General features: G+C 44.1%; 15 protein-coding genes and 1 pseudogene across 45 annotated transcripts in view; 7 read left to right on the top strand and 9 right to left on the bottom strand.

Annotated features, from left to right (window-relative positions):
- LMLN (leishmanolysin like peptidase) overlaps positions 1-5,352 on the bottom strand; it is a 16,961-nt gene extending 11,609 nt beyond the window's left edge. Inside the window, exons 1-3 of one of the 3 annotated variants that reach the window (XM_035129622.3) lie at positions 5,080-5,352; positions 688-785; positions 268-298 (exon numbers count right to left, since the gene is read on the bottom strand). In XM_035129622.3, coding sequence (XP_034985513.1) covers positions 268-298; positions 688-785; positions 5,080-5,238 — 288 coding nt within the window. In that variant the 5' untranslated portion in view covers positions 5,239-5,352. The remainder of the gene's footprint in view (positions 1-267; positions 299-687; positions 786-5,079) is intronic. The other 2 variants (XM_088652223.1, XM_035129631.3) reach the window with 2 other exon arrangements.
- A 3,170-nt stretch (positions 5,353-8,522) lies between these two features.
- LOC118082881 (protein mono-ADP-ribosyltransferase PARP14) lies at positions 8,523-32,860 on the top strand. Its single transcript, XM_035110752.3, has 18 exons — positions 8,523-8,811; positions 10,704-10,843; positions 11,892-11,925; positions 12,120-12,317; positions 13,493-13,762; positions 14,821-15,057; positions 16,491-18,757; positions 19,388-19,618; positions 20,202-20,423; positions 22,241-22,322; positions 24,121-24,270; positions 25,072-25,134; positions 26,242-26,409; positions 27,569-27,790; positions 27,889-28,464; positions 30,346-30,491; positions 30,830-31,004; positions 32,458-32,860. The coding sequence occupies exons 1-18, from the start codon at positions 8,616-8,618 to the stop codon at positions 32,745-32,747; spliced, it is 5,667 nt and encodes a 1,888-aa protein (XP_034966643.2). The 5' UTR covers positions 8,523-8,615; the 3' UTR covers positions 32,748-32,860.
- Positions 32,861-36,387: 3,527 nt separating this feature from the next.
- On the top strand, positions 36,388-61,788 carry PARP14 (poly(ADP-ribose) polymerase family member 14). The gene is made up of 17 exons (XM_060279040.2): positions 36,388-36,641; positions 38,234-38,367; positions 38,463-38,496; positions 39,630-39,890; positions 41,568-41,804; positions 42,655-44,918; positions 45,717-45,953; positions 46,820-47,041; positions 47,208-47,280; positions 50,764-50,913; positions 51,288-51,350; positions 53,590-53,757; positions 55,024-55,230; positions 55,323-55,928; positions 57,192-57,334; positions 58,104-58,278; positions 59,406-61,788. The coding sequence occupies exons 1-17, from the start codon at positions 36,449-36,451 to the stop codon at positions 59,690-59,692; spliced, it is 5,454 nt and encodes a 1,817-aa protein (XP_060135023.1). The 5' UTR covers positions 36,388-36,448; the 3' UTR covers positions 59,693-61,788.
- Positions 61,789-63,125: 1,337 nt separating this feature from the next.
- DTX3L (deltex E3 ubiquitin ligase 3L) lies at positions 63,126-71,489 on the bottom strand. Of its 2 annotated transcripts, XR_009558194.2 has the most exons (6): positions 70,879-71,489; positions 68,426-68,673; positions 66,653-68,017; positions 64,984-65,201; positions 64,008-64,267; positions 63,126-63,445 (listed from the first exon to the last, which is right to left on the bottom strand). XR_009558194.2 is itself a non-coding variant. In XM_060279049.2 (5 exons), exons 1-5 carry the CDS (start codon positions 71,066-71,068, stop codon positions 64,198-64,200), a joined length of 2,091 nt encoding a protein of 696 aa, XP_060135032.1. In that variant the 5' UTR covers positions 71,069-71,178; the 3' UTR covers positions 63,126-64,197. The 2 variants fall into 2 exon arrangements, 1 of the variants encoding a protein (XP_060135032.1); XM_060279049.2 differs by having other exon boundaries at positions 63,126-64,267; positions 70,879-71,178.
- On the top strand, positions 71,175-83,372 carry PARP9 (poly(ADP-ribose) polymerase family member 9). Of its 3 annotated transcripts, none has more exons than XM_035129657.3 (11): positions 71,175-71,560; positions 73,834-74,341; positions 75,565-75,601; positions 76,554-77,371; positions 77,806-78,036; positions 78,144-78,362; positions 78,878-78,953; positions 79,358-79,714; positions 80,574-80,719; positions 81,074-81,251; positions 82,207-83,372. In XM_035129657.3, exons 2-11 carry the CDS (start codon positions 74,318-74,320, stop codon positions 82,542-82,544), a joined length of 2,424 nt encoding a protein of 807 aa, XP_034985548.1. In that variant the 5' UTR covers positions 71,175-71,560; positions 73,834-74,317; the 3' UTR covers positions 82,545-83,372. The 3 variants fall into 3 exon arrangements, with proteins under 3 accessions (XP_034985548.1, XP_088518206.1, XP_088518209.1); XM_088662080.1 differs by having other exon boundaries at positions 71,230-71,414; XM_088662083.1 differs by lacking the exon at positions 73,834-74,341 and having other exon boundaries at positions 71,479-71,560.
- A 1,319-nt stretch (positions 83,373-84,691) lies between these two features.
- FAIM (Fas apoptotic inhibitory molecule) lies at positions 84,692-94,708 on the bottom strand. 9 transcript variants are annotated; one of them, XM_088662150.1, is made up of 7 exons: positions 93,984-94,196; positions 92,831-92,998; positions 91,514-91,659; positions 88,742-88,865; positions 87,743-87,971; positions 86,025-86,074; positions 84,692-85,136 (listed from the first exon to the last, which is right to left on the bottom strand). In XM_088662150.1, the coding sequence occupies exons 4-7, from the start codon at positions 88,850-88,852 to the stop codon at positions 84,990-84,992; spliced, it is 537 nt and encodes a 178-aa protein (XP_088518276.1). In that variant the 5' UTR covers positions 88,853-88,865; positions 91,514-91,659; positions 92,831-92,998; positions 93,984-94,196; the 3' UTR covers positions 84,692-84,989. The 9 variants fall into 9 exon arrangements, with proteins under 9 accessions (XP_088518276.1, XP_088518290.1, XP_060135043.1 ...); XM_088662164.1 differs by lacking the exons at positions 91,514-91,659; positions 92,831-92,998 and adding an exon at positions 93,371-93,485; XM_060279060.2 differs by lacking the exon at positions 91,514-91,659.
- A 640-nt stretch (positions 94,709-95,348) lies between these two features.
- On the top strand, positions 95,349-115,112 carry CEP70 (centrosomal protein 70). 9 transcript variants are annotated; one of them, XM_035129762.3, is made up of 18 exons: positions 95,349-95,713; positions 97,145-97,218; positions 97,988-98,089; positions 98,784-98,883; positions 99,718-99,841; positions 100,759-100,939; positions 102,115-102,284; positions 103,892-103,951; positions 104,185-104,287; positions 105,625-105,713; positions 106,228-106,299; positions 107,038-107,137; positions 107,553-107,726; positions 109,803-109,949; positions 110,504-110,672; positions 111,637-111,751; positions 113,626-113,705; positions 114,948-115,112. In XM_035129762.3, exons 2-18 carry the CDS (start codon positions 97,210-97,212, stop codon positions 115,004-115,006), a joined length of 1,854 nt encoding a protein of 617 aa, XP_034985653.2. In that variant the 5' UTR covers positions 95,349-95,713; positions 97,145-97,209; the 3' UTR covers positions 115,007-115,112. The 9 variants fall into 9 exon arrangements, with proteins under 9 accessions (XP_034985653.2, XP_034985660.2, XP_088518227.1 ...); XM_035129769.3 differs by having other exon boundaries at positions 95,585-95,713; positions 98,787-98,883; XM_088662101.1 differs by having other exon boundaries at positions 95,585-95,713; positions 98,787-98,883; positions 105,616-105,713.
- A 44-nt stretch (positions 115,113-115,156) lies between these two features.
- On the bottom strand, positions 115,157-160,100 carry ESYT3 (extended synaptotagmin 3). Its single transcript, XM_060279091.2, has 23 exons — positions 159,537-160,100; positions 148,627-148,668; positions 147,362-147,496; positions 146,643-146,719; positions 139,680-139,746; positions 139,500-139,589; positions 137,469-137,524; positions 136,454-136,574; positions 135,621-135,782; positions 134,719-134,801; positions 132,970-133,018; positions 132,061-132,150; positions 131,237-131,299; positions 128,259-128,327; positions 127,185-127,250; positions 124,980-125,066; positions 123,075-123,224; positions 120,398-120,870; positions 119,060-119,158; positions 118,389-118,520; positions 116,612-116,717; positions 116,186-116,235; positions 115,157-115,906 (listed from the first exon to the last, which is right to left on the bottom strand). The coding sequence occupies exons 1-23, from the start codon at positions 159,852-159,854 to the stop codon at positions 115,861-115,863; spliced, it is 2,631 nt and encodes an 876-aa protein (XP_060135074.1). The 5' UTR covers positions 159,855-160,100; the 3' UTR covers positions 115,157-115,860.
- A 9,112-nt stretch (positions 160,101-169,212) lies between these two features.
- CFAP221 (cilia and flagella associated protein 221) lies at positions 169,213-220,490 on the bottom strand. 4 transcript variants are annotated; one of them, XM_088662026.1, is made up of 26 exons: positions 199,806-199,996; positions 198,432-198,588; positions 194,131-194,315; positions 193,290-193,390; positions 191,977-192,063; positions 191,762-191,857; positions 189,774-189,874; positions 186,310-186,413; positions 185,342-185,501; positions 183,950-184,082; positions 183,743-183,854; positions 182,482-182,593; positions 180,728-180,815; positions 179,368-179,457; positions 178,057-178,152; positions 177,281-177,374; positions 176,642-176,772; positions 175,796-175,876; positions 175,368-175,475; positions 175,079-175,216; positions 174,766-174,924; positions 174,564-174,664; positions 173,504-173,596; positions 172,966-173,073; positions 171,130-171,192; positions 169,514-170,218 (listed from the first exon to the last, which is right to left on the bottom strand). In XM_088662026.1, the coding sequence occupies exons 3-26, from the start codon at positions 194,270-194,272 to the stop codon at positions 170,095-170,097; spliced, it is 2,622 nt and encodes an 873-aa protein (XP_088518152.1). In that variant the 5' UTR covers positions 194,273-194,315; positions 198,432-198,588; positions 199,806-199,996; the 3' UTR covers positions 169,514-170,094. The 4 variants fall into 4 exon arrangements, 3 of the variants coding, with proteins under 3 accessions (XP_088518152.1, XP_088518158.1, XP_034985694.3); XR_015948191.1 differs by lacking the exon at positions 174,564-174,664 and having other exon boundaries at positions 169,213-170,218; XM_088662032.1 differs by lacking the exons at positions 198,432-198,588; positions 199,806-199,996 and adding an exon at positions 220,347-220,490.
- SCTR (secretin receptor) lies at positions 204,845-230,887 on the top strand. 2 transcript variants are annotated; one of them, XM_035129825.3, is made up of 13 exons: positions 204,845-205,214; positions 210,719-210,845; positions 215,133-215,243; positions 218,792-218,910; positions 220,338-220,435; positions 221,672-221,807; positions 222,799-222,952; positions 224,695-224,755; positions 226,943-227,009; positions 227,209-227,300; positions 228,089-228,227; positions 230,245-230,286; positions 230,373-230,887. In XM_035129825.3, exons 1-13 carry the CDS (start codon positions 205,170-205,172, stop codon positions 230,553-230,555), a joined length of 1,374 nt encoding a protein of 457 aa, XP_034985716.2. In that variant the 5' UTR covers positions 204,845-205,169; the 3' UTR covers positions 230,556-230,887. The 2 variants fall into 2 exon arrangements, with proteins under 2 accessions (XP_034985716.2, XP_034985708.2); XM_035129817.3 differs by having other exon boundaries at positions 205,031-205,214; positions 210,716-210,845; positions 230,373-230,702.
- A 3,636-nt stretch (positions 230,888-234,523) lies between these two features.
- Positions 234,524-242,793, bottom strand: TMEM37 (transmembrane protein 37). Its single transcript, XM_035129835.3, has 2 exons — positions 242,181-242,793; positions 234,524-238,704 (listed from the first exon to the last, which is right to left on the bottom strand). The coding sequence occupies exons 1-2, from the start codon at positions 242,199-242,201 to the stop codon at positions 238,132-238,134; spliced, it is 594 nt and encodes a 197-aa protein (XP_034985726.2). The 5' UTR covers positions 242,202-242,793; the 3' UTR covers positions 234,524-238,131.
- A 7,000-nt stretch (positions 242,794-249,793) lies between these two features.
- DBI (diazepam binding inhibitor, acyl-CoA binding protein) lies at positions 249,794-256,530 on the bottom strand. The gene is made up of 4 exons (XM_035129845.3): positions 256,485-256,530; positions 254,874-254,991; positions 250,731-250,793; positions 249,794-250,030 (listed from the first exon to the last, which is right to left on the bottom strand). Exons 1-4 carry the CDS (start codon positions 256,491-256,493, stop codon positions 249,954-249,956), a joined length of 267 nt encoding a protein of 88 aa, XP_034985736.1. The 5' UTR covers positions 256,494-256,530; the 3' UTR covers positions 249,794-249,953.
- Positions 256,531-257,949: 1,419 nt separating this feature from the next.
- Positions 257,950-274,736, top strand: C1H2orf76 (chromosome 1 C2orf76 homolog). 5 transcript variants are annotated; one of them, XM_035129856.3, is made up of 6 exons: positions 257,950-258,101; positions 259,745-259,897; positions 261,919-261,969; positions 270,447-270,484; positions 270,620-270,701; positions 273,937-274,736. In XM_035129856.3, the coding sequence occupies exons 1-6, from the start codon at positions 258,053-258,055 to the stop codon at positions 274,011-274,013; spliced, it is 450 nt and encodes a 149-aa protein (XP_034985747.1). In that variant the 5' UTR covers positions 257,950-258,052; the 3' UTR covers positions 274,014-274,736. The 5 variants fall into 5 exon arrangements, with proteins under 5 accessions (XP_034985747.1, XP_088518174.1, XP_088518180.1 ...); XM_088662054.1 differs by having other exon boundaries at positions 257,957-258,145; XM_035129874.3 differs by having other exon boundaries at positions 257,999-258,153.
- A 9,467-nt stretch (positions 274,737-284,203) lies between these two features.
- On the bottom strand, positions 284,204-309,948 carry STEAP3 (STEAP3 metalloreductase). 2 transcript variants are annotated; one of them, XM_035129905.3, is made up of 5 exons: positions 309,850-309,948; positions 293,211-293,705; positions 292,038-292,565; positions 288,328-288,489; positions 284,204-285,652 (listed from the first exon to the last, which is right to left on the bottom strand). In XM_035129905.3, the coding sequence occupies exons 2-5, from the start codon at positions 293,694-293,696 to the stop codon at positions 285,362-285,364; spliced, it is 1,467 nt and encodes a 488-aa protein (XP_034985796.2). In that variant the 5' UTR covers positions 293,697-293,705; positions 309,850-309,948; the 3' UTR covers positions 284,204-285,361. The 2 variants fall into 2 exon arrangements, with proteins under 2 accessions (XP_034985796.2, XP_034985806.2); XM_035129915.3 differs by having other exon boundaries at positions 309,577-309,940.
- Positions 309,949-359,166: 49,218 nt separating this feature from the next.
- C1QL2 (complement C1q like 2) lies at positions 359,167-368,423 on the top strand. Its single transcript, XM_035129829.3, has 2 exons — positions 359,167-359,979; positions 367,060-368,423. The coding sequence occupies exons 1-2, from the start codon at positions 359,269-359,271 to the stop codon at positions 367,237-367,239; spliced, it is 891 nt and encodes a 296-aa protein (XP_034985720.2). The 5' UTR covers positions 359,167-359,268; the 3' UTR covers positions 367,240-368,423.
- A 39,413-nt stretch (positions 368,424-407,836) lies between these two features.
- On the bottom strand, positions 407,837-409,983 carry LOC148687529 (BLOC-1-related complex subunit 6-like; annotated as a pseudogene).
- Positions 409,984-455,861: the final 45,878 nt, after the last annotated feature.

The following is a 455,861-nucleotide window of genomic DNA, read 5'->3' as shown; positions in this document are numbered from 1 at the left end:
AAGTGGAAATTGCACCAGAGAGGAAGGAGGAGGGAGAAAAGTCAGTTTGCTCCTGATCACATAGCCACGGTTATGAGAACACACAATGTTAGGTCTGCGCAAATGTCAAAAGCAGTTTCAGATATGGAGCAGGAAAGCTGTTTAGAAAAGTTAGAATACCACTTACAAGCACGGATCATGCAGACCAGTGGATTGGCGCAATTAAACTAGAACTCCATTCAGCAATAGGTATGACTGACATACATACAAGAAGGAAGAGTCACATACCTTTATAAGGTGCTTTTTTCCAGGTGGCAATCTATGAAGAAAGAAAACAAGGGAAGGGAATTGTTTATTTTCTATTTGTATGAAATACTATCATCCACCAATCCCTTTCCACCTATAAAACCAGTTACACCAGACTCAGTCCTGCAACATAAATCTGTCCCCCTTAGCTATGTATTCCCTATTGCCTTGCCTACTTGTTTGGTGAGAAAAGTAGAAGGGGGACAGGTCTTCCTAGCTATCAGCTAATTCTCCAGTATAGGTAAGATGTCCTCAGGTTGGACATGAGCTCTTCCTAGTGTTTGAATGCAGGAACTAAAAACTGAAGACATCTCCACATGTGCGTAGAAATACTTCTCAGGCAGGACCAACAGCCCCTTCCCACTCAGAATAAGAATTTTAGAAGGCTGCCATTATACTTACTCCTCAATACTTTTGTCATATACTGTCTTAATTCTTAGTTGTTCATCCACATTTCTCTTTATAACACGATTTTCCTTAAGATAAACTTTATAGATAACCTAAATAAAGAATAAATAGATTTGACTCAACAAATAACATGTATACCCCCCCCAAAAAAAAATAAAGGAAGAAATGGATGCATCAATCAGATTTATTTACTAGTTTCCTTTGCACACACCCCTTTACTATAAAGTTCCAGGGTTATAACAATAAAAAACAGTAATAGAAATTACATGGCTGTAATTATTTTGCTTGATGCTGAGAAAGCATTTCACAAAATATATTGCTGGGTTCTTTTTGTTGCTTTGGAAAAGTATGGGTTCCCTCAAGAGCTTATGAAATAGATTATTTCATTTGATTAAGAGAGAGGAACAAGTCAAAGCTGCCCTCTTTTTTTAAAAAAAAAATTTAAAAATAATTTTATTTCTTCTTTTAAAAGATCATACAAATAATAACTCATAGAATAACAATAATTTACATATAATAATCAAAATTGAAAAGCAAAAAAGGTAAAATGATAACAGACAAATCATAAGCACAAGACATACAAAATACAAAATGCAAAAAGGAAAAACACAGGAAAGAAAAAAAATGAGAGAAAAAAAGAAAAAAAAAAGCGCAGAGAAAAAACAACAACAAGAAAATAAAGAGAAAATACAAATTCAAGGTACCATAAAAAGAAAAGCAATAAAAAGCAACTTCCAGATAATGAGATCGGTTTCCTTTCATCATTCCTATATCATTATGTTTCTTCCTCAATTGTATTTTTAATTTTATTCATTTCCATCTTCCCTGATTTAAATATTTATCTAAACAACTTGTTGATTCTATTCTAAGCATATCACCCACTTTGAGCTTAATCCCTCTTTGTGAAAATACTCTATTGCATAACTCCATTCCGTTTTTAATTTTTGTTTAGGAGTTTCCCTAATTATTGCTGTTATTCTGGCTAAATTCATGTATTCTACTAATTTTAAATGCCAATCTTCGAGTGATGGAACCTTATCTCCTTTCCAGTTTTTGGCTAGCACTATTCTTGCCGCTGCGCATGCGTATAGAAGGATACTTCTCCTATCTTTGGGGGTATTCTCAGGTAGAAGGCTTAGGAGGAAAATCTCGGGCTTTTTTTCGAATGTCCACTTCAGCATTTTTTTTAATTTCTCGTATATGTTGTTCCAAAATATTCTCACTTTGCTGCAATTCCACCAGCAGTGGAGATAGTCTCCTGCTTCTACTTTACACTTCCAACATCTATCACATTCCTTTTTGTATATCTTGGCTAATTTGGCCGGTGTCAAATGCCACCTAAATACCATCTTCCATATATTTTCTTTTATCCCCATACAAGCCGTGAAATTAATATCCTCCCCCCACAATTTGTCCCACTGAGAGCTATAAATTTACAAATATTTACTTGAATGGGACATGAAAGACGAGATGACTAAACACGTAATGATAAGATGGGCACAGGAAGCTGCCCTCTTTTTTTGATATTCAATTTGTGTCTAAAGGTAAAGTTAAAGGGACCCCTGAGCATTAGGTCCAGTCGCAGACAACTCTGGGGTTGCGGTGCTCATCTCGCTTTACTGGCCAAGGGAGCCAGCGTACAGCTTCTGGGTCATGTGGCCAGCATGACTATGCTGCTTCTGGTGAACCAGAGCAGTGCACAGAAACGCCGTTTACCTTCCCGCTGGAGCGGTACCTATTTACCGGTATCTACTTGCACTTTGACATGCTTTCGAACTGCTAGGTTGGCAGGAGCTGGGACTGAGCAACGGGAGCTCACCCCGTCGCGGGGATTCAAACCGCCAACCTTCTGATCGGCCCTAGGCTCTGTGGTTTAGACCACAGTGCCACCCACGTCCCTTAGTTTGTGTCTAGAACTGGTGATTTGTGCAATTAGGCAGAAAATACAAATTCATGGCTTTGTACATGGGCAAGTAGAATTTAAAAATGGCTACATATAGAGATAATTTTTATTATTAGGTCTGAATAATCTATATAATAATTAATAAAAATATTACGGTAATTTTGGTGTCATTTCTGGCTAGTTGTTAATCAGTCAAAATCCAAAATAATGCCAGTAGGCACTATAAATCTATGTACTGTAGTTTATGTGCTAATTAGCAATTTTGTTTGTGCCAAGGTTGTAACATATTAAAGCTCAACTCCTGAGGAGGAGGATGTGGCTTCCCCCTTCTCCACTTTGGGGTGTGTGTATGCGTCCTTGGGGCGGTGTGGTTAGGTTGCTTGTCACTGTTGCATATTGCTGTGCCCCTGTAGCCATTTTTCCTTGGCATATGTGGCTGCCAGCTGCAAGTGTGGGGTTGTAATCACTCTGTTTGGGAGTGCCAGTGTGTTTCTTTACAGTTTCATGCTGGGCCATGCTTTCAGTGCATATGTGTTGATGATTGGTCATGAACAAGTAGAGCAGGTTGTGTATGCCTGGTGGAAGCTGGCAGGCTTGGCTGGTGCCGGCAGGGTTATTATAGATGCCATGGGTGTCTGTGTCATCTGACATGTAGGCCACAGCCTCTCTGGTGGGGGGGGGCAGTTGGATGAAGAGGTTTTTTACACCAGTGTTTCTCAACCAGTGTGCCTCCAGATGTTTTGGAACTACAACTCCCATCATCCCTAGCTAGCAAGACCAGTGGTCAGGAATGATGGGACTTGTAGTCCCAAAACATCTGGAGGCACACTGGTTGAGAAATACTGTTTTACACCACCAACAGATCACTGGTGGGCGGCCACAAAACATGGCAGAGTCTTGAAGTTGTTCCAGTGTTTTTCCCCCCAAACTTTACTGAAAACTTTTAGAACTATTACCAAACAACCTGTTGTCTTCATGTCTGCATGTACAGATGTTAAAAGTCTTGTATGGAGCCATCTACATGGCATCAAAGCAGACATGAAAAATATTTTCCTTTACAGATTAAGCTCACATCCACAGGCTATACGTCTATCTAAAACAGAACTTTCCAAACTTTTCATGTTGGTGACACACTTTTCAGACATGCATCATTTCATGAAACAGTAATTCAGTTTTGCATCATTTCGCGAAACAGTAATACAGTTTTACTAGCGAACCAGAGGCCCCAGAGGCAGCCGACACACTAACGTGTGGTGACACAAAGGCTGCTGTGACTGAGACGGAAAAGAGATTCCTGTACAGTACCGTTAATAAACAATATAAATTCAGACCATATGTAGTCAAACCCATTTTTTTTTGTTATTCCTCTTATCACCCTCCAATGGTGAGCTGAGCATTACATAAGTGCTATATTCCACACACATTGGGTCCAATATTCTATGGTGGGAGGGAGTGTGCCCCCCCCCCAATTGGAAGCAACTATTTGTCTTGTTGCTAGGAGTCTTACAGCTTAAACTTCTCTGTTAGGCCATAATCCTATGCACCCTTAAGTAGGAGCCAAGTCCGATTGAATAAACTAAAATAAAATCACATAAACAGGACAAGATTTTCTATTAAATCCATTACCACTGAAAATATCAAGCATTTTTACAAACCAAATTTTCTGGTAGAGAAAAGTAATGACCATGGGATCTTAATGGGTGGGCAATAACAAAATAAATGATACGATTATTTCCATTTTTAACTTGTGCTATGGGGTGTATTTTATGGGTTTTTTAAGTGCATCATTATTTTAGCCGTCAAGAGAATCCTGTGTGCCATAAATGGTGGCAATTGTACTGAGAAGAATTAAAGAACAGAGCGTAGCCGCTTCCTGCATAAAGAAAACTAAGCCTAGCTTCTAATCTCAGCATTTTGTCACTCGGATCACCTTGGCTTTCTACAATAAAGCAGCAGAATAGGCCGAGTCACCCAAAACAACGGGAAAACGAAGTACCTACCACGCGAGGTAAATGCCAAAACTGTAGAGATATTTCCCTGCCTTTAGTCTAACATAATGACAAAAAATATCGCAGCGCCACAGATTAAAGCTACGGTATTTTCCAAAAGCGTTTCGCGATCCTCCCTAGAAAAAAATAAGTTGCTGGGATGCGCGGAAGAGACAACCGGCACCAACCAACAGGTTACTGCATCGGCATTCCCAAACGAAGGATCCCAAGGAAGTGGAGGAGCGGAGAGTTATAAATCAGATTTTATAAACCGGTCCCCACCATCCTCACTTGCATTCAAAGCAGGAACTTTTACGAGCACAAATGCGGAAAACAGGCAAAACAGGCGGCCAACAAAGCTGCAAACGCAGCAACCGGCGGAAAGATCCGCGGAAGCCGAAGGCGAGTCCTAACCATCACTGCAATCCGCAGGTCGAGGCGGAGATCCCGCGTCGCCCTCTTACCCCCCACCCCGCTTCCAAAGACCTGCCTCACCTCCCTGGCGCTGGGGATGCGGTGGTGACACACAGGAGCAGCAGCAGAAGAAGCTGGGCCGCAGCCAAGGAGAAGCAGCACCGCGAGGGCGGCGGGGAAAGCGGAGAGCGGCCGGGGAGAAGCTTGCAGAGCCCGCCGCCTCTTCCCTCCGGCTGCCATCTTGACAGCGGCCTTCGCTACCGCCGCCTCTCCACGGGCAAGGTCGGTTCCCCCTTCCCCACGAACCAGTAAGAGAGCGCGGGGCTGAGAGCAGCGCGGTCCTATTGGTCGCACCTCTTTACGGGGCGGGGCGACGGCCCCAAGAGATGAAAGGATGAAGGGCGGGGGGGAGTCCGTGACGTCACGCTCATTACTGCAACTCAGCCAATTAAGGAGGAGGAGGAGGGAAAAAACCCTGCCGCCGCAGCCTGATTGGATGTCACTCAAAAGGGTAGGACGTAAACTGGCTGGAAGGTTGAATGAGGTACAGTACTGTACTGTAGGGGTTTGGAGAAATTAGGTGAAAGCAGAGCTAGAGGTGTGAGGCGCGTCTGGTGCGCCTCGTGGTTTCTGGAACGGGGAGTTCGAATTTGACGAGGCTATAAAGTAGTTAGTGCCTTATCTCTCAAATTCGAGCTGAGGAAGGGAGGGGGAGAGTAAAACTCATTCGTCATCCTGAACGTCGATTACAGGATTGCTTTTATTTTTATTTTTTTAATTTCAAAGATAGGCTTATAAATGGATTTCCATGAGACAAGCATTTAATTATAACCAAGCACAATTAAAATAGGCAATAAAGCAACCCCATTGAGAAAATGCAGTAATTAAAGCAGGAGAATTGGATGCATACAAATAAAAAAAATTCCTTCAGTAGCACCTTAAAGACCAACTAAGTTTTTATTTTGGTATGAGCTTTCGTGTGCATGCACACTTCTTCAGATAAGTAAGTGTAAACAGGTGTACCTTCAAAACTCTTGTATTCTAGTTAGCAGTGCATCCCATAAAAGCGGAGTCATCAGGAATAAAGGGGGTGGAAGCTTGCTTGTGAATTTATTCTTCTGAGTCTGTAAAGTTTTAACGTCACAGATCAGAGATATATTTGGACCTCTAGGCAGGAGTTTTCATTCATCTTCTTTCTTTAGTTATGGTTCTACATTTTGAAGCTCAGTGGGAGTCCTCCTGGGCAGCAGCAGCAGAAGCAGGAGAGCTATTTGAGGCCTGTCAGGCCCCGCCCTAGGCCAGGTGGTGAGAGGCAGGGACAGGACCTGCAGGCACTCACGCAGGGGAGTCCTCCTGGGCAGCAGCAGCGGCGGAAGCAGCAGACCTATTTGAGGCTGCCAGGCCCCACCCTAGGCCAGATGGTAAGAGGCAGGGACAGGACCTGCAGGCACTCCAAAGAGAGGTGCCTCTTCACAGAGGCCTGGGAAGAGACAGGCCAAAGGTGAATGTGAGGCCAGCACCTTACCATGAGAGGCAGCAGTGGCCGCTACTGGGCAGGTATGGCAGAAAGGCTCCCCTTCAGCACCTGGCACTCAGCTCCCAGGCAGGCATTGCACACAGCAAGCACAAGAAAGACCAATGCAGCGGCTGCCTGCCTGCCCTCCCACTTGTCTGTCTATTCCCAATAGCAAGGGCAGGCAGACTAGCTGGCTTGCTTACTCTGAGGCTGCCTCAGCTCCTGGCAACCAGCACCTCCTGGCCAGCCCCTGAGCGCCTGGGCTTGTAGCCAGGGCTGCTGCAACAAACAGCCACACAAGCTTCTGAGAGGCAGAGATGTGATATGACATCAGAGGATGGAGGGAAGGAAAGAGAGACAGAGGCCAGTGTTGTCCATGGCACCCCTAACCATCATTCAAGGCACCCCAGGGTACCACAGCACCCTGGCTGAAAACCACTGTATTAAGCTGTTGAACCTCAGTAAACTGATGAACTTTACCGCCTGCGTGTGTGTTTAGTTGGACACACCGCTGGATTTTCTTTGCCTACTGCACATGTCTGGGTACTGTACTCTGCTGCTTGGTTTTCCGTTGCCATGCGCTGGAGGTGATTGGATTTTGCACCAGCCCTAACCCAAGGCACCTTTAAACCATGCTGGCCTGGATGGAGAGGATTAACAAATGGACTCCAGCCAAGAAGGATGGGGGAATCCCCTGAAGGCAGCTTATCCAATATCATCCCAGGACTTTCCTCTCAATTTGTCTAAACTGGAGTGTTGTTTGCTGCTAGAATGCCTGAAATTTTTTTTGCAAATCACCCACACCAACCCACACCCCTCTAATTTATGTTGGGGTTGTGAAGGATGGTGTTTATGACTGGGAACCCTTCTGCCATCACTATGTCTGGTGCCAGTTCTCATTGCTGGTTGGGATTGATGGGAGCTGGCTCCCAACAGGATGTGGAGGGGCACATATTCCTCATCCCTGTGTGTGTGTGTGGGGGGAGCATCCTCCTTTCTGCCTCCCACCTCCCAATTCTGAGGTCCAATGACAATTTTGATGCTTTGGGTTCAAAATTGAAAATTTGGCAAGATTATTGCACTCATGCATTGAACAACTAGAATAGATTATTTCACCTGACCTTTCAGGCTGGAATCCTGAAATACAGTATTCCCTTGACCTATTAATGACACAGCACAGTGTTTAGTAAAAATAAAAAAAATTGCTCTTAATAAAGTGTTTTTCTTTTTTTAAAAAAGGCATTACCACATGATAAATAAAAGGTCCATCAGATTAGCCAAGGAATAGCTTTGGATCTGCTTCTAATTTTCCTCTTTCTTCTTCAGAAGGGCTCACAACAAACAGTAGGCTACTCTGAAATCTCTGACCCCATCTGGGGCTTTCCAAACTGAATTATTTTCATTTCCTCATTAGGCCTCCCAGCGAGCTAATGCTCTGCAGAGATAAAACAGCAGATGCGCATCCACTGAACAGTTCAAGGGTGTCGATGAAGTTTGAATTGTCCCTGTATATTTTCCCAGATGAATAATCTGATCCTAGAGATACACACACACGGGAGCAAGTCCCATTGCCTTCCGTGGGACTTACTTCTAAGTAGACATGATTGGCAGATATCACTGAGCGTTTTTTAGAAATGGATGAGTCTCGGTTTCGCTCCGTCCCGTTGCCCCCCCCCGGTTATTCTGTTAATAAGGACTGGTCAGATAAAAAGAAAGGCTGTTCGAAAGTTTAGGTAAGGAAGATAAGACGGTAAAGTAGATTAAAATAATGCTTAATCTCCAAAATAAAAGGTGCCGAAGCTCTTCAAGACTACTAGAAAAAGGAGCGTCCCCCTTGTAGATCCTTTACGACGTTATTTAGTATGTGCGCTCTGCACACGTTCAGATGCCCCCTCTCCCTTAAGACTTTTCAGAAGTCAGCCGAGACAGGAGAAACAGCTTCTACTAAAGCTGAGCTGTCTCTGCTCAGAGCCAAATGGGAAGGCTTGAAACGGAAGGGAGGGGTTTTAGTGGGAAGGAAAATCGAAAGTAAAACGAGTCTGCTGTTCTCTCTTCTTGCATTTGAGCGAGAAACTATTTTTAAGCTCAGCCATTTCCCAAGATGGCTGAGCCGGAGGAGGTCTACGTTTTCCCGGTCTTGGTGGAAGCGAATTGGGGCTGCCAGGTTTCCAAAAGTCTGAAGAACAAGCTTTTGCTCTACTTCCAGAGTTCGAAGAGATCAGGAGGAGGAGAGTGCAAGATCCATGTGGAAGCCGGCAAGGAGGAGCGGGTAGTGGTGTATTTCGCAGAGGAAAAAGGTGTGTTGGGGGGAGCTTGTTTGGTTCCCGACTTGTTGACAATATAGGGGAGGAATTCAATATATTTATTGGGGGAAGGAAAGGAATCAATTCCCATGGTGGGACGGTACTTTGTGGGCGCTGTGTACTATGTGTCTACTCAGAAGTAAGCCTCAGTGGAAGGGTTTTGTGTAACAAATACAACATATGGCGTTCTGTTACTTGGACGCGTCCACTGCCTGCGCCCGCTGATTGAGGATGGTTCACCTTAAAAGGTGTTTTGACGACTGACTGCGAAAGATTAATATTCTTCGACTTTGTTTTAGTTAATACTGTATACAAGTCGCCGAGTTTTAGAAGAAACCCTTCCAGTTGCAGAAACGGTGGCCTTGCAGCGGGAACGGAGTGAATAGCAGCAACGCCAAGCACAGTTTTTTTAAAAAATAAAATAAAATAAAAATAAGTATGAGGAAGAAAAACCAGGAGGCAAACAGATACCAGTACATGGTAGAGTAAGCTTATACATGCTTACAGGGGAGCAATTTCCATTGTTCTTAATGGGCCTTCTGCGTAGACATCTATAGGTTTGCCTCGAAAGAGAAGATGAATTTTTTGTTTGCTTGCATATTCTATTTGTGATTGCTTCTCAGCTTTCTTTTCCAGAAATCCATAAATGTTCAGTTTCATTTCTGGTTTCTAAACTCGGGACCCTCTTACATGCTAGTTCTTTGCTTGTGGCTAGCAGTGTTCACTACTTAAACCTGAAATAAATGTAAAATGTAGTATTTCATAGTGAGGGGGTGCAGCCCCTCATTTTGCTAACAATATAAGGCTCTTTACAGCCTCCCATTTACTCTGCATCCTGAGGTTTCCCTCCACTAGTTTGGGAAGAGGTGCAGCCACTGTCCTGTTTCTTACGAAATGCTACATTTTATATTTATTTATTTATTTCATAACCTGTACACTGCTTGATTGTAAAAAAACACACACCTTCAAAGTGGTTTACAAAAGATAAAGCAGTAAAATCAGGAAAAAATTACAACTCTACTACAAAAGTTAAATTACCACAGTACAATTACCTCAACTGTTGATTTACCTCAGCATCATTTGGATGCATTTCTTCCCAAACCAGCTTCAATCTGAATTGAGAAAAAGAATAGCATAGCTGTAGCTATGTCTGGCGTGCTATGGTCCATGGGGTCACGAAGAGTCGGACACGACTAAACAACAAGAACAACAAAGCTGTGTCTACACAGCAGTGTAACTCGTCTTATTTATTTGAGTTGCATGGAGTTTGTGGCTTTGGGTTAAGGCAAGTAAATGCATCTAAACCTCCTTTCCCCAGTTTAAAATACTCAGATTTCCAAGATGTGCCATTGAACAGCATGTATCAGGATTATGTACCTCCCATTCCCCCTATATTACTTATTTCTGCTAATAGAGGTGTAGGACTGATAAAGATTCCCATCAGAAAGCCTCTACCAGTCAGAGGCGTGGTTCTCAGACAAGCTAAATCATGGTTAAGTGTGAACAAGTAAGAGTGTGGGTATTTTGGCTTAGCATTGTGTCTGAACCCAGACTCCTGTTGCCTCGCTCCAGGTAAATCATGAGCTGTAATCAATGCTTGTTCTGTGGCTTATGACTCATGGTTTGTCTGAAGGAGACCCATGAGCCTGGGTTTGGATGTAATCCTGATGCAATCCATGGCTTGCTGGATTGGGGAAGAAGCAAATCACCTGCCATTTTCCCTCTTGAATGCCCATGTAATTGCTTGCTCACAGTTTGACTTTGTTTTATGTGTGGATTAGGTGGACCATTGGTCTGATGGTACGAGGCAGGTTTGTGATGGTATCCTAAGGCTACAAGCTAAGGTTACTTTGATATAATGATGGCTTTCTTGTTTTTCGTTTTAGTGAGGCAAAGAGTCCTTAACATGAATAACCATGAACTTGCTGTGCCTGAAAAAAAGAAATTGAAGCTGACCGTCTCCTTGCCTCCAGAGGCAGCAGCAGCAGCTGACGATGAGCCTCGGAAAGAAGCAAATCCAAGTCAGGTAAATGTTACATGCAGTTTTACTCTGGAACTATTTGCATAGCCAAAAATCTATTTTGCCACTCTGCATTCTGGTCGCCTTAGGAGTGAATTTGCACTTGGGGAATACAGTGTACAGTGGTACCTCTACTTACGAATAACTCTACTTACGAATGTTTCTACTTACGAATGGAGCTCCGTCCGCCATCTTGGATGCGGTTTAGATAGGATTTTTTTTCTACTTACGAATTTTAGATAGGGTTGCTTCGACTTACGAATGCATTCCTATGGGATTCGACTTACAATTTTTTTCTACTTACAAATGTGCGTTTGGAACGCATTAAATTCGTAGGTAGAGGTACCACTGTATATTGCATCTTCCATGCAGAAGCAATTCCAGTAGCTACAGAGGCTGAAACGTGACACAGTGATGGAGACCATGACTAAGAAGGGGGATGCATTTGTTGAGGGTCCCCAAGTAATGTGATGTTCAAACTCTGTCCCTGAGAACTCCAGGATTCCCTGGAAGCTTATCAAGAGTTCCATGAATATCAGGAGTAGCAGAAAAGTTTCCTGAAAGGTAGCTTGTGTTCCCACTACTCTCCTCCTTTGGTTTTTAGGGATGCGTTGGGTGCATTATCGGTTGGTTGGGGTGATAGTGAGGCTCAGCAGGCCTTGCAAATGCCCTGTGTAAACTCTAGGCCCTAGAATGTGTCCCGAAATCCTTTTGCAGCAGCATTAAGGGATCTGTGGCTGGTAGTCTGGGATACCTCAACAGCAATTGGTATGGAAAGGGTCCCTTGAAGTGTGGGACATTAAAACAGCGGCTTTAAATCATATCCATACTTATTCAAAAGTAAACCCCACTATTCAGTGAGACATGTCCACAGGCAGGTGTGCAGAGCACATGACTAAGGCTGAAATTCTGTGTTTTCAACACACATGGGTTTCTTGGCTAGGTAAGTAGGACAGACCATATGGAGGAATATTTCATTGTGTGAACTCGTTTTTTTTAGTCTGTGCCTCTGGGCAGAGGGTCTGCTTTCTGATGCCTTTTGTCTTGCTTTCAGAAACCTGTTATAGCTGAAGAACCCAAAGATCTGGGTAAGTTACTTTAAAAAATATCCTGGGAAGCAACAATGAGATACTTTTTGCTTTTATACAAGCCTTGTAAGTATGCTTCTTTCTGCGAAAGAATATTCAAATTCTGCTATTTGGAGAATTATTTTTTATAAAAAAATTGGGATGGGTTTGGCTGGTTTGTAGTCAGTGTAGGAAATGTTGTCTTTCAATTCCAGAACTTCCAAAAGATGTGCCAGAAAAGTTGGTGACCCAGGAAGAATTCAATGAAGTGGTAGTGACGCCTGTGGGGAACGAAGTTGAGCTGGAGACTGTAGAGATGTACTTCGAAAGTAAGAAGCATTCTGGCGGGGGCCCCATTAAGTCCTGCATTAAAGATGGAGAACAATTCATCATCACCTTTGCAAACAAAGAAGGTATCTTTAGACAGGGCTTGTTACATATATTACAACGAGTGGGGAACCTCAGACCCATGAGCCAAACGTTGCCCTTGGGCTTGGACTTTTCCCAGATCACTTCCTTTCCCCAGGCCATTTTTCGTTGGCTGGAACGTAGCCTATGGAACAAAGGAATAAATTGCCTCTACTCCCCTGCTGGCTTTTGCCTCTGGTCCTGCTCGCCCCTGCAGTGTGCTTTATGTGGGGCTGTCCTTGAAGACTGCTTGGAAACTTCAATTGGTCCTGCATTGCTGGGACTAGATGACCCTCTGGATCCCGTCCAACTCTACAATTCTGTGAAAACACAGCAGCCACGTTACTGGCTGGAATTCCATTTAGATCTCATAACCCTTGTTTTAGAACAGCTACCCTGGTTGCCAGTTCATTTCTGGGTTCAATTCAAGGTGTTAGTGTTTAAAGCACTGAAAGACTTGGTCCTCAAATACCTGAAAGACTTCCTCCTTCCCTACAGATCCTATTGGGTGCTAAATTTGACAAAGGGAACCTTCCTGGTTGTTCTGCCACCCTCAGAATTTAACACCAGCAGTGGTGGCTTTGGAGAGGGCATTCTTGGTGGTGGCCCCTAAGTTGTTGAACTCCCCACAGAGGTGTATCTGGCACCACCATTCTGGCAAATACTGAATACTCACTTTTTTACCCTGGCCTTTTGACACTTGAGATGTATATTTGTAGGACTCACTTTATTTTAAGTTGTTTTTAATGTTGTGTTTCAGTTGTTGTGCCATGCCTTGAGACCTTAGATGGAAGGGCTGGTAATAAATTATAATAGTAATGAACAACAACATTAATATTTTATGTAACCTGTCCTGGGCTCAACAGGCTACTAGTATGAATAATGAATAAATTAAGCAAGTATTTATTCTCCATTTTAAACTATCCCCTACCATGAGCCTTGGTGATGAGAGGGTGTGAAAATACAATAACCACCTTAAACATTTTCTCCACATGCTGGGCCAGAAGCTTGAAATGGGATCTTGAGTTGAAGGAGCATGGTGTGAGGAGGCAGGGAATGTGTACACATGTAGAATACGCCAACACTGTCCAGAATAATAAGGTTTTTATTGTGGGTGATGTTATGTTCAGGTATCTGGATTATGAGATTGTTGTTATTCTTTGTGCTTCTTTCCAACTAGATGCTCAGGAAGTTTTGAAAAGAGAGAGCCATGTAGTAAATAAAACTGCACTTCAAGTCAGACAGCCCCAGCAGGAGGCTGCCCAAGCTGCGCCACAAATGTCGGCTTCTCTCGCTGTTGTTCAGAACGATTTGCAAGAGGCCGTAGACGAATGCATGCTAGTTCTGTTGGTAGAGAACACCAGTGGCTTATCAGAATCTGACAAGGATTTCACTGTGGAAATTTTGCCAGAGCTCAGTGCTGCTGTACTCAGTTTCATCAAGCCTATAGGTAAGAGAGAGAACGGATAAAACGTACTAAATAAGGTCTCCTCCTCGCCCCCCTTTTAAATGAGCCAGGCAAATGGAAAAGGAAAGGAAAATGGGTTTCTACTCAGTGTTGACCTTGTTGCAACTTGCCCCATAGTGTTTAACTTAGGAATAGGGCACAGGTGGACCTCTAGATGTAGCTGGTCTCTTTAAGTCCCTTCAGCCCCAGCCAGGGATGATGGGAGCTGCAGTCCAGTAATATCTGGAGGGCCACAGGTTCCCCATCCCTAGCTGAAGTGATGGTGCTTCTAAAACTGAGCAAATGTCTGAAACCTTTGTTTCGTTCCCTCCTGAGACAGTGCTTGCCACCTGCCATGTTCAGAAATGCCTGTATTAAAAATAATGTCCTAAAATTTATCTACCACCGCCTAATGCACCAGTGCACCTTTTTGTCTGTTTAAAATCTTTAAAATTTGTGTTTAGTCCAGGCCTGCCAAGCTTTTAGCCCTGCAGATGTTGCTGAACTACAATTCCCATCATCCCTGGCTGTTGTACATGCTTGCTGGGGCTGAGCAACATCTGAAGGGCCAAATGTTCCCCACCCTTGAACTCCCCAATGCATTGGTTGAACGTTGCAGCTCCTGGTGTGATACTTCTGAATGCATGTGTTTGCTTGGCAACTCTGGATTGTCCTGTCTGTTTGACAAGAGTTGTGCCATACTGGGTATAGCAAGAAGACACATGGTCTTTCTTTTGGATTGCATTAATTTTGCCATCACAAAGGCAGCAGAGGAGGGAAAGGTTCTATTGCTACAGTCATCCTGGTCGTATGAACAGAAGGGTAATTGAAGGAAGATATAATGAGTCTAATCAGAATGGTTCTTGGGGACGTGAATTTGGAACTGGAATGAGATACAAGAAGAGGAGATAGGGAAGACAAGGTGAAACCCTGTGCGGTGGAGAGAAATAATGGGAAAAGATAGAAGATGTGAGTGACTGCACCTTAGGGCAGCTTGGTGAATACTCAATACACATAGTTAATTGTGTTGCTTACTGCTATTTATTTAAATTCTCTTTTAGAAATAGACCAATTTATCAAAGACTTCAATCAGTACCATAGGGCTAAGCAAGTACACATTTCTGCACGTTCTCTGGAGGTGACGAAAAGCATTCTGGTAGAAGACATCCCTCCCGGCATCTCTAGGGACTTCATCAGTGTCTATTTTGAAAGCAAGAAGCATGGAGGTGGACTAGTGTCAGATGTCGCCTACCTTCAGGAAGAGAATTCAGCCGTGGTTACTTTTCAGGATAGCAAAGGTAATTTGTACTATTAGATAAGGTGGGCTCATAATCCTGGATTATTGCAAAAAGCAGGGTAATAATCATTATGATCAATGTATTTTGGTGGTAATCAGGTGGCTTGTAGGCAGAGAAGGTAGGAAGAACAAGAAAACATCAACTTGACTAGCATTCTGACTTTTGGGAGGAGAATGAAGTACAATATGCAGCAAGAGTCCCCAAGTACAGTACCAAAATACAAACATCAGAAAAAACCAACAAATATGAAAATATACTTGTAATGTATTTAAGAAGCTTATGAAAAAGTAAATAAACATTAATATAAATGGGACAATTAACAACACACCATGGAACAACTGGTTACGGATCTGTTTTCATGAATGTCATTTTCACATATGACCCAGTAATCTTAAAATCTTGGGAAGAGTATGTTCAACAAATTGCTCATGTTCATCAGTGGCAGAATTAGTCTCTTAACTGAGCAGCTGTCTTGTATATAACAGCCTATTAATAATGTCAATGAACAAATAAATACTTGAGTACATTGAAGGTACAGTATATTTTCATATTTGTGGGTCTTTCTGTTGTTTTTGTAATTCTTAGAAGAGAAAAGTTTGCAAAGCTAACATTGGCTGTGGTCATACATCTCACTAAGCCATGGTTTGTTTCATGAATTTTCTCTCATGAGCAAACAAGCCACGGTCTCATTTCTCCAACCTCTTTTGCAATGAGGTTTGAGAGGCTGCTCTAGGTCTCTGCTGAATATAATATAGGAAAACAGCCAGAGTTGCCAAGGTGGCCTGTCCATGTGAAAGCCACTAAGCCCTATTGAACACTTCTGAGTAAACATGCCTAGGTTTGCATTGTAATAATTTATCCTAGGCTATACTGTATTAGTTTGTGGAACTGATGTATTAGGAGAAACACAGCTCATCCCTTGAGTTTAGTCTTGAGTGTAGTCAGTTGTTTTGATTGCAAAGCGGGGGCACAAAACAAAATACAACCCTCTGCTTTGGAAACTGCACCAGTTTTAGTTTGAGAGAAGGTAGGAAATTTGAAAGCAATAGTGATGAGGGTGTTGGCAGGGCTGGTGAAGGAAAGCAGGCTGGAATGGTGTACTGACACAGCTAGGTGTGGCTGAAGGAACAAGCAGGTGGATATTTGACCCTTCTGACAGAAATCAGGAACTCTTCCAGATAGTGAAATGGCCACAAGGAAGGCAACTGGAAGTGATCCTGAGCAGTCTTGGCATCTGAAGGAGGGAAGAGAAACCCTCTGGCCATGTGGGGTGATGATTAGATTATAATAATGAACTGTATCCAAGTCTAATGTAGTGTGGAGGGGACTATGCAGTGCAGAGCAGTAAGTGTTGGGTTGCATAGAGGGAGTTGCACGCTAATCCGGACTTGACATTTATGGAAGTTTTGTCCCATCTTTCTCTTTTTTTAAAGATGTAACTACCATCTTGAAGCGGAAGCATTCTTTTAACAGCGTGCCAGTTCTTGTTCATCCATACTATGCCTCTTTGGGAGCAGCTCTCTACGGGAAAGAGAGACCACAAATTAGGATGCCGGACCCAATTGGACTGCCTATAGATCCCTACCACTGGCAGTTTTTACAGCAGAATCCACAGGGACTTCAGGAAATCAGCCATGCAATGGCAGGTTGCTATTGTGAGGTTGAGTGGCCTGCTAGGCGCTGTTCACACCCAGAAATTGCCCTGCGGCCTTCTCTTGCCTTATCTAAGCAGAAAAGCTTCCTGGTCAAGACCTGGCAAGAAAATGTTTCTACCCATTTGACACAGTTCCTGTCCAAGCAGAAGGTTGCCAAGTGTGTATTGAATGCTGAGGTCTGGGAAGCCATAAGAAACAACATAGTAAAAGATGACATTTGGATCTTGCCCGATATTGCAAAGGGGGTAGTTGTCTTGGTTGGGGCACCACAAGCTGTCAGGTGCTTGGAGGAAGAAATGCAGGTGCTCATTGAAAAAGCTGCTAAAAAGATTGAAAGAGAGAAGCAAACAATACAGGAAACTGTTCCTGTTGTTTCTGGAAAATACACTATTTTAAACAATGCTGGACTACATGATAGTATTCACATGGAGTACCCAGATCTAAAGATTGCATATGATGCTTCCAAAGGGCTTATAACTCTGCATGGTGTAGCTGCTGAAGTTTTTAAAATAAAAAGCGACATCTTCGAAAGGATATCCCGCATGGACCAACGATATGTTGATGTTCATCCTTACATTGTTCTTTTTATGCAGCATGTAGATAATGAACATCTATCGCAACTCTTATTTTGGTCCAAAAAGATCAATGCATTCTATGAGCTTGAGGGGGAGGCAGTTCTACTGATTGGGTCAGCTCGCCAGGACCTTCAAAGGGCTGAGGAAGAAATGAAGATGAAGTTGACCTGCAAATGTGTTGAACTGGAGGACAACTCGATTCTCGGAAAGAGAGAGTGGAAAGAACTGATCAACAGTTTGTGCAAGATTGTACAACTGAATAATTGTTCAAGTGAAACCATCAGAATTCAGGAGATGGAGGATCAAATAGTGATTGCAGGCTATTTCGAAGATGTAGGCAGTGCCTATCAGAAGATCTTTGATTTTGTCGACAGAAACACAAAAATACAAAAAACCATCAGGACTAAATCTACAGCAGTTACAATGTATGTGAAAGAGGAGAAGCGCAATAGTTGGCTTAACTTGGAGCGGCAAGGCATAACAATCCGTTTTGGCACGCAGGCAAATCGTAGGCTGATTTCCCTGGAAGGACCACGGGTAGAAGTCCTGAAGGGACTTGAGCTCTTGCAAAACACCCTGTCCTCTCTGTATTGTACTGAAATGGTAATAGATAAACCAGGAGCCAAAGAATTCTTCAAGGAACAAGAACATTTATATGTTAATGGTGCCAGACAACAATTTAACTGTTTGATCAGGATTCAGGAAAGCTCAGAAGAAAGTGAAGAGGAGGGCAGAGATGTGAATAGACCTGAAGAAAAGAGACTGCCAAGCTGTGAAGTTAAGCTAAAAGATGGCATCGTAGTAGCTGTTCATAAGGGTGACTTGACCCGTTACTCGGTTGACGTTGTGGTCAATGCATCCAATGAAGACCTGAAGCACATTGGTGGCCTTGCAGATGCGCTGTTAAAAGCGGCCGGCCCGCAACTGCAAAGTGAGTGTGATGACCTAGTCAGGAAGCATGGATGTTTGAAGCCTGGCCGTGCAGTTAGAACACGCGCTTGGAACCTGCCATGTAAAGAATTGATACATGCAGTTGGGCCGAGGTGGAACATTTCAGAAAAAGAGAAATGTACCCAGCAGTTAAAGGAAGCCGTGAAGCGAAGCTTAAACCTGGCAGAAACATATAACCATCGCTCCATAGCCATCCCTGCCATAAGCTCTGGGATTTTCGGATTCCCACTGAAAGATTGTGCCCATACCATTGTAACATCCATTAAGGAGCACTTGGAAGAATCCCGTGGGAGTGGCTGCCTAAAAGAGATACTCCTTGTGGACTTTAACGAGAATACTGTTCGGGCACTGTCAGAAGCCTTGAATGAAATATTCAAAGACAGATTGCTCCCATCTAAGCCTTCCTTAACCTCCCAAACTAACAGCCACACTACAAAGAGTAGGAGAGAACCTCAAGAAGTAACTACGGCTGAAGGTGTGAAAATAATACTACAGAAAAAGGGAATTGAAGACTCCACAGTAAGTTGCTGCAGTTTTTTCAAACTCCTTTTTTAAATAGTGTAGAGAGTGGACTAAATGGTCAATGCAATAAAAATAAAAACTGCTTCAGTGCAGTTAGTTAGAAAAGCACAAAGGTGAAAAAACAAAGGAGATTATAGAATCATAGAATCAAAGAATTGTGAAGCTGGAAAGTACTCTTCTGTTCTTGGGGACCTGCACAGTAGTATTGTGTCTGTGCTGCAATATGTACGAATTGAAGCTTTCTTACACCATTATTGGCCTAGGTGCCACAGAGTAAAATTACAGATGTCTTCTTTCCCACCCCCACAAATGTCTTCTTTCCCACCCCCTACAATAGTTAATGGCTTTTGCAACTTCTTGATTTTGAGTGTGTTAGTTCTTAATTATATTTAAAGTTGGTAGAACTCTTTTGCAGATTCTAACATTTCCCCTCTGTGTTGGAAGTCCAAGAACATCTGGAGGGTTGCAAGTTTTTCATCTGCACGGATGGGCAAGCAGATAAGCGGGACCCCACTTTACTGCGGTGGGGTCGCTGTGGTGGCATTGGCAACAAGGGCTGGGCTGGTGTCCCCTGCCATCATGTGCTATTCCTGGCTTGTCTTTCTCCCTTTTCTTTTTCTTTTTTAGGCGAATGTAATTGTCAACAGCGTTTCCAGAGACCTGCAGCTGGACAAAGGCCCACTTGCCAAGGCTCTGCTTGCCCGAGCAGGAGTGGAACTCCAGGAGCAATTAACCAAAGAAGGCCAAGGAAAGGACATCAAAGAGGGATGTGTGTTGAAAACAAATGGCTATGCTCTGGGTTGCTTACATGTGCTGCATGCCCATTTGCCTTCTTGGAATCAGGGTAAAAAATCTAAGGTATGGCTTTATACTAGCGTCCAATGCAGTGGTGGCTGGTTTCCATTGGGAATGCTGGGGCAGAATGTGGGCAAGCCAACAGAAAGTGGAGCTGGAGCCAATGGCAGGCTGAGCCCACCCTCCTCCCTGCTGGGTTCTACAAAGGCAGCACTAAGGCGGATGAGGGCTTGCTTGTGAGGGAGCAGGCAGGCAGGTGGGGAGCTGCCTGCAAGCAGACTGAGGTTGGAGGGCACTGCCCCCATTTCCCTCAATGGACCAGCTTCCACTAGTCAGGTGTTCAGAAAAACTGACCAGAGATGTGTTATGCTCCAATTTCAGTTGGGCCTTCAGCCAGCCCATCCAGATTTTAGATGTTTTTCATCTTGCTGGATTGGGGAAGTTCAGCATCGACCCATTCAACTCACACGCATTTCCTTTTATCTGGATTAATCCAGCTGTGCTGGCTGTCTTGGAAAGAGCTTGCATTTGTACAACTAATTTGATTTGTCTTGGGAACCATTTAATTGCAGATATCTAGAAGATGCCACCTATCAAGAAACGCTTAAACTGCAGGTTCTAAAATGTTTCCTTTTCTGGCCTCCAGATCCTGGGAGACATTGTTGAAGAATGTCTGGAAACCACTGAGCAGCTTGCTCTGAATTCCATCGCGATCCCAGCCATTGGGACGGGTAACTTACAATTTCCCAAGCAGTTTGTTGCTAAAGCAATGTTCGATGAGGTGTTCAAATTCAGCCAGAAAGTGAATCCCCGCTCTCTTAAAGAAGTTCATTTTGTTCTGCATCCGAGTGATACAGGTACCATCAAGGTAACTATCTCTTTTGCAGCATCCCTTTTGTTAAAGACAGCTATTCGGTATTAAAGATAGCTTTAGAAGATCCTAAGTGTTTCAAGAGCAGTCTCTCTCCCCCGCCCCCCAAAATCAGATCTAGCATGTCCCTCAAAATATAAAGTTTCTCCTTATTGTATGGTCAATGTGTTATCTTGCTCCCATATTGTACATTAGCACACGGACAGTGAGGCAGAAAAGCTGGCTGGGACAATCTGCATCAATGAAATTACTGCATCAGTGCAATAAAAAAATCCTCTTCCAGTTTGATAATATTCTCTAACATCATCCAACCTGTTCTACTTTTCTCAACTAGGTGATAAAAGCTAGATCACAAATACTCAAGTGCCACATAGAAATGTGACCCCCTGCCCACCAAATGTGTGTTTTGTGGCTTCTTCTCCTTAGACGGGGGTAACCAATGCAGTGTCCTCATGTTGTTGTTGGACTCCAACTGCCATCAGCCCCAGCCCTCATGACCAATGGTTAGGGATGATGAGAGTTGTAGTCCAATAACATCTGAAGAACAGCACATGAGCTACTCTTGTCCTAGGAAAATGGAGGGAAGGAGAATTTCACTCAAACTGCAGGATAGCCTTTGTCAACTGGTGCCCTTCAGATATTTTGGACCACAACTGATTGGAGCTTTAGTTCAGAACATCTAGACAACACCAGGTTGGCAGAGGCAGCTGTCAAATTTGATGTCAGTCAGTCATTTCTCAGTGCTGGATTGGTTGGGAAGTGAAACAAATGGGCACTGAAGCTATGCAACTTGATTATCTGGGCCATTTGATCCCCTCTGCTTAGTGTTAGATGCTACAAAAGAATGCAGCCCACGTCTTGTGTATTGTCAAAAATGGATCTTGCTTGAGTAGTATTTGCAAGCAGATTTTCTGCATTACAAAAGCTGGTTCTTTTGCGCCATAAATCACTGGAAAGGAACCTCTGGCTCACTGGTGCAAATTAATCCTAGCAGGTTTCCCAATTTTGGTTCTGCTAGTCATGCAGACAAGAATGCATTAAACACACACACCGAGTCCTACCCATCTTTATGAAAGAGACTTAAACTTTAGAGGCAGTGCCGATGCTCTTTCAAACCTCTCATCTAAACAGTTAAAATGTAAACATGGCTTCATAATTTCAACAGAATGACTGCAAAGGCAGTGATGTTCCAGAAGAAATAAAACATGGCATCCTTCTTGTCTCTTTTCCTGATAATGTGTTTATTATAACAAAACCCCAAAATAAAAAAATTCCTTCAGTAGCACCTTAAAGACCAACTAAGTTTTTATTTTGGTATGAGCTTTCGTGTGCATGCACACTTCTTCAGATACAGTGAAATAGAAGTCCCCAGGCACTTATGTAGAGAAGGGGTGGGGAGGGGTGGGGATGGGGAGGGGAGGGGGGATCACTCAGAAGGGTGGTGCCATCTCAACCCTTGCTTTTTCATGCAAAACCATTTGCAGTCGTTTTCGGTCATCAACAGCTATCAGTCAGTCAATCACCCACTTCCACCACCCTTCTGAGTGATCCCCCCTCCCCTCCCCATCCCCACCCCTCCCCACCCCTTCTCCACATAAGTGCCTGGGGACTTCTATTTCACTGTATCTGAAGAAGTGTGCATGCACATGAAAGCTCATACCAAAATAAAAACTTAGTTGGTCTTTAAGGTGCTACTGAAGGAATTTTTTTATTTTACTTCGACCCAGACCAACACGGCTACCTACCTGTAACCAAAACCCCAAAAGCCTGCCTGAAGTTTTAACCTGTTTTTATTGTGGATTTTTCCCCTCTAGGCATTTACAGATGAATTAAACAACAGGCTGAATCCCAGCCAAACAAATATAGTACCTGACAGCTCCCAACAGCTAGGTCAAGGTAAATCTTGTTTTCAGAAAATCCCACCAGGCCCTGCAAAAACAAAAAGCAAAACGTTTGGAGCTTGACCCAGAAATATTGGGAATTCTGGAATCTCCTAATGAGGAAGAAAAGCTGGAAGAACTGAGGAAAGCTGCAGAAAACATTTTGAAGATCAAGGTTTTCATGTAAAATAAGGGAGAAGATGAGCCAGTATATATTTAGTCTCTCTACATAGGCCAGTATCCAAATAGCAGCAGAGCTAGTTCTGTGACGCCAAATGTATGTGCATATTTTTCTTTAAACAAGAGTCCTGTGTGCCTTGTGACAAACTGCATTTTGAAATGGGACAATCAAAAAGTACTTTTGTGATATGTTGTGGGATAGCCCTTAGAACAGGAAAAGCTCACAGGTTCCACTGGGCTACTACAAGCATCTTGTCTGAACCTAAAGCAGCTCTTTGGAATCCTGGCCATGACTCTAGCAGTGAAGTTAGTCCCAATAAGCAGTGTGAAGGAAACTCAAGTAGCAGTGAGTCTAGATCTTGCTAGGTACCCACCCCTCCGCTTTTCTCTTCTATGGCATGACTTGTGAGAAGCCACCTTCTGTTTCAAACTAACAATTTTATGCCCGGGACTGGGAAAACTCCATCTTTTCCCCAGTGTGGATTCTAGCAAAGGGGGGGGGGGAGATTTTATTTAACTCAGGGACTGGATGCTTTCAACCTCCTCTTCCTTCACTGTTCAGTGGTACCTTGGTTCTCAAACTTAACCCGTTCCAGAAGTTCGTTCCAAAACCAAAGCATTCCAAAACCAAGGTGCGCTTTCCCATAGAAAGTAATGCAAAACAGATTAATCCGTTCCAGACTTTTAAAAACAATCCCCCAAACAGAAATTTAACATGAATTTTACTATCTAATGAGACCATTGATCCATAAAGTGAAAGCAATAACCAATGTACTGTGCTATAAAATAAATAATACAGTATTGTAAATGATAAAAATTTAAATGAATTTTTTTTCTTACCTGCACTGATGATAGTAATTGTTTGGATGGGGGGCTTTTATCTATTTCCACAGTCACACAATCAATCAGTAGCTGAACTGGGTTCTAGACAGTCACAAAAACAAATTAACTGAAAAAGCCTCAAAAACAAAAACGCAAAATAAATAGCAAAAACAGAAGCGCCAAACTTAATCCATTCCAGAAGTCTGTTTGACTTCCAAAATGTTTGAAAACCAAGGCGCAGCTTCTGATTGGTGCAGGTGCCCCGGAAACAATTGCTGACAACTGCATCGGACGTTTGGCTTCTGAAAAATGTTTGAAAGCCAGAACACTTACTTCTGGGTTTTCGGTGTTTGGGAGCCAAGGCGTTTGAGAACCAAGGCATTTGAGAACCAAGGTACCACTGTACTGGGGGCAGAGAAGGGAAAAATGGGCCTGCATGTGCCTGAGGCTTGATGTTGCTCATTCATGACCAGGGATGGCAATGTGGTGCCCTCCAGATGTTGTTGCAGCTCCAGCCAGCATGGGCATTGGGATGGTGGGTTTTGTAGTTCAACCACACTTGGAGGGCACTGCATTACCTACTTTTGAAAAGCTCCAGTCTCTAGCGGGGACCAAATTGGATTCAGCCTGTGCTGCTTTTATTCAATTCAACGTTCTGACTGGGGTGAAAGCTTTATTAAAACGATGAATTGAGGACAAAGAGTCATCTCCTGAAAAGCATTGGGTGGATAAGTAAATATCCTACAGCTAAATGCTTAGGAGAAGGGGAGCCAAATACATAGACACGTATCTCTCTCTTTCCCCCTTTACAGCTTCCTTTGGGAGTATTTCATCGCCGAAGTCTGAAGTTCATAAAATGCAGATTGGCTCAGTTATGTTGCAGGTGGAATGTGGAGATATCACCCAAGAAACCACAGATGCTATAGTGAACGTAACCAATACCACATTTAATCTTAAAGTTGGTATGTTACAAAACCTATGAGGTCATTCCCCGGAACCAGTCTGTCTGTAATTGGTATATATGCCTGAGTGTACGCCCTCCAACCTCACCATTCCAGTATTGATAAGCGAAGGTCTTGTTCGTAGCTATGTGTCAAATTCAGTTGAAAGGAATGATGTTTGTTCTAGTTGCGGAATAAAGTCCCATAGCTACCAGTAGCAGAGGCATGTGGTACACTTTCTACAGAACTATTAAATCATTGCTGCCTTCCACTGCAATATTGGAGGTCGGGGGGTTGTAATTAACATACCTGTGCTTGAGAAATCATATTCCACACACACCCCATGCTCCACACACAGCTGTGTGCTGTACACAAAAAGAAGCAACTGTGTGTATGCTTTGACATCAATAGAAAACCTCAGCCATTCTGTTCTCAGGGATCCTATAGAGGTGGAAAAATTGCCCTGGGATTTCCTGAGCTTTCCTACCCCATTATAGCTTGGTCTTCAGTATCATTCTGCCCAAGTGATAGGGATTTTACAAAGCATCAGATGCAGATGTGTAATAAAATGCTTGTCTCTATATGAGCAGTAGAGAGCTGGACAACAAAGCAGAGCCTTGACTTCGCTTCCAGTTCTTCACCAAGCACCTGATTGTTATCTATCATGGGAATGTTCCTTTTATACCGAATTCAGTTATGCAGGCATGCTACATTCATAGGAACTTAGTTAAGGCTATATGTGCATGTATCCTTTGCTGTATGTGGAATGATAATCTTTACTGGTAATCTTATTTTCTCAGAGAAATGTAATTTTTATTTAAGGTGTTTCCAAAGCAATTCTGGAAGGAGCTGGACCAGGGATGGAACAGGAGTGTGCTCAACTAGGTACAAATCTACTTTTTACATAAGCAGGGGTGGGTTTGGTTCCCCTCCCCACTGCTGCCCAACACTGGTGGTCCGTAGTGAATGCCAACAACTTTCTTGATCTTCAATGCATGAGTAGTTGCAGGCCAGTGAAACATGTTAAATGCTGTTTATGCCTGAAGATAACAGAGTGACTGTTGCTCATTTGCTACTTTGCACTTCCCTGCTCCTTAATTGATCCTTAACAAGTTATTGGATCTTAACTGTATACAGCCAGTACAGAAGTAGTGTCAGTGATTTGGCAGGAAATTGCATGTTGATCATCCACATGGTTATGAAGTGTCCCATGCCATTTAGCTGCAGAAGGTAAAGTAAAATGTTAGCCATCTGTATGTGGGAGCCTTGTCATCTTCCTTCTGAATGGGCTGTTGTTCAATGGTCCCATAAACTTTGGCTGGTCTTGGTAGCCAGTAATTTCTCCAAGTAGTCAGTGGGCTCTGCTTCCTGCTTCACACAGGCAAACTTAAGTGTGTGCTCCTTTTTGTCCCTAAGGGATTCTCAGTTGCGCAGGGAACTTTTGCATCTGTGGAGACTGCCTGCTGCAGAGATTCCTCCTCATTCTGTGAGGGACCAGGAGAATTGTCACGGTCTTGTGGGTGGGGCTAAATGTGCAGCCCTGCTATAGCCTCTTCGGTCCTCAGTGGGCTAAACAGCTTCACAGAATGGTTCTTGCATAGCTGGGGACATAAATGTCTCCCTCTTAAACAGAGCTGCATTGCTTGTCAGTTTATCAGTGGTATAAAGTGCAGGCAGTGAGGGGAGGCCCCACTTGCCTAGAGGGCATGGGAAGCAGCACAGAAAATTGGGTACTTGGGTTGTTTCTAACACCCTCCCTGGTGTGAATGTTGTTGAGGGCAAAACAGCATCTGTCCTAGAAATGAAATATTGCTACTTCAGGACTGGAAGAACAGGATGTCTCTGGAACAAAATTGTGGAAGGATATGGGAGCTCCGTGCATGCAACAATTGTATGCAAAGGCTTCTAAGGTGGAAGGCATATATTCCTCCTGAGCAGAGGCTGCCTTGTTTGTTCCACATATCACTCTCCCCCTCTCTTATTTCTTTTCAGCCACCCAGCCTCATAACAATCTCATATGCACGCAAGCAGGAAACCTGAGGTGTAAAAATGTAATCCACCTTGTGGCTCAAGAAGATACCAAGGCACAAGTCTCCAAAGCTCTCATGGAATGTGAACAAAGGCAATTTTCCTCTATTGCCTTTCCTGCAATTGGGACAGGTCCGTATTGCCTTGAGGGAAAACAATGGTGCAGCAGTAAGTGGGTGGCATAATTGAACTTCCAGTGGTGCTAATGGTGGTGGCTCAGGATTTTTATTCTTTATTCAGCAAAATGTAGACACCACTCAGTTGTAACAAAACTACTAAGTGGTTTACAAAATAGTCCTATATGGCACCACTGTACTAAATAAGAAACACGAGGAAGGTTAAGATCATTAACACTGCTTCTCCACTCCTCATCAGCCCTGCCCTACACCCTCCTTGAGTGTTTTTGGTTGGCTGGGATATTATTTTGAACTTGTGATAATGGTTCTTTCCTGCTGGGTTGAGAATAGAGGTGTGTGCATTATGTGTATGTGTGTTTGGGTAATACAGTATTGTACAAAGGCTTTTTCTGTGTCTAAAAATATAAGCGCTGCTTCTTTATCATTTCTTTTTTCTAAGAGTTTGATTATGTTTATAATGTTCCTTATATTATTCCTCATCTGTCTGTCCAGTAAGAAGCCTGTTTGGTCTTCATGTGTGTGTTTTCAGAGTTTCTTTCATTCTTATTGCCAAAATAGACGAAATAAGTTTATAATCATTGTTTAATAGTAAGATGGGCCTAAAGTTTTTGGGGTTCTGTATCACTTTCTCAGATTTGGAACTTAGTGTTAATGAATGCCTTCTTCCAAGTTATGAAGAAGTTCTGAAGTTCTGAAGAAGTTCTTGGAAGTTTCTTCCAAGTACTGAAGAAGTGTGCATGCACACGAAAGCTCATACCAATGACAGACTTGGTTGGTCTCTAAGGTGCTACTGGAAGGAATTTTTTTTATCCCTCTTTCTTTTTCTTTCCTTCTTTATTCCCTTCCTTCTTTCCTACTCTTCTTTCTCTCCCTTCTTTCCTTCCTCTCTCCCTCCTGCTCCCTCCTTCCCTCCCTCCCTCCCTCCCTCCCTCCCTCCTTCCTTCCTTCCTTAGCTCACTGTTCTAGCACCCGTTATTTTAACGGGCTTCAAGATACTAGTTTTTTTATAATAGGTAGATGTGAGTCTATCAGGTCCTGGCGATTCTCCTATTTTTGCTTGTTGTATGCCAATAGTTATCTCTTCCGTTGATATTGGTTCATTAGGATAGTTGATTTGTTCCGTTGTTAGTCCAGAATTTTTATTATTATTGCAGGTGAAGCAAAACGTGACCCAGCTGCAGTGGCCGATGATATGATAGATGCTATACTAGACTTCATAAGTCGAACACCTTCTCCACAGGTGAAGATTATTAAAATAATAATTTTCCAGCCACATCTTCTAATTCATTTTTGTGCAAGTATGCAAAGAAAAGAAGCTGCACCTAGCAAGCATGGTGACAAATCCTCATCAGACTCCATTTTGTCTAGAATAAGAGGTAAGCAAGACGGCTTCTATATGTGTAGAACTTCTTGACTGCAGATGCATTAAGTAGTTAAAAGAATAACCTGTCCCTGAATTGATGTTCTGTTGCAGATTTCTTGGGCATCGGAAAATCCACTGAGGGAGCTAAACCTACAACACTTTTGGAGAAAACAGTAGAGCCAACCATTTTTCAGATCTGTGGTGATAGCCGGAAGAATGTTGAAGAGGCAAAATCTTGGATTAAGGATCTGATTTTAAAGGGCCAGTATGAAACTGTTGTCTCAGATAAATGGCTCTCAGACTTTGGAGAAAGTGAATATGAAAAACTGAGAGCTCTTCAGCAGCAGCTGCATGTTGCTATTAGGGCAGAGTATAAAGATTCTTCTCCTTCCTTCCACATTGTTGGCATAACCAAAGATGTCTTGATGGCCAGCTCAACAATTAAAAGCATGGTCCAAAGTATGGAGGAGCAGTCAAAGGCAAATATTCTCAGCAACTTTGTAGAGTGGCAGTATGAAGACAATGGGAAATACAAAGCCTTTGATAGCCTGACAAATATGCACTTGGAATCTGCAGCACACCACGTTGAAATAACCATAAGGAACAAACGCTACAAAGTGGACCCAAGTAAACAGTGTGCAGTGGATAACCAGGGGAGAAGCATTTCCCTTCGCCGTGTATCAAAAGGTAAGCTTCTAAGGCATGAACAAATCGATCAGTTCTGTCCCTTGTATTCTCTGTCTCTCGCACACACACACACACACACACTTGTGCATATCCAACATTTCTGCCTCGTAAAGCTCTGAAGGTGATATGCCTTGAGTCCAGATCCAACCCCAACTTGCTTTCTGCCGGCAACCTTCCTGGACATTTGCTTATATTAAAAGTTGCCTGCTGTGTAACCGCATTGCAATTTATGAAGTACGGTTTCACAGATGGCATCAGGGTGGATTTGATTTAAATCAAACTGATTTAAATCACGATTTAAATCACTAGTCAGTAAGGCTTGATTTAAATCATAGTTTTCTACATAAAGACTAATTCTTGCTGGTATAACTTTAATATGCAGGTAGATGAAGATTTTTAGAATAACAACTTTTCATATTAGTTTTTTATCCCCAGTTTAATAGGTTAATCATTCATATTTGGACAACTTTACTGTTGTACTTAGGAAGGAGAAAAATAATCATTACCTTAATAACAATTTAAATAGATTTATTCAACTGAAACAATAACATTACAGCATATGTTATTTGCTTAAACAAACATCCATGTTTGTTAACTAATTTGGCTAAACAAAAACAAAATATATATATTTTAAGAAACTTAGACTGTCAGCCCAGCCTACACATGAAAAACTTAAATACTGTCCACTCCAAACAATCAGAAAAATATTGTTTCTATTCTATTCACTGAACTTCTTGAAACTTAGCACTGAAGGGGTTGTTTCTGTATTCATAGGTTTGTAGAACAATAGGATTAAGGTCTTTTTCTCAACTCTGTTCATGTTATAACATTTTTGCTGTGAAGAAGAGGCATGTGATCTCTGTTGAGTCAAATTCAGTTTTGAGAACTGCAAAAGTAAACCAAGCATCTGTGAGGCAGAGAAACCGCCCAATAATCTTACAAAAACCTCTGGAAGAGCATGACATTGTGAATGGATTAATGGAATTTATTTACCCCCAAAATTAAACATATACAACCTTATTCTACATAATTAAAAAACTAATCTTTATTTCATGATGGAACAACGTTTGGATGGTAGTATATTTTCCTCAAAAAGCATTTTATTTAAAAAAAATCCAATTTAAATCAAAAAAATCAGTTTAAATAAAAAAAATCCGATTTTTTTATTTTTTTAAAAAAAATCATTGATTTTTATCCACCCTGGTGCTGCGTGGGTCTTTTTCTCCTTCTTATTTAGAAACTGAGGTAATGGCTGAAAAATGTATTTTGGCTGAGGCCTGCATAGAGCAGATAGCTAACTTGTTCAGTCAGACCCCACTGCTCTTAAGTCAGCTGCCCAAGAGTTGGTCTTCTCCCATATCATTCATAGCCGTCTCTCCTAAAGGGGCCAGATGTGGGCTTTCAGGCCTGTCTGTCTTGCCCTTAGGAATCTACCTAGGCCAATCTCCTTCCCAACCCTGTTCTTGTGTTCTCCTCAAGTGATTTTGCCTAGCTGGAACAGGTGCACAAACCTTGATAATGACTCACCAATTGAAAATGACAACAGATGGCAATGCCACTCAAAATACTAGCTTGAAACCTCAAACTGAAAGTTCATACCGTAACTGAAAAGTGTCCTGAAATAGGCTTGTATGTCCTTAGTCATGGTACTACAGTGGTACCTTGGGTTACAGACACTTCAGGTTACAGACTCCGCTAACCCAGAAATAGTACCTCGGGTTAAGAACTTTGCTTCAGGATAAGAACAGAAATCATGTGGTGGCGGCAGTGGGAGGCCCCATTAGCTAAAGTGGTACCTCAGGTTAAGAACAGTTTCAGGTTAAGAACAGACCTCCAGTAAACCAGAGGTACCACTGTAACAGCACCATGTTAATTACACAGGTAATCTGGCAGTGGACCTTCCGGAACAGTGGGAAGACATGGGGCAAGTGCAACTCAAAATAGTGGAGCTAAAACCAGAAACTGAGGAATATCAAACTGTCAAGAAGATGTTTCTCCAGACTTGCAGCGTATTTACTATTGAAAAGGTAAAAACATTATTTCCAAAGTCTTGTTTGTTTTTTCTGTGGGGTCCCTCCTTCCATAGTGTACAGCTTATACCAAGGGCCCCTCTAGACATTTTAAAAAAACACACACACATTCATGATAGACCTAAACACAAGAGCATTCTCTCCTCTTGCGGTTTCTAGAAGCTGCTATTCAGAAGCATTCCTGCCTATGACCATTTAGCACTTATGCTACTGGAAAGCAGTAGCTAGTATTAGGTTGATTCACCCTAAGGGTCCAAATCTGTTCCTTTGTTCAAGTGATTTAAAAAAATTTATTCCCAGTGATGATACTGGTTGGTCTGTCTTTTTACTTGTAGATCGAGAGGATCCAAAATCCCTACAAGTGGCAGCAGTACCAAATAAAAAAGAAGGAGATAGATGACAAAAATGGCCATACAAATAATGAGAAGCTCCTTTTTCATGGAACAGCTTTTACATCAATAAAGCGCATAAATGATTCCGGTTTTAATCGAAGTTATGCAGGATTGCATGGTTAGTTGATTATCAAAGTGTGGCTTTTGTATGAATGGCTAGCGACTTTTCATGTGCCAAACACATTATTCTCTCATGTTTCTATGTATGGGGTTAAAAAGAGAGTTATTGTTGTGCATCAGTGTCTGCAGATTCATATACTGTCATTTCAGCATTTACAATACTCAATTTTTGTACCTTCCCCATCTGTGATTATTTTTATTTAATTTTATTATTCGTCATTTACTAAAAGTGCTTCAATGCAACTTACAATTGTAAAAATATATATGCAAACACTAAAGTATGGCATCAAAAGAATAAAATGACATTGACATTATAAAGTAAAAATGCTCATCTTGCAGTATTGTAAAAAGGACAAATTGTACCCCACCCCGCTGCAGTGTGTCTGATTGTGTCTCTATTATAAAATAGGAGAAAATGTAGAAGTATTCCCTTTCACTTGTTACAGTTTATGGCTGAAAAGAAAAACTGCAGCTGCTTGAAACTCTTTTTTGTATACAGTTCATTACAAATTTGGCTGCAAACTGGTTATTGCTATTCATTGATTAGGAAGGACTCTTCTCATTCTCAGAGGCTCAGAAATTTTGGCTGAGCCTTTATTGCCTGACAAGAGTAAGTGTAATAGTGTTCCCAAGGCAAGTGGAGGCTGCATTGGAAGTAGATTTACTCCTTTTTTACATTAGATTTTCTTTTCTAAGAATTCAGTCATCCCCAAATAGTGCAAGGGTAACTTTTGGGTAACTTTCTGCTTTTTAAGGATCTGAGCTGCTTGCTCCTTCTGCAAAAGCAAGGTAAAAAGCCTTTCCTTTTCAACAGAGCTCTATGCAGTACCAGGACAGCTTAGAAACAAGGAGGAGATGGTTCCTCTGCCTTCTTTCCGAGCCTCTGCAGAAATAGTGCCTTGCAGAAAGGCAGGAAAAAGCCGTCCCACCCTGCCCCACTTCCCTTAGATGGGTAAATATCAAGCACAATTGATGGCTTTGCTCCCAAGGTGCATGATCCGAACTCTGCTCACATGGCAGAGCTTAGTTTTGCAAGAGCATCTTGGGATCCAGGCGAGAAGCCACACTGGAGAGTTTTGTGTATCCCTTTCCTTTGCTCTGGTGAGAAGCAAGTTTTTTCTAATTGGTGTGGGGTGCGGGGAGGCAATGAAGGAAAGTTGTGTTGCTAGTGTAAACAGAAAGAAAGCACAGGAAATAGACAAGGTTGAACCTTGGAATGAGTAAAGCACACCCTTAGGCAGACCTGCCATCTAAAAAACCCCTCTTGTTAGCAGCATCACTGCAATGACTTCTTGTAGTCTGCTAATAGGAAAAGGAAACATCCCCAGATACTGTAAGTGTCTGTTAAACTGTTGTTACTGATGTGTGTGTTGCTGGGGCCTTTCAAGAGTGAAAGGATAATGGTACTTCACAATTACTGGCTGCTTTAAACTTTTCATTTATCTTTACAGCTGCAGCATATGGAAATGGAACCTATTTTGCTGTAAATGCCCAGTATTCTGCCTCTGATACTTACTCAAAACCAGAAGCTGATGGGAAAAAGTACATGTACCTTGCTCGAGTACTCACCGGAGAATATTGCCCTGGAGAGCAAAAAATAGTTGTCCCCAAACCCAAAAATGCGGCCGATCCCACTGTTCTCTTTGACAGTGTGACTGATAATGTTTCTAACCCTTCCTTGTTTGTCATTTTCAATGACATCCAGGCGTATCCAGAATATCTCATCACTTTTAAGAAGTAAACTATCCTCTATCTTGCACTTACCCGGATGAAAAGAAGTGCCTCTTGTTATGTAGTAGCATACTGATACTATATTTACCTGTACATCAATTACGAAATAAAATGTTGATTTTACTTGCCGAGTAAAAATTTTTTTTTAGTTTTAATTCTTGAAGTGGAAAGTTTGGAAGGGTCGAACCTTTTCAGGTTGCCCAGCGTGTTTGAAACTGGGATAAACAATGGACAATTGATTAGGAAAGGTATAAATAAGTTTAGGAGGAGAATAGCATGGCTAAGGAGCAGAGTCAAGGAAGGTAAGAGAGGCAAGAGAATTCCTTTAGTTTTTTTATTTTATTTTTAGTGACGCGACACTTAAAGCATCACTCTTTCAAATTAGAACCAGTGAAGGCCCTGTGTGAGTGTCTGGAGGTGGTTGGAGGATGGATGGCAGCTAACAGATTGAGGTTGAATCCTGACAAGACAGAAGTACTGTTTTTGGGGGGCAGGTGTGGGGGACTCCCTGGTCCTGAATGGGGTAATTGTGCCCCTGAAGGACCAGGTGTGCAGCAATTCTGCCCCTGAAGGACCAGGTGTGAGACCCTACCTGCCCGCGGACTGCCTTGCCAGAGTGGTGCATGCTCTAGTTATCTCTTGCTTGGACTACTGCAATGCACTCTATGTGGGGATATCTTTAAAGCTGACCTGGAAACTACAACTAATCCAGAATGCGGCAGCTAGACTGGTGACTGGGAGCGGCTGCCGAGACCGCATAACACCAGTCTTGAAAGACCTACATTGGCTCCCAGTATGTTTCCAGGCACAATTTAAAGTGTTGGTGCTGACCTTTAAAGCCCTAAACGGCCTCGGTCCAGTATACCTGAAGGAGTGTCTCCACCCTCATCATACTGCCCAGACACTGAGGTCTACCGGCCTGCAGAGGGCCTTCTGGCAGTTCCCTCACTGCGAAAAGCCAAGTTGCAGGGAACCAGGCAGAGGGCCTTGTCGGTAATGGCACCTGCCCTGTGGAACGCCCTCCCATCAGATGTCAAAGAGAAAAACAACTACCAGACTTAAAGAAGACATCTGAAGGCAGCCCTGTTTAGGGAAGCTTTTAATGTTTGACAGACTATTGTATTTTAATATTTTGTTGGAAGCCGCCCAGAGTGGCTGGGGAAACCCAGCCAGATGGGTAGGGTATAAATAATAAATTATTATTAATTAATTAATTATAATTCAGCCATACCTCGGTTTATGATTGCTGCGGTTTGCGATCAATCGGTTTCCGAACGCCGCGGACCTGGAAGTGCTTACATCCGGGTTCTGCGACGCGCAGGTGTGATCTGCGCAGCGCGCGCATGTGCAGAAGCGATTGAAGCATGCGCAGAAGTGCTCTATGGGTGCTTTGCGCTTCCGCTCCGTTTACGGACTGCTCGGGGAGTGACCGGCTCCCCGGAACCAATTGAGGTCGTAAATGGAGGTACCACTGTATGTAGTTTTCCTCCCCTCCAAAATCAATTCAACTTTTCATAATCTAAAACATTTTCCTCTCTAAATTAAAAGAACGAAGTATTCCAACTAAAAGACGAAAATGATTTGTTTCATTTGATCCAGGACACGTCACGGACCAGTCCTGAAAATGTGGAGTAACGAACTTTGTTCATGTGCAGAGTACATCAGAGTAACTGTAGTCAGCCTCTAATGTCTGAGATTAGGGAGAATAATTTCCAGGCAGTGTTAGAAACGGTCTTGGATATGAAAGGAGCCAAATGGCACCTTAAACTTAGGTTATGGGTGCAACAACGGAATGTCTACAAGAATACAAAGGTGAAAATGAACTGCAGCTAAAATGTTATATTCATTTTTTACATGGTCTAGTGACTCTAGTCCTTCCCCTGCCCACCCACCTAATATTCTTAAGAAGGTCTCTTCTCCAGTCTTTAGGGAGTAGCTGGAAGTGGGGAGGCAGAAAAAGGTCTTTTCCTTCCACTCTGCAGTTTTAATCGGATCTTAGGCGCAGTACTGCACCCAGAGCTCAGAAACTGCTCACGCTAATGAAATTCCCTGTCGCAAAATGCGCCCAGGACAATGGGAGTTTCAAACACTTGTTCCCAGGTTTGGGAGGATGTAGAATCACTGTGATATTTCGACAGGCATAGACCCCAAACTTCATTTTAGAAATTCACTGACCAGCTCACAAGCAAGCAAGAAATAATAGCGCCAGCATTTTCCTCCAATCAAGATAGTCTTAATTTAAGCTAAGGATAGATGTTGTTGGAAGCACATCCACATCCCTTTTTCCGGAAATGCTCTGGACTTGCACGTCGCTCAGATCAGGCTTCACTGGCCCACCCAGCAGCTCCTGCAGCTTTTAATGAGTGGATGCAGGGAAACATAGTAGTTAATGCAGACTTTGTTTAGTACAAGCTAGCCATCGTTTTAGGTTGGAATTAGCTGAGTGGTGTTGAGAGCTGATTGACAGAAATGCCTCCACACACCTGTAGGTTTATGGAAGTATAAAATGTGTGAAAGCTTTTTGTTGCAGGTGGGTTTTTATTTTATTTCATAAAATTGCTTGACATTCTCTTAGAGATGTGCCCCAGTTATCCTAGTGGAAGAACCTATACTGGTTACAATATCTTGACCGGAGACTGTTTTATGAAGACATGTTAGTTCTGTCTAATTAAATTAAGGCTCCAATAAACACCCCGATTTCACAAAAACACATTCATGTGATTCATTCATCAAAAGTAAACATGAGCTTAAAAATCATCACATTGTATTCAACACAGCACTACCCGTAGTTAAATGTTCCATCAGTGCAAGGATCTTTTTTTGTGTTCTCCCCCACCCTTCCCATTTGTTCTGGGGTATTCTCGACTATCCAGAGCAGATTTGGGGGCACTCAGCAGGAGGAAAGGGGAGAAGTGCCCTTGCCCTAGTGTACAAATTAATTTGAATGCAGCCCACAACTGAATAAATTGCACACACAATATGTTTATACTTCATATTTATACATATAAAATCACAGTTGCCCACATGGGATTAATAAAACTTGTTACTCAGTTTATAATTGTTTTTAAATTGCATGTGGGCATATTAATTTTTTTTAATAAATCATTTTGCGGGATTCCTGCTAGTGTTAATGAATTTAAACTACACTTCAGCAGCAGCAGCTGTCAATCTTGCTCTCCCCGCCCCACCACGAGGCTGCGCGCTCTTCCCTTGCCATTAACAGCAACTGGCACTCAAATAAATGCATGTTCTACCCGGAGGCAGAACACGAATTAAAATGATTTTTTTAAATACAAAAAAGGCGATGCGGGAAGAAGCGTCTGAAAGCTGTAACGATGAGGACGTCGAAAACTCTGCTCCAACGTAGTATGAATAACACCCATGATATGCAGCTCTTCAGTTACCGTTTTGTGGCACCAGTTTCTGCTTTGGTCGGCTGTTTTTTGCCTCTCTTTTTTTAACAGTAGACTATCTGATTCTACTTTACACTCCATCTGTCACGGGTCTGCTAGGGTTTCTTTCTTCCTGGAAAACACCGGGAGGGATGGCCAGGGACGGGTTGGAGGCGGCGGCGGCGGGAACCACCTCCCGGCCTTCCCTTTTCCCCAATATTGCGTCACAGCCAACAAAAAGCTCGGGAGCGGCGCCCATATATAGGAAAACGAAAATGAAAGTGGCAGCTCCTCGGCCACTTTCGCGACTTTCGGCAACATGGCGGAGGGGAGGAGGCCCTTGTCTCCGTTCGCCGTGCGGGTGCAGGCGGATTGGGGGACCCCAGAACCTTCCAAACAGCTGAGGAACAAACTTTTGGTCTACTTCCAGAGCCGGAAGAAGTCGGGAGGCGGAGAGTGTGAGATCCAGCGGCAATCCGGCCAGGTCTTGGTTTGCTTTGCTAAGGAAGAAGGTAAGAGAGAGAGAGAGAGAGAAAGAGAAATGGCCCTTCTTTTCCTGGGACTGGTGCTCCCCCTCGATGCATTTGTAGGACGCTTCCAGAAAGTAGCTTTGCAGCTTTCATGGGGGGCGAGTTGTTACGTGCCTTAAAAAAATATTAAAAAGAAGGGCGTTCCTGCATAGGAGACACCAAAAAGGGGCCTTCCGGTTTAGTCCCGCTAAACTGCTTTAACAGCGCCATCCTGTGTGCACGGAAGCCGCTCACTGTGTCCATCGGGTCTTATTCCTTGGGTTGCAATCTTAAACCTGCTCCCCAAGTCTGTAGCCAACCCTAATAACGTAAAAGTGAAACGCCTGGCAATCCTGATGTGAAAACGAGCCCCATTGAGCTTTGTAGGACTTACTTCTGAGTAGGCATGTTGTGCTGAGCATTGCATTGTTTCCCTCTTGATCCCTCCCTGTTATGTTGACCTTTTAAAGTGTATGCTCCTCAGCACACACCATGCACACTGGCAACCCCATATAAAGAATAGTAGTAGTAGTAGTTCAGCTGATCACATTTGTGTACTGGTGTTATGGACTGGTTGTATGCGGAGGGAGGACTGGTGGGAGGAACCAGCTGGAAAACCACCAAGGGAAGAAGGCTCAGAGTCCAGGGATTGGTTGTGGGACAACAATGAAAGGGAAGAGGGAGCGGATTGTCACTGGGAGGACGTCTGGGAAGCTGAAGAGGTAAGAAGGCTTAGTGAGCTGGGAGAGTCTGTGGCAGAGAGAAGTCCAGAATTGGAGGCAGAAGCTGAATCAGGAGGGTCAGAGGAGACAGGCCAAGGGAGAGAGAGAGAGATGAGTCAGACTGTCTCCCAGAACCAGAAGAGGCATGAAGCAGGAGGAGCAAAGACTAGCACGCAGGCTCAGTCTCAGATTGTTTGGGGAAATCCCTGGAGAGGAGGGGACTTAGGCAGCTGTGGGGCGGTGGGGACCTTCAGTCTCAGCAACTGCTTCATGAGGGCAAGAGATACCAGAGATGAGTTGCCGTTCTCATTAGGCCTGACACTCCTGTGAGGGATGAATTTTGCTAATAAAGAGTTGACTCCAACTTGCACTGTGTGGTTTACTGCTGGCTCGCTCCTGACAGAAGCTGCCTTGTGATTAACCAGGGGCAGGAATCCAGCAAGTGGCCTGTGAGAGAGAAACAGCTCTACTAGACAGGAGTAGCACAGCACAAGGGAAATATGGATCATGGGGGGGGGGGCAGCTGGTGTGAGGGGAGGGATATTACCCCCTGGGACATCCTCAGGCTCACTAAGGAACAAAGACTGAAAATGTGTCCCTTCTTTCGTCGTTATGTAGACATACATAAAACAGTTCTGTTAATTAAAATGAAAAACAAAACAAATGTACCAATAACCACCTTCACTCTCTGAATATCCCCTACTCAGCAAATTGAAGGAGGAGAAAGAGAGAAAGAAGAACCACAAAAGGAAGGAAACTGGGGTGTTAGCCACAAGATACATTGAGAAATAATCAAAACAAAATAATCAGAACTCAAAGAGGTTTTAGACCAAATATTATCATGAGGACAGTAATTTATTTATTTTGTTTCAGTGAGACAAAGGGTTCTTTCCAAAGAGACCCATGAACTTTACCTCGAGGGAAAAGGAGCATTGAAGCTGGTGGTCACACAGCATGAAAAAACTGCCGAAGAGAATGTGCCTGAGAAGGAAACTGCTCTTCATCAGGTATTAAGGCAATATTTGACCTGGTGGAATCTAGAGCTCTGAAGCCAATATATTCACCAAAGCAACAAATCAATATGCTGTTGTTTTGTTTTTAGGCTTCCAGGGAAGAAAACGTGGCAGAAGAAACTGGTATGGTGGCTCTCTTTCAGTATTGTTATCATGTTGGGAGCAGGGGGGGTGGGCTTTCCTATCCCTAGCCAAAGGTGGGGTGGGTATTTTTTGTTCTGTTTTTACAGAAATAAAGCCCAGACAAGGCATGAGCCCACCATTGAGGCCACCATTTTCTCCCCCTACTTCCAAGCCAATGAGTGTGTGTGTGTGTGTGTGTGTGTGTGTGTGTGTGTGTGTGTAAAATGATGATATTCACCCTGTCATCTGTGGCTCGGACCACATTCTCTGTGACACATGCTATTTCTCTGGTGATGGTTCTCAAAAATAAGGAAGCAAGATGCAAAAGCAGCTCCACAGACAGCTTGGATTGCAACAAAATGGGGGGGGGTGCCTTTCTTGTTCTGGGAACTTGCAGCCTGGAAAGAAACAATTGGAACATTCCCAGAGCAATAAAACAATGGTGGGTGGGTGGAGTGGGACCTCCCACTTTCAGAGCAAGGATAGTAAAATTTTGTGCTCCGCCAGTTTCTTCTGTGTAAAAAATAAAATAAAATCTGTAGCCCAGATGAATTATTATTATTCATTCATTCATTCATTTATACAGGGTAGTCTACTGTATAAAACCCACAAAATACCGGTACCTACAAATACATACAATCAGGGCTTTTTTCAGCTGGAACTCATTCCAGCATCTCTCAGCTGAGCGCCATTGCCATTCTAAGAGAACATGCTGAGTTCTGGCACCTCTTTTTCTAGAAAAATAGCACAGCATACCACAAACACATTAACTTTTTACTTAATTTCTGACTCTTCAATAGACATGCTTTTTTCAGGGTTTATTTACTAACAATCACATAATTCTGATCAATACAGTAAGTTTCTTTTTCTTCCTTTAGTTAGCTTCTGCCCAGGAATTTGGTGATTTATTCTGGTTTGCTGTGAGCATAGCTCCCTCAGTAAACATTATGGGCTTGGATGAAAGCATATTAATGGCTGCTGGAACAATATTTGTAGTGATACCACCTTACACAAAAAAGGGCGAGGATGTATATTAAGGTTAAATACCAGAAAAATAGTTGGCACACTGTTCTGTCTATGCTGACAAACACTGAGTAGCTGCATATTTTACTCATTTCCCCCCCTCAAATCAGATGTGCAGCGAGACTTGCAAAAAGGGGACATTGAAGCAAACCGATCAACTCATGAAACTCCCTGTCACAAGGAGGATATCCTCACTGAATCTCACACCTCTTCCAGTGTCATTCTGGAAAATGTTGAGGAATATTTCGACAAGCCTGATGTGCTAACTCTGCTGGTAGAGAATATCAGTGGACTCTCGGAAGGAAAAGATTTTGAGATCGAACTGATAAGTGAGAGAAATGCTGCAGTGATAACCTTTCAGCAAAGTATTGGTAAGAAATGGTAACTTGGTGTTGCTTGACAATTTCACATTGGGGGAATTGTTGGTGTTGATTCCCTTTAAGACAATTCCATTAAAATACCTGTGAAGTTCACATATACTCAACTTCTCAGGTTACTGGTCTGTTCTTTGGAGCATTCAAGAGAAGAGTTTGTGTAAATGGCCTTTCCCAACTTGGTGCCCTCCCCAAGCAATCTCAATCATACCTGGCCATTGGGCTACACAGGCTGGGGGTGATGGGAGTTGTAGTCGAAAACATCTGGATTACACCAGGTTGAGGAATGCTGGTGTAAACACACTTTGCTGCACAGTTGCTTTCCAGAAGCATTCCAAAATGCACACTTTTCCAATTCCATTCCTCTGAATTCTAAATTAATGGTTTGTCCACTCCTTTCCATTTCAGTGTAAAAGTCTTTGCTCAGTTCTCTCTCTCTTTCCTTTAAATACTTTGTTAATATGTCAAAGGTAATCAACAAAAAAATACAATATGTTTTACAGATACACAAAATTATGATACAACAACATCAGAAAAACACACACAAAAAGAAACAGCAAGATGATTTCCTGTAACATCAACTTATTTCTTTGATTCACAACCTTCTTTTGACTTCCAATCACCCCTTCATGATTCATAAAGTTCTTTTTTCAACTGTGCACTTTACCTTGTCTCATTTAAATGGTCTCCATTTGCTTAGTGTTCTAAATATTCCTACTGCCATGCATGATTCAGTCTAATCCTGCCAAAGAGTTTAGCTCCTTACAATACTGTTTGAAATATTCTTTAAGAACATATCTTTAAAGAATTTGTCAAAGAATATACACTGCTCAGTTCTCATACTTCCGTGGCTCTTCACTTTTGTTACAATCTTAACAGAGATCATTTGAATTCTCAGCACCGGCTGAAGAAAAGAGTGAAAGGCAAAACTTGGCCACTGAAGGAAATGACAACGTAGTTAGTTGGAGCGGTAATACTGGTATAAGAATTAACTCTTGGGGAAAGTACATCTAGTTCAGAATTCTTTTTCTGAGCAGGTGTATGCAGTACGCCCACAGTTGTTCATCCAGCCCCTTTTCCCTCCAACTTTTCAGTTTTAGATCACTCTGATCACGCTGTATCATGTATCTTGTCTTGGTCATGCCCGGGTTCCTGATTTCTTTGCTCTGTCTGCAGTTGCTCTTGAAAGAGGAACAAATGGTAACACTGAGGAATCTGAGCCTCACTGAGTAAGATTGTAAGGGTGCAGGGCCACCCAGGGACAGGCGAATTCAAAAAAATCTTTTGAGGAGGGATTGGCTTCCCTTTCTAAAGATGAGGTGGCTGAAGGTTTTTCCTTTTCTTTCAGAAAAAGAAGGCTTTGCTGCTGTTAGAGGCACCAGCTTGGTTGCCCTCAGCCCCTTTGTAATTCTGGATAGAATGGAAGCAGCGCTCTGCTATGATGTGCAGGGTCTTTTTGATGGTGGGGCATAATAATTGCTCCTGTTGGTGACCTCAGCTGTTTTTTCTTTAAAGCTAATCTCACCTGAAATTTCTTAATATTCCTACCCCCCCCCCCGTCCCATGCACCAAATTAATTTTGAACAATAATAACTGAATGACAATAACATCTGTGAATGATCACAGTAGTGCAAGAAATGAATGCCTGATAAGACATTTGCCTTTTCTTTTCAGATGCTGCAAATTTTGTTGCCCAGTGTCCCAGGAACTTGAGGTTTAAAGAATTCAAAATTACTGCCAAGCTTCTTGAATTAACACAGGCTATCAAAGTTGAAAATATCCCATCAGGAGTACCCAAACAATTTGTAATTCTCTATTTTGAAAGTTCAAAGCATGGAGGAGGACAAGTGTCTAGTATTCAAATGTTTCCTGAGGAGAATTCAGCCATCGTTACTTTTTGTGACCACCAAGGTAGTATATTCTGTTTTTGTAGGTGATTGAAAAAACATAAGAATTGGGATGGCTAGTGGGATGGCTCAAAAGCAGGAGCTCTGTTAATGGCTTCTTGGAGATTGAGGCAATGGTGGATTTTAAGGTCATAAAATAATCACAACTGCCATGTACAAGTCAAGGGAAGAAGTGTACTGAGTATTGGTAGTCCAAATGGCAGGATCAGCAGGGGAGGTAGCACTAGAATGGTGATGAACCATAGGCCTGCAAAGTTTTAACCTTCCAAGCCTTCCAGGGCACCTCCAAGCATGCATTATGGCAGGGATGGGGTACCTTTTTTGGTCAAGAGGGCCAGGTCCTTACTAGATCCTATCCTCATAGGCTAAAGTTGACAAGTGGGTGGGGCCGCTTGCGTGATGTCAGGTGATTGGGCCCTTGAAAGCACCATGCACAAAGCACTTTGTGTCTGGACTTCAAAGCATCACGCAGGGCTTGCAAAGAGCCCTGGAGCTTCTTTGAAGCACCTGAGACTTTCTTTTTACCTGTGGGTATCTTTCCTGTGGAGAACTCCACTGTGTGGCCCATCCAGCAGTCTTCAGCTCTATTGCACGTCAGCCTGCTCTCCTTTGTCTCTGCCCTGCTGGAAGCACACTTTAAGGGTGACAATTGTGCTTTGGAAGCTGCATCTCTATGCCCTTCCGTGCTTGCACTGTAAGGAAACAAACCATGAACTATTTCTGTAAGGATTACAAGCCATTGGGTGTAAAGTCATTTCTGAGGCAGCCATCTTTGAGTGGTCTATGCATTTGAGGGGTTTGGCATGGTAGAATATTAAGTCTGTTTTATTTTAATTTTTTCCCCTTTTTTCTAGCTGTGCAGGCAGCATTGGAAAAGCAGCATTTTTTTGACAATCAACCAGTTTCAGTTTATCCATACTACAGTTCTTTAGATATGGTTTTGTATGGAAAGGAGAGGGCTGAAATCAAGATGCCAGACCCCATCAGAGTCCCCTTAGATCCTTATATCTGGCAGTTTCTACAGGGGAAAGACGGCCTGGTCCAAGAAATAAATCAAGAAATGGCAAAGTGTCACAGTGAGCTAAAGTGGCCTCAGGCGACTGGCAAACAGCCAGAAGTTGTGATGCACCCTTCAACTGCCTTATCTAAACAAGGAAGGTCAATGAGGGAACTGATCAAGACTTGGAAAGATAACGTTTCAATGGAGTTTATACGCATCATGTCCAAGTTCAAGGCTGTTAAATGCAAAATCATCCCAGCAGCATGGCCTACCATAGAAAACAATTTGATAAAGGATGCTTTGGCAATTTGGGATGTTTCCAAAGAAACAGTTACCCTCGCTGGTTTTGTATTTACTGTGGATGGTGTGAAGAAATCGATAAATGAATACATGGAAAATTTGACCAAAGATGCAGAAAGAGCTAAGCAAACTATACGTGAAACTTTGGCAGTCACCCCGGGGAAGTATGCTGTTCTGCATCAGGTTTTGCTTGAAGAGAATGTCTATAAAGAGAACCCAGACCTAAAGTTCTCTTATGATACTTCAGCTGAGATGGTGCAGCTGAGTGGAATGGTTGCGGAAGTCTATAAGTTGAAATGTGCCCTACAGGAGAAGCTGTATAACATAAAGGAGAAAAAAGTCAACACCCCCCCTGCAATATTTCAATTCCTACAGCACGCAAATAGCAGAAAGGTAACAGTGGTCATATTTGGTGCAAATAAAATCAATGCCTCCTATGAACTTCAATATGATTCTGTAGCATTAGTAGGATATCTTGATGACAGTCTCTTGAAAGCAGAGGAGCAAATGAAGAAAGACCTAGCTCATAGATCTATTGTTTTGATGAACCGGGAACTCGTCAACAAAAGGGAATGGAAAGAACTCATTGAGCGATTGCATAAGAAGCACAATTCTGTTGAGGCAGCTTTCGTAATTGATGACTGCCTCACTTTGGAAGAAGAGGGCAAAGTAACCATTGCTGGTTATACAAAAGCTGTAGTAGATGTTCATCAGGTGCTTTCAGACTTTGTTGAAAAAAACACACAAATTCAAAAAGTAATCCCTGCCAAGGCTGTGGTCATTGTGCAGTTTATGGAGAAGGAAAAGGGCAAGGTTTGGCAGAACCTGAGGAAGAATGGTCTGAAAATCAGTTTTGGGCAGCAAGCTCAGGAGAAGAACATTATCCTGAGTGGGCCTAGAATAGATGTGATGAAAGCAGCTGCTGTGGTTGAACAAGAGCTGTCTTTACTGCATTTTGTTAGTGTGACGTTTGACAAACCGGGAGTGAAAAATTTCTTCAGAATCCGAGAACATTCCTACATTACTGAAGCAAAGCAATCCTTTCACTGTTTGATCAGGCTGCAGAAAGAAGGAGAAGATAAAGGAAACTTTGATGAAAAACTAGGGCACCCTCACGCTAAAATAATTTTAAAACATGGTGTTGTGGTAGAGGCTCATAAGGGTGACTTGACCCGTTACTCGGTTGATGTTGTGGTCAATGCATCCAATGAAGACCTGAAGCACATTGGTGGCCTTGCAGATGCGCTGTTAAAAGCGGCCGGCCCGCAGCTGCAAAGTGAGTGTGATGACCTAATCAGGAACCATGGACGTTTGAAGCCTGGCCGTGCAGTTAGAACACGCGCTTGGAACCTGCCATGTAAAGAAGTAATACATGCAGTCGGGCCGAGGTGGAACAGTTCAGAAAAAGAAAAATGTACACGACTGTTAAAGGAGGCCGTGAAGCGAAGCTTAAACCTGGCAGAAACATATAACCATCGCTCCATAGCCATCCCTGCCATAAGCTCTGGGATTTTTGGATTCCCACTGAAAGAGTGTGCCCGTACCATTGTAGAATCCATTAAGGAACACTTGGAAGAAAGCTCTGAGAATGGCTGCCTGAAACAGATCTGCCTTGTGGATGTGTCGGATAATACAGTCCAGGCTCTTGCTGATGCTTTGAATGAAATATTTAGAGAGGGGTCACCCAAACCCAAATTTCTGCCTAAATCCGAATTACCGCTGAATCAGCCCAAGGAAATGAGAGAGAACGTTCATGTGGTGACTTCTGCTGAAGGCGTGAAACTCATACTTGAGGAAAAGGGCATTGAAGATGCAACGGTAAGCATGTGAAATGACCCACAAAGCATTTTTCTAAATGCATGTTGAACTTCTCTTTTTATTTTTAAATAGACAATTACAAATTAATTTGAATTGTAAAGCTCTTGTGAAAACAGGCGTGGCCAGCAGAGTGCCCTCCATATACAAGTCCCTGCCGCTCTGATGAGTGGACATGTGCTTCTTGAGAGTTCAACAACATTTGAAGGGCACCATATTGGTTACCCCAGGAGATTTTTAAACTGGGTTGTCCAACATGGCTCCTGGAGGCACACATTCAGAGGCTTTCCATAGTACCCAGAGGATACCTCTATGTGCTGAAATTAGGCTTGAAAGAAGCATACTGTTTTATCATCCATCCATCCATTCATTGCATTTATATACTGCCTTTCTGCCAAGGCACACAGGTAAAAACAAAACTGTGCCGTGATAACTCCCTCAAACGAGATAAAGGTAAGGTGAAAAAAACTCAACTAATAATTCCTCAAAGACAAATAATAGATTTAAATATTCCAAAAGAAACTTCGTATAGAAAAGAAATAAATATCCCAAAATAACCTCTAAATGAAATAAAACTTGATGAGCTGCCGGCTAAGTTACTCGTTTCACTGGAAAATATCTGTTTCCTCAGAAGGAAAATGTTAATGTTAAAGTGTTGAGAAATATCATTGCTCTTTGAAAAGTTTAGATACAGGGCTGCAACAGCTCTCCTGGTTGTGATGGTATGTCTCCAGACTGCAGTCTGAATAATGGATATATGTAATCCCCTTGCAAGTATTTTTATGAGTGTTATTGTTACAGACCGACGTTGTCGTGAGCAGTATCGGAACTGATCTGAAGCTTGGTGTGGGTCCACTTTCCAAGGCTGTGCTGCAGAAGGCAGGACCAATGCTCCAAGCCGAGTTTGATCAAGCAATCCAAAGTCAAGGAGCTCAGGGCAGCTGTGTGATCCAAACAGGCGGACATAACCTGGCCTGTTCCATTGTGCTCCATGCCGTCATCCCCCAGTGGGATGCCGGAAAAGCACCTGCAATTCAGGTAATTGCTGCATACCCTTGACCACAATAATTGTAGTGGAATGTAAAATGCACAAGTTATATGTTCCCCCACCCCACCCTGAGGACTCCCAACAGCCCCAGCTAAGACACTCTCATAAGTAAACTGGTCCTGAGTTGTTTTGGGGATTTATATAAAGTCAAACCTTGGTTCCCGAATGGCTTAGTTGCCAAACAAATCGGCTCCCAAACGCTGCAAATCCGGAAGTAAGTGTTCCGGTTTGCAAACTTTTTTTGGAAGCCGAATGTCCGACGTGGCTTCTGCTTGAGGGCAGGAAGCTCCTGCAGCCATTGGAAGCTGCTCCTTGGTTTTCGAACGATTTTGGGAGTCGAACGGACTCCCGGAATGGATTAGGTTCTCGAACTTCCAGATGAATTGCAAGGGAAGCCCCAAATAGAGCACATTGCAGTAATCCAGCCTTGAAGCATCTGGTGCATAAACTACCATGGCCAAGCTGATATATTAATTGCAGCTGGTGAAAGGCACTTTTAGCCACAGAGGCTACCTGAGCCTTTGGTGACAGAGATGCATCCAGAAGCGCCCCAAAACTGCGAGCCTGGTAGTGTGGGCCATGCTGAGCTAGGTGGACCAGTGGTCTAAGTATATGACAGTTTCCCATGACCCTTTCCAGTGTTGCTTGAAGCACCTTTTCCACAGCCCACCTCTGGTTGCTAGAACTGAAGTGCTTGAAGCAATGGAGTATTATGAGTTAAGGTTGGGGTACCTAGCTTGGCACTGGGTTTGAACATGCCCTTAATGGTATATTGATATTGCACACGAGGAGGCAGATGTTCTGGCTTGAATGACTAAAAATCATATCTGAAGATACCTGGGTGTATATTTTACAGAAGCTTAAGGATATTGTGAGGGCATGCCTGAAGAACACTGAACAGCTGTCGTTGAGTTCTGTCTCTTTCCCAGCGCTTGGAACGGGAGGTTTTTCCTATCCAAAATCTGAAGTTGCTAAATTAATGTTTGAGGAGGTGCTTCGATTCAGTAGCAGGAAGCGTTTAAAGTCTCTTCAGGAAGTCCGTTTTCTCTTGCATCCAAATGATAAAGACAACAAACAGGTAATGTGATTACTTTCCTGCCTTAAATTGTTCCAAATGTTGGTTTGCAAATACTACACTTCATAATATTAACTCAATTTTTGTCTCCAGTTCTAGAACTACCGTATGTCTGTTCCTACATAGGGGTCTCAGAACCTTGTGGGTAATGCTTTGGTTTTCTTTCTAGGTCTTCTCACAAGTGTTCTCTCAGGCTGATGGAGTCCCCAGGGGTGTGCCCCCGAGTGATGGAGACAGTACAGGCAAGTTGACTTGTTCGGTTGCAGCCAAATTCTGATCTCTCTGGCCCTCTTTGATGATTAATAAACAGCTACATGTGAAAATGAATTTGGACTGTGGCTCTGGGGGAGGGATTTCAACCCTATTTCCCTTTCCCCTTTTGAAATTGCCTACCTCTTAGGGTGGAGAAGGAACTGGCAAGCCACTCCAGTAACCCTGCCAAGAAAACTCCATGGACAAAGACAACAGGCATATAAAAGTTATGACGCTGGAAGATGAGCCCCTCAGGTCGGAAGGCGTCCAACATGCTACTGAGGAAGAGCGGAGGACAAGTACAAGTAGATTCAGAGCTGATGAAGCGGCTGGGCCAAAGCCGAAAGGACGCTCAGTTGCGGATATGCCTGGAAGCGAAAGGAAAGTCCGATGCTGTAAAGAAAAATATTGCATAGGAACCTGGAATGTAAGAACCATGAATGGAGGTAAGCTGGATGTGGTCAAAAATGAGATGACAAGAATAAATATCGACATCCTGGGCATCAGTGAACTAAAATGGAAGGGAATGGGCGAATTCAGTTCGGATGACTATCATATCTACTACTGTGGGCAAGAATCCCGTAGTAGAAATGGAGTGGCCCTCATAGTCAACAAAAGAGTGGCAAAAGCTGTAATGGGATGCAATCTCAAAAATGACAGAATGATCTCGATACGAATCCAAGGCAGACCTTTTAACATCACAGTAATCCAAGTTTATGCACCAACTACCGGTGCTGAAGAAAGTGAAATTGACCAATTCTATGAAGACCTACAACACCTTCTAGAAATGACACCAAAGAAGGATGTTCTTCTCATTACAGGGGATTGGAATGCTAAAGTAGGGAATCAAGAGATAAAAGGAACAACTGGCAAGTTTGGCCTGGGAGTTCAAAATGAAGCAGGGCAAAGGCTAATAGAGTTCTGTCAAGAGAACAAGCTGGTCATCACAAACACTCTCTTCCAACAACACAAGAGACGACTCTACACATGGATATCACCAAATGGGCAGCATCGAAATCAGATTGATTATATTCTCTGCAGCCAAAGATGGAGAAGCTCTATACAGTCAGCAAAAACAAGACCTGGAGCTGACTGTAACTCAGATCATCAGCTTCTTATAGCAAAATTCCAGCTTAAACTGAAGAAAGTAGGAAAAACCACTGGGCCAGTAAGATACAATCTGAATCAAATCCCTTATGAATACACAGTGGAAGTGGGGAACAGGTTTAAGGATTTAGATTTGGTGGACAGAATGCCTGAAGAACTATGGATGGAGGCTCGTAACATTATACAGGAGGCAGCAACGAAAACCATCCCAAGGAAAAGGAAATGCAAGAAAGCAAAATGGCTGTCCAACGAGGCCTTACAAATAGCGGAGGAGAGGAGGCAAGCAAAATGCAAGGGAGATAGGGAAAGATACAGGAAACTGAATGCAGATTTCCAAAAAACAGCAAGGAGAGACAAGAGGGTCTTCTTAAATGAGCAATGCAAAGAAATAGAGGAAAACAATAGAATGGGGAAAACCAGAGATCTGTTCAAGAAAATTGGAGATATGAAAGGAACATTTCGTACAAAGATTACCATAATCAAGGACAAAAGTGGTAAGGACCTAACAGAAGCAGAAGACATCAAGAAGAGGTGGCAAGAATACACAGAGGAATTATACCAGAAAGATATGGAGGTCTCGTACACCCCAGGTAGTGTGGTTGCTGACCTTGAGCCAGACATCTTGGAGAGTGAAGTCAAATGGGCCTTAGAAAGCACTGCTAATAACAAGGCCAGTGGAAGTGATGATATTCCAGCTGAACTATTTAAAATTTTAAAAGATGATGCTGTTAAGGTGCTACACCCAATATGCCAGCAAGTTTGGAAAACTCAGCAATGGCCAGAGGATTGGAGAAGATCAGTCTACATCCCAATTCCAAAGAAGGGCAGTGCCAAAGAATGCTCCAACTACCGCACAATTGCGCTCATTTCACACGCTAGCAAGGTTATGCTTAAAATTCTACAAGGCAGGCTTAGGCAGTATGTGGACCGAGAACTCCCAGAAGTGCAAGCTGGATTTCGAAAGGGCAGAGGAACCAGAGACCAAATAGCAAACATGCGCTGGATTATGGAGAAAGCTAGAGAGTTCCAGAAAAACGTCTACTTCTGCTTCATTGACTATGCAAAAGCCTTTGACTGTGTCGACCACAGCAAACTATGGCAAGTTCTTAAAGAAATGGGAGTGCCTGATCACCTCATCTGTCTCCTGAGAAATCTCTATGTGGGACAAGAAGCTACAGTTAGAACTGGATATGGAACAACTGAGTGGTTCAAAATTGGGAAAGGAGTACGACAAGGTTGTATATTGTCTCCCTGCTTATTTAACTTATATGCAGAATTCATCATGCAAAAGGCTGGACTAGATGAATCCCAAGCCGGAATTAAGATTGCCGGAAGAAATATCAACAACCTCAGATATGCAGATGACACAACCTTGATGGCAGAAAGCGAGGAGGAATTAAAGAACCTTTTAATGAGGGTGAAAGAGGAGAGCGCAAAATATGGTCTGAAGCTCAACATCAAAAAAACCAAGATAATGGCCACTGGTCCCATCACCTCCTGGCAAATAGAAGGGGAAGAAATGGAGGCAGTGAGAGATTTTACTTTCTTGGGCTCCTTGATCACTGCAGATGGTGACAGCAGTCACGAAATTAAAAGACGCCTGCTTCTTGGGAGAAAAGCAATGACAAACCTAGACAGCATCTTAAAAAGCAGAGACATCACCTTGCCGACAAAGGTCCGTATAGTTAAAGCTATGGTTTTTCCAGTAGTGATGTATGGAAGTGAGAGCTGGACCATAAAGAAGGCTGATCGCCGAAGAATTGATGCTTTTGAATTATGGTGCTGGAGGAGACTCTTGAGAGTCCCATGGACTGCAAGAAGATCAAACCTATCCATTCTTAAGGAAATCAGCCCTGAGTGCTCCCTGGAAGGACAGATCGTGAAGCTCAGGCTCCAATACTTTGGCCACCTCATGAGAAGAGAAGAATCCTTGGAAAAGACCCTGATGTTGGGAAAGATTGAGGGCACTAGGAGAAGGGGACGACAGAGGACAAGATGGTTGGACAGTGTTCTCGAAGCTACGAACATGAGTTTGACCAAATTGCGGGAGGCAGTGCAAGACAGGAGTGCCTGGCGTGCTATGGTCCATGGGGTCACGAAGAGTCGGACACGACTAAACGACTAAACAACAACAACAACCTCTTAGGGAGCTAAGAGGAGCTTCTGTCAGGGAAATAGGAAAGAATTGTTGACTCCTGCTTCCCCAGTCCAAACTGCCTTTCATCAGAAGCTGCTATTAACATTTTTAAAAATGGTCTTAGTTCCTGATTACTGATCTTTGTGTTGCTTCAACCTTCATCTTTTTGTAGCAAAATCAGCAGTTTTCTGCATTGGTTAAATTCTCCTGTTTCTTTGTTCACTCTCAGGTTTCTTTGGGCCTGTTTCAACCCCTAGTTTGGGAATTCATGAAATGCAGATTGGACCAGTTCTATTTCAATTAGTAACAGGAGACATCACAAAGGAAAATACAGATGTAATTGTAAACTTAACAAATTCAACATTTGATTCCAAAACAGGTACTGAATTTCACTTAATTTATCTATTGTCTTGGATTTATGTTGATGATGATTTAACTGGGAAATAGGAAAAAGCATTTTAATATGCAAACATGTTGCTGGATATGTGTCTGTGTATGTTTGTGACATCCACTCAGATAGCTGTAAAATGGGATCAGAAGTTGGATTTTATCTAGCGTCACTATACTACACTGGTTCAAACTTTAGTATATCTATAATGCAATGTCTAATGTGATTTCTGTTTGACAAGGTAGACATGTAAGTTATAGATATGTAATTTTAAGCATTTGTTGGTAATACTTGCAAAAGTGATGTGAGTTTTGAATAGCTTTTATTACCTACAGTAATAAACTGTCTCCCTCTGATTTTTGAAGGTGTCTCCAAAGCAATTTTGGAAGGTGGTGGACCTCAAGTTGTAGCAGAGTGTGCGCTACATGGTATGACACAACAAACGGTCCGATTCAGTTAGATAATATTTCAAGTTCTTTCATAGAGAGGAACTGCTCATGACTCATTGTAGATCTGATTGTTTCCTAATCAGCTATTATAGGGATTGGAGTTATTGGGGCTAGATGAATCGTTATGCTGTATAATATGCAGTTGTAATGTGGAGTTTCTCAGTGATGGGAAGATTCTAGTTGTCACAAGATGTGCATCAGCACATTCCCAACTAGAAGGATGTTGCATGCTAGCATGAGAAGCCGAATACGGTTGCCTGCTGCATAATATTTAAGAAGAAGAAGAGTTTGGATTTGATATTCCGCTTTCTCACTACCCAAAGGAGTCTCAAAGCGGCTAACATTCTCCTTTCCCTTCCTCCCCCACAACAAACACTCTGTGAAGTGAGTGGGGCTGAGAGACTTCAAAGAAGTGTGACTAGCCCAAGGTCACCCAGCAGCTGCATGTGGAGGAGCGGAGACGCGAACCCGGTTCCCCAGATTACGAGTCTACCACTCTTAACCACTACACCACACTGGCTCTCGAGTATAAAGTATAATGGGGAGGGATGCAGTGTATATGGTTGTACCCACACTTGAGTTGGCCTGCCTTTTGGGGGGCATCTGTTGACAGAGGAGAAAGTGTACCTTATGCACCAGGGATAACCATTCTCAATTCCCTAAATATGGTTTGGATGGGGCATCCCATGTCCTTTATCTACAGAGCTCTGGATTTTATACACTTATTTCTCTTCTCTTCTCCTTCAAAAACATAAACCAGTGTGCAATAACATGCAGCTGGGGAAAAAAACCATCTAGGAGGGAAATAATCTTTGACACAAAATAGGCTGATGTTTTACCAAATCTTCGTGCTGTACGGGCTAGATTTTAATGAAAAGTAAGTTTTGTCTATGCATGCAATGCTCTTGGATCCCAGTTTTCTGCTATTTTGTGGCAGGCCATGGATGGCCATATTCAAAAGTCTGGTGTTGTAATATAAGTACTTAGGCAACTTTCAGCAGATTTTCAGCCAGGGATCTCTTGGCATACTCTTCTTTTGGCTAGAAAACCTGAAGTCAATCAAATGCTAAGAGATGTTGGTAATAACACAGGGCCCACCATACTGACAGGATGCGCCCCTGGGGGGTAAGATGGCAGACCCCCAGTGTCTCTGAGCATAGCCCTGTTGGCTCACCTCTGGCTGGCATTTCCCCTCAGTCCAGAGAGCTGGTAATAGGCGACCCTTCTCTCCTGAGAAGAGCACACTGGTCTTCTTGCATCCTCCGGCGAGAAGAAAGACTCGTGTGTAGTTCTAAAACTACTTTATTAGCAAACTATATACAGAGGCTTCATAATCACATCTGTCTCTCTGCTATCGTAGAACGGAAGCACACTGAACCGCTTCTCAGCAGAACAGAAACCGAATAGTACAATAACACTCTCACAGTAGGAAAACAGATAAGACATATTTCCGTTCCCACACTCTCTCAGACTCATGACTCCCATGTGATATAAACAAATCACACCAGTCCTTGCTGAAGCAGCACAGGACAGCAATAATCCTAACACATCCACTATACACCATACGTTTTGATGGACCTTGGTAGCCCATGTTATTTGTGGTCATTCTCTTTCCCTTCTGCAAGTTCTCTTAACATGCACAAAGGATTTGGCAGGGGGTGGGGGTGGGATGCAACCTCTCAGTTTCTGTGTGGCTTTAGAGACACTTAGAAGCAGCTTCTAAGTGACTCCCAAACAGACTTGGTGGCAGGTGGGTGGGGTGGCCAGGGTCGAGCTCACACTTTGTGCTTTGCTGTGGACTGCTTCTGATCCCTCCTTGTCAGCTTCTGACCTTTCCTAACACCAGGCACCAAATGTGAATGAGGCTGGTACAAAATGAAATGTATGTCCTCTGTGCACATAGCCAGAAAATGCACTGGAGATATCTGTTTCATCTACCCAGCATGCAACTGGACTCCCCCAAATGTGGGTAATGTACAGAGAAAACTCCCTTTGCATGAGACAATGAAGGGCAGACAGTTGCCAGAAAGAGATTCCTAGTTGCTGCTGGACACCTGCAGACCATCTCGTTCGACCTGCTAATATTTGTAATCCATGCCAAAGGCATTTCATTCTGCAATATGTCGTTCACTGACAATGAACAACTACTGGGAATTTAGACTTGTGTTGATTAAGGATGGATATACAGCTTGTCATCCTTTTTGTTTTGTTTTTTTAGGCTCACAGTCTCACAATGGATTTATAACCACGCAAGCTGGCAATCTGGTCTGTAAGAAAATAATCCACCTGGCGCCCAATTCTGATACCAAAGCTCAGATCTCCTTAGTGCTCCGTGAATGTGAAGCAAAGAAGTATACATCTGTTGCCTTCCCTGCAATTGGAACAGGTTTGCAAATAAGGTTTCATTTAAGGAGCAAAGGGCAGAGTTCTAGTGGAAAGTTTCGCCTATTAATAGGTCACTGTTGTTAGGGCATTTGAGTTCCTGGAATAGATTTCAAAGGCAGTGCTAGTGGAATGGCTGCCCATACACTGCCAGGCCAGTTTCAAGGTTCTTGCATTAATTTACAAAACGTTTACCAACTTGGGTGCAGGATACCTGAAGAATCACCTGCATAGTTCATATCCACCAAGAGCCGCATGTTCAATATTGCACGATCATGCAGGCAATGCTGGGATCTTGAAATATCAACGGAGCAGTTCAGAATATCAAAATGACAAAGAACTGATGACAACAAAGGTCCACATTTAAAGCAGCATAATTAATGGAAAAACACAGTGGTCTCTTAAACATAAAAGATTACAATTAAAAATAAAATACAACAAAACATTTAAATTAGGACTGCCAACTCCCCCCCCCCTTGTTCCTGTGCCCTCCAAGAACTGAACGATAGGCAGAACTTCAGCATCAAAACCTTTTCGTAGCATGGAAATGCACTGGTGGAAACAGCTTCACATTTTGAATTTCTGCCTCATATTGCTGCTGTCCAAGGCACAGGAGCCTTGTGTGGGGAGGACTAGGTGGCAACATCATTCCTTTTCCTTTCATTCTGTTTGGCACCATTGCTTTTCTGCTGTGCTTTCCCACCTCCTCATTCCAGAAATGGCAGAGCCGCACAGAGGGTTGCTGCAGCCATAAGGGCTTGCACACTTGCATTCTGGCTACCATACTTTTCCATGTATAAGATTAGGTTTATTTCCTTAAAAATCTTGGTAAAAAGTGGGGGTCACCTTATACCTTGGTAGTGCATAGGGTGGACGTTTGATTTGTTGCTGCCGCCAGCTGTCAACAGCTATTGTGTGTGTTACTGGTTGCTGCATTAATGGGTACAGTAATTCGGAAGAATGTTTTCTGTGGGGAGAACAGGGAGACAAGTGGTCTATCCTGTCCGCTGGCCATATGGAGCTTGCGATGGGCATTTGTTTCGCCTCATTAAGGTGCTCTTTTTTAACATCAGTTGCATGGGAAGGAAAGAGTGGGGTTCTTATAAATCAAGCTATGATTACTGCTTGTCAGCCATGTTGAACTGGTGGAAGGAAATGGACTCTTCTGTATTTTAAAATGAAACCTGTTTGTGTTTTCTTTTGTGAGATGAGCAGCTCCTCTCCATTTTGTGCGTAATGCATTTATTCTTCTCTGTTGTGTTGGATACAGGCCAGGCAGGGAAGAACCCAGCAGATGCTGCTGATGACATGATGGATGCAGTTGCTGACTGTGTGGGCAAAGTACCACTGCAGTATTTGCAAATGATCAAAATAGTTATTTTCCAGCCGCATATGCAAAATGCTTTTTATGCCTCTATGAAAACGAGAGAAGGTGATGCTTTACCCACCTCCAAACCTTGGTTTCCTAGATTTAAAGGTAAGTGCAGAGGGTTATATCCTTCATATTCCTGGCACAATGTCTTGCAATATTTGTTGGGCGTATTTAACAGAACGTCCCTTTCTTTGCAGAACTTATCTGGGGTAAAAAAACGCCCGCTGGAAAGAAACGTCAGTTGGTTGTGGAAATGAAGGTGGAGGTTGCAGTGTTTGAAGTCTGTGGTGAAAGCAAAGAAAATGTCCAGGCAGCTGAGTCCTGGTTAAAGAAAATGATTCTTCAGGAACAGACAGAAAAGCGTATCTCTGATGAATCAATAGATTTGTTTGGTGATGAAGAAATTAAGGAGCTGAACAACCTCCAGAAAAGACTGCATATTGCCATTCAGCTGGAAAAAGAGCCATCTCCTCCTTTCATTCTCATATCGGGCATTCCACGTGATGTCCTGGAAGCCTACTCACAAATTGATGACCTGGTCAAGAAAATTAAACGTGACCGGGAAGAGCAATCCAAGGCAGAGCTTGCACATAATTTGGTTGAGTGGCAATATTCCACAAAAGGGGATGATTTTGCACCTTTTGACAAGTTAAGCAATCTCCATTTGGAAGACGCTAGAATGAGTAAGAAAAGCATTAAAGTCCAAATTCTCGGAAAGAGCTACACAGCAGACATCAAAAATATGTGTGCTATGGATGGCCAAGGACAAACTGTAAACATTAAGCGCATTGTAAAGGAGGAAGGTAATGAGGGGCTTAACTAATCAAGGCCTAGGTTAGTGCCTGTATTCCTTTTGGATGTGTTGGATTCCCATTAGTGCAGGGATGGGGAACCTTTTCACCTCAAAGATTGTTTTCCCTTCTGGGGGCCACATGCTGGTTTGTCATCACCAAAAGCAAGAAGTGGGCAAAGCAACAAATGTATGTAACTTTTACCTCTGCCCAGTGGGCTAGTTTCTGCACTCACTCACCTATTCCTCCCTATCCTCCCTCCAGAGAATCGAGGTATTATCAGAGCTTAAGAACCACTTTCCATCCTAGCAAAAACATTTGGAATGGGAAGCAGGGTCAGTGAGGGGTACGGCCTGGAAGGAGAGGGTGTGGCCTGGGGAGAGTTTTGAGGGCATGGAGTGTGGCATTGGTCACTAGGCTTGAGGTTCCCTACTTCTCTGTTGGTGCATGTGATGTGGGATGCAAAGGGTTAAGTGCAGTCAAGTCACAACAATCCCTAGAGGGTCCACTTGGAGGACTGTGGAGGATCACATGACTAGCTTGGTTTCCTGTTCCTCCACATGCAAATGAGTTGGAGAAGCGGCAGATAAATTAACTAGCGAGAAGCCATTTCCTTCTCTTGGACCAGACCTCTTGGACTACACACATCTAGGGAGCAACATCTTAGTGAGTCTCCCTCTAGGCTTCCAGCCCAGAGAGAGATGAGATGGAGTCTCACTTCCTATAAGTGAACTTCACAATGTATATATTACTTTTTACCTAAGCAAGTCTACCTCTTGAGTGTGCTGTACCTCGAGATGCTTGTAAGTAAACATCTTTTATACTTTTAAAACCTCTATACTTACGCACATCTTTAATTTGTAATGTCAGTCTCAGGGGTCACCAGTGTATTGCAGCTGTACCCATAAAGTCTTCCCTCTGCACCTCCAAGGCCTCTAAGCCCTCATTCTCACTGTTCCCTTGGACATACAGTGGTGAGGGGATTTACTTTTTTTTCTCCTTAAAAAAGAACATAGAGCAGAAGGAGGAAGTTGGAAGAGTGCCACTCTTTTCTATTTCCTCTTTCAACTGTTTGTATTTTCTAAGCCTCAGATTAATTTTACCGGGTCCAACTTTTACTTAGATCACTTGGAAAAGTTGAAAAGTTTGTGGGTTCACTCTTTTTGCCTCTCAGGGTGGGGGTGAAGGGTGCTGACCCAAGGGAAGAGAAGAGGAGGGACCAGAGCGGGTGGCATCTTCAGCAAACAAAAATCCAAATGTGCTCACCCTTTGCAGGTGGACCGTCAGTACCTGTCCCTACACAGTGGGAAGATATGAAGGGACATCGTGTCAAGATGGTTTTGCTGCAGCCTGCAGCAGCAGAATACAAAGAAGTTGAAAAGAAATTCCGGAGTAGCTGCCCTTCAAAAATAGAAAAGGTGAAGTATGGTAGAGGCAACAAGCTTGGGGCGCATGTTCCCCTTACAAGCATGCATCATTGAGTTGTATCGAAATGCTGTACAACGTTGTCATGTTATATCCAGACACATAACATGCCCATGCAACTGAAGAGTGTGTATGCGTAAAAGCTGTGGTAGTTAGGGGTGGGGAGCGGGTGGCAGTGTGGTCTAAACCACCAAGCCTCTTGGACTTGCCGATCGGAAGGTTGGCGGTTCAAATCCTTGCAATGGGGTGAGCTCTTGTTGCTCTGTCCCAGCTCCTGCCAACCTAGCAGTTCAAAAGCACGCCAGTGCAAGTAGATAAATAGGTACTGCTGTGCCGGGAAGGTAAACGGTGTTTCCATGTGCTCTGGCTTTCGTCACGGTGTTCCATTGTGCCAGAAATGGTTTAGTCATGCTGGCCGCATGACCTGGAAAGCTGTCTGTGGACAAACGCCGGCTCCCTCGGCCTGAAAGCGAGATGAGCACCACACCCCATAGTCGCCGTTGACTGGACTTAACCGTCAGGGGATTCTTTACTTTTTCTTTTTTTAAATCTTCCTGCTCCCTTCTGTTGCTGTTCCCCTGTAAATGCCACCCCTTTATGTTAATCAAACATGGGGTTAGGAATATGTGCATGTAGACACAGTGTATAATTGTGCCCTTTTAATATTCCAAAGAGACCTATAATCTGTTTTTACAACCAGATACTGTCTTTTTCTTTTTCTTAATCTCTCTCAATGTTGTATTTTCTTTGCAACTTTTGTAGATTGAGAGGGTTCAGAATCCTTACCTTTGGAAATCCTACCAACTCAAAAAGCAGGATATGGATAAGAAGAACAGCCATAACAGAAATGAACAGATACTGTTCCATGGGACTCCTGCTTCCACCGTGACCCCCATTAACCACACTGGTTTTAATCGCAGTTATGCTGGAAAGAATGGTAAGTCAATCTGAAATCAGGTAACTTTATAAAGGAATGTGATAGTGAGTGTGATTTGCAAACTGCTCTAAAAAACAGATAAAGAAATACCTACTCTTCAGTAGTGAATGATCCTCTCTATATATCAGGGTGGGGAACCTGTGTGTTGCCTCCATCAAGCTGGACTTGCTTTCTTATGGCCAAATACTATTTAATGTCTTTTCAGAAATTAGTCTTGCTATTTCGAACAAGACTTTCATAACAATGTAAGTGCAAACAGGATACTTAGACTTTATACAAAATATTATTTCTGAGAGGCAATGGGGGAGGGGAGGAAATTCCCATGGGGGGGATTCCCATTGCTGCTACAGTGGTCCAGGGCCTGATTCTGGATCATTAGCTCAATAAGGATACAGGAAAGCAAAGGAGGTGGAGAGACTTCATGTGGAACACCCTTGAGAGATTCAGTGGAGAATTCTGCCTTAAAATAAAAATGAAAGGAGATGTTAGCTGAAGTATTGGAAATGAACACATTGTATAAAGAAACAAAACATGTGCCCATGTGGGAATGTGGGTAACATGTATGCCACCTTGGTTCCCAGATGGAGGAAAAGTGTGATATAAATGTAAGAAACTAAGTAAATGCCTCTTCCAATTGATGGTGTTTTTACACTAGACCTTTTTCCATTTAAGGAGAAAAATGGTTAATGTACCCAAAGTTTTGCCTTCAAAAGCAGGAACTTATAATAATAGTAAAATTATAATGTATCCATATTCCACCATTCTCCCAAGCTGTGATTCAAGGTGACTTAACAATATTTCAAAACATCATTATAAAAAAGAGTTAAACTAGTTAAAAAAAACCAATAGTGAAAATACACCGGAAAACATTTTAAACCAGAAATTAAAACACAGAATGCCCTGAGAACACAGACTAGTGATCAGCATCATCTGCATATTAGTTTTCAAAAGCCTGTCTGAATAGGAAGGTCTTAAGAGTGTATGTGTTTTCATTTATTTAATAGTTACCGGTAGCTGCTTGTCTAGTGTATCAAATAGCTTTGCAGGTTAAATATGGTAGTAATGCTTTGCATTAGTTTTCGGAGACGTTAATATTTTCTGAGACGTGTTTCTTTTTTTTGCTTCAGCCGCAGCAATTGGAAACGGGACCTATTTTGCTGTCCATGCAAGCTATTCTGCAAATGATGCATATTCTACACCAGACAGCAATGGTAGAAAATATATGTATCTTGCTCGGGTTCTTACTGGGGATTATTGTGCTGGAAGACATGGATTGATTACTCCACCACCAAAAAGCAATGGAGGCGTTGAAATTTACGACAGTGTGACTGATAACATGGCTAAACCATCAATGTTTGTCATATTTTATGATTCTCAGGCTTATCCAGAATATCTTATTACTTTCAGAAGATGAGTTGTTTTTGCAGCCAAAGACCCATTTTGCCGCCTCTCCCCTTGATAATCTGAAAATGCTTTTTAGAAATTAATAGTTTTTGAAATTTCCGACTAATTAGTTTAGCTGTACCTTCCAAAGACTCAAATCATTTTGACTGATATCTAGTAAAGCTTGTGACGTGCGTTTTGAAAGTGTGCTTGAAGTCAGGCTGGGTTTGCACAACTTGGTAACTTTAGTGTAGGTGGAACAGAAAATGCTGAAATTAAAATTGGGTGGGTAATATGCTAGAACCATGTGTGCTGCCATCTCATAAAGGCAATGGGTAAAATATAAGCAAGGGTGGTCTCTGATGTCTGCCTTTCCCTATAAATACATTCTTCAATGTTCTTCTCAGTTTGGGTGGAACTGCACATTACACATGGATACCTGTAGGAAAAAACCCTATTGACTACTGCTTCCAGGGACAACAGCTGCAGCAGGGCAGAGAACTACACCTTTGCTCTGTGCCCTTTATGATTGCATCTTCTGTCCAGTCTCTTTCCCTACTACTCTCTATAGGGTTAGGGTTGGAGATGTGTTTGCTCTAAAAGAACAATGGATGGGAAATAGCTTTCGTTAGTGGGCTGGTGCAATTGCCGCAGAAGTTACAAAGCAGCCAAGTGGAGCTTTGTAGTGTAGGTACACCCTTACTATCTTTGCTAGTTCTCAGGAAATTCTCCATGTCACCACTGTGCCTCCCATCCAGTTTTTCAAATTGTTGTGCCTATTTGCAGTGACTTGTCTCTGCTGTTCAGATCAGCAGCCTGCACTACCTATGCATAGTGGCAAATCATTTTTCTCAGGTACTTAACAGGCAAGAAGGTACCTATTTCTGGAGACATTTTTAGCAACGATCTTTTTCTTCAAACGAAAATGCCCGTATGTATTCACTGCAAGAGTTTCCTCTGAAAGCTCCTTATCCCCTCTCTTGCTGGTTTGCAAGGAATTAAATGAGAAAGAAAGGTCCTCTGATATATCAGGGGCAGACTGTTGAGTAATGTTACCAACTGACCAGAAAAAATACCCAGTCTGGGGTTACTTCTGTGTCTTTGGAAGGAATTTGACACTGAGAAATCAGCAGGTGATGTGCTTCACAGTATGAAAATTATCTGCACATCAAACAAAGGCCTAATCTTAGAGAATGGGACATTTTTAAAGGGCAATGGATTCTTCTTACATCTGAGGCCTTAGAAAACAGTTCAGGCTCCTGTGAGAAAGCATAAGAGTGCGAACAAGGAAGAGAGTACATTTCTAGTAATGTGGACGTCCAAGTGCCAATATACATATTATGCAGACTACATGAGAAGCAACAATCTATGCTTGTTGATACCTGAACTCATGTCAATAGGCAAATAAAGCTGAAGGGCATTGCTATCAAGGAAAGAAAACGCTTCTCAAGCTGTGGCTTTTTGGCAGCTTCCAGAGGTGGCTCTAAGAAGTTTGATTGTATCTGTTTGGGTACACATGGACTAGTATGGTGTCCTTTCACACTACAGGCGTGGCTTTTGTTCTTACCAATATTGTTTTATATGGTGTACGCATGAACTATGATGGAGTTGTCAGACTGAAAGTTAGCTTTCACTTCCAATTCACATCCGTTTACAGCTCTCTCTGCATCTATATGTGCATACATACTGCCACCTTAGTCAATGTTTCACACCTTTTGCCATAATAAATTTGCTGGACTTTATAAAGTATCACACAAACATTTGTTGCTTCTTCTTAGCAGCCAGTATCCCTTGCTATTGTTTCCAGCTGCTAGGACAAAATTAGTCAAGTGGTTAACTAACTCAAGGTAGATCATTGGGGGCAGACAGTACTAGGCCTATGAAGATGCTTTAAAGGTGTTCAGAGCGATCCTTAAATACATCTTGTTAAATTCAGCCCAATAGCTGCCACTCACAGCCCAATACCTGCCAGGTTATACCATTGTGTCATTAACAAATTCTGGTTTTGTCATTATTTCAAATGCCTGTATTATGTGATTTCTGCTACTGCGACTCTCCTTAAAATTAGTTATCTTGCCTCTCATGTGAATTTAATAAAGGTAATAAAAATGCTCAATTTGTCAAATATTTGAACTTGTCATAGGAATGTTGTTTGTTTCAATCACAAACCATTTCAGAGTTGGACGTTTGTCTTATTGCTGCTCCTCTTGGTAGCTGGAAACATCACAAACCACAACGGTGTGCATCATCACAGTGACCTAACACAGTATTTGCCTCCACACAGTCCGCTGCCAGTCATTGGCAAGGCTGCAGCACATCACTCATTTTTGTCCCAATTGCAAACCATATCAAGAGAAGTGGAGTTTATATGTATGTAAAGGTACTTTCTATGACCTACATCCACTCAGCTTGAAGTCCATAATCTTATTTAAAAATGCCGACATTTGCTCTTGTATTATTCACTGTTGTATATTTTCCCCATCACAAGAGCTTTTTTTTAAAAGTGAACTAGCACTCTTGGATTTGCCCTAAGCATCCTATTAAATGTTTTGGCCTCTTAACTTAAAGCGGCGGTTACTTCATGATCCGTGCTCCAAGCCTCCCCATTTATTGTAGACGTAAGGAAGTTCAGTATGGCTTTTAGAGGAAGAACAGCCTGAAAATGCACTACAATGCAGACCTAAAATGAAATGTTGCAGGCATGTGAAAGTCTGCATGCAGCCCCAGTTCAAAACAAAAACTTCCAAAATGGCATGAAATCTTACATTCCCATTTTTTAAAAATAAAAAAATTCATAAAACATTACACCATTCCCCTTAAGAATCAAGATTCACAACATAATCTATTTAATACACAAATTGTTGATTCAGATTCATATTTTCTATATTGACATTACTGTCGTGTGATTCTATTTTTCTGGTACCATATGTTAGATAAGGTATTTTTACTCCGCTAGTATTCCTTCCTCTTTTCTTGCTTAAGTTGTTCTTTAAATCACTACTGAAATATTTGAAGTTAATTTATATTTTTAGCATGTTTATTTACCTTGCAAATCTATGGCCCCTGGGAGAATATCACATGGGTAAGGGTTCCCCATTTGTGCCTACTGGCCTGCTGGCCCAAAGGTTGAATTTTGGGTGTACCAGGAGCCCAGTCACAAAATGGCTCCCTCCCATTGCAGGAGGGAAACCATCATCACCATATGATAAAAGACTGCAAAGTGCCACTTAGCCCTCCCTTTATGGTCTTGTTTGCAAATTAACATATTAAAATGCGGATTACCCATATAAATAAGAATTGTACGCGATTACTCCAGCATTTTCACTTCTAAAATTAGATACTCTACCCTGCTTAAAAAACAAGGCAAATCCCTGTTAGTAGGCAGGAAAATGTCACCTCCCCCCCCAAATGGTCAAGGAAAAGATCTTTAAAACAAATGAACAAGAAACACACCACAGACACTATTTAACTAGCATATAGAATTTTACTTCCTTTTAAGTCACATTTCACAATTTGCTGATGAATATACTTTAGCCTTGCCAGTTTAGTGGCAGCAGCAAGCTAACAGAATCTGTTGCCTCATGTGCAGAAAATACACATAAAATGTACCTCTATGGCTGCAGGGTGGTGTTAAATGGAAAGAAAGAAAAAATATTGCTTAGCCATTTGATTTTCAAGAGGGGGGAACCAATCAAGGACATAGTTTTAATAGCCACTTGGGTTCCAGATTTTGTTCTTTTCTTGTGGGATAACGATGCTCCAAAGATTCCAAATAGGACACAAACTGCAACCTTAAAAAAAAAGTAGTAAACTTAGATTGAACACTATACTTCAGTCTGCAGGTAGCATTTATCTAAGTTTTACTCTGAGTAGACTCACCGAAATCAGCTAACATAAACTAATTTAGGCCCATTAAGAAAATTTAGTTGAATACTACCATATAGCCCTGAACCCACAAAATGCTGAACCATTTTTATTGGTTTAAGAATCATCACAATGCAGAGAAAGAAGGCAAAACATAGCCTAGTTCTGCAAAGGTGAGAAAAACTAAAAACTTCATTCCACCCAGTTATGCTGCAAGTGGTAGCAGTAGGAGTAAGCACACAAGAGAGGAAAAAGTGTTAACGGCCTAATCGTGCACGCTTCTACTTAAAACCAAGACCAAGTGACTTCAGCAGAACTCTGAAAATCAGGGCCCGCTGCAATCAATGGGGCTGGGCTCCATGAAATGTGGTTCGGTCTACAGTAGCAGTGTGGAACTTGTAGCCCTTGAGATGTTGAACTCCAGCTCCCTCCAGCATGGCTAACCATCATGGTTGATGGAAGCTGTACATCTCGTGGGACACAGGTTCCCCATCCCTGGAATGATAGCTTTACTTAACAGCACTGCAACAGATTTTTAACATGTTATTCAACAAGTTCTGCAATTCAGATAAGCAGAAATTGTTTCGGGGGGGGGGGGAGCACCCATAAGCTAAATCCAATTGGCACATCTTTGGACTGGTACAGATTCTGGACCGTCGACTGAAAGAGCGCTCATTCAATTCCTTTCGCCTTCAGTTCTTCGCGAACACGTTTCAGGTAGTCTGGATCGGGGTAGCCAAAACTAGGAGAGAAAGAGTTTTGTTTGTAAACCAAGCAATTACCCAATGAAGAGAGGTGGTTGTCTAAATACCTCATATCTATCAAAATACCGTGTACTCAAATATTGGAGTGTTTGCTGACACCTCGGTGGCCCAAGAAAAAGAACTCTGCAAGAATCTGCAGTTATTTCAAGGTGAGGATTTGAATGTAACATTTGCGCCTTGGCTTTATGAATACTTAAAGAATATGTACACAACATGCGCCTCATAGGGGATGTGTTAAGCTGGGGGGGATGGCAGCTTGCTGCTGCAGCAGCTTCCCACTCTCTTGATGGCCTTGAGTGCAGGAGGCCTATAGGACGAGTCGACTCCTAGCCAAGCAGTAGGAAGTTGAAGTAGACTGGGCGCTGGGCTAGACACAGGACTAGCTTATTGCGATTAAAATACTCAAAAGAAGCGCTATGTACAATATATATACTATTACAGTTTGAGAACGTGGCATGCCTCCTGAGGATGCGTTTAACAGACAAAACCTGACTTTGCTGTTCGGATCATGGCAAAACGAATAGCTGCAGCTAAGACTGTGAAATGTGAAAAAAATGTCTGATCACTGTTCAAAACACTTCTTCCAAAATGGTTCCTATACTTGAGTGAATCTGCATCCAACAAAATCAAAGCTAGAACAAGATTACATTGAGAAATGCATTATTGACACTTAAAACAAACAAATACAACACACCTGCCTGCCTCTCCATACAAGCTAGTTTTGTGGTGAATATCATTCCAGGTAACAACATTCGTTGCACCGGTTGTACGCGACTGGCCAACTGTGAAAACCAACTTTTGAGCAAAGGCCTGTTGAAGCAGCTTCAAAATTTCTCTTCCTTCTGGATTATCAGGTAGATATGCTGTCCGACTTGTTCCGCTGAATGGTCTTCCTGGGTTTGGGTGGCTTTCCTGCAAAGCAAAGGTATTAAAATAGGTAAAGTGTTACACTTTACTTGCAATATACTCAGCAAATGGCAGGGTAAGCACTTCTGCTGGACACCGAGTGTTTATCTAACCCAGCATCTTGCTTCCAACAGTGGTTAGCCAAATGGTTCTGGCAAGGCTCCCAAGGATGGCATGAACAAACAGAAGGAGGCTATCTTCCAACTCCTGTGTTTCAGAGGAATCGTGAGAATACCATTTAGCGCCCATAGCTAACAGACTTCTTATCACACCTTGAGGTAGTGACTCTGAACATTTAATTGTGTTGGGCTAAAGAATTACTACAGTCATACCTCGGGTTGCGCATTTTCGGGTTATGGATGGGCCAAACTTGGAATTGCCGGAACAGGTTACTTCCCGGTTTTGGAGCTTGTGCATGCACAGAAATTCTAAATCTCACTTTGTGCATGCGCAGAAGCGCCAAATCGCGTCATGCGCGTGCGCAGATGCAGCGCTGTGGGTTGCGACCATGCCTCCCACACAGGTCACGTTCGCGACCTGAGGTTCCACTGTATATAAAAAGTTACAATAAATTTTCAATACATTTTCAATCAATATATCCACTCCACAGACACCTCTGTGATGATGGTGGCATTCAAATATCTAGTTCTTCTTCAATAAAAGAGAAAAAGGGAGACCAGATCGTGTCATATGTATCCTTTTTGGAGATGCCTTTGATCAGTCGCTGATGGTACATGCTCTATCAGAATGCCTCATATACCAAATAATTACTTTCTTGTGTCCCAAAATTGCTGCCACAATCAACGTCATTGGGCGTGACTTTCCCATGTTTGTGACAGAAAATCTGTTTACACCATTCATAATTCCATACACCTCTACCCCCAGGATGGGAAATCTGTGGCTATTGGCCTAATTTAATTTAAGTGGCAAAGATGGACAAATGGGAAATGGCAGGTGGTCCAGAAAGGAATGTGGCCCTTCAGCAGAAAAAGGTTCGCAACCCATACCATAGAAGACGATTTTTATTTCGCTCAGCCTTTACCAAGCTGGTAGCCTCCGACAGCATGGCAGGGCTGACTGGTTGGGAGTTGCAGTCCAAACCATTGGGAGGGCCGTAGACCGCCTAAGGCATAGCCCTATTGTTGAGTGAGACAAACTATTCAAGTTCTGTGGAACAAAAAATGTCCCTGAGGCAAGAAAGGATGTACGTGGAATAATGGCAGATTCTGTATTTGGGGTAATTTAAGCTCCATCCTGTTTATGGCTCTGCTGCTCTCGCTTCTGCAGCTCCCAACTCCATCCCAACAGTATGTCACTAGTACAAGCTTTGCCTGTGCATGCAGCAATATAAAGTCTTCTTAAAAGGGTATTATGAGCAAATATAAGGAGGGCCTGCTCCCACTCCCTCATGCCATTCCAATCCCTCTTCAGCCCCCAAAGTGTTCCCTGCGACTTACCGTTTGAATGCCACTAGGTATGTTATATGAAATTATGATGGTGCCATATCCTTCATAACCAGGAAGTGGTGCGCGATATTTCTGGATGTTCATTGTCCCTGGCGGTTGGTTTCCTTCCACCTTCCCATAGGCTGCATTACACACAGGGCAAACAGGCTTGTATTTCAAGGCCTGTTCAATGCACTCAGTACAAAACTCATGCTTGCATTTGGGCAGCACTTTCTTTTGGTGGACTGTGTCCATGCAAATGCTGCACATATCCTCTTGTTTGACTTCCATTTCCTTTGGCTCCTTTTGCTCCCTGGGAGGAGGGGAGTGCATTTTGGCAGCCCCGTTTTGCTCCAAATATGTACCTTTAGTTTCTCCAGAGCTGAAACTAGGACCTATACTTCCTACAGGTTTATCAACACGAGTTTCCAGAAACCTCATGATGTGCTTTTCAACAGAAAGCACATGCTCCGGAATACCACATAGAATTAAATTATTTTTCTTTGATATACGCATTGATACTCTGGGGTTTTCTTTTTCCAGTGCTGAAAAGAACTTGTCTAGTTTTCTTCTCTGGTCCTCAAGAAGATTCAAGGGGATGACTTTTTCTATGGGCTGGGCTGAAAATGTCTTAAGATCAGATCCGGGGTCAGTTTTCAAAGAGTAAGTGTCAGGTTTTTTAACCAACTCTCCTGCCTCTAATTCTCCTATTGCGCCTTTAGCAGCTGAAATCTCCTTTGCAGGGCCACGGAGAATCAATGTATTTCCCTCTGTTTTAGCAAGGACACTCTTGAAATGGAGGTTTAAAATCTGCTGTGCTTTAGCCATCTGGTGGCTGTCAGCAAAATACATTCTCTCCTGTTTCAGATCTGCGGTTACCTTCTGAAATGCCGTGACAAAATTATTCTGAGCTTTCTCTAGGAGGCTAGGGTCTCCAACAGAAGAGAAGCGTAGAGAAGCCAACCCATTTCCACATTCTTCACTAGTCAGCTTTACGCTGAACTTCTGCTCCAGTTCATCAACTTGTTCCTTGCAGGCTTGGCTGAAGTATTCAAAGATAGCTGAAGGAACCTTGATATCAGACACATCTACATCATTCTTCCTTCCTTCCTTCCAACCACCCATGGGCATCTCTCTCATAGTTTTTGGCCCTTTAGGGTGTGAAAATTCATTGCTGCGGTGGTGGAGGCCTCCAAGGAGCTTCTCAAAATGACGGTGTAACTTCTCAATGTCATCATAATTTCCTGATACCTTTTCTATGCCCGTCCACCCTGACTGCACATCTATTTTTAAGGTGGGGCAGACAGTTGTCACCTGACTTCTCTGCTCTTTTGTGAGCAATTCAGTATTCAAAGTGGCAGATACGCTAAGAAAGATCTGAAAGCAAGAAAAAAGAGAAAAATTCGGATTTATTAACACACATGCACACACGGCTTCCCCAGATGCCCTACGTATTGAATATCCATCCCAATTTGCTTGCACAAGACTTACATGGAAGTTAGATTGTTCAATAAAGACGAGACAAATTCATTCTGATTTGTTTGTGGGAAGGTTATACGACAATTAGCATTCATTCTAATTTGCTTGCGGGGTGTTTATACCTTTCCCAGTTTCTCCTTCTTTTATTCAATGTTCAACTGCCTGATATTAATGATTCAGTTATTATCAAATAAATGGGTAAAAATGGCCAATTAAAGAAAACAGTGGAGATGCAGTTAACCAGTATTGGAGGAAGAGGGGCTTAGCTTAGGTGTTCTAAAGTTCTAGGCCTTAGTGGATTCTTACCTTTCTGCTCATGTTTTCCAGATCACCTGCATATTTTTCAGTCAGCTTTTGATCTTCAAAATCATTTGGAAGTGGCAGAGTGCTTGAAGCAGAAAGCGAGCTGGATGCTGAGCTCTTCAAATAATTTGCAAGTGATGTTTCTGTCATATCCATCATTGACACCTCGGAATCTGGAAGGATATTTATCTTTACAGATCTTCCAGAAACTTCTATGAAATGAGGTCCATTTATCTTCACTTGTTTCTTCACTAAATTGATTCAAATAAGAAACATGTTATTGCTATTTCGCTTATAATGATACTATGTCACATTTTTGCACGAAGATATCTCAAAACGGCTTACACAATAAATGTAAAAGATATATACAATATATCTGTTTGGTGATATTCATATTGCAAGCCTAAGAAAATTTAATTCTGAAGCCACCAGGTGATATTTGATCCCACATAAGCCAGTGTAACTCAGTCAAAGCCAAACTCCCTCTTACTCTTCAGAATCTCCCATTTTCTGTCCTAAGACTTTCCAGGAAATAGACAAATCCCGACCTGGCTGACAGGATTTGCTGCGACTAGTCCCTTTTTGAACATTGCTATATAGAAGCGAGTGATGTTGCTGAATTCCCAAAACAAGAGAAGGCAGCTAGATTACAGCCTCCTATTTCAAAAACCTTCCTCACTCCCTTTTCCTAAGAGTTTGACAGCTAGTTGCAACAGTCCAGTGATGATAATAATAATATGATGATGATGATGATGATGATAATAATAATAATAATAATAATTTATTTATACCCCGCCCTCCCATCAGGACCGGGCTCAGGGCAGCTCACACCAATAAAATTACAATAAAACATAAAAAGCAATTAATTAAAATACAGATTAAAATACAATATTAAAATTTAAAATGCAGCCTCATTTTAAGTAGTCCATAAATCCAGCCATGAGGGAGGAAAACACAGGGGTCAGACTAAGTCCAGCCCAAAGGCCAGGCGGAACAGCTCTGTCTTGCAGGCCCTGCGGAAAGATGACAAATCCCGCAGGGCCCTGGTCTCCTGTGAAAGAGCGTTCCACCAAGTTGGGGCCAATACTGAATGAGGGGAAGGCACTCTGCATATGCTCAGAGTCCATTCTTTTAAAATGTTGGCTTCATTTTCTTTCACTTAAAGGTATTTCCATGAGATCCCAGGCCTAATCACTTCCATCATCATCATTATTATTATTATTATTATTATTATTATTATTATTATTATTTATACAGTACTTCTACATCTCACAACAAGCATTGAATAAAAAAACAATACAAAACAGGAAAAAATGCAAAAACAAGATTACAATGATGTAAACATAACATAATCTGCAATCAAAAATACAAAACATTATACAAAACAAAAAAGGAAAAAGAACGAAAAACAACACCAAAAAAGAAAAAGGAAACAAAAAAAGGAAAAGGAAAAAAGAAATTGAATTCCAACTAACTCCATGTGGATCTTTATTCCTCATATCATGAGTTGTCTGTAATGATTCAATTTTTGGAGAATTATTCTAATTACCTGTGAGATTTTTATTCTAAGCTAAGCCAAGTATGAATCTGGGAATCGGTTGTCTTCATATAATTCATAAAGACTTCCCACTCTCTCCTTATTTTCTCATTAGAATAATTTCTTATTAAACCTGTACCAGTACGTTTGGCCAATTCAAGATATTCTGAGAGTTTAAAAAACCCATTCTTCTTTTGTCGGTTACAGGTAGGTAGCCGTGTTGGTCTGGATCGAAGTAAAATAAAAAAAATTCCTTCAGTAGCACCTTAAAGACCAACTAAGTTTTTATTTTGGTATGAGCTTTCGTGTGCATGCACACTTCTTCAGATACCTTCAGATTCTTCAGGTATCTGAAGAAGTGTGCATGCACACGAAAGCTCATACCAAAATAAAAACTTAGTTGGTCTTTAAGGTGCTACTGAAGGAATTTTTTTTATTTTCTTTTGTCGGTGTTATGTTACTTTTCCAATGTTCCTAATCACTTCTCTAAATGTGCTTGCCAACTCCCCCCCCCCCAACTGCTTTTTGGCAGGGCTCCAGGGCCTTTAACAGTTAAGCCAGGGATCCAACTTCTTTCCCAGGGATCTAACAGGTGAAGCTTAACCCCAGTATAGAAACTCAAAGAGATAGGGAAAGCTTTATCCGCAAAATGTCTGCCTGTCGTGCAGCTGTTGCATGGATCAGGATGAATGGGGGGTGGGGTGGCGTGGAAGGAAACAACAGGCGAAGCTTGGCGAAAAGGGAAATTCATACTAGGGGCAAAAAGAGAAAGCTGGAAACTCAAGGGACCTAGGCGAAAGTGGAAACTCCTTCCCTCTAGAGATTTACCCCAACTTTTACTACAGGGAAAGGCATGCCCAACGGCTTGGAGCCAAGTACAGTATACCGCCCCGTCGGGGCCTCTTAAGCCCCCAGTTACCTTCCTCCGACAGGAACTGCACCGAATAGACGTCCCCTTCACGATCCAGAACTCGCACTTTGCATTCGCCGCCCCCGGAGCGTTTCCGGGATTGGAAGTAGATGTGCAGCTTGGATTCGAGCCTCTCCAAGCCCCTCTCTTCAGGAGGGAGAGAGAGCTGCACGAAGAGCGGAGCAGTATAGTCGGCCATGGCTGACCAAATCAGGGGAGGAGAGGCTCGGACTTTCACTTTCGGTTCTTCTCCAACTCCCTCGCAGGCGAGTCTGGCTCCTCCTCCTCCTCCTCGAGTGCGCGGCAGAATCCGGCGCTCGGCTCCAGGCTGTGTCCCCGCAGCGCCTCCTGCCTGGGAGCCCAGAAGCGCGGCGCTCTGACGCACCGGGTTACGGAGGAGGCAGGTTGGCTGCTTTTCCGGGAAGGCTTCCCCGCCGCTTGCCTAGCGAAGCCGAGCGATGGGCAGAAGCCCAACCGGTGAGGCAGGTCCGGCCCCGCACGCCCGGTTGCAGCTCAAAATGCTTGTACGAGAGCGGAGGAAATGGGTGAGATGAGATGCCCGACCTCAGGGCTCGTTCCCGTGGCGAGACGTTTCGTCCTTCGAAGAAGATCACGATCTTGTGACTTCGTTCATTGCATTACTTCTTAGTACCTCTGCTTTCTCGTCTAGGAATTGCTGGAGCGAATTAAGGTGCAATCCTATACTCACTGAACTCTGTGGGAATTTACAAGTAGATACGTATAGGCATGGCCGGATTTAGGTTTGATGAGGGCCTAAGCTACTGGAGGTAATGGGACCCTTTATATGTCCAGCTGTATAAAAAAATTCCTTCAGTAGCACCTTAAAGACCAACTAAGTTTTTATTTTGGTATGAGCTTTCGTGTGCATGCACACTTCTTCAGATACACTTGAAACAGAAGCAACCAGACCCTTATATATATTCAGAGGGTGGGGTGGGGGGTTGATGGGAATGGGTGATGGGCTGTAAGAGTGGTAAACCTGTTGATGGCTGTTAACGACTGCTGATTACTGCAATAGGTCCTAGTAATCAGTCTGGTTGCTTCTGTTTCAAGTGTATCTGAAGAAGTGTGCATGCACACGAAACTCATACCAAAATAAAAACTTAGTTGGTGCTACTGAAGGAATTTTTTTATTTTGCTTCGACTCAGACCAACACGGCTACCTACCTGTAACTATGTCCAGCTGTACTTTGTCAACAATAAATTGTCGCTGTGTTTTTTTTTGGTTGGATAATTCCATAATGATAATTTCACTATTTATACCCCCCACATCTGAGTGGGTTGCCCCAGTCACTCTGGACAGCTTCCAATTTATATAAAAACATAGTGAAACTTCTTAAAATAAACTTTCCTATGCAAGATTGCCTTCAGATGGCTCTTGGGTCGGATAACTGCATACCCTCCAACATTTCTCCAATGAAAATGGCATTCTAAGGAAAAGTGGGACATTCCAGGATCAAATCAGAAACCGGGATGGCTTCTCTAAATCAAGGACGTCCCTGGAAAATAGGGACACTTGGAGGGTGTGCACTATAACTCCCTCCACTTAAATCTAGAATCGTATATTGGTGGTAAAAAGGGGGTGGGTGGGAATGCAAAATAATAGAATCTCATAATTTTAGCGTTGGATGGGACTCCAGGGATCATCTAGTCCAGGGGTAGGCAACCTAAGGCCCGTGAGCCAGATGCGGCCCAATCACCTTCTCAATCCGGCCCGCATACAATCTGGGAATCAGCATGTTTTTACATGAGTAGAATGTGTGCTTTTATTTCAAATGCATCTATGGGTTATTTGTGGGGCAAAGGAATTTGTTCATTTCCCCCCTCAAAATATAGTCCAGCCCACCACATGGTCTGAGGGACGGTGAACCAGCCCACGGCTGAAAAAGGTTGCTGACCCCTGATCTAGTCCAATCCCCTTGCAATGTAGGAACATGCAGCTGCACATTCTATCTGGCAATCCATCCTTTTTGCATTCTAACTGGTGGCCATGAAGGGGTGTTAAAACGGTAAGGTATTTTTATTTGCCCTGATCCTTGCGGTTTGGGATAGGAATCTTAGGCCAACCATATTTCCGTAGTGGGGTGGTTCCCTTTTATTTCTATCCAACACCTTCCAAATTAATGTGGATTAAATTTTAGCCAGGCAGTCCAGTCCTAAACATGTTTAAAGGTAAAGGTAAAGGTACCCCTGACCGTTAGGTCCAGTCGCGGACAACTCTGGGGTTGTGGCGCTCATCTTGCTCTATAGGCCGAGGGAGCTGGCGTTTGTCCTCAGACAGCTTCCGGGTCATGTGGCCAGCATGGCAGAGCTGCTTCTGGCGAACCAGAGCAGCGCACGGAAACGGCGTTTACCTTCCCGCCGGAGTGGTACCTATTTATCTACTTGCACTTTGACATGCTTTTGAACTGCTAGGTGGGCAGGAGCAGGGACCGAACAATGGGAGCTCACTCTGTCACAGGGATTTGAACCACCAACCTTCTGACCGGCAAGCCCTAAGGTGTAAATCCCTTGTGACATTAAGTAACATACTGAGAGCTGGTTTCTTGGAGATGACAAATACGGTACGTATCACTTGGAGGCTTTGAGCAAGTTAGTTGGGAGTCCAGAGGACAGGACTATTGAAAACTGTTAAGAGTTTGGGGTAGGGGGAAGTAGGCTATGTGCGTAGACCAGGCATCCCCAAACTGCGACCCTCCAGATGTTTTGGCCTACAACTCCCAACCACAGGACCAGTGGTCGGGGAAGCTGGGAATTGTAGTCCAAAACATCTGGAGGGTTGAAGTTTGGGGATGCCTGGCATAGACCCTTTTAACCCCTGGATCCTTATATGTACAGTCAAACCTCGGTTCCCAAACGGCTCAATTTTGGAACGTTTCGGCTCCCGAATGCCAAAACCCTGGAAGTACTGGTAAATGCTCCGATTTTAAAAATGTTTTTCAGAAGCTGAATATCCAACACGACTTCTGCTTGAGTGCAGGAAGTTCTTGCAACTGATTGGAAGCTGCACCTTGGTTGTCAAATGTTTCAGAAGCCGAATGAGATTCTGGACCAGATTACGTTCGACAACCGAAATTTGACTAAGCATTTTATTAAAATCAGACTTGGGGAGCCTGTGGCCTTCTAGATGGTCTTAGGTTCCAGTTCCCATCAGCCCCAGCCAACATGGCGGATGGCTTGGAGTGAGGAGAGCTGTGGGCCGCAGGATCCCCACCCCTGCTTTAAAGGACAAGAAGATTGTGATCTGGGAAGCAACTTGACAATGGGGTTGAAGTTCCAGCAAGGGTCTCCATGGCAACCAGACCAGAGGATTCCAAGGCAGGCCAGTGTGGCAAAAGCAGCTCCTTGCTGCTTACCCTAGGCCAATGGAAAATGGAGGAGCAAAGCAGCAACATCTAAGAGGGGACAAAAAAAGAGGGAATTCAAGATGGGGAACATGATGAAATTGTTGGTAAGTCAACACAAAGGAAAAAAAAGACTGAAACAGAGGTTTTGAGTCGTTGAAGTGCGTTGAGTGGAAATGACCAGGCTGAGAGGAAGGAGAGCAAGACTTTTATTTATTTATTTATTGAACATGAAATAAACAAGTTGCTCTGAGGCCTACCTCAGGTTCGGAAGATAAACATGACATATGAACAAAACCCCAAATGTCCAGTGATCCCTTCAGCACGTAATTCCAATTTGGAATGAAATGAGAAGCTGGAGGATTGATCTTTATTGGCATATAGTGCATACAGTCACTGCAATCCCAATCTCACTTAACCTGGGAGTAAGACCTATTGAATACAATAGGATTTATTTCTGAGTAGACCGGGTTTGTCATCCAGCCAGCTGGAGTGACTAGTATGGTCCCTGGGGTATGGTCTGAAGGCATACCACATATGGACCCCATCAGTACAGTATTGGCTTTCTGCTGGCTCTTGAAGACAACACACCTGTTTAGCCAAGCATTCACCTGAATTTGAACTTATTCATATAGTTGTTTAAATTGCTCTTCTAATTGTTATACTGTTTAATGGGCTGCTTTCTTGTACATTTTAATTATGGATGCTTTTAATACAGTTTATTAAGTTATTGTATTGTGAATGTGAGCTGACAGCTTTGGTTTTTTTTTGTTTGTTTTTCCTTTTCTGTGCTTTCTCTTTAATAAATTTGGAACAATAATAGTTTAAAATGGATTCCTGTAATGCTTTAATGGAACTGATTTATAGTGTATTTTTTAATTGTGTATGGGTTTTATAATTGGTTTTATACTTGTAAACTGCTTAAGCCATTCTGGCATGTAAGCAGCATATTAAAAATAAATAAATGTTGAAGCCAAGCAGCTCTGGGTTTAGCATAGCTGCCAAGTTTTCCCTTTTCTCGCGAGGAAGCCTATTCAGCATAATGGAATTTCCCTTAAAAAAAGGGAAAACTTGGCAGCTATGGGGTTTAGTCAGTGCCTGGATGGGGTACCACACATGTATGCTGCCTTGGCTTCCATGATGAAAGAACAGCAGGATATAAATGTAAGAACATACAGTAATTAATAGCATTAGCAATATGTTTTTATTGAATTATTTTCACAGAGGGTGAAGTAAGGCTTTATGAGTAAGGATCACAGTCCACAAATATTAACTTCTGGGACATTTGCCGAAGTAATTTTGATTTCATTTTTTGTTTTTTTTTCTACAGACTTCCAGTTCTGAGACTCCACAAAATGACAATGCAGGTAGATAGTTCATTTGAAACCTTTTATTGCAGGTCAAGAATAGGGAGTGGGGAATCCTCCAGAGGTTGGGGGCTCCATGTTATAATATTATAAATAGGTTTCTGCTTTTCAGAAGTTGCAGAGGAAAGCCTATGGGAGACAGGGATTGAGTTTCTCTCCAGATTCCTGTACTGCAGGGATTCTTGTTCTTTTGATCCACCTTCTTCATCTGTCCTTCTATTTACGTGGAGCTGTGCATGCATATTCTGCATATTGGGCGAGGGTGTGTTTGTGTGGATTATAGCCAAGAGTCCCTTTCTCGGCAGCTTCCCTAATTACTGTAAAACCGGCATAGCAACAAATTCACATTTTGTGATGTGATGCTGGAAAATAATTGCTCTAGGCATTATACTCTCTCAGTAACTTTTCCATAGGGGCTGTTTGTTGTTTACTCATTTAGTCATGTCCAACTCTTCATGACCCCATGGACGAGAGCACGCCAGGCACTCCTGTCTTCCACTGCCTCCCGCAGTTTGCTCAAACTCATGTTCGTAGCTTCGAGAACACGGTCCAACCATCTCGTCCTCTCTCGTCCCCTTCTCCTAGTGCCCTCAATCTTTCCCAGCATCAGGGTCTTTTCCAGGGAGTCTTCTCTTATCATGAGGTGGCCAAAGTATTGGAGCCTCAGCTTCAGGATCTGTCATTCCAGTGAGCACTCAGGGCTGATTTCCTTCAGAATGGAAGGGGCTGTTAGATAGCATTATTTAAAGAGATCAACACTTCTGTTGGTCGGTGAGGTTGAGTGGTCATTTTGCAGTTATGATATATTGGCAAGTAATTTTATTTTCCTGAGCCATTCTGGTGTGGGGGTGAGCAGAGAAATCTAAAACATTTGCAGGTAGAGAGGTTTTTTGTAAACCCCCCACCACACCCATAAAACCACAAAATATGTACTTTCTTTTGTTCCCCCTAGAGATCAGAATGCCAATAGATGAGGAAATGTTATCAATTCCAATCAGTAACAATGTTTATGCAATTCTTAAGAGGAGAGAGAACTACCTATGTAGTCTGCTCGAAAAGAAGTTTGGCTGCATAACTGTCCTAAAGAGCATAAGGAATCCCACTGAAGTGTACAGGAAAAGCCTGAAGGAAGGAATTGAAGTTTCTGTCTGGGTAGATGATCTTACAAGACACGAGGCCGATGCTTTGGTGAATGCAGCCAACGAATACCTGCATCACTTTGGAGGCCTTGCATTTGCCCTCCTGAAAGCTGGAGGGCCAGAAATTGAAGAGCATTGCAAGCATTTCATTGAAAAGAACGGGCCGCTCAGCGCTGGCCAAATTGCAGTCACTAGTGGAGGAAGACTCCATTGTAAGCAAGTCATCCATGCAGTGGGCCCAAGATGGTCAGAGGAGCAGAGGGAGGAATGTTGCCTCAAGCTGGAAGCAGCCATCATCAATATTCTGAAATATGTCAATGCTCCAGAAAACAATATCAAGTCCGTGGCCATTCCTGCCCTGAGCTCTGGAATCTTCAACTTCCCGCAGGATTTATGTGCTCAAGTAATCGTACGGACTATAAAGAATTTTATTCAGTTAGCTCCATTATTTGGTTACTTGCAAGAAATCCACCTCGTGAACATTGATGAGACCACAGCTGAAGTCATGAAAAGGGCGTGTGAAGAGTTGCTAGGCACCAACGATGTCATGCCTCTGGCGGGAGCGGCAGACGCCATCACAGTCAATGATCTCTGTCTCCAGATAAAAAAAGGGAACATAGAAGCGCAGCAAGTAGGTTACCATGTTCTTACAGGTGATCTGGAGAGGGTGAATATTCATTACTTTCCCCATTAATTGGGTTTTTCAACGCTCACAAGTACCAGATGAGCAGTACTGTGTGAAAACACATTGCAAAACATCAATGATAAAAAACAGAATAAAAAACACACTGACAGACAGCCTAATAATAAAATAGTCATCATAATAACAGTTTCCTCCCCCACATTTTCACATGCCATAGATTACTTAATAGCCATAGGCCTGGGTAAAGAAGAATGTTTTTGCCTGGCACCTAAAAACATGTAATGATGGCACCAGGCGAGCCTCTCTGGGGAGAGCATTCCACATTCGGGGAGCTAACACATTCCCCAGAGAACCATGCATGTAGAAATCATGCATAGATTCAAAATGAAATCATTTCTGATTCTTATATCATTCTCTTCCAGGCTGCCATTATTATTAGCTCTGTGACTGTGCAAGATGATCTATCTCAAGGAACCATCTCAAGAGCAATCCTCGAAAAGGCAGGTCCAGCTATCCAGGAGCAATTTCTCTCTGAGTTACAGAGACATCCAGCAGATAACCTTAAACTCATAGTTACAAAAGGGTGCAATATTGACTGCGAGTTTGTGCTCCATGTAGTATGGCCATCTTACAGTGAATGCAACGCACAGGAGGTGATGACTTTTTATTCTATTAGCTTTCCATTTCACTGAATGTATGTGTGTGTGTGTGTGGGGGGGAAATCACCATTATAACTACCTGTACTTTCCTCCTCCAACAGGCACTAAAAGCTGCAGTTTCTAAAAGTCTTCTCAAGGCTCAAGAACAGCAGTCCTCATCAGTTTGTTTTCCTGTCCTTGGGATTGAAGATTTACACATGCCAAAGGATGAAGTGGTAGAGATTATGGTGGAGGAAATAATACACTTTGCGGAGGAATATCCTGGGAAGAAGCCAGATGTATTCATTGTGGTTCCTCCAGATGACAGTGATGTTTATGAGGTGAGGTTCTGAATGTTCATGGCAAGTAGCTAAAGATGGGTCATCAAATAAATGCATCTTTCTAAAACATTTTTCTGTAGTTTTATCACTGGTTTCCACATACTGGTGCCCTCCCAATATTTTGGAAAACAGCACAACTGTGGTCAGCTCCAGCCAGTATGGCAATGGTCAAAGTTGATGAGACCTATTGTCCAATGACATACAGATGGTGCTAGATTGGAGAAGCCTGGGTTATCACTTGAGATAGGCACAATGCTCAGTTTAATTTGGGAACTGTCACTACTGCCCATTACTGTATACTCATTGTGTGGGATTATACTGCCCCAGGTCTAATCTTGAATGTGGATATGAAGTAAATGGTGATGGCTTTAGCTTTCTGCAGTGGAAAATGACCATTGTTATTAGATGCTGAAGATTCATAGTGCTTTGTATACTCTGTCCTAATCTGCCACAATAATGCTTAGAACTGAGCCCAAGAAAAGCAGCAATCGTGTGTGTTTTCTCTCTTTTTAAAGGCTTTCTTCACCAAGCTTATGTCAGTCAAAAACAAACTGGAAGAAAAGATGGACTGCAGCAATATGGATAGCATGGGTAATAAATAAATGGGATGGTTAAAACTGGTTGAGATTCTCTGTATACAAAAAAAAATATTTTAATGTTTGACCACAAATAGAACGTCAGGAATATTAGAAAACTAAGTTTTTAATGAGGGACTTGAAAGATGAGTGGAGTTGAAGAAGAGGCAGGGAGAATTAGTAGAGTTGGTAAGAAATAATTCTAGCAGGGGTTCAATTTAGATTTTAGTAGTGAAACAGGGTTTCAAAGTTTTCTTGTAATTTCAACCAATTAGCCCTGCCAAGCAACAGAAAAATAAATCACCCCCCATCATCTATCTGTGTAAGCCCTTCAAATATTTGGCTATCATATCACCTCTTAATTGCCCCTTCATGAGTCATTCACTAACCATTGCAACACCTACCAATAATATTTTTCAGAGGTACAGACTGACATACAAGCCGATGGAGGTTGTGAAAAAAACGGACCATTTGTGGAACTTATTGGACGCAGCCAGGAAACGCTGGAGGAAGCAGGACTGTGGCTCCAAAACATCATACAAGTTGAGGAAACTCACCGGATCGTTATTCAAAATTATAACCTCCTCAACCTTGGCAGTGGTCAGCCAGTTGAGCTGTCTCATCTCCAGCAGCACTTTGGCATAACCATAGTGGAGAGTTTGACCGGGGAGGGTGCAGCCCTCGAGATTGAAGGTTCCCCCCGAGCCGTGATTGATGCAACATTTGCTATTGAATTCATGCTGCAGACTACAGCCAAGCAAGAAATGAAGACAGGCGGTACGTGGGGCTGTATGTACATAAGCACAATGCTGTTATGAAAAATATGTGAACTCCTGCTAAGAAAGAATTTGGTGAAGAATTTGGCTTATTGATATTCTTCACTTTATACTAAGGGCAGACTTCTAGCCTGTACAAAGAACAGTTTGAAATCATACAGGCAGCAGCCCTATTCAGTTCCTCTCCCCACCAGGCCATTTCCATCGTGCAGGTGGGTGCAAGGGTGGAAACCTTTAACCAAACCCTTCCTATACATCACTCTCACTATTCCTGTACCCACCTGGTCCATTGAAGGCTGAAAATTTTTATTTTTTATTATTTATTGAATTTGTATACTTTCCACAACACGTTTTGAAAGGGCATCGGATGTCAATCGGCCAAAGTATTTTTTTATTATTATTAAATTTGGTGAAGAATTTGGCTTTGCATTGGAAAGCCTTTTCGACTCAAGTAGGCTCCTGCGTGTGATTTAGAACCCTTAGAAATCACAGTAAGAGGTTATCCCCAAACTTCGGCCCTCCAGATGTTTTGGACTACAATTCCCATCATCCCTGACCACTGGTCCTGTTAGCTAGGGATCATGTGAGTTGTAGGCCAAAACATCTGGAGGGCCGCAGTTTGGGGATGCCTGGGTTATAGGATTGCATCCTCAAAGGATTTCAGTTGTAGCTGTCAAAGGAAATATTACCACTCTGTGAGGAAGGGGCCTTTATTAAACAAGCAACTCATTGCACTTCCTCTGTTTTTCCATTTTAATAAGCAAATAGAAGACCAGGCATTACCGTCTCCGGTAAGCTTACAGTTAATTTTCCAATCTGAAAGTTGCACTACTATTCAATATTTTATTACCTGCATCTAGGACCTTTGAGAAACTCTCCTCATCAAGAAGGCCACACAGAAATAGCGAGTAAATACTGTTACCAAGTCACTCCGATAGAGTCATATCTTCAAGAATTCAAGTACAAGGAGAAACAGCTTGAAAAAGCGGGCCTCCGGGTTCTGAAGGTAAAGAGATGACCAATGGCAAAGTAATTCTGAAAGAATATTGTGGTGTTTTACAAATATCCAAAACCAACAGGAATATAGGAGGGTAAAATCCAAGTCAAAATGATTATTAAAAACTGATAGGTTTTTACCAATATGTGGGTATACTCTTAAATCAAACTCAGACCACATTATTTCATGTACAGAATAAATTGGAACCGTTTGGTCTTTTTTCATCCTGGAATTTCTATTTTAAAAAAACAAACAAAAATGTACTAATCAAAATTTAAAAATGTACTTACCATTGGAACAGTATGTATTTTTTAGTGTTGCTGCTATTGAGCTGGGTACAACTTACTTTCATTTTCATTGCAGATAGAGAAAATATGCAATCCTCTCTTAGAATCTACCTTCCAAAGGATTAAAATAAAAATTGAAGGAAAAAATGCTGGGATGCCAGTATGCCATAGGCTATACCATCGTGTCCCAGCTCAGTACTGTAGTCTGGTGTGCAAAACGGGATTTCAGAAAACCTACCCCTCCTCCTTACAAGGTAAAGCATGCATATACCCATGAAAAGCAAAAAAAATGAAAATCAGTAGATTATCTTCCAACAATTTGACTGCCATGTTGATGCATTAATCACAGGGGTTCAAGTACATTAATTCAAAGCTTAAAAAGCTGTCTAAATACAATATAAAATCAAGTGGTACCTATCTGGTTCTTACAATTATCACTATTGTCCTCACAGTAAGATTTAGCTTTTCCTCTGTAAACCCTAAACTGATCTAGATTCTATAGAGCCCAATCACCTTCTAAAAGGAATCGGTGTTTTTACACGAGTAGAATGTGTCCTTTTATTTGAAATGCACCTCTGGGTTATTTGTGGGGCATAGGAATAGATTCACACACACCCCAAAAAATAGTCTGCCCCCCCAAGGTCTGAGGGACAGTGGACCGGCCCCTTGCTGAAAAAGTTTGCTGACTCCTGAACTAGAGAAAGAGTTAGACTACAGTGTCCATTGCTGCCACCAGTGCTGGCGTAGCTAGCTGGGCAGTGTGAATCTGCGGCCTCAGGCAGCAAAAGTCCCTGAGGTGGTGCCCAGGTGGGTGCTCCGCCTGCCCCACTGCCTCCACTGCTGGCATCAGTACAGATTTCACACAAGATCTTGTAGGGTGTGCAAAATCTCATCTGAAATCAGTGCCACTGCTCCACCAGTAGCGGTGGAGCAGCACTTCCCATCTTGTCTCAAGCAGCAAAATTGGATGTGCTGCTCCCGATTGCCACCATGATTGGAATGTTTGCAATTGTTAAAATAATTATAATACCAGCAGTTTCCCAGCATGTCCTTAAGGCTTGTTCAGTTATTACTTGGTCCTCTTATTTCCATTCAGGGCATGAGTGGAAGCAGACCAAGTCATATTCAGAAGCAATTAGTCTGGCATACTGCTACCATAATGAAAACATGTCTCTGTTTAAACAGTCTGTGTTTTGCATTGTTTTCCAGACCAGAAATACGGAGCTGGCATCTACTTTAACAAGAACCCCAGGAACCTTGTAACAGATACCAGGGAAAAATGTGAAATGGACCACTTGATCTGTGTGTTTGAGGCTGAAGTTGTAACAGGCTCGTATACAAGGGGCAATCAAAGCTATGTTGCACCACCATTAATTAGTGCAAGTAGTATGAAACTCTATGACAGTGTTGTTGATGATATTCACAACCCTGAAATCTTCGTCATTTTCAATAGGGAGCAAGCTCTCCCGCTATATTTGTTGACTTGTTCCCTGCTTTGGAATCCAGTGCAGAAGACCCAGTTGGAACCATCAGCTCAGAATCTATGAGGCCTTAAAAGTTCAACAAATGATAGGTACTAGGTTCTATGAGTTAGGCTTAAGTAATTTATGTATATGGCAGTTCTCCAATGCAGTGAAAAACCTTGCCTCGTTAACAATCTTGAAGTATCGTTATTGCTTAATAAGCAATCTCAGCATGGGAAGCTATAATTTGATTTAAAAGAGAACTGTGCATTCACAATACAAGTTCTTATATTAAAATGCCAACTTCAAACCATCTGCAAATATTTGGCTTTTTTCTGTACAAGAATATAATAGCAAGTGCTTCATGCAGTTCAGGATCAGCTTTTGTCTAAGTGCCAGAGATGCTGCTTTTATAAATTTAAAACTTCAGAAATTTCCAAGCAACTTTGTATTTCTAGAATGTCTTTGATGATTTATTGAATTAAGTGCTATTAAATCAGTTGGTTTAAAATCCACAATAGATACCATGTTTTTATCAGCTGTACCACTAATTGTCAATGTAACATTCAGATCCTTCTGTATGCCATTGCATACATGCTTTGGATATGGAGTGAATACTACCTGCAACTACATTGGAATATATGACCCAAATTCTTAGGATTAAAGGGGGGTAAATATTATGAATGACCTTTTAATAGGTTATGATCCTTAAACATTACTTTTGTTGCATTAGCTAAAGGAGGCAATAACTGGTGTGTGACATATTAAAAATAGTAGATTCATTTGAAATAATGCCATCTTTTGAGGTTTTCCAGTTTCCATCTTTTAGTAGATTCTTGAACAACTGGTCAATAGCATGTATCATATGGTCTCTTAACAGGCCACATTAAAGATATTACTGAGGTTTCAAAACTGGTGTGGATCACTGCATAGGATTGTTTGGAAGTTATCAGGAAATGACCTACACTTTTGTTTGGAGAGAGATGGTATTTAAAAAACATTCCCACAGAAAGCAGGCAAACAGTAGTTTCAAATAGTAGGAATCTTTATAAATGTGTCCCCCCCAAAAAAAATATGTTAAGGGTGAGTACCCCCAGAAAAAAACACTGCTGGTAGGTCTCTTGACTTATTTGACAGATTCAACAAAGTTTGTAATCCCAGTTAACAACCAATAAAAGGCTCCCCCCTTGGCAACAACTAAAAGTCTTTCCCCCAAAACAGGCTGCTGACAACAAAGAAAGCTTTAAAACAGGCCAGTTGTATGTGAGAGAGGATGTGTATGTGTATGCAAGCACTAGAAACAAATTCCCGAGCAAGCAAAAGCTGCAACTCACTCATTGGGTTGACTTCCAAATAAATATTCATAAGATTGTGCTACAAGTGTATGGTGTACCATGTCCAGCCACTATTTTGGATGTGGTAGACTTAAAGAGTGGAGCGCTAGTGAGATTTCGTTTTTCTCAAGCCTGAAGTTTGCTTGCCCACTTTTTAAGGATTTCAGTAGTTCAATACTATGTAATATGCACCGTCACCTGAAACCTGCAGTCTGCTACAGAAAATCCACAGCATATTTGTTCTTGCATCTATTTTTTAAAAAAATTCCTAAAGGCAACACTACGAACATGCGTCTGACCAAACTGCGGGAGGCAGTGGAAGACAGGAGTGCCTGACATGCTCTGGTCCATGGGTCCATGGGGTCACGAAGAGTCGGACACGACTAAACAACACAAAGGCAACACTGGATTTTGAAAATGCACAACATGACTCATCCTCCCTTGTGTATTTGCATGGGAGCAGATCACTTAGCTCAATGGACTACTTTTCCTTGCTGCAAGTGCCCCACTATGACCTGCTATATAGGAGTGGTGTTTGTGCCTCCCGTATGTAGATGCAGCCACATAACTCACCACTCACTAGGCCCATGTGCTCAGGCTACGTCTGATGGAAGTACATGGGGTACCAGTAAAGGGAAGGGCTGGCTGGATCTACACATGGGAGGGACACATGGGGCTCCCAGAGCAGGTCATAGCTGGGCACTTGTGCTCAGCAGAAAGCTGCAGGAAAAAGGCAACCCATGCAGACAGATGGCTCATGGTTCAAGTATTATTGATAAGCAAAGTTGTAAAAAGGCTTACTGAAAGAAAACACTTCAATAGTTATACATTCCAGTTTTCTAAGGACGCGACACACTTATTTTAAAGAGGATATAAAAAGAATAAGACATTCTAACATTTAAATGAACAAATTTCTGTTTTATTCTGCAGTTATTAAAATTTTCCATGTAAACAATTTCTACATTGGTCAAAGTTCCTCTTTAGTGTTCTAATATATAAATTCTTTTTACAAAGAAGACAACATATTCTCATCTGGTCCTTCAATAAATTTCATATACAGCAGCTAGAAAATAAGAACAGCACGAACTGTATACCATGAAGTATATATTAAAGTATATATTAAAGTAGTCAATTACCACAGCAATTGAAAATCCCTGATCTTTGTATCTGCAATAGTCAGAATAATGGAAAGCTATTACAAAGGTGCTGTGATTTCTTCATCATCTACAACAAGCATATGAAGAATTCCTTCTCTTCTTTTTCCACTGCTGACAGCTTTAATGCAACAGTTATGCTTTCCAATACTGAAATGTGTTTCTGTCCCATCATCTACAAATTCTCCCTGATACAAAAAAGGAAAAATAAATGTTGAACAGGCGATCAAATATATTCAAATACTCTAATTGTTCATTAACCACCAAAAGATTGTTCTAAAAGCAAGGGTGGCTAACCTGTAACCCTCCAGATGTTACTGAATTACAACTCCTATACAGCTCCCCGATCATTGCCCAGGGGGGCTGAGGTTGTTGGGAATTGTAGTTCGGCTCCATCAGGAGGGCCACAGGTTCTGATGCATAGGCAAACATCTTCAAAGTTGTCACAGCAACACTGAGCTTAGATTGTCATGAAATTGGTTAGATTTTAAAGGTTTCATTGCTGACCAGTGCTCTGTTCCCATGTTTTATAAATTCCAAAGTAAACGAACTGTTTAATTGGTCCATTTCCTATGGAGGAAATTTATCGCACACTGGTAGCCTGCTGATGTAGTCTATGTCACAAAGACAAGATAATAAAATTTTCCTATGTTTGAATAACACTTAAAAACCTGATCTGCATACCATTCTATGAGTGAGTAGCTATTAAAATCGTTCCCTCATTTAAAAGCCTTTCAGTCAACCCTGGAATGGACTCCCTGGGAAAGATGATGGACTATCCTTCCTTGGAGGTTTTTAAAGAGGCTGGATGGCCATTTGTTCTGGATGCTTTAGCTGAGATTTCTGCACAGGAGGGGGTTGGAGTAGCTGAGCCTGAGGTCCCTTCCAACTCTACAATTCTATGAAAGAAGGAATTGGTCAAGTGTACATTTCCTTGCTTTTAAGGGTATTTAAACCAAGTTCAGATTCTTCACTTAAGGAGGGGGTGGGGATAACATTGAATATGCATCCTTAATTGTAACTTTAGTCCATTTTAATTTAACAATTTTCATTTTGAAATATCTATGGTTACATACCGCCGTTTCCACTTTTTTACCATTGCACCAGACATCCATTGTGTCTTTTTCTGTTAAAAACAAAAAGACTGTCACTTAATTATAACATTTTATTATCTTAAAAACTATTTACTATAATGTATGCATGTCAGATATGTCCAGACCAAGGCTTCCCATTTTGTATCTTATCTTTAATTTTGATTTAGGGCTTGTCCACAATTTCAGCAATTATTTAGCTACGAATTCATTTCTTCTCCATTCAAATTAGACCACAGTAATCCACACCTGCATGTATTTGAATCTGTAAATGAGAAGCAACTTTGGTCTTTCCCTTTCATCCCAGTAGGCATTCTCTTTAGTGTTTTTTCCCAGCCTTCTAGCTTGTTGATTCTATTATGCTGCATACATCTTTTTTTAAAAAAAAATAATAATCACCACCCAGGAAGTGTCCAAAAACACAAAGACAGGCAATTTTAAATTCTCAACACACTCTTTCTTGCTGTTCCATGCCTGTGTCTTGTGAAAATCCAATCTTATCCACTGAACTGAACCACAGTTAAGCAAAATCTCTCTTCAGATTTTCTGTGCATATCCGATTTAATGGGTAACATCAGATTTTTGCAAGGCACAACCGTGAGACAATGACAAAAACTCTCAGTTGCAGGGGAACCAATTAGTACACAATGCGATCAAAATACAGGTAAAACAAAAGTGTGGATGAGCTCTATATCAAGTGTAGTTTTGCACCTTAGCTAGAGTGATATAGACAATGCTTTGTATTGTACAGCCACAGTCAAAGCCAATAAGATTATGATAACATGAGGTTTTTCTTCCTAATGGACATGTTGGAGCCTAACAAGGGGTGTGTTAATCTACCTATGGGGTTGCCACCGACTAATCTCACCTCAATGTGTTTTGTAAAGAGAAAATATGGGATGTAATGTTCAGTGTTCTCATCGTGCTTGTAGGGGGCAGGGAAATACAGATGTGTTGGTGTCAATTTTCTTCTTCTACCAGAGCATGGGTTAGTTGCATTCACAGATCTCTGTAAATGCTAGCTATGCCCTTGAAAAAGTTAGATGGTGCAGGGCATACTTTAAAGAGAGCTAATAATATTGAGACAAACATTGGGGCTTGTTTGCTCTCCCTTTCTTCTCCTGATGTTGCATGGCAGGGAGAATTATTATTTTTTAAATATATGTTTACTGGCTTTTGAGAAATAAAGCCGTAAAATGTCAATAAGATTTCCAAATCAATCAAAGGGGGGGGGAGGGGGAGAGTAACTGTAACCATAACTGTGATTGAGTGTTTATATAATCTTCAGTACGCATTAAGAAATAAATACGGAGCAATGGATCAGAGTTTAAATCAGTTGGTTGGGAAAGGAGAGTACTTTGAAAGTAATCCAGTTTAGTATTACATGCAAATGTCATCCAGTACCAGTAATAAACAAGCCAATGGTAAAATGATCACTAGCTCAGATTACTAAAACATACTGAAGTGTTCATATGTCCCCCCCCCCCCATTTCAAAAAGGCCCTTCACTAATTCCCAGGAGGTTCTAATAATACTCAGAGCTCTCCAGAACCAGGCTCCAATGAGAGATTTGTTTTATAGTTTGTTTCAAATAAAGGAGTCACAACAAACATCAGTGCTCTTGGAACGGCACCACAGCATGACTAAACAAAATATATGGGAACATACAAAAGGCAAACATGGAACTATGTAAGAATAACCTACCTAATACAACCCTGAAATCTGTACCATCCAAGTGTAACATCCAAGTACTTGTTGTTTTTGACCTGTTCTCCATGTATTTTGTGAGGCTCTTTCCATTAATTTCCAATGTATATTCATAAGCAAAGCCACTGACAGCATCAATGTTAATAGTAGCCTTTGTTTTAGATGTTCCAACAGTAAATGTCTCTTTTCCCACTAATTTGAACATCCATTCTTTTCTCATTATTTCCTGAAGAGAAAAAAAATAGCACTGATGTCAACATATATTTATGCTTCAGTGCTGAAAAAAGGAAACATCACATAGCTTTTTGTTTGTTTACATCATAAAAAGAAAGCTTGATCTCAAGTAAATGAAATGAAATTTATTACGGTCAGAGACCAGCTTGTGAAACACAAATGGAACTACAATCCCAAAAACAAAACAAACATTTAAAACAATGTACAACAATGGATTTTAAGTTTTAAAATGTGGCAGGCATATAAACACATAAAAGCTTTAAGACAGACTACCAAGGGGAAATGACCCAGTTGCCCGTGGATCTGAGTTTGGGAATTTTCTTAACTAGATTCAAACGGGGGATGGTCTGCACCTACAGATCTGTGTGCAGAATCTGGCGATCATCTGGGTCATCTTGTGATCTTTGCCTAACAGGAGAAGATCGAATTTTTGCTTTACTGGAGGTCAGCAAGCCTCACCAGCAGGGGTCAATGGTTTCTCTATGACGTGCCTCATCGTAAAAGGGACATCTAATAAAATATGTGTTCACGTCTTCCTATGCAGAAAAACCAAGTGTTTTTCCACTATATGTTTTAGATTTTAGACCAAGACTTTAAATCCCCATTACAGATCATTGACATAAATTTAATTTAACAACCATCACAGAAAATAACCTCTTAAGGACTATTGTTTGGTGAACCAGGTTAACTAGGTTTTACTGCTGTAAAAAAACCCTCAGTGTTTGTGTTTCAAACTGTGCGCTTTTCATGTAAGAATCCTACCTTTCCATCCACATACACAACACGTTTTCCTGAGGTGGTTCCATGTTCAAATTCAATTTTGTGGATGCCATCACTTAAACCTACTTCCCAGATAGCCACTAGGTCCGTCATTCTGTCCAGGTAGCTGCAGGAATATATGTTTAAATACAACTGATTAATAAGTAGTCCACAATTCAGAGACCCCCCTTTAGGGGGTCTGCACATGTATACTCCATACCACAAGCAGATCTTTATTCTGAAGTCTGCTTCTGAACAGCTTCCAAATATTGTCCTGAGGTTTTGTGAGAACTCTTTGGAAAGAGGGATATTAAAGGCTACATTCCACTTGCCCTTGAAAACCTATCAAATGGTGCCTTAATCCTGTAGTGTTTTTTTTAAGGTAGTCTTTACCTCCTCACCCAAATTCTAAGCTACAAGGAGCACAGCAATAATCAAATTATATTAGAAATGGAACAATACTCAGATCACATGACAGCCTGAAGTAGATTTGGGGGGGGGGCATTTACTTTGACAAATACAAATAGGATGGAATCTAATTTGGACCCTTGGACTCTAAGAAAGGCTTTTGATCTAACACAGACATACAATAATAGAGGACACAGGGAGGCAATTTTGTTGATCATCCTCCAGCCTCCTGAAAACCAGCTACTTGGAGCTGGATGACTCTCCAAAACAGTGTGCAAGGTGGCATGGTGGTTTGCGGAGGGAAATCAGCAAACATTGTCTCTCCTCTTCCGCTAGCAGACATCTCTACTGCATTAAAAGTCCAACTGTATTGCGCCCAAAACTATTTAAATAATGCTTTCCTTTATCAAATAGATCTCCTTAAATAAATCAACTTTTTGAACAGGCTCCAATTGTTATCTGTGTCACTGTGATCAAGTTTAGTAGTAAACCCAGAAATAGTGGTTTTTTGGTATTTTTAAAAATTATTTCATTTTATATGCATTATAAATGTAACAGACAAAAATTAAAAGATGAAAAACAAAACTATAAAATAGGCATGTAGAATGAGTAAGTTGCACATGAGTTAAAATAGATAAGTCCAAGTAAAGACTATCAACTTTATCAAATCATAAAGTATACTTCTAGATGAAATAGTGCTTTTTATAGTTTACTTGGCCAGTATTAATTTTGCATCCTAAAATATAAACAATGAAAACCTTTTTAAAGCTCAAGTTAAAATTCTGTTTGCATCTCAAATTAACTCATCTTATATGCATATTACAGTAAGCCTACTATTTAAACTATATTGATAGCACAAATCCCATCACTATTAACATCTGGGAAGGCTTTCCCAGATCTCTTACAGCACAGACTACTTTTTACCTTACATCATCTTCATAGTCAGTACTCTCATCACGGGATGCCATAGCAATCAAAACAGGCTTTAATCCATTTAGCAGCAAGAAAAGAAAAAGCAGAACACTAGCAGCAGCAAAGAGATGTTGAAAACTATAACTCCATGTTTATTAGGAGGAAATCCTTTCCCAGTTTTCATCTTGTTTAAACACTATGGTTAGGATTCTTATAGGATTAAACACTGTTAAATATAATGTAATAAATCTGTCCATTATGGCAGTGCACAAAGTAGTGGCAAATATAAATCACTTAGATCTACAGGCTTATAAAGTACAACTGTAGATTGTTTTACTAGGGCTGGGTATGCAACATTTCTTTCTAGAATAACTGAAGACTAAGTAATTGCTTTTTATATATAGTCCGCACACAATCTAAATCTATTGGATATATTTTTGCTCCTGAAAAGTGCTAATTGAGAAACAGAATTCATTGCAAAAACAATAAAAGATCATTGTAGATAGTTTCCGCATTATCCTGCAGTGTGCCCAATGAAAACATATGTACATGGTCCTGACAATGGGAGGTGTATCCACACATGCCCAATAATCTTGTGAACAGGTATATACAAATATCACTATCAACATTTCATTCATCATTCACCCAAGACTTGTTCAGGGAAGAAAAAGTGTGAATAATCTAATCAAGGGAAGAATCTTCTAACGTATAACAATAACCACACCCATTCTTGTGGATCACAGGATCTAGAATCAATCTATATTGAAAGCAACATTTTGAGGACCAGCATGAACGATTCAAGATTGAGAAAAGCCACATTTTTGTCCTGCAAATGGATTAGCGTGTACACAGCTCAAGTTTTTATTTGCGAGTTATTCATAATGTTTCAAGTTACATCAGGTTTGCAACTATGTTATTGGCCCTCAATGACTTTTACAAATACAGCTGGTCTAGACTCTAGACAGTTGTATTTTAATAATTTGAAGCAAAGAGATGGCCTAAAAGGAAAGCCCAACTCTCCCCCAATTTTCAAAAAATTCACTGCCAATTTTGCCAGAAGGTATTTACTCAACACAAACTACAAAGTGATGGCTATAAACAAGCCTGAGTTACATCATGGCTCTGGATTGGGTTGACAGCTCTCTCAAGTGTTGAACATGTGTGATAAGTGATGCTTTATATTGAGACTTATGCTGACCATAAATAACCCAGTATGGCCTATTGGACTGGCATCGGACTTCCTTAGCCCTGCTATCAAGAGATGCCAGGAACCGAACTGGGACTTTTTGCAAACCCACTTTAAATCATGGCTTGGGGGGGGGGCGGGGCTGTGGCAATCTCAATTAGCTTAAAGACAGGTTGCTTATTTGTAACATATATTATTTGAGAAGTCATCTATGCACACACACATATGGGATATCCACCTGCACAGAACAGCAATTAAGAAACTCTCACCTGGAGCCTGCCAGACAACAATGGAGACATCCATAAAGCTAGGCAGGCAAGCAAGTGAAAACCTAGCAGCTACAGACTGATAAGAGTGCTGGAGAAATAGACCAGTGATGTCATAATGTCACCTGGGTGTGACTAGACACTGAAATCTAAGAATTAAAGAGAAATTCCCATTAAGCAAACTTCCTGTCAATCAAAACTAGATACTGCTGCCTCATATTATTTTATCCTAACTGTGTTTCTCCATCTTTTGTTCCTAGAGGATAAAAAAGCAACTGGAGGATAAAAAAGCAACTATCCAGAATTGCAGTGTGAAATTAAGACTGAAGAGGAGGCCCTGAAGAAAATCAGAGATAAAATGCCTATATTTTTTAAAAGCAATAATAAAATAGGAATAGAAGGAGATAAGAGACAGAAGCAGTTATAGAAAAAAAGAGAATGTAAAAAGAGCAGGCAGGAGGAATGAAGGAAACTGAGGTTTGAGAAGAAAAGGGTACAAGTGAAGCATTGAAGGAGATGGGTACAAGAAACAACTGGAGATGAGGAAAATACTTTTGAGAAGCATGAGTGGGGGAAGAGGAAGGATAGATAGATATTCCTCTTCATAGCATTAGGATCAGCAAATTCTGCCTAAAACTTAGAGTCTGTGTCACAAAATCTCCAGGGTCAATGTGTCTACTTAGTGTGAGAAAAGCTGAACTATGAAACTCCCTGCTGCAATGATATTGATTAGACATCAATAAAAAATGTCAGTAATTGCCATCTGATTGTGCCAATCTCTATCTCCATCCACTACAATTTTATTTACTAGATCTATTCTACACCACCACTGTTTGACTGATGGACTTTAATATTTTCAGCCCTCTCAAGGAACCTCTAGATCAGGCATCCCCAAACTGCGGCCCTCCAGATGTTTTGGCCTACAACTCCCATGATCCCTAGCTAACAGGACCAGTGGTCTGGGATGATGGGAATTGTAGTCCAAAACATCTGGAGGGCCGAAGTTTGGGGATGCCTGCTCTAGATTATAAGAAGAGTGGGAGAGCTGCTCACCAAGGTATCACAGGCTTGAAGTGCTTTTAAAAAGAAAGCCACAGCCCCTTAAATTAGGCCTGGAAGCTCACAGGCAGCCTATGCGATTTGCACAGAACCAACTGGATGTGGTCCTACCTGCCAGCAATTCACTCTGAGACAGGTTGCAACAATCTGTGCTAGCTGCCATTTCTGAGCAGTCTTCAAGGAATGAGAGCACCAAGGAGAAGAATATGCCAAAGAGAGTTGAGGTGAGAACACACAGACCTGTTTTACACCATTACTTACATCTGAGGATCACTTGGAGGTGCACAGAGAGAAGAAATGCCATATAGTGCATCTGCCGCAGCATATCCAGACTCCATCTGCCCCAACTGCAGCAAAATATCGGTCTCTACAGCCACAGTAAGTCTCCAAGGGTTTGACTTCACCCCCAAAGGCGCATTCTTCCATTGTCTCCAGAGGCCAACAACAACATTCAAGGAATTAGAAGGTGGGAAACCTGTCCATGCCACAAATTCTAATACCGGAAGCATGTGGTGAATATGTCTCAATCTACATGTATAGCATTCTAGATTCTTCACTGGAAGGGTCACCAGAGGTATGACAGAAGCATCACTAGGCTTTCTCTATGTGCTGCATTTGGTGGCTAAGGCCAAGGTTGGCTGTATATCTAAATGTGCATTATCTTTGCAAGAGGATGCTTCTTTATTCCTGGATTAATCTGAAATAATAACTAGGTGAGGTGGGTTCACAATCATTCATCCTTTCACTCAGAGTAAAAGAAAAATACTGTAAGTTGTTCCTATTCTAGAGAAGGGTTGTTACCGTGGGTCAAGAGAGCCATGAATAGTGTTCGAGTCCTTGAACTCACTTTCTAAGGGCGATGCAGTTTGTCTCTAGGGCAGAAATGGTCAGGTAATCCGGATTAACTCCCTGGTGCCTTTTAAATCAGCAAATGGATGAATCACAGCCCCCTCCCCTCTTTATAGTCGAAGCGGCGGGAACTCCAGCCACAGGTAGTCGATGTGAGTAAGGGGTGGCGGCTGTTAATCCGGAGTAATAAAGGCAGAGCCAAACAAACGGTCTGCTGTTTTCAAGGATTTTGCAGTGATTTATCTAGGCCGGAGCAGTTGAAAGATACACACAGTAAAGGGGTGGAGGGGGTAGGTAGATAGGCTGGGATTGAGGGGGCGAGGAAGAGACGGGCCACCCGTCGTATCGGCTGGTGACAGGGCCTCCCCCTTCCTCCCACCCCACGGAGTCCTCCCGAGGCCTTTTTCCTGGGGACAGTGGCGAGGACCTGTATCTATGGGCGACGGGCCCATAGCGCTACAAACAACAACTCCTCCAACCCAGGCGAAGGAGGAGAAGGAGATAAAATGGCGGGGCGGGGCACGACGAGTTACAGCGACTTTGCCCTCCTCTCTCCCTCAGATACCTGCGCAGCTCTCCCAGACCGTTACTCCGCTCGCAACGGACTCTCCCTCCCAAAATGGCGGCCGAGCCTGGAGGAGGGAGAGAGGCCTCCCAGCGTCTCTTCCTTCCTCCACCCGGCAACTCACCTGGGCCGGCCTGCTTTTCTCCGTCCCGCCTGTCCGTCAGCGGGCTGCGGCTTTCATCTCACACACACTCTTCCCCGCCCTCCCTCCGTGGAGCAGCTTCCCTTCTCCCGAGGGAGGGCTCCCTCTTCAGCGCCACCTCTGGAGGCGCCTCGGCTGCTCGCTCCCCAGTTCGTCTTCTGAGATCTCCTCAGGCTCCCCAAACCACAACGCGGACTCTCTTCCCCGCCGCGCCACGCTTAAATTTCTTAAAGGATGCTGCTTCGTCGTTATTCCTTCAGCGCCCCCTCACCTTTTCTTCCATCATTACTTTTCCTTACTCTTTTCCCATGAAGCAGCTGCAAGGCGGATAGGGCTTGTTCCCAAGCCAGGATTTATAGTCCCTCTGAAGAAGGAAAAAACAATAACAACCCAGTTCGGATTTATTTCCGAAGAAACGGGCGTAGGCGGTTTTTCTTCCGAGCTGCCTGAGTTTTGCAGTACTTTTCTTTCTCTCGGATTGTTGGAAAGATATCGTGTCGAATAGTCTAGAAATGCAATGTAATTCTTTCTAGGGAAGCAAGAGTATGTTATCCTTATATGTTTGCTCATAGCGGCGGCTGCTATTGTATATTCTCATCTGGGAGAGTTTGCTACGCGCCCTAGCCATAGGTGTGGAAAATTCAAAAAGTATTGCCGGTAAAAACCCAATACTGTATACATTTTACTCAGAAGTAAATAAACCCCTCTGCTTCCATTGGGATTTAATTCCCTGATAAGTGTTCATAACGACTACAGTCTTATGGTTCAGATTAATGTGGGAGCGATTTGCCTTTAAGGAGCAGCAAAATCGAAACGATGCTGATCGGTGTCTTTTTCCCTTTTAATCACCGAGCGCGCCCATCGACGGAGCCCCAATAATGTTGGACGGGAACTAAATTCCCGGGGGCTCATGACAGAATTCCCCACACGTGCCCTTTTGTCCTCCACAATCTCCTTTGGTACTCGTATGAGAGGGGAAATGCAGCAGGTGCAGCTTTCACAGCATTGTGGAGTTGGAGGGAACATCGAATGGCCATCTACTGCAGCCCCTTGTCTGATCCAGTGAATCCAGAGCAAGAGCACCCACGACAGATGGCTGCCCTGAAGACATAGGATAGTTGAGGGAAAGCTTCACCTGTTGAATAAGATGCACGGGATGGGGCGTGGGTGGGGGCAACTGCTAAAGGCGCAGGACCGCCACCAGCAAAATGGACCATATTGCTGTGAGAGAGAGCCTAGAAAACGTGAGGGATTTGTCTCCAGCAACATCTTTTTCCTCCGGCCGCGAAGTAAAGAGGAGCGAGCGAGCCAAGATCAGAGAGTAAAACCTGCGTGGGATTGAGGAGTTCGATGACAGCTTCTCTTTAGAAATGGTTCCCGCCCAGTCCCTAGATGGAGCCGAAAGGCGCCCATACAGTACTTAGAAGGGGAGGAGACTGAAGCCCAACCCTGAGGGCGGCCTTGCTGCGAGGATTTCCTCCAACCCGCAGCTGAAGCTGCAAACTCCTCCTATAACGGTCAGGAGAGGCGCAGCCCCGGGGTGCTGCAGGAAAGAAGAGGCTGGAGCTTGTTAAATCGTCCGCGCCAGGTAATGGGCTTTTGAGTTCTCGATGTGAGCAAGTGAAAGTGAGGACACGTATCAAAGGAAGGCACAAGGGCCCTACGGAACGAAAGGTGTTGGTGGAGGGAGGAGGAGGCGGCGGCGGCGCCGGGTGGGGAGGCGAGGCTGTGGGGAGATGTTATTGCTTTTGCATGTGCTGGTGCTTTTCATATTTAGGCCTCTTTGCACAGACAGCGTTTACTAGAAGTATAGTTGTAAGGGCTTTAATTTATATTCTGGTTTGCCACATGATCTGCAACCTCAGAAGATAAAAACATAAACACGCCTCTGCAGCATAAACAAACTTGCTCATCGATTCTCAGCTTCTGCCCCAAGAATATTCAAACCCGCTTAAACTCTAGCCTGTACAGGTAAAAGGCAACACTTGGTTATCTGCAGCAGGTTTTTTTAGTAACTTGAAACCTTGCATGTGCTTTCACTAGCAGAAATGCCCTTCAGGCCAGGGAATACATATAACCATCAGCTCCTCGTAGTTGGCATAACTCTGTTACTCTATATAAATATTTGTTTTAGTGTTTTAAAATTGTAAACCACATTGGCTGAAAGATAGTATATAAAGCCATCCAATAAATCAAATAAGAAAAGCAGGCAAAACCCACCCACTCTACAAAGCCAACCTCCACAAAAAGGCAAAAAACAAAAAACCCCACAAACAAGTAAAAGCCACTTAACCATCCCCAGAAGCACTCTTCACAAACCCAGACAGGCAAAAGCAACTCATCTGTCACAAAAATCCACACACACAAAAGGCAAAGTTACCCCAAAACCCACAGATGACAAGCAAACCCACACATACACCCAAAACAGTAATACAGCCCCCCCCCCAAGAAACAGAAAAAGGCAAAAACCACATACCCCAAAACATGGGACATCCCCTATAATAGGCAAAGCACAAGCTAGCTTTTGCACAGCCTGTGCAGACATTCTCAGTCACACGCACACATATAAAGCAAGCAGGCACCAACCCAACTGGCAAAAAGATCACTTTCCCCTTTACTGAACAGCAGAATCGCCACTGTTTCTAATCGCCTGAAACTATTATGCTGCTATTCAGATGTGTAATGAGCCCTGGGACTCTCTGTTTTGCTCTTGCTTATGTTTTTTGAAGAGTGTGCAGGAGTCTTAAATTGGAAGGTGGGTGCTTTCAGGTTGTTTCTGTGTTGTACTTTGAATGCATCAGCAATAAGTTTGAACTAAAGGGGTTTTTATTAGGTGATAATGTGGACTTCTCTGTGAAGGACCTCTTTGCTAAAGGATAATCAACAATTCCTTCATCCATCTGAAATGGAAAACAGAAGGGGATATAAGAACTTATAATATTGTCACATGTCAAATTTGTTCATATCAAATTTTCCTCCTATGTGTTTCACCATATTTTTCTCCTAAATGTATTTTCAGATTACAGAAGAGATTGGAATATTGACCACTAATCAGCTGAAACCAAGACTCCAAAATAATTTACTATGGCAGAGGTATTTGAACTTTAGATAATTCATAACTGTATATTTTAAACATATGTAGAATTGGTAAGCAATAATAGTACAATAACCTTAAGTATATTATGCGTATAATGTATTCTTTAAAATGTTTGAAGTATTGAGGGAAGAAGCCATTTCTCCCCGCACATTATAATAGTGTATGACAAGATGTTATTTAGTCTACCGTCTGTACTCACTTTCTCAGGAGTAAGTCCCATTGAATTCAGTGGGGCTTTCTTCTGAGCAGACATGTTTGCACATTGTTCTGCTAGGCCATAGTTTAACCTTACATGAAGAAACTTAGGTTAATCATATTTGCAATTGCAATCCTACTCTCAGTAACTGGGGAGTAAGCCCTTTGAGTTCAACATGACAACCAAGTGATGTTCTGTATTGTTCTAAAACTGGATTCTATGTATGCAAATACTATCTGTTTATTAATCTGTGCCCAGTTTCAGTCTCCTTTTCTTTGTAAAGCAGAAAAATAACCAGATTAAAGCTGTACAAAAATATGTATTTCGCAGATGAAGTCTGCATATTTTTATAAAATGAAATGCTTGTAGGATAGCCTAAAGGAATCTTCAAAGATCAATTCCACATAAGACTTGGATCTCTTGTTCCTTCTTCGAAGCTTCTATACAGTAGTATGCATCCACAGCTGCAATCCTATATCCACTTTTGGGGGAGTAAGCACCACTAAATAAAGTAGATAGACATAGCATTTTGGTGTGTTTTTAACACATTCCTTTTGTTCGGTTTTCAGGGCTCTCAAAATTGTAGCTTGCCAACAGAGGCAGCATCAGGTTCTGTGATGATTAATTCCTGCCCAGAAAGAATATCCAATGATAGTCAGAGAATGGATGACGTAAGAAGTTAGAAAGTTATACTTTCTCAAAGTGTAGAACATTTTGCACTGAATTAACTGGGCTCTTGTAGAATGTCTTAAAATAGATTATGACTGTTGAACATGTGTGAAACAGGGAGCCACTTGAGGGGAATATTGAGGGTGTGTTTTCTCTGTCTCCCTTTCTCTGTCTTTTCAATGGCTTGATTTTTTTAAAAAATTGTGCACATGGAATTATTAATGGGCCAGAGTGGTTGAATATACAAAGAAGGCTCATAACAAGATCTGAAGCCTTTAATTGGCACGAACTTTTATGGAAGAGGGGAATCTGGGGAAATTAAGTGGGGATAAAAACACAATTAACATGAATGTATTGAAATTAACAAAATATAAGTTCTATACAGTTTACTTTTACCCCATTTTACAGTAAAGCAAGAAGTGTTTTTATGGTATTGCTCAGTGAAGGAATTTGTTATCACAAATTGAGGAGGTGCTCCCAGTTATGACCAAATTGGATGCAATTGAAACTCATAAAATGTTGTGATGTGGGGTTCATAGTATGCCATTGTGGCACATTTGCTGCCTTAGGTATTTTGACAGTGGTGCTTGGAAGTGGTGTTGAGTGAATAATTAGGAGAGAAGCAAATTAGAGAACAAAAATGTATACTCTAGCACTAAAAAACTTACAATATTTTCCATTTTGTCTGACTTTAAGCAGGAGCAAGAAGAATGGGAAAAATTAAACAAGTTATTAAGGCAACATGGCTTAAAACCTGTGTACCTTGATAAACCTGGAACTAGCAGAAACATAGCAGGTAAAACATCTGTTTGAGAAAAGAAACTGTAAATCGGCCTTCAGTTGAATTTTCCACTTTTCTAATTGCTTGAAGATGTGAATTTTCAAGTGTCCATAGTATCGTTCATATTATATGGCTGCAAGGGAAGTTTGTATGATCAGGTTACTACAGCTATGTTACTTTGTTTAATCTACATACAAAATATAGAAAATTGGTACGAAGAAGGCAAATGTTTGATGTCATGTATTATTATTATTATTTTTTAAAGGATGCCTCCACCTGGCTCAAGCAACTATGAAGTGCTTTCATAGTTTAAGCCATCTGGAGATGTTAACCTACACTTACTGTTTTCCTACAGGCACCTCTGCCACAATGTGCCTTCTTCATTCCAGTGGCCTGTTTTGAGACATTTGTTATAAAATCTGGTAGTTTTTAATGAGCTTCTCAAGGACTGCCTTCTTCCATATGAACCTACCCAGACCCTGAGATCATCTTTTGAGGTTGTTCTTCGTGCGCTTCCTCCACAAGACTTCTGGAGGTGGCAACACGAGAACGGGCCTTCTCTGCAGTGGCTCCTCATTTGTGGAACACTCTCCCCAAAGATGTTCACCTGGCAACTTCATGATACACTTTTAGGCACCAGACAAAAACATTCCTCTGTTGTGGGGGGGCTATTGGATCGTTCTTGTTTTTGTTTTTATTTTGATTATGTATTCTGTGTTTTTATATTGTGATTTTATCCTGTGAACTGTCCTGAGAACGGGTATAGGGCACTATACTAAATAAATAAATAAATAAATAAATAAATAAATAAATAAATAGTGACTTTTTGAAATAAAAAAACCTTTGCAGATAGGATTGTTATGGACAGACAGACTTCGCAAGCAATACGATATGCATTGAGATCATTAATGGAAGAAACAGAGCGTCAACGTAAAATAGTTCGTGGCTTGATAGAAGAAAATCGCCAAATTAGGTAATAATGTTTCTTAGAATTCTTCTGCAGCATCTAACAGGCTTGATGCAGAGAGTTCTGAACCAGCCTAGAGGCTGGAAGGGGGGGCATCTTCACCTCTGCTCTTTGCTAATCAGAGTTCTTTACTCTTGCCATTTTTTTTCTTTACAGTTGGTAGAATTGTTGCAGGGGAGACTGGCAGGCTGCTATTGAAAGCAGAATGTTGTACTAGAGCAGCCTTCCCCAACATGATGCCCTCCAGAGGCTGCTATACAACAACTCCCATCATCCCTTACCTTTTGGCTGTGCTGGCTGGTGCTCATGGGAGCTGTAATCTAAGAGATCTGGAGGGCACAAAGTTGGGGAAAACCTGGACTAGATGACCTGATCCACTATAGCAGTTTTTACTTACATCTGCTACATTGACTTGTCAATTTTTCTGCTTCCTGGCTTTCACAAAATCTTGCTCACAACTGCTCTATTTGACTTGTTTTGTGGCTTAAAAGTTCTGACCTGCCCGTTACGGCACTTTGGAAGCTGCTCCATGCATTCTTCTCATTCCTGCACAGGAATGCCAGGTATTGGGGGTTACATAATAGGTCATGATTTGTCCCTGTGTCCATTCTCCAATGTGAATAGGTATGCCTTGTTCTTCAAAGAGCAAGGAAAGAACATGTGGCTTGTTTTTAATTAAGTCCAGTCTCCCAAACGCATGCTTCACTTTGACTCATGTACTTACAGCATGTGAAAAGCAACAAGAAAACGGAAAATCCTTCAGGAGAACATGTTTATATTTTCTTTTAAATGCAGATTCTTTAATTCAGATTAAATACTTCAATCTGGAATACTTTAATTCAGATTAAATTCACTGTGGTTTAGTGACTTGTAGTTTTCACTGAAGGAATGTCTTTATTTTCTATTTTTAAAAATAATAATAGAGATGCACTACGTTTAGAACAAAATCGGGCTTCTCGGCAGGAACAACGGGCCAATGAGCTAGACATCATTGTGGAAAACGTCAAACAGAAAATCTGTCAGCTGGAAGATAAGTCTATAGCTCATGCTTGTGAGCAGCAGAACCAAGTCAAGGAGCTTCAGAAAGATCAGCAAGCTTCACAGGTACTTAATTAATAGAGATGCGGAATTCATAAGTTAATCATTTCAGGGGATTCCTGATCACAAAATCGATACCATTGTACAGTATGTCATGGCAGAATGTTTTGACCTTATTGGTGATGCACTTTTAAAATGTACTTGCAAGACTAAAATTCTTGATATTCAAACAATCTGTACCTTGCTTAGGGATTAGTGTTATATATGCCTCTTTCCATGTATTCAGAATTTTCCCTCCTTTTAGTATATTATTCATCACCTCACAGAGTACAGGTGTCAGTTGTTCACTAAGAGTCTGATAATACCTTTCTGTAAAGCCATCCGGTCCCGGAGCTTTCCCTTGTTTCATACGTTTTATTGCCATTTGTATCTTCTGTATTGTTATTGGTATATTTAATTGGTCCTTTTTTCCTGGTGGGATTTGTTTTATGTGTTTCCAAATAACTCTATTTTTCCTTTATCTTCTCTATCCTCCTTGTAAAGGTCTTTATAGAATTTTTGAAACTCCTTTCTTATTTCTTTTGGATCTTCTGTCATTTTTTCTCCTATTATAATTTTATTAATCGTATTTTGATTTTGACGTTTCTTTAGCTACCAAACTAATAGCTTCACTGTTTTGTTTGCAGATTCAAAATTCTTTTGTCTCATCAGTTTTATCTTCCATTCCACTTCCTGATTTACCAACATGGAGAACTGAGTTTGCAACATTTTAATATTTTGTTTTATCTGTTCATCTTTAGGTTTCAATGTTAGCTTTTTCTCGTTCTCCATGAGGCATGTCAGGATTTCTTCTCTCTCTCTCTCTCTCTCTCGCTTCTGGAAGCTATTTTTCTGTATCAAAAAGCCTCTCATTACCGCTTTGCTCGCATCCCACACCATGTCAAGTCCCGTTTCTTTATGTAAACTCCACTTGAAGTAGTCTATTAATACCTCTTTTGCCTTTTCCACTATTGCTTGGTCATTAAATAAAGAGTCATTCATCCTCCATCTGGAGGACTGTACTTTCCCTTTCAATTCCATAAATATTGAATTATGATAAATACTGGTACTAAAATGAGTTACCTCTTTTAAGAAAGTGGGAGGCTTCTTTTAGAATTCTGAATTCTGGCCTACCATTTACCATTTACTTCCCTTCTTAGGACCGTTCTGCCGTCTGTGATTTCCTTGTGTTCTGCTTGCAGGCAAAGTATCAGCAACAGATCGACAAGCTCCGAGAGCAAGAAGATACTATTGCCCGTTTGGAAGAAGAGCTTAAAAAGATGGACATGGAGGAGGAGGAGCGTTTGGCTACACAGAAAAAAATATTCCGGCAGTTCTGCAAACAAGCTCCAAGAACTCACTTGGATCAGCAGTAAGTAATTCTGGATAATTCGTGAGAGTTTTGTGCAAATCTTAACATTTGCAAGTTAAGTATTTCTCACTGTAATCTGAAGCATGAGCTTACTTGGGACTGTTGCATAGGATTTCTGGCCATTCTTGGTAAGTACTTGGGACCAAGTATTTTACCTGTACTTTACAGGTGGTGTTGTTGCTGCCACCTCTGTGGATGTTGTGTGGCCTTGGGGTGAATAAGGAGAGGCAGGACAATCCTGGTGATGCCATTTAAAATCTTGTGTATTTTTATAGTCTATGAGTAGTATTCAGCTAATTTTTACCTAGAGTAAACCCACTGAAATTAATAGACCTAGTTTAGTTACGTTCATTGCTTTACCCTGTCTACTCTGATTAAAAATTAGTTGACTACCACCCTATATATTTAATAATTATAATTATACCCCCAAATTTTAATATTCAGGCTGTACACGTACCATACTTTTAAAGAACATAACTTCTTCCAAATCACCGTGGGAGCTTTAGTTTATCTCCCACAGAGCTAAAATTCCCAGCACTCTTAACAGATTACAGTTCCCAGGATTCCTTGAGGGAAGGCATGTGTTTTAAATGTATGGTGTCTATGCAGCCTGTTACTCCAAAGAAGATCCATAGCAAAAAAATCAGAACTACCACAGGGTGGCAGCAAAAAGAAGAAAATGTCTAATAATCTTTAGCTTTATAACAAAGCTACTGGTAGTTCCAAGCAGCAATACATAGACTTGTTATGTACTGTTAGTCTGAATTTTTACAAAATTAGCTCACCTCGTAGATCATTGTATGACAAATACTGTAAAATCCTGAAGAGTACAAAGCATTCTGTAAAATCTACAGTGGTGATGCTTTTTTGAGGAAAAAAGCCCTCTACTACCCAAAATTGATGGAGATCTGAATTTGTGTGTTTCTTCCACTTATTTTTAGTAAACAGAAATAGTTAAAACTGAAATGTTTTTCTTGCTAGGGCAGGGGAATATTCAACAAAGATATCTTAGTTTGGTTTAAATGTTTATATTAAAATAGAATCACAAGTACACAGTGAAAAATTTCTGAGGAGAGTTGTTGGAAGAGATGGAAAGAGTCTGAGACATTACTATCACCTGTTTTTTCTGTTTTAAGTGTCTTCTTTTTTTTGCCTACATCTTTTCAGGAAGAGTGGGGGCTGGTGGCTTCCTTCAGGGTCTGGGCCTTCTCCCCCCGCATCCATCTTGCTACTGTTTTGAACTCAGGTCCCAGAGCTTCTGAAAAAGGATTGATTGCTAGGAGGGAAAATGAGGTTGCATATGCTTGCACTGCATAGGAATAGTTACTTGAAGACAAAAGTTAATTACAAGTTGATTTTAGATTTTCCCATATTTGATTCATTCCAGTTGCCCAATTGTATTCCTTACAATAGTAATTGCTTGTATGTATTTTATTTTTTAAAAAAGAATTGTTTTTCTGAAGAATACATAGTAGTGGAATATATTTTGGAACATTATGTATGATATAGCTACATTGTCATCATTATTGCTATAATAATATTATTTTGTTTATATACTAAAATTGGATTGCCACTCTTACTGTGTGTTTTCCCTTGCTTCTTTCTAGGATTTGTTCTTTAATTGACCATTATGAGTCTCAGATCAAGCAAGTGAGAAAAGAATTAAGGTAAGAAGAGAACTCATGTTAGGAGGAGTTTCATAATACGATAAAAAAAGATGACTAGGAAAAGTCATTGATACAAAATGAGTGATTTGGTGGTGATGTATTGATGCCTGAATAGATCAGATATTCAGGTTAGTGCTGCGGAATAGGTCTCACCAATCAAATGATTTCTAGTTTTGTAATTTTAGTATTTTTCACTGTAGTGGAACACATTTTAACTTGGATTTCCTTCATAGGAGATATAACAGAGAGCCTGATCATACACAAGGAGAAGGAAAAAATGAGGAAGAATTCTTGAAGGACATAGATGCCACTCCAAATTACAGAGCCCTACTCATGGTAAGGCACAAGCAGGTACCCATGGATGTAGAAACTGTCCAACCTCTAGGGAGAAAGTTCAAGGTACCCACTTCAGGTTTATGCTGAAGACAATATGCATGAGTGAAAGTCTTCCAATGACCTCCCCTCCCAGTAGCTGTTCCCAGGCTGTTTTATACCTTGGGACAAATATTTCTTGGAAGTCTGTCCCTCTCCCCCAGATGACTGCCAGATGGAGTGCTTCTGCAATGGGTGCAGCAGGGTTGCACTTGGTGGCTGCATCGTACCATATATAGCAGCCGATTGTTGGGGAATTTTGACAAAGGCACATAGAGTTCCTCTGTGCAAGGGACAATCCTGCCCCTGCCCCCGATGTGGAGGAGCTGTTGTGTGTATACCCCTTCTTGTGCTCACCAAACATGTGTTCAGCAAGGCCACCAGGTTTATTGGTGGGAGGGGAGATAGCCCATGCAGTCTTGTATAATGGTTCACATTGTTCTCTTCTAAATCTACCCCACCCTCCCCCAAAAAATGCCAAAGTTAATCCCTGGTTTGATTTAAAACAAAACTCAGCAGTTTGCACAGTCACTTCTGTTTGATTCTCAGCATATTGTGTGGAGATGGGCACCCTTCAGTCATGTGGTTACTGTTTGCACAGCATGGAACAGCCTCCAACCCAATGACTGACTGGCTATTTAATTTTAAATATCATATGTAATATTTGGCTTTTATCACCTGTGGCGCTGTGGATTAAACCACAGAGCCTAGGGCTTGCTAATCAGAAGGTTGGCGGTTCGAATCCCCGCGACAGGGTGAGCTCCTGTTGCTTGGTCCCAGCTCCTGCCAACCTAGCAGTTCGAAAGCACATCAAAGTGCAAGTAGATAAATAGATACTGCTCCGGCAGGAAGGTAAATGGCATTTCTGTGTGCTGCTCTGGTTTGCCAGAAGCGGCTTAGTCGTGCTGGCCACATGACCTGGAAAGCTGTACGCCGGCTCCTTCGGTCAATAAAGTGAGATGAGCTCCGCAACCCCCGAGTCGGTCACGACTGGACCTAATGGTCAGGGGTCCCTTTACCTTTATAACTTGAGATATTGTGAAAATGGTCATATACTTAAATTTGAATAGATGGAATTTTAAACTTAAGAGTTCCAGTTTACCCGTAGGCTCGCTGGGTGACTATTTGAGGAAGTCAGTATTTCTCAACATTTTGTTGGTAAAGCCCTTTAGAATACAGTATAGCAATAGTACAGTATACTAGTGCCTTATTTAGCCCACTTGTTGTGAAGACGATTGAGATAGCTTAGTGACATTATGAATGCTTATATGACAACATATTTATTATAAAAGTCTTTGAAGTCTTTCCAGACTCAGATAATCGAAACAAAAGCCAGAAATGAACAGCTGTTACGTGAAAATACAAATCTCAGGAAAGAGATGGAAATCAGGTAAATAGTGTGAATGTTTTATATAGGCTGTTAGGAAAGCATAGCTGCTTCACAATGTAATTATTTCTTTTAATAGTAAAAGTGATCTTTAGCCTTCCATTCAGATGAATATCTTTCTGATGCAGCTTCAAATTAACTAAAAACAAAAACAAAACCCAACAACATTGAAGCCACAATAACCACCATAGGAAAAGTAATTGGGATTCTTCCCATTTGCTGGTTGCTGGCATGTAGGAGGTGAGAGAAATCTAGCTAGTGCTGGCTTTGAAGTTGTCTTTACCTGCCTGCCTCTCTCTCCTGGATTCCTTCCCACTGGGCAGCTGTTGCCCTATGAGGGAGGTGAAAATCCATCTGAAGCAGCAAGCAATCTTCCACAAATCTGGAAAAATCCAAAATATGCAACTGTCTCCATAGATACTACTTTAGTGGTTGATGAGGGAGGGTTGCATACTCTTCTGCTCACTTTAAAAATTATGATTCTCTAGAAACGCACTGAATATTTTTTTCCTTTTAGACCAACTGTGCAAGAGTTAAAATTTTACAAACACCAAGTGAAGAAGCTGGAGAAAGCACTGAAGAATATCAAGTAACTAATTTCCATTAAGCATTAACAATAGACCTCTGTTTTGAAGATTGAGAAAGCAGGGGCCTTTTAGAAATAACCTTCTTCTGAAGGCAGACAGACCTAAAAGAAAGCCAAAGAACAGAGGCACACATGCTTTCACTGTAGTTTTAGAGATGGGCTGGTAAAGGCAAAAGCCCTGTTGTGAAGAATAGGAGCAAAAGCATGTCTCAGTACTATCCCTGGAGATTGTGGATGTGCTTGTAGACTCAATCACATGTGTGAAGTGATGGGAAAAGAATATGAAGTTGGTGAGAACTGCAGGTTTCCCCAACAACCACTTATGCCAGTCTTCTACAGTCAAACCTCAGCTCCCGGACGCCTCTGTTTTGGAACATTTCTGCTCCCAGACGCCAAAACCTGGAAGTAAATGCTCCAGTTTTCTAACGTTTTTCAGAAACCGAATATCCAACGCGGCTTCTGCTTGAGTGCAGGAGGCTCTTGCAGCCAATCAGAAGCCTCGCCTCAGTTGTCGAACATTTCAGAAGTGTTCTGCTGCTACACTTTTTGTGGTCGGGACAATAATTTGTAAGAAGCAATAAAACTGGGGTAAATTGTACATTTCAAACTACAGTAATTTAAATACATCTATTTCATTTTAAGTGTGCTGAATATATAAGCAAGAGAGGCTATAGAAGCATTTTTTTAAATATCCCCCCCTTCATGCTATAGTTCCTTTTTTCTTTTTTACCTGCAATATAGATCCCATGAGATTGATGAAGAAGAATGCATGAAAGAAAACAGAGAATGTAAAAGTACTACAGGAGGGCTACTGCAGGAAACCTGCAGGAAATACTTGCAGGTAGGTGGGCTGCCGTTGCAGGAGCTATTAAAAATGTACTCATTTTTCCACCCTTATTACATGAATGAGTTGTGGAGTGCCTCAAGCTCCCATTCATACCACCTCTCGCCTTTTGTGTCTCTGAGAAGATTTTAAGGTTTTGCTTCCAATTTTAAACTAGCTGCAGTTTTCCTTAACATTTGAACTTTGGAAACTTCAGTTTCATTTAACTGTAGCTAGAACAAACTAGGGTCAGACTTTGATTTCAGTTCTTGGTTTGTCTGCTCACTGGATATTTTAAAATACCCCCCCGTCTCCTGTGAAAGTCAAGTCTTCTATTTTATTTTTTAAATATTAGAGTGTGTATTTAGCACTGCAATAGTATCTGTCATAATTTCTGCTGTGTGGTTTTTCTGACAAATGTTTAACATTAAAGGTGTTGTCCAGCATTGACGCTATTATAAGAAGCCCAAGAAGAGCTCCGTTGGTAACGCATTTGCAGCGGAAAAGGTTGCCACAAAGCTGCCCTAAAGGGGATGAACAGGAATGTGGATTTGAGCACCTTCCTCTTACAATTGAGATGTGGGCTGACCAGCTAATGGCCCTAAAGGTACGGATGATCTTTGATTTCAATCTTTCTTTCTCCAGCTAAGCTAGTTCTTCAGATGTGTGCCTTGTGCGTTTTCCAGAGATAATGTTGTTGTTGTTGTTGTTGCTTAGTTGTTTAGTCGTGTCTGACTCTTCGTGACCCCATGGGCCAGAGCACGCCAGGCACTCCTGTCTTCCACTGTTTCCTGCAGTTTGGTCAAACTCATGTTGGTAGCTTCGAGAACACTGTCCAACCATCTCCTCCTCTGTTGTCCCCTTGTCCTTGTGCCCGCCATCTTTCCCAGCATCAGGGTCTTTTCCAGGGAGTCTTCTCTTCTCATGAGGTGGCCAAAGTATTGGAGCCTCAGCTTCAGGATCTGTCCTTCCAGTGAGCACTCAGGGCTGATTTCCTTAAGAATGGATAGCTTTGATCCAGAGATACCGTATTTTTCGCTCCATAGGACACACCTGACCATAGGACGCACCTAGTTTTTTAGAGGAGGAAAACAAGAAAATTTTTTTTGCTTTCTTGAATTGTCCTAGGCATAGCAGCCAACTCCTAGATGCCTAGGTGCTTTTGCCCCCCCCCCCCCAATTAAATATTTGAGGAAGCTTCTTTTTCAAAGGGCGAAAGCTCCATTTTTTTAGGATCAGCTCAAAGTTGTGCAGCTTTTTTTGCAAATGGGAAAAGCCCTGTTTTGGTGCCGGGGGGTGGGGTCAGCTCAGAGTTGTGCATCTTTTTTGCAAAGGGGAAATTTTTTTTTAGGATCAGCTCAAAGTTGCTGAGTTTCCTTGCAAAGGAAAAAAATCCTGTTTTATGGGGTTCAACTCACAGTTCTGCAGCTTCTCTAAGAAAGGAAAGGGACCCATTTCTACAGTTTCCAGACAGATAATCTAATCAGCCAGTCACATGTTTCCCTCTACAGATAACAATTGAGGCCTAGGCAAGGGGCCGGGAGGGGCCGGGAAGGGAGCTAGCTCCCTTATCTCCCTTCCCGATCTCTTGCAACCAGCTGCTGAGCGGGTTCCTTTCAAAGCTCTCTTTCCCTCTTGTTAGCCTTTAGCTCTTTCTTAAAAAATATATAGCACAACCTGCCTTTAGCCCCTGGGCAATTCGGCTCCAGGGACCACGCATTCGCTCCATAAGATGCACAGACATTTCCTCTTGCTTTTTAGGAGGAAAAAAGTGCGTCTTATGGAACGAAAAATACGGTAATAGTCTTCAACTTAATTTCAAACTAATTATCCTGATAAGCTGCCCCCTTCTTCTGAGAGGACCAGAAGAGAAGAATGTCCGGCTTTTCATTTTAAACAAAATGTCATTGAAGATTTGTGTGTTGTTTAATCATTATTTGCTCCATTTAAAATTCACAGTACAAACACAATGAGCTCTGACAATTAAATAGAAATTGCACGTGTTCATATTCTGGCCAGTTACTCCTGATAGATTTCCTGATAGTTAACATCCTTCTACCTGCCCTTTCTCCTTTGGGGAGAACATACTAAAAGCTCTCTGTTTTCAACTACAGGATAAATGGCTTTGGAGGAAAATTTAATTAGAAAAATGGTACTTTGGGGAGGTCAGATATCTCCCCATACTCCCCCAGCCCTGTGGTCCTAATCTGATCTCCATCTGCTCAAGCAGCTGCTTTTTTACTTTTAGAACAAAAAAAAATGTGATTCTGATTTGTACGTCTCACACAAAACACAAGGATTACTTTCAGACAGGCAGAGCAACCTGAACCTCCCTTATGCTGGACTGGGTGGGGACTGGATTAAGTAGAGGGGTTGCTCTACCCAGCTGCCCTGGCAAATATCTCCAGTGCTGACTTCCACTTGCTGGTGGGTTCCCTGCTGGCATGATCCAGCAAAAAGCCCCAAAACAAGGTGGGGCTAAGCCAGCCCTGAATCAAATGGATCCCATGCTGTTCACACAATGGCGTCGGGTCTGGTCATCTTGTCCCCCACCTTCTGAGCTGCAGGGCAGGGACTCTGCAAAGCCTCACAAGTGAGAGAGGGAGTGTGGATTGTGTACAAAATATGTTAAGTAAAGCAGGAACTGTGATGGCTTCTAATAATAATTTCTTGCTCTTTCAAGACTTTGCATAGGTCCCTGAAAAAAGTGTTTCTGCAACTAGTGCCTTGGTGTATGGTCACGGTGCAGGATAACAGTGAATATATTAGAGTTGAAGACCTTCAGCTCATGGTAGATGAAATCTCCGAAGAAGTAGTAAATAAAGAAAAGGTAATTTTGTTCCAGAGTTATGTCTTTTCAAAGTTCTAGTATGAAATTCATTTATTTGCATGTGCTAGTATCAAGCCCTGTATTTATTTTACAATTACAGTATTAATATGCTGCCTTTCGTTGTGAAAGATAGCAAGGCATTTTCAGAATAAAACCAAGAAAATATAAACCACAACATCCAGAGTTCAGGAAATATGGTACTATTATTTTTTTTAAAAAAATCTGGTACAAATATTCAGATAAGATATAGGACACACTTCCATTAATGCAGTAGAAAATTTGGGTCCTCATTGAATTTTGCTTCAAAGAATCAAGTTGGCTGTGTTAGGTTTTTTAATTACCTCAGTCCTGATTCTGCTTATACTTATAAAAACCAACCAACCAACCAACCTTTAATTCCTTTAAAGTCTTATAAAACTCCTTGCGCTAGTGTAACTGTGTAGATAAGGCTTCTATGTTTTGAGGAAGACATATTCAATGTTTCTGTATGCATCCTCAGCCAAGATTTAAAGCTACTTCATCCCCCACTCCCCTTTTTGTCTTGCATCCTACAGAGAAGTGGTGTGCCTTCACAAGAAGCTTTGTATGCAATGGTGTCTCACTTTCAAAAGCTATTTGATGTGAAATCTATTAATGGAATTTATCCTCGCATGAATGAAGTTTATACGAAACTTGGTGAAATGATCAATGCTATGAGAAACCTCTGTGATCTTTTAGAACTAGGTATGGTTAATCTTTCCCTACTAGGTATGGTTAATCTTTCCCTTCCTCCAGTGTGCATCCCTCAACTTGGGATGAAATAATAAATAATACATGCAGAGTCCCATAACAATTGCTAAAACATAATTTCAAATAAATACGATTTACAATCCCAGATTTTCTGGTTCTTGTTGTCTGGTTTTCCATGTCTAAAATACGGACTTTGAAAAAGACCATGGAAAGTCATCCTCATACTTATTAGACCTGCTTTAGATTGATTTTTTTTAAAAAAAACTCCCTAACTTAATATGTTTCTCATAATGTAGTCACTACCCTAATGATTATGTAAAAATGTTGCTTCCACCCTCCCAGTTACAAGGTATTCCATGCTGTTTTGCAAAGCAGAAGGACCGTAGCCTATACTTGATATGATGTTATCTTTTAATTTATTGTTTTCTCTTTTAAAAAAGTGAATTTGTGATTAGAACTGGTGCACTGCACTAGGTGCCTTGGTGATTGCCAAATAGAACACACTTAATTTTGCTTACTTAAAAAAACCCTTAAATACCACTATAATTATAACCAACTTTTTTGTTATGTATTGTCTCTTAATTTCACTGTGTGTCTAGCTCTTAATCAATGTGTCTTTTTTATCTTAAATACAATTTGCTCTTGTTTGCTTGGGACATCTACCTTGATACGTATCATTGATTGTCAGGATCAAGAAGAGTATTGTCTGGCTTCTGTGTGGGTGTCTGTTGTACTTTCCCAGATCTGCTCTTTGTGTTCAGTATCTCCCAAAGCTTGGTTCTCTCCCCCCATCCCCTGGTATCCTTATCGTAATTGCTTTTAAAAACAATCTGTATCAGGAATGGAACCTCAAGGGTCATTCCACATTTACTGTGGGTATTTGTGCTGGCAGTCACTTCCAGTGAGATTGCTCCTTGGTTTGTGTGTGATGCTCTTGAAATGGATGTTTTCTTCCCAGATACTTCTGCCCCACCCAGTGTCCTGGTCAACAAGGTTGGAAAGCTATGCAGTCTGCTTAATGAGAATGTGTCCCAGCAGGTAGAGCAGCTGCTGGGCACACCTGACATCCAAAGGTATGCAAGCCCTTGATAAATCATAGTAGTAACTCTTGAATGATGCATTTAGATCTATATTGCTGTAGTCAATCTCAGTACTTCATTCAATAGATCGGCCCTCAAAACCCGTAACTTCCTTTTGAATCCTCTGCAATAACCCCTCAGGCTTAGTGGTTTGGAAGACTAAGTGCATGTAACTAAAAGGACACTTCTTTATTCTGTTTGCTTCTTCTACCTCTGCTTCCCATGTGTCAGTTTCTAGATTGTGAGCCCAGCAGGGCACAAACCTTGTCCTGGTAAGGCACCATTTACCTGGATGGTGGTACCTAATAGTCTGCTATCCCAATAAAGTATTTTATTGGTCATCTCCATGCAGCTATGGTGCAACCCACTCTGGGTGGAATCAGGCTTTGGCAAGTCTTCCGCTGCTGTGTCAAATGACCTTTGTCAATCTGGTGCTCCATGTTGGCTGGGGCTGATGGGAGTTTTAGTCTAAAACTGTACCATGCTGGCAAAGGCTGCTGTAGAAGACCCTAACAGCCTTTTCACACAAGCCCTGCTTTTGCAGTTAAATAGCCGGTGGCAATTGAGGAAGTACATAGTGACATCATAGAAGTAGTTATAGAACATTCCAAAATGGGACCTCATTTAATCTAATCCTAGGACCAAGAATCATGTTTAGGGGTTTTCTTTTGTGTGTGTGTGTGGGGGGGGGGAAGCACTGTGACCCTCTCAATAGAATAGCTGCAATGATACATGATCTCAAGCTCCATTGATGAGTGCTATTATTTCTGTTGCCTTTTCATTTGTAATCTGAAGTTAATACTGCTTCCTCAGCCCATTGTGACTTGGCATGAGATCAGACTTAAGTTTTAATAAACCATGGACTGTTGGTCACTTGGAGTATACATGACACTTCTTTTGTGGAAATTCCTTAAACTATAGCCTTTCCCTGCTGTTGTGGCAAAGCAGGGGTGAGGAAACTTTTGGGGAGAAGCTGCATCATGCCAGTTGAAAGCTGTTGGAGTGTAGTACCATAGTTGGTGAGGCTAGACAGAGGGCCTCTGCCCCATGGAAACAGACATCCTATTATTGCTGACTACCCTATTTAAAAAGAAGACACTGCATCTTGGTTACATGAAAGAAGCAGTGCACAGCTTTGGTATTGTTTTCTTAGAGGCTAGATAAGTGTTCTCATGTTTCAGCAGTACTGCAAGGCAGCTGTTGAGCACCTATACTCCTAGCTGCTAAGCATGCAAATAGCATAGCTCTGCCAGTTTTCACTACAGTGGTACCTCAGTTTAAGTACACAATTGATTCCGGAAGTCTGTACTTAACCTGAAGCAAACTTTCCCATTGAAAGTAATGGAAAGTGGATTAATCCGTTCCATACGGGTCCGCAAGTATTTAAACTGAAACGTACTTAACCTGAAGTATGAGTGTAATTGGTTCTGGAAGTCTGTACTTAACCTGAAGCGAACTTTCCCATTGAAAGTAATGGAAAGTGGATTAATCCGTTCCAGACAGGTCCGCGGAGTACTTAAACTGAAAATACTCAAACTGAAGTGTACTTAAACTGAGGTATGACTGTATTTGAATTGCTGGCTACATGTAGCCATATACCCCATAGAGTAATTGCAAGGGAAGAGAATCATATTTGGCCCCAGTTTCAAGGTAAAACACATCCATGATGTAGCCTGAAGTAATAGTGTGTGCATTGTGTTAGAAACAGGTGACCCTAGATGTATCTTATTAAGGATAATTCTTACAAAGGAGAATTTTGAAACTTGGAATATGAAGATCTGGGAGGGAGGAAGCACAGTTCAATGGGTTAGTTATTGATATGAAAATGCAGGGAAATGAATGTGGCACAATTGATTTTTTCCCCCCAGCATTGTTGACGAGTTAAAAGAACATGATAACTTTTTCCAAGCATTTAAAGCTCTTATTGAAGACTTGCTTCATATTCTAGGTAAGTGATTTCTGCAACTTGAATCTTCTTGGTTCCTCAGAATCAGAACAGACCTTCTCTATACTAATAGGAAGTGCTTGATGGAATGTTTCTCTGCTGTGTTTTCTGGTTCCTCAATCGCTGCTGTCCTCTACCTTTTCTAGTTTTAGGCATGTGTACAGATATTACTATGGACCCAGGTGGCGCTGTGGGTTAAACCACAGAGCCTAGGGCTTGCTGATCAGACGGTCGGCAGTTCGAATCCCTGTGACGGGGTGAGTTCCCGTTGCTCGGTCCCAGCTCCTGCCAACCTAGCAGTTTGAAAGCACGTCAAAATGCAAGTAGATAAATAGGAACCGCTACAGCGGGAAGGTAAACGGCGTTTCCGTGTGCTGCTCTAGTTTCGCCAGAAGCGGCTTTGTCCTGCTGGCCACATGACCTGGAAGCTATACGCCGGCTCCCTCGGCCAATAATGTGAGATGAGCGCGCAACCCCAGAGTCGGTCACGACTGGACCTAATGGTCAGGGGTCCCTTTACCTTTACCTTTACAGATATTACTATGCCTGCAAATGTACATTTTACTCCCCTCCCCCAAAAGCGTACAAGAGCATGCTTACTAGCTCATTAGTTGTCATGTTTACCAGTATGCAAAATTTTGGACTTTGCCTTTTGAGAGGGAGTCAAAATCATTTCCCATTTGGGGTTTTCCATTTTTAATCCTAAAGTCTTACACAAGACCTCAGTACTTATTTTTTAAAAAACACCCAAGCCGCATTTATGTAGTGCTATTATAGTCTATTGTATCCCACCTCCCTTTTATTTTTACTAGAATGGAGATCTCCACATCCTCTCTTGAAATAGACAGGTGGATAACATTTGGGTTGCTGAAAACAAAATGGCTAGGTAGTACTTATTTGGCTGAGGTGCAAACAGAAGTAGGGGCAAGGCAATAGATCACTCACCAAAACACAAGTGACAAACCACCCACTGAAAAAATGTTGTAAGGGACACCCATGTCATCAGGAGCTGGATGTATACAACAATTTTATACTTAATATAAAACATAAATTTTATATTAAGGGGGCAGGGGAAGCAGGCTGCCCTTTTGACACCACAATAAACTCCTGTTGGGAAGTGCCTCTTGCCAGACATGTTGCTAGCTGAGAGACCTCAGCCTTATCCAGCTTGCCCTTTATTACTTTGCACAAAGTTATTCTCCTCCAGATTTGCACTGCATATAACGATCCCTTTTCTCATTTCAGAGGTCAGAAATCTGACAGATATAGTACCTGCTGTGCAGAAGCTGAAATGGAAAGCCTGATGATTATGTAAGCCATGTATCAACTTAATACTTATCTACCTCTCTCTGTGTATATAACTGTTGAATAAAAGGTTTTAACTATTGAAATTTTTATATTCACACATAATGGTCCAAGGGAATTTTTTCTCTCCAAAAAGTCACAATACCACAGTGTTTTAAGTTTCTTTATTAAAATCAGTTTTGTACTCAGTTTAATTTCAGAAAACACATGCATCTTTGGCATAATAAATATAATTTAAGATTGTAGGGGTTCAGAATGCACTTTGGCTGTGAACCAGAAGACTGTAGCTGCAAAACAGTTTTCTAGTCATCCTGCAATGGCTAAAAAAAAAGCTGGCACTGAAGTAACAGTCATAACACACATGCCCCCATATCAGGAAGGGGGGGCAGGGCAAATAGTGGCATATTCTTATAATCATATAATCAGTGTGAAAGTTTTATATAGCCCTCTTATTATGGAAGGTTTGTGTTTCTGCTTCTCAATCAAATATACTCAGAGGTGGTGGTCTTGAAGTACCACTTGTTTCATTCAGCAATCGCCCAAAAGGGGCTTTGCCTCTCTGCCAGAGCTCCAGGTTAGGTGTGCTAGCATTGTACTGCACTACAACCTGGAAGCATTTCCTAGACTGAAGACCCGATGCATGCCACAGGCGTGCATATATGAATGTTCATTTTAATTGTGTATTATTGCCAGCAGTACTGCCATCGCAAGTGACTACAGAACTATTGCTAAAACAGTGCATCTTGAATATTTTATAGAAGTGTATTAAACAAAGATAAATAAAAAATTACGAAACTATTTTGCAGCAGCCTTAAAAAGTTCAAAATATACATATGTACACTTGCTTCAGCTATCAACTTTGGGGCTGTCCAGGCTGTCCATTTCTTGTCAGCTGATACCTACAGAAGAACGAACAGAATTGCATTACAAAAGTTGCTGGACAGACACTCCCCCCCAAAAAAACCCCACCTTTTGAAGCCAATTTTTATAGCAAGGTTAGACTAGATGTGATCCCTTTTAGGAAAAAGTTTTGTTCTAAAAACAACAGCAATCCACAATTGTAGGAACTGTGCAGGCATTGAAACTACCACATATAGTACAGCATCAAAAGGTTACAACTAAAACCTATATAACTTTTTGGGGGGTTATGTTCTTATAACTTGTAAATGTAAACATACCATTGGGAGAAGCCCCTGACTAAGTCTTCCTTTGACAAGTCAATCAGCACCTTCAAAACAAACAAATTAAAAATTAAAAGATATTTCAAATAACTTGCTTGAATATTTTAATTTACTGTCTGAATTACAGATAAATGGTTCAAAAATAAGTAGAGATGATTAGCAGGCATAGAACCTGCAAGCAAGTTTTTATTGAGTTATAACCATCCTTGGAATGCAGGCGTACTCTTTAATGCAGAGAGGATGTTGTCACAGCACCAGAATTTTAAATATAGCAGCAAATGCTTGATTAGTTGGGTACAGGAGATTTCTCTCTTAAGAACGCAACAGAAGTTGTGAGAAAGGGGGTATCATGGCACAACTGGAAGTATATTTAATCTTTCTGCCATGCCCTCATGGTCTTAACTTTTGAAAGCATTGCCATACCTTTCCAAGCTCCTTCCTTTCATGTGAAATAAATGGCCGTCTGTTTTTCACTGCAATGTCTAAGGCTCGTTTCTTGACGTCTTCCAGAGTGTCAAAAAATTCAAACCTAGAAGTAGAGACAAGAAATGCGTGAATAGGCACGGAACACTACAAAGAGGTTAAAGCTTTGCAAATTAATTAAAAACATTGCTTCTGATAAGCAAGACATTCTTAGCCTCCAAATGTTTCCATCATTGAGATTAGATGAATGGATGAGACAGTTTGACCACAAAATCAAGTGGTATATAAATTTTACGAAAAACTAAACAACTATTTCCCTCACTGGTCTTTGCACAGTGGGAAGCTTGATTTTAAAAAAATAGATAACAATTTTAAAAGCATTATGTTTTCTGAAGCCTGGGTTGATCTGAAATCACCTTCATCCTCTATTCCAGAGACCATTAGGGGGTATGGCACTGGAATCTCAGATTTCCACTTTTTACCCACAAACTGAAACATTAAGGCATTTTGTGTGTGTGTGTGTGTGTGTGTGTGTGTGTGTACAAACACACTGCAGGCCAGTGCTACCTTTGACCTTTCTGGGCACTTCATGCAAAACAGAAAGATCACTCCATTTCAGAGGCACTCAGTGACCTCACTGAGGGAAGTGGACCATCTCCTTGTTACCTCTAAATCAGGTGTGCAGAACCTATGGCTTTTATCTTGATGGACTCCCAAGGCCCATTAGCCCCAGGCAGCATGGTTAGGGGTGATGGGAAATGTAGTTCAGCAACAGCTGGAAGGCTAAAGGTTCCCCATCCCTACTCTAGACAGGTGACCTTTTTCTTCTGAGTGCTGTAATCCATGTTCAGAGCTGAAGATACCCAGCTGCCCAGTGGCAGGCTTCTGACAAAAGCCTAAGGCAGATCAATTTATCCCTTGCTTTCAGCACACAGCTTGCCCATTAAGCATTCAGGATATTGAAAGTAACCCTTTCTCAGAAGAGGGAAGCTGATATACAGAGGAGGGTTCATATTTTCTCTGTTTGAGCTGAGCAGCCTTGCTTTAATATTAGATGATGGGTCATTTGGTTTGGATCCTAATGAGGTTTCCACTTGTAGGAATGCTTTTAAATGATAGTTTTAATTATGTGTGGGATAGAAATACATTTTTTCAGATTCTTCTTTGTGCCCCCTCCCAGATCTGCTCTGGAGGGTTAAAGGGGATCCCTCTAGAGCAGCAGGAGAGGGAGCTGGGAGAAATAAAATTTGCCTTATTCCTGAAATAATCCTCTGCTGAATCCCAGTCCTGCCCATGAACGAAAGTAGCCCTTCTGTTCACAGATGGCTAGCTGGGATCCAAGCCAGGGTCAGATTAATGTTCACTTAAAAATTGTAATGTGCAGGATTTTGGAGGCGTGCTACTCTTCGCACGTAAAGAAACAAAAAGGTGGAGTAAATTCTGGTTATTTCAGATACTGTATGTACAGGTTCTATATACATCAGAAGATCTACAAATCAGGCAAATTTTTTAAAGCACCTTCCTATAACAGATGTAACAAAAGATTTGAAAAAGTGAGCAAAACTGAAGAGGGAAAGAAGATATAAGAAACTGCTCTTCTCTTATAACATTTTCACCCAAACAATGACAGACTGCCACATCCAGTTCTCCCACTAAAGGCATAACTTTAGTAAACGACATATTTAAAGGCTTAGGTGTGACTGCACATTTCTGGCAAATGAATAGCAGGTGAAATACGTTGGGTCTGACAAGGAAAATCATTTCAGGTTTTACTTACTTTTCATCGTAGTGAGGATTCAGAGTTCTTTTCTTGACAGTAGTTCTTCTTCGCATTACCCATCTTTTGTCTGGGAGTAAGTAGATGCGGACATAGGGATGTGCCCCTTGCTGAGAGCAGGGTGTTAAATTCCTTTTGGGAAATGAGATACCATCCTTAGGATTAACAGGTGGAAAAAATGCTTAACTATAGTCTGTTAGGATTGTGCGTACGGGTGTGCCCACACTTGTTTTTCCTGCCTCTGAAGAAGTTGTGAGAAAAGCAGATTAAGAAGTAAGAGGGATCTTTGCGCCTCCCGAGCTTTTCTGTAGATAAGGCTGCTGCTAATACAGTGCTTGAAGCCAGGCAGTTATTGGGCACAGCCAGGCTTGTCATTTCAGTACAAAGCATGCAGTCTACAATAAAGACCCATTACCAAATGAAGTGGTTGGACCTGGGTGGGCAGGGGGTGGGTGTCAATGGGTGGCAGACTGGTAAGACAGCCAGCAAGACAATGTTCATAGCTGCATGTGATCCACTCCGTATTAGAAGGATGCAACGGGATGTTTGTAAATGTGAGCACACCATCCTGGTTGTGTCCACAGCAGAAAATTGTGCATACCAAAAATCAAGCCCTAAACAATGTCTATCAATCACAGAAGACAGAGAGAAACAGCTCTCTCAGGTGTTACCTGCATGCATTGACCAGCACGATAAGAGACTGCCGTAGGGATGCATAGCGCACAGTGAGGTGAATCTCTCCCAGGGGCATTCCATCATAAAGTGTCCCACTGCAAGATAATGAATTACATTTTTTAAAAAAATAACAAAATAACAAAACCTCATCCAGAAGCTGGACACATGCTGCATAACTAAGATCCCTACTAACTTACACTAGTATATCTCGTCCCCATAAGCTAAACCAACTATAAGCCATTCCCAAGAGAAGGAATTCTCTGTGCCAAGGAAGATGTATTTTATTCCAGCATCTCTTGGCCCTCTCGGGGGGTCTATCTCACCTTGAGGTGTCTTCTGAAAACTGTATTCAAATCAGAAAAAACTGTCACAGTAGCATAGATGCTAAACGTGAAGTACAAAGAGCCTTCCATCAAAGAGACCTGGAATCCCAGCAGAAAGTAGAAGGTTGATCAGCTGCCCAGGAGCAGCTACAGGCATCTAACCTGAGGGCTATGATTTACTTGATACGGGGTCTGTGTGCCAACTGCTAGCCTTTCCAAGCCCTTTTAAGCTTGCCCACACTTACGCTTGCCCTGTGCCTAGAAAGCATGGTCTGAGAGGTTTTCCATTTGTTTCTGGAAAACCCGCTCTTTACTGTGGAATCGGAGTAAATTTCGATCTGCAAAAAACCCAACTGATGTTTGCTCCAATTCCGCAGGAAAGAGTGGGTTTCTCCTAGGGAAAGTGGTGAGACAAGTGGAAGTGCAGCCCTTCCTTTCCTGCTGCACTTAAACATAAACTTCACTGAACTTATAACACATGTTGTGTTGCTCTGATCTAAATGCATATCTTGAGAAATAAATGCCTCCCACAGATTTTGGGCGATTCCAGAGGGCATTCTAATTAGGTCACTGAAGTATTTAAGATAGGTCATTGGTGACAAGTTTTGTGTTTGTTATTTCTTTAATTTCCTGGATTTTCCTGGGAATGGGCTGGCATTCCGACATTGTTGTGTGGGTGCTGCAAAAGTTTTGCATGAGGCACCCCGGTGTCACAAACACACCTTTGTCTTGGAACATGCTTAGAGAATCCCACACAGGAACACTTATGTACCTTGAAGGTAATGCAAGTCTCAAAACAAAGGATCACCACCCTCTAAAAACAAACTAACCTGCCTTAAGGAGTTCCTCTTACCCCTTTCTCAATACCATGAACAACAGGAAATAGCCACAGTAATGCTAGCTTAGAAGATTAGCATCTGCAAGCGGGTCTTTTATTTTCCAAATGTGTGCAGAAACAAGTGTACAGCTCATGCTCAGTTTAGGCAAAAATTCACACTGAGGCAGACTTACTTATTGAGATCCAGATTGCTGCAAGTTACATCAAAGTTTGAAGCGGATATTGAGCCCAGAGACGCAATGCTGGGGGCAACCTGGAGTCTCTGCAGGGCCGGCCGTGTAGGGCGTGCTGGGATGGTCTGCGGAGGTGTCAAGGATTTGGGGCGCAAGCCACCTGTGCCGGCTTGCTCATTAATTCCAGCCACTGCCTCTATCACAATGGGCCCTGCCAATTTCTCATTTACATTAAGGTTAGCATTGCTCTCGCGTCGGTCACCTTGGGGGTCAGGCAGGCCTAAGTCTTTGCTCCTCTCCTGGGGTGCTTTGGGAACTTCTACTTTTGGTGGAGGTGGTGGTGGAGGAGGAGGAGGCGGCAAATGTGTCTTGCCTTTGGGTTCGTCCTGCTCAGTGGCAGGGGTGGGAGCTTGCTTCGAGGCATTAACCCCAGTATAGGTACTTTCTGGATCATGCTGCTGTATGTCCAAAGCCTGAAAATAAAAAAGGGAGGGGGGAGAAAGAGTAAACAACATAGTCATAGTAAAGGGACCCCTGACCATATTAGGTCCAGTTGTGACCGACTCTGGGGTTGCACGCTCATCTCGCATTATTGGCCGAGGGAGCCGGCGTATAGCTTCCAAGTCATGTGGCCAGCATGACAAAGCCGCTTCTGGCAAACCAGAGCAGCACATGGAAACACCGTTTACCTTCCAGCTGTAGCGGTTCCTATTTACTTGCATTTTGACGTGCTTTCGAACTGCTAGGTTGGCAGGAGCTGGGACCGAGCAACAGGAGCTCACCCCGTCACGGGGATTCGAACCGCCGACCTTCTGATCAGCAAGCCCTAGGCTTAGTGGTTTAACCACAGCGCCACCTGGGTCGGATATGTGACTGTAATTTTTTAATCTGAATAACCAAATAAATTTAAAATTTAAAAAGGAAGTAGTTTTTGTTTGTCTATCACATGACAGTATATGTTTACTTTCCACAGAGTGGGAAGTGACGAAGACAGGATGTTTGTGATACTGTGTTCCGTAAAGTGGGAATATTGTCCTTTGTTATTTCTCTGCTGCCTGATGCTAGAGAGAGGGGGAGCCATGTTGCAGTGCTCCATGTGTGTTTATATGTAAATGAAATAGATTAGCCAAATGCTGAGTTGCTGAGGCCTGTTACGCAACTGCGCAAACTGCGGATCCGTAAGTGTGCTGATGTCAGTTGGCATCAGTCACTGTGATGTTTGGGCTGGGGAAAGCTTTTGAAGCTCCCGAACGATTGACCAGCAGGGAGAGAACATGCCAGTCGGGCATGTGTCTCTGCCAGGGTCCTGCTTGTGAGTAACAGATCCTAACAGTTTTGTCTTCCACTAACAAAGGATACTTCTAAAGTGCTCCAAATTCACAGTAGGAAAAGTTCGTTCTCTCTCATTCTCTCTCTCTCTCTCTCTCTCTCTCTCTCTCTCTCTCTCTCTCTCTCTTGCACACATATGCATTTTTCTCTCTCTATTAGTTGCATGAGACAAGAAGGAGGAACTTGCCCTCTGGAATGAGCCTAGAAATCAGGAAAACTAGGGTCATGACCCTAACCCAAAAGAAAAATACGTAGGAACAGCAAATATTCTCGTTAGGTACCAAGGAGAGAACATTTTAAACATTTCCTTAATGCCACTGTGTGCAGTTAAAACAGATACACAACTGGACCGCAGGTGTTTAAGTGCTGTTGGCTTTCAAGTCAATTCCCCAGTTGCTGATCTGTCTTGGGAAAGAATACAAAGCATCCATCTCATCAGAGCATGACACGTGCTTGAGATCATTATTTTGAAAATTGAAGAGAACTCTGCTCTAAACCACCTGGGTGCTTTTGGAAATCCTCGTATCCCATTTGTAGAACATGGAAAACAAAGTAGGTAAGTACTAACTGTGGTTGAATTCAAGGTAAGACATCATGCTTTTTACTGAAATGTTCCAGCCACTCCTAACCAAGCAGCTTTTTAGGCGTTTATTTTGCATTGGCCACAGTATTAATCCCCACCTCCTTTTATTATTTGGCCTTTGGAAATAATAAATTTAAGCCAGGCATGTGGTACCCATGAGACGCTTGACCTTGGCAGTGGTGGCTAGTGTCACTTGGGACTGGCAGGGCAGGGAGCCGAATAGTAGCCAGAGCCAATGGCAAGCAGAGACAACTAATTCTAGCTTTGCCCCCATCTTCTTCCTTGCTGAATTCTACAAGGGCAGCACTGAGACTAGTGAGGACTGGTCTGAGGCTGCGTACACACTATACCTTTAAAGAAAGTTCTTTCCCTCAAAGAATTCTGGGCACTGTAGTTTGTTAAGGGTGACTGGGAACTGTTAACTCTGTGAGGAGTAATTTAATAGATACACCCGGTGTAGAGATCAAGAGCTTGTTGTACACGCTTCTGATGGATTTGAATATATATCAACTTGGCACGGAGCACCAATCTATACATGAAGTATGGTTTCAGTAGAGTTCTACAAGACAGAACTCATTGTGCCCATGTCAATTAATCACCCGTTTATGAAGTCTGAAGCAATATATCTTAGGATGTAAACAGAGAGATTCCTGACAGCCACTGCAGAAGATTAATTAGTTTCAGGAAAGCACAACAAGTTCCTACAGGAAGAGATACAACAGAAAAGCAAGGAGGGGGAAGAAAGATGCAGAACCTTAAACTTACCCTCAACACAACTTTCAGCTTAATAGAGCTGTCCACACCAGAATGATCCAGTGGAAAGTTTTGTTCAAGTGTCATATCAGGATTTTTTAGTAAGTTGCCAAGAGATAACACAAAGGTCCCCAGGGCATTCTCCCGGTCCTTATCTTTTATCTATAGGGGGCGGAAGCAAAAAAGACAGTATGGTGAGTTATGATTGGTATGATGAGTTAATTCCAACAGTGTTTTACTCCTTTTACCAGTGGTTGAAAACTGCAGGAAGGGAGAGTGCTCTTGTGCTTGGGTCCTGCTTGCCGGTTTCCCACAAGCATCTGATTGGTCTGAGAGAACAGGAAGCTGGACTAGGTGGGCCACTAACCCGATTCAGTATTCTTGTGTTATTAAATCACTTGTAGTACCATTGCTGTGGCTCAGCAGTGATTACCCATTGAACAAGAAGGCATTTTTTTAAAAAAAAATCAAAAAATCACTAGATCAGTGTTTCCCAAACTTGGTCTCCAGCTGTTTTTGGACTAGAACTCCCACCATCACTAGCTAGCAGTCCCAGTGGTTGGGGATGGTGGGAGTTGTAGTCTAAAAACAGCTGGGGAGCCAAGGTTTGGGAAACGCTGATCTAGATTCATCACAAATGTTTTACTAAACCGGGCACCCCCAAACTGTGGCCCTCCAGATGTTTTGGCCTACAACTCCCATGATCCCTAGCTAACAGGACCAGTGGTCAGGGATGATGGGAATTGTAGTCCAAAGCATCTGGAGGGCTGAAGTTTGGGGATGCCTGGTTTAGGGTCTTTGTAGGAAGTGTTCACATTTTTCTCCTCTCCCCCCAGAAGTTTATTGGATGGGGGAGGGCGGCATCTTATACCAAAGAATAGGCTACATTGGGGGACGGGGGAAATGTGCCAATACTGAGGCAGCTGAAGAGTCAAAACTTATCCCAAAGGGCCAATTGAAGCCTCCTGTGGCTGTTTTGTGGGTAAGGGTTGTGTGCGTTTGTTGCATGTATGAACTGTAGGTGTTTGCATGAAATAAATAAATAAATAAATAAATAAATAAATAAATAATAATTTATTGTTTATACCCCGCCCATCTGGCTGGGTTTCCCCAGCCACTCTGGGCGGCTTCCAACAGAAGTATTAAAATACAATAATTTATGAAACATTAAAAGCTTCCCTAAACAGGGCTGCCTTCAGATGTCCTATAAAAGTCTGGTAGTTGTTTTTCTCTTTGACATCTGGTGGGAGGGCGTTCCACAGGGCGGATGCCACTACCGAGAAGGCCCTCTGCCTGGTTCCCTGTAACTTGGCTTCTTGCAGCGAGGGAACCGCCAGAAGGCCCTCGGCACTGGACCTCAGAATGATGGGGGTGGAGACTCTCCTTCAGGTATACTGGACCGAGGCCGTTTAGGGCTTTAAAGGTCAGCACCAACACTTTGAATTGTGCTCAGAAATGTACTTGGAGCCAATGTAGGTCTTTCAAGACCGGTGTTACGTTTTTACATGGTCTTTAATTGTAGAATGTATTTAGGTATACTGCACTGTATTTAGGTAACAAGCAACAAATAATAATAATAATAATAATAATAATAATAATAATAATAATAATAATACACAGGCATCATATCATTGAATCTGAAGTCCCCAAAGAAAGGCTAAATAATATCTCAGCTGCATCTATAGAAAACATAAATATGGTCCCTCTTTCCCACAAAGCCCAGTAGTCCCTTCCTCAGTAAATATAATGACCTACATTTTTGAAGTCCCTTTCCAAAGCAACAACAGCTTATATACACAATAGCACATGTGTACAGAGCAGAAACCCATGCCAATCATTTATTTTATTGTCACAGACCTATTAAGCATAAGCCCATGTTGTGTCACATGCTCACAAGGTGAGAGAGGGCCAACTGACCTCCAGATGAAGAGACTGCGATGGAGCGCTGTGGACGAAGAATGTGAAGGCCTGGCCCCACGCAGGATCCTTGGTGAAATTACAGGTCTGAAGGGTGAGAGAGAAATAATGACATCCACACATTAGCTACAGAACACTTGAGCAACAATTATTCCCAACCTATCTGGGAAAAGCCCCATTCAATGGGACATACAGTACTCCCAAGGAGCCGCATATATTTACAATGCTAGAAACTGAAGAGAAGCAGGTTTTACAGGACAGTATACCAATCCTGCTCCTACCAACCTAGCAGTTCGAAAGCATGTCAAAGTGCAAGTAGATAAATAGGTACCGCTACAGCGGGAAGGTAAACGGCGTTTCTGTGCACTGTTCTGGTTCACCAGAAGCAGCTTTGTCATGCTGGCCACATGACCTGGAAGCTGTACACTGGCTCCCTTGGCCAATAATGCGAGATGAGCGCCGCAACCCCAGAGTCGGTCACGACTGGACCTAATGGTCAAGGGTCCCTTTACCTTTTATACCAATTCAGAAGACAGTTCCGCTGACTTCAACGGAGCATGTTTTCAAGGATCTATAGGTTTCCCTGTCTTAAGCACTACCTTCTTACCCAAACGGGAAAAAACCCAACCCTTAAAAAGCCCCTTACCCAGTTTACTTTCTTTAAGTCAGAGAAATAAACACACAGAGCCAGTTAGGTGCCCAGTAGACACCCCCCCCCCCCCCCCGTGGCTCCCCACACGATCTGAAGAATATTAATGCTGAAATATGCCAGCTGAATTATAATTGATTGTAACCGAAACTCTATAGAAGTAGCCACAGTTTGCACCTGTATGGAAAGGGAGTTCTCTGCTGCTTGTTGGAGCACCATAAATAGGCTAGCAGCCGATCCAGTCGGCCTAGATCAATTAAGGCTGGAGCTCAATGTGGAACAACAGAAAGTATTCCCCTCCACCCCCTGCTTAGGGCGCAATAATTGACCATGGAAGAAGCAGCTATGAAGAAGAGCTCAAGGCTTGAAAGAACAGCCCAGACGCCTCCCTCTCCAACAGATTGATTGCCAGTGGCTTCAGCTAGCTGGTTGACGTGGCAAACCAAAGTACCTGTGTGCTAGCAGGCTTCCTCACGAGTAAAGAGGAAGATTGTTGCGGTCATGTCAAGCCGCAAGCTTACCGCAGGCAATTATTCTTAATGCAATGCCTGCGCTGACATAGCAGGAACACTGTGGGAAAACCAAGTGCCTCGCTAAGGATGTATTCATTAGCACTTGATTGCATCACTGACTCTTAGGACACAGCCCAAGAAAAACAGCTGGAGCAGACATACACTTAAGAAATGAATTTTTTGGAAGGGGTATAGCATCCATTTTGTAATCAGACTGCCCAACTATATCAATACGACACAATGCATTATATTCAAGACTTTCCCATACTATCAGTTTTTAATGCAACAAAAACAGACAAATTGCCCCTCATTTGTTGCCTTCACCCTACTCAAGGGGATCTCAAACCTTCCCCGGACTCTGTGTGCTCTATTTTGTTCCTGAGAAAGCAAAATCCTTCCCAAGGGTAGAAACTGAATGGCCACTGAAGTGGCTACGTAGAATGTAACTGCACAAACACCACAGGTTTGGCTATTTTGACCAACATTGTTATTGATCAAAATCTGCTATGGATTCTCAGAGCCACCTGGTTGGCCTTTTGGTCCAACCCAGAAGCTTCATCTAAAAAGATTCCCGTAAAAAGTTACTGGTGGATGCAAAAGTAGCCCAGTGTGCTAATTTTAGTTCCAAAATATGACTCTTGTCATTTCAAGAATCTAGGTTAATTATTTATTTTTTTAGTCAGAAGGTCTCTTTGTTAAACAAAAAAAACAAAAAACCTCCTTGTTGGCTGTACGCTCTTAAAGGAGGGCCTATCCAACCACATACAAAAGAAATATTTACAACACAGCTGTGTAACTATTCCCACCAGCCCAGGCAATACGGTCACTTCCACCCAATAAGTGGGGACAGGACATCACACCACAGATATTACATTGGGGCAGCACCTACATAACCCCAAGGTGTTGCTTTTTAATTATCCGAGAAGTACACATGTATCCAAGATGTGACATTGCTACAGGAAAACCACACATGCCCCATGAAGACAACTGTCCATTCAAGTTTTTTAAAAACAAACAACAGTAAATAATTCTTACACCCCTTACCTTGCTTCTATGAGTTTTGTTGCCCACTGTGAGTAGGACAAAGGAAGAAGGTTCGCGTTCCATCTTCTGTATTATTTAAATTTTTGAAAGAAAAGACAGAGTCAATAGCATCATGAATTCCAAAAGACAAAGGAGGTGGATTGAACAGGGAGGCTGATGTTAGCTATTGAACATTGGGAGTTCTGCAAGATCTGGGAAGGGACAGGAACCCTGTTCTGAGCAGAACTTTAATAATTAAAACAGTAATAATTAATAATAGTAATGATTTATTATTTATACCCCGCCCATCTGGCTGAGTTTCCCCAGTACTTTCTCCACAAAATGCAATGCAGTACACCCTGCATTCATTTCACTGAGTGGAGTTAAGCCATACATGTTTTGCACTAGAATTTGGGCATTATATGGTAAAGATAAGGGGGTCAGCAGCAATTGCTGCTGCTGCTCTTGCGTTACAAGACCGTTGAGTTCATCAATTATAGCTGAAGCACAAAACAGCCACACGGCAAGTATAAATCAGAAGGCTACAACCAAGCTGCCAAATATGTCAAACACAATTAAAGTTTGCATTACAATGACAGATGCAGCACCATTTATGACTAGACAAATATGGTCTTGCTAGAGGTGGTCCAGTAGCTGGGATAACTAATAATAGGAATAACCAATAACTATTGAATCAGGGCTGGTCCAAAAATAATAACGGCTCAGTTTTTGAAATAAAAACTTGCTTTTGTAGCACCACAAGGGCTAGAAACATGCTTTTGAACGCATGGAAGCAGAGACCACCCATGTTTTTACTGGGGTCCATTGATCATATGCTATGAATGTCTTGTGCATTGCCTAATCTTGACTTAAATATTCCTCCTACCTGCTGCTCACCAGTTTAGCCTCACCTGCACCATCAACTATAGTGTCTTTGTTCTTCCTTTTGGTATGGGACACTGACATACCACTGAGAAACAAACATTAACCCCCGTAGATGCAACATATTTTAGGGTTTTAGCCGTGGCATCCATTCAGTAGGCTGGTTCAGGGCGTGTGCCCCTTTTGAGACACAGGGGACTCTGAAGCATTTACCTTGAGGTATCTGTCTTTTCTATATTTCTTTGCTCCACAGTCACCATTGTAATATTCAAACTGATTTTTCTGTATTAGGGAAGATATTTAGGAAGGAATACAAAAACAAAAGTTAGGTGTCGTATAGCAGTAGTTGATCACTTGCCCCAGGTAAGCTCACCAATGAAATGATGTCATTTCAGCACCAATGATATTTGCCTTCTCAGGCCTTCCATCAAAGTTGGTCTATTTTTATCCTGGCTGTTAGGTTTTATGCTGCTTTTATTATTCTGCTGTGTTTTAAAGCATATACATGCTTGTTTTTATTACGGTATGTTTTCTGATTTTGGAAGACACCCTTGAAATCTGATTGATAGGCAGGGTATAGATCCCCATAACAAACAGAAGTAGTGTAGGATTAGATCTATGGACGCAAAAGAAGAAAAGAACAGGATATTGCTACCAGCAAAGTGAATCCCAGAAAATAGCAAATCACCTAGCAGGAAAAGAAGTCCTTGCTTCCTTCTCAAAAACAAAGGTTGTTTTTGCTTTGTTTTCAGTTCTAAGGCTAACATGGGCCAGAAGCTAATTTTACTGAAAGCAGATTAGCAGCATACATAATTGTGAACAAGGGCTGAATCTCAACTCTAGCAACAGACAATTCAATTCAGTTTGCATTTAAAGGTGAAACTTTCAGATTTGCATTTTCCAAACAACATGAGAACTGAAATGCAGCTAGCCTTTGAAAGCTGCACTTCTCTGATTTTTGAGGTGCAATTTTCCTACCAAAGAATGTTTGCCAACGTAACGCATCAGGTAAAATGGTGCATAAAATGAATATATTAGTGAAAATGCACAAGGCATATTACCGTGTTTCTCCCAAAATAAGACACGTCTTATATTTATTTTTTCTCTAAAAAAACACATTGCGGCTTATTTTCGGGGGATGTCTTAATTTTTTATTGAGCATGGTACGGGGCTTTCTTGCGCCACCCGCTGAGCCCGCTGCTGGGTCCCTGGGCTTCGTGCGGTGCGGCGCGTCGTGGCTGGGGCTCCTGCCGGCTACTGCCACTTCACGCGCCGCCCGCTGAGCCCACTGCCGGGTCCCTGGGCTTCGGGCGGCGCGCGCGTCGTGGCTGGGGCTGCTGCCGGCTCCTGCCGGCTCCTGCCACTTCGCGCGCTGCCCGCTGAGCCCGCTGCCGGGTCCCTGGGCTTCGGGCGGCGCGGCGCGTCGTGGCTGGGGCTGCTGCCGGCTCCTGCCGGCTACTGCCACTTCGCGCGCCGCCCGCTGAGCCCGCTGCCGGGTCCCTGGGCTTCGGGCGGCGCGGCGCGTCGTGGCTGGGGCTGCTGCCGGCTCCTGCCGGCTACTGCCACTTCGCGCGCCGCCCGCTGAGCCCGCTGCCGGGTCCCTGGGCTTCGGGCGGTGCGGCGCGTTGTGGCTGGGGCTGCTGCCGGCTCCTGCCGGCTACTGCCACTTCGCGCGCCGCCCGCTGAGCCCGCTGCCGGGTCCCTGGGCTTCGGGCGGTGCGGCGCGGCGCGTTGTGGCTGGGGCTGCTGCCGGCTCCTGCCGGCTACTGCCACTTCGCGCGCCGCCCGCTGAGCCCGCTGCCGGGTCCCTGGGCTTCGGGCGGTGCAGCGCGTTGTGGCTGGGGCTGCTGCCGGCTCCTGCCAGCTACTGCCACTTCGCGCGCCGCCCGCTGAGCCCGCTGCCGGGTCCCTGGGCTTCGGGCGGTGCAGCGCGTCGTGGCTGGGGCTGCTGCCGGCTCCTGCCGGCTACTACCACTTCGCGCGCCGCCCGCTGCCGGGTCCCTGGGCTTCGGGCGGTGCGGCGCGTCGTGGCTGGGGCTGCTGCCGACTCCTGCCGGCTACTGCCACTTTGCGCGCCGCCCGCTGAGCCCGCTGCCGGGTCCCTGGGCTTCGGGCGGTGCGGCGCGTCGTGGCTGGGGCTGCTGCCGGCTTCTGCCGGCTACTGCCACTTCGCGCGCCGCCCGCTGAGCCCGCTGCCGGGACCCTGGGCTTCGGGCGGCGCGGCGCGGCTGGGGCTGCTGCCGGCTCCTGCCGGGTCCTGCGGCTTCGTGCGCCGCCCGCTGCCGGGTCCTGGGGCCCGTTCAGTCGGAGCTCGGCGCGTCTCTGTGTTGGGGCTCCCGCTGGGCTGGGGCTTGGCGCGCGCTGCTGCGTTTGCCGGCTCCCGCTGGGTCGGGTAGGTACCGGTACCCCCAACATGTCTTATTTTGGGGGGATGTCTTATATATTTTTGCCTTTAACAGATTGTGCCATGGCTTATTTTAGAGGCACGTCTTATTTTAGGAAAAACACGGTATTAGGGGAAATTTGCATTGAAATGCTTATGAATTTTCATGATTTCTTTTGTAAATCACGAACTTCTGCAGAAGTGTGGAGAACTGAATTTAAGACTGTAAAAAGGTGAAACTGAGGCTGACAGATCGTTCCAATCTAGGGAGGGAAGACTTTTCAGCCAACTTTCTTTCCCTCACTCCATCCCATAAACAAGTTAACCTCTCCCTCATGGAGTCTTTGCAGAATGCTCCGTCTTATTCATTTTTATTGTTTTAAATCTAAACTTCCACATTTATTTTAAAAAAACCCATCTGTTCACTTTTAGAGGTCACAGATGTGTCTACTCGTCATTCACCTCCTTTCTGAAATAGAAGTTTTCAGAACCTGGAAGGCATAAATAAGCAAAGTTGTGGATACTAGTCTCCAGACAACAAAATTGTTCTCTCAGCCAAACTGGGATGCTTGGCAGCAAAGCAGCAGCTTTTGGGGAACCAGCACCAGAGATGGGGAACTGTGGCTGTCCAGATGTTGTTGAACGGCAGCTCCCACCATCCCTGGGCCAGATGACAATTGGCATCCAACCACATCTAGAGCCCCACAGATCCTCCATCTCTGCCCTCTCATCATGAGCATGCAGACACTAACAATTGGATTGTGTGCAGCTGGACAGTTTGAAAGTGTTGTTCCATCAGTTTACTCACAGGAAGATTGAAAGCCCTGTCCAAATACACAATGAGAATTGCTGTGGCAAAACCATTCTTGTCCTGTGGGAGGGAAATGAAATCCAAAATAAGACAAGAGCTTTTCTGACATCCTCATATACAAAGCTGGTGTTGCAAACAGAGTGGCCCGCTTGATAGGCCTGTTATTATTCATCTGCCATGTGGCTGGGCAGGGGAACGTGGCCTCGGTCCAGTATACCTAAAGGAGTGTCTCCACCCCCATCATTCAGCCCGGACACTGAGGTCCAGTACCAAAGGCCTTCTGGCAGTTCCCTCGTTGCGGGAAGCAAGTTGCAGGGAACCAGGCAGAGGGCCTTCTCGGTGGTGGCGCCCGCCCTGTGGAACGCCCTCCCATCAGATGTCAAAGAGAAAAACAGCTACCAGATTTTTAGAAGACATCTGAAGGCAGCCCTGTTTAGGGAGGCTTTTAATGTTTAATAGATTATTTTGTTTCATTTTTCTGTTGGAAGCCGCCCAGAGGGAAGCCCAGCCAGATGGGTGGGGTATAAATAATAATATTTTTTTTAAAAAAAATCTGGATGCAAATACCAACTTGAGTTGACCACAAGCTGCAGCCTTGCCCTAAACAGACACTGAGCCACTTCCAACATTTCCATGCCAGACTGCCCAATCAATGTACAGTTTTTAGCTAAGGAAGGGCTTTAAATGCAGCCACCACAAGAAATAGTTGAATTATGTAGCTGGCAAAGAACACACAGGCACAGAATGGAACTTGGATCCTTTCAATCATCTTGCAGCAAGTATCTCACTTCAGCTGACTTCGATCTCTCAGAAACACTCACCTCGCAAAGTTTCTCTTGATTGGTGACCAGAGAAAACCACTCAACCTTTAAATGCACATGTCCACTTGCAATCTTGCTTAAGGGGAACCACTTTGTAAAGAAAGAAAAAGCGCATCAGTGTCATAAATGCACATTAACCTGCAAGTGTGTCATGAATTGTGCACCAGGGGGAACTGAAGTGGCAGAACCAGCCATTTATCTTTAGTGCTTTATTGGGCTGAGTCTATCCGAGGGACACTTTAAAACCTTGATGTGCTTAAACTGCATTTTTATTGCTGGAATGGTGAGGTCCATAATAGACTCTGCTCCAATAAAGAAGCCCAGCTTGAAAATACACAGGGTACTTAATTATCCCGATTAATTGACAAGCACCTGCAGCTTTAACCTTTTCTGTCATGGTCCTTTGGTACTGCAGGACAACAACCCTTCTGCTCATGTGTTCCTTGCCTGTCTTTTACACATCAGGAAATTGCTCTTGGGTCAAAAGAGCCTCAAGATCATAAGTCTTCAAATGACTTGCGGTTCATCCTATTGGAGTGTATGGGCTATGATTTCAGTATTTTTACCCCAGTTTAAAGTTGTATTGCAAAGCAGTTTCTATCCCCAACTTGCATATGTGTGTGCATACACACAGAGAGAGAATTATAGGCATCTAATAAAATAGGCTCTTGCCCAAGAAAGTTTTTGCCAGAACCAATTTGTTGATCTACTCTTTGTAGCTTTTTGTAATCTTCCATCAGCTGTTTTGTTCAAACACTTAAGCTATTCGATTATAGTAGCGAGAACTCAAGTGATTTAACCGTCCCTATGGATCATTAAAATTTCGTAAAACTTCAAAGCCCATCGCAAAATCTGCACGCTTTCAAGAAACATTATAAAATGAAGAGTTAACATGAGAACACATTTTACCTCATCGACAACTCTGTCTTTCATCACATCTGCAAGGTTTATAAACAGGCTGTAAAAAGACAGGACAAGAATAAGCCGTTAAGGACTGTAGTATCTTTACTTGCTTCTATGAGTTATAAACAGAACATGTATTGATGTTTCTGGTGTTCACATCTTCTCACCCTGCATCAGTTATGAATGGGTTGGGCTTTTTGATCAACAGAATCCTCTGTTCTAAAGTAATACAGAACAGAGGTCCAGAAAAACAATCCCTTTAGCATCATGGAATATTTTGGTTCCTCCCCACCATCTCCAACTGTGTGGCTACATTTCCTTAAAAATGTCCAATGGCTCTTGCAGATTCTAATCATCTATTGTTCACCAGGAAGCTGTGCAGTCCTTAAGATGAACTCAGAAACAGCAAGGTTTGAGGGAGCTCCTTAAATCAAACAAGAACTGAGATAGTTGCTCCTTATATAACTTGGTAGGTCCTCCCCCCCCCCCATCCATAGGAATTAGAACTGGCTCAGACAATGAACAGTTCCTTGTCTCAGGTAGGGATAGAGGAGGAATTTGTTTGGACTGCTTTATGAAGCATCTTGACAGTCCTGATCTTGCTTGTGGATTCAAACACAGCACCTGATGAAATCATGTACTTCTCTGAATTTTGCAATGTAGTTTTGAGGTCCAAAAAGTACACACAAATGTACATATTTTATGGTTAAAATGCGTATTTACTGGGCATTGAAAAGTATGTATTTTGCAGATGCCAGGCTGCAGCATTCTACACAAGCAGCAATTTCTGAACCAACCTCAAGGGTAACCCCATGTAGAGGGCTTTGCAATTGTTCAGTGTAGTTTGCCAATGAAATGAATGGATGAAATATTACTTTTAAACTTACCATTGTGTTTAAAAATGAAAAGTTATAACTGTACTGAGACTATACCACTGCAGAATGCAGACAGAGCAAATGTATGTCAGAATGCTTTCCCTTGCACTTTTATTTACATATACTAGCTGGCCCGGCCACGTGTTGCTATGGCTCATCCCTGTGACTGCCCCCACCCTGTTCCGACCCATGACCTATTCTGCCCCCTTCTTCCCTCACCCCCGGGCTCATCCCTGTGATTGGCCCCACCCTGTCCCAACCCATGACCTATCCCGCCCCCTCGGCCCAGTCTGCAAAGCCAAGCCGAGATGCTGTGGAGAGGGAAGCTTTCCTAGCTGCAGTACCAGTGTAGCCATCGCTAGAGGGTGCTGTTTTGCAACCTCTCCTGTGCTCCCAGCATCCCCGGCTGCCTGAGTTTTGTGTTCGGGAACAGTGGGTTTTACCTGCTTTACCTGCCATAGGTGTGACATCTATCTACACAAACTGTATATGGTCACTTGCATATTTGCTTGGGACATTGTGTCCAAATTTGAATGCAAGCGGTCAAGCAGTTTCGGAGAAAAGTGGAGACGCACCCACATGGCCAGTTTACATTTATATATATATATATGTAGATAAAAAGAACAAACTAGCATGTCAGGGGGAGGAATTTAACTATTCTCTACCCTCTAGTTGTTGATGGCAGAATGCTTTTGAACCAGAAAAGTATTGCAATCTGCAGTTTCCCCACCTGAATTCAGAAATGGTATAGCCCATGGAGGGTTGTACCCTGGCACTTTTCTCTGAATACTAATCACACTGGCTCTTTTGCTGCAGAAGGGGCAGAATGAGATAAAGCAGAAGGTTGCACAGATGAAAGAGGAAAATTTATATCCATCACCTGCCCAGAAAGTCATCTTTATCGGGATCTTCATCATACAGGTCTACCTCTAGATCCTGACCAGGTATCTCATGAACAACAAACTGTAGGGGGGAGAGAGAGTGTGTGTTAAAGTAACAGAATATTGTACAGCTATTTTTCTCGAAATGCAGTTGCACAAATGCAAGCCTTCCTATTATTCTGAAGCTTGCGGAAAGTGAACTTTCCTGTTTGCCAAGCACAATCCTGCAGAAGTGGGGAAGATGCCAAAATGCCTGCTTGCCCTTTCATGATACTCAATTAAAATCAAAAAGGTACATGATTTCCCATCTTGTAACTCAGGAATGGGGAGCCATTTTTAGCCTGACGGTCGCCTTCTCTTTTCGACAATTTTGTACCATAGGCAAAAACGTTCAGAGTGATGAGTGTAACTTTGTAGGGTAGGCAAATTTCTGCACCCACTCACCCACCCACCCTTATAATCTCCATTCAGGCAAACATTAGGAGAGTTCACAGACCCATTCCAGCCAAGCACAAAGGTGAATGCAATTGGGGGGGGGGGCTAAGGGGCTGGGGCATGGCCTTTGGAGAGTCTCATGGGCCAGGTAGAGAGACTTGGAGGGCCACACCTGGTGCCTAGACCCCTGATGAAGCTTAATGAGGGCCTTGCTCATTAAAGCCTTGCTACACCGTTCAGGCAAACAAATGTTGGTTAAGGAGTCAGTAGTGAAATATTTCACAGGGAACTTTACCCATCTCCACCAGTTAAATTTTACTTACTCATATACGTAGTTTCCAAAGGAAAGGCTTTTTTATTTTATTTAACTTTATTTTATTTAACTTAGTTTTGTCTAGAATTCTGAACAAGGAGAGAGCACTACATTCCAGCTTATTGCTGGTAAGAGTTCAAGGAGAAACGTCACCTCAAACATTTCATTCCAGATGGGGTTCAGGTTCCTGTGCACTGTCTTGCTTCGGAATTGCACCTGACCAACCCTCAGAAGAGCGTAAGGGTCCGACTTCCCAAGGAAATTGTCCATTTGGACAAGGTTTTCAGCTTCTAGTAGGTATACTCTTATTACTCCCTTGGAGAGCAAAACCAAAACACAAAGAAACATTTTAAAAATATATACTTAGAATCCTCACTAGATGCCTACATTATAAAAAGCTACGATTAAGAAAACCCTATAAACACAGCAAGAAACATGCCTGCTGTCTATCACTACGGAAGCTGGTTAATGAAATTTGACGAGGGTTAGCTTTTTACTAAAATATTCCACCAGAGTATTCACTGCAGACTCATTCTCAGCCTGCCATGTTCTCTCTTTGTACCTCCCCATGAGGAAAGAATCAAGTGGTGGGTAAGAGCGAATGCAAACTAGGGGTGTAGAACAACTCTTTGGGGATGGGATTCCATCGCACACACCGGCAAATTCAGGCTGCACGATTTAAAGCCGATATGAAGTTCTTACGAAACATGCCCAACTTGCTCCCAGAATTGCAACTTGTGCGATAAGGGAAGAGAAAATACCACGGAAATTGCTGCAATATTGTGTTGGGAGTGAATGCTCATTAAATAGCCAATACCGTCTCATCTCCCTGCAAACAAAGCAGGACGAGCTGTCCCTAGACAGGTGCCTGAAGGAGCTAGAGGACAATGTAATGGGTAAAGGAGCTAAAGGACAATGCTTGTTTAGAGTGTGCTCTTATTGTCTGAGCCAAGACTTAAAGAACACCATTCTCAGATACGACTCACGCATGGAATAGGGAACTTCAAGCGAGAAATGTCAATGTTCTTTTTCAGTGGGATGGTGATTCTGTTTGGCAACACCAACCGGGCAGCAATGAGATCTTGAATCAAGGTATCTGAAAATGAACTGAAAGAGGAAAAAAACCACACTTTTTTTTAATGCTTTGTACAGCAGCTATGCTTAAGGCAGACCTATCAGGCTCAAAGCCACAGCTACAAAATTGACTGTCTTGCTACAAATAACCCAGAAGAGGAATGTGTGTATGTGTCCTGGTTAAATTTGACATGCTTGGGATTTTTTTTTTTTTTGCTTCAGCAGGAAAAAAAGAAAATCACATTGGCTCATGCTGGAGGAACTCTAGAGTAGCCTTTGCCAACCTAGTACCATGGACTTTGGGTTAGACTCAGCCTGACCCCTGTGTTTCCTCCCTCATGGCTTGGATTTATGGACTACTTGAAATGAGGCTGCACTTTAAATTTTAATACTGTATTTTAATCTGCATTTTAATTAATTGTTTTTATGTTTTATTGTAATTCTGTTGGTGTCAGCCGCCCTGAGCCCGGTTTTTGACTGGGGAGGGCGGGGTAGAAATAAAAAATTATTATTATTATTATTATTATTATTATTATTATTATTATTATTATTAAAAAATCTCATTACAAAGCCAAATATCTGAATGCCCACAATATTAAATCCAAGAAAAGTTGCAAAGCAAGCTAATAAATCCCACAAGTGCAACTGTGGCAAAATATGTTATTATCCTTCCCCACCATTTGAGAAGAGTTCATATATTTTCAAAAAGTAACAGAGGCATTCCATGTGATGGGCAGAGAGACACTCTGCATACCTACAGCCACTAGTATGGAACAGCTGCCATACAGAAGGGGGTGTTAGAAATGGCCTTCATTTTGGAGACTGTAATATGTGAATTGGTCCCAACACGACTCTGACACCTGGCACATCACCTTCCTTCAGAGACAAGCGTTTTCCTTAGGATGATGGAAACAAGTGAATATTTACCTAATGCCTGGAGCATCTAACAGGTTGGTCAGTCCTGCCCAACTGATTTCCAAATGCTATATTAGGAATTAAAGAGGGAGGGAGGGAGAGGGAAGGAGAAACCACGAGTTTAGCCACAGGAACAAACATGTATGTATTTACTTATAAACATACAAATCTGTATAATACAGAACTGGCAAACAGTAGGGACCAAATTAGGATCAAAGCTGCTTTTGGGCCTATTTAGCTAAATATTCTCTACACCAGGAAGAGGGAACTTGTGGTCCTCAAGATGTTGTTGCACTACAGTTCCCATCATCCCTGACCGTTGGCCATGCTGGCTGAGGCTGATGGGAGCTGAAGTCCAACATTCTCAAGGATCACAAATTCCCCACCCATGTTCTACAGAGATTGGCCTTTTCTCTCCAGGGTTTCAGGCAAGGGGTCTTCTCTAGTCCTATGTGGGGATGCCAAGGATTGAGCCTGGAACTTTTGCTTGGGAACCTTTGTGCTCTAAAATCCAGCAGTACAGAATACACCGAATGTCATTAGATCCCTCAAACACTTGAAATCTCCCAATAAACATGCCTGTCATAAAGCCTGCCGGTGAAGGGTGGGTAATTAATAGCAATAACAATAGTTATTTCCATTTGTCTCTGATGTGTGGGCATGTCAGTTTGGTATGAGAGCTGCGCCGTGTGGTAATTCCGACTGAGTTCAGATTACTCACAAACATTGAAGGCTTGGAGAGTCATGCCTATTATAAAGAAATTGCGGCTGCTACCACGAGTTCCACAAGCAAAGAATTAGCTCACACATTGTGGAAGCCTCAGGGCAACAATGTGCTTGAGAAGGAGATGAACTTGAGGCTTGCCATACTGTCTGGATCCTTCCCATATATTTGTTCAGTGTGCGCCAGCTTTCTCAACTCAATTAGGCATGCCTAAATCAGGGTGGTATTTTACAGCACAATAAATGGCAATGCCGTTTCCAAAGCCAGCAATGTGAGTTCTGGAACTGGTTAATTACTGGGGTCTCATCCGGACTTCCTTTTGTGCTGCATTTCTAGGCACAGATTCGAGCTTTAAAGCTCTGTGTCCGTGTTAAAGAGCAGGCTTTCTTGGAGAAAGCAGCAGTTCCCCCCCACCCTAAAAAAAAAAAAGCACTCAGACGCGGAGCTTCAAAGTGCAGACTTGGTCCCTCCAGATGCTGTCCAACCCTGGTCTAAGTAATTAACAAATTCCAGAACTTTTAAGAAATGGCATTATCATTCGAAACCTATGTACCATAAGGCATTTTGCTTTTCTTACCTAACAGAAAACACCACAGCCCTAAGAGAAGAATTTAAGCTTTCTTCCTAGAAGCAGCCCTACTATGCAGCCATAAGTATATAGTGGGGGAGCTACTGGGGCGATTGCCCTGGGTGCAATTGTTTTAGAGGCGGGCCCCAGCCCAAGAAGGCATGCACGCATGTCCTGCAACTGCTCCGCAACAGCAGCAGCACTGAATGGAAGCACTGGTCAGGGGGCGCAATATTTGTCTTAGGGGGCACAATACTTTCCTTGTGCCGGGTACTGGCAACCCATTGCTATGCCACTGCATGCAGCAGGGTGAAGTGACCACCCTGAGAGAGAGCCTCTTTCTGGAGAGAGGGGCACTACTGAACTTTATTTCAGGCAGCAAAATGTACTGAGCCAGAAATGATCTTTCTGAGACTAAGCAAATTGAGAAGAAGCCTCAATGATTTAATGACCCCTGTAGAAGGAGATCAAAGGCTGTCACCCTATTCTCACTTAGTACTAAGGGCAAGCCCCTTTCAACATAGTAGCATTTGCCTCTAAGGAATGTGTATGGGATTAGGCTGTACATTATGCCCTCCCCATCTTGAACCTCTGTTTTAATTGTCACCTTTTCCACAGTGCAGCATAAAGCTCATAAGCATTTGGAAAAGGTCTGCTGATTACATTTACTCTGTGCCTCCTTTAAGTGACACACTGACCAATATGTAAATTCAAAGCAGAAATAAACTCCAGACAAGAATTCATAACTTACAGGTTTCTGGATGAAAAACAAGGTTACAGCACCAATGAAAGGTGGATCTGTCAGCAGGGGCTCCAGTATCACTCGCAACGTCCCATACAACTACAAAAGGCAAGGGAACCGCATTTAGTGTAATGTATTCAGCCGCTCACACCATTTAGTAAACTTCAAGTAAAGTGCAGCTATACATACCTGTATTCCTTTCATTCCTACTTTGAACTTGGACAATTCCATGTGAATTTCACAGTCACCTATATAACTGAGAACAAATTAGCATGTCACTAATCTGCAAGGAAAAAAAGCCCTTGAGATACAGAATACCAAACACCCTTCTCATTGTCATAAGCGACTTACCTTAGCTGCAAGTCAGTTGATTACAAAATCAAGAAGGAAACCCAATTGCAAGCTCCCTGTAAACAAGGGGACAAGGGACCAGATTTTCCAAGCGGGGCTGGCCCACCTGCTTTGGGTGGCAGGATCAGCAGGGGCAGCAGATCCAACCTCCAAGGAATGCATCACTTTCCACTGTTACTATTAATGTTTGATTATTATTTTTATATGTGTTGGAAGCTGCCCAGAGTGGCTAGGGCAACCTTAGCCAGATGGGCGGAGTATAAATAACTAAAATATTATAATAATAATATTATTACTGCTGCTACCCTGGTGGCAGCAACAACTGTGGCATGCACTGGAGTGGCATCTAGGCAAATAGGAGGTGCTGCTGGTTTCCTCCCACCCTTGTCCCCACTGTAGATCTTTATCCCTGCCTTGTTCCAGATGTAGATTGTCACTCAATCCTCCTTGCCTGGGGAAACACCATACTGTGGTTCACCTCAAGTGCCAAAATGTCTTGGGCCAGCCATGTCCCCAAGCAAATACATTTTATAAGGTTTCTGAACAAATATGTTTTACAGTTTGCTCACCTGTCTTAGGCAGCTGGCAGCTGCTTAGAAAAGTCAATTTATCTCTCAGATCTTCTTACTATGCCTCTTAGAAAGCTTCCCCCACCCATTGTTTGGATTGTAAAAAAGCAAAAAAAAATCTAAATAAATGTAAGTCTCAAGATTAGCTTTATGCCACTGGTTAGGGGGCAACAAGCTAGTTGCATGCATCTTTTTCTCATCTTTAGAGACTGACCAAAGCACATATTTGTACCAGATTCGAATCTGCAAAGACATACACACAATAACCAGGCTGCAAAATTTCTTTTCATTTTCCAGTTATTTGCAGCTATACAAGTCTAGAACTGAGAGGAACCAGAATTGTTCGGATTTTATGTTCAGCACTGAAAGGAGGTTTAAAATTAAACACCTGCTTAGGGCTCCTTTCTCGTCGCTCTTCCCTCCCCTGCTGCCTCTGCCACTTGCAAGCTGCATTTCCCACCCTAGGCTTATACTCGAGTCAATAGGTTTCCCCAGTTATTTGTGGTAAAATTTGTCAGCTTATACTCGAGTATATATGGTAATTTTATGCATCCCTTCTGAATTAAAAAGCACACATTAAATACCCAGTGACTTCTATAGCAGCCAGTAAGGCATACCAAAGCAAACCTCAGTTTAGTCAAAACTCACATGTCACAGCATCTCCAGAGTCTTAATCTAAACTTGCACATCCTGTGTGAGCTGCATCCCTATGCATCTCTCCAAAGGTTTCAGCATGGATGTCACATCCTGCTCCATACCAAACTGGTTCTTTGAGTTGACATGATGATAACATGCTTATTCAGCTCTTGCAACTCTCACCCACAAATGTGGAGCCCTTCTCAAGCATGCAGTGTGATGCTGCGACAGCCAACAAGGGCTAAGAGCTACATTCCTCTCAACACACCCTGCCCAATTTGACAAATCCAGCGGGAGAACCTTTGCACAGCCAATCCACCCATCAGCCAAAGACTAGCTTCCTTGTGCTTTGAGATATTTTATGTTAGACCTTTTAAACAAAAACATTGTATACACAGCATTTTCAGGAGGAATGTATATATACAAAGCTCTATCACCAAAACCACAGAGAGGCAAATTTAGGCTGTGTACACATTACCATTGGCTCTGGCTCCATTCCATGAGATTAGACGCAATCCATATCTATCCTGATATTTTAGGGAAACTTCCATTCCCTTTTAAACATCTAACAGCTTGGTGTTAAAGCTGTGATGTGCCATTTCCAGCTCGACTTTTGAGGAAGCCATTTATATTTTGGGTCATCCTGCCTCACAAATCGGGCCCTTTTAAACTCCTTTAGCACAACGGATAGTTCAGTTGGTTAGAATGTGGTGCTGATGGCGTCATGGTTGCAGGTTCGATTCCCATATGGGACAGTTGTACATTCCTGCATTGCAGGGGGTTGGACTAGATGATCCCTCAGGATCCCTTCCAACTCTACAATTCTAAGAAGATCCCTTAGTGGAGGCAGCAGCAGCAGCAGCAGCAAAGGCTAGGCCAAAACAGAGCTGTGCAGCAGGATCAGAGGAGGAAAAGACTTGCACAACTTGCTTGTCACAGGGGTATGACAGTGAGCTGATTCACAGATTTAATTGGATACCCGTTTTTCAAACTACTTCCTATGTGACAGCACAAGACACATGCTATTAAATCCAAAATGGGTTGCTCATGCATTGTAGTCTATCAGTTAAATGGATGAGTCATTTCAGATGTGTTAACATTGCTTTGATGCCCAAGTGAACTACGCTCACAAGCTGTTTGGGGGAAGATTGCACAGCAAAGCCTTTAGGTGGGCAGGGCAGGGGGAGCAGAGAAGAAACAGGAGGCCAGATCAAGTAGCAGCCACTTCTCCATGAAGTGGAGCCAATCCCAGAGAAAGAAACAGCACTTGCCTTGGGTGCCAAATGTACCGTAAACAGCACCAAAAGCCACCATGGCTGCAAAGGGACATTCAGAAATGTACTCCAAATGTACTGCTCGGCGGTGAGCAACAGGTGAGTCTGCCCAGCACAAATCAGGCACACAGTTCATAGAAATTTGGCACCGAATGTAAACTGTGCTGCTTTTGGCAGGGATCAGGAGCTTCTGAGGGGCACCTATCCAGCCCAAAAGCCATGGGGCACCAAATCCAAATGGCATGTCAGATATAAGCCAAGGCTGCAAAGGGAGAAATCAGGAGTGCAGTCTCATGCTTGCAATTGTTCAACTGTGGCTTTACCCATCCCGTGCCTAACTTTGGGTCAGTTGCACTGCTGCTGCTTACTGGGAGGCTGGAGGTGGCAGTGAGATGGATCCAACACGGTGGTCCCCGCCAGTGCATTTGCACTGTGGCAACCTCCACCCCATCTCACTCCTCTATCACACACGAAGCAGCAGTGATATGATCAGCCAGAGGTCAGATGAGGAGCAATGCCTCATCACACTATTTACTACTGCTGACAAGTGGGTGTGGCCAGCCCAAAGCAGTCTGAAAGACAAGTATTTCCTTACACTATTACACATTATCACCACCAGCCCACAAAATGCTCGTGTTTTGCCAAAGGGGCGTGTGCGAAATATACTTTTGCGTTAATTGCTGCAACTATTACTCCCCCCCCGACTGCACTTATGCTCACAATCTGTGTGTTTCACATCCTCCAAAGCAGATTGCACTAATCAGGCAATTATACATTGCATGTTACTGGCTTTTCAGATTCCTCCGTTGTCTTTGAGCCACGATGATCAGATTGCATTGACAAGAGCCAAGAAATAAATTATGTCGTCATGTAATCACCATCATGCGGTCTTGTGTAACTCTCGAAGTACTGCCAATTAAGTTACTCAGCTTTGATCAATGTTGATTTCAACCGGTAACGTGCAGCAATGATGCACTTAAGTAAAAAGCAGTCACGGGCATCAACCAAGTCAGCCTTAAGTACCCCTTTAGGGCACCTGCTTGGCTACCATGAGCAGGGCAGTCTCGAGCAGGTCGGCCGCCCTGGCGCTGAGGGGTGGAGATCGCTCTGGCGCCCCCGCCGTCGCAGGGCGCAGCATGGTTTCCATGCGGCGCACCGCGCCACTGGGGGTCTACCTAGAGCCGGCCCTGACCATGAGAACATAATGCTGGAGCAGATGTGCCTTTGGCCCGATTCAGCAGGGCTAGAGATCTTATGTTCTTATGACTGTCAATTCCACACAATCAGCCTTGCTTTTCTAATCTAAACTACAGTGGTGCCTCGCTAGATGAATTTAATTCATCCCACGGGTCTTTTCTTATAATGAAAAATTTGTCCAGCGAATCCCATAGGAATGCATTGAATTTTTTTAAAAAAATTTTTTTGCCCATAGGAACGCATTAATTGAATTTCAATGCATTCCTATGGGAAACCGCGATTCGCTAGATGAATTTTTCATAAAACGAATTCATCCAGCGAGGCAACCTCCGCTATAAAAAACCTTTCGTTAAGTGGAAATTTCGTTAAGCAGGGTATGCGTTAAGCGAGGCACCACTGTATTTCTAAACCACATAGACAAGACTGCAGTAATGCCAACGTTTAACAAAAGCTAAATATAAAATATGGAAATAGGGTTAAGTCAAAACAGCAATGTTTTGTGAGCTGTCTCATACCTGCAAAACTCATATGTCATTTTTTAAACATTAAAAAATCTCCCAACCCCTTTGCAAAAGGTGTAAACTTGCGTGCATTGCCCAAGTCACCATGCCAAAGCGCTCTCTCTCTCTTTCTCTCTCTCTCCAACTCAGCTGCACAGAATGGACTAGCTGAGGCAGGGCACATGTCCACATTTTGTCGCAACTGGTTGTGTACAACTATGCACAGATAAAAGCTAGGCCAGGAAAGAAAAATGTATTGCCCTACAGCAGGGAATGGAATCATGAGTGCAGCATACCAGCATGCTCGGCAGGGGGTTGGACTGGATGGCCCTTGTGGTCTCTTCCAACTCTGCGATTCTATGATTCTATACCAAGAAAAGACAGTGCATTTCCCTGCTGACCTGGACAACTAGAGATCCTGTTCCTCTCTCCCTTCCTCATTCAGAGTCTTTGCTTGCCCTAAGTGATGTCATCACATAACCACACCTGATTACAGAGTCCTGTGTTATTTCCATATTCATCACGTGTTCCCTAATTGGTTGAGATCAGGCAGTGAAGAAGCCTTTCAAAGATAGGGGGGGGGGGAAATGGCACCAAAGCAGCAAGTTGCAGAAAGAACTGCTGTGGGGGAAAACATGGCAAAATATGATAGGTCCTCATTTCTCCTTAATCTTGACTATTCCCCCCCCCAAAAAAACCCAGCAATTTCACATTGAAAAGCAAACCTCACAAGACTTCAGCATAGAGCTAGAACCTCCCAACCACCAACACTTCGATAGGAAGGAATTCTTCTCCACGTTTAACCTGCTTAGCTTTATTGCAGGTCACATTTAAATTCACTGAAAGTAGTGGAGCATTTGCCACGTTACAGGTGCAAACAGAGAATTCCAGCTGCTCCCACTTTTTCTTTGAGCTGCAGAAAGGATTTGACAGCTGCTCCCAGTTCACAAGGCAAGGCAACATTCTCCAAGGTGCCCAACTGGATGAGCCAGTTTTTCTGTCCACTTGGATCCTCCCCTCTGCTGGGACTCTTCCTTAGGTGACCTCAACACAGCATCCTCTGCGAGTCATAAGGAGGACTGCGGATACCAGCCAAGCAAGACTGGCCTATTTGTAATGGAAAGCTACCTGCATGTCCAAGCCCTATCTGAGAGGACACCCACCAATCATTTTCACAATTATATGCCCTACCCCAGAGGGCACATATAGCTGTGTCCAAGACACTGTTCCATTTTTAAAAAATTAAAAAAAAAAACAAATGCATTCCCCACTAAAGCAACTCAACAACACGTCTTATAAAGAACTGGCTTGAACAAGCCAGCACCACACAATACTTTGCCCAAAGTAGCTTCTCTGGAATCTGCAGTTTTATGGGGTTTTGGAGACTACTGTAGGCTGGGATAGCTCAGTTGGTAGAGCAGGAGACTCTTAATCTCAGGGTTGTGAGTTTGAGTCCCAAAATATTCTTGCATTCCAAGGTGTTGGACTAGATGACACTTGTGGTTCCTTCCAACTCTACAATTCATGATAAATCATTTTACTTTGCCCTTGGAGAGCGAGGGGACACCCAAAGTAATATTGTTGCCACTCCTTTCAGCATACTCTTCCTATTTTATACCTATTTTTATAGCTATAAGGACTAGAAACTTCGAGAAAGTCAAGATGGCAGAAGGATTCAGCACCATAACAAATATAAAATCACATGTTTTGTAGAATATGTGTATCACTCTGCTGGTGAACTTTCACAGGCACCATCCTCATACCTTCAAGTATTTCTTGTTTCTCAAAACCACACCAGTTTTGAGGTTGCTGTTTTTAAAATCTGCCATGTTCTAAATCAGGCATCCCCAAACTTCGGCCCTCCAGATGTTTTGGACTACAATTCCCGCCATCCCTGACCACTGGTCCTGTTAGCTTGGGATCATGGGAGTTGTAGGCCAAAACATCTGGAGGGCCGCAGTTTGGAGATGCCTGTTCTAAATGCAGCCACATCAGAGAGACAGTAATTTGCAGCATCATGAATAAATACTGGCTACAGCTTTTGGTTAGTTAGGAGAGAGCTTAACCACAATCCTGGATTTGGAGGACAGGCTAAGCCAAACCTTTCCTTGCCATAGTATGGGAGCAAAAAATAATAATACTGGTGAGGAGCAAAGCAACTGCAAGTTCCTCTCTGGGAGCCTACACATTCCCATAGTCCTCCTGAGAAGCCATAGCTTGGTTTATCATGATCTGACATGTGAACCAGACTGCAGAGACCCCTTGTAGCTGCCCACTGCACTTTTTCTCTTTTAGCAAAGTAGGAACAGGACTGTATGCAAGCACAGAAATAGCAACAAACAGCACAGGCTCTGCATTAATTAAATAATAATAAATATACTTTCCTTAATGGGCTCAGCATTTTCCCCAAACTATTTTCAAACATCTCTCAGTATAGCAACATATGTCCTTCTATTTGAGGCTCCAGAGGAGGAGGATAAAAATATAATTGATATATAATTGATTCATGGAAAGCAATTCTATCAAGGTGCCCAAGTCAGCTCATTGACTTTCCTTGACCACTGCACTGTAAGATTGGAGAATTCTCAGTGACAAGCTATAGGGCGGGGAGCAATATTTCCCTACCATATTTGCAAGTCCAGGATCACTTGTCTTCTATCGACTTCTTTGGTATAGGCCTTTACTCCTTTGATTTTAGGGCACTGAAAGCAGAGAAGACCCACAGCAGTGTTATCAGCCACTGTGATGAGCAACATACTGAAAAAGGTCCAATTGCCTTGGAAAACAAGTACGAATGTTCAAATATCAGACTAGACCCATTTAAATCCCAGAGGAAACAGGAAACGGAACTTTGAACTTGGTTATAGCAGACAACTTGCCCTCTAAATCCTGTCCTGTTGACATGCTGACTTCTAAATCAGAATGGAACAAGGTTTCCCAAATGGAAGAGGAATTCTGGTATCTTACAATGCTGCTAAACAAAATTCAAGGCAGAGTCAAATATTTTGATTAGACTGTCACTAAGTTGTTACAGTCCTAACAAAGGCTGGCTATTTAGTACACTTCTTGATATATATATTTAAAGAGCTAAAGAGCAGAAACTAAGCAGTTCACACACAGTATAAATGGAGGAATGTCTTCGCAAATTTTGGCCCTTTCTGCTAACAGACTACTTGTCAGGAATAAAGGTATTTAGAATGAGGTGCAAGAAGAGGAGGAGGAAATCTCTCACAAATAGGTACATGGAAGTTACTTTGGTTTTAAGCACTATTCCTCCCCCAGCCCGAGCCACATATCCTAAAATCAATTAGCTTAGGTTTTCACAGCCAATGCCGTCACCTTACCTTGTCTCCAAACTGGATTTTAGTGAATGTACATGTTTTCAAGTGCACGTTCTTTGCTCTGATTTTTGGTTCAAGGACTTCCTTAAATGTTTTTTCCATGATGGTCCCAAAGTATGGCCAGGCCTGTTCAAGGACCTAAATACCGCACAAAGCAGAAAAAAAAAGGATAGAAGCTTTGCATCATACAATGGAGTCTGTACTGTGGTTCTGAGTATCTAAACATAGCAAGCGGGGGGGGGGGGGAGAGAGCACTTGCTAGTTTCCATATACAGTATATATTCTCTCTCTCTCTCTCTCTCTCTCTCTCTCTCTCTCTCTCTCTCTCTCTCTCTCTGTGTGTGTGTGTGTAGATCGTCTTCCAAAGCAACTACTCTATTCCGAACTTAAAAATGGAAAGTGTAAAGCTGGTGGTCAATAAAATAGGTTTAAAGACTGTCTCAAGGCAAATCTTAAAAAATGTAGTATAAACACTGACAACTGGGAAACAGTGGCCTGCGAGCACTCCAGTTGGAGAACAGCCTTTACCAAAGGTGTCATGGGCTTTGAAGAAACTCGATCTGAGGATGCAAGGGAGAAACATGCTAAGAGGAAGGCAGTCTTGGCAAATCCACACCGTGATCAACTCCCGCCTGGAAATCAATTTCCTCACTGCGGAAGGACGTGTGGATCCAGAATTGGCCTCCACAGTCACTTACAGACCCATAGTTAAAATCGTGTTTATGGAAGATAATTTTACTCGGCTACGAGTGATCGCCAAAGAAGAAGTGTGTGTGTGTGTGTGTGTGTGTGTGTGTGTGTGTGTGTGTGTATTCTAGCAGGAGCACTCAGTGAGGAGTGGAGTCTGCTGCCATTTACTGGGAAGGAGAGAGGGAATGACGAGGTGGTGAAGAGGCTAGCAGTGTGCAAACACATTAATCACACACACACACCCTTTTCACCAACCGTTCCTGGATTCTAGAACAGAAGCAGGAAACACGTTCAGCACCAAGGATTGCACTGAAAACACATGAGAAGGACAGAGGGTCTCAAGTACATGCAGTCCAAAACTAGAATGGCCCTGTGGCCAGTGATAATTCTTATGTAAACCTTATGTAAATTGCCTGAAAAGTGGTATGCCCAACACGAGCAGTTAACCCACCCACTCCACTGGAGCAAATATATTTATTCACTGGACATTTATGTGCTGTGTTTTAGATCTAGCTTTAAAGAGAGTATATAAAGTCTGTCCAGATCAAACTTGTCTTGATGCTGGTTCAGTGCCTCACCTTGTTCAGCCATTCCACCCGTTCAACATCAGGGAAGTGAACCTGGCAAGCAAGAATGAACAAAAAAGTGAGATGTGAGCTCATTTTTTGCAAAAAAGAATTATAGACAGGGTGTAAGTAAAGACAACGGGATTATGAAAGACACTGATGAGAAACTATGGTGCACAGAACAATTTGCGAGGTTCTTTTCAATGTGAGATAGTCTATTGATGTGGGTGCATTGGCAAAATTAGTAATGGGTTTCCAAGGAAGCTTGTGCAAATCTTATTGCTACACATTCCAGAGTACTGTTTTGGGCTCCCCTTTCCCAACAGGGAAATTCAAATTCATTGAATGGCCTTCAGAAGACAGAACAGTCAGGCATTCTTGACAATACAATAAAAAGAAGCAAGCACACAGGCAGGATCAAATTCTCAGTAACAGGAGGCCAGTCCTCCAAAGTCCAAATCCTAAACTTCTGCATTTTTCCTTGCCGTACATTTCAAGCACATCAATTTCCTGCAAACTGTAACTTACTCCTCAAAGAGCTACAATTTCCAGCTCCTTTAACAAACTACAGTTCCCATGATTCCTTGGGGTAAGCCATGTGCTTTAATTATATAGCATGGGTGTCTGTCTGTCTCACACCCATCCAGTTATGCTCTGCCTTGATAAACTAATTAGAGCTCCCTTAGGGAGGAAATCAGTGCTTATTTTAGCCGCTCGACAAGCCAATTATTCTCTATCATGACCAGGCCAGTTTTTCTATGCTGCGTTAACAGGATGCGGCTCAAAACAAGACCAATGAAAGGATGCCTACAAACTATGGAAAGTTAGAACATCTCTTAAACTGCACCCCCCTCCCCCAATACACCAGAAACACTTTTGCTTTGCAGTTTTCACAAGATTATTTCTTCAAAAAAAAAAAAACTCCAACCTATGTAGAATTTACATAGCTTTCCTGACTATGGTGCTTTAGGTTTTTGCTTCTGCACCATTCAGTTCATAGAGCTCAGCCAATTCAAACATGCATTATGTGCCTGTGGAATAGACAGGACCACTTCAGACTCAAGCTGGGACAACTGTGTTTTAAATACACCTCAGGGTAAAAAGATACCCTGATTGTGGAAGGCTAATATGTCAAGAACAAGAAGGGTTTAATCCTTCCATTATTATTGCTGTTTAAGCTGGCATAGCTGCCAAGTACCCCATTTCCCCCGGGAAACCCCCGTTTTTTCTTACCTATTCCCGGCGGTCCCCCCGTATCACGTCTCCCGTTATTCTCCCTTATATTCTCCTATCGGCGGCCTTTTTTTTTCTGATTTGCCCATCTATGGGCACCGAAAATGGCCGGCGCCGGCTTCGAAAGTTGCACTTACGCACTTCCGGACATGCGTAGACGCAACTTTCAAAGCTGGCGGTGGCCATTTTTGGTGCCCATAGATGGGCAAAGCGACACCAAAAGTTCCATCTACGCAACTTCCAGTGTCACGCGGCTGCCGGTCCCAGATTCTGCACTCCGGGACTTGGCAGGTATGAGCTGGTAGAGCATTCAAATACAATGGAACCTTGGTTCTTGAACGCCTTGGTACTCAAACATTTTGGCTCCCGGAAGTGTTCCGGTTTTTGAACGTTTTGAACGTTTTTCGGAAGCCGAATGTCCAATGCGGTTATCAGCTATTGTGTCTGAGGTGCCTGCGCCCATCGGAAGTCACGCCTTGGTTTTTGAATGTTTTGGAAGTTGAACGGACTTCCGGAAAGAATTATGTTCGAGAACCAAGGTACCACTGTACCTGAACCTTCAGTCTGACTATGCTATAGCCTGCTATTTATTAACATTTGAACTGGCTCCAAGAATGACAAATTCTCCATTTGAAGATCTTCTCATTCACAGAATCTCTTGACTCCAAGTTCCTCCCACTACTACGGTATAAATGTTGCTTCTGTAGCACTGTCTGAACGAGCGTTAGTGACATGTAAAATTTGATAGTATACACACTGTTCATGGCCCAGATAGATGTGAATCCAAGACGATTACTGCTGTCCCAAAATATTCACAGCAAAAACTTAACCCTGTCTACTGAGAGGTAAGACCTATTGATGTCAATGGGGCTTACTCCCTAGCAAATTGGATTGCAGCCTCAGCAATCTGCTTCCACAAGTGCACTTGGGGAAAGTCTCACCTTAATTCAAATACAGTTTTATTAGAAAGGTAGAGCACATGTCATGCATTCCAAAAGTCCAAAGTTCAAGCCCAGCATTTCTTTTTTAGTTGAATAGTTGAAATGATCACATCATGGCCATACCTCTAGCCAAGCCTAGGGAACACTGCTGTCTCTCAGAGTAGACAATGTTGAGATTGATAGACAGATCTGACATGATATAAAGGAGCTTCATTCTTATGAATTAATTTGCATCTTTTCTTTTAAGAGTGGAGGTTTCAAGCTAAGTCTAGTTCTTTCCATCTACAAATTAAAACATAAAAGCCCTCCAGCATGCTTTTCTACACATAAGCAGTTACTATGTTTTTTTCTAGAGGTCAACACACACAGGATTTTAAAATCACCTCATCTTCTACAGTAAATGGTAGTAACACATTGGTGCTACTCTTACATGATAAAATGTGCAAGTGCTAGAGATCAAACACTGCTGGCATTTATGGTAGTAATACAGTAAAGGAGACAAATACCACAGGGACCAAGTGGCATTGACCTCAACTGTGAAACCTTTCTGCACTACGAATTGTGATTTTCATACTAATCAAATCTCTCTATATGATACCAGTTATTACACCTTTAATGCACAAATGAGCTACATCTTACTTCAATGTTCTAAGAGAATAATGTCTACCTAGATTATTTGTGATAAAATGTAAATTTCTCTAAGGGAATAATGTTCTGAATGTAGATCCAAATTTATGATGTTTTAATTATTTGGTTGTATACTTCCATGGTGTTGTTTTTACAAAAATGAATTGGTGGTTTAAAAACACTCTTATAAAATAGTTTGCCAGTGTCAGTGGAAATGTTTTACGACAGCAAATAGTATGCCAACCTCCCCAGAAACTGGGGAGAGCTTTGATGGGTATCAGCAATCTGCAAAAATGAAGTCACCCCACCTTGTGCAAAGTCACCACTGAATAGAACCTAAAGTTCTTCCTTGCCTATGATAAGAATGTTATAGCTAACCTTCAGTTTTACAGGTGTAAATAGAAAGTGGAGCATTGCTGTCCAGTAAAAACAAAATGTTTTTCACCTTGACAGCTTCCTCTTTGTTACACAAGAGCAAATGCCACAACATGCAAATAACTGGGCTGGAACAATTGCAGGAAGCAAGATCTGAGAGAGAAAACATCTGTATCGTATGTTGTATTCAATGTTAATGCTTTATATTGGGTATACTGTGTATTTATGTATATGTGTTCCAAGTGTTTGGAGACCTTTTAACTTCAAGCAACTAATTACTCTAATATAATAATAATAGTAATAGTAATAATTTCTCCCTCTAAGATGTTGCCCTTCCCCCTCAAAGTGAGACACGTCTAATACTTACTTTGGAGTAAGTACCACTGAACACTTCAGGTCCTACTTCTGAGTAAACATGCAGAAGTTTGTATTAATGTATTAGGTAGGCTGTTGATACCTCCACAAGCAATATCTACTGGTGGATCTGAGTGAAACTTCCTGCAGAATCAGTACTGGGAATTATAAACCCAATGATTTAACAATAGAAAGTTATCAGGCAGAAATAAAAAAAAAACATGCAATGCCAATTATTTTACTCTCAGCCTTAGCGTTCATAACCTGCAAAACTGGTGCATTAGTTGCATGCCTTAGACCAGGTCTTTATTCAGCTCTGTTCGCCAGTTTGCAGTTAGGGTTTGTAAAACTTGAATATTTGATTTGCACTTGTACAGTGGTACCCCAGGTTAAGAACCTAATTCATTCTGGAGGTCCGTTCTTAACCTGAAACACCACTTTAGCCAATGGGGCCTCCCACTGCTGCCATGCGGCCGCGCCTGTTCTCATCCTGAAGCAAAGTTCTTAACCCGAGGTACTATTTCTGGGTTAGCGGAGTCTGTAACCTGAAGCGTCTGTAACCTGAGGTACCACTGTATATGCAGGTCATCCCAATGCATGGCTCATGGCAGAGCAAGTCAAAAATAGGGAGAAAAAAACCCCCAACACCAAATCCATGTACTGAAGCAAACCAGAAGTGGCAGCTGAATCCTGCTTTAACACTGGCAATCAGGCAATGTCACACTGCACCCGAGAGTAGGAAGCTAGCTTGAATGGTGTAGGATAGGTAACATGGCAGACACACAACTGTCCATTCCCTGCACCACAGCATCTGCTTCACTCTGCCTTGTGGCAGGGCTGACCCTGACTTGTGGGGCGCAGAAGATGGTCCACTTCTGAACTAGTTTGTTTCACCTATTGACTCATTTGCTAGAGCATCACCTAGGCATTCCATTCAGGTTGAGGATTTGACAGTATATTATATACAAAGTAATGGAAGCATCAAATAGAAGAGTGTTTCCTGACAATTCCATCCCAGTGACTGAAGCTAGCTAGACAACTGGCAGGTTCGAGTTTGATGTCAAGAATGAGGGCCCCTCCCACTGCAAGAAAGCAGTAAAAACTTAAAAGCATGCATAATAAAACCTTACACATGGGGAAAGCTCTAAACAGGCCCGACTGATGCAACCTTCTGCTGTTTACGCTACCCAGACCAACACTTTCATCACAGTTACCTTGTGGTGGTGAATGTATCCTATGGCACGCCAAGGGGAAATGATCACACAGAGGCATCTAGCTTTAAAGCACTTCCTTCTGAAAGTCTAATAATGTTCTCAGATATTTATAACTGCCAACACCTTTACTGCGAAAAATATTTTTTTCCAGTGAAGGAGGAAAAGCTGCTCTTGACCTTCTGCACATTATGTTGTACAGAAGTAAAAGAGAAAGCTATGAAGCAATAGAAACTTGACAAGCAACATTCAAGGATGGGAAAATATTTCAGATACTTTAGGCAACGTGATAATACACTGGAAATTCCAGAGTACAATACCAAGGCCTGCTTCTGCCGGGGAGGTGTGTGTGTGTGTGTGTGTGTGTGTGTGTGTGTGTGTGTAGATCCTTGTGGGGGAGTCAAGGATTAGTGATATTCCGGGGTGGGGTGGGGGGAGAGGCTGAAACACAGACAAAGACTAGGTTCACGTTCTCATTTACTGTGCACTCCCAGAGTCGCCAGTGCTGGGGTTTTCATCCATGTTTACTCTCCCAAATGCATATGTATCGTTTGTTATAAGATACATCAGTCATTCCTAATACATCTCTAGCCAAGGTGTGAACACCTTTGCATAGGGTAAAAACATCCCTGTTCATAAATGTGCTGGCCCCCCCAATATAAGAACATAAGAAGAGACTGCTGGATCAGGCCAATGTCTCTTCTAGTCCAACATCCTGTTTTCACAGTGGCCAACCAGGTGGCTGTGGGAAGACCATATGCAGGATCTGAGCACTTTCCCCTCCTGTGGATGCCAGCAACTCATATTCAGAATTATTGCTGCCTCCAACTGAAAGAGGCAGAGCAATAGCCATCTGTGTACACCAGAGGTGCACAACCTTCAGCCATCTAGAGGTTTCTGGACTACAACTCCCATCAGCCCCAGCCAGCATAGCCAGTGATGAGGGATGATGGGGGGTGTAGTTCAACAACATTTGGAAGCCTGCGGGTTGTGTACCCCTGGTGTACACAAACAGAAATTAATCAAAGCCATACTGATGTGAAGAGCTGGGAGGGGGAACAGCTGTGAAATGCAGGGGAGGGGGACAACTTCACTGCTCTCTCAGGTGGTAATGTGAACACATCTTAAACTGTTTGGAGAAAGGGCGGGATGCAAAAATGATGCAATGCATAAATAAATAAGCTGCTAGTGCTACAATACCACTCAAGGATTAAAGAAGGATACACTAATATAATATTTAGGAGTCACAAGGGTTCCCTGAAGAAAGATTTTCTTGTGATCCAAGGTTCTCCAAGAATGTGGCTCAAAACAAACAAACAAATGTGGATTCTGGTGGTTTCTGAGTGCCCTGAAGACAGTACTGAAAGGGATGTTTGGTGGAGAGAGGTGAACAATATCAAAGCTATGAGTGCAGATCTCCTTCATGGATCACTGCCTTGTCGTGGCGAAGGGGCTTGAATAACTCAGAGAAGCTATGAGCTATGCCATGCAGGGCCACCCAAGATGGACAGGTTATAGTGGAGAACTTTGACTAAACGTGATCCACCTGGAGCAGGAACTGGTAAGCCACTCCAGTATCCCTGCCAAGAAAACTCCATGGACAAAGACAACAGGCATATAAAAGTTATGACGCTGGAAGATGAGACGCTCAGGTCGGAAGGCATCCAACATGCTACTGAGGAAGAGCGGAGGACAAGTACAAGTAGATTCAGAGCTGATGAAGCGGCTGGGCCAAAGCCGAAATGTCACTCATGTTGCCGATATGCCTGGAAGCGAAAGGAAAGTCCAATATTGTAAAGAAAAATGTTGCATAGGACCTGGAATGTAAGAACCATGAACCTTGGTAAGCTGGATGTGGTCACAAATGAGATGGCAAGAATAAATATTGACATCCTGGCATCAGTGAACTAAAATGGATGGGAATAGGCAAATTCAGTTCAGATGACCATCATATCTACTACTGTGGGCAAGAATCCCATAAAAGAAATGGAGTGGCCCTCATAGTCAACAAAAGAGTGGTGAAAGCTGTACTGGGATGCAATCTCAAAAATGATAGAATGATCTCAATATGAATCCAAGGCAAAGCTTTCCAACAACACAAGAGACGACTCTACGCATGGACATCACTAAATGGGCGGCATCGAAATCAGATTGATTATATTCTCTGCAGCTAAAGATGGAGAAGCTTTATACAGTCAGCAAAAACAAGACCTGGAGCTGACTGTAACTCAGATCATCAGCTTCTTATAGCAAAATTCCAGCTTAAACTAAAGAAAGTAGGAAAAACCACTGGGCCAGTAAGACTCAATCTAAATCAAATCCCTTATGAATACACAGTGGAAGTGCGGAACAGGTTTAAGGATTTAGATTTGGTGGACAGAGTGCCTGAAGAACTACGGATGGAGGCTCGTAACATTATACAGGAGGCAGCAATGAAAACCATTCCAATGAAAAGGAAATGCAAGAAAGCAAAGTGACTATCCAATGAGGCCTTACAAATAGCGGGGGAGAGAAGGCAAGCTACAGTTAGAACTGGATATGGAATAACTGATTGGTTCAAAATTGGGAAAGGAGTACGACAAGGCTGTATATTGTCTCCCTGCTTATTTAACTTATATGCAGAATTCATCATGCGAAAGGCTGGACTGGATGAATCCCAAGCCAGAACTAAGATTGCCGGAAGAAATATCAACAACCTCAGATATGCTGATGACACAACCTTGATGGCAGAAAGTGAGGAGGAATTAAAGGACCTTTTAACGAGGGTGAAAGAGGAGAGCGCAAAATATGGTCTGAAGCTCAACATCAAAAAAACTAAGATCATGGCCACTGGTCCCATCACCTCCTGGAAAATAGAAGGGGAAGAAATGGAAGCCGTGAGAGATTTTACATTCTTGGGTTCCATGATCACTGCAGATGGTGACAGCAGTCACGAGATTAAAGGACGCCTGCTTCTTGGGAGAAAAGCAATGACAAACCTAGGCAGCATCTTAAAAAGCAGAGACGTCACCTTGCCGACAAAGGTCCGTATAATTAAAGCTATGGCTTCCCCAGTAGTGATGTATGGAAGTGAGAGCTGGACCATAAAGAAGGCTGATCGTCGAATAATTGATGCCGAATAATTGATGCTGGAGGAAACTCTTGAGAGTCCCATGGACTGCAAGAAGATCAAACCTATCCATTCTGAAGGAAATCAGCCCTGAGTGCTCACTGGAAGGACAGATCGTGAAGCTGAGGCTCCAATACATTGGCCACCTCATGAGAAGAGAAGACTCCCTGGAAAAGACCCTGATGTTGGGAAAGATTGAGGGCACAAGGAGAAGGGGACGACAGAATACGAGATGGTTGGACAGTGTTCTCAAAGCTACCAACATGACTCTGACCAAACTGCGGAAGGCGTGCTCTGGTCCATGGGGCATGAAGAGTCGGACACGACTAAATGACTAAACAACAACAACATGGGTGCAGATGGGACTTGAAGGAGGAGTAGCAATATCTACCTTCCCAGGTAAAAGATTGGGGGGAAATTGAGAGGAGACCCAGGGGTGAGAGCTGGGAGAGAAGCCTGCAACAAGGGAATGGTGTGGTTACATTTAATGCATGCAAGTTGAGCTTCTATAGAATAGTATTTGGAAATAGCCCACAACCCCTGTTTTGCATGCTGCCATTCTTTCTCTTGCTTAATTTTAAACTGTTGAATTAATTAAGTTAGCATATTTACACTGTTTTATACAATGCTCTTTGGGCTGATTTTTAAATATTTATTTGCTGAGATCATGTTGATTTCAAGTTGCTCCTCCTCCTCCTTTTTTTGGAATTGTTATACTTGCTCTTGTTCATCCTGTGAATCACCTTAGGCACAGTTTTGTGAGGAAGCAACACAGAAACAGATGATCAAAGCTTATGATCAAATTGCCTCAGGATCAAGTGTAGCAAATTGCACTTTTCCCTCTGCATGTAACTGCTCTTGTAGAGCCAATTGGATTTCAAGCAGAGAACACTACAGTGTATGAGTTTGACAGTGCAATCCTATTCCTCACAATGCAAACACTTGCTTCAGAGTAGGGTTTTCCCTCAGGACCTCAACAGGAGAAGAAAGGTTTAAGTTCCCTCTCTGATCTCCTTCATTATCAATCCCAGCTGATGCAACTCTACATTTAAAACAACAGCAGCAGCAGCAGCAGGTTAAGAAACAAAAAATGGCACCCAGTTAAGTTTTAACCAGAATAGGCCCACTGAAATTAACAGGCCCAACTTAATCATGTTCATCTGTTTCACTCAAGCTTTACTCTAGGTAAAGCTTAGCTGACTATCACACAAATACCCATTAACCACACATGTGGTTTGCCCAGGGCTACGTACAGAGAGCACAATAAATCTGAACTCCAAACCCTCCATCATCTCAGTTCACTGAACAGATGAACCACCACAGTTATTTTAGCCATCACTGTTACATCTAATTAATGTCAGTGGCCTCACAAGCACATACATTTCACGATACTGCCTGTTATCCAAGTGTTTGACTGGGACTATTCAGATGCTGTACAAAACCTTTACCTTAATATAAAAGTGGGGGGAGGCAGAGGTCAGGTGTGTCCCCTTGTCAAAAAACATTTCCCTCTCATTGTGGTGATAAACTAACACTGTCAACCTCTGAAGAAGTGTGCATGCACACGAAAGCTCATACCTATGACAAACTTAGTTGGTCTCTAAGGTGCTACTGGAAGGAATTTTTTTAATTTTTTGTTTCGACTAAGTCAGACCAACACGACTACCTACCGGTACCTGTAACAACTGTCAAGCTCAGTTACATCTTTAGAGAACCTCTAGAAATCATCAGAAGATGGGGAATCTGTACCTTTAAAATGCATTCCTGACCGCTGGTCATGCTGGCTGAGACAGATTTGAAATGGGAAACCAACAACATTTTACCTCTTCACTATCAGGACAGCCAATCAGAAGAAGAAACAAGTACAGGGGAAACAACTGCAAACAACTACAGGTGGAAGCCATAAGTTTTAAGTTTTCTTTCCTGATAACAGTTTTTGTTTTAACCGTTTCATAAGCTGCCTTGAGCCTGAAAAAGGCAGCACAGAAATGTATGAGGCTGCAATCCTATAAGCACTTAACCAGAAGTAAATCCCACTGAATTCAGTGGGGCATACTTCTCAGAAGAATTTTACAGGATTGTGTTGTAAGTGGCCTACAACATTTCAGAAGCATGCTTTTAAACATCAACCAGTTTGACCACAAAAGATTATAAAAAACCATTTAAAAACATTTAAAGGGTATTAACAGCAATTAAATATACATTACAAAACCAGATACTGAAAGCTAGACACCCATTTGACTTTCAAGGCCTCATGGGGAAAGAATCTGTAAAGTTATGATTCCAGTGACAAGAACACTCCACTCCAATCTTAGATTTCTATTGAGTATGGACCAGAGCAGAGGTCAGCAATCTTTTTCAGCACTTTTGGGGGAAATGAATGAATTCCTATGCCCCACAAATAACCCAGAGATGCATTTTAAATAAAAGGAAACATTCCTTTTACTTATGTAAAAACAAACTGATTCCTGGACCGTCGTGGGCTGGATTGAGAAGGCGATTGGGCGATCTGGCCTCAGGGCTTTAGGTTGCCTACCCCTGGACCAGAGGAGCACTTCAGTGCAGTAGCTTATTGATATTAAAAAGTCACAAGTATTAGCAGATAATTTTACTTATGTACTTACAATAAGCTGGGCTGGCATCTCTTGGCTTAGTTACCACTTACCTCCAAAGTTTCAAACCAATCTTTCAACATGATACCACCAGAATGGAGAATTACCATTCAGAAAAAGTGATAAATTACAAGGGTGATTACTGCTTTTCAGTTTCAAAAACAGACAACCTGAAAGGGAATCTGCTTTGGCCTAAAGATCGTTTCAGTTTCCCTCTGAAAACCTCACCTGTTTAGAAACTGAATATGTAGCAGTTTATTAATGCGTAAAGATAAACCTCAGCGCAAACAAATAAACCTCAGCGCTGATAAATAAGGAAACGAGCACCATTTTTCCAGATTGCCATACGGGATCCAAAGCGGCCCCCCACAAGCGCCCTTCAGAATAGCTACGCCAGCAGCAGCGCCAGCTCCCGGGTCCCACAGGGCTCTTCTTCACCCGCCCCCCCCCGCGCGCTTACCCAGGCCGGCAGCTGCTGCAAGGCGATGCCCTGGCTGATGGCTTGCTTCTCATCCTCGACGAGCCCGAAGGCTGCCAGCAGCCTGGAGCGCTTCTCGCGCCGGTTCCTCCGCCACCACATCCACAGCAGCAAGCCGATGAGCACCCAGCTCGAGCTGAGCCCCACGTAGCCGGCCAGGTACACCGGCGCGAGGCACAGCAGCGCGCGCGCCGCGAAGGAGCCCAGGTGCCGGAGGACCGGAGACACGGGCTTCGCCTCCCCCGACGACGCCGGCGCTCCTGCGCTCGGCTCAACGCCCGGTGGAGCCGTCGCCGGCATGGCAAGGAAGAGGAAGACGCAGCAGCAGCAGCAGCAGAAGAAGAAGCGGAACTGCTCCCAAGCGAAGGACCGGCGGCGGCGGCGGCGCTTTCCCCGACCGTCCAGCCAGGCGCTTCGACAGAGCGGGCGCTTCTCTAGCGCGCGGAGAGTTCCAAAGGAGCGACCATCGCGGACGCCACTCAGCGGCTCCAAGACTTCACACAGCCCGAGCCACTCAGGTGTTGTTGTTGTGGCGCTTGGCCCCGCCCACCTGGGCTTCTCCCAAGGGAGGGGATAGGTGGGAGAGACCATGGGCGGAAGAGGCACCCACTGCTCTCTGCTGCCCTCTAGAGTGCGTCTCGTTTCATGGCAGCTGAGGAAGCTACTATTGGTCCATCAAGCAAAGGGCCGTCTACACCAGGGGTTGTCAACCTGGTCCCTAGTGGGCGTTTCAGGATTCTAGGTGGGCAATAGGGAGTTCTACGGCACAAGTTGAATCCTCCTTTCATGGAGCACTGGTGGGCGGTGAGGAAATTTTACCATCAAGGAAGATGCATTATGCGCGGTAGGTATAAAAAGGTTGACTACCCCTGGTCTATGGGATGCAGGTGGATTAAACCAGTGTTTCTCACCCTTTTTTGGGCCACGGCACACTTGTTCCGTGAAAAAAATCACGAGGCACACCACCATTAAAAAAGTTAAAAAATTTAACTCTGTGCCGCCCTATATTATAATTATGACCGTAAGAAACACTTGCCAAATATTGCTTTCCGGCGGGTTAGTGTTGCGTATTGGCGGCCGCCAGGCTCGTTTGCACTGAGCTTTGGGAAAGAGGAGGAGAAATATTGCTTTCCGGCGGGTCAGTGTTGTTTATTGGTGGCCGCCAGGCACGTGACAATGCAAATCGCCCTTCCAGTCACCGCACGTTGCGGCACACCAGCTAGCGTCTCGCGGCACACTAGTGTGCCGCGGAACAGTGGTTGAGAAACGCTGGATTAAACCACAGAGCCTAGGGCTTGCCAATCAGAAGGTTGATGGTTTGAATCCCCCCCCCCCGATGGGGTGAGCTCCTGTTGTTCGGTCCCAGCTCCTGCCAACCTAGCAGTTCGAAAACATGTCAAAGTGCAAGTAGATAAATAGGTACAGCTCCGGCGGGAAGGTAAATGGCATTAGTCATTCTGGCCACATGACCCGGAAGCTGTATGCTGGCTCCCTTGGCTAGTTTTTTTTTTTTTTTGCCTTTGTTTCATTTTTTTTTTATTTGAAAACCTTTATTACTTGTTAAAAATTACACAATTCCAAAATTACAAAGAAAATGCGTATATAGAAAAGGAATACATATGATCCAATTACAAAACCAAAATATACATATAACCAATAAACAACCTTCTTCCAATCATAGCATTCTGAAATTGGCCATAAAATCCCACTAATCCAAGACTTGGTCTTTCCCGTCTCGGATCTGAGGGCCTAGGATATAGCAACCCAGGCAAGGCTGGCTCCCTTGGCTAGTAAAGCGAGATGAGCGCCGCAACCCCAGAGTCATCCACGACTGGACCTAATGGTCAGGGGCCCCTTTACCTTACCCCTGGTCTACACAGACTGGCAGCAGCTCTCCAGGAGTCTCTCTCAACCCAATCTGGGGATCGAGCCTGGGGTCTTCTGCTTGCAAGGCAGGTGCTCTACCACTGAGCCAAGGCCGTTCCCTAAATGAACTTCGTCGTGGATTAAGCTTTGATGTTTTTAAACTAAAGCCTGGTTCAGATTAGTGGTGTGTGTGTCCCTGCCCTGGGTATTCTGCGACATGTAGTTGACATAATAGTGCATTAATAGTGGATTTATGATGGACACACGGCTATCCTTTATTAGTTCTGTGATACCTACTATTGTGTACATTATTGCCATCCTGAGGGGCACTCCGGGACCATAGTGTTAACAAAAGTGTGTGTCTCTCTCTCTCACACACACAGTGGCACGCAGCACAGTGACTCTGCAGGTGAGGCAGGAGAGTAGGAGGGGCAATATGGGTGGAGATTGGCGCTGTGCAAACGCGCCACAGCACTCCTGTGATTGCATTTGCACAGTGCTGACCTCACCTATCCCTCCTTGGTCCTCCCAATCTCCCTGCTGATAAGCAACATTGACTCCACAGCTGAGAGGTGAGCTAAGTGCCACTGCCCCATCCCTTTGTCCACTACTTTATTTGTGGTATGGAAAGTTACAGAAGTTCAGCAGGAAGCTACAGGGCGTGTGCTGACTGGAAATGAAGCTGTATGTCCACCCTGGAACATGTGCACCAATACCAAAAAGAGCACAAATAAGCATGAATGCACAAAAAAACCACCTCACACACATGGGTGGGGGTGGAGTAATTTGTACTTCATGTACAGTATATAAAAAAAGGCACAAACCATTCCGTGAAAGGTGGGCTTCGGGTACGAATCATTCATAAGTAAATGCTTAATTTAAGCATCCAGAGGGGGAGGAACTGAGGAGGAAGATGTGGGAGGACTATAAGATTTTATGTTAACTGCTTTGAGATTCTAAGTCCCTGGGGTGGCGCAATGGGTCAGTGCACCTGTCTGTTAACCAGAAGGTTGATGGTTCAAACCCACCCAGGGACAACAGTGGACAGGATTCCTGCGTTGCAGGGGGTTGGACTAGATGACTCTTGGGGTCTCTTCCAATTCTACAATTCCATGCTTCTATGATTACTATTATTAAGTGGTTTATAAGGGAGGCTTTGGCAGGGTTTGTGTGTGTGAGAAGGCACTTTCCTGTTCTAGTAAAATGAAATGCACAACACCTGACAACACCTTACAACATTGGATACATTTTGGGTGTCGTCCCCCCCATTTGCTTTGCCCTTCATCTGTCAGGCTTTCCCTTTCTCTACGACTCTTCCCTTCTCCTCCCTGCACCCCCATCTTGAGCCTTCTCTCTTTTCTCATTATCTTTAATAAGAAGAATCACCAGCTTTTAAAAGAAAAAGAGGGGTGATGCAGCCTGGGAGGGTTGAGGTCACTATAGAATGGTAGACCAATTACTGGCCATTACTAAATTCCACAGGCAGTTACTGAATTAATTAGTAAGGCGCCACCAGCTGAAGCAACTGATGAAATGGCATCTAGGACATGAAAGATTGTGTCACAAATCTTTAGGTGCCAGGAGGTTCTTGGTCATGTATTTTACAGACTGGGTAACCTCTCTGGAATGTCAACACACAAATGGGTGCTTCCAAGCTGTCTTCAGGGGCAGCCCCACGTAAAGTGCATTGCAACAATCAATCTGAGAGATGATGAGAGTCGCGATGACTGTAGCCAGCTTCCTGCCCTGCTGGGAATGCAACAACTAGCTTGCTGAAGCACATGGGGTAGTCTTCAACTAAGTTTGTTATTATTTATGGTATGCATTTTTGTGTTTTTATATTGTAAACTACTTTGTGATCTTTAGATGAAGTGTGCCGATAGGCCGATAGCTATATAGATAATATTCTCTCACAAAGAAACTTGCCCAACTAGTTCAGCAATGGAATCCTCCATTAAAGTTTAACCCTTGCTTGAGCACAGTTCAAAGTGTTGGTGCTGACCTTTAAAGCCCTAAATGGCCTCGGTCCAGTATACCTGAAGGAGCGTCTCCACCCCCATCATTCTGCCCGGACACTGAGGTCCAGTACCGAGGGCCTTCTGGCGGTTCCCTCGTTGCAAGAAGCCAAGTTGCAGGGAACCAGGCAGAGAGCCTTCTCGGTGGTGGTGCCTGCCCTGTGGAACGCCCTCCCATCAGATGTCAAAGAGAAAAACAGCTACCAGATTTTTAGAAGACATCTGAAGGCATCCCTGTTTAGGGAGGCTTTTAATGTTTAATAGAGTATTTTATTTCATTTTTCTGTTGGAAGCCGCCCGGAGTGGCTGGGGAAACCCAACCAGATGGGCAGGGTATAAATAATAAATTATTATTATTATTGTTATTATTATTATTATCTAGGGCCCCAGGAATTAGAAGTGACTCAGGCACCACACAGATTGAACCCTCCAAACTCACAACATAAATAATCATAGCCTAGGATGGCGGGGCTCACAGCATGAACATTCCAGTATGTTTTGTCTCTTCTTTTTATTTTCTGGGCAACCCACAAGCCATAGCTCTGGGTCCAGTGCAGAACAAGACAAGCCTTGGTGTTCCCAGCTCCCAGAATCAGCCCAATACTCACACAATCCCACTTTTGCCTCTGTTTTATTTTACTTTTCTGCGTTTGATTAAATTGCTGTCGCTGCCATCTAGTGCATAAAACAAATATTGCAAGGGAAGCTGGGTGAGCAGGAAATTCTGAGCCAAATCACAATAGGAATGTAGTTACATACAGCCAACTCAGGGCAGATTAACTTGTATTCATGATTAAAATGTATTCACAGATTGAAATTGAGGGTGATGCATTTGTGCAGCAATCAAGTGTGCAGTGAACACACTTTTTAATGGAGTAGGTAAAAAGTTTCACTTATTTACATTTTGATCTGTAAACCCCTTTATTGGATTAAATCTATCATAGATAAAAACACAAAATCCAGACAAGCACTTGTCATTATTTCAGAGGAGCCTTGCTGGATCAGACCACACAGGTCGATCATGAAATCCAACATTCTAGTCATTTCTTGTGGGCAGGATTCAACTATAATCATTGTGCAGTAATTGTGCAAGCACCACAACCTCTGCTTTTGCAAGGGGGCATCCCCTACATGCGCCCTAGATCTGTTCTAGGGGTTAACCCAAACCTTTGGACCATGTTTGGGGGCAGCACACATGTGGGGGAGGAGAGGAGGAATGGCTTTTTGTGTATGTAGAAGTTGTTCCACTTACACAATATTTTAGTTGAGTGCTAGCCTTTAAATACAGCAGGAATGGCCAAACTTGGCCCTCCAGCTGTTTTGGGACTACAATTCCCATCATCCCTGACCACTGGTCCTGTTAGCTAGGGATGATGGGAGCTGTAGTCCCAAAACAGCTGGAGGGCCAAGTTTGCCCATGCCTGACTTACAGGCTGCCTTTCTGGACAAAGTCCTCTCAAGGTGCTGAACAGCAATATAAACATAATCTAATTACACTTCTGGAATTTGGGTTCAAGTGCATTACAATAATTATATAGTAAAAAACAACAACGTGCTGTAGGTGTTTTAACAGCAACCATCAATTAAAACTGTGTACGCAGTTTACTTACAGCAGGTGTGGCTGTTCTTCACTAATGTTCCCAGTCTAAATGGCAGCCAAAGGTCTTTTGTCTCCTTTGTTTTTTGATTAGCCTACATCAGGAGAACTTGTCTGGGCTGGAGCAGGGGCGTACCCAGGATCAAAATTAGGGGGGGCAAGGGGCGGGAGGGGAGGGGCCACAGTGGGAATGTGGGCGGGGCTACGTGGCCTGCGCCTCCCAGTTCTTCCGAGGAGGCGGCCCCAGGCTCCCGCTCCCGGCACGAAGCTCCAGAGGCGTGCGGGAAGCGCAAGCTTGTGGCTGCCTCCTCCGCGCCTCCAAGCTGTTTCAAGGAGGCGGCCCCAGGATCCCGCGCCCAGCACGAAGCTCCAGAGGCGCAGGGAGCGTGAGCTTGTGCCTGCCTCCTCTGCGCCTCCCAGCGCTTTCAAGGAGGCGGCCCCAGGCTCCCGCGCCCGGCACGAAGCTCCAGAGGCGCACGGGGAGCGCGAGCTTGTGCCTGCCTCCACGCCTCGCAGCTCTTTCAAGGAGGCGGCCCCAGGCTCCCGCGCCCGGCACGAAGCTCCAGAGGTGCACAGGGAACGCAAGCTTGTGCCTGCCTCCTCCGTGCCTCGCAGCTCTTTCAAGGAGGCGGCCCCAGGCTCCCCCGCCCAGCATGAAGCTCCAGAGGCGCGTGGGGAGCGCGAGCTTGTGGCTGCCTCCTCCGCGCCTCCGCCCCTCCCTAGAAGCAGGGCTGGTGGGCGGAGGCGGAGCCCAGCCCAGCGGAGCGCGAGTTCAGCGTTCCCGCCCGCCGCGCTCTCTGGTTCCCCGCCGCGCTTGGCCTTGCCAGAGGGCGCGCCGGGGAGCTGGAGGGAGGGTGCGGCGCGGCGCGGCGGGAATGGCGAACTCGCGCTACGCCGGGCTGTGCTCCGCCTCTGCCCACCAGCCCTGCTTCTAGAGTAGGGCAGCTGCCCTAACTTGCCCCGTGGTGGGTACGCCCTTGGGCTGGAGTTGCTAACATGTGGTTTGCAATTGCGTTGGAATGCTATTCCTAGCTCCTTGCAAGAATGAAAAGGAGAGAAGAGGTCCAGTGATCTTATGATGGCTTATAGTAATGATGCTGAAACACTTACTGCTCTGGTTCACCATATTAAATCCTCTAGCTCATAATGTGTAGCTGTTTTCTGAATCAAGTCAGTGCATAGATTATAGGAGAAAAGGAGGGAGAACCTTACTGAAATCCCCAAACCTGGCACCCCACCTGTGACCCCCCCCCCAATTTTAGCCATTCATGACCCTCACCATAGCTTTCTGAAAAAAGCTTTAGTGTGCCAGCATGTTTTCTGGAACTCGGCCTTTCATTGCATTGTTTTTCTGCATGCTAAAAACCATTTTGCTCGCACAAGCCTACCTAGACATGTGATTTTATTACATACATTTGCTTTTGAATCTGACCGCTAATCTCAATGGGTCTCAAAGACTGGGTGTACGAACAGCCCCTCTTTCTGCTCTTGGCTGTTCCAGGAGTTCCTGATAATTTTGAGGCTAAGAAAAGTCTACACAGGTGAATGGGGTGTTAGGGGAGGGGTAGTACCTCAGGTGGGGGACACGTCATGCACCTTCTGGGGTAGTTTGTCCACCTTTGGTCCCCCACCCAGCTCTCACCTGTGGCTTCTACAAGTTATCAGCATGCGACAGCGGCCACACTCCGGGAAATGGCTTTGACTAGCCAGCTAAACCAGGTGAGGGTAGCCAATGGATCTCAAACCCTCAGTGAGTTAGGGACTTCTCCTACATGTGAAGACAGGCTCCGGCAAATTGAGCGGACGAGGCCAATAGTGGGTCCAAAGATGATCTTCTTCTTCTTTGGCGATCACTCGTAGCCGAGTAAGACTGTCTTCCACAAACACGGTTTTAACAATGGGTCCGCAAGTGACTGTGGAGGCCAATTCTGGATCCACACGTCCTTCCACAGTGGGGACATTGGTTTCTAGGTGGGAAATAGATCTTTGGACCCCAAATAGTGGGTCCAAAGATCAAGGTGGCAGTTTCTGCACATGCTGTAGAGGGAAGTGAGGGGGCAAATGGGGGTCCTCAACCTAGGTAGCCACGTAGAAGGAAAACTCTGATCGTAAATCTCCACTGCCTTGCGGGATATCTTCAGGAGGAGAAAAGCCTAAGGAGTAATCCCTACCCTAATTCAGAGTGGAGTCTCTAAGATAGTTCTGGACACTCCTGCAGCCAAGCTGGTGCCAAATGTGTTGCTCTGCTTTCCTTTGGGCCACATCAGCAAGACCAAGAGAGGGGTCTTACCAGCTGGGCAGCCCAGGACCTCCATACACACTGCCCAGGCTTGCACCCCAGGGAGGTCACTTTGGGGCTTCTAAAACAATGGCTTGACTTTACCCCTGGAGGCACACTCCATTGTCTCTTGAGAAGGAAGGATGCCAACACACGTGAAGTTGAAAATATGCAACGATAATGACGGTTCTAAAATTGATGTACTTTTTAATATACTGGTATATATTTTTTAAAAACCCCTTGGTGTGTAATGTAGCAGTTTTCCTCAATTGTCGCCAGCTCTGAATATCCAGCTGCTTAGGGTCACCCTGGTGACTGTATCTGTGGACCCCCTGTTTCCATGGAAGACTGAGGTCATGTCCACATATTGCAACGAGGCAGCAGCCCACAGCATAAAACTGCAGGAAATTAAAAATGCAACTCCAGCATGAAATAATGGAAATTAAACCTTTGCACCCTCATTCAGCTGACTGGAAAATTTAATCAAGAGGCACATGTGGCCAATAATCAATAGCAAATATTATTATTTGTACAGCTACGTTAGGTGGGTTATCTAGCAAAACCTGATTGAATTTGTAGCACTGGCTTCAGAAACATACTTTAACAATGAATCACACTATATAAACAATAACACTTTCACAGCAGGGGGACACTGAATACCCTCTATCCACACAGGTAAACTGGGAAGATTGCCCAGCAGTGAAGAAAACAGAACAAGGTTATGGACTTATGTTCTAATACTTCAGCAGTGAAGAAAGCCTGAGGCTTTTTTTTTTTAAAAAAAAAGGGGGGGGAAGCTATTGCTTAAAAAGTGCTGGCAATGGCAATTTTGCATTAAAAGGTCCCAGTTTCAATCCTGTGTTTCCTAGTAGGGCTGGGAAAGACCTGTTTGAAATCCTGGAGAGCTAATTGTCAGTCAGTGTAAAACAACACTGAGCTACCGGGTAGATGGGTCAATAGTTTGACTTCATAAAAAGCAACAGGTCTGGAACCAACGGATGGCAGGCCTGGGCCCTGGCCAAGTACCCCAGGGGCTTGGAAAAGCCACTCTCCTGGGGCTCCAGATGCTTTTCAGAAGCAAGGCTGGGCTCTACCCTGGTTGGGGTGTGTGTGTGGAAAGCCCACTAACAGCACAGCCCTCCAAAGTCTGGTGGTGTTAGGCAACTTCCTTAAGTTCCATTGGTCCACCTATAATTCTCTGCCACTCTTGTCTAGTCTGCCTGGCAGCATCTCAAGAGCTGCTGGGGCTAAACCAGGAACATTTTCCAGCTTTAGTGGATGTACCCTGTACATTAACTTTTTTTGTTTTGTTATTATAAATGAATGTTGCTCTCTCTCAGATTTTAGATCTATTTTCAGAAGGCGCGTCAGTTACTCCCCACAATCTCATAAAGCCTAATTACAGCCATACCTCGGTTTAAGTACGCTTCGGTTTGAGTACTTTTAGTTTAAGTACTCCGCGGACCCGTCTGGAACGGATTAATCCACTTTCCATTACTTTCAATGGGAAAGTTCACTTCAGGTTAAGTACGCTTCAGGTTAAGAACAGACTTCCGGAACCAATTGTGTACTTAAACCGAGGTACCACTGTCATTTAAGAGGCTGGCAATATATATTGCACTAAACAAGGATACTGATGTTAAGCAACATGGCGTTTCCCCACAGACATCAGCTTATGAAAATCTTAAGCATTTTCCCAATTTCCCAATTAATAAAGCCCATAAATCACCACTTCTTATGTAACTGGGGGTGTCAGTGATAAAGGATAGCTTAGAATTTTATGTATTTTACACTAGGTGATAAAACGTCTACATGAAACCGGGCCGGACCAGAGAACAATGCAGAGAAAAACAACTGCTTGCCAAATTAATCCAATTAAAAACTAGGGGGAAATGAGGCAAATTTGTTTTGTTGTATTTAATACTAGAAAACTTATTTACAGACATTAGTTTACATGACATTTCCTCAGGCTAAGTTCTTGTTTCCAACCAAACTTTTTATTTAACGCTGTCTGTCACTGAGACAGCTCCTGAAATGCAACCAGACCGCTCCTTGATAGGCCCATGACAGGGCCGATGTGATAATTCGCTTTCAATCCCCTTCACTGTGCTGTCTCATTATGCCTAATCTACTTACCTGCAACATCCTGAGGGGAAACAGTGACCCTTTGAATCAAGAAAGTCAAATAGTCCAGGCTAGAGTCTGAGGTTCATAATTGTTGTAATTCCACAATTAAACAGAAGGCAATGAACTCAAATATAGAGCGTATCAGTTTTTTCTACCTTTTATCAGAAAGCAATTAATGCTGTCACACAAGATACACAACACTGTGCTCTTTCTCTCTGTGTATGCACAGGTGGCTAAGCTGTGGACCAAACATGTATATGGCAAAATATATATACATAGCAACATGGTTGTCAAAGAATCTAGACACAGGGTTTCTCAGAAACAGCACTGTCTAAAGATGGGAGGGCATCCCACCACTGATATTAACTGTTCACCTGGTGTTTCCCCCTCAACCTTTCTCTCTGTTAGTGTGTGAAGCTTCTCTTGCAAGCCAGCTGATACATAATACAGCCCATTTTCTGCAGCACCTGATGTATAGGTATGGAGGGGAAATGAAACATATTAGACTTCCAATTCATGTGGCATATAATTTGCAATGTTCAGGGTCCTCACGTGAAAATATAACAGTGTGTAGAGCTTTTATTTTCGCAAGAAGCTATGCTACATAAAAAAATGTAGAAAGTCTGGCTGATGCATGAAACTATTTCAGCCTAGTATTTAGTTGAGGCTTAGCTGCTTCTGAATGGCCTTGTCTCTCAGTTTCTCCATAGATTCACCTATCTTTTGTCCAAAAACGTTGTTCTGAGATTGAATATACCAGTCCACAATGTCTCTTATATCTCTGGAAAAAGGATAAGAGGAAAAAGTTCAGGACATGAAACAAAGAGAACTAGACTGTTCCTGGAGCAGCCAGAGCTAGCACTGACCAGAAGTAGCTAACATTTGGCAGAGCATATTCAAACGATTGGGAGGAGAGGAACCTGTTCGGAAGTTAAACGTCTGGACTACCATACTCAGAAGTCTATCATATATAATGGCCCATATTCTGAGTGTGTCCATCACACAAGCCAAACATATCCAAATTTTGGTATACATACAGAAAATCCAAGGGCTACTGAAACCGATGGAATATATTCTACCAACACCACTTCCTTTTCCATTTATTGAATTTATATACACCACCCTATACCCGGAGGTCTCAGGGCAGTTCAGACATTATATACTTGATTATATTGTTAGAAACTATGTATTGTATTTATAACTCCTCTCATAGATAATATATACATATCCAGTACATGTGGACATGTATACTGACTGTAATCTTATTTATAATTCATGAAATTGTAAATCCTGTTGTTTATTCTTATGATAATATTTCATATTGTGGCTTAAAAACCAAGAGCCAGATTGCACAAAACAAATACTGTGGACAAAATTATATTATACCAAGACTGCAAGAAGAGCTGTGTAATGTTATATACCCTTTCCTAATTTATTTCCCCCAATAAAGCATATATATATATATATATATATATATATATATATATATATATGAATTCCACCATGCCCCATCTTGCCCTCAAATCTTCCATCTAATCTCCTTTAAAGGAGCTTGGTTCCTATATGGAGCCCACAGAATAATGGCCATTTGGTAGCCTTTTTGTATCCATCAATAGGGAACCATTACAGTTTCTGCTTAACTATAACAGCAAAGCAATACAATGCCTATTCAAATTCACATTGTTCACTTACCTGGATACAGGTGCAGTAGTCACAGATGTGCAGGAGGCAGCTTTAAACTCTGTATTTATTTCACTAGAAAGAGAAAGTAGTTCTTAACTATTGCAAGGATCATATAAGCCTTCAGAAGTGAATCTCAGTTGCGTACAATAGGAGTAAGAGCAAATGGTATGTTTAATGCAGGAATGCATTTAGCATGCCTGTTTTTTCTTAGTAGCAGTTGTAAGGTAAAGGACCCCTGGATGGTTAAGTGCAGTCAAAGCTGACTATGGGGTGCGGCACTCATTTTGCTTTTCAGGCCAAGGGAGCCAGCATTTGACCACAGACAACTTTCCGAGTCATGTGGCCAGCATGACTATACCGCTTCTGGCACAATGAGATACCGTGACGAGTGCCTGAGTGCACGGAAACGCCGTTTAGTAGCAGTGGGGTGTGTGGGTGTGTGTCAGAGAGGACCATGGCATGCAAGGAGGGAAGGGTCCCCATCCTGTGTTCCCAGTGAAAATCCTCCTGCTTCGAAGCTGCCATTTCCCCTGGGAGGGAAAGTATTACTGCTACTGATGGCTATGATAACTTATTCCAGTATAAACAACAGCATAGGGTGGGATGATTTTAGGGTGGGTGAGCTCCTGTTGTTCGGTCCCAGCTCCTGCCCACCTAGCAGTTCGAAAGCACATCAAAGTGCAAGTAGATAAATAGGGACCGCTCCGGCGGGAAGGTAAACGGCGTTTCCGTGCGCTGCTCTGGTTTGCCAGAAGCAGCTTTGTCATGCTGGCCACATGACCCAGAAGCTTTCTGCGGACAAACACCGGCTCCCTCGGCCTATAGAGCGAGATGAGCGCCGCATCCCCAGAGTTGGACACGACTGGACCTGATGGTCAGGGGCCCCTTTAGTATGGCTCTGATCCCCCCCCAAAGCTGGTTTTATTTAAACATACAAGTTAAATGTATGGGCCCAATGCTGATCTTCCATGGTTTCTTTCTTTTTTTTAAAGGACATTAAATGATTTCATGCATTTAACACACTTTATCTCTACTCTAGCCCTTAAATAGGATTGCAGACTACATCTTCATACACTAACTCAGATTAATAAAGCTAATTAGATAGATACACACTCCAAGGGCCATTCTCACCATCATCTTTGCTTCTCTATATGCTTGGACTTAAGAACATATCAGCTTAATTAGGGGTTTATTGCTTCACTACAGAAATCCAAGCAAGCTTGAACTGAACTCAGGCGCAGTAACAGGCTTCCAAAGTACAAACGATTATTTTTTAAAGCAGAACAGTTCTGCACAACCTGAATGTTTGCCTTCCCCGCAAACTGTCAGTCCAATTAAATCTCAGTTTCGATCTCATCTGTTATTTCTTTACAAGGAACGGCAAAAGAAATAAACAAATCAAAATAATTGTGCATTAGGAACTGTGCTGTATTATTCAGGGGTGGCTAAAGATGACACCCCAATGATATTCATCTGCTTATAGAGGGGAACAACAGCCGGATTTCACTTAGATAGGGTTGCCATATTTCAAAAAATCCAGGCACAGGTTTTTTTTGGGGGGGGGCAAGTTGTTGGTTGTTGAACTTTTTTTTGCAAAATCTAAAAGAATAATGTGCCTTTTTGAACTATTTTTGATGAAATTCGCCAAAATCTACACTACCGACAAGGGCTGCCATACGTTCTTAACTGCTGTGTGACCTTTTGTTGTAGGGATGTGTGGGATTCCTAGTTCCCATCAGCCCCACCTAGTATGACCCATGGTCAGGAATAGTGGGAGAGTCATGGTCCAATATCATCTTAGGCCAGGTGGTTCCCTCCCCTTCCCTCTAATGGAAACAGGCTTACCTTCCATACTTTTGTGATCTGTTCTCATCAGATGAGAGCTCAGTCTGTGGAAATTCAGCTTTTACCATCTCTGGTATAAGCAACACTGGAGACTCCACGTCAGCCACCCTGAAGATGAAGTTGACAGCTATTTCATTGTTAAAGTTGTTTGAGGGTATGTCTACTCAAAAGCAGGTTCTATTTAATTCAGTGGGGCCGTGAAGGCAGGGTGGCGCTGCGACCTAGGCTTCCCAATGATGTCGCTTTTGCTTACTGAGAGGGGGAAGGGTGAGCCATGGGGAGCTGAGTGGGGTGTGTGGGCACAGCAGCATTGGATTGACTCTGCCGCCATCCGCAGAGATGATCACCCATCACCACTCCACTGATCTTGCTGCTCCCAGGTTTAAGTGGACTTAGGATTGTAGCTTAACTTGTCATTTTCAGCCTTTAGGAACAAAAGCATCACGCATACAAGAGCAATCTTACACGTTTGCGATCAAATCCCAGTGCTTGAAACACAGCAAAATTGTTTCAAAAGAACAGTGCAGAGGAAACTTACTCATCAATTACACTTTCCTTATCATGCTCCGGTAACTCATGCAGTATTGGAGGTACAGCTTTTGGAATCATGACTTCATTGTAGGGATCAATGCTGCAGAAGACAGAACCACAGCGATGCATGTAGGAGAGAATGGGAGAAACACAATCTACATCCTCTCCATAATGTTATCTTTTCATAGATAACGATATCAATTCCTTTCAAAGGAAAAATAAGTGTGTGTGTGTTGTCTACATTAACTGTTGGGTCTTTTAAGTTATTTTTATTAGTTATTCTTGAAAATGTTATAAAAGATACAAGAGCAAACACAATATCAAACCCATGCTATGACCCTCCCTATCTTCATCATAATCTTTAAACACATAAAACTGGGTCTGACCTTACGGGTCACAGAAAACTTTTGAGGGGATGGACAAAAACACTCTGCCAACGGTGTGGGTGGAAAGTGGTGGAACAGCAGTAATCCACTGAAAAAACCAGAAATGTGTGGAATGTGCACAGAAAAATCAGATCAAAATGAGCCATTTGCAATGTAAGAGTGTTGCTCAGAAAGAGATCCACCTAAGCAGGCGATAAAACAGCGGCTACAAACTGCTGAGGTAAGTTCTTCCTTTGAACAACTCTAGCAGCCAACTTCCCCTTCCCTCAACTCCTAACTGAGGAGTAATTTAGGCTTAGTCTGACCTCTACTGACCACATGCAATGCCATATGCGCAAATCAAGCATTTCACTTTGATATTAATAAGCCTAGGATAAATAAATAGCTAGCTAGCTGCCGGATGAGCACTCATCGTTGGCTCTTCTGATCTGACCAAAGTACAGAGCAATTGTCAGGGACCATCTGGCTGTTGTTCTTCGCACCGTTTTTCATCTGAAGAATGGGATACGAATGCTTTGAAATAAGTTAATAGTAAACTGTAAGTGAACTAGCCTATAAGTAGCCTGTCAGGAAGCCTATGCTTTCAGTCTTGTGACATTTCCTGGGTTGTTTTGGGTATACACAATTGAGGTGCAATTAACTTAATTAGGTGCTTCAATGAAAGCACTCATTCTTTCTTACCAGAATGGCATTGCTATGTTGTTCAAGACAGGTACATTAGTTAAAGTTGACTGGATAACTGATGGGAATTTTCTCCAGGTGGTTAGGCCGTAAATCACTTCCTGAAAAGACCACATGTCAGAAAATTCTGCTAGCAATCTTAGCCAGTAAAAGAAGACAAGATCCCATGTCTTGGATCCCCAGTGACTTCAACAGCCCTTACCCTGTGATGAAGGAACTTCTTCTGTGTCACCGGTATGCAGGATTTTGGTGGGAACTGCTTGGTAAGTTCATACTTCGGAACGGGGCAAATATGATATTCAATGCTGCTTTCTGCGTAGGGAAATGGCTGCTTGAACTCACACAGTCCTGGGCTAGGATTCTGAAAAGGAAACAAAGGGTGACACTGAAACAAGAGCCACAGACCACACCCCCAGTTCTTGCTTCCTTTGAAGACAGACAACCAATAAGGAGCCAGGAAACTGAATAGCCAAGCCATTCAGGATGTGGCCCTGAAGCCTGCCCTTTTTACTTACGAAAATTTGAAGTGGATGATCGGTTGGAGGATGAAGCAAAGTTTCGGGAGCTCTGAGGTTTAGCAGGGTGGTGTCTAGTTCATCTTCTTGTTCCTGGAGTTTTTCCTCTGAAGCCGGTATTACTGGGATCAACTCTTCCTGATAAAAAGGCAGAAAGTAAATGTTCTGAAAGGGTGTCTTTCTGTTAGTTAGGTTTTTTTTTTAAAAAAAAGTATTTATTAAACCACCAAATGCTAAGAATGACATGAGAAAAGGGGGGGGGGAAGCAACACTGGAGTGGTTTTGTTACCTCTGCACCGGTCCTCAGAATTTGGGAATATTTTGGAACTTTGTAACTGGTTGCCGCATGGTGCACACAGAATGGCTGATATGCCATGAGGGTGAAATGCTGAGGGACCTTTGGACAAAAGAAAAAGGAATTGAAATACAATAGAAAACCCTAATAATCCAATGAAAACTACCTAAAATGAATTAACAAGGGAATATCATATTCATCGTAATTCATGTGCCTTCCCATGACGCTGTGTAGAGGAAACACTTCACATGGCAGGCATTTCAGGATCAGGATCCCTCTCTATTGACCTAGTTCTTCAATTTTTAAAAATAATAATCGGAAAACTTAGAAATGAAACACTGCCACCTGTTCCCTCTTGATCATGCCTTGCCTAATATCTAGCATAAAGCAAAAAACAGTACATGACTTAGCAGCCACCTAACCTTTAGTTCATAGAAGTGGTGAAGTTGTTTAATCTTAACATTTGCAGACCTGAGAGGAACTAAACCGAGAGCTTCAGGTGCCTGGAGAAAAATATCAAAACAGTATGTAAGATGGTATCAAATTTCCAATAGGGCTATCTGCCATTTTTTATTATACTAGAAACCGAGAGTTCTTAAATTAATGTCTTCCAGCATTCCACCATGTGGCCTGAGCCACCACTAAGAAGTGAGCAACTCGTTCTTGATTCTTATTGTTGTGATCCTCAGCCAAGAGGAGAATTAATAATGCTAACTGTGGAAACAACGGGATTGCCTGAGCAGTTTAGGCAAAGTCCCATAACGTGAAATTATAAACCCCAGGCAGTCCCACTACACAGGTCAGTAGGTGCCTACAACTTGGCACCCCTTCCAACAACAGCAGAAATGGAACCTTAGACCAGTGCCTCCTCCAGATTTCTTCAATTGAAATTTCCAAATTCTGATTCCACCAGACCTTCTGAGGCAGATTATTGTGAAAAGTAACCTCAAGTACTGAATTGTACCTTCCACTATCAATCTTTCAAATGGGAAAATTTGTCTTTTCTTTTCTTTTTATTAAAAAACAACAACAAATAAATATTGTTATTAGTTTTCAATTTATGTAACAACAATATTTTCTAATGATTGGACTGGGGAGGAAATATTATAATTGGCATCCAGGTAACAACAGGATGCTTTTTAATTGGAATCGATAGGCTTGAGAACGCCAGTTTTGTAGCCACAGGAAGGGGCTGCCCAACCGAATGAAAGGAGCACTACACTCTCCTTTAATCCACCAGCCATTGCTAACGTCACAGAGGCACCTACCAGCTCATCAGCCCGAGATGAACTGTAAGTGGGGAATTCAGAAGGCAGCAGGCGATCTTCCGTGAGGACACAAGGCACTCTTCCATCATCACTGATTGCTAGTGTGCTGGTCGTTTCGGAACTGCTGCTTTCTGTTGAACCAGGACAGAAATGTACAAACGCTAAGGTTGAGTTAAGAGTGGGTGACAGATATGCCTTTTGATCAACAGAAACAGTGGGAAACATTTGTCCCTTCGCTGCTCATTTTGACCCTGGGACCTGGAAGATGATGGCAGAAGGTGTCCCCACTTCCCAAAGTATTCCACATGCTTTCTTCTGCCATTCTGCCTAAATGGTAGCCATTGTCTTTTATGGTACAAAGCAAATGGTATGACATTCCTGTTTCTTGTTTTTACAGTACTTGTGATGTGTGGTCCACTCACAGAGGACAAGAGAAAAAAGCATAGTGGAAGCGCAGGGCCGCACTACAAAACCCATCTTGGTACGGAGGAATTTTTCTAGCTGTTCCTTTATTCATTCATTTTTAGCACACGAGGCTGCGCATCACAGCAGTGTGTCATGGCATCCTCTCTAATCATTGTTCACAACGTGACATGAAAACAAATATTAAAAAACAGGTTTCTAAATCAGAGGGCTTACCTGGGAATGCTTCTTCCTCTAATTGGTTTCTAATATTTTTTAATACTCCACGCCACACACTTAGCACACGATTGAGCCGGCCATGAACCACGATCTAGGAGAATCATTTAGGATATTATTCAGTCCATTTTCTATGTGGCATGTGTCTTCCAAAACTTTTCTGGAATCTCTATGTACATAAGTCTGGAAACTGCCAAATTGTTTTGTTTTTAAGCCTCAGGGTTTTTTAAACCTTACAGCTGTGCAACAAACTTGGAAAATATATGCACAAGGAGTGCATGTGGCCCTTTAAAAACTAATTTGAATTCGTAAAAGAAGGCACAAAAAAATTATAAAGCCTTTAAAGCTGCATACAGCTAACTATTTGAGGCACCGATTAACATAGTTATGGAACCTTAAAAGTGTAGGAATGTTTGTTGTTGTTCTTGGGAAGCTGGAAGGTGAGGCATCCAATGGCCTGGTGTAATTGCTGCAGTGCATCTACCTGTGACTTCCACTTTTTCCTATCCATGCAGAATTAGGCTTGGCAGCTGTATGGAATTGGGTGATATCAAAGAGCTGGCATACTGTTTCCTTCTTTGAATGCAAACACTTTAGGCAGTGAAGCCATCATACCCGCAACATAGATTCAATCATAGTTTCACAACAAAGCTGTAACTTTTAAAAAAGAGTTTTAAAACACACTTGCAAATTCAGGAAGGATTTAGGAATGAGCAGCATTCTTGCAGCTGGCAGGTGGCACACCAGTATTTAACTGAGACAATTTGTTTCAGTACCTTTCGAGCAGCTTGTTGGAACCGCCGCAGATTCCAGTGCCTGTGACACCAAGGGTTGTTGAGCAGGAGATCAAAAGTGGGATAGAATTTCGGGGGCTGCAAGGCACACAAAAAGGGAAGAGTTTCAGTCTTAAAGGGTTACAGTTAGGAATAAACGCTTTCAAGCTCTTTATTTAACAGCAGCCTATTTATACTGGTGACAGTATCTGCAATTACACAGAAGTATGACACAGTGACTTCTGCAGAACTAAGGGCTCCTCCAGACCACCTGTTTCTTGAACATTCATCCCAATTTGCTTACATGGAGGTTAGACAGTGGCCGGTCTTTATGGAACATTTGTTCTGATGTTTGCAGGAAGGTTCTATATCTATGAACATTCATATTGATTCGCTTGTGCAGTGGTGATACTCGTTCCCGTTACAGCAGGTTCACAACTTGTGCACATTTAACTTGTGTGCAATCACAGCTTTATGTGCTTGGCGGCAGGCTAACTGGTATCGCACAAATTAAACACATGCAAGGCGGAGAGCTTAAAAGTACTTTCCAGGCTGAGTTTTCCAGGCACAGCAAGAGCTTTTAAGCTTTCAGACTTGCTTACCAGGCTTTGGGAAGGTTTTGCACAGGATCCAGAGGCCTTCACAAGTTCTTGGATGGCTCTGTAAGATCCTGCGCCAGCTCTGGCAGGTAAGATTCAACTATGCACGATTCTGGCTTTACACACCACGCCTCAGAATGTAACCCCTGTGCAGAACATGATCTTACTGTAATCAATTGTTCACGCTTTTCAATAAATTTTCCCATCACTTTCCTAACCACAAAGAGATTAATTTTAAAAGTGGATTTGTTACACCAGTGTTAATTCACTTTAACTGTGCAAACCTAAATTTCCAGCATGTGAGTGAATCCCTCCAGCAAAATACAAACAGCCTGGAGGCAAACTTATTTCCAAGAAGCGCAAGAAGATTACAATAATCAGAACTTCATAGTGACAACTTGTTTCATTTCTTCCTAAGTACATGCCAATCAACTCTGGGGTGCATCTGGCTGAGATTTCTTTTTTAAAATCAACAAATTTCAGGTGGCTATTACACCCCCACACTACTGCTGCAATCTTTGGCTACCCCCCCACAACTGTTCTCCCTACTAAATCTCCAAGTGCTCACCAGACTCTTTCCCCAGTTATTTCCTATTGTCCAGAGACACCAAAGAAAGGAAGTTTCCCAGTTATATTCACAAGGATTTCTTAATGCAAAGGCAAGCTTCCCTTCTGTCTTCTCATCCACCCATTTGACTCTGACACAAAGACATACCTCGCCAATGTCTCGGATGACACGTTTGACTGAGACTTGAACATGCTTCCTTTGAAACTCCTTCTCCTTAATAGGCTCTCCGCTTTTAATCTGCCTCAGCACCATAAACAAAGATATATAAATTACCCACATCAGTACATTGCTGGGATCCTTAATCAAAGTCTTGCATTTAGGGCTCCATAAAATTGTAGCCTTCCAAGGAACTTGCAAAATGTAAGCAGAACTCATTAGTAAGATGAGTTCTGGGTTTGATTCATAGGTTGCCACTGAAGGGGTGGGATGGGATTGTTCTCCAGCTGGGAAGAAGTTGTCTGGAACTCTAAGGGACAAGGTGTTACATTTCCGGATATTACGGACTGTGGTGCATTGCTTTTTGTCATACTTTGCTGTGAACTGTGAACCACTTTTGAGCATAACGTATACAGAAAAGGAGTTTACAAATAAAGTGGATTGTAGCTCAGTGGCAGATCATCTGCCTTGCATGCAGACATTCCCAGGTCCAGCCCTCAGCAGCTCCAGAGAGATCTCCTTAGGAAACCCTTGAGAGCAGCTGCCCTTTAGTGTGGACGATACTGAACTGGATGGACAATGGGTCTGACTCAGTACAAGGCAGATTCCTGTGTCCCTATGACTATTTGTCTACGTTGACTAGGCATGTAAGACTATGACATGCTCCATGACTGATGCCATGGGACCACTGCCCAACCAACAGGGTACATGAAGATATCCCCGAGGAGCTTGTATAGGAGGTGCCTCCCTTCTTCTTCTGTTTCTCCCCCTGCTGTACTTTTTCTTCCTGCTATGCATGGCATGTGAACTCTGAAGACAGGAAACGGGACTGCACAGATTATCAAAAAATAAATAAATTAATGGCAGCAAGGTGCATGCTTTCTCTCAAGTTAAGTCTTCATAAGCCACAATCCTGAACACACCTTGTATACTCTAACAAGATGGAACTATCTGCCTGGGTACATGCATCCCAGCTGTTGCCTCCAATGTACAAACCTGCACAGTTCTTTTATTTATTTATTTTTAATTGTTTTTATTAAGGGTTTTCTTGGTTTACAAAGATAAGAGCAATGTCTCTCTTAACATTTTTACAGCTCAGTTTCGTTTGTTGAGACATTGGTGAGGGGAGGGGAAGGGTAGTAGGTAGAGGGAGGGAAGGAGGGAGGGATGGGGTGGGCTTTTTCTTGTCAGCGATGCTTGCATAGGTTCTCTGTTGTTCGCCTGTTTTCCTTTGATGGTGAGAGATGCTGGGGTTGGCCTAGGATATGGTTGTTCCTTTGTGGTTAGCTGTGGTGGTCTTTGTTTTGTTTGTAAGCCTGCACAGTTCTTTTAAAACAAAAATATGCCCTACCTTGTACAGTTCCACTTCTCTCTGTCGGTCTTCAGAAAATTGCTTTTGAAAAGTTGGAGTAATTGGTTCTTTGCCTAAATGAACCTGCCTGCATTCAAATCAGAGGGGAGAGAACAGTTTTCACTTTAAAGTTCAGCTCAGACAACTATTTACAGTGGTACCTTTGTTTACGAACTTAATCTGTTCTGGAAGTCCGTTCTTAAACCGAAACCGTTCTTAAACCGAGGTGCACTTTCCCTAATGAGGCCTCCTGCCGCCGGTGCCCTTCCACCGTTCAGCTTCCGTTCTTAGATCGAGGTAAAATTCTCAAACCGAGACACTACTTCCAGTTTTGCAGAGTTCTTAAACCGAATAGTTTGTAAACAGGGCTGTTCTTAAACTGAGGTACCACTGTACTAACAAGGCTTTTGCAAGGAGGAAATCAATCCAATGCAAATATTGTGCAGATTTTGTAGATCGCCTGCCTATTGACTTGACATGGGCAAGACACAATTAAACTTGAGCACTTTTAAGACCCAGTAATTTCAATGGAATTTCTACTGTTGAAACCCAGCTAATTTCAAAATGCTTAATTTTGGCTGAATCACTCCCTTCTGTTTTTAAGTACTCTTCTGGTTTATAGCCCTGTGCTTCTTCTTTGTTTCAACCCAAAGACTGCATTTGTATTGGCACATGAATGATTTACAAACCAAGATTCAACAACGAGTTGTGTTGCAGAAAGTGATTCTGCTTATGCCCGACGCCTATCTTTTGCCAGTTCCTCAATAATAATAATAATAATAATAATAATAATAATAATGTCTCCCGTTTTTCGCGGGAAACCCCCAGATTTTAATCCATTTCCTGCTGGTCTCCCGAATTGAAAAAAAATCCTGGAAATCCCCCGTATTTCCTACCTGCACGGAAGGCTCCATTTTGGGTGCTGGCGCCGCCCGATTTCCGGTGCCCAGCCATGGGTAGCGTGGCACCGGAAGTCGCTTCTACGCATGTTACGCATGTCCGAAAATGCGTAGAAGCAGCTTCCAGTGCCACTCCGCCCATGCCTGGGCACCGAAAATCAGGTAGAGTGGCACCGGAGGTCGCTTCTATGCAACTTCCGGACATGCGTAGAAGCGACTTCCAGTGCCGCTCTGCCCGATTTTCGGTGCCCAGGCATGGGTGGAGCGGCACCGGAAGTAGCTTCTACGCATGTCCGGAAGTTGCATAGAAGCGACTTCCAGTGCCGCGCCGCTGCTGATCCCGCATTTTTCAGCAGGAGACTTGGCAGGTATGGTGCCACTACTGAGAAGGCCCTCTGCCTGGTTCCCTGTAACGTGGCTTCTTGCAGCGAGGGAACCGCCAGAAGGCCCTTGGCACTGGACCTCAGTGTCTGGGCAGAACGATGAGGGGTAGAGATGCTCCTTCAGGTATACTAGACTCTACCTATTGCAGCCCCCTGTGACATATCCCTTACTGTTCCAGAAGGTCTCCCAATATTTGGGGGGGGGGAGAGAGGACTGCACATTGCAAAAGGGGAATTGCTTTTCACTAGCGCAAAACCATCAGTGTCCCAGTAAGTGCTTTGTTCAGTTACTGACCAAGATAAATCACAATCATATAAATTTTCACCAGCTATAAAACTGGGAAGCAAAGGATAAAATTACTTTATCCACTTTTTGCAAAAGATATGTTAGGGGCATATTCAGTTAGTTCTAAATACAATGAGCCGTTATATTTGTTTATTTCTGCTTGCATAATGTGTGAGCGCCACTCACCATTTAAGTTGATTGGTTAGCTCTGCTTGTATGTCCTGCTTGACTTTCAATTCAAAAACAGCTTCTTTCACCTGCCTTGTTCTAGCTCCTCCATCACCTTGCCCTCCTAGGACTGTAGGGCACAATACAAACAGGATGCTCAGGAGACAGAGTAAAATAGCCCTTCCATTATCACCACTGGCTGCAGTTACAAATGGTGAATTATTCCATTTAGTATGGTGTTAAAGAGACTGCAGAATGCTGAAAATGTGTGGATTATATTGCTACCAAGATCTGTTTTACAGGAGGTAGTGTCCTGAGTTTATGATGAAACTTCAGGTGTTATGGGAATAAGACCTCGGCTCTATGAATATTTTTAAATGAGACGTTTCTTGTTTACGTTACATAATTCAAGATATACAACAAACCCTCTTCAAGTGGTACACATTTGAAGAAGTGATCATATGATGACCAGGGTGGCACAGTGGCAGGATCAGTACAGAGAGGGTCCCAGGCCAAAACCATGCAGGGAGGTTCATAAGCATGGTCCTCACAAGCACAAAGTTATACTGCGTCGAAGGGACCTTCAGGGTCTCTCATGCTGAGCAGTGCTCAGAATTGCAAGGCCAGGAGAGAGTTGTAAGTGGTTTATTTCAACAGGGGGAAGATCATTCAGATTCAGATGGAATGGTTCAGTTTGTTTGTTTATTGTCCAAAAATATTTATAACCACCTGTTCATCTACAGTATAGAGATACCGAGACAGTATCCATCCATCTATCTATGTACAATACATCATATAGACTAATCATACAATAAAATTATGAGATTATTCATACTATGCATATTATGTAAGAACTACAATGAGACATTATTAGTACCTGTACGTCACAGAATCAAATTAGTAAATGTACAGAGATGCCAAAATTAGTCAAACTAAGCTGTGTTTCATGGTGGGAACAAGTTCCTCCAACTTCAAACCACTTTCCTAGGGCTGACTAGCGAATCTGCCTGGGGTGGATTGGGGGAGAAGATGGAAAGTGATGAAATGAAAGCACAGGTCCCTACCACAAAGAGCATACAATCTAGAAAACATCACAAGAGACACAACAGAGGAAGAGGAGGGAATAGAATGCAAATGTAAATAGGCGAAATAGTTTGTGATCACTGCACTTACAGATCAAGTGTGTTTGCTGCCATTTCCATGTATTCTAGTCAGGACCAGAAATTCCAGCCCTGTAGTACCACACATTACACAAACACATAATATTCAAAGTTATTACCTTCTTTTAAGTATTTAATCTTTAATTTGCCTGGTTCCTGAACCAAAACAGTTGCCACGGCATAAGGATTTGACAAATCAGCTGGGAATCTCAAGTTTTTATACTCAATGGCCTACGAAATAAAATGTGACACATCAAAACAAACAATGGGCCCAATTTCTTTCTAACAATCTTTGCCGCCATTGTTATTTTCCTTAAATCCCCCACCTGTGGTTTTTGTAGGGGACTGCCCCGTTCTGGCTTTGGCAATGCTGTCTTCTGCAGTAGCCGTGCCACTGCTTTTTGTGGAGACTTTGGTATTCTCGCCAAAACTGCTTCTTGCTTCTCAAAGTCTGCTTTCCTAGATTTCAAAAGAGACACATAATTTTAATTGTGATAGATGGAAGTACAGCTACAGTTCTGCAAAGGACATCAACCCATTAGGATGCGGTTGAAAAAAACATTGGCTTTTAAGTGGGAGTCTAAAACTTGGGATATCTTGAGACTTGAATCACTGTGTATGCTTTAGCAATGGCAGAAGCCCTTGAGACAGCTATATCTTCCACCTGTGCCCAGAGCCCAGGCATCCTTTTATGTGAAAATGGAGAGGGTCTCCTTCCTTGCCTCTGCTGTTACGCTTGCCAACTGAGTTCCAAGGTGAGAAGGAGGAAAGAGTGAGAACAACTGGGGTGGTGATGGCTGAGAGGCAGATGATGGTGCTCTCAAGAATTGTTCTTTGCTTCAGATTTTAATCTGAGCCCGGTCAGAATTTGTAAGTTTATAAAGTTAGCCTCTTGAGACGTAGCCAAGAGACTATGGAAGCTGGCTACATTATTGTGAAAACACTTTAAATTCTATTTTTTTTCTAAGTTCTAAAAAATTATTTGGATGATGTACAGTCCCCATTTATATGACTCCAGTGAGGAAAATACTCATCTCTGCTAGGGTATCAAATTTCTGTGAATTCTGAAGTGCATTTTGTGATACAGTTCTCAACTCCATGTAGGTTACCAAAAATGCTTATTTTAGGATAAAATATGTTGAGAAATGCATACCCTGAGAAAAAAATGTCAACTCTTAAAAATACATATTTAACTATTTTTATTTACCGTAAAATGCACATTAATGCAGAAATGGGACAGAATAGAATTAGGAATGAGCACATGAAACTGACATGGCCTGGAAACTAAGACAGCTCTTTCCCTCCCTAATTATAAACATATGATGCTGAAACTCAGTCTGCTGTAAAAAAAAAAAAAGACATTACTATTCTCAAAGCATTCTTAAAGAGTATCTTTACTGCACCTTTTTCCAAACAAAATGATGGGCTGGATCCAGTTAGAGAAACTTATCTCCCACTTAAATTAACAGGACTTTGTAGCTAACCTTTTCCTCTGATTTCAACATTGCCTAAGCATCACATTTACTTACTCATTTACTCTGGATTCAGCCTGATGTATTTTTTTCATCTTGGCTCATTTGTTTCTAACACGCACCCACTATATGGTTGTTATGATAGGACACTCCTCCCCAGGAAATATTATTTTATAAAGGTTTCTCAGTGAAACACACAATGATTTAAAAAAAAAGATGTTCAAAGAAAGCACCGACTGCACATACGTTAATGTAGAGTGTGGCGATGATGTTCCTGTGAATGCACATACATAAGGTTTTGAGTTAAATTGTGAAATCCACAACTCCATTTTCATCTGGGCTGTTCCGTATTCAAATGGTGCAAATGTTACCATAATTTCTACTTTCCCATTGGCAGGAATTATTCCTGTAGTGAATGAACGAATTAAAACAAACAAACAAAAAATAGTTAGTGCATTCATCTTGAAATCACAGCACTTTTATGACCAAAAGAAATTGTACAGAACAATCAGGGATGTTGGGGAGCTTAGTTTGAGAGGCCTTAAAGGTGATGTGAATTTGGCAAGGTGATTGGAAAAGCAAATTACTAGTATAGTTCAGCAGCTGGTGGCACTTCTTGGTAAAAACAAACAAACATGATTACCCCTAAAGTTCAACCTTTTGGTGCAGATAAGCTATGGCATCAGCTCAAGGCAACATGGCCCAATATCCAGGGAGGATGGGCATTGTAGTCTAGCAGCATATCGATGCTCATAGGTTTCCATTTCTTCAACTGGGGAGGTTGTAGCAATTAAGATCTCTGTTCTTAATTTGTGGAGTAGGGGGCAATCCTAACATCCTCTCTACCACTGATGGGGTTTTATCTACAGCCCTGCCACGCATGGCAGCCACAGTGGGACTTTGGAGTGGGTGGACAGGACAGTGAGATTGGCTTGAGATCCAGAGAATTATGGGCCAGCTGGGACCGGCCCTTCCCAATGAACCCCACATTTTGCGGCTTTCCACTGTCTCCTGCCAAACCAAAAATTCAGCAGCTGGTGGAAAGTTGTCTTAGCTGGGTGAAGGGACACTTTTCCTCATTCCAACCACCCACCCATCTACCTACCCAGCCCAGCATGAGGGGTGGGTGGCAGATTGCACTATACAGTACATGCTATTTAAGATACCAGCATTCACACATTAATGAAGTAATGCTCCCCCTCCCAAGATTTTACCAGATGTTGGATGAACCGTAAAGGCTTTGTGAGGCTGAAGATATTCTATGTGGAACTCAAAATCTATGGGACAGCTGCACTCCAGGGGGATCATATATTCTTTACTGGAAAAGGTGATACAGGACAAAAGAATCAGAAATAATTACATTAATGTTCATTAGCACATCTTTCCACCCATGGGCAGCATGACAGATAGAAATGTACTGAGCAGGTAAGTACAAACCCTCCTTAGCCCTGGAAAGTGACCTTAATCCAACTGTTAAACGCAAAAATTTGGCTCTTTTCATGCTGGTAGCAGCTTTAGATGGCTATTGGTCAGCAATGGAAGTCTTCTATAGAGCTATCCAGAGAGACCTGGATCAGTAAGGTTTGGGATTGATCACTGGATCCCAAACATATTCAGTTGTATGTTGGGATGCCCTATCTTTTCTGAACTGGTTGCTGTTCTTTCTGCAATTATTTTTAGTCTGACTCTGTACTAAGTGATGTAGGGCCTTTATATATAACTGGATTTGATTTTGTGTAGTTATACAAGTTGTTCTTTCCTGATATATTGAAATAATAAAAAAATTGTGGGAAACGTAAGTACAAAGAGACACGAATATGAAACCCTTGTCAAATTAATGCAATATATGAACCAGAGACAGGTGACAATAAAGTAGTATTTTTATTAAAATGAGCAATTGCTGGAAGAGAAAAAAACACAATAATCTGTAAAACAATCATGTATTTAATTTGCTCTGGTGCTGTATTTTTTCACTACCGTATTATCTTGAAAGAAAATTTATATTATTTTATGAAAATAATAAGAAAAAAAGACAGCTGTAATGTTTTCATGAGTAAAAAGCAGTCATCACTACAGTGTTTTTAATTTATATGAGGCTTGGGCAGAAGGTAAATCTTTGTGTACTTTGCTCTAGATCAACAAGGATTTATGACACCAAATTGTTTAAGAACAGAAGAAACGGTATAGCCTGCCTAGCCCAGCAAATTCTACTGCTGAAATGACAGAAGTTTGAGATAACCAGCAGTGGGTCTTTGCATGGAAACACTGTGAGTTCCTGGGCTGTTAATTCTTTAATTCCAAGCATGTGTCTTTTGCACCAGGTTTTGCTCTGGGTGCAATCTCAGGGTTCTAGCAAAAAACAAGAGATCCTGCAAGCCTAGGGTCTCACTGGACTCAATGGGGCTTACTTCCGAGTAGATGTGTACAGAATTGCACTGCACATCCTGAATTAAAAATTGTGTGATCTCATAGATCAGGTATTTTAGAATTTAGTTTTCAGCAAACTCCTCTGACAGTCACTCAGGTTGTAGGTCACAGTTTTGAGTACTCCACCCCATAAAGAATCCCCACCCCACTTGCACATTGCATGTATAAATAGATCAACGGAGAGAAACTACATCCATTTGTCTAGACTGAGCAGCATTCATCATCATCATCATCATCATCATCATCATCATCATCATCATCATATTTTATTTCTACCCTGTCCATCTGGCTGGGTTTCCCCAGCCGCTCTGGGTGGCTTTCAACAGAACATTAAAAACAGAATAAAATTTCAGACATTAAGAACTTCCCTAAACAGGGCTGCCTTCAGAAACTTCTCCATCTGTAGTCATAAGAGGTAGCATCCAGGACGGATAACGTGATACTTTTGGAACTGTTATCCAGCTCTTGCTTAGTTACATCTATTGATATCAATAAGGCTTATTCACAGGTTATTGGAATTAGCCTCATCTTCTCAGCCAATGATTAGACCCGTATCCTAAGCTAAAAAAGCAGCTTCGGATTCCTAGCTGGCTGACACCCGCCTGTTGGATGCCCTATGTATTTTCCAAAAGCCTAGCCTATCTATAAGGATTTTTGCATGTCTGGTTTTAACTAGTCAAAACAAAATGACTTAGAAAAACACAACATATTCTTCACTTTATTATTTTTTACTCAAACTCCTCCAACATTCTATAAACTGTTGACTAAAATCCTGTCTAGCTGATTAAGAAGGAATGTAGTTTATATGTAGTATTGCCTTGAATTTTTTTTTAAAAGGCTGGATGAAGAAGAGATTCACTGCTTGATAGGTTTTTAACATTTCCAATTTGGGTAGCAATTGTGGCCTTCCTAAGAAGGAAGCCATGGGTGGACAGGGTGAGATGGGTATATGTGAAGAATGGAATTGATCATGGGACCCAGGAGAGATTTTTTTAAAATCATAAACTAACTTTCACTTAAAGAGTAGGATTTGTAGGAAAAAAATATACATAGTTAAAATCAAAGTGGCTCCAATGAGGATACTGCCTGTAAGTAGATGCTACACACACACACACACTATACCTTTAAAGCACATTCAAAGCGCTTCCTCTCCCTCACTTCAATGCATTCAGGAGAATGTTTCTGGGTCCACAACCAGGGACTTTCATGCATCAGGAAGTCATAGCTCAATGGTTTAACATCATAGAAACATAGAATTGCAGAGCTGGAAGGGACCCCAAGGGTCATCTAGTCCAAACCCCTGCAATGTAGGAATCTCAACTAAAACATCTATGACTGATGGCTGTCTTTCCTCTGCTTTAAAACCCACAATGAAGGAGAGTCCACCGCCTCCCAAGGGAGACCGTTCCAACTGTCCAACAGCTTTCACTGCCAGAAAGTTCTTCCTGACATTTAGTTGGAATCTCCTTTCTTGTAACTTGAAGCCATTGGTTTGAGTCCTACCCTCTGGAGCAGGAGAAAACAAGCTTGCTCCACCTTCCATGCGACAGCCCTCGAGATATTTGACAATGGCCATCATATCTCCTCTCAGTCTCCTCTTTTCCAGGCTAAACATCTTCAACTCCCTCAACTGCTCCTCATAAGACTTGGTTTCCAGACCCTTGATCATTTTGATCGCCCTTCTCTATACACGTTCCAGCTTGTTATTATAGAGCATCTGTTTTGCATACAGGAGATCCTATGTTAAATCTCTGGCATCTCCACGTATGGCTGGGAAAGACTCCCTTCTGGAACCCTGGAGATTCTCTGTTAATTTATGTAAATAATACTGAAACAGGTAGATCAATGGTCTGATTTGTTATGTCGGTTTCATTTGTTCCTATAATATACCATCTCTGTACTATAACTCTGTAAGTAAGAGCACAGTGCTAATGGAAAGCATTTATACAACTCAAGGCTACCATAGTGGAATATAAACACTGTCTCTCAGAAATCTCATCAGCCTTGGAGAAATACAGCATTACAGTTGCAGATAATCTTTCAGAATAATCAAATATATTTTACAATGCTTGCCCACTGACAGCACACTGCTATGGTAAAACCAGATGCAATTGTATTTCCTGATTGAGTTAATATTATATGAAAAGGTACTCTGTTTTGTTCTGCCCTCTCCCCAACCTGTCACATTAAGCTAATTATTTTAGCAACACATGAGAAACAGTTTAATTTTTAAAAAATCACAACAGCTTACCATTGTCCTAGAGAAACATCAGATAAAGTAATGAAGGATGGAAATTCTACAGTGTTCATCACAGGATAGGCATGTAGAGGAATCAGCAATGTGTCATCTCCCTGGAGGGAACACCAAGAAGGAAATTACATAGACTGTTACAAGAGATAAATATTAATTGACATGCACTGGGGTGGTTACTAACTGGCTCCTCTTGTACTACTGAGTTACAAGAACCAAGGTTATGTGGACCAAGGTTATATGGACTGTGAAAAATGACTGGCTTTCAATAGAGAATAATGGAGATAAGAACATACACAATGTAGGGGAAAGTTATTCAGTCTGATTTTATACATGTTTACCAAGTTGCAAGACTTACTTATAATCAGAACAATTGTTTATTATTTATAAAAAGAGCCAAATATATATTAGGCACTGTGCAGCAATAGACAAAAAAAGTCCCTGACTACAGGGTCACTTTTTGTTTGTTTGTGTGTGTGTGTGTGTGTGCGCACACACACACACACACACACACACACATGTGCAGGATTACGGCCTTATTCCATTTTCAAATATGAAAATATGGACACAGATTTAGACAGCCATATGGCCAAATCAGTGTGCTTTCAGCCTAAATCAGGGAACTTCAGCCCAAAAGACACAGCCATTGGTGAGTGGGGCCAGAAGAAAAGTTGGCACAGAAATGGATGTGGCTTTTAAATTTGTACAGTGGGCTACATTCCAGCCACACATGCCAGTGGTTTCTATACACAACCTTGCAGAAAGCATGCCAGTGCAAGTAGATAAATAGGTACCGCTGCAGCAGGAAGGTAAACGGCGTTTCTGTGTGTTCTGGCACTCGCCACGGTCCTCCAAGCGCTAGTAGCTGTTTATTCATGCTACCCACATGACCCAGAAAAGCTGTCTGTGGACAAACGCTGGCTCCCTCGGCCTGAAGCAAGATGAGCGCCCCACCCCAAAGTCGCCTTTGACTGGACTTAACCGTCCAGGGGTCCTTTACATTTACCTTTTTGCCTTATACAGAGACATATCTCTCCATCCAGGCAAGCAATAACATATTCCAGTCAGGTACAAGCATACAAAAGAGGTGGAGAGAAGATTACCCAGGGAGGGGTGGCGCTTGGGATGGGGGCTTGATATATAGACTTAGAAGGACACATTCAGCTCCTGGGTCTGAGTTTCCCCGTCCTTAGCTTACATTTTGGTGGCTTTGTCAGGAATGGTGATAAATGACCTTTTTTCGCCTTTAAAGGTATGTTTCTAGTCCTCTTGGGGATGAGGAAATATTGAAAAACATAGAAGCTTTCCTGAAAATGTTCAGCATTCTAAGAAGCTTCATTTTTATTTTTCTGCAGCACTGAGTTGCAAATTTCACAAGTGTATTTCCTATAAGGAGATTGCAGTAAGGATCGTGCCTAAAAATACTGTGTAGATAATCCACTCCAACAAAAATTTTCTGCATTCGAGTGAAAAAACTACGGTACCAGTTTCGAGCATTAAAAAAAACCTGGAACCATTCTTCTGAACACTTCTATTTTGAATTTCAAACCAAACCAGACAGTCTTAGTATTTCCCCATTAGGTTCACATTACAGTCATACCTCGGTTTGCGACCGCGGACCCGGAAGTGTTTACATCCGGGTTCCGCGGTGCGGGGATGCGCAGAAGAGCCGCTCTGTTTACGATGTACTCGGGGAGCGACCGGAACGAATTGCGGTTGTAAACCGAGGTATGACTGTAGACCTCTGTTTGCTCCCCCCTCCCCCCCCAATTCAGTGTGTTATCTCTTCATTGAGGGTAGAACAAAATAACACAAAGGAAAGAGATGAATAATACAGACTGACAATACAGTGACTAAAATTGAGTGATATTAATCTGTAAGATCAATCCATTATTTTTATGTATCATGGACTACAACAGCATATTTATTTCACTCATACAAAGTGAGGAGGAGGCTACATATACATTTCCCCCCTTGTGGTGTCTTACCTGAGAATGGATTCTAATGCAGTCATAATAATATCGCCATTCATCAGCACAGAAATCAACCGTAATTGGGAAGGACAAGCCAGGGACAAGCCGTTGCTGTAAAACAGAGAAGGGTAATTTCCCAAGAAGTGCCCAGCTGACATTTATATGGCAATGTGAAAATGGAAAGTGGAGAATTAAATGCAAATGATGAGAAGGTTACTACTGACACTTACTATTTTGCTGTATTTGATCTGAAAGTACTTTGTCTCCGGTGGAATAACATGGAAATTTATAACTTCGCTTGAAATATTGAGAAGTTTCTGTTGAACAAAATAAGCAGGGTTTTTTCTGCCTTTCATTTTAAGAACAAACATCTATGTTTTAAAATCTTAAGTGACAGTCTAACTGTAATGAATTCGAATTGCTATCTAGTGAACTTTGGAAAATAGGTCCTTGACCGATCATTTCCTTCAGTATTGTTCTTATGGGTCGCCCCCCCCCCCCCACTTTGTGTTTGCAAAAGATATAGAAAAGATATTCAGAAAGTGGTCAAAAGACAGTGGCCGCATTTCTATATTATGCCTACACTACAGTTTAGAGACACATTCATGAGCAAGAAGGAGCTACAGCAAGTTTTGAGCTGGCACACCGCTTGCTGCCCCATGGTCCAAGGAGAAGCTTGGGCAGCATTTTCACACATGTATCCTGAATCTTGGCTTGTTATGTCTAAGGATTTTTATAGATTTTCACGGTTCTGACCAATCGAGTTCGATTCCTCTTGCATCAAATGTTGGCTTATGTCGCAGCCACTTTTACACTATCATATTTTTTTTAGGTATACATGAAAAATACACATATTTATTCATTTAAAAGTGTCAAGCCCCATCCTGTACTATATTTCTGCTACATAATTCTACATGGACATTAATACGCATGTAGTTTACACAGTTAAAAACGCATTGTTATATGCATATGCTAGTTAATTTAGGAAACATGAGAGTGTATGCAGATAATATTACATGGATAATAATGTGTTTAATAATACATATAATATGCAAGAATTATTTGAAGTTTTAGAGGAACCAGGGTGGAGAATTCACTTCCTGCCAAAATTAAGGAGCAAGACGGGAATTAGAAAAAAATAAATCTGTGTGGATAGAGATTTTCCCCTAGCTGTGTTGTCTAACCCAAGGAATTGTAGTTTACAGCCAACTGCAACTAGTTTAAACAAGCCAGCTTCATAAACTATGGTTTTAAATCTGACAATGGCTTGCTCTAAACCATGGTCCCTATTCTGGATCTGGACAATTTGAGATCCAGTGAAACAAAAAGCAGATGTTACCAAAGTCCTTTTCCCAATTGTACAGGAGGGGGAGGGGGGAGGATAAGAGTGTCCAAGTCCAGGGTGCTCTGTGGCTCTGTCCTGCTTGTGCACATCTTAGACTAAACCATGGTTTAGCGTGATGTGCATAGGTGGCCAGTGGGCAATTTCAGGTGTAATTATTTCATTTCAGCCCGCTACCTAACAACACCATTATTAACTTACCAGTTCTTGTTGCTGATGTTGTTCCATTATATACCCTCCAAAGTGCATGATGGCAGGTTTAGCCTGTATGACATCATTTCTTACAAGCTTTCTAAAAATCTCTGAAAAGGAAAAAAAAGAATGAAGTAAATCAAAAGCAATAATTGGTATATTGAGTCAGATCAGCTGGATCAGAGCTCAATTAAAGTTAGTGGTGACTAACGTGTTCCATATATTTTAATAAGGCTTAGCTGTGATTAGCTTAGGCCACAGTCTAGTCAGCCTACCTTCTTTGTAGAAAAAGCTATCAGGGACCTGTTCCCAACCTGCTCATTGCTATCAGCCTCACCACACCAAGCCAGATGTTGTCTTTTTGTAAGTCTCCTCACTTCCCTGCCTTGGCCAAGTGCGCAAAGGATTTAGCAGCCATTCTGCCTGCATAGCAGCAGTGTATCTCTGGATTGCTTGGCCAACCAGTCAACTGGAGCAAGACTGGAGCAAGACTGAAGGTCTTTCAGATGACCTATTTGTTGAGCATTCAGGGAGATTAGATAACCTTGGTTTATTTAATAAGCGTTTGCTCTGATTAGTTTGCAGGAAGTGGCATTGTATCAAAGCAAGTATTAACCCCCCCCCCACTATCCAATGCAGTGCCCCATCTCTTAGCTTCTTCCAATAAGTCTAAACTTTAAGAGGAGTGTTTTTGTGTGCGAGACCTCCCAATCAACTATAACAGCACAACCTGAATTTCTTGGTAATGAACCTCGCACCCCACCGAAAACAGTTAACATTTGGAAGCACCCGAAGGCCTTAAAAAAAACCTATAAATCAACAAGTCCCGCCTGCATAAGAAATCACCTACTGGATTCCACAAGGCGATTGGGGACATCAGTTGCTTCCTTAGTAGCATCCACCAGGCTGTCCAAAAGAAGAGACTGCAGTTTCTCAGGGGGTTCTTTGGTGTTGCTGAAGTCTTCGGAATGGGCTGATTTCACCACTTCCATCTTCTTTTGGTTATTACAACTTCCCAGGCATCAAAATCATTCCCTGTAATCAAATGCAAAAATATAGAAGTACATGTTAAAATTCTACATGCACAAAGACACTTGTGCAAATTCCTAGTCGAAAGTTCAATTCCTGCTGTCGTGGATGACACTTGTACCCAGCTTGCTTAGCATTTCCAAGGAAATGCCCCCCTTAAAAACCAACAAATGCTTTATGAATAGGATATTAGCCTCATTCATAATGGCCATAACAACATGCAAACAACTCCACTAATTATACAAACCTACTTGCCCATGTATATCTATGTAATTATTTTATGGCGAGGAGAAAAACCAAACAACCATTTTTAATGACACTTCCTTGTTAAGTTGTCTGAAGGTGATTCTCACGTGGCATACACAACAAGCAGGGGGCTTTTTTACAAATCTGTTCTATAATCCTTCCTTCCCCAAACTCACTCATCTGGAAACAGGGTAGAAACTGAAGAATATGTCTAGGTTCCCTCAGCAACAGGTTTGTAGAACAAAGTTTAGTGGGGGGGGGGGGGCAGGGAAGGCTTAAACCTTAATAGGATGCTGAAAACTAGACCCAGTCAGATTACTACATCTCTGCTCAGAGATCTGCAATGGCTACTGGTTTGTTACCAGGCCAAATTCAAGATGTTGCTATTAGTATAAAAATCCCTTAACAACCTGGAGCCAGTTTACTTGGAGGACTGCCTCACCAGTGCTATTTTTCGAAAATGTGAGAGGGGTGGTGGTGCTGGAACTCACCATGAACACCTCATGCGTTTTCTCAGATTGACAATGGCATCCACCTGAGAAGTGCCGGAACTGAGTTCTGGCAAGTTTCGGCTGAAAAAAAGCCCTGGCCGTACCTGCCTGCTTCAATCTATGGAACTGGCATTTCTACAAGTGCCATATGACATGACAATAGGCACCTTTGCTGTTATTAATTCCTGCTAAATACATTTCTGTTTAGGGAAGCCTACCCAGAAATGTAAACTTGATGTTTATTTAAATATGTAATTATGGGATGAATTCAATGTAGCACTAACCAGACTGCTGTCAACGCAAGCATTTCTGCTTGCCTGATGGAACAAACGGCCCTCTCTTCCCCTGCTGTGCTGTTATTGGGGTTTTCCCAACCTCCCCCCCCCCGCCCCAGCCAACTTGGGGGAAGGCACAGGAGGAGGCAAGCAAGGAAAGCCCTAATGAGTCAACAAAGTCCTTGTGCAGGCTTCTGCTAGCCGGACTTGTTAGCTGAATCCAGCCCCTTGTTTTAGAATGCATTAAAAAACAAACTGATTTCATCCTATACATACATAATACATAAAATGTTGAGCTGCCATTGTGCAGCTCCCATCGGAGTACTGATAGCACCTCATCACAATCCTGGATTTGCATGAAGCCAGGAAAGGGGATGGGGGAAAATAGAAGGCAGTTTCCCAAATTAACAGACCTAATAAGAAATCACTCAAAAGAAAGATTAAGGAGAGAATGCAATGTCTTTATAAATTACATGGAGAAAGAAGGCTTCCAAAGCATCACTTGGCTTAGTGTAGACTAAATCCCACTGGCAATCAGAATGTCTCTCCAAGACTTACCAACTAAATACAGTTATCTATAAAAATAAATAAATTGATTTACTAAGTATGTTCATGGATAGTGGAAAGTCATGATTCGAATTAAGGAGTCAAGCCAAAGCTTTGTAAAGAAGGCTTGTACTCCCTATGTAGAATTTAATTTGAATTTTTTTTTTAAGTTACTGGTGGTTATCTATTTTTTGTTTTTATTCTTTTTCTGTTTGTGTTTCTTTTGTTTTTCTTTTCATTTAATTTATGTATGATGGATGTATCTATGAGTGTTTGCAATCAAGAAATGAGAGAGAGAAGGCAGTTTGCACCACAGCAGTGGCCCTAGGACAGGAGAAGGGAGGTAACACTGAGAGGGGTAAAGTGATGGTTTAAATTTGGCAGAAGTTTGAGTAAAGCAGGGATAGATGAAAATGGTGGTGTTAAACAACAACAGTTTTGAGTGAAATACTATGGAATATTTGAAGGGGTTGCAAAAGGAGGGAGCAAGAGGCATGGGAATGAGGTTGAAGATGAAAGCAGGGGCATGAAAGGGTCTGAAGAAGTGTGCATGCACACGAAAGCTCATACCTATGACAAACTTAGTAGGTCTCTAAGGTGCTGCTGGAAGGAATTTTTTTATTTTGTGAAGAATAGGAGACGGTGGTGGCTTCATAGGTGGGGAAAATGTAGAAAGGGTGCTTAGGAGTTGGGATGAGAGGGAGGAAGAAGATTCAGGAGGTTCTCGTGATGTAGGCATGAAAACAGGGGTGCAAAGCAGGGCTGCAGAACAGAAGGGAGAAGTGGCTTCAGAAATGGGTGAAAAGCAAGCTTAGTAGTTGCATGGGGAGGAAAGGGGAATCTCTGGTGGGTTAAACGTGGGGGACTGGCAAGGGGGTTGGCGAGCAGAGCACAGCCCCTAGTTATTTATATTTGTAAAAAATAATTAGGCCAATTTGTTTTTAATCTCTGACTTTATCAGGATTCTTAAATGTATGTTTGTTTGTTTTCATGGAAACAGCTTAGAGGTTTTGATGTTTAAGCAGTATATAAATCCGGTTAAAAAACAAAACAAAACAGTATCACAAGGGGGATACCAATATTCTCTCACTAATTGTTTCAGAGTAACTGCTGCTCACGACAATCTTCTCCATACTCAGTGATACCAAAGCAGACTGCCCTTGAACTCTCCTTTTAAGTAAGTACTGTAAGTGCTTAGCCCTTCCTATGGTTTAGGTTAAAATCCTTTTGACTGGATTTTGACAGGATGCAAGTCCCATTGATCAAAGTTGGACTTACTTCTGAGTAAACATAGTACTGTACTTAAAATCCCAAGGAAAACAAATGCCCTTTCTGACAAATTATTTATTTTGTTTTAATATTGAAAACAATATTATAGAGCAAAGGCCATTTTTCAGCAAACAATCTGACACATCACACACACAAATTAAGGCTTCATCACAGAAATCCAAACAGCAATGTTAATTATAATTGCCAATCTTCATTAACTTTAAGAACCTCATAATGGCTCAAATGCTTTCGAGTAAGTCAACAATCCATGATTCTGCCACATAAAAGGATCACAATTCAGATATACTGTTATGCTTAAGAAACAGGTCCTGACCAAACAAATGTAATGTAATGTACAGAAAGTTTTTTTTCATCCGTCTCAGAATGTTCCAGGAAAGGAACTTTTTTTTAAGTGTATGATAAATTAATCTCCTCTGGCAATCTTTTAAAAATATCTTAATTTTTCCAACTTCTTCTTCATTTGTTAGACATTAATATGTGGAGTTATAGTAACAGCATTTCAATTCCCTGCTTTAAATAACTTTAGAATGAGTTGTTTACTTAATGAAGACAATTATAAAAGGCAGCAGCAGCTAAGAGGAATTGCAGGTCCAGTTGAAGTAAGCAGAGTTATCTCAATGTAAATAGAGCCTTGGGCTTGCCACAGAAAATTAAGCAATAAACCGTCCATTGTGTGCACAAAGCTTCATCTGCTGGGCATCTGTCAAAGCCAACCCCTTCATGACACCGCAAAACCAGGTCAAGCCTTGGAACAGAAAGGGAGAGAAAAGGAGCAAATCTTTTGGGTGGAACTACATGTTATACTGAGGACTTTTTTTCCAACCAAAACTTGCCAGAATTCAGTTCCAGCACCTCTCAGGTGGGCACCATTGCCATTATAAGAGAACAAGGGAGGCATTCATGGTGAGTTCTGGCACTTCTTTTTCTAGAAAAATAGCACTGGTTATACTTGACATAAAGTGGACACTGAAACAGCATCCCACTTTCAAATTGGCGAGCCCCGCCCCACAATGCTTACCCAGTATCTTGATGACACTGTCACACATTTCCCGAGCCCAACTACATAAATGATGGCTGCAGCCAGAAGGGGAATGAGGCCAGCAATACTACTCAAATTGAGGGAGAGGGGAGATGAACTGCTGCTTTTGGCACCAACCCTGTGCTATGTGTTTCTCGCACAACACAGCTTCCTCACCTATCTATTCTTAAAAAAGTTGTATGTGCCATATTGGAACATAATGTTTACGGTGGGAAATAAATAGGGAACAATGTACCTTAAAAATACAATGTGTGAGAACTTGTGTCTGGGACTCGGAAGACCTGGGTTCAAATTCCCAACCAGCCATGAAGGTCTCCGGATGAGTTTGGGCCAGGCACTCCAGCTCAGCTCAACCTCCCTTTGTATCGTGGGATCTCAAGAGAACATGGATTCTTAAAAAAAGAAGAAGGGTGGGACAAACTTCCACAGGTATTTCTAGAAGAGTGATAGCCAATCATTTGGGCAAGCACACTAAGTTCGCACTATGCAGTACTGTATTACAACTCCAATCCACACTTGTTTAGTCGTTTAGTCGTGTCCGACTCTTCGTGACCCAATGGACCAGAGCACGCCAGGCAATCCTGTCTTTCACTGCCTCCCACAGTTTGGTCAGACTCATGTTCGTAGCTTCGAGAACATGATCCACACTACTAGAGTGCATATAAATTTCTCCTTGTATCCAGAGGCAGGTGTGTCTTTACCTAGTAGTAGGGCAGCACTGAAGAGAAAGGAACAATAGCAGCACCTCTTTCTCCTGCACCCTTGTTGAAGTGCACCCCTGCCCCTTATGGCACCCATGCCACAGGTTGGTCACCTGTACTCGACAATCTGCTGCCTGAAGCAGTAGACATATATGGCCCTCAAACTAACATCTGAGGACACATTGTGCCCAGGCGCCATGTTGGCAACCCCTGGGTGTTGTCTGCAGTTGCTCATGTTTCTACAAGCCGAGTTAGTGGTTAAGGAAGCCGATGAGGCCTTAGCCTGCATAGAGAAGCAACCCAATTCTCCAGGAGCTAGCTGCCTGGGTCATAGCTGTTTCTAAAAAGGAAAACATGCCAAATATTTAGTCTATAATGCAATGGGCAGTAGGATACCAAGGGTGGTAACAAGGGGGTGTCAGGGTGGCACTGGAGGCATAAATGACTATCAGGCTGTGGAGAACTGATGTCATCAGTGGATCAAATCCATCAGTTATGTTGAATTAAACTAAAAAGTTTTAATTGGATTCTGAAGAAACACACAATTAATTGTTCCTGTTCTAAATTTTATGATGTGGCTTATGCAAACCGTTATTTTGAATAATGCCTTTTAAAAGGACACTAGGAATGAGTTTGTGGAACTAAAGGGGGGTGGGGGGAAGTAGCCTGAAAAAAGTTTGGGAACCATTGCATTGCACCCTGGAATAGACAATACTGGAACAGATGGGGAAATAGTTGCAATGACAACAACAACAACAACCCACACCCTCGTCCGCTGCCTCACGCAGGGCAGTTTCTGCTCTGACAATGAATCCCCTGGCAAACGACAGCCTGCTGCGCTTGCAACCTGCCGGGCCCCCAGTGTAAACCTACCAGCCCTTCCCTTCAGGGTTCAAGGAGGGACCTACCGTGCGTGCGGGTCACTCCACGCAGCCCAGAGCCAGCCGGGGGAGCCGGGTGGGCAGTGGGGGGCTGAGCGGGGAAGGGGCATGGGGAGGGCGAGGGGAGCAAAAAGAAGGCGGCGTCACCCGCCTTTCCCCTCCGCACGGAGCTTCTCCCTCCGCCTCCGTTGCTAAGCCGGTCGCCAACTCGCCGTTCCGAGGCACAGAGCACGCTGCGGACCGTGCCATTCTCGGCCGGGGGGAGGGGGGGGAAGCGAGGAAGGGAAGCCCGCCAGGCAGCAGCAGGCTTTTCTATCTTCCCCACAGGTTTATGCTTCAAGTTGTGGCTTTAGGCTCCTTAAATAAAAAAGGGGAAAAATACGTGCTTGCTGCCTCGGAAAGGGTTTTCAAGACAGAGGGGGCTGTACCATTAGTTTGAGCAGGAGGTTAGTGAGGTGAGTTTGGGAGGGAGGATGAGAAAAACGTGGGTTTCTCCTCCTGCGCTTGTACTCTTGGAAGCTGCTTTTAATGAAAGGGCTGGTGTCGTGCGTTGTTTTCATTGTAATTATTGGGTATGGTTTCAATAGATTAATTCTTTCCATGGCTAATTGCTTTTAATGATTTTTTTTTTGGGGGGGGAGGTATGTTTTTTAGCAGTAGTACTTATTGTTATCTGTAAGTTGCCTTCCAGCATGTTAGTGGCTTTATTTACCGGGCTTAATTTGAATCAAGAGAGAGTTAGATTCTGGAATTGGTTTTGAATCGCAGAGCCAACCCTGAAATATAAGGAATGAATACTACTATTACACATACCGGTAACTGCTGCGGGTGAGCATGGACCTGGTCTGCCTTTCACTTCTGATGGAAGAAGGGCCACAGCCCAGTGGAACAGCATCTGCTTTCCACGCAGAAAAGACGCAAGTTCAATCCCCAGCACCTCCAGGTCGGACAGGGAAAAGACTTCTGCCCCAGAGAGCTGCTGCTAGTCAGTGTAGACAGTACTGAGCTAGATAGATCAATGCTCTGACTTGGCATATGGTAGCTTTTGATGCTTCCGTGCATATCAGCCGCCACTAGCATCTGCACACCTAGGATTAGAAGGCAAAACGGGTTTCCAGGGTTGGTCAGATTATATCCCCCCCAACCCCCCCTATTTTAGGTATTAATTATTGCAAGTATTGTAGCTCCAGGGGTCCTGGAAGCTTGTCAGAGCTTCTCTGGTGATCTGTAAGAATTGTAGGGAGTTTTCCATGCAATACAGCTTGCTCATCAATCCCAATTTCCCTCTGCAACCTTTCCCTGATATATAAGAGGTGGTTCAGTTGATGAAGGGAGGCGGAGAGGGTCCAGCTGCCCCCAGAATCCTTTGCAACATGCAGCAGATCCACAGGGTCTGTCAGATGTAAAAAGCATTCATTGAAGGCCTAAGGTTTGCAAAACCACTGCACTAGAACAAACCTGCACCTTTAAAAGTTATGTGCAACAGTCCCCCGCCTTGCTTCTACATGTAACTGTGATATGATAAGCAGTGCCTTAGCTGCATGTTATATCAGTGCCGGATTTATGTATAAGCTAAACAAGCTGTAGCTTAGGGCCCCACTCTCTTGGGGGCCCCCCAAAAAAACGGAATAGGAAAAAAACACCTGGATGTACATTTCCAAAATATAAGATTAAAAAAAATGAAACCTACATACAGCAACAGTGTTTTGTGTTGTGTAGGCTCCTATGATGTAAGTAATCAACACAAAAAACCAGTGACAATTTGTTGTTGGCAAAAGACAGCTGGACATATAAAGGGCTCCATTACCTTCAGTAGCTTAGGGCCTCATCAAACCTAAATCCGGCCCTGTGTTATATGCATGACCTGGCAAGCAAGCAAGAGGAAGGCGCCTTGCTCCCTGTAGTATCTGACGATGACCTTACAACCTGAAGGTGGAACTGCTGCCTCATATGCCACCTTATAACAGAAACACTTCTGACTATTATGATTCATCCTTGCCCTTTGCCAAGGGGATGTGGCTGGTGGTTAATAGCCAGCCATAGCAATCCCATGCAAACAAAAGTCTCATTATTTTGTTAGTAGACTACCTGTCTAACTCAAAAACGAAACACAAATGAGAAAGTTAAGAAAAGGGGCAATGAAAGGTAACAGGGAAGGAGGAACTGCGTTGCAGCAGGACATTGTAATGGTGAAGATACAAGCAGGCAAAGCAGGTTTAAATTCTGCCGATGGAGATGGAATCTGATGTCCTGTTCTTTCTCTCTGGATCTGGACCTGATCTCTGAAAATTTCCAAAGGGCTTCATGGCTAGGGGTCAGGAGGAGAGAATGGTCTTGTATTCAGGTCTGGCTAAGTGTGCTTCCTATTTAGGCATCTGGTTGGCCACTGTGAGAAGAGGATGCTGGACTAGATAGGCCATCGGCCCAGTCCAGGGGGCTCTTCTTTGATTCTTTTGTTAAATGCAGGGCAAACATTGCAGAAAGGTGAAGCGTCATCAACCACATCACCAGCTGTCTCATGAACCATTCCTCTGCACCAGATGGAGGAAAGGTACTTCGCCAATATGGATGTGAAACTTTGATGCACCAGTTGTGTTGTGCAAGGCAGAAGAATTGCCACAAACCAGGCCTTTAAAAAGTTGGGGGGGGACAACAGGGATTTTACAGGGCTAACTCTTCCATTGGGCAGAGTTGGGCAGTTAAGGCATGCAGAGTGGAGAGAGTATTGTGTGAGCCAGACAGCTTACCTTGTGCCTCCTAAGCTAGTCCGCTGCCCTGAGGTGCAGTAGAGAATGCTGTCCTGTTAAAAAGGTAAAGGTAAAGGGACCCCTGACCATTAGGTCCAGTCATGACTGACTCTGGGGTTGCAGCACTCATCTCGCTTTATTGGCCGAGGGAGCCGGTGTACAGGTTCCAGGTCATGTGGCCAGCATGACAAAGCCGCTTCTGGTGAACCAGAGCAGCACACGGAAACGCCATTTACCTTCCCACCGGAGCGGTACTTATTTATCTACTTGCACTTTGATGTGCTTTCGAACTGCTAGGTTGGCAGGAGCAGGGACCAAGTAACTCGAGCTCACCCCATCACGGGGATTCGAACCGCCGACCTTCTGGTAGGCAAGCCCTAGGCTCTGTGGTTTAATCCATGGCGCCACCCATGGCCCGTGTCCTGTTACCAGTGTTTAAATTAGTCCAACTGTCAAATTGGTTAGCTGTTCAATATGGAATCGGGGTGATGGAAATCACCATCTTGTCCTTTGCGTGACACATCAAAATGTTTTGGGTTGGCTAGACAGGGAAATTGCTGGACCACAGTAGTTCTGCGGTTTAGTAACTTCATTCTGGATTCTTCAGAATATCTGAGGGAGCAAATCATCTCAGTACCTACAGATGTTGATAATATTAGCCCAAAGTACCGGTATATTTAATATGGTCTTGTAGCATTATAAGAAAAAGAATGCTTCTAATTTAATTCTACATTAGCCTTTCCCTTTTTCCCCTTTACATTTGCTGTATTGCTGCACAGTGATTAACATTTTGTGGCAGATCAAATATCAGAAATGCAGGCAGGTAAAACGTTCTAGAGTGCAATATCCCCTTCCTGGACATTTGTTGTTGTTTAGTCATTTAGTCGTGTCCGACTCTTCGTGACCCCATGGACCAGAGCACGCCAGGCACTCCTGTCTTCCACTGCCTCCTGCAGTTTGGTCACACTCATGTTGGTGGCTTCGAGAACACTATCCAACCATCTTGTCCTCTGTCGTCCCCATCTCCTTGTGCCCTCAATCTTTCCCAACATCAGGGTCTTTTCCAGGGAGTCTTCTCTTCTCATGAGGTGGCCAAAGTATTGGAGCCTCAGCTTCATGATCTGTCCTTCCAGTGAGCACTTGGGGCTGATTTCCTTAAGAATGGGTAGGTTTGATCTTCTTGCAGTCCATGGGACTCTCAAGAGTCTCCTCCAGCACCATAATTCAAGAGCATCAATTCTTCGGCGATCAGCCTTCTTTATGGTCCAGCTCTCACTTCCATACATCACTACTGGGAAAACCATAGCTTTAACTATACGGACCTTTGTAGGCAAGGTGATGTCTCTGCTTTTTAAGATGCTGTCTAGGTTTGTCATTGCTTTTCTCCCAAGAAGCAGGCGTCTTTTAATTTCGTGACTGCTGTCACCATCTGCAGTGATCAAGGAGCCCAAGAAAGTAAAATCTCTCAATGCCTCCATTTCTTCCCCTTCTATTTGCCAGGAGGTGATGGGACCAGTGGCCATGATCTTAGTTCCTGGACATAGCTAGCCTTTTTTAAATGGGCTACTTGGGCAGCAATCCTGCCTCCAATTTTTTAAAAAAGGATTTGGCATATACCAAATATAATCAGTGCAAGCCAGCAGTAAGACACGACAAGGGCGGGGGCTCAGGTCTGTAGTCAGATTTCACATTTGATAATAAGCATGTATGTTCAAGGGGTGGAGGCATGAAATGCATAATCTGTATATGTTTGATTTTGGACAAGGGCTCTGAAATGAATTTACCAGGTTATAACTTCTGCCCTCCCCCCAAAAATCAGTAATACAAGGATGCAGTTTTGTGTACCATTACTTAGATGTATAAGTCTTGAATAAATGTGATTAGGCATGGGCTACACATGTAGCAGCTGTTGCCCTACTTTTTACACTAGATCAATATAGTTGTCACCATATGTAGCTTCCAGGGAGTACTTGCATCCCTACCCACGTGTGTGTGTGAACAATGAATCATATTCCATATACCCCACCCACTGAAGTTTGCTCCTACTAAAGCTCTGCAGGAGTGGAGCTTTCATTTCCATTGAAGTTAAGTCTCTCTCCATCAGTTTTCCCTAGTGCTCTCCGGTCATCATTCCAGGCAGGCATTAGCAGAGCCGTTTGGGTCAGCTTGAATCCCATTGTTCAAAGCTCTCTCCCCCCACCCCACCCCACTAGGATTTTTTCCTGTGTGCCCACCTGCCTCCTTCCAGTCTCCAGAACATTAAATTCTCCCCCCCCCCCATTGACATATTTCTCTTGGCTCCTGTGACATCTGTGCCAGAATTTTTCTTGCTGCCCTTACCGTGGGAACATAAAAGATTGACCTTTCCTCGCTCAAGTGCCGCGATAGCAATGAGTAATGAAAGGGGGCATGGATGACGAAGATATCTGGGGCATGGACTGCAGAGTTGCCTGCTGTGCAAGGTGTGTGTCAAGCACCCTGCTTCAAAGAGGCACCAAGAGCCCTCCTGGGACTCAGTAACAGAAGCAACAGCACTGGAGAAAGATGAGATGAGCTCAGACTGAGAGAACCTGCTGAGGATCGCCCATTGAAATGACTTCTGATCTTGCACCTGGGAGATGAAAGAGACAGACAACAGCTGAACATGTGGACCGTCGTAATAATAATCCTTTCCACTTCGACACTAACTGTAAGTAAACAAAGAGCCTTGTATTACTGTTTTGCTGCAAACACACACAAGAGTGCATCCACTGAAAAGGGGAAGGGGGGGAGATTTGTGAGAGCCTGGTTGATGCACTAAGGCTATGATCCTCTCTCTCTCTCTCTATATATATATATACACACACACATATAACATACAATTCTGTGGGAGTAAGCACTACTGAACACCAAGGAATTTTTCTTATTGAATAAACATAGCACTGTGGGATAAAGCTGGAAAAATTCTGGGTTTCACTCCTCAAGGAGAGGACATGAAACTCCTTAAAAACTTCGATTAATTTTATGTCTCATATTGTCAATGCTGAGACAAATGCTACAGAACATTTGCAAAGGGGTGAGAGGATAGGAAAAGTGTGCTTTAGAAGAGAGATTAGAGTTTAGTTCTTTTGGGGGAGCACATTCACACAGGCAGTTTCAATTTGGGAATGCGTGACATTTTCCTTGGGAAAAGTTTCTTTCCCTCAAGGTGTGCTCAGTGGAAAAGTAAACTTTTCAGACCATGTAGAAGCACAATCTTGTCCTCAAATAGTTTCTGTGTGCTATGAGGACTAGAATGCTTAAGTGCTGTGCATATGCAGAGGGGATTAGCTGAATGCATAGTCACCCGATTTCTTCAGTCTATAAACATAAGTTTTATGACAGCTGCTTTCTTTATCTTCATAAACCATATTGAGACAACTGCTGGTTAAAAGCATATTTGCTTATGTTTTATATAATCGTTATTGATTGTAACTGATACACTATATTATATGAGAAATAAATAGCTTTGTTGACATACACCTGTTCAAAATTTTATTTCTTACTTGCTTGTTTCCATAATGGAATGTTGCTCAGTTGGGGATAGAGGAAAAATGTCATGTGGAGATGAGCAAAACATATATATATTTAAAACAAAATTTAAAATATATAGAGTTTGTAATTAAACATTTTTTAAATCAATCAATTTCAAATATTTAAAAAATGAGGTATCCAATATTATTTAAGGGCTGGGTAAAATTATTGCTCAAAGTACAACAGTGTACCAGACTACAGTATTAGTTTGGAAACAAGGGTATTGTCTGACCTGTGTAACCAGATTTTCATATTCACACACAAATTTCCGCCAATTAAGTTGCTTAGCTTAAAACCACCTGTTGTCGCAATAGGAAGCAATGACTCCCACAGGTTGCCTTTGACTTTTGTGACTATAATGCCTTACATTTGTTTTAAATGTGCTGTAAAAAGAAGTAGCTACTTGGCACCGATTTCCTGAGATAAAAAACCACCTATGCAGAGCCTACGTTCCCCCCCCCTCCCCTCCAATCTGCAAGATTATGGGAAATTGGCGCATGACTGAGCATGGATTAGCCATTCTGCTTGGGATAATAGGTGCACTGAATGAGCGATTCCACTCAAATCTCTCTTGTGGTGTGCACACACCACGACCACATACATCCTAGAGGTCTAACAATACAGTGTTCAAAATGCTTCACATACATTACCTCAGCAATTTTTACGACTGCAGATACAGGCTGAGGTTAAGGATACATTTACCCTCCCATTTACAGTGCTCTCACTGCATTTCCAGCATTGGGTTTTTAATCTGTGTTCATAGAATGCTGTGCGAAATCCATCTCCATCTCCATCTCCTGTACTTTGTTATACAACTTTGATGTGCTGTTTCACATCACACAAGTAGCTGTGAACACATTTGCATGGCGTAAAGACATGAGAAAGCCCCCTGGTGTGTACAAAGACAGAAACGAATCTGACACAATTGAAGCCAAGCTGCTATGCACAGCTGGGCAGTACTGTAATGTGAACGCATCTTAAAAGACAGTGGCTTCCCTGAGGGAATTCATTGCTGAAACAAGATTTGAAGCAGGACTTCTTGGCATACGTCTTACAGGCTTATCCACTACAGAACATCAGCTATGCCTCACTTACTCTCTAACTTTTTTAAAAAAAATTTTTTATTTGTTTTAATGGAAAATACTTCAATGGACATGGGTGGCGCTGTGGGTTAAACCACAGAGCCTAGGGCTTGCCGATCAGAAGGTCAGCGGTTCGAATCCCCGCGACGGGGTGCGCTCCCGTTGCTCGGTCCCAACTCCTGCAAAAGTGCAAGTAGATAAATAGGTACCGCTCCAGCGGGAAGGTGAGCGACGTTTCTGTGCGCTGCTCTGGTTCGCCAGAAGCGGCTTAGTCATGCTGGCCACATGACCTGGAAGCTGTACGCCGGCTCCCTCGGCCAATAATGAGAGAGTCGGTCACGACTGGACCTAATGGTCAGGGGTCCCTTTACCTTTACCTTTACTTCAACAAAACATAAAGTGATACAGAAAAAAGGAAAAGGAAAAGTGAGGGGAGAAAAAGAACAACAAAAATATATCTAAAAGTGACACCCACCCACCCACACCCCGTCCATAGGCTGTGCATTATGTCATATCGCCAACCCATTGATTAAAGGGTATCGTATCTTTACTTTTCCAGTCAATCTGTTGGCCACCATTAGGGCACGCAGGATCCATAGGTAAATAGTTCAATAGAATATTCACCATTGAAAGATTTAACTTTTTCTGCACAGTCATAGCTACACAGTCCAGCACTTTCTCCCAAAACTTAGTAACTATAGACCACTGTATAAACATATGTTTCAGGAAAGCATTTTCCTTACCACATTTCCAACACTGAGCTATCTTAGCTAACCCTTTTTTATACAACCATAAAGGAGTCCTCCATAAAGAGCTGTGATCTTACCTTTTTCAGTCATGTTGCTTGAGCTACTTTTTAAAGCGCCCCCTTGTATTTAGAATGGCAGATTTAAGCTGAATAACATCTGAACCCATCACGCTTGAATAATAGAACTGTAGAGTTGGAAGGGACCATAAGGGACCCCTTGCAATGTAGGAATATTTTGCTCAACATGGGGCTCAAAGCCATGATCCTGAGATTAAGAATCTCATGCTCCACCGACTGAGCTATCCTAGCCGACCAAAATACTCATATGCTTACATTTTCTGACATGTTTATATCCAACAAGGCAAGGTAAAAATCCCCCTCTCTCATTGGAACTCATCTCATTTGGAAACAAAACAGAGCGATCAGACTACTTTAAGTCATGGCTTGGTGTGTGTGTGTGTGTGTGTGTGTGTGTGTGTGTGTGTGTGTGTGTATGTATATATGTATATATATATATATCTTTCTGGTTTATTTTCCATTTCAGAGCTTGGGCGCATAGTTCTCAAAACATGTAATGTGGCTTCCTAGCGACACACAGGTGGCTGCGAGGGAATTAACATGCTCTATCTACCCTGAGGAATTTTTCCACCAAAGATGGTTCCAAGCTCTGTTCTATGTCTGCAGACAGAAAGGAAGCCTTTTTCCGTACTTGCTGTCATCCAGGAAGCTCCCTCTTCTAAAATGCAAGGCTAGTTGTCAAGACTGTGGCTGTCAATTCAGTTTTCCTAGCCAAGAGTATTAATGGTTCACGATGAGTAATAGTTCATTGACGTAAGGCCCAATGTCATGAGCCATGGTTGTGGTTGAGCAGGCCAACCATCCCCAAGTTTTGCTTCCTTTACCTAGTGGGGACCCAAGAATACACCTTCCTTCTAGGTGTGATTGTGCAAAGTTTGAACCCCACCTGCCCTTTCCTAGTTTTAGGCAATTGCAAATTTGTGTGTTTTTAGATTAAACCCCTGCTCTTTGTCAGACTTCTCTGGAATCTGAAGCAAAGGGGCACCTTCCCTCCTGTGTTTCCATCTTCCCCTTGAGTCAAGTACTGTCACAAATAAGTTAGGATAAATATTATGCTTTCCATGCTGAGTGACTGACAGGTAAGAGAGGCTCTCCCCTCCTCCTGTCATTGCTCAAATGACCAGCCAAAGAAAAGAAAGAAGCCCTTAAAAATTCAAGAAAATAAACCCAAGGACTGTGTGTGTGTGTGTGTGTGTGTGTGTGTGTGTGTGTATGTGTGTGTCCACCAGCCACCTCTATAATCTATCAGATATATCCCACCCCTTCAGACTGCCCCCTGAGTGTGACAGCCTCTCTGGCACTTGCCATAGGGTCCAGTCCAGGCCATCTGAACATCTTATGGTTCAAAACTGTACAAATTACAGTCAGGCGGGTTGTAAATATTTTTTTTTAATAAATAATAAATTTAGGCTACATTCCTAATCAGGAGGTGATACGTTCAACCTATAGGCAGATTTATGCAAACTTAAGAAATGAGCTGACCAAAATGCATACGAATAATCTGTTTCAATGTATTTAGTCAACTTCCAGCCCTTCTTTATAGGCCAAGGCTCAAATGAAACCCCAATAAGAGCCGTAGCCTTGTTTGCAGCATTTAATCTGTTTACCTGTTGCTTTCCTGTGTCTTTCACTGCTAGCTGGAGACCTTTCTAACATTGATGCAATGTATGTTGTCTGCAGTTAAAACTGGCCAGTTTGGGGATGGTTGCTATAGCTGAGCAGGACTGTCTTTCTTAAGACTGATATAGATTCTCCCCATTTTGATTTGCTGCGTGCAGAAAAGAACAAAACAAAAGAGTGGGGTGGGAGGGCGGGGAGGCGATGGAAATTCCACACATTTGATATCCTGAATTTTAGCAGGGCTGTTCCTGTCTAGGTTGCCTTTTCCGATGCCAGCTGTGAGGGATTTCTCCTCTTGCTTCTTCTCCCTTTTTTTGTGTGCATAGTTATCCTGTTCAGATATTGTTCGAATGGCAAACGGCAAGGGTTCATTCATTTGAAAGTGGTTTTTTTTTTAAATGAAAGGCAATTGAAGGAGCAGCAGACCAACAAATCCTGCCCACATGTTTTCAAGTGCTGGCTGGGTTACCTTGGTATTGTAACCTGATGCGATAATGCAAGTTTACAATGTACATTAGATTAAAGCATAAGATAAATGTGCAGATGGCATGGAATTTGCTCAAAGCAGTGCAAATCAAATATGCGCTAAGGGGAAACAAGGATATCCTGCTGTTATAGGACAAAGCCCCAGTGTGCTTTTGGCTATGCCTGCTGCAGGTCGCGTCAAGCTAATCTGGGGTGGCTTTTGTATAAACTCCCTCAGTCCCTCTAATTCATGAACATATCTTTTCAGTGAAAGGAGCTGACTTAAGCCCTTTGCAATCTAACCCTGATGACATAGACTTTTTTGTCAACATGAAATTGGTGTAGTTCGGCTGCTTCCACTGAAATCAGTGGCTTGGAAGAGCCCCAAGGACCGGATCCAGAGACTTGGAGGGGCTGTATTTGATCCCCAGACTTGAGGTTCCCCATCCCTGCTCTAGTGAGTTCAAAATGAGCTCAGAAGGGCAGGCAAAACGTCAAATGGCATTCTCCAATTTTAACATGCTGCACTGTTAGGAATCCCTCTATTTCTATAACTGTATCCTGCCCATAAACCTTTATGTGGATGTTATGTAGGGTGTGTGTTTGGCTACTGACCAATAAAAGAGCAAATGCTTTCTTGATTAGCAGGTCAGAGCCTTTATTTCATCATGTGAAATCATGAAAATTATGACAACAGAAGAAGAACTCTGCAGCTTGGTCCTCTCCAAGGAAGAAGTGAATGCGACAACTGGAAATGAATCACTTGGGAGTTCAGGTAAAACAGTGTGTGTGTGTACATACATACATGTGCAGTTCTACTCTCAACTCAGTCCTTCCTATGAGGCAATATTATCTGCTTTTCTTCTCATAGTCAAGAAACCTTGATAAGCATTTCCACAATATTAGCTTTTTCTTTTTAAAAAAAGAAGTCAAATTTGACTGTGTGTTATGGAGCCATGTTTTGTTGTTTAGTCATTTAGTTGTGTCCGACTCTTCATGACCCCATGGACCAGAGCATGCCAGGGCCAGGCACTCCTGTCTTGCACTGCCTCCCACAGTTTGGTCAAACTCATGTTCGTAGTTTCGAGAACATTGTCCAACCATCTTGTCCTCTGTTGTCCCCTTCTCCTAGTGCCCTCAATCTTTCCCAACATCAGGGTCTTTTCCAAGGATTCTTCTCTTCTCATGAGGTGGCCAAAGTATTGGAGCCTCAGCTACACGATCTGTCCTTCCAGGGAGCACTCAGGGCTGATTTCCTTAAGAATGGATAGGTTTGATCTTCTTGCAGTCCATGGGACTCTCAAGAGTCTCCTCCAGCACCATAATTCAAAAGCATCAATTCTTCAGCGATCAGCCTTCTTTATGGTCCAGCTCTCACTTCCATACATCACTACTGGGAAAACCATGTGCCAAAAGCTAAATCCTGCAAAAACCTACAGCTTGGGGAACCTGTAGAAACATAGGTTGCAGCTTTACTGAAGCAGGAGAGTCTTGAGTTGAAATGATTCAGGACAGACAAAAGAAAGCGCTTCTTCAGACAGCACAAGCAATGGAACTAGCACCCATGAGGTGTTGTGATGGCCGCCATCTTGGTTGGCTTTTTAAAAGAGTTAAACCAGTGGGGGCCCCCAAATCAATCCTTATCCCTAGATTCCCAAGGTATTTTTATATTTAAAAAGTACACTTCTAACATTTGTAGAATATGAGATACGAGGAAAAGCGTTTGGGCACTATTTTCCTCATTTGTTTTGTGATAAACATGCCTGCTCTGACCTTTCAGTTAGGTTTGTTTGTTCATCTGAAGCATTTACCGTACTCCTTGCCCCGAAAAATTCCTGCTGACACCCATGCACGGAAAATAAGGCTGTAAGCAGTGCTATTTTTCTAGAAAAAAGAGGTGCCAGAACGCCGCCCTTGTTCTCTTATAAAGGCCATGGCGCCCACCTGAGAGGTGCCGGAACTGTGAGTTCCTGCTGAAAAAAAGCCCTGGCTGTAAGCACCGATCAGCTGCAACGGCTACCTTCTGCCTCCATTTTTGAAGCCTCTGCATATCAGTTGCTGGGAATCCAGTGCGGAGAGCCCTGTTGCACTTGAGTCTTGCTTGCAGGCTTCCCATAAGCACCTGGGAAAGGAGAAGTACCACCTCTGTGGCTCATCCTGCTTCATACATTTGGAGGAATAGAGCCAATTGCCTCCTCTCAGGTTCTGGTCCGCAGTGCAGCTACCACAACAGCCCCAGGGTTCCTTACCCTCTGCTTCAACATCATGGCCCTTTAACACTACTGAGCGGAGATATTGTTTTTTCCACAATCAGCTGGATACAGAATTAGAAGAGCGGTTCCACACAGCATTTGCTAGAATGTCTGTTCCTGCAAGTCGAGAACTTTTTGTCAGTAAGTCTCATTCTGCAAAGGTTGCTTGCAACATTAATTAGATGTTTTCCCCCTTCAAAATACTGCAGTTCTTATGGTTTCCTTTTCAGTTCAGCTGTGGGATTAGTTATGAATCACACCTTAGCTGCCCCCTTTAATTAGTTAACCCTGTCTTCTCTTTGGGAGGCGACTTTAACTAATGGTTTCTTTACATTATTTTTATTTCCTTTCTTTTTTGCACAAATGGAATATATAAAATAAATAAAAGAAAAGAAAAGAAAACCAGTAAATTAAAATAACCCCACACATGGAACAGTAGCTGACTAATGATGGGGCAACTAAGGCAGTTAATCACTCATTTCATGCTGATTAGCAAGTAATAAAATGTTCTAAACTTGCAAATGTGAAACTTTTAATTAAAGGCACAGTAGACTATTAAAAGCCTCAACAGAGCTTTGAAAGTCCACACAACAGGGTGGCACTGCAATTGTGCCCCCCCCCTCACACATTAACAAAATCCAGTGTTTTCTGCAATTCACAATTTGGCAATGGTGTCATCTGGTATTTGTTCTAAAAAGTGAATAACCAGAGCATGGTAGTCCCAGAGAAAAGGCTTTGTGTGGCAGCAGGAAACATTTTCTTTAGTCAGACTAAACTTCTGATGTCCACAGCTCCTGCACTAGGCCAATATAGAGTATGCAGCACATCAGAAAGGATGATTACCAAATGATGGTGACATATCCCATTAGGAGATGCCTTATGTGTCACTTTATGTTATGAAGAATGAAATATATGATTGTCTTTGACAAATAAATGCTGGGAATGATCTGCTTCTTAAGATAACTATACCTTTCTTCTTCATAATCTCTTAACAGTTGTAATTTGCTACAAATTACTAGAAAAAACAAGCCTGTTTTCAGATTTAAATCAGTGCAGAACTCCAAACTCTGCCTTTGTGGGGACCAAACAAAACATGGCAACCTTTTGAGTTTTCCAGAACATGTCATCAGACAGGATGCCACACACATAGCTGAGGAATTGGGGGGGGGGGAGGTGCAACTACAAATTAGGCTGGTTTTGTAGCCATGGGTTCACTTGTGGGACTCATTTCCAAAACAGAGATTGCAGGCTGAGAAAGTTCCAGTCACTAGAGATACCAGGATACGCATCCAGGATTCTGGAATGAAGAGGCAGCTGTTTCTTTTTGTCGTCATCAGTTTTGGTAGAACATTAGACTAATTTCAGTCTCGTTTCGCTCACATCCTGCTTTTGAGCTTTTTGTATAATGTATGAAAAAGAAAGCTCCAGTTTCAAAAATTTCAGTGTTGCATGGAATCAAATCTAGTGTGCTCAGAGTATTGTATTTAGTAGCTAGACTAAAATATTTTCCCCTGCAATGGTGTCCACAGAGACCTGGGTGAGTGAAGGTGGGTGTGCATGTTTCAGGTGGGATAGGGAATGGTTGACATCTGGGAAAGAGATTTCGGAACAATGGCTGGTTGAAAGGTAGTATTGATCTGTTTCCTCTTTGTCTTGATTAATGACGTTTTATTAATATAGTCATTTCTTAAATAAACAACACAGTGTCCTTGCCCTTCCTGTTTATCAGTGAGGTGAAGGCAATAACCATCCAATGGGTCTGTGGGAACCTTTGACATTAATGGCCCTGTCTGTCATCTATCTGCCCCCCCCCCAAAAAAAACCCTACGCTTTATCTCTATATGACGGGAGTCCTCTGTTAGGAATGCCAAATGCCTACTTCAAAAGATATGTATATGGGGCACAATAGCATACAATTGAACAAGATCACTTCTCCTCCCTTTTCCCAGCACACTCACCACAGTTTCCTTCTCAAATGCTCCTGGAACTGCCTGATTAATGCCCACTTGGCTTAGTTAATGGATGCCCACTTAGGCTGCCAATTCCTGTGGTGTCTGGGCTCTACATGAAGCAGGCCCAAGTAGTCTAAAACAAAGTATGAGCATGTGAAGATGCAGAATAAATAAAAGGAGCCCTTTGTATTTTTGCACCAGCTGGAAAACACTTGTAGCATCGGGTGGTGGTGGTGGCAGCAGAGGGAATGATACGAAGCGTTGCTATACATCAGGTACTGCTGCTTGATACATGGTTGGTTTTTCTCTTCCTTGTAGCCCCTGCAGTGCCTAGATGATGCCAAGTGGGCTGCTAAGATTAGTTTGCAGTGAGTAGAGCTGCCATCTATCCCCTCGACATCATCTCAAGCGCTGATGGCCAAAATTCTGGGGTTTGCTCAGAGAATCAGCCAAACTGTTTTCATCTTATGCCCCTCTTTTTTTGTGCTTTTCCAGCTAATCCGTCAGAAGCAGGGAACTGCACCAGAGGAAAAGCTGCTCTGGACAGTGTGGGTGGGTGAAAAATGATCACTAGTGCTTGCACAAATCTGGGAGTTTTAAACTTTGAGTTTCCATCACAATTTGTGACTGCCCTAGAGAAGCCACAAGCTTTCCCAGAAGATAAGATACTGATCATCTCTGCTATAGGTGTAACAAATGGAAAATGAGGCGTAGAAATGTACTTAAAGCAGGGTTGAGGAACTTCAGGCCTGGGGGTCAGAATGTGATAATTCCTCCTCGTCGTCTGGATGGTGTGAGGTATGTAACAGGTGAAATTTCAGAAATTGCATTTTTGTTGTTGTTGTTCTTGACTCCTAGACAGATGCCTTGGAATGTGGGATAATATAACCTGCTGGCTGTCTTCTTCCATTGGGCAAACAGTTAGCGTTCCTTGCCCCAAAGCCTTCCAAATGGTAACTGGGAAAACAGGTAAGACTTAAAACATAACATTTCCTGTCTGATGCCAGGCTTTCCTTGTACCCTGTCAAGGAGTAAAGGCTGAGTCCTCAGTGTAACACAGGCAAGAATATGGTTTGCCATGTACTGTTTTTCTAGGGTAGAATCTTACCTAGAATCTAGGAGCTGCTTCCAGAAACGTCTGATGCTGCTATCTCAAGTCAGGTCACAGACCAAGCGCCCTTCTGGGGCTCGGCTTAATGGATGTTGCCGGACGTCCCATAAGCTGCTTGGCATTGGGAGGCATAGCAGGTTTCTGCTTTTGCTCCTTGCCTATTCCCCTGTGGGGCAATTGCTGTTCGCCCCAGGCGAGCAGGTGAACAGTAAATTCCTCTCAGGATCCCATTTGGACCAGAGTGTAAATTCTGTAAATGTTATGTTAGCTTTTTCCTTCTGTGACGTCAAGCTTTGGGGTAAGATAAGCAGAATTTGACAAGCGGCACAACCTATTTGGATCCAGGGCATGGGCAATTGGTTGCAGTGGTTGTATACATAACCTCTGGATTCATAGGCAGTATGGCACTGAACGCCAGCTGCTGGGGAGCCAGAATGGGAAAGAGGGCTGTTGCCTTCATCTCCTGCTTATAGGGTTCCCAGAGGCACCTGGTTAGCCACTGTGTGCAGCAGGATGGTGATTCAGATGGATCTGTAGCCTGAATCATCTCTTCATGTTCTTATGCCACACATGGAGAGAATTTGGACCGAGATCAGGGCTCAGATCCCAACAATGAAACTTTTTAGCCTTGGCTTCCTATCCGCAAAATGAGAAAAAGAATGAGCTGCCCTTCTGAGGAAACTGCTTGTTCATATAGATATAGATATGGATCTATAAACACACAGATACAAGTGGTAATTTCCCCTTCTGGTCCATGTGAATAAAAACGAAGCATAATATAAACAAGGAAAGACGGCTCCTGGCCGATGTGTTTGTTCTGTCGTGTTTTCATGGAGCCACAGTAAAGGGTTGCTTTGGATAAGTACATGGCGATTAAGATCAGTGATAAGCTAAAAACAGATTAAAACCCATGTAAACATTCTGCATATTTGGGTAGGCTTCTCTAGGGGGGGGGATGTTTATAGCCGAAAAGAGCACATTGAAGGTGCCTGCCTGATATTAATGGATGGGGAGTTCTAAATAGTGGGAGCTGCCACCCTAAAATACTGATTTGCTACAAATGGGTGTTATGTGGCACTTCTGCAGTGCCAGTTCTCCAGATTGTAGCAGCTGAGTGGACATATATAGGGTAAGGTAAACTGGCTCTTAAGGGCTTTATATACTAATAGTAACACCTTGAACTTGACCCAGCAGCAAATTGGCAACCAGTGCAGGTCTCTGAGCACAGGTGTTACAAGGCCTCGCTCCTGTCAGCAATCACGTTGCACCATTCTGCATTAACAGCAGCTTCCAGATCGGGCTCAAGGGAAGCCCCACACAGAGTGCATTGCAGTAGCCCAGTCTTGAAGTAACCAATGCACGAACTACTATGGCTAGGTTTTCCTGGTGCAGGAACAGTTGTACCAGTTGCAGCCGTAGAAAGGTGCTTCTGGCCACTAAGGTTACCTGAGCCTCCATCGACAATGCTGGATCCAGAAGCACCCTTTCTGAGACTGGCAAGTGTGTATCAGGGCAGGGAGCAGGCCAGGTCTGAGGAGAGGGGTGCAGTGGTTTGTGGGGACCTGTATCAGCCAGGAGGCAATAATCAGAGGCAGGGGGAGGCTGGTGGAGCACTGGATGGGTTGGACGAAGAAGAGGAGGAAGAGGCAGGTCAGGCAAGGGAAGAGCCCACCTGCTTCCCCACCCTCTCCTGTCTCCCAAAACCAGGAGGGAATTGAAAAGGGATGAGCGGAGGAAGTTTCCATGCGAGCACAGTCTCCAGCTGCATGTATGCAGCACATCAGAGGAAGGTACTGGCAGAGGAGGAGTGGTGCTCTGTTGCTGTAACTGCTCTCCAGAGCATAGAGCTGTAGAAGCGACAGGAATCATTTAGCCACAGAGCCCCTGTCTTGCCAGGATTCTAGCTCTTCTGGTTCTCCCCCATTCTACTTCACCACTGCATCTAAGGACTGCACAGCCTCTCCTAATTCAGGTGTTATGATTCAGCACCTTAACAGCCTGCTTGAGAGGGTCTGGAAAAGGGACACAGAGCAGCTTGTCACCTGATCGCTGGGAACACTGCAAAGCTGCTTTGGACTACAACTCCCATCAGCCTTGCTGGCTGGGGCTGAGACGGATGGAAGTGGTTAGTTCCAGAGCAGCTGGAGGGCACCAGGTCAGGGGAAGACGGACAGCCTCTCCCACCAGCTGCCTGCGGATAGATAACTCAGCCGCTAGAGGGTGCTGGTAAAATTGAAACAACTCAGCTGTTGGCTTTTTTTTCTTGCTGTTTTGATTTGTTATGCTTGCTCTGGGCTTTATTGCATCAATGAAGAAGGGCGATAGGAAAACCTTTAAATACATATTGATCAATCACAGTGTTGGCCCAAGACATTTTGGTACTGGAGGTGAACCACAAAAAGGCACCTGTCAGGGAAGAAGCGGGAAGAGTGTGAAGCTCTACCTCAGGAACAAGGAAGGAATAAAGATCTATATGTGATATGTTCATTAGAGGCCAGATATGCTGCCCCAGTCGCCTCACCTTGGCCCTGATCAATCAGTTACATTTTAAACATCTTGAAGCCTAAATATACTCAGAAAGGAGCCTGTCTCATTGAACATAGTGTGACTTGCTTCCAATTAATATACTTAGGATTTAACTGCATACCATTTACTATACTATAGGTCAGTGTTTCCCAACCTTGTGCCTCCAGCTGTTTTCGGACTACATTTCCCATCATTCCTGACCACTGGTCTTGATGGCTAGGGATGATGGGAGTTGTAGTCCAAAACAGCTGGAGGCACAAGGTTGGGAAACACTGCTATAGGTTACTGATGCTAGTGCTTTATGGTTCACAGCATGCCATAACAACCACAGTGTACGTGAAACCAGTTGTGTGATATATCTCTGCACTTTCAATCCTGAAATGATGTTTTCATTCTTGGGAACCATTTATTTGTATGGTGCCAACAATGAACTTTGTTCCTTGTAGAACAAAAAAGTAAAACAGAGACAGAGGCAGGAATGTCTGTGTTCAGACAGACACACTTATTTGCTCTAAAACATAACAGGATTAATGCATCTCTTTGGAACATAATGAATACAGCTATTTTTGTCCATGGTTTAAGAACAGTAAACAATTTTCTGCTCCACTAATGGCTAATCTTGAAAATGCTTTGCTGAAGCAAGCCAGCTTTATAAACTACAGTTTGAAATTGGCTTGTTTCAGCAAACCATAGTTAAGATGAGCCACAATTTGCCCAGGTTCTGACATCACAGCAAGCTGCAGGTAATCTAAAAGGGAAGCAAAAGCTTTCAGACTCCACCATGTGGCCTTGAATGTGTGTTTATAATAGTAGCTTTCACCAGTGCTTATTGCAATTACTAACTCTATGACTTATTTTGTTTCTGTCATTGCAAACCAAGGGTTTATATATCGTAACTGCACCAAGGATGGCTGGTCGGAAAAATATCCAAGACCCTATATTGCTTGTGGTTTAAATGTGGAAGAGATTAATGCCCCTATAGTCGCGTGGCAGCGTAGGGTAAGTTCAAATAATCAGTACAGTATCCTACGGGCACTTTGAAAAAGTTGCTGTTTTGGGGTGGAATTCAATACCTGAAAATTAAGGTTGTGCAATTGTAGTTGATTGGAAGGTCTTTCACAATAAACCTGTTTCCCCAAAACACGACGTTTTGTGATAAGGAAAGTGAAGGAGAATTTCACTGGGCAATGTGGGACTGGGATGACACACGCCTTAAAGCAATGTCATCTAATCTACCTGCAAACAAACCAGGATGAATGCTCAACAGGCAGGTCATCTGAAAGCATCAGAAGTGTGGGGGGAAGTGGTTTGAGCACACATTCCCTGTATTCCTGGGTATTTGTGCTTGTTTAGATTGATCCTCTAAGTCACAGGTGGAAAACCCATTAGGATATCCTCTCACCAGACTCTTTTGGATCTGCATCATTTCCTGATAACTGGATGAGTTTCCTGCTGATATTCAAAAACTGGAGCCAGAGGAGAAGAGGAGAATCCAGTTCCATGGCTCTTGTCTTCTGTTGTGCTTTTAAAACTGCTGCTTGTTTGATTTTAGCTGCTGTTGACTTTGCTTCGTAGTTTGTTTTGTTTCTAGGCTGTACTTTTATTGTACTTGTTTTTAGATTGGCATAGAAGAAAGGTGGGATATAGAAATATCGTAAATACATATGTTTTCGTTTTGCAGCAGAGAAACTGCGCTCAAGCCACCTATACCACACTTTTAGATATCTGCCTTCATCCTATGTGTTTATCCATCCGCCAATGGTTTACTCGGGTTTGAAGCACAGCACTAAAGAGCAGAGTAGGAAAAGGTGTTGCAAATAGCCCCACCTGGTGACAAAACATAGTATTATTCAATCATAAGACAAACAGAGCCTTTCTCCCTTCAAAAATTCGTTATAGGACAGCAGTCTGTTTTAAGTGACTGAAGCTCAGTTGGGACTAGTTGTACAGAAGCGCATTTGACATGGAAGCAAAGCCTACTGCTAGGCCAGGCATCCCCAAACTTCGGCCCTCCAGATGTTTTGGACTACAATTCCCATCTTCCCCGACCACTGGTCCTGCTAGCTGGGGATCATGGGAGTTGTAGGCCAAAACATCTGGAGGGCCGCAGTTTGGGGGTGCCTGTGCTAGGCCATTGATTTCTGGCACCCTAATACCAAACCTGTAGACAATGGTAAAACAATTTAAATATGCTGTCAACCACTTACAACCCTCTGTGGGTTCCCCGCCCCTCTAAATTTTAAATCCGGCCTAATTCTACCCTGGGGGAGTGTTTTCTAATCACTCTGATTGCAGGCAAAGCCAAATTAGTTCATGGTAGTGCTTTTAGAACAAAAAGACATGTTGTCACTCTTCTTGAGACAAGTGGGTTTCCTACACATTCACATCTCTGCCTGGACTGAGTGTACCTGGATGTTTCTTGACAGGTGTCTTACCTGAGGAAGTTGGAGATTGTGTACACCATCGGAACCAGTGCTTCTCTGGTGGCGCTGACAATTGCCTTGGGCATTCTGGGTTCTTTCAGGTGAAGAAGAATTATTCATTCCTTTTTAAATATTTGTTTCTACTTCCTGGTTAATCTGTGAAAAAAACAACCCCAAATGAATAGTGAAATAAAGTGTTATTTCAAAAGCCGTTCCATTGATCTATGTGAGGAGGAAGGTGTGCGTGCAGAATATTCCTTCGCCAGATATTCATTCTGAAAGGGCTTCATGTTTTGCACAGTAACAGTGGGGAAGTGTACATTCTGTTCAAACGTCAACAGACAGAAGTGTATATTCAAGTGGGTGGAAGAAAAAACTTACTTAAACTGTGGATTTGGGAAGATAATCTGTATGTTAGGCGGATATCCTGCTCATTGGATAATTTTTTTCAGGTGGATCTGACAAAGCCTGGCAAAGAAGCAACGACTGCATACCCCCTTTTTATCACCCTTTTATTAGTTCTTTTGTCTTTCTGTTGAAGCAGGGGTGGAACCCATAGTCGTCAAGATATTGTAGGACTCTAGCTCTCATCAGCCCCAGCCAGCATGGCCAAGAGTCAGGGAGGTCTAATCTGGAAACATCCAGAGCAGGCATCCCCAAACCTTGGCCCTCCAGATGTTTTGGACTACAATTCCCATCTTCCTCAACCACTGGTCCTGTTAGCTAGGGATCATGGGAGTTGTAGGCCAAAACATCTGGAGGCCGCAGTTTGGGGATGCCTGATCCAGAGGGTCACAAGTTCCTCACCCTAGTATTGTGGGAAAGATGATCTTCGGTCCAACAGTTCTCAGTTTTACCATGAATACGTCAGTTTTGCTTCACGATGCTATCACATCAGGCAATGGTATTGGATGGTTGCAAATCAACGGGTTCCTGTTGATTTGAATGACCATTGCTGAGTGGTCACGCACTTTGCCTTGTATCCATGAGGCCCTATATTCAATCCTCAGTGACTTCAAGTAGCAAGACTGAGATCTCCAGGACTGAGATCTTGGAGATGCAGTTTCCCGTCAGAGCAGGTGCATGGGCGTAGCCAAGGGGGGGCAGGGGGGTAGCTCCTCCCCCCTAGATAAGTAAAACCATAGAAATACTTAACTGACCAATCATGTCAGTTCTCTCCCCCCCCCCAAATCCTGGCTATACCCATGAGCAGACTGGTTTGATGTATCAGTAGTCTGATTCTGCTTTAGATGGTATAAGATCTGTTCATATGTCTGATAAGAAACCCAAGCAGTTCCGTGTTTAAAAACCTTGACGCTTTTCTCTTTGGGCCACAGGCGGCTTCGCTGTACGAGAAATTGCATCCACATGCAGCTCTTTGCATCGTTCATTTTGCGAGCTTTGGCAAACTTCATCAGAGATCCTGTGCTATCTGAAGACATTGATGATACAGTCTACTGTGAATTACACACGGTAAGGAAGAAGCCTATAAATATGGCCTACCATCCAGCTCAACACAGGTTGAAGAAAGGTGCCTGAGAATTAAATTTCCTTTCCATCCCTGTGAGACATTTTGTCAGAGAAAATGGCAGACTTGAGGTGCAAGCTTATGTGAACTTCCCTGGTGCAGACCCATTGAAACCTGAGGATTTACCTATGAGTAAAAGATGCTAAGGAGTGTGCTGTTCATTCTGCTTGTTTGTGTATGTATGGTCTGAACATAAATAATATATTGTTTATATATTTAGTTGTTCTTTGGTTTTATGAATACCACAACCACAAGGGGTGCGTGGGATGTTCAAACTAAATGAATGAAATAATCACAAGGCCAAAGAACCCAAAGAGCAAAACGTGTTTAAACACAATTTGGATAACGTGTCGTGTGGCATCATGACACTTTGCGAGAAAATTAATTGAAGTGCATTAATCAGCTCTTACAAAGATTTCACAAGGGAGTGAATGTGAACCTCTGTGATTGGCAGTAGGTTTGAAAATGGGGGAACTGTTCAGGACCTGAACAATAATAATTTGTTGCAGACTTGTTGATTTTAAAAGATAATGTTTGGAATCTTTTACATCATTTTTTTATAAAAGAATACAGCATACATTTAAACATGGGTGCTAGCGGCAGTTATAAAATAATCCAAACCAATACATAAAATACATGGGTAACAGCGACTTATATCCCAAGATATCATACTCAGAACAGACCCATTGAAATGAATGGATTTAAGCAACGTCACTAGTCCATTGATTCCCACAGGTCTATTCTGTGTGTGATTTAGTTGTGTATCACTCAAAATCTACAATGGGAATGACAAAAATGAGTGTAGTAATTGTAACAACCACAACCCGACTTTTACACCAGTGATAAATAAAGCATGGCACAGCAAGGTGAAGCTCGGGAGCAGGACTGTGAAATGCCTAGGGAAGAGAGACAAAGCTTATCTTCCTCTCTCCTCAGGGCCGATGTAAGATTATCATGGTCTTCATTAACTTCTGTATCATGGCTAACTACAGCTGGCTTCTTGTGGAAGGGCTTTATCTTCATACCTTGCTGGTGATGTCTTTCTTCTCCAAAAGAAAGTTCTTCTGGTGGTTTGTGGTTCTGGGATGGGGTAAGTACCACTTGACACCAGTGGGGGAGCTGCAACATAATGCTGCACAGTATTATCCCCGGTGACTCCATTCAGAGCCGTCTATCCCATAGGCAGGGCCGGCCCTAAGGCAAGGCTGGGTGGCGCAAGGCGGCAGGGTGCTGGGCCGCCAGGGTGGCGCCGCGCGGCAGCCGCGCTGGGAAACGGGGGCGGGGGGGGATAGTTTGCGCCAGGGCACCAGCTATGCTTAAGAAGGCCCTGCCCATAGGGCTTAGTGGTGCGTCGTGCCAGGGCGCCAGTCTCTCAGGGGCACCCCAAGGAGTGGGGGAGCTGCACGGCTTTGCTGGTGGCCTCCCCTTTCCCTGCACGCCCACCAGCTGGGTCCCGCCAACCATATGGCTGGCAGGTGTGCAGCTTGCCTCCCAAGCTTACACGGGAGGAGAGTGATCCACACAGAGGGTTAGGATAGAAGCTGCACCCTGCCAACCATATGGCATGCAGCTTCCCTCCCAAGCCTCTGCGGGGATTGCTCTCCCGCAGCGGCATGGGGGAGAGTTGTGCTGCCCCCGATGACTGGCAGTGCACAGCTCCCCCCATCCGTGGTAATTTGGGGGCGCAGGGTGGATATTTGCACCCCAGCACCGCATCTGCTAAAGATGGCCCTGACTCCATTTCATTCCTTGCTCTGCTTCCCTTGTCTTCCTGCACTCTTCTTTGCTTCTCCTCATTTCGTGTGTCTCTCACTTCCTGTCTCACTCCATCTCTGGCACCACAACTTTAAAGCACATGGCTTCCAGCAAAATATCCTGGGAGCTGTAGCTGCAATTCCAAGCTCTCTTAACAAGCTACTGTTCCCAGAATCCTTTGGGGAAAGTCATGTCCTTTAAACATGTAGTGCGTACTCAGCCTCTGGCTCCCTCCTCTTCATTCCCCGCTCTTCCTTTCTGCTTTATTCCTCTTTATTTCTTTCGTCCTCTTTGCTACATTGCTTCTTTTGACACTTCCCCTCCCTCTATTTCTCCACTTGCCTCCCCACTCCCTGCTTTCCTTCTGTCTCCCACTATCCTTTGCACAGTTTTGAGGTGTGTGGTGGAACGGGGTTGGGGGGAGGGCATAATATCTTGCTTACACAGCTAACGAAAACATTTCAAAGAAGGCAATAATATGCATGCATAGTCCTCAGCAGCCAGTTTTCCACAGGCTCTTTTTTGTTGTTGTTCCCTTTTGAGTTGGGGACAACTGAACTGAAACATCGTGTGCTTGTGTATAGCTTGATATCCCCCTGGGTATACCAGGAGAACTTCTCTTTGGTTTGTGGGTGGCCCCATTTTGCCTCAAATTGATTGGCACAGAACCACAGGAGTTTGCTATTATGCATCAAAATATTCATTTAGCTGGTGGTGGGATAGCTGCATATTCCTGCTTTGCAGGCCAGATGATCCTCAGGGTCCCTTCCAACTCTACAATTCTATGATTTTCTTGTGCGTTATATGATTAAAGGCTTTTCCACACTTCCGCTTGTCCCGTGCCTAGAAAGCCCAGGTCCAAGTGGTTTCCCCCATGCTTCGCTCTTTTCCCAGGGAAAACCCACTCTTTAGCTCTAAATTGGAACAAAGGGCAATCCACAAAAACACCTGAATTGCTGTTTGCTTCAACTGAACACTAAAGAGCAGTTTTGCCCTGGGCGAAAGCAACGGGAGAAGAGGAAGTATGGATAAGCCCTAAGGGTTGATGGGGGGGGGCTCTTTTTTTCTTCACTGCAGGCACTCCAACTTTCTTTGCAATTGCATGGGTCATGGCCAGACTATTACATGAGAATGCTGGGTAAGCCGTGTTTCCATTACATCTTTCCATGCTCTGTATTTATTAGCGTTGCCTCAGCTGTATGCCCACAGAACCTGGTTTCAAACGGCTGCAATCCTATTTTCTTGCAATATTTTGAAACACTGAGACAAGAGGAGAAAAACAGTAGCAGTTCAGTTGCAATTAATACTGATCAAACCACACCTGTATCCCATTATACAAGTGCCTGGCCAGTATAAAAATATCTGCAGCTTCCTTGTGAAAACAGAATCCATTATTTTCTCTTTGCCATCTCCCACTGCCCAGACATATATTGTCTCAAGCAATCCCCATCATTCTATGCTGGGGAAGTCAGGCTGGTTAATCTGGTTCCAAACCATGTTTATGTCTTTTGTTCTGTCCCAAGAACCATTTGTAGCCTTCATTTGTCACCCAGAACTCATACTTTTATTATTATCAATAAAAGAAAATAGGCAGAGTTTTCATCTGAACATCACAGTAGCAGCAGGGCATTTATGAAAGACTCTCATTGTCAGGAGCTCTCTGTATTAAAATGGCAGGAGGGGAAGCAGCTGTATCTGCAGTTATTGTGATAATAAATTCCAGAAGGGCAGCTGTTCCTCGCCAGTTGCAGCAAAAACAACACAGATTATTGTGGTACCTCAAACACTTTTTTTAAAAAAAAATGTATTGTTGCATATGCGTTAATTTGATTATGATCATTTCCCATCCAGCAGGGGGAGTTGGGTTGTTTGTGAAGTGCTGTTGTTTTCTAGTTGCAAAGACTGTGTTAAATGAAAACACAATATTATCTTGAAAAACAAGGAAGTGTTTTCGGAACCTCAAGTCAAAGGATAAGAAGCTGACTCAGCTGCTTTGCTGTGAGGCCTCTGGACTTTGTCAATTGACTGGGGTTGGAATACAGTATCAGAAGTAAAAAAATCTTTCAGGCCAGCAGCCATATATACCTGTGTTGTAGTCAAGGCTTTTATTTCCAGCCAGAACTTGCCAGAACTCAGTTCCACCAGCACCTCTCAGGTGGGCGCCATTGCCATTCCAAGGGAATGAGGGAGGCGTTCACAGCACCTCTTTTTCTAGAAAAAATAGTCCTGCTTATAGTGAGAGCCAGGTGAAGCTGTAGAGGCTGCTCTATGAGACTTCACTAACCTCAGTCTGTCCTCAGCCAGCCCTCACCTCAGCCCTGGTCTTCTTACTTCTAGCCTGGGCCCCTCCAGAACCACAAGGCTGTTTTGGCCCAGCAGCATCCTCCTGCTGCGCATCTGATGTCCTATTTGAGGTCACCTGTAGGCAGGTAAAGATGCAGCTGGGCGGAAAGGCTGCCTACAGTCACCACAGGGTTATGCAAGCCCAGATCATCAGCTGATCCTCAGGGCTTGCATGCATAGCATTGTGCCTTTGCCTGCACAGTTTGATTTCAAAATGCACAGGCAAAAATGGGTCACCTGACATCATTGGGACCTCCCTTACCAGGTTGAGCATGATCAGGGTGTGGATGGATCCAGCTCCTCCCCACCCCTAGACCAGGGTACACTTCCCCATCCTGGGGATGCTTTGGACTACAACTCCCATCATGCTGTGACCATTGGCCTGGCTGGGTGGGGCTGATGGGCAGCGCCGTCTTAAGCGCTCCCGGCGCCGTGGTGTGCCGGATCTTCCGGCGCCCTCCCGCCCCGTTTCCCAGCGCGGTGGGCGGGTGGGCGCTGCGCGGGTGCAACAGGCGCTGCTGCGCGGCAGGCGGGCGGGCAGGCGCAGCTGCGCGGCGGACCGGTCGGCCAGCGGGTGGGCGCAGCTTGCGGCGCCCTCCTGGCGGGCCGGCGCCATGGTGCCCTGCGCCACCCAGCCTGCACGTAGGGCCGGGCCTGCTGATGGGAGTGGCGAAGAAGGGCATCAAGTTGAAAAAGGATGGTGACTAGGGCATTGCCGTTTTGTTGAGCTCCTCTGAATCATGACTCACAGTAAAACACAAATATATTCTTCTGCTTTTCCTGCTTGTTTTCTGCACACTTGAGTATTCTAATAGTTTCATCCACCCGGTATAATTTGAAAGGCCAGGATGGATGCCAGCTCCTATCTGCTGGGCATGTTGCCTTGTGATATTTTTCCTGTGAAGACAAATATTGCTAACATGATGCTCGCTGGCATTTGTTGACCTGAAAAGCACAATGAATGAATTTTGCTATCTTACAGATGCTGGGATACTCATCTTACATATGCCCGGTGGCTCATTCAAGGCCCTGTAGTAGTTTCTATTGTTGTAAGTCTGAATTACAATGCCGCTTCTATTTTTGTAACAAATGTTATTCGTCTGTGACCGTAATAAACAAATTCATTCTATTGTTGTAAGTCCATTTCACAGCCGATTTCTGAGATGAAGATCGAACTGAAGAGAGTAAATTTGATGCGTGCCTTTCAAATATGTGAATGTCAATGCCAGCTTTTCATTCTCTTTGCAGATCAATTTTGTTTTGTTTGTTAATATTGTGAGGATTCTAATGAGCAAACTTAGATGGCCAGATGGAAGGAACAAGGATTCCAGTCAATACAAGTAAGATAGCTTCAAACAAACAAACAAACAAACAAAATCCCTCAGCCTCACACATAAGCACAACAGCAAGAGATACCTGTGCACAGATGTTTTACCTGTTTGCCTGCAAAGATATGCAAAGATACGTATGATGCAGATAAACTTGTTTGATTAGCTGCCTCAAGGACACCCACCCCAATAAAATGCCTCCAGCTCTGCTGCTTATACGGGTACTTCTTTTGGAAAGATCCTGATCTTATCCTCATCTATAGTAGCAGCAACAGACCACAAGTCTGGAGGCAAAGCCCTGAGCGTAGTGTGAAGAAAGCTGATGGAGAAAAACCCCTTCCTCTCTCTTGTAATACTTCGGTTAAGGGCCATCCCGTGAAACTGAAGAGGTAGGCAATTCAGGAGAGTGAAAATGAAGTACCGGTACTTCTTTACACAGCTCAGAGTTTAAACTATGGAATTCACTTCTAGAAGATGTGACAACGATAGCCACTATCTTAGGGAGCTGTAAAGGTGGCTTAGACAGATTCATGGAGGATGTCCATGATCCCTCCTGCCAATATGTTAAAAAACAGAAACTGTTCTGGGACCCAGACCCCATGATCTGTAGCCTGGCACTAGTGATACCGCTGATCTTTAAAGGCAGGCCTACTCTGCTCCTGAAACTTCCCTTTGCATTTTCTGCTATTGCTACTAGAGGGGATAGTTCTGCCTACATACTGAGATCAATATGAAGCTCACCCTCTTTAGGCTGTTTTTTCATTTCTGTTTTGCTCTTTTATCTCTTTCTTTACTCCTAGGAGACTCACAAAATCCACACTCATCCTCATCCCTCTCTTTGGAGTCCATTACATCATATTTGCTTTCTTCCCTTTCGATACCACGAACGGCACCATGGAGATTCAGGCGCTGTTTGAGAAAGCCATAGGATCTTTCCAGGTAATCTGTTTCTTGGAAGGTCATCATCATCTTCAGATGAAGGAAGCCCCACCCGTCTTTTGCAATCAAAACGGGCTGTGTTGGCAAACCTCCTTAATGTTTTCCAGGCCCCCAGGTGTCTAGAGCAAACAGGATGCAAAGAGGTACCTGGAATTTGTAGGTAACTAGGACAGGGGTGGTTATTGGCTAATGCTTTTTTTTTGCCCAGGTGCTACATTAACACTTGGCCAATCCTTTGTAGGTTGCATGCCAGTGGTGGATATGATTGCACCACTCTCTCATGCATACTTTTAAGGTAAAGGTAAATGGTAAAGGGGCCCCTGACCATCAGGTCCAGCCGTGTCCGACTCTGGGCTTGCGGCGCTCATCTCGCTCTATAGGCCAAGGGAGCCGGCGTTTGTCCGCAGACAGCTTCCGGGTCATGTGGCCAGCATGACAAAGCTGCTTCTGGCGAACCAGAGCAGTGCACTGAAACGCCGTTTACCTTCCCGCCGGAGCGGTCCCTATTTATCTACTTGCACTTTGATGTGCTTTCGAACTGCTAGGTGGGCAGGAGCTGGGACCGAGCAACGGGAGCTCACCCTGTTGCAGGGATTCGAACCGCCAACCTTCTGATCAGCAAGCCCTAGACTCTGTGGTTTAACCCACAGCACCACCTGGGTTCCTTTTATGCATACTTTTACATACATACAAACACAAGCAGACACAGACATTGGCACACAGCCTCCTCCTCCCAGATCTGGGCAGATCAACTGAGGAGGGTGGGTTATTACCTTCTTTCCACTGGTCAAGTGGTTGATTAGATGACTGGGGAGGGAACTTTTTTTTATCCCTATCAGGGTGTTGGTCTCTGCCCATCCCAGTGCTGTCGATTCTCCCCCACCTTTCACATAGCTGCCAAGTTTTCCCTTTTCTCGCGAGGAAGCCTATTCAGCATAAGGGAAAATCCCTGTAAAAAAGGGATAACTTGGCAGCTATGCCTTTCACCATCATAATTGTTGGGTCTTGGGCAGCTGAGAAATTGGGAGAGGGCAGGTGAGTCCCTAATCCAAACAGGTTTAGGAATAAAGTCCTCCCACAAGGACAAAGGTAGTTAACAGTCTATCTATTTTTTTAAATGGAACAAGGAATGACATATGCATTCAGGTTTGGCATGATGTAGCCCTCCTCTGCATTGGGTTTCTGATTAGACCAACACCCCAGAGATCCAGTATTTCTCACGGCACCTTGCAGGACTCTCTTTGTAACGAGGAGGACCTATTCCATCTTGCCCCGTGCCTCACTTTCTTCTCAGAATGCCCTTGTTGCGAGAAGGACCTGCGTGAGTTTGAAAACACCGCAACTGCTAAAACATCCAGTTGGTGGTTCAACAAAATATATCATTTCTCCTAGTGTAACAATCCAATCCTAACCCATGGATCTTTGCCACTGGAGGGGCTTAAGAAATGGCACAGGTGACAGGGGACATCACCTCTGCTGCCACACTTGCTGTGGTAGCAGAAAGCATAGCACTTGAGATGCTAAGCATGGCAGCATTCCCACAGCATGGGCCCCCGAAATGGGGTGTTATGGGGCAGGGATAGAGCAGAGCTTACCATGGATCACTCACTGGATCCAAAGCTGCTCCAGCTTTCCAATCCTGGAGCTCGTGGGAGTGATATGGTGGAAATCCCACCACCACCTTCTGCCCTGACCAGGGGCACCAGCTTCAGGGGGCCGAGCCCTTTGGGGCCCGCTATGTGTGTGTGATTTCCCCCCCCCCTGCCCACTGCACCTTTCGCCCTGAACTAGTTTGAGGTGGCAGGACTTGGGATGCAGTGGTAGACAAACCACTCTTCTCTGGCCCTAGCTTAGATTGCTTTGTAAGTCACTCTGTCTTTTCTTCACATCTGGCAGAACACTGCGTGCCTGGAAGGTCTACATGAGCTTTTTCTTGCTTCTATATTTATTCTGGAGGGCCAACCTGCCATTTCTAGTTGTATATCTCATGAATGATACGGGCCTCTTTTGTTCTCAGGGCTTTGCTGTGGCTGTGCTTTACTGTTTTCTTAACGGAGAGGTGAGTTTCCCATAGACTGTAATGTACTAAGAATCAAAATATATGTTCTTCTTATTTGCACGTTAACCCCATAATGTTTTGTTTAGGTCCAGCAGGAGATTCACAGAAAATGGCGGCAGTGGCACTTAAGAAAACACATTCATTCACAGAAGCATCACAGCTGCACATTTCCTAATGATGTCAGTGGATTCACCCAGGTGCTGCAGCTGAAGAAGCCCAGCCCCCAGGAGGAAAGGGGACCTTATGCCCCAAATCTGAGTCAAATGTGATGGATCTTGTGCAGGGAAGAACTAATTGCTCACTCGGAGGAGGGAACTGGAAAGCTCAAGAATTGAGATTACGGATCTGAAAGCTAAATTTGCCCCTTAATTAGCTGTGCACGGAGTCTGGCTTTGTTGGTGCCCAGAATCTTTATTATCCCCTGGAGGATTTTTTTTTTTTTTACAAAGAAGATATATGAAGATTTGTTTCCTGGTGGAAGATTCCCTTCTGACTCCACCATTCTAAGATGCCATTTTCTAGTGGGATGTGAGTGCCAGACTAAAGGGCTTTTCTGATTTGTTTTGTACTGCTGAATATTGTGCTGCATTGAATAGTTTGGGCAAAACATGACTCATGTGCTGCATTTCCTTGGGGAAACATTGTGTTGTCTGGAGACACTTTGTAGAATACAAGCTTTAAAACACGCACAGGCTCGCGCGCACACACACACACAGAGCAAATCTCTAAAATTACACCCTTAACTGGCTGCAGGATTCAGCAGTGGATTGTGATCAGCACTGGAACTAGATCTCACAGGTTTGCAGCTTTGGACTTGGACATTCAGCTGCCATGATGGCTGCAGGAATATTTCTTTAATTACTTTTCTTTCTCAGAAGATGATGTCTCTTCTCAGCCCTTGTATCTGTTGTTCGTGCTTTTGTAATCTAGAGGCTTGACTGCTGTAACACATTCTGTGAAGAGCTGCCTTGATATTTCAAGAGTAAGGAAGTTGGGTTTCCTTGGGGTGCCATATCTATTTCTCCATCTTCTACCTTGATTTCCTATTGTCTTCTGGGGCTAATCCAAGATGCTTAGAAAGTCCTAAACATCTTGCCTTTTGCATATATTACAGACTGCCTTTTCCTCCCATCGTACAATGATCTCTTCAATAAGCTGAGAATGCCCAGCTAATGATCTCGGTACCAAACCCGAAAAGACATCAAGCACATGCAGAGTGTCATTTGTGATGGCTGTTGTATTACTATTGAACTCTTTCCAGGGAAACTTGCCAAAGCCAGAGCTAAGTTACCAGTAGATTTGTTTGCAAGACCGTTCTTGACCAGATGAGTGGGGTTAATGTGACCAGATGAGTTATTGACCAGATGAGTGGGATGACAGAGGATGAGATGGTTAGACAGTGTTCTCGAAGCTACGAACATGAGTTTGACCAAACTGTGGGAGGCAGTGCAAGACAGGAGTGCCTGGCGTGCTATGGTCCATGGGGTCACGAAGAGTCGGACACGACTAAACGACTAAACAACAACAACAACAATGTGCATTTCTTACCTGCTTATTACTTTCAGTGGGTTGCATGTCTGTATTTTTTATATAAACATATAGGTAGATAAACATGGCTTAGAGTCATAGAGTTGGAAGAGACCTCAAAGGGTCATCTAGTTTGACCACATGCCAGTAGAGCTTGAACCAACAGAACTTCAACCATATCATGTCCAGCACAAGTGGAACAACGCCACTCTACCAGGCTAACTAGTGGAGGCGATCCCACCATTAAAAACTGCTTCCAAATGTCAGACACATGTGCTTGGGTCGTTGCATCTGCTTTGCTTTCACGGCTGCCTCTGCAAAGTGCTTTCTCTCCCCTTCCCTTGGTGAAATCTGTGCTGTTGCTCATTTGTACCATCTGCAGGAGCCACAGCTAGCCTGATTGGAGAGGGATGGGCGTCAGGGACTTTCCCCCCTGTTTCTTGGGAGCAATGTGTGCGCATTGAGAAGCAGCAAATTCTTCCTCCATGGGTGGCAATAGCTTACTCATAATCTGTGGCTATGTATTCTTGGCCTTCTCTTCTATTGTGCAGAGTTGCAGCCTTGCCCACAGAAGTGCAAGAGCCTTCAAACTGGTAGAGAGAGGAAGCAAAAAGAAAAAGAAAGAATGCATCTGAGGCCTTTTGATTTGCAGGTGCAAAGAAGGATGTGCAGATTTGAGTTCCCCTCTTACAGGAACCACATGCAGGTGTTGCTAACATGAGAGATTCCAACATGAACCTACCAGGTAGAAGAAATTCATTAGCACATGTGACTGACACTGTGAAACTGGGTTTCAACAGATCCTGGGTATTCATTGCTCGCTATAGAAAGTAATCATTCCTCCTTAGGCATCACCCCGATTATTGATTTTCTTATGCCTATACATCACTAGCAGCTGCCAGTCACATCCATGCTAAATGGATCTTGATTGGATTCGGCATTCATGCATGTACTGCATAGTACAGCTTGTATTGTTGGGCCTTTTGACCGCCTGCTGTGAAAACTGAATACTTTCCCCTCCTTTATTTCTTTGCACTCAGGGTGCATGTGCATGATACATGCACACTTTTAGGTGCCCACTTCATGCATCTGCCAAAGTGGGCTCTGTACTGACTGTGGCACTTTGTATGGCCAGTTGTCTGAACCAAAATCCAGAATTAAAGCAAAGGACTTATTATCTCCAAGTAAGAAATATATCTAGAAGCCTCAAATTAAGGATAAAGGGAGTTGTCACAATTTTCCAACATGCCAGGGTTAAAATAAATCCTGAAAGTAAAATGCCACAGGGGAAGTTACCGAAAAAGTCTGAATTAGCATTTCTCTTAACTGAACGTTATCATCCATCTTTTCAGAGCTGCTGTTCCTTGTCTCGCATGAGACCTTGAACAAATGGTATGAAGCATAATATACGTCAGCTGGGGCCAAGCCTCTACCATGCTCTCTCTTTTTATTTCTGCATTGCATTGTGTTAATGATGCATAAATAAATATGCACTCCTTAGTTGTGGTCCAATAGCTTACAGGTCTCCCAGAAGGTTGCAGTGTGGAGCAAATAGCCCATTCCTGGTGAAGTGATAATAACAGCATCTACTCTGTGTGATAATTTGAATTATCTAGTTTGTCTGGTGTGATCGTTCTTGACTATCCCTTATCAAATAAATAGTTGTGATGAATCAAAAGCTAAATATTAGGCAAATACAACATTATACATAGGCAGGTAGGCTTAAACTGAATTGCTCTCGTCTGCTTCCTCCGGTTGTCATCTTAGCTTCTTTCTGACTCATAATAAACTTTGTGAAATTGGCTGTTGAAGTCCTTTGTGCATTTCTGCCAGGCTGAAAGGGACTTACTTTTCAACACGCCTACGGTAGATCATTTTGGCATCGCACTACACATGCATATGAATTGGGGATCTGAGAGAAAAGCAATCTGCGTTGGGTTCAGGGAAGAACCAGGTACATAAGCTGGATGCTATCCCTGTTTACTGGGAAACCCAGTAATTAACAAAACAAAACAACCCACCTGTACTGCCAACAACCCATTTGTGGCATATCAATGACCTATTTACAGTAGCGCCCTTCCAGGTCTAAACTGTTGCAAGCTACTGATGCTGCCGCCTTCAGCCAAAGTACTAATTAAGAGCCTAAGAATTGCCTGTGGAGCGTCAGACTTTTCTAGTCTGTGGCAGTGGCCAACCGGATGCCCTCCTGAAGCTCCCAGGCAGAGAAAGATGAAGAGAGCAATTCCTTGCTATTATTCAGCCCTGGATGTGAACGTGCATCCTTTCCCACCATGTGACTATGCACAGTACCAGTTGCATGTGTTTCTTTGATTCAAGTCCAATATTGCCAAATATAATTTGGTCTCTTCTAAGCTTTCCATGCACTGGTTCACTCTGCTCTAGAGAAATGCGTGGCTGTGAGACTGTGCCATGCAGTGTGTTCCAATAGTCTTCCATTTTCATTTTTGATTTTGGAGGAAAGCTAGGAAACACCCAGCCTGATTCAGTATTATTTACACTGACTGGCAGCTGTCTTCAGTTTCTCAGAGATGGATCTTTGCAAGTTCTACCTGGAGATGCAGGGGCTTGAACTCGGGGCTGTCTGTGTGCAAAGCATGTCTCTCCCATTGAGCGATAGCCTCTTCTGCATCCGTTTACATGCTCTTGTTTAATGGCTACCTGCCCCCAAATTGCGACAGAGGACTAGAACTAGCAATTCACAAAGTAGTTTATTGAACATTTGACATTCAGATCTGAGATTTCTTCCGATATTCTCTTACCATTTTTTTAAAAAAGAAAACAGTTTAGAAAAGCTGCAGGTTTCATAATAAAAAACAACACTTATTTGAGACAAAAGACCACATGCAAACACGCCCCTTTGCTATCACACTCTCATGTCTTTACTGACAAAATGGCCTTTAATAGGAATGGAATCAGACGCCCATAAGAAGAACCAGCTATAGAATGGTGTGGAGGGCTCCTTCAGATTGTCAGCTCAAAATGGGTCTCTAATGCGTTTTAACCTCCATGGGATAGTCTTGAAAGCTTCAGTTCAGTGGAAATGGTGAGATACCCAGGCCCGCCTAATGCATATGAGATGCCTTATCATAGTGTGCCAATTTTAGAAAAGTCTGAATGATGTGTACTTCAGGGAGTGTTGGAGTGTTGAGCTTTTTTTTCAAATTGGAGCTGAAACTCTTATGAAGCAGCCAATGATGGGGGGGGGGGATGCAAAAGTCCCCCAAGCGCATGTGCTTATTTAAGAGAAGCTATCACTTCTGTGGCTCTTACACAGCAGATTAGTCACAATTGCACACTTGTTGTGCTGCAAGATGATTATCTAGGGAGGCCCATGGGGAACAAAGCCTTGCCACAAGTCCTTCATTCACTAGACAAAGAAAAAGACATCATGTTTCCTAAACAAACGTTAGGGATTGCCCTTGAATGAAATCCATGGCACAATATTGCCTCTTTCCAGTTGCCATTATTTGTCCATTATTTTAAAAGGACTGTGCTTAAATGGAGAACAGCACAGTCTCTCTGAGGGCCCGGTTCACATGTCACATGTTTCTGATAAGGGTTTGCGTTCATCAGCCCTTTCTACCATTTGAATGGTAGAACGCCTGAACCATTTGTGGACAATTGGTCAACACTTCTGCAACGTAATCATGAACAAATGGGTGCCACCCGCTCAGCATTTTGACAGCTATTTGGGGGTCGGGTGTGTGGAACAGCTTCACATAAAAGCCACCTTGACCAACCCCTTTAAAGCCATCGTGGATCATGAGGATATAACTTTTCTCTTGACTGGTCACGAAATGGTTGCGCTGGGTAAACGGTTCTTTAGGGTATTACGGCTGTCGTTTCACCAAGAAACAAATGTCAATCCATACAGAACTACGAAGGTAGTTACGCGTGTCCCTGGATGTATTTTCAAAACAATCCTGCCAGCAGATATACACTAGATCACTCCTGAAACCCAAACAAAAACATTTCCAAGCATTTTTATCAAAGCATTTTAAAAAAAAATAAAAAAAACAAGAATTTGAACAACACTCCCAGCTTGGATGACTGCCTTCAGAGAAAGAGAGAACAGGAACTTTGCTTCCTGTGATTTGGAGAAGAGGGAAGTGAAATTGGCAGTGCTAGCACAGCATTCCCTGATCTACATCCTGTTCTCTGAGGACTGCATAGAGTGATGGCGTTTTGAAAGATCATCTCTAGCCCATAGGGAAGAGTTTGCCTTGTTTTTCCCCTCATTAACTCTGAGTAGCAAAGACCTCTTTAACAATATATTGGGCAGATACCGTAGCTCTGCCTCTCTGCGGCAAAGTGCCTTTGTTGCTGCTAAGCTGCCCAATTCACCTCTTCGGCTCCAACACAATGAGGGTTGTGGATCTTCTATAATTGAAATCATTCTAACCCATCTGGCCACATAATGAGATTGTGGAATCATGTGAAGAAAAAGGGAGAGGGAGAATAATACTTATTCATAGAGATGCTTACTCTAAGATAGAAATGACTGGGGTCCATGCTTGCTATTTGTGAATGAAAGAAATAACAATCAGACATAATATTAAATTATATAGCATAAATTCCAGCCATGTGAGAGATGACTGCAACCCATATATTAAGCATTTTGATTCTCTGTGTTGCTCTCCAGCAACAGGGGTGCCTGAATGTTACAAAATTAAAGGTGGACATCTTAAGGAAGTTTCTTTTAAAATCTCTTACAATGGTGCCTCGCTAGACGAATTTAATTCGTTCCGTGAGTCGCTTCGTATAGTGATAAATTTGTTTTGCGAAGCGGCTCCCATAGGAATGCATTGAAGTGCGGTTTCCCATAGGGTGTCTCGCAAGACGGGGGAAAAAATTGTCTTGAGAGGCACCCTATGGGACGAAAAACATTCATCTTGCGAAGCGCGCCATAGGAAAATTCGTCTTGCGAGTCTCCATTGAAATCGCAAAACGCTTTTGTTTTGCGAGTTTTTCATCTTGTGAGGCATTCGTCTAGCGAGGTACCACTGTATACTGAACCAAATGAATACTGCAGGTGTTATTTTATCATTTGGCTGGTGTTGTTAAGAGTATACCTACTATCATTAGGCTCCTTGTTGTGTTTCAAATCAGTCAAGCAGCTTTGTCATGATGACCAAAGTGTGGTTGTCTATGTCCATCTCCATCAATGTACCTTCCTGTGGTTCCCTTTCAAAGCCATCCTGTTTCCAGGTAGGAGAGGTGGCTGGGCTGTCATTGGAACAAACCTGGAACCTGTGGTCCTCCATGTATTGTTGGACTACAACTCCCATCATTCCTGACCACAGGCCATGCTGGCAGCAGCAGCTGATGGGAACTGGAGTCCAACCACATCTGGAAAGGCATTGAAGTCCATTCCCGGGCAGCCCAGCCACCTCTGGCACTCTGGCCTGAGATCTCTTCCTTTCCTACCTGGAAAGTGGTTAAGAGAGACACCAGAATGTGGTGAGATGCAAGACAAGCCCTGTATCTCGTGAAACCAAATTGCCACCATAAAAAGCTTCATGTGAGGTACAGTTCAGATGAGAACAATAATTTCCACAGTGCACAGCTGGTTTGTTGAAATGTTGGTATTGTATATAAATCAGTTATACTCTCATGGCAGAAACAACAAGGAGCAAAGCCCATACAGTATAATGTTTTTTGAATAGGTTATGCTAAAATGCAAATTATTTGAATTTGGAGGTGAGGCCCTAGTTAGCATTCCCAACATTTTGCATAGTGCAAATAATCCTAATGTTGATCCCAGTTGATATGCAAAAATGAAACCATGAAGTTTTCTGAAAAGGACAAAGTACATTTATAACCTTTTCTCACTTGGATGCTGAGTATGACCTCCAGTGAGATTTCTTAGTCCTGACAATCTGACCCATTGGTTTTAATGAGATTACCGTTAGTCATAATTTACTGTGACCTGATTGGGACTTTTGATTAATAAATCTAAGAACTCCAGATAGATTACAGTAAGGATGCGCCTTAAATAGCATTAAAACCAGTAAACCAAGTTTGTTTTGCTTGCTTACTGGGCCACCTTTAAATGAATGAGATTTAAACAAAGGAAAACAGTCTTTTGCTTTTCCATTTCTGTGGAGAGTTACATCATTCAAAATCCAAGCAGGCTATAATAGCCAACTTCCAGTATCCAGCATCCATTATCAAGTGATCTTGGAGACATCCATTTCATATGTTTTCTCTTAATGTACACTAAGAAAACTTGGTCTCCTTTTGAAAGGCCTCAGTTTACTTTTCTGTGTATCTGGTGAAATTAATATCCACCACTCTTTAATTTTTTCTCATTCTATTCCACGGAAATGTGATGTTGTTAAGATGAAGTCCACTGATTCCATTCAGGAAGAAAAGGAAGGCAGAAATGAATTCACACCAAAAGGTTAGTGTGAAACCCGTGAGAGTGATGTAGTCCCTCAGAAGGAATAAGAAGCTCAAAACTCCAGTGAATGACAGCAGGAACGAGAGAAGAACAAGGACTGATCCCATCGACCACTTCTTCCTGGAATTGACGTCTTCACAGACTTGGGAGACCATGAGAAGTTCCAGGCCAAAGATTGCGATGACGACAGCAAAAGACACCAGACTTCTTGCAAAAGTCATTCCTGCGTTGATGCCTCTAATGTTGGCCAATGTGAGATCAGTGGCACATTTCAGGGCGCTATTGTTCCCGACTGTGCAGAAGTGCCACAGTCCAAACAGCTTTCCCTTGGCAAAAAGCCAGTGCCCATCGCACACAGCAATGGAGGACAGGACGATGGCTATCGCCACGCAGAGGATAATCAGACTCCTGATGAACATCTCAAAAAACGATCTTGTCCGTCTTCTATGAGTGAGTAACCACTGGGCCTTAAAGAGAAGGTCCAGAAAGAAAGAAGTTAAATACTCCTATCAAAGCAACACAGATTGCTTTTAAATCGCAGCCAGCAATTATATTCCTATTGATGTTGTGATCAGTTAGAAGGAATGCTCAATAACAGCAAGAGTCATTGAAGTCGGTTAAATACACCGTGCAGACAAGCTTGGCTGGGTACACACTATACATTTAAAGCACACTGCTACCCTAAAAGAATCTTGGGAATTGTAGTTTGTTAATCATGCAGGGAACTTTAGATCTGTGAGGGGTTCCCAGGATTCTTTGGGGGAAGCAATGTGCTTTACATCTGTGGTGTGTACGCAGCCTTAATATACAAATGATTTGAGAGTGCTGTGAGAAAGGGAAGGCAGTGATAAAACATTTAAAATGCCACAGAAGCAGTGGGAAGTCTTACCAAACCAACCTTTTGAATATAAGATCGTGCGTCTGTGTGTGTGTGAGAGAGAGAGGGGGGGGGAGGGAGAGGGAGAGGGAGATACTACATTTATGCTGTGTAAGTAAAAAGTCTGGAAAGAAAGTAAATCATCTGCCATATTTCATTCATAAGAAAAAGAAAAGCGAAACAGGCTTCACTTAGTCACATCCTTAAGCAATGTCCTGGCTGACTGCTATTCAGACGTACCATATACTAGCAAACACAATTTTCATTTCCCACTAGCACAGCACCTGTTCTTGGCTGCCACAGGAAATCCTCCCACCATCAGAGCGTTTCTTAAATTGTGTGTGTAGGAACAAGTCTATTGCACATGTGGCTTGCCCCACTTTACGAACTTGCCTCCCTGGCTGCCACTGCAAGCTTGCTTGCCCAAGCCGCCCGCCCAAGGCTGCACTGAAACTTCCCCAGCCTAACATTTCAATCTGTCTTGCCATGGCTTGTTCTGTGCAGGAGTGCTGGCTGTCAGTGATGCCATCACTGGAGCTTTAAAAGTGAGAGGTGCTGGCTTTTGCTGTAATAAAAATTGAACTTGAAAAGTGAGAGGTTAAAATGTTCCACTTCTCCCTACACACACTTTTCTAGTACTAAGCATTGCAGCTCCACCAGCTTCTGATTTCTTGTGTGTCGGAGGAAAGGACCCTGACTATTTCGATGTCTCCATCAAGATAACCTTTATTGCCTGGGGAGCTGTCTCATGGGTTTTCCAGGGCCGTCATTTTATAATGTTGCAGAGGGAGTAGTGACGTGATTTCATAGAATTGTAGAGTTGAAAGGGATCCTGAGGATCATCTATTCCAACCCCCTGCAATGCAGGAATAAGCAGCTGTCCCATACAGAGATTGAACCTGCAACCTTGGCATTATCAGCACCATGCTCTAACCAACTGAGCTATCCAGGCTGCTTTGGAGATGGGCACAACATAGGGAGCAAAGGAATATCGTTGAATTCTAGAACTGGAAGGGATCTCAAGGGCAATCTAGTCCAACCTCCTGCAACGCAGGAATCTTCTGCCTAATATGGGGGCTCGAACCCGCAACCCTGCGATTTAGGGTCTCATGCTCTACCGACCGAGCTATCCCAGGTAGAGAGGTGTCAAAGAGGAAACCAGGACTTCCTCTCTGATCAGCGAGATGAATGGTGATGTTTTCAAAGGATAAGGAGTGTGAAGGAGGAGAGGACAACTTGGGAGGAAAGATGGGAAATTCAGTGAAGCTGAGCTTGCGTTGATGATGAGACATCCAGCAGAGGAATAATAAATACTTAAAGGTTAAGTGTTTTTAAATGCTTATTTTTATTATTTAAGAATTGTGTGTGTGTGTGTGTGTGTGTGTGTGTACATGCATAGATGGAAATTTGGGGAAAAGGCTGTAGCTCAGTGGTCGGAGCATCCACTCTCCATACAGAAGGTCCTGGGTTCTAATCCCAGCATCTCCAGGGCAAGAAGAAACCTCTGTCTCTAAATCCTGGAGAGCAGCTGCCAGTCAGTGCAGACAAGACTCAGTTAGATGGACCAATGAGCAACTCCCTGTGATGCCATCCTGCTCCCATTTCTCAGGAGCTTAGTTCACAAGCTAAAAACATTCACTGTGAGCACATCTTCCTTGCAACATCCTATATCTCTTCTTTTCTTAATTGCAGCCCCTGTGGTTCATTATATATCTATCTCTGTATATTAAAATATAGCTCTTGCACAAAATATCCTCACAAGATCCACTAAGCGAGAGTCAGTTTTGCTGAAACATCAGTAATAATGTCCCGGGGAGGGACAGAGCCACTGATCCTTGTAAACAACTCATTGCATTCCAGGAGAGAAGGGAGGAAATGGAGCAAGTTCAAAATGTTATTTGAGTCCTTAAGTTGACAAAAGCTTACACAGTGAAACCCCAATGGACCATAGCTCTGCTTCTGGAGCAGAATCGTTTTGTACATGTGATGTTAAAAGGGGCTTCATGGCGGAAGAAAGGCAGGGCAGAAATGTCAGAAAGCAAACAAGTTTTTTAAAAGTCCCCCTTCCCCAAATGTAGCTAGAACGCATACAGTTTGCATATTCAATGGGACAACAACCCTGTGAGGTAGGTTTGGCTGTGAGGCAGTGACTGGCCCAAGGACACCCAGTGAGCATTATGTCGAGCGGGGAGGATTTGAACCCTAACCCCCACGCTCTAACCACTGTCTCTCATCAGATTTCCCTCATTGGATGGTGAATGTAAATCTAGAAAAGCAGTCCAGACATTCAAACTCAGATGTAAAGACCAGACAATCCAAGTGTCCCTATTTTCCAGACAGTCCCAGATTTACAAAAGCTGTCTCGGTTTCTGATTTGATCCTGGAATGTCCCTATGGGAGAAATGTTGGAGGGTATGGAGTTATGTGACCCCCCCCCCCCAGATAAGATACCAATTTTAGAAGATGCCTGAAGACTGCCCTGTTGTATGTATGTATGAATGAATGAATGTATGTTGGAAGCCTCCCAGAGTGGGAGTATAAATAGTGAAATTATTATTATGGAATAGGGTGTCCCTATTTTCATCGGATAACGTTGGAGGGTATGAAACACACACACCTACACGAAGAGGGAGCGATGGAGAGAGAGATTTTGAGTTTGCAAGAGGCCAGAAGATCTTCCATCCAGGAAGCTCTCCTAAAGGAAACGACAGGGAGAGACAGAGAGTTGGCCACAGCAAGGGGGTATCAACACAATAGCACATAAGACAACTTTTTCCGCCTTGTTTCAAGACAAAGCGATGATAATAAGCGGGGAATTTGCATCGAGCAACAGGTGGCAAAAGAAAGTCGGCTAGTTTGAAGCTCGGGCTGCGATGAGCGGCTCTGCCTGTAGGGCGAGGGGGAAACGCGGGCAGAGGCGCTGCAACGCCAGAACAAAGGGTGGCGGCGGCGGCACACAGCGATGCCAACAAAACACGCAGCTCCAGCCCAAACAAAAAGAGAGATATATATTGTGTATATATTTGTCCCACCCGCCAGAGGCTCCTCCTTGGCTCCCGATTTTACCTGCACTGCGATGGCTGTCATGCTGCCTTGCGCCCCTTCCCGCGGAGCGAGGCGGCGAAGTCCGGGGAGCAACTTCGAGGTCGGCGGCGGAGAGTGCGAGAAATGTCTCCCGGGCGCCCGCTTCACGCGCCCGCTGCGGGCGAGGGGCCCATGGCGGCGGAGTGGGGCGCGTCCAAGGCCGCTCTCGCCCGCGCGTCCTGCCGAGAGCGGCGGGAAGCAGGCGGGCAGGCGAACTGCCCTTTGAGTTTTCCCTGTGCCTGAGTCAGCAGCCGAGCCAAGGAGGGAAGGAGGAGGAGGAGGAGGCCGCCGAAAGCGGCTGGAGCCGGCGAGCGGCTGGAGGAGGAGCAGGGGGAGGAGGGCCGAGAGAGGCGGAGGGCGCTCCGGGCAAGCCCGGCGCCAGGGAAGGGCCGCCGAGGGCACAACCGCTGCCGCCGCCTGGGCCGCGGCAGAAGTGCAGGGTCCCCTCCTGGGTCGCCGGGGGTGGCAGGGATCCTTCCACGCAGATCTCCACTGGTCGCCTTTTCCGGGGGGATCCGCTGTTTTCTGCGCGCTTACATGCGCAGGTGACCTGGAGTGTTCCAAGCTGCCCGCCTCTTTCAGGGCGACTTCAGTTGTGCTTCCTTTCTTTGTGAAATAGGCATTTTATTGGTTTTTTCACAGCAGGTCAATAACCGCAAACAAAACAAGACTTGGAGTACAGTTTGTCAGTTTCCTCAGTAACAACAACACCACTTTATTTGTACCCGGCCTTTGCCCCTGATGGGATTCAAGGTAGGGTAGCTTACAAAGTAGGGGGGAAATCACTAAAAACGCAGGGGAAAAAACAATAATTAAAAAACAAGCGTATATACATATGTAACACGTGTTTTAAAAATACCAAGTGTGGAAAAAAGCAGCACGGCACCAGCCCTTTCATTAAAAGCAGTCACTTGGCAAAAGCCTGTTGGAACAAGGTCTTCACCTGCCAATGGAAAGACAACAAAGAGGGAGCCAGGCTAGCTTCCTCAGGGAGGGAGTTCCGGAGTTGCTACCACCAAGAAGGCTCTTTCCCACATTCTCTCAGGTGGGGATTGGGAGAAGGGCCTCCCCCAAAGGTCTCAAAACCCAAGCAGGTTTGTATGAGGGAATATGGTCTTTCAGATAGCTTGGAGGTCAGCCAACTAGGTCATACTTTGGATTGCGCCTGGAAAAAGACCTGCAGCCAGTCGAGCTGTTCAGCTGGTTCCTCAGTTCATTCTACATACATGGAAATGGTGGCATTTACGATGGGGCACATGGCAGGAGAGTCTCAAAGTTGTTCTCTCCCTCAAGCCCACATTCCCAGCATGTTTGCAGTCCTGTCTCAGCGACGTCTACGCTGGCTTGGTCATGTGTCCACAGAATGCAAGATGGCAGGATCCCCAAGGATGTGCTCTATGGGGAGCTGGTTTCAGGCAGCAGGCCCATTGGCAGACCAAGTTGGCATTATGAAGATGCCTGCAAACGTCACATGAAGGCTGGCCACATCAATCCTGCCATGTGTGAATCTCTTGCAGATGACAGGCACTGTGATCAAGTTGTGACCAGATAAGGAATGACCACGGGGAGAAGTGCAGAGAAAAAAAGCCCCATGGTGCATCTACAGCAGCAAAACCAGACACCTTCATCTGCCTCAGCTGCAACAAAACATGTCTCTTCCATATTAGTCTCCACAGCCCGCACTGCAACCTTGCAACAGTTTGACTTCATCCCCTAAGGCGCGCCTCTCCACTGTCTCCTGAGACAGAGGCCGACAACAGCAACAGGCTGCATTTTTGCATTTCATTATCATCTAAGGTCACCTTTTGAAAGTCCACCAGTCAATTGGGGATAACATGTCACAAAAAGGCTTCTGAAATAATCCTAAGGACATAAGAGGCCAGAGGCCCATCTAGTCCAGCATCCTGTTCTCACAGTGGTTAACCAGATGCCCACGGGAAGCCTGCAAATGGGACATGAGCCCAATAACATTCCCTTGTCCTGTGGTTTCCACAACTGGTATTCAGAAGTGTTATTGCCAATGGGAGAAGCATATTACCTCTTTTGTTCGTTTTAGAGATATCACTAGACACCCCCCCCCCCAACAGATGAACACAGCTCTCTCTCTCTCTCTCTCTCTCTCTCTCTCTCTCTCTCTCTCTCTCTCTCTCTCTCTCTCTCTCTCTCTCTCTCTCATTCTTACTCACAGTAGGGATCTCCCAGCAATGATTGCACAACGTTTAACATAAGAAAAACACAAGAAGATAAATGCCAGTTGGGCAGCTCTGAGCACCTGGTGAAAACTGGATCCAATGCCAGCTTCTTGCCCGGGGTAGACTGCACATGCTTGCAGTTAAACTGGCATTGGTATGCTAGGGTAATTGAAGGCTGATGCTCTAACATATTTGTACCCTCAAGCCCTTCTTATGTTCACTACCTGCAGCTATCAAGGCATAGCTGAGCAAAATAAGGGAGGCAGGGTGGACAGAGGTTGCTTCTTACTCTCTTGCTGCTCACCCTTGCAATGAATTGATTGTTGGAGCAGGGGGGTGGGCTTATTGATTTGTCTGTGCTGTCATATCCAGGTAAAGTGTATATCTTCAGTTTCTTTATTGTTCTGAAATCTATAGCTCTTAACATTTAAAAAGCTATCATCTTGTGTTTGATAATTGCCCCCACAGTATTTTCACCAGCACTGTGAAATGTTATTTCTTGCAAGCTGTCATCCACATGCTTTCCCTGATCATTCCATATTTCTGCATTCAAAGGCCAATATTGTTTCGTACTTGGTGACTGTTTCATTGACTAAATCAGGTTATGCGGAAGAAAAAGCAAAACTGAAAGAAATCTAAGCCACTTTATTGGGATTTCATGTATGTACTTGTATCGCTGGTCAGCTATTTACTTGTTTCATGGTCCCTTTGGACTATGTCACAAATTAGGAGTCAAGTCTCTTTTCTGAGAACAGCAGCTAGTTTTCAGGATCAACTGAAACAGCAGCTAGTAGGGTGAAATACAGCAGATAGATTCCTCTGCAGCACACCTTAGGCATACAGCCTTGTATAGTCAGGGAATGGGCTAAAGGTCTCCAATTTTACATGTCTGAGATCTGATAGTGTTATAGTTACTCCACATAAAAGAAAGGAAGCTCCTAGCCAGGATAACAAAACAGCGAACTTTTGCACTCTCATTATATTTGATAAAGTAGTTACTGCTTTGAAAAGATTGCAGCATGTGAATCACAAGGAAAAACACCCAACTTTATCAGAGCCTGCTGTCAAAGTCCAAGCTTTGTCTTGAAAACAGCAATCTAGTGCTTTAAGAGTGTGATTAGGGCAGTTCGCAACTCCACCAAGGAAATACTCTCTAAACCAAGTGGAAGGCTCACAGTTCAGGGTGAGACCATGTTTCAATCTTTGGCATCTCTAGTTAAAAGGATATCGGGTAGGTGTACTGGGAAAGGCTTTGTGGAGAGGCACTGTGTGCCCGAGTAGAAAATACAAGCCTAGATAGTCTAGTGGTCTGACTCTACATAATGAGAGGTGTAAGATAACACTTTGAAACAGCTGCCTCATCTTGATTAAGCATACCTTAGCAGATTCAAAGTGTTCAGCATGATTTACGGTCACCTCATTCATTTTTACAACAGTCTTGTAAGGTAGGCCCATATTATAAAGTTCTATAACTCCCATAATCCCAAATCATTGTTCCCCTTCCTTTAGACACTGTATAAAATACAGTGGTACCTCGGTTTTAAAACGTAATCCATTCCGGAAGACCCTTTGACTTCCGAAACGTTCAAAAACTGAGGCTCAAAGGGCGGCCTGCAAATTCAATAGAGGAAATAGGAAAGGGGAAAAAAACTTGTAAGAAGCCGTTCGACTTCCAAGGGGCGTTCGAAAATGGAAGCATTTACTTCCAGGTTTTTGGTGTTCGAAAACCAAAACATTTGACTTCTGAGATGTTTGAAAACCGAGGTACCACTGTACAAATATTTGAATGTGTCCTTTCATAGCACACACAAATGAGATAAATATAAGGTTACGGGCTCATGTTATATCAGTGGTATATCAGTGTAGAATAGAGGCATGATAGAAAAACTTGCTCAACTACAAGGACTGAGACTGAAAGAAGGGCTCATCATGTTGACTCACTTCAAAACTGCAAGATAGTTTGGCCTTTTTTTGATGCAGAGCTTGTAATGAAAAACAGGATGTCCAGTGGAAGGGGCTCTGTGCAAAACAAAGCTAGTCAGCCAATGTATTGCGAAACAAGATGATAATCTGAAGCGCAAAAGATACAGGGGGTTGAAGGAGAAAGAGGAGAGAGAATTGGAGTGTTTCAGAGGTTTTAGCTACATTCCAGGGCAAATTTGCTTTAAAGGCATCAGTACAGCTGTGAGCCAGCTCTAGAATTGTGTGCTGTCAACTCTTATAGAGAACTCTTGCAATGTGCAGCTCTGAAAGTAATTCATTACGCAGCAGTCATTCCCCCCCCCCCCCACAGTGGAGACACTTGCATATCTCTCCGCACTTTTGAAGAGGCTTGGGAGCTTTGGGTGGAGTACTTATGTGTCCATTTATGAATATGGCAATTAATGTTTTCTGGTAACACAGGATTGTGTGCGCTGACCATTACATTCAGTACTAGGTCAGGATATTTACTTACATTTTCTAGGTCACATTTAAGTTAAGGAATAGTAACAGGGTCAGAAAGGGCGTCTCCTTTTGTATGAAGTTATGCCAACTGCAGTGATACCATGATCAACAGAAATAAATCATAGAAAAAGTTCAGATTGGCATCCTTTGTTACAATGCATCCATAAAAACAAGAGCCTGCCCAGTTATCAGATTTTCTTCTAGGCTGAGCAGGCAAAGTGGCAGATTTAGGAGCTCTTCAAATTCACAAATAAGGCCATTTTCAAAACATATCTAGCAATGGTGTAAATGGTGCAAGGGTTTGTTTTTGAATGTCTGGCAAGAGGCTGCTGTTGTGTCATGATAGAGACTCCTACACACACTCAAGAGATAAGTTTTTATTTGTTTAGGAGCAAATCCTTGAGTCATATCTAGCTAGTGACTCCCCTCTCAAGGTAACACTCGGCCTCAGAAAAGTAGGTGATAAGGGAAAAGATCCTCTCCTCTTTCCTCCTAGCAGTCTTTTTTGCTAAAAATAGCCCACCTACCCACAACTACTATTTTCCATCCCATCTACCAAAGGAAAAATATATGGGCACTATATATTTTCTTCCACAGGAGAAATCTTAAACTCCTGAGATGGAGAACATTTTTTAGGAAGAAAAAAGACCCAACGCCTGTACAGTCGTACCTTGGTTCTCGAACGCCTTATGACTTGAACATTTTGGCTCCTGAATGCCACAAAGTGAGTGAAATTTTGTGAACTTTTTTTTGGAAGTCTGACGCGGCTTCTGATTGAGCGCAGGAAGCTCCTGCAGCCAATCGGAAACCGCGCCTTGGTTTTTGATAGTCGGACTTCTAGAACACATTTCGTTTGAGAATCAAGGTACAACTGTACTTGTCTTCTGAAGCACATAGCACACACACCCCTGAGGAAAACAACACGTTGCCAAAAATCATTTGTGTACGTAGCTTAGCCTTCTCACAGGATTTTTTTTAAAAATAGCTTTTAACTGGAAAGGTTTGGTCCAAGTGGCACACTTCCACTCATTTTACCTGTGGAGCTCTAAGGAGCACGGCCTGGGAACATCTTTTGGTCCCAGCAACTACTCAAGGAGAGTCAGCATTGTGTTAACAGGCAGCATGGAATTCCAAGTCTACTCTGATATGATCCAGCTTAGGCCTTCTTACCTGCTCCTGTATGCAGCCTGCCGGACTTAATTCTTCCCTCTTGATTCCACTAAGCTTCATGTTCTTTTGGCTACTGATAAAACAAATCTGAGCTGAACCAGCAAGGTTTTTGAGCAGCACACACTAGCTTTAGGTGTGAAAAGATTCTACTTAATCCTTCCAATTGAATATTGTAACAGATACTGCTTCAATACCCTTTAAAAAACAGTAGTTGCAGTTAAGAACTTTACTCGCCAAGAGTAGGCGTCTGAATCGCCTACATTAAGAGCTATTTGGCTCCATCTAGTGACTAGGATAGGCTTTGCAGCTCATTTTCGAGTTATGACCCAATTTGCTTCTACAGTGGTACCTTGGTTCTCAAAATTAAATCTGTTCCGGAAGTCTGTTCCAAAACCAAGGTGTACTTTCCCATAGAAAGTAATGCAAAATGGATTAATCCACTCCAGCCTTTTAAAAACAACCCCTAAAACAGCAATTTAACATGAATTTTACTATCTAACAAGACTATTGATCCATAAAATGAAAGCAATAAACAATGTACTGCAGTCACACAATCAGTATCTGAACTGGGTTCCACACAGTCACACACACAAAGAGCCACAAAAATACAAAAATAAATAGCAAAAACAGACAGACCTCAGCGTAACACTCAAAATGGAAGTATGGCACTCAAAACAGAGCATGTTCAGCTTCTGAAAGAAGTTCACAAACCAGAACACTTACTTCCGGGTTTGCAGTGTTTGGGTTCCAAGTTGTTTGAGAACCAAGGTGCCACTGTATAGGTATTTGCAGTGGGGAACACGTCATCGTCCTAGAGTAGAAGCATCACCTAGACTGTTGCCCACAGTAGGATTTAGGAATCTTCCCAGTTGTGCCGGACTTACGTATAAGCTAAACAAGCTATAGCTTAGGGCACCAATCTGTTGGGGACTGCAAAAAAAAATTCCCAAACAACTTGAGGGGAATTTGCCTAATGTATCTCATAAGCAGAAGCCCTGCACAAGGGCTGTCACAATATGGGTTTTCCTGCTGCTCCTCTTGAGACCGGCTTGGGGGGGGGGCGCGTTGAGAGAGCACAGGTATAGCCTAGTTAGAGGCTATACCTGCAGGTTTGGGACAGCTGCATATTTCTGCATTGCAGGGAATTGGAGTACTGTACATGATCCTTAAGGTCTCCTACAATTCTATGATTCTACAAAACTCATGAAGAGTACATAGGGGAAGGGGACTGCTCAATCGGGGAAGCTGAAATGCTCATGCAGGTGGCTCGTTTCAAATCTGTACAGCTGTTATTGAAGGTGTGCCCCATACTGGCTGCATTGTTCAATTGCAGTAAGTGCGGTATCATTCTGCTTGGTGCCTACAGGTTTTATAAACTGCATACAACAAGCGACAGTATTTGCAGTGCATTTCCTTCCAATCTTACGTCGTCAAGAACAAGGCTCCTTAGCCTTCGTGGATGGAACTCGCCACTTTTCTGACCAGTGGAGTGTCCCACTGTTTGTTCACGCACGAGGTGGGCAAGAGACTTGGAATTGTGAAGCAATGTCTGCCTCAGCACTGGAAGCACTCGAGCAGTTCTTAATGACTGGCCAAGGGACAAAGAGGGGAAGCGCCATGGGACTCCAGCTAAAAGCAGTCTGGTTGGCTTCAGATATTTCAAGAGTATCCTGCCATCCTTGCTGGAGAGACCAGCCTCTATACTAGTGGTCCTCTATACAACTTGAGCAGGTACCATGCACAGTAATGGACTCCTCCTGATATGAGATCCACGATACTACCAACAAGTGAATTTGATAGTGTTTATTATACAAACCATTAGAAGTAAATTTACACAGCTATTAATTATAGAAAGTGGCATCAAGTCTTGGCACTGCCATACTGTGTAACACAGTTTAAGTTAGTAGGGTAAGGCATGATTCCATTTAAAGGCATGCAGGAAAGGGGTTTATTGCATTCCATATTTTTCCTTCAGCTCTTCCACTTTTTTAATATATGCTTTCATTGCATCTTCTTTGGACATTCCTGAAAGAGAAAAAGGATTACGCATGTGAGCAGAGATAAAACATGAAGTAGTGTTCGATCCATGCTAGATCTATGGTATCAGCCTGCCTCCCTCACCCTAGTTGCCTAAGCAGGGACTCCTCTGTGCCCATTTGTTACGTAACCGTATGGTAGGTTAACCTTTACTTCAGCGGCCCATGAACACGAATCGTCAATTCAGTCTAAAAGATGGCCCAGCTGTATGTCGAAACTGGATTAAGTGGCAGAGATCACGATCCCTTAAAATGGACAAGGTGGGGAAAGGAAAGCAACAAGCAACCTTGACTCCCATGTACACCTTAAGTTATGTGTTTTGGCCGAAGGAATTTCTTAGCTTCTCAGGTACAGAGCTGCGAATCTATGAAAGACGACTCTTTGCAATTCTAAAGGTGCTGAAACAGCCTGCTAGGAGGAATTTCAACACAGATACCCCCCCAACCTCTCTCACTGCACCCATCGACACCAGCACATCTATGCACATGTGGAAACATGAAATGGCCGCAGTATAGCCAGCATTTGCGACACTGAAACTAAGGGCTTAAAGGAAGGCCATAAAGCTGAAGGAATGAACTGCTAGAGTTAAGGCAAGTAATGTTGATCTATGGGTGAGATTAAGTTGAGTCAGCCATCCCAATGATTTGATAGCAATTGAGTTGTATTTGCTGTTACACTTAAGGCTTACCTTTCAAGGAATTCCAGGCGTCCCACTTGGCCTTGCCTTTGAAATCAAGCATCCCAGGACGGTCTGAAACAGTGACATTTTAACATAGTAATGCAACAGCCTTGCTCCCCCCCCCCACAGTACAAGAGATTGCTTTGGGTATACAAACGAAGGCAAGCTGCAGGTGCAACTTCTTAAAAATAAAGATGATCACGATGCTGACCAGTCATTTATCTTAAGTATCCCATTTAGATTTAAGAGGCAACAGCATGGTTGGGGTACAGATTTTGGTATCCCTTTGTTACTTATTTTTGTTTTTTTTGCAGCCTAGAAAAAGAAATTTAGTCCTGCTTGTTAAAAAGCTTTAAGCATGCCAAATATTTACTTCCTGCACGTTTTTGTTCATTTGTATAGTAAGTTGTTTGTTAACTCTGAGTTTCCATTAGGAGAGATCACATTTTGCTGTATGCAGATTCTAGCTGTTTTTCTAAAGTTGATATCCAATCTAGAGGTACTTCCTTGAAAGCCACAGAAGAGTTGCTAATGATAGCAAAGTTGCTGCCTCTTAACTTTTGAAGGGTGGCTTTGATCCAAGGATTGTTCAATCAACATGGCATGTTTGTTCCTGGATGAAGGGTATTTACTAATCATTGTTCAAAATGATTTCGCAACCTAAAAGCCAACTCATTCTCAGAACCAGGATAACCAAGTGCTGGAGAGACAGCAAAATAAGCACCGCATCGCCTGCAATGGAGCCCCCTGAACAAAGATGGGCAACTTTCCTTTGGATCATCTAACTCAGGCATCCCCAAACTGCGGCCCTCCAGATGTTTTGGCCTACTACTCCCATGATTCCTAGCTAACAGAACCAGTGGTCAGGGATGATGGGAATTGTAGTCCAAGACATCTGGAGGGCCGAAGTTTGGGGATGCCTGATCTAACTCAACTAACACATCAACAGAAGTGCCTGCATATTTGTTCTTCCATAGGGTAGGAAGTCTGTGTTGCCAAGTTAGGCAGCCTAGATTTCAAGACAAATATGCCCATACTGGCTACACCTGTGAGAAACTGACTAATTTAAATGGTAGGCAACTTGCTCAATCTCATGCATGTGGCAATACCCTGTAGTTTGACGTTATGGCATGCAATTGTAGGGTGATTCCCTATGTGTTGCAATATTCCATTTGGAAATAAAGATACAAAAAGATAGATTTCTCTCTACTGTATATATACCAATGACACTTAAGAGAACCATTCACTGGGACAGAAAATGCACAGAACATCTCAGGAGCAAGCTCTGGTAGTTACTTGGTGCTCACTTTGGGACCACTGCTGCCATATTGGTTGTTCCACTTCCATCTACAAGGAGGATCCTTTTCAGCAATAAGGAAGACAATATTCTGGCACTCTCTTCTCCTCTGATCAACCCAACTAGCCATTTTATGGTACCCAGAGATACAGGGGCAGATTCCATTGTGGAAATGTTTAAGTGATTCTGTTTTTTTTTTGTAACCGATCACAATCTCCACCGTGCCATGTTATTTTGCATTTATATAGTGAACGTCAAGCATCTGAACAAGTTCACATATATTTCCAGTAATCCTTATACAGCCACCCTGTATGAAAAGAGACAGCAACTTCTCATCTGGCTTCCAGTTAACCATTTGTGCCTTGGCCTGGTGTAGTGGCTACCGTACCAGAGCAGCCTTTCTTTCCTTGGCAATCTATTGAACACCAGCATTTAGTCTAGTAGGTTTGTTCGTACTTGACTGCTCTTTCAGAAGGACTTGCCTGAAGGCCCAGGCTGGTCAAATATTGCCTTTTGACCTACTTTCCATGCCTGTGCTTTAGGAGTGGCTGGAGAGGGGTGGGGCATACATATTGTGCTCAAGTTCTACGACGAGCATTTCAGAATGAATTGCATGCAAACACAGCACTGTCATTTTTACCCCAGGATTGGCAATGGGGCTATTCAAGAAAACCAGCTGCTTGCAAGGTCCTGGGTGACCTTTAGCTCTAGTTGGCACTGTCATCCCCGAGGGAAGCTAAGCTACTGACTGACCCTTGCACTGCTGGCACTGGAAGCGGAGGCAATTAGCTAAGAGTTTCAGATCACCCTCCTGCAGCATGTCCATCAGTACCCACACTGTTGCAAAATAATCAAAACAGGGGCACTCATGTCTTCCGGTTGGTCCCATTATCAAGAACCAGTATGCTATCCTTTATTCACCTACGAAGCCTCTCTCCCCGCCCCATCCTCCAAAACACACACAAGCTACAGAAACAGCAGAATTATGCCTAGATTTTCCATCCAGCTTTACGTACTTAAACTGGATTCCCTTTTTCAGCTAACTTCCCTGCATTTGGAGTTACCCAATAGGCTGAACCACCAAGTAGGTTGGTAGATCAGGATACCAGCTGTAGCAACAAGAATGGCCTCCAAGAGCAACTAGTCATTCTCGTGGTCAGTACAAATGTGTTTACATGATGCTCTTGCACCAATGTTTAAACAAAAGCAAAGTTACAGGAAGCAGACATACAAGGGCTTTAACTTCCCAAGCATCTTTAGGGCTCTTCCGAATAGTTGCTTGTAGCACACCCCAACCTGACTTCAGCTACTTATTGATACTCCTGCAAAGGATACCTAACTATTAAACCTCCCCCTGCCCCGGCCTCAAACAGTGCTATCCAGTGCAGACTCTACAGGTGTGCTTTGTTGCAAGATACCTTCTGTCCTCCACTAGCGAATCCGATAGTTTCACCTTCCTCTTGAAAGATGAAACCCAAGCGTAATACTAGGCTGTTATGCGAACCCTAGTCTAGCTGTGCAATAGTCTGCTATCTCAGCTCCATGCAACTAAAAGTGGACCAACCTATCCTTTTGGAATTCACTTTCTGAACGCTCGTCCAATAGGATACTTGGAAAGCCAACATAGCAACACATCCAAAGCAGCAGACACATTCATATCCTGCTTAACTGTGGTACTGCAATACTGGGCAAGGGTTGTGAAGAGGGGTAAAGAAGATCTGGTTGTAGCTTCTAAAGGCACTCACTCAAACTCACAGCAATTTCCACTGGAACAGAGTTTACATTTGCCATTCTCACAGGCAGCAGTTTCACGAGTTCCATGCCAAGGACCCTCACAGAAAAGGCATTTTGTTGTGAGTTGTGTGCAAATCAGAGCAAGCTTTGTCCCAAGTATCTTTCAGAGCTGCAAGTGTCCTAGCCCAAAGCTCTTGAGAGTCAGTTGGACTAGGACACCAATAAGTTAAGCAATGCCCTGAACTACTGGATTGGGTAAATTGCTTCACTTAGAACATGGAATCTCTGCAAGGATCAGACAACTCATCCTGACTAGGCCTTTGCAATGTAGAACATTTCTGCAGGCACTATTGCAAGTTATATACCACTTGAAGTTTCTACCGTTTCATAAGCATCAGCTAAATCTGGCTAGTCAAAAGTGGAATCCAAGTTCCCACTGCATCCCCATGCTGCTTGGCCCCAAATACAGATTCCTTGAAGTATGCGAGGTATTGCATATTTCAAAAGAGCTGCTATAGCAGAAGTTAACAGTGATGGTCACCTCAAAAGGGAGACTTGATGTGAAATGATGTACCTGAAACTATAGTTATGATTGCTGCAATATTACGTTTTAATCCACTTATTTATATGCTTCTGTATGAAATCTATGCACATCGCAGGACTTGCTCTGGCTCCATGCTATGTATGCAAGCAGTAGCAACTGATGCTTTTAGCTATTTATGGTATGAAGCAGATTTCAAAAAATGTTATAAGCAGCTAAGTAAATTGCTTGCTATCACAAGTTTGTTTCAAGCAAACGAGCAAGTCTGAAATAAAAGGCAAGATGAAAGGCATTTAAGGAGCTCTGTATTGAGGGAGCGGATTTACTATCAAGTGTTACATGCAGTTAATATACCCAGATTTAACTTACGTTGCTAATTTGGACTCACAGCATATAGGATCTTTACCTACTTGGTGTGAGATATGTTACATTTCAGTCTATAGTAGTTTATAGATCTCACTGAAATAACTAAATAGATTAGGATGAAAGAATTGCTCAATGAGCAATCCCAATGAGCAACGATTGGTCAATGACCAATCCCTAAGCACGGATTTGAATGTGGTATGAAGTTAACTCATACCTGTATTTACATCTCCAACTGTGGCCTGCTTGTAATGGCTGTAGATATCCAACATTTCTTGATCTGTTGGTTGGGTCTTCAGCTTCTTGACTTCTTCTGCAGCTTTTTCAAACTCTGCCTATTTCAAGTAAGGATTCAAATTAAGGGATTTACTGCTGTTCAATACACTTAATGTAGATCTAAATCAGAATAAATTTTAGCATGAACCTTTTTAGAGCTTCATGAACTGTGGTACAGTCCTTTACATGTTTACTTTGAAATAAGTCCCACCAGGTTAGTTGGACTTACTCCCAGACAAGCATGCATAAGATTCAAGGTGTGGGAATTTAGTTGGGCAAACAGCATAGAGATTTGAAGCTTGATAATTGTCCTGAGGGTGGAAGGTTGCAAAATGAGTTGCTTTACTAACACTTGGCAGAAAAGCTGTTCCAGCAGGACTTATGAGGGCTGCCTCCGATGTTGCCCAATTTATTTTCAAGTTCCTGCAAGCCACTTTCAGCAAGACATTGCACACAACACCACCAAGTGCTGCTGGATACCCATGGCTGCCAAGTTTTCCCTTTTCTCACGAGGAAGCCTATTCAGCATAATGGAAAATCCCTTAAAAAAAAGGGATAACTTGGCAGCTATGTGGATACCTTGAGCAAGCGGCTCATGCACTTGGCTGCGGAAGCCACAAAGGGGCCATCATCTCCAGCTGCATGTACAGTACAGTACAGTACATGCTTTTTTCCCAGGCCCAACTTTGTAAGTTCTTTTGTTGCACAGTCAGCATACAAAGGAATCCTTTCACACATACTGTACCATAAAAAACCGAGGTTTTATCACCTACCCTTCAACCACTAGATCAGTTAGGCAAAAATGCGTGTTACAGCTGGCGGGGGGGGGGGGGGAGAAAAGGCTGCCTGTACAGTATTAGCAATTCTAAACAAGAAGAACTTAGCTTCAAGCTATTATGCATAAGGACTGCAGATCCACTGTGCAAAATCTTGACAGTCTGGCTTCTGAAAAGTTTCAACCACCATGACTGATACAAAGTAGCAGCTTAAGATAGTTTGGAAGAATTTTTAAGAATTTACCTGGCTAGTAATACACGCTTCACGTTTGTGGTTTTATAATGGTCACTGGTTATTTCAGAAGTAGCGACCTAATTTTAAGAGATGGCCACAACTTTGCAGAGGAATAAGCCCCTGGAGAACTTAGCACTACCTACCAAGGCACAAGCGCGTACTCTGCAATGGTTGAACAAGGGCGCTTCATTTCTCCTCCTCCTGCTCCCTGACCAGGAAAGAAAGAGACACCCCCCCTCATTCCGGGCCGCCTAGATTGCGGGGTGGAGTTTGTGTGGGTGCTTGCAGGAGCAGCATGAAATAGAAACTGATGAGGCAGCGGCCAGAGGGAGAAGCGGAGCCCAAGACGCACTTCCAGCTACAGAGAAAGCAGGAACAAGACCTCAAAAGAGGCGCGTACACCCTTCCGCCGACAACTGCGAAGAAAAGCGAAACCGACACCGAGAAAAGCCTAGCGAAAGAGAAGCAGACTCGACTTGCCGCGCCTGCAAAGGAAGGGGCGTCTTGGAAGAGAGCCCTTTGGCTAGGAAAGGGGGCTTACCTGTGCCATGGTTGCAGAAGCGTGCAGCGACCTCCTCCCGATGCAACAAAAGGGTGAACTGCGCCCGTTGCTGCTTCTTGCCCCCAGAGTCTCTATTTCACGGATCAGCCCAGCTCACGCGGCCAATCAGAAGAGAGGGGGCGGGCGCTCGCGGGCCTTCGTTCCCACCGCGATTCGGCAAGCGGGTGGGACTGACGGGCGAATGGCAACGCCTGACTCCCATGGTGGCCACAGATGTATTAACCAAAATGCAAGACTAGCCCACCTCCTTGGTTCCTTATGTTGTTTGAAGACCGTCTTCGCGAGTGAGGCAATTGGCAAAGGCCCATGGGCGTAGCCAATACTGCGCGTGCATCCTGAGCTTAATTCGAACTTTAAAAAGCAGGCACCCACGATTATTAGTGGACCATCCAGCGTCTGCTGGCTTGTTTTTTTGTTTGCAGAGAAAATGCTACGTTAGGTGGACTTTGCAAGCCGTTTTTGTTTTTTTTTATGTTCCTAAGCAAAACCTTATGCTCAGAATAGCTACGGTTATTATCTGGGGTAAGAACTCTTGATTAGCAATTTCAAATCATGGAAATTGTCCTAATTGAAGATGCAGACTATGCTGAGAAAATGTCATGATTTCTATCAATGCGCGGCTTCCCCCATTCTTGACCCTCACATAGAGTATTCGTACAGACTAGTCGAGAACCGGAAGTATATCAGCGTTAATGACCGCGGCCTCTGGATAATAAACGTGCCTAGACCCACCTCGCCAAAGGAGAAGATTGTTCCCGTTTCCATACATAGACCGTAAATTATGCTATTTTAATATGAAACTGAACGGTTGATTTGGCTTGGAAGTGCGTGTCTCAAGGCAACTTCAGTGCATTAAATATTTGCTGCAACGAAAGGAGCGTTTTGCAGTATTAACAGTGGGCTACACTGCAGGGTTGTCATAAACCACTATTGGCCTCAGCCCTCTCCCCAACCTGCAACAATGGGGAGAATTGACTGTACCGGCAAAGCAATTTTAATACATTTTAAAATTCTGATTACACTTTTCAAGCGAATGTAAACGTGAATAATAATAATAATAATTTTATACCCCGCCCATCTGGCTGGGTTTCCTCAGCCACTCTGGGCGGCTCCCAACAGATTCCGCTGTAAAGTGCAAATCCCAAATAAAGCAGAGAACATGAAACACGTATGTAAGCCTCTCTGAGTTTCAAGAACGTGTATGTATATAGTATTGCAGGTTAAGCTTTCTATAAGGGCCATATCTCTATATTTCCCATATAGTGTTAAGTGGCATAGAGGCTTCAATTTAGAACGGGAATTCAGGCTGCGCGCAAACTTTTCCTATCTCTATGGGCGAAGCTGCCGTCAAATATAGAGCGATGGGCGTACCTAAGGATAAAGGGACCAGTGGGCGACGCAACTCCGTTAGTAGGGCGGGAGAAATGTGCTGGCGACAGCCAATCGTTGGCGAGTTCGTGGAAGGCGTTTGCAGGGGAGGGGAGGCTGTATCTGACGGCTCCCGGGGAAACGCGGCGTCTGGGTACCAGGAAGTGGAAGTCCTCTGCATGAGATTGGGCCACGTGTTTGGAGGGAAGGCGTTTACCTGGAGCGCCGGTGAGGCAAAGTGGGGGGAGGACGAGGCGAGCGGGATTCGTCGTGTGAGTTGGTCAGTGGATTCCCAGTAGCAGCAAGAATGACATTTCCTATCCTGACATAAGAATGGTGTCAAGCGCAGAATTGCTCCATAAAAAAATTCCTTCAGTAGCACCTTAAAGACCAACTAAGTTTATATTTTGGTATGAGCTTTCGTGTGCATAAAGCTCATAAAGCTCATTTCGTGTGCATAAGCTCATACCAAAATAAAAACTTAGTTGGTCTTTAAGGTGCTACTGAAGGAATTTTTTTTTATTTTGCTTCGACTCAGACCAACACGGCTATCTACCTGTAACTAGAATTGCTCCATGTTCTGTTTGACACTTTGGTTGGTTGCAATAGTGGTTTTGCAGAGGATTGACGCAATTACTTATACAGTATATTGGCGCCCGCCATAAGGCGATCTCACCACCCCAGCCTGTGAGCTAAGTGGCGGTGCTTTGTCCCTGCACCGCTACACCATTGAGCAAAAGACAAAAGAAAATAAAGAGTTTGGAGTGAGACTCGGGGAGATGTGGGCTGGTTGGCTCTGCCCCCAGTGCCCTGGTACATTGCATGTAGCGAAAAATAGTATCTGGGAGAGTTCAACGTTTGTATTTGTGCATTATGAGCAAATGGTGCTAAAAACTAGGTGTCTTAGTTAGACACAGCGCTGCTTGACTTTTACTAAACATTATTTATGCCACCGTGTGGTTTGGGTGTAGCTTGCATCATGCTCTGAACGTGCCAGACCAAAAGTGGGTGGGGCAACCGATGTGATTCTTAAACAAACACCCTTTTACTTAAATGATTGAAACGACAAAATAGTATATTCTAGCAAATAAGGTACAGCAACTAAACTAGACATCTGTTTACAATTACAAACCACATTACATTGTTAAACTGCTAAATCACTGATTAAACAATCTAGCCTTTTGAATAGCAGGGGTATTTTTTGTTATTATGCTATGTATTTTTGTGCTTTTATATTGTAAACCTCCCTGTGATCTGATGATGGAGGGCAGTACTGTATAGAAATTTAATAAATATTATTCTTATTCACACAATAGCACCTGCAAGTAACTGTTTCAGATTTGTTTCAATAGGTTATTCATTGTAAACTGCTTAGAGATGTTATTGCAGTCAAGTGATATATAAATTTTGTTCACTTGAAAGTGAGTAGAATCCTCAATTGGTGCTGGAGGGGAATCCTTCCAGTGCAAATGCTAGATTCAAAAGAATGATATTCCACAGGGCAGGGATGGGTTAAATTCCCCTTTGCTGTCTACTACAATCCTGCCAATTGTCAGCCCCTAGGGGCTGCTCATATATATATATTCCAGCATTGTACGTAAAGGATTTTACCCCAAATGCATATTGAGATCTAGTTCTGGAACGGGAATTCTGGTTCCAGAAGTTCTGGTTAGATCTCAATATGCATTTCGGGTAAAATCCTTTACGTACAATGCTGGAATACATCTTAAACATATAAACAAAATAACTTGAAGTTTCTTGCTACTGAAACATTGATTGTACCCAATGTTAGGACCTTATGCTCTTTGTTTTTTTCAAAAGCAAGCTCCTTCAAAATAAACAATATGTTGCATTACATTTTTGCCTTCCAGGTACTTGTTGGATAACACGCATGTCATCGGAAGACGTTACTGTCACTGTTCGTCTAGTTCGCTCCTTTGAGCACCGTAATTTTAAACCTGTTGTATACCATGATGTTACTCTGGATCAGACTGTCGGCCAGTTTATTGAATTTGTGAAGAATGGTAAGAAACTCTTATGGCTGGCTAGTGCTTCTTGGTGTGCCAAGGAACATGTGGCAGGGGGGAAAAGGGGGGGAAACTGCCCATATCAGTCAACTTTAGGATTTAAAAATAAGGGATCACTTGCTGAGTGCTGCCGGAAATCGCCTCAAAGCGATTTCCGGTGCCGGCTCTGCCCATGTCTGGGGCATTGGAAATTGGTTCTGTGCATGTCCAGACATGCGCAGAAGCGATTTCCGGTGCCAGGCTGCCCGTGTCCGCATGTCTGGGCACCGGAAATTGGTTCTGCGCATGCGCAGAAGCGATTTCCGGTGCCAGGCTGCCCAGACATGGGCAGAGCGGCACTGAAAATCAGTTCTGCGCATGCCCGGGCAGCGGCTGGCTGCTCGCTCGCGGTTGGGCGTCGAGTGGAGCCTCCCTGGCCGGCAGGAGGGAGAGGAGCTGCTTCCTTTAAAATCTGGGAGATTTACAGGATATTTTACAATCCGGGCTGCCAGCGGGAAATGGGATTGAAATAAGGGGGTTTCCCACAAAAAACAGGAGGGTTGACAGCTATGAAACTGCCCCATGCTGATAGGCCCTAGGGAAGAGCTGTAGCCTTGTGCTTTGCATGCAAAAGGTATCAAGTTCAATCCCTGGCATCTCTAGGTAGTGCTGGGGAAAATTCCTGCCTGAACCCCTGGAAAGCTGTAGCCAATCAGTGTTCATGATACTAGGATAGATGGACCCAATGGTCTGATTTGGTATATAAGGCAACTTCCTACGTTTTTGCTATGTCATTGCCTGGATGAACAAAGCTCTAGTCATCCATAGGTTCCATTCTATTGCTCATCCTTCAGAGGACCCTTAGAGACACGTCACATATAAGGCTTCCTGCAGTTATGGCTGTAACAATGTAGATGGAATCCGTGGGATTATGATGATTATTCACAAATACTGGGATGTATTGTGCATGATTTTAACTTGTAATTTCAAACATCCTTTGGTACACTTAATGTGCCACTATAAGCCTTTTCCATGTTTTCTTGGAACTTGGGTTCCATTGGTTTGTATGACTTGGACTGCAGGCCTGTGCACACCTACTTGGGAGTAAGCTCCATTGGACACAGAGGAACATATTTTTGAGTAGACATGCATAGGATTGTGCTTTTGATTCTAATAAAAGATAACTATGGGCAGGATTCACTTAAAGCAGAAGCCCAGTGCAATAACTTTTGCCTGTGAAATGGGGCTTCCCCCATCTTCTCCCCATGCCCCCCCCCCAATTTGGCTCTGGGGGCGTGGGAGAACTCTCAAGAGTGTGCAGGGGAAGGAGGGGGGATTGCGCCACCTGGGAAGCTGAATTGCTTGTACACATGGGCGTACCCAGGATCAAAGCTAGGGGGGGCACACCAGCCACGCCCCCAGCCATGCCCCCCAGCCACCCGATTGGCTAGCTGGCAATGACGTGGCCAGGATCCCCCCAGGAGGCATGGTCAACATCCACACACCCCAGAGAAAAGGGGGCCGTTTACAAGGCAGCACACGGAGCCACCCGCGCTTGCACTCCTGCCTCGCCTGCTCCTTTAATGGCAGCAGTGACTAAACGAGGCAGCAGCTGCCTCCGTTGAAGGAAACCTGGACCTGGGCTAACTTCAGCCCACACTCTTTCAAGTGCCGCAGAGCATTGTGGGGCAGCACTTTCTGTGCTGTGCTCGCTGTGACTTGAAGGAGTGTGGGCTGAAGTTAGCCCAGGTCCAGGTCCAGTTTTTTTTTCCAACAGAGGCAGCTTTGCTGCCGCTGCTGCCGTTTTGCTTCAGCCAAGCAGTCTGAGGCGGAGCACAGCAGGCAGCGTCCCTGCCTGTCCTCTCCAGCTGCCCTGCTTCTAGGGGGGGGGCAGCTGCCCCCTGCCCCATGCTGGGTACGCCCATGCTTGTACAAATGGAACAATTGGAAGAGTGCAGTGTTGAATTTTACCCATTGTGTGCATCTTGTTAAATCCAAGTGAAAATGGTTAATGTTCCTTTTCAACATTTTCCCCCTAGATGTGGTATTAAGGACAGGACTTCCACCTCCTTTTAAAAAATATAGATACGGTATGTATCTTTCCTTTCACTTCCATTAAATTGGATTACTGTATCTGCATCGGGGTTATCCTGTGGTGCCCTCTGGATGTTGTTGGACTACAACTCCCATGAGCCTCAGCTAGCTTGGTCAATGGTGAGGGATGATGGAAGATGGAAGATGTAGTTCAACAACATCTGGAGGGAATCTAATTAGATACCCATTGTGGTTTTTTGTGAGGGGAGGCTGGATGTGGAGGTTGGGCTGGAAAATAATTGGGAGTTTTGGTTCCATGACAGGTTAAGCTTTACCTCATGGAATTATTAAATAGTTGTACATCTTGGAATTCATTTCAGTATTAGCCTGCAGATTATTCATGCTGGTGTTAATTGGCAGCATTGTCTTTTGGGTATTAATTTTTTTTTATCATCTTAAGTTCCTTTTAAACTCGGCTCACATGTTGAAGTGCTACTCATGACCTACAATCCTTTGAAACTGCAGTTTCCTCCGTGCTTCTGCATTTCAATATCCAGCAACTAATTGTGAGGTCAGAAGGGGCAGCCAAGCACGATCAAGAAGCATGGAATGAGAGGCTTACGTGTGGAAAGAATTTACATAGTAAATAAGAAGAGAGTGGGAATGAGGCTGGAGGTAAACAGGAAAGAGCTTAAGGATGAGTTTGTGAAACCGATATAAAATTAAAGCAAAGTAGTATTTTATTAATCATTGAAAACAAACAGGATTTGAGCTTCAGAATCAAATATATTTGATTTGGCAATATAGTATATATAATATATCTGGCTTCGAATCTGACATTTTGAAAACTTTCAACTTTCAGGGAGCAACAATTAAATAGCAGGTTTCTCCTGCTTGTTGTCAAGAAGATCTAGGCTTGACTCAGGAGTTACAGGGGACATTTGTAGTGGTTCCTAGTTACATAGTAGAGTCCCAGTGCTTTGCAGTTAAGTCCTGTCTTGGGATGGGGGGAGAAACTGGATTCAGTTTGCCTTTAATGCTGAAAATATAGTGGTACCTCGGTTTGCGACCGCCTCGGGGAGCGACAGCTTTGGTTTCCAACCACTGCGGACCCAGAAGTGTTTACATCTGGGTTCCACGGCGCTCGGATGTGCAGAGGCGATCTGTGCAGTGTGTGTGTGTGCGCAGAAGCGCTCTATTGGCGCTTCACGCATGTGCAGAAGCGTGCCTCGGGGAGCGACAAACTCGGGGAGTGACTGGCTCCCTGGAACCAATTGTGGTCGCAAACCACTGTATCAACTTTGTATTTTCTGAAACAAAGTTCTCTAACCAATGTTTACAAACATGCACATAGCTGGGGAAATATGTATAAAAATGAATATATTAGTGAAAACAGCATGCAAAACATACAGTAACATATTGGGGGGGGGGAAATCCTTGCAAAATGTGTACATTAGTCAAAATCTCAGGCAAAATGTATGCGTTCGGTGAATATAGCACTAAAATGCTGGAAAATTTTCATGAGGGTTTTTTAAATGAAAAATTGCAAACTGCTGCAGCATCTTGGAGAACTGCATTTAAGATTCTAGTTACAGGTAGGTAGCCGTGTTGGTCTGCCGTAGTCAAAACAAAATAAAAAAAATTCCTTTCAGTAGCACCTTAGAGACCAACTAAGTTTGTCATAGGTATGAGCTTTCGTGTGCATGCACACAAACCATTTACCACTCTCAACTGGAGTTACTGGAAAAAACAAAAAAACAAAAAACTCTCTAAACTGGTATCTGAAGAAGTGTGCATGCACACGAAAGCTCATACCAAAGACAAACTTAGTTGGTCTCTAAGGTGCTACTGGAAGGAATTTTTTTTATTTTGTTTTGACTATGGCAGACCAACACGGCTACCTACCTGTAACTAGAACCATGGAAGGCCGTAAATTACTTCCTTTGCAAGGATAAAGAAAAAGTCAGTTGTAATGTGGCCTTTCTTTGTTTGGTATAAAAGGTCCTCAGTGAGTGTCCTTGGCAACCACCACCAGCTTTTGTATTTCATGCACAATTCAGCATGTTCGTTGCAAGTAGAGGTTTATCAAGTAGGAATGTATTCTGAGGTTGCCTCCAATCCGGATTGGGAAACTGTAATTATATCAGGAAGAAAGATGATCTCATATCACACAACTTTTTATTTCACTGGAATTCTGATTAACAGTTTAAAAAGGGACCTGCTTTCTGTGTGTGCATGAGTTTTACTTTTAAACCATAAAACTCTGAATCAAAACTGCTGTGAGGGACAGGGGATATCGCGAAGTCCCTCCCCTCCTGAGTTCAAGCCCGTCCCCGAGCAAAGGGGAAAGCAGGGAGAGTTCCGATTCCAGTGGGGAAGCAGGAAGTCGTGTCCGAGGCTCAGGCAAGGTAGAGGAGCCAGGGTCCCAGGTGGGACAGGAAGGGGCAAGTAAGGGGGGAAGACCCATCCCCCCAACTCCAGAATTACGCAGGAAGAGGAGGGGCAAGAGGATGGGTCTGCCAAAGCTTTTGTGTTGGAGAAAGACGCGCCAAAAGCCATTAGGAGGTTCTGAAACCGACTGACAACATCGCTCCGTGTAAATAGCAATGACTTGAGCACTGTAAATACGCAGCACCAATAAAAGAATAAAATGCAGAGCTGCGTAGCGTCGTTACTCTGAAGTAGTCCACTCCGGCCACTGTGACAGCAACCTCCTAATCATTTTTGGGCTACTTTGGAGTTGCCGGGATGAGCGTGTCAGAGGCGGAGAAGTGGCGGCAGATCGCTGAGCAAGCCCAGCTAGAACTGCAACAGCTGTCGCTGCAGGCGCAGGGAGAATTGAAGGCAGCTAAAGAGGAGACTAAGAAGGTCCAGGACGACCGGGTACAACTTGCGGAACAGGTGAGAGAGCTTCAGGAAAAAGAGCAGCATTTAAGGGCGGTGGCGGTAGACCTCCAAAACAAGCTGGATGCAGAGAAAAACAAGGCGGGAGGGGCACCCCAAGTCCAAGTGCTGCCAGGAAGGAGAGCCGGGACCCTAGTAAGCAAGTTCAATGGAGACCCGAAGGAGTTTCAGGGCTTTGAGACTGAGATTGTGTATGCTCTTGAGCTGCACCACGATGAGTTCCCTGATGATGAGCACAGAGTAGCGTTTATTGTGGAGCACCTTACAGGGGCGGCCAGGGAGTGGCTAAGACCGTTAATTGCAACAAGGAATCCTTGCATGAAGAATGTCAAACTATTTCTAGAAGGTTTGAAAACGATGTATTCGTCCGATAGTCATATGGACCAGACTAAGGAGGAACTTCATAATTTACGCCAAGGAAATATGACAGTTCGCGCGTATTGGGCGAAATTCACCATGCTGGTGCACAGATTGGGGTGGGATCTGGAGTCGGCCCCAATGCAAGCGGCGTTCTACTTGGGGTTGCATGAGGAGGTGAAGGATGAGCTCTCGAGAGGTCCAAAGCCCAGTAATATGGATCAACTGAGCAAAGCGGCTCTGGCGGTGGGGGTGAGGCAGGAATCCAGGTGGAGCGACAAGCAAGCAACGCGCGCAAAGCGGGCTTGGTTCCCACGGTCGCAGGAGAAGCCACTCCCTCAACAACCCGTTCAAGCCACGCCTGGGGCCAGTCAGGACCAGGAACCCATGCAGATTGATAGCGCGCGCGCGGGGGCTTTTCAAACCCCAGCGGCGCCAAGACGCAAGGAGGGAAGGGGTGGGAATTGCTTTCTCTGCAACTCCCCCCAGCATCTCGTCAGAGACTGCCCACATCGCAGGGAGTGGCAAGGAAAGGCGGGAACGGTTGTGCCCTCCCCCACTGACGCAGCACCACAGCAGGGAAACGGGAAAGCCTGGCTGCAGGAGACAAGGGGCGGCAGCCAGGCACAGTCAGCAGACAACAGCCCCAGCCCACCCACCCGCACAGAGAGGAGCAGAGCCAGCCCACCCCTCCCAGAGCAGGAGTGGTTCTAGAAGTGACGCTCACGCTCCCTAATGGCTATCCCCTGACAGTCCTCGCCTTAATTGACAGTGGGGCGTCAGCGAACTTCTTCTCGAGGAACTTTGCAGAAGAGCACCAGATCCAGCTTCTGCAGCTGGATTTTCCTCTGCACGTGGCAACCATTGACGGCAGAGAGCTGCTGGGAGGGGCCATCACTCATCAAACCCCCCCATGAGAATGACGGTTGGACGGCACTCAGAGACACTGGCATTCAACGTCACCACCATCTCAGACCCCCCAATCGTTTTGGGCATGAGCTGGCTGGCGCGCCACGACCCCTCCATAAGTTGGCATCAGAGATGCATCACTTTTGGATCGGACTTTTGCCTGGAACATTGCATGCAGCACCAACCAGGGGAGGGGCCTCCGATAGCCACGGTGGCCACCATGCACGTCAAAGGGGGTGAGGCGATACCCAAACCATACTGGGACCTGCAGGAGGTCTTCAGCGAAGCGGAGTCCGACCACCTGCCCCCACACAGGCCTTTTGACTGCCAGATCAACCTGGTGCCTGGGGCAACTATACCCCCAGCCAAGCTGTACGCCATGTCAGACCAGGAACTGGAGGATCTGCGCGCTTTCATCGACAAGAACCTCAAGCGGGGGTTCATCAGAGAAAGCAAGGCAGCAGGGGGCAGCCCGGTCTTCTGGGTGGACAAGAAAGACACGCAACAGCGCCGTCTTGTGGTGGATTTTAGACGGCTGAATTCGGTGACAGAGCCAGTGGCTTTCCCCATGCCCAGAGTGGATGATCTCCTGACAGCGGCACGCAGGGGCAAGATTTTCACCAAGCTAGACCTGAGGGGGGCGTACAACTTGATCAGGATCCGGGAAGGCGATGAGTGGAAAACCACGATGTTCACGCCTCTGGGCTCTTTTGAATATCTGGTGATGCCCTTCGGGTTGCAAGGGGGCTCAGCATGCTTCCAGGCCTTCATGCACCACGTCCTGGGGTCCCTACTCTTCAGGAAATGCTTGGTCTTTCTGGATGACATCCTTATTTACTCCAACGACCCAGTGCAGCACGTGAAGGACGTCAGGGAGGTGTTACAGCGCCTGAAGGAGAACCACCTGTATGTGAAGCTGGAGAAGTGCAAGTTTCACACCAAGGAGGTGGACTTCCTGGGCTACAAGCTGTCTGACAAGGGGCTAGCGATGGACAAGGACAAGGTGCAGACCATCCTGGACTGGCACAGCCCCAGGACGCGCAAAGATGCCCAACGCCTACTAGGCTTTGCCAACTTCTACAGGAAGTTCATCAAGAACTTCTCTCGAGTTACGGCTCCCATCACTGACTGCCTGAGAGGCAAGCAGAAGTTCAGGTGGACACCAGAGGCGCAAGCAGCGTTCGAAAGCCTCAAGAGGGTGTTCGCCTCAGACCAGAACCTGTTCCACGTGGTTCAGGACGCGCCCCTACGCATTGAGACAGATGCTTCTGATAAGGCTGTGGGCGCCATTTTGTTGCAACTGGACGCCAACAGAGAGTGGAGACCCTGTGCCTTCTTCTCCAGGAAGTTGACCCAGCCCGAGCGAAACTACACAGTTTTTGATCGGGAACTTCTTGCGATCCACGCGGCGTTCCAGCACTGGAGACACTTCCTGGTGGGCGCCAAGCACCCCATCCAGGTGTGCACAGACCACAAGAACCTGGAGTTCTGGAGAACTGCCAGGGTGCTCAACCAGAGGCAGATACGGTGGGCAGAGTTCTTCTCGAACTTCAACTTCTCCATACACTACATCCCAGGAGAGCAGAATGTCAGGGCGGATGCCCTCTCCCGCAAGCCAGAGTACATGGAGGAGGAGGCGCCACCAGCCCCAAGGCACATTTTCCCCCCGTCGGCATGGTCCTGCGGAGCAACAGTGGTGAGCGAGGCAGAACTCACAGCACTGACGGCAGCGGATGAATTTGCCGACCGCATCTTCAGAGAACTGAGAGGGGGGAGGGAGCAGGCAAAAGACTTTGCAGAACGCAGAGGGCTGCTTTTCTACAAGGGTGCGCTGTACCTACCCACCACCCAGCTTCGACGTACGGTCCTCAAGCAGATGCACGACAACCCAACAGCGGGGCATTTTGGAAGGGACAAGACCACTCACCTAGTCATGAGACACTTCTGGTGGCCAGGGGTGAGGGAAGATATTCGAGACTATGTAAGGGGCTGTACCACCTGCCAGCGGGCGAAGGTGGTCAGAGCAGCGCCACCAGGGTTGCTGGAGCCCTTAGCCACACCACACAGGCCGTGGGAAGTGGTGTCCATGGACTTCATCACAGATCTGCCTTCGTCCAGGGGTAAGACTGCATTGTTGGTGGTGGTGGACCTCATGTCCAAAATGTGTCACTTTATACCGTGTGCCAGGGCAGTCTCGGCAGAAGAGACAGCCAAACTGTTTGTGGATCACGTTTTCAGACTGCATGGATTACCTTTAAGGGTTATTTCGGATCGTGGCCGCCAATTTGTTTCCAGGTTCTGGCGGCGGCTCATGAACCTCCTGCAGGTGGAGGTCAGCTTGTCGACGGCTAGACACCCGCAGACCAACGGACAAGCGGAGAGGGTCAACGCCATTCTGCAGCAGTACCTGAGATGTTACGTCAGCCAGCGGCAAACGGACTGGGTGGATCGCCTGCCACTAGCAGAATTTGCCTACAACAATGCAGTGCACGTCTCCACAGGGGTGTCGCCCTTTAAGGCCAATTACGGGCGCGACCTCAGATCTTTCCCAGAGAGGGAGGGGGAGGAGGAGGAGGAGGGCCCACAGGCTGAGGATTGGGCAGAGGAACTGGAGACGGTGCACCAGCAGCTCAGAGAACACTTGGAGAGGGCCAAGGAAGCGTACAAAAAGGGGGCAGATCGCCACAGGCGACAAGGGGAGGTCATCAGGGTGGGGGACAAGGTGTGGTTGTCCTCGGAGGGCCTTCCCACCAGAGGGAGGTGCAAAAAGCTGGCACCCAAATGGCTGGGCCCCTTCACGGTCACGCAACAGGTCAACCCGGTGGCATACAGGCTGGCACTGCCAGAGGACATGAGGGTGCATCCAGTGTTTCATAGATCGCTGCTGTCGCCGTACAGGGAAAGCAGCAGGCTCCGAGACAGCGAACAAACCCCCGAGGGAGGGGGGGAGAGAGAAAGCAGGGAGCAACTCAATGAGGCCACGGCCATCCTGGATTCAAGGTGGGGGGTGGGGGGCCTGGAGTACCTCATGGCATGGGAGGATGCTCCACCGTCCCAGAATGAATGGGTCCCCGCCACTCAGATACAGGAGGAATTCTTGGTGGAAGAATTTCACGCCCTCTTTCCCCACAGACCCAAGCCCTGGCACATGGAGAGGGAGGGGGAGGAGGAGGAGGCACGGGAGAACAGCTCACCATGGCGCTGGGAAGCGGAGTTTGAGGAACCAGAGGATGAGGTATGGGTGTCGCCAAGATCCACCCAGTCAGAGGAAGGAGCAGATTGGCAAAACATTTTTACCCCCACCAGCTCTGACGCCACGGACTTTTTGGGATTCCCGTCCTCCCAGGCGGAAGGGGGGGGCTCGCAGGACTGGGGGGAGGTGTTCACACCAACGGGCTCGGAGAGCACCGAGTTTTTAGGCTTCCAGTCGTCACCGACGCATGGGGGGGGCCTGGGGAGGGGTGAAGGAGAGCTTGGGAGGGGGGTGGATGTGAGGGACAGGGGATATCGCGAAGTCCCTCCCCTCCTGAGTTCAAGCCCGTCCCCGAGCAAAGGGGAAAGCAGGGAGAGTTCCGATTCCAGTGGGGAAGCAGGAAGTCGTGTCCGAGGCTCAGGCAAGGTAGAGGAGCCAGGGTCCCAGGTGGGACAGGAAGGGGCAAGTAAGGGGGGAAGACCCATCCCCCCAACTCCAGAATTACGCAGGAAGAGGAGGGGCAAGAGGATGGGTCTGCCAAAGCTTTTGTGTTGGAGAAAGACGCGCCAAAAGCCATTAGGAGGTTCTGAAACCGACTGACAACATCGCTCCGTGTAAATAGCAATGACTTGAGCACTGTAAATACGCAGCACCAATAAAAGAATAAAATGCAGAGCTGCGTAGCGTCGTTACTCTGAAGTAGTCCACTCCGGCCACTGTGACAACTGCGATTGGAAATTCAGATTCATTTTGTGGCTTGAATTCTGCAACCTATACCGTCAACTGGGTTTTTAATTTATTTGTATTTTTGAGTAGTCTTAAGGATTCTGCTCGGCGTTTGTGTTCAGGGCTTAATGGATGTGAGATTAGATTGCATGTTTCTAAGTATATAAACCTTTTACGGCTGATTCCGTTAGTATTTTTGAGCTTGTAAAGAACAAGTCTCTGAACCTGGTATCTGTTGAACTCGGGGGGATTTTGTAGGATTGCGATGATGTTGTACTGCCTGTACAATTCTAGTTGAGAGAAGCAAAATAAGAAGAAAAATACTGCAAGGTAATAAATGTGCGGGAAGAATGTATGGTATGATGCAAAAGACCTTAGATGTTGCATTATAGCTAAATGCCCAGTAGAAGAAACACCTATTTCAAAGCAAGCAATCTCTTTCAGATACAATGAAGATTCTTCACCAGGCACATGGCTCTAAGGTACATCTTACTCCCCTCCTAAATCTTTCTAAATTTAATTTGTTCAAGCTGGAAGGTGCCTGCCTTCTAGTAGGGTATAATGTTATTTGACTACTCCATATTTATTTTCACCCCTTCCGCCCTCTACATTTCTAGACCAATGAACTCGTCGTGAGTTTAGAAGACGACGACAAACTCATTTTGGCAGAGGACAGCACCCTGAAAGCCGCTGGCATAGGTTGGTAGTGGGCTGTGATTGACTGAGGCTTGTTGTGCTTGTCATTATCCTGTTTGGATAGCCTGCTGAAAAGCAAATGCTAAAACTGAGGCTCCGTACGCAACCTGACTATTATTGAGGACCAGTGTGTGTATGTACTTAATGTACATTCAAATCATTGGGTTCGAGGGCCCCATGTACCTTTCTTCAGAATGCTAATGGGGGTATTCCCTCTGTCGTCCCCCCCACCGTGAAATAAAAAGGTTATGCTTGGAATTCTGTTGAGGGTAATTTTAAATGACTGACAGCTTGGTTCTTCGTACTGTACCTGCCCCATCTTTTCAGCAACGTTGAAACTGAATTGTTCGGCTGGAAATTGAAGCAGTGTAACTAGAGAGTCACCAAGATCACCGCTGGGTGGGTGTAAACTTTTGCTCCACACAAGCCAGCTGAACTTCTGAGACATTTGTTGAGCAGGTAGCGATCACATCTCATTCGATTCACGTTACGAAAACGAAAAGTAAGCTTTTGGGTTGATACTCTGGCTGGCCTGTGAGGTAGTCAAACTACTCAGGCTTACTGATAGCTCAAGAGGAGAGCTAGGTTCTGGTCTTTTGTTTACTGGACCAGCAAGCTTCCTAGTTAACTGCTGAGATTTTAAATATATGCATTTCAAAATAATTTTTTTATTGGCTTTTAAACAAGTACAAATACAATATCCACTAAACACTTATCCCTTGTCTCTATACACTCACTTACATATTCAGCAATCAAATGTATTACTTGACGAAGAGATTTTAAATATTAAATCAGTAAGGTGCCTTAGGGCATTTCTGCATTCGATTAATTTTGGGGATTGGTAAGATCCCAACCTGGTATTTCCAGATGTTTGGGACTATAACTCTCCATCATCCTTAGCTCTTGCTGGTGGGGGCTCATGGGAGTTGTAGTGCAAAACACCAGGAGGGCACCTGACTGGAAAGCTGATGTAAGTGTTGTTAAAAGCTCTGCACCTATAGGGGAGCTTCATTATGAGACAATGATACGCTGCTGCCTGCACGGCTGGCCTCTTTCTCCTGGCAGCAGGATGTGCTAGCAGAAATACGGTTTTGCTACTGTAAGGGGAAATTTCCCTTGCTTCTTGGAAATGTTTTAAAGCAGCTGTTTAGTGGAACACCGGTGGGATCTGCAGCAAAATGTTACAGCACGGAGGTGGCTGTTCCATCCCATCTCCCCCGTTTTTCCTGCCTCCCTCCGACAGTCGGCATTCCATGGTCTCTGAGCGTACCCAGCCCTCATTGGATTGTTTTGGGCTCTTGATCCCCCTTAGGGCTTCTCTCTCCCTTCCTAAAGCTTTTTCAAACTTTTCAGTCCCCCTCCTCCCACCCCCTTCTTGCCCTCTGTTTTGGCTCTGTTTTGGCTACGTAAGCAATGGCACTCGCAGTGTAAACATCAGGAATGGAGGGAATGACTGTGGTTATAAACAGAGTAACAGGGATGTGGGCTTTCCAGAACTGTTTGAATTGGCTAATTTGCATATTTGGCTAATTTGTAAAGGGTAATTATCATTGGAAAATGTTACGGCGCCCTAGAGAGTGACCTGACTTCACATGCTGGTGCTACTTGGATTTTGTAAGCAAATCCCAACCACTTTGAAGCTGCCAATTCCCGTATTTGCAATTGGCACCCATTCATTGTTGCTAATGAACTTCTGGAAATGGAAAACTTTCCATGGGGTGGGGGGTGGGGGGAAAATCCAGAATTTTTTCCATCTGCACTGAACCAGAAACATGGGCAGCTGCTATGTAGGTATACTCTCAACGAAAGCCCTGGAACAGATGAGTTGAATTTATATTCTGCCCTATCCCCGGACGTCTCAGGGTGGCTCACAGAAGATTCAGTCCCCAGCAGGTGAAGAAGCTCTGCTAGAAACCTTGCGAGAGCTGCTGCCGGAAATACTGAGCTAAATGGACCAGTGGTCTGCCTTGACTTAAGGCAGCTTCCTACCATCTCCCTTCTGTTTTGCAAGTATATTGAATGACAGAGGTTCCCAAATTGTGGTCCGCGAGCTTCGTTCAGGTGGTTTGCAACGGGCCTGTGAGGAACATTTAGAATCTGAGTGCTGTAGAATTTTATGGCATTCAATAAAATGCCATATAAGAAATAAAAGAAGCAATAGAAATACAATTAAGAACCGTAGCACAGCACATTACAGTTGTGAAAACAGGCAGGAAAACTATGATTAAGTGACCCACCAAGGCCCTCAACAATTTTTAAGAGGTCCATATGGGGCGGGGCCAAAAAAGTTTGGGAACTCCTCACTTTCCCTTGCCCCCAGTTTCTGCAGGCATCCTAGCCAATATTCAGAGTTGCCGTCCCTCGCTCCTGTTTTGCATTACACAGGCAGACTTCATTAACTTCTGGTTTAATTTATTAAAAATAAAATAAAACCGGTGGAACTTAGTCGTGGCTCACTACTTCAAAAGAACCCGGCGTCTCTTAATTGTGATGGCTTTCCGTCAGCTCCATCCCCTGCTCTGAATTAGTAATGTTGCTGACTTACTGTTTTAGAAGAGGAAGTCCTTGACCCGCTGGTGGGGAGAATTGTGGCTGCTCTGAACCTTTGCGGGTCCTTCAGCTCTGCCATATCCCCTGTGGATAATTAGAGGCATTTGAAGGTATTGCTGGAGAAGCCAATTTGTGTCTTTCACTTTGCATATTGTTGAAGCCTCATGAATTAATCATCGGCAGGGCCAAAAAATTAGCTCCCTCAGACGCACGTTTTTTTACGGGTCATGAGGGAGAATGTAAAGTGATCTGTAAAATATTCTACTGATCCTCTAAGTATTAAATTATTATGGCTACAGGTTAATTTCAGGGGGATATCCCCCCCCCCCCCGCGGAACAGACTGTGGAACTTCGTTATTTTCCCATGTATTCTGAAGAGAAGCGCTGGATTTATTTATGGAATGCTCTGCAAATGGTTTCATAGCCCTTGTTTTAAAATGGTGCCTTTTAACAAGGGTGCTGTTCTTGCCCCCGGCTGGAGTATGCTTTTGGGGGTGGGTGGGTGAGGTGTATTAAGCGCATTCCTGCTATTTGGATCTGATGTAAAAACAAACAAGCGAATAACTAGCAATAGCCTTGAACCATAGAGTATTCAGCACCATCTGTGATTCTAATTAATGTTAATCTAACGTTCTGTGGCTTGAAAATTAATGTTTTCACCAAACGCACTCAATATTTTTCCTTTCAGCAAATGAAACGGAGCTCGCATTTTTCTGCATGGATGATTACAGGAAATATAAAGCCAATCCCGTTGCTACCTGGTGAAGACTTGGGAGAAGATTCCCCCGCTGCTTGTTTTGTGAGGCTTTGTAAATGCTTAAAGCTTAAAAAGCTGTATATTATAAGTCTTATGAATTTTGTTTGCAGGAACAACAAACACTGCTTTTCATACAGTTACTATCTTCAGTTCTTTTCAAACCCTACTCACAAATCGGAAAGTGGCAACATTCCAATCCACCATACATTTTTAAAATGTGAAATGTTGGCTCTGGACAAGATGTGAAATGTAATTAACTAACACCAGTATTTTATTAGGGCTCTGCCTCTGCCTTGGATGAGAATCCAAGGCAGCTTGAGTCCGAGGTGAAGCTGGCTGACTTCAAGACTTAGGAAATATATTGGGCTATTTTTTTTTAGTCAAGGGGAAGACATCTTGGGCTTTAGAAAACATGGCAAGATGACCTCTGCCTTGGATCTGAGGCAAAATATGATGCTAATCTGACCTACGAAGCCGTAGCCAAGCCTATGAGGTGGGATTTTTCTGTACACAACCCAAATATATATTTAAGCTAGTTTTCCATTCTTTCCCCTTTGTAAAAAAATTCATTGCTGTGTCTCTTGGATAAAATGTAAGTGGGTACTTGCTGCTTAATGGTTATGTTATTGCTACAAATCTGGAAAATATACTTGTTCACCGGGGGGTGGGGGGTGGGAGAAGTGTTGTGTACAAACTTGGAAACTTTTGAAATAAAGGATTATTTATCACAAGTGAATCATTATTGCTGAGGCTGGGAATCCTGTGGGGTTTTGTCAGAATGGCTGCTGTTCAAAATCTTGTCACACCATAGCCAGTTCCTCCCTCAGAGCTCACCCAAAGATCCTTTTCTGTGAGGAAAATAATAAAGGAACAGGTGTGACTGATCCATTAGCACTAACTCATGCCAAATCTTTCATGTTCCATATTCAAATTCATTTCTGCAGCCTTGCAGACAAAATGCTCTCTCTCTCTTTTTTTTAAAGGGATGGCTAGAATTCTAAGTGAAATACGTTCTCAAAAAGTACAGGGGTGATGCTTGGTGGATTTGTGGGCAGCAAATGGAGAATTTTGTTTGTTCTTTTTGGAAATAGGGTGTAGTAGTACTGAGGATATTAAACAATCTCTTTCCTCCCACCCGCCACCACTTGTTGTTCTATGGGTTCTCCTGACCCCCTAGAGTAGTTTTTTTTGGGGGGGGGGAGAGAAAAAAAATCTCTTTGTAGTTAAATCTGCCCCCTACTAGCCAGTCATTTACCCTGGAGGGCATAGAACCATTTGCAGAGTCAATAATTTCTAGCAACCCCTTTTGTGATGGGAATTTTACATCTGCTCTCCTTCCTTGGTTTTCTGATTGGGTGTAGATATGCAGTAAAATTCCCTGCACCATATTGGCCAGGTTACTGGGGCTTCCAACAAGGTGGTGTGTTGCCATTTGGTCACTGGCCATCCCAAGGCATGTTGGGATTCTTTTCTCTGTTAGTATAATAGAATATACTAGGTGGTTTTAAGGGATAGCCATTTGGAGACCAGAATGCATATTTAAGAGGTGAATAGTAACATAAATGCCATGCAGATTTAAAGTCTGCAGCTTCTGTTTTGTAGTGTTCTTTAAAGAAGAGGGGTACCGGTGTGGTTCAGATATCTTCATGACCTGGCAGCGTTTCTGTCTTTTTTGACACATTGTCCATTGTGCACTGGTTCTTTTTGAAGGTTACTACAGTTGTTCCACTTTGTGCCTAGTGTTCCCACACTGTCCAGTTGTATTGCCCAGTGTAAGAAATCTGAAAATATATAAAGAAACTCTTGGGAGAGGAATTAATGCTGCTGTTGTTTTAGGAATTCTCCAGTGCAAAAGCAGGGGCATTTCATTGTTTGAGTGAGCTTAACAATAGGGTCTCTGTTTTGTTCCTGGCAAGGATGCTTCTGTATTACAACTTTCTGAAGTACTGATTATGGTGTGTTTTCAAAGGTATGGAGAGGCACTAAGATTGAAACATTTAGTTTTAGATTTCTACCCCATCCTGTTTCCTCTACAAGCCGAGTGCCTCATTTCTGCTTACAGAAGGAGAAATGAGTCAGAAATAGATACCGTAGTTTGAAATTGTGTAGTGATAAGCTGTGACTGGCAGTCAGCAAAGAAAGTACTGCTGGAGCTCTGCAGTATAATGTTTTGAACTGCAATACAAGATAATGGCTGGAACACCAGAAACCCCAAGTAATTTTGGGCCTTTAGGAATGCATCAACTGTGCCTTCCGATTTTCTTTTCTGCAAAATGGTGGGTGTGAAAATGCCTAGGCTTCCTTAGAATTTAGTCCCAATTGAAATAAATGTGTTTTATAACTCATTCAGATTTTATGAGGGATTCCAGATGCACGAATAACTAACTTCTGAATATTTGATTAAGTTAATACCTGAAATGGAAACAGACGCATCTCCTTGTGTGTGCTGTGCAGTTCAGCTTGTGGCAGATACCTTACAGCAGTGTTTCCCAACATTGTGCCTCCAGCTGTTTTTGGACTACAACTCCCATCATCCCTAGCTAGCAAGACCAGTGGTCAGGAATGATGGGAATTGTAGTTCGAAAACAGCTGGAGGCACAAGGTTGGGAAACACTGCCTTACAGGGTTAGCTCAAGCATGATGCTTCAAGAATGTGGGGTGTTGGTGGTGATTTGGAAGTGCAAACGATTGCAGATAAAATGATCTCTGTTACCAAAGTAACATGTGAATTGAACCTGTTTTCATGTCACTGCAAGCATTTAGATATACTGCCATGTAGAGAAGTGGATGACTCTGCCCTGGTCATAAGGGAAACCTCTTTTATTGTAGGGAGAACGCAGATGTGTAGCTGCTCTTGGCTTCAAGGTTAAAAAGCAAATTTATGGTTTCTAGAGTGCTCCATTGAATTGACTGTAGGAGAAATGGTCAGGAGGATAAAAAAATTTTGTAGCTGGTAAGAAAACCATGCCTACAGCGGGGCAAAAACTCTTTGGACGAAAAGGCACAAATGCAGAAAGAATGTTTATCCTTCTGAACCTGGGTGAAACTGCCTTGCACTCCTGTGGTGATGGATTTGAGGAGAACACAAGTAGGAGGGCTTGGAACGAGTTTTGATTTTTATTGCATAGAAGAGATAAAACAGTGATTGGGAAGCAAAGTGAGAGATTTCTTGGTTGCCCAAGGAATATAAGAGACATGTTGGGGGAGTTGTGGATGAACTATGGGGTGCAGGAGGCAAGGGACAAAGCTTTTGTATACGCCCCCTTCTTACCCCAAACCCTGCAGTTTTTAATCTCCCTGTCATCAGCTGCTTTGAACTGATGGATATGCACCCAGTGACAGGGTCACAGAGCAAGGAGAGCATTGGATTGGGAGTGTTGTTAGGTGAGGGATTCACAGCTCCTTGTGTTGACTGAGCTGTGCTAGCATGCTATTTTTCTGCGAAGGTAAGGGGCAGAGACTCCTACCCCCCCCTCCCATTTATCCTCCTAACACATCAGGATGCTTGTCCTCTACTTGAGTTGGTGCAAGTGTCCCAGTTTGGTTTACTCGTGTCGTAAGTGTCACCTTGCAGCTGTTCTCCGAGTGACAAGCACATGGCTTGCTGATAGCAGTTTCTGGAATTTCAGCAAGCACAACTGTGACAGACAGACACACTCATTGCTTCTGAAGAAAGACCAATGCAATTTTCCTCTGCGGGGAGAAGGGAGAAGCGGATTTGTCTGTGGCAAAAGCCACAAGGTGTCAGCACAGCCTGCGCTTTTGCTTTGCAGGTGCAAGGAAAATAGCGATGCCTTTATGAATAACCATTAGTGAACTGGTTTAACCCAAGGGGCCTGTGTTCTCTGTGCCCGACAAAATGCCAAAGGCTGCGCAGACAAATATTCGCTGGACTGATTTTAAGCAAAAATCCAGGGGAAACTCCTAGCTTGCTTCTCTTGTATGTTAATCCTCTTTTTTACAGTATATGCAAACCTGGATCTATTCCCTGCAGATCATGGATGTGGACTCTTCTTCAGGCTACTAATTTAGTTCAGTTTGTGTAAAACAGATCTGGTTTGCTGAAATACTGTGCATTCATTGCAATTCGGTTGCTAAAGATATTGATCACAGAAAAAGTACTCTGCATGTTTACTTGGGAGCAACTGCCATTGTACTGTAACTTCTGAGTGTGCATGCATAGGATCAGGCTGTACAGCTTCCCTAAGAATACATATGCAGAAGCAGGTGTGGCTGAAATTGATGGGGCTTCTGGAGGAATAAATATGGTTGGTACTGAGTGCTAACATCAGGGCTCCCCACCCCCCCTGCTGAAACCTCTTAGGTGGGTGACATTGCCATTATAAGAGGACAAGGGAGGCATTCATGGTGAGTTCCAGCACCTCTTTTTCCATAAGAATAGCACCGAGTAACATGTATTTATAAATTTACAAAACATAACCAATGCTTGCCTACAATGGATGCAAATATAGCTGGGATATTTCGTGTCTATTTCATTGTATTAAATCGCAGTTGTTGGGTGTTTTGATCTTAGGGGTGAATATGAAATATCTTTCCCCATAAATCCTGCTTCAAATTAAGTACTCGCTAGATCCTAAGACTTTGAAAGAGAAACCTTGGCATAATGGAAACTAGTGGAATTGAAAAGTAAAAATAAAAAAATCCAGTGCAAATACCTTGGGAGTGTTTGTAAGCTTTACCTGCAGAGGTTAAGCTTCAGTGCAAGAATTTAAATGAACTCATTTGAAGCCATGTGCCAAATAAGCTCATCTGAATTCTGCATCTCCTAAGTAGGAGATGGTGTCTTAGGCATGCTGCATTCTTTTGAGGTAGTGGCTAAAAAGAAAAGTGATGAAGAGGGAAGGCAACCGTTGTTCGCTTTTTCCTGCTATAGCTTTTTAAAGTAGAGAATGACTTTTGTTGCCTCGAGATATCCCAGGTCATTGTATTGATCAGTGAAGGTTCCCTCACAGTGTTTCCTTCCTTGGAAGAAGCTCAGAGGCCAGGTGACTGGCCTATTAAATAGAAAGAATATCAAATAAATATTAAATAAAAACAATAAATATTAGTGCAGGGGAATCTCTATCGGCCTTAGGATTCCCCCCCTCCCTGGAACTGGGTGTTTCGTTTCCTTACAAAGCAAGGGGACGAAAATGTGCCTCGAACAGCCGAACTAGGATAAAATGCAAAGGAACTTTAGAAATAACTTTTTTTTTTACTGCGAATAATAATAATAATAATAATAATAATAATAAGCAGGGCTTCGCTAGTATCCGTGCTTCCATTTCATAGATATATATCCTGGTTACACTTTGTACAAGATAGCAAGAGGACGCATTAAAGTTACAGTATGAGGCAGGATAGTAACTGGTTAAAAGTCCCAAGGCACAATTGGGGCAGTGCAGAAAACATCGATGGTAGGCAGTATACATTTTCATGTCTCTCATTTTGCAGCAGTATATCCATACAGACTATAAATAGAAAAATAACATAGGTATGTATCTTCAAGCAAGCGTCACATAACCCTTCTGTCCCAGTACTGATGGGTTAAAAATGCAGAAACTATTTACAAAAGATTTTTGTTTTGCAACTTTTTTTATTTATAAAGAGGCTTTATTCTGTAAAAGTCAGAATTAACTTCTTGTATGTTTTATGGGGTGTTCATTGTAGACAAAGGAAGGCGCTGAAACCGGGCCTCCTCCATGTTTGTATGTAAAGCAGCTGGGCTTCGTTTTAAGAAATGATGAGTGAGAACGTAACAACTATATGGGCATCTTATAATATGAACAGGTGGCCTGTCAAGTTACAGCTGCCAGAGCTCTGGGTCTTGTGTGCACTGCACAAGGATCTATCTGGGGCTGGAGGGTGTGTGTTTGCGGATGTCTGGATCTTGTGGTTGTGGAGGGAAGTCGGAAAATATGGGTGGTATCTGTTAAAAGCAAAGAGGCTGGATCCCCACAGGATTTCCACTTGCAAGGGCACAGTCACAGAGCCTTACAGTTCTCTCACCATCTTCCAGGTCCCCAAACAACTGCACCCCCTCCTTCTGCTTGCCCCCCCCCCCCCGGCAGCACAGTACAAGCTTAGCCCTCCCAAACAGTTAACAAACAGTTTGAGAGGAAAGGTTAAAGAAGAATTTCTAAAAAAATGGGACAGGTACAAGAAATATGTTAGAAAATATACTGAGAACAAAATTTCTATGATAGCGTTTGAGTAAAAAAGGGAAAAAATCTGTTTGGATTTGCAGAAATCAGTTTCCTTAAGAAATAGGAGTGTCAAATGATATGTAAAAACAGAGATAGCATGGATTGAATATACACTCTGCGACAAAAAGAGGAGAGTATGCTGATGGAGATAACAGGAAGTCCAAAGATAAAATTTACTTTCTTTTCTTTTTTTCCCCTCCTTTCCCTTTTTTTCTCTGGGAAAGGAGTATTAGAAATACGATACGAAAAATTGTAACAACAAACATAAATGTATATGTATATGTATGTATATGTATATGTATACAAGCATGAAGAACAATGTTCAGGTTTGGTGATGGGAAAAAATGAATAAATATCATTCAAAAAAAACAACAAGCTTAGCCCTCCCTGCTGAATTTCGCGTCTTGAAAGCAGGCAAAAATGTGGAAAGCAACCCTGCGGAAATACGTTGACATTTTTCAGAACATCTGGGGAGGAACTACGCTTTGCTACTCCCGAGTAGCAGCCTTGGCACAGTTTAGCAAGGGAGGGGCGTGCTAGAGAACATAAGGGGTCACTTGCCTAAGGTTGGTGGTGCTTTTCTCTCCCAGCCCTTTTGCTTCTCCCGTGGTAGTGCGGTAGCTACCCCGTTGCTTGCTAAAGAAAAGCAGGTAGCGCTTACGTGTCTGATCACTGGGAAGTTTCTCCTCTAGACCTGCATATAATTGTGAGGAGTAATACTCCACCTCTCTCTCTCTGCCCCAGCTCTTTGGTCACATTGGATCTCTTGATAAGTAGGGTCAGCTGCCTACTTTTCAAGGAGAGATGTTTCTTGATTGTGCAGCTGCAGGCTTGATTTTGAAAGGATAGCGTGTGAATGGAACCAGTGGTGTCCCATTGGGACTGGTGAGGTTGGGGGAGAGAAGGCAGAACCAGAGGCAATGACTAGGTGAGCCAACTAATTCTAGCTTTGTCCCCATCCTCCTCACTGCTGAGTTCTGCAAGGGGACTTGAGACTGAAGAGGAGGAAGCCGACAGGCAGGGCCACTCCCTGGACTGGATGTAAGTCAGAAGGCAGAGAGCTGGGAGCTGGCAGCCTGAGCTTGGTTGTCCAGTGTTCAATTTGCCCCCATAAACCAGCCACCACTGAAGCAAGCACAACTCTCTGGAAGAGACATTCAGATACATTTGCTTTCATAGCGCCCTGACTGGAATGCCATTGATTCATTCAATTTTCTTTGTATGCCGCTTTCCCACACACAAAAAAATCATGCTCACAATGGCTTACAACAAAGAAACATGGATGTCCTATGCGATTGCGTTACATCTGGTGCCAATGTTCACTTTTCTGTACCAGCTGAAGACAGCTCAGATCCATGTGAAACGCTTGAAAGGAACAATTGCGTTTCTATCTTTCCATCCTCCATGGTAAAATGGCTTAAGGCCAGCCTATTACTGAAAAAACTTTGCTGCCTGAGTTTGTTACCTTTGACAGAATCCTCGTTTGCCTTCTGCCTGATTCTTCCTCCCTCTGCAGCGCTTTGAAAGCCTTTCAGACGACTAGTGTTACACAACAACATTGTGACCCAAAGGAGTGCTCTTTGCATGCACCTGAATGTTCCTTAGTTACCTTTTCAAAGATTGCCCTTGCAGAACTCCCAAACTGCTTTCTAAACTCCTCCCAAGATTTTGTATGACAGCAGTTAAATTATGGGAAATTGTAAATAGTGCATGGCGGTCATTACTCCCCGGATTTCCCTGTAAACTGCTTTTTTTACCCAAACTTCCAAAAATGCCTTTCTGAACTCAAGCAAAGTGTAAGAGGAAAGGGTGGGGGGAATAATTATTAGTACAATCCCAAAGAACATCTTCGAGTACATGTAGAGCAGCGTTTCTCAACCGCTGTTCCGCGGCACACTAGTGTGCCGCGAGACGCTGGCTAGTGTGCCGCGACGTGCGGCGACGAGAAGGGCGATTTGCATTGTCACGTGCCTGGCGGCCGCCAATGGGCAACACTGACCCACCGGAAAGGAAGCCGGCCGGGTCACGACGCGGGGCGAGCGCAGCTCTCAACAGCCACCACCATGGGAGGGTGGTTTTAAACTTAAAGAAGCTGGCTGGATGAGCTCAACCTGAAACTTGCTGAGTAAAGGATTGTGCTGGCAGAGAAATCAGCGGCTTGTGAAGCCTTATTACAGGAGATTGCAACCAACACAGCAATTGGCAAGTGTTTCTTACAGTCAATTATATAGTCAATATAGGGCGGCACAGAGTTAATTTTTTAAACTTTTTTAATGGTGGTGTGCCTCGTGATTTTTTTCATGGAACAAGTGTGCCTTTACCCAAAAAAGGTTGAGAAACACTGATGTAGAGAATATACCCATGCTACTTCTGGTTATAGGCCACAGCCTGATACTTGCCTTGATATGCCCCTTCTAAATTGTATAGGCAGAGTAGCCCAAAAGGAAGCTGCAGATTTCTGCTGTTTCTTTTTGTTAAAGTTGTCCCATGGCTTTTTTTTTAATTACAGGTGTTCCAGCTTCCTTCATTGGCTTTTCCAGGTCCTGGAACAAGTGGTTCTGAGCCGATGAATTCATTCCTCAATAGAACTTTGTATGCGTTTTTACCATCCAGAACCTCAGGAGTTGTATTTGGCATGCAGAAATGCCTTTCCATTGTACATCAACTGTGGAAATGGCTTCATTAGATAATGCTTCGGCATCAAAGCTGTGAGAAAGATTGGGTGGGAATGCAGCAGCTCATTAGCTCATTATATGAAGATTTAAGGTGCAGGGAGTTGAGGTGCCCTGGTGTTTGGGGGCATTTGACTCGCATCCTTGAGGGATGTGAATTTAAAATGTCACACGAAATGGTTGCCCTCTGGTCACCTCTAAGTGGGCCAATGAGCCTCTTTCTTCCCTACGAGATGCCATAAAAATGGATGCTCTTCAGCCATGTCAGCTGGTTGTAGAAGCTCCTGGTCAGTAGCTTCGTTTGCAAGTTTTCATTGTTTTCTCAAGCGGTTGGCCACCAACCAAATTACTGCTGCTCCCTCGTTTTTCTCCCTCCTTGCCTCACCACCCCCAATTTCCCCTGCGCTGTTTTAAAACAACTCTGCAATTCTATGATATAAAAGGGGCACACTAGATGAGGCAGTGGGAAGGCTCATTTCTTCTCTTTCTATAAACTGTTGTAAGTATTCCTTCCTCCATATTAAACGGGTGGGGAACCTCTATTGCAGGGGCCAAATGCAGCCTTCGGACCACTCTGTTCAGCCCCTGCCCAGCGCCCTCCTTAGGGGCTTCTGCCTGGCTGGAACTACAATACCAAGGGACAAAGAGTTGCAGCCATTGCTCCGCCCACTTTTGCCTTTGGCCACACCCACCACTGGCACACAGCCCCCAAAGGTTTCCTCATAAGGGAGTGCAACCCTTGGACTGGAGATATTCCTCACCACCCACTACAGGCTTTGCGAGCCATTCCAGGAGATGTCTTTCCTTGTATGTCACCTGAAGTGGCTGGAGGGTGAGGGGGATGGGGAAGACCGACATGCTGCAGATGAGGACACAGGAGGACGTTTCATAGGGAAACAGGCTCTGCTTAGAATCAACTGTTCCATGTTTCTAGAGAGCCACCAGCTTCTTGTTACTCCCTCTTTGGAATGGAGGTTGCTTTCCAGCTTTTGCACCTTTTGTTTGCAAGACACCATGAGGGAATTCGTGTGGAGGGCCAGCATGTGCTCCGCTTGCAGCCTGGTTCCTCTTAAGCTCACTTTACCTAATTTGTTGACATGCTGAAACGATCACTGGCACATTTGCCGTTTCACTTATTCAGAGCTGCCAAAGAGACTTGAGCAATTGCCGCATGAATGACACAGTGGCCTGCTCCAGTCAATGGACACCAGTTGTGTGGGAAGGAGAAGAGAGAGAGGCAGGCAGGCAGGCAAAGACAACATCATGGTTTGGTTTGCTCCAGGTGGACTATTCCCACCTCCCCCACCAGCTCAGTCAGGGTCAACTTTACATTTTGCATCATTTATTTGTTCAGTATTTTTTAAAAAACCATAAATTGACTTGGGCTCCTTGGCAGAAAGGTGTTATATAAATGTAATAAATACATAAATAATAATGTGTGAATTTGGCCCATGCAAAGGAAAAGTGAGGCTGGAACTGCATTTAAATGTGTGGCAGTTTCATGCTTAGTTCTTCCTCTGCAGCAACCGATGACACTTTTTGGTTTTGTCGCGTCAGTTTCAGCCCATCATGTTGAGTGAGCAAATGGACAGGCTGTGGCATTGGGGCACAGGTAGTTTGTATTGAGGTCTACAGAAGGGATTTATAAACACGTGGTTGCTGTTTTAATGGCAGCAGTGTAATAAATGTAACATGTACTTCCAATCTGACCTAGAGTATATATATTTTTTACACTGTTTGTTATTGGAGAATAGGCTCTTCCAGAGTTGCCACTTTGGTTTACGGGTGGACTGATCATGTGCTCTGTGTGATCATGCAGGAATGCTGGCTTAAAAAAAGAAGATAGAAACCATTTGGCAGGTGCACAGAAAATGCTGTCCCCCACCCCTTTGTTGAATGCATCTGCAGAGTGATTCTATTTTCCTTTGCATCGTTAAACTGTGCAACTAAAATTTTGCACCAATGTTTTAAGGCAATCATTATGCAGTCCCTACATCAGGGTTAGCCAACATGGTGCCCTACGTATGTTGTGGACTGCAAATCCTATCAATGACAGCCAGGATAGGCAATTGTCAGGATTGATGGAAGCTGTAGTCCAAAACTTCTGGGAGGGGCATCATGTTGGCCACCCCGCCTTACATAATTACCAATATATTCCAAATACTGTGGTGTAATCCAGATACATTGGTAACTCTCCCCACCCCCCTGCATCAAACACCCACCAAAAGATTTAAGTTTTAAGGCAACCACTCTCCCCACCCCCGGAATTACCAGTATATTCTAAAACACTGTAGTGTAAACTGGATACATTGGTAATATTCCTTAAGTGCCTGAAATAAGATGATAATTATCACCACCATTCAATAATAATACCAAACTTACAAGCTTCAAAAAGCAAAAAACTATATTAAAAAACCCCCAGAATCTTCATAGTGCTCTTTGAAAACTTGTCACGATGGAAAAGAGAGAGATGCTGGATCACACAGCGCTGCTGCTTTCTCCACTCGAAAATTCCCCCGATGCTCTGGGCAAGGTGAACTTGACATACCTGCCCCTCTCCCACCCGTTCCTGATGCGCCGCAGTCTTTGGTTCATACAAGGGAGCTGGAAGAAGAGTTTGGCCAGGATCACGGCACACGGTACCAGCAGCGTGAGCGTAAAGGTGGGAGGCAGGTAGAACTTGTACTGGCTTTCATCAAAGGCCCTGGTCCAACCGTAAGTCAGGGTGTGCAGAGTGCTGATCACCAGAGCGACAAAGCCAAGGGAGGACTGAAAAGGGGAGCAGAAGAACAACAACATTGTTTTCAGCGACGTGGCTGGAGTTTGGTACTCTTGTTTTTCCAAGCGTTACAGTGGTACCTCGACTTACGAACGACTCGACAACCGAATTTCTCGACTTACGAATGGGGGTAATGGCCGCGCTTACGAATGTCTCGACATCCGAAAGGAAACTGTGACGGTTTTAGATAGGGATTTTTAGACTTACGAATTTTTAGATAGGGTTGCTTCAACTTAAGAATTTTTCCGTTTCCAATGCATTCCTATTTTTCGACTTACAAATTTTTCGACCTACAAAGGTGCCTTCGGAACAGATTAAATTCATTAAGTCGAGGAACCACTGTACTTTGTATGTAGCCGTTTCCTACTCAACGCTACAATCCAATACAGTACACCATTCCTTGGCTGCAAGTCCCACTTTCCCCAGTGGGATTTACTTCTGAGTAAGCACAGGGTTACTTGCGGGAGGCAGTGCAAGACAGGAGTGCCTGGCGTGCTATGGTCCATGGGGTCACGAAGAGTCGGACACGACTAAACGACTAAACAACAACAACAACAAGCACAGGGTTGGGATGCACCTGAGTAGCAGCTCTGAAATGGGCCTTCCGTCCAGGAAGGCCTTCCATCCAGGTCAAGTAAGTTTTAATTAGGTCCCAAACCAATGAAAATTATTATTAGTAGCCATGCGAATGGTGCATCAATAGAACAGGCATGACAGGTCCCTGAATGCTAAAACAGACAGGGGGAAGCAGATGGAGGGGGAGATGGAGGCATATAGGCAATATGTGCTCATGTCAATTAGATATACTTTAGCTTTGTTACAATAAGGGACACAGACCTGGAGGATGAGGGAGGCGCAAATCCAAAAAGAACAAGAGATTGGAAAGAGAAAATGAATAGGAATGATATCATGGTGGAGAGGGTGGGTGGATGTCGTAGTGTTTGAAACAGGCGTATCCATTGGGACCTCCAACAAGGTGCATGCAGGTTCTCTGGGGCTCCTGGCATCCTGAGCAGCCAACTGGACAAAGCCACCACACCTGAACGGCCCTGATTTACCTCCTCCTAACCAAAATGCTAAGCTCTTGATTTCAATGGGATGTAGTTATAACTAATTTGAGTGGGATGGGAGCTAAAATGGGTAATGCTGACATTTTTGTTGTTATTATTATTATTAGGCCAGATTCTGTTGATGGGAATATATGAGCTTCTAGGGCATTTTACTTGGGCAGAATGAAGCTACTCTTTTCAAATTCCCAGACTCTTACAGCAGATTGGCCTGATCAGATGAGCTGTCCTCACATTTACATTCCTGGTCAAAGGCTGGCACAAAGTAATCAGGTCCATTGCCAAGTAATCGGGTCAATTTTAAGTAATGATTTGTAAAAGTTAACAGCTCCCTTTATGCAACCACCACCACCACAGTGAAGCAGTTTTAACACAAACCATTCTAACTATAGGTATGGAACAATTGTAACACGAGCCTTTCTTTTCTTATAAATGAGCAAACTCAGGCAGCTAAAATTCAGCTTAAAATAGATACGATGACTGGAGGAGGATACTTTCCAGTGATTTGTTTCTGATGAGTCTTTGGCATGGATCCTAAGTTCCTGAGAGTGGAACTCTGCTCATGAGATCCTGCTGCTGGTGGAGGTGATATTTTTTTTTTGCAAGTTCCCACTGTATGTCCTCTGCAAATCCGCTGCAGAGTATAGAGGGGAAGCTCCAGAACATCTTGGGGTGTGTGCTGGGAGCTGCAGGGGAATTGATGTAAATGACCTCTCCCCTCCCTCCAACCCCTAACTGCTTTCTTCTAACAGGAAGAAGTGTTGACTTGGGAGTCCCTTCTGTTTATGGAAGGGCAATTCAGTATCCAGACCATTGTCTTAGTCCTTAAAAAAGAAAGAGCAGCGCAACCCCATGGATATTTGGTCAGAAGTAAATGGCCATTGGATTCAGTAGGGCTGAAGTGTGCAGTGGACTGTATCCTAATACACATGCATGGAAAATAAATTCTTGATGTTCTTTTTACAACATGCATGTCCTAGTAGAGATCTTCTAAACTAGTTTTTACACACACAAAGACAAACTTTCACCACTGGGGGGCAGAGGAACAACAAAGTCCTCTCTTAGGGTAATGCAATGTTGAGGAACAAATAGCAAATGACAAAATGTAAAGGAAAATAACAAAAATGGATTTGAACTAGTACTGAACGTATTTGGTGCTGGCATTTTCTATATTTAATATGGGGTGGCAGCCACAAATCAGTTCTTAAGTGTCAAATCTATGCTGCAGAACTGTCTTGGGGTCCAAAGAACTCCAACACTCATCCTGTGCACCAAAGGAACTTAGGGCTTGTACTTCTCAAACAGCAGTGGCAAATGGCTTGGGAAACCGAGGGGGTGGTCACATGCTTTATAGCTGGGCATGGCTAAAACAGCTCTTGACCCTCCTTTTCAATTTTCTGAACTACTTTCATTACTTTTACTTGTTTTACGGTGAAAACGAAAAAAAGGAAGGTTGTTCCCAGCCACCCTGCACTGGAATGAGATTAGAAAAACATCCCTTGCTTTTTATGTGAACACCAGCCTTGTTGTGTCTGGTTTGGCCCTGGGAACTGTCTTCCTCCCTCCCTCTCTAAAAACCCTTGAATTGCAGCACTTACCTGAATGAAACTGAATTCCCTCCAGTTGAGAGAGTTGGAGATGGAAGGAAGTGAGGTTATGGCAAGCAAGGACAGCAAGCCCAAGGCCATGATGCCAAAAGAGATGTACATCTCCATCCTCCAGACTTCCTCCTCTACCCATGGATCTGTTTTCTTCTCCACCTGAAGGAACAAGAGCAAAGGTGTGTAGGAGCAACAACAGAGGGTTCAAAAGATAGAGAGTTCGCTCTGTACCCATGAAGCATTTTCATGGGGTTTCTTTTCTTTAACAGCAGCAGCAGCCTGGTGGCCCTTCTGTCAAAGGTGGCAATGATTAAATTCTTTTGCGCCATCACATGGCTGATTCCCACTCCAGTCTATGCATTTAATTCTGCCATTGGCCTCTATCTACTGCCGGTGCAACCTGCCTCCTCTCCGAGACAAAATGAGTTTGCACCAATGTTGTCCATCCAACACCCTTATATTTCACCCATCACCACCACCATCATTTATAAATTATATTTTGCGACTGCCACAGAGAATACCCTCCTGTCCTGCCAACTCCCTTTAAACTTCTGAGGATGGTGGAATTATCAATAAGGTAATCTGATCTTAAAACTTGAGGAGGTCTCCAAGAAAGGAGGTAGCCTTTCAGACATTTTGGGGCCTAAGTCACTAATGTGAGGCCACTGAATTGGGCCTGGAAATTTATTTTATTTTATTTATTAAACAATCAAATTAAGTTAATCTGAAAATCACAGGGCAGTTCACAACATTAAAATACAAAAGAAAAGAACACAAAATACTTAATAAAAAAATCCCCCCTCCGCAACACATTAAAAAGGTTATAAAAATGTAACACGCATTTAACACACACGTGTGTTAAATGCAGTAACCCAACTGCTGCATTTTGGACCAGCTGAAATTTCCTAGTTGTTTTCAAGGCCAGCCCCACTTGCAGCATGTTGCAGCAATTCAAGCTGCAAGTTACAATAGCTTCGCTTCTGTTCCAAAAGGGCTGTAGTGGTGAACCAGCTGTAACTGGAAACAGGTATTCCTAGCCACTGAGGGCCTCCAGTGACAAACGTGACTCCAGGAGCACACCGAAGCTACAGACCTGCTCCTTCCAGAAGAGTGCAGCCCTCTTCACAACAGACTGTCTTCCCACCTCTTGGACCAGAGAACGTCAAATACGCAACACCTCTGTTGTATCAACCTCATTTTCCCACTGACCTCTGCAGGGCTTGCCAATAACGTGGCACCTCCATGATCAGACCATGCTTTGCTATTGAAGGCTGCAATTAATATGTGAAATCAGCTCCAGTTTCGAGCTAAGTCCACAAGTGTCGCTCTCGGAATACTTGACTGCTCAGGGCTTAATGGGATTTGGTTTAAGTGCATTTAGGAGAGAAGCGTTCAGGCTAATGGAAAAAAAAAGAAATGGGATTTGTACTATATTACAGAGACTGACACTTAGACCCAGCCATTTATTCCATTAAAATCAATGTGATTCATGAAGCAAGGATGTTGCTCCCGGGGGGGGGGGGGGGACAACGCAAGAAAAGAGGAAAATGGGCACCAACAGCTTGCAAGGGATTTATTTACAAGAATCACAGAAGAGAAATAAATGCAGCTGGAATTAAGAGGCTGTCTGGGGACGGCATCCCTTGCACCGAATACAGCAAGGTGGTCGGGAAGGAGGCTCAGACAATATTAGCAGGAATAGAAAAACTGAAAAGTGCTAACTCATCACGGCATCTTGCATTCACCAGTATTTCTTAGGCTGTGATTCTAAGACAGCTAATGTGGAATATATTTCCACTAGCTGCATTGAAACTCCCATGCAATGCTTTGGGGAACGTAAGAAGATCTCTGCTATTAGACAAAAAAGGCCCATCTCATCCAGCATCCTGTTTTCCGGAGTGTTCCATCAGCTGCTCATGAGAAGCCCCGTAAGCAGAACATGGCGACAACAGCACTCTCCAATTTGTGATCTTCAGCAACTGCTACTTAAGAGGCAGACAGTCCCTGATACGGGGGTGGGGGTGGAGGTAGTATGCAGTCAGAACGATTCATTGTCACTGGTAGCCTTATCTTCGATCGATCTGTCTAATTCTCTTTTTAAGCCGTCCAAATTGGTGGCCATGTCTACACCTTGGATAACGAATTCCATAGTTTAATTATGTGTTGTGTGAAGATGTACTTTTCTTTTGCTTGTCCCAAATCTTCCAACATACAGCTTCACCGGATGAGTTCTTGTATTATGAAGTGTGTGTGTGTGTGTGTGTGTGTGTGTGTGTGTGTGTGTCTTTTCTCTCTATCCACTTTCCTCACATCAGGTATGGTTTTATACACCTCTGCCACGTCCACCCTTTCTTGCCTTTTTTTTTCCTACAATGAAAAAGCCGCAAACATTCCCTAACTTTTAGGCCAAAGGAGAGTTGCTCCAGGCCCTTGATAGGTTTTGATTGCCCTTTTCTGCACCTCCCTCCCCACCCCAGCTGTACAATATCCTTTTGGAGGCGTGGAGACCAGAACTATAGACAGTATTACAAGTGCAGCTGCAGCATAGATTTGTATAACACACCATGATATTGGCAGCTTATTTTCCTAATGAGGGATTTTGCCTTTTTCACAGCTAGTGCACACAGTGGGGTTGACATTTTCACCAAGCTATCCATCATGACCCCAAGATCATGATGGTCAGGCATATCTAGCTCAGAACCCCATTAGTGTACATGTGAAGTTATGGATTTTTCCTCCAGCCTGCATCACTTTACACTTGTTTACATTGAATTGCATTTGCCATTTTACTGCTCTGTTTGGAAATATCTTTCTGCAGCTCCCTGCAAACCTGTTTTGTTCTTACCCAGCCTGAACAACTGGGTGTCAACAGCAAACTTGGCCACCTTACTAATCACCTCTAACCAGGCAGAGGGCCTTCTCGATAGTGGCGCCCACCTTGTGGAACGCCCTCCCATCAGATGTCAAGGAAATAAACAACTATCCGACTTTTAGAAGACATCTGAAGGCAGCCCTGTTTGGGGAAGTTTCTAATGTTTGAAGTTTTATTCTGTTTTTAATGTTCTGTTGAAAGCCACCCAGAGTGGCTGGGGAAACCCAGCCAGATGGATGGGGTAGAAATAATAAATTACTATTATTATTAACTCTAGATCATTTGTTAACAAGTTAAAAGCACTGGTCCCAGTACAGATATTTTTTAGGACCAGACTACTTAAATCCCTCCACTGTCTTAACTGTCAATTTATTCCTACTCTCTGCTTCCTGTCCTTTAGCCAGTTATTGATCCATAAAAGGACCCATAAAGTGACTTTGGTGAGGGGGCAGAATGAAAAGCTGTTTGAAAGTTCAAGTACACAGTGTCTACTGGATCACCTGTATCCGTATACTTATTTGACACTCTCAAGTGAGACGGGACTTATCTTTGCAGAAACTATGCAAGACCACGTGCTTGGTAATTTTAGCTTTAATAATGCTTTCCACCCCTTTTCCTGGTTCAGATCTTAAGCTACCTGCCCTGTAATTTCCCAAAATCTCCTCTGCCCCAAATTGCAAATTTCTAATGGTGCTAAACTGACCACTTTCCAGCCCTCTTAGGGACAAGCTACAGACTTTTTGGTAGAACACCAGCATTTTTTACACCCACATCATTTGCAGACAGAACAGACCACGTACCAGCATTCCAAAGAATCGGAAGTACCGTACTGTACCTGACTGACTGCATCTCTGAGCAGCGAGTAACGATGGGATCGCCGCATGGGTAGGCACAAGCTGTACACAGCGTGCAGAGCTGCACAGAAAAAGCTCAGCAGGCCTATCTGCTTCCTGTGCTGCAGCCACTGGTCAAGCCAGTCAGGGAAGCGCCTGTACTTGGTGCAGTGGTAGAGCTGGAAAATGGCCGCAAGCACTCCAGGCAGGTAGACGAGGGACAGCATGACGTAGGCGACGCAAGGCAACGTGGTGTTGACGACCTCCACAGGGATCTTGTAAAACTTGTTCTTTTGCTCCCGGATGTAAGGGTGCAAAACTTGCCGGATGAAGTTGTATGTGTAGAAGCAGAGAAAGAGACCTAGGGCCAGGAAGATGGGGATCTTCCAGGCAGGGAGAAGCCGCAGCGGAATACTCTCAATCTCACGAGCTGAGCACAAGGAGCCCATGTCCACGGGGGTGAACCCCAGCAGGTGAGCCATTTCGGCAATGGCACGCTTGGCTTCTTGGTTGTCGGAGCATATGAAGACCTGCAGGAAGCAGAGGACATGTGATGGCAGTGACTGGCAAGCAGAGACCAGGAGCACAGGGAAGGGGTTCAAGGGAAGGAGGGCGAGCGATGGCATGGTGAGTGCCATACAAAGCAATAATACGGACACATCTGAGCATTTCATGTGCACACCTTTGTCTCTGTTGACTCATATGTACTTCCTCTTCCCAAGTTTCTTGAATTTTGAGGTAAGTTGTATGCTATGACCTGGGCTCCTAGAGAACCTGAACACCCGAGAAGGTGGCGTTTTTTAGTTTCACAAGGGCTGTCACTAGATTATAAAAAACAGCTTCATTGATTGTTTGAATTGATTCTGTTTGACTCAATCAAATAATCAATCCATTTGCATAAAAATCATGGCTCTCGCAACTCTGAGGCCCGGAATTTAGTGTTTTACTTTAAAGGAATCAGAGTTTTGCTGAGTTGTATGCAAGACAGCAGGCTGTGTGCTGTTTGTACAAGATATCTCCAAACGCAAAGAGCCCTGATCACAGGTATGAGAAAAATGTATTGTAACTATATTTTTAGCCATGTTTTCTCCCCGCTCCCGCCACATTTTCTTTCTCTCCAAGTGTCACAGGTCTGGATGTACTGTATATACGCAACCGATATATCGGAACAGTACCTGCTTATTCCCGTCCCTTGGGCCTGACTGTAACGTCCATGCTGAGATGACGTTAAATCCTTTGACAACAGTGCATGCTGGGAAAAGTGATGCCAAATACTCAGCATTTGATTCTTTGTGATGGTTGATTTCATCGTTGTTGCTTACATCCACCAGGATTTTGCCAGACAGCTCATCACTGAGGTCGCAGAGTGTGGTGTAATGTTCTCTGAAAACCGCCACAAAGATAATATCTGTCTTCTTTATAGCATCTGCCTGGAAAGTTACTTCAGCTGCTGATGGAAAGAGGGTGGCATTGCGCTTTGGGTTCCGGCTTCCAATCACCACTTTGAAACCTGAGCACACCAGGCGCATAGACAAGGAGCGTGCAAAGTCACCACTGCCCAGGATCCCCACCGTCGTGTTGCCAACGGCCGGGACGAGGCTTGCATTACTTTCCACATTTTCTCGGCCAAGGAGTGGCTTTGCCATGTCACCTTCCGGCATCACGATAAGCTAAAGCAAACAAAATACAAAGTCGCATCAGATACCCGGCTGAAAATGGTGCCTTCCTTTCACCCCACTTTGTTTTCTTCTGGGACCAGTTGCAGAATCTCTTTTCCCCCTGAAGTCCAGCTGGCACCACCACTGGCCATCTTTTGGGGCCAGCTGGAAGTCTACCCTTTGCTCTAGACCCTCTGATTTAGGAGCCCTGGCCTATCTAGCAGTACGGTATGTTGACAGATGGAATGATTTATGGAGTGAATTGAATGTTTCAATGTTTATTGGTCGGTTTCATGCAGTTTGGTTTGACCGTGAAGGGTGGGATATAATTTTGCAAACAAACAAAACAAATAACATTTTAGGGCTTAACAGGAAATCTGTAAATGGGTGGTCTCTTATTCCTAAGTAGTAAGTGAATGTATGTCTATATTTCAGGACTCAAGATAAACAGCTGGGGTTAGAATTGCAGCCTTATGCCACATTATCATAATTGCTTCGAGTAGATCAGCTTAGCCGGAATTAATCTTAACCAACTTTTTTTTGTTCACATAATCAGGGTGGTAAAAGCATGGAAAGAATCTCTTCTATCCTGCAACATATTGTTTTCTTCATTAGGTTTCGCTCAGCCCTACCTTAATCTATGTGTTTCACTCTGGAATATATATATATATATATATATATATATATATACATACATACACATATATACACATATATACACATATACATATACATATAACATAATTTTTATTGATTTTCTGTTCACCCCCCAACACCCTTTACCTCATTAATATTCAACAATTTCCATAAATTTTACAATACATTTATCCTCTTTCATTTTCACAGTTCAAATTTCAGATCTTTGATGACTTCCCTCCTTTCTTTGCTGTCTTTTGTTTTTTGAGGTATCTTTGCGCAGTTGTTTGGTCAATATACATCATATTGTCAATTATGTCTTTTCCATACTAAACATTTGTTTGTATATTACCTTATTATGAACACATTCTCTTTTATATATTTGTAACTTTGTCCATACTAAAGACAATAAAGAGATTTTTATATCACTTGTTCCGAATCTACTGGTTTATTCTTTTAATTTTCAAAATGTTGTCTCAATATAATCTAAAAAATTCTTCCATTCCTTATTAAATGTTTCCTCTCCTTGATGTCTAACTATCCCGGTCAATTTGGCAATAGCCACATATTCCATTATTTTTTGTCTCCACTCCTCTACTGAGGGTATCTGAGGCTACTTCCATACTTGGGCTAGTAACAGCCTTGCCCCTGTGGTGGCATACAAAAATAATTTTTGATAGCATTTTTTTAACATCATCAGTTACCATCCCCAACAGGAAGGCTTCAGCCTTTTTCTTAAAGGTATATTTAAATATTTTCTTTAATTTGTTGTATATTTTTTCCCAGAACTCTTTGATTTTTGCACACCTCCACCACATATGAATGAAGTCTCCTGTCTCTGTCCCGCATTTCCAACAGATCTTATTGCCAGTTTTGAACGTTTTAAATAATTTTTGTGGTGTAAGGTACACCTATACATCATTTTGTATATTATATTTTGTATATTATACAAAATATTTAGGAAAGTTCTCACACTCATGAATATATGGATAAGATGGACCAGTGCCTTTTGCTGCTCTGATGCAAATGAGCCTTGAGGGAGCAGTCACAAGAGTGAGGTAGCTACCACAAGAGTGTTGATTGCCATATTTCCTATTGCTCTGCCTAACGTACGGGTGAGAATAGAGTGCAGTTACAGAACATGTTAAGTTTTTGTCTTGGAAGGAACATAGGAGTAGACAAAGCTTGAGTAAAGCAAAGGTGACGAATTTGAGATCCTCCAGATATTGATGTTCCTCATGGAGCATGGCCAGTGGTCAGGGATGGTGACAGAAGCCATTGTCCTACAACATCTGGAGGGCCCACAAGTTCTTCATACCTTCCTCAAAACAAAGAGAAATGCATTTCTGAGCAAGTGAAATAAAGAAATATTAATATTCAACACGTCAAGGTAGGTTTTTTTTCCCTGGCGACTTCTCTCACAATGGGCCCACAGCACTTCAAAAGCACAGTTACGGTAGTTCTCCCTAAGGAGCAGCAAACTGCTCTGCTCTTTTTCATAGCTTGCCATTTATATTCTGTAATTACGTGCCGCTCAGAAACGGAAGAAAGATGTGTTTGCAAAGTTCTGAGAGAAGCAGTTTTTTTGTTTTTCACGGGGCAAATTGATGGATGATGTGGCTTGCACAAAAATTGACAATTAAATGGTTGAAAAATGTAAGCAAAGCCAAGGTGCTTTAAAGGAGATGAACAGGCATGGCCTCTGTAATTAAAGGTGGATTAAACAAACTCCCTTGTTTTAAATACTGCACTATCATGAGCTCAAGGCGATTAAGCCAAGTTGTAAGATGATTGTTTAAGAAACAGTGTGGTCTAGCAGAACGGCTGGTAAGAGCTAAAGTATGCATCACTGGTGGTCCAAAACCTGATTTTGCTGATTCACATGTAATGTTTATCTGGGATACGTATGTATGGCCAGATACGTACCCTGCTCTTGTTCCTCCTTCCCATAATTGGCACTTACTCTTAAGAGCAATGGAAATAACTTCCACCTCGATGCAACCAGGAACAGGTCTCATCCAATGTTGGCAGTTTGAGAGGGAGCTGTACTGCTGGCTGAAAAGTATGCTGAATTCCTAACCCATATCCTAAGGACAGTAATTTCTACTCCTCTTCAAGTCAAAGAGGTGCCGAATTGATTAACCAGTTTGCAAGCAGCCCTGTTTAATTCTACTGACAGAGAGTTCCTTTAATGTCAGGGCACTGGTCAGAAGGAAATAAAATGTCCATTGCTTTATTATTATTTTTAAAAGGCTGCAGATAAGTGGATAGGCTCTCTTTAATCATGTCATTTTAAAATTTACATTTTAATTTTTCAACACATCTGGTATAAATTTGGGCACTATATTAATTACTTAGTGTGTAGTTCTAGACATATTTATTTGTTCTTAGGATTGTGCAATTAGTCATCATTAAAGGAAGATAGGAAAATAGGGAGAACATCGGCACCTGAAATCAACTTCAGTTTTAACCGATTTTTCTTTTTTAAAAAAGAAAAAAAGTGGGGCCCAAAAAACTTCTTGCAGCTGCTTCATTATGAGGGAAACAAAGTCATTTAATTCCTTCCTCAGATCTGGAGAGGCTTCCCTCAGAAGAACTGAGCAGGTGCCACATCCCTGCTGTGAAGTGAACAGATTTGGGAAAGAAAGAGACCTTTTAATCAAAGACTCTTTTTTTTTGTCTCCAGCTCCACAAGATATCCCAAGAGTCTCTCCATCCAGAGAGAAAGTTAATAAACCTGACCCATCTGCGTACAATTTGCAGTTACAGCAGCAAAGATGCTAAGCAGAAATCATATATATCTCAGCACCAGCACCACCAGTGCAGAAGGAAAGAAAAGTAGAGCCGCTGTGTTGTCGTGTTTAGAGCGTTGGACTAGGATGTGAGAGGCCAGGGTTCAAATCCCCACACAGCCATGAACCTCAGTGGGTGACCTTGGGCCAGTCACCATCTCTCAGTCTAACCAACTTCACAGTATTGCTGTGAGCATAAAATAGGGAAGGGGGAAAAACAAGTATGCCACATTGAGATCCTTGTAAAGAAAGCTGGGATATTATTACTATTATTAAAATGTAGAGACCATTTCATGGCACAAACCCATCAAAGAGTGGAGCGCACTGTTAAACAGAATTAAAAACACAGGAACACAAACTTGTAAGAATCAAATCAATTCTTCGAATTCTAGACCAATAAAGCCACACATGCAAACGCTTTAAAAAAGTGAAACATTTCCTCAAATATAAAATTGATCTTCCGTAAACGACCGAGTTGCACCTCAGGGAAAGCCTTCCTAAACAAAAATGTCTTTAGCAGGTGTCTACACAATACTGTACCACACTCAGTGCCTGTCTGATTTCAGCTGGTAACTGATTCATGAGAGCTGAAGATGCAACACTAACTGCTCGGTTTCCAGGACAGGATAAGCACACCTCCGATATAGCAGTAGCAGCAGCAGCAGCAGTAATATCTACCAAGAAAAATTTACAAAGGTGAGTGTGTGTCAGTCATGGTACCTTTTACTGGCAGGCACAAGCAGCAGTATGCGAGGCAAAATAAATGTGATTTGCTCGATACGTATTTTGTGCACCAGGGCAAGAAAATGTGCAGTTCCTATTTCTCTTTCTGGGACAGCAGGGGCTTCCAAAGCTAGGATACAACATCTAGAAGGAAGTCCAATGCACTTGCCACACATGATACATTGTGCATAGGAACCTCCCTTGCCCCCATAGCTACAGGAGAGATATTTAAAAATAATACATGATTGCGAAGAGCCTGTACCTCAAACATCTCTGTTTGCCCAGTTTGAGAACTGGAAGAAGTCAGCATGTGAGTTAATATGATGCCTTTATTTGCTATAATAAAAAACGCAGTTTGCAGGATTCTCTGAATGCAGTTACTCCTCCAGTGCAATAATGGAATGACCTGCATGAATCCATTTTGTAATAAAGAATATTAGAATTTGACAGTGTAACTTTAAGACTATGTTCTATACAGCTGTGTTGTATTTACTGAGGGGCTTTCCCACTCTTCTAAAAGTCCATGTTGATTGTGTTATATCCCATAGGGCAGCTCTCCAGTCTGGGAGAGGCTTGTGTGTCCTGTTCTTGCAATAAAACCAGCATGGAGCAAATCCATGGGGAGATACTGTACAGGGGCTTTAACTGAGTCAATTGCTGCCACCATGGTACCAATGCCATGGGGTGCGGGTGGCGCTGTGGTCTAAACCACTGAGCCTCTTGGCTTGCCGATTGGAAGGTCAGCGGTTCAAATCTGTGCGATGGAGTGAGCTTCTGTTGCTCAGTCCCAGCTTCTGCCAACCTAGCAGTTCGAAAGCACACCAGTGCAAGTAGATAAATAGGTACTGATGCGGTGGAAAGCTAAATGGCGTTTCCGTGCGCTCTGGCTTCCATCACGGTGTTCCGTTGTGCAAGAAGCGGTTTAGTCATGCTGGCCACATGACCTGGAAAGCTGTCTAGACAAATGCTGGCTCCCTCAATCTGGAAAGTGAAACGAGTGCTGCACCCCATAGTCGCCTTTGACTGGACTTAACCATCCAGGGGTCCTTTGCCTACCTTTACCTAATGCAGGAGGCAGAACCGGTTCTTGGTGCCTAAGCAAAAGGACAAGCAAACCCTTTGCTCCAACACTGAAACCCTAGTATAGATAATATGTTCTGCTGCTGGAGCACAGCATCCAGCCCAGAAGGCATATTACATAACCAACTGTGTATAAATATAGTTATTTTTGTAGAGCAGATAGAAGTCAAGGAGTTTGACTCAGCATTCTACTTAAGCACGTATTTAACACTAAGACACTAAGAGCACAACTGAATCCCCTTGGGACTGAATCGCAAGGGCCAAGCTGAATCAGGTTCTTAAGACTCAATAAAGTAGGTAGAGTAACACCATGGCCATCTGCAAGATTCCTAATACTGTATCCTAATAGACACCACAAATATCAACAGCCTTTTTTGGCCACAGTGCAGGAAGCCCGGCTCCTCACTCACAACTATGCAAAGCTAATGGCTGATTATCTAAGGGCTCTTTAAAACGTTTTTTTCCACATTAAGAAGCATATTTGTCTTTTATTTGTAGCAAACAGCTTGCATGCTTTTATTTGTAGCAAACAGTTGGCATATAGACTGCTTCAAGGAAGTCATATTTTTCTAAGCAATCAAAAGACTTTATTTTCCAGTTCAGAAAATGTGATGCTTCTCCCAGATAGCAAATAATTTCTGTTGCAGTTTCGGTGAGGAATATGGTTGTGTAAGGGTCACAAGTATTTCTTGTGTACATTTAAATATGCATTTACTAACCGGCAATAGACCTCTCAAATTCCATTAACTACTCTACGCTATCAGGTGTTTTTTTCTTAATGAACTGTTTTTTGGACTCCAGTGCTGCCAGAGTGTGCACCCAGCATGAGCTTTGGAAAGTCTGAAAATGTTAAAAGTTGTTTTGATAATAATTGCCGGAGATTTTGTTTGCTTGTCTATGCATAACAGGTGTTCACATTTGATACCATCACTGCCAATGGGCCAGATTCAACTTTGTTGTTGTGCTAGCGCAGTAAGTCCTGCTAGTGCAACAGGGCACTGTGGTCAGAAAACCTCACTCAATGAGCATACAGGAAGGGTCTTAAAGGAGGCTCTTGTTGACTTGGAGACCCACCACAACAGCTTCCGCCATCATGCCAAGAATGTGATGATTCCACAAAGATTTGCCACAGAAGAACCTAGCATAGTAATCAGGGCCAATTATGAGATTAACTATGCCATGAAATATATCCATTAATCTTTTAAACCATTGCCGTTGTTGCTGCTCTCTGATTTTATTTTGTTTCTGCATTCCTTTTAACCCAGACTTTTGCCAAGCTGGTGACCTCTAGATGCTTTTGACCACAACTCTCATCAACACCACAGCCTACATAACTGTGCTGGCTTTGGCTGATGGAAGTTATAGTCAAAAACATCTGGAGGGCACCAGGTTGGCAAAGACTCATGTAACCTATGTGATCCTCCCCAGCATTCGAGATGCACTAATGATAAGGACCTGCTACAAATTATATCCTTCACTGAGGTTAGTTTATCTTCCATATTTCTCTGCAAGATGTGTGTGCAGCCTCTTTCCTCTGTTGTCCTTTCCAAGATGAATGGCAAGTTAAAAGATACCTGTTTGAAAAAATCTTTGCTTGCTGATTGCCTGTTTCTTTTTTAATAATGATATTGACTTTATTGGGACCGGATGCTTTTAATACTGCCAATTTTATTCATTTAAAGCAGGCATCCCCAAACTGCGGCCCTCCAGATGTTTTGGCCTACAACTCCCATGATCCCTAGCTAACAGGACCAGTGGTCAGGGATGATGGGAATTGTAGTCCAAAACATCTGGAGGGCCGAAGGTTGGGGATGCCCGATTTACATGAAACTAATAGAAAATCTTAAAAACCCTAAGAATCAGAGTCATCAATAAAAAGCAGCGGAATAAGAGATTACAATAAAAACCTCCACTGATTTAAAAGAGAAAGCAGCTAATATATATTACTGCAATTTTAAGTTTTTGAGTTGTTCCCCTATTTGAAATTTCACAGGGTTGTTGTAATGATCAAGAAAACATGGAAATTGTACTCTGTCCCTTGGAGTCTTTGTTTGAAAAGGTAACTAAGGCAGGCTATGAATCAATAATATGGGCCCACTCAGCAATCAATAGTTTTTTTGGGAGCTAGAAGCCTCTTTGGTCAGATAGCACTTATTGGGTAGAGCCCAGAGATTTGTGAAAATGGACCTCACCATTCTAGATGCATCACATAACATGACCGGTGGATTGTTTATTGAATTTAGCATGCCAGAAGCCCCTACTCATGATAGGCAATCAAGTAACCAAGGCTTAATTAATCGTAAATCCTACCTGTCAGGCCTCTGGAAACTTGCCCGGTGCCTATGCCAAACAACTGCCAGTAAACAAAATTAATCCTTTCCCATTAATAAGAGGTGACATTTGCTACTCATATCTCCTGTGGCTTTTTGCTACCATTACCCAATCCCTAAGCACTTTTGATGCTCAACCATGATTTTAGCCTAACAAATAATGCAAATTTACAGTTTTTGTGGCAAGGTAGTCAAGCACTTCCTTCCCTCCCCCCACCATGTGAATATATATTCACACACACACACACACACAAGTTCACAGAAATGGGATTGGAAGTCCAATTGTTTTCAGAAATTTGCACTGTGAATTATTTTCTGAAGCTGTGTTTCACAAGAGGCAATGCTAAAAATAAATATCCAAAGTCTAGCCTATCATTATCACACTTGCACTTATTATGCCTTATTTAGTCTACTTTGGAAACAAAGACTTTGCAGTAATTTTAGAATCTCTCTCCAAAGGCACACAAGGCTGCAGGCCATGAAGGAGGTGAGCGGAATTAGAGAAGAGAATGTGAGATGAATTTGGAGCTAGCTGTAAGGGAAGTTTTTAATGTTTAATTGCTTTATTATTAATAATAATAATTACAGTATTATTATTCTGTTGGGAGCCACCCAGAGTGGTTGGCGAAACCAGCCAGATGGGCAGGGTATAAGTAATAAATTATTATTGTTTCTGACATTGAGCAGATGTGGTGTATAAGGGCCGCAGCTGTGGGTTAAACTACTGAGCCTAGGGGTTGCTGATCAGAAGGTCAGCGGTTCGAATCCCTGCGATGGGGTGAGCTCCTGTTGCTCGGTCCCAGCTCCTGCCAACCTAAAGTTCGAAAGCATGTAAAAGTGCAAGTAAATAAATAGGTACTGCTCTGGCGGAAAGGTAAACAGCGTTTCCGTGTGCTGCTCTGGTTCGCCAGAAGTGGCTTTGTCATGCTGGCCACATGACCCGGAAGCTGTACACCGGCTCCTTCGGCCAAAAATGCGAGATGAGCGCCGCAACCCCAGAGTCGTTCACGACTGGACCTAATGGTCAGGGGTCCCTTTACCTTTACCTTTAGATGTGGTGTAGCCATCAGAGCATTGGACTTGGTCTGGGGAGGGCGGGTTCAAATCCCCACTCAGATGTGAAGCTCATTGGGTGACTTTGAGCCAGTCACTATCTTTTAACCAAACCTCCCTCCCTGTGCGGCTGTCATGATACAATGGAAGAAACCATGTATATGCACTGAGCTTCCACTGACAACAGCCAGTTGGACTCAGCTGTGCTCCTGAGACGGCCATGTTCAGGATGTTTTGTTTTTGCATCCATGAGTTTACTGACTGCAGTGGTCACATTGTTGCTGAAGGTTATTATTATTATTATTCATTATAAATATAAGGTAAAGTACCCCTGGACGGTTAAGTCCAGTCAAAGGGGACTATGGGGTTGCGGCACTCATCTCGCTTTCAGGCTGAGGGAGCCAGCGTTTGTCCACAGGCAGCTTTCTGGGGCATGTGACCAGCAAGGGGCGCGGGTGGCGCTGTGGTCTAAACCACTGAGCTTCTTGGGCTTGCCGAACAGAAGGTTGGCGGTTTGAATCCCCATGACGGGGTGAGCTCCTGTTGCTCTGTCCCAGCTCCTGCCAACCTAGCAGTTCGAAAGCACACCAGTGCAAGTAGATACATAGGTACTGCTGCGGCGGGAAGGTAAATGGCGTTTCCGTGCGCTCTGGCTTCCGTCACAGTGTCCTATTGCGTCAGAAGCAGTTTAGTCATTACAAATATAGCATAGAGCTGTATATGAAAATGTTCTTTAATGAAATGACTACCAAACCACAACATTAATAAAATGCTGAAAGTTAAATAAATAGAAATGAAACCTGGCTGGGCAAGTGGCGGAATTAACTATTGTACAAAATTCCAGAGTTGTGCAATTTATACTGGAACTGACATATTTTTATTTTTAACTATTATTGTTTAAATGCACATCCCACCCTTCTCCAAACGAGCTTAGGATGGTGTGTGTATATATAGCCCTGCATTTTGCCTCACAAGAACCCTGCAAAGTAGGCTAGGCTGAGAGAGAGGGGCTGGTCCAAGGTCGCCCAATGAGCTTCATGGCAGTGGGGTGGGCAGGATTTGAACCCACGTCTTCCTGAATCTTAGTCCAATGCTCTAACCACTACTCCAACCCTGGTTCTCTCTACGTTTGCTGCCCTACTTTTCTAGAAAGGTGGTTGTGGTTAGCAGCATTCTCTCATGACTCCTTTTGCTCCAACTTTCTTACATGCACTCTGAGTGACATGCAAGGGCTGGCTGCCCCTTTTTGGCATTACCAGCCACTTCTGAGAAGATCAGGAGCCCCTGTTTTCTAGAATTTATTGGTAGTTCTAGAAAATGGGCATTTTCCGCTTTTTAACTTTCCAGTCTGGTACTTAGTTACTACTATGAATACAGTGGTACCTCTACTTACGAATTTAATGCGTTCCAAACACACATTTGTAAGTCGAAAAAAATTGTAAGCCGAATCCCATAGGAATGCATTGGGAGAAAAAATTTGTAAGTAGAAGCAACCCAATCTAAAAATTCATAAGTAGAAAAGATCCTATCTAAACTGCATCCAAGATGGCGGACGCAGCTCCATTCGTAAGTAGAAACATTCGTAAGTAGAGTTATTCATAAGTAGAGGTACCACTGTACTTTGAAATGGTCCCCTTGCCTTCTTTTTATTTATTTTTAAAAACTTCTTTCTACAGTCTTGTTTAGAACTCACCTGCAACACTGTGGTGTTTGCTTAGATACAAAGCAAGGAGGCCAGAAAGGTTGTTACAGGTTTATAAAAGAGATTTCCCTCAGCTCTTAAAGAGCCACACGTTTGAATGTTGCCTTGCACACATGAAATGAAGCAAAAAGTTCCATGAGAAAGAATTTAAGTTGAAACAGGCCTCTCCCATTGAGGAAAAACATTACAGAAGATTGTTTCTTTATTAGATTACTGACTGGGCAATCCTATGTATGCTTACTCAGAAAGTAAGGCCCATGATACTCAGTGCAGTTTTCTCCCAAGTAAGTGTCTATGGAATTGCAGCCTTAGTAGGACTTATACCTAGATATACTTCCTCAGCCTTAGTCCTCCAGATGTTTTTGGCCTACAACTCCCATGGTTCCTAGCTAGCAGGACCAGTGGTCAGGGATGATGGGAACTGTAGTCTCGAAACATCTGGAGGGCCGAGGTTGAGGAAGCCTGACCTAGATAGACTTAATTGAATTTCAAACTATTATATTTGGAGTTTTTGGCTTTTAAAATATAATGCTTCTTTTATTTTTATCTGTAAGATTTCTCCCAGATAATGTTTTGACACTATTCTATTGCATGCAATTTTTGATGTGACTGAAGTATATCATGTTTATTTACTGCATAGCAAATACTGCATAGTACCGTATTTCTGGCTACAGTGTGTTTTGCTGATTTTCCTGTTTTCCATAATCTGCCTACTGCCAGACCTGAAAAGAAAATGTCCATTGCACATCTGTTGGATTCTATTTCCTCATAATTATATTTTTGGAGATGTGATTTTTTTTTCTTAATAAAAATGCTTAGCGGATGCTGGCACGACACACTTTGAGAACCTTTGATCAAGATTATTTCCATTTGTCTTTTACTGGAGATGTTCAAGGGCAAAGTCAAGGCATTCTTGGATGCTAGACTAAACAACTGGCATTTATAATGCATATTTTCCTACGTTTTTGTTACATAATTCACTTAATCTTGGGGATTCCCCCCCCTTCAGTTTTTGCTGTACTGTATGCAATTATGGCATATAAAACTGCACCATCAAATTGGTATCTGCTACAACAAGCAGCACAAAGAGTCTTAGTGTCATATTTAAATCTTTTTTTTTAAGAAGAAGAAGAAGAAGAAGAAGAAGAAGAAGAAGAAGAAGAAGAAGAAGAAGAAGAAGAAGAAGAAGAAGAAGAAGAAGAAGAAAGCTTTGCAGGAATTTTGATACTATAAGCTACACCTCCTTTCCCAGCATGTCTGGCCATGCTAGGAAGTGGCATATTTCAATACACACATTGTATTCAGAAACCAATTTAAATGTTCTTAGGAGAAGGGCTCATATTCCTGTAGGCTCATATTCCTGTAATAAATGTGTGTGCACCAGCAAGGACAAAAGGTAGATGTGTGTGAGATGTGTGTGTGTGTGTGTGGGGGGGTCTTGTGCAAACAGATGCTATATTTGATGCATTCATTAACTTTCTGTCACCTAACAGCTTGCTGCATTCAGGATTTGATCTTACCTGACCTTATATACTCACACAAGCACCAAAATCAATATTTGAAATTGCTTCCACTGCACTGACCCAATCCCCTTTCTCAATTTCCGGAACTTCAATACATTTTGGAAGATTACGACCCTGACTCCAACCACAAACAGCCAAGCAGTAGGTCCACAACCAGTGAGGAGATGCACATTTTCTTTCATTTAATTGGGCAAGAAAACTTCCAAGCTGCCCTAAAGTAATTTGAAGGCTCCCCTACATGCAGGGTTATTATTATTATTTGTACCCCACCCATCTGACTGGGTTGCCCCAGCCACTCTGGGCAGCTTCTAGCATATACAGAAACACCCAGCATTAGAATGTTCCCTGTACAGGGCTGCCTTTAGATGTCTTCTAAAGGTTGTTTATCTCCTTGACATCTCATGGGGGGGGGGTGTGCCACCACTACAAAAGCCCTCTGCCTGGTTCCCTGTAACCTCACTTCTTGCAGTGAGGGAACTGCCAGAAGGCCCTCAGAACTAGATCTTAGTGCCTGGGCTGAATGATGGGGGTGGAGACGCTCCTTCAGATCTACAGGGCTGAGATCAGCACCAGCACTTTGGAGGATGCTATGGAATCAGATGCAGGTTGCCTCTAGTCTAGCCTATAATAACTTTTGCAGGATGGATTCACTCACACACTGGAAATTTAGGTCTGGGCAATTAAAGTGAAGTGAAGTGCTTTGTCACAACATTTCCACTTAAAAGAAAATGCAGTGGGCCTTTTGCAGTTAGGAAAGTGACATAGAAATGCATGGGCAACGTGGGATGAATGACCAATTGACAGAAAGATGTATATGCTCCATGCAGGCAAATCAGGACAAATGCCCACTTCTGTACAACCTCCCCACAAACAAATCCGAACAAATGCTCAACATAGAGTGAACTCTGTCGAACCTCTGTGTGAGCTTTGTACAAGCAAATCAGGACGAGTGCTAAAGATAACCCCAGGTACAGTCATACCTCGGGTTGCGAACGCTGCGGGTTATGCAGTTTTGGGTTGCGCTTTGCGCCGAAGCCGGAAGTACCAGAACGGGTTACTTCCGGGTTTTGGCGCTCGCGCATGTGCAAAAACACAAAATGACGTCATGCGCAGAAGTGCCAAATCGTGTCCCGCACATGCGGCGCTGCGGATTGTCAAAGCTGCGGGTTGCGAACGTGCCTCCCGCACGGATCACGTTCGCAACCCGAGGTATGACTGTATAAGGAAGATCCTGGGGCTTAGCTGCTTCACTCACTGCTGGGGTATCAAAACTGTTCAGGTACTTCCATAAAATATCAAAACCGTGAACCGGTACATGCAGAAGAACCCTTCTGATGTACCCCAACGACTAAGAAAACCTAAAGGCTTCTCTCTCCCTTTCTCTGCTCTGAAACTCAAAGCTTGAAGTCCGCCCTCATCAGAGTGGCCACTTTTTCTTTAGTCAAGCTTCTTCTTCTTTATCTATGTTAATGCTTTCAAAGCAGCAAAAGCAAATCTGGGAAGAAAAGGGATGACAACTCAAGCACCGTCTTCATTTTTAACATCCATTTAGCATTCTGCCATGTGAAACCACACCAAACCCTTAATGTCCCATTCTTCATTATTAGCCTGGGTGAAGGGAAGCACTGGCTACAACCGTCCCCGTCCCCCACATGCACATGCACACACACAGTGTAAGCTAAAGGCCCTTTCCAGAGATTCTCTACTTTTGGGGTGGGAATTAGCCACACACTGACAAATTCAGCACACAAATTATAACCGATTGGGAGGCTGTGCACAACATATCCACTTCCCGCCCCCAAGCTGGACTTTTTGTGATAAGAAAAGTGATGGGGAAATGCACTGGAAATTGGGCACAGTGGCACCTAGCTTTCCCACCAATGCAAATGTGGTGCAAAATCAGGATGAATGCTTGACAAACAGGTCATCTGAAAGTGTCCCTAACTCTGATCATGGAAGAGAAGTGCTGATAACCGGGCCATTACAGCATTTCCACAACACCTCCAGAAAAATTAAGAGGCATTAAGAATTGGCAATAGAGAAAGGCACAATTATCAACCGATACCAATAGTATCATGGCACCTTAAAGACAAACTGATTTATTGTGGCATAAGCCCTCTGTGGACACCTTGCAGCCCCTCTGTATTATCCCACTTCAATGTTGTTCCAGAGGGTCTCCTCCCCAGGCTTCCTGAGCAGATTTCCAGGGAGCACAGGAAGCTGCAGGGCAAGTTGTTGAAAATTGCTTCTGTGAGAGCAGGATCTTAGGATCTTAGCCTTAGTCTTTCAAGGTGCCCCAAGATTCTGTTGTTGTTTCTACTACAGCATATTAACACAGTTGGCTCTCTAGAAATTCAAAACCAGAAACACACTGACCGAGAATAGTGACCATATGCAAGGTCAGAGCTGCTTCCCCCCCTTTTTTTACACAGGGCTGGAATTAGCATGGAAGACCTCTATGCCCACAGGTTGCAATCCTAAGCGTTGGGAGTTGGTCTCACTGGATCCAGCAGGGCTTACTTCTGAGCAATTGGGACTCAGTAAAGTGCATCATAACCAACCCCAATGCATGCCCCGATAACTCTTACTGGGATGCATTCACAATTATCCTTCAATTAGTAGATAAATAGGTACCACTCCGGCGGGAAGGTAAACGGTGTTTCCCTGCGCTGCTCTGGTTTGCCAGAAGCGGCTTAGTCATGCTGGCCACATGACCCAGAAGCTGTAAGCCAGCTCCCTCGGCCAGTAAAGCGAGATGAGCGCCACAACCCCAGAGTCGTCCGCGACTGGTCAGGGTTCCCTTTACCTTTACCTACTGCTTTGGTAGTATAGAGGAGACAGAAGAGGAGAACTTTGCAGATGATGTTTCTACTGAACTTGAATTACTGGGATTTAAGATGTGTGAACGGAGCAAGGTCTCTCTGTTGGCTGTAAACAAGAAATGCATGCAGGTGGCTTGAACAGAAGCTGGAACAAAAGCTCCAGGGCCAGCATGGGCTTGCAGAGGAGGGACAGAGCTCCAACAGGCTAGTACCGGTAACATATCTCTTTTTTTGCAGGCTAGTAACTTTTGTAGTTCAAGGATCTGAAGAGATAACACACCCCACCCAACACTTGCTTATCAGTGGGCCTACAGAACAAATGTGCCTAAGACTGTACATACCATGCATTTAAGACACCCCTCAAGAATCCTGGGAACTGTAGTTTGTTGCACTAGACTATATGAAGGGTAAACTATAGTTCCCAGTTCTTGGGTGTGGGTGTGCTTTAAATGTAGGGTGTGTATGCAGCCTTGGCCACATGTGATGTTAACAGCATGATCCCATTTACTCAGAAGCAAGTCCCATTGAGTTCAATGAGACAGTCCGGGCAGTCTTAATCAGAAGATTATCAGAGAACAGTGCTTTTTTCTGGGGGTACGCATACCCATAAACATTTTGTGAATCTAAGTTTGGCCTCATTGAGGGGCAGTACTTCAATGTATGAAAACTTCAAAGTAGGAAAACAAGAGTACCCCTAAACTTTTTTAAAGAAAAAAAATCGCTGTCAGAAAGCAAACACACCCACCCACCCACCCCAGAAAGCGGAGCAAGCTCAGGTTTTCAAGACATCTTTCCTATGCATACTATACTAAATCTCCGTGGGGCTGTCAGGGAAAGGGCCTCCCTTCTATGGGAGCTCCTCTGGGGTGGGAAACGATAAAGGTAAAAGTACTCATGCCTTTGTAGCAGAGGAAAGGATGGGGACGGCAACCGTTAACTACTGACCCCGAGTACACCACCTTTCGGAGAGTATTTCAACAATGCGATACTAAACAAACACAACTCGGAGGCAGCGGGGCTGAACCGGGCAAGGCAGACAGGCGAGCAAATGCAGCCGAGGTGTTCAAGAGGAAATTGGCCGTGCCCTTCGCGCGCGCACTTATCCACCCCACCCCTTTAAAAACAAACTGTGTTTTAGGAGAATCATGGATTGGGCATTGGGCCTGTGGGCTTCGGAAAGGCCAAGGAGGAGAGAGACCCTACTTTAAGGCCTGCCTCTTACCAGAGAGAGAGGGGCGCGCAGAAAGAGCTCTGTGCGCAGGCAGGCGCCTTTTGGGGTGGCCCGGAGCCTCCCCGGGTCTCCGCGCCCTTCCTTGCCGAGTCCCGGGAGCGCAAGCCCGCTCCCCTCTGCGGGCGAGAATCCAGTTCCGCGTCCTGTTCCCCCCGCCCGAGTTCCTCCTTGACACCTGGCTGCGACCAGCAAACGGCATTCAGCCGAAGTCTCGGTGCGCGCTCGGCTCCCCCGCCGCCTCGCCACCTGGGGCTGTTTACTCACCGCTCCTCGGGCCCCGGGCAGCGAGCAAGAGCACGCAGGCTGGTTTATGGGCGCTCGGAGGGTAATGGAGTAAGCGCGGGACTCCGCCTCTTCCCTCCCTCCCTCCCTCGCCTGCCTGCCCCCCCCCGCCCGCTTCCCTCCAGCCTCCCTTCCTTCCCCGCCTTTGCTTCGCGTGAGGCATCGACCTGCCTCGCCTCTCCTTATCCAGACCAGGCTGTGGCGCGTTGTGGCTTTGGGCAGCTCTCTGTGCAGACATATCGTGCTAGACCCACCCACCCAGATGCAGCCCTAGCTTGGTCGGTGGTGACAGCAGCAACAAACCACAACGCTCAGCTAGCAGGAGCAGTCCTCTAGCAAGAAAGCTTCCTAAAGCCATATAGGATCAGGGCAACGTGGGGTAGGCCCAAGGGGAAATGGGGGGGGGTACATGGAGGCATGCACCGTTTGTGACATTGCACAACATCTTTGTGGACCACAGGTGGCTCTCCTGTTGAAGCATTTGCCTTAGCTTCCGGTTTCCTAGGTTTGGGACAACATAAGTGGGCCTTAAGGGATGCGGGTGGTGCTGTGGTTTAAACCACTGAGCCTCTTGGGCTTGCCGATCAGAAGGTTGGCAGTTCGAATCCCCACGACGGGGTGAGCTCCCGTTGCTCGGTCCCAGCTCCTGCCAACCTAGCAGTTCGAAAGCATGCCAAAAAATGCAAGTAGATAAATAGGTACCGCTCCGGCGGGAAGGTAAATGGCGTTTCCATGCGCTGCTCTGGTTTCGGTGTTCTGTTGCACCAGAAGCGGCTTAGTCATGCTGGCCACATGACCTGGAAAAACTGCCTGTATGCAACTGGACTTAACTGTCAGGGGTCCTTTACCTTTAAGAGGGCCTTAGTTTTGGTCGATGTTGGCATCTACAATGGGGTGTGCCTCTGGGGGTGAAGTCAAACGGCTGAGTTAGTAGCACTGAAATGCCATCCCCAGGGTGCAAGCCTGGGCAGTGTGTGTGTGTGTGTGTGTGTGTAGGTCCTGGGCTGCCCAGATGACAAGACCCCCTTTAGGCCTCGCTGATGTGATCCTAAGGAAAACAAAACAAGACTTTTGGCACCAGCTTGGCTGCAAAGTTGCAGTGGTTTTTCTTGATCAAGGAATAATGCCAGTACCATTTGGTGATATATTTAGCATAGCTGTTTTTCCTGTTTACTACATGCAGAGAGTTTTGCTTTGGAAACAAAAAATGTTGAGGCATTGTTCTCAGCACCGCAAGGTGAGTTAGTGCCTAAATAAAGTTGATTTGTCATAAGGCCTGGGAGCCTGCACAGGGCAGCAATCAAACCTTTTCAGCTGTCCAAGAGTTGGTCTCTTAAAGGGGCCATGTGCCAGGTATTTTTACAGTTGATATGGGACCATGTGTCTTGCTTTACAAAGGACACCCCACCCTAAGGGGTCCCTTATTGAAGGGCTGTCTGGTCCAAGCCAGGATAAAGCTGCTAAACCAAAAGAAGTAAGAACAGGAGTTAAGGGCATAAGAAGAGCTTAGAGAATCAGGCCAATGGCCCATCTGGCCCAGCATCCTATTCTTACAGTACCTGAACAGTTGCCTGTGGGAAGCCAGCAAGCAGGATTCGAGCATAAGAGCACTCTCCCCTCCTGGGATTCAGAAGTACTGTTGCCTCCATCTGTGGAGTTGCTGGACAGCTGACCAATCAAGTTGCTTCTTCACAGTCTTCTTCCCTATGGGGAACTGTATTTTATTTCTATTTAGATAGTAGTCATTGTTTCTAAATGTGCGTCTAAATGTATCAATTAGTATGTGCAAATTTTATGCAACTCTGACTCAGCAAGTGCAAATTTTATGCAAAGTCTTTTGTCCTCTTTTTCTGGTGATGCATAAGTGGCTGCCCTAAATGTGGAGCATTTAAAAATATGTCCAGCATTCTACCGCCTGCTGTGTAAAATGTAGAACTGTTCTCTACAAAGTCAGGGAAAAACACTGTCAAACATTTACGGACGCACACTGCAAAGTGGTGAAAGACTTGGTTGTTCTTGTGTGCAAGCAATGCATTAAAATCTCCGAAGTCACTTCCACTCCAAGGCTTGGGCTGTACATGCAGCAGAATGAGGTGGCAGAGATATGAGGTGACAGAATGGGGGTGTTACTTCAGGCTTCAGGCTGGAGATCATAATTATGAATGCATTCATTTTGATGAAATCTCCCTGCAAGTAAGAAAGCTAGCACATCAGGGAGAGAACCTTTCTCCTTGATGTGCTAGCTTTTTAATTATATATATATTTATTTCCAAAGGATATTTACATAGAAGAGTATTTTTAAAAATGTGATTACTCCTGCTTCATCTGTGGTCTGACATGGTACAGTCTTTTCTAAGCCCAAAGCTGAAAGTATTTTAGAGGCAAAAGAGTGGGGAGCTGATTATATGTGAAATCCAGTTTGAATAAACCCACAGAGATGAAATAATGACAGGTGGATTATCGCGCCATCAGCATGCTGGAACAAGATAGCTCCAGTTTCTGCTCCGAGACAGGAGTCCGACACAGACCTTAATTTTCTATTAGCGAGCAGATTTTACAGCTGCAAAGATGTGGCCTCTTCCTTTTCCTTAGGAGAAAGTGTGGGATTTTTGTTTATAACTTCTCTGCGTGCTATCAATAGCCAAGCCCAGAGATGCCAAAGGGTGTAAAGGAGATAATAGAATTTACCCTCGCTAGACAGGGAGAAAAGCTGATGTATTGAAAACAATGCAGCTAACCTGGCCCCTCGCAGCTCTGTTCCATTAGCCTCCAAACGCACGCTAGGAGTGCCTGCGGAAGGCAGCGAAAGGCAATGTTATACTTCAGGAAAGGAGATTGTATTTAACCCCTACTGTGAATAAAGGACGATCTTATGAATAAAACCACCAGGCAGCTAGTGGTGAACGGATCTGATTACAAACAGTCGGCAGCATCTGATTTAAAACTAGAAAGTAGGGCGATGGTCATATTCTTTTGTTCACATATCTCCATGGCTGTGGCTCCCCCTCCAGCTTCTGGAACACTCCCCATGTGGGTTGAGGCAATAGATTCAGAGGAAGGGTGGTGCTAGACAAGTTATGAGGCCCTCAACAGTCGCCACTATAGGTGGTGGGGTTGGCTAGCTGAGGACAGCTGAGTTTGCAGCAACACATATTTGGGCTGTTGCTGCAGTAACCGCTGTAGTTTCCTGAGGCATTCTGGGATGGATTCCCAGCACACATTCCTGTTGAAGCTGCTACAGACCCCAAGGCACCAGGAGAACTGGAGTGATGCAAGATGTTAAAGGGGGGGAGTGGGGTTGTTGTTGTTCAGTCGTTTAGTTGTGTCCGACTCTTCGTGACCCCATGGACCAGAGCACGCCAGGCACTCCTGTCTTGCACTGCCTCCCGCAGTTTGGTCAGACTCATGTTGGTAGCTTCGAGAACACTGTCCAACCATCTCGTCCTCTGCTGTCCCCTTCTCCTTGTGCCCTCAATCTTTCCCAACATCAGGGTCTTTTCCACGGAGTCTTCTCTTCTCATGACGTGGCCAAAGTATTGGAGCCTCAGCTTCACGATCTGTCCTTCCAGGGAGCACTCAGGGCTGATTTCCTTAAGAATGGATAGGTTTGATCTTCTTGCAGTCCATGGGACTCTCAAGAGTCTCCTCCAGCACCATAATTCAAAAGCATCAATTCTTCGGCGATCAGCCTTCTTTATGGTCCAGCTCTCACTTCCATACATCACTACTGGGAAAACCATAGCTTTAACTAAATGGACCTTTGTTGGCAAGGTAATGTCTCTGCTTTTTAAGATGCTGTCTAGGTTTGTCATTGCTTTTCTCCCAAGAAGCAGGCATCTTTTAATTTCGTGACTGCTGTCACCATCTGCAGTGATCATGGAACCCAAGAAAGTAAAATCTCTCACTGCCTCCATTTCTTCCCCTTCTGTTTGCCAGGAGGTGATGGGACCAGTGGCCATGATCTTAGTTTTTGTAAGTTTGACCCAGGCCTGAATCTGGAAAATGTGGAACATGGTGGGAGGAGGGGGACAAATTAAGTCAGTGGGTAACAACAGCAAAAGACCCATGAAGGTGTCTGGATCTGTCATTTGATTCCTTACACTGTATACATGGGTATAACCAGAGGGGGGGCAGGGGGGCAGCTGGGCCCCCCTAGATCCACAAATATTATTGAAATATTTGAAATATTTCCTTTAAAAAGCTCAACAACTCGATTTCCGCCCCCCCAACAAAATTCCTGGCTACGCCCATGCTTATATAATTTTAGTAAATAAATAAATAAATAAATAAATAAATAAATAAATACCTTAATACAATTAAGAACAGATGGCTAAGTTACTCAAGTGCTTCTTTATTGTTTATTGAGTTACTCATAACTTTTGTCAGCATCACTCCTTCCTTCCCATTGCTAAATGAAAATATATAGCTACACAGAAAAGATAGAAGAAGCATTTTTTCTTCCTCTGTGGTTTCTATTTCCCCCCTCGCTGCTTCAGGCATCTTCCTTCCTCACTCCATCGCCTGAGATTTTAAAGAATTCAGATTTAACTTGTGTGCATTCAGCTGTAGGCATGTAGCTAAATAAATAAATAATAAAAAGGGGGCAGAAAAGAGGTGGGGTTGCAGGAAAAATACTTTGGCAATCCCACCCACCATTGGACCCAATGTGTTTTGACTATACGTGATTTTGGCTTTAGGCACGATCAGTGTTAGAAACGCAGATATATAAGCTAATCGCCAAATGGCACCTTAAATCTCGGTTGCAGTCACTGCAAAGGTAAATTTAGGCATCTCACCCTAGATTATGTTTTGTTGTTGTTGTTGTTGTTGTTGTTGTTGTTGCTGCTGCTATTCATTTCCTTTCTATACCGCTTTATTTTTTAAAGAAAAAAAATCTCAAAGCAGTTGACAACACGTTAAAACATCAGATGAAACAATCCAGAATAAAACAAATTCAAGCTTCAGGGGAAATATTCCAGATCCTTATCCAAGTGACATTTTGCTTTCCCCATATTGCTTGACCTTCTTAGTTTATACAGCTGCCCCATAGCAGAAGTACCCTAGGAAGGCATGGTGGTATAGTGGTTAGAGTGCCGGAGTAGGACCTGGGAGATCAGGGTTCAAATCCCCACTCAGTCATGAAGCTCAGTGGGTAACTTTAAACCAGCCCCAGGGTCATTGTAGGGATTAACGGGGGGCGGGGGGGGCGGGGGGGCGGGCGGTTGTGAACAATGTACTTCTTGGAGGAAATAAATAAGCACTTCTGCTTAGCTGCTTAACAGAGCTGGAGGGGCCAGCCAGATGGAGATGTCAGTTGCCAACCTGGCATCCAGAGATGGTCACAACTGGACCTGTGCCAGTTGCAAAACACACCTGGCACCCGGCTAATTTCTTACACTGGGCCCGGTCCCCGGAATGTAACCCCCGCGTAAGCCACACGCTTACTTTATAGGTATGAATGAATAAATAATTTATTACGGCTGGGGACCAGCTTTTAAAACACGTTTGGGGGAACAATCCCAAAGGACAAAACATACATATAAAACTTTATACAATGATAAAATTAATGCTTATAAATGCAGTGAGCATAAAGATACTTAAAACTTTAAGATAAGCTGCCGCAGAGAACTGGCCCTGGGTCGCTCGGGGAACCGGGTTTGGGGACTTTCAAACGAACTAGTTTGGCTCAGGGGAAGGTCTATGTCTGCAGATGTGAGCACAGAATCTGGCGACCGTCCGGGTTGTCTTCTGATCTTTGCCTAACAGGAGCAGGTTGTATATTTGCTTTTCTGGGAGGTCTACTTTATAGGTAGAACGGGTTGCATCCAATGTGCTGAGTTATAGCCACTTGGCAATATCTTTGTTCCATAAAATGCTGTATTATTTGTTTTAGGATAAATGTGCTATAGGTGTGTTTTTGTCGAAGTGTCCTACTGGAAAGGCACTCGGAGCCTTGCCTTGCTTTGGTCAGCCAGGCAGTCTCCCTTGATCTCTGGGCTGATTAAAAAGACGTATAAACCCTGTCAGGGCAACACCCTACAATAACTTTCTAATATCGGGAGGAATCCAGGCGTTGAGGCAGGCAGGCTGGGGACGAAGGAAGAAGGGCAGCCTCCTGGCTGGCAGGCTGAGCTCACAATGTGGCATGGTGCCCTGTGGACAGTGTGTGGACAATGGATGCTTTAGGCTAGCATAACAATGTCAGGTCCGGGCAGAGTGATCGTTTAATCTTCTTCTTCTACCTGCTACCCGCGGCATATTCCCCTCCCCTTCATTCTTCTCCATCCTTTCTTCCTTCTCCTTCCTCACATCATCCCCTTTTAATTTCTTTCTGGGTTTTGTTCCCTTTTGTTTGATGTCATCAGTGCCACCAGGAAAAGAAAAGGATCAGGAGAACAAATAAGAGCTGGAGCACAAGGAGCAGCTACTTCACTCTACTCCTTTACACAGAGCACTTCTCTCTCCCCCCCCCCCGCCTGCCACTGATTCGCCTGCAGCCACGCCACTGGGGGCAATTATCTTGTCAGATCTCTGCAGCTTAGAGGGGTCAAGCATGTTAGCTATGAATATGAAGGGAGAATGCATGTGCTCTGGGAATCTGAATGCTAGTTCAGCAGGATGTCAGTCTTTTGCCCCCTTTCTTTTCAGGTACAGTACTTTAAAGCTGTTGAGGGCTAACAACACATCCTGACAGATCTTCATTTATTTGGATGAAGGAGCAGTCAACCTCTAGATCCTATTGTAAAAGGTGAGACTTGGATCCTGCCTGATTGGTTTGAAAAGGGCAGAGGTGACCCCAATTCGGTTTTTAAACATGTATTTGCGGTTCGAGGACCCGCCCCCCCGCAAGAAATAAAGACACAGTGACACATGGTATTTGAGTTAATGGGTAGAATAAGGCCACAACTTTATTGGTTAGAGCAAGTGAGTGGTATTGGCTTAGGCATTGGACTCGTTAGCAAGCGTGACTCCACCCCGCTTGGCGGGGGGTCATATCAGGTTAACACCCCGAGGAAGGAGCCTGTTGATGCAAATACAACTGAAAGCTCCCCCTGGTGTCACCGGGGGTCGTGCCATGGCCCTAGCCACCAGCCGGGCATTGGATGGGATCCACGACCGCCGGATCCCTTAAGGGGATACCCCTATACGAGGAGGGTTGGATGATGGCCACAACCAGTCCTCGAACACACCAGACGACTCCATATTCCAATGCCTACCGCCAAATACCGAAGAAGTTGTGACAAATTGCTATGAGGTGGGCGAAAAAACCAAGAGGCCGGTGCCAATTAGCCAATTGGATAAAAAACTCCTACCAGGCCCCTTGGGCAACCAAAGGCGACCAACCAAAGTCCATAGCAAGGTCAAAGCGAACACCCTAAGGGAAGACCTAAAGGGAGGGTGGGCGGGAGATCCGATGAGGAGCAGCGCGAAAAGGGGCGATCTGGAGGCTGCCGCGCTCTTTTGAAACAGGTAATCCCACCCACGAGCTGGCCCTATTGGCCAGCCAGGGCCCTGAGTGCGGCAGCAGGTATAGGTGGAGCAGGGAGCCAAACACGCCCCCCTGCTCGGTGCGTAGAGCGGGTCCCGCCCGCAAAGTCCCCCCTCCCTGAAGAGGAGGGATCATATATTCCCTTTGCTGAATGTATGGTGTCCATTTCCAGATAACTCCCCGACCGGTGGGGGAGTGTAGTTCTTCTGACCATAGGGAGTAAAAGTAAAAACTTTGCACAAGGCAAGTTTCCCCGAAGGAAGTCATTTCCGAGCATCAAATCACGCAAGCTCCATTCAGTCCATCAACTGCGACAAGTGCAGATTTTCCCTATTTAGCTGCCTGTAGGTCTGATAGGAAGCCGCAACTGGCAGCAGCTTCCGGGTGAATGGAATAAGAGCACCTTATGTTTAGCAAAACATAATGAGTGACATGTGGAGTTCATGCCTGCTTCCTGCCCGAAATGCCCTATGTGCCTTGGTCCTGAGAGATTTGAATTAGGTTAGTTTATATGAGCATGAAAAAAGAGGAGCAGGCAGGATATGAGAGTAGCTGCTGAACAATACTGGAGACTTGAGGTTAAATACGCACAAATGCATGTAACTGAACATAATGGCCTGCAGCCACCCTTAGGCGACACCACTTAAAGGAGGGGGTGAATTGTAGCACAGTGCCTGTGGTTGGTGTCTGGTGGTGCTTAACCCCTGCTCTCACAGGCATTCGCGCCCCCCCCCCCAATCCCTATTGTCTTTGGGGGAAGACATTAAAATGGCAAGGTCATCGCTGAACACATTTCAGAATCGCTTGATGAACCCCACCAAGAAACGACGAAGTGGAGCAGAAATATGAGTTAGGACTGAATGATTTTGCGAAATGGATTGAGTATTAATCGTGCTCTGAATTCTTGTTTCAGTTCAAATTCACCTTAATCAGCTTTCTCAGAGAAGACGTTTCTTCCATAGCTGACACTATGATTATAACAATTTCTATGACAGATGCATATCTGGCATTTTTTCCCCCCAAGACAGGGAAAATCAATAGTAAAGACAGAAACTGCTTTTGAAGATCCTGAGCAACCACCCTGAGCACCATCTAGTGGTTAATATAGAAAATATGTATTTGATTGTGTGAGCATTTTGCATATTGGAATATGCTCATTGTTTGTTTACCTCTGGAAAAGTTATACTAGGCAACGATCCTGACTTCAGCCCCATTAACTCCTGCTGGAGTGTGCCCCATTCTGAGGACCATGTTTTGGGGGACGCATGGCAATGGCAGACAATGCCAAAATCAAAGTGGGTAAGCATCCAGAACTGAAAGTGGGTGGGGACACCAAACTCTCCCCCCCAACATACATTCAGCACACACACATGCATACAAATGTTTCTATCTTCTCCCCTTACCTACTAATATTGAAAATTACAGTCAAGATATCATACCCTCCAACATTTCTCTGATGAAAATAGGGACGTCCTAAGGAAAAGTGGGATCTTCTGGGATCAAATAAAAAACTAGGATGGCTTCTGTAAATTCAGGATGTCCCTAGAAAATAGGGACACTTGGAGGATCTGAGATATATAATTCCTAAGACATGTTCCCTTTGCTTTGTTTTTTTTTTTTTGTGTGTGTGTGCGCACGGTGGTAAATTGGAGGAGACAAATGTGTCCTTAATTTGATACTGCATTTAACATGCTGAGTACCAGCTTACTTCTGACCCTCCAACTGTCCCTATTTTCCAGGGACATCCCTGATTTAGAGAAGCCGTCCCGGTTTCTGATTTGATCCCAAAATGTCCCGCTTTTCCTTAGGACACCCCCATTTTCAATTGAGAAATGTTGGAGGGTATGGAGTTATCTGACCCCTGTAGCCATCTAAAGGCAGCCCTGCATAGGGAAGTTTTTTTTAATGTTTAATGTTTTATTATGTTTTTATATATGTTGGAAGCTGCCCAGAGTGGCTGGGGCAACCCATTCAGATGTGTGGGGTATAAATAGTAAAATTATCATGATGGAATGGGACGTCCCTATTTTCATCAGAGAAATGTTGGAGGGTATGTTACTTATTGAACAAATGAGACATTTGTCCCTGAACACAGAGGCTGTGTACACACTACACCAGGGGTCAGCAACATTTTTCAGCCATGGGCCGTCCACCGTCCCTCAGACCATGTGGCTGGCCGGACCATATTTTTTGGTGGGGAAATGAACAAATTCCCACAAATAACCCAGAGATGCATTTTAAATAAAAGGAAACATTCTACTCATGTAAAAACATGCTGATTCCCGGACTGTCTGCGGGCCGGATTTAGAAGGCGATTGGGCCAGATCCGGCCCCCTGGCCTTAGGTTGCCTAACCCTGCACTACACCTTTAAAGCAGATTCAAAAAGCAAAAATTCTGGGCACTGTAGTTCCCCCCTCAGAGCCACAATTCCAAGCAACCCTTGACAAACTGTAGTGCTCAGAATTCTATAAGGGAAAGTGTTGTGTATTGAGTCAAAGGATTTTATCTCTGTATTATTATTGTCTGTATTTGCATTAGGATAAAGTAACTGCCTTTTGGTTCCAGAGGGTACAGCTACTATTGGTTCATTTAAGCTGCTGTATTTGGATCCTCTGTCTTATTGGTTCCCTCCAAAAGGCAGCACTGTGATTGCCTGATATTGTTCCCTCCAAAATGTATCCCCTTCTAGCTAGTTCCCTGTCCCTATAAATGTAGCCTTCCTGCCCTCACAGTCAGTCTTGTTCACTTTAATAAAGAGCTGTTACTAGAGAACTGTCTCCAGCATGTTTTTTCAAGAGAGCTGAAATCACAAACCCCACGTCACAACAACTGGCGACGAGGATGGGATCCGGAATGCTGAGGAGCGGTTAAACACAACCCTGCCTCAGAGTCCGGATTGCAGCTGAGAACAAGACTCACTGGCCAGCTGAGAAGACGACCCTGCCCGCTAGGACAATGGAGAGTCCTAGGGTATTGGAGCCCTTCCAGCCATCAGAGCCCCACACCTGGGAAGACTATGTCGAACGCTTCGAGTTCTTCGCAGTGGCTCAAGGGATCACCGATGCCAGCAAAAGAAGGGCCACATTCCTGAGCTACTGTGGGCCCGAGACCTTCAAGCTAGCCAAGGCATTACTTGCTCCAGCGAAGCTGAGTGAGACATCTCTCCAAGATATTCTTGCCTGCCTAACAAGCCACTTGGCGCCTACTGAGACCAAGATGGCCCGGCGGATGGAGTTCCATAAGAGGCAGCAGCATGCTGGGGAGTCTGTATCCGCATTTCTGGCTGAACTCCGGAAGCTCGCTCAGCACTGCGGCTTCCAAAATCTGGAAGAGACTCTCCTGGATCGGTTTATTGGTGGTCTGAGCAGCAAGAAAGCCAGAAGACGCATCGTGGCTAAAGAAGAGGTTACCCTTGCTTCAGCCTTGAAGGAGGCCACCGCCACGGAGAATTATGAAAGAGAGGAGCTTGATGCCAGTCGCAAGGCCACTAAGCCACAGATAGAAGTTGCGCATGCCATGGACGAGCTAGAGGCTACTCCGAGCCAGAGCCCAGTCCGTGGGGTCGAGTTGGTGCGTCAGGCCTGCACAGTGCACAAAGATCACCGAGGCAGTTGCCCAGGTTGTGGCGGAAACCATGGGCGGAAGAGTTGTCGTTTCAGGGATGCTATGTGCCGGATGTGCGGGAAGACAGGTCACATCGCCAGGGTCTGTAGATCGGCGGCGTCAGGAGCAACAGGAGCACCTAGACTGGAGCATCGCAGACCGCCCACAGCAACTCATTTTCGAAAGGACTGCCACTACATAACGGAGATCAACGGGAGGGCCGTGCAGTTTCCAGCGCAAGGCAAGGCACACGTCAAGGTGAAGATTGAGGGTCAGCAGTGCGACATGGAGGTGGACTCTGGATCTGCATTCACCATCGTGTCGGACCAGACCGCGAAGACATTCTTCCCCAGGGGTAAGTTGCCCCCTCTGGAGCCCTTCCCGGCAACCTTGCAGTCGTACTCAGCAGGCCGCATCCATGTTATGGGAATGTGTGCTGTGAGAGTACAGTTCCGGGACAAACAGGCTGTACTCAAACTGGTGATTGCGAAGGGCAGTCGCCCCAGTCTCCTGGGCACTGACTGGTTCCCCGCCCTGGGACTGAGTATCTCAGGGCTTAATTCAATCCAAACCTGCCCTGAGATGAGCGAGGCATTATGCAAGGAATTTGCTGGTCTATTTAATGGAAAACTGGGTTGTTATAAAGGGCCCCCAGTTGACTTCGAGTTGGACCCCGGGGTGGCCCCAATCCGACTCAAACCAAGGCGAGTGCCATTTGCACTGCAACCCAAGATTGAGGCAGAGCTGGATAAATTGGTCAAGCAGGGAGTTCTCTCACCCGTGGACTCTGCTAAGTGGGAGACTCCAATTGTCACGCCCCTTAAAGCAAATGGGGAAGTCAGGATATGTGCAGATTACAAATGTACTATCAATAAGGCACTCAGGGGAAACTCATACCCCATTCCAGTCGTATCACATCTGTTGGCTAAACTGGCTGGGGGCAAGGTGTTCGCCAAAATTGACCTGGCACAAGCTTACCAACAGCTGCCAGTAACCCCACAATCAGCGGAAGCACAGACTATTGTCACACATAAAGGGGCGTTCAGAGTTAACAGATTACAGTTCGGAGTTTGTGTGGCCCCAGGGATTTTTCAAGGGCTCATGGAACGCCTGTTAAGGGGTCTGCCGGGGGTCTTGCCATTTTTTGATGACGTTTTGATTGCTGGAAAAGACCCACAGGAACTGGTTGCGCGTGTCCGTGCAGTGTTGCTCAAGTTCAAGGAGGTGGGGTTGCAACTGAAAAAAGAAAAATGCAGTTTTGGGGTGCCAACTGTGGATTTCTTGGGGTTTAAAATTGATGCATCAGGCATCCACCCCACAGATGCTAAGATTAAGGCCATCATCGAGGCACCACGACCACAGAACAAGACGGAGTTGCAGTCATTCCTGGGACTTATTAACTTTTATCATTTATTCTTACCCCAGAAAGCTTCGGTAGCTGAACCATTACATAGACTTTTGCAGAAAAAGAATGTGTGGCGATGGGGGCGGGAGCAGCAGAAGGCTTTTGACTCCTTGCGAGAAATGCTGAGTAGCAGGAGCGTCCTTGCTCATTATGATGAGTCGAAGCCGCTGGTCTTGGCATGTGATGCCTCTCAATACGGCCTGGGGGCTGTGCTGAGTCATAGGGAACCGGATGGGTCGGAAAAGCCCATCTCTTTCTATTCCCGTACGTTGTCACCCACGGAGCGCAACTATGCTCAAATTGATAAAGAGGCACTAGCAATTGTGTCAGGAATCAAAAGGTTCTATGATTATTTGTACGGTCGCCATTTCTCCATTGAAACGGACCACAAACCACTGTTAGGGTTGTTCAACCCAAACAAACAAACACCACAAATTCTCTCCCCCAGAATGTTGCGTTGGTCAATATTCCTGAATGGGTTCCAGTACACCTTGACCCATGTGCCGGGGAAACAGTTGTGCCACGCTGATGCGCTGAGTCGATTGCCCCTTCCTGGCGGGAGCAATGAGGATCCTGCTCCGGCGGAGCACATTATGATGCTAGAAACACTTCCGGGGGCTCCTGTAACAGCTACTGATATAGCTGAGAAAACGAGGAAAGATGCTGTTCTCTCCCGTGTGCTCACTTGGGTGGGGAGGGGGTGGCCAGGTGGTCCGCATGAAGAAAAATTCAGGCCTTATGCGACAAGGCAGCACGAATTGTCCATGCATAAGGGTTGTCTCCTATGGGGAGATAGGGTGATCATCCCAGCACCACTGAGAAACAGGGTTCTTGAGACGCTTCACATGGGACACCCGGGAATGGTCAGGATGAAGTCGCTAGCCCGATGTTATGTGTGGTGGCCTGGAATGGACCAGAACATAGAACAATGGGTACGAACATGCAAGGCATGCCAAGAGGTGCGGCCAGAAGTGGCCAGAGCACCAGTCCACTGGTGGGAGCAGTCCAGGACTCCCTGGAGCCGGCTGCACATAGATTTTGCTGGGCCATTCCAAGGGAAGGTTTTTTTGGTTATCGTTGATGCATATTCCAAATGGTTAGAAGTGGCGATGGTCCCTAGCATGGCATCAGCTGCCGTAATCAAGGTGTTGAGGCAGCTGTTTGCAACCCATGGGTTACCTGAGACCATTGTATCAGATAATGGGGCAGCTTTTGTATCCCAAGAATTCAGGGCATTCTTGGCTGATAACTTCATAAGAGGGGTCACATCCGCGCCCTTTCACCCATCTTCCAATGGGCAGGCTGAGCGCATGGTAAGAACAGCCAAAGAATCCATTGCACGCTTAATGGAGGGTAACTGGTCGGCTCGCATTGCGCGAATGTTATTTTTGCAGCATGCGACGCCGTGTACTGCGACGGGCAAGTCGCCAGCTGAACTGCTCTTAGGTAGAAGACTGGTAACGGTGCTGGATTATGTCCACCCAGATAAAATGCCAAACCGTAATTCAAGAGCAACCCCCCAGGCTGAGACTGACACAACAAGGTATCTCGCCCCTGAAGATCTGGTCTGGGTGAGGAACTATTCACGAGGTCCGCGGTGGGTGGCCGGTGTGATCACCCGGGCTAGTGGACCTGTGTCCTATTATGTGACCTTGGAAAATGGGCAAGTTTGGAAGAGACATATAGATCAGCTGAGGCGCCGGGCGCTCAGCAGGGAGGAGTCAGATAATTCATCCCTGGCTAATGACGCACAGCTGCGAGACCAGAGTGAAGATGGCCCAGAGGTGCAGTCACCAGGGGCTTCCGCAAATGAACCAGGGCCTGCTAGTCCTCAGGATGACGAGGTACAGGTAGGGGACCCTGAGATGTCTGGGACTCCATCTGTTCCTGACGAAACCCCTATAGCAGCCCCTCCACCACAGGTAACACCCAATCCAGAACCTGCAACACCTGTTGTCAGGAGATCAAGTAGAAGTTGTAGGACCCCACAGTACCTGAGGGATTACGTCTGCTGTGCTCACTAGGGGGGGAGGGGTGTTGTGTATTGAGTCAAAGGATTTTATCTCTGTATTATTATTGTCTGTATTTGCATTAGGATAAAGTAACTGCCTTTTGGTTCCAGAGGGTACAGCTACTATTGGTTCATTTAAGCTGCTGTATTTGGATCCTCTGTCTTATTGGTTCCCTCCAAAAGGCAGCACTGTGATTGCCTGATATTGTTCCCTCCAAAATGTATCCCCTTCTAGCTAGTTCCCTGTCCCTATAAATGTAGCCTTCCTGCCCTCACAGTCAGTCTTGTTCACTTTAATAAAGAGCTGTTACTAGAGAACTGTCTCCAGCATGTTTTTTCAAGAGAGCTGAAATCACAAACCCCACGTCACAACAGAAAGAATGTTATTTCAGGTGTGCTTCAAAGGTATAGTGTGTCCTAGGGTTGCCAGACTCAAATAGAGGACAACAGGACTTCTGTGCCTTTAATTGCCCTGCTCTCTTTTGAGTCTGGGAACCTTAAAGAGAAACCAGCAGACCCTTTGCTTGGAAATTAAACAAAGGGTCTGCTGGTTTCTCTTCAAGGTTTCCAGACTCAAAAGAGAGCAGGGCAATTAAAGGCACAGAAGTCCTGTCCTCTATTGAGTCTGGCAACCCTAGTGTGCACACAGCCTCAGTAGCCAGTTGCCATTTCCACATGATGCTACTGCGACAGCTTCCCTCCTATAGCCCAGCCATTATTTCTCTGCTAGACAGAATAATGCCCATGGATGAAGGGAGGTGTGTGTGTGTGGGGGGGGGGGGAAGCAGTACATGCATGTTGTCTGGGAGGCAGCGGTGGCAATGCCAAGAGGCCCCCTGGAGCAACAAACAAGCAAATCAACTTACACTGATTACCAGAAGCTGCGAAAGCAGAATATGCAGGTTAGAAATGAGCTGTAGAAGAGACACTGCAAGGTTTCAGACTGTGTACAATCAGGCAAGCTATTTTAAACAGACCCTGAACACCTTTTTGTCATGGACTTCAATGGCTAGCTGCAAACCGAACTGTAGAAATTGTCTTGTGGTCAAAAACCTAAGTGGTTATTATATTTTGATGTACGTTTTGTAAGCTGCTTTGTAAAAAATGCCTCTCGAAAGGTAGATTATAAATCTGTTACAGAAATAAAAATAGCGTAATGTCTCTTGAAAAGCAGATCACGAATCTGTTAAGTGAATGAACAAATAGTGTGTTTCTATGCATGTTTAGTCAGAAATGAAGCTTGCTGCCTTCAATGGGTTCATACTCCTTTGTGAGTAGGTTCAGGATTTCAGCACACTTCATCCCTAAATGCTACTAAGAAGTAAGCCCCTCTGAACAAAGGGGAACTTACTTCTGAGTAAGCATGTGTAGGATTCCACCGTTAATCTAAATCTGCTCTTAATCCAGAAGTGCAGCCGTAGGGTTTAACAACTTCATCAAGACATAAATAGGACTGGCATTATATTAAAACCAGGCTTTGTTTTTAGTGCTGCAGCTGCTCAGCCTGTAACTGGATGGTGATGCCACAGTTCTGTTCTGCAATGATTTCGATTGGTGCAAACTGTGGGATATAGGGCGGTTGTGGAATTCATCATGGCAATGAATATCATGAATTGTATCGACATGAATATACTCCAAAGTGCTTTTAGTATAAAGGTAAAATTCAGCCTGGTCTAAACTAATAGAGTGTACTTTGCTGTAATTTGGACATGATGAGTTGTAGAGGAAGCAAGACACATGAGGAGGTATTTCACGCCCCTATTAGTTATACTCTGCACCACATAGGAAGCGGACCTTAAGTGTTGTGACACCTTGTTGTTGTTGTTTAGTCGTGTCCGACTCTTCGTGACCCCATTGTAGTTGTGACACCTACCCTTTGTAATTCCCTCCCAGTGAATATTAGGTACCATTTCTGTTGTCTTTGTGGGTGCTCGGGCACCCAGGGCCCCAGAGAGTTGGCAGCTATGCTCTATAATGGGGTACCTTATTTTGAACTTGTGGTTATTAGGATTACTTCTATGATGTTTTTATATGGAAGACAGAACTACCTATCTTGCACAGGCCTTCTTGGTAGTGGCACCTGCCCTGTGGACTGCCCTCCCATCAGATGTCAAGGAAATAAACAACTATCTGACTTTTAGAAGGCATCTGAAGGCAGTCCTGTTTAGGGAAGTCCTGCTTGGACTACTGCAATGTGCTCTACGTGGGGCTACCTTTGAAGGTGACCCAGAAACTAAACTAATCCAGAATGCAGCAGCTACACTGGTGACTGGGAGCGGCCGTCAAGACCACATAACACTGGTCTTGAAAGATCTACATTGGCTCCCAGTACGTTTCCGAGCACAGTTCAAAGTGTTGGTGCTGACCTTTAAAGCCCGAAATGGCCTCGGTCCAGTATACCTGAAGGAGCATCTCCACCCCCATCGTTCTGCCAGTCCAGTACCGAGGGCCTTCTAGCAGTTCCGTCGTTGCAAGGAGCCAAGTTGCAGGGAACCAGGCAGAGGGCCTTCTTGGTGGTGGCGCTCGCCCTGTGGAACGCCCTCCCATCAGATGTCAAAGAGAAAAACAGCTACCAGATTTTTAAAAGACATCTGAAGGCAGCCCTGTTTAGGGAGGCTTTTAATGTTTAATAGATTATTTTATTTCATTTTTCTGTTGGAAGCCGCCCAGAGTGGCTGGGGAAACCCAGCCAGATGGGTGGGGTATAAACAATAAATTATTATTATTATTATTATTATTATTATTAATGTTTGATGTTTTATCATGTTTTTAATATTCTGTTTGAAGCCACCCAGACTGGCTAGGGAAACCCAGCCAGATGGGTGGGGTATAAATAAATAAATAAATAAATAAATAAATAATTATTATTCAGCAAAACCACCTGTGAGTTCTTCCAGTAGATGGTGGTTTGCCCTAAATTAAACCAAGGTGTGAAAAGTTGTGCAAAACCCACACTCCAGTTTCTAAAGGTGCCGAAAGTGCAGAGGAGGGATATTTTGAGACTCTTTCCAAATCGTTTATTATCACCATAATTGTCATCGTCATCAGATGATAGTCTCACAGATATTGTGATCACACATAAGGGATTTGTATGTTTCACTGCACATGTGCTGGCACAACTTCCATGTGCTAATTAAACTTATCCAGTAAGTAGGGAATGGATTTCTACTCCACATCAAAAAACCTTCGTTTCTTGAGATTAGGCACAGGTGGTGTTGACGTGTGCGTGGAATTAAATTCAAATGAGAACTTGAGCAGGAAAGTCTTCCAAACCAAATATCGTCATTGGCCTCGTCAGATTAGAATCTTTATCTAAAGTATCTGCCTGAAAGTCGGATTTGTAAAAAGAAAGTTCCTTTGGATGGCAAAACAAAGCAGAGTATTAAAATAAAGGGTCGAGCAAAAATTAGCCTTTGCTCTGAATTTGTGATTCAGAGAAGCAAAGGAAGTTAAGAAGATCACAGACAATTCAGTTTAATTGAAAGGGAAAGATTAAATAAAATGAGAACAGAAACTGAAGAGCAAATTTGAATTGAGGCGGGGGAGGGGTAAGAATCCACAACAGCTTGCCTAAAGAAAGCCCAGGATTGAATAGTGGAGCTGGAAGGGACCACGAAGGTCTTGCAATGGAGGAATCTTTTGGCCAGCATGGGCTTTAAACCCACAACCCTGACTTCAGCAAAAATGGATTTGTTTCCTTCTTCATCACAATATATGAAGATGCCTTGCTGGATCAGGCCCAAGTCCATCTGCTTCTCTAAAAGTGGCCAGTCACACGTCTCCAAGAAGCTGATAAGTGGCATCCCTTTCCTTGCTTGTCTTCAGCACTTGGGATTTAGAGATGGACTGTCCCTGAACATGGAGTTTCCACCTGGAATGAAGCCTTGCTCCAAAGAGTTATTTGGTGTCAATATAGTATGAGATGCAGACAAATGGAGCAAGGAGCAAGTGAAGGGAGGTATTTGATGACTGGAGGTTCTGCCTGAGATAGCCTCCTCACTCTCCCTAATGGTGGAGCCAGGCCCCAATCCATCCATCCATCCATCCATCCATCCATCCATCCATCCATCCATCCATCCATCCATCTGCTACACTAGGCATAGGCAAACTGTGGCCCTCCAGATGTTTGGGACTACAATTCCCACCAACCCTAGCTTACAGGACCAGTGGTCAGGGATGATGGGAATTGTAGTCCCAAACATCCAGAGGGCTGGAGTTTGCCTATGCCTGTGCTACATGTTCATCCTATTCAGAAAACCATTGTCTGTGAGTTACATTAACTAGTGCTATTCCTATGCCCTTGATCAGGGGTCAGCAAACTTTTTCAGCAGGGTGCCAGTCCACTGTCCCTCAGACCTTGTGGGGGGCCAGACTATATTTTGAAAAGAAGAAGAAGAACGAATTCATTTGTTGTTGTTGTTTAGTCGTTTAGTCGTGTCCGACTCTTCGTGACCCCATGGACCATAGCACGCCAGGCACTCCTGTCTTGCACTGCCTCCCGCAGTTTGGTCAAACTCATGTTAGTAGCTTCGAGAACACTGTCCAACCATCTTGTCCTCTGTCGTCCCCTTCTCCTAGTGCCCTCAATCTTTCCCAACATCAGGGTCTTTTCCAAGGATTCTTCTCTTCTCATGAGGTGGCCAAAGTATTGGAGCCTCAGCTTCAGGATCTGTCCTTCCAGGGAGCACTCAGGGATGATTTCCTTAAGAATGGATAGGTTTGATCTTCTTGCAGTCCATGGGACTCTCAAGAGTCTCCTCCAGCACCATAATTCAAGAGCATCAATTCTTCAGCGATCAGCCTTCTTTATGGTCCAGCTCTCACTTCCATACATCACTACTGGGAAAACAATAGCTTTAACTATACGGACCTTTGTAGGCAAGGTGATGTCTCTGCTTTTTAAGATGCTGTCTAGGTTTGTCATATGCCCCACAAATAACCCAGAGATGCATTTTAAATAAAAGGACACATTCTACTCATGTAAAAACCACGCTGATTCCCAGACTGTCCGCAGGCCAGATTTAGAAGGCAATTGGGCCAGATCCAGCCCCTGGGCCTTAGTTTACCTACCTATGCCCTTGACTTATACTGGGCAAAAATGAGTTTGAATTGGTCCGTTTGCACCATATGAAGGGAGCGTTGAGTGTGCACATTATGCATGCATGTTGCCTATGCTATACTAAGAAGGAAATGGCATGAGTTGATTAGGGTGTTGATTAGCCGCAGTGCATCCCAAATGAAAGGAAATTGCAGATGTGGGGAAGCGCATCTTGTGCTTCCTTGCAAAATCTAATTGAGCTAACAGTTGACATATGGAGCTGCACAGACAAACTAATTAAAGTTTACCTCTCTTCAGCCGTATGTGACTTCCTGAAGAGGAGCTCGATTTTATATATTAATTAAAACTCAAAAGCACAACAAAGAGGATGTACCTGTTTGCTCTGTGAGAGCAGCCAAGCTGGACCGTTGCTACTGTAGTGTATCAGAAGAACTAGTGTGGGTGCATTAGGTCTCTGGATTATGGGGTGCAGTTCAGCTTGCAACATAGAAAGCTGCCATCTTTTTAAGTGACTTGGGTAAAGGTATTGAGGGATAGTCATCAAATTTGCAGATGACACCTAACTGGCAGGGATAGCTAAATGCCACAGAAGACAGAATTGGGAATCAAGATGACCTTAACAGATTGGAGAACTAGACCCAAACTATCAAAATGAATTTCAATAGGGACACTCAGTCAGGAAGAGCCAGCTGCAGAAATGTAAGATGCGGGACATCTGGTTTGCCAGTAGTACAGGTGAAAGCTTAACATGAGTAAACAGTGTGATGCAGCAGCAAAAATAGCTAATGCTACGGTGTCTCGATCAAGGGAAGTGATACCGTAGTTCTGCCAGCGGTGTAGCTAGCCGCCACCTACCTGGGGCACCACCTGCCAGGGGCGGGGTGTCCATCATGCGCATGTGTCGTGCGTCACGATGCATGCACAAGAGACATGCGGTGTGGCATTGCGGCAAACCCCGCGAGCAAGCCACTGAGTGAGGCAGTCTCAGTTGCATTGGGGCTTCTCCTCCATGGCGGTGACCGCATCACGCGGCAGGGCAGCAGCGGCCATCGGAGGTGGTCAGCCCCACCCAGCCTGCTGCCCCCCGCCCAGCTTGCTGCCCGGGGCGGTGCACCCCCCCGCCCCCTATTACTACGCCACTGAGTTCTGCTCTATGTGTCCAGTTCTGGGCACCACAATTTAAGAAGGATATTGACCTTAATGACTGGAACATGTGCAGAGGAGGGCAACCAAGATGAGCAAAGGCCTGGAAACCAAGCCGAATGAGAACATTAGGAGATTGAGAGGAGATATGAAAGCCATCTTCAAATATCTCAAGGCTGTCACGTGGAGAGTGCAGCATGCTTGTTTTCTCCTGCTCTGGAGGGTAGGACTCAAACCCATGGCTTCAAGTTACAAGAAAGGAGATTCTGACTAAACATTAGGAAGAACTTTCTGACAGTAAGAGTTGTTCGACCGTGGAACAGATGAGAGGTGGTGGACAATCTTGCCTTGGAGGTTTTTAAGCAGAGGTTGAGTGGCTGCTGGAACAACTATTAAAGGTGCAGGGGTCCTGTCCACCTTTGGATTTGGCCACCCTAATAGCAGTCCCTATGCGAATGCTAAAATCAGCTGGAACAAAACCCCATCAGCACCCCATGCATGAGTAAACGGGATAAGCCAATGCTCCCCCGAGTCCAGTGGTGATTGCTGCTGAGAACAAATTGTATTTCTCTGCATTACATTATATTTTATTGGCATTTGAGTTCTAACACTGTAGTATAATGTGTCATCAGTTTGTGCATTCTCTGTGTACAAATCAATGTGGCTAATCTAATACATTTCTAGCTGGGCTGGGTGGGACCTTGCCTTAGCCTTGGCGATGCAAACGCATTTACATTCCAAAATGTATCCAAGGCAATACATTTTAATTTAATCTAATAATACAGGGCTTGCTGCATATTATGAAAATGAAGCATTAGGAATAGGAAATGTCGTGCTGTCTGTATGCTTATCTGTCAGATCACCTTGAAATGGGTCTGATTTAGTGCTGGTGGAGTGGCAGAAATTGAACGGAACAACTCAAAATGCAAATGAGAAGTCCTGCTTGCAGCCAGGGACGCGGCCAGGGCCAAGTTGAAGAAAGAGAATTAAGGACACCCTCTGGCAGGTGAACAAGAGCACAGCTGCATTATTTCTGTAAGACAGCATATCTCTGCTGGTTCCATTTATGGAAAGCATCCCTTGGCTTTCAGTTTTATTAACTTATTTGCTTGCTAGCAATGTGAGTAGACTTCTGTCTACTGAGCCCCACTGAGTTCAATGGGACCCATTCTAAGATATGTGTGCCTAGGAATAGCAGGACTGCTGGATAGCACCTGTGCACAACATATTCAGAAGCTTCACTCCCCCAAATCTTCACTTTGTACCTTTGGATCTCTGTATACAGTCATTGTTTGTGTAGCTCTGATGTTCCATATATTCAAGGTTTACACTCATTGCTACTCTATAGCAGCTTTCATCAACCTCCAGGTGTTTTGGACTACAATTCCCATCAGTCCCAGTTGGCACAGCCATGCTGGAGTAGACAATACTGGCGGGAGCTGGTGTAAGTTGTAGTCCAGCAGCCTTTCTCAACCTTGGGTCCCCAGACGTTGCTGGACTACAACTCCCATCATTGCACTGGTCCTGTTAACTAGGGATGGATGATGGGAGTTGTAGTCCAGCAACATCTGGGGACCCAAGGTTGAGAAAGGCTGCTCTCTGGTATAGCCATTCATGCCGTGTGTTTATGTTTAGTCCAATCTTTCTTGTAAAAGGCTCCAATAACACATGTTGCTCCACAAACATCTTCTGCTTATTTGAGAATTGTTTTTCTAGGTCAGGCATCCCCAAACTGCAGCCCTCCAGATGTTTTGGCCTACAACTCCCATGATCCCTAGCTAACAGGACCAGTGGTCGAGGAAGATGGGAATTGTAGTCCAAAACATCTGGAGGGCCGAAGTTTGGGGATGCCTGTTCTAGGTGCTGCTGTCGGCATGTCTATGCGACATATTATATGGACAAACTGATTAGCTTTTGGGGTCTGCATACTCACTATACCTCACTGATCCGGCCTTGTTGATGCCAAGCAAATGGGGGGGGGGCGAAATGTAAGGGAGAGAGGAAGGAAAGAGAGACTATCATTGCTAAAGTGGTGGCAAACGACAAAACCAATAAGAAATGGGCCAGGGGTGTGCAGAGGAAGAGGGGCTGGAGGTGCCAAGGAAGGCAAAGAAGGCACACAGTCAGAATTGCCCCAATTCTGCACCTCTTCTGGGGGCATCCCTGCCTCCCATGGTGTTGTCAGGGCAGAACTGTGATAATTTTATGCAGAATTTTAATGTATTTTATGCTGTAAGTCGCTTTGAGACACTGCTGTTTGTGAAAAGCAATAATAATAATAATAAATAAATAAATAAATAAATAAATACATAATGCCATTTTAAAAACAGTGTTATCTCCATCACTTCTGCTTAGCCTCCCTCTCAAATGTTTGCTCTCGCTCTCCTTGTGTCTTTATACATTTGACTTTCAGCCTAAATCATATGTATGAGTTACATATTGCTATTGATATGTTAGATAGCCATGGCGGCGCTTAGGAAATTTGTGATTCCCATTCTTGGCGTATTTGACAGATAGCATTCGGAATACAAATGTCAAAATAAATTTAGATTTCCCCCTCTTTTCTCTAACGAGCCCTGAAGAATATACAAACCCTTCTTGACAGAATCAGTTCATCAGACTCCTTCAAGGCATGCCTTAAGTGTTCAGGAGAATCTAACTCTTAAAGCCATGAGGAGCCACCACAGTTACATGAAGGGGGGGGGGGACCCAGCCCCTACCCAATCTGAAAACAAAAAACCAGGCTCCAGTCCTCGAGGGGAATTATTGAAGAAAATCTTGACATTGTTAGATACACTTTATACCAAAAGCATAAATATAGAAAACATTTAGCAAATTAGACAGTGCTAACTTAATTTCTGTGAAATCCCTGTGTTGTCATGCAAAACAATGACAGAAGCTGTATATATTCGACATTCTACAGTAGTTTCTCTTTCTCTCCCCGCTACCCCCGGTTGAAAAATTCCCATTGGTTCTTCCCTCAGGAATCTGAGCCAAATATTTGTCATGCTTTTGTATGTAGAGCAGGGCATCAAAAAGCCAATTCTACATGTTCAGAGAAACCAGAAAGTACAGCCCTCCAGCAATTGTACCACTCTGGAATAGCAGGTTGCGGGTTTTAAATTCGAATGCGCTCCCGCATAGCCAAAACAAACAAAAAGTTTCTTTCATAACAGGGAGAAGGTTCAGCTACAGCTCTTCTCAACGACATTCAAGCTTCCCCTACACAGGAGGTTTTGCTATGAGAGAAGCAAGAGAGAGAGAGAGAGAATAAGGAGGGGAATGGGCCAAATTCACAGTGAATAAAATAAAACAGTAACTTCTAGGCTACAATTCCTTCTGCTACTCATGCTTATGGGAAGCTGGGCTCCGTCTTGGATACAAACTCAAGACTTTGTCTTAAATCTGCCCTCCCTTAGTTTATCTGTCTCTCCACCACAAAACTATTCCTTCTGGAGACTTTCCTTAGAAAGTCCACTTGTCAGCCCTTCTTTCAGCCTGGTTCACAGCAGCTCTCCTGTAATGTGTGGAGAGAGGTCCCTATCTGCAAAGCATGGAGAGTTGGGGGTGGGGGGGGAGGGTGGAACTCACAAGTCTATCCTTTTATATTCTGACTACTAGAGGGCATGGGAATGGATGCAATTAGGCAGAAAGGCTAGTTTAGCTCAGCTGAGGACAAATTGTTGGCCTACTAACATAACGTTCACGACATGAACTTTATAGTGCACAGGGATGGGATGCCCTAAGACATTTTGCTGCCCGAAGCAGAACAGCAAATATTGCGTCCCCTGCTCCTACAGGTCAATGTGCAGAGAGTTCCCAAGGCTAGTCAAGTTATTTTGAAACCTTTTCTCTGCCCACCTCTCTATGGGATGCAGGGAAAGGGTGAAAGCAGGGAATCTGCTGCCAATCCCATATACCCCAACAACTTCTGTACCTTGTGGAAGCTTGAAATGGGTCGCTGTACAACTGATATTTGTTGTTGCCCTTTAGCTGATGTATGTGGGACTTCTCTCATTGAAAATCAATCTGGGTAACAAATCATAGAATCATAGAGCTGGAAGGGACCCTGAGGATCACCTCAGGAAGGGACCCTGAGGATCACCTAGTCCAACTCGTTGCTTTCCCATATGGGGATCAAACCTGTGACCTTGTCGTTACCAGCACCACGCTCTAACCAACTGAGCTATCCAGGCTGAACTGACTGCAAAGAAATAATGCAGATCTGACTCTCATATAACTAAGTTTTGGATGGAGCACATATGCATTCTTTGCATTTCCCCCCCAAGTAAGGTTCACATGGAAATCACGGGAATTTAGACTTGCACCTTCCAAATATGGGAAATTGACCACTTCTGCGGTTGACTGCTGCCTGTTTCAGCTCGACTTTCTATCTAGTCATTTGGCACCTTCAGGGCAATGTGCCCTTTAGTAACTGGCAAATCCCCTTCTGCATGCTGTGGAGGCTCGAGGTCCCTGCTGAATTCACTGAGCATCCTGAGTGGCACAACTAGATGGGTGGTGCTTGCAATTCAGGGAATCAAGAGCTGGTGGTAGAAGGGAAACCTTTATGTACCTGCGATTAGCTAGCCTAGCCACAACATGTCACCAGTGCTCCACACAAGCTGTACTCCCAGGGAAGAGGGCAGCATCACAGCTCTGTGTTTGCAAGCAGGGAGAATGTCAGACAGAAGCGCAGGTATCAAGCCTCGCTTTCATATCCCGGAGACCAGCTGTCCCATAAAAGCATAATTTATAGTTGCATGTTGCAAAGAAAGAGGGACTTGAAGATACCATTGGAGGCGGGAAAGGCTGAAAGGTCTGGCATGAGTGTTAACCTCCCCCCCCACTTCTTTTTCATGCATTTCCTCTTGGGTCTCTTTGACCTGTTGTACTTTATGAATCCCTTCTGAAACACAGACCTGGATTAATGAGCCAATGTATTGATTAGCCATTGTATTTATTAATTAATCGCATAGGTACTTAAGTTCAAACTGGCATGCAATGCCCGGTAAGAAGCCTCACAGCTACCTTGCAAGGTAGGCTAGGCTGTGAGAAAAGGAATGGCCAAATCCAATGCAGGAAAATCCAGTGGTTGAACACCCGTAAAAATGTAATACAGGAATATTGCAAACAAGTCTATCATACAAGTTCAACCACCAGCCACGGCTTGGCTCTCTTCTCTCTCTCCTACATAGGAGGCTGTTTTGTCACCTCTCTAATCTGCCACTTGAGGCACATGCAACCCTTACCCTCCAGCAACAAATGCCGGCTCTAGACTCTTAATCTCCTTCCTGCTGCCTGGATTGGATCTCCTGTGTCAGCTCTACTTTCTTCTGCTTAGTGACAAACGGTCAGGGGCTGGACTGAGGAGGAATGGTGGGGGTCGCCCCTCCTTTCTCCGGATCCTTCCTGAGGATGGGAGGGCAGTATAGATTTAGAACAATGGTTTGCAGAGGGACATAGTTCAGAAGCTACAGAGGGCAGAAGCTGGGAAATATCGAAAGAGAAACCGCAGGAAGAAGCAGAAGCACCAGGAGAGAGACAGCTGACAGACTCGGTGTCCTTGGAAAGCATTCCTGACCCCCCCCCTCTCCCAGGACAAGGCGGGCATTGAGAGTAGTAGAACAGAGAGTTCAGTGGCAGAAGGCTCAGATTAGTCAACGCAGGACTGATGTAGATTAGGGGAGACGAAGGGGGAAGGACTTTACTTGGAGCAACGCCATCATTGTATAGAGACCACATCCCCCCCCCCTCTCTCTCTCTGAATACTGAATAAATTGTGGGTAAGGACTCACCTTGCCGACAAAGGTCTGTATAGTTAAAGCTATGGTTTTCCCTGTAGTGATGTATGGAAGTGAGAGTTGGACCATAAAGAAGGCTGATTGCTGAAGAATTGATGCTTTTGAATTATGGTGCTGGATGAGACTCTTGAGAGTCCTATGGACTGCTAGAAGATCAAACCTATCCATTCTGAAGGAAATCAGCCCTGAGTGCTCACTGGAAGGACAGATCGTGAAGCTGAGGCTCCGATACTTTGGCCACCTCCTGAGAAGAGAAGACTCCCTGGAAAAGACCCTGAGGTTGGGAAAGATGGAGGGCACAAGGAGAAGGGGACAACAGAGGATGAGATGACTAAATGACTAAACAACAACAACAACAAATAACTTACATCAAATAGGGGCACCCCAAGGGGTCACGATGGTTGGACTGTGTTCTTGAAGCTACCAACATGAGTCTGATGAAACTGCAGGAGGCAGTGGAAGACAGGAGTGCCTGGCGTGCTGTGGTCCATGGGGTCATGAAGAGTCGGACACGACTAAACGACTAAACAACAACGACAAGGACTTTTCGTGTTATCTGCTTTTTTTGGCTGTTACCAGGGAAGGATAGTATTCCCTGAGCCTTGACACAAACGTGCATGACATCTATTTACAGAATAATAATAATAATAATACAGTAATAATAATAATAATAATAATTTATTTGTACCCCACCCATCTGACTGGGTTGCCCCAGGCACCCTGGGCATCTTCCAGCATATGTAAAAACATAAAACATTAAACCTTAAGTAGCTTCCCTATACAGGGCTGCCTTCAGATGTTTTCTAAATGGCATGCCTCTTTATACCTGCCCACTTTTGGCACTGGATGAACCAGAGGCAGATAGTGAGGCCCAGAATGTTGTTTGGAATGTTTTCCCCAATGGGGAATAATGGCAGTCATCCAAGAGGAGGGTGTCTATTAGCACCTAAGTCTTAGTTGAGGGCTTCAGGTGACCTCAGAGAGGGATTCTGTTTCCCTGGAGCCAATCAGGGAACTCCTTTCATCTAGTTCTCCTGGAGAAGTGGAGGCTGACTGTGGCCACTTGTCAGGGTCCCCCAGGGGAAAGGCTTCGGATTCAGCACATAACCTTATTTCTGCCCGTAGCCTATTCCAGGCTTAAGGCTTCACAGCGAAAGCAGTTGCAGGGGCTGCCCTCTGCTTGAGCCATAGCTCAGATTAAGCCCTTGGAAAAAGAAATTCGATGAATATGTAACAAGGGGGGACGACTCCTCTTTGACTTTAGGAGGCAATAGCTTAAACATGAGATTGCAGAAGACAAAGGGGTGTGCTCTGCCATTCTAGAAGGCATGCACCACAGGATAAGTAAACCAAGGTTACTTTTTGTGGGGGATGCATTTTTGAAAATGCAAGGTTTTTTTTAAAATATACAGTAATGAGCCTGTTTTGCCTCCACACTGCACTGCACACCGTAGGTAATTTCAAAGATGCTCTTGGAAGAAGGCACTAACTCAACCCATTTCCTCTGAATACATTTCTTCATCTTGCATACACATCCTGCCCCCGCCCTCCGTATCCCTGGGCATTTTGCTTCATTTAAAAAAGCACAAATGCTCGGCTGCCTAACAAGCTAGTGGCCTGGCACCCTCTTTATTTGATATAATAACATACTATTAGAGCAAGAGCAAAGCCAGCTTCTTGTTATACATAGTAATGCCATGCTCTTTGGCCAATTAACTCAGAAAAGGATTACACTGAGCATTGGAGGGACTGGATGCATTTTACACACACACACACACACACACACACACACACACACACACACACGCTTCCCAAAGGTCACTCCATAGAAACCCTTCCCTTCAGAGGTTATACGGCTGTGAAACCTCTGAGATGTCACCAGTTCCCAGTTGGTCAGTAAAACCACAGATGATTTGGTGCTAGTGATGCAGATTTTTCTCACCCAAGACATACACAGAGTTGGTAAATCCTTCTTTCCACCACGAAATTGAGGCAGGAAGTTTTATAGCTGCTGTTTCAGTGAGGGGATCATGAATGTCAGGATCATGGATGCGGCGAGACGTACTGGTCTAGGTGGATAATGCATGTTTCCAAGGGAATAATTTCTTATGGGAATCAGCAGTCAATCAGCCTTACATTGTGGGAGACTGTGCAAATGCTAGAACTTGCAGGACACTGCAGCGTCCATTGAATGTAATGGCTTGGAGTGGGTTATTAGCACTGGGTTTTCAGATAGCGTCCTGGGAAACTGTGAAGTTTCTTGAAGGTTTTTCTCAGTACTGTAATGATGAACAAGCTCCCCTGAAATACAAGGTGTTTTCTGCTATTCATCTTCCCCTGCAATATGCACCTATAGGGAAATACTGAGTGTGAACATAAGGACATCAGAAGAGACCTGCTGGGTCAAACCAAAGGCCTACCAAGACTAGCATTGTCTGGCACACTAGTACCACCAGCAAAGTGTGTAGGCTTTCCAGAGACATCTTGGGTTGGCTACAAAGGAAACGGGATCCCGGTCCAGATGGACCCTTGGACTGATCCAACAAGGCTCTTCCAATGTTCTTATTCTGGAGACCTGGGATGCAGTTCATTTGCAAGCTCCGTGGCTCTGTCCTTGTGAGATGGTGCTGATTCACTAGCACAATTGCATGGCAAAAACCACAGGGATCTATTCCCAGCTGTTGTTAATTCTTCACTTGCATGCATCATGCCGACTGAGCCACCTACCGAGCTATTAGAAGAGCAAAGCATTTTGAACTGCTTCTGTAACGTGAGAGCACTGTGTAGCTATAATCTAGCTATAACTGTACACATGCAAAACCTACGCATGCGCGCACTTGTTGGTCTTGCAGTAGAAATCTCACACATACATAGTAGACCCATTGAAATTAACAGTCCTAATTTAGTCACGTTCATTGATTTCAGGGGGTCTACTCAGAAGAAAACTTAGTTGAACACCACTCACAATGTTTGGGTTTCCACAAGATTACAGCAGTTTTGCCATGGATGAGAGGACAAATTTGGCTCATGCTTGTGTGTCGGGTTGTGCTTGGCCTTGCACCAAGGGTGTTCTCACTGAGACAAAAATCATGAGACATTGAGCAGACCTGAGGACAAGCATTTCTTCTTAGGCCTGCTGATGGCCACTCAGGTGTTTATCTGGGACAGTATTGTTGTTGTTTAGTCGTTTAGTCGTGTCCGACTCTTCGTGACCTCATAGCACGGGACAGCATAGGCCCCTATTATTCAAAGCCTCTCTCTTCCCTCTCCCATTTTCACACAGTCACAAATACAATTGCGCAAGTATATTGTATTATTAATATTATTTATTTATTTTAAAGTATTGATAAATTGCTAAATATCCTTTAAATCTCTAAGTGGTGTACAACAGGAAAACAATGAACAATATCAAAAAACAAAAATCTAACAGGAAAACAGTATAAAGAGGAAAACCGTATAAATGGGAATCCAAACAAATAAAAATGGCTCAGGGGAATTATGGAAAAATCCCATGGATTTTTGTTGTTCTTAATATTAATATATTGCAATTCATCAAAAGGCCTCGGGGGGTTCACAAGATAAAATCTGGGACAAAGTCTCTCCTGAGTTTTTCTTAGATGGGCTTTGCATTTTACAACATTGAGGGCCATAGTGTGAGATAGATCTGTCTACCTATCTACTTTGTAGATGTATCCCCCATTTATTCCTAGGGCTGCTTGGGGTGGTCATCATCATCGTTTGAGGATAATTAGGCTGGGAGATAGTGACTTGCTCAAGTCTACATGCCTGAGCAGTGATTTGAACCCAGATTGCATTATTTCTCTCCTGCCCCTCTCCCCTACTTAATTAACACAAATCAACACTAATCCCTATTAGGGGGAAAAATACACTTCTGCTCTATGACCTAAGCCTCTCTTAAGCCACACCTGAGAGTTTAAATAAGGTGCAGACACTTCTGTGTACAATGGGTTTGTGTGTGTGTTTGTGTGAAACCCATAATGAAAAATCCTCTTAAGCTTTAAATCCATAAATGGCATGTACAGCAGAGCATAACATCCAACTCCTGCATAATCCCTCCATGTCTTGTCTTCCATGGGAGTGTGTTTGTGAGTTCCATGGCTTCCTGGATATTCTATGGATGTCCTTCCATTCTGCTTGCTTGCACAAGGTGCCACAGAGTTCTTGCACACACACAAAAAAGAAGACCCCCTTGAGCCTAAAGCAAGAGGTCACTGTCATTTTGGAAACAAGTGTGTGTGTGTGTGTGTGTGTGCCTGCAACAACTGGCAAACAGCAAGCGCCTGCAGGATGCAATCAGCTGGTGCGTAAGAAATATCAAACTAGAATTTGACAGCAAGCCAAAGAGGACGCCTGTAACAAAATACGCAAGATGGGACCTTGGCCAGAGAGCAAGGCAAGCAGCACCATGTTAGCAATTCACAAAGATGTGCCAGGCAAAAGATGCAAATGCAGGGAGGCTTGTTCCAATAGGCTGTGCTGGAATGCTAAAGGCATCGCCAGATCGGAGATGAATAAAGCTGCAATCTTATGCACACTTTAAGCTCCATTTACTCAGTGGGACTTGCTCTCAAGGAAACATGAGATCTGGCTGTGAAGCAGGGATGAAGAAACTGTGGCCCTCCAGATGTTGTCGAACTCCCACCATCCCTCACCATTGGCCATGTTGCCTGAGCTGATGGGAGTTGGGCATCCAACAATATAATAATAATAATAATAATAATAATAATAATAATAATAATAATAATAATTTATTTATACCCCGCCCTCCCCAGTCAAAACCGGGCTCAGGGCGGCTCACACCAATAGAATTACAATAAAACATAAAAAGCAATTGATTAAAATACAGTATTAAAATTTAAAATTTTAGTCTAAAATGCAGCCTGATTTTAAGTAGTCCATAAATCCAAGCCATGAGGGAGGAAAACACAGGGGTCAGACTAAGTCCAACCCAAAGGCCAGGTGGAACAGCTCTGTCTTGCAGGCCCTGCGGAAAGATGACAAATCCCGCAGGGCCTTGGGCTCCTGTGAAAGAGCATTCCACCAAGTTGGGGCCAATACTGAAAAGGCCCTGGCCCTAGTAGAGGCCAATCTAGCCACCTTATGGCTCGGGATCTCCAGAATATTGTTGTTTGTGGACCTTATCTGGAGGACCACAGCTTCCTTATCACTGCTGTAGATTGTAGGAGCCAGCTGTGAAGCAGCAATCCTAAAGCACGTTGCAATCACTGAGAAATAGTACACTAAGTGAGCATCGTTGTGATCAAGTTGTGATTCCACTATTGAAGCTTTTTGCTCAGACACGTAGAATTCCTTGGCAAGTGAGTCTGGAAATTCTTTATATTTTGACATTTGGCTTCATGAGTTTTAAAAGGCAACTCTAAGGACTAGCTCACTAAAATCTTTTCTACAATGCTGTGTTCTAAAGATAGTTTGCAGCAGATCCTTCCCCCCAATAAAGAGTTAACTCCACTTTCTTGCTGGCTCACTCCTGCCACTCTGGGGTGGCAGAGGCTTAGGAAACAGGAAGGAGTGGTCTCCTGCAGAGGGTGGAAAGGTGTTTTCTGGGGTGGGGGGTTCTTCCCCTTTGCTATGGTGGGCTATTCCAGCAGTGTGATAGGGAGAAAAGGCTCTTTTCCCACTCTAAAGCAGCACTGGACTGGGAGGAAAAGCTCCTCCTGATCTGATGATGATCGACAGAAGAGCGCAGAGAGGATTACGACTGTCTGAGAGACAGAGGGTGCATTTTCCGCTTGGGTCCCATCCACAATGGCCATGCCCCCCTCTGTCAAGGGGGTGGTCAACTTCAGTGTAGCCTTCAGGCAGAGAAAGGATTAGCTGCCCCTGAGTTAAGCTTCCGCATCATGATAAACCTCTTAGCAGACGTTGGACTGATGCACATCACAGAAATATGATGGATGATGAACTGACTCTGAACCGGCCATATCAATAGATTCAGTTTGTTGTCGGAGGCAGGCGTGAGTTTCCCTCAGAGCACCTGACAGCCGAGTAGTCCGTCACGTTACTGATGAACAGGATCCAGCCTTTGCCCTTACACCAAAGAAGGGAAGAGAGCAGCAACTGAGGGCAGGTGTAGAAAGTATGTGAAAGCAATAAGTTGTGTTGACTCTTAGATGCCAAAGATTTTGCTCTAGGAAACAGGAAGTCAACTGAGTAATTTCTCACAGGGAGCCACTTGGGGCTGTTTCCCTTCTGTGCTTTTTCTGTGCATAATGGGCAAACCCATCCTCAGGCATGAAGTCACACAGACAAACCAAACATGTGATGGAGGCAACCATAGACATAGGCAATACTACTTCCTGTATTGTAGCAGGTGGGGAGCCTGTTCCAGTCTGCATTCCTTTCTGGGCAACCTTCTGAGGGTCACATGCCAGAGCTTAGTAGGGCCAGAAGAAAGCAATGGAATCTAGCCGGGCTTTTCTTAGGCTCCTAATGTCAAGAGCTGTTTGACAGCAGAACAGACTGTCTCAGGAGGAAGTGGGCTGCTCCCCTGGAGGTGTTCAAGCAGAGGCTGGTTTGCCATCTGTCAGAGATGCTGCATTCTGAATTGCCAATCTGCATGAAGCAGGGAGGTTGAGCTAGATGACTTTCAAGGCCCCTTTCTGACTCAAATGATCCTGCAAGCAGATAGATAGCTGGGATTGCTATCATCTACAAAGAAAAAAGAGTGTGTTGTGTATACTAACTTTTAGTTAGCGAGTCATTGTTGAGCCTATGTATCCTGAATCTAATCCTATCATTGCTTGTCTTGTGCAGCTAGCAACCCACTTGAAGGACACACACACACACACAAGTACATAACACAATCTCCTTGCTGCCTTATTTGCTTTGCAAAGCACTCCTCTTAAGTTTTTGAGCTCTTTATGAATAAGTAATAGTGTACCAGCACACAATATTTCTTTCTGGAGTCGGACCTGCAGTTTGGAAGTTTGGTGCACACTTGACAATGTTAGGGCTGCAGGATCAACCTCTGAAATGGAAAGGAATTGGATGGAGGAGGGGAAAGAGAAAAGGGGAGGGAGGACAGGAAAGCACCTTGAGCTTGCCTGGTGACTAGCCAGCCTTCAAATTGTTTCAGAAGGAAAGCTGGGTATATCTTTTGTGCATTTCGTTATGTGCATGTTTCCTTTTTAATGGGAGGTAGGATTTGAAACGGATTTGGCCAAAAGATTTGTGAGGCTGTTTTCGGGCTTTGCAGTAAGAGATTGTTTGAAATTTGCTGGGAGTGAAGTGCAAACAATTAAAACAGCCTAGCAAACAGTAGGAGCAGCCTGGCCGGCCTGCTCAAATAAGGAGCTGAGGGGCTTTTTGTGCTCTTGAGACCTGTCCAGACGACAGCTTTCTGTCCTCCCCAGGGCACAGCTAGAAGCAGTGGAAGTGCCAGAGGGAAAGCAGGTTTGGCCACTGTGACACATAGGATGGTTGAGTTGGAAGGGATCACGAGGGTCATCTAGTCCAACCCCCTGCAATGCAGGAATCTCAGCTAAAGCATCCATGACAGATGGCTATCCAACCTCTGCTCAAAAACCTGCAAGCAAGGAGAGTCCACCACCTTCGGAGGGAGTCCGTTCCACTGTCAAACAGCTCTTACTTCCAGGTAAACATGTACAGGGCTGCAGTCTAAGTGTGCCTGGAACATGCCCATTTCCAGTGCATGCTTGCTCAGAAGCAAGCGGGGCTTTTTTCCAGCTATGTGTATAGGATTCAGGCCTACAGTGCAATCCTAGCCATCATCAGTAAGTCCTACTGAATTCAATGGGGCTTATCCCAGGTAAGTGGGGTTAGGATTCCAGCCTCCCAGATAAAACTTTATGTCTTCTGCATGTCTATGGGTTTTGTTTTTGTAAAGTCATGCTTCCATTTTCCTCCCTCTGTTCCTTCCTTGTCCATTGAAGAAGTCTCGGAAGAAGGCAAAGACAGCTTTGGCAGAAGCTTTGGGTGCATCCGTGGCGTACACGCGCCAGCGAGTCTCGAAAAGCCATCTTGCCCTCTGCTTCTGTCCAACTGGATTTGGAGTGAGCTTGCCTCCAGCGTCCGCATCTTGTTTGGTTCAGGCTCCTCCGGGCAAATCCCACTAAATGACACTTTCAAAGGCAGATATACATATGCATCACATCAAAGGCTGTTTCAGAAGCACACATAACATTCCTTGCTAAAAAATAAATAAAATGCGATTGATCAGCACTCCAGTGCACCCTATCCCGTGGGAATCCACCCCACCCCTCCCTCTTCCATTTGGGGTTGCAATAACAGGGGAAAAAATGCACCAAAGTGCTAAAGGGTGGTGCATTTTTTAAAGGAAAAAGTGTGACTTTTCCAAAACACAGATTTTGGAATGTCACCATAGACACAAACGAAAGTTTCTCTGATGCATCAAAAAGAAAAAAAGTAAACTTTAAGGAAAACCTAAATGTGGGCTCCAGCAAACAGTGGCTGCTACATATTTATTTGGGCAGGGCTGGAGAATCTGTGGCCCTTCAAATGCTGTTGGACTCCAACTCCCATCTTTCCTGATATTTGGGCTTGCTGGCTGGGCCACCGCTTGCTGTAAGCCACAGGAGGGGAGAGCGCCCTTGTTTTCAAATCCTTCTTGCAGGTTTCCCCATAGGCATCTGCTTGGCCACTGTGAGAACAGGATGCTGGTCTAGATGGGCCTTTGGTCTGATCCAGCAGGCTCTTCTTCTGTTCTTATGGCTGATGGGACTCGGAGCCCATGAAAATCTGAAGGTATCGCAGGTTCGCCAATCCTGACATATTGCGGGGGTGTGGATGTAGTGATTTTAAACACTGTTAACAAAGCAATTTTCTATAGATTTACATGGAGTCTACCCCATGTAAGTATAGGCTTGCAACATTAGACACCCTCAAACATATAGAGGGGCTAGATAGGCCCACATGCATTGCTAAGTAAAGACATACCCACACTCATGTATATTCTGTGTAGAAAACTGGCCAATGGAGTTTAGGAGTTTATGCCTTCCAGAGACATATTCTGTACATGTCTGAAGCTGAGCAACAACAACAACAACAACAACAACAACAACAACAACAACAACAACAACATATTGTTATGATTATTATTTATACCCCGCCCATCTGGCTAGGTTTCCCCAGCCACTCTGGGCTGCTTCCAACAAAATATTTAAATACAATGGTCCGTTAAACATTAAAAGCTTCCCTAAACAGGGCTGCCTTCAGATGTCTCATATCATCCTTTGTTTGTTTTTTAAAAAAATGTTTTTATTGAGAATTTTTTTCCAAACAACAAAAACATACAAAAATACAAAACACAAAAAATACAAAAAATACAAAAATACAAAAACAAAAATTCTAACTTATAACCCTTGTTTCTAATCTACTGACTTCCTCATTCTACCTCCTTCTGCGTTCCTTTTCAGATAATCCTTAGTAATCTCCAAATCTTATATAAACTCTAGATTTTACTTTAATATTACCTTATTTCTCTATCTTTTATATCTTACCCTTTTACACTCTATCTCTATCTTTCTTCTTTATTAAATTATAACTATCTTCTAACAATACTTATTTCACATCATTATATTATCTATAACCTCTTTGTATCTCCCTCACTTCCATTGATTCTAATCTATTATACGCTTATTCTTTAAATAAATTTTAAATTTCTTCCAATCTTCTTCCACTGCTGCTTCACTCCGATCCCGAAGTCTCCCGGTCAACTCAGACAGTTCCATAAATTCTATCTCATATCATCCTCTGGTCTGGTTTGAACGTCACGTTTAATCGTAGTTTATTAGTGGACCAGAGTGGCTGGGGCAACCCAGTCAGATGGGCAGAATACAAATAATAAAATTAATATCCACCATGTCTCAATTCTCAAAGGAACACAGACCCTGGGTGAGTGCCTGGAAGTCCCTGGAATTTTGCTACTGCTTGGCAGAGAGTGGGGGCGGCACCCAACCATGGGCGTAGCCAGGGGTTTTTTTTGGGGGGGGGAGGCTTTTGTTAGGGGAGACCAGAACCTCAGTTTTGTATTGATTTGTATTGACTGGAGGGCAGCTTCCCCCCTGCCTATGCCCATGGGCTATGCCCATGCATCCAGCTTTTGTAACACTATGCTGTACTGTAAGTTGCCTGGTAAACAAGTAGCAACCACAACCACAATTATTATTAATAATAAATACCACTGCTGCTGCTGCTACTATATGATCCTGATTTATTTTGTGTATTGAGTTGCAAACAAGTAATAAGAATAATTAATAATGATAATAGTAAGATCCTGCTTGCCTTAGGACTCAAAGACTGCCTTGGTAAAGATTAGATATAAAACGCACCCTGCTTTCATGACTCATTGTTGTCCTATTTTGACGCCTCTTGAAAGTCCTTTGTGTCCTTCATCCAGCATGGAAAGGCTAGCGCAGCCTTGCAAGCTCTCTGTGGCTTTGCCTTGCAGCCGTGGATTCCATTCTCCTTTCATATGCACTCCACACCCCCCCCCCAAATGCATACTATATTTTTGCCCCCTTCCAGACTACACTGATGCTGTTCCCAGAAGTCCCTCTAGTGTGTTTATGTCACCCTGAGTTGTGTCACTCACACTGGAAGCAGTTGGCTTTAGGAGTTTGTTGGCTAGCATCGTAGGAGGAAAAGACAGTGAGAAATCTGAACGCATGTTTTATGCAGAGGCGATAGCACTCCTTCTCCATGATACAACAGGGATAGCATAGGAGGGCTGCACAGTAAATGTGATTCCCTTGCACATTGGCATTGCAGTCCTTTGATGCATGCCTACTCAGAAGTAAATCCAATTGATCTCAAGCAATGCCTAAAGACTATCGAAATGTTTGCTGTTGTCATATCCAAAATTCTGCAAAAAAATTTTTAATGACCCTACCACATTAAAAACATCCATGGTTGAGTGGAGATTTGAACACAGGTCTCCCCAGCCCACATCCAGCACTCTAAGCACCTATATACACAATGATGCTCTGAAATCTTTCTCTTTCTTCTTTATCTCTGAATTTCACAAAGATGGGGGAGGAGAGGGAAATTTCCCAGAGCACCAATGTGTGTAGAGGTGGCATTTGTGGCGCAGAGGTTAGAGTGCCAGTTGAGTGTGGGCTGGGGAGACCCGAGTTCAAATATCCACTCTGCTATGGAGCTCACGGTATGTGACATTGTGCTAATTGTCAGCCTAGCCCACCCCACGGGGATGTTGTGAAGATACAATGGGTGGAAAAGAGAAGTCCCGTTCATATTGCCAATGCACTACTGAGAAGGGTGGAGTGTATAAATGCAATAAATATGTTTTCCAACCTTTCCAACCAGGCAGAAGGCCTTCTTGGCAGTAACGCCTGCCCTGTGGAACGCCCTCCCATCAGATGTCAAGGAAATAAACAACTATCTGAATTTTAGAAGACACCTGAAGGCAGTCCTGTTTAGAGAAATTTTTAATGTTTGATGTTTGATCGTGTTTTTAATATTCTGTTGGGAGCCGCCCAGAGGGGCTGGGGAGGCCCGGCCAGATGGGTGGGGTATAACAAACAAACAAACAAACAAACAAACAAACAAACACAGCAGGTTGGGCTGGATGACCCTTTGCTTCCCTTCCAACTCTACAATTCTAGCAACCTTGAAGGTAGGGTTTCCACTGTCATCTCTGCAGCAGCCAATTCCTTCTGCAGATCTAGCCAGGTGTGGATTAGTATTACATCCCACACAGCTGAGTTGCTTTTTGGTTTTGCAAATGTCTCCTCATCCATCTTGCTGCAAGTGCAGCATTGATCCTTGTACTACGTCTCTCAAGTACTCCACGGTTGTCCCTCAAACTTTGTCACAGCGGACCTTCCTTAGCCAAGAAAAGCAGTTTGAGCCTAGCGACGTCAATGACACTTTGACTGCCACCACACTACACAGGATGACCCACACTGAATAGGGATGAGAAATGGGTCGGTGTAAAACGAGGAAGTCAGAGTCACTTAAAAGTACTGGTACTAAGTGGAGAGACTTTCGTTCCACTGGGGAAGCAGCTGAGAAAGGGCAGCAGAAGTCACAGAGCAGAACAACATGCTCCTGAGTCAGATTTGGGGAAGGGCCATAGCTCAGTGGCAGAGCATCTGCTTTGTATGCAGAAAGTCCCATATTCAATCCCTGGCATCTCCAAGTAGGAATGGAAAGACTCTTGCCTGAAACCCTGGAGAGATGCTGCCAGTCAGTGTAGACAATACTGAGCTAGATGGACCCAAGGTGTGAATACTGTCTAAAGCCTGGACCTGGGCTAGGGCCATGTCACAGCCCCTACAGAGACCCCTTGGGGTGCCCCTATTTGATGTAAGTTATTTGTTGTTGTTGTTTAGTTGTTTAGTCATGTCTGACTCTTCGTGACTCCATGGACCAGAGCACGCCAGGCACTCCTGTCTTCCACTGCCTCCCGCAGTTTCGTCAGACTCATGTTGGTAGCTTCAAGAACACAGTCCAATCATCTCATCCTCTGTCGTCCCCTTCTCCTTGTGCCCTCCATCTTTCCCAACATCAGGGTCTTTTCCAGGGAGTCTTCTCTTCTCATGAGGTGGCCAAAGTACTGGAGCCTCAGCTTCAGGATCTGTCCTTCCAGTGAGCACTCAGGGCTGATTTCCTTAAGAATGGATAGGTTTGATCTTCTTGCAGTCCATGGGAATCTCAAGAGTCTCCTCCAGCACCATAATTCAAAAGCATCAATTCTTCGGCAATCAGTCTTCTTTATGGTCCAGCTCTCACTTCCATACATCACTACTGGGAAAACCATAGCTTTAATTATACGGACCTTTGTTGGCAAGATGATGTCTCTGCTTTTTAAGATGCTGTCTAGGTTTGTAAGTTATAGGGCACCCCTATTGGTGGTTACCCTTTGGTGGACTCCTTGCAGATGGGCAGGAGTCAAGATATAGCTTGGCTTCATCCCAATGCCTAAGCCAAACGGCTCACATCTGTAACCAATAAAGTTGTGGCCTATTTGAACCCATAAAGCAAAAGACTTTGTGTCCATGTGCTTTATTGTTCTCCTAGGAACTTTGTGGCTTGGGTGCCTTGGCATGCAAGGGACAATGTGCAGCAGGAAACTGTCGTAGGCTCCTGATCCTACAAAAGAAAAGCAGCCAGGTTTAGTACGCTTGTTTAAACACGTGACTGTCCTTCCTGCAGCCTGCTGAAGGCAGACTTGCAAGGGCACAGCTAAAGCACAGCAAAAGTTCTTATCACAATGTGTGCAAACTCTTTATATACTAATGAAACAATGGGAATCTCACCAGCTGATTTCTTTCATATGCCAGGATGAACGGATGCTTACATCTAGGTATATTCAAGATGTCCCTGCTCCTACTTTATTGTCAGCAGATATACTCACATGTGTTACCTTCCTATGACTTTTAACAACTCATCTGACTATTTCTGTGATTGCAGAACAGCGCTACATGGACCATCAAGTGCTACAGTGTTTGTTCTGTTCGATAGGCTCTGCTTGACTGGTCTATCCATTGTGAAAACAGGACATTTCCCAAAGCGATATATAGGGCAACTAAGCACTCCTTCTACCGTGATTTAGCACTGTACTAGGCATCCTCATGAGAACATTTTTACATGCATGTGCATGTAACCCCACCCCCATTACATAATGTTTTGTTTCTGCTTCCCTAATCTTATGACTTCAAGACACCAAGAAGGAGTGTCTGCTAAGATGCCATCACCACCTTGTCCCACCTTTCTGGCTCACATTAGACTGCTGTCTATGACTCAGCCCAGGGGTCCCCAAACTTAACCGGCTTTGGAGGGCGGGGGAGCGTGCGCGGGAGCGCGCGGCTGGGTGCACCCGTGCACATGCACAAACTCTATTTCTGGCACACTCCCGACCTGGAAAGCGCTGGAAATAGCTTCTGCGCATGTGCAAGAGCCTCCTCCGACCCAGAGGTACACCGGAAATGACACGCTTGCACATGCATGCAAGCTATTTCCGTCGCTTTTCTGGGTCAGAATGGGCAGCCACGCCACACCGCACCGGTAAGAGCGGCTGGCAGCAGCGGGTGGCGGGGGTCGCCGGGGGCCATATAAAAGGGCCTCACGGGCCGTATGTGGTCCCCGGGCCGTAGTTTGGGGTCCCCTGACTCAGCCCTTTCTGTTAATTGGCAGATATGATGAGGACCTCATAGGGCGAGCTGTGGCCAAGTGGACAGTACTAGACTAGGAATACTAGTGACATGACTTAGTATAAGATAACTTTGTAGGTTCGTATGCATGGGGAGGGAAAATAATTTGAAATAATGCATATAAAAGTAAATTGTGTTGGCGTGGGCGAATGAGTGAGAATTCTGACCATGCATCTATGCTGTGCGGTTTATGGTTGATATTCCAGATTTCTGCTGATGAAACCTAGATTAGAATCAGGCATAAGATATGTTTATTTTTTCCTTTCCAGTGTAATGAAACCATATTGATTTCCCCCCTCTGAGCTTGCACAGTGGAAGTCGTCTCATGCAAGTCAAAAGAGTTACACAGGTACACAGCCCATGCAACTGTGATTCTTGTTGATTTTTTTTTAGAAGAAAGAGCATTTTTCATAACATTGAGAGAAGAACACTTATCAATGCTTCCTAGTACTCTTCATCCGTTAAATGAAAATAAAGTTTTGGTCTTTTTGAGGGAAACAAATGGGCCCCATTTTACTTTTTTTTTTTTGCTGAAGGGTATTACATATTCTATAAACACGAACAAGCAAGAATTAGCATTCCACCAGAAGATCAGGCATATTAGCAGAAGAGTTTGTGGTATCATGTTGTACTTGCACCTGAGAATATGAAATGCCAAACACTTAATACTAGCAGGTAAAGTAAGACACCCCCCCCCCCAGTAATGATGGGAGTTCTTGGATTGACGTATAGCAGGAAGAAATTCTGAGAACATGTCTGTTTCCAGATTGTCAATAATTTGTGGGTGGGATTCAATCACACAATTAAAACCACTTTCAAGTGGATCTTATACTCTTGTGCAAAAAACTTGCTGCCAACCAGCTCCCATCCAACCCCCATTCCTTTTTGCTGTAAGGAAAGTGATGGTGAAAATGCACTGGAAAGTGCAGTTGGAGAGTTCCTTGACACAATGTCTTTTAACTTCCCCGGAAAAAAACCCCAGAGTGAATGCTCAGCAAACAACAGACGTTGTAGAACCTCTCTGCAAACTTTGTGCAAACAAATAAGAACAAATTCTCTATAAATTTATTGTGGCCACAGACAGGGGTACATGCATCAGGGCAGGACTTTAGAGCAGTAATTCAGGACTTAATTAAGTGGAATGAACAGAACAAAATGCAACAGGGCTGGGTGAAGTAACTGGTGGGGGGGAGGGAAGAGTCACATTTTTTCTCACTGTCAGTTATCTCTAACTCGGACATGGCAATAATAAAAAGAACCATTTCTCTGCATACCAAAATAGCCGTTGGCAAAGTATTATCTAAGCTAACTACGTGACACTTTTTGTCTTGGCTCAAAGTGCCCAAATGCAATGTTTTCCCTAAGAGTCTCCATACTTCCTGCCTGTTACTTCCTACCCCTTCGGCGATTGATAAAAATTGTTATCCATGATCACTAAAAACCATTCCATCTGTGCATGAGAGTAGTATGAACACATCTGGAATATTATTTCCTGATCCGGTCATCTTATTTTAAAAAAATCACACAATGCAAATTATATAGAAGTTGCAGGCGAGGGCAAACTAAATGATACAAGACCTTAATTATTCAAAAAAGGGCTGGAAACAGCTACAGTGCACCTGCTGCCTTTGGAAAGTAGAGATTAAAGGCACCTCTTAGTGAGGCAGGCGAAAATCTGAAGGGAATAGAGAGGCCTCCTAATATACAAGGGTATTCAAGCTAGCAGCAAATGCCAGAACAAAAAGAAAATTAATTAAATCTTTGGAAGAGCTGATTACCAAAGCAGTTTAAATAAAATGTATTTGCAGTCAAGGTTGATAATATATGGGGAAATTGCCAAGAACAGGACTGAGAGCAACTAGAAGAGAAAATTTCACTTACTCGTTTTAAAAGCATGACTTCGGTGGGCCTTACACCCAAGTAAGTATTTTCTCAACAAATGGGTCTTGCTATATTGTGTGATTGCGTGCGCATGTCTCATCAACTGACCATTTGCAGGTTTGGTGCTTAGCGATGGATGCATTCGTTATTAAAATTCCAATCCTAAATGCACCTACCTGAAAGTAAGTCCCATTGAACTAAATCAAATTTATTTCTATTTGCACAGTAAAAGTGGTTGTCACTGATTATGATAGATGCAATTCAGCATTACATTTTTAAAAAGCAATTATTTAATAAGTGAAATGAATTTAGAGGAATGAGTCTTCTGCTAGTCTTTTGGCGATGGTGTTCTCAGTGCCCCTACTGTACCCCTAGCCAACAAATGCAATGTTTCTATGGAAAGGCCTGTAGTAACTGCTTTCAAAACATTTCTGCTTGAGAAGCTCCTTCTAAAGAGAGGGCAGACATTCCAGTTGTCCAGAGTACAGGTAGCTCTGCCGACATTAACAAAGGAAATGAAATTAACTTGGCAAGAATGCAATTGGCACACTTTATCCTGATTCAGCAACTTAATTCTAAAAGGAACTTTTCAAATTTCCATAGCAACTGGAGCTAATTTAACAACCACTTCAAGTAGGACATGGTTGATGCATGGAGAGAATCTCCAGGGAGAGGACACATGTGTGTCCATTTAGCGGCAATCACATGTTTTAGGAAGCTGTAGAGTCACATATTATGTACATGTTGTATATATTTCTAACAACATCCAGACACTAGTTACAGGTAGGTAGCCGTGTTGGTCTGACGTAGTCGAAACAAAAAATAAAAAAATTCATTCCAGTAGCACCTTAGAGCCCAACTAAGTTTGTCATAGGTATGAGCTCTGCATGCACATGAAAGGTGCTACTGTTTTTTAAATTTTTAATATCCAGACAGATAGGCATGCTAGTCTGTTACACGAGTAACAACAAAGTGCATTGTGGCACCTTAAAGACTGAGAAATTTATTATGGCAGAACAGAATCCACTTCTTCAGATACTTGAATTCTAGTAGTAGTAGTAATAATAATAATAATAATAATAATAATAATAATAATAATAATAATTTATACCTCACCCATCTGGATGGGTTTCCCCAGCCACTCTGGGTGGCTCCCAACATGATATTAAAAACACGATAAAACATCAAACATTAAAAAACTTCCCTAAACAGGGCTGCCTTCAGAAGTCTTCTAAAAGTCAGATAGTTGTATATTTCCTTGACATCTGGTGGGAGAGTGTTCCACAGGGCGGGCGCCACTACTGAGAAGGCCCTCTGCCTGGTTCCCTGTAACTTCACTTCTTACAGTGAGGGAGCTGCCAGAAGGCCCACGGAGCTGGACCTCAGTGTCTGGGCTGAACAATGGGGGTGGTGACACTCCTTCAGGTATATTGAGCCAAGGCAATCTTAGATTATTTGGCACATGTGCATGTATGCAAACACACATCTAAATACAGACATGGTGGCAGAGGGGATGGAAAGGAAGAACAGACAGTGATAATTACGTATGTCAAGGCAAAATAGTTATAGTGACAACTGACAAACTGTGTGATGGTGATAAGCATGTTGTTGTTCTTACTTAGCAATTTCAGTATCCTTCCAGGTATTTTAGAATGGATCCTAAAGCAAAAAAGTGGGAGTAAGAGACTGAGTGTTGTGTTGTGGTTAGGGAGTTGGGCTAGCTTATGGAGAACCACCTTCAAACATGCAAACTGGCCTGGAAAGAGTGCCCAGTAGGGCTTACATCAGAGCAAACCTGGATAGGATTGCATGGCATGAGAACACTACAAAACCCTTGTATATTCTGCCTATCTGATCTGCTAGAGAAAAATACTGTGTTTTTTGTCCATAGGTCTCAGGGCAGGGGGAGGGAGTGTGTTTTGCTCCACAGTTTAGGGTCAACCTGCTTTTTGCAAAATGTGTTCTGAAGGCAAAGAATAAAGAAAGGAGGTAGAAAGTATGGGCAGTGGAGGGGGGGCGATGATACAGGTAGAAAAAAACAGCACATAGGTGATGTTTATTCTCCAGGGCACATCTGTCACATTTATGTGATTCTTGAACTAAATATTGATTTTAGTGCACTTTGCATCAAACCCTAAACATATCCAGATCTGCAAGCTTTTGCTTTCCTCTGTTGATGATATATCAGCCTTTATTTAGTGGTGCTGGGAAAAAGAAATCAAAGCAATTAGTGAATTGATTGCTTTTCAGCACAAAAATGGAGGCAAACTGAAATGTGCCCCAATAATCCCAATTAATAATCCTCTTCCCCACTGCTACTGCATCCTGTGAATCAATTGTCAATCAATCAAATATATCGCAGCGATTCCCCAAAGGTGGGTCATTGGAAGCCTAGAAAGTTTGTCAGTGGTCCCCCATTTCTGTTTATTTGTGATTGAAAGAACAGTTCAAAATGGTGGAATTTAATACAGAACAGAAACACGGAAGAGTCAAAACACTTGGAATGATTATTAAACAACAAATGCTTATTAGAAATCCTAGGGTATAGTCTGAAGGCATGTGTGGCTACCATGTTGCTAAAGCTTGATAGCCAGGTGTATGCTACCTTGGGATCCATGATGGAAGAAAGTTGGAAAGGAACAGTGTGTTACTGGATTAAATTCAATGCTAGGTTGTCTCCCCCCCCATTCAAAACTGGTTTGGGGGGGGGAATGGATCAAACACACTATTTCCTAAGAAATGACAAGATCAATGATTGATCTGGACCTTAGCTAATGTGTGTACACTGTTTCCTAAACCAGCAGTGGCAGTGCATTGGGTGCAGAGTATACAGGAGTGTGTACACAGGGGAAGTTTAAGTGTTTGTTCCAAGGGAATAAAGCCCCCCATAAAGGTAAAGGTAAAGGGACCCCTGACCATTAGGTCCAGTCGTGACCGACTCTGGGGTTGCGCGCTCATCTCGCATTATTGGCCGAGGGAGCCGGCGTATAGCTTCCAGGTCATGTGGCCAGCAGGACAAAGCCGCTTCTGGCAAACCAGAGCAGCACACGGAAACACCATTTACCTTCCCACCAGAGCGGTACCTATTTATCTACTTGCACTTTGAGGTTCTTTCAAACTGCTAGGATGGCAGGAGCTGGGACTGAGCAACAGGAGCTCACCCTGTTGCAGGGATTCGAACCGCTGACCTTCTGATTGGCAAGCTCTAGGCTCTGTGGTTTAGCCCACAGCGCCACCCGCTGTCCCGTGTATATTTGTAAGCACCTGCAAATGCTACAAAATGCCTACAAACCTCCATCGGTCTCCTTCCAAAGGAAAGTTGAATCCAGGTAGGTGCCTCTACACTCTTGGAACATCCTGGAGAAGAGAAATGACATTGCACTCTCACCTGTCCTGTTTCCAGTATTTCTGCACAGCTTTCCTTTTCTAAGGATGCAGAAAACCAAATTTGAAGACAACCAGTAAAATTCTATTGAAACAAAGCTTCGATTAATATTAACAGTGGAAAGGTCCAAAGCAAGACAAAAGTAGAAAAAGAAGGAAGAAAATCCAAGAAAAACAGTTACCTGAAATTGCCTGCTGGAATGCAGCCTTTGTGCTCCCTCATAGGAGTAGCAGCTTGTTGCTGTGTATCTGAGTTGGGTAGGGTGTAAGTCCCTCACACCTCCATAGCCCTGAGGATTGCTGCTTAACGTCTTTTTCCTTTCGGCCAGAGCAGGCAATGACCTCATGAGGTTGTTGTGAGGTCACGATTACAAAGCATTTGTCAAATTTAAAAAATGCTAAAGAAATGATCGGCGTCTGTAGTTCTCTTCCCTTTCTCATATTTGCAACATTGACAGATATTTGCGTTCAGCCTGGCTGAACAGCGAGCAACTTCATGAAAAGAACACTTGAACCCCGTCAAATGTTTGATGTGAGCAGGGAAGACGGAAGTGAGTTTGTGAACCAAATTGCTTCTCATCACTCTGTTAAGTGACAACATAGCCAAGCATGGCTTGCTGCTTTTATGGCTGGGAACAGGGTTAAATGATTCCTGAAGAGATGCAAATCTGCAGGACACTTTAATTCGCTAGTTTCTGGATGCATTGCATTGCAGACCATAAACTGTAGCAGTAAGGAAGACCCAGGACTGCTGTCTGCCTGGGCAGAAGGATAAATATGAGGGAGGAGCCTTTAAAATAGGACTGTTGCCGAACATTTTGGCTTCCACGGTCATCTGTGTGCACATGTGCAAATGTGTTCGTTTGTGCCACCTACTACTGGGCTGTTTCACACCTGCATTTTTCACCCAGGGATGGCTAGCAAATATAAATGAAGCACCACACATCCTTTCACCTTACCTCCATTCAATTGCCAGCCACCAAGTGAGCATGTGTAGAGAAACTGAGGGATGCACATTTAAGGGTGTACCAGCCCTGTAATGAGAAATACACCTGGTAGCAGTTTTTGCAAGGGCACCCACATTCTTCTAGGAATGGCTGCAGCTGTGGAAAGTTGTTGGCATATGAACCTGCACACTGCTGGTTCACAGAATACATTTCAATCACATATGGGGTGTGATTTGGTGGTGGGGAAGTCACAGCAAAAAACAACACCAATAGAGTTGGAAGGAACAGAATATCATCTTGCTAATTCCACATTCTCAGGCAGGCTCCTTCATAAGTAAATATTCCTAGCCATGTCTTTTCTCCTGTTATCCACAGACCGAATTCTCAAAGAATCACACACTTCTCGTGCATCCCAGCTTTGAGTTAGAAACACTCATGCTGCAATAAATGGGTCCCTCTTCAAGGTGTCCCAGGACCTGTGTGGCTGCCATGGAATCTACCCCATTAAGTGTGCAACAGAATGAACTTCAACATGCATAGGCTCTGGCTGTTAGCTGTTGAAGCTGAGCATGGAGAAAGATGCCTAACAAGGAACTGCACAAGTGGCTGGATCTCATGGTTGTTTACCTGGAAGTCAATGCAAGTTTTGCTCCCAGCAGAGACTGATCTAATTTGCAGAGCAATCATAATGTCTGTCTGCTCAGAGGTAAGGGAATCGGAATGTAGCCTGAGTTAAGTGTGTGTAGGGTTGCAAGGAGTGAAAGACAGGAGTGCCTGGCGTGCTATGGTCCATGGGGTCACGAAGAGTCGACACGACTAAACGACTAAACAACAACAACAAACAAGGATTGCAAGGAAGGAGTCCTATTGGGTTCAGTCGGATTTCGTTCTACGTAGACATACTCTGCAAAGACTTACAGCTCTCCATCTTAAGACTGGCAAACTGCAGCTCATCAAGCTCTCTTTCCACCCCTCTCCTCTCTCCTGCCCTCCAGCCTGAAGAAGAGCTCTCCGTTCCATTCACAGAGGCATCGGGCAAGCAAGTCATAATAAGCAGCAGGACAGAGAAAAACACGCAGAAAAGCAGGGAAAAGAGGCAAAGAGGCAGAGTCGCGAGAGCCAATTTTTTGGGTGGTGGTGGTGGTGAAGCAGGAAGAAGGGCTGAAAATAAGAGGCAATAGATTTTTGATTTTTTTTAAAAGGTTTGCGAGTAGCCTACTGAAACTGACTCCTGTAAGAAGGGGCGCGGGAGCAAAAAAAAAGCCACGCAGCCCATATCTCCTGTTCAACTTAGGGGTCACGTCTAGGCGGAGGGGAAATTCGCCAGGTTTGCAGTTTCGTCGCAGCAGGCTCTCTTCCTCTTCCTCATCCCGGGCTGTGCAGCCAGCCCTCCTCCGAAAAACTTGGTCGCCTGGTAGTGGTCGGTGTGGTCCCTTGGCAAGGACCTTGCCTTCTCTCCCCCTCCCCCACCCCGCAGCTGGCCAGATGTGATCTCTCTCCCTCTCCCCCCCAACAGTTCGCGCGAGGTAAAGGAGGACTCGGGCGGTGAGTGTCTCTCCCTGGACAGACCGCGCGTCTCTTGCTTGCTCATCCGTCAGGGGAGATTGGAGGGAGATTTCCCCTCTGCCGGTATTTGCAGTTTTGGAAAACGGGAACTTCCTTGGTAGAAACAGAGAGAGGGGGGGGGGGGTACCAAATCCTTTGACTCCTTGCTAAGCAGGAGGGGAGCAGGGAGGGGAAGGAGGAAGAGGGACGATGTCCTGGACGCTTGGTGAAGCGCGGAGGAGGGAGGAGGCTCAACACATCGGGGGCGCTCGCTCGTCCACCTGTTTGCGCGACGCCCGCTGAGCTGCTGCGCCCGCGTCCCGCCTGCTCGAGGGCAGCGGAGGATGTTCGAGGGAGCGCGCTAGTGAGTGCGTGTGCGTGTTTGTGCGAACGGTCTGTAAACCCCCGAGGGAAGGGACGAGGGGTGCGGAGGGGGCTGGCTGGATTGCGATGATGTGACCATGATAGGGGAAAGGGAAGGGGCGCTGTAGATGGGGGCGGGGGGCGGGCGGAGGGAAGAAGAGGTCTCCTCTACGTCAGTCAAGTCTAGTCCGGGGTCTCCCTCCTCCTCCAGAGGGATAAGCGGCGGCGTCTCTTACTCCTCCTCCTTGTCCTGCTTCCCTCCTGTCTTCGCATCTCAGTGATGCCACCATGAAGGGCATCGGTAGAGGCGGAGGGTGCCCCCGGGAGGGTGCCACCCTGACGGGCTGATCGGGACAGGAGGTGGCCTCTCGCTCGCCCCGGGCTGGGGGTTGGTTGGCCGCGACTGACTCGTCTTTCTCCTGCTTCTTCTCTCCCCCTACCCCGGCAGGCAGGCTCGCCGTCGAGAGAAGTCACCATTACTTCGCCCAGCAAGGAAGACCTGTTGGCGCTCGCTGCCCGGCTCTGGCAGAGGAGGAAGCGGCTGGTGGCCGCCGTGGGGATCGCCTTGGCCATGGGCCTCATCCTGCTCATCGCCGTCCCCATCCTGGTGCAGGCGCCGTCCAAAGGCCAGGCGCACTACGAGATGATGGGCACCTGCCGCATGATCTGCGACCCCTACAGCGCCAGTAGCGCTGCCGCCGGACCGTCCAGCCGCCCCGGAGGCACCACGGCCGCCCTCGAAGCCATACAAGAGCTGAGCGCCAACCCGCCGCCGCCACCGCCGCCCTTCATCCAGGGACCCAAGGGCGACCCCGGCCGTCCAGGCAAGCCGGGGCCGAGGGGACCACCCGGGGAACCGGGTCCCCCGGGCCCTAGAGGACCCCCAGGCGAGAGGGGCGATTCGGGGAAGCCGGGACTACCGGGGCTGTCTGTGCCCGGCATCGGGGCCACCGGAACTGCGACGACGGCTGGAGGTGTGGGCTCCGGCATGGGAGGCAGCAGCAGCAGCAGCAGCCCGGCGCCTGGAGGAGAGGTGACGGGCGCGCTGAGCGCTGCTTTCAGCGGCCCCAAGATCGCCTTCTACGTGGGCCTGAAGAGTCCCCACGAGGGCTACGAGGTGCTCAAGTTCGACGACGTGGTGACCAACCTGGGCAACCACTACGATCCCACCACGGGCAAGTTCACCTGCCAGGTGCGCGGCATCTACTTCTTCACCTACCACATCCTCATGCGCGGAGGCGACGGCACCAGCATGTGGGCGGACCTCTGCAAGAACGGGCAGGTGGGTGCTGGGCAGCTGCCACGGGCCAGCGGGGGACCCTGTCTTCTCCTCTGTATATGCGTGTTGAGGGGATGGTCCGGGGACAGTCTCAGACCCCACCTAGTTAGCTTGGAGGCATGGATGGATGGGGGTAGGGTGGGGGGATAGCTTCTCCGACGGTGTCAGCTAAAGGGAATGCTGAACTTGGGGACAAGGGGAGCTTTGGGGCTAGTCCAGAATGTGTGACGCCCGGTTGGCTCTTGGACTGATGGCTGTAGCCTCACAGATCGAACGACTGGGCGAGGGCGAGAACTTTCCTATGATCCGATCTAAACTCAAAATACATCTCTCTCGCGTGGTCCAGTCAGCGATGTGTTAACAAGCCCTCCAGATATCCCAGCCGGAAAAGGGGCTCCCGATTTTAGTAAGGAAACTCCCCCCCCCCCTTAAAACCTCACTTCGACGAGGCTCCTAAATTAAAAGATTTGACAAAAGGAGGTTCAAGATCAAGATATCTCGATGAGCTGTGCCGCTTGAAGTCAACTGCCGATTAGGGGACTATTCTGGTGGATAGGTATTTCAACTATAAAATAATCTTATCACACGCACCCAGAGTACCCCAGTGGTGCAGCTAAGTAATTTAAGACTGGGGTGAAGTCTTTTTAGATAGTAATGTGTGTTGTTTTCCACTTACCTCAAAATGTGGTAAGAAGTCAGTCCTGCTGCCTTTGGAGACCCTCTTAATCCTTATGCCTAGAGCAGCCCTGGAACTCTACCCCAAAGTCCTGCCCTGATGGCAGGAGAATTCCCAATAATTCACCAACTTCCTTCTTGAAACCAAGAGATCTTGACACCTGAGCTCAATGACCTCAATACATCCCTAAATGGAACCCCCAACCCCATTCCCAACCAAGAGAACTTCCTGCCAAATTTTCACCAATGGGAAGTCCCATAAATGCAGGGAAATGTGCATTTGGATATTTGCACAATGGGAGGGCATTTGGCATAGACAAGTTGAGGGCAGAAGAATACTTAAGGGTCTTCCTTCCCACATCATCTTCACTCCAAATTATCTTTTCCAATGTCTTCCTGAAGGAAAAAAAAAGGATATGTGTGTTGGGTTTTGGTTACAGGCATTGTTATGCAATACAGTTAAACCCTCAGGGAGTCATCTAAGAGAAAGTTTGCATGAGATCTTTAGCACTCAGGCTTCATTTTGATGGGGACAGGGGCGGCCATCTGTTCAAATGAGAGCTGAGTACAGGACTTCATTCAACCCACATGGAGACTCTTGATCCCCTTCCTTGCCCTTCCTCCTGCTTAAGATTTCATCCTTGGAGACTGGCATACAGGCTTTCTGCTCTCACCATCCTGAACTTATTGAGATCTTCCAATCATGTGAGGAGGGAGGTGTTGCATCATGCATGTCAGGGCCACCATCTGTGAAATCTTCCTTCAAAGAGAGGCCTCACAGCCTGGGGACCTCCACCCAAAAGGAGACGGGTAGGCTAACATGTGGAGATCTGACAGATTTGAATAGCTGCATGTGAAGTAGAGACATACCCCCTGATTGTATGTGTGAATATAGAAGCTTCTCAGGCTGTTGTCTTTGCTGCATCATGGAAACTGTGGCATGTCCTCTCCTCCAGTTGCATGTTCAAGGTTGCACAGCTAAGGGAGCATGAGTTGTCACAGCAAGGAATCCCCCCTCCCCATCCCCACCCCTCCCCACCCCTTCTCTACATAAGTGCCTGGAAACTTCCATTTCACTGTATCTGAAGAAGTGTGCATGCACACGAAAGCTCATACCAAAATAAAAACTTAGTTGGTCTTTAAGGTGCTACTGAAGGAATTTTTTTATTTTACTTCGATCCAGACCAACACGGCTACCTACCTGTAACCACAGCAAGGAGAAACAGTTTTGGATCTTGTAGTAGCTATGCTCACCATGTTTCAGAGATCCAGAGACTTCAAGCCAATCCCTGCTTATTTATTCAGCATGTATGAAATGGTCAAGAGTGAGCAGAACAAGCATCTGATGTCACCCCAAACATAATGGGATGCATTCAAAGTAGTGCTAAAGAGAACTTGCAAGGGAACTTTCTCCTCTCTCCTCTGTTCTCCCTTAAATCTATTCTGGGTTTTCCCCTAACCCTGCAAAGTATATTTGGGGACAGGGCAGGGCAACTGTGAGGGGAAGAGATTGGATTGGGGTGTGTGTCATTTTATACTAGCACTAATCCTAGTTGAATATCACCCAATCCTTTTTCACGGAAGCAGTTCACGCATTCAGCTCAGAGTCAGCAAGGGATAGAGCATGAGCTACACTTGCTGTGAGGAGGCTGCTGAAAGTGCCCCACCCTCAGCATGATGTGTAATCCTCATTCTGGCTGTGACATCTAGGGCAGGGATGGGGAGCCTGGACCGTCCTGGTGCTGTTGAACTCCAACACCCATCACTCACAGCCACCATAGTTAATGGTCGGGGTGCTGAGAATCATAGTCCAGCAAGATCTGGAAGGACACAGGTTTCCCGTTCTTGATCTAGAAGTACCTACTCCATGGATTATCCATCTCTATGCTGTGAGTCTCCATGCCTCTGGTCCAGGTTCCTGGCCACTAGAGATGGTGTGGAGACTCACAACATGGTGGTAGCAACCCATTTGATAAGTAGTTCTAAGTCATTACAGCCATGATGAGGACCATTCAGAATTTTGGAGAGCACCTCCATTTGGGGGTAGTTCTTGAAGTACATGGGATGAAGGCAGAGGGGGCACTTCCCCATTGCATGGATCCACTTACCTACTGTTTTCAAAAAGGCATGGGGGAGGATTTGGCAAGAATGGGGAAGAGTTGGAGTTAGTGAGGCTCATGGATTTCTAAACTGGGCTCTTAATTGGAGCGTTGGTAGAAAGTGTAACTTGCAATCCTACCCCATGCAGGGCATTAACCTGACCTCTGGTTGATCATGTTGTTGCTGCTTACATGAAGGTAGAAAGGGAGGAGAGAGGTGGCAGATGAGTGGAGAGCTAATCAGGCACTTCTGCTGGTGTGTTTGCATTGTGCCTACCTCCCCCCTCCTCCCCCCTCTAATTCCTTGTAAGTGGCAGCAATGTGACTGAGTGGAAGTCAGGTGAGCTCTGCTGCCCCACTTTGCTGTCCGTTGCTGCTTCTGCAGGCAAAGCAGATGCTCTGCTCCTGAGCTATGGTCCCCACCCATAGAGCTATGGCCATCATCACTGTTAGACAATGGAGACATGCTAAGAAGGAGAATTTCAGCTTCAATATCCTCTCCTCTGCACTCAGAAAGAGATCCTAAGATTGTAAATTTGACCCTCCCATTTATAGGGTTGGAGGGGCAGGGAATGAGAGCTCAAGCTAGGACCTTCAGTCCAGGGGTCCAATAAATTTTTTAATGGAGGCCTGGTGGATCCTGTCAATCAAAGCTCACTAAAGCTTTACGCTAGGATACACTGAGATCTCCAATCTGAATCCCTTGGCCTAGGACCCAGATTTTGAGATGGAGTTGAGGAGGCATTATCCATCCATCAACTGATATTCTTACTCCAAGCTCTGCCACAATTTGAAAGGGGGACAATCCCAGTGTCACTACACAGCTTCTTTTGTAGATAAAACAGGCACCCATTACCTAGGATCTTCAGCAGGTAGCCTGGGGTCACCCTGGAGGCAAAGTCAGCATCTTGACTCCCCAGTGACTCATTTATGTGGAGAATTCTGTGCTCTGTGCTTTCCCCTTTGGCATCTTTTCTCAATCCATGCTCAGCCTGAAGAGCCTAAGTTCTGATACCTCTGGTGCTTCCTGGCTGTCTTTGCCACTTGATACTATGGTGGCTTCTATTCCTAGAAGCACCCTAGTTCTATGGCTCCTCTTCCTCTGTGGACAGGAAAGGTTGGCCCACCTGCCAAAACTGAGCAAAAAGAGAGGAGGATGTGCTTGCATGATCCAAGAACTACCACAAAAACATTCACTCTTGTTACTTACACTTGGTGGGTGCAGCTAGGGTTGGACCTTGGGGTTGAAGCCAAGGATCCCATAGTGCAAGGGACTTCCTAGTGACCACCCACAGAATGGCAGATGATGGATGAATAGGCTAACATTCTCTGCATCAGGACTTGCATTGGCTTGGGCATGCCAGGACCCACTGGGCCAGACACTGTTCATCACAGCATCCTTTATTTGCTTTTAAGTTTCAAAAGCATTTCGTAGTCATTGGGTGGGTGGGCATATTCCCAAGCAAATGTGTTTGCTATCAAGGCTGCAGAAGTAAACCCCATTTTATTCCTGATGTCTTAAAGAGAGGGTGTGAGACCATGAAAAGCAGGGTGTAAAATTGCCTGCGCCACTGTTTACACTTGCAAGTCCTTTCTATATGTGGGGATAGAAAAGAAGTGGAGATTCCTTCCTGCTCAATGGTGTTGCAGGATGGCCCAACTCTGTGGTGGCCATCAGTCTCTGGCCTCAACTCACTTTTGATTTACACACTCCTTTTCTCCAGAACCATGGACAGCTCTCTTGAGCCCTCCAGGATCATTGACTACACGGCCATGCTAAAACCAATGTGGATTCCGTTCTCAGAATCTTAACATTTCTCACTTGCTGCCAACTGCAGTTTCTTCTGTCCATGATTTCATGGATATGAATTAGTAAGAAGGAAAGTGGAAGGCTTCATAGATAGATGTGACCAACTCCTGTAGAGAGGCAGGCCTAGGGGAATGTTACCACCTCTGCACTCTCATGGGTGTAACATTTCTACCCAGGAATTCCTCACACCCACAAGGTCCCCTCCTGATTTATTACTACATTTATATCCCATCTGTCTCCTGTTATGGAACCCAAAGCAGTGTACAAGTAGTTTCCAGATGGTCACCCTGACCAGACTCAGGCCTGGTTAGCTCCAGCCTCTTATGCCTCCAGACCACACCATGGAACCTTTCTGCATTAGACACTTTTCACTTAGTAGGAAATATGATATCTCTCTCATTTGGAAAGCAGCAGCTATTTGAGTAAGGCTAGTGCCCACAGAAGGATGGGCATTAAAGGGTGGAAGCTTTGCTGTGTAGTCACTTGGGCAGGGAGATAAATTACACCAAGGAAAGAAAGTTTTCCTTTGTTGCCACAGAATGGACTGCACCCCTGAGCATGTGTAAGGTGCAAAAAGGTGGGGAGAGGGATGAAACTTGCAGAAGTGAAACACAAGAGGAAGAGGAGCCTGTGAGGATTTAAAGGAAGGAGGGGAACACAAAGGAGAGGCCATCAAGAAAGGGAAATGGTCACTAATTCACATAGCGGTGGCAACGCAACATATTGAAGTGCTCTGATACATGTTTGAGCATTTGTAAGTCTGGTTTATAACAATAGCAAAAGAGATCAATACAGTGACTTCACCTTATCAGCACTACATTAAAAGGAACCTTCATAGGTTATTGCAAAAGAACTTTAAATATTCAGGCCAAGGAAGGAGAATGCTATTGAGCTGTCCTGGGACTCCTGGACTGTCTATTCATCTGTCAGAGGATTATATTGTATTGCATCTCTCTCTCTCTCTCTCTCTCTCTCTCTCTCTCTCTCTCTCTCTCTGTAAAGAAATGTGAAGAGATGTATATTTTGAGATGGGGCAACCCAGTTGAATGGGCAAGGTGTTGTTGTTGTTGTTGTCTCCTTGAGGCTCATTTTATAGAAGGGTGGGGGTATATAGCTTCAAAATAAATGACTCATAATGAATATTGTACGACTTTAAATAGTAATGGTTGCCCCTGAGGAATCCTAGGCACAGTCATTTGTTAAGGGTCCAGAGAGTTGTTAGGAGACCCAACCCCTCTTTCCAGGGAACTCTGGGAATTGTGGCTTTGTGAGGGGAATAGAGGTCTCCTAACAACTCTCAACATCCTTAACAAACTATGGAAAGCCATGGCTGTTTAAAGTGATATGATTGGGTTTAAACTATATTGTGCAGTTGGGGCCTAAATTGAAATGACAGAAAGTGAGGAAAGCAAAAGCATATAGAAGAGAAGGCAAAGGAGAGAGTGAAGAGGATGAAACCATGAAAGGCTTTATGGAGATGGAATGAGAGAGAGAGAGAGCGAGAGAGAGCGCTAGTGTGGCAGTGAAGGAGAATCATGAGCTGCAGAGAGGTGTGAGGGGAAAGACCACTGCATGGAGATGTTTGGCAGTGGAATAAAATGCCCAAGGAGCCTCCATCAATGGAAGTTTTACGAGACAGGCTGAATGGGCATCTGTCTGTGAGGATTCGAGCGAAAAGAATATTGCTAGTCAAGGAGGTTAAACTATATGTCTTTTACTGTCACATTCAATGTTCTCATTGTATACAACAATGGAGGGAAAGGAAAAAGGAGGCGATACTGTTGAAAAGTACAGATAAGAGACAGTGTAAGAGAAGAGAGGGTAGGAAAGATGGAATCTTCACTGTGAAGGGCAGACATATTGGGGCAAATGGGGAGGGTCAGAATAGGGTTCATATGAAGGGATGGTAATAAGTAGGGGTGGCCCTTCTCTCCTGAGAAATTTCACTGGTCATGGGCACTGCTGTGAATTTCCTTAAACCTTCTTTGATGTTTTACCTGAGGAGGTATTTCCAAATTTGCTTTGATGGGATGTGTGCAGCTTTCAGTGTTATCGAAGCTGTCTTTTGGACACCCCTTTGAGATTCCCCCAGGAGCTTTGCCAGTGGAGGAGGGGATGCTCACATTTGCTTCAAACCCCCCTTTTAGGAGTCGTTTTTGTATGGCGCATTGAAGAGAAGGAGTTATAGTAAGATAGCAGGAAGGGGTGCATTTGGCATGAAGGGGGGGAGAAAATTATTTGAACTTATTTTGGCATCTGAGCCTACCTTTCCGTGACGAATCATACACGAGGCATTATGCAGATAGAAATATTGGTCCAGCTGCTGATCTTGAGCATGGGGAATGATGCTTGCATGAGAGGGGAAGGGAGTGTGTGAGGAGAGCGTGGGTGGGAGTGAGGGGTGGGAGAGAAATGCATAGTAGAGAAGGCTTGAGGGCAGACCACGGAAGCTGCAAGGAACTGAATCCATCTTCCCTTTTGGCATGATGTGCTTTTCAGGTGCGGGCGAGTGCCATTGCTCAGGATGCAGACCAGAATTACGACTACGCCAGCAACAGTGTGGTGCTGCACCTGGACTCTGGGGACGAGGTGTATGTCAAACTGGATGGAGGCAAAGCCCACGGAGGCAACAACAATAAGTACAGCACTTTCTCTGGCTTTCTTTTGTACCCCGATTGACAAAGCCAGGTGCACCAAGGCGTGGTCCTTCGCCTCATCCCCCTGCCATGCCTTTCCTGGGGGTCTGCTCTTCAGGTCACTTTAAGCTTCATTCTAAACAAACTCTTACATTTCATTGATTGAAGTGTGGAAGGGAAACAAACGACTTTCCCCCCTTCCAGCCATTGGTGTGTTCTATCTTTTTGTGTGTATCCTGTTGTTCTATGAGACGAGCAGGGCTGAAAGCAGTAACTGGTTAATCAGCACCATGAATCAATCCCTTCATTTATCACATTTTCTTCTACTGTGGAGTTAAATCCTCACTGTCTCTGGTGAAAAAGGTGTTCCGGTACTGATGGAACCATTGTTGTGCAGTTATCTGCGTAACATCCCAGGATTTGAAGGGTATTTTCAGAATTGCCTCTGTTGCTTAATTATGAGACTATGTAGCCTTCATTAAGCAGCCTTGCCTCAGAATCTGTGCTGAGATATCACAGCACCTGATTTTTTTGCCAATCTGTTAGATAGAAATAAAACAACATTGTACCACATGCAAGCCCATATTGTTGAGCCACCAGTATGATCAATAAATTACCAGCCCAGCTCTCCATGATCGCAGGTGGCTTACAGTCTTGTTGTCAGAAATCCTATTCCATTGCTGGAAATAAGTCTGGACTCAATCTCCAACTTCTGATGAACAGAGTGGGTGCCTTGCCATTGAGTTAAGAGTCTCTCTGTTGATTCCATAAGCAGTTAAAAAGAAGGTGTCCATTGACCCAACCAACTTCTTTAATCAGTGGGTACTGCAGCCATTTGTGTTCTATCTAAAACCAACCAGGCCACTATATGTGTATGAAGGACCCACGGCAGAAATGTTCACTTATACACAAAGCAGAATGGATGGACCTTAGCACTTTATTTCTCTTTATGTACAATCATTGCTTTTACTAACCGTCTGGAGAACAGGACAGAATTATTGTGACACTGCATTGGCCGTTCGTTATGCTGCTTTGTATGTAGGGGATTCAGATATAACCGTTTTGATTTATACTCTATAAATATATATTTTATTTCTTTATTTCTTTCATCCACCCTTGTGCAATGCAATACTTGTGTGGGTGATGGTATTGAAAAGTTTAATCTCCTGTCTTAAAAGCAAATGAATGAGCAAAAGAAAAAAAAAATAACACATTAAATTATCTTTTTTGACAATGGTTTTCTACTGTGTCTCTCTTCTAATGTTGCCTAAGGGAAGGGAGAACAGCTGGTGGAATGGGAGCGAGAATTAAAAAACAACAACTCTTTAGGGTGTATGTGTTTGTCATTGAAATCTCTTGACCTATTGGGGGACAACCTCCCCTTTCTCTTTGCTGGCAGCACTGCCCAGTCTGGATAATAATGAGCAGGCTCATGAACTTCTTGAATATAAACCTGGAGTTTGCTTTCCTGGCTCCCTTGAATCAAAGCAAAATGAGGGACCCATTAGCACAGGGGTGGGAAAGCTTGTTCAGATTCTGGGTAGCCAGCGGTGGTCAGGGCTCGAGGCCCAAGTGGGTGAAGCAACTCATATGAATTTACCTTTGTAAAGGTAAGTTTCTACATTCTTCCCTATCCTCCATCCAGGCAAGCAAGGGGCCTGGTCAGAGTTCAAGACACCTTCCATTCAAGCAAAACCACTTGGGGGTGAAGTAGGATCCATAAGGGGCATGGCTTGGAGAGCAGGGAGGTGGCTGGGATTGGAGTGTGGCCTAGGCAGAGTTGTGATGGCTAGGTAGAACCCACACCTACATTAAGGAGTATGGATGTGCTGGATACCCTCTGTCCATCCTTCTAGTCCGGAGTACACAATCACAATAATAATATTGGGAAGGGGAAAGGTTCCCCCCCCATATTAGATCGAGAACCAAACATTAAGCCTGCAATCCTGCACAGGCTTACTAGCAAGTAATGCTCATTCCTGTCAATGACACATACTCCTGAGTAGGTGCATATACAATTGTGCTTTGTGAACATCTGCTATGTTGCTGTACACATGGGAAAACGAGGAATAAAAATGAAACAAAGGGCCACAATCTACCAGCATGATCTCCTGTCAGCGTTTATTACTGGATTCCAGTTTTCAGCTGATGTTGTTTTGCCCAGAAAGAAGCAGTGATAAGTAGCCTGTTCAACAAATATAAGTTTTGATGTGGAACTTATTGCTACTTAATTATATATATTTTTTTCTTTTTAAAAGTCAGGCGTATAAACCTCTTGCATGCAGTTTTGTTCTTGCAAGGTAGTGTGGAGAATGGAGCCGAGGCATCTGTTCATGTACGCATTCAAAGGAAGTGGGAAAAGAAATGAAATAGAAGCTGACATTGGGTGACAGGCTTCATTGAAAGAGGGATGTGGGAAGAAGCCAGCACCAAAAAATAGAGGGGCGGGGGAATCTATCACCACAAACAGGTGCTAGGAAATCTATCTATCTATCTATCTATCTATCTATCTATCATCTATCTATCTATCTATCTATCTATCTATCTATCTATCTATCTATCTATCTATCATCTATCTATCATCACAGTATCTCTAATTTCCCTTCCTCCAAACAGAGTTCTTAGGAGAACCCTATTCCCTTCACAGAACTACAGGTCCCAGAGTTCCCGGGGAAGAGGGTTAATTGTTCAAGTACAATGGAAGTTGCAGCTCTGTGAGGGGAATTGGGGTCTCCTAGCATCTCTTAACATCCTTGACAAACTCCAGTTCCCAGGATTCTTTGGGGGAAGCGGTGACTGTTTAAAGAGGTGTGATGTTGCTCTAAATCAGGGGTCAGCAAGGTTTATCTTGCCTGGGCTGGATCGGTCCCATGGAGATCCCTCCGTGGGCCAGATCATGTGTGTGTGTGTGATTTTCAGTGCTGTGGAAGTGAGTCCCCTTGCCTTGCTGCGCCGGTTTAGTGCAGCGCATGAGCGGGTGGCTCAGTTCGAGGGTGGCTCGTGGGCTGGTCAAACGACCTCTGTGGGCCACTTCTGCCCCATGGGCCTTACGTTGCTGACCCCTGCTCTAAATGTATTCTGCAGATGGGGCCAACACTTTTCCATTGCTTTTGTGTCTCAGAATGCCCCTGTCAAAACTGAAAAGGCCTGGCCTAATGATGTCTGCAGGAATGGCCTCCGTTATCATCTGGAGGCAAGGGCTTAGCATCATGATACTCTGACTCAGAAACATCCATTTCCTCCCATGTAAAAAGTTATTTTCCACAGAAAGAGGTATATAATTTGAAAGATCATATGTTGCACATTAGTTGGTCCTAAGAAATGTATGACTTTTCTTGTGAATTTTGTTCTAATATATGTTTCTGCAAAAGAGAATGGGGTGGGAATAAAGCCTTAGCCTGCCCTGATTTGCTATCCATACTTGGGACCTCTTGGATAGCTCTTTAAAAAATATGTCAAGTGGCAGTAAGACTCCCTGTTCCTCTTGCATCAATGTTCCATCATTTTGTGGATTTTCCCCTTGTGGAATGTTTACTATTTCTGGAGTGTGCATTTGGATTTATGTTTGAAAACAGCCAACACAATCCTTTGCACTGAAGCTATTCCCACAAATATCTATTACCCGGGGACAGAATATCATACTTCTGGAACCCAGCCGAGGATTGGATTAATATTGCCCTAAGAAAAGTTTTTAATGCATAGAAAGGATGCCTCAAAAGCATGCTTTTGTCACTAGCAATTATCTAGGGTTTTGGTTGTGGGGTTGTTGTTTTTTTGTAACGTCTTGGCAGAAAATGATAACACAGCAATAGTCGATTGCCTTGCCACAAGGAGCCAGCCACCAGGATATTACAGCTGGTGCTGATATTCTATAGCAGGGTGCAAAAGTGATATGTTATCTCCCCCACCTCCCCTGGGCCAGGTTTGACAGGTGGGTGGGGCATCACAATGGATCGGACATCACAATGATGTCAGGTGGCCCCCCTTTTTTGCTGGCAAGATTTGAAATTAAGCCACGAGGACAAAGGCACAGACCACCAAGCACTGATGATCAGCTGATGGTTCAGTCTTGAGAAGCCCCTTGCACAGCACTCTGCAAAGCCCAACAGTTGCAACACTCCACAGTCAGCTTCGGTTTTGCAAAGCCTCTGCTCATTGGTAGTGCCTCCAAATCCCTTTTGGCCAAGCCGGTACTTTACCATACTACACAAGGCAAGTGGGCACCATTTGGATCCCTTCCAGTCGGGATTCAGGCCTCATCATGGGACTAAAACTGCCTTGGTCGCACTGGTTGATGATCTTCAGCGGGCTAGGGACAAAGGTGAGAGTTGTTTCCTAGTTCTGCTGGATCTCTCAGCGGCTTTTGACACTATCAACCATAACATCCTTCTGGACCATCTAGAGGGGTTGGGACCTGGGGGCACTGTTATACAGTGGTTCCGCTCCTTCCTCCCGGGCTCCTCAGAAAGTGGTGATGGGGGATGAGTGCTCAGACCCCTGGGCTCTCACTTGTGGGGTGCCTCGGGGTCTGTCCTCTCCCCCATGCTTTTTAACATCTACATGCAGCCGCTGGGAGAGATCATCAGGGGGTTTGGGCTGGGTGTTCATCAGTATGCGGATGATACCCAGCTCTACCTCTCTTTCAAATCAGAACTAGTGAAGGTGGTGAAGGTCCTGTGTGAGTGCCTGGAGGTGGTTGGAGGATGGATGGCGCCTAACAGATTGAGGTTGAATCCTGACAAGACAGAAGTACTGTTTGTGGGGTACAGGAGGTGGGCAGGTGTGGAGGACACCCTTGTCCCGAATGGGGTAATTGTGCCCCTGAAGGACCACGTGTGCAGCCTGGGAGTCATTCTGGACTCACAGCTGTCCATGGAGGCGCAGGTCAATTCTGTGTCCAGGGCAGCTGGCTAACAGCTCCATCTGGTACGCAGGCTGAGGCCCTACCTGCCTGCAGACTGTCTCGCCAGAGTGGTGCATGCTCCGGTTATCTCCCGCTTGGACTACTGCAATGGGCTCTACGTGGGGCTACCTTTGAAGGTGACCCGGAAACTACAACTAATCCAGAATGCGGCAGCTAGACTGGTGACTGGGAGCAGCTAGACTGGTGACTGGGAAAGATCTACATTGGCTCTCAGTACGTTTCCGAGCACAGTTCAAAGTGTTGGTGCTGACCTTTAAAGCCCTAAATGGCCTCGGTCCAGTATACCTGAAGGAGCGTCTCCACCCCCATCATTCTGCCCGGACACTGAGGTCCAGTACCGAGGGCCTTCTGACAGTTCCCTCCTTGTGAGAAGCCAAGTTGCAGGGAACCAGGCACAGGGCCTTCTTGGTGGTGGCACCCGCCCTGTAGAATGCCCTCCCATCAGATGTCAAAGAGAAAAACAGCTACCAGATTTTTAGAAGACATCTGAAGGCAGCCCTGTTTAGGGAGGCTTTTAATGTTTAATAGATTATTTTATTTCATTTTTCTGTTGGAAGCCGCCCAGAGTGGCTGGGGAAACCCAGCCAGATGGGCGGGGTATAAATAATAATGAGTCAGAAATAATTCTGCCCACGTGCTGGAGGTCCACATGAGTACCCAGTGTCAGCCCTATTACTTCTGTTGCTGCAGCTTTGCCAATGCTTACCTGCCCTCCCTCCTATGTTCATTAATACTGTCCAGAGCACATCAGTGGAGAGAGATGAGTCAGAAATGGGGAGGGGAGCTTAACCCTGACAAAAGCCCTCTAGTGCCTTGTGCTAAGGGCTATGTGAGTCAGTTCAGAGCCATTTTGCCATTTTATTTTACTGCATGGGGCATTTAAGGCCAATCAAGTAGTGCAGGGCAGCTTTTCCGAGTCACTAAGTGAGAGTGCTACATCTAGTTATTATGCGCAAACTACAGTTTGTACTGTGGCCGTTAAAGCATCTTCATTGTATCGGACGCATCGGTTGAAGCTCCTGTTTGCACCCTCCTGTTTGCTGTTCTGAAGCTTTAAAATTCAGCATTCCAGAACATTGAAGATGGAAGCATGACACCATTACCTTTTTCCTTATTCTGAAGTGGAAAACAACATAAACAATTTGTAACTTCAGCTGCGAATGCTACATATCAAAGTTCGAACAGCTGTGAAAACCATCCAGCCTGAATGCTGTTGAACGGAATTCCGAATCCATGTCAGCCTTAGTGCCGCTCAGCAATGAGTTCTTTCACGCAAACATATCCTGATATGGGAAAGAAGTCTGAATTCCCACCTATCACTTATAGGTCTGAGTAAAAAAAATTCATTGCGTGAGGATGATGCATTGCCATTAACAGCATTTCCCTCCTTCAGGTTGTGAATCTCTTCCACAATTTGGAAATTGGAGTAAATTATGGGGGCTTGGTCCCCCACAAAAGGCTTTCTCTGTTGAGTCCCACCAGTTATGCAGCACCTGAAGAACTTCTTTTTATTTTTTGCTTTGATCCCATTTCTTCCTTCTCCCACTCATGATCAATGCCAATTGACTAGGATGGGGCAAATGCATGACTCATTGGTGTCCACTCCAGGTTGGGTTTTTTTTTGGGGGGGGGGGGCTGTTGAGCAGAATGCCCACAGTGGGCCTCCACTTCCTTCTTGCCCTTGCCTCTGTTGCTGCCTCCCCCTGGCCAAACTGTATGGCTCCTGGAGAGTAAGAGACCTGAGCGAAGGCAGAATGATAGAATCATAGAGTTGGAAGGGCCTCTGAGAGCCATCTAGTCCAATGCCCAGCAATACAGGGATCTTTTGGCCAAAGTGGGGCTTGAACCCATGACCTTGAGATTAAAAGCCTCATGCCCTGCCAGCTGTTCTTTCTTCTGCCTCTGATTGCCCCTGTTCTCCCTGTTCCTGTCACTTGCTAGACAAAATAAAAAGAAGCCACAGGACAGGGCCAGGAGGCTCTTGGAGTTGTGAGCAGGTCCTTTTCTGTAGTGGGAGCCTCAACAAGTGCCCAGTGGTGCTGATACCTGGTGCCAGGCCTGTAGCTGACTGAAAGGGCAAATATGTTATTCGGCAGAATAAGGATCAAGACCTGGACTCAAGGTGCCTAGCAAGGAATCAAGCAATGCTTTTAATGAGAGCTTGAAGAGCTGCCCAACAGTGTGATCACATGGAAGAGAGACCCAGACTGTGGAACAGGGAGCCAGTCAGTGTGTACACACACAAGGTTTTGAAAGATCCTTACACAAGATTCTTCCGTAGGGATGGAGGGGAGATATTCTCCTGCCATTGGTTGCGTATGTCTACACTTTATTAGAGCGGAGAATCAATATTTCCCTCCAGAGAAATGCAGGAGGTTTAAAGGACAGATTGCTGCTTGTACAGTGTACATATGCTTCCCCCTCTTTTAAACAGATATTACAGGTTTTTGTATTGTTTCCAAACCCACAAGACCTGTTTGGTTAGAGATGAGACAATGAAACAAAATAAATATGTTTGTACACCCTGCCAACCCCCCCCACAAACAAACAAACAAACCACACCCATTGAAACCCTGTCCCAGACCATCTTGAACTCTCTTAGAAGTGTGAAAAATGGGGAAACACCTTGAACTGACCGACCAGGATATATTTCGATTTCCCACTCAAGTGGAATGTGTAGAGAAATGCCCAGCAACACAACACATTTCTGGGTTCATTCAAGTTTTTGTTTCGTTCCCATAGCAATCTTCCTAGGCTGACCATTTCCACAAATGGGAAACTGATGCTGGGAACAATTTGTTCAAGGATGCTCAGTGAGTTTTTCCACTGCTGAGCAGAAAATTGAATTTAGAACTCCTGAGTAGAAAAAAAACAAACCCCGTTTGGAGAGCTGCAATGCATTTGGGGTCAAGCACACATGGCAAAAACACGTAGAGAATATGGAACCAGTTATATTTCCTTGCAGAGCCTGCCCCCAGCTATCCAGAGAGTTGCACAGGGAATTTACTTGGTCAAGTTCACAAACTTTACAAATTTCCTTATGCATGTGGGGATTTTCTCCTGCTCCAAGAGTCGCACACTTGAATCCCAAATACTTGGGTATTGTACCATCAAATCCACTGCTAAGTGAGAGAAGAATTGGTTTCTGATCCCACTGGGCTTGACTGCTCTGTCTAATGGAATTGTGTTGTTGATAGATTTTTCTTTTCCTAAGAGAGTTTGGGGGTTGTTTAAATTGCTTGGCTTTGGCCCTCACAATTGATGTGACTTCCTTATGGACCTGGTATGCAAATGGGGAATTCTGTCTCTCTGTGTGTGTCTCTGTGTCACACACACACACACACACACACACACTGCAATCCACAGATCTCTTCCTCCAAAGGAAAATGGGTATGTTCCTGACCACTCACAGGATGTGTTGATGACATGCTTAGCAATATCAGGTATCCCCAGAATATGGTTGGAAACCAAGGTTTGAGAGACCCCAAATGAAGCATAATTGCTATGGATGCTCAATCCCCACCTGGTTTCTAATCCTTTCTGACTTATTCCTCTCCTCCTTGTGACAAGATGGAGCTTAGGCACAAAGCCCTCAGTTTAAATTTCAAAAAATTAAAATTGACATGCGGCAGCATTACCGGGGAGCCGGGAGGAATTCTAAGGAGGCGCTTTGCGCGTTGCTTTATCCTTTTGCATTAAGGAGCAATTTGTACTTCTAACAAAAGACCCAACCATTCCTACTTGGCAAAAGGGCAATAAAGATACCTTGCAAGGGAATTGCTGTTCACAATACTTAAACAAATTTGAATCTTAGATTCTCAAATCTGTATTCCCCGGTGGAGCCTGTGCCTTGCAATTCAAATGCATGGCTGGCGGTGAGTGCCTGCCAAGGTGTCAGCGGTTAAGCAGATGATGGATTGATGAGGCAATGGGAAGACACAGGCTTGCGATGGCACTTTGCCCCGACAGTGATCTATGTATCTGCACATTATCAATGTCAGAAGGAGGCTTGAACCACCTTCGGCAGACGTCTCATTTTCAGCTTATCGCCCATGTACTAATTATCAGGCTGGCTTACACCCCAGGAAAGAAGCAAAAATGCTTATTGCCACTCCAGCAACAGTTTACACAATCGATCCTTTGGTTCCTTGTTGCTTTCCTCCTTTCTCTGCAGGAGCCCCTTGCAATCACATCAGGAACAAGGAGGTAGGTGGCTCTGTCTCAACACCTGCGAAGTGGCAATTGCAGGCAAGACCAATATTTTGTAATCGTTCTCCCTTTAGGGATTATTCACTCAAAATAGGTGGTGGTGCAAACAGATGGTGGAGACAACTGGGGGAACAACAAGAGGAGAGAATTATGTAGCACTTAGAAAAGATTTCCCCTTTCTTGTGTCTGTGACTATTCAGAAATCAGTGCCCAAACCTGCTTTGGGGTTCCGAACCTTAGAAAGATATTGCTTGCTCATTTCCAAATTGAAATCGTGAGATCTGAGTCTCAGGTCTCAAAATTCTGCTCAGATGCGAAGAACACGACATACAATCCACGTAACTTGCACTGTGTGCTCGGGATAAAGGCACTTATTCAACAATATGGAAACATGTCATAATGGTGGGTTATGTTTTTGGTGTTGTCACAGAGGCCGGATCAGGCTACTTCAGAGTGACGACGCTACGCAGCTCTGCATTTTATTCTTTTATTGGTGCTGCGTATTTACAGTGCTGAAGTCATTGCTATTTACAAGGAACGATGTGGTCATTCGGTTTCAGAACCTCCGAATGGCTTTTGGCGCGTCTTTCTCCAACACAAAAGCTTTGGCAGACCCATCCTCTTTCCCCTCCTCTTTCTGCGTAATTCCGGAGTTGGGGGGATGGGTCTCCCCCCCTTATTCGCCCCTTCCTGTCCCACCTGGGACCCTGGCTCCTCTACCTTGCCTGAGCCTCGGACACGACTTCCTGCTTCCCCACTGGAATCGGAACTCTCTCTGCTTTCCCCTGTGCTCGGGGATGGGCTTGAACTCAGGAGGGGAGGGACTTCGCGATATCCCCTGTCCCTCACATCCACCCCCCTCCCAAGCTCTCCTTCACCCCTCCCCAGGTCCCCCCCAGGTGTCGGTGACGACTGGAAGCCTAAGAACTCAGTGCTTTCCGAGCCCGTTGGTGTGAACACCTCCCCCCAGTCCTGCGAGCCCCCCCATTCCGCCTGGGAGGACGGGAATCCCAAAAAGTCCGTGGCGTCAGAGCTGGTGGGGGTAAAAATGTTCTGCCAATCTGCTCCTTCCTCTGACTGGGTGGATCTCGGTGACGCCCATACCTCATCCTCTGGTTCCTCAAACTCCGCTTCCCAGCGCCATGGTGAACTGCTCTCCCGTGCTTCCTCCCCCTCCCCCTCCCTTTCCATGTGCCAGGGCTTGGGTCTGTGGGGAAAGAGGGCGTGAAATTCTTCTACCAGGAATTCCTCCTGTATCTGAGTGGCTGGGACCCATTCATTCTGGGACGGTGGAGCATCCTCCCATGCCATGAGGTACTCCAGGCCCCCCACCCCCCTCCTTGAATCCAGGATGGCCGTGGCCTCATTGAGTTGCTCCCTGCCTTCCCTCTCCCCCCCTCCCTCGGGGGTTTGTTCGCTGCCTCGGAGCCTGCTGCTTTCCCTGTACGGCGACAGCAGCGATCTATGAAACACTGGGTGCACCCTCATGTCCTCTGGCAGTGCCAGTCTGAAGGCCACCGGGTTGACCTGTTGCGTGACCGTGAAGGGGCCCAACCTTCTGGGCGCCAGCTTTTTGCACCTCCCTCTGATGGGAAGGCCCTCCGAGGACAACCAAACTTTGTCCCCCACCCTAATGACCTCCCCTTGTCGCCTGTGGCGATCTGCCCCCTTCTTGTACGCTTCCTTGGCTCTCTCCAAGTGTTCTCTGAGCTGCTGGTGCACCGTCTCCAGTTCCTCTGCCCAATCCTCAGCCTGCGGGCCCTCCTCCTCCTCCTCCCCCTCCCTCTCTGGGAAAGATCTGAGGTCGCGCCCATAATTGGCCTTAAAGGGCGACACCCCTGTGGAGACGTGCACTGCATTATTGTAGGCAAATTCTGCCAGTGGCAGGCGATCCACCCAGTCTGTTTGCCTCTGGCTGACGTAGCATCTGAGGTACTGCTGCAGGATGGCGTTGACCCTCTCCGCCTGTCCATTAGTCTGCGGGTGTCTAGCCGTCGACAAGCTGACCTCCACCTGCAGGAGGTTCATGAGTCGCCGCCAGAACCTGGAAACAAATTGGCGGCCACGATCCGAAATAACTCTTAAAGGCAATCCATGCAGTCTGAAGACGTGGTCAACAAACAGTTTGGCCGTTTCTTCTGCGGAGACCGCCCTGGCACACGGTATAAAATGGCACATTTTGGACATAAGGTCCACCACCACCAACACTGCGGTCTTGCCTCTGGAAGAAGGCAGGTCTGTGATGAAGTCCATGGACACCACTTCCCACGGCCTGTGTGGTGTGGCTAAGGGCTCCAGCAATCCTGCTGGCGGTGCTCTGACCACTTTTGCCCGCTGGCAGGTGTCACAGCCCCGTACATAGTCTCGAACATCTTCCCGCACCCCTGGCCACCAGAAGTGTCTCATGACCAGGTGAGCGGTCTTGTCCCTCCCAAAATGACCCGCCGTTGGGTTGTCGTGCATCTGCTTGAGGACCTTACGTCTAAGCTGGGTGGTGGGCAGGTACAGCGCACCCTTGTAGAAAAGCAGCCCACTGCGTTCTGCAAAGTCTTTCGCCTGCTCCCTCCCCCCTCTCAGTTCTCTGAAGATGCGGGTGGCAAATTCATCCGCTGCTGTCAGTGCTGTGAGTTCTGCCTCACTCACCACTGCTGCTCCGCAGGACCAAGCTGACGGGGGGAAAATGTGCCTGGGTGCCGGTGGCGCCTCCTCCTCCATGTACTCCGGTTTGCGGGAGAGGGCATCCGCCCTGACATTCTGCTCCCCCGGGATGTAGTGGATGGAGAAGTTGAAGTTTGAGAAGAACTCTGCCCACCGTATCTGTCGCTGGTTGAGCACCCTGGCCGTTCTCCAGAACTCCAGGTTCTTGTGGTCTGTGCACACCTGGATGGGGTGCTTGGCGCCCACCAGGAAGTGTCTCCAATGCTGGAACGCAGCGTGGATCGCAAGAAGTTCCCTATCAAACACCGTGTAGTTGCACTCTGGCTGGGTCAGCTTCCTGGAGAAGAAGGCACAAGGTCTCCACTCCCTGTTGGCGTCCAGTTGCAACAAAATGGCGCCCAGAGCTCTATCAGAAGCATCTGTCTCCACGCGAAGGGGCGCGTCCTGAACCACGTGGAACAGGTTCTGGTCTGAGGCGAACACCCTCTTGAGGCTTTCGAACGCTGCTTGCGCCTCTGGTGTCCACCTGAACTTCTGCTTGCCTCTCAGGCAGTCAGTGATGGGAGCCGTAACGCGAGAGAAGTTCTTGATGAACTTCCTGTAGAAGTTGGCGAAGCCTAGTAGTCGTTGGGCATCCTTGCGCGTCCTGGGGCTGTGCCAGTCCAGGATGGCCTGCACCTTGTCCTTGTCCATCGCTAACCCCTTGGCTGACAGCTTGTAGCCCAGGAAGTCCACCTCTTTGGTGTGAAACTTGCACTTCTCCAGCTTCACATACAGGTGGTTCTCCTTCAGGCGCTGCAACACCTCCCTGACGTCGTTCACATGCTGCACTGGGTCATTGGAGTAAATAAGGATGTCATCTAGGAAGACCAAGCAGTTCTCGAAGAGGAGGGACCCCAGGACGTGGTGCATGAAGGCCTGGAAGCATGCTGAGCCCCCTTGCAACCCGAAGGGCATCACCAGATATTCAAAAGAGCCCAGAGGCGTGAACATCGTGGTTTTCCATTCATCGCCTTCCCTGATCCTGATCAAGTTGTACGCCCCCCTCAGGTCGAGCTTGGTGAAGATCTTGCCCCTGCGTGCCGCTGTCAGGAGATCATCCACTCTGGGCATGGGGAAAGCCACTGGCTCTGTCACTGAATTCAGCCGCCTAAAATCCACCACCAGACGGCGCTGTTGCGTGTCTTTCTTGTCCACCCAGAAGACCGGGCTGCCCCCTGCTGCCTTGCTTTCTCTGATGAACCCCCGCTTGAGGTTCTTGTCGATGAAAGCGCGCAGATCCTCCAGTTCCTGGTCTGACATGGCGTACAGCTTGGCTGGGGGTATAGTTGCCCCTGGCACCAGGTTGATCTGGCAGTCAAAAGGCCTGTGTGGGGGTAGGTGGTCGGACTCCGCTTCGCTGAAGACCTCCTGCAGGTCCCAGTACGGCTTGGGTATCGCCTCACCCCCTTTGACGTGCATGGTGGCCACCGTGGCTATTGGAGGCCCCTCCCCTGGTTGGTGCTCCATGCAATGTTCCAGACAAAAGTCCGACCCAAACGTGATGCATCTCTGGTGCCAACTGATGGAGGGGTCGTGGCGCGCCAGCCAGCTCATGCCCAAGACGATGGGGGGGGTCTGAGATGGTGGTGACGTTGAATGCCAGTGTCTCTGAGTGCCTTCCCACCGTCATTCTCATGGGGGGGGGGTTTGATGAGTGATGGCCCCTCCCAGCAACTCTCTGCCGTCAATGGTTGCCACGTGCAGAGGAAAATCCAGCTGCAGAAGCTGGATCTGGTGCTGTTCTGCAAAGTTCCTCGAGAAGAAGTTCGCTGACGCCCCACTGTCAATTAGGGCGAGGACCGTCAGGGGATAGCCATTTGGGAGCGTTAGCGTCACTTCTAGAACCACTCCTGCTCTGGGAGGGGTGGGCTGGCTCTGCTCCTCTCTGTGCGGGTGGGCGGGCTGGGGCTGTTGTCTGCTGACTGTGCCTGGCTGCTGCCCCTTGTCTCCTGCAGCCAGGCTTTCCCGTTTCCCTGCTGTGGTGCTGCATCAGTGGGGGAGGGCATAACCGTTCCCGCCTTTCCTTGCCACTCCCTGCGATGTGGGCAGTCTCTGACGAGATGCTGGGGGGAGTTGCAGAGAAAGCAATTCCCGCCTCTTCCCTCCCTGCGTCTTGTCGCCGCTGGGGTTTGAAAAGCCCGCGCGCGCGCGCTATCAATTTGCATGGGTTCCTGGTCCTGGCTGGCCCCAGGCGTGGCTTGAAAGGGTTGTTGGGGGAGTGGCTTCTCCTGCGACCGTGGGAACCAAGCCCGCTTTGCGCGCGTTGCTTGCTTGTCGCTCCCCCGGGATTCCTGTCTCACCCCCACCGCCAGAGCCGCTTTGCTCAGCTGATCCATAGTACTGGGCTTTGGACCTCTCGAGAGCTCATCCTTCACCTCCTCATGCAAACCCAAGTAGAACGCCGCTTGCATTGGGGCTGACTCTAGTTCCCACCCCAGTCTGTGCACCAGCATGGTGAATTTCGCCCAATATGCGCGAACTGTCATATTTCCTTGGCGTAAATTATGAAGTTCCTCCTTAGTCTGGTCCATATGACTATCGGACGAATACATCGTTTTCAGACCTTCTAGAAATAGTTTGACATTCTTCATGCAAGGATTCTTTGTTGCGATTAACGGTCTTAGCCACTCCCTGGCTGCCCCGGTAAGGTGCTCCACAATAAACGCTACCCTGTGCTCATCATCAGGGAACTCATCATGGTGCAGCTCAAGAGCATACACAATCTCAGTCTCAAAGCCATGATATTCCCTCGGGTCTCCATTGAACTTGCTTACTAGGGTCCCGGCTCTCCTTCCTGGCAGCACTTGGACTTGGGGTGCCCCTCCCGCCTTGTTTTTCTCTGCATCTAGCTTGTTTTGGAGGTCTACCGCCGCCGCCCTTAATTGCTGCTCTCTTTCCTGAAGTTCTCTCACCTGTTCTGCAAGTTGTAGCCTGTCGTCCTGGACCTTCTTGGTTTCTTCTTTAGCTGCCTTTAATTCCCCCTGCGCCTGCTGCGCCAGCTGCTGCAGGTCTTGCTGGGCTTTCTCTGCGATCTGCCGCCATTTCTCCGCCTCTGACACACTCATCCCGCCAACTCCAAAGTAGCCCCCCAAAAAGATTCGGAGGTTGCTGTCACAGAGGCCGGATCAGGCTACTTCAGAGTGACGACGCTACGCAGCTCTGCATTTTATTCTTTTATTGGTGCTGCGTATTTACAGTGCTGAAGTCATTGCTATTTACAAGGAACGATGTGGTCATTCGGTTTCAGAACCTCCGAATGGCTTTTGGCGCGTCTTTCTCCAACACAAAAGCTTTGGCAGACCCATCCTCTTTCCCCTCCTCTTTCTGCGTAATTCCGGAGTTGGGGGGATGGGTCTCCCCCCCTTATTCGCCCCTTCCTGTCCCACCTGGGACCCTGGCTCCTCTACCTTGCCTGAGCCTCGGACACGACTTCCTGCTTCCTCACTGGAATCGGAACTCTCTCTGCTTTCCCCTGTGCTCGGGGATGGGCTTGAACTCAGGAGGGGAGGGACTTCGCGATATCCCCTGTCCCTCACAGGTGTGGATTTGCTTTTTTGCGTAGAAAGCTAAAGGTCCTGCTTGTGGATGGAGAACAGAGACCGCAAGCCCTGCAGACAATATTTCTCAGACAGCTAATTAGAATTCTGCCTGAAAATGGAAGCATTGCCCCGTCCAGATATTTCCTACTTACAATTCTGTGTTGTAAAATAAATCAATGAGATCTAATCCTGAATGATGAAAAGGCCAGTGTTTGGGGTGAAACTTCCAGAGTGTGTTAGGGCCCCATCAGATGTCATTTTTATTGCTCGTTCATGATGATTCGGGTTCATGAATGTGGTTCTGTGTGATCTTGCTTTCAATACCCTTTGTGCCAGCAAAAGTTTTGGGGTTCATATACTGCTGAAATCCTGTAACTTTGCCTAGCACTAATGCTCAAGCTTTTTTGTTTTTTTTTTGTCCCAGTTTTGTTGTGCCCCTCCAGGAATCAATAATGCAGTAACAATGGGGAAGCATCACAGTACATCTAATAATGTGAAATGATGTGTGGATGGTCCGGTAGGAATCCTTCACTAATGTACTATTATTGCATGAATAAACAGCATCCCAGTTTGGAAGGGCCCATAGCCTGTTGGTCAGCAAAAAGAATCGAAAATCTGGTGGCACTCTGACGTTTGATGACTTTATCATGGCACAAGCTCAAGTCCACTTCATCAGAGGCAAGAAGATCATCACTCACACATCTGATGAAGTGGACTCTAGTCCATGAAAATTCATGTCACAATAAAGCTGTTAGTCTTCAAAATGCCACAGATCTCTTTATTATTTTGAGTGCAGCTCGGAGAAGGACATGCTTCGTAAACCCCATTGAAATGGATGGGTCAAATTTATACGAGGACTGCAGGCTTTCATTTGTGGGTACCTTCTAATGATTGCCCTCCATACGCCATTCACTGATGAGACACTACTTTTTCTGCCAGCTAGAGAAGTATTGCCAAATTGTGGGATTACATTTTGAGTTCATGGGCATGGAAATATTGTAATCATGCCACATTCTGGGACAGGTTCCATTTCGCTCTGATCAGTATGCCACATTCCTTCCATTCTTGCAGTCATGTAGGTACAGAGGGCATATTCTCCAACATTTGGCAGTCAGCTTTTTTTTTAAAAAAATCTGCTTTCTAGCTTCAGGTTAAGCAAACAAAGGGTTCACAGTACACGAGGGGGGAAAGGCAAAGAAGCAAAGTCACTTCCACAGTGCTGTTGGAATGGGCCCCAAGGAATTTCTGAAATAGTAACTTCAAAAGGTAAGTTCTGCCCAGGAAGTGCATTCTTGCATTTAGATTACTTAGATTTGTGCTTTAAAATAATAATAAAAATCATCACAAAATATCTCACTCTGCAAAGAGTAACATTTTGGAACTTGAAAAATTCTTTCCACACTTGTGACATTGTGTGACCCTGTTCTTTCTTTCTATCTATCTATCTATCTATCTATCTATCTATCTATCTATCTATCTATCTATCTATCATCTATCTATCTATCTATATAATTTTTTTAAAATTATAAGCAAAAGGAAAACATTTGACATATCATTCAACAATAGTTCTAACATTTTAAACCTCAATTTCCCTCCCCCCCAGTTCTTTAAAATTATTTTCATCTTTTCCTGCATTTCCTAATTTATCTTCATTTATAATTTTATTCCTCTGTTGTTATATATGTTTCGGAAACCACAAGTTTTTGCAACAGTCCTGCTAATGTCTTAATCTGTTTGCGTTTTTTTTGTAAATATTCAAAAAACCATTTCCATCCCTTAATAAAAAGTATGTTGTCTTCCGGTAAGTTTTGCCATTTCTGCATATTCCATTAATTTCTGTATCCATTCTTCTCTCGCCGGAACTTCTTTTCCTCTCCATTTTTTGGCAAGTATCATTCTTGCATCGTGTGATCCTGTTCCACAGTATTGTGGCATCCAAATACACTTTGCAGGTAAGTGCTGGTGTTGAGTTCAAAATGAGTGCCTCCCTCAAACCTGCATCTATTTTCTTTTACTTATATATTAAATACACTTATACACCACTTAATTATTCCCACTTCCAGGCAGTGTGCACATAGGCCAGAGACAGTCACGTGCGGCAGGTCTATGATGTGTGGCTAATAAAATGCAGAAGACAATGCACACTGTGGTCTCAGACAGTCCATATTATTTGCATTCTAATTTGCACTGAGAATATGCACTGAGAATATGGGGGTACTTTTCATGAACTTTTGCAGCAGTGGAGAGCCCCACTTTACAAAATTGTTCTTCCTCTTGTGCTGGCACCCACAACACTTTTTATCAATATATGACCTCTTTTCCTCCCCGCGAAAAGCAGTGCATAGAGTGATCATTGGCTTGGGGACATACTGAGGAAACATGTCTCTGTTTAACTGCTACAATTGGAGACTATGAAATGAACCAGGATGCAACCTTCGAGGGGTGCTCCATGTACAACCTGCCCCCATGCACACACACCCATCTCAATATTGGTCATTTCGCTTGCTGTGAAAGGTTGCCGGTTTTTTAACCACCACATTCTAGGCATCGAAACTGTTTTCTCCCTGCTGGTCTGGGCTCTTCTCTGTAGCTTCTTCCTCTTATTGGCTGTTGTTGTTTAGTCGTTTAGTCGTGTCCGACTCTTCGTGACCCCATGGACCATAGCACGCCAGGCACTCCTGTCTTCCACTGCCTCCCGCAGTTTGGTCAAACTCATGTTGGTAGCTTCGAGAACACTGTCCAACCATCTTGTCCTCTGACGTCCCCTTCTCCTAGTGCCCTCAATCTTTCCCAACATCAGGGTCTTTTCCAAGGATTCTTCTCTTCTCATGAGGTGGCCAAAGTATTGGAGCCTCAGCTTCACGATCTGTCCTTCCAGGGAGCACTCAGGGCTGATTTCCTTAAGAATGGATAGGTTTGATCTTCTTGCAGTCCATGGGACTCTCAAGAGTCTCCTCCAGCACCATAATTCAAAAGCATCAATTCTTCGGCGATCAGCCTTCTTTATGGTCCAACTCTCACTTCCATACATCACTACTGGGAAAACCATAGCTTTAACTATACGGACCTTTGTCGGCAAGGTGATGTCTCTGCTTTTTAAGATGCTGTCTAGGTTTGTCATTGCTTTTCTCCCAAGAAGCAGGCGTCTTTTAATTTCGTGACTGCTGTCACCATCTGCAGTGATCAAGGAGCCCAAGAAGGTAAAATCTCTCACTGCCTCCATTTCTTCCCCTTCTATTTGCCAGGAGGTGATGGGACCAGTGGCCATGATCTTGGTTTTTTTGATGTTGAGCTTCAGACCATATTTTGCGCTCTCCTCTTTCACCCTCATTAAAAGGTTCTTTAATTCCTCCTCGCTTTCTGCCATCAAGGTTGTGTCATCTGCATATCTGAGGTTGTTGATATTTCTTCCGGCAATCTTAATTCCGGCTTGGGATTCATCTAGTCCAGCCTTTCGCATGATGAATTCTGCATATAAGTTAAATAAGCAGGGAGACAATATACAACCTTGTCGTACTCCTTTCCCAATTTTGAACCACTCAGTTGTTCCATATCCAGTTCTAACTGTAGCTTCTTGTCCCACATAGAGATTTCTCAGGAGACAGATGAGGTGATCAGGCACTCCCATTTCTTTAAGAACTTGCCATAGTTTGCTGTGGTCGACATAGTCAAAGGCTTTTGCATAGTCAATGAAGCAGAAGTAGACGTTTTTCTTATTGGCTAATTGAGCCCTAATCCCACATGTGCTTCCTTTGAGATATCTGGCACATCTACTTTGTTGAGAAAGAGAAAAGATGTGTGCTGAGAGAGACAGTCCTATTTTTCTCTTTTAGCCTCTAGAGAAACACACTGTGGTCTTTATGCTTAATAGTTTTACACATGTGCATTGATCCAATCTCTGCTCAAATGTTGAAGTTATTTTTGAATCTTGCTTTGGACACTTTTCTTGGCAATTCCGTGCCTGTTTATCTCTCCCCACCCCCTTCCCCTTTGCATTGGTGGGCTCCTGGGATGGGTTTAATCTGTGATGTGAACTATAATGAAGAACAACTGAAAGATTTTTGTTCCCAGCGAGGTGGTGCTGTAGAATTCCCTCTGCCTCCTGTTTGTCTCACAGAATACTTAGATTAAAACACTTTCTTGGCCACTATTGATGTCTTCAGAGCAAACGGAAAACAGCGTGCAGATGTATTTTATTACTAGCTGAGCCCAGTTTTAGCAATTTTTGTTGTAGCAACAAAAAAGAATTGCTTATTGTTGGCACTTCGATTAGTGGCCCTGCCATTTGTCAAGGTGAGGCAGCTTTCTTAGTTCAAGAATTGGATGCGGGAGGGTGGAGAGGGAAATAGCCTTGCTGGCATCTTTGGAATCACAAGCCTTTGTTTTCATATCTGTAAAATGGGATTCTGTAGGAATGTCACATGCTCAGTCCTCAGAAAAGGGAGGTTGAAAATTAACCTCTATGGGGGGTTCTTTAGTTCAGGAGTTTCCAAACTGTTGTCCATGAGCTACATCCAGGTGGTCCCCTGTGAGCCTGTGCATTTCTGGTTGAAACCAGGAGAGGGCAGGTCCATCGCATTCAATATGCATATGGATTTTTAATTGTATTTTAATAGCTTCTTTTATTTCTCATATTGTATTTTGCTGTGTTGCATCTTGAATTCTACGGAATTCAGACTGTAGTACCCAAAATTACAATATAGAAGTAATAAAAGAAGCAACAAAAAGACAATAAAAAATAAAGCTAAAATGCAGCATCTAGGACATTACGATTGCTGCAGGCAGAAAAATCATTAAGTGCTCTGACAAGACCTTCAGCGATTTTCAAGTGGTCTATGTGGAGGAAAGGTAGGGAACCACTGCTTTAAAGACACCAGCACCTCCTCCATAGCCCAAGGAAGTCTACCCTCTCTCAAGGAGGCACTGGCAATCTGGTCAAAAGCCTACTGAAGTGTAGGTGGGTCCCCACGAGGCAAGACACAGTGATAACAGAAAGAACTACATTTATTGAACTACATAACTGGGAAACAGGGGCTAAGCAACTGCTTATATACATTCCTGAAAGCCTGGGCCACGGCCACTTCCGACGTGATTGGCTGTCTAAACTTCCAAGCTGCGAATCACGACTCAGAGTTCAAGGGCTAATGGCAGAGGCCCAAATCCTGAAATGTTCTGTGATTGGACATCATGTATCGAATCAGAACACAGGAGCTCAGAATCCTTAGTCCAGAGTCAAGCTCAGGCAAACACAGACCACTGGATACATAACACCTATGAAGCTCCATTGGGCTGGACCAGCCATGATGACGAAGGTTCCCAGTAGAGAACCCTCAGTGAGCAGCGCCGTCTTAAGCGCCCCTGTCGCCATGGTGCGCCGGATCTCTCCGGCGCCCTTCCGCACCGTTTCCCGGCACGGTGGGCGGGTGGGCGTGGCGCTGCTGCGCGGCGGGCGGGCGGGCAGGCAGGCACAGCGCAACCTCTCCGGCGCCCTCCCGCCCCGTTTCCCAGCGCGGTGGGCAGGTGGGCGCCGCGCGCAACTGCGCAGCGGACCGGTGAACCGGCCGGCCAGCGGGCGGGCGCAGCTCGCGGCGCCCTCCTGGCGGCCGGCACCATGGTGCCCTGCGCCACCGGGGGTCTACGATGAGCCGGCCCTGTCAGTGAGTCACCAGATGCTACAATTTCTTTGGTACACTATGCTCTGTTGACATTCCTCTGGTTAGCCCCAGGTGAAAAGTTCTGCTTTATACTGTATGGGACATGCATGTTGCTGTGGAAAGGTACTTACACTGGACAAAGCCTGGCAACAATTGACCATGGGTGCTATTACTGCATTATAGAATGCAGCGCCCCAATGGACAAAGAGTCCCTTCCTCCCACTGCATCCACGATAGGGGTCCACTCTACTGTGATGCTGCGGCTCTTGGAAACGTCCGCATCAAACAGGAGATTAGCAGACAACTCATTAGACAGACTGTGCGAGGCCGACTTGGCTTGTGTGTGAACATTGGAAGAGTGTTAGTGCTCTTTCAAGTCAAGAGATTGCTGTGCCCCTTTTCGTGTGCAATTAATATGCAAAAAATACCCATTGATTCCAAAGCCACCGTAACTGACAAAGCAGAGCATTCTTATTGCATATTGACAGCATACACTGTAATGTCTCCCCCAAGATGCCGCTGTGCATAGTAAAAACGCCACACTAATCCTGGTTAAACCTTCTGAGGTTGAGAGAGTCACATTGCTACATTACTTTTCTAATAATAGTAATAAGAGAAAACTCTTCATTCTCAGGCAACAACTACAAACCAGTAGAGTCTTGTACCTATAGAACCTATATATACAGTGTTCCTGGTGGCGATGGCAATGGATTGATTTGCATTTTGACCCTGAATGGCTTGCTTCTGAAAGTAATGAAATGCAAATTTCCCAAAGCACGCAAACATCTGTATCTATACCTATATAATATTTGTAAGCAATTTGCACATCCATTATTCAGCTTTTTATACTACATTAGCTCCAGGGTCTCTTCAAGTACACGAGAACACAAAGCAAACATGCTGCATTGGGCCAATGGCTCATCTAGTCCAGCTTCCTTATCTCACAATGGCTAAACAGATGCCTGCAGGAAGCCTGAAAAACAGGACATGAGCACAAGAGCCCTCTGCACACTGATGATTCCCAGCAACTGGTCTTCAGAGGCGTAATGCTTCTGGCTGCAGAGCATAGCTGCCAAGTTATCCCTTTTTTTAAGGGATTTCCCCTTATGCTGAATAGGCTTCCTCGCAAGAAAAGGGAAAACTTGGCAGCTATGCTGCAGAGATGGAGCATAGCCATCATGGCTAATAGCCTCTGATTGCCTTGATCTTTGTGAATTTTATCTAATCCTCTTTCAAAGTCAAGTTCCTTGCCATCACTGCCTCCTGTGGGAGTGAGTTCCACAGTTTAACTATGTGATGAAGAAGTACTTTCTTTGATCTGTCCTGAATTTTCCAACTTTCAACTTTATTGAGTGTCCATGAGCTCTAACATTAGGAGAGAGGGGGCTAAACTTTTCTTTAGTTAGCTAGCAGTCTGTTCACCAAATGTTTAGCATAGACCCTCCTAGTGTCCCTATTTTCCAGGGACATCCCTGATTTAGAGAAGTCATCCCAGTTTCTGATGTGATGCCCTGCTTTTCCTTGTTGTTGTTGTTTAGTTGTTTAGTCGTGTCCGACTCTTCGTGACCCCATGGACCAGAGCATGCCAGGCACTCCTGTCTTGCACTGCCTCCCGCAGTTTGTTCAGACTCATGTTCGTAGCTTCGAGAACACTGTCCAACAATCTCGTCCTCTGTCGCCCCCTTCTCCTAGTGCCCTCCATCTTTCCCAACATCAGGGTCTTTTCCAGGGAGTCTTCTCTTCTCATGAGGTGGCCAAAGTATTGGAGCCTCAGCTTCAGGATCTGTCCTTCCAGTGAGCACTCAGGGCTGATTTCCTTCAAAATGGATAGGTTTGCTTTTCCTTAGGATGTCCCTATTTTCATTGGAGAAATGTTGGTGGGTATGGAGTTATTCCACTCCCAAGATGTCTAAAGGCAATCCTGTATAGGGAAGATTTTGTGTGTGTGTTTGTGTGTGTGTGTGTGTGTGTTTTTTAAAAAAAGTTTAATCTTTTATATATGTTGGAAGCTGCCCAGAGTGGCTGGGGCAACCCAGTAAGATGTGTGGGGGATAAATAGTAAAATTATCATTATGAAATGGGACGTCCCTATTTTCATTGGAGAAATGTTGGAGGGTATGCTAGCCATAGCTGCCAAGTTATCCCTTTTTTTAAGGGATTTTCCCTTATGCTGAATAGGCTTCCTCGCGAGAAAAGGGAAAACCTGGCAGCTATGATGCTAGCACTTAAACACATTGGGCCTGGTTAGCACTCTCTTGAACATGATGAGGTTCCCATTAATGCCAATGAAAGCACACAGGAATGGACTCTTTCCATGGAAATGAAGAACGTTCCACATGTGGGGAAAGCAGGAGTCCTACTGGCCAGAACACACCAATGGATTGGGTCATTTATCCAACAAGAGCAACAGATTGCTTTAATTAAGACTTGAGTAGAATTAACCACATATATAGAGAAGCTGATTACAGACCAAAGCAAAGGCTTACACAATTGCATGTGAGAGAAAATCATGACCATGTTTTGGAATGTCATGCTGGCCTAGGAATCTTATATATGTGATGTGCCCGATCAGAAGGGAATAACAGAAGAATATTGCTTACACTTTCTTATAGCCATAGCTTGCAAAGGCCAGGAAAGAGAGGCTGTTCTTGGGGTGCTGAAGCAAAATGCACGAGTCACTTGGAAAGAAGAAGAGCATTCAGTAGAGCACAATGAAGCTTCCAGTAAACACCAGAGGTCCAAACTAGATACTGGAGGCAAAGGGCAATATGTCATTCTCCATTTCACATACAGGCTAGTTTAGGGGCTGCAGGGCAGGCCAATTGGCACACACAACAGTGTCCTCCAGAACCTCGCCACTGGTCCCTGACCCCCCAGCACCTGCTGCCTGAGTCAACCACCACTCTCTGCCTAATATCAGGGCCGGTGCTGATAGGAACTTTTGCATTTTAAAAAAATGTCAATAGCAACTTGCTCTCTGTTTGTGAATTTGGATCAGGGCGATGATGTTGGGGAGGGGAGGAGGTTAGTGATCCCCTCTGCCATTTTCCAAAACGAAATCACCCTTGAAGCTGCTCTTTGCACTGGCATGGCAGGTATCACGCAGCTATTAACACTTTGTGCAGTCCTGGGAAAATTAGCATCTCTGAACCTCACCAATATTGAAAATCGGGTGGAGAGAGACTGAAAAGCACTGTGCAAAATGGCTCAGGAAAACAACTAGGTACTTTTAGGCTGCCACCCTACCCACCCTTACGTGCCAGTAAGTCTCCTTGCACTCAGAGTGGCTTACTTCTGATTAGTCATGGATACTATTATACCAGGATTGCATTTTTAGTAGCTAGTGACTTTCTTTTTTCATGGCTAGATAGCTCCTCTTCCAGGTGGCCTTGAAGCATTTGATCCATCTTGGCTTGGTGCTGGAAAAAAGAAGCAGCAGAAATACAAGGTGTTACCTTCCTTGTCACTCCTGATGAAGAAGCAGAGAACTTGATAGCCTGTCTAAGCTAATTTACTTTTAAAGTTAGGACACTACCTACCCCACCTACCGCTAACCAAAAGCTGTCTTGTTTCCATTACCAGACTAATGGGAATGGCAAGTTTCACTTTCTTTTATGGGCTATAAAGTGGCCAGTAATTGGTGCAGGGACGCAATAATGTAGGAAGAACAAGTTTGGGGTTACTGTTTTCCGCAGAAGCAAACCCCACACTCCTTCAAATCAAATAGTTTACTGCTCTTCATAACTAATTTCTCAGATTGAGTTCCTGGGCAGCAAGAAAAAAAGGAGATAAAGATAGAATAAATATATATATCTATGATTATGTAAAGCTCAAGAGCACAACTGTGAAAAAGGAAAAGAAATGAAGGTACTTAGAAGTTTAAATCTAGAATCCCTGAACTACTTAAGCCAATTTCACAAGGGAGGCTTGATTTACGTTTTGCATTTCCAAGCTTGTAAATCAAATGAAAAAGCTACAATTCATGTGCATTTAGTTTTAAAATGAATGTACTAGCAGTTTCTAGTACTTTCTAGAACTAGAAGTTTCTAGTACCGTACTTTCTAGAATGTACTAACAGTTTTTGGAGATGCATTCCAGAATAAAAGGCTTCTTAACATCACTTGCCAGAGCACCCCTTATACTGAGGACTCAAAGCTCCTCACACAGAACACACCAGCTGTCTCTGTGGATGTCACAGCATGGAGGGTCACAGGCTCATCTGAACCCAAATTACAGCTGTGCTCTCTCTTACCAATTTTTGGAAGTGTGGCAAAGGAACAAAATACTCCCAGTCTGCCGGGATTTGACATTGGGAAACAGCACCTGCAATTGTGACGAGACTGATACGATGTCCTCCATGCGGTCACTACATGGATAAGAACTTTTCAGAAGTCTGAAACCGCCTGAAAACTATGGTCAAACTATTTCATCCTTCAACAAGAGGGTTTGCCTGAAAGTTGCAGAAAAGTGGCCCAGAGATCCACTACACTGGCTTGGATCCAAGCAACCGTCAGCAGAGTGTTGTTCTGTGAACATTTGCATCAGGATCAAGCAGAAGGTGCCTGTCAGTGCAGTGTCACAGGGCATCAAGGGCCAGTCTGCCCAGCTGCAGTGTGGGCTGCAAAAGGTATGGTAAAAGACCTTGTGCAAAGCTGCACACCAGGGATGGGAAACTTGTGACTCCAACTCCTATCAGACCTATGAGGTTGTTACACTACGGTAAGTGCCACACTTTTTAACAACAACAAAAAGATGTGCCAGTACTGCATACCCTCGAGTATCCCTGAAAAAACCACTATATAGGTGTTATAGTTCAGCAGCACCTGAAGGGCCAAAGTTCCTTATCTGTGTTGTACATGAACATCTGTATAAATGGAGAAACACATCTGGACTTGGGGACACTGTTTTCATACAAAATACTTCAAAAGAGTCCTTCTGAGAGCCATAATAGGCTTCTGCTGGTGGAAGGTCCATTATAACTGTTGTTGTTGTTGTTGTTGTTGTTGTTGTTGTTGTTGTTGTTGTTGTTGTTGTTGTTCTTCTTCTTCTTCTTCTTCTTCTTCTTCTTCTTCTTCTTCTTCTTCTTCTTCTTCTTCTGCTTCTGCTTCTGCTTCTTCTGCTTCTTCTGCTTCTTCTGCTTCTTCTGCTTCTTCTGCTTCTTCTTCTGCTTCTGCTTTGAGCTTTGTGGAAAAGTGGTATAAAATGTATTATCCAACAGGCAAGCAGATAATAGAATGCCTTTCCACCATTTTCACTCATTCCCTACTCACAGGGTGGAACCAGAGTGGGAAATCACAGGAAGGGCCCCTGCAGGAACCTCCTTTGTTTATGGTACTACACACAGGTCTGGCTGATATCTGAATCGGTACTAGCTCCTTGTCTTTGGTTTAGTGAGTTTTCACGCAAGGAGCGTTTGAATAGCATGTCCTGCATGAGCAAATAGACCAGGAACCCCAAGGGCAGCACCCACCTGAGCCCACCTGCCCCCAAAGCGCCATCCTGCCCTGCCTCAGGCACTTTAGTCCCTTACACTGTCCTCTCTCGCTCCTTTCAAAACAGCCTGGCTCACTTGAGGTGGTCGAGAGTGTGGATTTTCTATGAGGCCATGCTGTGCCTGCTGAGTCCTCAAGCTGCACAACCCCATGAAGAGGAAGAAGGGAAGTAATGGGAGCAAGGGGCAGAAATCAGATGTTCTACCCCTGAGCATACAGAGAAGTGTGTGGCTGCCACTTAGAAATGTTCAAAATGTGCCACCTGGGGTGCCAGTCACTCTGTTCTACCCTAAGAGGGTCAGCGTACCAAGGCTTAGCTTGACAATGCCCATAAATCCCCCTCCCTCCCCCCTCCCTCAGGGGTTATTGGTTTGTGCTTGTTCTTGTTTTTATTGTGTATTTTGTTTTTTCTCTTGTATTTTTATGTTGTTGTCAACCGCCCTGAGATCCATGGATGAAGGGCGGTAGACAAATTTAATTAATAAAAAAATAAAATGGGTCCAGCGTTGCAAAATTATTGCCTGTAGCTTCCCCTAGGTTGTATTTAGACTTACAAATGGGCTTGCAAAAGAATAATAAAATGCACACTTGTCACTTGCAATTTAATGCAGATGAAATCCCTGGCATAATACTTTGGCTGGGTCACAATGGACTTTGTGAGCCACAGAAAGACCTATGGAAAAATAATTCAGTACACATGTGCTATCTGCATTTTGACCTGATGGACTTTTACAATGGCAGTGCATTACAGGTAAAAATGGACCCATTTCCCCCGTGTTATCTCTAGCTTTGCAAACAGATGGCATGTGCCCTGTTCTGTCTATTTAACTGCAAACGGAATGTGAAAGTGTTGGCCAACAACATGGCTGGAGAAAGGATTGTTGGAAATGGTATGGAAACCTGCCATTTAGTTGCACATGCCGTTATTGTCTCTAGTTTTTGGTATCTGCCCACATTTTCTTTGTGGAGAAGTCTTAAGCATATCATTTAAAGCTTATATTTTTGTGCATGGAGAACACTAATGAGGTTTTCAGCCAATTCTGCTGAGCTCTAGACATAAAATCTTGGGCTGGGTGCATCACCTGCCTAGGCATGCAAATTTATACATAAACACCCACAAAATAGCCCACAGAACTGCCTATCCATAAAATAGACATTGAATGTGTTCGACTTGCAACTACTTTATGAATACTATCCAAACCCACTCAACAGTGTAGCATTCTCAGGCTTTTAACAACAACAATAGTAGTAGTAGTAGTAATAAACACTACTTGTTAACGTGGGAGAGACCAGAGCTCAGGGGCAGAGCAGACATTTTGCTTCCAGAATGTCCCTGATTCCATCCTAGGCATCTGCAGCCGATGTGCAAGACCTCTGCCTGAGTCACCAGAGAGCTCTTGCCAGTCGGAATACACAACAAATGGCTAGAATTAGATAGATAAATAGCCTGACCTGGTATAAGACAGCTGCCTCCCAAATACACCCTGCTTCAAAAGCCACTTCAGGACAGGCCACTGCAAAATAAATGAATGCGGCAGAGAGAGAAGAGCATCTCATATTGTGTGATGGGGAGCGGGGACAGGCATTGAATCTTGGCATGAGAGTAGAAATGCCGCAGTACACAGGGGTGCCTTTGTTTTTACCTATGAAAAGTTGGATTTAGTTCACGCAGCATGGGAGACCTGGCAGTTTCTTCACTCATTTGTCACATAGATCAAGGTGATACATTCCCCCCTCACCGCCATGAAAGATATTGAGATGGTAGACAGACTAATGGGAACCATTGACAGCTGTGGGAGTCAATGTGTCTTAGGACCAGGTCTTCTGCGAATAAAGTTTGCCCAGATGGAATCACAAGGATATGTCAAAAGGACTGACGGAACTCAGTGTAATTTCTTTAGCCAACGTTGCGATCTCTTAGCCATGGAAAGCATACGATAAGGTCAGTGGCTGAGCTCAGCCAGTTGGCAAATTAGAGTTTACATCAATGCCCATGGTAATTTGGAAGCAAAGTCAATAGTCATTTTAGATTGGAGCTGAAAAGGAGTCTGATTGACAAGGCTGAGGCTGTGCATTGCATAGACTTATTTAAATGGGTGAGTACTGACACCGGCATTGCCCCTGGTCCAGTTACGAGGAATTGGCAATATGGTAGGTGGAGAAGTCATAGACCAGGAGTGGGGAACCAGTTGTATCTAACAGTGAGTCAAACCGTTCTTAGATTGGTGAGTGTCTTATAGGCAGGAATTGAGGTCCCTAGCAGAGCCATATTGAAAAGAGACATCTCACCACGTGATAATGGGGCTTTTGCCATTACTAGTTCCCTCAAGCTTGATGTTCCCCAGAAATTCTTCAGAGCAGAACTGCAGTGGGTCGAAGGACTCTGACTGAAATGAAATCATTGGGAAGTGAAATCAGACTCAATTGCATTAGCAATTTTTATGTCTTGCAAAACTTTTCAAGTTTTTCCAGGAGTAATAGCCACAGATCCTTTGCAACGTTGTACAACTTCATTGTGTATCCACATTTATTTAAATACGAAGCTATTGTTCTCTTCCTGTTGCCAGTCGGATTCCTCTCTTTGAAATGTTTGGGTCTCTTTCCCTCTGATTCAATTTGTGAATCTATTGCTTGCAGAATTATAGTGAGCAAGAGACAGCATTAGATAAATAGTGCAGAAAAGTGGTGGACAAATTCCCCAAGTAACTCTGGCAGGAAGCCTTAATCCTGAATATTATTATTCTGGTCCATGCATTGCTCCAAGAAGACACAAGATAAATAATTCCAAACTGGGTTACACTGGATGCTGCTGCCATGTACAGAAATTCATGGTTTAATTTATCACAGTCGTTTTTGCAAAAGGATAACATTTTATGACTAAAACAAACAATACGTCATTATTATAACATTAATTCTCTAACTTACATGCCACTATTTGATATTGATTGTATAATATGGTCCCCTGCTGAATGAGTTGGCTCTTTGGAGCCGAGCGATCTGGTGGCCGGAAATGATTTTCTTCCAATATCCTGCCAAGTTAATCCTGGGTGCAACTAACAAGTTGGTGATTTTAACCCTAATATGCAGATTCAAATCCAGACTTCTAAGCAATGCACCAGAATACTGAATAGTTTATTGAAGGCAAAGACTCAGTAGCATCTTTTAATCTTTTACCTATGTGTGATTCTTCAGATTTGATATGCCTGCAATGCTGAACGATTTCAGAAGACAATAGCTCTTCTAATTGGTTTAACACAAAGTGGCACTCTCTAGATGGCATGGACTCCAAAACCCATCAGCACCAGCAGCAGGGCCAATGATGAGAAGATGCTTGGAGCTGTAATCCAAAAACACCTGTAATACATTGGCTACCTTTGGTTTGTGCCATTGAAGACCCAAAATAATGTCATTCAACCATTAAGTTTTACTGATGCAATCAGTTACCTTTCTTTTACATTATGTATTCCTTGGGTATAACGCCAACTTTTGTTTCACTGAATAGTATCAGATCCAGAGGGGCAGAAAAAACAAGAATTCGAGAGTTGCTCTGTTAAGTCTTTTCTGCTACAGGGCAGTGAGTGAACTTTGAGATCTCATTAAATGTTCGTAAAATGGTGGTAACATTTTGAGATATTTATTCTTATTCTTCTTCTTCTTTTTAAAAAACCCTTGTGGTGGTAGAGGCAGGCTGCTGTGGAACTGAACCATAATTAAATTTTATCAAGAAGTTTGAAATGATTCAGAGTTGCATATATAAGTATAGTATGTGTGATAACCTGACTATCAGAGCAAACAAACATATGTGCTGGTAGCTAAAAGCAGGGGGGGAGGAGGAAACCAAAAGTATGTCACATCTCCTAAATTACTAAAATGCTCTTGACGCTGCTTCTGGGAGCATTGGTAAAGCATTGGCTCTAGAGTTCAGCTGCTGTAAGCTGGGAGCTGTGGTCCAACAACGAGTTTAAGCAAGATAAGAGCCCTATGGAGATATAGCCTCTTTTGAATCACAAAACCATGCAATGGTATAATAACAGAGCTGGCAGAACCTTCTGTCCCAGTGTTCCTCAACCTTGGGTACCCAGATGTTGCCAGATTACACCTCCCATTATTCCTGGGCATTGGCTAAAGTGACTGGGAATGATGAGAGTCGTGGTCCAACGACATCTGGGGATCCAAGGCTGAAGAACATTGACCCACCCTATCTATCCTTTCTGCTGGAATAAACCACGTTGAAGGGTTTGTACTAGGATGAGATAGGAGAGGCAGCTCTCTGGTGCATGGAATGTTAAGTGGGTGGAAGTGAGTTGAACAGAGCTCAGGATGACTATCAGGGTGATAGGTGGGAATTTTAGTCAGTTCATGGCTGGGAGAGGGAGAGGGAAGAGGATAGACAGGGTTAGCTGGGTGGGAATGGGTTTAGGAGATTACTCATTCTAATTGCATACTTTAGTTTTGTACGACTTTGTTTTCATTGTCCCTCAAATGAACACTTTGCCTCTTGTGAACCTTGGGTAACTGTTGGTGAAAGCCACACTACCCAACATGGCAGGATTAGCACAGTAAAACTGGGTTCAAATTACAAGGAAGGAGATTCCAACTAAACGTTAGGAAGAACTATCTGACAGTAAGAACTGTTCAACAGTGGAATGGACTTCCTCGGAAGGCTTCATTGGAGGTTTTTAAACAGAGCTTGGATACCGTAGTCATCTGCCAGGGATTCTTTAGCTGCGATTCCTGATTCCACCACACATCTCGGTCCTTACTAACATTTCTAGATACCAATCCTGTTCTAAAATCAATGTCACAACAGTCAGGGTGAAATAAATATGCTAATTCTCGGACTGCATAGATGGGGATGCCGGATTGGATACCCAACACCCAAATCTTGTGATGATGGCTAAAAGGAAGCAAAATTCCCTCCAGAGAAGACTCCCTGGAAAAGACCCTGATACTGGGAAAGATTGAGGGCACAAGGAGAAGGGGACGACAGAGGACAAGAGGGTTGGACAGTGTTCTCGAAGCCACTAACATGAAGTTGACCAAACTGTGGGAAGCAGTGGAAGACAGGAGTGCCTGGTGTGCTCTGGTCCATGGGGTCATGAAGAGTCGGACACGACTAAAAGACTAAACAACTAAACAACAACAAATACAGAATAGAAAGACCAGGGTTGACTAATCTGTGACTCTCTAGATATTGCTGGACTCAAACAGCACAAGCACAAGCAGTGGTCAGGGATAATGGGAGCTGTAGTCTAATAAGGTCTGAAGTAGGGCCACAGGTTAACCACCACTGAACTACCCTATGCAAATTAAACAAGTTAGCTGGATTTTATGAAATCAAATGAGTGATCCCATCTATTAAGTGGCTAAAATAAATGGTAGGTTCAAACTTCAGTCTTTGAATTTTCGTGAAAGGTATTCTGTTCCAGTTGCAGAGTAAAGCAAATGGAGCAAAAGCAGGGAAATGATGTGGGGATTTTTCTCTGCATCCACGAGGTCTAGAAACCTGAGCATTTAAAATATGAAAATTGGAAATGACAGGAATCCCAGTGATCTCTCAGAGGGAAGTGCCACATTTCATTCTAGGGGTGAGAGTCACCGAGGGGGGAAATGTTCTGTTCAGAGAATCTGGAATTTCTTTTTGCAGATTTTGGCTTTTGACGAGGCAGAATCCCCAAGACAATGGATGCTTCACCTTGGGCATAATAATTATTTCTAATCATCTTCCCCATGGGTCATGTTGATTTGCACTTTATCCATGTCGAATGCATTCCCTATAAATATTAATCAGAGCTCTTCTGCTCCTGTGCTGCTGCTGGTCTGCTCAGCACTGAGGCAGAGTTTTGTAGTGCCTTTCATGCATTCTGATGAAGGGACAGACATACCTCATACCTGCTTGTGGGCTTGAGTTTTGTTTTCTGTTTCCGCTGGCTATTTGATGATGCCTGCCACATCTACTGTCTTTCTAAGCATCCAGGATACTGCTGCTGCTAAAAATCTGACATGACATGCTCGGATGTGGCGTGATACAGCCTGACGTTGGATGGGATGATTCAGAGAAAGGTAACAACTTGAGAAAGTTCTGATGAGACGTTTCTCATCTCTGATCTTAAAGGAGCGGGTTGGAGGGAAGGAACCTTATGAGCCCCTGAGGAAGGTTGTTGTAATGTCATTAAATTCTTCTCTATACCAGCTCCTCAGATTAGAAGGAGGTTCTCATTTACCACCGGCCATTTTCAACTCTTTGCTTTTGCTTACATAGGAACATAGGAATACACCTCAGTCACACCACTGGTCCATCTAGTTCAGTATTGTCTACTCTGACTGGCAGCAACATTCCAGGGTTTCTGGCAGGGGTCTCTCCTAGCCCTACCTGGAGATGTTGGGGATTGAACCTGGAACCTTTCACATGCAAAACAAATGCTCTGGCACTGAGCAATGAACCTCCCTCTCTTCCTGTTGCTCTTGGGACAACAATGTCTGCATCCTCCATTATTATTATTTTACAAATTCAAGGGTGCTTCCACATCCTCCTTCTCTGTCTTTTGCACAATAAATGTGTTGCAGGCACTGCTCTCTTTTATATATGGCCAATATTCAAAATGCCAGGATTCAGTTTAGAGTTGGTTTAATTTGCTTATGGGATAAATTTCTGTTTGAGTTGTGATGCCCCAAATTCAACTCTTACCTCAACCATGAACTTATTGTAGCCTTAGACAAGCTGTGATGATACTGGCCTACCTTACAGGGTGGTTATTATGATTACTGAGATAACGTACATAAAAAGGTCTTTCCACTCTCCAAAGAGACCTATCGAAGGGAGGGGCTATCTACATGTGAACTGAACTATAATGATGGATGCCATCTTTCTCTGTAGCATCTTCACGTTGTTCTCCTCTGTGGTTTGCTGTGCACATCAACCTCTGGGTTTTACTTGTATTGTTTGTTGCACTGAATCTTGCAGGTTCAATCTCCAGGCAAGGCAGGGAAAGACCTTAGAAAGACCTGCTTGAAACCTTAGAAAGTTGCTGCTAATCTCAACAGTCTGACTCAGTATAAGGCAGCTTCCTGTGTATGTTCCTATATGATGTCTGCCCTCAAAAAAGTACTTTGTTGTGGCAAAATAAAAAAAATTCCTTCAGTAGCACCTTAAAGACCAACTAAGTTTTTATTTTGGTATGAGCTTTCGTGTGCATGCACACTTCGTCAGATACACTTGAAACAGAAGCAACCAGACCCTTATATATATTCAGGGGGGATGGGAATGGGTGATGGGCTGTAGGAGTGGTAAACCTGTTGATGGCTGTTAACGACTGCTGATGACTGCAATAGGTCCTGGGCAGTAATGCTCCCCCCCTTTAGCAATCAAACTCAATATTGTGCCATTGGGAAAACAGGAGTCTTCGATCCTTCCGTTTTGTAAGCAAGGGGACAAATCTGTTTCTAAGTCTCATAGGTTGCTGTTGGAAGGTGAATTGTGACAGTAGTCATTTCCAGTTCATTATCTCAACCAAATGCCATAACCACCAGTGTTTGTGTTTTCACTGACTATGAGCTACGAACCCCTCCTTTCTCTACCATTTTGTGAAAGGCTTCTTTCAATTCCTTCTTTTGAAGGCTCTGCGCATCCTTAAGGACAGTAGTTCTCTTTACTAAAAAGCTCCGCCCAATACTTTGTCGACATGAAGTGTAGTTGCCCTGCCAGTGTAGCCTCACAACCTATCTGCATGAAGGATGAAAGGTCTTGACCTGCCATATATGAAATATTTAACTGGAATGAAGCTTCCGCCCTGATATTTGCCAAATTACAGTGCTCTGTGGATATGACAAGTGCTCAAATTGTGGGGGAAATGGTGTGTGTGATTAATGAAATCCATAAACTCTACTCTGACTCCCCTCAATTTTAAGCCAAATTATATTCCCACCCTGTAACTTTTTAAAAAGAGTCGCTATAAAAGGTGAGGAAGGGCAGCTGCTCCTACCCACCGTCTTATCATTCAAGTGCTGACCTTCCTCCTCTTACCTGAACTCCCACTAAACAGTTTTAAGTCAGTCCCGTCTGGTACCGTACTTCTGGGGGAGGGCTGTGGCTCCTGCTCCACAGGAAGGCTCAGGTTCAATCCTTAGCATCCCATTACGACTGGGGATGTTCCCTGCCTGAAACCCTGGGGGAGGAAAACCAGAGTTGGAGGTAGCGAATACTAGTTGCTAGAAACCACAGAAGGGGGGAGTATTTTTGGGTTTCCAACACGCATCTGGTTGGCCACTGTGAGAACAGGATGCAGGGCTGTCGTGGGGCAGGAGTCAGCTTTGCCTGCTGAACAGCAGCCTGAAGGGGGAGAAGGTGGAATTACTCCAGCTGCAGCTGACCAGCCTTTGAGGACACAGAGGAGAAGGTGCTGAAGAGAACCAGCTGGCTTCAGCCTTCTTGAGCCGAGCTTCCAGCAGCAGTCAGATGCTGGAAACGCTTGTAGTTCCTGGCCTGACCTTGCTGCTTCCTGTTTCTCTTGACCACTGACCGCATGATCAGCGGATTCCCTGGCCCCTGGATTGCCTGACTACATGGATTGCTGTTTGCCTGACCCTATTATTGATTGATTGATTGATTGAGTTTATAATATACCACTCTATACCTGGAGGTCTCAGGGCAGTTCACAGAAAAGATCACAACATATATAATCAGAAGAAAACCAGCAACCCAATAACATCCCCCCCCCCGAAAAGAGTCACATTTTAAAAGGGTATTGGATGTCAATCAGAACAACCAAAGGCCTGGTTAAGAAGGAACGTTTTTGCTTGGCGCCTAAAGGTGTGTAATGAAGACGCCAGGCAAACTTCCCTGGGGAGAGTGTTCCACTGCAGAGAAGGCCCCTTCTCATGTTGCCACGCTCCGGATCTCTTGAGGAGGAGGCACATGGAGGAGGGCCTCAGAAGATCACCTCAGGGTCCGGGAAGGTTCATATGGAAAGAGGCGGTCCTTGAGGTATTGTGGTCCTGAGCCATTTAATGTTTTATAGGTGAAAACCAGCACTAGGACTGGACCTGACTTCAGATGCTGACTTTGCTTCCAGGCAAGCACACCTTGTCTGGTTGGCTGGCCTCCCACTCTACTGAGCTCTGCCCTTTGTAGCTCAGCAAAGAGACTATGAAAAGGGCTCTTCTTGTGTTCTTATTGGGGAAGTGGCACTGCCAGTCAGTGCAGACAATGCAGAGCTTGATGGACTAACGGTCTGACTCAGGCAGCTTCCTATGTACTATCCTTCCCCCATAAGGAGACACAGCATCATCCTTTATTTCTATAATCAGGCAAGCTCTGCCGGCAAATGGGCGTTTAGTCTGACACTCTGATCAACTGAATTGACAGCGGTAGTAGCGTCTGTACTGGTAGCATGTTGTCCTTGCCCATGGAGACAAGAGGCGGAGGAAACAAAACCGCTCCCTCTGGCAGTGTTTAAAATGCCGGCTGGAGTTACTGCTGGCTTGATGGCGATGGATGGCAGCGGCAGGAGCAGGCCAGTCTGTAGGGAATAAAGTGGGCCTTTGCCATCGCTGCTGTGGCTCACGTGGAACAATAATGTGTTCTGACTGTTGTCGAGGCCTAAGAAGTAATGTTTTATCAAGCAGAGTTTCTGCTGGCAGAGGGGTCTAGTGGAGAGATGGGATGGAAGGAGTGAATGTTAAGGATCCATATTTTTTATTATTATTATTATTATTATTATTATTATTATTATTATTTACATTTATTATTAAAAACAACCTTGTTCAGAATAGCTTCACAAATGAAGAAGGGAGGAAATAAACACACCAATTCAAAAAATTATCCTGCTGGAAAACAGCATCAGGAAGATTTCCCTGAGGCATCTGGTTGGTCTCTGTGGGAAATCAGATGCTGGATTCGATAGGTCTTTGGTATCATCCAGCATAACTCTTCTTAGGCTCTTTGAAGTATTATATTTATAGTATTACTATCTGGCCCGGCCACGCGTTGCTGTGGCTCATCCCTGTGTTTCCCCCCACCCTGTCCTGACCCATGACCTATCCCGTCTCCTATCCACTCCACCCCCGGTTCATCCCTGTGATTCCCCCCACCCTGTCCCTATTCCATCCCCTCCTCCCCCCCCACCCAGGCGAGTTCCCACCTCCATTCAGTCTAGTCTGTAAAGGCGAGCCGAGCTGCTGTGGAGAGGGAAGGTTTTCTAGCTGCAGTACCAGTGTAACCGCCGCTAGAGGGTGCTGTTTTGCAACCTCTTCCGGCTTCTTTTTCCCAGCATGCACTTTTGGGTGAGCTGTGTGTTCTGAAACACGGGGTTTGGGGTTTTTTACATTGTGCAGGTGCTACATCTGTCTATGCAAACTTTCCTATAGCCTTCGGACATTTGCATGTGATGTTGTGTCAAAATTTCACCTCAATCGGTCAAGCAGTTTTGGTGAAAAGTGGAAACACACCCACATGCCCAGTTTACATTTTTATATATATATAGATATGGGGCCAACCAAGAATAAGGCCTCATTCACATCATGCATTTAAAGCACTATGATGCTACTTTAAACATTCATGGCTTTTCCCAAATTCTGGGAGCTGTAGTTTCTTAAGGGTGCTGAGAGTTGGTAGGCGAATCATATTCCCTTCCCCAGTTCCCCAAATGCTATAACAATCCCTCTTCATAGGGAATTCTGGGAATTGTAGCTCTGAAAGGGGAACAGGGGTCTCTTAACAACTCTCAGCACCCTTAAGAAACTACAACTCCAAAAATGGTTCAGGGGGAGCCATGACTGTTTAAAGTGGTACCATCGTGCTTTAAATGTGTGTTGCGAATGTGGCCGAATGTAACGAAATTAATTACAGGCATAGATTTACACCAGCAGCCCTGATGGCAGAAAAATGGGCACCGTTCATAATATAATGGAACACAAATTGTATCTTTAGTGTGATTGATAGAAATACTCTAGTAGCAGTTAGATATCAATAAAACTCATAGGAGAACAGGCAGCTTGAAAGAGCTATACTTTCAGCCTGGAAGAATAAATACCCACTGTCTGTTACACAGTGGTCTGTCCTAGTGACGTTTGAATATATTACATATACACATCAATTTAGGGTAGATACCTATTGGATATCCGAAGGGCTGGTCTTAACTGATGTTTAATTTGAGATTTTTGTACTGGTAGCCACTGTATCTGTAATATGAACTGATTGTGGTCTATTATTATTAGCAATAATATAATGTATCAATTCCCCTGCTCTTCTCTCCCTCTCTTTTTCCTTTGATTTTTATTTCGTCTCCCCTCCCTCCTTTTGCTTCTTGTTAAATTTGCTGATAAAGAAATTGACAAAAAAAAGGAGTGAAAGGAGTTCTGGGTTTGCTCTGCCAGAGATCTGCACAGTGCCTACCCCCCCTGCTGCCTTGCCCCCATTCCTGCTAGTAAGCTGCAGTGGCACTGGAGTCGGGAGGCCAGGTGCTCAGCATCGCTCCTCCCCATTGGCCGCTCCTGCCTGTGGAATTGCCAACATGGACTTCTGTGAGTGGCTTACAAGAGGAGTGTTCAGAATGCTCAACTAACGGTCCTCAAAATGAGGTTTGCGCCCAGCTCTCACCATAAAGTGTTACGTTCTTCAGCGACATGACAAGGAAGTGAACTTGCTAGATCTGGCAATACAGAATCAGTCGACGGTAATTTGGAGATGAAGTTGTTATCTTCGGCTTCTCCGTTCAAATTAATTTTCTACATTCGCTGTCAACAAAAGTGGAGTGACAGTCCTTGGGATGCTTTCAAAATAATTAGCACCATCACACAAAAGGCAATATGAATCACGGGGGCAGGAGGTGGGAATAAATAAATAAAGCGAAACCGCAGACACGTTGCGCAACTCGTGCGCCTTCTAAGGTATAAATAGTCCGGCTGGAGGATCTTTCATGCCAAAAACATGGTTCTTCAAAGAGGACATTACATTAATTGGATGTGTCAGCTCTTCTGTGAGCCATCATTGAGAGTGCGAACCTTCAGATCACGGGGTTGAATGTGTTACACACCACAATGTGAGATAGCTCTTATTAGGGGAGAGTGAGCTATGAACAGGACTTAATGCCGACAGATTTTGACCAGTGAAGTGGTCTTATCAGTGGTGGATGGAGCAAACTATAGAACTATTAGAAGACAACTGAAGGCAGACCTGTATAGCGCAGTTTTTTTAATGTTTGGTGTTTTATTATTTTTATTATCCATCGGAAGCCCCCCAGAGTGGCTGGGGCAGCCTAGACAGATAGGCAGGGTACAAATACTACTGCTGCTGCTGCTGCTGCTGCTATTATTAAACTGAAGTGCAGGTATTTGCATTTGCTCGTATTGTTTGATAGCTAACATGCCATTTACATTCCTCACTTTCTTCCTTTGTTTCCTGTTCTGTCAAAATTTAGATTGTAAGTGTCTCTGGGCAGGGACCTTTTAACATCAATACCTGTCTAAAGAATTTTACCTGCTTAAGAATAATCAAAGGTGCAGTCAAACCCTAGATCCTAGGGCTCTAGGATCTGTTTCCTGGATCAAATCTCAATGGTATTTTGCCCAGATATAACAGCCCAGCTCAGTCCCATGCTGCTGGGAAATGCTTCTCCATGAGTACTCAATGCATCCAATTTCTTTCCCAGATGCAATCCAGGTGATTGGTGTTTTCTGTTTTCCCTTCTCGAGTATAGCCACTATGTATGCACTGTCTGAAATGGCCTCCAGGCTCAGTCTTTCCTACCAGCCCAGGGGAAAGGGGAAAGCAGCTTTTGACACATGGCTGAACTGCCTAGCAAGGATAGCTACCATAACACACACCATCTCGTGGAGATCCAGAGAGAGGGATATGGGAAAGTCACAGAAAAATAGCAAAATATAACATCTGGCAACTAGGTGGTGCTGAAAATCTACCGATGGGTAAAAAAGTGCAAAAGTTGGGGGGAAAGAAGAAGAAAAACATTTGCACAATAGCAAAGTACTGAATTGGTCGTTTTGAGTTGTGTGACTCAAATTGGGTCTACTATACCCCACATTTTTAAGCAGTGTAGTTGCTTCTGGGGTCTCTTCAGGATTAGGGCCCTGAAGCATCATAGTAGATTCTCCCCTGAAGCTGAGCCTTCACAAAAGTGGCTTATACTAACTTAATGAATACAAATTCCTTAATTTGTAGGTAGTTATAGTTTGCCCTTCACAAAGAGGTCCTGGGGCTGGTTGCAATTCAACCATGTAACATCTTTCACCCCCAAATGTCATTCAAAACAGGTGGTCAGATCATGACACCTGTTGAATGTGGCCGCCAGTCTCACAGGAGGGAAGAGGGTCCATCTACCTTTATCTCTTTCTTGGCCTCTTTGCAATTAAAACCAGTCCCTCTCTGCGCCCTACTTTATATGTGACTGAGGGACACCAGAGTTTAAAAAAGAACAACCACCAAGCAGGTCTGTTGCTGTCCCAAGTAGTGTGAACCCAGGTCCGTAGCGAGGGGGTGGTGAGGAAGGCCTCCACCAGTGTGCAGACAAGGGGGGGGGCAGGTGCAAAATCAGCTTTAAAATATATGTAAATATGTCTATAAATAAAAGTATTGATTATTGCACAATCTGGACGGTTCTGCCAGGAGCACAAGATCACCTAGCTGTGTGAGCCTCTGACTGCACACAACTAAGCAACTAAGCCAAAAATAATAATTTTTTTTTAAGAAAGAAAAAAGAATCAGGAAGGATTCCTGTCACTTCTTGGCCTGAAAATCCTTCAAAACTACCAAGAAATCAAGGGTGCAGGGATAGAGCCTTCCAGCTCTGAAAACTACTCTGTCACTTAAATATATACTCGAGTATAAGACGACCCAAATTTAAGCCGAGGCACCTAATTTTACCACAAAAAAACTTTTTGACTCGAGTATAAGTCTAGGGTGGGAAATGCAGCAGCTACTGGTAAATTTCTGCACAGTTTCAAACAAAAGCTTGGTTAAGAGAAAGCTATGCAATTGTCCTGAGATCAACAGAGAAAAAGGCCTGGGGGGCTTTGACGGGGAAGCCACCAGCACCGAGGAAAAGGAGCTGTTGTCCGGAAACCAACTCACTTCATTTCAGTGCCAGGCACCAAGCGAGCCTCACAATGCCTATTTGCAGAGCCCCTCGAGTTTCTTCATGTCCCAGATGCGGCGGGCCAAGACTGGCACCGGCTGCATCGCTTTGTCCAGCTCCTTGCAGTGTGCCATCAGGGTGTACATGGAGCAGGTGCTCGTGTCCACCGCCTTGCCCAGGCTCTCCACGCCATCGTGGTATGTGTGGATGCAGCCCACGCTGAGTGCCGTCAGGGCCTGCAGGGCACCCTGCTCGCCCACCTGCACCGCCGCCTGCATGGCCAGAGCCACCAGGTCCTGCAGCGCCGCGGGATCCACGGCGGGGATGAGGCAGCCAGAGCCCAGCGGGGCGCTGCGCTGCACTGCACCTGGTGCTCAAAGTCACTGGCTATGGAGTGCGTGAGGCGCCTGTCCTAGCGCACGGTGCCCTCGAGCTCCAGGTTGCTCAGTGGCTCCTCCGACAGGCTACCCACACTGCACCAGAGAACAGGTAAGTGGGACCTCACTCTTAGGGAGCGGCTTAGGGAGCTGGGTATGTTTAGCCTGGAGAAGAGAAGGTTAAGAGGTGATATGATAGCCATGTTCAAAAATATAAAAGGATGTCATATAGAGGAGGGTGAAAGGTTGTTTTCTGCTGCTCCGGAGAAGTGGACACGGAGCAATGGATTCAAACTTCAAGAAAGAAGATTCCACCTAAACATTAGGAAGAACTTCCTGACAGTAAGAGCTGTTCGGCAGTGGAATTTGCTACCAAGGAGTGTGGTGGAGTCTCCTTCTTTGGAGGTCTTTAAGTAGAGGCTTGACAGCCATATGTCAAGAATGCTTTGATGGTGTTTCCTGCTTGGCAGGGGGTTGGACTGGATGGCCCTTGTGGTGTCTTCCAACTCTATGATTCTATTCTATGAGTATAAGCTGAGGGGGGCTTTTTCAGCATTAAAAACGTGCTGAAAAACCCGGCTTATACACGAGTATATGCAATAAATAATATATTGAGGGTTGCCAACTTAGTGCCCATGATACCCTGTTTCCCAGAGGTGCCAAGAAAGGCCTTTGTGGATGCCAGCAGATCCCGGGGTGGTGATCTCTGAGTTAGTGTTCAAACGAATCTGTCACGAATCTCACTTGGTGACCTTGGGCCTGTTGCTGTCTTTCAGCCTAACCTGCCTCACAGGGTTGTTATAAGTTTAAAATAGGGAAGCAGGTGTCTTCCAAGTGTCCTGGAAGGGAAAAAAGGACACCCTGTTTCTTTGTGTGAGAGCGCAGCAGACATTTTTGGTGCCGTGATCTCGCACTGCACTCTCACCCTGAAAAAAGGACTGTGGGGTGAGGGAGGTTGAGAGTAAGGTGTGGGTCACATGATTCACCCAGAGCACATCCTGAAAGATGCATGCCCCCAATTTTGGGTCTGAACAAATTTGACGATATGGAACCATGTAAGCCACCTTGAATGTCTTGGATGTATGGAATAAATATGATAACGTAACATATAATGATAGTTGAAAAAAGCAAGCAAGCAAGGCAGGTGCAATATATAACAAATCGTGAAGGAACATGTTAGGCTTAATTTGCCAATGGCTGTTTTAATAAGTATTTATAGAACAGGAGTCCATAGATTATAGTGTAATTATTTCTTTATTGCAAAGTGATAGAAGGTTAGAGCTTTCTACTCACAATGTAACAGTATATAATTGCCCCAGAATATAAACAAATCAACCTTGGGAGTGGAAACTTTACCCAAAGCCTGTTGTACCTGTTAATAATAATAATAATTAAAAAAAACCATTCACTTCACAACACACAATGAATGTTTTTCAATGGCACAAGCAATGCAGAAAGAAATTCTGCCCATCATAGAATGTATATTTAGTATTTAAGTTTGAGAGGTGCATGTCTAACCAAACTATAGAAAAGAAGCTTAACAAATATAGCTTCATTGATCAAAACCAAGCAAAGCTTTATGGAAGTTCACATAATGAAAGTGTCCCACCCTCTCCTCTCCACAATAGCCCTTTGAGCTCCCTGAAAAGGGTGGCGGGCTCTCTTAAACAATATGGAATGGGGTACCAATGGCTGCTGAGAGAGGGAGGAATTACTCAGAATTGGGCTTGAATCCTAAGAAAAGTTAAGGAAGATCATGGAAAGAAATTCTTCTACCTCCCTCCTTTCCCTGTGCCATATCCCATGTTGCTCAGGGGGAGCCATGATCCTCCAGAGTGATTTTTCAGGGATCAAGTGGGGAGGAGGGAATTGTGCATGCTTTTCCATCTGATTATCCTGGATGCTGTGTTCACGGCCGTTGGAACGGTGGCTAGCAAGCCTGCTGTTGCGAGGGGGCGTGGCAGGAACAGTGCACTGAAAGGAGCCCTTTGGGGCACTGCTCCCACTGTCCGTCTCCAACCTGGGCTCGGGAGCAGAGCTCTTTCCACAGCGCGCCCCGGCCTCGCCTCCACGTGGGCCATGCAGCCCCCCCTCAGTCGCTGGGGTGCCTCTGAGAGGCCGGCGCCCTGGCCCAATGTGCCAGTCAGCCCAGTAGGAAGGACGGCTCTGTCATTGGATCCTACACAACACAAAACACTGTTGCTGTATGTTGGTTTTATTTTATTTGTGTTTTATCTTATATTTTGGAAATGTACATCCAGGGTTTTTTTTCCTTTAATTTTTTTGGGCCCCCCCAGGAGAGTGGGGCCCTCAGCTATAGCTTGTTTAGCTTATACGTAAATCCGGCACTGCGTAGGAGTGATGTAGATTAATAGGGACAGAGTGCGGAGCGACCTTAATTGGTAGCACCGCCATTCTATTTAGATGCTTTATTTTGTGCTTCACTGTGTTTATTAAAGAAACTAATGGGTTAGAATTCCCTTTTGTTTGATCTGCTCATTTACAGCCATGGGGGAGGAAGCCTATTCCCCGAAGCCTGACACCAAGGCATGCAACACAGCTGCAAAGGCGGCAACAGCAGGTGATGCCTTTTTGGAAGCCAGATCTGCTGCTCCTGTGGACGCTGCTGCTTGAGGCGGTCTCCTCACCTTGCCTCGTGGGTGGGTCAGCCCTGGCTGTGTTACTTGTGAGGAGACCATAAGACTAGGTGTGCAAGCCTATGTGTGCGAGGAGCTTCAGGCTTGAGTTGTGGTTCTCGCTGAAAACATAGATAGCGACTAACAACCCCCATGCAACGCTTGGGATTTGTGTGTGGAAGGGCAGTTGATGCGACTTGGCCCATCAGGTTAATCCCACAATCCCTTCTGGCCCCGCAGAAAATGCTGTTCACTGAGTCATGCTGACATAACACTTATGTTATTGATGTAATTCCCCCTCCTCCCCGCCTTCCCCAAATGTTCTCTGGCCTAATCACTTTCTTAAATTCCACAAACACAATCTCTGTGCTGTGATCAATTATTTAACAGAAAATGATGCATTGAGGTAGAAACTAAATACCATTTAATATGCTCCAGGAATTCTAATTAAGAGGTATCACTGTACTGCTAATGAAAACTTTTAACTTTCCTCTGCTTTCAAGTCTTATTTGAATGCAGATAAGCCAATGTCCATAGACTTCCTTTTAAGAACGGGGTATTATTTTGTCATTTTTAATAGGATCCTTCTTCCTATTTTGCTGACAGTTTTGTCCTTGCCCCTGTATTTGTTTTTTTCCCCCCTCTCTCTTTTGCAAATGACTCCCATTCCTGGGTTGTTTGTTCAGTGTCAAGAAGGTTGTTAAACAAACTGAGCACAGCCCTTAAACTAATCAACGAGAAGTGTCACCCGAGATCGGGAACAGTTCAATATTTAAGAAGTTACTCTCCAAACTGATCCGACAATGTAACGTGTTTGGGTGTGTGTGGTGGTCTAGTAAACTGAAATACCAAGAGCTAGTCGAATTTGACAAAGAAATGGCAGTAGAAGCAGCAGCGTGATGGACACTTTGTCTGCCCACACTTGTGTTCCAACTTCTGAAGATGTCGTTTGGGAAGCACAGATCATAACTGTGAATGTTACTTATGAGCAGAGAACTGGAGGAAGCAAAAGAAGAAAGCCAGTGTGATGTAGTGGTTAGGGTGACAGACTAGCACATGGGAGACCAGGGTTTGAATTGCCTCTTGGCCATGAAGCTCATTGGGTGACCTTGGGCCAATCATCCTCTCTTAGTCTAGCCTGCCTCACAGGGTTGTTGCGAGGATAAAATTTGCGTGTTTAGACCTTTTACCTTTCCCTAGAAATAAATTCACACATGACTCATCATTTTGGTTTGGTTTTTGGCAGAATTTAGGCCACAACTTTATTGATTACAATCAAGTGAGTGGTTGCATAGGCTCTGGTTCAACTAGCTCCCTGCACCTGTGCAGGCAGCGCTGTCCCAGAGCACCATTGTAGGACAGCTAAGGATGAACACCAGGGACAACTGTTGGGGGAGCCCCATTCAGCCACCCTGGTGTCCCCTGGACTCAGGCATGGGCTTAACCCCTTGCGGGGTTCGCCAAGCCAATGAGTCCCTGGATTCCTTTACTGGAATGCCCTTCGCATAGGCGTGGCCATAGTCTTGTGCCACCCCTATCACCTGAACCAGAGCCTATCCACAACCTTACAAGTTGTGATGATTTGCTGCGCGGCAGGCAAAACCCAAATGGCACCAGTCAATCAGCCAAGCGGGCAAAATTCCTGCCGTGCCCCTGTCCCAATGACAGATGACACACAACGGCATAGCAAGGTCAAGCGCACAAGCCCTAAATATAGGGAGAGGTGGGCAGGTGTTCCGATGCGATAGCCCTAAAGAGAAAGCTCGCAAGCCTCGCATGGGCTCTTACAGGTCCCTCGATGCTCTTTTAGTTTCGCGTCCCATTGGTCCCATTGCTCCCAGCATCGAGGGACCCACCAATCAGGTGTTGTGGCTGCTCCAAGATTGCCCACCCACAACACTGGGTCAGGTGGCCAGGTCGCACCGCAACCTCTTGGAGGGAGGACACAATATGGAAGAAAAGGCAGCAGAACTATGTGTGTTACCTTGAGCTCTTTGGGTGGGTGGGTGTGAGGTAAACAGTAAGTACAAATCACACATGGTTCTGCTTTCCCTGCAACTCTTAGGGCCACTAGTCAGGGAGCCGTGGTTGTCTGCACCTCCTTAAACATCCACAGGGCAAACCGTTTGACTCTGTATAACAGTACGGAATACCTCCGAATTTCAAAGAAAATGCAAGCTGCAAACAATAGGCCTGTTTGGCAAGCCAAGGAAAAGGGCCAAGAAGCACCCGGCCACAAATCCAGCCCAGATGCATGGAAGGCTTCTGGTCAACTCAAAAGCTTGCTTGATATTTTAGAAAAGTTGATGGAACACGCTGAAATGGCAAAGCTAACTGAGAGACTCAAAGATAAGGACAACAATGACTTCAAAAAAGATTGGGGACCTTTTATGATGCATATACAGAAACAATGCATTGAAATGAACTCACTTGCAGGATTCGAGTACCGGTAATACACTTACAATGGACAAACATAAATAGAAAATATAAATACCGATATGAGGTTAAAATGTTAAGAACAGACTGACAAGGTACAACTTTAATTTTACTACATTTAAGGCATATAAAATTATAAGCAGAAGAGGAGGTACTGGGAAGGGGGGAGTGGGGGGGCTTTAATTATAAAAGGACTGCTTCATCTCTCCTACTTCACCTGGGGATTCCCTGGTGGCAGGGGGATGCCTGGGAATGGAGTGGGGGGGGGAGGGGTAGGATGCTAAAGGAAAGGGTAAGAAAAGAAAAGGATAATTAAATTATGATAAATGAAATTGCTAAAGAAGATTATAAAATGAAAACTAGCTGGGGGGAGGGGAAGCCCATAAGACAATGATTAGGAAAAAATGATGCTTAAAAGTTATATTGTCTGTTTGTTTTTGGTTGATTTTTTGTTTGTTTGTTTGTGTGTGTTGTTATGTGCTATATTGTATGTTTTAAAAATTGAATAAAAATTATGTTGAAAAAATAAAATAAATAAAATAAAATTATAAGCAGAAGAAATAAATAGGCAATAAACCAGAAAGGGAACTTGGGGGAAGTCGGTGTGTGTGTGTGTGTGTGTGTGTGTGTGTGTGTGTTAATTGAAAATGTAAAATGTAATTTGAATTTTTGATTATGCTAAAACTTGGTGTAAAATTTTAATAAAAATATCTTTTAAAAAGCAAAACAAAAAGCTTGCTGATATTTTGTGACATTTTTGGTTGGGGCATGACAAAGGGATGGGGGATTTTTCAGAATGAAAGTGGCATTTTCACCCTTAGCTATGCATGCTCACCTGTAACCTACCTCTTCCTCTTCTTAGCTTATTTAACGGGTTTCCCTTCTGAGAAATTCATGCAGAGGATTGGCAAATAGCTCCCCCAGAAACTTACTTGGCCCCGCTCTAATACACCAGCGTTTTCAAGCCATCCAAGGTCACGGCCATTATCTCCTCTTGTGGCAATGAATTCTCTAAGTCAATTGTGTATTGAGTGAAAAGTCTCCTATCCTGTGCCGTAACTAACCATAACTGCACCCACTGCAATGTGTATGTTGCTGAGTTGACCCAGTATTGCTATTTGCATAAACAAACCGACAAAGAATGTAATTTGCAGGACTGTCTTATTCCTTTATTGGTAATCATAATATTCACAAACTCATAAAATACACATACCACATATACTGGAAATCATAACTTCTATTTAATTGGTAAGAGGGATTGATTGTTAAAACACTCTGGAAATGGTAGCTTTATAAGGGGAATGGGGGTTTCCGAACAACTCTCAGTTCTCTTAACTAACTACAGTTCCCAAGGATTCTTTAAAATACCACTTTAGATGTACAGTGCAGATGAGGCCTTGACTATGTGTGCATTAAGATTAAATAAATAAGGAGGAAAAATTAACCAGAACATAATAATAATCAGCTTTTATCCTTATTTTCTTTGAATCAAGCGTTTCATTTGAAATTGAGCAGACTTTTTATTTTTCAAAAATAGCCTCTCCTTTTAATTAGGTGAGATACTGAATTGGGTCGATAGGCTCATCCATGGAAAGTGTCATAATTAAAAGAATTCTCCCAGCCTGGCTCGATAAATGACAATCTAACGATGAAGCGGAAACCGAAGAAAAACGTTGAAGAGCTAGGAAGAAGAGCAGTTTTAAGGGAGAATTCAAACGATGATCAGAATGGGAGATTTTCTGATTATCAAACAAAACAACAGCGCAAAAAAATAAGTTGTCTTTAAACATGAGGTGGAATAAGTTCTGCAGCTAAAGAACAAAACAGATCTAGTAATACTTTGCAGTAATCCTGCACACAAGGGGAAGAGATTACTGGGGGGGATGACCCCAAATGTTAATAGAACAAGCATTTCTGTTAGCACCCTTTCTCAACTTGGTGCCCTCCATACCTTTTTAGACTACAGTTCCCCTCATCTTTTGCCACTAGCTGGGGTTGATGGGAGCTGGATATAATATGCGAGTTAATAACAATTATATTATTGGCCTTGGCTCCTTTTCCTGCTGCCTTGGGACATTCAAAAGGAGATGGGCATTTAAAAGTGTTTGAGGGAGAAGAGGTGAAAACCATAGCAGATCCTCCTTCAATTTTTTGGTAGAGTCCTCTGGGGATGGGCCATGGCTCGGTGATAGAGCATCTTCTCTGCATGCAGAATGTCACAGGTGGGACTCACTGGCATCTTCAGGTAGGGCTGGGAGAGCCTCCTGCCAGAAACTCTGCAAAGCCACTGCCAGTCAATGCAGACAATACCGGGATATAAGGACCAATAATCTCACTCTGTATAAGGCGGCTTCTGGTGTTCCTATGGGGAAACCGCAGGAGCTTTCCTCCTGGTGCAGTTAACAGCCAATGGGGCGTTAGATCAACCATGGCAGACAGGACAGGTGGATGGGTGGACAACGGCAATTAAAAACCTCCTACTGTGTTATGATCCCGGTTTGGATCCCTCCTGCTTTCTGGCTGCAATTTACTTACGGTAATATATCAAATCAAACAGATGCTTATTGTGTTCATGTGGTCCTTCATCTTTCATTTCCCTCGGAAGAGGCAGCCTGCGAAGATTGTGTGCTGTTTGTCTGCATTGTCCAGACGCAGTGCACTCATGTGAGGATGGGTGCCATTTAGATTTCCCACCTCTAGTGCCAAAATGTTCAAGGCCTGACTCCTGTCCCCTTTCCTGATCATTCAAAAGACACTGATGTGAGGTCAGTAAAAGCATGATGCTATTATTAGTTCCTGCGGTACAGTCTGAAGAGCAAAGGCAAAGGGAAGTTCCTGGTACAACAGAAACCTGCCTAAAACAATCGACGGAGGATGACTTTGCAAGCCATGGGGTGTTCAAATACAGTAGAAATAAAAATCACATGCGATACTTAATTGTTTGCAGGATTTGGGGGCAAACTTTGTCTCTTCTTCCCATCATTTATATTTGTGGAAGAACCTGGCACTGTATGTTAAGCCTGTCTGTAATGTGTCCTAATTCCTTAATTGCATTTTCCCCTCCAATTGCCGCATTTAAATTTGTAATGATGATTCAGATTTTACATCCTTCAAAACGAAAAGGGCATTTGGTTGACAAAAAAAAAAGGGCTGCAGTTTAAGAACTTTAAAAAAAGGACTGGATTAATTCTCTGCCTGCAGCTAAACTTGAGAGTTCATCTCCTAATAGGCTGTTTCAAAGCAGTTAAATTTCTTCCTTTTAGACTAACCATACTGTCTGAACAATATTTTATGCCTGTTCTAAACTATAATAGGCTATAGAGACAACTCAGATGTCAAGACTAGATAGTGCTGTCAAAGTAATTTGTCCTGGATAATAGAGAAGGAGCTGACATGACTGAAATATTCTGAAGACAAAATCATTCTTTGAATGAACATCCACTTTCATTTATTGTTTCCATCACTTGGCCCCGATGGCTGACAGTCATTTCCCTTTATTTAAAAGGTATTGATGATGGCCTACTACTATTGGCATACTGTCAGTTGTTTAATGAGCCTACACATGTTGAATTAATGTCGTCAAAGTATTGGGGTTTTAATTGTTTTCTTCCTTTGCAATAGGGTTGCAAAAAGAACAACTGGGATTTCAACAAAGATCATTATTTGGATTGAATAATCCAATGTGAACCTCTTTAGCTTGAACAAGCCTGGTAACTTTTACTTTTGTTGGATGTAACACATAACTTTGACGGGAGGTGATGCTAAGTGAACGGAGCCCATTTGTAAACTGAAGTCATGAATCTGCCTGGCTTAAAGGCAGCTGCCTGAATTCTGATGCCTCTCATGTGAAGATTACACCATGATCTTTCCAAAATCTGCACTGGGGGCAAACCTTAGGCCAATCAAAAGTCACAAAATTGTATGCAAGCTTTTGAGTTCTTCCAAACTGCATTTCTCAAAAATCTTATCTTATGAGAAATTTCAGCTTGAGCCTAATTTGCCTTGAGCGTGCAAACGAGTCCTGAGTTGCATCACTATAGTGGGTAAACTCCAGCTCCCAGGATTCTTTGGGAAATGTGCTTTACAGTATATGGTGTGAATGTGACTCTTTCCAAGTGGAGTGACATATATTGCATCTTATTTGGATCATAGTAATTATTTCAAAAGCAGCATCTATATGCATCAGTTAGCACATGTCAGTTTTATGCAGTTGCAAAGCTGTGCCCTCTATTGCTCTCTTTTTGAGGTGATAAGTTCCTTGAGCACAATTCTTTCTCCTATACCCTGCACAGCCTTGACCCTTCCGCTTGGTCAAGTGAGTAAGATGTGGGCAGGTATGAGGGCCAATAATGCAGTTCTTAAGCGGGGAAGCGCCATTCTTTTTGATCCAACACTACACTGGCCCTTTGAAGCAGCTTGCTCTAGCAATGGTTCAAAGACACTTGATTCCCTTTGTGATCAAGTTAAGTGGCAAGTATATTAAGCGTATGGGCTCTTGTTTTTGTTTTTTGTTTAAGGGGAACTTCCTTATATTTGGAGTCATAGGAAAGAATAAAACGGGAGGGCCGGGGATTTTTCTTTTTCTTTTTAAAGCCCCTGTTCTGCATAGCAAACAGCTGACCTTCCCAAAATGATTCTTGTGGCTGCTAATGGCATTTTAAAGCTTTTAGCAACTTCTATGCAGACAGCAAGTCGAAATGTACTTAAGGGATATAAAAATTCATTTGGCGAATGAGATGCAGTCCAGATTACGGTCCTGTAAGTTGTCCAAAGATCTGTGTTTAGGCATAAGGCTTTCAGTGGCTTGTTCTGAAGATAAACAGAACACATTAGCAGAAGACAGAAGAGTCTTCAAAGACTCCCTCGTGAGTGTTTCCAAGGGATTTTGAAAGATAGAATGAAGAAAATGACTCCTCTAGTAACATTGCGTTTTGAAAGATAAATATTAGGCAAGTGTCTAATTTTCATCGTTTGCATCTGAGGGGAGTAGTGGGGGAGAGGGAGGGCCCAGCGACACTGTCATCTCTGGCCACTAGGCAGTAAACCAAAGACAAGCCTTCTCCCTCACCTTTTTAATAACTGCGTTGAAAAGGGGGGTGCGGCAGGCCAAGTTTGTCATGTCACAGTGCTACAGAGGGGAAAGCATCTGCGCCTCCTTCAAATTCCTCTTCTAAATAACCATTAAAGATGAAGGAGCTCTGGCCTCCATAGGCTCTCATCAACTTAGGGCCAAACCAGATGCGACCAAAGCACATCAGCATGAGCAGGTCTCCTGTCGCTTTCCTCTGTTGTAAAACATGGTGTGCGAGGGCCTGATTTGGACCAGGACTGTATGAGTGGGAAACTGTGTTTAACAGTTCCTCCCTGCAAATTCACACACACACGCACACACACACACACACACACTGCAAAAAAGCTGCCAGTTACCTTTTAAGGAAAAACTTACAGGCACATAAAGCTTGAAGGAACGTGGTACAATATTGGGATAGACTGGCAGGCAATATGATTTTAGGAATGTGGGAAACAGCCTTATGCCGAGTTAAAAGTGAGGGTCCATCTAGCTCAGTAACGTATGCACAGGCTGGCAGCTTTCCCCAGCCCTAGAAAGAGATGCCAGGAACAGAACCTTTTGCATGTCTTTCTAGAGCCAGAATGGCCTAAAACCATCTGAGCTACCCCAGTGCTGGATTTATGTATAGGCTAAGTAGGCTGAAGCCTAGGGCCTCTAAATCAAGGGAGACTCGCCAGCTTTGCCTTCTCCCCAGTTCTGCAGTCTCCCCTCTCTGAAAATTGCAAACTCAAGACTTCATGCGAGGGCAGGGCAACTCAGGCCCAGCAACTATGAGACTCAGGGCTAGCCAGTGGGGCCCAATTTGAAGCAGTGGGGCCCAACTTGATTTTTTTGGTAGGGCCCCAGTTCACAGCCAAAGCCTGCAAAATCTTATAGTTATAAATAAAATCCTGGTGCGGGGGCCCCTTTAGGAGTGGCCTGCAGGGCCCAATTTGGCCAAATTGCTCCAATTGCCTTAAGGTCAGCCCTGATGAGACTGTGCAGGGGTTGGACTGACAAGCCCTGCACCTTCTAGGTCCCTATTCTGAGTACAGACTCAAGGAGTTGTTATGGAAATAAAGGGGGGGCACTTATTGGAAATCAGTTTTGTCACCTCCCCCCCAAACCCCAAGACAATGAGCCCAGCACTACTATAGCATGGCCATAAACCTGTATGTTCAATGGCTGAAATATACACCCAATATGTAGCAATGGAGATTTATGTTACTGCTTTATGAATGAACACTGTGTTTTATGAGTGGACTCTGTATTTTGTGAATTACCTAAGAGCCACCAATAGGGAGCTCTAGAATCTGACAGCTAACCAATTGGGTACTACCAAACAGTGACCCCTATTGCTGAAAGCAGGTAACCAGCAGGGAACGCTTCAGCTCAGCCTTTGCACTGCATAGCTGCCAAGTTATCCATTTTTTAAAGGGAAATTCCCTTATGCTGAATAGGCTTCCTTCCTGGCCAACTCTATTACACTGGTGTAAACCCTGGTGCACCAGAAGCCCAGAATAGCAACAAATATAATCCACTCATACATCAGCGACTGATAAGACATGTCTACCAGTTCTTCCAAAGTCTTCCTAAATTATAAAGCTCCAAAATACAGACCAAAAGAAAACAGGTCTGGGAAGAGCGAGGCATACAATGGGCACCACCAGTGAAAAGGCCCTGCTTTGCGTAGCTCCTGCCCTATCATTTGATAGGGTGCCCACTTGCCCTCCTTCTTGACATGGAATGCGCTCTATTGGAGTCTCCAGGTCCAGTACAAAGACCATAAGAAGGGAGAGCAGGGACCTTGAAGTTCCCAACAGCTGTTAATCAATCAATCAAGCAAGCAAGCAAGCACACAGGTCACCTTTGTCACAGTCAGGATGCCTATGTGTTGGTCAGGCCTGTGCCCAGTCTTGTTTTTGTACAATTTTGTTTCTTCTCGGTAAACAAAATTGTATTATCAACATATACAAGCAGAAAAGTTGTTTTCCTTCATTTGCAAGGAATCGTACAAAACAAAGTGGCACTAATAAAGGAAAGTTCCAGGGTGGCAACAGAAAGCAACTAAAAATGCTTTTGCAGTTCATCAGAACTATCCAGCAATATCAAGTTATAGGAAAACTGGTGCTATTAACAGTAATCCTCCTAGTTGGTTAATTGGTTCAGCAACTTCCATGCACGTGATGTGTGTTGCTAATCATTTTCCCTAAGAGTTAAATGATGACTCATCAAATGGCAACAAAATATGTGTGAAAGGAAGAGGAGCAGCTTTGCTCAAGTGTGTTGCAGGTAGAAATACTGTTTGTAACGAAGTGAGAGCAGCTCGAATTAACAAATAAGAAAGTTTTTGAGAATTTAATTATTGTTGATTAAAATTGATTACTTAATTGAGAAGGGGATTGTAACAAAAACACGGGGGCCTAATTTGAATAGTAGAGTGAACAGTAGAGTTATGAGATTCAGGTGAGGGTCAGATGCCTTGTCAATCCCAGCAGGTATATTAGAGGACTTTGCCCTGGCCAGGCTGCGCTGCATGGAGCCTCTCTGCTGCCTCCCCCTCAGCTGTAGGGCAGCTGAAGGAGAGGCAGTGGGCAGACGCAAGCCCCACGCTGCTATTTCAGGGAGTGCAGAGCCTGCAGGTGCTCAAGCCACCATGTCACTCCCAGGAGAGACGCGTGGCTCGGGCACGCTGCAGGCTCAGCCGTAAGTGCCTGTGGTGTGCTGCCCAGTGGCTACATTTTGTTGTATGTTGACTGAACTGTGAGCCCAATTTTTGAAAAATTATTTTTTAAAACTCATATTTTTGTCATTTTCTCACTCCCCTCAGCGATGACACCCAGGGCAGGCTGCACCCCCACAGCCCTTTCCTCCGCCACTGCAGACAGTCCTCTGTCACTCGCCACATCTCCCTTGGAGAAGGCAGATGAAGATGGAACTCAGATGCTGAGGTTGGTTCAAAATTTGGTTGGTTTTGGTTGGTTCAAAATACCTCAAGGACCTACTCTTTCCATAGGAACCTACCCAGACCCTGAGTTCATCTTCTGAGGCCTTCCTTCGTGTGCCTCCTCCTTGAGAGATCCGGAGCGTGGCAACATGAGAAGGGGCCTTCTCTGCAGTGTCTCCCAGTCTGTGGAATGCTCTCCCCAGGGAAGTTTTCCTAGCGCCTTCATTATACACCTTTAGGCGCTAGGAAAAAACATTCATTTTTAACCAGGCCTGTGGCTGACCTAATCAACATCCTATACCTTTTAAAATGTGGCTCTTTTTGGGGGTCTGTGTGCGCGCGATGTTATTGGGTTATTGTTATATTTTGATTGTATATATTGTGACCTTTTTGAACTGCCCTGAAACCTCTAGGTGTAGGGCGGTATATTAAATAAATAAATAAATAAATAAATAAATAAATAAATAAATAAATAAATGTGGAGAGAGGCAGTCCTTGAAATATTGAGGTACTGAGCTGCCTATGACTTGATAGGTTAAAAACCAGCATGTTGAATTGAGGGCCCAGAAACCAACTGGCTGCCAGTGCATTTGTGTCAAAATTGGTTTTATATGCCTAGGCTGTCTTGTACCAGTCAGCAACTGGGCTGCTGAATTCTGCAGAAGCCATCTTCAAGGGCTGCCCCACTTACAACACAGTAATCTAGCCTAGAAACATAGACAACAGAAGCTCCAGACAGGGAGCAGCTGCGCCACCGGGTGAAGCTGATAGAAGGTGGTTCTGTGTCACCAAGCCAAGGCCATTTGAGCCTCAAGCAGCAGGAATACCGTAGGTCTAGAAGTAAGCCCAAGCTATGTACCTGCTTCTTCAGAGGTAGGATAACCCCGTCCATTTGTGTCCTATTATTCATGCCAAGAAAGCTATCTGGTTCTCCCCCCCCCCAATTTTATCCTCACAATAACCCTGTGAGGTAGGCTAGGCTGCAATTTGGAATTCCCTCCCCTAGACAGTTTGCTTCTTTTTAAAGCCTGATGATTTTACAGGCATTTTCTTATGAATGTTTTCTGTTGTTTTGAGTGCTTAGAGTGCTTTGTTTTATGTTTCATTAAGCTGTATATAAATCCTGCTAGATAAATTTCCGTTCTTATGCCCATGTTGGCTGCTTTGTTGTACGGATGTCATCTGACATTGCTTGCTTTGAGCACATCCTGCAGAGTTTGTTTTTCTTATCCCTTCCGCCGTTGCCAACTCACATTGAAACATTTTGTGGCGGCTTGCAAAATTGCCGGTTCTGCTCATGAGGATTTGTCAGAAGCCCCATTCATCATAAACAGGGAGAAAGGAAGAAGGCGCCACAGGAGACAGCTAACTGTCAGAAGCTGGCTGTTCACGGGGACCAGCCCTGGCTTCTGGGAACATCCAGGAACTCAGTTACCTCAGCTTCTGTTTCATCCTAGAGTGGATAGGACTGTGAAGCTGCTGCCCTGTCCTCATCAGGGGTACACATGTGTAGGGCTTTATATTTAGAGACCAGGGGAAAAGGGGGGGGGGGGTAAATGTTTTATATTATACACCTTACCTTGACATATTATTGAAAAGCAAAGATGGGGAACCTGAGACCCAAGGCCCCAAATACTATGCATACTGTGGTTTTTATATTGTAATTTTTATGTTGTGAACCACCCTGAGATTTGCAGGAGAAGTGAGGTTTACAGTTTTAATACATCATCATAATAATAAAAAATTAAGAAATGCAGATCTCTAGGCCTCTCTATCTGGCCCTCAGGTATACCTCCTCCTCGGCTACACTCCCCCTCAGCCAAGCTCAGGCACCCCCAAACTTCGGCCCTCCAGATGTTTTGGACTACAATTCCCATCATCCCTGACCACTGGTCCTCTTAGCTAGGGATCATGGGAGTTGTAGGCCAAAACATCTGGAGGGCCGCAGTTTGGGGATGCCTGACCAAGCTCCTCACAGCCCTACTTTGCAGCCCCTTGCAGTGCTTTTGACTAGCTGAAATAATAGAATTGTAGAGCTGGGTGGGACCCTGAGGAGAATCTAGTCCAACCCCCTGCAATACAGGAATATGCAGCTGTCCCATATGGCGATCAAACCTGCAACTGTGGTAATGAATTGTGTATCAAGAGGGTGGTGGGGTTTTTTGTTTAAATGTTTTGTGGCATATAATTAACAATAAATTTCCTATTGAATACTGCGTAGATTGTAATAATAATAATAGTCGAAATGCTAGTTTGTTGCTATAAAGAGAATTTTTTTTAAGGCATCTATTTTCTGTTCTCATTCATTTCCTCTTATGTTAACAGGCCAATTTTGACATAATTGCTCTATCTCATAACTTGCACAACCCCATTCTTTAATGGTAAGTGTTTTGTTCCTAATGACTATATACTCATCTAGCTATGACTGTTGTGTTAAAGAGTAGCCAGTGTGGCTGTTCCCCTGCCCTCGCCTCCAAGGCACTGTGGGGTGTCCATTTTTTGTCAGAAGCTACCGGTAGACTGGAAAGGAAGGGTTCAACCTCCCTTCACTGCGTGCTGCAGTCCGGATGAAAACTGGGCCCTTCTACACCTAGAATTAAATTTTACAAACTCCTGATGCAGTTGCTAACCCTGCAATTAAGGTAATGTCTAGTTTGAACCCAGTGAGGTTCCGCCTGGCGCCATCATTTGACATTTTTCCGGCGCTCGTTAAAATTTGTCTCTTCTCCCAGGCATTTGATGGCTCATAGGGCTTTTATATTGATGGTATGCTTTTGCTCCCAAAGTCTGTGCTGAAGTTTTATTTGGTCTGTTCAATTAACTCTTATTTACTGCAATGCACTCTTTGCCCTATCCCACAGTTTTATGTTATGCTTTATGGGTAAGGGGCCATAGCTTAGTGGTAGAGCATCTGCTTTGCATGCAGGACGTCCCAGGTTCAATCCTTGGCATCTCCAGATTCGCCTGGGAGTGTCACCACATCTGTCAACCTCAAGAGCTGCTGCCAATCAGTGTAGACAGTACTGAGCTAGATGGACCAGTGGTCTGACTAATTATAAGGTGGCTTCCGAAATTCTGATGCTCTTAAAATTGAGTAAGTTACTTAGGCTTTTTATGTAGTGAGTGACTAATAAATTGAAAAGAAGATTGGGGGCAGAGCTCAGTGAAAACTGAGAAGAGGAGACTTTGGTGAGAGAGATAGTGTAGTATAATGGTTAGAGCATTAAATCACTTGACAGGGTTGTTTTGAAGACAAAATAAGAGAAAAGAAGGGGGGCCCCCATACACCACTTTGATCTGCAGGATCCAAAGGCAATACAAATTAATTAATTGAAAGCATTTAAGAGATCGTTATGTATTTCCTACTTGCATTACAATTGCTTTGGAGGGTGATGATTCAGTGAGTTCTATCAACAAAGCTTCCGGGGGGGGGGGGGGGGATCAAGATCTTGCAGTGAGTGCAAAATTATACATCCATTCAAGAATCACATCAGTTTGTGTGTCAAGTCTGTATTTGGGCTAGTGCCATTTGAAATGACACAATGAGATGTTTGCCATAAATTTCAAGAGTCTGGTAATTATGCTGTGCAATTTAAGTAAATTACATTTTTTTAAAAAAATAAAGAAGGCATGAATCAAAACATAATAAGCTTGAGACAATGTAACTGAAACATGAATCAAGACATGACAACGAGACAGCACAAAGTGAAACCTTGGCTTTGTTAATGGGTTCTTACGCAATACACTGGAGCTGTGATTGGTTGTTAATATACGGCGTGCTGGAGGCCACATTTCTCAACTTGCTACACAATACTAGTTAAAAACCCATTTCTTTTTAGAAATGCATTTTTGCAAAGGATATCGTTTATTTATAACATGATCCGATGCATGCTTATTCCAAAGCAAGCTCCACAGTGTTCAGTGGGTGGGAAAGGTATACAGTATACTACAAATTATACTTCTAGTGCTAGAGGTCTTGCTATCTTGATACGAAAAGGATGAGGGTGGATATACAACAAGTTATAAGTGATGAAAATGGACGCTATTTAATTTTGTGTGTGAAAAGTGCTGAAATGGTAATAATGTTGACTAATATATATGGGCCAAATGTAGATCCCCCAAAATATGTTTTATCAATGTTTTAGTCATTTGAGTCAAAGTACATATGATAAACTTATAACAGGAGGTGATTTCAATGAAGTAATTGATCCTAACCTGGATAGAAACACACCTCCACCCCCCCCAAAAAAGGATTAATTAGTTAGAGAAACTCTAAAAGGTACATGCAGGAGTTGAATCGGGTTGACCCTTGGCACTTAAGGCATTCTACCGAAATGAAGTTTACGTTCTATAGTCGAGTACATAAAAACATTTTTTCGGTTGGATATTTTCTTAATAACAGCGTCCTTGTACCATCCAATCCAGGTATAGGATGCTGGAGAAATTAAGCCAGTGCAAATTACCCCTGTTCCAAATTCTGTTCAGGAGTGGGGCGACTGCCAGCAGGTTTCTCCCCCTCCATTCCACTTGGATCCCCCCCCCTTCCTGTTGATATTCACTGTATGTAAACTTATTTGCTAACATAACATTCCATACCTTAACCCACTTTAGTTTCTGTGTTGTACCTTGCTCTGCTTCCAGAAGCTTGCCAATAGAATGTGTGTCGGGATCAGATTATTGAAAATGATCTTTCCCCCCACCCCATAACCCAGTGGTATAATTACAGTATAGGAACAAAATAAAAAAATTCCTTCCAGCAGCACCTTAAAGACCAACTAAGTTTTTATTTTGGTATGAGCTTTCGTGTGCATGCACACTTCTTCAGATACCTTCAGATACCAACATTGTGCTGGATACTGAATCATTTGTTAACTTAAACGGTGGAATCCCTACAATTTGTGGGTCAATGTTGGTGATGATACACCACTTAAAGCAGTGGCAAAGATGTAAAATGCTAACTGCATTTACAATGTTGTTCCATTTCAAAGAAACCCCAAATTAACAGTGGTGACATTTATCAGAACACCTGGCTATCTTGATGTACAGTCATACCTCGGGTTGAGTACGCTGCGGGTTGAGTAGTTTTTCGGGGTGCGAACGGCACCCCGGAACGGATTGGGTACTCAACCCGAGGTACCACTGTATTGGTTCTCTCCCCCCCCCAGGTCATTGGTACACATGTGATTATATAAGAGTTGCTGGTACTCTGATACCTGCCTGTGTGTTTTCTATCCCCAAATAGGGCAGGATTTCTCCCTCTCTCCTTTCTATTATTGCAAGTTAGCTGCTGCTGTCATTTGCATCCATCTCAATCCAATGTGTTATTCTTATCAAATCTTGTATGAACCCCCTTGAGGGCTTGCAGCTGATAACAGAAAAGAAACTCCTTTATGTTCATAATGATGAAACAAAGCATCAAGTCATTGGAGTTGATTTTACCCAAGACACTCTCTGAATTATTTGCCCTCTCGCAGCTGTCATGGGCTTGAAGCTTTCAAAAGCCCATTTTGTTCTTGCTCTTAGCTGTTTCATTGTCAAAGGCATGTGCTTTACTCTTGGGTTTGCCTTGTGAAGCTCAAAGAAGATGGAAGTTACGCAGCTTCTCAAAGTTAAACAAAAACCCAGCCGGTTAATTAACTTCCCTGATTTTATGCAGCAAGTGTTGCGATCTCCTTTCCCCCAACTTATTTCAAATTGCGCTTTCATGCTGCAGAGGGACAGCTTCAAAATATTTGTGGGGGACTGACAAGAGCAAGTCCACAAACTTCCAGGCTTTCAGGTGTGATGTGGCAGGGGATTAAACCTTCTCGCCACATACAGTACTAATGTCAGGCGGTGCATGCAGGAGTTCAGGCCCTCTGGAGGACTGTGGAGGCTGGTCCATTAGGCAAGTGGGGTGCTGCCCTACCAAGCTCAGCCTGCCTCTAGTCAGCTTCCACCTGCCTACCTCCTTACTTAACAACCAGTCTTGGAGGTTAGCGCTGGCTGTCAGCTTCCTCCTCCTCCTGTGAGTGTTGCCTTTGTAGAACTCAACAAGAAGGAAGATGGGAACAAAAGCAGACGTAGCCAGCAACTTACATCCTCCCGCCAGCCATTTGTTCTGCTGCCACCTGCTGTTGGCCTCCCTACCCAATCATCTCTACCCAACCACGAATTTCATCTGTGGACATTGCATATATACCAGCGTAGACTGTGTTCCTAGGAAACTGCCTTATACTGGAGCAGAACATTGGCCTGTCTAGTTCAGCACTGATTACGCCAGGCTCCCCCAAGCCAGCTAGAGGTTGTTGGTCTTCAACTCCCATCAGCCACAGCCAACATGGGCAGAGGTCAAAGAATCTGGGAGCTGTAGTCTAGCAACATCTGGAAGGCACCAGGTTGGGGAAGGCTGGTCTGCACTGACTGGCAGCAGCTGTCCCGGGTTTCTTTCTCAGCTCTTCCTTAAGATGCCGAGGACTAAACCCGGGGTCCTCAACATGTGCTGTACCACTGGACTTTGCTCCAGGATGACTTCTTTAAAAAAGAAGAAAAGAAACATTCTAAAATGTGTGGACAGTGCATCTCATTACTAGGCAGAACTGAGCCTTGGTGCCTTTCAGGTTTCGAAATTAAAACCTGGGCCTGGCATGGTGGACATAATACAATAATGGAGATTTAAAGCAAAGGAAAGAAACATTTCCTAGAATAGGTTGGCACTGTCTGCAGGTATGTGCATGGATACAGCCTGGGCTCTAATTTTTCACCAGGTTCCTCCTTCTCCTCTACGATTGTTCAGAAGAGATTATGTGGGCCTGCACTAGATGGAGCTGAATGATTTCTTAACCAAGGACACACAGCCGTTGACAGGATTCATCTAGGAACCAAAATCTGATTAATGATGCAAAATTTAGGTCAGGTGGATTGATTCTGAAAAGAGATCTAATGAATCAAGGTCACTCGACTGTTTTTTTAAACTTTGTACTCAGAAATGTCAAGACACTGTGCTTCCCTTCCGTATACCTGGCATGTAATGATTCTCTCCAAAAATCATAACCCATCACACATTTTCCGTTCAGCAATATCAATCAGCACCGGGCACATAACTGTTTTGTCCAAAGCGCTCTTAGTCATTTCACTTTCCACTCCAGTTACAAGCAAAGCCCTGTGACATCCTAAACTGCCTTTTGACATGTAATCATGAGACGCTATTAGAACATCTCATTCTCCTTTGCTTCCAGTGCCTCCCCATTTCCACATAAAACCCAATTGTTTCTTTATCTCTTTTTCTCTCAATTAAGCCAATTGTTCCTACTGTTCTTTTACGAATTCAGCGTAAGTCTTGCTGTGCTCAGTAGCTAGAGGCAGAGTTATCTTGGTTTTCTTGCCATAAAATTGCCCTTAATGCAAGAATGGCAGAATGGAAATCTAATTTGATATATTTTCATCGCTTAATGATGAGGATTGACTATTAGGACTTTTTTTTTAAAGGCTCTCTCTCCAAATACATTTATATTCATATATGAGAAAATGAACAACAATGCAGCTACATGATCGTCATAAAAATTGTTTCCTAGTTTAAATTACCCGGAACTCCTGGAATTTGTTCTCACAATTGATATTGCAGGGGTTGTTCTGTTGCTAAAAGTGCCTTCCGCAGTTCCAAGTCATTTTATGACAAATTGACGCTGAGCCTTTTTCTTATCTTCCTCAGCTAAGCAAACCCTATGCCCTCCTCCTGCATTATCTGTCCTGTCTTAATTATGATGAAAGCAAAATATGGAGATATTTGTTCCAGATTTAACAGGTTCCTTGGCTCTTAGCAGTCTGTTGAAGGACACAGCGAGGGAGAGGTATAAATAGAGCCATTCAGAAAGCAGAATTATGATGAAAGGACCCATTAGCTAATAGGCCATTTTGCTGTTAGACAAGTACTACATTAATTATCTGAATAAAACATGTATATATGAACAATAGTCCTAGTCAACCTAGTTACTTATGCCTGCATGCTAACTTAGATCCATAAGCTCTAGTTGACCATAGGAGGCACTGCAGGGGACAGAGAATTTGCAGAGCCTTGTGGCAGAGTAAAATTTTTGGCCATCTTGTTGACTTGCTGGAACTCAAGCCTCAAATCTATTAAATACTTTGGGTTGCATCCAATAGTTATCCCATCAGTGAAAGGGCTTCCTCCTTGCAATTGAACATCCTCTCCTCTACCCCATGTTTTTCACCTTGCCACTTTCAATACAAAAGGGCAGCACACTCAATATAGAGTGCGACTGGACACAGGGAATGAGGCAATATCAGGTCTATGTCATGCATCTTTCACCTTTGAATATTCAAATCTGGACCAGGAGACGGTGACATAAGGTTCCCTCCCCCATATTGTCTTGTGACAGTGACCTAAGTGCTTAGTTAGCTTCTGCAGAGTTCAGACACCAAATTTGGGGGGGGGGGAATACCAAGATCCCATTACTTCAATTTTACAGTTTTAGTAGGAAAACAACATGGCAAGTTGAGCTCTGAGCTTCAGCTGCATCTCCAGTACCCCAGGCAGGCAGCCTTCTGTTAGCTACAATAAATTTCATTTAGCCTTTGTTTACATTTGGCAGGACCTGTAGACATATGGCCAAAAATATCTTGGTTGCTGGAGGCAGACAGCACCAAAGAGGCGATAAAACCCAGTTCAGCTACTTGGTTAACAGAAACAATGGCATTGCACGGAAGGCAATTCTTAAAGTAACTTGCTCATTAAGCAAACCTTGTGTGTGTGTGTGTTTGTGTGTGTACACACAGACATACAGAACAACCTTTACACTTGTGTAAAGCACCAAATAAAGAGAGGGAAATGCTTTCGTTTTTATCTCCCCAGTGATGACTACTTCTGCAGTTGTCTTGGAGCCAGTAAACACCAGCCAAATGAGAGTGGATTTGAACAATTAGTTGGCTGGAGACAGAGAGCTGAAGGTGTTATGGCAGATGCATCACTTCCTATGATGTGCTTATGCATTTCTTTTGCCCCACGGCCTTCTCTGGTTGAGCAGATTTTGCAGGTTTTCAAAGCCCTCTGAAGCCTGACATAGGGATGCGTGCATTCACACACCGGGATCCAGGATGGCTCTATCCTGCCAAAATCAGCTCTCTGAAACAGATAACCTCTCCAGACATGCTGGATGCTTTAAGCCTGACCATGTAAAACTGGAGATGGGGGTCCTATGATCCTCCAGATGTTGTTAGGTTTCAGCTCCCATCATTCCTGGTTATTGGCTGTGCTGTTTGGGGCTGATGGGAGTTGGAGTCCAACCATGCCTGAAGGCCCAAAGGTACCCCATTCCTGATTTAAGTCGACTACTCCACTGGGTGGAGCAGATCACCACTTGGAACCTCTCAACTTTCCTCCCCATGCTGCTGAAAAACCTACTGGGGGGAACAGTTTCTAGCTGCATAAAAAGATTGAATGTTCTTAGTGGTGAACCACTATATCTAAGCAGTTCTGAACATGGAAAAGTCTCTGTGCAGGTTAAAATGTTTGCCATATGTTTGTCATTTGGACCCACCCTCTCTTTCTGCCATTGGCATTCAGACAGTAAGTTCTTTGGGACAGTTTTGTTACGTATGTTCCTTTGTAAAACCCAGTCTCTGTTGATAGGGCTGTTTAAATGACAAGATTGCTGAAGTAACAATGCTAAACACACTCACTAATGAGTAAAACCAATTGAATTCAGTGTGGCTTCCTGCATCTGAATCAGTGTGATTAGGGCCATGTTGTTATTGATTCTGCTTGCCACTATGGGAACAGAATGCTGGGATCAACAGGCCTCTGGTCTGATCTAGCAGAGATCTACTTATGTTTTTAACTCTGTAAAGCTGCCCTGAACTTCCTGAGGCACACAAAAGGTGGAGGGCATTGTGGCTCTGCCATATAGGTTGGTGGATCCAGAAGATCCAGAATCAGGCATGCAGAACTGTTGATACTTGATTATGTAAATACATGCTTATTGGGCAGCTAGGTAGTATCTCATTGGACAACCCTCTAAGCTGCTGTCATTCTCATTCTCTTGGCTGAATTGATCTATTTACTGTCAAATCAGCACCAAGCGTATGTGTTCCTCTGCCCAATGAGCAGGTACAGGATTGTATCTTTTGTAAACTGCCAGCCTTTGTTACCAGCAATTGAAATGAAGAAGGCTTTGGTTAACCCCCCCCCCCAAAAAAAACCAGTCTAAAAGCTATCTATCCAAATAGGCTCACTCAGAAGGGCTTGCTGCAGATTTGTGCTAAGACACCCAAGAGGCATGTGTGTGTGTGTGTGTGTGTGTGTGTGTGTGTGTGTGTGTGTGTGTGGAAAACAGAGAGAGAAATTCCATCCAATAAGTAGCATAACAAACAGTGGTGGTTATAAAGAAAGGGGATTTGTGGTGTGTTCCTAAAGTGTGTATTCAACATTAATTGGGGGCACAGGTGGCAGGAAAGTGCTATTTCATGCAAAGCTAGTATTCTGGCTATTTATTTTTCTCCTTACTGCTTCTCTCTTTGGAATGTTGTCCTGTGGTGTGTTCATTAAAAAAAGGCTGTTTGGGGGACATGTTTCCTATGTTACATTACTTGAAGACTTGAATGTTTGCTGAGTCAGAGTAGGACAAGTTACCTGCTCGTTCTGGGCAAGTGCAAGCCCACCCAGGGCAGTCTGTCTCCTCACTTCCTGGATGTGAGAACTTGGAACATGTAACACCTGTCTTTTCAGGGTTCAGGTTCAGTTTATTGACCCACATCCAACTCATTACTGCCTCCGACACCTCAACCTCCTCTCTTGATTCCGTTGGAACACAGAGATAGTGCTGTTGATGGCATTTCACTCCAAATCTCCTGTGCTATAAGAAGACAAACCACCACCAAATGAAAAGCAGTAAGTTCCTTGTATTGCATGTTGATCTGGGGGTGGTTCTACACACAGGGGGTGGTGGTGCTATAAATAAGTCAGAAATCAAATTGTTATAACAAAAGAAGAAAAAACCCCTATGTAAAAATGCTATAGAAAAGTTTTGTGCTCTCTGACGCCATCTGGTGTTGCATGTTTATAACACGTTCAAATCACTGTTTTCTGACTAATGTAGCCGAGTCCCATGGTCTTCTTTGAATATGGTAAGTAGACCCAGCCTTGGATTACATTGTACGTGCTGATTTGTAATAGTGCTTATTTCTACGAATGCTAGATGCTTGCAAATCTTGAAAGGTGATCTATGTTCAGTTTTCATACTGGAAAGTGCAGATTTGATGTTGGTGTTGGCTCAGTCCTTCCTGGCTTCTGCAGAGGCTGGTTCCTTAGAGCACTGCCCCACAAACCTTAGTCTACCTTCAGTGAAACCCTGCCTTCCTACCTTCTTACTTACAATCAGTCAGGGAACAGCTTTGCCCATCATTAGCCTTGGCTCCCCCTACTGTTGGCTTGTCCCCCTGGGCACTAGCCACCACTGCTTGTAGTGGAGAGATTTCCAAAGCTCTGTAGATCGTTCCAACATTTATTGACTATCGCAGCATTTGACTCTCCCACTTGTGTCTTTAAAAGTCCGTAAATGATTGGATTTTTCAGACATATGGCAAAGAACTGCTCATACCTTTGAGCTTGTGAAAGACTCTTCCAACTGCCAAAAACAGAAGCAAGATTTCTGAGCATTGGCTCCAAGGCAAAAGTCATGTCTGGTTATGAGGAATCTGAGTTGAGTGCTTCTCCTGGAGATATTCTGTTTCTTCTAGTCCAAGAAAGAGTTGCTGGAGGTGATCCTGTTGGCATTTTTTCATTCATTGGTTAAGCAAATCCCTCACCCAAGATAAGATGTTATTTTTATGATGATTTGTTAGAACACAAATGAAGCCCCTCTCCCCTAAAACAGAAGCTATTTCTCTCTTACTTTTATTGTCGTGTTGGATATTTTTCTTTAAAAAAAGAAAGCTAATAAAAACAATTTAAAGGCAAGGAAGGAAAGAAGGAAAGAAGGAAAGAAGGAAAGAAGGAAAGAAGGAAAGAAGGAAAGAAGGAAAGAAGGAAAGAAGGAAAGAAGGAAAGAAAGAAAGAAAGAAAGAAAGAAAGAAAGAAAGCGAAGCTGTTGGTTATTACTGTTGGTTAATGCTTGAGAAAATAAGATACAAAACAGAGAAGCTGGTAACTTTCATGGGATCAGTTACTCTTAGTAGCTTGCAGGTTATGCAAATTCTTCAGGTCAGTTCACTCATGTACACCAATTGATTCCCCATGTGTCTGTTTGCATGGCTGGATGGCTAACCGTTGGAAGACCAATGTAGTCCCATTAGGAACCCATAAAACTTCCTTGTACTGTCAGACCGATGCTCCACCCATCTTTGAATTGTCTACATAGACTGGAAGCAGCAATCCACAGTCTACATCAGGCATCCCCAAACTTCGGCCCTCCAGATGTTTTGGACTACAATTCCCATCTTCCCCGACCACTGCTCCTGTTAGCTAGGGATCATGGGAGTTGTAGGCCAAAACATCTGGAGGGCCGCAGTTTGGGGATGCCTGGTCTACATCCTATGTCAGGAGAGTCAATACTGGACAGTCTGCCACTCCAGGGTGGGGAACACATATTTGCATGATGGGATTGTTCTTACTGAACTTGTGATAAAAGCCCACCTGGAGGTTTATGCCAACTGCCACCCAGTCACAAATACCCTCATTTTAGGCAAGGTGCTCAAGCAAATGGTAGAAGTTCAGGAGCAAGTGCTCTCGGATGAAGCTGGTTATTTTGACCTATTTCAGCCTGGGTTCAGGGACAGAATCAGCCTTGTTTACCCTGACCCCCCCCACACCTTTTGTGAGTGAGGGATGGGGGACTGCAACCCTATGGCTTCTTCTCAGTCTCAGAGCAGCCTTTGATACCATGGACCATGATAATTTCCATGCCATTTCCATGACTTGATAGCACTTTTATGGTGGTTCTATTCATACCGACAGGTTTGGTTCCAGATTATAGTGTTGGGTCACTGTCTTTCAGGCCACTGGCAGTTGGACAGCAAGGTGCCCAAAGTCATTCTCTTGTCTCCAGTGCTATTCATCATCCATAGGGAATCATTGGAAATACTCATGGGGAGATTTGGATCACCCAGCTCTACTACTTTATATTATCTGAATTAGAAGAGGCCATGTACATCCCAAATCAGTGCCTGGATGCAGTCATGGGATGGATGGAGGCTAATAAACTGAATCCTGAGAAGATAGAGACGCTGTGGGTGGTAGCTCCTGGGTCTGAGGAATGGCTTGTTCTGCGTGGAGTCACACTCTTCCTGAAGGAACAGGTATGCAGTCCAGGAGTGCTCACAGAGTCAACTCTGTCACTGGAGATCCAGGCGTTGAGTAGTATATTATTATTATTATTATTATTACAGTAATAATAATAATAATAAATAAAAAAATAGTCAAATAGCATCTTGACCCCTAAAGCAAACTGAAAGTGCAGTAGTGGGAGTGCACATCATTCTACTAAGTGTCTTGCTCCCTGGTATTTTTTGTTATTGCAGGGGGTGCATGCCACGTTTTGCTTAGCCAGTTGGTAACCCCATTCCATTAATACCTAATAGGGGGAAAACAAATGAGGCTCACTTTCTGCCAGCCATGCTGGAGTTGCTCATTCTGTTGCCAACCCAGGGAACCCTGTCCAAAGTGCTTGGCAGATTATTATTTCTCCTGTCTATTAAGAATGGGCATTAGTATTTCATAAATGAAGGGTATGCCAGGTCAGGGAGGGAAAAAGAAGAAGAACCTATCCCTTCCCTTGCCCCAAACTTTTATTCATACATATGACCAAGCCCATTAATTTTGAAGTTCAGTATGTGTTGTGACTCCACTTTCTCCTCCGCCCTGTTCCTCAATCTTCTCTCTGTGTGTCTCTCATTTTGCTTAGGTCTTCCTTTTCTTTAGAAAGGTGCAGCAGGTCAGAGCGTGCTCTGAAAGTCCTCCTATCACTGTTTTCAGAGGGAGACTATGGCCTCCAATAGTGCCATTGTTGTCAGTGGGCAGACAGCGCACTGATCAACAGCAGAAAGCATTACACCCTGACATCGTGGAAGAAGCAGTAAGAGTGAGTGGAGAGGTATTAGAAAGCATGAGCTGCACATTTAGCCCTGGCAAAATTTGGGAATGGGAAGAATCCTCTGGTCTCGCCTATCTCAGAAGTGCTGTTGCTGGACTTGGTTGCAAGTTGCTTTGGGCAAAATAAACTAACTAATTTAATTAACAACAACAACAATAACCTTTGTTGTTTAAGATCCCTAATCCCTTAAAAGGGGAAAGTGGGCAGAGCAAGGGATGTGACTCTTTCCTTTGTACCATAAGCTCCATGTCACCCACACAAAGGCAGAGGGTTCAATACACTATACAGATCATAGAATCATAGAATCCTAGAGTTGGAAGAGACTACAAGGGCCATCCAGTCCAACCCCCTGCCAAGCAGGAAACACCATCAAAGCATTCTTGACATATGCCCGTCAAGCCTCTGCTTAAAGACCTCCAAAGGAGGAGACTCCACCACACTCCTTGGCAGCAAATTCCACTGCTGAACAGCTCTGACTGTCAGGAAGTTCTTCCTGATGTTTAGGTGGAATCTTCTTTCTTGTAGTTTGAATCCATTGCTCCGTGTCCGCCTCTCTGGAGCAGCAGAAAACAACCTTTCTCCCTCCTCCATATGACATCCTTTTATATATTTGAACATGGCTATCATATCACCCCTTAACCTTCTCTTCTCCAGGCTAAACATACCCAGCTCCCTAAGCCGTTCCTCATAAGGCATCATTTCCAGGCCTTTGACCATTTTGGTTGCCCTCCTCTGGACACGTCCCAGCTTGTCAGTATCCTTCTTGAACTGTGGTGCCCAGAACGGGACACAGTACTCCAGGTGAGGTCTGACCAGAGCAGAATACAGTGGTACTATTACTTCCCTTGATCTAGATGTTATACTCCTATTGATTAAGCCTATTGATGCCTCTCTCCATCATCTGTTCAGGCAAGCAAGAAACATCACAGTTCAAGGATGCATTCCAGCCAGATAAAAGCATTTGAGGAGCTGGTAGAGCAAGGATGGTGAGGCTGAGTTTTGAGGAGAGTCCTGGGGGCCAGATAGGGTTCTCCACCTGAGGTTCTCCACCTGAGGTTCTCCACCTGAGGTTCTCCACCCCTAAAGCAACACATGGTCCACCACCATTCTGCAAACTGCAATGCTTGTGCAAGCAACTAACAAAACTATATGCAGCCGGCAGTTACTTGGAACCTTGTGGCTGCTCTCTGAAGAGGCAACTATGCATTCGCTAGGCTCTTAAGTGGATTCTTCTGGGGGCGTGCAGAGAAAAATACAGCCCTGGAGAAGTGAGCATAAGGAGCTAAGCCACCTGCAGCGATGAAGAGCAAAGGGTCCAGTTGGTTATCAGGGTGGCTGAGCTTCACTCTTTCACCAGTGGAGAGAACACAGGGTTGTCCTTCTCAGTGGCTGCTGCTCAGCTTGTGAATCTCACTTGCCTCAAATGAAACACCTCACACAACACATGGTTAAACGAGGGAATTTGCCCCCCCCAACCAACATGATGGCCACCAATTTGGATGGCTTTAAAAGAGGATTAGACTGGGGGTCCCCAAACTAAGGCCCAGGGGCCGGATGCAGCCCAATCGCCTTCTCAATCCGGCCCGCGGACAGTCCGGGAATCAGCATGTTTTTACATGAGTAGAATGTGTCCTTTTATTTAAAATGCATCTCTGGGTTATTTGTGGGGCCTGCCTGGTGTTTTTACCTGAGTAGAATGTGTCCTTTTATTTAAAATGCATCTCTGGGTTATTTGTGGGGCATAGGAATTCGTTCATATGTTTTTTTCAAAATATAGTCTGGCCCCCCACAAGGTCTGAGGGACAGTGGACCGGCCCCCTGCTGAAAAAGTTTGCTGACCCCTGATTAGACACATCCATGAAGGATAATGCTATGTTCTACCACCACTGTCAGAGGTGCTATGTCTCTGAATACCAGTTGCTGGGAGTCACCAATCTGGAGAGAGCTCTTGTCCTCATGTCCTGTTTGTGGGCTTCCCATGGGCTTCTGGTTGGCCACCACGAGGACAAAGAGTGCTAGACTAGATGATCCATCAGGGCTCTCCCTATGTTCTTGTGTTATGTTTGCCTTTCTAAAGTGCTTTATTTAGCCTAGCTTTCGAAGGCCAAGGATCAGTCAAGGTGTATGAGTTAATATTCATTACTTTTAATTGGCCATTTAATATGTGTTCTTAAATTATATTTTCCGGAACGGCTGGGACAAGGCATGCTTGAAGTATAAAGTAATTAATACAATTATATAATTACTCTTGCCATCAGTTGTCTGTGAAATAGGGAAAGTTGCTACATTCCTGCTGAGCGGTGCCAGGGCAGCCAGTCACACCCTCTGGAAAATGATGGTTATTATAATATAGGTTATTATAATATATTATAAAAAGCAGAGACATCACCTTGCCGACAAAGGTCCGTATAGTTAAAGCTATGGTTTTCCCAGTAGTGATGTATGGAAGTGAGAGCTGGACCATCAAGAAAGCTGATCGCCGAAGAATTGATGCTTTTGAATTATAGTGCTGGAAGAGACTCTTGAGAGTCCCATGGACTGCAAGAAGATAAAACCTATCCATTCTGAAGGAAATCAGCCCTGAGTGCTCACTGGAAGGACAGATCCTGAAGCTGAGGCTCCGATACTTTGGCCACCTCATGAGAAGAGAAGACTCCCTGGAAAAGACCCTGATGCTGGGAAAGATGGAGGACACAAGGAGAAGGGAACGACAGAGGACAAGATGGTTGGACAGTGTTCTCAAAGCTACCAACATGAGTTTGACCAAACTGCGGGAGGCAGTGCAAGACAGGAGTGCCTGGCGTGCTCTGGTCCATGGGGTCACGAAGAGTTGGACATGACTAAACGACTAAACGACAACAAATAATATATTAGCCATTACACACAGAGGCTGCAGAGGAGAGTTGCATTTGTAGTCTCAAACGCATTGAATACAGCCGCTTCACAACTTTGACAAAAATCCAGAAATTGTTAAATGAGTAGCAGGATTAGTGCAATAGATATAGGGTGGTTGTCAACTAAATTTTAGTCAGAGTAGATTCACTGAAACTAATGAACATGACTAAGTTACATTCATGAATTCCAACAGGTCTACTCTGACTAAAATTTAGTTGAATACCACCCGTAGAGTTGGGCTCTGTTTGATTAACATGCCTTCTGATTTTTTTAGGCTTTTGGGGGACACATTGCTACCAATCGTATAAATTGACTAGGGAGCCTACATCGTGTCATTCTAACAGCATAATGGGTAGCATGATACCTTTGCTGCACAGACTTACATTAGAGCATGGATGCTTTTGAGCACTTAGGTGCTGAATGGAAAGGTTGGTTTCATTACAAATAAAGGCACTTCAACTATTCTGGGCTTATCTTGGTTATTTTTTAGAAGAAACTAAAAAAGAGCTTTCTCTCTATTTTAAAACAGTACAAACAATTTTCAGAATTTTGGCAAGAAGATTCAAGGTCAGTTTGGTCAAGCAAATCTTATTTAAACAATTAATTTTTTCTTTTTTATTATTTTATTGGGTTTTATAAACAAGAATGATGTTATGCAAATAAGTATACCAAGTTTTCTCATGTCATTTGTATATCACAAAAATAGCATAATAAATGTGGAAAAATATCTACAACATATGTTTCTTAAGGAAATCAGCCCTGAGTGCTCCCTGGAAGGACAGATCGTGAAGCTGAGGCTCCAATACTTTGGCCACCTCATGAGAAGAGAAGAATCCTTGGAAAAGACCCTGATGTTGGGAAAGATTGAGGGCACTAGGAGAAGGGGATGACAGAGGACGAGATGGTTGGACAGTGTTCTCGAAGCTACGAACATGAGTTTGACCAAACTGCGGGAGGCAGTGCAAGACAGGAGTGCCTGGCGTGCTCTGGTCCATGGGGTCACGAAGAGTCGGACACGACTAAATGACTAAACAACAACAACATGTTTCATTACTAAGCTTGGTGCTCTTGGTACAGCTCAAGGATGTGCAGCTCTGAAATCAGTTGCATACCCACCATAACCCCATAAGGATAACCAAGGTCATGTGAGACATAAGTAGAAAACATAAAGGAGCTTGGGGCATTGTTAGTTTGCAGGGTGTCTTCCAAAATATCAGCACAGAACAGAATTTTAGTAAATCTAAGTGATCATGCTATAACTTTCTGTCAATTAGAAGCTGTTTCTCAGATCATTAAGCCATGGCTCCGCTGAATGCCAGAGGGACCTTCACAGGCACAGCAGAGCAGATCCTCAGAGGGGTAAACAGATAATAAAAGCCTGTTGTAGTAAAAACAGCCAGGAGTCTTGTGTCACCTTAAAGACTGCGGACCAAACTAGGTGCTACATCAGCTCCATATCTGTGTCTTTAAGTGCAAGATGTTTTTCTTCTTCTTTTTAAACAACAACAACAACAGTGGATTGGTGATGATAATAATAATAATAATACAGTGATACTTCGGTTTAAGTACACAATTGGTTCCGGAAGTCTGTACTTAACCTGAAGCGTACTTAACCTGAAGCGAACTTTCCCATTGGAAGCGATGGAAAGTGGATTAATCCGTTCCAGACGGGTCCGTGGAGTACTTAAACTGAAAGTACTCAAACCGAAGCGTACTTAAACCGAGGTATGACTGTATAATAATAATAGTAAATTATTTATAGCCTGCTCATCTGGCCGGGTTTCCCCAGCCACTCTGGGTGGCTTACAGTACATATAAAAGCGTAGGAAAACGTCAAACATTAAAAACTTCAGGGTTGCCTTCAGATGTCTTCCAAAAGCTGTGTAGTCCTTTATCTCTTTGACATCTGATGGGAGGGCATTCCACAGGGAGGGAGAAGGCCCTCTGCCCGGTTCCCTGTAACTTTACTACTTCTCGCAGTGAGGAAACTGCCAGAGGTCCCTGGGAAGAGGACCTCAGTAGCTGGGCTGAATGATGCGGGTGGAGACTAGGGCTGCCATACTGTTATTTATTTCAAAAAGTAAAAACCCAGGCACAAAACCCTACACTCCTGACATGGGTTGCCATACACCTGGGTTTCCCCTGGGCATTTCAGCCGATTTGTGCAAAATCCACCCAGACACTATTTCTGGCCATTTGGGACTTCAAAGGATGAATTGGGGACCTAGTTAGGGAGGTCTTAACCGTTCGTTCCCTGCTAAGAGTCTGATTTAAATTGCATCCGCAGCTGGTAACTTGCATGTATGTGTGTGTGTGGGGGGGAACCCTCCCATTGGCTTCCTATGTAAATTGCTGGTGCAGGGGTCCAGTCTGAAGTCACAGCCATACCATATATTTAAAGCACCTGACTTCTCCCAAAGAACCCTGGGAACTGTAGTTTACCCTTCACAGAACTACAATTCTCAGCACCTTTAACAAGCTATGGTTCCCAAGATTCTTTGGGGGAAGTCAGGTGCTTTAAATAGCCTTTAAATATATAGTAGATGTACCGTAATCATAAGGAAGATGCGAAAGGAAAGGAAAGGATAGTGTCATATAAGCGCCATGCAAGCAACTCCTGCTTAAATACTCTTTTCTGAACTACTACTTGCAGCTGCAGGAGTCCGGTCCTCTTTCACACCCTATTTTATAGCCTGCCCCCCTTTCGATGGTAATGTGATTGCATTTGGGTGTCCTCCTGCTCATTCTGCTAAGGACAAGAGCTCCAAACTCGAAGCAGAACGGGGAGGGGGCAGCAGAATGAATGATTAGGTTCTGTTCATGCTCTTTGTATCCGGTGCTAATTTCCCACAAGGACAGGAAAGCTCTGCATGGAACTATTTTACTTTTGCAGCAGCTGGTCTCTTATCTGCCTTGGAGCAATCAGTCAGCTACTTAACACTTACTGGCAAAACACTTTCCAAGGCAAATCCTGATTTTCTTTGTTAACATGGAGAGAGGGTTGCCTTCCAAAGTGGCCTTGCGGTGCCTTCTGAATGCATATACACACCTGATACCTGCTTTCAGTCACTTGACAATGGGGGGGGGAATAATCCAGCCAATTAGAAACTGCTGTCGTCTGTCTGCCTCCTTCTCCCCTGCCCCAGACTTCCAACACAGTTAAACTGCATTGCTCTGGCAAAAGGGTTGGATCCAGACTAGGGGTGCCATACAGTAGTACCTAGACTTACGAACGACTCGACAACCGAATTTTTCGACTTACGAATGGGGGTAATGGCCGCGCGCTTACGAATGTCTTGACATCCGAAAAAACCCGTGGCGGTTTTAGATAGGGATTTTTCGGCTTACGAATTTTTGCATAGGGTTGCTTCGACTTATGAATTTTTCTGTTTCCAATGCACTCCTATGGGAAATCGCGTTTCCAATGGCGTTTTTCGACTTACGAATTTTTCGACTTATGAAAGATGCCTTCGGAACGGATAAAATTCATAAGTCGAGGCACCACTGTATTTCAAAAAGTGAAAATCTGGGCACAAAAGTTGGTGAGCTTTTTTTTTTTTTAGCAGAGTTGTTGAGCTTGCTTTTGCCGGGGGGAGGGAGGAGAGGCAAAATCCACTTTCGATATGGGTTGCCCTATGTCCAGATTTTCCCAGATGTTTCAACAATTTTCACCCATATGGCTACCCTAACCCAGACCATGTCATGCTAAGGTAAGGCAGAGCCACTCCGCTGCCTTCCCTGCAGATGAGTCACTGTTGCCTACCAGGAGGAAGAGGAGGAGGGGCAATGCAGAGGGGAGGTGAAAATGGTGGAAATAGCTATTCTGTGTGATAGATAACTATGGCTAAGGGCTCAGTCTGTTCTGGTGCAGATTTATTGCAAATGGTCTGGCAACTCCCATGCAAAACTTCTGTGCAGTTGTGGTCATAGCATTTCACCAATTTATGTGCTGTAATGTAAATGTCTTATGATATTTTTTCACTGGTTTTACTGTAAACCACTTTTGAGATTCTGAATGATTGAAAAGTGGCAAGGAAATGTTTAATCAAACTTCTGGCAAATGTATCCTTCCTGCCAGGCTCAGACGCTCCACATCCAGAAGCAAATTTGATATGCCAATGAGAAATTGGCTGACAAATATGTGCTTGTTTATTCTTTACTATATAGCAGCCACAATGCAGATGGTGTGGGAGAAGAGAGGAGGCAACACTTAGCATCTGCTGTGATCCAGATCTGGATTGGCCTTTCCTCGCCCAGTTGCTATGTGTTTGCACCGTACATTTAAAGCACCCCCCGCAACCATGGGAACTGTAGCCTACTGCTCGCAGCACTACAATTCCCAGCACCCTCAACAAAGTACAGTTTCCAGGATACTTCTGGGGGGAATGTGCTTGAAATGTGCTTTAAACAAGGCCAAGCCCTCATGAGTCCAAATTCGTGTTTCCCTTCCATCCGGGGTGGTCTTTAGTTTCCTGATGTTTCGTTATATTCAGTGCTATGGTCTTGCTATCAAAAGCAGCAGAAAACTGCACAGATACGAAGCGACTGGATCTTTCACCCACTTGCCTGATTTTTTCTGGGAACCTCTTTTTTTTTTTACTACCCCCAGTTCTCTCTCTCTCCCCCCGCCCCACCCCAGTACTTTCTTGTTGAAACAACTACGAAGTCAGTGGCATCAATAATTAAATAACAGCCGAGCATCAGGGGAGGGAAAGTGACAAACCTGACAGACCCGTCACAAGTTATTTTGACAAGTCTGTAGACTGGAAAGATTGCAAATGAGGGGATGAGCCCCCTCATTACACCTCCCACATTTAACATGCTTATCTTTAAACATAACGCAGCGTGGAGATCATCCATTTTCGCCCCCACACTTTTGATGCCACAGCAATAGTTCCAGCACCGATACTTAGCGGCTGACGTCTTGGCACGGTTGATGAATAACCTTTTTGGCCACTGCAGCTTCACATACTCCCATCAAAGTAAAATTTGTCCCTATTAATCAAATATAAGTGCTCTTTGCTGAAATCCTCATTTGTATTGCCTAGATTTCCAACATTCATCTCAGATGCTGTGCACAACTGCTAACCTTTCAGGTGAGTCTGCTGGGAGTGCCCTGCTCATTTGTATACCGGGGCTGTCTCGGGAAAGGGCAACCAAACATCATTTACCCAGAGGCGAGCTAAAAGTGGCTTGCTAGCCTGACAGCGTTTAGCTTCAAAAAATGAGACATTAATTAACACTCGTTCATTGATTACTATCGATTAGCTTTTGTTTTTGCTTCTGTTCCTAAAAGTTTGGAGTAGGCACATTCTGTTCGTTGTTATTCTCTCTCTCCTTTCTCTCTCAGGAATGTCTTCATTAATTGGGAAGAAACCTTTGTGGCTGCAAATACCTAAGTAGATGCCGCATTCTAAATCACAGGGCGCAGCCTAGAACAAACATGGTGTACGTCTAGATAGATTTGTAAAATTAGGTAAACGGGAAGCTGCCTTAGACTACGTCAGATTGTTGGTCCACCTGACTCAGTATTATCTGCACTGACTGGCAGAAGCTCTCCAGGGTTTCAGGCAGCATGAAATAGCCAGGGATTGAACCCAAGACCTTCTGCATGAAAAGTAGATACTCTACCACTGAGTAAAGCCCTTCATTCCATTTACTGACCGCTGGTATAGTGAAGTGGCTAAGGGACTGAGACTGCAGTTCTGAAACTGACCTCAGACATTATGATCTCTGAGATGAGGGACAAGATGGCATCTGTCCCCACTGTGAAGTCCACATATAAAAGCTGACCAGACCGGCAAGTGGATCTTACTTCAACACTGGCAACAAGACAATATCATACCCCCCAATACATTGTGACCAAAAGGCAGGACTCTGAAAAAGTGACTCTGAAAAATTGTGCAAGATCATGGCGCCCAAAATGGCCTCCATGCTCTCGCGAGGCAAAAAAAGGGGATGTCCTGGTTTTACCAGGACGGTTGAGGGGTATACAATATTTTCCACTGCACCTCAGGGTGGCAAAGCAGCTTAAGGAGTGTAGGCCAGGACACATGGTGCACATTCTGTTCTCCAACACCACACTACCATTCCCCGGCCATCCTAATCTGTTCCCTGAGGCAGCTGCTACACTTTGCCTTATGGTTGAGCCAGGTCTGCTTACATATATGGGAGTAAATCCCCTTGAAAAGAGTGGAACCTCTGAATTTATAGACCAATTAAACTCGGTAGCTCTGGAAATGTGAGTGTGCCTTATATTGGATTTCAGTGAAAACATAGCAGACACTAAAGTTCGTACCCCTCCATTCAAAAAACCAAAAGATATCATGAAAACCTTATGTTTCAGCCCTCTACCCAGTCATTGGAAGTAAGCCTCATTTAATTCAGTGGGACTTACTGCTGGATAAGGCATGTATGGATTTGCATTGCAAATAGGTCAAATTCAAGCTGAACTGACACTGCCTGTGTGCCACCCTTCAGCAGAAAAGTTCCATAAAAAATACATCAGAACTTAAAATGGGGGGGGGGGAATGGCACTGATTAAAATACCGTTTCCCCGAAAATAAGACATACCCATAAAATAAGCTGTAGCAGGATTTCTACGCATTTCCGCAATATAAGCCATACCCTGAAAATAAGACATGGACGTAGCGCCTCCCGGCAACAGCTCGCTGCCCTCAGCCATGCCGTGCCATGCGAAGCCCTTCCCGCTGGAATAAGACACCCCCCCCCAAAAAAATAAGCCATAGTGTGTCTTCTTGAGAAAAAATAAATATAAGACAGTGTCTTATTTTGGGGAAAACACGGTAGCAAAGTGTAAGATGCTGGCAAGAACAAATAAACTCTACTCGCAGTCTGTGAAAACTTGCACACAGTTTTCTGATCCATTTGCTCATGACAGTTCACCTGTGGATTCTCATTTTCTCTCCTCAGCCTATCACCTATGCAGCTGGTTTCCAGAGGAGCCTTCCTCTCCTTCAGAGACTCCACCGTCTCTCCTCCTCCTTCCAGACAGCAGATGAGACAGGGGTTTGTAACTGCCAGAAAGGCTGGGCTATCAACATTCTTCTTCATAACATCTCGGCAGCCAGAGACTTTGTTCATCTCTGAATACCATTTCCATGTGACAACCATTTCCATGAAGGTCACAGGGACCTGTGAGAAGAGACCCTGAAATTCAGTCATGGTTGTCTGAAAGGTTCTGCTTCGGACAGATTTTCCTCCCCTCTTCATGTGGGAATTCTTCAGTGGGAGCAGACAGTGGTTTGAATCCCACAAGGGAACCTTATTTGTGAAAACAATTGTCAATACATTCTTTCAACAATGACTAATGTAAGTATCATCCAATCTAAGAGGGGCTTTTGATCATTGGCCAATGAGACCTTTTGCACAAACCACCACTGAAACAAAGTAGACAAGTGTTAGATACATTTAGCTGCTGCCTTGGTGTGAACATTTCTCACACCATTTGGGTGTTTCCAAGCTGTCACTACTTTGGGGTGGGATTCATAGAATTATAAAATTGTAGAGTTGGAAGGGACCACTAGAATCACCTAGTCCAACCAGAGCCACAGAGCTCCTAATTTTAGGATTCATGTCTAACCAGGGGTGCATTCTGCTGGATCTGAGATGTGGGATGTTAAAGCAAAGCAGACTTCTCTGGTCTCTGAAACAGATAGAGAACTGGGGGCTAGCCTTCCTCCTCAGGTGATTGTAAAGCTCACCAATAAGTCAAGTAGAATGATCCAATAACTTTAAACACAATGTAGCCCCAAAGCTGAAAACGATTGTCCTTAGCACTTCCCCTGTTTTCATGCCTCTGCTGAAAAGGCAAGGGAGCCCCCTCTGAATTCTTCTGTTGGTAGCGTCCTTATGAAGGCTGCTAGGACAAGTGGAAACAGTTATCCAGTGACGGCAAACCCAGAGCCCCTCATCCCTCACTGTTCTTCTTTTGTCTTTTGTGAGGCAGAACTGAACCCTTGCTTTCCACAGTGTGTGTGTATATGGGGCGGGGCGGGGGGTACACATACAGAATGAAGAAAAATGAATTATGGCGAAGGGCTGTAGCTCAGTGATAGAGCACCTGCCTTGCATGCAGAACGTCACAGGTTCAATCCCTGGCAACTCCAGGTAGGGCTGGCAGAGAACTCTGCTTGAAACCCTGGAGGCTCATTGACAATACTAAGCAAGACAGACCAGTGGCCTGACTTAGCATAAGGGAGCTTCCTATGTTCCTGTGCAGCAGTGGGCAGTATAGTTTCTATGCAGCAACCCTTCTGCCTTGATCCTTATGAATGGTTAAAGCAACAGCCGCACTCTGCCATTCTGAAACAGGCAACTGCATACAGTAAAAGAGGGCTAACATATTCATGGATACTTCATGTATCAAGAAGCCTCCAACCAAGACATGGGGTTCTGCTTGCACTAGCTGAAGGAGAAAGGCTGGTGTTTGCTCCAGCATGTTGTGTTCAAAAGTGCTGGCTCTCACCCGTAGCATCCCATGGTGGCCTTATTTGTGATTCACATACTAAAGGGTTTTAGTTGATTTTGCCACAGCACAAGCATCTGGACTTATGTGCCATTTATTTGTGAGTCGGGTTGTTAAGATTGCATTGTGTGCCATGGTCATGTCAGATTCCTGTGAAATCTTCCCCATGTACCAAGGTTATTTTCCAACATTGATATCCCAATTGTTGGTGTCTCTGTTTTTTTTTGTTGTTGTTTAAAAAGCAACGCAACATAACTTGAACGTGAATTCTGCAATGGTAACAAAACTGCTTGCTGCAAATGCATCCAATCACAGCTGTGTTGCATTACGAGTGCTGCTGAGTCTGCAGAAATGAGATCTTCCACAACTTCTGGACCAGTTCCTTCAGCACAAGGAGGTGCTTGGCTGTCCACGGCAAGAAGTACTGAAGTTAAACTCTGTTTGTCTGCCTTTCAACTCAATTGGAAGCATGCTTACTCAGAAGTAAGTCCCACCACTTCCAAGGATGGTGCTTTGGGCCCCTCTCCATTTTGGTTTTCCAGTGCCTGGTGGTGGATGGCAAATAGGAAAGACAGCACTGAACACTGTTCTGCCACTCTGGTATTTCTGCTAGCTTAATGATATATTTCTTAGCCTGAGATTTCCAAAGGTCTCTGGGCTGAAACCTGTGAGATATAGATATTATATGGATGATAATAATGCTACCATTGAAGCAAGATCTGAGTGCCAAGCCACAGGTATTCTGAAACCATCTAATCAAATGAAAACTAACGATCTCTTCTGAGCAAACAGAGAGAATGTTTTGGAATGCCAAATGACCTGTTTGTTTGTTTTTATTAAAAAAACTCACGGAAAGAAGTTTGCTTTATCATCTGCTACATTTGAGAGGGAGATTTATAACAAACCTCTGCAGTATGATATGATATGGACTACAAATGGGATTATTCACAACCATTTTTTCCCATTTGTAACTGTTGTCTGAAGCTCCTGAAGGTCATACATTAAATGGGCCGCCCGTGTCTGTCCTCCTTGAAAAAGAGCAAGGGGGGGGGATGCATTACCTTCTGGTGCAGCTGGTTATGCAGGGAAACAATAAATGGGAGAGGTGTTGGGTTGTCCTAAATGGTACAAATTGAATTGCGCTGACATTTTACAGAGCGGCAAATTGCTTATCTTATTCAAGTGCCTGATTTGTTTGCTTCTTGATGAGTTTTGCACCATCCTTTGAAAGCAAAAGATAAATCTGGAGGAGGCCGCTGAGGCTTGCATTTGAAAACAGAAAAGGGGCAGGGAAGGAATCGGTGGATGTATTTCAAAGCACCGGCATTCGAATGGGGGTGGGGATAAGTTTCCTACGAGCCCCTAATTTTGTGTGGTTTTGGCTTGCGTCGTGCAATAACAGTTCAAAGCAGGAAGACATGACTGTAAAGTTAACCAACAGCCGTGTTTCCTATCTACACCCACAAACGACTATTTGCCTTCCAGGGATCTTTGTACGATCTGCTACCCCTCCAGTACCTTCCTGCAGGCAATGGCTTGAAACATCTTGAATGACAAACTGCAGGCATTCTTTTTTTTCCCAGTACTGGAAAATGGAGGTGACGTGCCTTCATGACTCTTTCCTTCAGTTTTGCAAACCTGAGGCTATGCTTGCTCTACTTTGGGGATGCTGATGATCTGCTGAAACTCGGGTGGGGAGAACAGGGTGGTGGAAGATGAAAGGAAGCCCCTTGCAAGTCGAGCCCCAGCTGGTCTCATCAAGGCTCAAAGGAGCAGTCCTTTAAGTGATGCTTGATAGGTAGAAGGAAGGCTCATGGGGAGATTTATCTGCTCCAGTGCTCCATTCAAAGTAGACCCCCTGTGTATAGTGGAGGACATGCACAGTAGATTTCACTCTAAGACTGCAGTCCTGTTATGCACACTCCCTTGGGAGCAACACACACTGAACTCCATAGCACTTTCTTCTGAACTGCATTGAAATGGGCTGCAGGAGTTCTTTTCTTGATACAGATTATAGCCCTCGACCCCTGCATCCTATATTTAAACCTACGGACTTCAGGGACCGGCAGGCCTTCAGACAGTCTCTGGCAGAGGCAAGGGAGCAGGAGAGGGGACCAGCAATTTATGGGGTTTGATGCCACCTGCGAGGCAGGAGCCAGGGCAGGGGGAGGAAGGAGAGTCAAGGCAGTCTGAGACAAAGAAAGGTGTGCCAGGTGTGGTAGAAAAGGAGGCTGGTCAGCTGATAGACAGGTCAGGACGGGTCAAGGGAGGGTATATAAGCCTGTTGCTCCCTGTTGCTGCAGCTACTCTGCAGAGCCTAGACCTGGGGACAGATGCTTAGAAGCTAGAGGCATGTGTGCATGTGTATCCAACGTGGATGCATTGGGTGGCCTTTGGCAAGTTTCTGCCTCCGTTCCCAGTCTGTGAACTGGGAGGACGTACCACACTGCACTTTAATGGTTTTCAGGTCATCAGGGGTAGGTAGCGTGATGCATTCTAGATGTTGATGAACTTGAAGCTCCCATCATCGCTGACCACTGGACATTCTAGCTATGGCTGGTGACAGATGTGAGCCTGTAACATCTGGAGGGCACCAAGCTGCCCACTCCCAAACAATTAGTAGTTCTCAGGCATGGATATATACAGATTTAGTGCACATTAATCTAGAATTAACATGCAGCGTGTGCCAAAAGCAATGTGGATTTAGGTAAGCTCAGCATTTTAGAACACTTTTCTGCTTTGATAAAGCTCTCAGTTTCATTCCAAATTCCATTTTGGGCAGAATTTAGTGACAACTTCCTCATAAATTAACTTGTAATTCAGGAACTGTGTAGCTTTTCACCTGCAACCTGCGAGAACTACCAGATTTTATGAAAATGTGCAGCCCAATTCTATGCATGTCTACTTGGATGTAAGAAACCTGCTGAGTTCCGTGGGACTTACTCTCGGTTGCAGTTTTATTCCTCTGACTCAAGAGGTCATTGGGAAGAGTGTTTCTTGACCCCACCGGACGCCAACCTACTGTACAAATCATCTAACAGCTATTAAAAAATGTAAATATTCTCCTTGTGCCACTGAGGTTTCATGAAATCATGAATTATGAATTGTGAAGTCATGAATTATGAAGACAAGAACTGCCAATTAGCCAGTGCAAATTATGCATTGTGAATTAGCAAGATGCAGTAGTGAAGATCTCCAGTGCGAATCCTTTGAAGGAAATCACATCTGACTCTCATGTAATGCATTCCTATATACATGTGCTCTGAACTTGAAGTATATTTTTATCGAAAACTGCTGGGAGATTTTTATTACGTGGTTGCCCCTATTCCGTGGAGCAGCATTCATGTTGAGATACAGCAGGTGCTCGCTATCTGTACTTTTCGGAAACAGTTGAAGGCATTTTCATTTTGAAAAGCTTTTTCCAGCTCCATGAAAAGGTTTATCTGCCTTAGATGTTCATTTTCGATTGTTTTTAAACCCTGTGCCATTTCTAGAAAAAGAGGTGCTGGAACTCACCATGAATGCCTCCCTTGTTCTCTTACAACGGCAATGGTGCCCACCTGAGAGGTGCCAGAACTGAGGTAAGGTGATTTCCAGCTGGAAAAAAGAGAGAGCCCTTTTAAAACCTATCTTCCATTACTTTTTGTACATTATTTTTAGCTGTTTTGTATGGTATGCTTGAAAATCCCATTGACACACATGTAAAAGGTGATTCAATACATAATACGTTGGGTGGGATTCAACATGACATTAATAAAATGGGTCTGTCACTGCAAGCATTTCTGATTGACAGATGGTATAAACTCATAGGTGCCAAGTTCCAGATTGAAAAATCCGGGATCAGCAGCGCCGCAGCACCGGAAGTCGCTTCTACGCACTTCCGGACATGCATAGAAGCGACTTCTGGCGCTGCGGACATTTTGGAAATACTTCTACGCATGTCCGGAAGTGCATAGAAGTGACTTCTGGTGCTGCTCTGCCCATTTCCAAAATGTCCACAGCGCCAGAAGTCGCTTCTATGCATGTCCAGAACTGTGTAGAAGCGACTTCTGGTGCTCTGGACATTTTGGAAATGGGCACAGCGGCACCGGAAGTCACTTCTACGCATGTCCGGAAGTGTGTAGAAGCGACTTCCGGTGCCAGCGCAGCACCAGAAGAACATGGCTGCTGGCAGGAGCTCCGTAATCTGGGGGAATACGGGGTATTTTGCCATTCGCGACACCTGTGGGAAACGGTAAGAAAATACGGGGGTTTCCCGGGGAAAATGGGGTACTTGGCAGCTATGCACAAACTCTCCACCATGATACCTGCACACTGTTCTGGAGGTTCCCCTGCCCCCACCCCAGAGCTGATGTTGGTGTGTGTTCCCAGGGCTTGGGGGGGGAGGGTGTGGGGAAGTCTTGTTGCACTAGGTATGGAATTGAAGCCTAAGGCTATAATCTTATATCCAGTTTCTTGGGAGTAGTAGGTCCCATCGACTTCTTCTGAAGAGACATGTAGGTTTGTGAAGTTAGAGGTGAGAACCTGACCTGGCTACATGTAGTGATTTCACTCCAGGCTATCACTGTTTATTGAACCAGTTTCCTGTCCTTGCAATATACCTGCAGAAATCCCCCTGAAAATATGGGTTGTCCTAAACATCTCAGTTAGTTAGTTTCTTTCCATTAAATAAACATGACTTTGGATATTCTTTGGTGGCTTCCCTACATGGATATTTTCAGAGCTCTATGTGTTGACCCAATAAAAACAAAGTTTTATTTATTTTTCCGTCCTCTGCGCATTGTATCTCTTTCTATCGGGTCATGCATGCCACACAATGGTAGACCATCAATGACAGCCAGGGATGTGATGCCATGTGGCACCAAATGTCTGGAAGCAACTTAGTGAAAACGTAGGAAGTGTTATTTTTACATTTTCTAATGGAAACGGTGGAAAGTCATTGAGCCTTGCAGGCCCATCAGAAGAATAGTCATGAGCCTAAAAGGAAGGGTGGGCTGAGTCCTAATACATGGGTACAGATCCTCTCAGCTGCATCCCAAATAATGGACAACAATAACTTTTATTTTCCTTGTTATGTAACAAAATACAGAGTTGTTCTGCCACATCTCTCTCCCGATCTCCTTCCCTCCCTCCCTCCCTCCCTCCCTCCCTCCCTCCCTCCCTCCCTCCCTCCCTCCCTCCAAGACCTCATGTAAGTCGCTATTTCATATTTATAGTTCCACTGAAATAAACAACATCCTCCAGCCTTTGACTGGGTCCTCCCGCAGCCTTGCTGCAGGGGCCTATCTTTGTGTATTACAGAGGAAGTTTCAGAGTACTTTGTGGAAGATGAACCGTTTATAGCTATGCCCAGAAAACCTGCCGTTCCTGTGATCCTTACCAAGATAAATGATTGATTCTTACCACACGATAGTATAATTGGGGCTGGGCAGCGAAGGTTCTTGTCTTTAGAGAGAATGCGCGTAAGATGAACTGGAATGTGGTCCACAACGGGTGGGCACAGAAACTTGGCTCTTCCCAGGGGAAAAAACGTGCTGCATTTTGTTCTGAATAGGCTACCCCAGGGCTATTGTATGACTTGTTTTAGTTACAGCCTTATTTGCCCATTATTAAGGATGGAAGGATCTGTCAATTTTGGTTCTCTTCGTTTCTCATTTTCCTAAAGTTAAATTCGGTTCTCCAGATTTTTGCAGTGTTTTACATTTTTTTTTTAAAAAAAAACCCTCGTGAAAATTCATTAGCATTTTAGTGTGAATTTCTGCCAGCCAACATATTTTTCTGTGCAGTTCTGACTAACATACTTTTTTTTTTGCAAGCAATTTTTCCTAAAGCTAAGAATGTTCATATGTCATTTTCATAGATAATGTTTATGCACACTTTTGCCTAATATTGACATTTTTGTAAACACTCTTTGGTTGGAGAATTGCATGGTGAATTTTGTATTAGTGCAAATTTTCAAAGATGACTGTGATTCTGTTGTCCTATTGTTTTGGAAAGTGCAAATTTGATAGATTTGCTTTTAAATGTGAACTGAATTGAATTGCTCCCCCACCTCTAACCATTTTACAAATCCATCCATAACAAAAATCCATCTCTGGTCATGCACAGCAGCTAAATGGCCCTCATTAGCATATTGACTAAGAGGAGCTTTTTACAAGAAGGCAGCAGATAGCCAAGTAAGATCACAACGTAAAGGTAAGGACTTTAAAAATAATAATAATTAACATGAGAAAATAATAATCATGAGACGGAGCAATTGCTGCCCCAATGCATTTGATCAGCACTTCTTGTTTTGCATTGTCATGTGACCAAATGGTTGATGACGAATGCCAGGTAAATGGGACTTGCAGATGTTGGACAGAGCTTTTGTGTCTCGAGGTCCTGCCACCCAAATGGTGTCCTTCAAACGGGGACAGAAAGTTGAGGCTCTTTGCTACTCTTGTCCTTTCTGAGTTTTGCGTGAAAGTTCCGCTGCCCTGCTTTTTTCTTCCCTTCCCTTTCTCTAGTGACTAGTGTATGTGTACACAACACCTCGAAAAGTCAAATACACTTTATAGTTCTGGCCTTTAGTTAATCGCATTTGATGCCTGGTAATTAACGCGAGCATTTTCTTCTTACGTTGGGACATGTACTGCTAAATTTCATTTACCAGCTACAAAGGAGAGGGAGAGCTGTTTGTGTTTTTTTCATCTGCACTAGCATTAAGCCAAGGCTCAGAAAAGAGAGAGGCAGTCATTGAATCACAATGATTATTGGGGGCTCAGATCTAAATAATCTCCGTGCACTTGGATGCATATTTCCTTTTGAGCCACAGCCAAAAGTTATTCGAGTTGCTTACAAAAACTCTTTCTTCATCTTACACCGAATCCCTTAGCAAATCCTCAAATATCTTTGCAAATCTCAAAGATATTAAGGCATTTAACTCCCTCCCCCTACCTCCTCCCATGCAGACCTTTGATGCCTGGTGTGACTAGAATGATTTTAGAGTTGTAACTCATAGCCTGAATAAGAAATTAAGGGAAGCACTTTGCAAAAAGATAAAAAAAGGAGGGGGGAAGTAGCTAGTACAATATCTAATTACTTATAGATTTTAAGTCAAATTTGAACAAGATAAATATTTAAATAAAAGGTACAATCATTTAGAGTTTCTGCTAGCCAAACCCCACCCCCCACCCCAGCCAGGGTACATTTCTGAATTCAGTAGATAGCCAATAAAATGAATTTATTAGGATTACACATGATTTACACCAGTCTATCAAAAAGAAGTCTGGTGTGCCAGTTCTATAGGAAGTTCCAATTGTGTAATATAATTACTGTTGATAGAAATCCCTGGATTGTGAGCACTGTGATATGATGTGTAGCTCCTTGAGTGATTTACATAAATCTTCTAGTATGTGCGACTGTTTGTCACATGCATTTCAACATGACAACTGTGGCATTCAGTGGTGGTTTGCCTATGTGAATGAACTATCTCAAATCAATACCAGCCAGATCTTTCAGACCAATTCACCTCACCTCACACACATTAGACTCATGTTACCTATACCATATTTTGATTTTCAGTAGGCTCATTTTACATACACCACAGTCTGAAGCTGTCTCATTTCAGTAAACCTAAGTTAAGACTAACCACACTTTGTCCAAGTTCAGACATAACTCCAAACTGCTGTTAGCTAAAAATGAAAGCATTTTATATCCTTATGACTGCACTTGAGAAGAAGGGAGGAGACAGTTGAGAAACCCAGGATTCATCCATGTAATGCTAAGCTGTAGTTTAGCATTACATCCTAATAAAGCACCCATGTAAAGCCGATTTTTACATGGGTGCTCTTTTAAAAGTTATTATATTTAAGCTGTGATCTTGGTTGATTTACTTCATGTAAAATTCATCTTCTTTAATTTGCTAATAAGTTCTTGGAAGAACATCAGCTTAATAAATTAATAAGACAGTCTTTTGAAAGGAGTAACAACTGAGCTTTATGCCTTTTCTAATATGAGTTACCAACAACATTGGTAACTAACCATGTAGCATGGGGGATGAAACATACCAGTTTCTTTCAGTTGATGGAGAGATTCAGGGTGGGATTGGGGGGGAAATTGTAGCAACAGTAAGAAGAAGAAGAGTTTGTACTCGATATCCCGCTTTATCACTATCCTAAGGAGTCTCAAAGCGGCTAACATTCTCCTTTCCCTCCCTCCCCCACAACAAACACTCTGTGAGGTGAGTGGGGCTGTGAGACTTCAGAGAAGTGTGACTAGCCCAAGGTCACCCAGCAGCTGCATGTGGAGGAGCGGAGACGCGAACCCGGTTCACCAGATTACAAGTCCACCGCTCTTAACCACTACACCGCACAGATCCATTGTAATGAAGACAGAGAAAAGTGCTGTGATGGCATGTCATTTGAGTAAGCTGAAATATTTTCCCAGAGACAGATAACAATAGGACAAGTGGTGTCAACAGATAAGTGCACTATGTCCATCAGCTACAATCTGATGTGTACCTTCACCATTTAAATAATTTGTATCTAAATCTAATCCTGATGCTGAATCTCCAGGGCATTTCCCAGAATGCCTTTGGTGGCACTGAAAAACCACCTGTCCCTTCTCCATGGGGCTGACAGATGCCCTTGGATTCCTGTTTCTAAACGGACTGCTTATAAGCAAAAACAGAAATGCAGTTGCAGGCATTGGGATGAAATTCAGCCCTGTGAATTTACCCCATTTACTTTTTAAAAATTAGGACCTTGGTATTTGACGTTTAATGCTATAACGATCAACCTTTAAGCTGGAAGCAACACCGGAGATCATGCAGCTTGACCATTTTCCACATGGGAGAAAACTTACGCTCTTGTTTCTCTAGTCCAACAGTGGCAATGAGACAATCATAAAACTATTGTTTACTCACTTGGGAAGCTGTTTTGCACAGAGTCAGACCCTCAGTCCACCTAGCTCAAGATTGTCAGCATCGAATGGCAGTGGCCGTTGCAGGATCCTAAGGCAGGAGGCCTAGCCTGGAGATGCTGGGTGTGTGTGTGTGTGTTAACCTGGGACCTTCTGCATGCAAAGTGTGTGCTCTGCCTTTGAGCTAAGATCCCTAGCCTTCAACATATCCTATCAGTGATCTCCTTCACATACTAGAATAGTGCA

Source organism: Zootoca vivipara, chromosome 1 (assembly GCF_965207765.1).
Source record: "Zootoca vivipara chromosome 1, rZooViv2.hap1.1, whole genome shotgun sequence".
Lineage (NCBI taxonomy): Eukaryota > Metazoa > Chordata > Lepidosauria > Squamata > Lacertidae > Zootoca > Zootoca vivipara.
The sequence above is the reverse complement of the archived record's forward strand: the minus strand, read 5'-3'. Positions and strand labels throughout refer to the sequence as shown.

Bases quoted from the DNA above. Each gene is read 5' to 3' on its own strand.
- LOC118082881 (XM_035110752.3), top strand. From the start codon at position 8,616: ATGGCTGAGCCGGAGGAGGTCTACGTTTTCCCGGTCTTGGTGGAAGCG. The intron at 13,763-14,820 runs GTAAGAGAGAGA...ATTCTCTTTTAG, and splicing joins CAGTTTCATCAAGCCTATAG to AAATAGACCAATTTATCAAA. The intron at 28,465-30,345 runs GTAAGCTTCTAA...TTAATTACACAG, and splicing joins CCTTCGCCGTGTATCAAAAG to GTAATCTGGCAGTGGACCTT.
- PARP14 (XM_060279040.2), top strand. From the start codon at position 36,449: ATGGCGGAGGGGAGGAGGCCCTTGTCTCCGTTCGCCGTGCGGGTGCAG. The intron at 51,351-53,589 runs GTATGACACAAC...TTGTTTTTTTAG, and splicing joins AGCAGAGTGTGCGCTACATG to GCTCACAGTCTCACAATGGA. The intron at 53,758-55,023 runs GTTTGCAAATAA...TGTTGGATACAG, and splicing joins CTTCCCTGCAATTGGAACAG to GCCAGGCAGGGAAGAACCCA.
- DTX3L (XM_060279049.2), bottom strand. From the start codon at position 71,068: ATGGCCGACTATACTGCTCCGCTCTTCGTGCAGCTCTCTCTCCCTCCT. The intron at 68,018-68,425 runs GTAAGAATCCAC...TCTTGCTTTCAG, and splicing joins TGGAAAACATGAGCAGAAAG to ATCTTTCTTAGCGTATCTGC. The intron at 65,202-66,652 runs GTAAGTCGCAGG...TTTGCTTTGCAG, and splicing joins TACCTAGTGGCATTCAAACG to GAAAGCCACCCAAACCCAGG.
- PARP9 (XM_035129657.3), top strand. From the start codon at position 74,318: ATGGGGAACATGATGAAATTGTTG. The intron at 78,954-79,357 runs GTAATAAATAAA...AATATTTTTCAG, and splicing joins CAGCAATATGGATAGCATGG to AGGTACAGACTGACATACAA. The intron at 81,252-82,206 runs GTAAAGCATGCA...ATTGTTTTCCAG, and splicing joins CTACCCCTCCTCCTTACAAG to ACCAGAAATACGGAGCTGGC.
- FAIM (XM_060279060.2), bottom strand. From the start codon at position 92,907: ATGGAGTCTGGATATGCTGCGGCAGATGCACTATATGGCATTTCTTCT. The intron at 87,972-88,741 runs GTAGGATTCTTA...TTTTCTCTTCAG, and splicing joins TTGTGTATGTGGATGGAAAG to GAAATAATGAGAAAAGAATG. The intron at 86,075-87,742 runs GTAGGTTATTCT...TGTTTTTAACAG, and splicing joins AGATTTCAGGGTTGTATTAG to AAAAAGACACAATGGATGTC.
- CEP70 (XM_088662095.1), top strand. The intron at 99,842-100,758 runs GTAATAATGTTT...AAATAATAATAG, and splicing joins GAAGAAAATCGCCAAATTAG to AGATGCACTACGTTTAGAAC. The intron at 113,706-114,947 runs GTAAGTGATTTC...TTCTCATTTCAG, and splicing joins AGACTTGCTTCATATTCTAG to AGGTCAGAAATCTGACAGAT.
- ESYT3 (XM_060279091.2), bottom strand. From the start codon at position 159,854: ATGCCGGCGACGGCTCCACCGGGCGTTGAGCCGAGCGCAGGAGCGCCG. The intron at 119,159-120,397 runs GTAAGTCTGCCT...ATTATCTTGCAG, and splicing joins AGCAATCTGGATCTCAATAA to TGGGACACTTTATGATGGAA. The intron at 116,718-118,388 runs GTAAGTAAAACC...CTCTACTTCTAG, and splicing joins AATCCTCACTACGATGAAAA to GTTTGAATTTTTTGACACTC.
- CFAP221 (XM_088662032.1), bottom strand. From the start codon at position 194,272: ATGGAAGTGGTGAAATCAGCCCATTCCGAAGACTTCAGCAACACCAAA. The intron at 193,391-194,130 runs GTAGGTGATTTC...TTTCCTTTTCAG, and splicing joins CAATCGCCTTGTGGAATCCA to AGATTTTTAGAAAGCTTGTA. The intron at 186,414-189,773 runs GTAAGCTGTTGT...CACCTTTTCCAG, and splicing joins GATGTTTCTCTAGGACAATG to TAAAGAATATATGATCCCCC.
- SCTR (XM_035129817.3), top strand. From the start codon at position 205,170: ATGTGGACCGTCGTAATAATAATCCTTTCCACTTCGACACTAACT. The intron at 215,244-218,791 runs GTAAGACTTAAA...TTGCAAACCAAG, and splicing joins AATGGTAACTGGGAAAACAG to GGTTTATATATCGTAACTGC. The intron at 224,756-226,942 runs GTAAGCCGTGTT...GCTATCTTACAG, and splicing joins CTATTACATGAGAATGCTGG to ATGCTGGGATACTCATCTTA.
- TMEM37 (XM_035129835.3), bottom strand. From the start codon at position 242,201: ATGACAGCCATCGCAGTGCAG. The intron at 238,705-242,180 runs GTAAAATCGGGA...CTTCTCTTTAAG, and splicing joins TGACAGCCATCGCAGTGCAG to GCCCAGTGGTTACTCACTCA.
- DBI (XM_035129845.3), bottom strand. The intron at 250,794-254,873 runs GTATGAGTTAAC...TCACTGTTTCAG, and splicing joins AGTTGGAGATGTAAATACAG to ACCGTCCTGGGATGCTTGAT. The intron at 250,031-250,730 runs GTAAGCCTTAAG...TTTCTCTTTCAG, and splicing joins CGCCTGGAATTCCTTGAAAG to GAATGTCCAAAGAAGATGCA.
- C1H2orf76 (XM_035129856.3), top strand. From the start codon at position 258,053: ATGAGATTGGGCCACGTGTTTGGAGGGAAGGCGTTTACCTGGAGCGCC. The intron at 258,102-259,744 runs GTGAGGCAAAGT...TTTGCCTTCCAG, and splicing joins GGCGTTTACCTGGAGCGCCG to GTACTTGTTGGATAACACGC. The intron at 270,485-270,619 runs GTACATCTTACT...CTACATTTCTAG, and splicing joins ACCAGGCACATGGCTCTAAG to ACCAATGAACTCGTCGTGAG.
- STEAP3 (XM_035129905.3), bottom strand. From the start codon at position 293,696: ATGCCGGAAGGTGACATGGCAAAGCCACTCCTTGGCCGAGAAAATGTG. The intron at 292,566-293,210 runs GTACTGTTCCGA...TGCTTCCTGCAG, and splicing joins CAAGGGACGGGAATAAGCAG to GTCTTCATATGCTCCGACAA. The intron at 288,490-292,037 runs GTACAGTACGGT...TTGTTCCTTCAG, and splicing joins TCAGAGATGCAGTCAGTCAG to GTGGAGAAGAAAACAGATCC.
- C1QL2 (XM_035129829.3), top strand. From the start codon at position 359,269: ATGGGCCTCATCCTGCTCATCGCCGTCCCCATCCTGGTGCAGGCGCCG. The intron at 359,980-367,059 runs GTGGGTGCTGGG...TGTGCTTTTCAG, and splicing joins ACCTCTGCAAGAACGGGCAG to GTGCGGGCGAGTGCCATTGC.